Here is a 576,716-nt window from a genome sequence, read left to right on the forward strand (position 1 = left end):
GAGCGTCTAGTTGTGCCCCAAGGAAAACATTGTAAGGAAATTGCATCTGCCTTCCAAGGGAAGTTTAACTCTATGTACACTAGTTACACCAGGTTTGATATGTGAGGTGTAAGGCAGTATGTCAGGGCCTCCTGCCCAAGCATTTGGATTCGAGTAAGAGCCCCTCTTTGTCCAGTTTGAGGAGGCTGCCTCATCCTCTTTGGAATGATTTGGGCCAAGTCATCCCAGTCTACAGCCTCCATGAACTTACGGAGGCTCAGCACCCGTTGGAAGCTGAGTCCCCAGTTAGACCTGCAGACCCTGGAGAGTTGAGCACTGAAGCCAGCTCTGTTACCCTATATTCTAGGAAGACCTGGTCCACTTGCCCCATGCTAGAAGCCAGATTCATTCAGGGATTTCCATTGGTAAGAGGCTTAGCTCTATCTTTACCCGAGACAAGCTGTGTACATTGAATGGATTAGTCTCTTTTTGCCTCCAGTGGGACAAAGTCTTGCAAGAGTCTGTAATGTCTATAGCCTTGGCCTTACTGGCTCTGCAGTGGAGGCCGATGGGCCACAGATAGTTAACCCATCTACTATAGACCTAGGTGCTGTCATAAACTTTGCAGATCGGTCTAGAGTCTTTGTGGAAAAAAATGGTGGTTTGCTCATATGGACACCAGGGGGGAAAGTGGTGGGGGGCAGGGGGGGGCGGGGTGGTGGTGGTGCGATGAATTGGGAGATGGGGATTGACATGTATACACTAATATGTATAAAATGGATAACTAATAAGAACCTGTTGTATAAAAAATAAAATACAAAAAAAAATGGTTGTTTGCTCTTTCTGGAAGAACCTTGCATTCATGTACCTGAGGTGACCTGTGTAGTGCTTTAGGTCAGGGGTCCCCAACCCCTGGGCCACGGACTGGTACCAGTTAGGAAGTGGGCCGCACAGCAGGAGGTGAGCGACAGGCGATCAAGCGAAGCTTATCTATTTACAGCTGCTCCCCATAGCTTGCATTACCGCCTGAGCTCCGCCTCCTGTCAGCATTATGGTGAGTTGTATAATTATTTCATTATATATTATAATGTAATAATAAGAGAAATAAAGTACACAATAAATGTAATGCGCTTGAATCATCCTGAAACCATCCCCCTCCCCAGGTCCATGGAAAAATTATCTTCTACGAGACCGGTCCCTGGTGCCAAAAAGGATGGGGACTGCTGCTTTAGGTGGAACCAGATCATTCTGCCATCTACTGCCTCTACCAAATAACTGGTAATCTATGACTCCACCATATTGGGGCTGACAAATGGTAGAGTTCTGTTCCAGGTACTTCCAGACCGGTAGAATTTGCTGTGGCCCTTCCAAAGGATGAAGGTAAGATTTTGAAAATTTTCAAAATAATCAAGTCCTATTCTATCATTTTTCTCTCTATTGGGTCCCAACAGGAGACATAGTACAATTAAAAAGTTCTAATATTTCTTTAGGGCTGAACCAGTTCTTGATACCTCTCAGAAGAGTTCTAGAAGAGTTGGTTAGTACAGATAAATTTGGTCTTAAAGTCCAAGTGGGACATTCTGTGTGAACAAATCTAAATATTAGGATTTTTCCATCCACTGATTTGTTGCATGGTAAAAGCACTCAAAGAGGTGAGCAACATAATCAAATGAAAGGGCAGACAGAGAAAATTTTTGAAAGAATGAGTTGTTTGCTTTTAAATGCATTGTTTGAAAGAATGAGTTGTTTGCTTTTAAATGTAGTAACAGTAAGTTACTACAAGGAAGAGATATGCTCAAAACAAAAACCAAACAAAAGACAAGAACAGTTTGCAAGCAGCCCAGAAGTTGCTACTTAGAAAATAAAACTGTTATCTTCAGCCAGTCTAGGCAGGAAAAGATTCTTAAATTAAGATACAGCCTGGGGACAAAGATTAAGTCCAGGGAATGGTTGTTGAATTATATAGCAGGAAAGACAGAGACCAAATTCAGGTGACTTGCAAGAAAACATGGCTTCAGGGCAAAGACCCAATCAGGGGTGTGGCTGTAACACTGCAAAATATGACAAAATGACTTTTAGTAGCTCTTTCAGCTGGACAGAGGCATGGGTCCACAGCCACTGGATGTGCCCAAAGTGCTAGTAATTCAATCTGGAGAGAAATGTGTCTTGAAAAAAATTGTGATTTTGACACATGGAATGAACTGCAATCAAATCCGTAGAAAGCCCACTAAGTTGTAGAGAGAGTGATATTACCAAAGTCCTACCAGCCTGAACTAAAAGAGACTGAAACATTTTTTGAGAGACCAAAAGAAACTTCTGAGTGTCCAATTTTCTTCAGGTGGGAAGCAGGCTGGGAAAACGTAGCCACCAATAAAAGGTATAATTTTCAGTGTCCTCTTCAGAAGCAATGAGGAACATGAGAGCAAAGGTATCTCGGGACAGAGCCAGGAGCTGTAGAGAGCATGGACTGTGGGTCCCAACCCTTACCCCCTCCCCCAACCACTCCTCCCTTTCCCATGGGAACAGAACCAAGATCCAATCAAGAAACACTTCCTATAACGGCCTATGTGGGAAAAGAATCTAAAAAAAAGTGGATATATGTATATGTATAACTGGTTCACTTTGCTGTATACCTGAAACTAATACAGCATTGTAAATCAACTGTACTCCAATAAAATTTTTTAAAAAAAGAATTTAAAAATATGTATATTAAATTTTTAAAAAAAGAAAGAAACACTTCCTACTCCCATGGCAGGGGAACTCTTCTAATTTGCCTAGAGGCACTTCAGATTTGCTGAAGATCAAGTTTCCTTGTTTTGAATAGGGGTGCCTATTGTGATTATCCTGTCTCTGTTACAATGTTGCTTGTTGTGTGGGTGTGGGAGGGGGTGGGCCAGTAGCTTGTGCTTTTAGTTCCCAGGTCCATTTCACATCTGGACCATATGTAATCTTGGAGTCCTAAATGTTGCCTGATGCCACAATTGGGTGAGACTTCTGGGTGCCCTTTGATGGAGGTGGGAATGTGTTTCGTACTGGAGGGATATAATAATGTGGCCATGGAGGTGGGCAGAGTTAATTGGATTACTGGCCTGAGTTAGTTCTTTGAGTCTCCTGCATAATTACCACGGCCCTGTCATGGGCAGAGTGTCCTTGTCCGCCTTGTGACATTGGGCTTGGCCTTTTGCTTTGCTCCATGAAATAGGGCTGAAGTGATAGTGCCAATTTTTAGTCAAGGCCTTACAAGGCTTTGCATGTTTCTTCTTTTCGTCTTGTGCCTCTGCCATCACCTTGAGAGGAATGTGCCCCCAAGCCCTCTGGGAGGGGGAGAGACCGAGACCATGGCAAGGACTCAGACCCGTAGACCTGCAGAGTGAAGCAGAGCTGCCCCAGGTGACCTCTAGAGCCATAGGATAAAGGAGCATTGCTTTTAGCCACTCGATTTTGGGGTCATTTATTACACGGCATTATTGTGGCCCTAGTTAACCGACCCACTTGGCTTCTTGGTCCCAGCAACAATCTCACAGACCAGCTGTGGTGTCAGCTTCCCAGCTGTACCTGCAACATTTTCTCCTTAGGCTGGAACTACTGTCACAATAGTCCTGCCTCCTGGGTGGACCCAGAGTGCTAGCCTGAGGCCTTCTGCCTGGACCTTCCCAGCTTTGCCTGGATCTGGCCCAGACTGGCCCCTCAGACTGGCTCAGCCCACCCCTGCACTGCCCACAGTGATGAGTGTTATTGGAAACTTTATTGCTTTATCAAGGAGGCAGCATATGTATAGATATTACAAATAAATAGTATACCAACACCACCAACGTATCACTAAGGGCTTGTAAGAGTGAGTCACTTGTTCCTTGTAAGTAGTTTTAGACACTACAGTAATCACATAGAGTGGAGATATGCCTATGATGGTGGAACGTCTCATTTGACAAAGAAAAGTAGGCATGTTTTTCCCTCCCCCTTGTGTTGCCTGTGTCTTCCTTAGCACTTTGGTATTGTGTCATAGGATTGTGAGTTGCAAAATCTAAGTTTGGGTCCAGATTTTAACTATTAACTTGTCTAAGTCTTATGACCAGTAAATGGAAGGGCCAGAATTTGAGTACATTTCTGTCTGGTTCCAGTTCCCATGCCCTTAATTACTGTCTATATTGTTTAATAACCTGGTTACTAGCTGGGTGGTAGAATGCTCATCTGGTTTCCTCTTATGTAAAATGGGGGTGGAACTTTCTAAAGCAAAGCATTGTGAGGAAAAAATGAGAAATTTTATGTGAAAGTGCTTTGTAAATCAACTTTATCTTCTATTCTTTTTTTTTTTTTTTTAAGAAATTCATGTTCTTTTATTTATTTATTTATTTATTTATGACTGTGTTGAGTCTTCGTTTCCGTGCGAGGGCTTTCTCTAGTTGCGTCAAGTGGGGACCACTCTTCATCGCGGTGCGCGGGCCTCCCACCATCGCGGCCTCTCTTGTTGCGGAGCGCAGGCTCAGTAATTGTGGCTCACGGGCCCAGCTGCTCCGTGGCATGTGGGATCTTCCCAGACCAGGGCTCGAACCCGTGTGCCCTGCATTGGCAGGCAAATTCTCAACCACTGCGCCACCAGGGAAGCCCCATCTTCTATTCTTTTAGAAGGAAACCAAGTGTGTGTTTAAGGACATTGCAATTATAGTTATTGAGATTAAATGTAACTATGCATTTGATATGATCACTTGTCTTAGTTTTGTATTACTCCATCTGCTGGTCATCAATATCAGATTTCCTTTTTTCTCTTTTTTAAATTAATCTGTGGAAATCATCGCTAGCAGCATCACCATTTTCTCTCTAATGGGTATGTGAACAGCAACGTCTGTCTCCTGAGGGACATCTCACTGTTGAACTTTAGCTGTGGGTTTAAATCACCTTGCCTTCCTCACAGACTTTCAGTTAAAGACAGTGGAGGGGGAGGGCAGTGTCAGGATTCTTTGTCTCTTTGGATGCATTCCAGTAAATGTATGAATGCCTTTCACAGGGAGCCCATGTGTGTTTAAGCACACCCTCAACCAGCAAGGTGGAATTTGGACCCTGGCTCCAAAGACCTTTTGAAAGCCAGGAAGCTGACCAAAATATTTGATCAGAATTAGTCTGTTTTAGCAGTGACACTTGCTTATTATGACAGGCAATTACATTGCATACATTTAAATTTTTATAAAATAACCCTCTTGCAATTTGCAGAGGGAAAGGAGCTGGCAGGAGAGAAGTGTATGTGGCTGTACCCCTCTCTTCTGGAATTTTCTATCTAGTGATGGAGCAACGGAAAAATGTAGGGGGTCCTCCAAGCAGAAAGTACATTTGAAAACTGAATGTCTCCAAGCAGAAAGGAGTTCTCTTTCCAGATAGCTACAAAATCCCTTCATACAATTCCTTCCCTCTTAGGTGTCCCCTGCCAGAGGTGAGATGCCATACCTCACAGACTCTGAGGTCAACAGACAGCTTTAGACCTGGGCTGTCAATAGGTATTCAACAGCTATTCATTCAGCTATTCATTTGGAGGGGGTTAAGCAAAAACTAGGACTCCCCTCTTAAATCCCTTTTTTGATTCCTCTTGAATTGCAGAGAAGGCCAATGACAGCAACACCTGATGTTTAAACCCCACTGGGTCTTGGCCTGAGGGGACTCAATGCTTCCACCACACAATTGGCTCAGACTCTAGGTGCTCCCTAAGACCACCGTTTCCTCTCTCCACTTCCTGCTGAGCTGTCTGCCTGCAGCCCATTGCCCCTGTTCCTCCATAACCACCACAACCTCACCTACTGCTGTGGTTGAAGCTAAGATGTGGGAGGCATAGGAGGGGAGGTTGGCAGGGGACCTGCATCTTGGATGGTGGTTCTAAGTGAACCAGCAAGCTCTTGGAGCCCCTTCATCAGAGGGGGAAAGGCTGTGCTTCTTCCTGGTGAGGGCTGCCCACAGCCCTTCTGCCCATCTCCCCTGTGGTCTCCTGGGCCTGTCTCAGGAGCATCTGCCATCCGGCAGTGCCAGAGCTGGAGGTCACCTGATCTATTCCAGCCTGACTTCTTTCCAGCAAAGGAGGTCTAGGGTGTGAATGCACAGCAATGCATGACAGTGCGGATTATTTGGAAACTGGGCTCCAGTTTTATGAGGTAGAATGTGTTAAGGTGGAGATTTGAAAGCAAAGGAGAGTGCGATTAATTCTGCTTGCAGGAACAGCCTCAAGGAGAGGTTTCATTCGTTCCTTCGTTCAGTGCGATGGGCACTGGTAATATTATAGTGAACACGTGACCTCCAGACCCACTGGTACTGGTGCTCTGGGCAAGTTGCTTCAGCCTCTTCATGCCTCAATTTCCTTATCTGAAAACTAGGATACGTGGTGATGATAATAATAGTAATGATGCTAATCTCCTAGAGTTGTAGAACAGGATAGAATGAGCTAAGACAGGCAAAGCACCTAACAAAGTGCCTGGCTTGTTGCATATTATGTGATGATCGTTTTTATTATTTTTTTTAAAATTTATTCATATATTTTTTTGGCTGCGTTGGGTCTTCGTTGCTGCGCACAGGCTTTCTCTAGTTGCGGCGAGCAGGGGCTACTCTTCGTTGCGGTGCACGGGCTTCTCATTGTGGTGGCTTCTCATTGCAGAGCACGGGCTCTAGGCGTGTGGGCTTCAGTAGTTGTGGCACGCAAGCTCAGTTGTTGTGCACACGGGCTTCAGTAGTTGTGGCTCGTGGTCTCTAGAGTGCAGGCTCAGTAGTTGTGGTGCACGGGCTTAGCTGCTCCATGGCATGTGGGATCTTCCTGGACCAGGGCTCGAACCCACGTCCCCTGCATTGGCAGGTGGATTCTTAACCACTGTGCCACCAGGGAAGTCCCTTAATGATCATTTTTACAGTCTAGTTGGGGAGCGAGTCCTAGGAAGCAAAGCCCAAATTGGAAGATAGAAGAGGGGGCGGCTGGAGGCGATGAGAGTCACAGGCTGAACGAGCACAAAGGTGAGAAAAGCAGGAACAGTAGATACTTAACCTGGGTAAGCAGAGTGCAGGGGGTGGAGGGGAAGGATCTTGGGAGTTAAGGCTGGCCAGGCAGGCTGGGCTCTGCTCGAAGAAAGATTTGTCCGTCACACCAAAGGCATCACTTCGTTCCACAGGGCAGCCGGGCTTGGCAACACCCCCAGCATCTCCGGGATGAACACATAAGGGTGCTGGGAACTGGATGAGTTTGGGATGTCATACCATTCTGTGATCTTCAGGCACTGGGGGGAGGGAGGGACCAGTGGGCGGACATCCCTGTGCCAACCTGTGCCCCATGTCTGAGCATCTCCATGCCCTGGTGTTAGCTCAGATTGTCAGCTTCCAAAGTGAGTGCCTTGGGGCTGCCAGCAGGCAGCCTCAGACTGGAAGGTTTGGTGTCTCTGCGACGTCTTATTAAACTCTCGGCTGCCTGGGAATGATGCACCCCAGCCGCGGAATTTTCGATGGCAGTGGGTCTCTGGCTGTCAGAAAGGTTACAGGTAGATACGTTCATTTGTCCTCCTTGAAAACGTAATATTTTCTTCTGTTCGAGTCAACTTAGAGACCTCGTTACTTTAAGTTCATCCAGTTGTTGGAGCAGCCTTTTTGATTTCACGATGCTCTCAGCATCAGGTTGGGGAAGAGCTGATGCATTTTTAACTACCTTCAAGTTGAAAGCTCTTGAGTGTGGTGGCACGTGCATCCAGTCATTGGTGACTGTCTGAGAGCCGGGTCTGTGCCAGGATGGTCCCCAATTGCAATGTGTGTTCCAGGAGTGGGGCAGGGTGTGTCCTTGCACGTGGTGACCCACCCAGACCGTGGCACAGTGCCTTGCACATGTTAGAACATCAGTTCCATTTTTTTTTTTTAAACATCTTTATTGAAGTATAATTGCCTTACAATGGTGTGTTAGCTTCTGCCCCACAACAAAGTGAATCAGTTATACATATACAATATGTTCCCATTTCTCTTCCCTCTTGCATCTCCCTCCCTCCCACCCTCCCCATCCCACCCCTCTAGGTGGTCACAAAGCACCGAGCTGATCTCCCTGTGCTATGCGGCTGCTTCCCACTAGTTATCTATTTTACATTTGGTAGTGTATATATGTCCATGACACTCTCTTACCCTGTCACATCTCACCCCACACCCTCCCCATATCCTCAAGTCCATTCTCTAGTAGGTCTGTGTCTTTATTCCCGTCTTGCCACTAGGTTCTTCATGGCCTTTTTTTTTTTCCCTTAGATTCCGTATATATGTGTTAGCATACTGTATTTGTTTTTCTCTTTCTGACTTACTTCACTCTGTATGACAGACTCTAACTCCATCCACCTCATTACAAATACCTCCATTTCATTTCTTTTTATGGCTGAGTAATATTCCATTGTATATATGTGCCACATCTTCTTTATCCATTCATCTGTCGATGGACATTTAGGTTGCTTCCATGTCCTGGCTATTGTAAATAGAGCTGCAATGAACATTTTGGTACATGACTCTTTTTGACCTATGGTTTTCTCAGGGTATATGCCCAGTAGTGGGATTGCTGGGTCGTATGGTAGTTCTATTTGTAGTTTTTTAAGGAACCTCCATACTGTTCTCCATAGTGGCTGTATCAATTTACATTCCCACCAACAGTGCAAGAGTGTTCCCTTTCCTCCACACCCTCTCCAGCATTTATTGTTTCTAGATTTTTTGATGATGGCCATTCTGACCGGTGTGAGATGATATCTCATTGTAGTTTTGATTTGCATTTCTCTAATGATTAATGATGTTGAGCATTCTTTCATGTGTCTGTAGGCCATCTGTATATCTTCTTTGGAGAAATGTCTATTTAGGTCTTCTGCCCATTTTTGGATTGGGTTGTTTGTTTTTTTGCTATTGAGCTGCATGAGCTGCTTGTAAATCTTGGAGATTAATCCTTTGTCAGTTGCTTCATTTGCAAATATTTTCTCCCATTCTGATGGTTGTCTTTTGGTCTTGTTTATGGTTTCCTTTGCTATGCAAAAGCTTTTAAGTTTCATTAGGTCCCATTTGTTTATTTGTGTTCTTATTTCCATTTCTCTAGGAGCTGGGTCAAAAAGAATCTTGCTGTGATGTATGTCATAGAGTGTTCTGCCTATGTTTTCCTCTAAGAGTTTGATAGTGTCTGCCCTTACACTTAGGTCTTTAATCCATTTTGAGTTTATTTTTGTGCATGGTGTCAGGGAGTGTTCTAATTTCATACTTTTACATGTACCTGTCCAATTTTCCCAGCACCACTTATTGAAGAGGCTGTCTTTTCTCCACTGTATATGCTTGCCTCCTTTATCAAAGATAAGGTGACCAGATGTGTGTGGGTTTATCTCTGGGCTTTCTATCCTGTTCCATTGATCTATATTTCTGTTTTTGTGCCAGTACCAAACTGTCTTGATTACTGAAGCTTTGTAATATAGTCTGAAGTCAGGGAGCCTGATTCCCCCAGCTCCATTTTTCGTTCTCAAGATTGCTTTGGCTATTCGGGGTCTTTTGTGTTTCCATGCAAATTGTGAAATTTTTTGTTCTAGTTCTGTGAAAAATGCCAGTGGTAGTTTGATAGGGATTGCATTGAATCTGTAGATTGCTTTGGGTAGTAGAGTCATTTTCACCATGTTGATTCTTCCAATCCAAGAACATGGTATATCTCTCCATCTATTTGTATCATCTTTAATTTCTTTCATCAGTGTCTTATAATTTTCTGCATACAGGTCTTTTGTCTCCTTAGGTAGGTTTATTCCTAGATATTTTTATTCTTTTTGTTGCAATGGTAAATGGGAGTGTTTTCTTAATTTCACTTTCAGATATTTCGTCATTAGTGTATAGAAATGCAAGAGATTTCTGTGCATTTATTTTGTATCCTGCTACTTTACCAAATTCATTGATTAGCTCTAGGAGTTTTCTGGTAGCATCTTTAGGATTCTCTATGTATAGTATCATGTCATCTGCAAATAGTGACAGCTTTACTTCTTCTTTTCCGATTTGGATTCCTTTTATTTCTTTGTCTTCTCTGATTGCTGTGGCTAACACTTCCAAAACTATGTTGAATAATAGTGGTGAGAGTGGGCAACCTTGTCTTGTTCCTGATCTTAGTGGAAATGGTTTCCGTTTTTCACCATTGAGGACAATGTTGGCTGTGGGTTTGTCATATATGGCCTTTATTATGTTGAGGAAAGTTCCCTCTATGCCTCCTTTCTGCAGGGCTTTTATCATAAATGGGTGTTGAATTTTGTCGAAAGCTTTCTCTGCATCTATTGAGATGATCATATGGTTTTTCTCCTTCAATATGTTAATATGGTGTATCACATTGATTGATTTGCGTATATTGAAGAATGCTTGCATTCCTGGGATAAACCCCACTTGATCATGGTGTATGATCCTTTTAATGTGCTGTTGGATTGTGTTTGCTAGTATTTTGTTGAGGATTTTTGCATCTATGTTCATCAGTGATATTGGCCTGTAGTTTTCTTTCTTTGTGACATCTATGTCTGGTTTTGGTATCAGGGTGATGGTGGCCTCGTAGAATGAGTTTGGGAGTGTTCCTCCCTCTGCAATATTTTGGAAGAGTTTGAGAAGAATAGGTGTTAGCTCGTCTCTAAATGTTTGATAGAATTCACCTGTGAAGCCATCTGGTCCTGGGCTTTTGTTTGTTGGAAGGTGTTTAATCACAGTTTCAATTTCAGTCCTTGTGATTGGTCTGTTCATATTTTCTATTTCTTCCTGGTTCAGTCTCCGCAGTTTGTGCATTTCTAAGAATCTGTCCATTTCTTCCAGGTTGTCCATTTTATTGGCATAGAGTTGCTTGTAGTAATCTCTTAGGATCTTTTGTATTTCTGCAGTGTCAGTGGTTACTTCTCCTTTTTCATTTCTAATTCTATTGATCTGAGTCTTCTCCCTTTTTCTCTTGATGAGTCTGGCTAATGGTTTATCAATTTTGTTTATCTTCTCAAAGAACCAGCTTTTAGTTTCATTGATTTTTGCTATTGTTTCCTTCATTTCTTTTTCATTTATTTCTAACCTGATCTTTATAATTTCTTTCCTTCTGCTGGCTTTGGGGTTTTTTTGTTCTTCTTTCTCTAATTGCTTTAGGTGCAAGGTTAGGTTGTTTATTCGAGATGTTTCCTGTTTCTTGAGGTAGGCTTGTATTGCTATAAACTTCCCTCTTAGCACTGCTTTTGCTGCGTCCCATAGGTTTTGGGTCGTCGTATCTCCATTGTCATTTGTTTCTAGGTATTTTTTGATTTCCCCTTTGATTTCTTCAGTAATCACTTCGTTATTAAGTAATGTATTGTGTAGCCTCCATTTGTTTGTATTTTTTACAGATCTTTTCCTGTAATTGATATCTAGTCTCATAGCGTTGTGGTCGGAAAAGATACTTGATACGATTTCAATTTTCTTAAATTTACCAAGGCTTGATTTGTGACCCAAGATATGATCTATCCTGGAGAATGTTCCATGAGCACTTGAGAAAAATGTGTATTCTGTTGTTTTTGGGGGGAATGTCCTATAAATACCAGTTAAGTCCATCTTGTTTAATGTATCATTTAAAGCTTGTGTTTCCTTATTTATTTTCATTTTGGATGATCTGTCCATTGGTGAAAGTGGGGTGTTAAAGTCCCCTACTATGATTGTGTTGCTGTCGATTTCCCCTTTTATGGCTGTTAGTATTTGCCTTAAGTATTGAGGTGCTCCTATGTTGGGTGCATAAATATTTACAATTGTTATAGCTTCCTCTTGGATCGATCCCTTGATCATTATATAGTGTCCTTCTTTGTCTCTTGTAATAGTCTTTATTTTAAAGTCTATTTTGTCTGATATGAGAATTGCTACTCCAGCTTTCTTTTGATTTCCATTTGCATGGAATATCTTTTTCCATCCCCTCACTTTCAGTCTGTATGTGTCTCTAGGTCTGAAGTGGGTCTCTTGTAGACAGCATATATATGGGTCTTGTTTTTGTATCCATTCAGCCAGCCTGTGTCTTTTGGTGGGAGCATTTAATCCATTTACATTCAAGGTAATTATCGATATGTATGTTCCTATTCCCATTTTCTTAAATGTTTTGGGTTTGTTATTGTAGGTGTTTTCCTTCTCTTGTGTTTCTTGCCTAGAGCAGTTCCTTTAGCATTGTTGTAAAGCTGGTTTGGTGGTGCTGAACTCTCTCAGCTTTTGCTTGTCTGTAAAGGTTTTAATTTCTCCATCAAATCTGAATGAGATCCTTGCTGGGTAGAGTAATCTTGGTTGTAGGTTTTTCTCCTTCATCACTTTAAGTATATCCTGCCACTCCCTTCTGGCTTGCAGAGTTTCTGCTGAAAGATCAGATGTTAACCTTATGGGGATTCCCTTGTGTGTTATTTGTTTTTTTTCCCTTGCTGCCTTTAGTATGTTTTCCTTATATTTAATTTTTGACAGTTTGATTAATATGTGTCTTGGCGTGTTTCTCCTTGGGTTTATCCTGTATGGGACTCTCTGTGCTTCCAGGACTTGATTAACTATTTCCTTTCCCATATTAGGGACGTTTTCAACTATAATCTCTTCAAATATTTTCTCAGTGCCTTTCTTTTTCTCTTCTTCTTCTGGGACCCCTATAATTCGAATGTCAGTGCGTTTAATGTTGTCCCAGAGGTCTCTGAGACTGTCCTCAGTTCTTTTCATTCTTTTTTCTTTATCCTGCTCTGTAGTAGTTATTTCCACCATTTTATCTTCCAGGTCACTTATCCTTTCTTCTGCCTCAGTTATTCTGCTATTGATCCCATCTAGAGTATTTTTAATTTCATTTATTGTGTTTTTCATCATTGCTTGGTTCCTCTTTAGTTCTTCTACGTCCCTGTTAAATGTTTCTTGCATTTTGTCTATTCTATTTCCAAGATTTTGGATCATCCTTACTATCATTATTCTGAATTCTTTTTCAGGTAGACTACCTATTTCCTCTTCATTTGTTAAGTCTGGTGTGTTTTGACCCTGCTCCTTTATCTGCTGTGTGTTTTTCTGTCGTCTCATTTTGCTTATCTTACTGTGTTTGCAGTCTCCTTTTCACAGACTGCAGGTTTGTAGTTCCCGTTGTTTTTGGTATCTGTCCCCAGTGGCTAAGGTTGGTTCAGTGGGTTGTGTAGGCTTCCTGGTGTAGGGAACTAGTGCCTGAGCTCTGTTGGATGAGGCTGGATCTTGTCTTTCTGGTGGGCACGTCCACGTCTGGTGGTGTATTTTGGGGTGTCTGTGGCCTTACTATGATTTTAGGCAGCCTCTCTGCTAATGGATGGGGCTGTGTTCCTGTCTTGCCAGTTGTTTGGCATAGGATGTTCAGCACTGTAGCTTGCTGGTCATTGAGTGATGCTGGGTCTTGATGTTGAGATGGAGATCTCTGAGAGATTTTTGCCGTTTGGTATTACGTGGAGCTGGGAGGTCTCTTGTGGACCAGTGTCCTGAAGTTGGCTCTCCCACCTCAGAGGCACAGCCCTGATGCCTGGCTGGAGCACCAAGAGCCTTTCGTCCACACGGCTCAGAGTAAAAGGGAGAAAAAATAGAAAGAAAGAAAGAAAGAGGCTATAATATAGTGAAGTAAAATAAAGCTATTGTAAAGCAAAGCTATACAGACAAAATCGCACCCAGAAGCATATACATATACACTCACAAATAAAAGGAAAAGGGGAAAAATTAATATATCCTGCTCCCAAAGTCCACCTCCTGAATTTGGGATGATTCGTTGTCTATTCAGGTATTCAACAGATGCAGGCACATCAAGTTGTTTGTGGAGTTTTAATCCGCTGCTTCTGAGGCTCCTGGGAGAGATTTCCCCTTCTCTTCCCTGTTCGCACAGCTCCTGGGGTTCAGCTTTGGATTTGGACCCGCCTCTGCGTGTAGGTCGCCTGAGGGCGTCTATTCCCCACCCAGACAGAACGGGGTTAAAGGAGCAGCTGCTTTGGGGGCGCTGGCTCACTCAGGCCGCGGGGAGGGAGGGGTACGGAGGAGGCGGGGCGAGCCTGCGGTGGCAGAGGCTGGCGTGACGTTGCACCAGCCTGAGGCGCGCAGTGCGTTCTCCCAGGGAAGTTGTCCCCGGATCACGGGACCCTGGCAGTGGCGGGCTGCACAGGCTACCGGGAGGGGCGGTGTGGAGAGTGACCTGTGCTCACACACAGGCTTTTTGGAGGCGGCAGCAGCAGCCCCAGCGTCTCACGCCCGTCTCTGGGGTCCGCGCTGATCGCCGCGGCTCGCGCCCTTCTCTGGAGTTCATTTAGGCGGCACTCTGAATCCCCTCTCCTTGTGCGCAGCGAAACAAAGAGGCAAGAAAAAGTCTCTTGCCTCTTCGGCAGCTGCAGACTTTTTCCCGGGCTCCCTCCCGGCTAGCTGTGGTGCACTGACCCCTTCAGGCTGTGTTCACGCCGCCAACCCCAGTCCTCTCCCTGCGATCCAACCTCCTAAGCCCGAGCCTCAGCTCCCAGCCCCGCCCGCCCCGGCAGGGGAGCAGACAAGCCTCTCAGGCTGGAGAGTGCTGCTCGGCACCACTCCTCCGTGCGGGAACCTCTCCTCTTTGCCCTCTGCACCCCTGTGGCTGCGCTCTCCTCCATGGCTCCGAAGCTTCCCCCTCTGCCACCCGCAGTCTCTGCCCGCGAAGGGGCTTCCTAGTGTGTGGAAATCTTTCCTCCTTCACAGCTCCCTCCCACTGGTGCAGGTGCCATCCCTATTCTTTTGTCTCTGTTATTTCTTTTTTCTTTTGCCCTACCCAAGTACGGGGGGAGTTTCTTGCCTTTTTGGAGGTCGGACGTTTTCTGCCAGCGTTCAGTGGGTGTTCTGTAGGAGCAGTTCCACGTGTAGATGTATTTCTACTGTATCTGTGGGAAGGAAGGTGATCTCCACGTCTTACTCTTCCGCCATCTTCTCTCCTCCCTCCAGTTCCATTTTTATATTGATTTTAAACTTTCTGCCAGTCTAGCCTGTTCAGAAATGTCTTCTGGCAAGTTCTATACTACAACTTTGGTTTGAACCTGAGCTGGTTGTTGATTTTTCTTCCAACTCCCATCGTGCTCTCCTGGTTGCCTATGGCTACATTAATGCAGGGCAGCCAGCAAACACGAAATGCCAGCAGCAGACAACAAAGCATGTGATTGAGTTAGGGACCCTGCAAGGCTGGGGGGCGTGGCTACCTTCCTCTGGTCTCACGCCCTGGGCCAGTGGTTGGCAGGTCTGCCTGAGCAGGACTCTGCTGATCTTCTGGGCTCACTCAGGATCTGGGGACTGGCCGGCCCTTGGGGAGCTGGGGCAGTCTCAGGGGGAAAACAGGCAGCTCAGCTCTGCCTCACTCACCCACCACCTTTCATCTGCCAATGGGCATGTCCTTGTGGAGACAGCAGAGGGGCAAGAGCAAGGGTAAGTCCATCGTGCCAGTGCTTTCCAAGCCTCTGCCTGCACCATGCCTGCCAACATCCTGCTGGCCAAACAAGTCACGCAGCCTACCCCAGAGCCAACGTCGTTGAGGGTAGGGATGCGCGTTTGATGTGATGCATCCACTAAGTGTGCTTGTGGAAAAAGAAGAGAAAATCTCAATAAGAAAATGCAAATCGGGATTTCTCTGGCTGTCCAGTGGTTAGGGCTCCGCACTTCCACTGCCGAGGGCTCCTGGGTGGGAAACTAAGATCCTGCAAGCTGAGCAGCATGGCCAAAAAAAAAAGAAAAAAGAAAATGCAAATCACCTACAATCCTACCAACTACAGGTAAATCATTGCTGACATTGTAAAAATCCTTCCAACCTCATTTCCAAGTAAATATGTACTTTTAAAAGCACATATGGAATATCGATCACATGATTGTTTCCATTGCTTTTTTATGTACTTAGATATTTATATCCACACAATGAAATACTCTCTTGATGAGCATTTGTTTCTGTTTTCACAAATATAAATCACTCTGCCATGAACATGCTTATCATTCCATCTTTTGGTCCATTCACATTTTTGTCCTTCCTAGAAGAGGAATTAGTAAGTCAGTGTGTCTGTACAGTTGTCAGGCTCTTACGTCTGTCCTCGGTTCCACCACAGGTGTAGAGGGTCTATTTCTCTGCTATGCTGGGTTTTTTTTTTTTTTTTTCATGTTCTTAAATTTATTTTATTTTTTTGATCCTTCAATCCTATAACTGTTTGGGGTTTGGTTTCTGCTTGACTTTTATGTTACGTGTAACAGTGCATTGGGTTAATCTCTGTATTAAAGAACATTGACCAAATGACTGAGATGGTAGTCTTTCTCTAATTCCTTAGAGAGGGAGGAAAATTAACATTAACATAGGCCATAAACTTGGGCCTGAAAGTGAGATAAGAATAATAAATCAGGCAATGGATAGGGAGAAGAGAAAATGTTCAAAGAATCAGTGGTCCTTAATTTAGATGCTAAATGTCCTTTTGGTCAATCACTGTTGTGACAAATACTAGTGGAGACTCATTGGTCTTGAACATGTTTTGGTGGCCTGATAAATTAAAAACCCATAAAATTGGTTGCATTCCCATTTGGGCATGGGAGGGGAAGTAGAGGTGCTTTAGAGAATCAGATCAGTTTCTACTGATTCCTCTTGTTAAGGTGGTCATGTGGCTTCCCTTCACATTTTGTAATCATGATTGGTGAATTTTTTGATGTTAGATTACTTGGCTGATTATTTCCAAAATCCACCTTTCTTCTATTAAATTGAAATTGCTTATACTGAGAGCATGATGACAATTTTATTTTCCATTCACATAATGTGAATATGAAACGGAGCAGGACCATGTGATCCTTGCCCCCCATGTCCTCAGCCTGCCTTTTGTCTGTGGAAAGACTTTAGCTAAAGAATTAGTTTAATTAGAAAAGTGAGAAACTGCAGAAACAAAGGAAAACAGTGCAACAAGACTAAATAATAATAGTTTAGTCATGAAGCAAAGAGGAACCTTTAGTTCCTGTTCATGGGCTAGAGATAATATTCTGAGCCATATCCTGCGAGCTGTCTTGTAGATATTGAAACCCCCACCAGGTGGAAGAAGTTAACTACATGATGATCAGACTGTAGCCATGACATAAGCTGACACAGTTCCAAGAACTGGCCTCAGAGAAATGGGAACAAACCAACCCTGGAACTGAAGATTAACTGTACCTAAAACAATCAAGATGATGGTGGTCAGACCATTGGTGGATGACCAATTTCAAGAGGAGCATCAAAGCTGACTCTGCTGTTTCTGCATGTAGCCCCCTCCCTCCGCCTATAAAAGCTCTTGCCCACTGATTGTCAGTGGGGGGAGTCTGCCTTTGGACAGGCGTCCACCACCCCCCACCCCCATTTGCCGGCCTCCAAAATAAAGCAAGCTTTCCCTTCCACGAGGCTTGCCTCTTTATTGGCTTTTGAGTGGCGAGCAGCTGGACCCACTTTAGGTAAGTATTTGGTTCCCAGTGTGAGGCTGGGCTCTCGCGATATCCTCCCTGTTTCTCCCCTGCTCAGCACTGGCTGCCAAAGTACGCTTTTCCTTGGTGGAACAGAAAGATGCCTCAGGACGAGCTGACGAGCTCCAAGACCAAGTAAGTCCACCGGTGTGCACCCGGCAAACTTCTCTTTTGAGCACGAAGTGCTATTTGGGTGTTTTTGCCAATTGGTTCTGATGTGTGTCTGATGTTGAGGCCTGTTTGTGTTGGGAAGTGTTTGTTTGGGACTCCATATTGATCACGCTCTGGAAGATTTGCAACAGTTCTGTCTTCTGATGTGTGTGTGTATTCCATTTGTGTGATTGGTATTTTTGTTGCCTTTGGTAAAATGGGAAATTCAGCTTCGATTCATTAGAAAAATTTAAGCTGTGAAACGGTGACTAAGAAAAAAAGAAAGATGATTTTTTTTTTTTAAACACTGTGTGGCCACCAACCTTATTCTTCAAACTCTGGAGAAAACTGGTTAAGATGAAACTCCTTTGAAACTCCAAAACTGGTTCCTTTTGCATATGCAGTTAGAGAAAGATAGCTTAATAACATACTTTCTTCAAAATTCTGACCCTGAGAGAACAAAAATAAACTTAGGAGAAAGCTTGAAGTTAACTTTTATCATGTCCTTGAAATACAAACACAGCCCACTTTGCCTGAAACTTCATCCTTGGGTTAATTAGTAAAACTTCAAGCCAATGGGGGGTAAGGGTGGGGAGAAGGTTTGGGTTTATTAAACGCATATCTTGTACCACATTAAAGATAAATTGTTCTATGAGAAAAATGTATGTTTTTAGAGGTTATGCAATATGTTCTTAAGTTTGCCAGTCAGAAAATGCTGATATAACAAATAGTTCAGTTACTTGTTTCTTGGTTTTGTTAAGGTTTTCAAGGGTTAAAAATTGTAATATGTAAAAATGATAAGGAAAGCATTTCAATATGTAAAGCGAGTAAGATATGTGTTGCTGGTGAGAGAAGAAATAAAGACGAGATATTTTTGTTGGAAAAAAAAGGAGAATAATTTTGTCTTAGGGCTGGTTGCTTATGTATGGGAAGGTAAGGGACAAATTAATATGGATCCAAAAAGTGATAAAAGGTTTGTGAAAAAGGAACTTTGAGAAAAGAATTTTGTACATTGTCTGGATTAAAATTAGATTGAATTTAATTAGGTAAATGAATTTTGTTATTAACAGTAAACTGATGCAAGACTGAATTTGGTTTTCTCTCTCTGTTAAGAAAACAAAGTTTTTCTGGAGTATTGAATTGCTTGTGATAGCAGATTGTAAGTTTCTTTCTCTAGCTAAGTTTGAGTTTTCCAGAGGGCTCCTAAGGCATCTCAGAGAAAAACATTAGTAAAAAGTTTTTAAAAACTCTAATGAAAAACTATTGTTTTACTTCTAACCATACTTTTGACTCCAATGTTTAGGATTTTAAAAAAATATGTCTAGTGAAGTTGTCACAGAGTATAACTACTTGTGATGTGTATCACTGCTTTCTTTAAGTTTACAGCTTAAAGCACGTGTCAGAGCTGACTGTGCTGTTTCTGCATGTAGCCCTCTCCCTCTGTCTATAAAAGCTCTTGCCCACTGATTGTCAGTGGGGGGAGTGGCCTTTGGACATGAGTCTGCCCCCCCCCCCAACCTTTGTTGCCAGCAGCCGAAATAAAGCAAATTTTCCTTTCTGCCAACTTTGCCTCTTTATTGGCTTTTGAGCAGTGAGCAGCCAGACCCCACTTTCAGTAACAGATATTTTGTGTATTTGTAATTTCTGTTTTTAGTGTCCAGAGAAAAACTGGCTTTGGATGATGGTCCTTGCCCCACTGCACAAAGTATTTAAATTCACTCAAAACCATTATGGCTCCAAAGTTTGGACCTTATACACCCTGGACTGTGAGTTCCCCCTTCCCAGGTTCTGAGCTTCATTCATAACCCTGAACCTAGCACAGCAAGCAATGGCTTAATAAATATTATGTATAAATATTTATTTAATGAATAATTATTTACTAAATATTTACTGAATAAATAAATGAATGGGATTTATGTTATGAAAATATCTGGAACCTTTGTGCAGATGAGGCTTAAATTTGCCGTCTAACTAAGCCTTTCCAACTATGTAAGTCCAAGTTCAAAACAGATTGAACCTAAGGCTTCCCTGGTGGCACAGTGGTTGAGAGTCTGCCTGCTAATGCAGGGGACACGGGTTCGAGCCCTGGTCTGGGAAGATCCCACGTGCCACAGAGCAACTAGGCCCGTGAGCCACAACTGCTGAGCCTGCGCGTCTGGTGCCTGTGCTCCGCAACAAGAGAGGCCGCGATAGTGAGAGGCCCGCGCACCGCTATGAAGAGTGGCCCCCGCTTGCCACAGCTAGAGAAAGCCCTCGCACAGAAACAAAGACCCAACACAGCCAAAAATAATAAATAAATAAATAAATAAATAAATAAATAAATAAATAAATAAAGGTAACTTACTATTAAAAAAAAAAACAAAAACAGATTGAATCTAGAATGTTTTCACAGTATAGCACTTAATTATACATGGACACATATGCTTTGTTATTTATTCCATGTGTGTGATAGCCAGTCTCCAAGGTGATTCTCACCTCCTGGTATTCACACTCTTTTGCAGATAGGGCTCACCTGTATGACCATAAGGGAGTTACAGACATGGCAGCGGGCGACCCCCAAGGCAGGTCAGAAGAGACATTGAGGCTTTCACTTGGCTCTCTTCTGGGTCCCTCATCTGGAAGAATCCCGCTGCAGGTCATGAGGACACTCAAGCAGCCTTCTGGAGAGGTCCATGTGGTGAGCAACTGAAGCCTCCCACCAAAAACCAGCTCTAACTTGACAGCATGTGGCTGAGCTCGCTTGGAAGTGGCCCTTCAGCCCCAGGCAACCTTCAGATGACCAGCTCCGGCCGATGTCTTGGCTGTGACCCCATGAGACACCCTGAGCCAGGACCACCCAGCCAAGCCACTCCTAGATTCTGATCCACAGAAACTGTGTGTTATAATAAACATTTATTGTTTTAAGCTACTGATGTTTGGGGTAATTTGTTACACAGTAATAGATAGCTAAAGTAATATGTGACAGGTTTGTCTCACCAAATAGATTATAAGCATCTCGAAGAAAAGGACCATGTCTTTCATTTGTCATAGTGACTTGCATGGTATTGAGATGATATTAGTCAAGGTAAATGATGTTAATGCTTCACAATTACCTTCTAGTCAAGTCAACAAATATTTATTTAATGCCCTTCAGACACCCTTCTAGGAGCTAAGAAAAGCAGTAAACAAAAAGGAATAAATTCTAGTGGATAAAATATATAGTAATAAAACTAAAGTTATGGACCAGGCCAATGAAGATAGGAAGCAAAGAAGAAAATAAAACGAAGATGAAGGATGCTATTTTGTATATTTGACTTAGGGTGTCAGGAAAGCTTTCTCCGTAGACATTTGGGCCCAGAGCCATGCGTGCATCTGGGAAACACCAGCCCAGGCAGAGGGAACCACAAGTTCAAAGGCCATCGGAGTAGAAAGTGGGGCGCAGCCAGTGTGGCTGAGGCTGCAGTTACTGTTGCAGATTTCACTAGTCAGTTGCTTGAGTGTCTCACGAGTCCAGCTTCACCTTTAAATCTCTCTCTTGGGAGCTTGGACCCCTCTTTCCTTGTTTCCTGAACTTGTACAGGGCACTGGATATTGGTCTACTTTACACAGACCTGCTTATGTAAATAAATCACTATGTAAACCTATAAACATGGCTAATGAGTCAAAATAGGTTTATATTTTTAGCCAGAATGAAAAATTAGAAAATTCATAGATTGCAGTCTGCCTTACATTACTTCTGCTACTCGAAACTTTCTGACTTCATTAAAGCCATCAGTGCCCTCCAATAAATTATATAGGTAGTAACACAAATATGTCTGAATGTTTCTGACCCAGCAGGAAATAATCTGTTCAATCAATATATGTTTATCAAGACATAAGGTCGCACGTCGACATGTAATTAGCTCTCCCAACAGAAGAACAAATAAAATTCTGTTTCTGAAATGTTCTGTCATTCTCTGCCGTGGATTTCACCCCTTCTCCCTCTCGCTGGAAGAAACACATTTACTGAAAGGATCTCTGGACGGTGAGTCCTGTCTGGATCGCAGGGTGACGGTGATGTCTGCGGTTCAAAGCCAGCTGAATCTGTCACTCTTGAATCTCACCTCAGAGAGACAGGCTTGTCCTTATTGAATAAGCTAACACCCCTCAGAGAGGCATAACGCAGAACTGCAACTCACATTTAACATGTTAAATGATCAAGCTCCTGTATTGTTCTGTGGCAGCAGCTGGTGTTCACTCTTTATAAAACTGATTGATTTGCTTGCTTTTATCACTTGCTATCATCATTTATTATTTGCTCCCTTTTATCAACATAATCTTGGCAAATTAATTATTTGTGCTTTAATTCTGAAGAATAAGTTTCTTTGAGAGGTTTACATAGGGAAGTAGGGAAGAGTGAAAGAATCGAAGAGAGGAAGCCAGAGAGAGAGACACACAGAGACAAAAGAATCCCTGGGGGGGATGTGATGTATGTGGTATGTGTGTGTGGTATGTGTGTGTGTGGTGTGTTTGTGTGGTTTGGTGTGTGTGTGTGTGGTGTGGTATGTGGTGTGTCTGTGTGTGATGTATGTGGCATGTGTGTGGGGCGTGTGTGTATGTGTGTTGTATGTGGGGTGTGTGTGTGATGTATGTGGTATGTGTGTGGGGCGTGTGTGTGTGTGTGATGTATGTGTGGGGTGTATAGGGACAAGAGACAGGAGAGGTCACCATTGAGATGTAACCAGAAGGGAAAAAAGGACAACTAGACTAGGATTTGTCTGTGAAAAGGAAGAAGAGTACTTTTTAAAAATACATATATATATCTATAAATTGAAAAAGTAATTACTGTCTGTGCTTTTTCTTCTTAAAAATAATAGACCATTCAAACTATAAGAGGCAAAATATTAGAAATACCTAAGAGGAAATGCTCTTAGTGAGGTTACCCAGAAACCCACTATTGTACATTTTTGTCAAAGAAAGTTAATTTAAAATATTTGAGGACCAGGCATGTGTTGTATCATTTATAATTAATTTTTCTCAGGTCTAACTGCATCTACTCTATAGCACAGGTTATGAAAACAATGAGTTTTTTAAATCTCGTTTAACATTTTTACATGTTAGCCTAGTCATGCATAGGCAAAAGTATTTTTTTTTAAAATCTTTCTTTGGTGCATATTTAATTACGATGAAGTGTTTAAAACATGGAGACATTTGGCTATGATAATAATTTACCAAAAAATTTTTTTAGCTTTGATGGAAGTCAAGCAAATGAATTTGCAAATTGTAAAGGAATTTCAATCTTTCTTACAGATTGTTTTTCATGAGCTGTAATGCTGATAACTTTATAAATTTGGCATGAATGTAAACATATGCTGAAGTCTATTCATGTTAGATTGCCCAGTCCTTAAAGATATTTCATTTTAGGACATTAAAACAATTTTGGGGGGATTGACAGAACCTCTAGAATTTTGTTCTCTAAGTAACAAGAACTTTAAATATTTATTGCCCATAGAAATGATTGTCTCTTAACAGCAATTTTTTTTTTTTCCTTTCCACTACAAGTGGGGTCATTTATGTGTTTCAGACCTGAATAAAATACAGGTAACAATCTAAATTCAATCATGACAATAAAATACTTTCTGTTTTCCAAGTTTGATGGTAATAATATATTTACACTTTTAAAAATAATTTTTGCTCGTTTCTTTTTGTTTTTTAAAAAGATATAACATGCTCAAGAGTACACAGAATATGGAAAAAATCATCACTTTGTCTAAGAGATCAAATAGTAGTATAAAACAATGCTCTTTACATACTAAACACAATTCAAGAATGATATCATCAGGGAATCTAACATGGTGTTTACTTCAAAGATGACATTCAAGTAGTTATTTAGAACACTATGCCTAGTGTATCTATTAAGAAGTAAGCCTGCTATCTAAATGCTGTAGCTTTTAATATCTTCTATATCCACCACCACCCCCTCCTCATGGATCTCCATAACCTCTTCCACCATAGCCCCCTCTTCCTCCATAGCCCCCTCTTCCACCATAATCTCCCCTGCCTTAGAAACCTCCTCCTCTACCACCCCCTCCTCCACCTCCACTCCACCCCCTCCCCCTCCCCAACCACCTCTACCATTCCCACTACCTCCTCTACCACCACCTCCACCTCCACCACCCCAACCACCCCTTCCGCCGCCTTCTTGTCTCTTTTGCCAAGGGGGCATTTCAGGGGGTCGTGGTTCAATTTCATTCGGCCGTCCTCCCCTGTCAGGCACTCTTCCCATCAGCACCTTATTAATGGCACATGCTGTCTTCTCCTGGCTGGAGCCACTACTTGTACTGATGATCTTGGATAGATCTTCACGGGCAGCAAGTAGATGTGCCAAGGTTATTGTTGTCTTGGGTGACAAAGCATAACGCTTAGGCTGGTAAATTCTTGCTATGTCATCTGTTTTTATCTTTGCTCTATCAGACCATCCAAAGGACTGCACTGTTACATCTAATCGTTTCATCAACATCCGCCGACGGCACTCATATTCACAGGAAAGGGCATCATTCTTTCCAGTTGTTCCGCCTGTTCCAGACTTAAATCAATTTTTAGCAGTGGTTTTCCCACATGATTTTTCTGGACTTGTGAGAGAATATCTTTCACCTTTGATTCCACTTGGTTCAGCATAAGTGGAATGTCAGAAGTTGTTGACTTGGGAATACCAAGGGTATTGCAGATAGCTTGAACTTCCTGATAAATTTCACTATTTTTATCTAATTGAGAATTTTTACGTTTCTTGTTCTGTAGTATCTGTAAAGCTTGAAGCTCTGTACTTAAAAATAATAGAAGTTTCAAACAGTCATCCTTCTTTTTTAAACGGTCTTTAATGTCTCCTGATACGAGTACAGAATATGGACATGCCATTTCTTTTAAAAAGCCACATCTCAAGCTGGAAGCTTTCTAGATCATCTTTCCCAGCTGAAGTGATACTTTCTTCCAAGTTGCACAATGATTTTATTTGAGAGCCTAACCAAACACAGAGCTCTGAAAATTCAGGTGAAGACAGTCCACCCTCTGCTGCCTTCATAAGGGCTTGCTCTTCTAACAGTGGTCCCTTATACCCCAGCGCCTCTAGAGTGTCAAGCACGTCCCCCTCCATCGTAGCTTTGGGACCCGGTTCCGGCCCTCTCATGGTCCTTCTTAACAGCAATTTTAAGAGAATTCAGGGGTATTTTTATTGAAGAGAAAAATTTCAACAATCTTTCAAATGTTTAACAAAATGAAACAACAAGCAAACGAAACAAAGCAGTAAATCCTTATAAGTATTTTCTCCCAAGGATTCCTTTCTTTTGAAGACTCTCTATTTCAAGGGAAACTTAATCTGTGTGTTCCTGATTCATTTATACACCTTAGACTCATTTCAAACACCAGCACATCTTATGAACCCTTTAATGAGCCTTTTCAAAGATATTTTTATTTGAAATATAAAGTCATGTTTTGTTGGCACTAAATGGAGCTTGGGGTGCGGGAGAGAAAGCTTGGAGCCCAAGGGTGCAAGGCATCTCTAAACAAGGTCAAAGTCACTCTTCCAGTCTCAAATGAGATCAAAGTAAAGAACAGAATGTTCACTGTGTGATAGCATTTGTGAGCCAAATATTTTAAAAAGAAGTAGTTCTCCTGAAACCATTAAATATCTAAAGCCCCAAACAAATTCTACATAAAGTAGAATAAGTTGGAGTCTCTTGAATTCGACTGGTGTGTGTCTTAGTAGTTTTTTAATTTGGAGACAAATATGTTTAAAGCCCAATTTTTTTAGCTTGTGTATTTATGTTGCTGACTGTCTGAGTTGGGGTTTTCCCCAGAATCAGACAAGATTAGGGCTCAAGTGATTTATTTGGATGGTGATTCCAGACAACACATTCTGGTGGTCGTGGAAGGGTACACTGACAGTGTGTTGTTGGCAGGTCTCCACCATGGGCACCTGGAGCTCAGTTTTGCTGGGAGCTCTGGGAGCTGCTGCCCCCCATCAGGGGTGAGGAGGCTGGGGGATTTCTATACCAGTTGCCACTGGTCATTGGTTGAGGGCCACTCCTGGAGACGGTATCCCCAAGCCCCTGTCCCATCCTGCACACCAGAATGGACTGAGATGGTGGAGACCATGGAGATGTGGGCTGTGCAGATAACATCTGCTCCTCTGCCACACCTTCTGTTTATTTCAGAGTGAAAAGCATAGGAGGTTCATGGTGGGAAATTGAGAAAGCGTTATCTAAGCCATTTTTCAAGCAAAAGACAGTTTGTGATTGATGCAAGTAATTTGAGGGCCTTAATTACTCAGAGTTTAAAAACTAAGCTCAATGTGTATTTGCTTAGACACTCCACTTTCCTTTACATGAGTGATAATAGCTAACATTTATTAAACTCTTAGTATGTGCCTGGCACTGTGCTAGGTGTCTAAGCTCATAATAGAACATGTAATCCTCAAGACCACTCTGTGGGGTGCATTTTTAAAGGTTGTGATAAGGCTTTCTGATGAACCTGTGAAGGGGTGCAGAGCCCCTGGGATGGGGCTCAAGCCCAGAGGGCACAGAGCAACTGCCTTTCCGGGTAGAAGGACCAGGTCCCAGCTTGTCCGTGGAAGCCACCTTTTATAAGAGGATGTAAGTGTCCAGTGATCACAGTTTGCCATGATAAATGGGTGGTAAACATCTATGCAGAGGGGAAAAATTGGTTAATAGAAATTCCAGGAATGGGTCAGCGGACAGCAGAGATGACGACAGATTTTGGTCTCATCATCATTTACTTTTCTTGATGCCGACACTGTATTTGGAACCGAGTGAGATGTTTACTAATAGGCAGTACAAGGAGGTATAGGTTGAAGGAGGAATCACTCACAGTGTATGACCTGGGGTGGGGGGGGACCCTGTGCTGGCAGCCACCTTTGGGGAGGCTTTCTGGCTCCTGAACACAGATCTATGTCTCCCGAGACTCTGCTGCCTGCTGCACTGGCTGTTTGTCCCTGACTAGGGCTGATTTGATCTGCCCAGAGGAATGGGGACTTTCTCTAATTCACACACAGGTATCACATAAGTCAATAGTAGCCCTGACTTTTCTCCTCTGGCCATAATCCTAATGCTGCGTGCTTTTCTTCAAAGTTGGGACAAACTGGAGATGCTTTTGTGGTTCAAATTATTCAGAAACAACTTTACCGTCTAGTATAACTTGTAGTCACCGGTTGGTCTTAAACTGACCTATTTTTTTCTGACTCTCCTTGTGTTTTGGTGCAACCCTATTTTCCCTTAGAATGTTACCTCTACTTCGTTCTCAAGTACTTGAGAAATACACTTGAACTTGAGTATACTAATATATGTTATCTTCAGTTTTACTGTCAGTCTCGCACTGTGACTGACTCTGGTTGCTTATAGCAAAAGGACCTTAACTAATACATTAGCCTAAGAAGTTGTGCAAAGAAACACCAGGATTGCTTAATCAACGTGGCAGCTCTAGCTGCAAAAGTATTTAAAAAAATGCCAAAGTAGTCTTGGCAGTATTAGCAGCATCAGGCAATTACGGAATCTACTGCAATAAATGGCCAAGGTTATGGCACCCATAAAATTTAATTTGCATTCTGAATATTACGATGTGTTCACCGAGAATGCAAAGCAGGCTCCACAGGACATGAGCAGCTAAATTACAGAGCATTTCAGGATGTCTTGATTCATGCGAAGGCAGGAGGGTGGCTTGCTGGTGTGTGGTCGGCCTCACCTTTGCCTCCTTCACCAGGACGTAAGGAGCATCGGAGCAGATGGCCCTTCTGGGCTGCTCTTGGAGGAGACCCTGTCACCAGATGGTCTGCCGTAAATTGGGACTGGGCTGCACTGCAGCTAATCGGATTATCCGGGTCATTTTGGGGATTTATGTAGATGGCCAGGAGATTGATCAGGTTGCCATGACTGGAACCTGCTGGTAAGAGGATGTAAATGATTTAGCCACTTGTGCCAAGTGTGTGTTATTCCAAGTCACTCCCTGAGAGACTGAGTGGGCGTCTTGCAGAGGCTCTGAAATTGGATGAGGGTCTCATTGGCATAGAAGTAAAACATATAGCATATTGTATTCCCAAATCAACAAGATGTACAGGAATCACACTCCTACAGGGGAGGCTGGTCTAAGCCCATCGCGATTCCATACACCTCCCCACACGTACCTGGCACGTTTGCATCATTGGGGGCGGGGTGGGGGGGGCGGTGGGTGGAGGCCAGGGCCTGACTGATGCTGAGAAGCTTCTCTGCTTGACCACGTGGTGGGTCCCTGTTCTCTCCTCCCCGCTCCTGGGCACCCTCCACGTGTCAGGGTCCACAGACAGCGTCTCCCAGTTTGTACAACGAGGGGCATCCTTCCAGGATGTCTTGTCTGTTCCACGTCTCTCTGCTTTATCATAGCCACGAGCATAGTGGGCGTCAGACTGAGAAAATCAGCCAGAATTATTTTTTGGTGAAACAAGGTGGAATTTTGGGACATCAGGAGAGAGCAAGTGCGAGAGAGAGTGGCCAGAAGTATCGCACCATCCTTTCCTCCCTGGAGACGTGACCCTGAGAGCAGGTGAGGGTCCTTAGTTGGTAAGGATCCAGAGTGTGGTCCCCTCATCCCTGCGTATGAGGAGGAGGGCGGGGGAGGATGGAGGGCAGGGCTTCCGACCCGAGTCTGTGGCTCTGAGCAGCATGGCTGACCATTCACTCCGGAGGGGACTGTCCTGGCCCCTTTTATTGATCACATCACTGAAGGTGAGACCAGGGGACCAGCTGTGGTCTCCTAACAGTTCCTCTATCTCATTGAGATTAAAAATGTCCCCTTGACACAAGAGAGAGGGGATATGGGGGTATATGTATACATATAACTGATTCACTTTGTTATACAGCAGAAACTAACAACATTGTAAAGCAATTATACTCCAATAAAGATGTTAAAAAAATAAAAATGTCCCCTCATGTCTTTAAAAAGTGCGCTGGCATAATATTTTTTAAAAAGAGGATTTTTTTAACAAAAAAGAAGCAGACTCACAGATATAGAGAACAGACTAGTGGTTACCAGTGGGGCGAGGGAATGGAGAAGGGGCAAATGGGGGTGGGGACTGGGAGGTACAAACTCTTAGGTATAGAACGGGCTGCAGGGATGTGTCCTGCAGCATGGGGAACAGAACCGATACTTTGCAATGGCTGTGGATGGAGTGTCACCTTTGGGAACTGTGGATTCCCGTGTTGTGTACCTGTAACTTGTATGGTATTGTGCAGCACCTATACATCACTAATAAATAAACAAATAAATAAATAAAATTTAAAAAAGAGGATTTTTTGGCAGGAATTTAAATTGTAGATATCTTCTACAATAAGGCAGAACACACGCACACACATCAGCAAACAAACAAAAAAGCCTGTGTGAGTGAGTGTATGAATCACACTAGACAATTTAGAATTTACTATATAATCACTTGGAGAGAAATATAGAAAGAATAAAAACCACCCATAACCCCCCACTTGGGTTGTGGTATATTTCCTTCTAGCCATTTTTCTGCATGTGTATGAAAATAATTTTATAAAAGTTGCATCATTGGCATACACACACACACACACACACACGCACACACACCCCTCACACAAGCTTTTCCACTTAATTGTATGTGATAATCTTTCCCCCATATCATTAGTTTTAAAAACAACATAATTTGATGGCTACACTATAACTCATGTAACCTTTTCCTGTTTTAATTGTTCATAATAGGGAACATGTTTTTCTGCTCATGAATAATATTGAATGAACATTTACTTATACCAATGTATGAATATCTGTCTTTTGGTTGAATTTTTAGCTGTTTGATGAAAGGGTTCTGACTGAATTTTTACTGCATGGTAAAGGCCATCAGGGAGGCAGCAGTGGTGAGAGAGACTCAGTAGTGCCCGTGGGCCCTGGCTGGCCCCGTTTCCCCTTCTCCACATTCCCATTCTTGGACCTCAGGCCACTGACCATCAGGGGGCCCAGGCTCACCACCAAGTCAGTGGTCCCCGCTGTGACCCCAGCCCAGCAGCGGGAGGTGCCTGCCAGTTCACAGGGTTCTAATTAGGAATAGCTAATGATTTACAGGTGCTGTAATGCCAGGCTTCCCTCAGGGTTCAGCCTCCGTCTCTCCCACTCTCTTTTCACTTGGCACTGAATGTCACACCTGAGGACATCCCCGTCTCATCAGCAGAAAGTGGTGGAATGGAAGCTCACACTTTTGTCATTATCCATTGAGCTGACTCTGAGATTCCTAGGAGAGCTTAAAGCAAGATCAGCTGGATCCAGTCAGAGCAGACATTCCAGTGGAAACATGCTCCTCTGAGATGGCTAAGACGTCTACACCTGCCTGTGCTGCCCCGTCATTTTCTGTGTGTGTGTGTGTGTGTGTGTGCAGGCACGCACATGCAGTGGAGGGTCCAAGTTCAGGGTTTTCAACAATGAGACTCCCGAGTTGTGGCCAGCATTTCTGCAGCATGTATTTCCAACCCCTTGCTCTGGTTGCCATGCTCTTTATTTCACTTTCTTCACATGCTGTCCAACACTCAAGGCCCATTTCTTTCTCCTCTTCTTCCCTGAGCACTTCTGGGAATACTACTCTGATTTGTTCCTGCCCTGCAGTAAGAGGATGATAGAAACTTGCAGCTGGAAGGGATCTAAAGGCCCCTCTAGCCTCAAACACTTCACAGCACTCGAGTCTGTGCCAACTAGTTGTTCAGCCTGTGCTTGAACAAACTATTGCATCACACCCTTTATCTTAGAGTTGATAAAAACGGTTCTAATTATCTTATAACTTAGTTTTCACTCAGTGAAACAATCATGGGTTTTTCCTTGTTGATCTCTTTCAACTCTTAACACAATGCTAGGTATTTTTATTGGTTAGGACTGCTTTGGGCTGCATGTAACAGAAAATGGAATGAAGTTGACGTAGATAGGGCTCTCCCTTCCCCTCTTGTGGGAGGAGAGGCCTCTGAGATAGGCCATTGCTCTTTCTGGTAGGGGGTGGGCAGGGATGCTGGGGCAGCACATTCTTTTCCATGAAGCTCTTTGTTGCAGCAGATGTCAAATGGTACCACAGTTATCAATACTTTCGAGGCAGGAAGAGGGCAGTTGCATCTATAACGTTTTATCAGGAGAACAGGAGCTTCTCCAGAAGATTTCCACCCGCTTTACGCTTATATCTCACTGGCTAAGGTGGTCATACCCTTGCGGTTGCAAGATTGGTTGGAAAAGCTGAAAATGAAATTGTGATGTTTGGTGTATCCCAGTAACAATCCATCTCCTGGGGCTAGGCTTACTGCCCCACCCCCAAATATTAGGGTTCTGATTTTCAGGAAGACAGAAAGAATGGCTGTTAGAAGGGCTGTGTCATATGCTGTGTTCCTCCGGAAGCTGATCATGAGACAAAGTCACAAGCGAAAAGGGCTTATTTAGTAGGTTATCCCAGGAAGTGTTGGTAGGAGAGCGGGAAAGTGAGAAAATGAAGGCAAGGAAGCCCATGTATATTAATGAGCAGGTTAGTGCTGCAGGCAACTGGTCTCAGGCCAACTCAACACATCTGTGAGGCAGCATAGGACACACCTCAGAGCTGCCCCACCCGGGAGGCAAAGAAGCTGGGGCACTTCTGCCCCCGTTCCCATACATCATTGGTGGAGAGCTGCTGGCAGGGACAGTGACCGCCCAGCACTTCCAGCCTCCCCACGTGCAGACCAAGCGCCTCCCTTGAGCACAGTCTCAGATGCTTATAATCCAAGCAAAAGCCATCCCCATACTCAGGAATGGTGGGTGCCCAGGAGTACATACAGGGTCTGCTAAATGACCTCCAGTGCCTGTCACAGTGCTTAGGAGGTGCTCAGTAAATGCTTTAATTCAATGAACATTTCCTGAGTACCTACTACTTACCAAGTACTCTGCAAGGTTTTTTTTTTTTTTTTTATAAATTTATTTATTTATTTATTTAGTTTTGGCTGTGTTGGGTCTTCGTTTCTGTGTGAGGACTTTGTCTACTTGTGGCAAGCGGGGGCCACTCTTCATCGTGATGTGCGGGCCTCTCACTATCGCGGCCTCTCTTGTTGCGGAGCACAGGCTCCAGACATGCAGGCTCAGTAGTTGTGGCTCACGGGCCTAGTTGCTCCGTGGCATGTGGGATCTTCCCAGACCAGGGCTCGAACCCGTGTCCCCTGCATTGGCAGGTAGATTCTCAACCACTGCGCCACCAGGGAAGCCCCTCTGCAAGGTTTTTAGATACTAATTGATTTATTCTTAGATGGACTGCATTGATACAAACAAAAACAAAACAAGTGGTATTTGTACTCAGATCTTTTATTTTTATTTTATACTGAAGTATAGATGATTAACAATGTTGTGTTCGTTTCAGGTGTACAGCAAAGTGATTCAGTTATTGCTTATATGTGGAATCTAAAACAGATTATACAAATGAACTTATTTACAAAACAGAAACAGACTCATGGACTTTGAAAACAAACTTGTGGTTACGGGGGGTGGGGGGGAAGGGTTGGGGGGTAGGGATGGATTGGGAGTTTGGGATCGACATGTACACACTGCTATACATAAAATAGACAATCAACAAGGACCTACTATATACCACAGGGAACGCTGCTCACTACTCTACTCCGATCTTGATATACTGTAAAATGCACTTTCCTGGTGGTGGTGACCCTGACCCTTCCCTATACGACACCACCATGTACGCTTCCTGTTCCTATCGAAGGATCAGTCCTGGAACATGCTGTCAGTGCTCATAGTACAGTTCTTAGGAAACAAGCTGTTTTATTTAATGAAATGTTTAGCATTTCAGAGTTCTACTTTGTCTGAAGAGCAGACAAACTATTTTCTAAATAGTCCATTAGATGCTTGCAAGGATGAATGCCTCTTTTTCTTATTCTAGAGCAGTGATTTACTGCTGTGAGCTTTCTGGCATTATAGTCGTCATTGTTCTTTTCTGTTCCTTTTGTAATAATTAAAATCTGGAAGTGACTGTGGTGAATGTAGGTCTTAGCTGCAATCCTCCCTCAGGAGTTATTTTTAGGTACCTGTTACAGCTAGAAGGATGCAGTCAACCTACCATCCCCTGCTGGCTTTGCTCTAGGACGAGGGTCTCTGGCGTTTAGTGGGTTGAGTCTGATGCCAGTGCCGTGGCTGCTGTGTCTTCAGGTTCTTTTGCTTCCCTCCTCCCTGGCTTCACCCTCCTGCTCTCAGTGACCACTGACTCCTCTCCAGCATCCATCCCAGCCCTTTTCTGTTGTGGCAGGCGTGTGGTTGGGTGGGATGGACCCCCACCCCAGATCCAGGGCAGGATGTGATTGGCTTACATTGATCAGATTATCATACTTTGTTGGCTGTGGTGATTAGTTCCTGGGAGGGTGAGTCTAATAACTGTGGAGCCAGCATGAGGGCTAAGATGATGCAACAGATAAAGATGCGTCCAAGAGAATGGTCGTGAAATAAAGCAGAGCCCAGTTCAATCTGTGCCGAAAGTATATTATTTCCAGACATTCTAGTTCCAAGGACCAATAAATCCCCTTCATTGTTAAAACAGTTTGAGTTGGTTTTTTGTTACTTGCAGCCCAAAAACATCTCTACTGAAACTGATAGCTAATACCCCTTTCTGGTTTCAGCCCTGAATTGACTCCACCTTTCACCCCTGATCTCCTTTGTTGTTTCACTGGGTTCCAACTCTGGATCCTGGTCACCTGATACCTACGGCCCAACTTGCCAAATACCTTCTCAAAATGTGGCCAATGCTTGACCATGGAAAGGGCCAGTCATCCATTCACTAAGACCTTCTTAGACCTGGCAAATTAAAACATATGATAATTGTGTCCTGTAGTAGTGTCTTTCAATCATATAATCCAAAATGGTTGCCTTATCCTAATTATATATACAAACTGTGAGACCAGAGAACGCTGAAGATAAGCCTCTCGTTCTGGAATTGGTGTTCAGGGTCATTACTTCTCCCACTGCAAACCAAAATTCTTTTATTTGTGAAAAGTGAATGATTATCTTTGGAACCTGGGGAGTGTAATATTTTAGCAAATTATATTTAGTGTAGTTCACCTTGCTTTGACCTCTGAGGGAGAAGTCACTTCCATTCATACAATCTGGTTCAATGCAAGTCTACGCATTTGGTACAAGAGCTATTCTGCAGTGCACTCCACATAACACGAGAGAGGAGACTCACCTGGTCACGGGAGTGAGTTACCACAGCTGTGAGCACAGTTTGCATCATGTGAAGGGTTTTAAGAACTGGTGTCGGTTATTCAGGGAGGTTAGGGAACATTCTCATTTGGTAATACTTAAGAATAGAACCAATGGATTCTCATTGTTTGGACATGGTTAAGTGAAGAGTTGCTTAAAGGCAATGGAAAATACAGTCTTTGGATGTTTGAGGTTTGACACAGAAAAGCATATACTTAGTTTCATGGCAAAGGACTCAAAGGAAACTTTAGAATGAGTAACACTATAAACATAGAAGCAAAAATGTACCGCATGTTGAAGGTATGGATTTTTCTTTTTTTCTCCTCAACAATAAATTTGTTGGCCTCTGATATTCCAATGCATAGCTGATGGTACAGTAGGTCAGCTTTGGTTGAAATCTGATAACTGCATGGCCCATAGATTTTGCTCCTACTTTAACCAGCTTTGGAAACCTTGCTTGGTGTCCTTACATGTGGCCCAAGGATATTTATAGTTTGCTCAGTGACCTTGGAACTCTTAATTTATTTTTTAAATATTTATTTATTTATTTAGGCTGCTCCGGGTCTTAGTTGCAGCATGCGGGATCTTTTAGTGGCAGCATGTGTGCGGGATCTAGTTCCCCGATCAGGGATTGAACCTGGGGCCCCTGCATTGGGAGCTCAGAGTCTTACCCACTGGGCCACCAGGGAAGTCCTAGAACTCTTAACTTAAGAAGCAACAAGTACATCTAATGACTCACCCAGTCCTGTTGATCATACTTCCTAATTCTAATTTAGATTCCAGTGCTTTCTCTTCCTTTCTGTGGCCACTTGACTTATTAAAAATCTTATTTCTTGCTTCCGTTACTGCTATGGTATCTTAGTTGGTTTCCCTGCCTCCTAGTCTTATCTTCTCCACAGAGTTGTCATAGAATCTCCTACCTCTTCTTAGTTGCAACTTAAAACACCACCACATCCCCCCTACCCCCGGCATGTGTGGTGTAACGTCTGGGCCCCTTACATGACATGGAAGTGCCTTCGTGGACTGGATGCAGCCAACCTTTGCATCCCCCTCTCATTTCTCCTGTACATGCATGGGTGCCTGCAGTGCGCTCTGTCACTCTCAACCTCCACGCCCTGTCCCGTTGTTCCCTCTACCTTGAAAATTACACTCCCTCCCTTTTATTCTTCCTTGATAAGGCCTCTTCAGCCTTCCAGATTCAGCCCTGCCATCACCTCCTCCCTGACCCCTGGGTTCCCCCAGCACCTTGGGCTGGATGTCAGTCTCCCGAGCTCCTGGAGGGCTAGAGCTGTGTCTTGCATTTCTATATCTCTGGTATCTTTATTTAGTGCCTGGACAGGCCTCAGAAAGGCTTGTGGAATGAATGGATGAATGCATGAGGTAGATATTTTGTTCTCTCTCTCAAAGAAGAAATGAATGGGTAAGTCTCACTATACACTCCTGAGAGTTTTGGACTGTGGTTGAGCAATAGTTTTGCCCTTGTAAGAAGACCACGGTTGGCCCTGTTTGGGGTTTTAGTCAAAATCTAGACTTCTGACTACACAAAAAGTATAGCGCCATGGAGTCCCACCATTCAAGCATATCGAGGGCAGATCAGGCCCCTGCAGCTGGTCCAACCCACACAGACAGGTGACTTAACTTGATATTACATGCACCCTGGAGCTTGGGAAAGGCAGGTGAGGGCTGCAAATTGGGGCAGAAGTATCCTTTATCAGTGTGTCCTAATATACCCACACTAGAATCCTCTCTATGGGATGAAAAGTTTCAAGGGATCTTTCAAGGCTGGATCCATTAAGATTTTAAATTTGCAATTAAAATGGAGTCTAATAATCCCTAATGTATATTTATAAATGTGAAAAGTAAAAGCTTGAGGTAATTTTATCACTTAATCCCCACGACAACCCAAAGGTATAGGAACTATTATTATACCCATATTACAGATGGGGAAATTGAGGCCCAGAGAAATTTAATAATTTAGGCAACTTTCCAAAGTCACACATTTACTGATGGTGGAGTTAGGATTTGAAATTATATTGTCAGACATCAGAAGCTTCTACTCTTAATTAATCACCTCTCTGAAGCTTTGCCACCAGGGAAAGAAATGTGCACATTTTCAGTTCTTTTTATTGATACTGTGTCAACAAAAGCATATGAAGTATTAACTATATAAACAAGCTAGCAAGGTATGAAGCATCAAATATTTAAAACTAAGAATATGGAATAAAAGTAAATATGTAGGAAAAATATAATTCTTCTAGCTGTGCAAGGCAGGGTTTATGATTCACAGAGTAATGGTGACAAAACTGAGATCAGAAAGAGACCAGGCTGATTTGTCCAAGGTCACAGAGTGGCTGACGTGGGATAGGAAGAAGAGCCGTCTTATGCTGAAATCCTCCCAGGGCCTCAATTGCTGGACCCTGGCAAGTCTCTTACTTAAACTTGTAATGGAAACATAGAGGATCAGTAGGCTTAATGCCAGAAATCCTACTTATTACTCAGCATAGGATTAGAAGACAAGGTTGAGTCAATGATTTCCGCCACTGAAAGCGAACTGCTCTGGTATTAAAATGAGCTACATGCTACAACATGGGTGAGCCTTGAGGACATTATGTTAAGTGAAATGAACCAGTCACAAAAGGACAAGTAGTGTATGGTTCCCCTTACATGAGGTACCCAGAGTAGTCAGATTCATACAGAGAGCAGAGTGGTGGCTGCAGGAGCTGGGGGAGAGGAAATGAGGGGTCAGTGTTTAGTGGGGACAGAGTTTCAGTTTTACAAATGAGAAGAGTTCTGGAGATGGATGGGGTGAAGGTCGTACAACCACATGAATGTACTCAGTGTCACTGAACTACATACATAAATATGATTAAGATGGTCACTTTTGTGTTATGTGCATTGTGCCACAATTAAAAATAATTTTTTGAAATGAGCTAGCTCGTTCATCAGTCAGGGTCCAGTCAGGAAAGCTGACACCACCCCAGTCTTTCAGATTTAAGGGGTGTGATAGAAGGTGTCAGCTATGGGGTGGCGGCCAGGGGATGCTGAAACTAGGCAGAGCAGGAGGCGGGTGCACCCCAGGGCTGCAGGTCCACAGGGGAGGGTGTGTTACCTAATCCCAGAATCGGGCTACACGGTGGGGGGTGGGGGTGGGTGCTGCCCCAGCGAATGGCTGGGGGTGGGGGCAAGAGGAAAGGGAGAAAGCCCCCAGCCCCCCTCTTGCACCCTCTGCTTTCCACAGCCTACCACAGACTTACGTTAAGACCGTATGCAAGGGAGTCCAGACATGTCATCTCCTGTGACACATGCAAAGCAGGGCATGCAACAGACATGGTGAGGAATGGGTGTCAGAGGAAGCTGGCAAAGCTCAAGTGCACAGGCCATGAGAGACGTCTTTCCCCATCACTGAAAAAAGCTCTTCAAATTTCTGTAAAAGAATTTTTAAAATCTCCCTACACTGACTTTCCAACATGATGATGCTCAGTGATGCTGGTTCATCTCAATTAAATTAACTTACCTTCTACAGGTTGGACACATTCAAATAGAGTCAGAGGTTCAGCTTTGGGTATCACTCAGTGCTTCAGAGACTGTCTCTCGGCGATCAACTCAAAGTCATCCTGAGCTGAACGGCATATATTTTGTTTTGTTTTGATTTCTGTTCATAATGTGTGAGCTCAGATGGACCACAACTCCTACTATTCCTTCAAACTTGGCTCAGAACTCACTTCCTTCTCCCTTCCCTCACCCAAATCTAGGTTAGTGCGCCTTTTCTTTGCAACCTCAGCACCCGAGTTTACTTGGAATCTAATACCTATAACAACTGTGATTTGTCGACTTGTCTATTCGTTTTGCATAAGCCTCTAAATTACTTGACAGCAAAGACAGTGTGCATATTTGTATATATATATTTTTCCCACACATATTTGTGTGTGTGTGCGTGTGTACTATTGAATCTCCATCACTAATTAACAATAACCAAGGCAGGGCCAATTACATAGTAGGTACTCAATACATGTTCTTGAATGAATGAATAAACTATTATATTTGATGAGTAGGAGGAATAGGTCTGAGCAGGCACCTGTCGGGACCTGGGAACCAAGGAGTCAAAGCTGCACATGAGCTGGTCGGCACTGGTGCTGAGGAAGAATAGAGCTGCTCAGGTAAATCTTGAAGAATAAGTAAGGCTTGGTTTTAACAAAGAGCTTTGTGAATCTGGGTTTTGAAAAATTCTGATAGACAATCAGAACTGTGAAACTGGCTTCAACAGAGATGTCAGGGCTTGGAGATAAAAGTTTGAAAGTCATCTTCACAGGTGGGCTTTTGAGAGGACTCATGATGTGGCAGCTTGTTTCTTCCACCGATGGCTGCAACAGGGTTTCCTCCTGTTCTACAGGTTTTTCTATCTAGTACCTCGCTCCTTTCTTCCTCATTGACAGGTGGCGTGTATGCAGCCTCCTTTTGAACCTGGGTGGGCCTTTGTGTTTGCCTTGACCAACAGCACAGCAGGAATGACACTGTGATTAAGTCACAAAAATGCCCTGTGCCACTGCCTCCTTCCATTAGGCTCTTTGCTTTGGAATCTGGCCTCCATGCTGTGAGGAAACCCAAGTAACCTCTGGTGAGGCCCTGGAGTCCAGAGTCCACCCCCAGAGTGAGCCCAGCTGAGATGCTTGGATGACGGTGCCCAGAGCACGTCACAGCCACTCAGCTCTGTGTGCACCACAGGTGTGTGAGCAACACAAATGACTATTGTGCTGTAGAGCATTGAGTTCACTGATAATTGATATGCATAGGTGTATGATCGTGAAATGAGTCAGGCAGGCCTGGGTTCACGCTCTGATTCTGCCACTACCAGGGTGGTGGCTTTAGGCTTGTTACCCAGACTGTCAGAACCCTGGTTTCCTCGTGTATAACACGGGGCTTGTAATGGCTCTGCAGAGAGGTGTCATGATCATTAAAAAAGATGCTACCTGTTGACACCTAATGCTCTGCTGGATCTCTCTGGTGATTGACAGGGATGCTGTTTCCCCGAGATGAGGATGTTTGGTGAGCTCTCTGAAGAAAGGACACATGGAGAGCAGGTTGCTTGAAGATGGGGAGGAAAAGAAGAGTGAAAAAGACGGTTGGTGAGGGGGCAGTCAGAGGACGAGGAGGGAATCAAGACCGAGGAGCTTCCTGGGATGTTTGGAGTGGAATACAGGACAGCTCAGTTCAGGAGCCAGAAAGGCATTGATTTAGGCAGTAGAGTGATGACCAGTGACATGTAACACAACTGTGCCCACAGAGCACAGGGCTGACAGCCTGTACACTGAGGGAGAAGTGAGAAGAAGTAGTTTGTGTTCACTTAGGCCTTAATTTCCAAGCTTGTATGATATTCCTAAGAGACATGAGCACCATTGTAAACATATAAATCACCCAGTGAAATTTCCATTTCCTCACCACAAGTGGTCCTTCTCTTTTCTCTGGAGATACATCGAGATGAATCTTGCTGGTCATCACCCACATGATACTGGTTTTCCTCATGTGCTCATTTGTTATGTTTATTGCTGTCTCTGTGGATTGTTTCCTGTGTGTTTTGTATTTACATTTAAATTCCTGGTTCCCCCAAATGTCTTACCTAATTATGACTGTAGTTTTACATGTTACTTATACTCTGGTTCCAAAGTGAAAAGCAGAGTTACAGATTAAGGACATGATGACCCAGACACCAATGGCCATGTCTAGAAATAGGGGAAGAGACTTGCTATTTGTTTAAACTTTTAATTTATATTGGAGTATAGTTGGTTTACAATGTTGTGTTAGTTTCAGGTGTACAGCAAAGTGATGTAGTTATATGAGATTTGATATTTAATAGATGAAAATGAAAGCATATCATTCCAAACTAAAGAGGGTTTCCCCATCACTGGATTATTGGATGCTTTCATTGTTCAATTAACTGGTCAGAAAATATCTACTATTGTTATCTCAGAGTCTTTGAGCTAAAAGGAATTATAGGTTCCTCGATTCATAAAAAAAGGAGATGGAGACTGAGACAAGGTCCTTGTGCAAAGTTACAGTTATTTACCCTCTTGCAGTGGTTCAGTGACATTGATAGAAACGTGATCACGGGAAGTCCATGGTAAAAGCCTAGTTTCCAAATTGCCTATTCTTGTTTTACTTTTTTGAAGACTGAATTTTCCAAGATGAGATGCAAAGTCATTTCTAAGCCTTCACATACAAGGTTTTTAATATTCCTTCTCAAACATTTACTTAGTGGCTACTTTGTGCAGGGCACTGCGTTAGGTGGGTCTTCTAAAATATACTATGCAAGAGAATGAAAGATAATTTCTGATTTAAAAAGCCAAATTATGAAAATGTAATATTTATTAGGCACCTGTAAGATAAAAGGCACTTGCTGGAGCATCACCTCTGCCAGCTTTACACCTCCGTGAAATTTCTGGTTTGCTCAGTTGATGTCTGTCTGATGCTAATGGGAGCCAGGGGAGGAATGTGGTTCCTGAGAGCTTTGTGGGACGAATGTTAATTCTGACCAATCATGTCTAAGACCCGGTAAGTTAGTTCTACAATTGAAGGGAGTGGGGCTGGCAGAGCTGATGGTGGCCTGGGGACCACCAGGACCGGTGAGGGATATAAGAGTTGGGAAGAGGAGCTGTCCAGGGTGGGCTCCCAGAATTCTCCCACCACTGGGGGCACCAAGCAGCAAGGGCGACTGGGACACAGGATGTGGGTCTGGGGCTGATAGTGAAGCAGAGGTCATTTGGGGGATTAACACTTCTCCACTTTTGAGGGTTCCTTCCAGGCATAGGGAGTTCAGGATGCACTCCTGGCGTCTCTCTACTCTCTTCCTCTCTCTGCTCCAGGAGAGGTGTGTGACTGGATGGATTTGTCTGTCTGATCCAGGTGTTCAGAAATAAGAAGCCCATTTGCTGACGGATACCAGCTCCTTCCTCCCACCTAGAATTTATCAGTAATAAAGGGGATATTTTGACACTGGTCACGTCTAGAACCAACTCAGTGAAACTCTCATTCTGTACAAGAGTCAGGAAGACAAACAGACCCTCTTCCTAGGCAGACTTGCTCCCATATTGCTGGGGCCTCTGCTCTTAAAATTGCAATCTCCTGGAATATTTTTAGGTGACCCAGAAGTTAAAGTTCAGAATCCCTGGGATTCTTTATGTTCATAAACTACACCTAAAAATTTAGCCAAGAAACATGTGTGTGTTTGAACAAGTGAAGCGTAGAGGAATCCTCCAAACATTGCCTAGAACAACGACTGGGGCTTGTGACTTGATCTTAATTAGCTGTGTCATTAGGCAGGGCATGCGTAAAGCTATGTAAACAGATAACTTTAGACCATTAATGAGGGGAGTGAATATTTTCTTCTTTCATTGTCACTCTTCCTGCTCCCTTCTGAGCTGGATTGGTGTGAATCATGAAGAAACTTGCCCTCAGTTTCTGAAGGAAAGGAGAGCCTGGGTGATGGGGCTCTTAGGTGCCTGAGTGTCAGGACAGTTCTGAATGGCTTCTGAGCTCACGGCCAACCTCCCGAAAGCCTATTGTCTGAAGTCCCCTGGAGTTTCTTTATTTATTGGTTTCAGTTGCTAAGAAGTGACCATCCTCAGAAGTGAGGCTGTTGCCCTTGGCTACACATTTCTTTATGGGCATAATCTTGCATCACACGGTACCAAACTGGCAGCTGAGCAAAGCACAGACCTTGATGAAATGTTTTCCTGATGTTGGCCTCCTGGTATGAGGTAGGTTGTGCTAATTCACCTTTTCAATCAAAGGCAAGGGCTGACACTGTCCTTGAAAGGCTGACACTTCCCTCTCAAGTAGGAATTTGCTTATTTTTGCTCTGAGATGTGTCAGTTAAAATCATGTCCCCTGAATAATCTTTTTCCTGATCATATCCACCTCACGGGGTTCCTGGGAGCCTGCCTGGTGGAGGCAGTGTGTTGTGATCGTGGGCGGTGGTGCTGATTTTCTCACCTTGGAAAAGGGAAGGCTCCAGGGGGCTGGTGCCTGTTTCAAATCACGTGTATTTTTGTCCCCTCTCTGCCCTACCCCGCTCCCTGCCCATTGATTCCACAGATTAGATATTCACATTCAGGGTAACTGCTGAGTGCATTTCTAGTTTGAATTTCATTTGCTATCTTCTGGCACCTTGACCTCTCCTTTGTTTGCATCTCATCTTCCATTTTGGGAGGAATGTTCAAATTTTGATATTTATTTTCAACACAGATACCTTCTGAATTTATGGAACTTTCTCTGGTGCACCAATAAGATGCTGGAGATGAGGTATCTTTTTGTGTCTTCTACCCCAAATCCATTTGCAGTCTTTTGTCTCTTTTTCTTAAGGCAGTTCCAAATGCGCCCCATGTCTGCTGCTGTTTGAAAAGGCTGTAAAATTCAAGCTACGTGATTATGAATACTATGAAAAAGGTTTTGACAACTTTTGGTGGCATTTAATTCAAGTTAAATTCCTCTCATTCAAAATAATAAGCATAATGTTACTTATTATGTAGATGAGGTGGTGAGGCAGATGTTTGTCGTCTCAGCGCATTCACTGGGGATTAATAAGTACACAGGCTGAGCAGGGGGGCCTGGGTTCAACCTGGGAATTTGAAAAAGGGTTGAGGAACAAGAAGGATGATTACCCTGGAGCTGCTCTGTCCAGTACGGGGGCCAGCAACCACATGAGGCTGTTTACATTTAAAGTAATTACAATGAAATAGAATGAAAATGAAAAGTTTCTTGGTCACGTTGGCCATCATTCAGTCACTTACTGAAGAGCACAGACACAGCACGTTTCTGTCATTGTAGGCAGCCCTGTTGGGCAGCGCTGCTAACCATGGGATTGTTAAAACAGCCAGGGATGCTTATAGATTTCTCTCATCAATGGGAACTTTATCTGTAAGGGTTCTGAAAGCTTCTCAGAATGGGTATAGATCTGTAAAGAGCCAAGAGGTGAAGTAGTTACCATCAGGTTGCAGCTGTTTGAGTGCCACCCCTGTGTCCCATGGGCTACGCTAGAGCCGTGCTTCTCAAACTTGAAATGTGCAGACATAGCACTTGGAGAGCTTAGAGTGCAGATACTGACTCGGTAGGTCTGGGGTGGGGCCTGAGAGTCAGCGTTCATAAACCGCTCCCCTAGAGATCCTGCTGCCTCGGTCTTGGAGACGACACTTGGAGAAGCACAGGTTGACAGCACTGATTCCCAATCTTGGCTATACATCGTAATCAGCTGGAATCTAAACACCACTGACACCTAGATCTCAACCCCAGAGGTTCTAATGTAACTTGTCTGGGGAGTAATCTGGGCACTGAAGATTTTAAAAAGCTCCCCAATTGATTAATATTTGAGAACCATTGATGGAGGTAAAACAAGTCTATTAGGTCTGAGGACCAGAAATACTGGCCTCATCTGGAAGTTTGTTAGAAATGCAGATTCCCAGGCTTGAACCCCATGCTGCCAAGTCCCAATCTGCCTTCCAGGGACACTCACCAGGGGATTTCATGTACTTTACAGGTAAGAACTACTGTACCAGGTAGCCTTTATTTTTTTTTTTATTTTTTATTTTTATTTTTTTGGCTGTGTTGGGTTTTCATTGCAGCACATGGGCTTTCTCTAGTTGCAGCGAGCAGGGGCTACTCTTTGTTGCAGTGCACGGGCTTCTCATTGCGGTGGCTTCTCATTGTGGAGCACGGGCTCTAGGCGCGTGGGCTTCAGTAGTTGTGGCACATGGGCTCAGTGGTGGCACAAGGGCTCTAGAGCGCAGGCTTAGTAGTTGTGGCACACGGGCTTAGTTGCTCCGTGGCATGTGGGATCTTCCCGGACCAGGGCTCGAACCCATGTCCCCTGCATTAGCAGGTGCATTTTTAACCACTGCGCCACAAGGGAAGTCCCCAGGTAGCCTTTAAAAGTAATAATTTATTGATCTGTGTACCTGTGCTTTAAAGAAATTCTTTAAAGCAACAAGTTCTGTTAGTTCCTAAAAATATTGGAGCATATAATTTAGTCCATTCCTATGCCTAATATTGAAGCTTTAATAGACTGTCATGGCACAGACACTAACGTGATGGTTTCTGCTTGCATTGTAACAGAAAGTATCAATAATCCCAGCAGCGTGGGCACTGGACTTTCACATCTTAAGTAGAAGGTCAAGAATGACCACGTTTTTTAGGAATTAGTTCCACATGTTTGCATAAAATTTATTTTTCAAGATAAAGTGTAATTCCCCTTTTAGGTTAATTCCTTTTAATTTTAGAAAATTGTATACTTCTAATTCATTAACAGAGATATACAACATAGGTAGATTCTTAATTGATGTAATTTTTCATCATGCAACACTTAGATCTCAGATCCTCAGGGGTTGGGGGAGAGTGAGAAGGGATTATAATGTCTTGACCAAAACAAAAATGTGTCTAACGTTGTGTTTTCCTGATAGGTCTTTCTGAGTGGTATTTTAGAGGTACAGTGCCAAAGAATTATAATGGAGAAAGGCCAACTATGCTATGAGTTAGAGCAGCACTTCTCAGACTTAAACGTGGTAGGGAACACTTGAAGATCTTGTTAAAAGGTAGACTCTGATGCAGTCAGTCTGGGGCAGGGGCCTGAGACTCTGTATTTCACACAATACAGGTGTTGGGACGCTACCTGTCCATCGACTACATTTTGAGTAGCAAGGGGTTAGATGACTCTTCCAGGATACCTTCTTGTAAACTCTCATTTCAGTGACTCAGAAAATCAAGTGGCCTGGTATAAACAATAATAAGGGTGATTTTGTTGAAAGTGCTGGTTTGCTCATTTGAATCATCTAAAAGAGAGACATCAAGAGGTCAGAATTGTTCATAGACCCATCATTAATGGAAAGCTCATGGGGAAATGAAGTCATTTAAGGCAAAAGGAAAATAGTAACATAAATACCTCAGATGACTACCAGGGCAAAATTTTCAAAATGTTGCAAGCTGTCTGCATGCTTGAAGTAGCAATTTACATGCATAATTAGGTGCAATCAACAGTTTTGAAATGTAATATATTTTCTGAGCCCATATTTACTTATGACAGATGCAAAAAAAAACTGTGTCCCCCCCAAAAATAGAAGGGCAGAGAAAGGAAAAATACTTGCCTTTGACAATGGGAATCTTTACAAACTCTTGCCTAAATTTAGAACAAATTTAGTTGAAGTATTGGATCTTTGTTTTGATTTACTCTTCACTGAAGTTCACAAACACATTTTGGAAGTAACAAGCATGTAAGAATAATAACTTTCCAGTCAGCTCTTCCAGCTCCTGTTGGAACTGACATGTACTTTTTATTTCTACACTGTAAAAGGAAAATCTGTCAAATTCAAAACTTTATTGCACAGAACACCATTGACTTTCTTCCTGCCTTCAGAAGGGGCTTCATTTTTTGAAGATGCCAAATATCTTTTAGAATAATTTATAGAAAGAGATTAATTAAACTAGCAATTTCTTCTCAGATGAGCGCTCATGGTGAATTTCTGTCATCTTACTATTTTCAGTAAAACAGGCACTGAGTGCTCCCTATGCCCTAAGGCACTCTCCTAAGCTCTTTACACAGGTCATGGAATTTACCATTATAAAAATACTATAAGGATTGATTGATTACCATGTACTGGGGAGGAAAGGGAGAGCAAGTAATTTTTTTTTTTAAAACAAATATTATTTTTCTTTTTTTCTTATTTATTTATTTCTGGCTGCGTTGGGTCTTCTTTGCTGCGCGGGGGCTTTCTCTAGTTGCAGGGAGCGGGGGCTACTCTTTGTTGCGGTGCACGGGCTTCTCTTTGTGGTGGCTCCTCTTGTTGCGGAGCATGGGGACTAGGCGTGTGGGCTTCAGTAGTTGTGGCACGCGGGCTCAGTAGTTGTGGTACAGAGGTTAGTTGCTCTGCGGCATGTGGGATCTTCCTGGACCAGGGATCCAACGGTGTCCCCTGCATTGGTAGGCAGATTCTTAACCACTGCACCACCAGGAAACTCCGCAAGTAACTTCTTTAAAGGCACAAAGCTCTGTATTTTCTTGACTGGCACATTACTACATGAAAGGTCATAATGTCATTTTAAAAGTATAGTGAATGTCAGACTAAAGCAAGCTCATGTTATTTTGAACAAGTTCCCAATTTAGAAAATGAGCTTGAAATCTAATTTTTCATAATTCTGAAGAAAAAGAATGAGTAATTCCATCCCCAAACTTTTCTTTCCAAAAGCATGTTCACATTGCATTATCTAGATTGACTGTCTGCACTGATGAAATTAAAGTGGCAATTAATTTCTATCACACTTAGAGTCAGAGATTAAGCAATTGCATTGAAGGATGGGACTCATGCTGTGTTCTTGTGTAACTGCATCTACTGGGACAGTGTGTCTTGAAATTGTCGAAGTTGTCTTTCATGCAAAGCAGTCAGGAGATGAACAACTTAACTTTCTAGTTTCAGGAGGCAATTGTTGCTGGAGGAAGAAAGCTAAGTAAGCTCTGCTAAGAAATGCACGGAGAGTTCATTTATCTGCTGATCCATTTGGGGGCATTATGGAACTCAAAGCCCAGAACAATAGGCTCTATTTAACATTAAACAGCTTCTTAATAATCCGTTATTTCTCTCCATAGCTGCCGGAAGGTCCCTCGGGAGTGCAGAGTCGCTGTAGCAGTTCCCGTGAAGTTGTAAGCTACTCCCCAGGACCAAGTAGTGTTAAATATAGAAGTCACCCTAATCACCTGACTGTCGGAGAGCCCCGTGTAAGAATTCCCAAGTCTACCCTTGCCATCTCCATCTGTCTCTCTAGATTTACAGACGCAGCTCACCGCACCGCCTGGGATCCCCGCCGGCACCTCCCGGAGCCCTGCCCGGCGGAGTACGCCCTTCCAGCGCAGAGGGCTGGCCGGGAGCTGGCGCCAACCGGGGCACCTGGTGGCCGATGCCTGGCCGCGACCCCTCGCTCTCCCTCCGCCTCCCCCTCCGCCCCTCTGCTGCCGAGCCTTACGAGGAACTCCGCTGCGAGGCGAGACTCGAGTCCTCGCCCTGGGCGCGGGGCCCCACCCTTTGCGGGTGCCGCCCGCGACCGGGCCGGAGGCGAGGGTAGGTGAACTGCTTGCCCGGCCTTGGCCACCGCTTGCTCGGTCCTAGTCCTCAGGCGCTGGCTGGGCGGCGCGGGAGCGCGGGGATGCACACGCGCGCGGGAGGGGTGACCCCGGGGACACGTGCGGCCGCGGGAGGGAGCGCGGGAGGGGCCTGGGGCCGGCGTGGGGGTGGGGGTCGCCCGGGGTTGAAGTGGGTGCCCCGGACGCCAGCCCTCTGCCGGCTCCCCTCCTTCCAGGGCTCCGCCGCCGCCTGGCACAAATCGGAAAGCCTTGCCTTCCTCGGCTGGAGCGGGCAGGGTGAGGGGTCGGTGTCTGGTCAGCGGGCGGGGATGGTAGATTTCACGTACACCTGACCCGCCTCACTCCTGTCAGTTTCGCCGGCAGGTCCCAGCAATGCGATTGTTCTTCCAGTAACTTTGTTCAGAGGCGGAGGGGAGGGGAGACGCCGAGAGGCCCCCGGAGAGACTGGAAAGCGACAAGGATCAGAAGGCCCAGCTGGGGAGGGAGTCCCCGGGCGGCCCCGGGGCTGGGCGCGTGGATGGGAGGCGTCGCTGCCGCCGCCTCCGGGATGCGCTCGGCTTAGCGGGACTGCCGGGGGCTCCTGAAGGCCACTGCTCCGAGGACGCGCGGCCACCCGCTGCTCGCGCTCCCCGGGCCGGCGCCGCCGGTGCCGGAGCCGAGCGGCGAGCGGAGCTGCGGGGCGCGCGGGCGAAGGCTAGCGGGAGGGAGGGCGCGCGGGAGGCGGCTCCTCCTCGGCGAGCCATGCGTGCCACCGGCAGCTGAGCTGCCGCCGGCGCCGCTGTCAAATCTGCGCTCCGCTTTTGTCTTGTCCTCCAGTGAATGGGAAGATGGAGATGGATGTGGAGGGAGTTTCTCCATGCCCGGAGCCCATCCCCCGCTCCCAGGGGGCTGGAGGAGCCTGCCAGGCGCCGCCACAGCCGCCGTCGCCGCCGCAGCATCCGGCTCCAGATGATCCGCCCGGCAAGAGTGCCGGCGCCGAGGACAGCGACGATCCCGAAGCGAGAGCCAGCGGTGAGAAGGACGAGAGCAAGGTAGGTCCACCGCGTTGGCGCTGTGACACCTTTTGAACAAAACCACGGAGCTCTGGCAGCGGCTGTCACTTTAACCCCTGCGCTCCCCCACCCCCTTCCCTCGTCCGGGAGGTGGTGAGGGTTGCAGATGTAGGGAAGGCGTAAGATGGAAGGGAATCGCTGGGCGACAGTGACTTTCTGAACGGAAAGGCGCGTGCAGAAGTCCCTCCTGGTTTCCGTATTCAGTGTTCGTGTAGAGAAAAGTCTTCTGGTCCAGGCAACGTGATGCCGGGTGGAGCGCAGCACCCCGGGAGAGCGAGATTGAGAGACCTTTGCTCGCCCGCACCGTATAGCCACAGCTTATTTGGATGATCTAGGTCAAGGGGAAACATATGTCTTCAGGAGCTGCCAAGTGGCTTCTGAGACTCCTTGAAGGGAGGTGACATCAACCTAAAGATGACAACAGTGGGAGCAAAGTTTGGCTCTTTTGCAGAATGGAGAGCTCTGCCTAAACCAGCTCTAAGCTGGAGCTCCTGCTCCTCCCCTGGCATCCTCCTGCCCGGGAGGGCAGGGGCCAGGTGCCTGGCACCAGGTGAGGTCTGGAAACCTTTTGAAGCCCTGCTGTGTCATTGTAGCCCCGGGGATAGTGGCTACTGACTGTGGAGAGAGGAGCTCCTCAGGTAATTGGGTTCCAGTAAGAAATAGCTCAAATGCCATTCTCTGGTGCTGATGTTTTTTCCTGTTGAGAAAATTGTAAAGTAGAGGAAGTGGCGTAGAAAATAATGCCTTGGTGTGATATTCTTGGAGTGTATTTATTGCAGCTTGGTCTCTGAGCAGGGTTTTCTTTCTCCATATTCACTTGGAGTTGAGTTTTGTGGATGCTAGTGTCGGCCAGTTGTATCTCTGTGAAGTGTATACATGTGTTTGTTAATGCATTTTGGAAGTGGCTGTGAGTGTTGGGGAAAAGCTGGTTCAACAAATCAGAACTAACCAAAGAGGAGTCAGCTGAAGTACTTTCTCACTGTGGCTCACTGGAGGAAGCATGCAAGGAAGCAGCCACCGTGCCTGGTTAGGAAAGCGAGTCATGACATGCTCCTCCTGGGAGGTTGCCTGGGTTTCTGCTGGACCTTACTAGAGGTGCTAGTGGACTAAACAGTATCCCAAACATGTTGGGATCAGATTGAGTGCTGCCTCTCTGTACTTGGGGACAGGCTCACCTTAACAAGATGGTATTTGCAAATCCTTAAAATTGTTTTGCGTTTGGATACTGAGCCAAGGATTTAGATTGTGGTTTATCTACCAAGATCAATATTATAACTTATATGGCATTCTACCAAGGAACTGGCATTTGAACACACTCTAGACTGGGCCGGGGTGATGCACACAAGATTTACATTGCCAAACTTTGAGGAATTTTAATATTCTAACATCCTCAGCTTTTCAGTCACATTTGATTTCATGAATATTTAATTCTGTCATGACTGCATATTTACTACTTTAAATGACTGCACCCAGTTTAATGAAATAACCGTAACTAAGCATCGTATTACCTAATTGAACTTTAAATCTCTTTTGCAAAATAGGTGTGGGCAATCATTAAAATATACAGCAAGTGCTGCCATTTCCACCTTGTTGGTTCATATGCCCTGAGCATGAGAAATTTCTGCCATCAGCAAAAAATCTGTGCTTATTTGTTTCCCGTGGATGCACCACGCAGACTGTCTGATGTTCTGTGGGTTGTGAGGAGTGAGGAAGCCAGTGCATGACAAATACTAGAGCAGGTGAAGAAAGGATGGACGGAAAGTGGGTTGATTATATTTCGTTAATTAGCATGTACAGATAATTGAGTATTCCACTGATGTGATTGGCTTTCTGTATGTCTGCAGTTTCTTGAGGTGGAAACAAAATACTACTTTTTTTTTTGCCTCCAGGTGTTTGCCTTAAAAAATTATGTTCCTCCTTCTCTCCACCCAGAAATCAGCTGTGTTAACCCTTTGCTTGTCTCTGCTACTCTCCTACCGGTTCTTCTAAGAGTCTGAGGATGGTGGCTGTGTCTCAGACTTTAATAACTCTTTTTGTCTTTGATGGATACTAAGGCAAGTTATACATTGATTTTTCTTAGCAAATCCTGGTTTCATTAGTGGGAAGGCCTTTGGGTGTCTGATCAAATTATTCTACTAAGATATAAATGGAAGACAAACTGGGATAAAGTGGAATGTGGTTTCACCAAGCTGTTTGGGGTGAAGTTAGGGAGATGATCACGATAGGATATAAACACAGTAATGTACAAATGTAATATTTTGTACTGTTATGTTTGTTTCTTACTCACAAATGTAATAAAAAATGAATTTTCAGTACTATATTATTTATCTTAAATCTCCCCTTCCCGCAAAAGTGTCAGGGCATATTTTTCCAGATTCTGGTTTGGGGTCATGATTTTATTTTCTCTTGAGTTTACCCCAGTTATCTTCTTGGAAAAGAAATTGGAGCTTAGTGCCAGATCAGCTTGTCTCCTAAATTGCAGGTTCATGTTCATATGTCCTCAGAAAGTCTCTGAAATAGGAAGGAAGGTTAGAAACCTGGATCAGTCAAGGGATTTTTTACGCCTGAGTTTCATGACGTGACTGGTGCTTTCTGTTCCTAGAATTAAAATGCCTGATTCCTCTCTAGCAACTGCTCTTCAGAGAGATGCTATAGCAGCTACATGCTGTGTATGCTTTGATTCCACGAATTGGAGAAGACCCTAAATCAACCAGTCCCCTGGGCTTTAAGGCAGGCTTACCTTAAACCCTGTGAAAGGCAGTCTCCTCTCCTTGCAATGACAGGCAAAGACAATGTGATGACCCCCTGTGGGGACCTAGTGAGATGTTTCCTCACCCATGATCTCAAGAACTTCTTCCTCATATCTGAAAAGAGGTTCTCTCACCTGGACAAACTCCTTTCTTCCAGTCTTGCAGGTGAAGATTAAATGGTCACTCACCTTGAATAAGAGACCTCCAAATCCTTGAAAGTGTTCTCAACCATGGATTGGACCATCCTCAAAACTTTCTTGCAGAGTTTCCTTAGGCCATCACATTCCATCCTTTTAGTGACGTTTAAAACCATTCTGAAATGCTTTGCTTGTGCTCAGTAACTCTAAGATGGGTATTTCTGAAACTTTGTTTGGAAAAGTTTTTTTTAAAGTTCCTTGTGTTGAGGACTAACACCCCAGTTTCTTACTCCATCTGTTATCAAGTTGCTTTCACAAATGTGTGGGTTCTTCCCCGACCCCAGGTGAGTGATGTATAAATGATTCTTTCTTGTCTGCTTCAGCTTCATGCATTCTCCCTTTTCCTGCCTCCCTCCCCCCCATTTTCTCTCTCTTTCTCTCTTTCACACACACACACCACTTACTGTGATGTTTTTTATAGAAGTGTGTATTAATGGCACAACTATGAGGTATCATGACCAAACTCTCTTTTGTGTTCAGCTCTCATTAAAGCCTTGGTCTGCAAGATATGTTATTCTTGTGATTTGTACTAGAGAGATCCTGTGCTGTTGCTCCCAGTGATACTTCACTGATAGACATGACCCAAGATGCTCACCTGCCTGCATCCCATCAGTGACACTGTCCTAAACCATCAGTCTCACAGAGGATGCTGTCGGGAGTCTCTCATCCAGTTCATTTTTGAAAGCCTTTTATTTTGAAATAACTTCAGATTTATAGAAAAGTTGCAAAGATAAGACAAGGAGTTCCCATATACCCTTTACCCAGCTTCCCCTAATATTCACATCCTACTTAATCATGGTCTGTATATTACAATAAAGAAATTAACATGGGTACAATACCGTTAGCTAACCTCTGTCCAGTTTTTGTTGAGTGAATGTGTAACATATCATTGTTTTTCATTCTGTCCTCCTAGGACTTAAGACTTTGTTTTTTTGTATACCTGAAAGACTCTATGAGAGGGTATTTAAGAGCCAAATTTAACTTCAGGTTAACTGTGCGCCCTGTTCCTGGCGGGTGGGCAGCTCCCGAAGTCAGAGGCTGAGGTCCTGGGGCCCTGCACCGCGCTGCCCTGAGCCCTGTGGGAGTTACACCTTTAGCAAAGCTCTTGAGTGCTGTGAACTTGTGGGGAGTGATAGTCTTCTTTTTTATTTTGTCCTGAAAAACATTTCCTGCTCCACGTTAAGACAGGGTTTGTCAGTACACAGAGGACAGCAGAGTCTCAAGTGGCAAGTAGAGGAGAAAAGGCGATTGATAAAATCAAGACAGTTCACTCTGATGCCTAAACCCTTGGGTGTTTGTTCCTGGCATGAAAAATAGCGGAAGCCCTTTCCTTTCTGCATCGTGCTCACCCAGGGAACTCTGATTTCGAGCACAGAAGCAGAAACTTGCCCATATTAGGCAGGATGCCATTGTGATCAGTGTTGGCTTTTTGATGAAGAGTGAAATCACAAATCATTTGGTCTTGGCTCTGCCTTTCACTAGCTACTAACCTCAGAGAAGATCCTACCCTTTTTTATTTATTTATTTATTTATTTATTTATTTATTTATTTTTGGTTGTATTGGGTCTTCGTTTCTGTGCGAGGGCTTTCTCCAATTGCGGCAAGCGAGGGCCACTCTTCATCGCGGTGCGCGGGCCTCTCACTATCGTGGCCTCTCTTGTTGCGGAGCACAGGCTCCAGACGCGCAGGCTCAGTAGTTGTGGCTAACGAGCCTAGTTGCTCTGCGGCATGTGGGATCTTCCCAGACCAGGGCTCAAACCCGTGTCCCCTGCATCGGCAGGCAGATTCTCAACCACTGCGCCACCAGGGAAGCCCGATCCTACCCTTTTTAAATCTCAGTCTCTTCATCTGTAAAATAGGATAATTATAGGGCCCACCACCTATTATTTTATGGCTTGAATGAGGTAAAATATATAAAGTTCTTGATTCAATGCTTCATAGCTACTGACCACTCAGTAATTGTTAGTAATAACTGTGATGATTATTATTGCTCTTGTGGTCCAGGGTTCTGAAGAGGAGAATGAGTTGGGGCCAAGTTCACCTAGAATTTTCAGTTTCCCAGAGAATTGTGGGGCTGGAAATGATGCAGACACACTATTCTACAATCAAACCAGGTTGGTGCTCCTTGGTCTGACTTTACCCTATGCGCTTTGAGATGTTCCCAGTTCTTTTCCTGGTGGGCAGGACCTTAGGAAAGAATTATCCTTTATCCTGACTTGTCAATAGACTGTTCCTTTCTCATCAGGAAAACCAAGGAAGACCAGGATGGAAGGCTCCTGCTTCCTGGCCCAGGTCCCAGGGGTACACACAGGACATTAATAAAGCAAGTGGATTGCCCTGCTTTTACACATTACATTTATGACTTCTTAGAAGAAGTAGGTGGCAAATTTTAAGACTTAAAAAAATGATTGAGATAAAAAGTTGTATCCTTTAGGGATCTTTGGTTGCAAGCAACAGAAACTGACTTTAATTTGAGCAAAAACGTATTTTATTATAAGGCAATCATGGAATCAAAGGAAAAGTGATAAAAGTGGTTTTGGGGAAATACTGAAGCCAGGGAGTCTCAGAAGATCTGAGTAGTAGAAAATGATGAATGGTCCCTTGAGGCCACTGACATAAGAAGAATAAATTCCAACCTTTTGTTTTTCGCCTTTCTGTCACTCTGATGAGCAGAGTCCATGGAAGGTTATCTAACTGGCCTTGCTTGGGTCAGATGTCTGTTTCTTGGTCAGGGAAGAGTGGACATCCACATAGAACGTTCTGGTATATTGTGTCCTTTGGAAGAGGTATAGTTCATGGGGGAGGAAATCAAGGTACTGTTACCAGACCAAGGAGAATGGATATTAAGGGCAAAATAGCCAGTATAACTTCTCTTCAGGGGAGGTTGGGGGGAGGGAGAGAGAGTGGGGAGAGAAGAAAAAAGGAGAGAAATAGAGGGAAAGAGAAAAGGAGAGAACCAAACAGACAGAGACAGACAATGAGCTTATCCAAGAAACTGGAATATTTTTTGGCACTAATTTCCTACCATTTGAAAAGAAAGAATCCAGAGTAAATGATGACTTGCTCCTTATTCTGATTTGCCACGTGAGATTCCCCAGAATTAGGAAACCATAATTGAATACATGGCCTACCGAGTCTGGACCCTGCCCCCACATTTTTACATGGGAAAAATTGAGGCACCATGACAAGTGATTTGCCCAAACACAGAGCTGGCACTTGAAGGCCCTTTAGCCTAAGACATGGAGTCTGCTTCTGAAATTCATTCTTACTTTCCCCACTTATAAAGTGAAATTAATGATACATTTCACATCTGCTGAGCAGATAATCTGAGGATGAATGTGATAGGGCACTGATGTTTTAAAACATAGACCTTCTATGGGACTCTCATGTCATTAGAATGGATATATTAACATTTTTTTTTGTTTGCCCCTAAATTAAAGCAGGTTGATTTCCTGCTCAAATCCCTACAGCTTTTTCTTTGACTTTGAATCTACATGTCAAGGTATCTCTGTCCTCATATTTGGATCTTAGGTCCTACGGAAGGATGCACCCCAGGCCGTGTGTTTCTCACTGTTGGGTGACAGATGTTCAACTCCTGGGCACACGCACTGTTCCAGCACCAGGCCTGGCACACAGTGGGTACCCGGGGAATAGCAGGTCCATTGAACCCTGCCTGGACGTGTCCATTCAGCACATCAAGCCCTTCCTTAGATGCTGGGATTGCAAAACTGAAAGAGGGAAGCCCACAGCTTCATGGAGGACACACACCTATACACAGACCCTGATGCTCTAAGGAGCTGAGGGCCACAGAGAGGTGAGAACAGGAGCTACTTGCATGGAGGCTGCGTGGAGTGGAGTCTTGGAGGAAAAGGAATGCTGGGAATGTAGGGAGGGTGTCCGTGGTCAGAAAGGCTGAGAAATATTCAGAAACTCGTTGTGGGGTCTACGGAGGTTTGGCTGGAGGTGTATTTCTTGTGGAGGCCACATGACAGGGTGGCAGGAAGTTTGGACGCCCTCAGATAAAGAGTAGGTTCAGAGTAGGTTTAAGAGTATACATCTGTGTAGCCACCACCCCAAACAGGATATAGAAGGTTTTCATTACCCCCAAAGGGTTCCTCTGTGTCCCTCTGCAGATAATCCCCTCACCCCACCTTTTCCATAATTTCACATAAATGGAATCAAATAGCATGTAGCCTTTTGCATCTGACTTCTTTTGCTTAACAAAATGTATTTGATATTCACTCACCTTGGTGTGTATCAGTGGTTGCTTTTGCTTACTGGGTCTTATTTCGTTGTATGGATGTGTATTGTTTATCCATTCACCGGTTGATGGATATTTGGGTTCTTTACAGATTTTTGGCCTTTGTGAATAAAGCTCCTATAATTTTTTTCTTTTTTTTTTTTTTTGTGGACTGTATATTTTCATTTCTCTTGGGTGAATTCCCAGGAATGGGACTGCTGGGTCGTATGGTTAGGATGTTTAACTTTATAAGAAGCTGCCAGTCTCCTTTCAAGAGCAGCCATTGAAAATGTGCTGAGACCGTGCATTTCCACCATCCACGCGTGAGAATTCCAGTTGCTCCACATCACTGTCAACACTTGCTATTGTCAGTATCTTTAATTTTTGTCATTCTGGTAAGTGTGTAATGATGTCCCATTGTGGCTTTAGTTTCTTTAGTTTGCTTTTCCCTGTTTACTAATGATGTTGAATATCTTCTGTGACTATTTGTTATCTGTATGTTTCTTTGGGGAAAAGTCTGCTCCCATCTTTGGCCTATTTTTAAAAGATTGGGTTGTTTGTATTCTTATTATTTTGATACAATTTATTATTTTCACGTAGGTTTAGGCTTCAGAAACCCTGGTAGAAGTTTGAAGAGATTACAAAGCAAGGGACATTTTTGAGTTTCTTTTCTTGAGGGTTGTTGGTGAACTAACATTTACTGGGCGTTTATCCTGTGCCAGTCATGGACGAAGGTAGATTCAGATTGGGTCATCTCATTCCAGGCTCCATAGCAACCCTGCAAAATAACTATTATTAGCCCCGAGGTCACACAGTTAGGATATGGCAGAGGAAGGACTCAAATTTAAGTCTGTCTGACTCTTACTCCTTCTACTTCACCAGGTGTGACTCAAGGCCTGTTCTCCACAATTTCCCCTTAGTTTGCTAGCCCAGTCTGCTTGCACTGCTCTGGGTGTTGTAAAAGCAGCCCTCCGGTGAAATAACACTGCTGCCACTGATGTGCAAATCAGGACATTGAGCTTAGGGCAAAGAGTGCTCCCAGTTTTATTTCAGTCCTGAAAAAATCCTATCCACTTCATAAGGTAGAAAAGTGAGAATTCTCCAGAGACATGGAAGCTTTGAGGTATCATTTACCTGTCAGGACCCAAGGATGTCCCTCTGTCTCAGCTAAATCTCGGTGCTGTGGGTACCCAGAGGGCCAGGGTGGGGCTAAGCCCTGGGAATCAGGGCTCAGTTCAAATCCCTGTTTTGTTTCTACGGGCTGGAGGAATATGGGCAAACCCTGTGAAGGCTCTGGTTTGGATTCTCTTATCAGTAAAGATGATGGAGAAGACCCCCCCTTACCACACCTGAGCATTGTGAGGATTGAATTAACCAGTAGGGGGACCAACTTGCTCCATCCCAGGAAATCCTGGGTCCCAGGTAAACCAGGACAGTTGGTCACCCCGATTACAGGATACCTGTAAAGTGTCTGGACCCTTACAGACTCTCAGAGCTGTCACTGTTGAACGGGCTTTGGGGCTTTCTCTCCATGAGTATGAAAATGACTTAAGGTGTTTCAGAACTAATGAGGCCCTGTGAAGGATTCCAGGTTCTCCACATTGGCTTAAAAAATAGTTAAAGCACGGCTGTGGATTTGAATTGGATGAATAGAATGACCTTTCCAAGTAAGTGGCTGTAGGACTTTTCAAGGCCGCTCCCCAAGGCCTCCAACCAGGAAGTAAGTGTGCTTTAGAAAGTGAGCCCAAAAAGTCTCCCTGGCTGGAGGACCAAGGGCTCTTTCAAGGACGATCTGCATTGGCAGGACAAAAATCACCCCAGCAAATAACTTTTTAGAAATCACATAGTTGGTAGGGTTCGTGTCACAAAGAATCAGACTCAGTGTTTCCCAGGAGGTTCTCAGGAAGAAACTGCTCTCGTTTGGAAGACAATGGGACTTGGGTGGTGTGACTGTGAATCTTGGCTCTGCCCCTTCTAATGGACCTCTCAAAGAGTCACATTTTCTTTGAGCCTCAGGGTCCTCAACTGTGAAATGGGGATAATAGTTTTACTTTTCTAAGTACTGTCTGAACTAGAGACTCAAATTTGATAGTACTTGGGCAAAGCCTTTTGTAAACTCTTACACAAGTCTGAGTGTGAGTGTCTGTGTGTGTATATATGTGTGTGTAAGTCTCTCTGGTTTTGTGGGATAAGTGAGTTCCCCCATGATTTTCTGGGACCCTGTTTAAGAAATTGAGCAAAAAAGTATCTCATTGGAGTTAAAGGTGCTGGGAGTTGGGGTCCATAGGTGCATGTGGTCTTTCTGGGAAGGGTGCCCTTAGGTGGCACTGGGTGGGGTCAGGTGTTTGGAAGGCCCACGGGGCTGAGTTTGGGCTGCGATGTTCCTCTGGGGACATCGCTGGCTGACCCAGACAGCTTGTCCTCTTGCCACTCTGTCTTGCTTATTCTTTGGATGACAGTAATACCAGCCTGTGGCCAAGACATTTCCCTTGACCACCTACCCCCTATCCCTTCACTTAATTCCTACTAAGCCTTCAAAATTCAGTTCAAGGAAGTGCTCCCTTATTAGAACCTTCCCCTGTCTACCCCATAGGTCAGGTCCCTGCTGATAGGGTACCAAACATTCCTTTAAAATTAAAAAAAAAATTTTATTGAAGTATAGTTGACTTACAATATTGTTTTAATTACTTCTGTACAGCAAAGTGACTCAGTTACACACACACACACACACATATTCATTTTTATATTCTTTTCCATTATGGTTTATCACAGGGTATTGAATATAGTTCCCTGTGCTCTACAGTAGGACCTTGTTGCTTATCCATTCTGTATATAATAGTTTGCATCTGCTAATCTCAAACTCCCAATACTTCCCTCTCCCACCCCCCTCCCCCTTGACAACCACAAGTCTGTGCTCTATGTCTGTGAGTCTGCGTCTGTTTTGCAGATAAGTTCATTTGTGTCATATTTTAGATTCCACATATGAGTGATACCATATGGTATGTGTCTTTCTCTGTCTGATTTACTTCACTTAGTATGATAACCTCTAGGTCCATCCATATAGCTGCAAACAGCATTACTTTGTTCTTTTTTATGGCTGAGTAGTATTCCATTGTATATATATATACCACATCTTTATCCATTCATCTGTTGATGGACATTTAGGTGGTTTCCATGTTTTGGCTATTGTGAACAGAGTTGCTATGAACACAGAGGTGCATGTATCTTTTTTTTTTATTTTAATCAGTCATCAATTTTATACACATCAGTGTATACATGTCAATCCCAATCGCCCAATTCAGCACACCACCATCCCCACCCCACCATGGTTATCCCCCCTTGGTGTCCATATGTTTGTTCTCTACATCTGTGTCTCAACTTCTGCCCTGCAAATCGGTTCATCTGTACTATTTTTCTAGGTTCCACATACATGCATTAATATACGATATTTGTTTTTCTCTTTCTGACTTACTTCACTCTGTATGACAGGCTCTGTATCCATCCACGTCTCAACAAATGACTCAATTTTGTTCCTTTCTATGGCTGAGTAATATTCCATTGCATATGTGTGCCACAACTTCCTTATCCATTCGTCTGTTGAGGGGCATTCAGGTTGCTTCCATGACATGGCTATTGTAAATAGTGCTGCAATGAACATTGGGGTGCATGTGTCTTTTTGAATTACGGTTTTCTCTGAGTATATGCCCAGTAGTGGGACTGCTGGATCATATGGTAATTCTATTTTTAGTTTTTTAAGGAAACTCCGTATTGTTCTCCATAGTGGCTGTATCAATTTACATTCCCACCAACAGTGCAAGAGGGTTCCCTTTTCTCCACACCCTCTCTAGCATTTGTTGTTTGTAGATTTTCTGATGATGCCCATTCTAACTGGTGTGAGGTGATACCTCATTGTAGTTTTGATTTCCATTTCTCTAATAATTAGTGATGTTGAGCATCTTTTCATGTGCTTCTTGGCCATCTGTATGTCTTCTTTGGAGAAATGTCTATTTAGGTCTTCTGCCCATTTTTGGATTGGGGTGTTTGTTTCTTTAATATTGAGCTGAATGAGCTGTTTATATATTTTGGAGATTAATCCTTTGTCCATTGATTCGTTTGCAAATATTTTCTCCCATTCTGAGGGTTGTCTTTTCGTCTTGTTTATGGTTTCCTTTGCTGTGCAAAAGCTTTGAAGTTTCATTAGGTCCCATTTGTTTATTTTTGTTTTTATTTCCATTACTCTAGGAGGTGGATCAAAAAAGATCTTGCTGTGATTTATGTCAAAGAGTGTTCTTCCTATGTTTTCCTCTAAGAGTTTTATAGTGTCCGGTCTTACATTTAGGTCTCGAATCCATTTTGAGTTTATTTTTGTGTGTGGTGTTAGGGAGTGTTCTAATTTCATTCTTTTACATGTAGCTGTCCAGTTTTCCCAGCACCACTTATTGAAGAGACTGTCTTTTCTCCATTGTATATCCTTGCCTCCTTTGTCATAGATTAGTTGACCATAGGTGTGTGGGTTTATCTCTGGGCTTTCTATCTTGTTCCATTGATCTATGTTTCTTTTTTTGTGCCAGTACCATATTGTCTTGATTACTGTAGCTTTGTAGTATAGTCTGAAGTCTGGGAGCCTGATTACTCCAGCTCCATTTTTTTCCCTCAAGACTGCTTTGGCTATTCGGGGTCTTTTGTGTCTCCATACAAATTTTAAGATGATTTGTTCTAGTTCCTTAAAAAATGCCATTGGTAATTTGATAGGGATTGCATTGAATCTGTAGATTGCTTTGGGTAGTATAGTCATTTTCACAATATTGATTCTTCCAATCCAAGAACATGGTATATCTCTCCGTCTGTTGGTATCATCTTTAATTTCTTTCATCAGTGTCTTAGAGTTTTCTGCATACAGGTCTTTTGGCTCCCTAGGTAGCTTTATTCCTAAGTATTTTATTCTTTTTGTTGCAATGGTAAATGGGAGTGTTTCCATAATTTCTCTTTCAGATTTTTCATCTTTAGTGTATAGGAATGCAAGGGATTTCTGTGCATTAATTTTGTATCCTGCAACTTTACCAAATTCATTGATTAGCTCTAGTAGTTTTCTGGTGGCATTTTTAGGATTCTCTATGTATAGTATCATGTCATCTGCAAACAGTGACAGTTTTACTTCTTGTTTTCCAATTTGTATTCCTTTTATTTCTTTTTCTTCTCTGATTGCCGTGGCTAGGACTTCCAAAACTATGTTGAATAATAGTGGTGAGAGTGGACATCCTTGTCTCCTTCCTGATCTTAGAAGAAATGCTTTCAGTTTTTCACCGTTGAGAATGATGTTTGCTGTGGGTTTGTCATATATGGCCTTTATTATGTTGAGGTAGGTTCCCTCTATGCCCACTTTCTGGAGAGTTTTTATCATAAATGAGTGTTGAATTTTGTCAAAAGCTTTTTCTGCATCTATTGAGATGATCATATGGTTTTTATTTTTCAATTTGTTAATATGGTGTATCACATTGATTGATTTGCGTATATTGAAGAATCCTTGCATCCCTGGGATAAATCCCACTTGATCGTGGTGTATGATCCTTTTAATGTGCTGTTGGATTCTGTTTGCTAGTATTTTGTTGAGGATTTTTGCATCTATATTCATCATTGATATTGGTCTGTAATTTTCTTCTTTTGTAGTATCTTTGTCTGGTTTTGGTATCAGGGTGATGGTGGCCTCATAGAATGAGTTTGGGAGTGTTCCTTCCTCTGCAATTTTTTGGAAGAGTTTGAGAAGGATGGGTGTTAACTCTTCTCTAAATGTTTGATAGAATTCACCTGTGAAGCCATCTGGTCCTGGACTTTTGCTTGTTGGAAGATTTTTAATCCCAGTTTCAATTTCATTACTTGTGATTGGTCGTTCATACTTTCTGTTTCTCCCTGGTTCAGTCTTGGAAGGTTATACCTTTCTAAGAATTTGTCCATTTCTTCCAGGTTGTCCATTTTATTGGCTTATAATTGCTTGTAGTAGTCTCTTAGGATGCTTTGTATTTCTGCAGTGTCTGTTGTAACTTCTCCTTTTTCATTTCTAATTTTATTGATTTGAGTTCTCTCTCTCTTTTTCTTGATGAGTCTGGCTAATGGCTTATCAATTTTGTTTATCTACTCAACGAACCAGCTTTTAGTTTTATTGATCTTTGCTATTCTTTGCTTTGTTTCTATTTCATTTATTTCTGCTCTGATCTTTATGATTTCTTTCCTTCTGCTAACTTTGGGTTTTGTTTGTTCTTCTTTCTCTAGTTCCTTTAGGTGTAAGGTTAGATTGTTTACTTGAGATTTTTCTTCTTTCTTTAGGTAGGCATGTATAGCTATAAACTTCCCTCTTAGAACTGCTTTTGCTGCATCCCATAGGTTTTGGATCGCCGTGTTTTCATTGTCATTTGTCTCTAGGTATTTTTTGATTTCCTCTTTGATTTCTTCAGTGATCTCTTGGTTATTTAGTAACGTATTGTTTAGCCTCCATGTGTTTGTGCTTTTCACGTTTTTTTCCCTGTAATTCATTTCTAATCTCATAGCATGGTGGTCAGAAAAGATGCTTGATATGATTTCAATTTTCTTAAATTTATTGAGGCTTGATTTGTGACCCAAGGTGTGATCTATCCTGGAGAATGTTCCGTGCGCACTTGAGAAGAAAGTGTAATCTGCTGTTTTTGGATGGAATGTCCTATAAATATCAATAAATCTATCTGGTCTATTGTGTCATTTAAAGCTTCTGTTTCCTTATTTATTTTCATTTTGGATGATCTGTCCATTGGTGTAAGTGAGGTGTTAAAGTCCCCCACTATTATTTTGTTACTGTCGATTTCCTCTTTTATAGCTGTTAGCAGTTGCCTTATGTATTGAGGTGCTCCTATGTTGGGTGCATATATACTTATAATTGTTATATTTTCTTCTTGGATTGATCCCTTGATCATTATGTAGTGTCCTTCCTTGTCTCTTGTAACATTCTTTATTTTAAAGTGTATTTTATCTGATATGAGTATAGCTATTCCAGCTTTCTTTTGTTTTTCATTTGCATGGAATATCTTTTTCCATCCCCTCACTTTCAGTCTGTATGTGGCCCTAGGTCTGAAGTGGGTCTCTTGTAGACAGCATATATATGGGTCTTGTTCTTGTATCCATTCAGCAAGCCTGTGTCTTTTGGTTGGAGCATTTAATCCATTCACGTTTAAGGTAATTCTCGATATGTATGTTCCTATGACCATTTTCTTAATTGTTTTGGGTTTGTTTTTGTAGGTCCTTTTCTCCTCTTGTGTTTCCCACTTAGAGAAGTTCCTTTACCATTTGTTGTAGAGCTGGTTTTGTGGTGCTGAATTCTCTTAGCTTTTGCTTGTCTGTAAAGCTTTTGATTTCTCCATCAAATCTAAATGAGATCCTTGCCGGGTAGAGTAATCTTGGTTGTAGGTTCTTCCCTTTCATCACTTTAAGTATATCATGCCACTCCCTTCTGGCTTGCAGAGTTTCTGCTGAGAAATCAGCTGTTAATCTTATGGGAGTTCCCTTGTATGTTATTTGTCGTTTTCCCTTGCTGCTTTCAATAATTTTTCTTTGTCTTTAATTTTTGCCAGTTTGATTACTTTGTGTCTTGGTGTGTTTCTCCTTGGGTTTATCCTGTATGGGACTCTCTGCGCTTCCTGGGTTTGGGTGGCTATTTCCTTTCCCATGTTAGGAAAGTTTTCGACTATAATCTCTTCAAATATTTTCTCTGGTCCTTTCTCTCTCTCTTCTCCTTCTGGGACCCCTATAATGCAAATGTTGTTGTGTTTAGTGTTGTCCCAGAGGTCTCTTAGGCTGTCTTCATTTCTTTTCATTTTTTTTCTTTAGTCTGTTCTGCAGCAGTGAATTCCACCATTCTGTCTTCCAGGTCACTTATCCGTTCTTCTACCTCAGTTATTTTGCTATTGATTCCTTCTAGTGTAGTTTTCATTTCAGTTATTGTATTGGTCATCTCTGTTTGTTTGTTCTTTAATTCTTCTAGGTCTTTGTTAAACATTTCTTGCATCTTCTCAATCTTTGCCTCCATTCTTATTCCGAGGTCCTGGATCATCTTCACTATCATTATTCTGAATTCTTTTTCTGGAAGGTTGCCTATCTCCACTTCATTTAGTTGTTTTTCTGGGGTTTTATCTTGTTCCTTCATCTGGTATATAGCCCTCTGCCTTTTCATCTTGTCTCTCTTTCTGTGAATGTGGTTTTTGTTCCACAGGCTGCAGGATTGTAGTTTTTCTTGCCTCTGCTGTCTGCCCTCTGGTGGTTGAGGCTTTCTAAGATGCTTGATGGGAGGTTCTGTTGGTGGGTAGAGCTGACTGTTGCTCTGGTGGTCAGAGCTCAGTAAAACTTTAATCCACTTGACTGTTGATGGGTGGGGCTGGGTTCCCTCCCTGTTGGTTGTTTTGCCTGAGGCAACCCAACACTGGAGCCTACCTGGGCTCTTTGGTGGGGCTAATGACAGACTCTGGGAGGACTCACACCAAGGAGTACTTCCCAGAACGTTCTGCTGCCAGTGTCCCTGTCCCCATGGTGAAACAGAGCCACCCCCTGCCTCTGCAGGAGACCTTACAACACTAGCAGGTAGGTCTGGTTCAGTCTCCCCCAGGGTCACTGCTCCTTCCCCTGGGTCCCGATGCACACACTATTTTGTGTGCACCCTCCAAGAGTGGGGTCTCTCTTTCCCCCAGTCCTGCAATCGATTCCCACTAGGCTTCAAAGTCTGATTCTCTATGAATTCCTCCTCCCGTTGCCAGACTCCCAAGTGGGGAAGCCTGACGTGGGGCTCAGAACCTTCACTCCAGTGGGTGGACTTCTGGGGTATAGGTGTTCGCCCGTCTGTGAGTCACCCACCCAGCAGTTATGGGATTTGGTTTTACTGTGATTGCGCCCCTCCTATCGTCTCATTGTGGCTTCTCCTTTGTCTTTGGATGTGGGGTATCTTTTTTGGTGAGTTCCAGCGTCTTCCTGTGGATGATTGTCCAGCAGCTAGTTGTGATTCTGGTGTTCTCGCAAGAGGGAGTGAGAGCACGTCCTTCTACTCCGCCATCTTGGTTCCTCGAGGATATCGCATGTATCTTTTTGAATTATAGTTTTGTCTGTATATATGCCCAGGAGTGAGATTGCTGGATCATATGGCAACTCTATTTTTAGTTTTTTGAGGAACCGCCATACTATTTTCCATAGTGGCTGCACCAATTTACATTCCCACCAACAGTGTAAGAGGGTTTCCTTTTCTCCACACCCTTTCCAACATTTGTTAATTGTAGAGTTTTTGATGATGGCCATTCTGACTGGTGTGAGGTGGTACCTCATTATAGTTTTGATTTGCATTTCTCTCATAATTAGCAATGTTCAGTGTACATTCTTAATTGTATTGTTAGCTGTTTAATGTAAGCCATGAGCATAGGGACCAGGCCTGTGTTTTTCACAGCTATTTCTTCAACCCTAACATAGTACATTCCATGGAGTAGGCCTTCAACTATATTTTGACCAATAATTGGGTATGAATACTAATTTCATACAACCTTTTACCCAATACCTACTTTCTGGCCCAGAATGATCCATGTCCTCATGCAGTGCACACTCTAGTGGGAGTGACAGATACTAAATTAGTAAACAAGTGAATAAACATGATAGATAATGAATAAACAACCCAATAAATAATCTGACACCAGTGGCCCCCTGGCTGTCAGGCTTCAGGCATATTTTCAGAAGCCCTGATGAACCCTATTTATAGAAGAGCATCAGTTCAGGGCAGTGAAGAAATAACCATCACCTAGTTTGTTTTCTAGAGTTGCCATCTATCTTATGGCCTCAGAACCTGACCTTCTCCTCTGCTTCTCTCTACTTCCTCTGCAGAGTGTAAGTTCTCCTCGTCACATTGGCATCGGGAAATCACAGCATATATGCCCCCAGCCCTTTCTTGTGGTCAGGTCATGTCTCTCTGGTTAAACCAAGTCCAGTTTCCTAATGAGTTCAGCCTTAGTCTTGGGAGCAGACATTCAGTTGTGGGTGGCTGGCAAAGTGAAGCTGGTGCTGTCCTTGCCCTGGGCTTACAGCTTTCCTCCAAAAGCCTTCTCACCTGCCCCCACCAGTCACTCAATCCTCAACACCCTCGTCTTCAGTTTCTAGACCTGCATTATCCAATATGGCAGTCATTAGACACATGTGGCTATTTAAATGTAAATGTAATTAAAATTAAAAATTCAGTTCTTCATTTGTCTAGGCATACTTCAAATGGTCAAAAGCTCTAAGTCTAATGGCTACCATACTGGGCAGTGCAGGTAGAGGACATTTCTGTCATTGCAGAAAGTTCTACTGGACAGCAGTGTGGTAGAGGGTGACTTCACCTCTCCTGGCCCACCCTATTTGACTGAAATCCCTCTGAGGTGCTCTGAAACCAATCCTTTGACAAGGGTGAAGATTTTACAACTTCCTGGGGTTTGCTTTAGGTTCTTGGTGAATTACTTGCAAATTGCTTTTGAACTACCTATACTGTTGTGTATAGAGGCTGCTTAGAGCAAGATCTCATTCAAAACCTTTGAGTCATGGTGTTACTATTTTTATCTAGGTGTTCCAGTGAATCTTGGTATTTGTCCCCTGCCATTATAGAAAAAGTCTCTGGTAAAGTGGTTCCAAGAGATGGCTTTTCTATTATCCAAGTTCAGAGCCTTTATTAGTGGGGAGTTGAACCACACTGACACTTCCTCTTTGCCATTTACTGATGAGAGTCCTCACATTGTGGGGTTATTGTGATGGTACTTATCAGATACACAGGCAGAGAAATCCAGTGTCATTACAGAACCCCTATGTTTGCAACAACCATTCAGGGAATAATTTCCATATTATATAATGGATTAAGAGTACTAAGTTCCAAAGTTACACCCTTAAGGTGTCCTATTCTTCTATCTCACTCAGTAAAATTCCAAGTACATTACAATTAATAGTGGTTTCAGGGATGGATAAATAAGGAAAAGAGGATATGAATTTTAAAAGTCTGATCATAAAAGCTACCTTTTCAGTGCTTCTTGTATTACTTTTTTCATTCATGAGTGAGAAAAGTGATCTTTTTGAGGTTGGAGGAAGGACTGGGGAGTTAGTCCTCAAAGATTAGAATATGGGGCTTGCTGCGCCTTTGTCTAGCACATTGCAGGAGTGTCTGCAGGAGCAGAGCTGGGAAATGGCCCCAGGGAGGATTTGGTGCTTCTGCTCCCTGTGAACAAGGATGAGAATTTGAGTGACACCTGGAAGTGATTTAAAACTCTTTTATTTACACATGCAGTTAGCAGGGAGGCCCCTGGGCTCCACAGTCAGAACGCGGCAAAGCCTGGAAACGGGGTGAGGGTGTGAGTGCTCCCCTCAGTCCAGCTGAGGCAGGTCATCTGGGCCAGGGCGTGAGAGCACAGCTAATAGAACAGTAGTCCGGAAAGAAAAAGGGGCAGACCTAAGTCAGTAATAACGACACCTCTTTGGTACTTTTAGGTAGTATTTAAATAAGTACTGTAATCACAGAGGTATGGAAAGATTAACATATTTGCCAAAAGTTAGAGTTGTAGGCAAGGTAACGACAATCGCCTGTTAGCTGTTACCTTCTTCTTTCCTTCTTTCTGCACTGAGGACAGGAGTCCAGCTCACTCCAGAGTCCCGAACATCAGGCAGGCTCACATGTCACCCCCCGGGATGCTGAGGGCTACTTCTCACCCCCGGGATGCTGAGGCCTCATGTCTCACCCTTGGAATGCTGAGGATGCAAAGATGGGATCGTGGTGGCTGTGATATCAACAGTTTCAAGCCCCTTGGAACCTAACAAGGTGCACATACAAAGGAAAATCGAGTCACAGCTGGGTTTTTAGTCCCTGGGACCTCCTTGCTGTAACCATGGAGGCTTCTCATGCTCACCACTCACAGGTGTGTAGTGAGCGACCTGTGCGTCGCTGTAACAGAGGCACTCAGCTTGGAGTCGTAGCCTAAATGCTAGGCAGGCACCTGTCCATTTTTTCTCCTATTTCAGTTTTCAGACAATTTTGGGATTCCAAGAAACATCCTCATTCGCGGCACAGGCCCTGAATTCTACAGGGGTTTTGTCTCTGCGTCACTGTCGACATGTCAGATGTTGCCTTGTTGGTGAGGATCCCTCTGGTGAGGGGAGTAGAGGAGAGAGAAAAGGAGCTTCTGGAGCGAGAAGCAATCCCAAGGACCTAGCATTCACAGCTGCTGTGATGTTTGAAAACATACGAGAAGTTCTTATTCTGATGCATCAATTTAACTGTGGCCTGGAGCTGAGATTTGCATCTCTGAGGCCATCAAATGTAGAGACACAGCAGTCCAGTAACCACACACTTGGCTCCGTTATTTAGTTTCATTTTTCCCTTTTCATTTTCTCTTCAATTGTGTAAGAGACACTGCAAGTTCTCGAAAGGGTTAATTCCATGCTGGGTTAAGTACTAAGGTTTAACCTTCTTCAGGGCCAGACTGAGAGTGTCTGTTTAGTGCCAAGTAGGTAAAACAGAGTCTTACAGAAGAGATGTTTCAGCTGAGGGTCACGGTGCTCTCTAAAAGACAGCCTGGCTTTCTGCTGATGATTCATCAGAAAAATGAGCCTGGTAATTGAATTGGGGATTTAAAGGGATCATAAGGAAAACAGCCACATGCAACTGCTGGCGCTATCATGAGAAATTCTGTTAATGTCAGCGGGCGAGGCAACACTCCATCGCGGTGGACCCTTCAGTGGATGCAGTCTGCTTAGTTTCCGGTCCTGATCAGTTACAAGAGTCTGTCCTTCCCTGCTGCGGAGTCAGGGCAGGCTGCGAAGACACTGAGTTGGAAAGGGGGTCTCTCTGTGGATGCCTGTGATGCAGATTTCCTCTGGGAGGAAACCTGGGCACTGCAGCAGAAGATGACAACCAGAGAAACTAACTCTGAGGAATTTTCTGAACAAAGTATTCTCCTTTTTAGTGGGGCAGTGATGAAAACTGGGACAAGACATGTAGCCACGTCCTCTCAGAAGGGAACAGATTTTGCTTCCACCTGTATGGATAAGTTGGTTGTACAGGTTGAATGAAATAACCATCTTTTGGCAAGGTAAAGGTCTGATCTTCTCTGGAGCAATGGTTCTCAAGCGGGGACAATTCTGTTCTCCCTTTGCCCCCCTGGAATATTTAGCAATACCTGCAGATATTTGGTTCTCGACCAGGGGTGGGGTCCTCCTGGCATCTTGTGGGTAGAAGCCACGGACACTGCTACATTTCCTGCGATGCACAAGCCCCCCCACTGCAGTAAATCATCAGGCCCCAAATGTCAGCAGTGCCAAGGCTGGAAACCCTGATCTAGAGAATGTTCTAGATATTTGGATCGTGCCTTTGTGTATACTTCATGAGCATAGTATTATGAGGGGAAGCTTTACACAGAATGTCTAAGACTTTTCCTTGTTACAGAGTTGTCAGGACTCCCAAATCTGTGAATTCATCCTTTTGTCAGATCTAATTCTAAGAGGCAAGTCTGAGGAGAAAGTTCTTTACACCAAGAATTCCAAGCATTGTCTTTGCTTTTAATAAAACTGACACCCATTGAGACTCCTTCTGTTGCCTTGAAGGTGGAAGATTGGAATCCTCCTCCCTAAAAATAATTTTCTTAGACTGTAACAAAGATTCTCTCTCTCAGTGCCAAAAAATATATGCTTTGTGTTTCCAAACCAGTGAATTCAAATCCTGTAGCTGTTATACTTGTATTAACTTTTGCTACCAGCATTTTCTATCTTGTACAATGTGGATTAATCCATGCTTATGACTTTTCAAATCAAGAAAAACATTGTATCCCAAATAGTTTACATGTTTTCATTTTAAAAACACACTATAAGGCTAAGAACAGTTAGCTCTGTAAAGTATTGGTGTCCAACTAAATAAGTCGTGTTGGAAAAAAGACATCTGCTTAAACTTGCCCAATGGATCTAAAAACTGTTAAAAGTATATGAGTAGTCCAGATTCCATTTTTAATTTTGATAAGCACGAGTAAGGAAATTCTTGGTTAACAAGGAAAATTCTGCTGACTCCACCCTAAATCTTGAACGATTTAATGTATAAAATTTATGTTAACGTTATTAAACCAAGAAATTAACTCTCAATCTGTGTGAGGCACCAGGGAAGGGCCCCACACCAGGTAACACTTGCTGAGCCCGAGGTGAGAAGTGTGAGTGTGATGCTTTATTTCAGAGGTTGGCAAACTTTTTCTGCAAAGGGCCAGATAATAAATATTTTTGGCTTTGTGAGCCATACAATTCTCCACCTCAGCCACCCAACTGTGCTGTTGTAGTATGAGAGCCATTACAGACAACCTACAAATAAATGGATGTGGTTGCACTTCAATAAAATTTTGTTCACAAAAACAGGTGCTGGGCCCAGTTTGGCCACCAGACCCTAGTGTGCCCACCCCTGCTTAACTCACCCCAGGCAGCTTTATCATGGGCAAGTACAGAGTTCCTGTTATGTTTTTTGCAATGATGAGGATTATTTATGGAACACCAGGACCACCTTCAAAGACTCCAGGTGGGGAATCATTGCAGGATGTGCTTAAGTGCTGGTCTGTAGACCATCAACAAGGTAAAAGGCAAAGGGTACCTTACACACACTTTTTATTAAAAAGTGATGCAGTGTTCATGAAAATGATCTCATAGGGTCTGTTAGGTTACTATAAAAATACCATGTCATTTTTTAATATTTGCTAGATTTCAGATTTGATGAAGATTTAGATTGGGAAAAAGAGAAATCAGCCATTTCAAATGAGGATTCCCTGCCGACTGGAGCTCTGCAGTGGCCTGCTGGTCAGAATGGTGGGTCTCACACAACGGTCATCAGACATCCTGGCTTCTGACCCTGGTAGAGGTGTGGCACGGTCTTGTTCAGTAGGTTCTGGGCCTTCCTGGTGTAGTTTTCCAATGTGGGGCTCTGTTACTAGGCCCGGTCAGTGTCAGCTGACATGAGGTCAGAACGAGTGATGGTTCCTAAAAATGTAAAGAGAGAAATGATTAGTGATCATGCCAGCGTGACCAGACACTGCGACGCTTCCAACCAGCTGGCCAGTTGCCCTGTGCGGCAAGGAGAGATTTCCCCCACTTCATCTTAAGTGCCCTCAGTCAAGAAAGATAAAACTGCAGGAGTTTTGTGTGAGGGTTCTCAATCATGGGATGGGAGACGTCCCACATACTGTGAGGAGCACAAGCATAAAAATGCCCTGAGTCTTCACTTCATGTGACATGTGAGGCTCTTAAGACAGAGTCTCTGATTCCCTGAATGAAGTTTCTACTATGATTAATTAGCCCTGTTTTCTTCAGTTCTCACAACCAACACACATGTACACACACATTTCACACACACACAAAAAAACCTTTACATTTGCCTTTCGTATGAGCAAGTTTCATATGAACAAGTTCATGAGTAAAACCTCTGCTGCCATAGAACTGATTTCATCGTGTGACTCAGTTGAAGAAAACTCAATATGATACTTACATGATGACTGGCACAGCCTACTCCCATATTTCCAGGAAGCATTAAAAAGAATTAAAGATGAGCAAAGCTTTTCAGCTGTAGTAGAACTACCTCTCTGTCTATTTATTTATCTATAAAAGAGGCTAGTGAATTAGTTACCTATCACTGCATAAAAGATTACCCCAAAACTTAGCAGCTTAACAAACAATAAAAACTTTTCAATGCATACAATTTCTGTAGGTCAGGAATTCAGGCAACTCATCTGGGTGGTTCTGGATCAGGGTCCCTCATGAAGTTGCAGCACACAGATGTCAACCAGGACTGCAGGGATCTCAAGGCTTGACTGGGGCTGGGTCATTAGCTGCCAGTATGGCCCAGTTATGTGGCTGGAAAGGCGCAGTGCTGGTTGTTGGTGGGAGCCTAAGTTCCTTACCAGTTAAATCTTTCCATACGGCTACTTGAGTATCCTTACAACATGGTGGCTGATTTCTCCCAGAACAAGTGATCCAAGAGAGAGGAAGGTGGAAGCGACAGTTGTCTTTCTGACAGCCTTGGTCACACTTGGTCTTGTGTGCAGTACCCTACTGGTTACACAGGTCAGCCCTATTCAGTGCGGCAGGGGACAACACAGGAATGTGAGTACCAAGAGGTCGGGATCTTGGAGGTGGGCTCCTCTAGCCAGTTACTAGATTGAAAGATTCTTCAATTAACTGTCTGTTTTTAGTTTTCATTTGCATGAAGATAGAAACTTCAGCAAAGGTCCTTTTTGAACCTATGGAAGCCATACTAACCTAGGCTTTTCATACAGAGATGTAAAACTTAACATATATCTGATGGGTTTGGAATTTTTTTCTGTGCCATTGATAGCACCTGTCAGATACACTAGCTGGACATCCTAGTGGATGCTAACTGTTCAGTTAAAAAAAATTCTCCTAGAGTGTTGCAATTATGTAGCTAGATTTTTTTTGTCTCTTGTGTAAGTATCCCAACTGGTCTTATTGACTCAAATCTTTCATGTGACTTTCCTCTCTGGAATCTTTATTAGTTAGGAGAGGCAGAATTTCTGTTAAAAAAGAAAGACCTAAAGATGTATAATGTCTCAAACACTATAAAACTTTCTCACTAATGTCACAGTCCAAGATGTGTGTTTCCCGGTCAGTGGTGGCTTTTCTTCCTGCAGTGAGTCAGGACACCAGACTCCTTGCATCTTGTGGTCGGGCATTCTTGAAGGGCAAATTGTCACATGCATCCAGTCTGAGAAAGGGTGGAGAAGGCAAGGTCATTTACATTCTGCAGGAGAGCCCTTGCCAAGGCTCTGACTGGTCCACAAGGGCCAAGAAATGGAAAAGCTGAGTCCATTTTCTCTGGAGCGGCATTTTCTCTAGGATTGGGGATTGGGTGAGGATGGATTTTGATACAGAGACAAGCAGCTCTACCTGAGGTACCAGACTTCAGAACTTGGCTTGCCTGGGAACACTCCCATTTTATGAGAACTGAAATGCAGATGTGAAATTTTGTGATAAAAGTTAGTATTGCTTTACTTGATGAGTAAAATGTAAAATAGTGTGAACCCAATCCCATAGTAAAAATTTCAGCAAGACGTACATAATTTCAAACTTGGTGGCTAAGTGTATTATAAACTGTTTATACTGTTGATAAAGGAGGGGTACCACTTTGGATAAACATAAATGCCCACCATTCTTTTTCAGGATTATTCTAGAATACATGAGGTCTTTAAGACATCAACCGTTCCATAGGAAGCAATCAGCCATGTTTACTCCAAGTGTTCTTGGACTTATGTTCGTGGCACTGCTTCTAGTAATACTTTAACTTGCGTACCTAAACCACCTCTTTTGTCCCCAATGTGGACATGGTCATCCTTCAGTCGAGGTAGTTCTGAGCCATTGTTGTCATTGCTCTTGTCATTGTTATTGTTATCATCAACAACACCACTTCTCCAGCACTTACTGGGGCCAGACATTGACCTGAGTGTTTTACTTCTCTGTTATCTCATTTAATTATCCTCACAAAACCTTATAAGGTATCACCCTCATTTGACCATTAAGATAATTGAGTTTCAGAGGCTAAGACACAGTTCATGGTGGAGCTGAGATTGAAATATACTCTATCTGGTATAAAGCCCTCCCTTTTCTTCCACAATATGGGGTCCATCAGACAAAGAGCAATAGGGTGGGTATATTTGACTTTTTGGTCTCATATCTCTAGGTTAAATTAAATCACATGTTTCTTGATCCTTAAATCACACTTGTGGAGGTGTTTTCCTGCTCCTTTTAAAATCATTCCTGACCCCAAACGTGGCCTCCTCACTCAGGACAGAGACATTTCCTGTCCTGTGATGCCTTTGCATGCACGTAAATACTTTAGACGACCTTACTTTTCCCCAACCTTTCTTTGAACACAGGTCTCCTTTGAGAATGAATTTGCAAACATCTTGAAGAACGGAGCACTGGGCAGTAAGTAACCATCTTGGCTCTATAGAGGAGAATCCAATCTCCTGTGACAAAGGGTAGCAGGATTGGTAATTCTTGTGAAGGCAGTTTAGAAAGAATTCATCTGTTACCAACTTTAGCAGGGCTTCTGATTCTATCCCACACTACCGACTCCTTGGTAAACTGGTAAATGGATTCAGCTGATACGGATTTTCTCATTTGCTGGGCTTACAAACCCACGTTGTCTTCGATGGCCCTCTTCTTGGTCTAGCCTCATTGAATCAGTCTTCAAAAGTGGCAAAAAGAACAAGCTTTCAAATAAGACTGCACTGAATTGGAATCCTGGCTCAGAAACTCCATAGCTGTGTGTGATTGTTGAGAAATTACTTATGTTTTCAGTACAAGAGTCTTTAATTCTGCAAAAAGAAGTGGTGATGCCTAAAGATTAAATAAAGCAAACAAAAATACTCAGTATAGTGTCAGGAGACTGGTATATCCCCAGTAGTTATTGCTACATTAATTTGCTTATAAAAATATCAGTTAGGGATGCAGCAAGCAACAGACAATGTGAAAAATAGCTATAAAACCAGAGTTGACTTTTCTCACCTTGTAAGTCTGCAGATTGGTGGCTGTAAGTATTGTTCAGGGGCTCCAAGATGTCAGGCTGTAACCTCTGTGATGCTCTGGGCTTTGCCCTCACATGGGCAAGATATCTTCTGCAGTCCCAGATGTCATGTCCATGTGCCAGGTGAGAGCAAGAGGAAAGTGTCAGCTGTGCTTTTTCCTATTATCAGGGAAACAGAAAAATTATGCAGAGATTCCCCAGCAGTTTTGCACTGGTGTCTCCTCGGCCAGCTATGTCACACAACCATCCCTGGCTGCAAGAGAGACTGGAGAAGGACATTTAGCTTTCCCAGCTGCAACAGAAGACCTGGGCAAGGACCCTCTCATAGTCTCATTTGCGGACGGGGGCAGCGTGGGAATGAAGGTATAAGAAGCATAAAACAGGACGGTGCTGATATGAAAGCAGAATGGGAAAAAATGACTGCACAGGAGTGGGGCTGAGGCTTAGTGATCAGAGAGGAGACAGTGTTTGAGAAAGATGCTAAAGAACGGATGATAGGAGAGGAAAGAGGGGGTGTTTCAGGCGGTAGAAATGGGATGCAGTGATGTGGGCGTTGTACGCATTGCATGTTTGGGACTTGGTGGGTACTCTTTGTGTGTGTGTGTGTGTGTGTGTGTGTGTGTGTGTAAGGTGGGGCGTGATGGTGGTGGTGGTGGTCGAGGAGTGTTAATAATGGAAAGGCAAGTTGGAACTAGATTTTAAAGGGCCTTGTGCATAGCAGAAAGCAATTTGGACTTGATCTTGCAGGCGAGTGGGTACCAGATGGCTTTGCACAGGGAAGAGATAGCGAACTTCTGTTTTGAACTGGAAGGAGGAAGTATTGGATGCAGGTTAGGGATGATGGGGGATTGGGCTAAGGCTGGGAGGAAATTAAGAGGAGACAACAGACACCAGAGGCATTTAGTTAGTGGGCATGGCATCACATGTCCTGAATTGCTTGAAGAATAAGAGAGAAGTAAGTGTTCAAAGTAACCCTGAGATGTCAGCTTGGGTGCTGACGATGCCCCTGAGTAGAGAAGGAATCCTGGGAAAGGAGATGGTAGGGAGAGGGTGACGCACGTGGTTTTGCATACACAGAGCTGCATCCAGAGGACTTCTGGGGGTTGGAGTCTATTTCTACAGGCCAGGAGAGAGCGTGGTGGAAGGTCCAGGTACAGAGCAATAGCTGAGATAAGCCCAGGGCCACGGGAGGAGGAGTGGACGCCAGAATGAAGGGGCAGTAGAGGGTGAGGACAGCCAGGAGGGTGGGGCATCCCCAGGAGCTTTAGAGACCCTGCAGGATGTGGGGAAACCGATGATTCTCACCTCATTTAACTTTTCATTTGCTGGTTCTCTGACATGTCCCCCATTTTGGAAGGTACCCTTGTCTACACCCTAATTTATTGATCTGACCCTAATAAATTTATCAAATTTATTTATCTGAACTGTTCCACTTTTCTACTTAGTTTTGTACAAAGTAGCAAGTCATCTTCCCTAAGAGAGGTTTTCAAACATAAAAGAACTACTAGATTTTTTTTTTTGACTACGAAAGCTATATATGTTCATTGTGAGAAAAATCAGAACATATTCATAGGTAAGAACAAGAAGAGCAAAACTCTCATAATCCTACCACCCAGCAATCACCACTGCCAGCATCCTGGTGTGTATTTTTCTAGACCAGTATTTTTAGATACACACACAAACGCATACAGAATGAAACATAAACGGAACGCTCTGTGTATGTAGTATTGCAACCTACTTTCTTAAATAACATAATATAAAATATTTCTGTGTTAATATGCATCTAGCAGCATTGCTTTTCATGGATGAATAATATTCTACTCAATGTCCATATAAGTATAAGCAGTTATTTCCTTAATGATGGACTTTGGGTTTCTTCTAGTTTTCCCCTGTTGTAAACAGGGCTGCGGTGAACATCGCCTGTAGATAAATGTTAGTAGGTAAATGTTAGTGTTAGGAAGTATCTTCAGGATGAAGGTTAGGAATCACTGGTCTCCCCACATCCTTTGGAGAGTTGCCCTGAGCTCCCCCCACACCCCCAGCATCTCAGAGGCCCCACCGTGGCCGTCTTCTGGCTCCTTACACTTCATAGGAAGGACCTGTTTGCTCTTCTCTTCACGTGACTTATTTTCATGAACCAGAGGGTTTCCTCAGGAGCCCCCCATGTGTCTGGAGTGCTGTGAAGGGAGAACCAGAAGCAGGGGTCAAACGGCACAGGAGCTCATCCCAAAGGACAAGCTGATGACCCGTTTCCAGTAAGGGACCAGCTCACCACTGGAGCAGCATCAGCCTCTGAAATCAACAAGGGAAGAGACAGGTGAAGTCGCTGGGGTGGGAGATTTCAGTTAGTTCCCCACATGAGATCATTTCCTGTTAGTGGAGGCTTTTAAGCTTTGCATTGCGTTCCTGGCTGTGACTCGGCAGTGTTATCCGGAGACCTTCAGCATTTTTTAGAATCTCCTTTGGCAAAAGTGGTTAAGTGAGCTCACGTTAGAATGAGACGTTCCTCCCGGTGACCTCTGGGCTGTTGGTAAGTGTACGAATTCACTCTTCAACCCGGGAGAGGTGCCGCTACCCAGGTTTATTGTACTTTGTCAGGTGATTACCATTTAAGCCTGTTTTCTGTGTATGTTCGTGTGAATCAGTCCATAGAGTAGATTGAAATCTGAAGTTATTTTTCCACTTCAATTCCTTTGTCCATGAATAGCGCTTCTGTGAGGAAAGAGATCAGCATTGTTGATTGTTGCTACTTTTGTTTTCTTAGAGCTGGGAGCTCTTTCTATCAGTATGAATTCCACTTCTTTATGAAAGATCAGAGTGGGTCACATGTCATCTGTGCATTCAGGCTTACTCCAAATGACACCATGGTCCACCTCCTGCAGAAATTGCTTCCATTCTAATCTGGTTCTTCATTTCTTATATTTTGGGCTTTCTTTAGAAATGTTTTCCTGTTTCCTCTTTCTTTAGGGCTAAATGCCTTAAGGAGAAAGTATAGGCGGGCAGCTGAATAGTTCTTTCCTCTAAATAAAAGATCACAGAAGGTGCCTGAGGAGATTTAGACCCCGGGAAGACTAAAATGAGCATTTTAATTCAGTCTGCTGGGACTATTTTACTTTTTTGGGAGGCGTTTGAGGCTTTTCTTTCTTTCCTTTAAGTATTTGGTCAGTGAGAACTAATTTAATTTTCTAATGCTACCACGATGGCAGAATGTGATTAATAAATGAAGAAAGTGGGGGTTTTCAGGGAAATATGACTGTATCATGTTGGATTTTTCAGCATGAAGCTTTTTTTTGGTTGTGGGAAAATATTTAAAAGGTAACCAAGTTCTGCCTTTTTGGATTTCATATGAAAAATATAAAAGGATGGAACTGCCAACCACCCTCAAAAGTCCCTGTTTTTTTGTGCCCTTGACTCTATCTTTTTCCAACACTGGTATGTGAGTTTGTGGTCCTTTCCCCTTGACAGTTAGCAGTAGGTGTCAGAGAGCTGCGTATCCTTCCTTAAAAAAAATATTGGTTTCACCAGAAAGGGAGCATTGTGGGCAACACCTAGTCTTTTGGAATCAGTGAAGAGATGCACAGCAAGGAGACAGAGCTCTTGGAACTGGGACTTTCGAGACCTGTGGTCTATACCTGACTGCCTGGAAGTAGCGCTGAGGCCTTAGGCAACGTTTGCCACCCTGGGCTTTACCCTGCGAGTAGAGGAGCTTGTCTGAGAGGCAGGGATCCTAACTGTTCACTTACAGCCTGATGCTAATTTACTAGATTTATTTGTATAAGCAAGATTTTCTCATGTGTACAATAATAAGAATACATGCTTTCAGATTAGACACATTCAAGTAAACATTTAGTATCAAGGATTATAAAAATTTCTTAAGTGCCCCTAAATGCTCTGAGTGTAATGAAGTGTCACTTGTTTTTTAAATTGAAGTATAGTTGATTTACAGTGTTGTGTTAATCTCTGCTGTACAGCAAAGTGACTCAGTAATACATATATATACATTCTTTTTAAAATTTTCTTTTCCATTATGGTTTATCATAGTATACTGAATATAGTTCCCTGTGCTATACAGTAGGACATTGTTGTTTGTCCATCCTACATATAAAAGTTTGCATCTGCTAACCCCAACCTCCCACTGCATCCCTCCCCCAGCCCCCTCCACCTTGGCAACTGCAAGCCTGTTCTCTATGTGTGTGAGTCTGCGTCTGTTTTGTAGATAGGTTCATTTGTGTCATATTTTAGATGCCACATATAAGTGATATCATATGGTATTTGTATTTCTCTTTCTGACTTACTTTGCTTAGTATGGTAATCTCTAGGTCCATCCATGTTGCTGCAAATGGCATTATTTCCATCTTTTTTATGGCTGAGTAGTATTCCATTGTATATATGTACCACACCTTCTTTATCCATTCATCCGTTCATGGACATTTAGGTTGTTTCCATGTCTTGGCTATTGTGAATAGTGCTGATAGGAACATAAGAGTGGTTGTACTTTTATGAATTATAGTTTTGTCTGGATATATACCTAGGAGTGGGATTGCAGGATCATATGGCAACTCTATTTTTAGTTTTCTGAGGAACCTCCATACTGTTTTCCATAATGTCACTTTTGAAATGACAAAACAAGTCAGAACTTGTGAAATGAATTAAGTGATTTATTAAAAATTGACTCACTCAGTGGTGAACCAGCCCATGGGAGGCAAATGATTTACGTGGCTGAGAACTCAACCAGGTACACAAGGGATGTCTGGGAAAAATTAAGAGGAAAAAGACAGACCTAGGCATAGGGTCCCTTTCTGCTGTGAGTTTGCAGGTCCAGGGGAAGCTGAGGAGTTGGGTGAAATGTAGAGTCTTCTAGAGACAGCTTGCATGGGTTTATTGTTCTTTCCCATGTAAGGCTTCTCTCTTATTCTTTGTTCACTTTTTACCTTTACCCCATGACACCCCCTGCCCTTTTCAACTCTTCTCTTCCACATAGGCACCAACTTTAGTGTGTTGTCCTTAAAGATGCCCACAAAATCTGTTATCTTGTTTTGTGTTTTATACTATTGTTCACCTTTGGTTATTTTATTTTACCCCAAGACAATGTCTTAATATCTGCCTATGCTTTGTGTACAGCTGGTTTGCTTCTAACAGCTGCGTGATACTCCAAGTGTGCGTCACCATATTTTGCTGGTTCATCTCCCTAGTGGGAGGCATCCGGAGTGCCTTGCACTCCCAGCTACAGCAGGTAGTGCTCCGCTGTGTCAGCATGGCTGTGGGGTGTGTATTCAGGGTTGGATTGACACATGGGGTAGATACTGCCACATTGCTTTCTGGAATGGTCATACCTCTTTATCTCCTATAAGCAGTGTAAGTGGGTTTATGAGACACATACATGAGAATCATTTGTAACATCATGTGGAATTGTCCCCCTTTCTAAATCGGCCACCCTAGTGACATTTAGTTTCATTCCTCTTATTAATAGTAAATTTGAACACCTCCTGTGTTTCTTAGCCATTTGGTTTTCCCCTTCTGTGGTGTGTGTGTGTGTGTGTGTTTGTGTGTGTTTAATTTGGGATGATTTTGGAAGCTGCCCTAATTCTTAATAGCTTCCTTGTCTATCTGAAGGAGTGAACTGTTAATCTCATCAGTAACTTAGTAAAAGCAAATGATTAGTAGGATCTCTCTTCCACCCTACCCTCACCCTCACCAGCTAGAGTTAAAGTCTTTGTAACCACCAGTTTCTAACAGCCAGAAAGAGTTCCGGGCATCCCATTGGAGGTAAGTTTGACCCTATTCCTCTCATGTGACCTGCTGCTAATTTATTGAATAAGTTTGTTTAAGATTTCTTCCTTCATTTTGTCATTTAAAAAATAAATAATATGATTTGGAGTAGACACTGCCAAATCACAAGAGACATTTCAAGTAAGCATCCAGTATTAAGGGTTGTAAAATTTTCCCTTTTCTTGGTCTGGTGAATAAGGAGCTTGGACGTCCTCTCCCCTGTCTGCCCAACAAGAAAAAACAGTAAACGAATGGAAAATCAACTCTTCTTAGATCCGTCAGAGAACCAAGGTCGCAGGGCAAACTGCTGCCCCCAAATTGAAGAGACAAGTTGTGAATACAGAGAATCACAACTTACCAGAGGAGAAACCCTGGAGCAAAAATATCTGCAGGAACCAACCCCAGAGCATGAACACCTGAACCAGAACTGATGAATTGCTGGAGACTCAGTGTGGCCAAGTTTGAGAGTTAAGAACTCTAAGGGGGCCTGGTCTTTGGGGATCCCCACACTTGTGTTTTAGCTCCAGGAGCACCAGGTTCTCACAGTGAAGATGGAAGAAAAGTCCCTGTGTGCTTCCGACATGGAGAGGGGAAAGGTAACCATTTTGAAATATGCCAGAGCATTCTGTTCTTCTTAACAAGGCCTGCTCTCAAGATAAACTATTTCACTAGAGCCCAGTTGACTGGTGTTTTATCAAAACCCACCATGGGGAAGAGAAGCCCCCTCTTGCCTTTCTGTCTCACCTAAGAGGGGTGGGGTGGGGACTGAAAAGCACGTGTAAAGGTCACAGCCTGGGGCACAGGTTCACAGGAAGACTGAGACCTAATCACAGGACCATGGACCGCTTCCCCTCCCCCACATTCTCCACCACATTACTAAAGGCCTGTTTACTATAGTTCCTTTTACCCAGTACATCATGTCCACCTTTCAACAAAAAATTACAAGGCATACTGTAAGGCAAAAACTACAGTTTGAAGAGACAGAGCAAGCATCAGAATTAGACTCAGATGTGGCAGGGATGTTGGAATGATCAGAGTGATTAATACGCTAAGGACTGTAATGGATAAAGTGGATGACATGCAAGAACAGGTGGGCAATGTAAGCAGAGAGATGCAAATTCTAAGAAAGAATAAAAGCTATAAATCAAAACCACTGTGACAGAAATGGAGAATGACTTTGATGGGCTTATTAGTAAAACTTGCTTAAGTGCCTCTAGATGCAATGAGTGTATTCAAATGTCACTTTGAAATTGTAAAACAAGTCTAAGCTTTATTGTTTTGGTGAAAAACTTTGCTTTTCACCTAATAAATTCCAATCCTGGCTCTGCTGTTCTTTACTCTGAAATGTCCAAGAAAAGGGTAAAGAGAGCTTGTGGAGGAAGTGAAGGGAAAGAGAACAGTACACAGTGCCTTTGGGCACGTGATATACAACTAGGAACTGATTCTTGGTGAAATCAGCAAGTTGTCACACAGATATTTGGTGAAAGTATTTTGCCTTAATGAAGATGAATTCAGATTTTGGCATGAAGGGTACTGACATTAGCTATAGCATTCACATACCTAAAATTTGGGAGGTGTGAATATGAAAATTTTAGGAAATAAAATGTTCTAGAATACTAAAATATTTTACTTATGATTTACAACACTTTTTTTTGGGTCTGTATATCATCAGTACTTTCTTTTTTTCCAGAGAAATCTTGCATTTCATGCATTGTTGTTGTTTGATTTTAATTGACAGTAGCTACTAACTATGTCTGGTTTATACAGAGGTTGCAAATTAAAAAGAAAAGAAGTAGGAAAGGCAAAAGAAATATATTAGAAACATTTTATAATATGTCAGGATGTGCAAGGCACATCATTAATACACACTGTTTTATTTTATTATTTTAAAATAACATCATCAAAAACATACTCTTGTGCAACTTGCTTTTGTCAATCATATATCATGGGCATCTTTCAAAGCCATCACAAATAGATTTACCTCATTCTTTACCCATCTTATGGATATACAATCTTGTTCAATCATTGCCCTCTGTGTGCCTTCACCTTTTGGGTAGAGTGCTTTGGTAAACATAATTATATAATATATCGTTAATAGTCATGCTAGTGTTTCTGTACAGTAGATTATAAATGTGTGATTATAAAATCAGGGATTGTGGACATTTAATATATTGATGGTGACTGTCAAATTCCCTCCAAGAAGGATGTTCTTGACTCCTTTTCTCTACAGGCAAAGTACCCATTTCTCACACATTTGCCATCTCCCAGTGTTATTAATCACTTAAATTTTTGTCAATCCAGTAGGATTTAATTGGTACCCAGAGGCTTCTGGCTCAAAATGGTAGTCTGATGATATGCATCTAACTCTTTTCCCTTCCATTAAAATTACAGAAAAAAGTTTTTTAAAGAATTAAAGTATAAGAACAAGTGAAGGTACTTTCTGTGGCCAGAACTTTTGCAGAGTGTGTGGAAGGTAACAAATGGATGGAGTTGGCCTGGTGGGGAAAGCTCAGGTAGAAACCAGTCCAGAGCAGCTTCCAGGCCAAGGTCAACATCAACATAGGGGCTAGACTGGGCCATGGAGCAACCACTAGAGCTGTTCACTGTATAGACGGTGCTTCTGACGGCCCAGCCGTTATGCATATGAACAGCTTGTTGGAATGGGCTTTTCCCTTGAGCTAAGGCAAAAGGACTTTCCTAAAGAAAGTGATTTGTCTTAGGACACATCCCAGTGAGACTGTCGGAGTCTGTGAGTGAGGTGGTGGTGTGTGTGCAAGAAATCCTGATCGCCGGGACAGACATGGTAAGGAAAACAGAAGACAGGGCAGCGCCCAGGAAGGAAATGTAGCAGACTAGTCTACCCCAACGGTGGTCGTGGCTGCTCCCTGTCTGTTGCAGGCCCCGTGCCCGGGTGTATCCAGGGTGTGTGCCCGCTGATACCCTTCCATGCTCCACTGTCCCACCTGGAACCTGCACTCAGCCTCTCCTCAAGGCCCAGATGCTGGTGTAACAAGCTTTAAAGAAAATCCACGCTGCCTCTCCTAAACCATATGTGAATGAAAAATATTGCGTGTCATATCACTAAACAAAGGATATTGCAGCCATCAAGCCATCACATTACAGCCACTGGGACCGTGAGCATTGAGGGAACTCAGGCTGGAGACAAACAGGCTGCCCACTGCCAAGCCCTCAGCCACTGCAGCCGCCCCCCTCCCCCAACCAACCAAACGTTGCACCCTGAGGGGACTCAGGATGGAGAAAAGCAGGATACTGGCCCCAGAGAGCTGAGGTGCATATCAAAGGAATGATTTCAATGAGCCCAGCCTCTTGTATCCTCCCATACATAGAAAATCGTTAAATTCCTTAACTTGAGATGTCTGGTTTTCTTTAATTAATGGGAATCTTTTGAGGTTCCGACTACCTGGTTGCAAAAGCTCCTGTATATCCTGGCTCCTCCTTGTCTCTTTGGAGCTGTCCTCAGTTTTATCTGAGGTGCTGTGTCCTGGGCTTAAGTCCTCAGAATGTCTGCAAAATAAAACATAATTCTCAACTTTTAGGTTGCGCAGTTGTTTTTTTTTCAGTCGACACACATTCAAAAATAGGAATGGTCAAACAAGGTTTAGCAGATATCTGATGAAAACCACCAGGAAAAGCACAAGAGGACAAAAACGAACAGAATGACTCATCTAAATTAAATAGAAATAATTCAAATAATGGGAAAAAGTTCAAATTAGTGTTCTCAGAGTAGTTTTCATCCAGAAAACAGGCAAGAGTTTCTGAAAATCAAAGCATAGATTGCTGATATTAAAAAAGTCTTGGCTTGGTAATAAGTTGAATGGGGCTGAAGACCATGTTGGTGTTTTGAAGACAGAGCCCAGGAAACCTCCCACACTGACCAGTAAAGAGACAGAGTCAGGAAATTGGGAAAGAGCACTGAGACAGGGAGCAGAGGTCTAGGCATCCAACCTGATTCTAACAGGAGCTCCAGAAAGAGAATAAAAAGAAGAGAGGACCTAGCTAACAAATAATAGACGAAAATTTTCTTTAGCAGAAGAAATACAAGTATTTAGATTGAAAGGTTCCAGCAAGTGCCAAACAGAACGAAGGAAAAGAAAACCCGCTGCCAATTTAGTGGACTTCTGTTGTCTGTTCAGCTTTTTTTTCCTTTTGGTAACTAAGAGCTCCTCTACCGTGTTCTAGAACTGCCCAATTAGTGCTTCTTAGGGGAGCCATGCAGAAGCTGCGAGAGACTGGTTCCTACCCTTCCTGAGGTTTCCAGCACTTACAGATCCAGTGACTGTGAAACCAAAAGGGGTCATTGTTAAGGACTGTGTTAGCCTGAGAAAATCCAACACACAGGAGACCAGCTCTGAGAGATGGGAAGAAAAAGACCCAAGCTGATAGCACTGTTTAAAGCATCCCTGTGGCTGTAGCTGATTTTACACTATCCCTTGGGCTTCCCACTAAGAACAGAAGAATTTGACATGGGTTTCTGTCTCAAAAGTCATGGTAATATTGTTACCTTATCCTGAGGGAATTCTAGTACTCCGAGGATACAGAGAAGATCCCAAAATCTTCTAGAGAGGAGAGGAAACAAATTATTTACCCAGGTATCCGAATTAGAGTGATATACTGCCTTTGTCAGCAGAAGATAAGGAAGCAGTGTCTTCATGATGCAGGGAGGGTGGGGGTATCCCTGGTGGAATGGTGATATCTCAGTTCTTGTCCTCCCAAAGGAAAGAATTCAGTCAAGAGGCATAGAGCAGTTTCAAGCAGCAGGAGTTTTATTAAGCAAAGTGAAAGTATAGTCTCGAGAAAAGTAGGAGAACGGGCTGTCTGGGAACCAGAAGTAACCCCGCAATGGGGGTAGGTTGGTATTTCAGAGTGACGGAAGGTCCCTCCCTGTGTCCTGCATCACTTATGACAAGTTGATTGACAACTTTAGGTTATACAGCTTTTCTCCTTGCGCACAGGCGCTTACCCATAAGCACCCAAGCGAAATCCAATGGGGGGGGGGCAAAAAATGCAATGCTAACTTATTATAAATATGGCATAATGAACCCCGGATTACTCTGAGTCACCTCTTAGGTCTTGGTGCGCCTGTGCCAGTGCTGGAGGTTTGGAAAGCCTGTTGGGTTTTTGTTATCTTGTTTGGCCCTGATAAGGCTGGAAACTTAGCGGTCTTTAACCACAAAAGGGAGGATCTCTGGGTGTGTTCTGGTCACCAGTGTCCAGGTGGTGGAGGGAAAGATGATGAGTGTCCAGGATGGGGTGGGACCTGCTCATGTCTGACTAGCTACCTAACAGGGGAAGGTTTGTTTTGTTTTGTTTTAATAATTTTCTGCTTTTATTGAGACAATCAAATGGTATTTCTTTTTTGGGGGCTGCGCCACACAGCATACAGGATCTTAATTCCCTGACCAGGGATTGAACCCATGCCCCCTGAGGTGGAAGTGTAGAGTCTTAACTACTGGACCGCCAGGGAAGTCCCAAACAGGGGAGGTTTTGAAGCTAGAATTCTATTCTCAGTCACTTTACCAATCAAGTAGGAAGGCAAAATAAAGATATTTTTGGATGTGTCAAAATTTAGGCAGTTTATGAAAAGACTGTAATAGGAAATATCTCAGCAGCATGAACAAGGGGTGAGTCAAGAGAACAGAAGTTGGACAGAAGGCAGAGGTCTGTTGGCATGGATACCTGGAAACATCTCCAGCTGGAAGGGATTTATGTTACACATTCCTTATGTGTCACTCTTGTTGGTTCTAAAGTGAGTGATACCTACACGTTTATGAAAATGATAAATACTCTTTGTTGGTTTTCTGTTCTTGGAATCAAGCTAACTGGCCAAAGCCCAGAAGACTGACCTTATAGTCTAAAGGCAAAATGTATTTGTTTTATAATGCAGTCATTGGAACTGGGGACACAGCAATTGGCTTTAAATAATGATGAGATAGATATAACTCCTCTGAGTGAAACGTGGTGGAGCTGGCATCTGAATAGAACAACGACTATGTGTGCACATTACAAATAGGGTGAAGGTCTGTTGGTGGGAATGTAAATTGGTGCAGCCACTTTGGAGAACAGTATGGAGGTTCTTCAGAAAAGTAAAAATAGAGCTACCATATGATCTGGCAGTGCCACTCCTGGGCATGTACCTAGACAAAATTCTTATTTGAAAAGATACATGCAACCCTATGTTCATTGCAGCACTATTCACAATAGTCAACACATGGAAACAACCTAAATGTCCATCAACAGATGAATGGATAAAGATGATGTGGTACATATATACAATGGAATACTACTCAGCCATAAAAAAGAACAAAATAATGCCATTTGCAGCAACATGGATGCAACTAGAGATTATCATACTAAGTGAAGTCAGAAAGAGAAAGACAAATACCATATGATATAACCTATATGTGGAATCTAAAATATGGCACAAATGAACCTATCTATGAAACAGAAACAGAATCACAGACACAGAGAATAGACTTATGGTTGCCAAGGGGGAGGAGGGTTAGAGGAGGGATGGATGGGGAGTTTGGGGTTAGCAGATGCAAACTATTATATATAGAATGGATAAACAACAAGGTCCTACTGACTCTATTCAATATCCTGTGATAAACCGTAATGGAAAAGAATGTGAAAAAGAATGTGTGTGTATATATATATATATATATATATATATATATATATATATATATATATATATATATATATATATAAAACTGAGTCACCTTGCTGTACAGCAGAAATTAACACAACATTGTAAATCAACTCTACTTCAGTAAAATTAAAAAAAAAAAAAAAAAGAAATGAAGGAAGGGAAGATGGGGACAGGGCAGTTGGGAACTTGGTTGTGTAGGACCTGAGACAGCACCCTCGGGAGAGAGGCTGAGTGGGGGCAAGTCGCCTGGCCGCGACCAGTGTTTGCTCTCGAGGGAAACATTCAGACTGTTAGAGCATCCTCGCTCCTGAGGACCCCCTGTTACCCAGAATTGAATATGTAGTCTTGTTGTTGAGGTGGGTTTGGCTAGAAGGTGCATGATATAGTCACTTTTCTGGGAAGGATTATATTTGATAAAATGATGCCTTTTTAAAGGACTGGCGCTTGTGTCTTAAATATTTAGAAAGAGAAAGGGGGGGAGAAAGCTGAAATGTTCCACTTTCGTTTTCCCCATTTAAAATCGGTGTGAAAGGGCTTAGCCTCATTTCGGAGAAATGAGTCTAACTTGCAAAGTGCATAAACAACAGAAAAGAGAAACCAAAATATGCTAATTGGTGATTAAAGGAGAGACGTTCAGTATTTTTTGGCTGTATGGCAAAAGCTTACATTCTCAGTAATCAACATTTCTAATGAGGTCCAAATACTACAGGGCAAAAAGGAAATGGAATAGTAAAGACTTTTTAATAATCCAAAGTAGCTGGGGAGAAATAAAGATGGTTTTAAGGCTTGATGTATGCTATACTGACTCCACTGGTTGAAAAATGAAAAAATTCAGCCTAAATGTTAGGTTGTTCTTTCTGCACCAGAGCAAATAACTTTCTCTAAATGATGCCTTTCTCCTCAACATCCAACACACAGCTGTAATTTGGTTTCTCTAACTTCAGATATTATCAGGTAGAGGAAATCTGCAGTCTCCAGGACATGAAACAGATTTCTTTGGAGGCTAGGGTTGGTCAGAGGAGGAGTGGGTCATGTTCACGTGTGGAACCAGAGATCCCGGAGCTGTAATGCTCAGAGCAGGTGCTTACTGCCCCCGAGGGACCACCTGGTGCCACCTGCAGGTGTGACTGCAGCCTGGGGAGCTAAATTAGTACAGGAGGAGGCAGCACAGGGGATGTTCTATAAATCAGTACATTAAGAAAAGAGAATGATCCGAGAACCTACTTCTAGAGGAGTTCATTAAAAAGAAAAATGCTTGCTGAGAGGATATGGGAAGGAAAATGGGAAAACAGAAAAGCCTGTGTGGCTCATGTGTATATGTTAGCACTGCTGGGGCTGCAATGGTGAACAGTTGTAGGAGAGCAAAAACGTCCTGGAGGTGGATGAGTGATACCTCCTAGGAGTGTTGGAAACCTCTGCTAGTACATGAGCCCCCAGATGAACAGACATATCAACAGTCATATTTGATTTTACAGACTTGGAGTCTATGAGAGAAGGGGGCCATACCCAAAGTAACAGCTGATATTTAGAGAGTCCTTACTCTCTGCCAGGCACCTGCTAAGTGCTCTTGTTGTATCATCTCATGTAATTCTCACTACAGTCTTACGAAGTAGGGGACCTTGTATAGGTGAGGCTCCAAGAGATTAAGCAACTTGTCCACAATCTCACCAGTAAGAAGCAGACTTGGTGTTTTCATCAGCTCAGGCTGCACCTGAGCAAACACTACAGACTGGGTGGCTTAAACAACAGGGGTTTATGTCTCAGTTCTGGAGCTGGGACATCCAAGATCAAGGTGTTGGCAGATGGTTTCCTAGGGAGGGCTCCCTTCCTGATTTGTAGACAACCGCCTTCTTGCTGTGTCCTCACACTGCCTTCCTCAGTGTGTGCACGAAGGGAGAAATCCCTCTCTTCCTCTTCTTTATGAGGATACTAATCTCATTACGAGGGCCCCACCCTCACAACCTCATCCAAACCTAATCACCTCCCAAAGGCCCACCACACTGAGGGTTAGGACTTCAACACACAGATTTGGGGAACACAAGCACTCAGTCCATGACACTGGATTTGGAACCCAGACCTTCTGAGCTTGGAGCCATGCCCTGAACTACTCTATGACTATTATGGCATTATTGCTTCTGCTATTATAGTAGTATAAGTAGTATTTTCATTCCATAAACAGGCATTTACCCATGAAGGAATAAGGGTCTACATTTCTTTTTCACTTCAGCAAAATAAACTAATAATTAATAATTAAAATTAAAATAACACCTGTAAGTTCTGCATACTTAATGCATGCTGGATAATGTGCTTTACATGTATCATCTCATTTAATTGTATTACCCACCCTGGGTGGTATTAAGTAAAATGATTAAGGAGGCAAGTCAGCATCAGACAGCCTGGGTCCCAAGCCCAGCTCTGCTATTGACTAGCTGTGTGTTCTTGGCAAGTCTTTTAATTTCACTGAACCTCGAGTCCCCCATGTGTAAAATGGCAACAATAAACCACCTTCATTATATAGTGGCCAGGCTGAAATTGCTAATCAGAATAATGTCTGGAATTAGTAATTGCTTAAATGTTAGCTTTTAAAATTATTCCAGTCCATAGGTGAGAAAACTGAGACTCAGAGAAGTTTGATAACTTGCCGAGGGCAATAGTTCTTCCGTAGCAGAGCTGGGATTCTCATCTCTGTATGATCCCAACTTCAGTCTTTGGTCTTCATCCCTTTGCTGTAACGCCATTCCTTGGGGTTCAGCCTCACAGCTCTGTTTTCTAAAGATCATTCAGGGTGCTTTTCCCCCTAAGTTCAACTCCAGCTTGACCTGCGGTCAGGCAGGTCAAGGTTAAGGCAATGAATAAATTAGAAAATCGACACAGTTGCAGTTGATCCATTTATAAAGATTGAATTCCAAAGCACTTCGTCTTCAAAGGGAACTGGATTAAGTGGAACTGCCCTGTTTTGCTAAAACATGGACCATCTATTTGAAGAAGCATTTAGAATATTTTCTTTCTAATGGTAGCTTGTTCGTAATAGCGTCACTTTAAAGAAGGGAGCAAAGCTTTTAGTTTTAGTGACTTTGAAGTTAAAATAGAAGTACCATATGATCCAGCAATCCCGCTACTGGGCATATACCCAGAGAAAACAGTAATTCAAAAAGATGCATGCACCCCAATGTTCATTGCAGCACTATTTACAATAGCCAGGTCATGGAAGCAACCTAAATGCCCATCGACAGACGAATGGATAAAGAAGTTGTGGTACATATATACAACGGAATATTACTCAGCCATAAAAAGGAACAAAATTGGGTCATTTGTTGAGATGTGGATGGATCTAGAGACTGTCATAGAGAGTGAAGTATGTCAGAAAGAGAAAAACAAATATCGTATATTAACGCATGTATGTGGAACCTAGAAAAATGGTACAGATGAACCGGTTTGCAGGGCAGAAGTTGAGACACAGATGTAGAGAACAAATGTATAGACACCAAGGGGGGAAAGCTGCGGGAGGGTGGGGATGGTGGTGTGCTGAATTGGGCGATTGGGATTGACATGTATACACTGATGTGTATAAAATTGATGACTAATAAGAACCTGCTGTATAAAAAAATAAATAAAATTCAAAAATTCAAAAACAAAAAAAACAACTAATACTAAACTTTCTTTGGGTTATTTGTATGGAAATATGTTAATATAAATGTTTCAGACATTACATGAAATTCCTAAAAATCTTATATGTTCTGGTATAATGTTATAAGTCATAATTCTAGTTATTATTTTAAAATGTGTATCTCAGAAATAACTAAATTTCCTTGTCAATTGCATTATTATGAACTTTCATCAAATCTTTAACCGTGGTCATTTTAAAGTCTTTTGTTATTTACAGACAGTTCTGGGTGTACTCTGATGCTTTTGCAAAAATGTTCCTATAAAAGGGTTTCATCTTCAAGGAATTCATGGAAAAGACTCTGACAAGCACAGGTTTCTGGTAACTGACTATACTGCTGAACTGAATGAATAAGCTTTTTCAGAACTCTAATGGAAAACTGATGAATTCATAAAAGTGCTAACAAAAGATCAAGATGAAAAAAAAATTAATTACATGGGACTGAGTGAAGTGATGAGGATGATTATAATTTTTGTGACTTTCTGTTTGAATAAAAAAAAAAAAAGCATAGAAGATTCTATAATCCATATCCAAAGTGTAGAATAGCATGAAGAGGTACAAATAAGGCATGTCCTGACTTGGTAGATTCAGGGGAATCTTTTTGTAAGGTAGGATTAAAAGGTGATTTAATGAGCTCTTTGTAGGTTAACTGTATGACCTTAGGCTTTTACTTTCTGCACTTAAAAAATGTTTTGGAAAACCATGGGATATCAGAGACCCTGAGTTGTGTAATTGTGTGCATTAAACTAAAAGAAAAGGAGTCTAACTTGTCTAATGACAGTGTTCTGATTTCCTGCCCCAAACCTGCCGGGGATCTCATTGCAGGATGCCGTTAGTTTTGAGAATTTGTCACCTTCTGGGCCCAGTCCCAGCAGCTCAGCACACCCATTTGTCCGTGCACTGCTAGTGGTTTCTTCTCTGGGCTGTGGACTCATAAACTCACAAACTCGGACCCTAATATGTAAAACCAGAAAACCAATTGATGAACACACAGGGAGCCCCACTTGCCAAAAGGGTTGATGTGTGTCACCCTCTAACCCACTAAGTCCTTGAAGGCACGGACAACAAACTGTAGTCAGCTGGTTGCCCAGTGAAGCTGCAACCAGCCAAGATGACTGAGCTACATGATTTAAATATTCAGTGGCATGAGGCTGATCGTTGATTACATCAGTTCCACAAAAGAGTGGGACCAGATCCCTTAAGTGGTGCTTGTGTGGGCACTGCCTACTGGGATTGCTCCCTATGACCTCGGGCAAGTTACTTGCCTCACTGTGCTCCAAGTTTCCTATAAATGAAAAAGGATGAGTAAATGGTTTAGCAAAGTACTTGGCCTGTGAGAAACCATCATCATCGTATCATCCATGCTTCAGTTGCCCAAGGAGCTCCCTTCTTCACATAGAAGTGATTCTGTACCTTTAAAGTGACTTTACACATCTCTGCTTTTCAGTTTTACTTGCAGAGGAAACATTCTCCTCGATTTCTAAGTTCTCACAGGTTCCAAGTATAGACAGCAATGATAGTGGGGCTTTTTTGGTTTGTTTTTAAGGATGTCCATGTAACCAAGTTAAAAATCATTTCAGCTCTTTTGATGTTGATAAAGCACATACATAGCATTTTGCCAGATGTCTGTGGAAAGGGGCCCTATGCATGTAAACTATCCATTTAACTTCCAAAACACTACAGTAGCCTCTGATGTTGTGGGTTTTTTCTTTTCCTTAAATATTTGTATCGAGATAAAAGCCATCACCTTTTCCTGAGTTTTCCACAAATAGGTGTCACTTTCCTATGGAACAGAGGGCGGGCACCAGCTGGCTGCTCCCCCAGCGTAAAGAGCAGCGAACACAGGGTGGGGACAGCCGGCCTTGGTGATGCAGGGACATTGATGGATGAGAACCAACACTTGCCTGAGAAGGTCCCAGCACCGGCAGCATTTAATGTATTGTTAACTGCCTCTTGGCTTTAGCTTTTTATTAGAAAGCAACCTTTGCATCACTCTGTAAATCCTCTACCTCTTTTCCCTCTTGGCCTCCCCCTGGGTCCTTAGCATCCGTTATCCCCGGTTTGGGGTCAGATGTTTGCTGGGGAAGCGTATGATCCAGCCTCTTTCAGGAACAGGAAACCTATTACCTACCGCGATGTGGAGTCAGACTCATAATTTAGGATTTTATTTTTTGAACGTTTGGCAGCCATTTACTTGTTTTCATTCAAATCGAGGCGTTAGTGTTTCAGAGGAAATCATTTTCCTGTTATGAGTCTAGATTTCCCAGTGTTTCCCCTGGACGTTTCTGGAAACGTGTTATCCTGGATTAGTACAAAATCAAGCACCAATACCTCGGTATTAAATATCACACAGTTGTATTCACTTTTTATGAGCTGAAGCGGAGCTGCAATCATTATGTGTGGATTTGGAGAGGATTGTTTCTGATGGGTGGGTTCTGATGACTGGCTTTTTATCTATCCTACTAGAGTTGGGCTGATCGGATTAATGTATTTTAGGCCTATAAACCTGAATTATAAAGAAGAGAAATATGTTCTCATTGCCAGCAATTCTTTGTCGGTAATGGTGTAACTGTATGAGTTTTTTAAGCTATTGAAATATACTCCGGATGGTTGGAAGAGGCTTCTATTTCTTGAGTCCCTGGGATATGATATGCATACCTCTAAAAGGAAATGGAATATAATGGCCTTGCCAGGGCTGTTTGTAGTTGATGGGACAGCCAGTGCCATCAGATCACGGGCTGCACTAAATGTGATTAGGAGTTGTCACAATACATTTAGCCCTCATCAGTTAGAGAGAGAATCCAGGCCAAAGGTCACTCTCTACAGCAAAGTGGGCATTTAGTGCTTTGATTTGCACTAATGGTAAATGATAGTTAATGAAAATCATTTATAAACCTTGTCCAAACCAGTGTTTCTCTACTGAAAACGGCGGCTGGCTGCCTCTTGGAAGGGCTGTAATTGCAATATGGTTGGTGCCATGTGGTAGTAATTGGGCTTACAGCTTAATGAACTCTGTGTCGGTAACTTATTTCCCCATAGTGAGAAAACAGGCCGAGGTGACAGTTCCCCCCTGATGGGAACACCCTCCTGCTTCCTCTGGTGCCCCTCCTCACTTTGTACTTGGAGGTGAAATATTACCACCTTTGAGATGCTGTGCCCAGTCTGAGCCCTTAGACTTTTGGATCGTGGTTGACACAGACCCTATGATGAAGAATAACCTTTTCAAGCACACTAGTTGTTTTAAAGTTCATTTAATCTTTATATAGCAGCTTAATTGAAATTTTATCCTTCTTATACACCTGGCATTCATTTCAAGGGGAAAATTTATAGTCACCGCGAGTTGATGAGATATAATTTATCTGGCATTTCTTCTCTTTCCTCAGATTTCCATTTGACTCTTAAAAGGAAAATTTCCATCTATATACTTCTTTCTCAATTGTTATGGTACAGTTTCTTTTGGTGAAATCCAATGTTTGAAGTTTCTTGGGTTGATTCCATTTCATCAGTCAACTGTTGGGAAAGCACGCCTGGCCACTCACTCTTCCTTTCCTTTAAATCATGGTTGTCTGACTTAGAGAATTGTTACCTGCTCGAAGGACTGGTGTTAGAATGAAAATGTCTCTGTAGAAGACTCAAAATTCGGAATAATTTATATAGAACAGCCAATAGTAACTAACATTTATTGAGTACTTACTATGTACCCCAGGGGCTAGGCCTTGGACATTAATTAACTTATTTAATCTTTGCTAGAACCCTGTAAAGTCCAGGTTGCCCCATTTTTTTGGATGACGGAAATGGGAAAGAGGGAGAAGTAACTTAAAGTAGGGCAGCTAATAAGCAGGGCTACGCCTAGCCCATGTAGCACTGTGTGCAAATTAGGAAAAGGCTCCCACTCTGGTGATGGCTTGGCTGCCAGAGCAGAGGATGGATTTCGGCTTCTGCTTAGGTCCCCTGCCAGGTACCCTTGTGTTTCACACAGTCCACACAGCCTGTGTGGCAGCCCAGCTGGTGAATGACAGATCCCAGACCTTCTGCGGCAGTGGAGCAGTGCTTTCCAAAGGAAATAGAATGTAATTTTAACTTTCCTAGTAGCTATGTTGTAAAAAATAAAAAGAAACAGGCAAAAATATTTTTAAGAATGCATTTTATTTAACCTAATATATCCAGAGAATTATTTCAATGTTATTGAGCTATTTTACATTCTTTTGACTTTTTGTTACCTAATCCTCGAGATCCATCGAGCGTTTGACACTCCTGCTACTTCTCACTTAGACTTGGGTACAGTTCAGGTGCTCAGCGGCCACACGTGGCTCGTGGTTTAAACAATGCAGTTCTAGTGTCCCAAGTCGTAACCACCACCCCCTATATTGGTTCTGAAAGGATAAACTGAATTCACTCAAATCATTTTTGATTAAGAAAATCTCATTGGAAGCAATCAGGTGGATCAGAAATTCCAAACATGGTTCCCTCTGACTGCTCTCAGGGTAATTATGAAAGCTTTGTTTTTGCATACAAAGGGCATGTTAGCATTGTTACTAATATAGCAACATTTTGTTGATGCAGAGTCTGAATGGCTGTTAATAGATTGTCAGATTCTGTGGGTCATTTAGTCTTTTTACCATTCCTTCTGTCCTTTGCCTTTCAGCCAAGGGTGGACAAAGAACTTGAGAGGCCATAAGACACAAACCAAAGAATGTTTAAACTTCTCAGCATTTCTGGGCAAGAGTCCTGCAGTCCAGAAGCTTAAAGACATCCATGGGCGACTGGTTCAAGGACTTTGGATGATGTTTATGCTCCACAGAGTTAGACACAAAAACACAGGCTGAGCCCAGCTCTCGTCTTCTTGCAGTGCCTGCTAGCATGATTTAATGAATTCAATTTAATTTATAGAATTTTTTTCTTAAATAATCCACTTCATTCTTTTTGGTAATAAGGTATGAATCAGACTGAATGTCATCAGTCTATAAATGGTCGTATCTTTTTGGAGAATGTTCAAGATTCTTTTGAAACTCTCTGGGAAGTGATGACATCACTTGAAAGGGTTTGTAGAGCTTTAATTACTAGTTGATTATGACTATTGCAGTCTGGGCAGCCGACCTTGTGATGCTACTTGGGTGGTGTGGCTTGGTTTCCTTGGAGCAAAGGCAGCTGTGAGTGGTATAGTGTTTTGGGAAGAAGACAGGCCTTAGGTTAGCTTTGACCTGTCTTGATTTTCTTATCAGTAACGTGGGAGCACGGTCCCTGCTCCCTGTGATTGTCATGGGAGACTACTGAGAACGTATGTAACGCATCCCACTTGGTGCCTGGCGGATGTAGATAATCTGTAAATTGCAGCCATCAGCATTACTAATAGACCTGATAGGCATATCTTTTTGAGTTGGGTCTACTTTTTTTTCCCCCTATCAAAATATAGCTATTAGCATTTATGGTTTACTGTTAGCAAAATCTGTCTTCTAGTACTGATGGTAATGATCCCACTATATAACTTGTGCTATTAGAAACACAGTAGTATCTTTCCCAGAAAAATAATGAATTAAGTTACCAAGATAAATTAGGATAAAGGAGACACAAATTAGTAGAATTATATTGGGTAAAAAGTAGAACTTTTTGATATCATAGGAGTGGAAAGATTGCTAAAAAATCAAGAATGTGTATATATTTTCCCTGCGAAATAGTATTAAAAGATATTGTGATCCCTTTTCTTTCCTTCCTTCTTTCTTTACTTCCTCCCTCCCTTCCTTCCTTCCTTCCTTTCTTTCTTTCTCTCTCTCTTTCCCTTCCTGCCTTCCTCCTTTGCCTTTTTTACTCTTTTATCCTTTCCTTCTTTCTCTTCCCTTCCTTCATTTCTCTTTCCTTCTTAGAAGGACATGGGTTAGGTTGGTTGGAGGTTTGAGCTTGAGGTTTTGTGGCTATAAAAGTAACCCACAGATCATGGTAATATGTGTGGATTATGGCTGTGGGGATACTTTTTTTTTTAAACATCTTTATTGAAGTATAATTGCCTTACAATGGTGTGTTAGCTTCTGCTTTATAACAAAGTGAATCAGTTATACACATACAATATGTTCCCATATCTCTTCCCTCTTGCATCTCCCTCCCTCCCACCCTCCCCATGTGGGGATACTTTTAGTCAAGAAACAAATTACTCTGAGCCACCAAGGTCTAGGTAATGGGTACATATCCTGCAAATGCTCCTAATCTTAATTTGTATCTGTTATTGAGCTTTAACACAATGCCATGCATCTTAGAGTAAGAGTCAAAGAAATACAAACACTGAGGTGTGGTTGGATACTTCATCAGTTAAGAGCCTTTTCTGTAAGCAACAGATCCCAATTCTGTCCAAGGTAAAAAATAAAAAGAGCATTTAGAGAAGGGATACTAAGTAGATGGCAGAATGGATAGTAGACTGAAGGATGATGCTTGGTGATAGATGAGGAACAGGCAGCTCTGGGCATCCAGCGACAGGGGCTACCTAACTGTTTCATCATTTATGATCTTGTGCCACTTTGCTGAAGATTGTAAGTTACACTAAAGTGTGCAATGGCTGAAGCTTGGATTACATGACTGGCTCTTGGGATGGGTTGGGGTGTGCCTAGCTTTGTTATTCTACCAAGACCAAAGAGTACGTTTGGATGCTCAGTAGCCAAAGCGGTCAGTCAGTAAATGTCCACCACAGATACAGTTTTCACGTAGGAAAAACAGTTGCTAACAACTGCTTCCATTTGTCCTAATTTCCCTTTAACTCTCAATTATCCTGATGTCCTAATTCACCTTGCTTCCTTTCATGGGGTCAGAAGTTTCTCTGTGGCATAGCCAACTGCTGTGTCTCTGGTGCTTTGGTGTTTCAAAGCTTTGACTTTCTTGTGGCAGGCCACAATCTCAGCAGCTGCTGAAAATTTCTCAATGGAATGGTGCTATTTTTCCTCACTGTTTTTCTGTTCTCTGTCTCTTATATGCCCCCAAAGCAAGAAGAGAGACAAGAAAGAACAAATTACAGTCATTCCTTGGTATCTGCAGGAGGTTGGTACTAGGACCCTGGGCAGATACTAAAACCTGAGGATGCTCAAGTGTCATATAAAATGGCATATTATTTGCATATAACCTATGCACATCCTCCTATATACGTTAAATCATCTCTAGTTTACTTATTTTTTCATTATCAATAATTTTTTTAGTTTCTTCAGTTCTTTTTTTTAATATTCATTTGGCTGCATCGGGTCTTAGTTGCAGCATGCAGGATCTTTTGTTGGCACACAGGCTCTTTGTTGCAGTATGTGGGCTCTTTGTTGTGGCCTGCAGGCTCTTCGTGGTGGTGTGCGGGCTCTCTAGTTGTGGCATGTGGGCTCTCTAATTGTGGCATGCGGGCTCTAGAGCCTGGACTTAGTTGCCCCATGGCATGTGGGATCTTAGTTCCCCGACCAAGGATTGAACCCACGTCCCCTGCATTGGAAGGTGGATTCTTAACCACTGGACCACCACGGAAGTCCCTAGATTACTTATAATACCTAATACAATGTAAATGCCACGTAAATAGTTGCTGGTGCACAGCATATTCAAGTTTTGCTTTTTAGAACTTTTTGAATTGTTCTTTATAAATATTTTCAATCTGCAGTTGGTTGAATTCGCACTTGTGGAACCTAAGGATATGGAGAGCCGACTGGATGCTGCATTTTAAGTCTAAATCTGTAAAAACAGAATAAAACACTACTCATAATGGTCTTTATACACTGTTAGTATCTTAGTCTTATCCCTCTTTTCTTATTTTCTGCATTTGACAATTACCTTTAACACACACACACACATACACACAGTGACACGATTATAAAACTGTCATCAAGGTGATTTTTTTTTCTTTAGAAATGAAATCTGATCGGTGCCTTCATAAGTCGGTGCCCGTGGCCAGTGTCACACACAACTGTGTGGTTGGTGGACACAGTAGAAAGGCCAGCATGGTGTTTCCCACATGTCACTTTGAGGGGCTGCAAAAATAACTTTGACATTTTAATACAGTGTCAATACACATTCTGATTTAGAGAGCAGTTTGAATGATGCTGGGCACATAATAGGAGGTCAGTAAATTCATGTTACTGTCTTCTGGGGCTGGCAGGTAGGGCTGCGAGAAGCTGTCCACCAGCAACATGTACAGTGTGATGCTGGCCAACAGTGGCGGCTCGCCATTGTCCTTGACCAGCACCACCAGCCTGTGCTTGGCCACATTGTACTCGCTCAGCAGCCAGGCCATGCGCACCTCGCTGTTGAGCACACACAAGCACAACAGCCTGGGCTCTGTGGCCTTGAGCAGCTGCTACAACAGCCAGGCGTTCTGGCTCGAATCGCCGTCCAGTGCCACCACCTTGGTCACCAGAGTGCTATTGGTCACCAGGGTGTAGTAACTCTCTACAGATGGCTTCAGGATGAAGAGGAGATCATCTTGGATGGAGCACACCATCTTTTCATGGTTCCCTGAATCCCTGTCTCGAATCCTAAAAACAGCTATGACTGTCTTAGAGCCGTGTGGCTGACAGGGTCTTGGTGCTCCGGCCGGGTGTCAGGCCTGTGCCTCTGAGGTGGGATAGCCGAGTTCAGGACATCGGCCTACCAGATACCTCCCGGCTCCACATAATATCAAATGGTGGAAGCTCTACCAGAGATCTCCATCTCAGTGCTCCACTCAATGAACAGCAAGCTACAGTGCTGGACACCCTATGCCAAACAACTAGCAAGACAAGAACACAACCCCACCCATTAGCAGAGAGGATGCCTAAAATCATAATAAGGTCACAGACACCCCAAAACACACCACCAGACATGGTCCTGCCCACCAGAAAGACAAGATCTAGCCTCATCCACCAGAACACAGGCACCAGTCCCCTCCACCAGGAAGCCTACACAACTGACTGAACCAACCTTACCCACTGGGGGAAGACACCAAAAACAACGGGAACTACGAACCTGCAGCCTGTGAAATGGAGACCCCAAACACAGTAAGTTAAGGAAAATGAGAAGACAGAGAAACACACAGCAGATGAAGGAGCAAAGTAAAAACCCACCAGACCAAACAAATGAAGAGGAAATAGGTAGTCTATCTGAAAAAGAATTCACAGTAATGATAGTAAAGATGATCCAAAATCTTGGAAATAGAATGGAGAAAATACAAGAAACGTTTAACAAAGACCTAGAAGAACTAAAGAGCAAACAAACAATGATGAACAACACAATAAATGAAATTAAAAATTCTCTAGAAGGAATCAATAGCAGAATAACAGAGACGGAAGAAAGGAAAAGTAACCTGGAATATAACATAGTGGAAATAACTACCACAGAGCAGAATAAAGAAAAAAGAATGAAAAGACTTGAGGACGGTCTCAGAGACCACTGGGACAGCATTAAACACACCAACATTCAAATTATAGGGGTCCCAGAAGAAGAAGAGAAAAAGAAAGGGACTGAGAAAATATTTGAAGAGATTATAGTTGAAAACTTCCCTAATATGGGAAAGGAAACAGTCAATCAAGTCCAGGAAGCACAGAGGGTCCCATACAGGATAAATCCAAGGAGAAACATTCCAAGACACATATTAATCAAACTATCAAAAATTAAATAAAAGAGAAAATATTAAAAGCAGCAAGGGAAAAACAACAAATAACATAGAAGGGAATCCCCATAAGGTTAACAGCTGATCTTTCAGCAGAAACTCTGCAAGCCAGAAGGAAGTGGCAGGACATATTTAAAGTGATGAAAGGGAAAAACCTGCAAGCAAGATTACTCTACCCAGCAAGGATCTCATTCAGATTTGATGGAGAAATTAAAACCTTTACAGACAAGCAAAAGCTAAGAGAATTCAGCACAACCAAACCAGCTTTACAACAAATGCTAAAGGAACTTCTACAGGCAGGAAATACAAGAGAAGGAAAAGACCTACAATAACAAATGCAAAACAATTAAGAAAATGGTAATAGGAACATACATATTGATAATTACCTTAAATGTAAATGGATTAAATGCTCCAACCAAAAGACATAGACTGGCTGAATGGATACAAAAACAAGACCCATATATACACTGCCTACAAGAGACCCACTTCAGACCTAGGGACACAGACAGATTGAAAGGGGGTGGAAAAAGATATTCCATGCAAGTGGAAATCAAAAGAAAGCTGGAGTAGCAATTCTCATATCAGACAAAATAGACTTTAAAATAAAGACTGTTATAAGAGACAAGGAAGGACACTACATAATGATCAAGGGATCAATCCAAGTAGAAGATATAACAATTGTAAATATTTATGCACCCAACATAGGAGCACCCCAATACATAAGTCAAATGCTAACAGCCATAAAAGGGGAAATCAACAGTAACACAATCATAGTAGGGGACTTTAACACCCCACTTTCACCAATGGACAGATCATCCAAAATGAAAATAAATAAGGAAACAAGCGTTAAACGATACATTAAACAAGATGGACTTAATTGATATCTATAGGACATTCCATCCAATAACAACAGAAAACACTTTTCTTCTCAAGTGCTCATGGAACATTCTCCAGGATAGATCATATCGTGGGTCACAAATCAAACCTTGGTAAATTTAAGCAAATTGAAATCATATCAAGTATCTTTTCTGACCACAACGCTATGAGACTAGATATCAATTACAAAAGAAATCTGTAAAAAATACAAACCCATGGAGGCTAAACAATACACTACTAAATAACCAAGAAATCACTGAAGAAATCAAATAAGAAATCGATAAATAGCTAGAAACAAATGACAATAAAAACACGATGACCCAAAACCTATGGGATGCAGCAAAAGCAGTTCTAACTGGGAAGTTTATAGCAATACAATCCGACCTCAAGAAACAAGAAAAATCTCAAGTAAACAACCTAACCTTACAGCTAAAGCAATTAGACATAGAAGAACAAAAAACCCCAAAGTTAGCAGAAGGAAAGAAATCATAAAGATCAGATCAGAAATAAATGAAATGAAGAAAACAATACCAAAGGTCAATAAAACTAAAGCTTGGTTCTTTGAGAAGTTAAGCAAAATTGATAAACCACTAGTCAGACTCATCAAGAAAAAAAGGGAGAAGAGTCAAATCAGTAGAATTGGAAATGAAAAAGGAGAAGTAACAACTGACACTGCAGAAATACAAAGGATCATGAGAGATTACTACAAGCAACTATATGCCAATAAAATGGACAACCTGGAAGAAATAGACAAATTCTTAGAAGAGCACAGCCATACTAGACTGAACCAGGAAGAAACAGAAAATATAAACAGACCAATCACAAGCACTAAAATTGAGACTGTGATTAAAAATCTTCCAACAAACAAAAGCCCAGGACCAGATGGCTTCACAGGCGAATTCTATCAAACATTTAGAGAAGAGCTAACACCTATCCTTCTCAAACTCTTCCAAAATATTGCAGAGGGAGGAACACTCCCAAACTCATTCTACGAGGCCACCATCACCCTGATTCCAAAACCAGACAAAGATGTCACAAAGAAAGAAAACTACAGGCCAATATCACTGATGAACATAGATGCAAAAATCCTCAACAAAATACTAGCAAACAGAATCCAACAGCACATTAAAACGATCATACACCACAGGCAAGTGGGGTTTATTCCAGGAATGCAAGGATTCTTCAATATATGCAAATCAATCAATGTGATACACCATATTAACAAATTGAAGGAGAAAAACCATATGATCATCTCAATAGATGCAGAAAAACTTTCGACAAAATTCAACACCCATTTATGATAAAAGCCCTGCAGAAAGTAGGCATAGAGGGAACTTACCTCAACATAATAAATGCCATATACAACAAACCCACAGCCAACATCATTCTCAGTGGTGAGAAACTGAAACCATTTCCTCTAAGATCAGGAGCAAGACAAGGTTGTCCACTCTCACCACTATTATTCAACATAGTTTTGGAAGTTTTAGCCACAGCCACCAGAGAAAAAAAGAAATAAAAGGAATCCAAATTGGAAAAGAAGAAGTAAAGCTGTCACTGTTTGCATATGACATGATACTCTACATAGCGAATCCTAAAGTTGCTACCAGAAAACTACTAGAGCTAATCAATGAATTTGGTAAAGTAGCAGGATACAAAGTTAATGCACAGAAATCTCTTGCATTCCTATACACTAATGGTGAAAAATCTGAAAGAGAAATTAAGGAAACAGTCCCATTTACCACTGCAACAAAAAGAATAAAATACCTAGGAGTAAACCTACCTAAGGAGACAAAAGACCTGTATGCAGAAAACTATAAGACACTGATGAAAGAAATTAAAGATGATACAAACAGATGGAGAGATATACCATGTTCTTGGATTGGAAGAATCAACATGGTGAAAATGACTCTACTACCCAAAGCAATCTACAGATTCAGTGCAATCCCTATCAAACTACCAATGGCATTTGTCACAGAACCAGAACAAAAAATTTCACAATTTGTATGGAAACACAAAAGACTCCGAATAGCCAAAGCAATCTTGGGAAAGAAAAATGGAGCTGGAGGAATCAGGCTCCCAGACTTCAGACTATACTACAAAGCTGTAGTAATCAAGACAGTATGGTACTGGCACAAAAACAGAAATATAGATCAGTGGAACAGGATAGAAAGCCCTGAGATAGACCCACACACATTTGGTCACCTTATGTTTGATAAAGGAGGCAAGAATATACAATGGAGAAAAGACAGCCTCTTCAATAAGTGGTGCTGGGAAAACTGGACAGCTACATGTAAAAGAATGAAAATGGAACTCTCCCTAACACCATACACAAAAATAAACTCAAAATGGATTAAAGACCTAAATATAAGGCCAGACACTATCAAACTCTTAGAGGAAAACATAGGCAGAACACTCTGTGACATAAATCACAGCAAGATCCTTTTTGACCCACCTCCTAGAGAAGTGGAAATAAAAATAAAAATAAGCAAATGAGACCTATTGAAACTTAAAAGCTTATGCACAGCAGAGGAAACCATAAGACAAAAAGACAACCCTCAGACTCGGAGAAGATATTTACAAATGAAGTAACTGACATAGGAATAATCTCCAAAATTTACATGCAGGTCATGCATCTCAATATCAAAAAAACAAGCAACCCAATCCCCAAATGGGCAGAAGACCTAAATAGACATTTCTCCAGAGAAGATATACAGATTGCCAATAAACACATGAAAGGATGCTCAACATCACTAATCATTAGAGAAATGCAAATCAAAACTACAATGAGATATCACCTCACATCAGTCAGAATGGCCATCATCAAAAAATCTACAAACAATAAATGCTGGAGAGGGTGTGGAGAAAAGGGAACCCTCTTGCACTGTTGGTGGGAATGTAAATTGATACAGCCACTATGTAGAAGACTATGGAGGTTCCTTAAAAAACTAAAAATAGAACCAGCATATTACCCAGCAATCCCACTACTGGTCATATACACTGAGAAAACCATAATTCAAAAAGAGTCATGTACCACAATGTTCACTGCAGCTCTATTTACAATAGCCAGGACATGGAAGCAACCTAAATGTCCATTGACAGATGAATGGATAAAGAAGATGTGGCACATATATACAATGGAATATTATTCAGCCATAAAAAGAAACGAAATTGAGTTATGTGTAGTGATATGGATGGACCTAGAGTCTGTCATACAGAGTAAGTCAGAAAGCAAAAAACAAATACCTTATGCTAACACATATATATGGAATCTAAAAAAAAAAAGGTTCTGGTGAACCTAGGTGCAGGACAGGAATAAAGACACAGACATAGAGAATGGACTTGAGGACATGGGGAGTGGGAAGGGTAAGCTTGGATGAAGTGAGAGAGTGGCATGGACATATATACACTACCAAATGTAAAATAAATAGCTAGTGGGAAGCAGCCACGTAGCACAGGGAGATCAGCTCAGTGCTTTGTGTCCACCTAGAGGGGTGGGATAGGGAGGGTGGGAGGGAGACGAAAGGGGGAGGAGATATGGGGATATATGTATATGTATAGCTGATTCACTTTGTTATAAAGCAGAAACTAACACACCATTGTAAAGCAATTATACTCCAATAAAGATGTTAAAAAAATAAAATAAATTCATGTTACTGATTGATGGGTGTGGCACCTTAGTGCATAATTATTCATCCTTCAAGGCAGTGATTGGCATCTAGCTGGTAACAGAAGCTGTGAAATACCTTAGTGTGGTTAGAGCTGTTTCTTTGTTTCTTTTCCTCTGTAAGAGATTACCATTTTTGCACTCATTTAGCCAAGAGCTGCGGGTATAGGAGATTCTCAGAGTGAGAATATGAGGAAAACCATAGAAGACACAGGTTCTGTTACAGTGACAGTTCCAAACAGTCCCATAATCCAAGGAAAAGAGGCCAAATCCTTAACTGCCACAGAAATTCCTACGTATGTCCCCAGACTTTGCTCAGTAACTCTTATAGCATGGCTGCAGTTTTATGGTCCATCGTTTGTTTACCTTTCCTCATGGTTTTTCTTCAGGTAGCTCTTGTGCTAATTTTCAGACAATTCTGCATGAATCCACATCTCCAGAAATGGATCCCTCATAGGTTTAAGCTAAGAAAATGGAAACTACTGGTGAAAAAGAGGTGTTGATTATTGGAAACATAACTTCATGGAAGTTATTTTTCATTTTTTTAAATTTATTTTTTTATTGAAGTATAGTTGATTTACAATGTGTTAGTTTCAGGTGTATAGCGAAGTGATTAAGTTATATATGTAACTTAATCACATAAGTTAAAACTTAAGTTATATATATATATATATATACTTTTAAAGATTTTTTTCCTATAATAGGTTATTACAACTTACTGAGTATAGTCTCCTGTGCTATACAGTAGGTCCTGTTTTTTACCTATTTTAAATATAGTAGTGTGTATATGTCATCCCAAATTCCTAATTTATCCCTCCCCCCCACATTTCCCCTTTGGTAACCATAAGTTTGTTTTCTATGTCTGTGAGTCTGTTTCTGTGTTGTAAATAAGTTCATTTGTATCATTTTTTTAGATTCCACATATAAGTGATATCATATGGTATTTGTCTTTCTCTGTCTGACTTATTCCACTTAGTATGATAATCTCTAGATCCATCCTTGTTGCTGCAAATGGCATTATTTCATTCTCTTTTATGGCTGAGTAATATTCCATTGTACATATGTACTACATCTTCTTTATCCCTTCCTCTGTTAATGGAAATTTAGGTTGTTTCTATGTCTTGGCTATTGTAAGTAGTGCTGCTATGAACATAGGGGTGCATGTATCTTTTTGAATTATGGTTTTCTCTAGATATATGCCCAGGAGTGGGATTACTGGTTCATATGGTAACTCTATTTTTAGTTTTTTAAGGAACCTTCATAGTGTTCTCCATAGTGGCTGCACCAATTTACATTGCCACCAACAGTGTTGGAGGCTTCTCTTTTCTTTTTCATGGAGGTTATTTTTATCCCCTGCTCACAAACGAATCTGGGAGCATTTTCAGTTGCTAATGATGGAAAACTCAACATGATCAATTCAAGAGACATGAAGTATATTGGCTCACATAATTCAGCAGTTCTGGGGTAGGGCTGGCTTTAGGCTCCGTTGGCTTCAGAGCTTAAATTAGAATTGAGTTTCTCCTTATTTTTTGGCTCTGCTTTTAGTGCCTCTGCTCTGTGCTCACACAGCAGCTCCCTTTCTGGTCACAGATGGCTGCCAAACGTGGCCCCAAGCCAGTTAGGAGGAGTGAGGTTCTTTTTTTGGAAGTCCCAGCAGTCTAACTGGCTCCGAATGGGCCATGTATCCTTCCCCGCATGGTTCACTGTGGCCAGGGTGCATATCAAGTCTTAACTGTCTTGGATCTGGGTTATGTGCCTTATGCCTGGAGTCTGGGGGTGTATTCCCTATCAAACTACCTCAAAGCACAATCCCATTGGCCCAGTGTATATATATGGTATCCTTTTTTTTTTTAAAAGACAGTTGCTTTAATTTATTTTTCATTGAAGTATAGTTGATTTACAATATTGTGTTAGTTCAGGTGTACAGCATAGTGATTCAGTATTTTTGCAGCTTATATTCCATTAAAGGTTATTAGAAGATCATTGGTATAATTCCCTGTGCTATACAGTATATCCTTGTTGCTTATCTTTTTAATATATGGTAGTTTGTATCTCTTAATCCCATACCCCTAATTTGTCCCTCCCTTTTTAATATAAAATACTAAATAATTAGATAAATAAAAGGACATAAGGAAACATGAATGGTGGCTATCTCTTGGAGTGGCATTGTAGGTGATTTAAGCATTTTTTTGTTTTGTTTTTACTCTTTTTGTCTTCTAAATTTTCAAATGTGAGAGTGTAAAAGTTTTGTAAGTAGAAAAATTATCTTAATTGTAGTTACACCTGAGTAGTAAAAGAACTTTATTATTGCATTCTTTTTTTTTTAAACATCTTTATTGAAGTATAATTGCTTTACAATGGTGTGTTAGTTTCTGCTTTATAACAAAGTGAATCAGTTATACATATACATATGTTCCCATGTCTCTTCCCTCTTGCATCTCCCTCCCTCCCACCCTCCCTATCCCACCCCTCTAGGTGGTCACATATCACTGAGCTGATCTCCCTGTGCTATGCTGCTGCTTCCCACTAGCTATCTATTTTACATTTGGTAGTGTATATATGTCCATGCCACTCTCTCACCCTGTCACATCTCACCCCTCCCCCTCCACATATCCTCAAGTCCATTCTCTAGTAGGTCTGTGTCTTTATTCCCGTCTTGCCACTAGGTTCTTCATGACCTTTTTTTTTTTCCCTTAAATTCCATATATATATGTTAGCATACTGTATTTGTTTTTCTCTTTCTGACTTACTTCACTCTGTATGACAGACTCTAACTCCATCCACCTCATTACAAATACCTCCATTTCGTTTCTTTTTATGGCTGAGTAATATTCCATTGTATATATGTGCCACATCTTCTTTATCCATTCATCCGATGATGGACACTTAGGTTGCTTCCATGTCCTGGCTATTGTAAATAGAGCTGCAATGAACATTTTGGTACATGACTCTTTTTGAATTATGGTTTTCTCAGGGTATATGCCCAGTAGTGGGATTGCTGGGTCGTATGGTAGTTCTAATTTTACTTTTTTAAGGAACCTCCATACTGTTCTCCATAGTGGCTGTATCAATTTACATTCCCACCAACAGTGCAAGAGGGTTCCCTTTTCTCCACACCCTCTCCAGCATTTATTGTTTCTAGATTTTTTGATGATGGCCATTCTGACTGCTGTGAGATGATACCTCATTGTACTTTTGATTTGCATTTCTCTAATGATTAATGATGTTGAGCATTCTTTCATGTGTCTGTTGGCCATCTGTATATCTTCTTTGGAGAAATGTCTATTTAGGTCTTCTGCCCATTTTTGGATTGGGTTGTTTGTTTTTTTGTTATTGAGCTGCATGAGCTGCTTGTAAATCTTGGAGATTAATCCTTTGTCAGTTGCTTCATTTGCAAATATTTTCTCCCATTCTGAGGGTTGTCTTTTCGTCTTGTTTATGGTTTCCTTTGCTGTGCAAAAGCTTTTAAGTTTTTTCATTAGGTCCCATTTGTTTATTTGTGTTTTTATTTCCATTTCTCTAGGGGCTGCGTCAAAACGGATCTTGCTGTGATTTATGTCATAGAGTGTTCTGCCTATGTTTTCCTCTAAGAGTTTGATAGTGTCTGCCCTTACACTTAGGTCTTTAATCCATTTTGAGTTTATTTTTGTGTATGGTGACAGGGAGTGTTCTAATTTCATACTTTTACAGGTACCTGTCCAGTTTTCCCAGCACCACTTATTGAAGAGGCTGTCTTTTCTCCACTGTATATGCTTGCCTCCTTTATCAAAGATAAGGTGACCATATGTGTGTGGGTTTATCTCTGGGCTTTCTATCCTGTTCCATTGATCTATATTTCTGTTTTTGTGCCAGTACCAAACTGTCCAGATTACTGTAGCTTTGTAATATAGTCTGAAGTCAGGGTGCCTGATTCCTCCAGCTCCATTTTTTGTTCTCAAGATTGCTTTGGCTATTCGGGGTCTTTTGTGTCTCCATACAAATTATGAAATTTTTTGTTCTAGTTCTGTGAAAAATGCCAGTGGTAGTTTGATAGGGATTGCATTGAATCTGTAGATTGCTTTGGGTGGTAGAGTCATTTTCACAATGTTGATTCTTCCAATCCCAGAAGATGGTATATCTCTCCATCTATTTGTATCATCTTTAATTTCTTTCATCAGTGTCCTATAATTTTCTGCATACAGGTCTTTTGTCTCCTTAGATAGGTTTATTCCTAGATATTTTATTCTTTTTGTTGCAATGGTAAACGGGAGTGTTTTCTTAATTTCACTTTCAGATTTTTCATCATTAATATATAGGAATGCAAGAGATTTCTGTGCATTAATTTTGTATCCTGGTACTTTACCAAATTCATTGATTACCTCTAGTAGTTTTCTGGTAGCATCTTTAGGATTCTCTATGTATAGTATCATGTCATCTGCAAACAGTGACAGCTTTACTTCTTCTTTTCCGATTTGGATTCCTTTTATTTCTTCTTCTTCTCTGATTGCTGTGGCTAACACTTCCAAAACTATGTTGAATAATAGTGGTGAGAGTGGACAACCTTGTCTTGTTCCTGATCTTAGTGGAAATGGTTTCAGTTTTTCACCATTGAGGACAATGTTGGCTGTGGGTTTGTCATATATGGCCTTTATTATGTTGAGGAAAGTTCCCTCTATGCCTACTTTCTGCAGGGCTTTTATCATAAATGGGTGTTGAATTTTGTCGAAAGCTTTCTCTGCATCTATTGAGATGATCATATGGTTTTTCTCCTTCAATTTGTTAATATGATGTATCACGTTGATTGATTTGCGTATATTGAAGAATCCCTGCATTCCTGGAATAAACCCCACTTGATCATGGTGTATAATCCTTTTAATGTGCTGTTGGATTCTGTTTGCTAGTATTTTGTTGAGGATTTTTGCATCTATGTTCATCAGTGATATTGGCCTGTAGTTTTCTTTCTTTGTGACATCTTTGTCTGGTTTTGGAATCAGGGTGATGGTGGCCTCGTAGAATGAGTTTGGGAGTGTTCCTCCCTCTGCAATATTTTGGAAGAGTTTGAGAAGGATAGGTGTTAGCTCTTCTCTAAATGTTTGATAGAATTCGCCTGTGAAGCCATCTGGTCCTGGGCTTTTGTTTGTTGGACGATTTTGAATCACAGTTTCAATTTCAGTGCTTGTGATTGGTCTGTTCATATTTTCTATTTCTTCCTGGTTCAGTCTCGGCAGGTTGTGCATTTCTAAGAATCTGTCCATTTCTTCCAGGTTGTCCATTTTATTGGCATAGAGTTGCTTGTAGTAATCTCTCATGATCTTTTGTATTTCTGCAGTGTCAGTGGTTACTTCTCCTTTTTCATTTCTAATTCTATTGATCTGAGTCTTCTCCCTTTTTCTCTTGATGAGTCTGGCTAATGGTTTATCAATTTTGTTTATCTTCTCAAAGAACCAGCTTTTAGTTTCATTGATTTTTGCTATTGTTTCCTTCATTTCTTTTTCATTTATTTCTGATCTGATCTTTATGATTTCTTTCCTTCTGCTAGCTTTGGGGTTTTTTTGCTCTTCTTTCTCTAATTGCTTTAGGTGCAAGGTTAGGGTGTTTATTCGAGATGTTTCCTGTTTCTTGAGGTAGGCTTGTATTGCTATAAACTTCCCTCTTAGCACTGCTTTTGCTGCATCCCATAGGTTTTGGGTCGTCGTGTCTCCCTTGTCATTTGTTTCTAGGTATTTTTTGATTTCCCCTTTGATTTCTTCAGTGATCACTTCATTATTAAATAGTGTATTGTGTAGCCTCCATGTGTTTGTTTTTTTTACAGATCTTTTCCTGTAATTGATATCTAGTCTCATAGCGTTGTGGTCGGAAAAGATTCTTGATACGATTTCAATTTTCTTAAATTTACCAAGGCTTGATTTGTGACCCACGATATGATGTATCCTGGAGAATGTTCCATGAGCACTTGAGAAAAATGTGTATTCTGTTGTTTTTGGGTGGAATGTCCGATAAATATCAATTAAGTCAATTTTGTTTAATGTATCATTTAAAGCTTGTGTTTCTTTATTTATTTTCATTTTGGATGATCTGTCCATTGGTGAAAGTGGGGTGTTAAAGTCCCCTACTATGATTGTGTTACTGTCGATTTCCCCTTTTATGTCTGTTAGTATTTGCCTTATATATTGAGGTGCTCCTATGTTGGGTGCATAAATATTTACCATTGTTATACCTTCCTCTTGGATCGATCCCTTGATCATTATATAGTGTCCTTCTTTGTCTCTTGTAATAGTCTTTATTTTAAAGTCTATTTTGTCTGATATGAGAATTGCTACTCCAGCTTTCTTTTGATTTCCATTTGCATGGAATATCTTTTTCCATCCCCTCACTTTCAGTCTGTATGTGTCTCTAGGTCTGAAGTGGGTCTCTTGTAGAGACCATATGTATGGGTCTTGTTTTTGTATCCACTCAGCCAGTCTGTGTCTTTTGGTGGGAGCATTTAATCCATTTACATTTAAGGTAATTATTGATATGTATGTTCCTATTCCCATTTTCTTAAATATTTTGGGTTTGTTATTTTAGGTGTTTTCCTTCTCTTTTGTTTCTTGCCTAGAGCAGTTCCTTTAGCATTTGTTGTAAAGCTGGTTTGGTGGTGCTGAACTCTCTCAGCTTTTGCTTGTCTGTAAAGGTTTTAATTTCTCCATCAAATCTGAATGAGATCCTTGCTGGGTAAAGTAATCTTTTTTGTAGGTTTTTCTCCTTCATCACTTTAAGTATATCCTGCCACTCCCTTCTGGCTTGCAGAGTTTCTGCTGAAAGATCAGATGTTAACCTTATGGGGATTCCCTTGTGTGTTATTTGTTGTTTTTCCTTTGCTGCTTTTAATATGTTTTCTTTATATTTAATTTTTGATAGTTTGATTAATATGTGTCTTGGCGTGTTTCTCCTTGGATTTTTCCTGTATGGACTCTCTGTGCTTCCAGGACTTGATTAACTATTTCCTTTCCCATATTAGGGAAGTTTTCAACTATAATCTCTTCAAATATTTTCTCAGTCCCTTTCTTTTTCTCTTCTTCTTCTGGGACCCCTATAATTCGAATGTTGGTGCGTTTAATGTTGTCCCAGAGGTCTCTGAGACTGTCCTCAGTTCTTTTCATTCTTTTTTCTTTATTCTGCTCTGCAGTAGTTATTTCCACTATTTTATCTTCCAGGTCACTTATCCGTTCTTCTGCCTCAGTTATTCTGCTATTGATCCCGTCTAGAGTATTTTTAATTTCATTTATTGTGTTTTTCATCGTTGCTTGATTCCTCTTTAGTTCTTGTACGTCCTTGTTAAATGTTTCTTGCATTTTGTCTCTTCTATTTCCATGATTTTGGATCATCTTTACTATCATTATTCTGAATTCTTTTTCAGGTAGACTGCCTATTTCCTCTTCATTTGTTAGGTCTGGTGTGTTTTGACCCTGCTCCTTCATCTGCTGTGTGTTTTTTTGTCGTCTCATTTTGCTTATCTTACTGTGTTTGGGGTCTCCTTTTCACAGGCTGCAGGTTCGTAGTTCCCGTTGTTTTTGGTATCTGTCCCCAGTTTCTAAGGTTGGTTCAGTGGGTTGTGTAGGCTTCCTGGTGGAGGGGACTAGTGCCTGTGTTCTGGTGGATGAGGTTGGCTCTCGTCTTTCTGGTGGGCACGTCCACTTCTGGTGGTGTGTTTTGGGGTGTCTGTGGCCTTATTATGATTTTAGGCAGCCTCTCTGCTAATGGATGGGCTGTCTTGCTAGTCTTGCTAGTTGTTTGGCATAGGGTGTCCAGCACTGTAGGTTGCTGGTCGTTGAGTGAAGCTGGGTCTTGATGTTGAGATGGAGATCTCTGAGAGATTTTTGCCGTTTGGTATTATGTGGAGTTGGGAGGTCTCTTGTGGACCAGTGTCCTTAAGTTGGCTCTCCCATCTCAGAGGCACAGCCCTGATGCCTGGCTGGAGCACCAAGAGCCTTTCATCCACACGGCTCAGAATAAAAGGGAGAAAAAAATAGAAAGAAAGAAAGAAAGTGGATAAAATAAGATAAAATAAAGCTATTATAATAAAAAATAAGAAAAGGATTATTAAGAAAAAATTTATTAAGAAAATTTTTTTTAATTTTTAAAAAAGATTTATTAATTTTTTATAAGAAAAATAAGAAAAATTATTAAGAAAAAAATTTTAATTTTTTAAAATAAAAAATATGAAAAAACTTATTAAAAATTTTTTTTTAATTTCTAAAAGTAGAAAATAAGGAAAAAATTATTAAGAAAACATTTATTAGGAAAAGAAATTTTTTAAGTAAAAAAAACAAACAAACAAACAAACAAAAAAACAGATGGACCTAACCCTAGGACTAATGGTGAAAGCAAAGCTATACAGACAAAATCTCATCCAGAAGCATACACATATACACTCACAAAAAAAGGAAAAGGGGAAAAATTAATATATCCTGCTCCCAAAGTCCACCTCCTGAATTTGGGATGATTTGTTGTCTATTCAGGTATTCAACAGATGCAGGCACATCAAGTTGTTTGTGGAAGCTTTAATCTGCTGCTTCTGAGGCTGCTGGGAGAGATTTCCCTTTCTCTTCTTTGTTTGCACACCTCCCGGGGTTCAGCTTCGGATTTGGACCCGGCTCTGCGTGTAGGTCGCCTGAGGGCGTCTGTTCCCCACCCAGACAGAATGGGGTTAAAGGAGCAGCTGCTTTGGGGGCTTTGGCTCACTCAGGACGGGGGGAGGGAGGGGTACGGATGCGGGGTGAGCCTGCTGCGGCAGAGGCCAGCGTGACGTTGCAGCAGCCTGAGGCGCGCCGTGCTTTCTCCCGGGGAAGTTGTCCCTGGATCATGGGAGCCTGGCAGTGGCAGGCTGCACCGGCTCCCGGGAGGGGCAGTGTGGAGAGTGACCTGTGCTCGCACACAGGCTTCTTGGTGGCGGCAGCAGCAGCGTTAGCGTCTCTTGCCCGTCTCTGGGGTTCGCGCTGATAACCGAGGCTTGGGCCCGTCTCTGGGGTCCGCGCTGATAGCCGCGGCTCGCACCCGTCTCTGGAGCTCGTTTAGGCGGCGCTCTGAATCCCCTCTCCTCGTGCGCCGCGAAACAAAGAGGCAAGAAAAAGTCTCTTGCCTCTTCGGCAGCTGCAGACTTTTTCTCGGGCTCCCTCCCGGCTAGCCGTGGCACACTAACCCCTTCAGGCTGTGTTCACGCCGCCAACCCCAGTCCTCTCCCTGCGATCCGACCAAAGCCCGAGCCTCAGCTCCCAGCCCCCGCCCACCCCGGCGGGTGAGCAGACAAGCCTCTCAGGCTGGTGAGTGCTGCTCGGCGCCGAGCCTCTGTGTGGGAATCTCTCCATTTTTCCCTCTGCGCCCCTGTTGCTCTGGGATCCGCGCTAATAGTCGCGGCTCGCGCCCGTCTCTGAAACTCGTTTAGGCGGTGCTCTGAATCCCCTCTCCTTGCGCGCCGCGAAACAAAGAGGCAAGAAAAAGTCTTGCCTCTTCAGCAGCTGCAGACTTTTTCCCAGACTCCCTTCCAGCTAGCACTGAAGCCGGAGCCTCAGCTCCCAGCCCCCGCCCGCCCCGGCGGCTGAGCAGACAAGCCTTTCGGGCTGGTGAGTGTTGCTCGGCACCGATCCTCCGTGCGGGAATCTCTCCACTTTGCCCTCCGCACCCCTGTTGCTGCGCTCTCCTCCATGGCTCCGAAGCTTCCCCCCTCTGCCACTCGCAGTCTCTGCCCGCAAAGGGGCTTCCTAGTGTGTGGAAACCTTTCCTCCTTCACAGCTCCCTCCCCCTGGTGCAGGTCCCGTCCCTATTCTTTTGTCTCTGTTATTTCTTTTCTCTTTTGCCCTACACAAGTACGTGGGGATTTTCTTGCCTTTTGGGAGGTCTGACGTCTTCTGCCAGCGTTCAGTGGGTGTTCTGTAGGAGCAGTTCCACGTGTAGATGTATTTCTACTGTATCTGTGGGAAGGAAGGTGATCTCCGCGTCTTACTCTTCCGCCATCTTGCCCAGACCTCTATTATTGAATTCTTTAAGAAAATAATTTAAGATTTTTTCCTCCTACCTTTTCCTTTGCATATTTTCTTAGAAAATCTTTCTCCCAAATAAGTTAAATATTTGCCTATGCTCTATCACTTATACATTACTCCTTAAATTGATTTGGAATTTATTTGAATGTGTGGTATAAGGTGAGACTCTAATTTGATTTTCTTTTTCCAAATTAGCAAATTTTTAGGCAATATTGGTTGAAAATGTAATTTCTTCTCCATTGATTTGGCAGGTTTGCTTTCCTGTGCTTAAAAAAAAAGACATCTTTGCCAAATTTCTTCTAAGGAAATTCTCTGTTGTTGATCTTCTGTCAGCTAACCCCACATGGGTAAAGGAGAGAGAAAGCAAATGTGAAGATTAGGAAAACAGGAAAGAAAGAGTGAATGTTCTCTGATTGGAGAGCTGTATGGTTCTTGGAGTAGTACCACTTCTGAAAATGAAAGCTCTATAATCACATGACAGTCCCATTTTTTTTCCTTCCCCAAATCTCTCCTATTCTCACACCTGTGAATGTAGGAAAATTTGGCTGATCAAATATGGGAAGCTATTTGCAAGCACTCTGGAATAAGTGGTAAACAGCCCAGCCAAATTCACATCTTGTCCCATGTGGCAAACTTTACAGATAGAGAACTCCGAGGAAAATATTCATTACTGTACAAAGTGGTCCATGTTTGTGCATAAACAAGACATTTATTGGAAATGTGTTTTAATTGTCCATATATTTACAGAGTACCTCTTTTAATTTTACCAATAAAATTTTATATTTCAAAGCACAATCCTCACCACTTTGGAACAGTTTTTGATATAGTCTTAAAATGAAAGATTTTTGTATAATACAGATATGAAATCTTATGAATGATTAAAAACAAACTTTCTTAGTATCTCCCATAATAATGATCCCTGAAAGAAAATTGCTGGTGTTCAGGGAAAATTTTTAAAGGCTTGACTGTCTTTCAGTGAGTTTGTTAAAATTGTACCTGGAAGCATCCCTAAAGTTATTTCAATTTTCGAAGTTCCATGGAGGTCAATAGGAATCTTGCTTGGGAAAGATTGCATTTTTAAAGATAATATTGAACATTTTATACTCACATAAGTCAAGAATACTGTGATTTTTGCCAAAAAAAGATTGTAGAATTTTGTTTATTTCAAAATCCTATTGCTGCACCCAATCCCAGGCCATGTTCTAACTCAACTCTCTTAAATCACTTTTCATACAAATATCAATGTTATTCTTTTTAAAAGACCAATTGCATTCAATGGCATGTTCCCATCACTTTGTAGGAGATAAAATTTCCATGAATGGGCTAGAGTTTTCTCTCTTGAGATTTGTGGACTGAATGAGACCATCTGCATAGATATGTTTAGCATCGGTTTAGATGTTTTTAGATCCTGTTTAATTGATAATCAAGACTCAGGCCTGTTGATTAACAAACTGGTTTCTCTTTTAGGGAACTGTGTTTCCCATGCTAAAAAGCAAAATGCCGTATGCCAAATCTCAGAACTCTTAGGAAATTATATATTTAAAATCAGTTGTCATGTTAAGTTTGAGTCTCTGTGATAAAATCAGATGCTGACTCCCCATAGGAATTCGAAATGGAGAGGCCTTTTCACGTCTCGGACAGGATACTGGAGTGAATTCATGGTCATGGACCATGTGGGCTTCATGGTTATGAAACTGGAGATAAGCCCATGTATAGGGCTGTTGAAATTATTTTATAAATATTCCACTCTGCTTTGCTTTGGGTCTCAGTCATGCTGCCATGATTGTTGCCTCCGTGTTGAATTTTCTTCTTGCTCTCCTATTGTTTCAAGTGGGAACACTTAAAACACTTTGGATTCTGCTAACTCTTAAATTATTTTTTTTGTTGTTGTGAGGTGCTATATGCTTCTGAAAACAAGGTCACTGTGTTAATTGAAGATTATTTGTTATAAATACTTAGTAAAAATACTAATGCCACAAAATGCATTATTGTTTGGGTCAAAAATTATTTAATGTGTATATATTTCTGCTCCTCAATAAGAATATTCATTTGTTTGCTTTTTCCTTGTGAGCCAGAATTGTCATAATTTCTGTAACCCCAGTGCAGTACTCAGGACCTTTAAATCCTTGTTGCTAGATGCAGGAAGATGAATAGGAGAGCAGCTGAGAGTAGGGACAAAGCATGATGATGAAGGGGTCTATCTTTGGGTGGAGAAGAGAAGATGATGTGATCATTTGGGTGGGAAGATATCTCTCGCTCTTAGGATATTTCATTGTTGACTTTGTGTTTAAAGCTGTCTAGTACATTTTAAAAGTTACATGGGGAGTCAGTCATCTGATTGAGTGCTTGATGGGGAAGAGTTGCCACAGACTCAGGGCTCTCAGGGGCCACTGTCATCAGAGACCCATGAGAGCTGGGGCAAAGGGACTGCTATTTCAGGAAATTCATTGAGGCAGAGCACCCACGGAAGGAAGCTTATTCTAGAATTTAGGCCTGACCTCAGTGGCAGGAAGCTTTCCAAAATAATCACACAGTGAATTTTGCAGAAGTGGTGTAAATAACAAATTCCTATTAATATGGAACTTCAGCTGTTTTTTTTGGTAAGAGTCTGAGCCTTGTCATGTTAAAAAGAAATATGATATATTCCTAGTACAAAAATGACTATTTATGCCACATTTATTTATATATTAAACTAAATGCAAATCTGCTATTTTGTTAAAACAATTATGTATCTTGGAATCGGATCAAGATGGTGGAGTAGGAGGACACAGAACTCACCTCCCTACATGAACACACCAAAAATACATCTACATGTGAAACAGTTCTCACTGAAAACTAACTGGAAACTGGCAGGACTCTTGCACAACCAAGGCCGTAAGAAAGATACATATGTAATCAGGTAGGAAGAGAAGAAAAGCGATTGGGTCAGGACCTGTGCCCCTGGGAGGGGACTCAGAGGAAACAGGAGATAATAGAGGTGGAGACCCTCCCTTGGGAATGAGCGGTTCAAGCCACATATTGGGCATCCCAGTCCTGGGGTCTGACACAGGGAAGATGAGCCCCCTTGGCTGGTGGGACCAACAGGAGGGCTGTGGGAAACCTGGATTCTGCCATGAGGAGCACACAAATGCTTGCTTCCTCCTGAAGCAGGATGGAGAGGGTGAACTGAAACCAGGAGGGTAGCTGACTGGTTTCCCTCGACTGCCCTGGTGTACACCCCAGCCTGAGTCAGGTGAACGCTCCTAACCCTAAAGCCTTGTTTCATCTCGCAGCTCCACACGGGAGCGAGGGCTGCCATGACTGAGGAAAAAGCTCGGCCGTGAGATGCTGTGGTGGCTCAAACTCTAAGTGGTGTCTGAGCAGGGAGGGGGCAGCCGTTACCGGTGACTGTACAGACAGTGCATCAGAGGCAGATTGGATCTCTGACAGTGGCCACTTTGCCACACCCAGTGCCCTGGCCCTCACCAAATATCCATGCCAGCCCCTCTTACTTCAGCACGGCTCCCCTCTGGGGATGAGGGTGGGGGTGCTAGGATGGGGAGGAGCGCACCCTTAAAAAGAACGGCACCAACCTGGACCCCAACCCTCAGGGCTTCTGATCCAGCAACTTAAGAACTGCCCCCGCCCCTAGTAGAGTGATGTTGGCCACTGAGCACAGGAGAAGCCCCGGCTCACACCCAGCTCTGGCTCTAGCCCATCCATCTCCAGCCCCACCTCCTACCAAGGTGAGAGCTGCCAGCCCACACTGGGGGATGACGTGACTTGTGTTCACCAGCTTGCCCACCAAAGCAGCTGGCACACGCAGACTGTATAGGGACGCTCCCACACAAGGACACCCCTTCACAACCAGAATAGGCCTGTTTCACCTAATTTTATAGAGATAGGGAAAGATAAGCAAAATGAGAAGACAGAAGAATTTGTGTCAATTGAAAGAACAAGAGAAAACCTCTGAAAAAAACAACTAATGAAACAAAAATAAACAATTTACTAGATAAAGAATTCAAAGAATTAGTAATAAGAACGCTAACTAAATGAGGAAAAGACTAGATGAACACAGTGAGAATTTTAACAAGGACCTAGAAAATATTAAAAAATATATAAGAAAAGAACCAGTCAGAACTGAAGAATATAATAATTGAGATGAAAAACACCCTAGAAGGAGTGAACAGCAGATTAGGTAAAACAGAAGAATGCATAAGTGATCCGGAGGATAGAATAATGGAAATCACCCAATCAGAACAGCAAAAAGAAAAACACATTTAAAAAAAATTTAAGGAAACTCTAGGACAACATTATGCATACCAAAATTCACATTATAGGGGCTCCAGAAGGAGGAGAGAGAGAAAAGGGGGTGGAAAATGTATTTAATGAAATTATGGCTGAAAAATTCCCAAACCCAAAGAAGGAAATAGATATCCAGGTACAGGAAGTACAGAGAATCCCAAACAAGATGAACCCAAACAGACCCACACCAAGACATATCATAATTAAAATGGCGAAAGATAAAGAGAGGATTCTAAAGGCAGCAGGAGAAAAACAAAGAGTCATATACAAGGGAACCCTCATCAGGCTAACTGCTGACTTTTTTGCAGAAACATTGCAGGCCAGAAAGGAGTGGTATGATATACTTAAAGTACTGAAAGGGAAACACTTTCAACCTAGGATACCTGCCAGCAAGATTATCATTAGAATTGAAGGAGAGATAAAGAACTCAGGCTAGCAAAAACTAAAAAAGTTCATCAGTACTAAACTAACCCTAAAAGAAATGTTAAAGGGTCTTTTCCAAGTGGAAAAGAAAAACTTATAACAAGAAGTCAGTATCTATAGGAAAGGAAAAAAATCACACTTGTAAAGGAAAATATATAGTAAAGGCTGAGGATCAACCACTTAAATAAGCTAAACATTAAAAGACAAAAAATTTGTAAAATCAAGTATAACTACAATAATCAGTAAAAGGATAAACATGAAGGTGTATAACATCAAAAACACAAAGTGTGGGGGAAGGGAGTAAAAAAATGTGGATCTTTTAGAATGTGTTTGAACTTAAAGGACTACCTGTTTAAAACAAATACAGTTATGTCAACAAACAAACAAACAATAGAAAAGATCAATGAAACCAAGAGCAGTTTTTCGAAAAGAAAAAAATTGATAAGCCTTTAGCTAGGCTTATTAAGAAAAAAAGAGAGAGGACCCAAATAAACAAAATAAGAAATAAAAGAGGAGAAATTGCAACCACTATCACAGAAATACAAACAATCATAAGAGAATACTGTCAACCATTATATGCCAACAAATTGTATAACCTCAAAGAAATGGGAAAATGTCTGGAAAAAAACAACCTTCCAAGACTGAATTAGGAAGAAATAGACAATCTGGAAAGACCAATCACTAGTAATGAACTTGGATTAGTAATTAAAAAAAAAAAAACCCTAGCAAACAAAAGTCCAGGACCAGACAGCTTCACAGGGAAATTTTACCAAATATATAAAGAAGAGCTAATACCTATTCTTCTCAAACTATTCCCAAAAATTGAAGAGGATGGAACAAATTCATTCTAGGTGGTCACCATTACCTGATACCAGAGCCAGACAAAGACACTACAAAAAAAGTAAATTACAGACCAATATCTCTGATAAATATAGATGTAAAAATCCTCAACAAAATATTAGCAAATCAAGTTCAACAGTATATAGAAGGATCATGCACCATGATCAAGTGGGATTATTCCAGGGATGCAAGGATGGTTCAATATTCTCAAATCAACCAATGTGAGACACCACATTAACAAACGGAAGGATAAATGTCACATGATCATCTCAAAAGATGCAGAAAAAGCATTTGACAAAATTAAGTACTCATTAATGACAAACCCACAGCTAGCATCATACTCAGTGGTGAAAAGCTGAAAGCTTTTTCTCTAAAATCCGGAACAAGACAAGGACGCCACACAAACAGAATGGCATTGCATCATTAACTTATAGGGTCTACAGCCCAGATTTTTCCATCTGTACAGGATAGTGGTGTAACTCTGGCCAGTGCCATCAGAGGAAAAATCAGGACCTTGAGGGCAGTTTGGAGGAGGCTGTTAGAGGCTTCCTGGTTAGAAGGGGCTCTGGCATGGACCCCCTGAAATAGCCAGGCCCCCTGTGTGTCAAGTCTTCGTGGGTTCCCAGCAGCCAATTTGGATGGCTTTCATTTCTTTTTCTTGTCCAGGGCTTGACAAAGACTTCCAATACTATGTTAAATAGAAGTGGAGGGAATGGGCGTACTTTTTTGTCTGTATGGCCTGTGAGTAAGAATGCTTTGTGTAGTTTTGAATGCATGAAAAAAATCCAAAGAAGAATATTGCATGACACATGAAAATGACATGAGACTTGAGTTTCAGTGTCAGTATGTACAAGTCTCATCTGTTTACTGTTGGCCATGGCTGCTTTCTACCCTGAGACAGCAGAACTGAGAGAGACCCTTTGGCCCAAAAAACCTGAAATATCTACTATCTGGCCCGTTATTGAAAAAAATTGCTGATCCCTAGCTTTCACTCAAAGATTCCTTGCCCTCTTGTTTTTGTTGAGCTTGGCCAATGGGGAGCAGCTGCTGGAGGTCAGGGTGCAGGGAAGGGTGGGCTTCGGGACGTTTACTCCCTGCCTGTCTCTCCTTGAGTCTGCGGGTTGGCTGAACGAGCTTCTGAAGGTCACAGCTCCTACCAGGTGGCCCTCGAAATGCAAAACCCTTTCCACCTCCATATACCAGCATCTGCACCCACCCTTCCCCTCCAGGCCTCACATCCCTCCTGTCCCTTGGCCTGGGGACTGTGCTGTCCTGCAGTTTCCCACATTCTGCCTGCACCTCTGTAAGGAGCCCTTTCCGTAAGTGACGCCTGATTTATTTGTAGCATCTATTTCCTGCTTGGATCCGAATGGATAAAACAATACTAAAGAAATCAATGAATCAGATCAAGATAATTCTAGATGGTGAAAATAAAATATTGAAAAGAAAACGGGGGCTTCCTTGGTGGTGCAGTGGTTAGGAATCCGCCTGCCAATGCAGGGGACACGGGTTGGAGCCCTGGTCCTGGAAGATCCCACATGCCGCGGAGCAACTAAGCCCGTGTGCCACAACTACTGAGCCTGCGCTCTAGAGCCCGGGACACAACTACTGAGCCCACGTGCCACAACTACTGAAACCCGTGTGCCTAGAGCCTGTGCTCTGCAACAAGAGAAGCCACTGCAATGAGAAGCCTGCGCACCGCAACAAAGAGTAGTCCCTGCTCACCACAACTAGAGAAAGTCTACGCGCAGCAAGGAAGACCCAACGCAGCCAAAAATAAATAGATAAATAAATAAATTTATATAAAAAAAAAAAGAAAACGGTAAGGTGATAACAGATTGGAGGGGAATTTTGAATGCTAAGAAGAAAAGAACAAGGAAATGATCTAGGGAAATGCCATTTTGTGAAGCAGAAGAAGCAGCTGGTGCAAACTTCTTACGAGTGCTTGAATCACAGAAGGGCCGCTGCAGGCTGCCTGGCAGGGAGTAAGATAAGATGAGTGGGTTTACCCGTGGCCTTGTAGACACGTGGTGTTTCATTATAGATGCAACGGAAATATTTAAACAAGGATGGTGTAATCTAATGTGTGATTAAAAAAATCACTCTGGCCATTGTTTGGACAGGGAATATTTTGGTGGTGTTTATTGCAGTGATGGGCAGGTCCTCAACCTGAAGGCTGCAGCTGGGTGTTGTTCTGGTATCTTCCAGTGGAACTTTGGGGAAGTTACTGGACTCAGGTCTGGTTTGAAGCCATGTTAGAGTTGGTAGGGGAGATGGTGATGATTGGAATTAGGTTTCATGAAATCTTTGGTGCATTCCATTGGATTTTACACCAAGAGGACATTGCATTTCTTTACTTCTTTGGGAGATAGTGTCTCATTTTCTACATTTTAACTCTTCTAAAGTTTTAAAAGCTATAATCTACCCTCTCTTTAGACAGTCAAGAGTAAAAGCTAGTTTCTGGGTATATTTTTCTATCTGGTTTCTGTGAGAGCAGAAAATCTGGCATGAGCTTGTGATTATGCTTTGATTGCGCTGACTGGTGTTGATTGCGTTCTCTGTGCAGCTCTGGATTGTTTCTTTGGGTTTCTTGGTCTGGGCACTGTGGTTAACTTTTGTATTCTATTTGCAGTATTTCAGCCACATTCATTTACAGCCCACACCTTATAAAGGCTGGTATTCATTCTCCCTGCCCCCACCTCCCCACCCCTAAACACACACGTGCGCAAACACACGCACACACACACACACACACGCACACACTCACTCTTAACCTGGTGGTAAAGTAAGATCCTTGTTGGCCTCTTGCGATTATTCCCAGCATCCTGGAAGATGCTCTTGAGCTGGAACTGCATTGCAGGATGTCAGAAAATTTTGACAAAACTCTTCAATCACCTGCCTTTGTGTATTTAGGATTTTCTTTTCTCCCAGCTTCTGTGTTTCACTTAGTTTTGCCTGTTTCCTATGGTATATGTGGTAAGTTCTTTTGGTAGGGCTACACAGAGTTTAAGACAGAACCATAAGCATACGTATGTGTCATTCATTTATTTAGCAAATATTTACTGGCTGCCTTATATGTAGCAGGCCCTGTGCTAGTGAGTGGTGACTCTTTGTCTTCAAGGAACACATGATGTCCTGGGGAACTTAAGTATCTAAGCCAATCATTATAATTCAGTATGATAAGTGAAATAGAAAGATGATGACTGTCATAGAAGCAGTGAAGTGCAGTGGTTGACAGCCCAGATGCTGGAGCCAGACAGCCTTGGTTGACATCCCAGCCTCACTCCTAACTATCGCTGTGTTTCTGGGCAAATTACTTAAACAGTCTGTATCTTATTTTCCTTATCAGGGAAAAGGAAATGCTGTAAAAGTGTTAAGATAGTTAATATAGCAAAACAGCCATAAGAATGCCTGGCATATAGAAATTGGCTCAATAACCATTGTCTATTGTTATTAATATCCCTCAGAATACTCATGGGATTAAACTTTGAAAAGGAGGATATAACTTAATATGGGTTGGTTACTACTTATAATCTGGGGGATTTTTCAGAGCAGTTAATAAGAAGCCAGTTTCTGGTTCATGAGATTATTTTTAGTAACTAAAAATACCATATTGGACCCTTAAAGATACTTTTAATATATCTCTCCCCTTGCATTCATGCTTTAGACTCAAACCTTCTGTACCTGGCTTGCTATGTTGCAAAAATAAATGAATCTTTTCTGTTTATTAATAGAGCCAGTTGTACTATTATAGGGAACATTTTTCATCATGTAATTTTGCACTCTGATGCCTACCACTTTTAAAATTAGCTGTCTTCCTCTGGCTTTCTAAGGAAATTGGTGACTGTAAAAACTGGATATGTTGGTTTTAATTCGCATTTTTCAGCATTGCACCTTCTAAGCAGAATATGCAGGTAGAGCCTTCAGAAATGCCTGTGAGTATGAAGGCTAGAAAGCACTAGCCTAACCATCAGCAGCCTTCCCACCCACCAGTAATCCCAGCCTTCCAACGTTCTTCTGAAGTCATTACACCTGCTAAGCTCTTATTGACACATCCTTCTCCTTGGCATCTTGAGGGACCATGTCTAAGACACCTTTGAATCTTCCTTAACTGGCACATATTAGCTGCTCAGTCACTATTGAATAAACAGATGAGTAAATGAATTTAGTGTCTGGGTCTGTCATAAAATATGTTTAGCTCCTACTCACTTAAAGAACTTACTTCTCTCTCTGACATAAATGGTACCAATGTTTTCTTAGGTCAGTCTCCCAAGCCAATAGAAGTAAAATCAAAAATAAACAAATGGCACCTAATCAAACTTATAAGCCTTTTCACAGTAAAGGAAACCATAAACAAAATGAAAAGACAACCTATGGACTGGGAGAAAATATTTGCAAATGATGTGACCGACAAGGACTTAAATCTCCAAAATATACAAACAGCTCATACAACTCAGTAACAAAAAAACTAACAGTCCAATCAAAAAATGGGCTGAAGACCTAAATAGACATTTCTCCAAAGAAGACATACAGATGGCTAATAAGCACATGAAAAGGTGCTTATCATCACTAATTATTAGAGAAATGCAAATCAAAACTACAATGAGGTATCACCTCACACCGATCAGAATGGCCATCATCAAAAAATCTACAAACAATAAATGCTGGAGAGGGTGTGGAGAAAAGGGAACCTTCTTACACTGTTGGTGGGAATGTAAATTGGTGCAGCCACTATGGAGAACAGTACGGAGATTCCTCAGAAAACTAAAAATAGAGTTGCCATATGATCCAGCAATCCCCCTCCTGGGCACATACCCAGACAAAACTATGATTCAAAAAGATACATGCATCCTTATGTTCATGTAAATAGCAGCACTATTTACAATAGCCAAGACACGGAAACGACCTAAATGTCCATCAGTGGATGAATGGGTAAAGAAGATGTGGTATATATATATACACATATACACACACACACATACACACACACACAATGGAATATTACTCAGCCATAAAGAAGAATGAAGTAATCCCATTTGCAGCAACATGGATAGACCTAGAGATTATCATACTAAGCAGAGTAAGTCAGAAAGAGAGACAGACACCATATGATATCACATATATGTGGAATCTAAAATAGGACACAAATGAACATATCTACAAAACAGAAACAGACTCACAGACATAGAGAACAGATTTATGGTTGCCAAAGGGGAGGGGTGTGGGGGAAGGATGGATTGGGAGTTTGGGATTAGCAGACACAAACTATTGTATATAGGATGGATAAACAAGAAGGTCCTACTGTGTAGCACAGGGAACTATATTCAATATCTTGTGACAAACCATAATGGAAAAGAATATAAAAAAGAATATATGTATATATATAACTGAGTCACTTTGCTGTGCAGCAGAAATTAACACAACATTGTAAATCACCTCTACTTCAATAAAATTAATTTTAAAAAAAGAACTGACTTCTGTCTCTCCTTCCTTTTCCTGTATCTTACTTGTAGACAAGAAACTATAATATTTTATCCCCCAGATAGGCCTGCTGAGGACAGCAGTGCTGTTTTAGTTTTGCATAGATGTGTCCAGACAGGAAGACAGCTTGGCACTGAAATTCAGCCTATGCTCTGCTCACCAAGTCATGCGCCCTGGCAGGTAGCTCCATCTAATCGGAGGTGGAGCTGCCTTTTTTCCCCCTGGCACAAATGTCCTATGGCCACTTCAAGTGTCCGTGGGGCTTTTCTCCCCCATGTATGAAACCCCCCCTCCCCCGGTACCTTGTACTCACTGTTCTGCTCGGGATGGGGGGAGAGCTGTATCTAATTTGTGTACAGGCACCATATAGTCTGCTAGTGGCAATGGTAGTAAATTCAGGATTTCATCATCCTGTTCCATGATTACCAACAACTGAAGGAGAATATGAAGAGTAGATAAATTCCCTGTTTCATTAGGCCTGTTGCCCCAAATAAAGATCTGTCATAGTATGAATACCAGCTTCCTCTTGTCACCCACCCCATGATCTAGTCTACACTTCAGAGCAGTCGGCTGTTATTTTCAAGTGGTTTCATAATCATATAGATAGCCCGTGACAGTCCTTTCCTCTCTACCAGAATATTAACTTTAAAAGCATCTCCTACTAATGATGATTTTTTTTTAGCACCAACTGTACGTAGGTGAGCTGGAAGGAATTTAAAAGTAAAGGTCTCATGTAATCCTTAATTGCCCTCTCAACCAAAATTTTCCAATTCCTGCACCCACTGAATCTATTTTGAGAACTGCTGATTAGAAAACGTGAATAACTTGTATTTTTTTTCCCTGTGCATCTCCTGTTTGCTCTAATGACCAATAAATGGGCTGGAGTGCAGGAAGCTGCACATCAGCCAGGCCCTCAGGGAGTTCCTGCTGGGATGGGAGGGGGGGTACAAAGATGCAGGGGAACTGGGCCCAGCCTTCCCGGGTGCCCGTCCAGCCCACGGCCGAAGGCTTCATGCAACTAACCTTACTTCTCTCTTGGCTGGTGGCAGGATTTCAGTCACTTTTAAATCCCCCCCCAATGATGGATTGTAGGGTTCAAGTGGACAACCTTAATAAAAGAAGGAGGCTGGTGTGCTAAAGGATGTGGTGGAGATGGGCATGGACTGGTGAGCGCTTGCTCCTAAAGGAAGCAGTGGCCAGCCCCACCCCCGCGGTGTTTCTAGGCATTGCAGTATTTTCAGAGGAAACTGGAAATGCTAGTTTTTGACGTGAACTCTAATGAATTTTTAAATGTTGGCCTGAATTATTTTGAAGCAATATGGGACAAATGAAACACTTCTGGATGGGATTCAGCCCTCCTGCTGAGAGTTTGTGACTTCTGAATAGTGGGGGTATGTGCAGGGCAAAGTCCTGGATTGTCCTATTTTAGAATGATTCCCACCAGGCCCTCTAACCACCTGGGTGGGTGCAGTCATGGTGTTGGGAGGTTGGGAAGCGTGAGGCTAAGGATTGATGGGGGGGGCATTCTCCCATGAGGACGGGTGTGATGAGAAAGGGCCGGGGGGGATGCTTATTCATGGAACAGAGTCCCGGCATCTGGAAGAGGTGGCCTGGTGCTGTGCCGCGTATCACCCCGAACTGTACACCTAGCGAAGAGCTGACCATACCCACCCCCTGAGCAGGAGGGGGCCTAGTGTTTCAGCCAGGGTTCTGCACAGAGATAGGAACAAGAGGAGATATGTAGATATTCATGTGCGTGTGTAGGTGTGCGTATAATGTATATTTATGTAACATTTATAAGTACTTATATTTATAAATATAGAAAAGATGTATAAGTGTGTGTGTGTGTACACAGATAGATGATTTATTTTAAGGAATTGGGTCATGCAGTTGTGGGGCTGGCAAGTGTGGAATCTGTAGGGCAGGCCCTCAGCTTGCGAAGTCAGGCAGTATTTCTACATTACAGTTTTGAGGCAGAACTGATCTCTGGGGAGCCCCTGTTTTTGCTCTTAAGTCCTCAACTGATTGGATGAGGCCCACCCACATTATCTAGGGTAATTTCCTTTAAGTTCACCACATCTACCTAATACCTTTCCAGCAACACCAAGGTTAGAGTTTGATTCAATAATAGGGTACAGCAGCCCAGACAAGTTGATACATAAAACTGACCATCACATTCAGGGTTAGTGGTGTTGGGAGGTCGGGGAGCATGAGGGTGGGTGCTTCCAGAATTATGATCAGTAAAGCACTGAGCATAGGCCCCACACACTCCGTAACATGGCACTGAATGCAATAAATCACCTCTAATCCCAGCCAGAGGAGGAACTGTCTTGCAGTGAATAAAGTTAAAGCTTCAAGCCCACTCACGTGCAAGGGTCCTTCCAACGTGCTGTACCTCCTTTTGTGTTCATAACGTTGAATTCTTTTTCTTGGTCATCGCTTATTGTATAAGCTCCAGATCCCTCAAAACCTGACCTGCTTCAGCTGGCTCTCCTACTAGTTCTGTGTGCCCTACAGCCAGCCCTTCTGTGTTTCTGAGCCTCAGTTTCTTCATTTGTAAATTGAGGAAGAGAATTCTAACAATCCCTCTGGGGTACTTCCCAAGGATAAAAGACTGTGCAACTATGAACATATAAAAAATCTAAATGCTTTCTCCTAGTTTCTGATCCTCAGAAGTGTTCTAATATTAGTATTTTATTAGCTAAAACCATAGGACCAACTTCTTGTACTCAATAAGAAAGGTAATTTAAAGTGTGAGAATGTATAATCCCCCATCCCCAAGGGGTATAAAGAGCTCTTTTCATTTTGAATAGCTGGCTTTCCAAACGCTTCATATTGGAAATGCAGGAAACATCATATAGCCGGGTCTGTGGTACCCAGGGACCCTCATTTGGTGTCGCTGGAGCCTGGCCTGTGCTGAGGGTCTTGCACACCTGCTCCTCACAGCAGCAGTGTGGCAAGTGTCAACCATCCCATTTTCCAGATGAGGAAACTGAAGCACAGACAGGTTAAGTTTAACTCACCCCAGGTCACATAAGCAACAGAGCTGAATTCAAACCCTGTGGGGTGCTGTCTGTTAGCTGAGGTCTAGAGGTAGAGAGGCAAATGAGAGCGGCCACCTGGAGCCTTGAGGAGAGGGTTTGCTGATGGCAGCAGCCACTTTACAGGCAGACTCAGGTCCTGAGCACCTGCTGGGAAAACGAAGTCCTCTGCTGCCTCTCAGGGAGCCACCTCAGGGCCACTCTGGATGGTAGTGCAGGGCGCACACTGCCCAAGGCTCCTGATCCTCAGCTAGTGGAGGCTGACATCTGCAGTGGCCCAGAGAGGTGCCTTTTTTCTCCCTCACACAGGTCATTCTGTAGAGCTGGGGCCCTGGCCAGCCTGCGCAGAATTCTTTCCATTCTTTGTACAAGTCCCTCCCTCATGCCATTTAACACACTCTCCCTGGTCCTTTGTACACATTTGAATCTTGCCCATTTCATGGGCCGACCCCTTCGTGCAAATCCTCCTCCACCTTTGTGGTTCGTTCTGCAGCTCCACTTCATTTATTCACTCATCAACACACATGTATTAATCATTTACTAGGCGCCCAGTACTGTTCTAGGAGTTGGAGTTAGGGTAAGGGTAAACTCAGAGGTGAGTGAGAAAGAGGCTTAGACATCAGGAATTTCAAATCCATGGAAGGAAATGAGTATCAGGAAATAGTCATGACAATAATAAAGTTGTGTTGCGTGTTCACTATGGGCTGGGAATGTTCTAAGTGCTTTGCTTGCATTAATTCATTTGAACCTTCCAATGATCCCAGGAGTGTTGGTAAGATGAGTATTCCCATTTTATATTAGATTGAACCATGTGAGATTGCTGTTGTGATTGATGTAGGTCAGAACAGTCCTAGACCGGCGATTTAATACGGTTCAGCCTAAGAGATGTGGACCCTCGTGCAGTTACATGCCCAGTGCGCCTCACACTGTAGGTGATGGAGCTGAGGCCTGGACCAGGAGCCCGCATGCCCCGCCTGGTGCTGAGCTGCCTGGACTTTTATGCTCAGAGGAGCGGCCCTGCCTGGAGGTGGGGGATGGCTCGGCTAAGGGACACCTGTGCTCTTATTTCCTGCTCTTTGACTCTGTGGCTGAACCTGTGTTTCAGGGTTATCCAGGGTGGAACCTCCATATCTACTCATCTCCTGCATCATAGCACCTGGTCCAGGGCTGGGCTCTTAGGAAACACTGTGTAAAAAATTTTTGTTTGATTAGTACTTTTACTGTCAGTGTGTCTAAGTTTTCTGAGAGAGAAACATGTGGAGAAAGAAGAGTACAGGCTGAAGATAAGAATTCAGACTTTAGAAGGAGGGAGAGAAGAAAATTCGAGAAGGAACTAAAATAACTAAAAGTTTCTCTGAGTCAATAGTAATTAATAATAACAAGTAATTAATATTATAATAATCTAAACTAAAAGGTCCTGGAGAGGTGAGGATTGGATATTTAGAGTATGAAAAACAAGTCAATGTGATTTGTGAAGGAATACAATTTTTATGGCATCTTGAAAGACACCCTTGAATGATGCAAGTGTCGTTCTCACAGAAAGAAGTCTCAAAAAGTGCTTGGTGTCTAAAGTGTATGTTAGAATTGAAAAAATGATCTAAAGAAAAGAGATGGGTAGAGATTAGAGCAGAGTATCAAGATTTCAGTATGTTTCCATAGATTTACTTTGCGGCAGAAACCCCTTTATTCACACTTAGTGACTGTTTTCACCAAATAGAACATTCTTGTGTGCATATAATGGAGAATCCATTGATGATCTATACATATGCTCATTCTAACGTAACCTAAATCTGCTAATTATGCAGTAGTTTGTGTTGGTTACAGGATTTTATACTTCTGCCTTCTAGCCTAGTCCTACTTTTCTTGCCAGCCATGGAAACATAAAGGAATGACTGAAACTTTCTGTAAAATTTATGAGATGGTCTTATTTTTATGAGAAGAGATTCACCCTTCAACACACCCTCTGGTAAATTTTACATTTTCCTCAGATTAGGTTAAATCACAGCAGACAACTAAAAATCATGTTGTTATTCTCCTTAAATTCAATTCTAAGCAAGTGCATTGAGGTTTATAAAGTCCCCAATAACTGTCTTTAATATCCAGACTTTGAAATATCCCAGTGTGTGGTCAAAATGCCGCTAAGTATGTCATTCTCAAATGGGGGGAGGGGAATTTTGCCCCTCCTCTGGGACATTTCTGGTTGTCAGAACTGCAGGAGTGGAGGTTGCTGGTGGAATCTAGTGGGTAGAGGGGCCAGGGACTTGTTTTTAAAACTGAAAAATATATCTTATTTGAAAGCATGTTAGACTTTTGACCTCATTTTTTTCATCTAAAGAGTTTCACCTCTGTTCTTGGAACTCTATTCTTAGAACTCATGAACAAGGCATGAACCAGAGCTAGGAAATTTTAAAGTCTACATATATTTTTGCTGAGTCAATAAATGTGTCTTATGCTTTAAAATCTTCATAAAATTCTGAGGAGCCTTTCTGAACAACCCAATCTATTTTCTGGACAAGAGACATTTGGGGGCAGTTTCCACCTTTTGTGTAAACCTCTTTCTTCGGGTTTGTCTCAGACTGCACTGTCTTGCCTCCAAGCACCCGCTTTCCTACGCATCTCCTCCGTGGCTGGAGTGCCTTGTTTTCTGTGCACAGAGAGATGTGTCTACTGGAAGCATCTTCATCTTCTTCCAGTAGGTGATGCCTATAATCTTCAGGGTTCTGTCTCATGATGTGCAGATGGTGAACTTTATCATGGACTTCCTTGCTTTGCTTTTTCTGAATTGTGATCAGGGATCATTTAGACACGCTCCTCTTCAGAGCCCCTACCACTTGGTTTCTAGCTGTAGTTCTCCCAAGGCCGGTGGCCAGATGCACAGGTGCAAAAGACATCACCACTGCCCTGCATCTTGTACCCACCTCTGGTGATCTTTCCCTTCACCTTCTTGTGAAGTAGAATATGCTATAGCGTAGCCTGCCAGGCCATCCTTCATGCTGGTTTTTGGGAGTTGTTGAAACTGGGTTAACTATCACACCCTCTATTTTTAATTTAATTTTTTATTTTATATTGGAGTATAGTTGATTTACAGTGTTGTGTTACTTTCTGCTGTACAGCAAAGTGAATCAGTTATACATATAGATTTATCCATTCTTTTTCAGATTCTTTTCCCATATAGGTTATTATAGAATATTGAGTAGAGTTTCATGTACTATACAGTAGGTCCTTGTTGATTATCTATTTTGTATATAGTAGTGTGTATATGTTAATCCCAAACTCCTAATTTATCCCTCCCCCACCATGTTTCCCCTTTGGTAACCATAAGTTTGTTTTCTAAGTCTGAGTCTCTTTCTGTTTTGTAAATAAATTCATTTGTATCACTATTTTTTTTTAGATTCCACACATAAATGATATCATAGGGTGTTTGTCTTTCTTGGTCTGGCTTACTTCACTTTGTATGATAATCTTTAGGTCTGTCCATATTGCTGCAAATGGCATTATTTCATTCTTTGTTATGGCTGAATTAACATTCCATTGTGTATATATACCACATCTTCTTTATCCATTCATCTGTTGATGGACACTTAGCTTGCTTCACAACCTCTTTTAAAAGGCATCTGACAAGGTCTTTCTTGGCTGATAACATGATGATCTAACCATTATCCTGTGTTTGTGTGTTTTCTAATTATTCCCTCCTGGGTTACCGAGAATTTCCAAGCATTCGGTACTCAGCATGGTCTGGTCTTAGCCTCTATTTCAGTCGTGTCACTTGGAGGAAGCCTTTTCTTTGGGACTTTACCAAACTCCAGCCTGCTGCCCTGGCTTGGCACAGACCCTACTGTGATGCTTCAACACCACTTCATATTTATTGCTCTTCCATAATTTATGAGGAATATTTGTGTACTCTAGGTAAAGGTTGGAAAATACTTAAATAGTATAAAGATTGGAAATTACTTATAATTTTGTTCTGTTGACTGTTAAAAATTTAGGCACATTGTTCTATGTATGTCTGTGCATAGGTGGACGTGGGCATTGTTTTTTGTTTGTTTGTTTTTTTACAGAATGAAGAGCATACTGTTATTCACCTTATTTTACAATACTTACAATATAGCAATCATTTACCCATATCCTTATGTAGTTTGGATAACATTTTTAATGACTGCATAGTATTAACAGTTAGCTGGACCACACACACACACACACACACACACACACACACACACACACACGTGTTCCTTTACAATTGCTTTTGTTCGGTGTTTACATCTGTGTCACCTCCCATTGTGACAGGCCCTTAGGCATGTGTGCACACCTCTGGTAGCTTATCTCAGAGGGTAAAGTCTTAGACGTGGAAGTGGTCAGTAAAAGGCCTTTTGATGCATGTTGCCAACAACCTCCAAAAAATGTTTGCCACTTACTTCATTTTCTTATTCTGAATTGGTTAAAACTTCCAGCCTTCATCCTTGATTTTTTTAAAATCTTTCTTTCAGTGAGGATTTTTTTTAACTCTCACTGTTAAGGATATTATGTTATAGAAGTGTCTGCTATTCCAGTTTTTTAAAGTGTCTTAATTAGGAATGGATGCTGAATTTTATCAGCTGCCTTTTGGGCATCTGTCTATGTTATCATATCACTTCTGTCACTTGATTTATCAACTTGAGGGAGTATGTTCATGTGCCATCCTTGCCTTCCTTGCCCTTTGGGCTTTCGAGACTTCTCCTTGCTCAGGGGGCACGGGCATCCTGTGAGAAGGGAGGTGCAGTGGTGCTGTGGGCTCAGGGCCTGTTAGAGGGGAGGGGGCATGTACTCCATCCCTGCACAGCTGACTTTTCTCAAAGTTCTTTGTCCCCAGTTTCAGTGATGGCGCCTCGAGTGTGTTTCCTGGTTCAGGACCTGTGGCCTGAGTGCTGTGGATAGAAGGAGGGATGACTTGATTACAAGTAGGGTTTCCTATCTTTCTTGACACACTCTCTTACCCACTTGCTCACTGGAACCTCACACTTGAGAGGTGCTGGTGAGACATTTTAGCATTTCCTGGTTACACTGCACTGCTTTCTCGGGAAGGGGAGTTAATGCCAAATTTTGCTATATTCTTTTAGCTCAAAGGAGATAATTTATGGCACCTATACCTTCAAGTTTTTGCTGGAAATGTGGGACCATTGCCTCATGTCATTGTTGATGATAATGATGATATATTGCTGATTTGATTTTGTTCATTTTATTTTTTTGTTATTTATTTTATTTTAGTTTTTTTATTGAAGTGTAGTTGATTTACAATATTGTGTTAACTGCTTTTGTTCATTTTTATCACTGATTAGGAGAATGATTTTTAAGCCTACACATATAGGATACCCCAGGACAGTTGGATAAAGCTTTCTAATAAGGGAAAAAATGATAATGAATTTAATGTACAGCCTTAAACATGTGTTGGATAATGAAAAAAGCCTTATAAAAACATGCTAATGCTGCATACTGGCACTATCTGAAAAATTTTGATTTTAGCCACTCCAATTATTTCAATTACTATCTGAGCCTGGAAATAATTTCCTGAAAACTATATTAAATATTACATGATTTACCTTCTTAAAAGTATAAAAAGAATAACATTTGACGATACCATTTTAGACCTTTCTGTATACTAGACCTTGTACAGTAGTGAATTTTAAGGTAAGCTCATGGTAGAAATTTGGTGTCCACAGTTGACATATGCCCAGAGATTTCAGTAGTTCTAGGCATCTTTATAAATTTGTGAAAATGTACATGGGAAATCTTGTGAGTGCAGGCAGTGAACTTGTAGACACGTGTTCCTTTGCAGTGAAAAAATATAATTTGAAACCTATGGTGTGTCAAACACAAGAAGCCAAAGTCACTATGATGTAATGAAAAATAAATTTAAGTTGAGTGTTTTGAACAACTCCAGAATATCCAGGGCTGTGGAATTTATCAAACAATGTGTGATCTGAGGGCAATCTTTGTGGACGAGGGGAAAACGGCTGAATGTTGACAGTGAATGCAGGTTTCAACAGTCAGCTTTACTAAAGCCCTATGTTTGTCACAGTCCTCAGTGGGGTTGATCACACTTCTAATAATGCTTGTGAATCTGTGTTTCAGAGCTACTCTAAAGGTGAGAAAATCATTCACAGAGTACTCATTTTAACTCATAAGCTTTAAGCAATGTCGTAATGGATTGATCACCTCATTCAAAAAATTTTGAAAAGTGCATATTTTGATTGAAATATAACCAGCGACTGTTTCAAGTTTTTTAAGGTAGTAATCTCACATAATCACATCATCTTCAGTGTGATAGTGTGGAAATTGCAGATTGAATACAGCCCTTCTTTTCTACATTCAATGAATATATTGCTGTAAAGCTGTATGTAAGTCACATTTAAAAACCGATTGAATCATTTTTGATATATTAGAGGATCTCACTGTGTGAAAGAATACATTTGGGAAAGACTTTATGGACTGATGTATCATCTCCTAGTTTATAGTATTTCAGTGTGGATTTTCTCAGACTTGTTTAAAGTGTCCACTTGTGGTTAATCACTCTGACATCCTGACGTGACTTACCCACGTTGGATGTGAAAGCAAAACTGAACACGGAGTTAGCAACTAGGAGAGGGAACAGATTACTGCATATGTATTTTATTTTGTCTCATTTTTATTTTTTCAAGGTTACATATAATTTTAAAATCACACAATCCTGCAAAACTCACCATGAATGACAGTAGCCCTCTCAGCTCCATTCCTAGTCTCCAGAGCCAACTGCTTCCAACTTTTAGAGCTGTTTCTTCTGTTTAATCTCCATGTTTCCAAAAAACAAGTTTATACTCCTACTTCTTTTTTTTAAGTGTTATTGAAGTATAGTTGATTTACAATGTTGTGTTAATCTCTGCTGTACAGCAAAGTGATTCAGTTATACATATATATATGTATATATATTCTTCTATAAATATTCTTTTCCATTATGGTTTATCACAAGATGTTGAATAGTTTCCTGTGTTATACAGTAGGACCTTGTTTTTTATCCATTTTATATATAATAGCTTGCACCTGCTAATCCCAAAACCCCAATCCTTCCCTTCTCCACCCTCCTCCCCCTTGGCAACCACAAGACTGTTCTCTATGTCTGTGAGTTTGTTTCTGTTTTGTAGATATGTTTGTTTGTGTCGTATTTTAGATTCCACATATAAGTGATATTGTATGATATTTGTCTTTCTCTTTCTGACTTACTTCACTTAGTATGGTAATATCTAGGTCCATCCATGTTGCTGCAAATGACATTATTTCATTCGTTTTTATGGCTGATTAGTATTCCATTGCATATCTGTGTGTGTGTGTATATATATATATATATATATATATATATTCCATTGCATATATATATTCCACATCTTTATCCATTCATCTGTCGATGTATACTCCCATTTCTTGATGTATTTTTTTAGTTTTAGGTATTATCTATTAATGTTCTCCTTTGGCAAATAAGGATTTAGCTCTTCCCCTCACCCCAAGTCAGACACCTCCCCTATTATAGGTGTGTCGTGATGTTTTTAAAAAACAGTATTTAGGTTTATAATATTTGATTAGGTAAGTGTGATAGGATATTAAATTCTGTTTCATCAAAGGTGCTAGGTAACAAAAGACAGAAAATTCCAAGTCAGTTGCAAGACAAATGTGTGTCTGAGGACAGGCTGTGCAGGGCAGTGAAGAATAAGTTGCTGTACAGGGGATGCTGCAGAGAGAAAGGAAAGATCCAGTTAAATGGGAGGATATAGCCTGAGTTTGGTGGGGCAAAGACTGCTCAGGTGTGTCCTGTGAACATTCGGGGCCCCAGGAAGGGGGCTGCCTGGAGCCATTGTTACTCCTGCCAAGAAGATGCCCTTGGGTGTGTGATGTAGCTTGACAGCATAAGGGAGTTTGGTGGAGGGAGTCTAGGGGATCTGGTTGTTTTTTGACTTCCAACCATTCCCTTATTCTCTGCTTAACTTGCATCTTTCATCCATATCCATTGCCCCCCATCCTGAGTCCTTTGGGGGCTGGTGGTACAGACCCTCTTGGAAAGGGGGTTCTTCATTACTGAAACACTTTGTCTGGTCTGCTAATTTCAATTCCTCTCCAGCTTTCAAAATTTAATTGTTGTTTTTCTCCTCTTCTTTGTGGCTTTTTTTTTTTTTTGGCCTTAAAATTTTTTTCTACTGTTATGATTTGTGGGATTTTGAGCCAGAGTGGTAATAAACATACGTGCTCAACAGACAATATTAGCTAAAATGTCAAAATTTATTAAAACATAAAGATGTACGAAGGCAGTATCTGTCCATAGGGTGAGAAGGCAAGTATGTAATTACTTAACTCTTTTGAGGAAACAGAAATATTTGAATATTTCTACTTTTCTCTTTTTTTCTGTCCCTGATCTTGAGTCAGCTGTTTCATCCTTCCTGAAGGTGGAAGGGAAGTTAAATGATCATACCCGGAGTGGGTAGCCATGCTATTCAATGAAGACTGTGCTCTCTTGAGTAGTGGTCACCATGAAGTCACACTATATATTCTACTGGCACAAATTCAGCTACACCAATTCAACAAAAAAAGAACTTACAAAAAGATATCCCTTTGCCCCATGGGGCTCCATGTACTCCCTCCCTCAAAGATTTTTTCAAAAACAAAAAAAGAGAAAAACTAAAAAAATAAATTCTTGGCGTTTGTGCTTTTAAGGACCCAAGTGCTAGAAATTTATAGATGAATTAAGAGACTTTGCAAGGGCCATTTTATCTGTACTTAATTTTTGCTTTAAAATATGATTTTAGACCCTATTAGTCTACTATAATTGTTCTACTTTACTACCCAGAACCAAAATATTGAATGTATTCTTATCCTGTAGCTGTATGGTTTTATGAGAAAAGTTGAGTCTTATAATTCATACAACCTTGGGTTCAAATTCTAGTTATGCCCTAGTGGACATACTATTTAAATTTCCTGAATCTTTGGTTTACTTGCCTCTAGAATGATTACAGTTATAAGCTACTTAATAGGTTTATTTTAAGAATTAGTATCAGGCACTATTTTAAGCACTATGAAGTGCTACAAAAACAGTAGATTCTTAAAAGATTAATTTGTTGGACCCACGGCTGAAAGTTCATTTATTATCTTTCATGGATCATGTGTCTCATTATTTTCAGGATTTTGAGGTAAGCCTAAGAATATTCACATTTACTGAGCCCTTATTACCTCACATTGTCCTAAGTTCTTTATATGTATTGATTTATTTAATTCTTAGAAACATTCTGAGTTAGTTACAGTTGTCATCCTTATTTTATAGATAAGTAAACTGAGGCCCAGAGAGGTTAAATAACTTACCCAAGGTCACTAAAGTGCTAAAGATAGAGCTAGAATTTGAACCCAGAATAATAATAGTATTTCCCAGCCTGATTTAGGAGAAAAGATTAACTCTACCTTTTTCTTATACTTTGACCTTGTGGAAAATTCATACTTGCATCTCATATTAGTTTAAGGGAAAACACTTAAGAAAGTTCTTCTGGGAAGAATATGAAATATTATATATAGTTTGCATTTGGGGGGTTATAAATTGAGGAAAGCTAACTCAAAACTAATTTAGGCAAAAAGGCGGATTTATGGGAATTCAAAGAATGGTTGACCCAGCAAACTATAGAAAGGGCACCAGTGCAGCTGGGCTTGGGAGCAGCCAGCACCAGGGAACTGAGTCCCACCAGGACTTTCTTTCGTGTTTCCTTTATGTGCACATTGACACTTATGTTTCTCACTGTAGACAGGCATTCTATTCAGTGCAAAAACCATTGCTGTTGATGACCCAAGTTTAACATTTTATAAGACTCTAGCCATGTGAGAGGACTGAGTTTCCTTCCTAGATTCAGTTTAAAAAATCCCAGGAAGGAACTTGTGTCAGGGCCTCATGGTTGAACATTTAACTGTAGCTTGAGAGTAAAGGCATGAAGTATATAGCTTCTCCTGAGGCATCCTTGCAGACTTGGCATTATGGAGGATGAGGGCAGGTAAATTTGTTAGGAATGCTTTTGGCTGCAGATAACAAAGTAGTGTAAACTAATGGTGGCTTAATACTTATTTACTATTACAACAAAAAATCTGGAGTGAGGGTTGAACCATTATTTCAATTACAGCATGAGTGACCTTCTATCTTTTCACTCTGTCTTCCCTGGATAGACTTTTCATATTCTTGCTTGTTATCTCTTCATTGTAAGATGGCTGCCAGAGAGGTCCAAGGTTCATGTACATATTCAAGGCAAGAAGAGAAGTGTTTGCATGGTTAGCAGAATTGCTTCTTCCTCCTATCTTTTTCACCTACTTTTTTTGGAAGCTCACACTAGACTTTCCTTTATGACTTGTCAGCCAGAATGGAGCCATGTGAATGTCTTTACCTGTGAGGGAGTCTGGGAAAACAAGCAACTAGCTTACCAGCCTCTGTTGTAAGAGGCAGCACTCTAGTACAGGTTAGGAATGACTGTTACTTTAGCCAGTCAACAATGTCTGCTCAACAGCACATTAAAGGATCATACACCATGATCAAGCGGGATTTATCCCTGGGATGCAAGGTACACTTGGGTTCAACATATATGAATCAATAATTGTGATACAATATTCATTAACAAAATGAAGGATAAAAATCATATAATCATATCAATGGGTACAGAATGTGGCAAAATTCAACATCATTTTGTGATAAAAACTCTAAATGAATGATATAAAAAGGGAATGTACCTCAACATAATAAAGGCCATAAATGATAGGCCCACATCTAACATCATACTCAATGGTGAAAAGCTGGAAGCTTTTCCTTTAAGATCAGGACTTGATCTTAGGGTGCCTGCTCTTATCACTTCTATTCAATATGGTAGAGGAAGTCCTAGACAGAACAGTTGGGCAAGAAAAAGAAACAAAAGGCATCCATTTCAGAAAGGAAGAAGTAAAATTGTCTCTGTTTGCAGAATATATGATCTCATATGTAGAAAACCCTGAAGACTCCACCAAAAAATTGTTAAAACTAATAAATAAACTCAGTAAAGTTGCAGGATGCAAAATCAACATACAGAAATCAGTTTTGTTTCTATATACTAACAACAAGCTATCTGAAAAAGATATTAAAGGACACTATCTGAAAAAGAAATTAAGAAAACAATCCCATTTATAGTAACATCAAAAAGAATAAAATATTTAGGAATAAATTTAACCAATGAGGTGAACAATCTGTACACTGAAAAACGTAAAATGTTGATGGAAAAAAATGAAGCAGGCACAAATAAACAGAAAACTATCATATGCTCATAGTTTGGAAGAATTAATATTGTTAAAATGTCCATACTACCTAAAGTGATTTGCAGGTTCAGTTCAACCTCTATCAAAATTCCAATTGCATTTTTTACAGAAATAGGAAAACATTTCTTAAAACTCATATAGAACTACAGAAGACCCCAAATAGCTAAAGCAATCTTGATTAAGAAGAACAAAGCTGGAAGCATCACATTTCCTGATTTCAAACTATATTAGAAAGCTATATTAATCAAAACAGTATGGTGCTGTCACAAAAACAGACACATAGATCAATGAAACAGAATCAAGAGCCCAGATATAAACCCATGCAGATACAGTCAACTAATTTTCAACAAAGGTGTCAGGAATACAGAGTGGGAAAAGTAATAGTCTCTTCAATAAATAATGTTGGAAAACTGAATGTCCACATGCAAAAGAATAAAACTGGACCTTTATCTCACACCATACACAAAAATCAACTCAAAATGGATTAAGGACTTAAATGTAAGATCTGAAACTGTAAAACTCTTGGAAGAAAGCATAGGGTAAAAACTCCTTGACATTGGTCTTGGCAATGATTTTTTGGATTTGACACCCAAAACACAGGCAACAGAAGCAAAAGTAGACAAGTGGGACTACATGAAATGAAAAAGTTTCTACATAGCAAAGGAATCAATCAAGATGAAAAGGCAACCTACGGGACAGGAGAGAATATTTGAAGCCATGTATCTGGTAAGATGTTAATATCCAAAATATATAAGGAATGCTTACACCTAAATAGCAAAAACAAAAAACCAAAAACAAAACACAATTAAAAAATAGGCAAAGTATCTGATTAGACTTTTTCCAAAGAAGACATACAAATGGCCAAAAGAACCTGAAAAGATGCTCAACATCACTAATCATCAGGGAAATGCAAATCAAAACCAGAATGAAATATCACCTCACACCTGTTAGGATGGCATTTATCAAAAAGACTAGTAATAACAAGTGTTGGCAAAGATAGAAAAAAGAATCCCTTGTGCACTGTTGGTGGGAATGTGAATTAGTACAACCATTATGGGAAGCAGTATGGAGTTTCCTCAAAAAATTAAAAATAGAACTACCATATGACCCAGCAATCCCACTTCTGGGTCTATATCCAAGAGAAATACAATCACTACCTCAAAGAAATGTCTGCACTCCCATGTCCATTGCAGCATTATTCACAATAGGAAACAATCTAAGTGTCAGTTGATGGATGAATAGATAAAGAAAATGTGGTGTGATGTACACAAACTCAATGGAATATTATTCAGCATTATAAAACAGGGAAATTGTGCCATTAGTGACAGCATGAATGAACCTGGAGGACATTATGCTAACTGAAATAAACCAGACACAGAAAGACAAATACTGCATGATCTTACATGTAGAATCTTACCAAAAAAAAAAAAAAGAAAGCCAAACTCACAGTAACAGAGAGTAGGATAGTGATTACTGGAGGCTGGGGCGCAGGAGAAAATAGGAGATTTTTTTTTTTATATAAAGGAAGAAAGAAAGTAGAATGGTAGTTGCCAGTGGCTGGGGGGAGGGGGGTGGGGAGTTATTGCTCAATGGGTACAGAGTTTCAGTTCTGCAAGATAAAAAAGAATCTGGAGATGGATGGTAGTGATGTTTGCCCAACAATATAAATGTACCACTGAAGTGTACACTTAAAAATGGTTAAGATGGTCAATCATAAGGAGAAAAAAGAAAGAAAGAAACAACAGGTGAGAGAGGTAGGTAAACTTGTCCATTGCCATGAACATGAGAAGAAGGGCGTTAGGCAGATAGTCACATAGATGTGTAGCCCCTAATATATAAAATGTCCTGAACATAGACCTGAGCAGCTGTGAACTGGCCTCAAGGGAGTTGCCAAGCCAACTGCACTCTGTCTGCTTCCCAAAGTGGATTCAAGGCTTTCTGCCTTCAGGCTCTGTTCCTGTGACTCCTTCCCCAACTCTTTTGTTCTTTCTTCTCCTGCAGAAGTGCCAGAACTTTTAACCTTATGTCAAGGCCCATCTCAGTCTGCCAAGTTCATGGTGCCATCCTGTTCCTTTGAATTTATACCGCTTCTGATCACACAACCATAAGTTATGTCATGTACTACCTGGAGACAACTTACATTTTGCTGTTTTGCCCTATAAATTAGCTTCTGACACCAAGGTGTCTGATGACCCTAATTAGACTGTAGCTTTCTGAAACCAAACAACATTTCCTCTATTACTTTGTAAAGATGTAGTAGAAAGCAGAGCACATAGTTGGTACTCAATTAACTTATATTGGTTAATTCATCTTTATTTAATTAAAACCCAAATTTATCCATGAAGAATAATTTTAATCTCTGGCATGCCTCAACAGTGCTTTAGAAGAGGGAGCAGCACAAAAAAATTCCTTTAATGTGCAGTTGTCTTGCCTAGCTCAAACTTGTTTTAGGGCTTCTATTTAAATGACATCTTCCTCCTCCAAAACTCTCCTGGTTCATCATTGCGCAGGTAATAATCAATAAAGACTATTTCTTTTTCCATTCCACGCTTTTGATAGGTTTGTGTTATAGACCAAACCGTTGTTCTCCTTGTCCTCTGTGCTATTTTGGTCCTGCCTGTTTTTGAAGAATTTTCAGTAATGCCATGGGTTGTCAAATTTTCCTTTCTCTGAAGTCAAGTGACTATTATGCATGGGCAGAAAGGGAAAGAAAAGAATTTAATGTAAGCACTGCAGCTTTTCAAAAGAAATCAAGTTCTGCTGCTCAGTGTGAAAGGTGAGATGCAGCTAACAGTGGGGCCAGCTATGGACTCTGTGTTTGCTTAGTATTTGATGAATGAAAATGCTATTTGTACTTGAGGATGATAGAATTTGAAATGGTCCTATTCTAGCTTCATAATTTTCTTGAGAGTGTGGCTGCATTTTTTGGTGTCATTTTTTTCTTTTCATCTTTGACGTCCGGCTGGTATTTTGAGACAAGAGTGTGATTATGGAATTGGGTTTGAAGGGCAGCACTAAATCATTCTCACTTGGTACTTGACCTTCATCCTAAACAGAATAGATTTCATGGGAGAAATCAGGTTGGGAAGATATAATTTAATTCTTCCATGGGTCAAGCAGAAAGGTTAAGTCCTTTTAAGTTCTTCATTGTATGATACTGCTTGGTGAGCTTTTGGAGAAGGCAATTTTTAATACAAGAATCATTTTGTCCCTGCCCCATGTTTTTTATTCAATTACTTTAATATACAAACACATTGAAACTAAGTTTTTCTTGCTAGTATTTCTTGCTGTATCTTTTAGGAAATGCTCAATTTTTCTGTTTTGTGAATTAAATTGAAAAATGGTATTGATTCTGTGTTGGCATGCTAGCGGGCAACTACTTAGCACTTCAAAATGTAAGGCTGTGATGTCACTGTTCAAAAATGTTATTGGAGGGGATTCCCTGGTGGCGCAGTGCTTAAGAATCTGCCTGCCAATGCAGGGGACACGGGTTCGAGCCCTGGTCCGGGAATATCCCACATACCGAGGAGCAACTAAGCCCGTGCACCACAATTACTGAGCCTGCGCTCTAGAGCCCTCGAGCCACAACTACTGAGCCCATGTGCCACAACTACTGAAGCCTGCACATCTAGAGCCCATGCTCCGCAACAAGAGAAGCCACCTTAATGAGAGGCCTGCGCACCGTAACGAAGAGTAGCCCCCGCTTACCGCAACTAGAGAAAGCCCGCACGCAGCAACAAAGACCCAACACAGCCAAAAATAAATAAATTTATTTAAAAAAATGTTATTGGAAATTGGCTTTATTTGTTTCATTCTCCCTCTGCATCTCAGAACAAGGTGACAGGAGAGGGCTGTTGAGGGGTTACTTCTGTACCACTCTGCCTAGGGGTTTATATAACCTCGTGTTGACTGTCCCACCCAGGAGATCGCAGCTTCTCCTTTTTGCCAACGTCTTCCTTCAGGAGGAATCTCTGCTCTCAGCACTCAGATTTGCCATGTCCACAATATGCTGCTGGTGTTTTTTTTCCCCTAGGAGGAGAAATCTTGTCTCTGGTGGGTGGACTTAGTAGCTGTTAGATGAAGGTACTAACCTCCCCAAACTCTTGCTTTGGATGGTTTCTTTGCAGACATAGTCCTGACTATGTCTCATTTCTTTAATTAAGAAGTATTATTTTTAACCTCTTCTCTAGGCATCATAGCCAATTCTTGTCCCTTTGCCTTCTTTTACCTCCCATCTCTGGACATGTTCAAAATGGAGTGTGTAGCACTACACATGACCTTCTAAGGAGATTGCCATGTAAAGATCCCCTGACCTCTGAGCAGTACCTTTCATGTAAATGTCAGTGTGGTGCTGACCCATTACGGCTCCTGTGGCTGTTTCTGGGTGCTGGCGTTTGACTTGGCAGTCACTCTACAAGTTCATATTTAGCCTGTTACCAGTCATTTTCCACCCCCCCAACTCTTGTTCAAAATGGTTCTTGGTTTACATTCTCCCATCTTTTGTGTATTGGTTTGAAAGGTTCTAGTAACCACTCCCTTCACATGTGACCTGATTTACTTGGTGGGTAGTCTTATTTTGGGGGTGATAGTGGTCACGGGTGTTATGGCACCTTCCTATAAAACTGTAGATTCTCTTTTGGGCTCCTTGCCTTTGGGCGTAGTGAATATAATGATTCATTCACATTTGGGAGTGCTTAACAATGTAATTGTATTAATTTTCTGGAAGGCCTGGGGTCACAGAAAGTCAGCAAGCCCTGCGCTGATTCTAGTACACAGCTTTCTTAAAACAAAATAATGATGAAATAGGCGTCTCTAGCATTCCTGGACATGCGAATATAGATAAAGATTTAAAAGGGACCAATGAAGGCAGATATGAAAGGCACAGTTCTCTCGGCCAGGGTTTCACCATAGGTCCCCTGACCCAGATACAACTCAGAGGCTCATACAAGCCAGCAATCTCAGCATTCCACAGAATAACTCAGTTTTTGAGGGCAGGTACTTGATTCTCTGCTCTCTCCCCTATGGCACCTGGTACAATGCTTTGTACCTGGTAGGCATTCTCAAAAAATGCTTCAAATGAAGTGATGGGTTCAGAGATAGAGTGAGCAGTAAATGAACTACAGTATGTACCTTACTGAGCACACAAGGCAACGTGGTCCATGGCATTGAGGTGGGAGATAGGCCCCAGGCTGAGCATCTGTAGCTGACCTCCTGCTGATGCTTTGAGATGGGATACCAGCAGGAGCATTGGGCCCTGATTGGGTGCATTCTTGTGGATTTCCCAGCCAGACACAGGCCCTCAGTCTAGGGGAAGGACAAAAGAAAGGAGAAGATGCCAGCTGGAATCCATCTTGGCTGAGAGATGCACGCCCACACCAGGACCAAATGTGGAGATGATAGGCCAGGAAAAAAAAACCCTGGAAAACTGCCCCTATATAAACAATCTAAGCCACCCCTATGGCGTGTAACTCACTCTGAGTCTGCCCATGTATTTTTTCACACATGCTCTGCTTCTAATAAATGCTTTTATCTCTTTCACAATGTTGGTCCCTTTGCTGAATTCTCTCCTCAAAGAAGATGAGAGCTGAGGTCCTTCTTCCAGCTTATCACTGCTGGAATCAGCGTGGCTGGGACTGGAAGCCAGAACAAGTCCATTCTGACCCTCACTCCACTGTATCACGGCACCACTCTGGCCCCATCACCATCTGTGGGACTTGAGCCCTCCCTACTATTTCTCCAGGGCAGATAGTCTGATTTGCAAACCTTAAACATTAGGTACTAACTTAGAGCTGGCTGCTGTCCCATGGTCGTAGGCTGTGAAGTGTGTTAAATCCATCTTGAAGAAGCAAGCCATTCTGAATGGTATAGCTATTGCTCCCTCCCATCTTCTCCATTCTCTTGCCTTGTGTCACCATGACAACACACATCCCTTACGAAGCAGTTGGTTCCATTATCAGGAGAGGTGTAGTGGGGGCTTCATTGCTGCTCTTAGGGTTCATTTTCATCTTGTGGACTTCTCAGCTTCTTGTGTTCTGTCATTCCTCCATTAGCAGCTGGAAGACCCGGATGGGGCCAGTCACTCTTGACATCTCCCAGTCAAGGATGAAGTCTTTCATCTGACCCACAAGTAGTTGAGCATCTGCTCTGTGCCAGCTACCATTCTGGGTGCTGAAGATAGAGCAGTGAAAAAAATGGACAGAATTTCTACCCTTACAAAGATTGTTTCCTAAAGGAAAGAGAGGCAGACACATAAATAACAGTTACATTAAGTCAGATGAGAAGAACTATGGAGAAGAGTAGAGCAGGGAAGGGGAATTGCTGGCAGAGGAGGTCAGGGAATGTCTGCCTGAAAAGGGACATTTGAGCAAAGACCTGAAGCTGGCAAAGAAGAAGGAGACGTGGCAGCTGGAGTTCCCAGCTGGATGTTAGAATTCACTCTGCGCCTGCCCAGATAGAATATTCATAACACAGTGGGCCAAGGGTGAACTTTCAGGAATTCTATTATATAGCAAGTGCAGGGTATATTGCAGTGGAACAAAAGCCAAGACAAATGCCATCAGATAGTGGAGGATGTTTCTGGATCTCCCAATGCCCTGTGCTGAGACCACCCAAGGCCCCTGACTCAGGATCCATCACTTATCTCCTGGGCCTCTGTAGTATTTGGATTCCTGACTTTGATTTACAATATCCATTATTTTGAAGAAATACCAAAATGTTTAGAAAGCTGTAGGGGGTGGGATCCAAGTAATGTTTCCAGCTTTCTGCTCCTTTGTTGGAATTTAAACTACTTCCCCATCCCTTTTGCTTTCCCCTTACTCCTAAGCCTGATCTTGCACTAGGGCAGTTGGGCTGCCTGAGTTGAGTACATCTTGGTGTTCCAAGACATGAAATCAAATGACGCATTGAGCCAGATACAGTGGCTGGTATGTGTGTGTGTGTGTGTGTGTGTGTGTGTGTGTGTGTATAAAATATGGGAAGCTATGAACATTAAAAGTGCAAGCCAGAAATTGGAGCCATGTTTATGATTCAGATAGGATGATTATGGAAAGAAAACTTAAAAAATTAAAAAAAATAATCTTTTTTATAATTGGTTTATCTCTGTGGTTATAACCTTTTCTATTAGGAAGATACTTTCTAGACTTAGGTAAAAGAGTGTTTCCTGCCTCCTGTGTATCCTGTTGAATTAGATAATATGATTTCTTTTCTTTTTTTTCTTCCAGTTTTATTGAGATATCATTGACTTTCAGCACCGTATAAGTTTTAGATGTACAGCATAATAATTTGACTTACAGACATCATAAAATGATGACCACAAGTTTAGTGAACATCCATCATCTCATATAGATACAAAATAAGAGAAAAAGAAAAAAATTTTTTCCTTGTGATGAGAACTCTTAGGATTTACTCTCTTAACTTCTTTCATGTATAACATACATCAGTGTTAATTATGTTAATCATGTTGTACATTACATCCCTAGTACTTATTTATCTTACCTTTATACCTTTTGACCACCTGCATCCGATTCCCCCTCCCCTACGTCCTGCCTCTGGTAGCAACAAATCTGATCTCGTTTTCTATAAATTTGTTTGTTTGTTTTGGAAGTATAATTGACCAACAACACTCTGTTAGTTCTTGTTATACAGTATAGTGATTCAATATTTTGATGTATTACAAATGATCACCACAATAAGTCTAGTCACCATTTGTTACTATACAAATATATTACATTATTATTGACTATATTCCCCATGCTATACATTTCATCCTTATGACTCATTTATTTTGTAACCGAAAGTTTGTACCTCTTAATTTCCATCACCTATTTCACTCATCTCCCTATCCCTGTCCCCTGTGTTTATTTTCTGTATGTACAACTCTATTTCTGTTGTTATGTTTGTTCATTTGTTTTGTTTTTTAGATTCCACATAAGTGAAATCGTATGGTATTTGTTTTTCTCTGAGTTATTTCACTTAGCATGATTCCCTCTAGGTCCATCCATGTTGTTGCAAGTAGCAAGATTTCATTTTTCGTATATATATGTATATATATATAAATATATATATATATATATATATATATATATATACACACACACACACACACACACACATATATATCACACATTCTTTTTTCATTCATCTTTTGATGGGCACTTGGGTTGCTTCCATATCTTGGCTATTGTAGATAATTCTTCAGTGAGCATAGGGGTGCATATTTCTTTTCAAATTAATGATTTTGAGGGTTTTTTTTGGAACTATACACAGAATTGGAATTGCTGGATTGTATGGTAGTCCTATTTTTATTTTTATTTTTTTTTGAAGAATCTCCATACTGTTTTCCACAGTGGCTGCAACAATTTACACTCCCACCAATAGTGCATGAGAGTTCCCTTTACTCCACATCCTTGACAGTATTTGTTATTTGTTGTCTTTTTAATAATGGCGATTATGACAGGTGTGAGGTGATACCCCATGGTGGTTTTAATTTGGATTTCCTGATGATTAGTGATATTGAGCATGTGTCTGTTGGCCATCTGTATGTCTTCTTTGGAAACTGTCTATTCAGGTCCTTTGCCTATTTTTAAATCTTTTTTTTTTTTTTTTGATGTTGAGTTGTATGAGTTATTTGTGTATTTTGGATATTAACCCCTTATCAGATATATAGTTTGCAGATGTTTTCCCCCATTCAGTACGCAGTCTTTTTGTTGTGTTGATATACAAAAGCTTTTCAGTCTGATGTAGTCCCATTTGTTTATTTTTGCTTTTGTTTCCCTTGCCGGAGGAGACATAGCCAAAAAATGTATGGCTAAGACAGATGTCAAAGAGCTTATTGGCTATGTTTTCTTCTAGGAATTCTATGTTTTCAGGTCTTACATTTAAGTCCTTAATCCATTTAGAATTTATTTTTGTACATGGTGTGGAAAAGTAGTCCAGTGTGATTCTTCTGCATGTAGCTGTCCAGTTTTCTAACACCATTTATTGAAGAAGCTCTTTTCCCCATAGTATACTGTTGTCTCCTTTGTTGTAGATTAATTGACCATATAAGTGTGGGTTTGTTTCTCAGCTTTTACTGTTGAGTATGATGTTAGCTGAAGGCTTATCATATATGGCCTATATTATGTTGAGGTTTGATTCCTCTGTACCCACTTTGTTGAGAGTTTTTATCATAAATGGATGTTGACTTTTGTCAAAAGCTTTTTCTTCATCTACTGAGATGATCATATGATTCTTATTCTTCACTTTGTTGATGTGGTGTATCACACTGACTGATTAGTGGATATTGAACCATCCTTGCATCACTGGAATAAATCCCAGTGATGATCATGGATCATGGTGTATGATCCTTTTAATGTCTTGTTGGATTTGGTTTGCTAATAATTTGTTGAGGATTTTTGCATTAATGTTCATCAGTGCTATTGGGCTGTAATTTTTATTTTTCTGTGGTGTCTTTGTCTCGTTTCGGTTATCAGGGTGATTCTGGCCTCACAGAATGAGTTTGGACCTTTCTTCCTCTACAGTTTTTTGGAACAGTTTGAGAAGGATAGGCATTAACTCTTCTTTAAATGTTTGGTAGAATTCACCTGTGAGACTCTCTGGTCCTGGACTTTCTTTGTTGGGAGGTTTTTAAATTAGTGATTCAATTTCATTACTGGTAATTGGTCTGTTCACGTTTTGCATTTGTTCCTGATTCAGTCATGTGAGATTGTGTGTTTCTAAGAATTTATCCATTTCTTCTAGGTTGTCCATCTTTTCGATGTATAATTGTACATAGTAGTTTCTTGTGATCCTTTGTATTTCTGCGGTGTTGCTTGTAACTTCTCTTTCATTTCTGATTTTATTAATTTGGGCCCTCTCTCTTTTTTTCTTGATGAGTCTGGCTAAAGGTTTATCAGTTTTGTTTGTCTTTTCAAAGAATCATCTCTTAGTTACATTGATCTTTTCTGGTTTTTTTTCTCTATTTCATTTATTTCTGCTCTGCTCTTTATTATTTTTTTCCTTCTATTGACTTTGGGTTTAGTTTGTCCTTCTTTTTCTAGTTCCTTTAGGTGTAAAGATTTTTTTTTTTTCTTTTTAGATTTTTCTTGTGTCCTGATGTAGACTTGTATCGTTATAAACTTCCCTCTTAGAACTGCTTTTTCTGTGACCCTAGATTTGGGATTATTTTGTTTCCATTTTCATTTGTCTCTTTGCTTTCCTCTTTGATTTCTTCACTGACTCATTGGTTGTTTAGTAGCATATTGTTTAGCCTCCACTTGTTTGTGTTTTTTGCAGTTGTTTTCTTATACCATTGTCTCAACTAGTCTCATAGCATTGTGGTCAGAAAAGATGCTTGATATGATTTCCATCTTCTTAAATTTACTGAGACTTGTTTTGTGGCCTAGCATGTGATTGATTCTGAAAAATGTTCCATGTGCACTTGAAAAGAATGGGTATTCTGCTGCTTTTGAATGGAATGTCATGTGTGTATATATATATATATATATATCCATCTGATTTAATGTGTTGTTTAAGGCCAGTGTTTCCTTATTGATTTTCTGTCTGGAAGATCTGTCCATTGATGTAAGTGGGGTGTTATAGTCCTGTACTATGATTGCATTACTCTCAATTTCTTCCTTTATGTTTGTTAATATTTGCTTTATGTATTTAGGTGCTCCTATGTTGGGTGCATAAATATTTACAATTGTTATATCTTCTTGTTGGATTGATTCCTTTATCATATGTAATGTCCTCTTTGTCTCTGGTTACAGTCTTTGTTTTAAAATCTATTTTGTCTGGTATAAGTATTGCTACCCCAGCTTTTTTTTGTTTCCATTTTCATTGAATACATTTTTCTATCCCCTCATTTTCAGTCTGTGTATGTGTTCAGATCTGAAGTGACTCTCTTATAGGCAGCACGTATACGGGTCTTGCTTTTATATGCATTCAGGCAGTTTATGTCTTTTGATTAGAGCATTTAGTCCACTTATATTTAAAATAATTATTGATAGGTATATACTTATTTCCATTTTGTTAATTGTTTTGGGGCTGTTTTTGTAGTTCTTTTTTGTTTCTTTCTTCTTTTGCTCTCTTCCCTTATGATTTGATGACTATCTTAATGTTATGTTTGGGTTTTTTTCTTTATGTGTGTGTATCTGTTATAGATTTTTGGTTTGTAGTTTCCATGAGCTTTATATATAGCAAGCATATACATATCAAACTATATATATAAGATAATATATATACGATTACTTTAAGTTGATCATCTCTTGAGTTTGAATGCATTCTAACAACCCTGCATTTTTACCCTTCCTCAACATTTAATGTTTTGACATCATATTTTACATCTTTTTGTTTTGTGTATCCCTTAACTACTTATTGTGGATATAGATGATTTTACTACTTTTGTCTTTTAAACTTCCTAGCACCTTTTTAAGTGGTCGATCTACTATCTCTACTTTTGAGATTTACCTCAAAAATGAGATTTGCCTTTATCAATGATATTTTTCCTTTCATAATTTTCTTATTTTAGTTGTGGTCTTTTTTTTTTTCACTTAGAGAAGTCTCTTTAACATTTCTTATAGAGCTGGCTTAATGGTGCTGAACTCTTAGCTTTTGCTTGTCTATAAATCTCTTTATCTCTTCTTCAAATCTGAATGGTAGCCTTGCTGGGTAGAGTATTCTTCTTGTAGGTTTTTTTCCTTTCATCATTTTAAATATATCATGACACTCCCTTCTGGCCTGCAAAGCTTCTGCCGAAGTGACCTGTTGGTCTTATGGAAGTTCCCTTGTATGTAACTTGTTGCTTTTTCCTTGCTGTTTTTAATATTCTCTCTTATCTTTCATTTTGGTCATTTTAATTACAGTGTGTCTTGGTGTTCATCTCTTTCAGTTGATCTTGTTTGGGACTCTCTGTGCTTCCTGGACCTGGATGTCTATTTCATTTTCTGGGTTAGGGAAGTTTTCAACTATTATCACTTCGAATACATTCTCTGCCCTTTTCTTTTTCTTTTCTCCTGGAACCCCTATAATGCAAATGTTATTATGCTTGATGTTGTCTCAAAGGTCTCTTAAACTGTCCTAATTAAAAAATCAAAAAAAATTTTTTTCTGTTCAGCTTGGGTAATTTCCATTACTCTTTCTTCCAGTTTGCTGATCCGTTCCTCTTTATCATCTAATCTACTGTTTTATTCTAGTTTATTTTTTATTTCAATTTTATCTCTTCAGCTCTGTTTGGTTCTTCTTTATATTTTCTAACTCTTTGTTAAACTTTTCACTGTGTTCATTTATTTTTCTCCCAAGTTTTTAGAGCATCTTTACAGTCATTACCTTGAACTCTTTATTGGGTAGATTGCTTATCTCCACTTCACTTAGTTCTTCTTCTGGGGTTTTATCTTGTTTCTTTATTTGGGACATATTCCTTTGTCACCTCATTTTGCCTAATTCTCTGGGTCGTAGGTCAGTCATGTTTCCCAATCTTGGAGAAGTGGCCTTGTGTAGGAGATATTTTATGGGGTCTAGCAGCACACTCCCCTCTGGTCCTTGGAGTGACATGATATAGGGGTGCCATCTGTGTGAGCTGCATGGGTCCTTCTGTGATGGTGGGGTTGACTACTGTGGGCATGGTGGTAGGTGAGGCTGGTCCCTGGCCAGTTGGCTGTCAGGTCCTGCCTCCTGTGGAGGCTGTTGGCTGCTGGCAAGCAGTGCTGTGTCCTGAGGCTACTTGATCGGGGACCTGGGGGAGCCTGGGGCTGGTGCCATCCCCCTGGTGAGTGATGCTGGGACCCCATGCAGCTGGCTGCTTGGCCTGGGTGTCCTGGGACTGGTGCTGACTGGCTGGTAGGCGAGTAAGCCCAGGGCACTAAAAAGCTAGAGGGCAAAATGGCTCTTTCCAGCACCAGTCTCCTCGTGGTAGAACAAGCTGACAGAAAGGGCTGCCACTAGCATGTGTGTCCCTGGGGGAGTCCTGATGCCTCCTTCCTCTCAGGAGTCTCTCCAAGATCAGCAAGGGCATCTGACCCAGGCTCCTTTCAAATTCCTGCCTCTGTGCTGGGTCTCTGAGTGTGTGAGATTTTGTGTGTGCTCACAGAGGAGTCTCTGTCCTATAGCCCTTGCAGTGTTCTGTACACAAGCCCTGCTGGCCTTCAAAGCCCAATGTTCTGGGGGCTCATCTTCCTGGTGCAGGACCCCCAGGCTGGGGAGCCTGTGGGGCTTGCTCCTTGGGGAGAATCTGCAGTTGTAATTTTCCTCTTGTTTGCGGGTTGCCCTCTTGCGGTCTTGCGGTATAGCATCTCTGCCCTTCCTACCCATCTTGTTGTGGTTCCTGCTTTTGTTGTGGGAACTCTTTTCTGCTAGTCTCCAGGTCATTCTCATCAATAGTTGCTCTGTAGGTAACTGTGATTTTGGTACCCAAGGGAGGAGATGAGCTCAGGGTCTTCCTACTCCACCATCTTGGCCACTCCTCCTGCATCATTGATACTGTGTTTTCTATTTCAGTCATTCTTCATGTTGGGTGAGATGGGAGAGGGCTGGTACAGACCCCACACGTGAGGGTGCAGGGGAATGACCCCAAAGAGACTGAGGCCTACATGTGGCATTGCATTGACATGAACACATTTTTAAGAATTAACCCCATCATAACATATATAGACTACTATATATAAAATAGATAATCAAGAAGGACCTACTGTATAGCACAGGGAACTCTATTCAATAATTTTAATAACCTCTATGGGAAAAGAATCTGAAAAAGAAAAGGTATATGTATGTGTATAACTGAGTCACTTTGCTGTACACCTGAAACTAACACAATGTTGTAGATCAACTATATTCTAAGATAAAATAAAAATTAAATAAAAAATAAAGTAGTAATAAGGACCCCCCCCAAAAAAGAATTAACCCCACCAAATGCTGAAGAGGTACAAGAAAGCTGCACACCAAATGAATCCAGTGAATTTAGTAGAAATTCCAAGAGAGAGGGCCCAGGACCTCTGAAATAAGCCCAGCCAAACGTGAAGGATGAAACCAGAGGGAAAAATGGCCAGGAAAGCACAGGGGAGAAGGGTGAGGGAGTGCTTCATGCCTGCACAGCACTGCTGGTGTCCGGGAAGAGGCTGCTTTGGTTCCTCCGTGTGGTGGAATCAGAGCCATCTCCCTCACCGCTTTTGATGCATCTCACTTCTGTGCAAAATCCATTTCCAACAGGAGACTCTGTTGAAAATCAGCCTCCAGGAAATTCATCTGGGAATTCTGACGAGAAAGGCAAAGCTTCTAGGGAGATGTTTTGAAATCCTTTGAGCTGCATATAATCAGCGCGAACTTTCTGTGTAGATTGACTGTACATTAAGAGCGCTCTAAGCAGTAAGACCTCAAAGGCTCGAGTCCATTATAAGAACAAACATCAATTAAAAGCAATATTTTCCCAGAGAAAAGAATCAGGAGGCATAAAGATGCCAGAGTTGCAGCTTTTTTCCCACTGTTCATTTGTGAAAAAATGTGCTTTTGATTGATACCTACCAAAGAATGTGTTCAACATAGCATGTTTTTGATGCTCATGAATGTTCAGAATAGTAACTGAAAACATTTGGGGTGGTGCCTCGGGGCACTTTCCCCAGTACCCTTTTTATTCCTTCCAGTGTCTAGAATGTGAAGATGGAGAACGACCATTGTCCCCTTGCTCCCTTTCCCGTGAGCCTGAGTGCTCAGATTCTGCACACCAGCTACACCCTTTCTTCTTGTGGATTCTTCATTTTCAATTTTAGTAACAGGGCTGGAACTTTTTCTCTGAAAAGGAGGAAGAATATGCCATCCTGTAGAAGTCAGGACCTATGGTGTTGTCAACGTACCTCTTTTTGCATCTTTTTCTTTGGTATTCTTCTACTAGAGGGATGTGTTTATAGAAACATGGGATTGCTTTAGCAAAAAAACTCAGTTTGTAATTCAGGTCAATGTACCGAAAGGAAAAGATTTACCCCCACATTTGCACATGTTTGTCTTCTTCCTGTTTGTACTTGATTTTTGCAGTCACACATTTTGCATTGGAGGCATTTGGTAGCAAGGCACCGCACAAAGGAGATGACACTGAGCACTATCAGACCATGACAACTTAATAGCATCTTGGTAATGTGTCCAGCTTACATCCACTCAGATTTGTATGCAGCATAAATTCATATGTAACTTAGGAAGTAAAAATAAAGAACAATACCATTATACAAGAGACCACTAATTTCAGGCTTTGTTTACACACAAGTAATGCTCTACTGTTAAATAAACATTAAAGAGCTTTCTATTATACTCGACTGTGGTTAAAAAAATACTGGTCATGTTAAAACCCAGGCAGTTAATATATTAGTGTTAAATTAGATAAAGACATTTAATAAAAAGAAATGTGTGATAAAATGAAAGAGTCAGAATACATCATTGCTTAGCACTGAATTGTATTACCTCTTTAAGATGTCACAATAGTATTTCAGATCATGTACAATTTTTCATGGACATAGTTCCTAAACAGCATGACATTTAAAACATGTTTGAATCCTTGAAGGCTGCATAGCCTTCTCTTTTACTTTGGTTTCTGTTTTACTGTCAGGAAACATGAAGACTAGTGAGTATGAGTAATAATAAGCTGCCCTTTTTGGAGATGTACTGTTTGCCAGGGAGTATGCTGGGAATTTTGTGTATATTATCTCTGATTCTCTCTGTAATACCATTCCCGTTGTCCAGATTAGAAGACTGAGGCAGAGAATTTCAGTGACTTACCCAAGGGTATGTACTTCATAGTGATCGAGAAGGAGCTCAAATACAGGTCCATCTGACTCTATATTTAAGGCCCTTTCCACTCAACCAATTACATCAGAATCTCCAGGAGTGGGGCCCAGGTATTAATATTCTTTAAAAGATCCTCTTGGAGGTTCTAACATAGAACTATGGTTGGAAAATGCTACACTTGCACCATTTTGTCTTTCATGAGAGTAAGTAAAGAAACCAACTTTGTGATTTGGGTTATCTGTGGGGATGCAGAGATGCAGACTAGGAAGAGAAAAAGTCATCATTTCCCATTATCTTCAGCTTTTTGTTTAAAGTTGCTTCATCCCTTGTAAGGAGAAGAAGAGTTGTATATGCAAATATGCGTGTATATGTGTGTATGTGGGACAGTTGCCATGTGTATCTCTCTTATGTCCTTAAAGATAGAAAGCTATTTAAAATGGCAAATATGTTGATGGAATATTTATATGAAAAAATATGTGTCAAATGCTTAGCATAGTTGTGTGTCCACTGATAAAAAGGGCTAAGGAAAAAGAATTGAAGAATATGAATATAGGACATACTGTTGACTAGATTCACAAAGTATTTGTGTAATCCTCCAAATTCTTTCAGCTTTCTTCCATAGGTGGGTCTTTTCAATAATCTCAAGGGACCTTTTATAATTTTATTTTTGGTGTCATAGGTATGGGCTCTTGGAAATAATTTTAACCATAATCCAATTGTGACTTTGACCCATGATGTCCTTGTATGATTTGTGGGGGGTGGATATAAAGGAGAACTTCTCTAAACTATTTAGGAAGAAATAAAGATAAAGCAGGTAGGATTCTTATACAAAGAATTTACAGCAGGGTATTTGCAAACATTATTCCTTCTTTCTTAAAGCAAGCATGAAGATATATCGAAGAAAAGGCACCATGGCTTTTGGCCTCCCTTGCTTAGAATAATGGCTATAACATTACTCCCTTGTGTTCCCATAGGAAAGAAAAAGTAATACAAGAATAACGCTAATGGGATTTCAGGCCCCACGGGCACCAGAGGACAGGGCCGTTGGTAGATGAGCTTATTACCCTTGGAAGAGATGAAGGAAAAGGTAGTGTGATGGGGAGGGGGATGGATGGATCAGAACAGGTAGAAGCAGAAGCTGCAGCCAGAGTCTGAGAGACCCACTGGGCACCTTTTTATGCTTTGAGACTGTTTGCCCTCCTTTTCCAGTGTTTTACGTTCTCTCACGGGCATAGAATCCCAAGAAAGTTCATCAGAAACAGAACTTAAGAAGCCAGGTTTACCTTTGAGGTCCCTGTGTCTGCTTTCCACTGGCTTTCCTGTTTGCTTTCCACTTGGCCTACTTGACTCCCTTTATACTCTGGGCACGTAGAGACATGCGTACTTTTGTAGTGGGCCTGTTCTCTCTATATTTGAGTTTTCAGGAGGGCATGCCATTTGGAAAAGTTTTCCTTAGTAATAGTGAAGGAAAAAAGACGACTTTGTGTTTGAAGTAGTAGCCTGATTTCAATGACATTTAAAAGATGGATTTTTCAGCGTCGTGCATCTTTCCAGGCTAAGAATCTGGCATATCTTGAGAAGATGAATGGATCGGAGAGGCTGGTCATACATTATCTTTGTTTTGCTGCTGGTCAGCAAGGGAGGAATGTTATGATGGCCAATAGGCTGCCCTGTGCTTGTTTTTATGTTCATATAAAGTACCCAATCTGCTGAACACTTTTATGTTCATATAAAGTACCCAATATGCTGAAAAATTTCCCGTGGTCCTTCAGTTCCTGGAGGAAACTAAAAATAGAAGGCAGGGAACACACAAAACATAGCACAGCCTGACATTTTCTTGCCCCTTCCCCTCATTCCAAATCAGAAATCTCTTTTCTGGTGCCCTAAGACGTAAAGATTCCTAATATCTTATTTCTTGCCCTTGGATGGGGTTCTCTAGGGGTGGAAACCATGCTTTCACTCAGAGGTTCTCTGAGGTAGGAGCTTAGAGACTGGAAGACAGAACTGATAAGCAAGAGGCAGTTCTCTCATGAGGACAGGACTTTGAATTATGATCATTCTTTTCTGATCAGATGAAAGGGGAGGGGACTTCAAGCTAGTCTGTCTTTTGCTTTCAGAAGCTGTGGAAGAAATGAGTTGCTGACCAGTTGCAACCACAGTGACAAGAGGTGATCATTTGCCTATTGTGCTTGAAAAGCAGTGTAAAGTTTAGGAAAGTACTTTAAAAGTAGATAAAAGTGTTAGGATTGATTTAAACATTCATCTCCTTGCCTAAAGAATGCTACAGATACAAATCAGGGAGAGAATATGTAACAGTTAGGGTGGAATCTTTGAAAGTAATAGTGAAACCAGCTCTGGCTCAGACAACAGAGGGGATGTATCAGTGATGTAACTGTCCAAAGCCGAAAGTAGAGCATTCTTCAAGTGACACTTGATCCAGAAGCCATAGTGTAATGGGGACCCTGACTTCACTGCTCGTGACTCTCCTGACTCCTGGCCTGCCTGCCCACCCTGGTGCTTCCATGCCCTTCGGCCTGGCTTCCCTCAAACAGCTGCAGTGGTTCCAGGCCCCCTGTCTACACCTGGCCCTGTCCAGACAAGGTGCCTGTGCCCATGTTTCTTCATTTCTGAATCAGCCCGAGACTTCTGATCATCTTGCTTGACTGGCTTAGACCAGATCACAGTTCCCCTGGAGGTGGGGATGAAATCAGCTTGTCCGCATGTAAATGGGAGTGTCAGAAGGGGCTGAATGGATACTTTGGATGTGACTAGGTGTCTGTGGTGGTGCACTGCAGTGAAGGGCCTTGTCGGTTTCATAGGCTGAGGAAAGAGGGCTCCAAGTTCACTTCCTTGTATCAGTTCCTGTTTGGACCTATTTCTGATGATTTAACAATCACATCATTATCTATTTAATTCTTGAAGATATACAGAGAAACCAAATCCTCTACTTTAGAGGACAGCATGGTATTTCATAGGAAATCATTCATTTTTTTTCTTTCTTTCTTAACTTAAATAACTCTTGGTGCAGTTTCATTCTATTTTTTCTTATTTATTACTGGAAAGGAAGAACATCTGGCCTTGCCATACTGTGTGATATCCCTAAGTCTGTTTCCATTGTTTTACTAACACTAAAGTTAGTAGCTTTGCCTCCTGTTGTCACCAAAGGTAAATGCCCTTGATTCCCCTCCCCACCCCCCGTGGTCTGTAGCTTACTGATTTGAGGAAAGCTTGACTGACTTATCTGAAGTTATACTCTAAATAGAAGAGAGGTGGTATTAATGGCCACAGCTCCAAAGTTGTAGGAGTTAGCAAACTGCAGTTCATGGGCGAAATCCAGCTCACAGCCTGTTTTTGTGAATAAAGTTTTATTGGAACACAACCACATTCATTCACTTATGTATTGTCCAAGACTGCTTTCTCTACCGTGATTACAGAGCTGAGTCATGGTGGCAGACACCATTTCGCTGGAAAGAGCTAAAATATTTACTCTCTGGCCCTTCACAGAGAAAGTTTACTAACCTCTGGGTTGAATGAGCCACAATTCTTCACTTTGAAAGCTATGAAAGATTTTGCAGCTAGGTGGTACACGTAGCCTTCCCAAGTCTTTCGGGAGCTTTAAAAGTGATCAAAGAATGTTGGAGGTAGAAACAATCTGAAACGATTCATCTAGTTCCAGCTGTTCATTCCACAGAGAGACTGAGTCTCAGAGACGACACGTGACTCACGCAGGCTCCACAGCACTTTAGAGGTAGACCAGAATACCCTTTATTTCTCACACCCAGGTTTGTGGGCTGGGAGAAAACGTAAACACACTGCTTGCCACCAAAAAGGGGACAAGGTCTGAAATATTCTGAGGAGAATGTTGGGAGGAGCAGTGAAGTTCTGCCACTTAGCAGTATGGGCAAGTTATTTAACCTAGCTGAGTCCAGTGAAAGTAACAATAGTACATGCCTCCTGGGGTGACGCTATGAGTGAGACATCCAATACAGAGCACAAAGGAATAGCTCAGTAAATGGAGCTGCAGCTATCATCACCATCGTCACCACCATCATCACCATCATCTTCATTACCATCACCATTACCACCATTATCAAAATCATCATCACCATCACCATCATCACCATCACTATCATCATCATTAAAATCATCATCACCATCATCATTACCATCACCACCATTGTCACCACCACCATCATCATCACCATCACCACCACCATCATCACCATTACCACCATTATTAAAATCATCATCACCATCATCACCACATCATCAGCAGCATCATTACCACCATCACTACCATCATCATCAAAATCATCATCATCATCACCACCATCACCATCATCATTGTTACCACCATCATCACCACCACCATCATCATCATCATCACCATTATCAAAATCAGCAGCAGCAGGCCATATTAGTACTCATCCTTGCTTCTTTCTTGCCTGTCTTAGAGGAAGATGGGTCACCCTCCTCTCCAAGGCTAACTGCTTCAGTTGGGAACTGGATCATTTCCTCTCATGCCCCCTCACAGACCTTACTCTGTTAGTTACACCATCTTTCCTGTATCTTCTATTGTTTTCTTTCCAAAGTGCTCATCTTAAATATTGTAATAAAGACACTGCCATTACCTACTGCATCTTGACACAGTGTCACATTTCTTCCCGTACCTTCATCGCCCTAGTGGTTCATGTTTCACTGCCTTTACTCCTTCAAGTTCCATTCCCAGTTCAACTCTTCTAAAATGGTTCTAGCTGGGGTCACAGACAAATCTCTATATAGTTTTCATCTGTCCCAGTCTTATTAAAACTCTTGACACCATCCTTCCTGGGAGACTCTGTTTCCTTTGTTTCTGAACCATGATCCTATTTTGCTTCTCTTCCCACCTCCTGATAAGTCTCTTTTCCAAATTATTCCTTCTCTGTCTACCTTGTGTATAATATGTCTCCCAGGTTCTGTACTTAGAAGCTGTCCTTAGCAACTGTGTACTTTGCCATGACTTCAATAACTGTCTGTTGGCCTGATAACTGTCTCTCTCTGAATGTAGCAGAATTTATAACCCCCAACCTCCTCCCCCAACTGCTCTTATACTTAATTCTTCCTCCTCTTCTTCATCCACATGATGTTCTAATACCTAATATACAGAGAACACTTGTTACAAACCAGGTTCTGTGATGAGAGCTTTAAAAGCAGGGTATCATTTTTAAAAAATTTATATAATTTCGGGCTTCCCTGGTGGCGCAGTGGTTGAGAAACTGCCTGCCAATGCAGGGGACACGGGTTCGCGCCCTGGTCTGGGAGGATCCCATATGCCGCGGAGCAACTAGGCCCGTGAGCCACAACTACTGAGCCTGCGCATCTGGAGCCTGTGCTCCGCAACAAGAGAGGCCACGATAGTGAGAGGCCCACACACCGCGATAGAGTGGCCCCTGCTCGCCGCAACTAGAGAAAGCCCTCGCACAGAAACGAGGACCCAACACAGCCAAAAATAAATAAATAAATAAAAATTTTAAAAAAATTAATATAATTTCCTTAGCTTTTACCTTTTTTCTGTTCCAAGATTTCATCTAAGATACCACATCACATTTATTAGTCATGTCTACTTTGGCTCCTCTGGGCTGTGGGGTTTCTCAGCCCTTCCTTGGTTTGGATACCCTTGTGGAGTGCTGGTCAGATTGTGTAGAGTGCTCCTCAGCTGGGGTTTGTGTGACGCTTTCCTCATGATTAGACTGGCATTATGGGTTTTGGAGAGGAGGACGACAGAGGTAAATACCACTTTCCTCACATCCTATCAAAGGTGCGTATTATCAGCATGACATATCATTGTTGATGTTAACTTTGATCGCCTGAATGAGGGGGTGTTTGTCAGGATTCTCCACTGTAAAGTTACTTTTTTCCCCCTTTCCATACTGTGCTGTTTGGAAGGAAGTCGCTACATGCAGCCCACACTTCAGGAGTGGGGCGTTATGCTTCAACCCCTGGAGGGCAGCGTTATCTACTTATGTTATTTGGAATTCTTTTACAATGGAGATTTAGCTCTTGTCTCCCATTTATTAGTCAATCATTTAGTTATATCATTATGGACTCATGGTTACTTATTTTCTGCTTTGGTTATAATCCAATGCTACTTTATTTTGTGCTCAAATTGTTCCAGCTTCGGTCATTAGGAGCTTCCAGTTGGCTCCTGTTTCCCTTTGACATACTCCCATTACCGTGTATGTTTTTGAATATTCTTTTTGGAGCACCTTCTTACTTTCTAGCACTATGAAATGCTCCAAACTCATCTTATATATTTCCTACCTCAGTCCTAAAATCAGCCGTTTCTCCAAGGAGTCCTGCTTCCATTTATTGGAGAATGGTGTTAGAAACCAATGTCTGGGTGCTGGGTGTGCTCTTTGCTACTGGGGTCTCATTTATTTTAAACACACTAAGCTGACAGAGCAGGTACGTATATCTGTGTATACCAACCTGACTATACATAAATATCTGTAACTATTTCTTCGTGTAACCATTTGTATCTATATTAAGCTGAACACGAGTTCACACTGATGTCTCCAACTCTAATCCCTTGCCACAGGGATCATTTTTGCCTTCTCCTCTTGCTTGTTGCTAACTAACCTCCCACTCCAACAGTGAGAAACCTGGTCCCACACTCTGCCATTCATTTTCTTTTTTCTTTCTTTCTTTCTTTCTTTCTTTCTTTCTTTCTTTCTTTCTTTCTTTCTTTCTTTCTTTCTTTCTTTCTTTCTTTCTTTCTTTCTTTCTTTCTTTCTTTCTTTCTTTTTGGCTGTATTGGGTCTTTGTTTCTGTACGAGGGCTTTCTCTAGTTGTGGCAAGCGGGGGCCACTCTTCATCGCGGTGCGCGGGCCTCTCACTATTGCGGCCTCTCTTGTTGCGGAGCACAGGCTCCAGACGCGCAGGCTCAGTAATTGTGGCTCATGGGCCCAGCTGCTCCACGGCATATGGAATCCTCCCAGACCAGGGCTCGAACCCGTGTCCCCTGCATTGGCAGGAGGACTCTCAACCACTGCGCCACCAGGGAAGCCCTCATTTTCTTAATTGTTCAATACCAGTAAACATTTATAGTGCTATCAAAATTGTTAATCTGTAACCTATGGGAAAAATCTTTACCAACTAGAGTACAGTACTTATGCACAGTTTAATCTTTAGTCTTTAGTCTTACAGATCCTAGTTCTTTCCAAAGTTACTTAGGTTAGCACTGTTTTTTCCCACCTGTGGTGAGACTGTATCATATGTTTCTAATACATTTGGATTGCTTTATCACTTTTAGCATGCCATCCTGGGATCTCCCAACCTCCTAAATGATTTGTTAAAAATTTCTGTACATGAAGGTAACATTTTGTGCTGTAAAGTTGTATGGGCTTAATAAATGCATAGTGACATGTATCTACTATTACATTTTTTTAATAGATCTTTATTAGAGTATAATTGCTTCACAATAGTGTGTTAGTTTCTTGTACAAAGTAGATTTACCAAGATAAAAATTCTTCTGTGCTTTACCTACTCAGTAGGCCCTTTCCAACACCCTGGCAACCATTGATCTTTTTACTGTTGCCATACTTTTGACTTTTCAAGAATGTCATATAATTTGAAACATACTATGTAGCCTTTTAGGATGGCTTTTCTTTTTTCATTAGCAATATGCATTTAAGATTTATCTGTGTCTTTCCATGCCTTGATAGCTTATTTTTTATTGCTTTATATTATGCCACTGTGTGGATACACCACAGTTTATTTATTCACCTATTGAAGGACATCTTGGTTGCTTCTAGTTTTTACCAATTCTGAATAAAGATGCTATAAACATTTTTGTGCAGATTTTTGCACTTACGGACATAATTTGTCAAATCAGTTGGGTAAATACCTAGGAGAACAATTGGTGAATCATAAATAAGGTTATGTTTAACTTTGTAAGGAAATGACAAACTGTCTTCCAGTGTGACTGTACATTTTGCATCCCCACCAGCAATGAATAAGAGTTCCTGTTACTCAGCATCCTCACCAGCTATTAGTATCAACAGTTTTCTGGGTTTTAGTTATTCAAATAGGTATGCAGTGGTATCTCAATGTTGTTCTAGTTTGTAATTCCCTAATGACATATGATGTGGAGCATCTTTTCATATGCTCATTTGCCAACTGTATATCTTCTTTGGTGAGGTGTCTGTTCAGATCTTTTGCCCACTTTTTAAATTGGGTTGTTTATTTTTAAATTGTTGAATTTTAAGAGTTCTTCACATATTTTAGATACAAAACCTTTCTCTGATATGTGTTTTACAAATATAATATCCCAGTCTGTAGCTTGTCTTTTCAAACTCTTAGCAGTGTCTTTTGCAGAGAAATTTTGGGTTTTAATAGAGTCCAACTTAGCAATTTTTTCTTTCATGGATCATGCTTTTAAGTTTTCTTCTAGAAGTTTTATAATTTTGCATTTTACATTCAGGTCTATGATCTATTTTGACTTTATTTTTGGAAAGGTGTAGGTATGTGTCTGTGTGCCTAGGCTTTTATTTTTTTGGATTTTATTTTATTTATTCTTTTATACAGCATGTTCTTATTAATTATCCATTTTATACATGTTAGTGTATATATGTCAATCCCAACCTCCCAATTCATCACACCACCACCCCTACCCCCTGCCGCTTTCCCCCCTTGGTGTCCATACGTTTGTTCTCTACATTGGTCTCTCTATTTCTGCCCTGCAAACTGGTTCATCCGTACCATTTTTCTAGGTTCCACATATATGCATTAATATACAATATTTGTTCTTCTCTTTCTGACTTACTTCACTCTGTATGACAGTCTCTAGATCCATCCACGTCTCTACAAATGACCCAGTTTCGTTCCTTTTTATGGCTGAGTAATATTCCCTTGTATATATGTACCACTTCTTCTTTATCCATTCGTCTGTCAATGGGCATTTAGGTTGCTTCCATGACCTGGCTATTGTAAATAGTGCTGCAATGAACATTGGGGCGCATGTGTCTTTTTGAATTATGGTTTTCTCTGGGTATATGCCCAGTAGTGGGATTGCTGGGTCATATGGTAATTCTATTTTTAGTTTTCTAAGGAACCTCCATACTGTTCTCTGTAGTGGCTGTATCAATTTACATTCCCACCAACAGTGAAAGAGGGTTCCCTTTTCTCCACACCCTCTCCAGCATTTGTTGTTTGTAGATTTTCTGATGATGCCCATTTTACCTGGTGTGAGGTGATACCTCATCGTAGTTTTGATTTGCATTTCTCTAATAATTATTGATGTTGAGCAGCTTTTCATGTGCTTCTCGGCCATCTGTATTTCTTCTTTGGAGATATGTCTGTTTAGGTCTTCTGCCCATTATTTGATTGGGTTGTTTGTTTTTTTATATTGAGTTGCATGAGCTGTTTATATATTTTGGAGATTAATCCTTTGTCCGTTGATTCGTTTGCAAATATTTTCTCCCATTCTGAGGATTGTCTTTTCGTCTTGTTTGTAGTTTCCTTTGCTTGGCAAAAGCTTTAAGTTTCATTAGGTCTCATTTGTTTATTTTTGTTTTTATTTCCATTACTCTAGGAGGTGGATCAAAAAAGATCTTGCTGTGATTTATGTCAAAGAGTGTTCTTCCTATGTTTTCCTGTAGGAGTTTTATAGTGTCCAGTCTTACATTTAGGTCTCTAATCTATTTTGAGTTTATTTTCGTGTATGGTATTAGGGAGTGTTCTAATTTCATTCTTTTACATGTAGCTGTCCAGTTTTCCCAGCACCACTTATTGAAGAGACTGTCTTTTCTCCATTGTATGTGCTTTCCTCCTTTGTCATAGATTAGTTGACCCTAGGTGCGTGGGTTTATCTCTGGGCTTTCTATCCTGTTCCATTGATCTATTTTTCTGTTTTTGTGCCAGTACCATACTGTCTTGATTACTGTAGCTTTGTAGTATAGTCTGAAGTCAGGGAGTCTGATTCCTCCAGCTCCGTTTTTTTCCCTCAAGACTGCTTTGGGTATTCGGGGTCTTTTGTGTCTCCATACAAATTTTAAGATTTTTTTGTTCTAGTTCTGTAAAAAATTTGTATTCCTTTCATTCCTTTTTCTTCTCTGATTGCCATGGCTAGGACTTCCAAAACTTTGTTGAATAATAGTGGCGAGACTAGACATTCTTGTCTTGTTCCTGCTTAGAGAAAATGCTTTCAGTTTTTCACCATTGAGAATGATGTTTGCTGTGGGTTTGTTGTATATGGCCTTTATTATGTTGAGGTAGGTTCCCTCTATGGCCCACTTTCTGGAGAGTTTTTATCATAAATGGGTGTTAAATTTTGTCAAAAGCTTTTTCTGCATCTATTGAGATGATCATATGCTTTTTATTCTTCAATTTGTTAATATGGTGTATCACATTGTTTGATTTGCATATATTGAAAAATCCTTGCATCTCTGGGATAAATCCCACTTGATCATGGTGTTTAATCCTTTTAATGTGTTGTTGGATTCTGTTTGCTAGTATTTTGTTAAGGATTTTTGCCTCTATATTTATCAGTGATATTCGTCTGTAATTTTCTCTTTTTGTAGTATCTTTGTCTGGTTTTGGTATCAGGGTGATGGTGGCCTCATAGAATGAGTTTGGGAGTGTTCCTTCTGCTGCAGTTTTTTGGAAGAGTTTGAGAAGGATGGGTGTTAGCTCTTCTTTAAATGTTTGATAGAATTCACCTGTGAAGCCATCTGGTCCTGGACTTTTGTTTGTTGGAAGATTTTTAATCACAGTTTCAATTTCATTACTTGTGATTGGTCTGTTCATATTTTCTGTTTCTTCCTGGTTCAGTCTTGGAAGGATGTACCTTTGTAAGTATTTGTCCGTTTCTTCCAGGTCGTCCATTTAATTGGCATACAGTTGCTTGTAGTAGTCTCTTAAGATGCTTTGTATTTCTGTGGTGTCTGTTATAACTTCTCCTTTTTCATTTCTAATTTTATTGAGTTGAGTCCTCTCCAGCTTCTTCTTCATGAGTCTGGCTAATGGTTTATCAATTTTGTTTATCTTCTCAAAGCTTTTAGTTTTATTGATCTTGGCTATTGTTTTCTTTGTTTCTATTTCATTTATTTCTGCTCTGTTCTTTATGATTTCTTTCCTTCTGCTAACTTTGGGTTTTGTTTGCTCTTCTCTCTCTAGTTCCTTTAAGTGTAAGGTTAGATTGTCTATTTGAGATTTTTCTTGTTTCTTGAAGTAGGCTTGTATTGCTATAAACTTCCCTCTTAGAACTGCTTTTGATGTATCCCATAGGTTTTGGATCGTCGTGTTTTCGTTGAAATTTGTCCCTAGGTATTTTCTGATTTCCTCTTTGATTTCTTTAGTGATCTCTTGGTTATTTAGTAATGTATTGTTTAGCCTCCATGTGTTTGTATTTTTTACATTTTTTCCCCCTCTAATTGATTTCTAATCTCATAGCGTTTTGGTTAGAAAAGATGCTTGATATGATTTTAATTTTCTTAAATTTACTGAGACTTAATTTGTGACCCAAGATGTGATCTATCCTGGAGAATGTTCCGTGTGCACTTGAGAAGAAAGTGTAATCTGCTGTTTTTGGATGGAATGTCCTATAAATATCAATTAAATGTCTGGTCCATTGTGTTATTTAAAGCTTGAGTTTCCTTATTAATTTTCTGTCTCGATGATCTGTCCATTGGTGTAAGTGAGGTGTTAAAGTCCCCCACTATTATTGTGTTACTGTCGATTTCCTGTTTTATGGCTGTTAGCGGTTGCCTTATGTATTGAGGTGCTCCTTTGTTGGGTGCATATATATTTATAATTGTTATATCTTCTTCTTGGATTGATCCCTTGATCATTATGTAGTGTCCTTCCTTGTCTCTTGTAACATTCTTTATTTTAAAGCCTATTTTATCTGATATGAGTATTGCTACTCTAGCTTTTTTTTGATTTCCATTTTCATGGAATATCTTTTTCCATCCCCTCACTTTCAGTCTGTATGTGTCCCTAGGTGTGAAGTAAGGCTCTTGTAGGCAACATATATATGGGTCTTGTTTTTGTAACCATTCAGTGAGTCTGTGTCTTTTGGTTGGAGCATTTAATCCATTCACATTTAAGGTAATTATCGATATGTATGTTCCTATTACCATTTTCTTAATTGTTACTGGTTTGTTTTTGTAGGTCCTTCTCTTCTCTTGTGTTTCCCACTTAGATAAGTTCCTTTAGCGTTTGTTGTAGAGCTGGTTTGGTGTGGCTGAATTCTCTTAGCTTTAGCTTGTCTGTAAATCTTTTGATTTCTCCATTGAATCTGAATGAGATCCTGGCCAGGTAGAGTAATCTTGGTTGTAGGTTTTTCCCTTTCATCACTTTAAATATATCATGCCACTCCCTTTTGGCTTATAGAGTTCTGCTGAGAAATCAGCTGTTAACCTTATGGGAGTTGCCTTATATGTTATTTGTCATTTTTCCCTTCTTGCTTTGAATAATTTTTCTTTGTCTTTAATTTTTGTCAATTTGATTACTACGTGTCTTGGCGTGTTTCTCCTTGGATTTATCTTGCCTGGGACTCTCTGCACTTCATGGACTTGGGTGCCTATTTCCTTTCCCATGTTAAGGAAGTTTTCAACTATAATCTCTTCAAGTATTTTCTCGGGTCCTTTCTCTCTCTCTTCTCCTTCTGGGACCCCTAGAATGCTAATGTTGTTATGTTTAATGTTGTCCCAGAGGTCTCTTAGCCTGTCTTCACTTCTTTTCATTTTCTTCATTCTGTTCTGTGGCAGTGAATTCCACCATTCTGTCTTCCAGGTCACTTATCCATTCTTCTGCCTCAGTTATTCTGCTATTGATTCCTTCTAGTGTATTTTTCATTTCAGTTATTTTATTGTTCATATCTGTTTGTTTGTTCCTTAATTCTTCTAGGTGTTTGTTCTTTAATTCTTCTAGGTCTTTGTTAAACATTTCTTGCATCTTCTCGATCTTTGCCTCCATTCTTTTTCCGAGGTCCTGTATCATCTTCACTATCATTATTCTGAATTCTTTTTCTGGAAGGTTGCCTATCTCCACTTCATTTAGTTGTTTTTCTGGGGTTTTATCTTGTTCCTTCATTTGGTACATAGCCCACTGCCTTTTCGTCTTGTCTATCTTTCTGTGCATGTGGTTTTTGTTCCACAGGTTGCAGGACTGTATTTCTTCTTACTTCTGCTGTCTGCCCTCTCTCTTTTTTTTTTCATATGGACATACAGTTATTCCAGAGCCACTTGTTGAAAAGACCACCCTTTTTCCATGAAATTGCCTTTCTCCTTTGCCAAAGATCAGATGACTGTATGTGTGTGGGTCTATTTCTCTATTCTGTTCCACGGACCTATATGTCTTTACTTTTGCTACCACACTGTCTTGATTATTGTAGCTTTGTAGTAAGCCATGAAATTGTGTAGTGTGAGAGTTTTACAGGCAGAATATCACTTTAAAAAATGAATTTTAAGTAAATTTTTAGTGACATATAGCATAAATACTGAGAAATGCTCAAGTGATAATGTATAGCCATATAAATTTTTATAAAGTAAATACTTTCAGGTTAGCAGCATCCAAATAAGGTCAGAGTATCACCAGCATCTTCATAGCTTTCTTAGTGTTCCTTCCAGTTAGTAACCCAAGGTTAATCATTATTCTCTTAATAACATTTATTAGTTTAGAATATTTCTGTAGGTAATTTAAGTGGAGTCATATCATAGGTACTGTTTGGCATCTTTCCTCAATATTATGTTTGTGAGATTCATTCGTCTCTTTGTTTGTTGTTATTACTTGTGCTATACTGTATAGTTTTTCATCATATGAACACCACAATTTATCCATTTTTCTGTGGCTGGAAATTTGTATTATTTTCAATTTTTTATTATTACACATAGGAACACTATGTAATTCTCCTGTGTATCATTCAGAGCCCATGTGTACACTCTTCTGTTGGGTGAATTCCTAAGAGTGAAGCTGCTGCAGCATAGGACGTATGTACAACACTAACAGATATTGACAGTCAATTTTCAAAAATGGTGCTGTCAGCTTAAAGTCCTTGAGCAGTGTGTTGGAGTCCTTGTTCATACTGCGCATGTTATAATCCACAAAACAGCTCTATGATGTATTTACTATTTTATTTTTTCTTTTAGATTTGAATAAATCTGAGTCTTAGACAAGACAAATGACCTGACCAAGGTCATGTACTATTGATTTACCCCCAAGGCAGTCTGGTCTTAGAGCTTATATACTTTAAAATGTCTATTTCTTTTATTTTTATTATTTCTTTTATTGTGGTAAACATTGGTTTATAACATTATGTAAGTTTCATATGTACAACATTATATTTCTACTTCTGTGTACACTGCAGAGTGCTTACCACCAAAAATTTAGTTTCCATCCATCACCACAGAGTTGACCCCCTTTACCCATTTCACCCACCCCCCAGCCCCTTCCCCTCGTAACCACTACTCTGTTCTTGATATCTACATGTTTGTTTTTGTTTGGCTTTGTTTGTACATTTATTTGCTTTTGTTTTGTTGTTTTTTATTATAGATTCCATGTATGACTGAAGTCATACAGTGTTTGTCTTTTTCTATCTGACACCTCATTTAGCATAATGCCCTCCAGTTCTGTCCATGTTTTTGCAAATGGCAAAGTTTCATCTTTTGTTATGGCTGAGTAATATTCCATTGTATATATATATACATATATATATACCACGTCTTTATCCATTCCATTGATGGGCACTTAGGTTGCTTCTACATCTTGGCTATTATGAATAATTCTGCTATGAACATAGGGGTACATATATCTTTTTGAATTAGTGTTTTAGTGTTCTTCAGATTAATACCCAGAAGTGGAATAGCTGGATCATATGGTGTTTCTAGTTATAATTTTTTGAGGAATCTCCACACTGTTTTCCACAATGGCTGCACTAATTTACATTTCCACCAACAGTGCACAAGGATTCCCTTTTCTCCACATCCTCTCTAACAATTGTTATTTCTTGCCTTTTTGTTAATAGCCATTCCAACAGGTGAGGTGATATCTAATTTTGGTTTTGATTTTCATTTCCACAATTAGTGATGTTGAACATCTTTTCATGTGACTGTTGGCCATCATATGTATTCTTTGGAAAAATGTCTATTTAGTTCCTCTGCCCATTTTTTAAGTTAATTTTATTAATTTATTTTTTATACAGCAGGTTCTTATTAGTTATCTATTTTATACACATTCGTGTATATATCCTCTGCCCATTTATTAATTGGGTTTTTTTGTTGTTGAGTGTTGTTGTATGAGTTCTTTATATATTTTGGATGTTAATCTTTTATCAGATATATGATTTGCAAATATCTTCTCCCACTTGGTAGGTTTTTGTTTTGTTGATTATTTCCTTTGCTGTGCAGAAGGCTTTTAGTTTGATATAGTCCCATTTGTTTATTTCTGCTCCTGTTTCTCTTGCCTGAGGAGACTGATTCAGAAAGATATTGTGAAGACCAATGTCAAAGAATGTGCTGCCTATGTTTTCTTTTAGGAATTTTATGGTTTCAGGTCTTACATTCAATACTTTAATCCATTTTGAGTTGATTTTTGTGTATGGTGTGAGATAGTGGCCTGGTTTCATTCTTTTGCATGTAAGTGTCCAGTTTTCTGAACACCATTTATTGAAGAGACTGTCCTTTCTCCATCATATGTTCTTTGCTCTTTTGTTGTAAATTAATTGTCCATATATGTGTGGGTTTATTTCTGGGCTCTTAATTCTGTTCCATTGATCTGTGTATCTGTCTTTCTACCAATTCATACTGTTTTGATTACTGTAGCTTTGTAATGTATTTTGAAATCAATGAGGGTGAAACCTCCAGCTTTGCTCTTCTTTCTCAGGATTGTTTTGGCTATTCAGGGTCCTTTATGGTTCCATATAAATTTTGGAATTTTTTGTTCTAGTTCTGTGAAAAATATCCTTGGTATTTTGATAGGGATTGCATTGAATCTGTAGATTCCTTTAGGTAACATGGCCTTTTTAACTATGTTAACTATTCCTATCTGTGAGCACAGAGTATCTTTCCATTTATTTGTGTCTTCTTCACTTGTTTTTAACAATGTCTTAATACTTTTCTGTGTACAGGTCTTTCACCTCCTTGATTAAATTTATTCCTAGGTATTTTATTCTTTTTGTTGTGATTATAAATGGGATTGTTTTCTTAATTTCTCTTTCTGATAGTTCATTGTTAGCCTATAGAAATGCAACAGATTTTTGTATGTTGATTTTGTACCCTGTAACTTTATTGTATTCCTTTATTATTTTTAATAGTTTTTTTGGTGGAGTCTTTAAGGTTTTCTATTTATAAAATTATGTCATCTGCAACAGTGACAGGTTTACTTCTTCCTTTCCAATTTGGATGCCTTTTATTTCTTTTTATTGCCCATTTGCTGAGTTCATATACTTTTATTTAATTATTTTTTATTGAAATATAGTTGATTTACAATGTTGTATTAATTTCAGCTGTACAGCAAAGTGATTCAGTTTTACATATGTATACATTCTTTTTAATATTCTTTTCCATTATCTTTTATTGACTATAGTTCCCTGTGCTATACAGTAGGACCTTGTCATTTACCCATCCTTTATGTAATAGTGTGCATCTGCTGAGCCCAAACTCCCAATCCTTCCCTCCCCCACCCCCTCCCTCTTGGCAACCACAAGTCTGTTCTCTATGTCTGTGCAGAGTTCATATACTTTTAACCACTATCCTTTCCTCCTCTTCTAGGTTAAGGATGTCATCCTTTTCAGAATGGTCTTCCACTTTGAAACTTCCAAAGTTTATTTAGATAAAGTTTAATGCCAGCCCAATATATGCCAACTTCTACTGTGGCCAACAGGTTGTGCTAATAGTAGCTTAAAACTCTGGACTTTTGAGCAAATGGACTCGGGTAGAGCTTTTTAGAACTAGTCTCTTTATGTTGATCTGAGCTGGTCTGGGAGCTAGAAATCTTAAAGCCATTTCTTTTTCCCTTCCACCTCATGTGGTTGGACCCCCAGTCCCATCCATCTTACTCAAAAATGATTCCTGAATATGCATCGCCCTCTGTTCTCTCCTTCTTCTGTGTTCCCATTACCTCTCTCCCTGTCTCTCTTATAGCACTCATCACAGGTGGAGTTTTATGCTCTGGCCTTTCCCTGCTATGTTTTGAACTCCTCAGGGAAGAGACTGGACCATCCTTATTCTGTGTTCTGGGGTTTGACTCAGTGACTGGCACAGAGAAGGTGCTCGTGTTTGAGAAGTGAATGAAGCTTTCTTGGCAGTTGAAAATGACCATGCTTTCCTGTGGTCACATCAGCTCAAAGGACCTTTGACTTGCTCCATCCTCCTTGAATGGCAGGGTATCGTGCTCTGACCTGTAGGAGAACAGGGCTCATTATTACAGATTGCTGGCCGAAAGGTGTGGATCATTGGTGCTTTCCAGCGTTCTTTTTCTGAAAGATAGGAGATGATCCAAGCTACAGGATCACTTCCTTGTTCTAGGGTAGTTGCCATAGAAGTTCTGGTAGCAGATTGAAGGCATGACCAAGCTGTCCATTTACCCTGGTTCGAGTTGAATTGTTGGTCATTAAAGATTGGGAATGAGGTAGGTCAGTGTGAGATCAGGCAGAGAACCACCACGGACAAGTCTGTTCCTTTATAAAGGAGAAATAGATTGTTGTGGGCTAAGGGTTTGATATTAATCACATAGTTTTATACACTTGAAAGAGGTAAAAACATTAAGCACGGTAACATTTTAAAAATACCTTCTTCCCCTGACCTTGTCTTCCCACCCCGCTTCCCACAGTTATGACTTTTCAAGGTTAGTGTTGATATTCTCTGTCCCCTGGTGTGTCACCAGTTGGCTTAGGAGACAGACCACTGAACTGCACCTCTCAGGATTTCCACTTCCTGTATCTGGGATTTTGGGTTAGACACTTAACTTCTTGGAGCCTCAGATTTCTCATCTGTAAACTGGATGTAATAATAGTACCTTCCTCTGATGGTTGTAATGGGGTTCTTAAATGAGTTCATACATATAAAACCCTTAGAACAGTGTGAACCATATTAAGTGTGCTTGGTAAATATTGACTTTTTTTTTTAATCACACCAGACACAGCTGTTTTGTAATGCTACTTAGAACATGGAAAGCATTTCTACGGTAACCATGAAGAAATTCATTTCTTACTATGTTTCATGTTGTGGTAGCTTTTATCACTAGGGTGAAAAATGGCCAGATGTAAGTGAACTTATATCTAAAATACTTTTTCACCTATTTTGCTAGAAATTTTCTATGTTCTTTCTGTAATAGACTCCTATACTCTCTACATGTCATGATAATTACTTATGTTTGTTTTGCATCTTAAAATTTACAAATTACTTTCACTTACAAAATCTCCTTTGAATCAGAAATCCTTGCAAGATGGACAGGGACTGTTTAATATTCATTCCTACATTATATAAGACACGAGAAAGCTATGTCTTAAGAGGATTTTGCAAGATCTCAAGGCTAGTAAATGACAGAGCTGGGACCACCATCTTTCTTGTTAAGTTCCTTGAGTTTGTGGACATTGATAAGCTGCAATCGAACACATATGTGTCCATTAATAAAACGTGTGTAGATGCAATAGCTTCTTCCTAACCACAGAGATTAGGCATTAAAACCCCTCATAGTAGGAGAATTCACATTCTAGGGCATCATATTTGAAATAAGGGTAGGCAGTGGAAGGTCCAAATGAATCTATGAAAGCTTATAAAATTTTATGTCCACTAAAATAATGTAAAACAGCACTATATGTAAGGACAATATTAGTGAGAGTTTATACATTTTTAGTGAGTAGTCAGGTAATTCCTCTGTTCCCAACAGTTGTGGCAAGTAGCTTGTGTTTGTTTATTTGTTTATTTTTGCAGATATTGTTTATAACCCAAGTTGTTTTTTTTTCCCCCCCTGAGTCTGCTTCACCATCCAAATGTTCAATGCTTTTCTGGTTTTATGACTCAGAATTATTGATTTCTGCCTTCCTGGGGCCCACATCTCTTAGCCCCTCTTAGACGCCTTTCCAGTTTCTTCCTTGGCTCAGACACAGCCAGAATGCAGTAGAAGATTCCACTTTACCTACTCCCCACTTCCTATAAGACCCCCTTTCCTTTTCTGTTATTTCCTTTACCTCCTGTTTTCATCCCCAAACCCCAGGACATATTTATTAATTTACCTTTAAAAGACTGACTTAGCATATTTTAGAATGAAAACCTTCCCTGTTTCAGAATAAAAGTCTGAGTGCCACAACTTTGTGTAAGATTTCATTCAATTTGGTTAAACAAATATGCATCAAGTTTCTATCTGTGCTCTTATAGGTCCTCAGGAAAATTCCCTTTGAGGGTCTGGACCTTCATGATTCATCTTGATTGATTCTGATTCTGTTCCCTTCTCTTGGGAAGCCTGTGGAAGGAATAATGCATAGCTACTGTTTCTTGTTCTTAATTGAGGTCCCCTAAAGTTTTCTGTGTTTCCTCAACCCCTCCTTACCCAAAGCTACACATCTCTACTACCAAAAGTCTCTTGAGAGAGCTGTGTTTTCATATAAAAAGTGCTTTCTAGCTCTTTAGATTTATCCCTGGAAGAATGTTGGGGAGAAATCTGTCCCATCATCATATTGTTAATAGGTTGAAGCCAAATTGTAGTTGACGAGCATCCTGGACCCATGAGTTCTGGCCAATGGAAAGTGATGAACAATCAGAACCTTTCTCTCCATCTTCCGAAATCCAGTGTGGCTGCTGTGCTGTGCAGCCCAGGCCCCGTTCCCCAGCTGCAGTGAGTGAGGCCACAGACAGCTCCCAGACCTCATTCTCCCTCCTAACTGCTCGCTGCCCAAGGTCGTGATCCATCCCAGCATCCAGTGACTTTTCCTCTAGAGCACAAATGCCTGGCCCCCTTGCCTCAATTCAGGACAATCTCTAAGAGGCCATTCAAGCCCCCAGATTCCCCCGGGGACCCAGAGGTCCTTGTTGAGAGGGCCTCACAGGTCAGCTCCTCCCTCTGCCTCATCCTGCTCCCTTCCTTTCCCTCCAGGAGTGATCCCAAGCGGACCCCCAGTAGACCTCCTGCACACAAAGCTCAGACTCTGTTTCCCAGGGAACTCAACCTCAGACAAATAGTCTGCTTATCTGTGCAGTGGGCTGGCTGAAAATTGAGGCAACATCCCTCAGCACCCACCCCCATTACCAGCAAACCACACTGGTCCAGGGCTGTGCTGACTCTTAAAATCCCACATCTGGCAGTGAGCTAAAGCTGGGCTCATGACATCTGGGTGTTGCTTGACCTAGACCTTCATAAGGAATACTGGGAGGATGCAATTCTTTTGCTGATATCGCTTAGTGAAAATTCCTTTTTGTTATCCTCAAAGTAAAGGAAGATTGGTTTAGCCCACAGAGACCCTAAATTTGCACTCTTTAAACACTGTCCTCAGTGTTGGGAGATTGGGATGTAGCAGTGAACATGCAAAGTACAACCCAGTCCTGAAGGTGGAGAAAGAGTCCAGACATGCTGTGACTGGGACAGCCACACTGTCCCGTGGGGACACATAGGAATCAGAGTTGAGGGGATTTAGAGAAGGCTGTTCTGTAAATGCTGAGAACCAGGGGTTGGACTGGCTAGTGAACCACGGGAAAAGGCAGTGTGGGGTCTTGTGGGGAGGGTGGAGGTCTTATGGAGAGGCCTGGAGAAGAGGTGGGGCCTTGGTGGGTCTGGGTAACTGTCCATGGTTCTGACCGGAACACAGGATGCAAGGGGGGTGGTGAGGTGAAAGCAGGTTGGAGAGATTGGCCTGTGTCCTCAGAGCAGGGGAGAGCATCAGCGGATTTTAGGGAGAGAGTCATCTGACTGCATTTGCTTCCTTTGTGAGTTTAATATTTGTGAATTGAATTATGATTATTTATCATGTAGATTAGTGTAGTCATGTTGACTGAAAAAAAATGGAAGCCAGTGCCTCCAAAGTCATCAGAACCAGGGGTTATTCTCCACAGTATGCTCTGGTTGTGAGAGGCCTGGCTTTAAGGACATGAGCAGATTTTGAGAATTCCAAGGACAGGAAATGGAGACCATGGCAGCTGAAGCAGCCTCTCCTGGGTGTGTGTTCAATGCATCTGTGTGTGTGTGTGTCTCTCTCTCTCGTTCCAACTCTGTGTGTCTGTTTCTTTAATTTCTCTCTCTCTGGGTTTCTCTGCCTCTCTGGGCAAATCAGGCACTGAAAACCTGTGTATTAAAGAGGTTCCCTTGAAGTCACATTCTGCTAGCCCCCTCGGAACCATAGCATAGCCCATCTGGGTCACCAGAAACACCTGGAATGACATAGCTGAGTGGCTGTGAGCTCCCCATCTTCATGGGAAGGAGTTTCCTGTCGTAGATTGTTTTAGGACTGGAGAGAAAGCATCATTCTTTTTTGTTATTTTATTCATGTCTGAGCTTCCTTAATTTAAACATAATTATATTTTCCCCTGAGTAAATATTTGATATTTAAACTCAGCTGAGGTGCTGACATCAATACTGAACAGGAAGGTTTCCCCAAATTGATATCTGTGTGGATGCCCCAACCCAAACCCCCAAATGAGTCACACCTTTTCTGCAGAAACTCATTCTCTTCCAGATTGCTAAATTGTGGGGGAGTAAGTGAAGGCAGCTATTGATCTGTTAAGAACAAATGAAGAAAATGACCAGAACAAATTATAGAAATCATTTGTCCCCATCAAAACTCCCACTCCATTCAGCTGTTCTTTATTTTGAGAAAATAATTTTAAAAAAGAACATTGACTGATGTTAGGGTTTGGGGTTTGTTTTTGGATGAAGATATTATTGGAGCTGCTGCTTCTTTCTTGATGTTTGCCATGGATTTTTTTCCCCATCTCCATTCTATTTGGAGAGAGACGTTGCTTCACTGGGCAATTTGGAGCACCTAATCGATGTTGCCAAGGAAGAGACCTCTCTTGGTTGCTCTTTCCCTCTCCTGCACTTGGAAGCGTCTCTAATCTCTCTAATGAGTGTCTTTGCAGCCTGCAAGCACATCTGCACCGAGAGGAGGATGGTGGCTAAGGACACGGAGTGGAGTCTTAGCTGGAACGTTCAGGAGCTATTTGAACAGCCTGCCTCTCACTTAGCTGGGATACTCCACCGTGTGCTATTTCATAGTCATTAAATGAAGTTTACATAAACTTTTTAATATAAATGAACACCAACCAGCGTCATGATTCTTTGGTAGGGGTGTTGGGAGAGAAAAGATGTGGGAGAGGTGGACGGCCCTAGTGTCAGCTCTGCTGTGGTTGATGTGACCTCAGACACACCTTGGACCCCTGGACATCCTCGGTAAAGGTCACATTAGGTGGCCACTAGTGCCCTCTCCACATTCTAATATTCTGCATGCACACATCTGAGGACCTCATCTCACAAAGTTGTTCTCTCTTAAGCAGTTCAGTTCCCCTTCTAAAACTAGCAATTAAAGAAGAAACTATATCTGTGAAATCGGTGCTTCTTATTGAATGGGGGGCTAATTGGTGTGTTTTGCTGATTTCAGCTGCACAGGTGTTCTGCTTACTCATCTCTGCCATATTGGTAAAGAACACCTCTTAATACCTAAGATACCATGGATTAATGGTTTTCATCTCTACCATCACCAGCCTGTTATGTCACCATAGTTTCTTGCCAGGACTACGTGGTAACCTCCTACACTAGTGGTTACAGGCTTTGATGGAGGGCTTGTTAAGACACTGGGCCCCATCACAGGGATCCTGATTCAGTTCGCCTGAACCTGCTTTTCTCTAAGTTCCCAGGGGATGCTGACGACACTAGTCCTCAGACCTCACTCTGGGAATCTGTGCCCCTAATAGTCTCTTAACCTCCTGCCTCAGCCCTCAGGCTCATTGTCCCGGCAGAAGCTGGAGCAGTCTCTTAAAAACTAAGTCAGATGGCATCACTCCTCTCTTAACACTTCCCGAAGTCCTTGCCTGGCCGGGGGGCCCTGCGTATTCTGGCTCACGAGGCCACAAGGTCTGAGTGGCCTGGCTTTCTGACCTTGCCCCACCCACTCCGCACCTCACTCCATTGTTCTACTGTCTCACCTGCCTCCCTCGGGACCTGACCACACCCCCTGCTCTCTCCTGCCTCCAGTTCTTCACATAGTCTCTGCTCGCCTGCCCTGGGAAGCCTTCCTCTCTCCTTTTTCCCACCGATTAATATCTGCACATCCTTTCCTTCTCAGCAACGTTGTCACTCCTTTAGAGAAGCCATACCTAACCACACAAAGGCTGTGTTCTTGCTTACTCTCTTGCAGAGACATTTTTTCCTTTAGAGTCTTTAGCACAATATTTTATGATATTCATTTGTGTTTTTCTTTTTGAATAACTGTTATTTCCTCTTGGAGTGTAAAGTCCATGAAGGAAAGGGCTATATCTGTTTTGGTCTATGCTGAGTCCCTGATACACAGCAGTGCCTGCCACAGGGCAGGCTCTCAGTAAACATTTGTTCAATGAGCGGATGGATGGATGGACAGATGGATGGATGAAGGAGGTTTTGAAGTGCATGGGGGTTGTTGGAAAAGCTCAGGAGAGCAGGAAAAAGAGTACCTGCCATGTAGCATTTTTCTAAAACTATGAGAACTAGTTTATCTGTCAGTGAACATATTCAAGATCTGTTTTTGAAATTTTTGCTAAGGACTCCAACTGCCTGGTGCAATCAGTACCCCCACCCACTTTGCTTGGTCAGATAAGTTCAAAACATGTGTCTCTCTTAAAACCCCTTTCTCAGGCATTCTGATTCTGGAGTTAATGAAACCATGTCTGTGACATAGAGAGCTGAGAACTTTGGATTGTAGGTCTTTATCCACAATAAAGCCAAGGTTTTGAGAAACATGTATTTGGCGCAAAATACCAGGATCCTTTCCGAGATAATTCTGTGGGGTTTCAGATGCCTTCCTTTGTCCCTCAGCATGGCGTGTGGGGAAGGTGGGAAGCGTGGAACCTGAGAACGCTTTGGACCTCCTGAGGCTGAACCCAGGTTAGGAAGTTAGGATTTGGCATTAGATGTTATGCCTCTAAATCTGTCACTCAAAGCTATTCTTTGGCACTGCAAAGAAATGATGACCAAGTCAAGGCTGGATGATCAGTAGAGTGTTGCTGTTATTCTTCAGTGGGACAGTTCACTAGGGTGACATAGTGAACCCTGGGAAGTGGAAAGATGGGCAGGCACTTTCAAGACCGGCTTTGTTTTTAAAGGGGAGAATCACTTTCTCTTTTCATTTCTTTTTGTTCTCTGTGTGTACAAATACACATGTCTATTCATGTGTATGCATGCGTTCTCATGTAGGTGTGTGCAAGTGTGTGCACGCACATGTGTGAGAGCATGTGAATGTGTGTATATGTGTGCCATGTGCACACAGGTGTATGCATGAATGCCTGTATATATACATGTATCTAGGCGGTTATCTTTCTGTTTTGGGGTGCAGTATCAATCATCGTTTCAGTATTTCATCACCAATTTCCTTAATCAGCCGTGTTTTTATTGGGTTTTTGTTTGTTTGTTTTTTTTACCTTTCCAGCAATAGTTTCAAGTGGTGGCTGGAGAAGAGGCATAAAGAGGGAGTGGAGAAAGCTTATCTGACACAGTTGTAGGAGGGGGTGCCATGAGATGGAGAGAGAGAATCAGAGGCAAGAAACAAAAAGTGAGCAAAGAACTAATTGAAATACTAAGCCTTTATGAAATGGGCCCACTTGAGGGTGGCTCCAATTTGTTCTCCAGATTTTTTCTGACTTCTCGTCATACATACAGTGCTCACACCTTGCCAGGCCTGCTGCCCTCTGGTTCCTGTCTCCATGCTTACGTGCTCACTCGGCCTGGATGGCAGGCCCCCCCTCCTGGCCCTCCATGGCCAGATCCCAAGGGCCTGGATCCCAATCATCACCAAATCCACATAACCCCACCATCCTCCCTGCAGGTGCCGTGTCTTACTTCTCTTTTGACCCCCAGGAAGAAAGCATGTTGACAGATGCTTCTCACTTTTGACACACACGTGCACACTCCTCAAGTTAATTTCAAGACTAGTTTCTTGAGCTGCCCTGGGACATGTCCCCAGGGGGAATGGAGACGCAGGAGGACTGCGCAGAAGTGGAGGCCCTTTTTTTTTTTTTGAGAAATTTTCACTTGAGAGTAAAATTTTAATTGGACGTCTACACTTCCAGATAAGCTTTTGTTCACCGTTTGTCATGAATTTACAGGGGGAAGGAAAAAAATCAATATTGTACAGTTCTTCTTTCATCCCAAGGAGGCTGAAAGATTTTAGCTGCAAAGTGAAGAGATCAGAAGAGAAACAGCTTTAGAAAAAAAACACCCGCATCTTAACAATGTCGTTTGGAAGAACAGACCCCTTCTGCAGCTATTTCTGATCTCCCTTCCAAAGACGATCACTTTTAATGGGCAACCACGAAGATGAGAAGCAAGAAGAAGGTACAAAGAAAAAAGTGCAGACTGCAATTGTCTGTTCTCTGCAGTTTGGGGGAAAGAGATCCCAGCTGCAAATGAACAATTTGCAAATGGTACACCAGACTTTCTGCCGACTTTAAATGCCTTTTCTGATCAAGACCAGCAGCATCTGATCTCTGTTGTAATCCGAGCAGCTAAGAGGTAGCAAACAGGGCTGGCCTTCCCTGGACTGGCTGTAAGGGAACCCTTCTAGGAACACTCCAGACTTCTCTGTAGTGCAGTGGTGTCATTTTATCACCTTTTCACCAATTGTGACTTGAGGAATATGTTTAAGAATTTCCTGGTTTCCTGTTGTCTCATCCTGAAATGCTTTTATTTTGTTTAATAACTGCGACCAATTTGCTCTCTCAAAACCCACTTTCTTATTTCTAGTAAAACAATCCCACTTAAAGTTTTTACAGGTCTCAGTGTTATCCACTTAAAATGTCAATCTCCTATTTAATTTGTATTTCTTCACCTTATCCCTCCTTCCTCCCTCTCAACATTCAGCACTCAGCAGGGCAGTTAAACACCCACTGTCCTGACTCCTAATACTACTCGGGCCCCAGGGACACGCTTTCCCACGTCTCCAACAAAAGACGCCTGATCTGAATGCCATGAGGGTTTGTGGGCTGTGCTGTGTCAGCCAGACACTGCTGAATTGTAACTATTTCTTAGCTTTATATATAACTTTAAAACATTAAACCTAGGGTACTTAGGCTTTCGTTTGTATTCTTGCCCCTGTAAACATTAGGGTTAGGCCTAATGTAACTGTCGGGTCGTACTAGTTGCCTCTTAAAAGTTAGCTTTCTTCCTCTTTCCTGACCTGTTTGTCTTTCATGGTGAAAAGACAGCTGTATCTCTGAAACTTTGTCAACATTTTATGGATGTGGGACTAGAAAATGATGGATAAGATGTTTCCAACTTTCTAAGCATCTGGTCTTTTTTCATGGAGTTTAAAACAAATTTTGCATTAAAAAAAAATAAGAATGTGATCCCTTAAATGTTCTGTTTTCACTAAGACTGTATGCCGGTGAGAATCAATAATAAAAAGACCAGATTTGGAGCTTATTCCTATGTATTTAAATAGTCTTCTTTTCCTGGCATGGATGCAAGCTTACTTGGTTAGGCAAAATAAGCATTTTGTGTAATCATTTAAGGATCATTTCTGTGTTTAACAACAGCAGTGACACCAACATTATTAACTGATTTTAGAGTAGCACTTTATAATGTTCAACATGCCTATATATAAAAATGTATATATATACACACACACATATATACATATATACACATGTGTGTATATATATATATACACATGTATATATGTATTTTTTACCACCTGTTAGTAAGTTAGGGAAGAAAACTGTGCTTCTGACATTTTGATAGATCTAGCTGCAAAGTTAAACAGCAATGTGAAGGGTTTGCACTTCTACTTACTTTTATATTCTGTTAACAAACCAAGCCCAGACATTATTTTACATCTGGGTTATGCATTTCAGAACATTTAAAATTTTGTTTTCTTTTCATGGAAATGAAAATATAGCTGTTAGTCTTCAGAGTATATTTATGCCATGATGGTTTATTTTTTGTTCTGGCAAATCAGTAGCTGACTCCCTGGGGAAGGCATACTTTGGTGATTAGAGTGTTTGACCTTTCATTTTTCAGAAGTCTTTGGGGCATTTCACTGGTTGCTCATGATGGTGGGTTTGGGGTCTATATCCATCCACACAAAGAGAGACAGTGGGAATGAGAGCATCAGGCATGGAGTTGGGACACTAGATTCCAGCCCCACTGGAACCTTCCTGAGCCTCCTGTCATCTGCCTGCAGCAATCATGGGTGTGCTCCACCCAGGGACCAGGGCTGTTGTGAAGAACAGACTGCATGATGGATGTAAAAGGACTTTGAAAGCCACTCAGTAGGGCAAATGAAAGGCAGCAAAAGTAAATGATATTATTATAGATCAGGGTAGGCGATTTACAGCCTGAAGGTGAATCAGGCCCTCCACTTGTTTTTGTAAACAAAGTTTTATCAGATGACAACCACATCCATTTACTTATGGGTTGTCCACGGCTACTATCACGCAATGGCAGAGTTGAATATTTGCAACAAAGACCTGTAAAGCCTTTACAGCCATGTGGCCTGTAAAGCCTAAAATATTTGCTGTCAGGCTCTTTGTAGAAAAGTCTACCAGTCCCTGTTATAGACCATGCACTGTTCGGTTGGAATTCTCAAATACAAGGAAGATATACACATCCAGTATGAATTTTTAGGAAGAACTGTAGTTTATCTGCAGTTGATGAAGGATGAATTCTTTCATGAAGAATGGCAGCTAATAAATAAAGAAGTAATGACAGGGCTTCCCTGGTGACGCAGTGGTTAAGAATCCGCCTGCCAACGCAGGGGACATGGGTTCGAGCCCTGGTCCGGGAAGACCCCACATGCCTCGGAGCAACTAAGCCCGTGCACCACAACTACTGAGCCTGTGCTCTAGAGCCCGTGAGCCACAACTACTGAAGCCCGCGTGCCTAGAGCCCGTGCTCTGCAACAAGAGAAGACACTGCAATGAGAAGTCCACGCACCACAACGAAGAGTAGCCCCCGCTCGCCGCAACTAGAGAAAGCCTGTGCACAGCAATGAAGACCCAATGCAGCAAAAAATAAATAAAAATAAAATAAAATAAAAATAGAAGTAATGACAGAATTAGAAAATCTCCATTTTGACAGTCGCTGTGAAATAACTGACCCAGACAAGTATTGTCAATGGATATTAAAACCTTTATGAAAAGTGTTGCTGGGAAAAAAAGTATACTCACACGGTGTGAAAACATGATACAACAGATTACTTGCTAACTGAAAAAGGAAACATATAGTATTCATAAGGGAGAGATCTTGTGATCACTACTTATCTGTGTAATCAGATTTATCACTAAAAGTGAGACAAATGGATGCAATGTGCCTCCTAAAATGATGCAAGGCTTTGGAAAACCATCCTCTGTGGGGCCTTCTTGTCAGAAATGCACAAGGTGAAATTAATCAAGACGTAGAGGTACCTTCCAGTTTATAGGAGATACTGAGAATACAGGAATCAGTTACATGACACCAAGAGTAAACAACCAGATGAATCTAAAACCAAAAACATGGCGAGATTCTTCTAGATTATTAGAGATATGATGACCAAATGTAACATGGGAACCTTGGCCAGGTTCAGTGTGAAAAAGGAAAGTTATAAAAGATGTTATGAGCTGGCTGGGGAAATCTGAATCTGGACTGAACATTGGATATTATTAGAGAATTGTTGCTAGTTGTCAATGTGATAATGGCATGTGGCCATGCGATGTATGCTGAAGGGTTTTGAGTTACTTTCAAATGCTTGGGGTAAACACACACAAACACATACACAAAACATGGCAAAGGGTTAATAATTAAAATCTAGGTGATAAGCCTATGGGGGTTCGTTGTAGTATTCTTTTAACTTTTCTATGTTTGAGCATTTTCAAAACAAAAACTTGGGAAGCAAATCCAACAAGCCATTCTTGTTTGCTTCCTGGATGGAGTAAAGAGACCAGGGAATTGACATCTGGAGGAGGGAAGGCCTGGCTCGTAGACATTTGGTCAATGATGCTGTGCTGTGTTCTCTCTGGTGTCCCTACCCAGCCCTTCAGGAGAAAGAATTAGAGATAAAACATTCTCTTTTCATGATTTTTTTACTGCAGATGTTCATTCCTCCTGGTGATTCATCTAGCCAGGGAACCCACCCAAGCAATCTTTTTTCCTTATTAAATTTAATCTGACTAGTTGTCACCCATCGTTTCAGCCTGTCAAAATCTTTAGAGCTCTGATTCACTCATTCAGTCTGCTAGTTATCTTTCCCAGTCTTGTAACATCTGAATGGTCATGAACTCGCTTTCTGTGTCTTCATTCAAGTAGGTAATAAAGATGCGCATGAGATCCCCCTCCAAGCCTCCTGGTGCTTACGCTTCTTCAGGCTGCAGTGGACCTGCTCCTCAGCCCTCTTTGGGCCCCGTGATTCAGCCAGTGACAAGTATGCCCCGCCAGCCCTTCCTCAGAACGCCTTGTGTGCATCAGGCCCTCTGGGCTTCAGCATTTCCTTCAGCTGCTGCTGCTGTGAATTGCCCAGTGTGGACTCTCCTCGGCTGCATCCAGGTGCCCCTTGACTGTGCCTGCCCTCTGGCCTGTCCTGAGACCTTCCTGTTGACACAGAGGCATGAGATGTCCTGAGGACCACAGTCTTGCCTGTGCACATTCAGCCTGGGAATGTGAGCGTTTCCTGCCATGCAGGACAAATCTTTGAGCAGAGGGAGACCAAAGCCTGAAGATGCGTTCTTTGCTCTCTGTCCCCTGGGCACGGTCTGAGTGGCATAGATTGGTGGCACTTGGTGGCTGCTGTGTTGGCCCTCCACCCTTTCTACCACACTCCCCAGGTCACTCACTCCCGTTTCCCTTTAACCCAGGCTCTGCTTTCCAGAAACTCAGGCAAAAGCAGGCGTCTCTGTCATGAGTCTGCTTGTCTCCAGTGTGTCTCCAAGAATGTGGTAAAGGGAACGCCTGTCTCAAGTGCCCCTGGGTGGCGCTCTCCTGAGTCATCCACGCAGCAATCCTCCCTTGCGCACTTGTGCACATCAAGGACACATCAAATATTTTAACGTTTAAATTAATTTTGCCATTAATTATACAAGGTAAAAATGTTTTTTTAAAACAATATTTTGGTGGTGATATCTTTTCCATTTTGAAGAGCAACAGAAAGTATTTCTTCTAAGTCATGATTCTTCTAGTTCATGATTGTATGTGTACAAAAGTGCTAGTTCAAGTTTCTTTTTGCTCCTGCCATTGATTTCGTCACTTTTAAAAATACATCTTTTATTCTTTTTTTTTCTGTCTTTTTAAACATTTCCAGAAGTCAAGGGATGTAACTGAGGGACTTACATATTGTCGGTTTTAAATTATTTTAAAGCATCATTATTTTAAATATATACATGACTAATCCATTCATATTTAAAGTGTAGAATTACAACTCAGTAATGGCTCACTGGGAGGCAGCATGGGATAGTGGTTATGAGCACACATTTTAAATAAAGATTTTTGGGGTTTACATCCTTTCTCTGCTAATTAACTGTTTCACTCTGACAATTTACTGTTTAACCTCTCTGTGCCTCAGTTTACTCATCTGTATAATTAGCAAGGTAATAGCAGTACTCACTTCATAAGATCACTGTGAAGATTGAGTGAATTAAAATATATAAAGCAATTAGGAAGTTCTCTGGCAACTAGTAAGGGCTCAGTAAGTATGACTTGATATGATTATGATTATGATTATTAAATTTATTATTACTACTACTACCGCTAGGCTTCTTTTCTAGAAGTTGTTTTCCCTTTAGCATGCCCTGTAGAGCATACCTATAAATACGATGTAAGCAGGCATAGTGTCCTGAGCAGCTAGAACAGGTATAAAATTATAGGACCAAATACAAGCTCCTTACTTAGGTCTTCATTCAAAGCATATATATGCTTACACTGCATCCAATGCTAATAGGTTTTTGATCTATTCTTCTGGATCATAGGTAATTGGAAGTATCTTATTAGAAAGCTGGGGAGTGGAGTTGCTATTACTGTCCCTTGGCTTGAACAGCTGTGATGATGGTGGTACCCTTTCTGTGCTGAGGAAGACTGAGCAAGGGATGGACAGAGGGGGATGGAGAGGCTGTGCTTGGCTTGGAGGTGGTTGGGCAGCCGCAGAGGACAGTCAGGAAGGCCCCGGCCTGTGCGGTTCTGTGGAAGGAAAATGAAAGACAGACGTGTCATATATCTCAGGCCCCTCTGGGGGTGGATGCCCGGGAGAATGTAGGGACTGAATGAGGCTAATGCTTTTTGAGATGAATATTGGTGAAAGTTGGTACTGGGGTGTAAATTTTGAAAACATCAACTATCTAATTAGGCAAAAGTTGATTTTAATATTTATAAAGGCCTAATAAAGGTCTCCTTACTTGAGATGGGCTTCTTTCATTAAGAAGATGGGGGAAAATCTAATTTTTTTTTCTATGAACACTCTGGTTCACTCTAGGCTCCCTTATATTTATTAAAATATTTTTTAAAACTTTCCAAGAAGGAATTCCCTGGCGGTCCAGTGGTTAGGACTCCACACTTCCACTGCAGGGGCCCCAGGTACAATCCCTGGTCGGGGAACTAAGATCCCGCAAGCTGTGTGGTTCGACCAAAAAAAAAAAAACTTTCCAAGAGCCCCCTAAGCAAGTCCTTTCCCACGTGTGCCTTCCTGTTTTCCTATCTGCAGAACAGAGGCAAATGAACTTGATCATCTCTGATGATAATTTTTTTTTTTTTTTAGAAAGCTGGGTCTAAGGGCACCATTTAGTTAAAGCAACCACTCTTAAGAGGGGCTCAGAAGCTCTGAGTTTTATTATGTACACGTACCCTCTTGCGTAAGGCTGGCATGCCAAGGTCATTTGGCCCTGGCCCCCGGGGGACTGAGTCCTGTGTGGGTTGGGAGGTGTGGGGATGCATCTCCCATCACAGCCAAGGCAGCCGAGGCCTCCTCAGCCAGCTTAACTAGCAAAGCTGCTCCAGAACCTTCTCTCAGTCTGTGAAATCTTTGATCCTGAAGAGAGTTTTGTCTTGTTCTTTTTTCTTTTTTTAATTTAAGTTTTACACGATACTAGCTTCTCCACAAGCAAACTTCCCCTGAAACCCCCCTGGGAGGAATGCCCGCTGACTTATTTTGCTGGTGAGAGCAGTGATTTTATTTCCTTTCACTCTGTGTGGGATGGTTTCATGGCAGTGATGCTGAAGCCACTTGGTGGGAGAGCCTGCCAAGTGTGTAAAGGTGTCATTATTTACTCTTTTAATATTCTCCAACAGTGGCAGTTGTGTTGCTTGCTTGAAATAAAGGCATTGAATTCAAGACCCAGTGAGCTTTCTGGAGGGCACCTGCAGCAGGCAGCGTTTGCTAATTTCAGTCTCAATTTTGTCTTGACCATTTGAGTCACATGTTAACCTTTTGCCAAATATTGACTGTTCCTATCAGATGGGACATGTTGCCTTCTGCACTGATCATGGAAAACTCCTTGAACTGATCAAGTCAGAAATAAAGGGAGGAAAGCAAATTGCATGATTAAAATAAATTGAGAGATCTGTGTTCAAGCCCCTGAAGGCTGGAGAACAGGAGATGAAGTCCGTTAGCCCAGCCAGGAGGTGACAAATATCCTTCTTTCACCAGACTGTTGAGCTGGGAATGTGAGACCCGTTAAAAAAAAATAGCAAAGACTGAGAGCCAACTTGATTGGGGGGAAACCCATAGGTTACCATTTCCCTGGAGATGGTCTCCAGGGAAGATGGAGTTGATAGGCCTCTTGCAGGTCACCTGGCTCACATTGTCTGGATCCTGAATCCTATTCACTCATATTTTCTCCCCTGCCCATCACCCAAGGCTGCTCCCAATTTTTTTTTTAATGAAATAAATGCTGAATCTTCTACTTTTAGTGTCTGCACACTTGCGTGCATTTTAGATGGAGGGAGGCGGTGTGCCTGGGTTTTTATACTGTCTTCACCACTTACAAGTGTGGACCTTTCTGTATTTCTGGTTCCTCACCTGCCAAATGGAGATGATGATTTCCACCCAACGTCAGAATTAAAAGTGAATAAGAGGTATCGCGCACTGAGAAGTGCAGGGGCTTTGAAAGTAAAGCAGACATGGTTTGCATCCTGGTTTTGTTTCTTTGCTGCGTGATTCAGGGCAAATTATTTTACCTCTCTGGGCCTTAGCATCCCATCTATATAACCGAGGTAATGGCTATGTTTTGGAGTGATTGTAAATGACATATGGAAAATAATGAGCACAGGGCATGGTACCTAAAACATGCTCAGTGGACAGTAGGTGCTATCGTTGCAGCCTATTATATACATATCCTGATCCCCAGACTTATGACATTTCAACATCCAGTATAAATCGGGCTGGCCTTGAGCTTGTCTAGACGAGGGTGAATTGTCAACACCACATCATACCTGGTTTCTTAATGAAATTTCATAGCATTAGCACTGAAGGCAGCATTTCCGTGGCCCAGGCAGCAGAGCCTTTAAGATTACCTCTCAGGCAGACCCCAGCGAGCTGGGGTGTCTTGCTGGACTTTGGTGTTTTGTGGCTGTCAGTTCGTAGGGCAAGACCTTGATTCAATGGCGTCCTAGTATCAGGATCTCCAAGGCCAAAGTCCACTGAGTGTCAGCCTCGGGTATTATTTGAGTCCTTTCACAGGTGAGGAGGTGGTTATGGATGGTCCACAGACTTTGAGGTCCTGGGTTGTCACATCATGGAGGCAAGAGATATGGTTGCACCAGGGGCCCCTGGACTGGGCATAGTTTTCCAGTAGAGTAGCATCTATCCAAGTGGGCTCTGAGAGCAGGATGTTGATTGTTATTGCACAAAATAAGGATTCAGTAGACAAAAAATTCAGGAAATGAGAGGAATGTATCTCGAGTACAGAGATAGACACGAGTATTCACTCCACATGTCCTACCTACTGCCCTTCCTAGTGTGATCATAACATTAGAACATTTAATCAAGCTCCTAGAAGATGCCCAGCACTATGCTTGGCACTTTATATATATTATTTTTAATCCTCCTGAAACCCTGCAAGAGTCCTTTGTCGTCTTTAGCATTGCAGGTGGAAAAACTGATGCTCAGGAACGTGGCTGCACGACGGCCACTAAACTAGGGGAAGATCTGGGCTTTGTTTAAACCCAGGCTACTCTGATGCCAAGTCCATGCTTCCTGCACTCTTGAGGTGCTGTGTATTGCTCAAGAAGAAAAACAAGGCACTGCCTAGAACGATACTTTGAAAGCCATAGCTCCACTGGGCTGATCTGGGGATGGTGAGGTGGTGGTTTCGCCCGGGAAGAAGTAACTCTGTATGATCCTGTTACTCGTGAACCACAAGAAGAGGAAAGAGGTTGGAGTGATGCTAATATTCACCAAGTGGTAAGGCAAGGGGACCACTCAATCTAAAGATCCTGGCTGTAAGCCTGAAGCAGGGTCCTGGTGGCAGCTGAAGTGGCCGCTGTTATCATTTAGATGCTGAATCGTGGGGGAGGTTCTAGAAAGTTCCCAAAGAGAGACCAAAGGCAGTCAGGGTGGGGGACATGCACAGGGATTCAGGACTGCAACCGTTTTCCCACTAGCTTAGAAGTTTTGTTTTGCTTTAAGTATTCTGGGGTCTCGTGCGCTGGGGCAGTTGCTGACAAGCTGAGCACCAGCCTCGTCCGAAGGGGTAAGGTGGGTCGGAGGCCCTCCTGACTTGCCAGGTGGTGGGCTGCACACCTGCCCCTATGACTGTACAGCCTTGCTTGGTTTTTAGTGGAAGGGGCAGGAAGACAAGTGGTTCTGTGGGGAGAATCTTTTGTCTGCCTCAGCCGTTTTCTTGTTTTAAAGCCAATATTGATAGAAAGAGTCCTTTGTTTTTTCAGCATTGTTTACTTTCCAGGATTTATATGGGGTTATCTATCCTGCCCTACCTTGGAGCACTGTTTTATAAAGGATAAGCAAGTTTAGTTTCTTCAGCTTCTCCTAAATTTTAAATATGAGAAGAATTCCATGTTTGTTTGGTTTTTTTCTGTGGTGGTTGAAATTAGAGCCAAAAGACATCTTAACTCCCCTCATTATCTTCCCCATGAGTGATTGTTCTTCCAGATTCATCCTTTTCTGGAAAATGTTCTGCAAAACACATTGATTTTTATTTCAATTCAACAAGGCCCCAGTGTCCTAGCTGATATTAACTTAAATGCTAGGTTGATTTAAGATGCAGGAGGTTCAGGACTTGTTTGATTTGCTTCCCAGATGCTGCTTTTGTCCTGATTCCTTTGGGGACCTGGTCGTCCATTCTGCTGTTTGCTCTCCTCCACACTCTGGCTGGGGACCTGGGGGCTTTTCTGGACGTGGGGACTTACTGGGGAGAGAGGGGACTTACTGGGGGTCTGGGGGCTTTTCTGGACGTTTGGTGAGGAGTGTGTGTGAGTGGTGGCGGCCCTGAGAGTATGGAAGGAGAGGCGGTTAGGTTTAGGGTCAGGGTCTATTTTCTCTATCAATTCAATAACATTTACAACCAGAATGGTAAAGTACTCATTTTTTTCGGCATCCAGGACATTTTCTTTTGGCAGAAGGTACACTTCACGGCTCCTTTGCCCAAACTTTCAGAGTAAATCAGTGGCCAAACCAGGTCTTGGTCACTCACCTCAAAGACGATGAATTTTGTCGTATTATAATAACTTTCTCATTGAAGATTCCCCTGACCCTCAGCTTTCAGATTTTGTAGCTTCCCATCCCTTTTCCAATCCAATAGGAAGCTCATTGTTTGGCAATTTCCTCTGCAACATCGTGGTTCTGAAAGGTGACCCCGGGTTGATCCCCACTAATCCCATCAGCAGGGACCTTGGGACCAGCCTGTCTCCCATCACGATCCAGTCTTCATCTGAACAGATCTGAGGAAGCTGGATTGGGTAAGTGAACCACCCAGCGAGCAGGCAGCTGTACCCATTCAATTTCAGGAAATGCCTGGATTTCCTGTGGCATGTAGGCCAGAGACAACCAGAGCCAGAGGTGCCTCTAACCACTTGGTGACTTCATTTTCAAAACCAGACCTGAGAAACTGGCTAGTCCATCGTGGGTGACTCAGAAGCAATGGGACACAGTGTCTTGTGCTTAGAAGGCACTGATGCTTGTTTGCCAACATTACTTGATAATGGTTTCATGCCATGAATGTGCAAGTAGAGAGATCTTACCAAATGCCACTGCTAAACTAGGTAAAGCTATTTGCTCTTAGAGATGCTATTGGCTTGAATAAAGATGAGAGTATATTTGCTGTCATCCTGCTCTGAAGGAGGAAGGAGGCCTTGGTCTAGAAGATGATGGAATAAGAGCCAAGCCACTTGGGCCTTTGCGATGCTGGTGACAGCTCAGTGAGTCACTGCACTCCTTTGCGCCAAGGTTTCATGGCAAACATGACAGGGGTTGTTCTCGGGTTTGCAGAGTCATAGGAGGATTTGAGTGAAGCTGAGATGCCTGTTGTTTGTATGGGCAAAATGGATGGGTTAAGTTGGGGCCCATAAGTCTAGGGGAAGGACTAACACTAAAGGGCCATAAAGTGAGGGTAAATCCCAGTGCAGAGGAGGAGCTGGAGCCCCCAGTTCTTAGGGGCGACACCACCCAGGAGGAGGGCAAAAAGAGGAGGAGACAGCATTTTGCAGTCCAGGAGAAATGAATATCTGAGAAGGAAGGAGAATGAACTTATACTGCTGAGCTGAGGGAGCATAAATGGCAAGGGCCTTCTAATAAGGATGCTGCCTCCTTTCTTTCTGCTGAAGTGTCAGAGGCCGACAAAGGGCCATCCACGCAGAGTCTCTGTGGTGAAGAAAACGGTTCCCAGAGCAGCTCCAAGGGCTGCTTAGGGCAAGTTCAACTACAGCTCCGAATCAGGCCCAGGAGAAGTTGCTACCGCCCAGGCAGGGCACAGTGTTGTGTTAGCCTGGGTGAAGGTCCTGGGGGCTGAAACATTCTTCTGCGGTGACCAAGGTGCCAGAGGTGACATCAGGCTCAGGAGGGGAGCAATTCCAGACTTGTTTTGGAAGGAGGCATTTGAAGGAAAAAGTGAGAACTGCTTCTTGATATATATGGAAATGTCGTTAGGATGTTCCAGGCTGTCCTGTCCCTCAGGTAGGCAAGGCATCTTCTGTCAGCATCCTCCCTCCCCAGCCAGAGCGGGGCTTCTCCTTTCCTCCGTCTGGTCTGCTGTCCTGACGTGCCCCCCCCCCACCGCCAGCTCCTGCTCCTCTGGGTTTGGCTATTGATCACTCTTAGATGACACCCCCATCTCCTGGCCACCCCTAAATGGTCAGCTTAACCCAGCCCCGTATAAATCATATAAATGATCATATAAGATAGAAATTCTATAATATAGTAGAAACCCTTTGAAAATATTAAATACCATCTTAATATGAAATGTAACAGAATATTTTTATCATCTACTCAAAATTACCTGGGTAAAGGTAATAATTTCACCTTCACTCCACGATTCTTACCTGATTCCAGTTTCTTCATCCCGGTGGACGGCAGCATCTTGTATCGCTGAGATTTCAGGTTACAAATCTGAGAACAATTTTGATTCATTATTTGTTTGAAGGAACTGTCTGAATCCCCAGCTCCTTTACCCCAGCTTCTGGTCAGTGACACAAGGAGTCAGATGCCTGGGTTTAAATTCTGCTCCACCTCTTACTAGCTGTGCAACTTTGGACAAGTTTTTTTCTGTCTCTCCATGTCTCTTTTTTGTCTTTTGTAAAATGACAATAATAATAATAATAATAATAATAATAATAATAATAATAGTACCTACCTCCTAGGGATGTTGTAAAGATTTAAGAGGCAGAAAGTATCTGGTTTTTGATAAGTGTTCAATATACGTTAGCTATTGTTATTATAAATATTAGATTCATAGAATTCCACTGGGACTAACTTGTGGGGTAGGAGAAGCATGATGGGCTGGACACTGATACAGACCTGGGTTTTAATAATGATTTTTTTTTTTAAAATCCCTCCCCTACCCATTTCCCCTTGGTAACCATAACTTTGTTTTCTATGTCTGTGACTCTTTTTCTGTTTTGTAAATAGGTTCATTTGTATCATATTTTTAGATTCCACATATAAGGGTTATCATATGATATTTGTCTTTCCCTGACTTTCTTCATCTCTAGGTCCATCCATGTTGCTTCAAATGGCATTATTTCATTCTTTTTCATGGCTGAGTAGTATTCCATTAGTACTGACTTTCACAGTTAGAGGTCACTCGGCTTTTCTGAGTTTCACTTGTACTCATCTGCAAAATGATACCATGATACTTGCATGCAGTGATGTAATATATGTCTGTGCCTGGCATATGTGTATAGGTGGTGTATGTGACACAGGTAGTGTATGCCTGTGGGTGGTATATGTGTATGCAGGTGATATATGTGTATGCAGGTAGTATATGTGTATGGGTGGTCTATGTGACACAGGTAGTATACTTGTATATGAGTATTTTATATAAAACCAGTAGCACAGTGCCTGGCTGGAGGTTGCCTTCCCATAAATGGTAGCTACTATTATTATTATTGTTATTTGCTTTTTGTGTACAAATGTAGGCTTGGGATTACCCATGGGTAAGAAACATAATTGATATTCAAGGGACAACCTTTCCTGTCTCAGAATTAGTCTTGCTTTGAGTTTCTACTCATTGGCACTGTTGGTTCAAACTTCTTGTCCTTTCTTGACTTGGACCTAGTGCCTCCTCTGACCTTTTCAACCTTCGTCTTTCCAGTGTCACCTGGTCCTCTGAATGTTTGGGCTTCTTGTTGTCACCCTGCCAATCAGTCCATGATCTCAACAGTGTAGCACCTGCCTGGGTTCACCTCCTGGCTATAGCACGTACCTTAAGCCTGTGTCTTAACTTGCCTGAGCCTCAGCCATCTTTCAAATGGTAATTGAAATAATAATTTCATTGAATGGTTGTGAGACCTAAAAAAAGTACCTAACGGTATCCACTGTTCAGATGGTCCTCTGTCTTAAATTGGTTTCCCTGGAAACAGACTCTGAGGTGGCGATTTACATGCAAAAGATTTTGGAGGGCAGTGGTCTTTAGAACACCATGTTTAAGGAAGTGAGGGTGGCGGGATTGGGCAGAAGGAGGAATTGAATTGCAACTGAAGCCTCAACAAAACCCAAGGGGAGACTGGAGTCAGGATGATCCTTGGGAATCAGGGAAAAATCCCCAGGCTTTGTTCCTGTATCAACGAGTGATTGAGTGGGGCTTCCCAGGGGAGGCGGTGTAGCCTTGAGTTACCAAGGGCTTCTGCTGGGGAGGGATGCAGTTGGGTGCTACCAGCAGGGTCACTTCCGGTAGCCGAGGATTGGGTGCCAGGGTGTGAAGGAGCCAGGTGCAGCCATGATGCCCACTGCCTGCCCAGTGATGGGGAGCAGGCTCTGCCCTGCCCTCTGGCATCCACTTCCTTTCTCCTCTCACAATGCTAGGTTTCACTCTGATTAGCAGTTGCTTTTTCCTCTGGGGACCTGTACTTCCTATGTTGTGCCTTTTGAGCTGATATCTAAGGACTGTATAGGTTATTATTTATCATTGGTCAACCTGTTTTTGGGTCGGTGGGCAGAGATCAGGGCAACGAGTTACTCATCTCTCAATGTCCAATGAATAAAGACTTAAAGTAGAGGTGCTATCTTTCCTTTTTAAATGTAAAGGCTACTTCTGATCATTTGTCAGTATGAAGCCTGCTTAGAGTGCTGAGATGAAAAGAATTTTAAGGCCGTGTCTACGCCTGGCCAGCAAGAAGGCTGTGGTCAATTGGAGGTGCCTGCCATGTGAGGTTAGAGACGGGGTTGGGGGGGCACTCATGCACCATGTTTGCTATCCCATGTGTAGAGCCTGGTCTTTCTTTCCAGTGTTGGATGTTAGAATGCTTTCAACTTTCCTTAGTGTTCCTGGGTGAATTTCTGTGCCCATGCTTACATCTAATTATCCCCTTTCAGTGTAATTAAGACATATGCCTAGGGACTTCCCTGGTGACGCAGTGGTTGAGAATCTACCTGCCAATGCAGGGGACACGGGTTCGAGCCCTGGTCCGGGAAGATCCCACATGCCACGGAGCAACTAAGCCCGTGTGCCACAACTACAGAGCCTGCGCTCTAGAGCCTGCGAGCCACAACTACTGAACCCCTGCACCACAACTACTGAAGCCTGCGCACCTAGAGCCCATGCTCTGCAACAAGAGAAGCCACTGCAATGAGTTGCCCGCACACTGCAACGAAGAGTAGCCCCCTCTCACCGCAGCTAGAGAAAGCCTGCGTGCAGCAACGAAGACCCAACACAGCCATAAATAAATAAATAAATAAATTAATTAAAAAAAAAAAACATACGCCTAGAATTGTTTCTCAGATCACCTTAATCACTCCATCTACACCTTCATCTCAAGGAAAACCGCCATTAAATAATTAGTTTGTTAGAAGGCTTGGGTCACTTTCATGAACATTTGTTTATTTGCTTCCCTTTAAATATGGGCTCACCTTTTGTGAATATATCACACTAAGGCTTATTTGTTTGTTTTATGGATTTGTTCAGCATACACTTGAGGAGCACTGTTTCTCTGCCATCCTTGTCTGTCTTAGATTGTGTAAGCTCCCAGAAGGCAAATACCATGTCTTTTTAGGTTGCATTATACAGTGTTATGCACAATTGAGCAATTAATTCTCAAAACACTGACAGTGGGAGAAAACACAAGGGAACTGGTAATATCTTAAATGATTAAAGTGATGTCTTTAATATATTGGTTATTCCCAACTTTTTTTCTAATAAAAACTGTCAGAAAAAAATGAGATAATGTTCAAAGAATACTGAGTTTCACTGAACTAAATCATGGGTTAAATCAAAATTATTATAAAAATAATTAGTCTTAGGTATTCTGTCTACATCCATGAACTCTTATTGTTGGACACTTCTACCAGGCTCTTTAAATTGTCCTCATGAAGTTAACAGGCTGAAGAATAACTATGGTGGCTGGCAATGGGGAGAGTGAAGGACCCATACTTGTTCTGAGTAGAAGTTGGTAAACTTTTTCTGTAAAGGGCCATACAATAAAAGCATCTTCAGCACTGTGGGCCATGTGGTCTCTGTCACAACTACTCAACTCAACTTAGCTGTTGTAGCAAGGAAGTAGCCATAGATAATATATAAGCAAATAATCATGGTGGTATTTCAATAAAACTTTATTTACAAAAACAGGAGTGGGCCGGATTTGGCCTGTGGGCTGTGGGTTGCTAACACCCGATCTAAGAGATAAGATGAAATTCCATTGATGGACTACTCATGAACTGAGTCAGGAATACATTACTAAATTGAACCAATGGCAAGAGAGACACAATTTCAAAGTCAAGAATGTGAAAATGGTTTTCGTGACTTATGCTCATACCACTTGTTTCCTAGTTTGGTTATTCCTGGGCGTGGTGTGCAGGAATGCTCACTCAGGGGTGGGTTTCTAATTCCAAGGGTCCAAGGCACTTTGATTTTTAAGATCCTGGCCATCAAGTGGTCTCAAGATGGGCTCCTGACTTACTGACTCCCAGGTTGGAGAATCCACTGAATGGCTCTGCCCCTGTCTTCATATCTCTTTCCTTGATGGACTGAATTGTGATCTCTTCATTACCAATTTACCTGGGTTGTTGTGATGGCCAAGCAAAACACCGCTCAGGAACATACACATTCCTGTTAAAAATTAAGGAATATTAAATTTGCTTGTCCCCCTATTTCTCTTAAGCTGAGCATGGAAGTTGATTTTTTTTTTTTTCTGGGCAGGTGTGTGTGTGTGTGTGTGTGTGTGTGTGTGTGTGTGTGTGAGAGAGAGAGAGAGAGAGAGAGAGATAGGATATCCAAATATTGTTGGATAATTGAGTGATTCTTAAGCTTTGCTTCACATCTGACTCACCTGCAGCACTCTTAAAAATCCTAATGCCTTGGCGACATCCCAGATTAACTGAATCTGAATCTCTGGGGATGGGACTCAGCCATTAATATTTTTTCAACTACCCAGGTGGATTGTTTTCTATTGCTGTATAACAAATTATTACAAATTTTGTGGCTTAAAATAACACATTTATTATCTTACAGTGTTGTAGGTTAAAAGTCTGACATAGGTCTCACTGGGCTAAAATCATGAGGTCAGTGAGGCTGTATTCCTTTCTGGGGTCTCTGGTAGAGAAGGTGCCCCCTACCTTGTCCAGGCTCTGGAGGCCACCCACACTCCCTGGTTTGTGGCCTCCTCCTTTCTTTTCTAAAGCCAGCATCAGTGAGTCCCGTCCTCCTTACACTGCATCACTGTGACCTCCTTCTGTGGCTCATCTCTCTCTGACCCAACTCTTCTGCCTCCTCTTCCCCTCTTAAGGACCCCTGTGATTACATTGGACCCATCCAGATAATTCAGGATTATCTTCCTATTTTAAGGTCAGCTGATTAGCAATGTTAATTCCATCCATAATTAATGGATTCTTCTGTGTGGTGTAACCTAATGTATCATAGGTTCCGGGGATTATGAGGTGGACAGCTTTGGGGAGCCATTATTCGGCCTGTCCTGCCAGCTAATTCCAGTTCTGAAAGGGAGCAGGGTATAACCCTAACTAACTAGAACAAATCATGCCCACATGATTCTATTGATGGCTAAGGAATAAGCATCCATTCCTTCATTAATTCACTCATTCATCCATTCTTTAAACATGGAGTGAGTTCCTATTGTGTTCTAGGCATTAATGCTTGAGATGCAGTGGTAAACAGGATATTCAAGGTCTAATGAGAGGAAAAAGATACATAAATTGAGAAAATTCAGGTGTCTTGAGTCCTCATAGGAAGGATCGCTTCCTAAATGTTGAGACCAGGTAAAGATTCATGGACGAAGCGACATGGGAATTAAGTAGGTATAGAATGCTGCCTTGTAATAGCCTGAGTATCTTTTATAGATGACATGATACTATACAAAGAAAATCCTAAGAGACGCTCCCAGAAGTCTACTAGAGCTCATCAATGAATTTGGTAAAGTTACAGGATGCAAAGTTAATACATAGAAATCTATTGCATTTCTATACACTAACAATGAAAGATCAGAAAGGGAAATTAAGGAAACAATCCCATTTACCATCACATCAAAAAGAAAAATACCTAGGAGTAAACCTACCTAAGAAGACAAAAGACCCGTACTCTGAAAACTATAAGATGCTGATGAAAGAAATCGAAGATGACACAAACAGATAGAAAGATATACCGTGTTCTTGGATTGGAAGAATCAATATTATCAAAATGACTATACTATCCAAGGCAATCTACAGATTCGACACTTAATGCATTACTTTTGATACTCACCACAAACTTGCATGGTGGGTACTATTACTGTCATTTGGCAGATGTGGAAATGGAGTCTCATAAAGATGAAGTAACAGTAAAAGCCCTCTGTTATTCCATGAAATAATGAGATTGGTTCTATACTGAGGCATTAGAATGGCCATCCTTTCTTTAAGCACTGGGCTAATTTACTGCTCTCTTCCAAGTCCAATGATCTTTCTGAAGGAAAACAAAAAAGCAGAAGCCTGATCAAACCATTTGGGTGTAGCCATAGGGTTATAAGCTGCACATAAGCCATTGTGTACTTAGCCTAATCGTGTGTTTTCTGTCTGAACTGGGGGTTGGGGAGAGGGTGGCGGGGCGGTCCTTGTGAAGGTGCGGGCAGTGCTAACTTTACTGGCTTAACAGGGCTCCCAGCATGCATTGCCAACACAGTCATTCATTGGTGATCTCAGGGCTTGCTGCCCTTCAGAGGGGTGAGCAAGAGGACCCAGGACAGTACTTAGACTCACTCAGCTCCTCCTGTCCACATGAGGCTGGAAGATTCACTCGGCGTACTTCCACTGTGAATCTGCTTTTAGTGGGTTACTTGGCTCTCATAGGAAACCAGATTTACTTTCTGTGATGAGAATATAGACAATGGTTCCTGGATAACCAACAACTACAAGCCCTGAAGGAACCACCTACAGTGTGTGGTATACAGTAAGTCCCCTACATACGAAACTTCAAGTTGAGTACTTTCAAAGATGCCAACGTGCGTTCACATGTCCAATCACATAAATTAGTTCACGTGCCTGGCGTATATTGTCACGTGCATGCATCCTCTACAAATGGTTGTCCTTTTGTGTACTTTACTGTACTGTATAGAGTACAGTAGTACAGTATCTTTATTTCAAGCCCAAGATGTCTGGAAGCAAGCGGAAAAGCAGTGGTGATGTAGCTGGTACTGTACTGTACTTTTCAGGTACTGTATTGTAAAATTAAAAATGTTTTCTTTATTTTTGTGTTTGTTTTTTATGTATTATTTGTGTGAAAAGTATTATAAACCTATTGCAGTACAGTACTATCTAGCTGATTGTGTTAGTTGGGTACCTAGGCTAACTTTGTTGGACTTATGAACAAATTGGACTTACAAATGGGATCTTGGAATAGAACTTGTTCGTATGTAGGGGCCTTACTGTATTGGGATCTGTTGGAAGTTGGTAGAAGGGCCTTTTAATAGTTTCTTTGGGTTGCAGTGTTCTAGGCACTGATGCTTGGAATATAATGGTAAATTGGGAGCCCGAGGTCTAGTGAGGAAATACAGACAATTAAGTAAAGGACTTCTTAGGGAGGGGCTTTAGGCTGAATTTTAAGACCAGGTAAGGATTCCTGCAGGAAGTGATGCTCAAAGGTGATGGAGGATTTAGGTTGGGAGAGAATCTTGGGTCATAATAGTCTGAGTGCCTCCTCCAGGTAGTTAATACATTATTTTTAATTCTCACCAAGACTTTACATGGTTTGATACTATTACCACCATTTGGCAGATGAGGCTCCTACAGATTAAGTAACTTTTAAGGTCCCACCAGGAGAATGGCAAAACTGGGTTTGGACTGGAAAAGAACTCCGAGGCTGCAGTGGCTAGCTAGTACGGTGGCCATTGACCACATATGGCTATTTGAGTTTAAATTAATTAAATTAAAAAATGCTAAGCTCCTCAGTCACACCAACCACATTTCAAATGCTCAGCATCTTAGAGGGTGATGTCTGCAAGACGGCAGAGTGGGAGTTCCCAGCACTGGTCTCCTCACAGAGAATAATTCAATTTGAACAATAACCATCCAGCTGGCTAGAGCAGAGAAATAAGGAAACATTCATTGAAGAGGGTGGGAAGGTCAGCAGGGCAGATAGAGACAACATCCTTGTGGGGAAGCGAGAGTGATGTGAAAGCAGCAGGGCCGTCCCCCCTGAGGCCCAGGGCTAGGGCTGCCATGCTGCCGAGTTCAGGTTAAAGAATGTTTTCTTCGTCACAGGAAGTTTATTGAACAGCCCTGCTTTAGGGCATCTGGAAAATATTGGAAGGAGTTCTCGAAGGTCCGTCAGGTTGAGGCAGGAGATAGGTGGGCTCCAGGATATTTACAATCAGCCTCCTGTTTACACTTCGAAATAGAAATAACAGAAACACGGTAAGTAGCCAGGCTTTGTCTCCTGAGGACACTCTAAGATAACAGTCACAGCAGGAACAGAGAGGGGCTAAACCGTGTTTGAGTAAAGATCAAGAGGTCACATGTTTCCCATCCTTGGGGCAAGGGAGACACTGCACATGCGCAGAAAGCCTCCTCGGGGGTCAAAAAGAAGGGGATGCCAGACTATAATAAGTCATGCCAAACCCCCTCCCAGAGGCCCTTGCGCTGAAATCCATCTTGGCTGAGGGGTGTGTGAGCACCTAGGGGAGGGTCCTAAGGCAAATTAGCCATGGGGGCAAAGCAAGACTATTGGCCAGGGGGAAGACAAAGACCTGGAAAACTGCCCCCTTATAAACGATTTAAACTTCCCAAAAGCCGTGACTCTCTCCACTCTCTTGCTGAGTTCGCCCATGCGTCTTTCCCCATGTACTCTGCTTTTCCAATAAATGCTTTACTTTTCTCTTGACCTTCCACCTCCTCGTCAGAATTTTCTATTCAAGGCAGGCAAGAACGGGGGATTTAGGCTCTAGCCGCTGGCCTTTGTGGTCTAGCAGTTAGGACTCCTGGTTTTCATCCAGGCAACCAGGGTTCGATTCCTGGTCAGGGAACTAAGGTCTCACTTATAGCTACTGCTCACTGCTGCCTGCGTCCTAAATCAAGGTCAGCAGCAGGCTCAGTAGCACATGGGTACCTGGAATATCAGAACAGGAGGCAGACTCTGTATCTATGCCTGGTTCTGTCCTTATTGGTCACAAGGTAGATGATGAAAGAGTCAGAGAGGCTTTCACTCACTATGTTCTGCTACAGGCTCATGGAGAACGGGGGTAGAATTCTCGGAGTCATCCAGTTAGTGTTTTTGCAGGGGACTCCATGCCCCTCTATTCCGGATCTATCTACAGGGGATGCAGGAGGCCCTTGGCTAAGGCATGGCGGTGACCAGGGGCTATTTTAGCACAGTGAAGCCCTGCTACTTCCCATGTGATCTGGGTCTAGGGATTAATACTTATAATCATATATAGAGAGAACACATAATAAATCAGTCAAATGTGTAAAATTAGAAATGATTGCTCTGCTTGAAGATAATTTTCAAGTGATAGCTAAGCCTTCGTTTATAGATAAACTAGTAATATGCTAGTAAATTATTCTTATCTGTTCATTAATACATATCTTTAGAGGACTCCAAGTTTATTTCTCTTGTCTTAGTGGAAGTTTACCTTTGTCTTCATGATCCCAACTTTGCAAAGCTACTTTATAAGTATTATATCCTAGCATCTTCCAAACCATCCTCTGAAGATGGGCAGGTATCATGATCTGCAATGAACAGACAAGGGAAATAGGGTACTTAGGGTTTTATCTTTCCAACCAAAGCAGGTGAGCTGGGGTTGATTCCATGCCTATTGGCTCCTAATCTTAGGGTATTTCTAACAGACCATAAAAGGAAGGCAACCTCACTTAATTAAGCAAAATGCATCTATAATGACTACTTTCCCCCATTATTTAGAAGGTGTGCCCTCTACACTGTTCATATTAATGAGATTTTACTGCTCTCAGAAAAGATGTCGATTCATGAAGGAGTCATGAAGGAGACTGTGGACTGTTTTATTGCATACACATCAATTGTTGTCTCAATACTGAGGTAATAGGAGATGATGATGTTAGCTGCTGTTTAATCACCTATTAGGGACTAAGTACTAAACAAGTGTAAGCACCTCAAATGGATCTTAATTTGTTGATTACCAGAAAATGTGCATTGTTTCTCTGTTTCAGTTTGTTAGAGTGAAACGGTATTGTTATTGATGGTCTACGTAGCAATTCCAGTGTGATAGATGCCAAGAAACACACGTGGCGTAAACGATCTTGCTCTGGTCTTCAAATAGAGATCAATGACTATTTTATTTGTTCAGCCCTCCCTCCAGCCCGTGGCTGGGCCTCCATCCTGAGGGAGCTGGGATGATTAATGATCTCTTGGAGGTATTAATGCCTCATGTTTTGGTACTCTAATTATAGAAGCAGATTGGAGCCAAGCTCTAGAGTAGGTTTCAGATTGAAGGATATTTACAAAGTAGGTGATTGGTCCAACACTTCTACTTCTTTCCATTTCACCATAAATCAGTCATGAATGATTTTTCTACTGTAATTTTTCATAGGTTTTGAACTTGGGTAATGAGCATCCCTGTCTCGGGTGAAGCTGTGATTTTCCTGGATATTGTTGGAAAGAAGATGAAGATTTATGAAGAGGCATAGAAGGAAATAGATTGCATTTCTTCTTCCCCTCTGCTTGTTTTTTCCCTCCTCTCCTATACCCCAGCCCTGATAAGTCTTAGCTTTCACACCTGGCATATACTATTGGGGAAACGGGAAAGCTCCAGTATGTCTTGACCTACTTTGCAGTGACTGTACGATCACAAATAAGCAGCTGATACTGTATAAAGTAGTGCTGGATTCCACACTGAGGAGAACGTCTGAAGAAGCAAAGAGTGTATTTGCCTGGGTAGCATGATTCTTATTTGCTGAATATGTTGACTTCAGATTTTTAAAAAAACATGGGGCAGCCCCAGGTGTTGCTACCACCAAAGAAGCTACCCTGAGGGCTATGAGCAAATGTCTTAGGAACCTGGGTGAAGGGAGGGGCTTCCTTTGGAATCTTTTGACAAATTTCCTCTCCCCACCCAGGACAGCAGCTACCCTACTGTGGGCAACGCCCTGCACCTTTGCCTGGTGGAAACCTGGCTTGCAAGTCGTGGAAAAGCACAGGGTTTTTTTTTTATTTGCGTAATTTTTGTTTTTTAAAGAATTTTCTTATCTGAGAAACAGAGTGGGTCAAATAGATACTGTACAGAAACCCAAATGGAACAGATGCTCAACCTTACCTTTATACCATAGCACATGGAAAGATCCACCGTGGCTTTTGAGATGCTCAGTTTTTCTATCGCTGCAAGGCTGTTTGAAGCCCTGGGTGTCAGAGCCATATATTACATTTATAATCCATTTAAAGTAGGAGGGTCATTTATTAACAGATTTGTATTCATGTTCTATAAATGTTCGAAAAGAATGCTTCTCTTCCTTTGATCCTTCCTTCCTTCCTTTCTGCCTGCCTACTTGTCTGCCCTTCTTCCTAAAATACCAAAGCACTAAGCTGGTCCTGGGTGGGAGAGAGAGGTGATTTTGAAAATAGATTGGACTCAGTTCTTGTCCTCTAAGACATTATGCTCTGCGGGGCGGGTGGGGAGGGATTATAAGTTTATGTTGTTGTTCAGACAACAGAGTCTACTCTAACCAAAAAAAAAAAAACCCATTTATTTGAGGGTGTTAGGTAGCTGACAAAACCTTTGGAAAGCCCTGGGGACTGCATTCGGATGCCATGCCGCCAAGTGTGAGAGCTGCCAGGGGCGGTACCCAACCACAGCCTTGCTCATGACATTAGGCAAGACCCTCTGCCATCGCTGCCACAGGCGGGATCCCCCTACATCAGGCTTGGAAGAGCCCATCTCCCCAGGAACATCAGTGGTCTTGCATTGCCTTCTTCTTTATTCCAAACCTCTGCAGGTTACATCTCCTTGGCAAAGCCTAGGTCACAGCAGAGATCTCGACTGCAGAGTCATCTGGGAAATGTAGTTTTAAGCTTTCCAGTCTCTGCCATGTAAGAAGTAGACTAGAAAGGCTGGCATGTGTATGGAGGAAATGAATCCATGGTATCCACCACAGGGAGATGGACAGGCTAGGATATAACCACAGTAAATTGTGTAAGTGTTGTGCTGGAACAGATAATAGTACTGTAGGAGCATCGAGTGAAAGCATCTGTCTCAGAGGGAGGAGGGGCTTAGGGTTTTACTTACTGAGGCTTGAAGCGTTTCACAATTGTGTTAGTCAGCGTAGGAGAGGGATATGATGTAAAAACCAACAGCTTCAAAATCTCAGTGCTCTCACTCACTTACGCACAAACACACACACACACCCCTCATGCAAAGTCTGCTCCATGGGTGGGACTGGGTATCAATTTGTGAGGCCTGGTGCAAAATGAAAATATTGAACCCTCTTTCCAACAATTATTCAGAATTTCAGAACATTAACAGCAGGACACTCTGTGCTTGGTTTAGCACAGAGTGTAGGGTCCTGTGTGATTCCATAGTCGTGCCCCTGAGGCTGGCCCTGTTGGGGGGGTGCATGCGGGGGCCAGGAGACTCTCCAGGGAAGCTTCCTTCTACCAGATAACTCAGTAATTCAAGCAGCTCTAGTCTGTGGCTGTGCCATCTCAACAGACCTGCTCCACATTTGCCAAGACTGGGCAACAAGACTGGAGGGCCGTGCTGGGGCTGTCACCACCTCAGACCAGAGGTGACATGTCTTCTGCTCTTGTTTTTTTGGCCAGAACTGGTCACAGAGCCTTGACCGGCTGCAGGGGGACTGGGAGGCAGAGTCTTCTGTGTGCCCATGGAGTAGGGGAGATGCATCATGGTGAACCAACAATACCTGCCTAGTGGCTCAAAGAGAAGGGAAAGACAAAAACAATAACTTTGCTCTTTGAAAACACTATCTGTATTTGAATTTTGATAAATCTAGTGTGGATTAAAAATTCAAGAAGTGTGTTTGCCTTTTGCCAATCAATTCACTCTGAACAGAACAATCTCAAAACAAATATTTTGCTAAATCCAAATGCAACTAGAATAATTAGTAGTGACTAATAAAAATTTGAGGGAGTTTGAGTCGAATGCTTTACAGCAAGAAAAAATATTTGTTTTAGTACATATGTCTTGTCTGAAGACACAAATTATTTTATTGAAAACAAACGTATAGGACAACTGAATAAAAATATTCTCTTGAATTCGTTATCTTTAATGAAATATATGTGCTCAGACAACAAAATAGCGTCACTAAAATTATTCTGAATATTCCTACCTGCTTCTGTGAACTGTTCTGAATTATCTTTACCTGTTGTGGGCTCAGGTATACTCATGCATGAAGTCTACTGCTGAACTTGGGAAATAGGTGCTCAAAAGAAGCTGACCTTTTGTGTCACTAATGTTCTATGTCTATTACTCTGACACTTCTAATTATGAACTAAAACTCAAAATAACCAAGTTAATGATGAGGTACAGCCAATAAAAGGAGCTCTGATAAGAGATAAATGAATGTGGTTCACAGTAGACAGGTGAGAATTCCTATTGGCAGTCATGTTTCTTTCTTTCCAGTGAACACTATTATTGATGTGCACAGTTAATTTGCACTCCTTTAATTTTACTCCTTTAAATTTAGTTTTGCCCCACCCTCTTTCTTTTGCCATTTCTTCTACTCCGGTACTGAACTACTATTAGAATGTTTTATTTTTTTATTTTATTATTTTTCTAGTTGATTTTAGAATGTTTTATTTTTATGTTATATAAAAAATAAACTGGGGCTTCCCTGGTGGCGCAGTGGTTAGGAATCCGCCTGCCAATGCAGGGGACACGGGTTCGTGCCCCGGTCCGGGAAGATCCTACATGCCACGGAGCGGCTATGCCCGTGAGCCACAACTACTGAGCCTGCGCATCTGGAGCCTGTGCTCCGCAACGAGAGAGGCCGCGACAGTGAGAGGCCCGCGCACCACGATGAAGAGTGGCCCCCGCTCGCCGCAACTGGAGAAAGCCCTTGCACAGAAACGAAGACCCAACACAGCCAAAAATAAATAAATAAATAAATAAATAAATAAATAAATAAATAAATAAATAAAAAGAGTCAGAATCTATCACACTTATTTAAAAAAAAATAAATAAATAAACTGTACTCAACTGGAAAGAAAATTAGACTTGAGAACAGATCATCAGGGTCCCATCCCAAACACTATAAACAACTTTGTAAGTATATCTTTCGGCCTTTCCTCATCTATGAAATGGGAATGATGATTATGAGGATCATAATGATGAATATGGTGAGTAGGATGATGAGTGATTAACTGACTGTTTTTCTGACCCAGTTTTACACCCCAGAATCTGAACCAGGGGTGGACAAACTGTGGCCAACAGATCCAGTCTGGCCTTTCACCAGGTTCTGTAAATAGTGTTTTTCTGGCGCACAGACGTGCCCATTCACTTGTGTCTTGCCCAGGGCTGCTTTCATGTTGCAGTAGCTGAACTGAGTAGTCGCAGCAGAGACTCTGTAGCCTGCAAAGCCTAGAGTGTCTACTATCTACATGGTCACCAAATATCTGTTTTGATTTGAGAAAATTTAGGAATATGGCCTGAGGGAGATATGAGGCTGCCTTTAGAAAATTCTGTACTGTCTACTGTACCCAGAAAGTCCCCAAGGAGAGCCTAACCCAGCTCTCAGCTGCTGAGAGAGATGTGTAACACTGATCTTTCAGTATTCTTTTTTTTTTAAATTAATTAATTAATTTATTTTTGGCTGTGTTGGGTCTTCGTTTCTGTGCAAGGGCTTTCTCCAGTTGCGGCGAGCGGGGGCCGCTCTTCATCGCGGTCTGCGGGCCTCTCACTGTCGCAGCCTCTCCCGTTGCGGAGCACAGGCTCCAGACGCGCAGGCTCAGTAGTTGTGGCTCACGGGCCTAGCTGCTCCGCGGCATGTGGGATCTTCCCGGACCGGGGCAAGAACCCGTGTGCCCTGCATTGGCAGGCGGATTCCTAACCACTGCACCACCAGGGAAGCCCCAGTATTCTTTTAAATACTACCTACAGGGCTACTGTTGGCGGAGGTCATTATGCAAACACAGATTCATCTCTCCATGGAAGTACATGCAAGACATTTGCACACATGTACATTGCATTAGGGCCTGAGTATAATGTATATACTTTAGTCACTTTATGAAATTGCTCAGTCATCTGGATGTCTTCCACTGTGTTTACCAGGAAATGTGAAATAGAGAATTGAGCAATTTTCTCATCAATTTGATCAATGTAGACTGGCAACCTGGATGCCTTTCATTTAAAAAAAAATGCTCCCCTCATTGCTGGAATTTATTTATTTCTTTTACTAAATTACCCAGTGAATTACTCCAATTTTCCAATCTATCTTACCATTGAAGGCTCAGTCTTTGAATTTCGCATGTGGTTGGTACACAACTGGGGTCTGTTCCCAAAGTGTAAGCATTTTCAGTGTAGCATTCATGTTTGTTTATCCATCTACTTGCTTGGTTCTTTTGATCTACAGCCTAAATTGTTCAAATGTCACCTTTAAATCAATCAAGAACTACTGTAGAAACACACAAAGGAGAAGAGACATTGGAATGTAAGACCAAGAACTGAAGAATTTGGAGAAATAGTGCTCTATTGACCAAGGTGTTAGGAGAAAAGACCTTGGAGGAGGCAAGCAGGTAACAGAAGGCTGTAGATGGAAGCTTTGGGAGTAGTTTTGTAGGATGTGAGAGAAGCAGAAACAGCCAGTGCTTCAGAAGGGACCCTTAGTGGGAGAGCTGTGATCTTTTGGTTCATAAAGATAGATGAAGGAGAGAGAATGTTTTAAGGAAGGTTAATGGCCAATACGTTTATATTCAAGAATAACCAATCTGGGAAAATAAAACTGGGTGTGAATTACAACATGGGCCTTGTTGAAAGAGAGGATCTTGAACTGGTTCCATCTGGTCCTACCTTGGTCAGATGTGGGAATTTTCTTATCATGCTCTCGCCGCCTCCTCCTGGTGTTTAAGATCTCTCGAACCTCCAGGGGTTAACGAACATCCTTATCATTAAGGATGTCTGTGTGGAGTGGTCTGAGGGGGTCAGGAGCAAAGTCACAGGACCAGACAGATGTCATCGTTGAGGGACATCAGCAGGCATCGTGTGCCCTGCAGTGTCCTCAGTGGCATCATTGAAGAGACATCTGGATGCTGGCCCCTCACAGCCCCAGCTTCTGGCCACGGATGCTGCACTTTAGGGAGGATGTTGGTTTCTGAGTCTCATGCCTTCCCGCTTACACAGCTCCTCTCCTTCCTCTTTTCCTGCTCATTTGTGCCAATGGTTTGTACATTTTGAAGCATAGTTTTTGAACTCACAGTGAAGTAGTTTTGTAGTCCGTTTCCTGGTTTCCCCCAGAGTCACTCATTCACATTCTAGAAAGAGCCCTGGGACTTCTGAGGAAGGAGTTTCTCAGGAGGAATAATGCCTTAAAATACTGTAACCTGCCAAAAGCGGTTATTAGATTTGATGATTTAGAGTTTATTGATGACTTCTGACACTGAACTGGAGGAAGCCATGTCTTAGGACCAAGATTCAGAGAGCATTCAGAAGGGTTTTCTTATTGGTTGGTTGGTTAGCTGTTTCTAGATATGAAGTTTTAAGTGAATACAAAAAGGCACTGGAACCTTCCAGAGTGATGGAGAAAGACCACAAGCTGGTCCAGTTCTCAGTCACTCAGAGCTCAGAAGACATCTGTCACAATTAAAGCCAAGAACCCAGGACTAACAGAGGAAGCAGTGGGTCAGGTCCAAAGGAATGAGATGGAGAGAGGTTATTGGCCAGCGGGTTGGAAAAGTTCCTGTAGAGAAGTTTTGCAGTGACTGACATCTTTGGAAAGCCCTTGCTTCCTGCAAGTGACCTTTCTCAGTTGCAAGGGACTTTCCACAGTTTGATGAGTGAATGCCCGAGGAAGTGGTAGTTAACTTGTGTCTGAAAGGAAATATAGGTTAGCTTGGTAACTTAGAGGGAATAAAGGTCATTCTAATTAAGAGGATTTACTGAATGAGGACAGAAGTGGTCTAAGTCTGGCGTATCCTGAAGACTCTTAGCAAACTGGCATATTCAAATCAGTGTTTTCCAGGAATTGGTGTGTGTTCTGAGAGTCTCAGTGCAACTTTGATTTTGTGTCTTGTGCTTTTCTTCGAATGTAAGTGTGTAAGCTATTTAAGTTAGGTTATAAACGTGAAGGCTCAGACTACATCTTTTATCTCAAAGTGCAGACAGCGCTGGTGGAATTATAGCCCTTTTGGTATAGTTTTAACAAAATGCTGTGATTCTTTGTTTTCCTTCCCTTACCTCACCAAAGAGCTTCTTGACCTAGATCTGTGCAGATTATGATGTACACACAAATCACTTGAGGATTGTCAAAAATGTAGATTCTACCACTTATATGTGGAATCTAAAATATAGTACAAATGAACTTATTTACAAAACAGAAACAGACTCACAGACATAAAAATCAAACATATGGTTACCAAAGGGGAAGGGGGGAGGGATAAACTAGGAGTTTGGGATTAACAGATGCACACTACCATATATAAAATAGATAACCAACAAGGTCCTACCATATAGCAGAAGGAATTGTATTCAATCTCTTGTAATAACCTATAGTGGAAAGGAATTTTAAAAAGAATATAAAAAAAGAATATAGATACATACATATATATGTATAACTGAATCACTTTGCTATACACCTAAAACTAACACAATATTGTAAATCAACAATAGTTCAATGAAAAACAAATTGCAGATTCTGTTTCCGTAGGTCTGGCGGGGGAGAGGCCTAAGAGTCATGCTGATGATGCAAGTCTGAGGACCATATTTTGAGTAGAAGTCACTCAATGAAGGGGAATATGTTTGGTAGCAAAAAGGGGTTGAGCTTTATAACCAGGAAGGCCTGGGTGGTTTGAATTCTGGCTCTGAGACTTACGATGACTTGAAACTTGTGTGACTTAGACAGGTTGTTTAAGCCCTTTGAGCCTTGTTTCTTTTTCTGGAAAGTGGGGATAATGACTCTGCCTTTACATGGACCATTCTAACCTATACATTTCCTCCTACATGTCTTGTTCATCCTTTCATCTCCAGTGCTAAGCACAGTACCTGACATATAACAAATAATCCATAAACGTGCAGTGAATGAATGATTGAGTGAATTAACGAATTACCAAAAAAATAGGTTTGATTGTAAATTTTAGGATGTAAATGGAATATGCAGCAGTGTCTGGCCCTAAGAGACATTTTCATAAATGTTGGTTTCTTCCCTTCCCTTTCCCTCTGAAACCAAAGCGGAATTTGGGTGCATCTCTCAAATTGTTGAAGCAGAAACATATAAAATGGGTGCTCTCTTTAGGATCCTTCAGTGAAATAACAGTCACACTTCCGATGAGAGACGCTTGATGGATGTTTGAGGGAGCAGTTCCATAATGTTGTTCCACAGAAATGGACCAGGGTAAATTTGACAATCCCTTCTCACAAATTGACCATCGGAATCTATGTACATGTCTTACCTGCTGCTGGAGCCCTGGTAGGGAAGCAATTGTGAGAAAACACAAAGCTTTTTAGAATTCTGTGCATTTAGAAAAGACTGGAACTGGATATACAGCTGAATTTGGAAATACGAATTTCACAAGAGTTAACATGAATTCATGTATTAGTATGACTTAGTTTAATCAGATTGCTTTCCTCACTTTCAGTCAGTCAACAGTATTTACTAAGTACCTGCTGTGTACCAGGGACTGAAGGAGATGCTGATCAATCTCATCACATCTTAGGCAGGAAACCTTGGGCAGTTCCTGAATTAATGATGATGAGTGAGCCCATGAGCTGGCTGGATAGTCAGGTAGATGAGACAACCATTGATTCTAAAAGCAGCCACCCACACTAGTGGTGACCAGTGGGGAGAAGGAAGGAGGGAGGGGCAAATTAGGGCCGTGGGATTAAGAGATACAAACTACTATGTATAAAGTAGATAAGCTACAAGGATATATTATTCAGCACAGGGAATTATAGCCATAATCTTGTAATAACTTTTAATGGAGGATAATCTCTAAAAATACTGAATCACAATGAATTGAAGCTAATATAATGTTGTAAATCAACTATACTTCAACAAAAATAAGTAAAAACTGAAAACAGTCAACCATATTGAGATAAGGAGTACTTAGAAATGTAAATGGAATCAGTTGAAGTACTGTCACTGTGTTTTTTATAGCTGTGAGAGAAATACTGAAAAGTGGTAGAGGGGAAGAGGGGTATAAGCAAAAAACACTGTCAGAACAAGTTTTCTTATTGTTCTGGAGATATTGTCTCAAGAAATCAGTCTTTTCTTATTAGAAAAAGTGAAGGTGAGAAATAACTGCTCTTATTGTTTAATAGGTAAAGTGAGTCAGAGCAGAAAGACCTCTCAGAGTTATATCTTTTTCTGGGAGGATAAGGGTGGAGACTGAAGGGGCCAAGTATACTGAAACTCATTTCCAAATGGGAGAATGTGGTCTTGAGAGTAGGTGCAAAAAACAGACCAATAAGGGAACCATGTGGCAAGAAGGCAGTACACCAGGAGGAAATGAAACATGGCCCTAGGCTTGAAGCAGAGGAAGAGGAGGGGGTAAAAGAAAAGGGGCAGGGGGGGAGAGACAGAGAGAAAGACAGAGAGAAAACCAGGAGAGAAATCTACACCTTAAACTAGCCATGTGTCCATCCTTCCTGTTAAGCAAAGTGGATGGACTATACTAAGTGGTTTTCTGATTGTCCTTTGTACATTTTAGGGGTATGGGAGGGGTCTTCTCAGGGTGTAGGTGTTCAAAAGTGGCTAGAAGCTAATGATCCAGGGATGATCTCTAGATCTAACAAATTAGGATTTTCTGACTTTTATCATCTCTCTAATAGGGAAGGATTGATGATGAAAAGCAAAATAACACTTCTATTTTATGCTTCCAATTAACTGAGAAACTTACTGTACTTGCTAAGTAATCTGTATGTAATGTGATTTGATGATTTGCAATTAACACTAGTATTTCCAAAATCTTGTTAATTTCATGCATGCATCGTTTGGAAGAGGAGTCCTGAATTCATTTTGACTCATTGAACCCACCAAGTTCCAATAGTGGTGTCAGGATGGAATAGGAAATGGACTAAGGTCCTGGAAAGAATTGCTGTACAAGTGATGCCCCCAATAAGCCACACATTGTATACAACTGATCTTAATTCGGGCAGGTTATGAGCTTAGTGTTGGCATTAGGTTTTATTTGATTGGGTAATGTGGAGACTCGCCCTCTCTTAGCTCCAGCGAAGTAAAAATGGTTTAATAGACCGGCACCCATAAAGAGGTACCAATGTTTTATAGGCTTTTTTGGTAAAATGAAATGGCAAATTATGGGGTAGGGAGGACTCTAAGAGAAGGAGGGAAGAAAGGGCAGGGTGATGGTGAAGAGCCAGTTAATTCCTTATGCGCCAATCGTAGGGTGAATTACTGACTGTGCCGGGTTAGGAAAGGATGCACAGAGAGAGGATCTATAGGGCAGACAAAAATAAGGTGTTGACCAGAAACTCTTTTCTGTACTTCAGAATGCTGACCCCACAGTTCGGATCACAGGTTTTTTGGAAGGTGGATGGGTCTTCTAGGTAAAATGAAGGAAACAGCATAAGCTTCTCCCAACTCATTAATGATCAAGAGTGCTTTTTTAGGAAAACTTTCAGTGTGGTTAAGATTGACTAAAAGAATCTAATTCCTATAATTTTATCTTTGCCAATATTATTTTAATAGAAAACTGATTTTTAAAAATTCTTAGTTGTAGGAAACAGTTTATGTTTCATTGTTGGCAAGCAGTAGCTGGCCATGTTGGTAAACTGTCACACAGATGCTGTGGGACACTTTCTCCTTGAAAGAACTGACAGTATTAGAGAAGGAACACAAAAGCCGCTGGAGTGTGTATTGACTTTGTAAATCGTGTTCCGATAAGTGGCTGCCACCACCAGAAAGACCCACGGTCAAGGCTTGGTTTGCTCCCCTAGCCCTTCAGCCCCCTGAATTTGCAGAAGCTACATCTCATCTGCCTGTTAGTTTCAGGGTGGGTTTGTGCTGATAGTATTCTGACAAAGGTTAATAACTATCTCAAATAATGTTGTGTTACATCCAACACATTAAAAATAAAAAGCCAAAAGCAGTTACTGAATTGTTTTCATCTGGCAGTTAATGGAGATTGGTTTTTGACCTGTCGTTATGTCCATAAATAGTTAATCCCATTATTGTAAAGAAAATGAAGCTATTAGCCTTATTTATAGAAGGATGTTTTAAAAGAGTGAACAACTGGGGCCGGAGAATACTTTCTCAGGCTTTTAAACGCAATTAGGAGATTTTCAACTAAGAAACCTAGAATGGAAATTACTCTTCTAAATGTAATTTGAACACAGTATTTTGTGTATCATTATCTGTATAGAAACAACTATAAGAACCATATATTTTGAAGCCAAATGATTTTCCCGACTCATATGCCTTTTCTAATCCATACAGCTAAACATTCTGATACCCCCAGGTCTTATTCTGGAGCCATTTGTCAGAATTATATCAAAAGCTTAGTGCATATGCTGTCATATTATCACCAGGGGCGATACCTTCAGGCCCTAAGTGAAATAAACATGTATAGTTGTAATTTACCTGCTCACCTCTTTTTTGTTTTTTTTTCCACCGTTCTTTACTGTTGTCTGTAAACAAAGTCACACCTCTGTGACTTCCAGGACTTCGAACAGTTTACGAGAATGTTAGAATCATTTTTGACATTTCAGGGCTTGACACACATGACTAATGATGTCCTTGATAATGCAGGATGTGTTTTGCTGCTTGAAAGCTCTAATGTACTTAAAATTGATGGAAAGAACTAATTTCCTTGAGGTGACAAGTCAGTGTATAGTGAGTTAATTGCATGCACAAACTCTCTTTTCAAGACAAGCCAAGATTTTATTTTCCAGCACGGAATGGTGAATGCATGATCAGATCCCCTAGGTAACTGAAGCCTTTCCTCCTGGCGTGCAAAGTATTTACTGTCTGGGTGCATTTCACAGAGTAACCGTCTTCCGTTTAGCATCCTCACTCAGCGAGGATGAGGTCACCCATCATAACCGTGAACGGCCTGGCCGTGTGAATTAGAGATTTGTTGAAAGGCTGTGGCAACACTGATCCTTGGCTCATTCCCCGCCCCCTGATACTGAGTTTACTGTAAGGCTCCATACATGTTTTTTGGCCTTATCACTCAAGTCCTTTGTCACATTAACTGAGCCATAGCATCTGTCTCCTTGCTTTTCCTATCCCACTTCAATATCTAGAAAATTTGCAAATTTCTTTGCTGTGATTTTCCCACTAACTCTGACCTCCTGGAATGCCTTCTGTCCTCCTGAATCCAATACACTTTTAAGTCCCACCCTTTCTATGAAGGCTTCGCTGACCAGCTTAGGGACCACCTTGGCTGTGTTCTCAGTCCCCTGGACCGTCCTGTCCTGTAATTTCTCTGTGTGCATATCTCCCCACAATCCAGATTCTGGATTCTGAGCTTCTCAAAGGCAGGTTCACTACCATAATTGTGTATATCCCTTCCTTATACAGTACATATGTGTATATGTAGTTGAAACAGTTGGGCAAATTGAAAATTAATATCCTGAGTCCATCTCTTTGCCTTTATATTAGCCTGGTCCCCTAAACTAGAAGATTATAAGCTTATTGAGGACAGGGACCATGGTTGACATAACTTTCAATCCCCAGCACCCAGAGGCTACCATGTTATAGGTGCTCTGCATTTTGTTGAACTGAACTGAATTACCTCTTGAACTGAATTAACAGGATATACATGCCTGTTTTAAAGATGTTCAGAAAAAAAAAAATTTCATAGCATTCCTTGATAACTGGGCTTCTGAACATTATTTGTGTTTAACTCGAGTTGTCCTAGCTGAGATGGCTTCTGCTTTGGCTTTGGCAAAACCTTTGGCTACTGATGACAGCTTGACTTAATCACCACTTCTAATGAGAGTTGCATTATTCATGTACACAGCTTCACAATTTAGTTTAAATACTTTAAAATAAAATGACAAATATCCCAAGATACTTTAAATTATATGAATGGGGCATATCCAGCTGCGAACTGTAAGTGTGGCTCTTATTATTAAAGCTTTACATGGAGATGTATAGCTGCATTTCCAAATTTCTGAGTCTGAATCTCAGCTTTATCTAGAGAATGCTAGAATCATTGGCTAAAAGTCAAGTCATTTGACTGATCAGCTGACAGTATTTCTCTATATTGACTGGTGGATGTACAGCCTCTAACAGCACCCCCTGGTGACAGTCCCCACATTTACCACCCAAAGCCTGTTTGGAACATGATACGGTTGGTGGCTGATGAACAATGTTGAGACATGGTATTAAAACTCACAAAATGTGATTTTCATTTGCCCTGCCATTGTCAGGGGCATTCCAACCATCTTTGAGAATAAATCCACCAAGAACAGACCCACCCTCAAATTGCCAGGTGACAAGATGTTCATTTCCATTGTCCTTTAAATGTAAATATAGATATAAATACTGAGAAAGATGTACTGTTATTAAAATTCTATCAAAAGGAGAGCAGGGCTGGGGAACACATAGCCTCTTCCTCCCCCCAGGCGTATCCTCACTGTTCTCCATCACCTAAAGAGACCCTTCCCTGAACCTCAGACCCGAGAAATTTGTTGGACATAGTATGTAGTCTGGATTTTACACTCAAGTAAACACTCTCTGTGTGCTCCCCAAAAGGCCAATATTTATATATCAAGCTCACCAGGTTAAATTTACTTTCCCACATTAAGCCTGTATGATGAATGGCTTTATCTTGCCTATTATAGCCTGTTAAATCATAAATCCCCAGGCAGGAGAAGGAGAAAAAATTACTTCTATGAAGAAAACCACTGTGGGACAAACTATTACCATTTAAGATGGTTACACTGAACCACATTTGCTAACAATAATATGTAAAAGACCTTGGAAAACCCATTTACTCTTATTTTCCTTCCATTTCAATTTCTTTTGCTAACAACAACCAAAAAGGAATGTTGATACAGGAATAGATATTCTAATGACTAACCCAGTATTTCTATTTCCCTATTTTATTACCTCCATAATAAAGTATTCCTGGAACCAATTTTACTTATATTCTTATTTGTTAGATGAGTAGAGAAATGGCTGAATAAACGTGAGTGTGAAAGTGCTGCCATGTTCTAGTAGGGAGGCCCTCCTGCTGACCGAGGTCCCACCTGCTCCTCTGTGTTTAGGACACTCGCTGCTTCTCAGAGCCTGCCTCCTGTGGTTGGTGGGGCTCTTGTCCTCCTGCACCACGCTTCTATAGAGGTTTGTATTTTGTTTAGGTAACTATTTTAATCTGCTTTGTATTAAAGACATTTAAGTAGTGTTAGTGGTCACCTAGAGAGCATGTTGTTTAATTTTAAAACTACCCAGATATGGAAACAACCTAAATGGCCATTGACAGATGAATGGATAAAGAAGATGTGGTACATATATACAATGGAATATTACTCAGCCATAAAAGGAATGAAATAATGCCATTTGCAGCAACATGGATGGACCTAGAGATTATCATACTAAGCGAAGTAAGTCAGACAAAGACAAATATCATATGATATCACTTATATGTGGAATCTAAAATATGACACAAATGAACTTATCTATGAAACAGACTCACAGACATAGAGAACAGACTTGTGGTTGCCAAAGTGGAGGGGGGTGGGGGAGGGATGGATTGGGAGTTTGGGATTAGCAGATGCAAACTGTTATCTATAGAATGGATAAACAACAAGGTCCTACTATATAGCACATGGAACTAGATTCAATATCCTGTGACAAACCATAATGAAAAGAATATATATATGTATATGTATAACTGAGTCACTTTGCTGTACAGCAGAAATTAACACAACATTGTAAATCAACTATACTTCAATAAAATTTAAAAAAACTACCCAGATAGTGTTTTTTATTCTTCTTTCTTTGTATTCCACAAAGTGGAGCATAGGGTATTTAGAAGATAGGTTAGCATCAGGTAATCGTATAATTTATAGTCCAAACTGGACACTCTTGAGAGTGAAGGAGGTGGTATTAGAAATATGCTGGGACAGCAGGACCCTCCAGGGCAAACCAGATAGGAAGCACGAATGATAATTCTGATTTAAATAAGATTGAACATTAATGAGATTGTACAGAGGGCACTATGTTTGGGTCTGTTTTCTGACACCTAAGAATAGACTTCAGGGGGTTATTGTGAATAAATTTATTCTTTGTATTCCTACTGGGGTTACACATTGGAAGACAAGAGAATAAACATGGATGGCAAATTGTTGGATGCCTCAGCCTCCAATCCTGCAGGTGAGAACATAAATAAGATATGTGGTTTCTATTGTACAGGTTCTGTATACTGGGTACTTTCAGGAAATAATTGTTTGTAGCTTAACATGATGGCTGTGTACATGTCTGTCTTTGTTACTACACTATAACCAACTTCATGGCAGAAAATGTTTGTTATTTATGTTTGTGTCTCTCACAGCCTCTTGTATGTGCAAGTCGAACACCGTGTGCTGTGAAATTGTGTGGAATCTTGGAAGAGCTTTGCTAGTTCAACCTATGCTTAGTGAAGGCTCTTCTATAAAGTTCTTTAAAAAGAATTTTTTCTCCCTCTTATTATATTTTATTTTATTTTTTTGGTTTGGGTATAATTGCTTTACAATGTGTTAGTTTCTGCTGTACAATGAAGTGAATCAGCTATATGTATACATATATCCCCTCTCTCTTGGACCTCCCTCTCACCCCCCACCCCCATCGCACCCATCCAGGTCGTCACAGAGCACCGACCTGAGCTTCCTGTGCTTTATAGCATGTTCCCGATAACTCTATTTTATACATGGTAGTGTATATATGTCAATCCTAATCTCCCAATTCGTCCCACCCTCCCCTTCCCCCTCTATGTCCATAAGTCCAGTCTCTATGTCTACATCTCTATTTCTGCCCTGCAAATATGTTCACCTGTACAATTTTTCTAGATTCCACATATATGTGTTAATATATGATATTTGTTTTTCTCTTTCTCGCTTACTTCACTCTGTATGACAGACTCTAGGTCCATCCACATCTCTACAAATGTCCCAGTTTCATTCCTTTTTATGGCTGAGTAATATTGCATTGTATATATGTACCACACCTTCTTTATCCATTCATCTGTCATTGAACATTTAGGTTGTTTCCATGTCCTGGCTATTATTAATAGTGCTGCAATGAACATTGGGGTACATGTATCTTTTTGAATTATGGTTTTCTCAGGGTATGTGCCCAGTAGTGGAACTGCTGGGTCATATGGTAGTTCTATTTTTAGTGTTTTAAGGAACCTCCATACTGTTCTCCACAGTGGCTGTATCAATTTACATTCCCACCAACAGTGCAAGAGAGTTCCCTTTTCTCCACACCCTCTCCAGCATTTACTGTTTGTATTGTTTTTTTGATGATGGCCATTCTGACCAGTATGAGGTGATACCTCATTGTAGTTTTGATTTGCATTTCTCTAATAATTAGTGATGTTGAGCATCCTTTCATGTGCCCATTGGCCATCTGTGTGTCCTCCTTGGAGAGATGTCTATTTAGGTCTTCTGCCCATTTATTGATTTGTTTTTGTTTTTGATTGTGTTTTTGTTTTTGATATTAAGCGACATGAGCTCTTTGTATATTTTGGAGATTAATCCTTTGTCTGTTGCTACTTTGGCAAATATTTTCACCCATTCTGAGGGTTGTCTTTTCGTCTTGTTTATGGTTTCCTTTGGTGTGCAAAAGCTTTTAAGTTTCATTAGGCCCCATTTGTTTATTTTTGTTTTTATTTTCATTACTCTAGGAGGTGGGTCAAAAAAGATCCTGCTGTGATTTATGTCAAAGAGTGTTTTTCCTCTAAGAGTTTTATAGAGTCCGGTCTTACATTTAGGTCTTTAATTCATTTTCAGTTTATTTTTATGCATGGTGTTAGGGAGTGTTCTAATTTCATTCTTTTACATGTAGCTGTCCAGTTTTCCCAGCACGACTTATTGAAGAGGCTGTCTTTTCTCCATTGTATGTACTTGCCTCCTTTGTCATAAATTAGGTGACCATATGTGCATGGGTTTATCTCTGGGCTTTCTATCCTATACCACTGATCTATATTTCTTTTTTTGTGCCTGTACCATACTGTCTTGATTACTGTAGCTTTGTAGTATAGTTTGAAGTTGGGACGCTTGATTGCTCCAGCTCCGTTTTCCTTTCTCAAGATTGCTTTGGCTATTTGGGGTCCTTTGTGTTTCCATAAAAATTGTAAAATTTTTTTGTTCTAATTCTGTGAAGAATGCCATTGGTTATTTGAAAAGGATTGCATTGAGTCTGTAGATTGCTTTGGGTAGTATAGTCATTTTCACAATATTGATTCTTCCAATCCAAGAACATGGTATATTTCTCCATCTGTTTGTGTCATCTTTGATTTCTTTCATCACTGTTTTATAGTTTTCTGAGTACAGGTCTTTTGTCTCCTTAGGTAGCTTTATTCCTAGGTATTTTACTCTTTTTGATGCAATGGTAAATGGGATTGTTTCCTTGATTTCTTTTTCTGAACTTTCTTTGTTAGTGTGTAGGAATGCAAGAGATTTCTGTGCATTCATTTTGTATCCTGCAAAGTTAACAAATTCATTGATTAGTTCTAGTAGTTTTCTGGTGGCATCTTTAGGATTTTTCTGTCTATGGTATCATGTCATCTGCAAACAGCAACAGTTTTACTTCTTCTTTTCCAATTTGTATTCCTTTTATTTCTTTTTCTTCTCTGATTGCCATGGCTAGGACTTCCAAAACTATGTTGAATAAGAGTGGTGAGAGTGGACATCCTTGTCTTGTTCCTGATTTTAGTGGGAATGCTTTCAGTTTTTCAACATTGAGTATGATACTTGCTGTGGGTTTGTCATATATGGTCTTTATTATGTTGAGGTAGGTTCCCTCTATGCCAACTTTCAGGAGAGTTTTTATCATAAATGAGTGTTGAATTTTGTCAAAAGCTTTTCCTGCATCTGTTGAGTTTATCATATGGTTTTTATTCCTTGATTTGTTAATATGGTGTATCACATTGATTGATTTGTGTATGTTGAAGAATCCTTGCATTCCTGGGACAAATCCCACTTGATCATGGTGTATGATCCTTTTAGTGTGCTGCTGGATTCTGTTTGCTAGGATTTGGTTGAGGATTTTTGTGTCTATATTCATCAGTGATATTGGCCTGCAATTTTCTTTTTTGTGGTATCTTTGTCTGCTTTTGGTATCAGGGTGATGGTGGCCTTGTAGAATGAGTTTGGGAGTGTTTCTTCCTCTGCAGTTTTTTGGAAGAGTTTGAGAAGGATGGATGTTAGCTCTTCTCTAAATGTTTGATAGAATTCGCCTGTGAAGCCATCTGGTCCTGGACTTTTGTTTGTTGGAAGATTTTTACTTACAGTTTCAATTTCATTATTTGTGATAGGTCTGTTTATATTTTCTAATTCCTCCTGGCTCAGTCTTGGAAAATTGTACCTTTCCAAGAATTTGTCCATTTCTTCGAGATTGTCCATTTTATTAGCATATAGTTGCTTGTAGTAGTCTCTTATAATTCTTTGTATTTCCACGGTGTCAGTTGTAATTTCTCCTTTTTCATTTCTAATTTTATTGATTTGCATTCTCTCCCTTTTTTCCTTGTTGAATCTGGCTAAAGGTTTATCAATTTTGTTTATCTTCTCAAAGAACCAACTTTTAGTTTTATTGATCTTTGCTATTGTTTTCTTCATTTCTATTTCATTTATTTCTGCTCTGATCTTTATGATTTCTTTCCTTCTACTGACTTTGGGTTTTCTTTGTTCTTCTTTCACTAGTTGCTTTTGGTATAAGTTTAGATGTTTATTTGACATTTTTCTTGTTTCTTGAGGTGAGATTGAATTGCTATAAACTTCCCTCTTAGAACTGCTTTTGCTGTGTCCCATAGGTTTTGGGTCATTGTGTTTTCGTTGTCTTTTGTTTCTAGGTATTTTTTATTTCCTCTTTGATTTCTTCAGTGATCTCTTGGTTATTTAGTAGCACACTGTTTAGCCTCCATGTATTTGTGTTTTTTATAGTTTTCATCCTGTAATTGATTTCTAACCTCATAGTGCTGTGGTCAGAAAAGGTGCTTGATACGATTTCCATTTTCTTAAATTTTCCAAGGCTTGAATTGTGACCCAAGATGTGATCTATCCTGGAGAATGTTCCGTGTGCACTTGAGAAGAAAGTGTAATCTGCTGTTTTTGTATGGAATGTCCTATAAATATCAATTAAATCTGTCTGGCCTACTGTGTCATTTAAAGCTTGTGTTTCCTCATTCATTTTCTGTCTGGATGATCTGTCCATTGGTGTAAGTGGGGTGTTAAAATCCCCTGCTATTTTTGTGTTACCCTCGATTTCCCCTTTTATGCTTGTTAGCGTTTGCCTTATGCATTGAGGTGCTCCTATGTTGGGTGCATATATATTTATAATTGTTTTATCTTCTTCTTAGATTGATCCCTTGATCATTATGCAGTGTCCTTCCTTTTCTCTTGTAACAGTCTTTATTTTAAAGTCTATTTTATCTGATATGAGTATTGCTACTCCAGCTTTCTTTTGATTTCCATTTGCATGGAATATCTTTTTCCATCCCCTCACTTTCAGTCTGTTGTGTTTCTAGGTCTGACGTGGGTCTCTTGTAGACAGCATATATATTGGTCTTGTTTTTGTATCCATTCAGTGAGTCTGTGTCTTTTGGTTGGAGCATTTAATCCATTTACATTTAAGGTAATTATCCATATGTATGTTCCTATTACAGTTTTCTTAATTGTTTTGGGTTTGTTTTGGGGGGACTTTTTCTTCTCTTGTGTTTTCTGCCTAGAGAAGTTCCTTTAGCATTTGTTGTAAAGCTGGTTTGGTGGTGCTGAATTCTCTTATCTTTTGCTTGTCTGTAAAGCTTTTGATTTTCTGTCAACTCTGAATGAGATCCTTGCTGAGTAGAGTAATCTTCATTGTAGGTTTTTCTCTTTCATCACTTTAAGTATATCCTGCCACTCCCTTCTGGCCTGCAGAGTTTCTGCTGAAAAATCAGCTGATAACCTTTTGGGGATCCCCTGGTATGTTATGTTTCACTTTTCCCTTGCTGCCTTTAATATTTTTTCCTTGAATTTAATTTTTGTTACTTTGATTCATATGTGTCTTTGTGTGTTTCTCCTAGGGTTTATCCTTTGTGGGACTCTCTGTGCTTCCTTGCCTTAGGTGTGCTTCCTTTCCCATGTTAGGGACGTTTTTGACTATAACCTCTTCAAGTACTTTCTCAGACCCTTTCTTTTTCTCTTCTTCTTTTGGGACTCCTATAATTCAAATGTTGGTGCATTTAGTGTTGTCCTAGAGATGTCTGAGATTGTCCTCAATTATTTTCATTCATTTTTTTTTTTTTTATTCTGCTCCTCGGCAGTTATTTCCACCTTTCTATCTTCCAGTTCACTTATTCGTGCTTCTGCCTCAGTTATTCTGCTACTGATTCCTTCTAGTGTATTTTTCATTTCAGTTATTGTGTGTTTCATCACTTTTTGTTTGTTCTTTAGTTCTTCTAGATCTTTGTTAAACATATCTTGTATTTTCTTGATCTGTGCCTCCATTCTATTTCTGAGATTTTGGATCATCTTTACTATCATTACTCTGAATTCTTTTTCAGGTAGGTGGCCTATTTCCTCTTCATTTATTTGGTCTTGTAGGTTTTTACCTTGCTCCTTCATCTGTAACATATTTTCTTGTTGTCTCAATTTTTTTTTTTTTTTTGATGGGTAGGACTGTGTTCCTGTCTTACTGGTTGTTTGGCCTGAGGCTTCCAGCCCTGGAGTTTGTAGGCTGTGGTGTAGAGCCAAGTCTTGGTGCTGAGATGAGGAACTCCGGTAGAGCTCACTCCGATTAATATTCCCTGGGATCTGAGGTTCTCTGTTATTCCAATGGTTTGGACTCAGAGCTCCCACTACAGGAGCTCAGGCCCAACCTCTGCCCCATGAACCAAGATTTCACAAGCCGTGTAGGGAGGCAAAAAAAAAAAAAAAAGTCCAGAAAAATGGAGCAGAACAATAATAAAGAATAAAAAATAAAATAAGATTAGAACACTAACAGATATGATAGAAAAAATAAAAATACAGATGAAGCAACAACCAGAAGGTAAAACAGAACCACAATAGCAAAAAAGAAGGAAAAAAAAGCCGGAAAAGGCCTTGGCTGTGGGGGGCATAGCTTATGCAGGGGTCGAGGCTTAGGTAGGGGAGAGGTTTTGGTGGGGGGCAGGGCCTATGCTTAGGACCCATGCAGCTGGAAAAGGCCCTGGGGGGTGGGAGCGGAGCTTAGGCTCAGCATGGCTGGAGGTGCCCTGAAGTGCCTCTGGCATTCGAGTGTGGATCATCAGGCCCAGGACCTCAGCAGCCTCCCTGGGCCCTGAGTGGTTGGCAGAAACACTCACTGCGCCTCCCCCCGATCCTCCGATCCTGGAGGGTCCCTCCCCATTTGCCTCTATTCTTCTTATCCCCCTCCCTCCCATGCCCCTAGGACCCAAGGTGCCAGAGGGGGCCTCAGAGGGTGGAGGGACAGGCCCGGGAGCCCAGCAGGCTTCCTGGGGCCCAAGTGGGCAGGGGAAATGGTAGCTGCATTCCCCCTGATCCTCTGAACCCCCTCCCCTCCCCCAGCCACCCCTCAGGGGAACTGGCACCATTTGGCCTCCACTTCTCCTCCCCCCCTCTCTCCCCCCCACATCCTACCCTGTCACTCAGGAGTTCCTCCTGTCCCCTTGGGTGTCAAGGCCCCCCACCAGCGTCTAGCAGGTGCCCTAGTTGTGGGGAGATGCATATATATATATATATATATATATATATATATATATATATATATATTTAGATTTAGATTTATGTATCTGAATCACTGTGCTGTACACCTGAAACTAACACAACACTGTAGATCAACCGTACTTCAATTAAAAAAAGGGATACCCAGTTCAGAGCGAGATCTGCCGGGTGAGGTCTGAGCAGTGCAGTTGATAGCAGTTTATCACCAAGGCTGCTGTCCATTTGTGCAGGCTGCACACTGTGCAGTGGTGCCTGGCAAAGGTGGTGTAGGGAGGCCAAATTCCAGCCTGCACTCCCCCCACTAAACCCCCTGCCCAGGTTGTGTCTTCACAGAGGAGAGGCCTCCATTTTCTCATCATCACAAAGGCATGATACAGACCTGCCAGTACCAAGTAAATTACTCTGACCTCTTCTCACCTTGCCCACCTTCTAGACTCTGTGCATCATTAAAATACAGCCTAAGATTTCCTACCCTGTTTCAGCAAGTGTATCATTCATGCATCATTTTGACCTTGTGGCTACTGAAAGTCCCTGGGCCTTATTTATATGAGCTTCTGTTCAGCCAGGTTTCTGCTATTGTATCTGACATTGATATATGTCATTGAAAAGTATAAAAAATTTCTGCAACTTATACAGATTTTCTTCCACATTGATTTGAAGTTATTAATCAACACTCTTTAGGAATATTTTTTTCAGCCAGCTGATAATCCATCTCACTCCTAGTCATTTCTCCATGTTCTTTAAAAGGGTACTTGAGACGGTAAAATCTTTTGCTGAGCTTGTTATTTTATGTCCCTGAATCAGCCAGATTTGGCAACCTTATCTAGGTAAGCAAATATTAATTCTTGGTAATCACATCTTCTTTTGAAGCAGCCACAATTTATTTAATATATGCTTTAGAATTTTTAATTATTTTAATGAAGTATCAATGATTTACAGTGTTGTATTAATTTCTACTGTACAGCAAAGTGACTCAGTTATACATATATATACATTCTTTTTCATATTCTTTTCCATTATGGTTTATCACAGGGTATTGAATCTAGTTTCCAGTGCTATACAGTAGGACCTTGTTGTTTATCCATCCTATATATAATAGTTTGGGGTTAGTAGATACACATTAGAATTTAATTAAGGCATGATGTCAAGCTCACCAATTTCTGGAGTCTGTTTTCTTTCCTCATTGATCATCCCCACTTCCTTTGTAAATCAGGACGTTTATTTCTCTCTGGATACCTGGCAGCTCTTCTATTCTTCTTAAATCTCCAGGGGGTATCTGTGAAGACAGCTGCACAGTCACTCATTTTGTCCACCTATTCCTCTTACCTCCTTTTCTGGAGCATTACAGCAACCAGAGTAAGAAGGCTGGAGAACCCTTGAGAGTGGGCCTGTGACCCCACATTCCCCAGAGATTCCCAAGAGAACAGGCATCAAGCTTGCTTCTCAGAGTCATTGGACAAGAGTCAAGGGACAAGCAACAGAAGGTGGTTTACTTCACCATAAATATTGGGCTTGGTCAAGATGATGACTTCTGAGATTTGTGAGGAGCCCACCTCTCCCCACCGACTGCTTCTGCTCTTTGGAGGGTCCCCAAGTGCTGACTCCATTTAAACACAGTGTTTTACTCCATGGGGAAGCTGAATGTCTCCTAGTCTCGGTATGTAAAAGGAGAATATCATTTGTACTGTGAGAACTTGAGATTAGAAAGTATTCATTCTCATATCTGAGAAGAACCAGCTCATTCATAGCTAGCCTATTAGTGTAAGAAATACCCCTTTCTGCTCACTGTCACCACATGAGAAAGTCCAACATCTTTATCTGCACAAGTTACTTAATAGTGACTAGAAAAGCACAATTTTACCAGAGAGGAAGACTAAGTAGGTTGTACAGTAGGACATGCGAGACTTTGCTGCAATAACAAAAGACCCCCAAATTAAGTGGCTTAAAATAAGCTTAATTTTCCCCCACCTGCTATGTTCACTGAAGGCTGATCGGAGGGCTTTTCTCCACAGCATCATTGTTCATACTCTGAGGCTCAAGGTGGTAGAAAATCTTCTCTCTGAACAGTGGTGATTGCTGGGACAGAGAGAAAGGAGTGTTATGAAGCATGACTATCCCTTAAAGCTCTGCTCTGAAGTTACACACAACACGTTCCTCAATTTAATGGTAGAAGCAAGTCACACAGAACTTCACGTGGCCAGGAAGTACAACCCACTATGTACTGAAAACGGAGAGGACTGAAATATGTGTGAACAGCCAAATTAAACAGTTGAAAAGGTTTTCCTATTGAGATAGAAGTAATAGAATTGACAGATGCAAACTTTATCAAAAAGGTAAGAAGATTTTTTTAAGTGATGCAATTAGAATCTCCAAATTCTAGAGGTAAGAAAAAAATGCTTTGCAAATTAGAAAAAAAATCAGCACACAATTTGAAAGAATAGTCTCTTCTGAAGACCGACTATAATTCCTAGGAGATCAAGTGTAATGATTATCTCACAACACAGAGCAAAAATACAAAGAAATAAATATACTGAGTGAAAATATGTGATGTAGAAGGCAGTTCCAAGACATTTAATTTGCAAATTAAAATTTTCTGGGGATGGGTGAAGGAACAGATAAAGGAGCAATAGTAATTTTTAAAAAAGAAGAAGAAAAGTTCCTTAAGATAAAGAAAGACTTGAAATTTGTTTGAAAAATATAATCCAGGTCCAGGCTGGTTTCATGAAAAAACAAAAGTATGGGTATATATGTGTATATACATACATATGTGCAGACATGTATATATCCACAAATATTTATACACACATATAAATATATACACACATGTAAACACAACCATGAATACATGTGGGTGTGTACGTTTTGTATGTATAGTACTATGTATAAATAAAATCCACACATACACACAGGGCTGTGTGTATGTAGCAGAATGTATGGTATATATGTATAATCTCTATCTCCTGGTGAAATTCTGGAAGCACATGGAGACAGAAATTTTTCTAAGCTTCCAGAGAGAAAGAATATATTTCTTAGTTGGGAAGGAGAATCAGACCAGCACTAGCCTGCAACCACTGAAGCTAGAAAGCAGTGGGGTGTTGAGAGAGCATTGAGATTTCGCTCATCAACCAGAGAAAAGACATGCAAAGCCTCAGGCTGCCATCTATTCTTATGCTCTGTCTGTGAAAGTATTGGATGAACTAACATAACCAAATGAAAATTGAACCAGAATAGACATTTCAAGACGGAGAAGGACAGTGACGAACAGTGAATTTCACAATATATAGTTAAATACTTTCTTATCAAAATCACTCTATGAATGTGTTACTCGTTTTTTGACCAATTTATAAATGGGAAAACAGAGGTTTAGAGCAGATTAGCATTCACAATAGCTGAGTTGGAATCGAGATGAAGCAGTTTGAGGATAGAGCCATGGTCTTAGTTACCTGACAATGTGACTTTCCTTGAAGCCTGGGTGTCTTAGTCTGTACTGGCTACTATAACAAAATACCACAGACTGCATGGCTCACAAAGAGCAGAATGTATTTCTTCTTGTTCTGGAGGCTGGAAGTCTGAGATTGGGGGTCAGCAGGGTCCAGTGAGGACCCTCCTCCAGCTGTGACTTCTCCTTGGTCCTCACATGGCAAAAGCCTCTTTTATAGACCTAGTCACATCCCAAAGACTCCAGCTCCTCATGCCATCACACTGAGCATTAAGATTTCAACGTATGAACTTGGGGAGGATGCAAAACTTTCAGAACATAGCACCTGGGTGGGGGAGGGTACTGCTTAGGTGAAACAAGAAAACTAGGAGTTATAGAAGAAAGAGAGACACATTGGTAAACAAAAAGTGTTTGACAAAAGATACCAAAGACAGAATCTAAAGATCAAAAGTAGACTTGGAAAAAAGTATTTCTAACACAGGGCAGGACAAAAGTTAATGTAACTAATATGATTGCACCAAATGATATAAAACTAAAAAGTGGGCAAAGTATATGAACAGGCCGTTCACAGAAGAAAGAATGCAAACTGCTAATAACTTACAAAAATGTCACTCACCTCATTTGTAATCTGGGTGGCACAAATTAAAATAACATTGGAATAAAATTTTCCACCCTTTCGATTGGCTATGATTAAAATCAGGTGTACCATTCACCATATAACTGACGAGGACTCTGCTGTGTGTATCCTTTCATATGTTTATGGTCACAACATAAATTTATCTATTAAGGAAAATAAAATCTGGTAGCATGTATAAAAATTAAAAAATACACACCCAGTAAGCCCACTGGGAAACACAGTTCTATAGAAGTCACAGCTTATTACATCAAGACGTCAGTGTACTGGTGAATGTTTAACCAATGGCTCTCAAGAAAAAAAGAGAGGAAGAAAGGAAAAGAAGAATGAAAATCTCTCATTTGTAGCACTTGCCAGTTTCCATGCTGTAAATACTCCCACCATGGCCAAGTTCAAACTAGGAACATGCAGACTTGGGGAAAGATGCACACGATCCTACAGGCACGCTCTAGCACACTGCTGCTTCTAGACGTGTGCACAAGGACCTTGACTGCAATGTTGCTATGATCCCATAACTTTGTCTTCTGGATTCTCTTTGTATTGTTAGACTTGTTTTAGAAAAAACATTTAATACTTTTCTAGGTTTTGACATTCTTATAAAAATTGTTAAAGAATGAGATTTACTACTGTCACTGCTCGCATATGACATGATACTATACATAGAGAATCCTAAAGATGTTACCAGAAAACTACTAAAGCTAATCAATGAATTTGGTAAAGTAGCAGGATATAAAATTAATACACAGAAATCTCTTGCATTCCTATACACTAAAGATGAAAAATCTGAAAGAGAAAATTGTGCCTATACAATGAAGCCTCCATAAAAACCTAAGAGGACAGGGTTTGGAGAGTTTCCAGGTTGGTGAACATGTGGAGGTTTGGGGAGAGTAACTCACCCAGAGAGGGATGGGAAGCTCTGAGCCCTTTCTCCATACCTCTCCCAGTCATCTCTTCTGTCAGGCTGTTTCTCAACTGTATCTTTTTATAAAAACCCAGTAATCTAGAGATGATGGATATTCACTAAACTTACTGTGGTCATCATTACATGATGTATAGGAGGCAGAAAGAGGAAAAAAGAACTCAAGATGCACAGGAGCTTCTATTGAAAGAGACTAGTAGATAAGGTCACCAAAGACCAGAAATAATGAGTTTTCCATTTAGAGTCGGGGAAGAGAGAAATGGGAAACTTAATTCTTACATCGCTTATGTGTGTATGTGTATGCTTCTTTGTGTGATTTTGTCTGTATAGGTTTGCTTTTACCATATGTTCAAGGGTTCTGTCTGTCCATTTTTTTTAGCATAGTTTTTAGTGCTTATTATCATTGGTGGATATGTTTATTGATTGGGTTGCTCTCTTCTTTTTTTTCTTTTTATTTAAAAATTTTTTATTTTAATAGTATATTTTTTATTTTAATTATTTTATATTCTATTTTTCTTTCTTTTTTTTCTCTCCCTTTTCTTCTGAGCCGTGTGACTGACAGGGTCTTGGTGCTCTGGCCAGGTGTCAGGCCTGAGCCTCTGAGGTAGGAGAGCTAAATTCAGGACATTGGTCCACCAGAGACCTCCCAGCCCCTCGTAATATCAATCAGCAACAGCTCTCCCAGAGATCTCCATCTCAACATTAAGACTCCGATCCACTCAATGACCAGCAAGCTCCAGTGCTGGACATCCCATGCCAAAAAACTAGCAAGACAGAAACACAACCCCACCCATTAGCAGAGAGGCTGCCTAAATTCATAAGTTCACAGACACCCCAAAACACACCACCAGACACGGTCCAGCCTGCCAGAAAGACAAGATCCAGCCTCATCCACCGGAACACAGGCACCAGTCCCCTACACCAGGAAGCCTACACAACCCACTGAACCAACCTTACCCACTGAGGGCAGACACCAAAAACAACAGGAACTATGAACCTTCAGCCTGTGAAATGGAGACCCCCAAACACAGTAAGTTAAGCAAAATGAGAAGACAGAGAAATACACAGCAGATGAACAAGCAAGGTAAAAACCCACCAGACAAAACAAATGAAGAGGAAATAGGCAGTCTATCTGAAAAAGAATTCAGAGTAATGATAGTAAAGATGATCCAAAATCTTGGAAATAGAATGGAGAAAATACAAGAAATGTTTAACAAGGACCTAGAAGAACGAAAGAGCAAACAAACAATGATGAACAACACAATAAATGAAATTAAAATTTCTCTAGAAGGAATCGATAACAGAATAACAGAAGCAGAAGAAAGAATAAGTGACATGGAAGATAAAATAGTGGAAATAACTACCATAGGGCATCATAAAGAAAAAAGAATGAAAAGTCTTGAGGATGGTCTCAGAGACCTCTGGGACAACATTAAACACACCAACATTCGAATTGTAGGGGTCCCAGAAGAAGAAGAGAAAAAGAAAGTGACTAGGAAAATATTTGAAGACGTTATAGTTGAAAACTTCCCTAATATGGGAAAGGAAAGAGTCAATCAAGTCCAGGAAGCGCAGAGAGTCCCATACAGGATAAATCGAATGAGAAACACGCCAAGACACATATTAATCAAGCTATCAAAAATTAAATACAAAGAAAAAATATTAAAAGCAGCAAGGGAAAAGCAACAGATAACATACAAGGGTTTCCCCATAAGGCTAACAGCTGATCTTTCAGCAGAAACTCGGTGAGCCAGAAGGGAGTGGCAGGACATATTTAAAGTGATGAAGGAGAAAAACCTACAACCAAGATTACTCTACCCGGCAAGGATCTCATTCAGATTCGACAGAGAAATTAAAAGCTTTCCAGACAAGCAAAAGCTAAGAGAATTCAGCAACCCCAAACCAGCTTTAGCTTTACAACAAATGCTAAAGGAACTTCTCTAGGCAGGAAACAAAACAGAAGAAAAGACTTACAATAACAAACCCAAAACAATTAAGAAAATGGTAATAGGAACATACATATCGATAATTACCTTAAATGTAAATGGATTAAATGCTCCAACCAAAAGACATAGACTGGCTGAATGGATACAAAAATAAGACCCATATATATGCTGCCTACAAGAGACCCACTTCAGACCTAGGGACACATACTGACTGAAAGTGAGGGGATGGAAAAAGATATTCCATGCAAATGGAAAGCAAAAGAAAGCTGGAGTAGCAATACTCATATCAGATAAAATAGACTTTAAAATAAAGACTATTACAAGAGACAAAGAAGGACACTACGTAATGATCAAGGGATCAATCCAAGAAGAAGATATAACAATTGTAAATACTTATGCACCCAACATAGGAGTACCTCAATACATAAGGCAAATGCTAACAGCTATAAAAGAGGAAATTCACGGTAACACAATAATAGTAGGGGACTTTAACACTTTCACCAATGGACAGATCATCCAAAATGAAAATATATGAGGAAACACAAGCTTTAAATGACATATTAAGCAAGATGACTTAATTGATATTTATAGGACATTCCACCCAAAAACAACAGAATACAGTTTTTTTCTCAAGTGCTCAGGGAACATTCTCCAGGAGAGATCATATCTTGGGTCACAAATTAAGCTTTGGTAAATTTAAGAAAATTGAAATGTATCAAGTATCTTTTCCGACCACAATGCTATAAGACTACATATCAATTACAGGGGAAAAAAAATGTAAAAAATACAAACATATGGAGGCTAAACAATATGTTACTAAATAACCAAGAGACCACTGAAGAAATCAAATAGGAAATCAAAAAATACCTAGAAACAAATGACAATGAAAACACAATGACCCAAACCTATGGATGCAGCAAAACAGTTCTAAGAGGGAAGTTTATAGCAATAAAATCCTACCTCAAGAAACTAGAAAAATCTCCAGTAAACAACCTAATCTTACACCTAATGCAATTAGAGAAAGAAGAACAAAAAAACCCCAAAGTTAGCAGAAGGAAAGAAATCATGAAGATCTAATCAGAAATAAATGAAAAACAAATGAAAGAAACGATAGCAAAGATCAATAAAACGAAAAGCTTGTTCTTTGAGAAGATAAACAAAATTGATAAACCATTAGACAGACTCATCAAGAAAAAAAGGGAAAAAATTCAACTCAATAGAATTAGAAATGAAAAATGAGAAGTTACAACTGACACTGCAGAAAAGCAAAGGAAATGCAAAGGATCATGAGAGATTACTACAATAATCTTTATTTTATATGCCAATAAAATGGGCAACCTCAAAGAAATGGACAAATTCTTGGAAAGGTAACAATTTTCCAAGACCGAGCCAGGAAAAATTAGAAAAAATAAACAGACCTATCACAAGTAATGAAATTGAAACTGTAATTAAAAGATCTTCCAACAAACAAAAGTCCAGGACCAGATGGCTTCATGGGCAAATTCTATCAAACATTTAGAGAAGAGCCAACATCCATCCTTCTCAGACTCTTCCAAAAAATTGCAGAGGAAGGAACACTCCCAAACTCACTCTACAAGGCCACCATCACCCTGATACCAAAAGCAGACAAAGATATCACAAAAAAAGAAAATTACAGGCCAATATCACTGATGAATATAGACCTAAAAATCCTCAACCAAATCCTAGCAAACAGAATCCAGCAACACATTAAAAGGATCATACACCATGATCAAGTGGGATTTGTCCAAGGAATGCAAGGATTCTTCAATATACACAAATCAATCAATGTGATACACCATATTAATGAAGGATAAAAACCATATGATCATCTCAATTGATGCAGAAAAAGCTTTTGACAAAATTCAACACCAATTTATGATAAAAACCCTCCAGAAAGTAGGCATAGAGGGAACTTACCTCAACATAATAAAGGCCATATATGACAAACCCACAGCCAACATCGTTCTCAATGGTGAAAAACTGAAAGCATTTCCACTAAGATCAGGAATAAGACAAGGTTACACACTCTCACCACTATTACTCAACATAGTTTTGGAAGTTTTAGCCATGGCAATCAGAGAAGAAAAAGAAAGAAAATGGTACAAATCGGAAAATAAGAAGTAAAACTGTCACTGTTAGCAGATGACATGATACTATACATAGAGAGTCCTAAAGATGCTATCAGAAACCTACTATAGCTAATCAATGAATTTGGTAAGGTCACAGGACACAAAATTAAACGCACAGAAATCTCTTGCATTCTTATACACTAATGATGAAAAATCTGAAAGAGAAATTAAGGAAACATTCCCATTTACCATTGCAACAAACAGAATAAAATACCTAGGAATAAACCTGCCTAAGGAGACAAAAGACCTGTATGCAGAAAACTATAAGACACTGATGAAAGAAATTAAAGATGATACAAACAGATGGAGATATATATCATATTCTTGGATTGGAAAAATCAACATTGTGAAAATGACTAAACTACCCAAAGCAATCGACAGTTTCAATGCAATCCCTATCAAACTACCAATGGCATTTTTCACAGAACTAGAACAGAAAATTTCACAATTTGTATGAAAACACAAAAGACCCCGAATAGCCAAAGCAATCTTGAGAAAGAAAAACGGAGCTGGAGGAATCAGGCTCCCTTCCTTCAGACTATACTACAAAGCTACAATCATCAAGACAGTATGGTACTGACACAAAAACAGAAATATAGATCCACAGAACAGGGTAGAAAACCCAGAGATAACCCCACACACATATGGTCACCTTATCTTTGAGAAAGGAGGCAAGAATATACAGTGGAGAAAGGACAGACTCTTCAATAAGTGGTGCTGGGAAAACTGGACAGCTACATGTAAAAGAATGAAGTTAGAACAGTCCCTAACACCATACACAAAAATAAACTCAAAATGGATTAAAGACCTAAATGTAAGTCCAGACACTATAAAACTCTTAGAAGAAAACATAGGCAAAACACTCTGTGTCATAAATCACAGCAACATCCTATTTGACCCACCTCCTAGAAAAAGGGAAATAAAAACAAAAATAAACAAATGGGACCTAATGAACTTAAAAGCTTTTGCACAGCAAAGGAAACCATAAGATGAAAAGACAACCCTCAGAATGGGAGAAAATATTTGCAAATGAAGAAACTGACAAAGGATTAATTTTCAAAATTTACAAGCAGCTCATGCAGCTCAATATCAAAAAAACAAACAACCCAATCCAAAAATGGGCTGAAGACCTAAATAGACATTTCTCCAAAGAAGATATACAGATTGCCAACAAACAGATGAAAGAATGCTCAACATCACTAATCATTAGAGAAATACAAATCAAAACTACAATGAGGTATCACCTCATACCGTTCAGAATGGCCATCATCAAAAATGTACAAACAGTAATGCTAGAGAGGGTGTGGAGAAAAGGGAACCCTCTTGCACTGTTGGTGGGTATGTAAATTGATACAGCCTCTATGGAGAACAGTATGGAGGTTCCTTAAAAAACTAAAAATAGAACTACCATACGACCCAGCAATCCCACTACTGGGCATATACCCTGAGAAAACCATAATTCAAAAAGAGTCATGTACCACAATGTTCATTGCAGCACTATTTACAATAGCCAGGACATGGAAACAACCTTAGTGTCCATTGACAGCTGAATGGATAAATAAGATCTGGTACATATATACAATGGAATATTACTCAGCCATAAAAAGAAAGGAAATTGAGTTATTTGTAGTGAGGTGGATGGACCTAGAGTCTGTCATACAGAGTGAATTAAGTCAGAAAGATAAAAACAAATACCGTATGCTAACACATATATATGGAATCTAAAAAAAAAAAAAAAGTTTCTGAAGAACCTAGGGACAGGACAGGAGTAAAAACACGGACTTAGAGAATGGACTTGAGGACATGGGGAGGGGGAAGGGTAAGCTGGGACGAAGTGAGAGAGTGGCATGGACTTATATATACTACCAAATGTAAAATAGATAGCTAGTGGGAAGCAGCCGCGTAGCACAGGGAGATCAGCTAGGTGCTTTGTGACTACCTCGAGGGGTGGGTTATGGAGGGTGTGAGGGAGATGCAAGAGGGAGGAGATATGGGGATATATGTATATGTATAGCTGATTCACTTTGTTACATAGGAGAAACTAACACACCACTGTAAAGCAATTATACTCCAATAAAGATGTTAAAAATAAAAAACAACTAAAAATAGAACTACCATATGACCCAGCAGTCCCACTACTGGGCATATACCCTGAGAAAACCATAATTCAAAGAGTCATGTACCACAATGTTCATTGCAGCACTCTTTACTATAGCCAGGAAATGGAAGGAACCTAAGTGTCCATCGACAGCTGAATGGATAAAGAAGATGTGGCACATATATACAATGGAATATTACTCAGCCATAAAATGAAATGAAATTGAGTTATTTGTAGTGAGGTGGATGGACCTAGAGTCTGTCATACAGAGTGAAGTAAGTCAGAAAGATAAAAACAAATACCGTATGCTAACACATATATATGGAATCTAAAAAAAAAAAAAAAAGTTTCTGAAGAACCTAGGGACAGGACAGGAGTAAAGACACGGACTTAGAGAATGGACTTGAGGACATGGGGAGGGGGAAGGGTAAGATGGGACGAAGTGATAGAGTGGCATGGACATATATACACTACCAAATGTAAAATAGATAGCTAGTGGGAAGCAACTGCGTTGCACAGGGAAACCAGCTTGGTGCTTTGTGACCACCTAGAGGGTTGGGATAGGGAGGGTGGGAGGGAGTCACAAGAGGGAGGGGATATGGGGATACATGTATACGTATAGCTGATTCACTTTGTTATACAGTAGAAAGTAACACAACAATGTAAAGCAATTATACTCCAATAAAGATGTTAAAAAAAAAACCAGAATGAGTTTTACTGAGTATTCTACAATTACCCCATAAAGCCTTCAGCATTTTAGGATCTGATTTATTGGGCTCTGGTGTGTCAGACTCAGTCAAGTGCTTCATGACTATTTCCTCATCCTCTCTTAGACATTGTAAAGAAATCTGACAGCTCCATTAACAAAGTGAATCTTCAATATTCCAAGGTTGGCAAAGGAGTGATGGATAACTTCCTTTCTAACCTTGGAGGTTCTGTGTGTGATTGCATCAAAGGATCTTCCGGTTTTACTTCAGTGTTAATGCCACCAGAATGCAAGTTCCATGCAGTCAGTGACCATGTTGTCTTCCTCTCCAAAGTTTGCAGAAATTCAAAGGACTGTGCAATTCCTGGCACTTGGGAGTGACTTAATAAATGACCAATCTGCTTGTACATAACTAAATAAGTAGATTTTGTCTTTGCCACGCTTGACCCTTTTGTTTGAAAACCATCTTGATAGAGAAATGACTGCAAAAAAGCTTTTCTGCTCCTTGTCTGCTGTGAACATTTGCTCTGCTACAGGTAGCTGTACTGCCCTACCTTTGTTTTCCTTTTCTCCTTGAGTTTAAAAGTAGGGCTCATAGAAGAAAAAGGTGCTTGTGTTTCTTTATATTTTTCTAAAAATTGTTTGGTTCTTTCTCATCCTTTCTGACATTGTGTGTCCTTCACGTTGCCCATGCTTTCTGTCTTTGTTCTTACCCTTTGGAAAGATTAGCTCATCAGAGCTTTCTGGGCAGCCACTTATCATCTACACATCTACTCCTGTTTTCTTCATTTGGATATTATGATAATATTAGCAGAATTTTTCCCTTTAATAATCTCTAGCTTCTTTTGAGCCATCTCCCTTTTTCATTTCTCAAGCCATGTTGTCCTGGTTCTTTGTTTTGTTCGATAAGCTCAGTATTTATGATTTTCAGCCTCCTTAGCCTACTGGAAATGAGTGTCACTAGATATTGGAGTGTGTTCCTCAGTTTTACACCTATCTTTGCTTCTCAGCTCAGAAGCCCTGGGGCTGTGGTATAAGGCAGTGGTCCCCAAACTTTTTGGCACCAAGGGACCGGTTTTGTGGAAGACAGTTTTTCCATGGATGGAGGGGGTGTGGTTCAGGTCGTAATGCGAGCGATGGGAAGCGGCAGATGAAGCTTCTCTCGGTCGCCCGCCACTCACCTCCTGCTGTGCGGCCCAGTTCCTAACAGACCACGGACCGGTAGCAGTCTGTGTCCTGGGGGTTGGGGACCCCTGGTGTATGGGACAGGCATTTCATTGTCCTTCACAGTCTGGTGATGAGGTAGTGTTTGCTGAGTGCCCACTATCTGTCTGTCTGAGTCAGTGTTGCCTATTTTAATATAAGCTCTTAGGAAAAAACAAATGTCAGAGGATCTAATATAGTTTGTTCCTATGGGCACTTAAATACTGTGTGTGCTTGTGTGTGGTGTATGTGTATAAAGAAAATATTTTATTTACATGTTTTTAATGGAAAAGTTCTGAAATAAGTTGGTACTTAAGTATTTAAGTAATTCCAAGTACTTTTAAAATAGTGTAGTATCTGTGAGCAGCAGCTATGGAGGGTTGTGGAGTAAACCTTAAAGTAACAGACAGAGTGACTCAATTTCATTGTAGAACTCTTTCTCACATTAGAAATAAACTATAAAAGGGTTCACAAAATTGGTCATATCTCTAGAGTGCCTGTTTTATCCTTTTTGCCAAAGCCATGCAAAGAAGAGAAACCAGGAAATCTGGAAAGGGAAAAAGGGAATATTCTGTGCTAAGTAGTCTGGCAGACAGGAGAGATGTATTCTTCTGTTAATTTCAATGTTAGAGAAAGTGAAAACTTAAATATGAAGAAAGGCCACGTGGAGTTAGACACTCATAATGCTGGGTAGATGATTTTTGAGCAAAGAGCCCCACCCAAAACACAGACACACATAGACACACACAGAGGTAAGAAACTTAGGCGGCAGGAGGTCCAATCAGGTTTATCTGTGATCACGCTTAGAGAGAGCAGTGACTGATAACAGTGTAAGGTTTGTAAACGGGGCACCTAATCTACTAGGTGTTTGAATTTCTTTGCTGTTGCTCTGTGTATTGTTTGACTAAATATAAAGAAAGATAATTGTTTTAATAAGCAGGTCTATTTTATGGAAAAAAACCTTACCTAAGTGGAATTATTGTGCTATTTATATGTGTTTTAGCCTAGGAAACCATTGTTAAGCCACTACTGAATATCTAAATCATATCTGTATTTAGGAAGAAATAAATAACCTCATTCTGTAAAGCCATGCCTAGAAAATGACAGTAAATGTCATTGTCATTAGCTCTTACACTCTGATTAGGGACAGATAAACCTGCCAAAGGATCTTTGTCTTGAAATCTGTGGCCTAAACATTCCATTGTCTGAGCTCAGGAGACAGAGCTTAAATCTCTAAGGGATCTGGGATTATTCACTGAGTTACTCTTTGCTTCACCCACAAAAATGGACATACTCTTTGTCCGTTGCCAGATTCCCAAGGGGGTATAAAGAATGGAGTCTTTCCAGCTCTACAGAACATATATAAATAATCATTTTAATTGAACCCTCTCCTTGGGCAGATAGGCCCTGTGATATGACAGGTTCCTTCTCATCTCTATTCCCTTTAATGGAAATGCCTACTCCCATCTGTCGGGCTCATATGTTAGTATCTTCATGGGGTCCTCATGGATCTGCCAACCTGGAAAGATGTGATTTCTCACCAGCTTCGCATTCCGGTTGTGTAACAAACTCAGAAGGCCAGGCAGATCCATTTGGCTTTTCATGTTGCCCAGCACAGTGATGAACTCACCCCACTTTCTCCAGTGAGAGCACCGAGAAGAATCTTCAAAGGTCGATGTGTTTTAAAATGATGACCAGACATGAATTTGGGCCTAATTCAATTCAACAAGTTACTACAAGGACACCTACTAAGTATAGGACATTCTAGTAAGTGTTTACTAGGTGGAATATTTCCGAATGCCGATAGTACTTGGTCTCTTTTCTCAAGGAGCTTAAAATGCAACTTAGCAGGTAACAGAATACATATTTAATACTAGTGAAAAGAAATTGTGGTGACTGAGACCAAATTGCCAAGGAGAGATTAACTTTGTCTGTTAGAATCAGGGCTAAGTAGACAGAGAAGGTGATTGGAAGTAAGCCTTGAGGACTTAAATTTATGATTGTTGTTATTTCTGCAGCTTTAAAGCTAAGGGCCTACTTAGATATAGGTGACAATGGCCACCGAAGAGTGCCATTTGTTGGATGAATGGGCCTGAATGGGTAGGGTCAGTGTCTAACCCCGTGAGTGTTCACTACGTCTTTAAACAAATGAGAAGCTTTAGACAAATGAGGAAGCAGAGGAGGGAACTTCCTGAGAGAAGAGTCTTCCCAGAGCCTGGTTAAATGGCGAGGCTGTGCGTGCTTCACACAGACTTTCTGAAGAGACTGATCTCCACGTGGTGGCCATGGAACCGGGGTGGGAACCTGAGAAAGAAGTGGGATTCTAGAGCATCAGGTCCTAACAGGAGACAAGATGTTAAGAACAGACAAGAACAAAGGAAAGGAAGTGCGGATGAATGAGAGAAAGTAGCCAATAAACACATTTTAACAAATAGGGCCCCATTTTTAGCCTTAGATTTGAAGGGAACTTTATGTTTGGGCAACTGTCGATTTTGCTGATACTTTGCAATGCTGACTCTTACCTAGCATTCCAAATATTTTTATGCGGTTTTGCTTTCATAGAAGATAATGTTGGATTCCTGAGTGTTTTACCTTGACAGTGTGGATATCCTTAAGCCCTGTTTAGACAAACAGTGGTTTGGGATAATTTTGTTTGTCTACCTAAGTATCATTCTTTCCCTGCAGACATCAGACAGTACTGTTGGTTGTCCTGAGGACCGTTGGTTTCAGAACTGTCAGATGAAAAGAGAACTGAATTCTAATTTTATATAATAAACCAGAATGCAGGGCACTTCATACAGTAGTTTTTTAAAAAAGAAAATTAGTGGATCCTTTGGATTTTGTTGAAAAATATAAATTATCTTTTGGATTTTATATAAAAGAGGAAGTCTGTTAGTGTTTTTTCCTCCTGCCTCTTCCCAGTTTGTATAAATTAAGACAGGGTCACATCAATTTCATTAGTCGTTAACAACAACAAAATAGCACCAGCCTACTGGTTAATATTGAATATATTGATGAAACCAATACAGAGAAAGCACTTTGTGATCCAAGAGTTTAGTAGGAACTAGAGCTTCATGGAAGAGTTTACTGGCCAGGAGTCAGGAAACCTAGCTCTCTATTTTGACTTTGCCACCCACCAGCAGGGACCAGACTACACTGCTTTTTTCTCTGGGTCTCTGTGTCCGTGTTGGTAAAATTTAGTGTTTAAACACTTGTTTCTTGGTTATGAATATGTTTACATTGAAACCATTGCAATTTGACTCTTTCTACCTCTATAATTTTATCTATAGAGGAAAGCTAGGAATTTGGTAACTTACAAGCCAAATCTGCCTGCTCGATGTTTCTTGTTTGCCAGCACGGGAATTACAAAAATTTATAGTTGCCAATATTTTAATACCAGGAAGCTTGCCATAAATAATCTAGATTTCTGACTTCTTTTGAAAAATGGAAAGATCTGGCATCCCCAGGCCTTAATCCCTCCGTGACAAGTGACCACTGGAATGGAAATCATGTGATATCAGGTTTCACATGCACCCACCCAGCCCTCTTCATTGTCTCTGTTACCTCCAGGGCCTTTGAGTTCATGTGAGTTTGTGACTTCTGGATTAAATTAAAGATTTCTTCTCCAAAATCAAGGCATTTACAGGTTTGCTGCATAGCACAGCGTGTGGGCTATTCCCCTGGCCTCCTCCTCAGGGCATCCATGGGAATGTGAGGCATAGTGGTGTGGTACCTCTTTTATGGGGCTTTTATAGACAGAAGATTTCTCCAGGGTCAGTGACATTTCAACTTCAGGAAGGTGAGAGGAGTTGTAATTGGCCCTGTCACTGTTTGGGTTTGATGCTGGCACCTCACGTCTCTTTCCCCTTTGTGATGATCTGGCAGATTCTTTGCAGTATTGACATCAGTGAGCTGCACATGTGGCTTTCTGGCGTTGACAATCTCCTTCCCAGCCTCTGTCTTTAATCAGCGGGTTACAGGTAGAAGTGGGAGAGGAGTAAATGAGAACCAGTGGAAGCTCTTCGGTAGGAGGCTGATTGGCACCATCCTTATCAGGGACACTTCTCTGGGACCTACCCTTGGAAGCCTGGGGGACGTCTAACCCCAGTTTGGAAGCACTGCAAGATAGATCCTAGTACAGAAGACATGCAGATGGCCCAAAGCACATGAAAAGATGCTCAACATTGCTAATTATTAGAGAAATGCAAATAAAAACTACAATGAGATATCACCTCATACCAGTCAGAATGGCCATCATCAAAAAGTCTACAAAATGCTGGAAAGGGTGTGGAGAAAAGGGAACCCTACTACATTGTTGTTGAGAGTGTAAATTGGTATAACCACTATGGAGAACAGTATGGAGGTTCCTTAGAAGACCAAAAATGGAGTTACCATATGACCCAGCAATCCCACTCCTGGGCATATACCCAGTGAAAAACATAATCTGAAAAGATGCATGCACCTCAATGTTCATTGCAGCACTATTAACAATAGCCAAGACATGGAAACAACCTAAATGTCCATCAACAGAGGAATGGATAAAGAAGATGTGGTACATATATGCAATGGAATATCACTCAGTCATAAAAAAGAATGAAATAATGCCATTTGCAGCAACATGGATGGACCTAGAGATGACCATTCTAAGTGAAGTAAGTCAGAAAGAGAAAGACAAATACCAAATAATATTGCTTATATGTAGAATCTAAAAAGATGATACAAATGAATTTATTTACAAAACAGAAACAGACTCACAGACATAGAAAACAAACTTACAGTTACCAAAGGGGAAAGGTTGGGGGAGGAATAAATTATGAGGTTGGGATTAATATGTACACACTACTATATATAAAATAGATAATCAACAAGGACCTACTGTATAGCACAGAGGGGAAAAAAAGCTATGTCCTATTACAGTGAGCATCAGATTTTTTATTAGGAAATATAGTCACCTTAACTCAACATCCAGCACTCGACTAGGCATCATGAGACTTACAAAAGGAACATGCATAAGAAGGCTCAACCTTCAGGGAGTTTATACTCCAGTTGCTAAAGACAAGAATGTGTCTAGGGGCTTCCCTGGTGGCGCAGTGGTTGAGAATCTGCCTGCCAATGAAGGGGACACGGGTTCGAGCCCGAGTCTGGGAAGATCCCACATGCCGCGGAGCAATGAAGCCCGTGCGCCACAACTACTGAGCCTGCGCGTCTGGAGCCTGTGCTCCGCAACAAGAGAGGCCGTGATAGTGAGAGGCCCGTGCACCGCGATGAAGAGTGGCCCCCGCTTGCCTCAACTAGAGAAAGCCCTCGCACAGAAACGAAGACCCAACACAGCCAAAAATAAATAAATAAATAACTATGCCTTACGACAAAAAAGAAAAAAAAAAGGAAAAGAAAACACATTAAAAAAAAAAGAATGTGTCTAAAACGTTCAAATAGGAGTTTGTAGTCTTCTTTGGGCCACTGACCATCAGCATCATAAAAACACTCCACACAATTAATAATCCCTTGCCCATTCCTGATTCATAATACCCAGAGACTGTCAAGGACACATACAATATGAGGGTGAAGGAAAAGAATTGCTTTAGAGCTAAGGTGGGGAGATGTTAAACTGCTTTAGGATTGGAGACCAGGCAGAATTAGAATTGACTTCATTCAAATAAGCCTCGCTTTAGTATGCAGCTACTTTCAACATTAACAGGGTTACCAAGGGGCCATGTTTAAATGACAACTTTCTAGTTTAAATAGCCAATGATAAGTTCAGTGCAAACTTGAGCACAGTTTGGGATAGTAGGGAATATTTTTCACATGACTCTTAAGGAAGTGCCCAGTTCTTCCTTCCTTGTGGGTAAAGTCATTGGCAACACGTGACGTTATCCTCAGGCAGTGATGGCCCCGTAACATGCATGCAAAGAACCCGGAGAGTAAATAAGCTTGATGGAATGTGTTCCTTTTTTCCCTTTTGCCATGGTTCTCTTTAAGTTGACCTGCAGCTCTGAAGGTGACTGTAATGAAACATCCCACAGGCATTGTGTTTCTCACGTGTGAAAAGTTTAGTAGAGAATTTCTCCCATAAAGAGTGTGCAAAATCCTTGTGAATTGGCAAGATCATTTAGAGCTTCACTCTGAGACCACATGCCCTGGCTGTTGTGTGTGTTTTTGATGTATCTCGTGTATGATGGTTTGTTGGCTAAGTCAATTTATCTGGCTGTCAGAGGAAGCCTTTCTCTGCAGACAGGCTGCAGTTAGAGGAAGTTTGCTATGCGTCCTCACGTTCGGTGCGAAGAGGTCTCTGGTTGTCACATGCGTCCCTCCACACCCTTCTTAATTCTGGCTTCTTTCCAGCCATTGTGACAGCTGTTTATTGTTCGTTCCCAGATGAATTACCCATTGCTCTGTCTGCTTGTCACTGTTGTAGCTTCTTCAAGTTCCCATGTGATGGGGGAAAGAAAGCAAACCAGTCTGGGATCTGTAAAGGGCTGGACTCTCTATTCAAATTAGAATTATTTTTAGAAAGCTGCTATAGAATTTAAATTTTCTCATTTAGCAGGATTTATGTAAAACCATATGTTGGTGTGATTTCTCCAGATAAAGTCTTAGAAATGTTCTTTTAGGTTCCCAGAGCTGGGGCACGGTGCAACCTGCAGGCAGGATGCCCCGTGTGCCTGCAGGGATGCAAGACTCCCTGCAAGGGGCTGAGTGCAGGGATTTGAGTGGCCATTCGCTTGTGGGGCACCAGATTCAACCAGGAAGGGCCGAAAGGCTGTGACAGTGAACTCTGCTAGCAGCCTAGCTGCAGATGTGAGTGATCTATTTAATCAATACCTTATCTGGATTGTCAATTGCAAAAGGCTTAGAAAATAATGCAACAAAATACTCAGTTCTGAAACAGAGTGTCATTTCACCTTTCTTTGATTTGGAAGGTCCTTTAGAATCAGCTCTGTGCTTTGTGACCACCTAGAGGGGTGGGATAGGGAGGGTGGGAGGGAGGGAGATGCAAGAGGGAAGAGATATGGGAACATATGTATATGTATAACTGATTCACTTTGTTATAAAGCAAAAACTAACACACCACTGTAAAGCAATTATACTCCAATAAAGATGTTAAAAAAAAAAAAATCTTTGCATCCTGGGGGAGCTGGTTAATAACGATTCCAGGTCTAGAATGGCTGATGAAACTTTATTTTATTTAGGAAGGGAAATAGTGGAGCCAGGAGAGGGTTGAGAGCCCCAGGCAAAGGGGGGGTGTTTGTAGTCAGGGGTGTTAGTGCTCAGTCCTACCTGCCTCTGATAATTGTCCCCCAATCTTCCTTTCTAGGGTATAAGATGGGTCAAGGTAGGGCCTCCTCTTTACCTGTTTTGGTCCCTCACCTATTAGCACTCAGTTTTGTGATGTACTTTGAGGTGCTTAATAAATCAGATGGCTGATGATTTTCAGCAAAACTGCCAGGATTTTCAGGGAAGGTCTCCTGGGGAAGGACCTGACTTTGTCTAGGCCCTCAGGCTCAGTTGACCTGGACAGGACTCTCACTCAGAAAGGGGCTGAGAGAGCACATCTGAGACTGCAGCATCTCCCGTCCTGCTGGCCTGGAGGGCGTGGAGGGCACCACCTGACCCTGCTGTCCTGACTTGTGCCCTGTCTCAGTGCCAGCATCCATTCTGGGCTTCCAGGCTCATCCTTCAAAGAGTTGAAAATAGCATCCCAGTTTCCTTCTCTTAGGAGCTTTCTCACCCTTGACAAGCCCATGGACCAAATAGACCTGACCTCTGTGGCCTCCTCTCTGTCGGCCCTGATTGAATATTCACTCTGCAGAGCGTCATGCCAGGCATGGTGTAAAATTATAGAAAAAGGACGTGATGCACTCTTGGCCTTTGAGCATCTTATCAACTTACAGGAGAGACAGAATCAGCACAATGCAAAATACATGAAAGCTCAAATATCAGCCAGATATATATCATTCATTATTTATAAATCCAATTAACATAGCCTGGGAACACATATTTATATATACACAGATGTATATGTACACATATTTATATATACACAGATCTATATGTTCATATATTTATATGTACACAGATCTATATGTTCATATATTTATATATACACAGATCTATAGGTACATATATTTATATATACACAGATCTATATGTACACATATTTATATATACACAGATCCATACGTTCATATATTTATATATACACAGATCTATAGGTACATATATTTATATATACACAGATCTATAGGTACACATATTTATATATACACAGATCTATAGGTACATATATTTATATATACACAGATCTATATGTACACATATTTATATATACACAGATCTATATGTTCATATATTTATATATACACAGATCTATAGGTACATATATTTATATATACACAGATCTATAGGTACATATATTTATATATACACAGATCTATAGGTACCTATATAGATCTGCCAACTCTCTGGGGAGGGAGCATACAGACAACATGGTACCAGACGAGCCTGTTCCACAGAAGATCCACTTCAGAGGCACTGACCACAGCTGCCCTGGCCCACTCTGCCAGCGCTGTCAGTCTCATCCTTTATAAATACAGAAGGACACCAGGCCGAATCCCCACTGCTCGCTGGTCACCCCACCTCCCCGACCCAGCTGAGATGCTGAAGGACACGCTGACCCATCGCATCCCCAGCCAGTCTTGCTCTCGTCCTTCTGCGATGGTTCCTGTGGATGAATCAGGACTTCATGCCACAGATCAAGTGATGGTCTCACATCCACATGGGGCCAATCTGTCTGCCAGCGCCGATGTGGCCTGCAGCCCAGGCAGTGAGTGAGTCCACGGGCATCCTAACTGAGCAGCCACCACTGCCTGAACCCTCACTCCAAACTGCCTCCTGCCTCCTGTCTGCTGCAGCTGGGAGCCTGGACCCCCCTCCCTCGGCCGCCGGGCCACAAGCCCTTGAGGAACCTGCAGGACAAAGCCTGTGGTCCTGGCTTCAGTGTCACCCCGTCACTTCAGGTCTTCATAGATGGCAGTTCCCTCAGTCTCCCCTCCCACCTCCCTCCTTCCAGGCCATGGCTCTCATGAGCACCGTAAATGTGGCAGAGGCTGCCAGGGTCCCGCCCTCATCCCTCAGGCCTTTCAGAGGCCAGCTTCCAACTGCCATTAGTTGCATCTCTTTGCATGAGTGTTTCCTCCAAAAACCACCTGAGCACGGCAGTCCAGGAATCTCTGGGTGTCACCTCTTCCTGAGGGGCATCCTCAGCCAGCAGCTGATGGAGCCCGGGGTAGTTTTGAGGTACATGAGTCTCAGCTGTTCTCCAGAGTCCCCGTGGGCTCGAGCCCCAGTGTCCACGTCACCCACAGCTGGCCCAGCGACACCCCTCTACTGGTTGCTGCCCTTTCCCTGTCCTCCCACTGGTGTTTCCAATACGCCCCCATCAACTATTAGCTCTCAAATCCTTCTCCTAGGGTTACTCCTGGGGAACTAAAACTTAGTAGAAAGCTACCATTTTCCAGCTCCAGTCACTTCAGCCATTTCAGCAAATGCTTTAATTTTACGTACGTATAGATCTATGTGTGTGTATATATATACACACGTGTACATGTAGATCTCTGCATATGTAAACATGTGTACGTATAGATCTGTGTGTATATAAACGTGTACCTATAGATCTGTATAGGTACATATACAGATGTACCTATACATCTGTGTGTATGTATAAATATATATATTTATATATAAATATATGTGTATATATAAATATGTCCATATATGGACATATATAAATATGTGTCCACGGACACAGGTCGCTGGGCCCTGGGCTTTGGCTCACACCCCTGCAAGGAGTCCCCAGTGCTGATCTGCATTCATGGAGATGGGCTTTGATTACTCTCTCTAATCTGTCAAATTATATGATTTCATGTGCTTGACTTCTTTTTCTGTCCTGCATTTAGAGAATCTAGCATAGAGATGTCAGAATATGTTGATAATTTATTGATGTCTTTTATCTGGGAAAAAGTAGACATGCTTGTACGTCCTTATGTGCAGAGTGACAGTTTATCCCTGGAAGAGGGAGAGGAAAGGCTATCTCAGGCTGGGTTGGATTAGGAGACAGAAGCTACACAACTTACTTTAGCAGGAGGAATTAGTAGGAAGACTTGTGCAGGGAGAAAAACATTTTCCTCAGCCCTCTTAGGGTCCCTGGCTGGGTCTGAAAATTAAAGGGACAAGAACAGATTAACAAGAGAAAGGCATACACATTTATTAATATACGTTTTACCTGACATGGAGCCTTCATAAGGAAATGAAGACCAGAAGAAACAGACCTGCGTATTTCTGTGCTGTGTGTGGTGAGGGGAGGGCCGTGGTGGAGGAATATGACAGGTTAGGAGTGTGAGGTCAGTGCAGTGACCTGGGGGAACTTAGCAAGGCCTGTGTGCTGGGATTCTTCTCTGCATCCCTTTGTCTTTGGAGATGAGGATGCTCCTTTTCTCTGGGTGTAGGGAGGGCACCTCTCACAGGAAGGTTTTATGATCTGTTTCAGGGAAGAAGTGAGAGGGGAGGAGGGCAGAGTGAGCTTGCTGCTGCTGCTGTTTTCTCAGACTCCTTCAGCTGCACATATTCAATATGCAAGGTGCCATATGCTGGCAGAACGTGTCCTGAACCCCATCCCTTGTTAACCAGTAGTGGACAATCCAAGAGGTGAGGTGGGAAACTGAGACTCCAGAGGGGTGACTGCAGGGAGCAGCTGTGCCTCTAGGGCTGGGGGACAGAGGGAGGACGTTAGCATGATGCAAACTTAAACACTTAGCCGGTGGGCCCTGCAGAGGGAAACCCAGACCCCCGAGGAGCGGGAGCTGGACAGCGGCTGTGCCGGGGTCTCTGAAGGAGGCGTGGAGAAACTGAGGCTGGGAGAACAGAGAAACTGCAGAGTCCTCAGTTGCTCTTCCTGGAGCCGGCTGCTGCTGCCATGCAGTTATACAAATCGCCATCATAGTAGCCTGGACACGAGAACTTGGTTCAGGGGGGCTGACATTAAGGACCCTTATTTAGCTTGGGGAGGGGTGGTGATTAAGTTCTAAAGTCAGGGCATGAGGGGAAAACATATATAAACACTAGAATCTCTTCCTAAAGGTAGAATCTTACTTTTTTATCTTTGTCCTCCCTTCCCCCCACTCTTCAGATGCTCTCAAATGCTATATTACTTGATCACACTAACCCTAGAAATGGTATTACTGTGCCCCCTTAACCAAAAAGAGATCAGATGCACAGGATGGTGAACTAATGTGCTGTGGGCACAGCCAGTAAGTGGTAGAACCTGCATTTCAAAGTCAAGTGTGTCTGCCCCACAGCCTAGGCTCTGTAAATAGCACAGCCCCGCTGCCCCTGATGAAGGTTCTGCCCTGACTTCATGTCTAGGGCAAATCATGTTGACGCCAACATCAAACAAGGGCCCCTGTGAGGTCTGTAGATATGATAGACCCACACTCGCCAATCTGGCAGCCACTGGGCATGTGTGACTAAAGTTAAATTAATTAAAATTAAGTATAAGTTAAAATTCAGTTCCTTGAATGAGCCACTTTTCAAGAGCTTGGCAGCCGTGGTGGCCAGTGATTCCTGAACCAGACGGCACAGAACGCTTCCGTCCTCTCAGGCTGTGCATCCACAGGCTGGTAACTTAACCTCTCTGTGCCTCAGTTGCTGCTTCTGTCAAATAGGGATAGTCAGGCAGCTCCTCATAGGGTTCAGAGGAGGGTTAGATAAGACACTCTTGGTAACATTCTTAGCGTGGTACCTGGCATGTTGTGTGTTCTTAGTATGCATTAGTTACCTAAAGGGGGAAACGGTATGTTAGCACTAACATTATGTGATTTTCTAAACACTCTACCATCTCCGTTTACCTCTGATACTTTTATTTGGGGAAGGTGGGAGGGAGTTTGAAGCAGAGGAAGAAGGTCTTGATAATCTGTATTTGGAGTGCTTCATGGAGTCAAGGAGTTGTATGTGAACTCACAAGACTGTTTTATTTCACATACATTTCTGTCGTTCATATCATGTACCAGGTTCTGATCTAAGAGCCTAACAAGTATTCCCTCATTTAATCTCCAAACAGGCCTATGTGGTAGGTATTGTATACCCTCATTTTTAATACCCTCCACATTTCTATACCTTCCACATGTTATGACATCTTGGGAAGTCCTGCAGGAGTGGCGAAGGGAGGACAAAAGAATAAGATTCTATCTTTAAGAAGAGTAGAGAAACAAAAAACTTTAGAGGGTCTATTATCTCAGGCTCGGCATATTGTGTGCATTTTCTAATTGAATGCCTAGCTCTGTGAGAGAGGGGAGAGTCTCCCCAGTTTATAGACATGGAAACAAGCTACAGAGGTTTAATGACCAGCCCACCATCACACAGCTAGTTCAGTGTGAGAGCTGCAGTTCTAACCCAGGCCTGATTCCAAATCCCATACACTTTCCACCGCATCTTCATGGCGACTAGTAGGCAAGATAACACCTTTGCATGTTTAACTCTAGTGTAAGGTAGAAATGAAAGATGTAGGTAAGCTGCCCTCAGAGTTAAGATGGGGAAGGGATGACCCCCAGCCAGGGGGGTCGTGAGAGTCTTCCTTGAAGGCATAGCATTTAAATGGATCTTGGAAGTGGGTTGGATATGGCTGGTGGGATTGGGGGAAGCAGATTTCTGGTGGAGGAAGGGGCACAAGCAAAGACTCTGGTGAGATGAGGCCAAGGAGTGGGGGGGTCTGTCTGGGTGGGAAGGAGTATTTTGCCACCCATACTGCTTAGAGTTGCCAGTGAGTGCATGGTCGTAGTGAAAAGCACACTGGCTCTTAGTTTTATTATTACTTTTAAATTCTCTACAGACAATGTGCCCTCTTTATTACGTGTGCCCAGGACAAACTACCCCCTCCAGCCCCTACCCACTGGCAGCTAGGTTTGTTTGGATAAGTGTCTCCGGGATGCCTTCCTCTCTCCGCCTTCCTGGTAGCTCCCCAAGTTCCGGGGGTTCTCAGCCCCATTCTTTCCGGTGTGCTCCTTACCTCGTGTTCTGGGGACACAGGTCCTGTGAAGGACAGAGGGGTGGCCCTGGGCTCTGGGGGAGGAGGGGCAGATGTGGAGCCAGGCGCCTGTCTCACTCCAGGTCTGGAGCTCTGCTGCCCTAGGCAGGGAGCCTGACTGTGACAGAAGCTTCCTTCAGGAGCCACACCAAAGGGTGTGGACCACTGGCTTGGGGGACACTCTTAGAGATTTGTCACCTGGTGGCAAGTGGAGAGTTGGAAGCTGATTGAACTCACTAAAGAGAAGCCCAGGTGGTGGTTGATGCCCCTCCTGCCCTGCCTGTCTCCCTGCCCGCTGCCACCCCCGGCTAATATCCACTGCGTTTTGCTCTCTGTTATATAGTATCTCAGTGGCAGGACCCACTCGGGAGAGTTGGGGCGAGGCTGGCTGAGGTTCTCGAGGAGCTGAGTTTTGGGCTCAGGTGCCCGCCCGGCAGTGGAATGATGCTTCCCGACCTTTCAGGCCTTTGAGACCTCTGCGCACTCTTAGAAAGCACTTCAAGCCTCCCGTCGGCACCCGGCTGCCCAGGGGAACCCCAGGGACAGGCGTCAGGTAGAGTATCCTTTCTGAGTTTATTGTCTCCTGTCCTCCCTCCCCTCCTTTCCGTGTGTCTGTGTTGCTCTGTTGTGTCTCCCTCTCCTCAAGGTTCCATAGGCCAGTGATGCAGGGGAATTGATTTATGTTCTTGTCAACAGAGAGATCGTGGCCTGAGAGGTGATGGATACCCGGATGCACTCACGACAGCATCTCAAAGATTCCACACCACTAGCTGCTCCCAAGCATGAAGCCACCTTCCTGGAGAGGCGGCAGGAAGCCAGCCTGGAGGAGGTGAGGAATGTCACTCTTCCCTCTGCCCTTGACTACATCGGCGTTTAGCTGTCAGTTGGTTTGGGCCCCAGCATGACAGGCCTTTTCCTGTGTGTCCTTCCACAGGTTCTACTTTTTGTCTGGAGGATAGACCGTCTTCTCAGGTGTCCTGGATCTGCTGAAGGACCCTGATGAGGAGGATGCTGGTCCCCAAGACAGAGCACAGCAGGTGGAACGGAGAAGCACCCAGAGCGGGACGCAAGCCCAGCATCCTTCAGACTGGAGCACCCTGAGCTGCGGTTCCTGATTGGACTGTCTTTGCTTTGTCATCACCCAATTGACACCAGTTCTGGATGCTTTTGAATGGTTGGCTTTTTTTCCCCCCTGTCTTTTCTTTTTTCTTCCTTGACCTTGGGGATTGTAAGAGAAGAACTGCTTTGGAAAATATAATTCTGTGGCTGAAATTAGCCTTGTTTATGAACCAATTCTGTCCCTAGGGATTTTTGAATTGTCATCCCAGATTACCTAGTAAATGGGGCTGCATGGTTTGATGTGTGTAGTACCTATCTTTAGATTAAAAATACATTTTCTTTCTTCCTTTTTTTCACATCTGGATCCAGGTAATGGCCCCAGTCCCATTTGCTTCGCTACTGAAGCAACGTCAGTGCGGCATCGCTTGGGGTTGAAATAAATCAAACATATATTATACCCGGGGCTCTTGCATGCTATTTGAGGTGTATGATACTCCACAAAGAAACACAAACCTTGTAGGTGGAAATTTAATTCCTATCTGATCCTGCAGCTAGAATGGTGGAGAAATTATGGATATCAAAAGTGGCTTCAAATACTTTGAATGTAAACTAACCAGGAGTAAGTGGATGCTTCTCTAAGGTAGAGCAGGGACCAGAGATCACCTGCCCCGTCAACCGTGCCCCTTCTGGAGGAATCTGAGAACGAGACCCACTTCTGTGTTTGCGTTTGCGTAGACTGTGGCGTTTCTGACTTGTGTTCTGTAACTGTGCGTGCCTCGCAATAAAACACCTTCCACTGACTCAGCAGCAAGGTCTCTGTCCATTTCCTGCAGTCCTGTGTCCTCATTGGCTTTGCAGGAAAGTCCAGGGTAGGCATGCGAGTGGCTGCCCTGCCAGAGATCTCAGCTGGATGCAACGCTATTGGTTCTTCAGGAATGTCTGCACATGGGGTCAGCATGTGTGTCCACCTCTTCTGCTCTCCCTATTATAGTCACCTTCAGAACTTTCTAGTCAGGCGTTGCCCTGTGAGACCAGTGTGCTGCAGTCTGCCAGCATGCTCTAATTCTGGAGCCCCATTTATTTCTGTGAGACTTGAGGGCACACACCCTCTGAACCTCCATTTCCTCATACACAAAGTATGTGGAAATATGAGGATAATGGTGCTTCCCATAGTGATGGTGCTAAGTGCCCATAAAAGGACGTCACAGGGATGGTTCTCACACATTGTACACACACTGGACTGGGGCCGCACTCAATAAATGGTGGGGATTTTATTTCTTAATAAAGAGTTGAAAGAACATTTGAATTCCTTAGAGTTGGCCTTTGGTTGAGAGCACCGAGTAACCTCTGATTTTCATCTTAGGTCTCCTTGCTGAAAGCGTTTAGAAGGAAAGGTGGAGGTTCGTGGGCAGAAGTCAGGGGAGGAGACTGCCAGCCCCTGCCTGGACCTTGTACCCAGACACCTTGGTCCCTCCTGCAGGACAGGGTCGGGCCGCACCCCCTCCTCAGGGGCGACGCTGCTGCCTTTACAGAAAGTGAAACTGACATGCACTCAGGTGTGTGAGATGCCACCTTTCTCACCTGTTTTCGCCACCAGGCCCAGGACATCCAAGGGCAGTCGTGTCTCTCTAAATACTGGCACAGAGGTCTCATTCACCTCGGGGAAGAATTCCACCCAGGCCTTATCAGACTGGACCTGCCACTTCAGCAGAAAGCAGTTTCCAGAAAACCCCAAGCACTCCCCGCCTGCACACATGAGATTTCAAATGTGACGCACAGACCAGAGTTAAGGTAACTCATTCCGTGTTGGGTGGCGAGCAGAATTTGCTCTGATTGCCGTGGTACGTAGTATAGTCCCACGGATATTATGCTGGACTTCAAGCCACGCACAGTAGAAAGAACATTTCCTACTTTCTACCTTGAAGTCATTAAAATGGTACTAATAACACAAGAGCAAGTAACAGTTATTAAGTCCTTACCACCTACTGGGCACTGGGCACAACACTTTACAAGCACTGGCTCATTTAATTGTCACAAAACCCACATGAGGTAGGTCCTGTCACCTCCCATTACTTGGACGAGAAACTGAGGTACGGATGGCTGGGTCACTGGGCCAGACCCCCAGCTGGTGGGAGTCCCTGCTGGGATGCCCCAGGCCTGCCTGACCCCAAAGCTTGGGCTCTTTACCGCTGTGCTCAGCTGTTCCCTCACCTGGGTCCCAGCCCCTGTCTGCTTTACAGCCTTCTGACTTTGAACCTCACCTTGGGAACTTCATTGTCCTTCCTTGTAACCTGGGGCCATTGATTACCATCCTCTCCTGCCTGCTTCCTACAATTATTGTCTAAGCCTGGCAAACATATGCCAACTAACAGCAAATCGATATGAAAATTAAAGGTTTTATTTTAAAAATTAGTATTTTTTAACTTAAAAAATATGCCTATTTCTGAGTGGGATCCAGGTTCAGCCCACCGTGTGCTGAATTTGACCTCTCTTTAGCATTCTGATGTTCCAGAGTGATGCACCCAGGGGAGGGCCTAGCAGACAGGAATGTTGAGCCCAGGAGCTACCTCAAGGGTAAATGAACGGACACCTACTAAAGGCGACACGATGTTAGATTCTTCAGCAAAACGATACTGACTCTAACCTTAGTTCCCAAAGTCTGTATTAAGGGCATCATCAAGTGGGACGGAAATAACCTCTTCCTAATTCCCTCCAACATCTTATCAAGGAGGTGGTGTTATTGTGTGTCTTTCTGAAGGACCACTGGCGTTGAAAGCAGTTTACATATTTGCAGGCAGATTGTAGCGGACGCAGTTGGCTCCTTGTCCCTATTTCTGAGGGCTTTCTTGGACTGGGGTACCTGTGTGCACCCCAGGCCGGAAGTTCTGGGGCGTTCTCCCCTCCCCACTGAGTCTAGCCCTCAACCAGGACTGAGGAGCGTTGGTGTATAAATGCCCCACCTCCCTCACCCTTTGGAGAGACGGACTGAGGTGCATTCTAAGCTGGCTCTGAGGTCCCCAATGAGGTGACACTTCGGTGGCCCATGGTGGGAACTAGTTTGTGAACCCACTTTTGCTGGCTGCCTTTCCTTCCTTGTTTCACACCTCACTTCTCAACCAGTGTTTCCTGAGATCACCTCTCCAATAAGTAGCTAACTTGCACACAAATACAAATACCTCTGCAATGTTAGGAACTGAAAAGGAGACCTTATCGATTAGAGACCCACTTGCCAGGGGATAATTTCCATCCTGTGAAACAGGCACCGTCACAGGCTATGAGACATTTTTTCCTTTAAGTGAAAGACTCAGCTAACATATGAGACCAAGCGAGAGTCACCTAATGGCAAATCAAATTACAATTCACTGGCTAGAACAAGTAATTAAATATAAAGGGGTAATGGGAAAAGGAAAGAGTCACAATCCCCAAGCCCCCCTGTCACCTCTCAAGGACTCCTATTTGTCTTTGAATCACTTCTGCTTCAATTAACATTGATGGAGCCTGCCCAAAGTGCCTGGATTTTGTCAAATCCCATTACAAGAGGCTCTAAGACACTGTCCACAGCCTTTGTTGTGCCGGTACCTTTTTGTGGAAATATTGAATATTGTGTGGAGTAGCTAACACATTGGGCAGGACTGTTACACAAGAGGTTTGCTTTTTCTGGCACCGCAGTTTTGTAAGTGGGATTTCATCTCTGCCTTTATTGTGATCAACTCAAACCAATTCTCTAAGTTCAAGTTATGCACTTCTGGGAGAAGGAAGGAGAAATCAGAGCCCCATCCTTGGGTGTATGATCTGATATTGAAAGGCAAAATTCCTACTAGGAAAAATCAGAGAATAACATCTTCTAGGATCTCTAGTGACCAAGGATGTTTAATGATCAAGGATCCTTAGTGACCAGGTGTAGAGAAAACACTTGCTACTATTGGTAACTTTTTAATTGCTCACATTTGTAATCTTATTCATTACTAAATTTTTTCCTCAACATTCAAACACTACTTTTGCCACTAATAAATCAAAACATACTTTAGGAATCAAATCATCTTAAATCTTTAATTGCTGATTACAAATTTAAGTAGACAGCTGCTCCTAAATATTTCGATAAAATCTCTATCAATTTCATTTAAAAGCTTCAGAAAATTCAAAAGCAGACACCATGCACATACGTGCATATAAACACACAAGTAATCACAATGGGATTCAAAATGTATTACACCTGTACTTAAGTGATCAAGAAATATTTATACTATGGGTTTGATTTATGTCTTCATTATTTATAAACTTGTTTTATACCTTCCCTGTATTTTATACTTCTCAGTGTTTCTACTTTCCTAGAGCTACAGTAATACAGAATGCGGTGTCAGACCAGCTGAGTTTACAGATTCTGGGTTATCAGTCATTTATTTTTGGTTGGCATATGGGATCTTAGTGGATCTCTTCAAAATTGATTCCATCCTGAGCTGATGTTTTCTGGCCTGAGTTTTGTCTTAGAGTCAAGGTTCAGTTGCTATGGCAATGAGTCATCAGAAACCCTTATACTAGCAACATGGAGCCCCCCCGAGAGCGCCCCGTCCATCCAATCTTAGTCCCAGGCAGTGAGCCTTTACTTCACGATGCCTTGGTTTCTCAGTATTTTTGGAATAAAAACACCCAGTGGTTTCCTCATTGAAGGAGTGAAAGGGGGAGTCTAGGCAGCAGACCCTCTTCTTCGGATGCTGCCTCATACCTCAGCCTCTAATACACGGCTAGACTTCCTATTGACTGTTAAGTGTGGCCATAGGAAGTGATCACTCCTCTGGTTAATCAAGAAAAATCTCTAACTTTCCTTGAGTTATTTGACTTAAAATTAACTCTATCTGTTCTTTTCTATTTACTTAGAAGAAAAATCAAATAAAAGAAACAGAACATCTATATCATATCTATATTTCTATATCTGTCTCTATATAAATTCTCTAACCTACTTATTAAAAATATTAAAAAAAAAAAATATGCCCTTGTTTTTGTTTTCCAATGAACTTTTTGTGTACCTCACACTTTTTCATCGTTGAGTACTATTATGCATCAAGGCATTTCATAGTCATGTTGTCCCAGTGAACTATATAATTATTCATGTTGCTCAAATGATTGCAATGTGTACACTCCATTAGGCTGCCTCTTTTGTCTTCCTGAGGCATTTTTGAAAGTCTGTTTCTTAAAGGCAATGAGATGTTTCATACCCATATTAATTTTTTTCTACTATTAGCTAAGCTTTTTGTCCCTGAGAAGCCCTGATTCCTATTAATAGAGAATAGCACTAGAGTTGCATCCATTTTATCCCCATGAGTGTGGTGGTAGATAAAGTAATGCTACTTTTGGCCACTGTTATGGAAATGCTGAAACATATATATTTTAAGATCATAAGTTTTATTATCATTTTCTAGTAGGAGAGTGCTAATATTATTACCCATTGCACATTTTTAACTAATATTAATTTTAAAAATTTATTTTCTATACCAGGCCCTCTTGGATTATCAACTCAAACTGTAATCATGCTCCTTTCCCAGTTATTCGCCTTATATGTTTTATTGATCACCATTTTGGAGTTCTTTTCTTAACAAACATAAGACAGGATGCAAGTGGACATAGCTATGAAATACAGTAGAAAGATCAATCTTCTCATTTGTAAAAGGAATGTGCTGTTGAGGTTTAGAATGGAGATTTTGTCCTCTGGGCACTGGACTAATCCTTGGAATTTTTATCATTGGTCTAAGGTAGAGACCACACTCTGAGGACCACTGGTTTAAGGAACATAAAGTAAGGTTTGTTGGCCAGGTAGGGCTAGACTTTGGGACCTTGAACTTTGAGGTTATTAATCAAGCTGAAGATTAAGTTAAAAAAATAGTAACTTCTAGAAAGACAAATCCTTGGGTTATAAAAATTGAAATTATCATTGTGAATCTTGCATATTCAACCAGGTCTGTCTTCTACTCCTTGGTACCAATTTCTTCAGGCAACTCTGACTGCTTATCAGTTGTAGATCTCATATAGAGACTGAAGTGCAGAGAGGTAGAAAAACCTCAATGAAAAATTAACAGAATTTTCATAATTCACGTAGAAAATTATTTTCACCATAAACAAACACCAATGAAATTTCTCTCCCCAAATTCTTTGGATGGGGAAAGAATTCACACAAACAAAGGAATTTTGTATCTTTAAAACCCAGATCCTAAATCCTGATTTTATTTTAAGGTGGAAGTGTACACCTTGCCTCCTTTTCCCTGACATCTGTTACAGCAGGAAGTCTCTTCCTAAGCGTTTAAACAAGTGCCAGGTATGCTGTCACTTCGAGATGAATAATAAACAGCCATGATAAATGGATGTTGTGGGTGACATTAATAAGACATTTGCAATACTGCAGGAAGAATAATGCTGGAAGATAAATAGATGCATTTATTGATACTATTGTTAGGAACTTGAACTTCTGACACACAGAGCACGTGTTCAGTCTATTTTGGAACTTCCTGATGAAACTTCTTTGCTTCCCTCTTCCTCTAGCTGCCCCCAAATGTAGATGTTCCTCAAGGTTCTGCCTTTTCTCTTTGTTCCTTCACCTCTGTATTTTTCTATCAGTGAACTCTTCTGCACACTTTAAGTTGTTATCTCTAGAGGAGATGATTTCACAGTCCAACCAACCCCTCCCCCCACTGAATCTTCATTTCCAGTTGACTGTAGGGCATCTTTATCTAGATGTCATTCAGGGGACTCAAACCACTTGCCCATAGCAGGACTCAGTGCTTCCTCTTCCCAACCCAGTTTATCCTTATTTTTTCTTCTCTTTGAATATGAGCCACATTATTTGCTTCACTAAAACCTCTTTCTTTATCATCTCAGACATCCACAAGATTCAGCCTCCAGGATGTCTCTCTGACATTGGTATCTTTATTTCATCTTCTACTGACAAAACTGGATCTTAGGCACCCAATGCTGCCATTCAACTGATTGTTAAAGCTTCTTAACAGATTTCCAGTCTCTCTCCACTACAATCCATCTTAAATATCATTGCAACACAAATTTGGAATTTTTCTGGATGCCCAGTATATAATGAGATGGGGTCAAACTCTTTATCCTGCCATTCTGGATTCCTGGGACAGCCCTGACTGGCTTTCTCACTTTTCTCTCTCACTCTTTGCTTATGAACCCTCTCACTCCATTGGTGTAATATTTATCGCTAAACATGTCTTTCAATGTGATCTTTTGTTTGTATTATTCCTCTTCATATCATCTTCTCTTTTTTTTTTTTTTTACCTATTGGAATCCAATGCACGTTTTAAAGATAGATAAAAAATGCTACTTTTCTATAGAGTGTTGCTTAATTCACCTCAACCAATACCATCTTCCTTTTCCTTAAACTCCTACATTACTCTCTGGGGTTTTCACTTATGCCTGTACTGGGTGGTTGTGATGAGGTAGACCATTCTTTGTTAGCTCCTGAACTCTCAAATCCTGCCATGCATCTATATGGGAAGTGTTGGGGTGGACATTCCTGGCAATGCATGCTGTTACAATCACTCCCACATTTGAGAACCTTTTCTTGGCCAGACACTGTGCCAGGCATTGGAGCCACACTCAGTTCAGGCTTTCATAGAGCTTATGTTCTAGAATAGAGACAAAGACAAGAAATAAATTAACGTAGGTTGTGATTTGTACTAAGAAAAGAAAACAAAGTGATGTTCAAGAGAGTTGTGGGTATGAGATGTATGTAGTTAGGGCGAGTTCCTCTGAGTCAGTGAAATTTAATATGAGATCAGAAGAATGAGAAAAAGCCAGCCTGGCAGAGGACTGGGGGAAAGTGTTCTAAATTGAGGACCAGCATATGAAAGGCCATAAGCCAGGAATGAGCTTGGTATGTTTAAAGAAGAGATGAAAGGCCAGTGGGATGGAGTATCGTAAATAAAAGTCGTATGAAATGAGATTGAAGTACAAGGTGGGAATCAGATCATACTGGGCCTTGTAGACTTTGGGAGAGCATTTGGATTTTATTCTAAGCATGATGAGAAAACATTAAAGGAATTTAAAGCAGGCTAATGCTCTGTGGGAATGGAGTTAGAGTGGCACAGAAGAAGAAGCAAGCAGATGGTTTATTGTCCTAATATGTTAACTTCAAACTGTTATTTGGAAACTCTAGGTTGGGTGAGCTGGCCTATGGTTGGGTCTCAAAAATTCCCTTTGCTTTGTGGTCTAGATCAAAAGCAAGTCAATTTACCATCTTGGCCTCTTTCCCCATTGGCCACAAGCTTACCTTGGCCCTTGATATCTTGTGAATCCTAGGGCAGGAAAAGGAGGGAAAGAACAAACTCAAAGATAAATGTCCCAAAGATGCTCAAGGACCCAGGGGCATGGGAAAACTTTCAGAAAAGGGAAATTCTAAAAATACAGGAAATCCAAAGAGTCTAGGCTATGCGGATCATACAGTTTTTAACTTTTTGGCTTATAACACTGTAGCTTCTATGATTACAACAAAGTTTCATGCTCTATCCACGAAGCCAAATAGTGATCTTGGCCTGTGTCCCATGTCAGTATCCCCTCTTAGGGATGGACAAAAAAGGGTCTTGAGCTCTTCATAAAGACTTTCAATTTTTTATTCCTTTTAAGGAATGGCATGTATATAATAGGCACAAAACATATAACTGCTAAACTAAGTTATATATTTTATAAGCCACTGTCTTTAATCAGACACTCAGAGGTAGTCACACTCTAGAGTTTTTGCATTATTAGTTAAATTCTCTCCCTATTGTTTTTTGCTGAATCCAACATAATCTGTACCTTTTTTTTTCCTACAAGTGACTAATTGTGGTGTTAGTTACTCACTGGAGTAATCCCTTTTAAAAATTTTAAAGGATATAAACATTATTTAGGAACTTCTCTGATCTTTTTATAATTTTACTTTTTCATGACTTTTTAAACTTTACTTGTTTTGAGTCTCATGACTGCTGGATCATTCTTAGGTAAGATTATTAATTTATTGATGAACAATAATAACTTGATACAGCATTTTCCCCAGATTAAAAAATAAATTATTTCAGCCATCATAGCCTTAAAGTAAGGAATAGTTAATGAATCAAAGTATTATCTGATGTAACATATGTTTATTGGCTTCATGTTCTAGTTCGTGTGCTAGAATCAGAGGTGAGGAACAGTCTATGGCTCTAAAAGATCACAGTCTAAACTCCAGTAAAATCTCAGGGAAGGGATTTTAAGGATTATCATCCAAAGCTTAAATTCTCTCTGTAGAGTTGCTGCCAAATTGTGATCCAGCTTCCCTTGTAAATCCTCAGTGTCAGTGACCTTGTTATCATCCATGGCAATCAGTGCATCTCTGGGAAGCTCATGCTTATTATCAGGTGAAAATCTCTCTCTCTGTGAGCTTACCCAGGGATTCTCGTTCTAACTCAAGAAATCCAAATCCAAATTCCTACAGAGACATGGCAGATGGTACACATGAGTTAAACAATCCAGGTATTAAAATTAAGAAGTTCAAGTGTTATAATAAGTGGCAGCTGGTATGTGGCCACAATGTAGTGAGGACAATAGGGAGTAGTAGGGACTATGGTAAACTGAAGAGTATGCCAGTTTTCAGCTCTCATTTATTGTTTCTTTGGGCCAAATGTGGGCCATATTCCTATGGGTTTTTTTTCAAATAAACCAGAATGTGGCCTTAACAATGTGTCTCTGTGGTATGGTCTGACTATTAAATTGGCAACCAATACAAAACCTTGAAAATATTCTGTGGGTCAACACTCTGAGAGGGAAACCACACATCTACAGCTGGATTTGGCCTGTGGGCCATTCACTTCCAACCTTTGTTCTGAGCCCCACAGCTGTAAGGAAGGAATGCAAATTTTCTTTTACCTGACAGCCCAACAGCCAATCACCATCATTCATTACCACAGTCTTCTCCATAATTTCTTCCTTCATTTAAGCAGCACTTCAGCCAAACTCACAGGAGATTCTTGATCTAATCCACACACTGCCAGTAAATAATTGTGATTAGGTGACATCCATACAAGGATTACGAAAAAACTCAAGGATTATAACTAGAAAACGTTTGCCAAACTGTTTCTTACTTATATAAAATGTTATTCTTCCAGAAGACTCAGGGCACAAAAATAAAGCCAAATCTTATTGAATGCTGGACATTTCACGTTGATAGTGAAAATATTTGGGGAAAGGTTTTCTCAAATCATCCACCAATTCTACATATGACTTTAATTAGATAAAATGCCTAGTCTGCATAGTAGGCACTCCTGTGCTAGTTATTCTCCATTTGCCTCCCACCTAGACCCACTCTGACACAGAAGGGTGGTTCCTCTGGACCACACAGCCAGGCTCCTTCACCAGGTGGCTTCCATTAGGGTGTAGCCAATGGAGCCATCAGAGATCAGAGCAGAGTGAGGTCAGGCTGTTTCTTCCACATTCCCTCCCTGCTTTGCAGGCCCACCTCTGACAAGAGCTGTGTCTCTGTGTGGCCCCACGTGTATCCAGAAAGCCCTGTGCCGGGGCTCCCGTGATGCTGATTGTCTCTGCTGCTGCCTTGGCTTCTTAACGTTAATGCCAGATGCCTCAACATCCCTTGTTTGTCCCTTACTCTTGCCCCCAGTAGCTCTGTCTCTTGATTTTAAATATTTGGGGCGATTTTGTTTTTCTACCCTGACAGATACATACTCTTTCCCTTCCTCCTTAGCTCTTACAATGCCATCTCTCCATCTCTGAATGAAGGAACTTGTCTCTAAAGAAAGGTTTCTAATTTGTAGTTAGGAGTGTTCCTCGTATTCTCTTGTTTCTCTCTTGGTGGGTGTCAGGATCTTCTTGGACAAGTCAGTCTCCAGAGTCCTGTTTCTAATTACTAAGCACTATCCCATGGACCCATGGGGTGCAAGAATATCTTTTTAAAATTTTTTATTTTTTAAAAATTTTATTGGAGTATAGTTGATTTACAATGTTGTGTTAGTTTCAGGTGTATAGCAAAGTGATTCAGTTATACATATACATATGTTCATTCTTTTTTAGATTCTTTTCTAATATAGGTTATCACAGAATATTGAGTAGTGGGACCTTCTGTGCTATACAGAAGGTCCTTGTTGGTTATCTGTCTTAGTGAGTACATAAGGCTGCCATCTCCAGTAAGCTCTGCACATCCAGAAACCTTAGTTCTTCCTAGTTTCTGAACTGGACCTGACCTCTTAGGATGTATCAGAAACTTTATTCTCAACAGCAGGATAGGAGTTTGTCTTCCTTTTCTGACCCCTATTTCTGGTGAGCTTGAAAAGATGCCCACCAAACCTATCTTGTACTATAATTTCTGCACTTTGTGTCTGCTCCTATGGTATTCTCATTTCACACCTAGAGACCTTCTCTAAATTGTACAAACTTCCCAGAATCATAGCCCTGCCACCCCACCTAATCTCAAGTATAGAGGGCTGCATGGATTCTGGATTCAAGCCTCTTAGCCCCTGGAATTTCGTCCTCTGGCTTAGGCTGTACCCAATCTCTTCTTTCTTTCCTTTTCCTTATGCCCTTCAGTTAAGGTCCAGCAATGGCTTGGGGAAGAATCTGAACCAGTTATGACAGTGTAATATAATAGGTCACCTTCTGTCAACAAAAATTTTATGACTGTTAAATGTCAGGGACCAATAAACATAGCACTACAGCCAGCCCTACATCTGTAAAATCCACTAACAAGTAATTAGGGAGAAATGAGTAGAGGTTTGGTTTAGAAACTCAGAATATCTCTTAGCAAAATCCATTTTTAAAACAATATAGGTTTTAAAAGCTACACTAATGATTTTAATATGGTCTTATCTTTAAAGCACTTTCTAAGTGCTAATTCTCCCAGCATGTTCCTGAAGTATGTATCATTACCAAAGGTGTGTGCCAGACTGGGTTATTTTTAAAACAAATTAGTATAGTGAATAAGCATTCTGCTTTTGCCTTAATAGTTAAATTGGATTTTGGGGGTATCAATTAAAACTACACAATCAAGGCAATTAGTTTTACTCAATCGGTTCATAGACTAGGTTATATGTAGACATTTTATAATGTTATAGTCAATGCCCATTTCTTTTCTGTTGTGTATTTCTACAGAGTGACCCCCTAGAGCAGAGATTCTCAGCCAGCAGAAATTTTGTCCCCCTTGGGATATTGGTGATGTCTGGGGACATTTTTATTTTATTTAATTAATTAATTTACTTATTTATTTATAAGTATAGTTGCTCTATAATGTTATATAAGTTATAGGTGTACAATACAGTGATTAACAATTTTTAAAGGTTATACTCCATTTATGGTTATTATACAATATTGGTCATATTTCTCGTGTTGTACAATATATTCTGGTAGCTTATTTTGAACCTCATAGTTTGTAACTCTTAATCACCCATCCCAGTTTTGCCTCCCCCTGCCTCCTCTGGTAACCACTAGTTTGTTCTTTATATCTGTGAGTCTGCTTCTTTTTTGTTATATTCACTATATTCACTAGTTCGTTGTATTTTTTAGATTCCATGTACAAGTGCTATCATACAATATTTGTCTTTCTCTGTCTGACTTATTTCACTTAGCATAATACTCATCTGGAGAAGTTTTTCCCCGACGGGGAAGAGAGGGGTCAGTATGCTACTGGTATCTAGTGGGGAGAGACCAAATATCCTAAATACCCTACAATGCACAAGAGAGACCCCTACAACAAAGAAGGATCTAGTCCAAGATGTCAATAATGCCAAGGTTGAGAAGCCCTGCCCTAAAGAGAAACCTTGTGATTTGCCATTTCTGCAGGCTGTCTACCCTGACCTCTCTCCAACCCCAGACTAGGGCGAACACCTTACTAACTTCAGGTCATTTCAACTAAGGGGGAGTTTTGCTTAGGATTTCTTCCATCTTGCTACGTAGTGGCTGTGCATGTGATGATGCCGTCTCCATAGCTGAGTGGAGAACAGGGGTGCTCATCATGATCTCTCAATCAAAACACGTGTGGCCAGGAGACGACATTGTTATTTGAAACCCAACTGACTGTAGCTGCCTTTCCTGCTAAGAGAAGGGGCGGGGGGCGGGGGGCGGGGGGGGGGCGGGTGCGGGAAAATAGATGATGGTAGCATAATTCTTATCATGAAAAATAAATTCGTATACGGCTTCTTCTCTTCACAACGACATATTGAGGACAGAAGCAGGCGAGCCTGCAGTTGTAAATTCTGGGTTTCTGAAGGTGAGGATCTGAACAAATGGCCCTTTAGTTTAAGTGAGGATGTTGATGAGTTTGGGGATTTGCACAGGGAGGCCTGTGAGGGTAACTTGTTCAGTATAATAGGATGAGGGGGTTGGCTTTCTGGGTAAAGGAATCCAAGTCTGAGAGATCAGGAAAATAAGAAAGCCAGAAAAGGTGTAGAGTCTAGAGGAAGAGGAAGATTACCAAGCAAACAGTAGGAGACGAGAGATGGTTGAGATAAGTGACCTGTGGGAGATTCCACTCCTGGTGGGGACTCTACATGGCTTTACAGAGAAGGTATGTCTAACACTCAGTCAACTCAGGTTATCTGTCTCTCTGTGCTGTAAACACACACACACACACACACACACACACACACGCACACGCACACACACACACACAGAGACACCCCTTATGAGTAGTTTCTGGCAATGTCAAAGTAAAGGGGATAAATTCCACGGCTGAATCAGTGTAGTGTGCAGAGAAATGCATCTACATGGGACCATCAGACTTCACTCGACACAAAGTAAGGTCCCAGAGCTAAATGCAGGTAGGAAACTGTAAATCCTGGCAAACTTGCAGACATCTTGGGAAAGGCAAATGAATTACTATAGAATAAAGGGAAGGGGATACAAATACATTTTATTTAAATCTCAACGGATGAGGTTACTTCAGCTGGATCTGAGTAACATCATATATTAGAAGATGCCTGATTTCCAGTAACAGAAATCTACATCAAACTGGCTTAAGTAACAAGGGAATTTATTGGCCTCGATCGTTGGGAAACCCCAGAGGCAGCTGCTTCAGGTACAATTGCATTGAGAGGTACCAACTGCCATAGGGGCTTTGACCATCTCCATCTTGGGACTTTAATGTCTGCTATGAAGACTTCACTTTACGGGTTGTTCTTCTCATGAGGCAGCACAGACGGCTCCTGTGTACTCCAGGCTTCTGGACACTTTGGTGTCTCCTATCTCAGAACGAAAAAGGCTGTCTTATTTGGGTCATGTGCTCAACCCCGGGTCAATGCCTCCACCTAGAGGGCAGCATAGTCTGGCCCCCCTGGGTCATGTGCTCATGCTCTTGCCTGGGGAGTCAGGATCCTGTGATGGGTAGGCCCACCAGGTGTAGGGGGGCATTTCTCCAAAGGAAAAATCACTAAGGAGACAAAAATATAATGAATATGCACTGAACACAAATTAATCTCTGGCGGGGGGTGGGGTGCAGTGGGGAAGCACAGGGAGGTGGAGACATCACCCCCATCCCTCCCAGCCCAAGCTATGTCTTACTTATCCTCTTATTCTCCACTTGAGCTGGAGTGGAGGCCCCTTCTCTGATCCTTCGTTCCTCGCCCACTTCTACATTGTGGTAGATAAAGGGGAAGAAAGCCCCTGGGGAGGAAAAGGCCCCTCTGTGCTGTGCCTGGGACCTGGCCTGACCCCAGGGGCCTCCACCCCCATGTCTCTTCCTCCCTCTCTCCTGTGCCCATGTGCTTTCTCTCTTTCTCTCTTGAACTGTCTTTGTCTGCCTTCGGTATCAGGGAAATACTGGCCTCAGAAAATGAGTTGGGAAGTGTTTCCTCCTCTCTTTTCTGAAACAGATTATGTAAAATTGTTGTTAATTCTTCTTTAAATGTTTGGTAGAATTCTTAAGGGAAACCCTCTGGCCCTGAAGATTTCTTATTTGGGAACTTTTAAATTACAAATTCCTTTTCTTACATGGTTATAGACTGATTCAGATTGTCTACTGTTTATTGGTTGAATTTTTGTCATTTGTGGTTTTTGAGCAATTGACTCATTTCTTCTAATTGTCAAATTTATGAGCATAAAGTCATTCATAATATTCCTTTATTATTTTTTTAATGCTGCAGGAGCTGCAGTTATATTCCCTAATTCATTCCTGATATTGGTGATTTGTGCCTTCTCTCTCTCTATTTAAAACAAACAAACAAACAAACAAACACTTTGTTATTCTTAGTAAAGGTTTATCAGTTTTATTATCTTTTCTGAAGAACCAGCTTTTTTTGTTGTTGATTTTCTTTATTGTTTTTCTGTTTTGTTTCACTGAATTCTGTTCTTACCTTCATAATTCCCTTCCTTCTTCTTGTTTTGGACTTATTTCATATTTCTTTTTCTAACTTTTTGAGGTAGAAACTTAATTTATTGATTTAAGATTTTTCTTGTTTTCTGTTGTAATCATTTAGTGCTATAAATGTCCCTCTAGCACTGCATTATTTGAACCCCATGAAATGTATGCTTTGTCTTGTTTTTATTCAGTTTCATGTATTTTCTTCATTTTTTGAGACTTTTTCTTTGACCCATGGATTATTCAGAAGTATGTTGTTTATTTTTCATGTTTTTAGAGATTTGTGTGTTGTCTTTCCATATTGATTTCTAGTTTGATTATATTATGTTCAGAGAACACACTCTACATATTTCAACTCTTTAAAATTTTTTGAGGTTGTGTATGACCCCAATACGGTTTATCTTAGTGAATGTTCTATGTGCAATTGAAAAAAAAATGTATATTCTGCTATTGTTGGATGGAGTGTTCTATTGATCCTATTGGTTGATTGTGTTGTTTAAATATTCTATATCCTTGCCAAATTTATGCCTAGAAATTCTATCTCTTACTAACAGGAGATACTGGACAATTTTTCCAGTAAAAAAAAAAAAACAAACAAAACATATATGAACATGCATACAATTATTTGCACACAATTTCAAGGATTTTCTAAGTTTTTCTATTGCTCTTGTAGGGACGATAGTCTCTATTTAAAATCTCTGGTCTTGATAGAGATTTTTACTCTTTTCCATACCATAAGTAACAGAGATTATCTGATAAAGTCTTGAAATAGGGCAATAACTATGAAGGGAAGAGGACTTCATCACAGATGAGATGATGTTGTCAATTTGCATACTTCACAGTTTTGCCCAGGCTTGGGCATGGCTGCTTTAATATAAATAATAGTAGAGGGGTTCCATGTAATTAGGGATTGTGATCATCATAAAAATCCCTCTAAATGTAGGGATGCCATTTAGGCACCACAGGTGATGTTCCAAACGTCAATAACCTATCATAATGTAGCAGGTACAAAGTATATGTCCAGAGTCTTGGTGTGTGTCAACTCCACTGAGGTTAATATATGTCAGGTAGACCAATGATCACATGGTGAGGAGATGAAGGTGAGGCCTATATCAGTTAGCTATGCCTGCATAACAAACACTCCACAACTTAGGGGCATAAAACCATAAATATTTATTATTGCATACAGGTCTTTGGTTCAGCTGGATGGTTCTTCTGGTCTCAGCTGAACTAACTCATATGAATGAGGTGAGTTCCATGTTGGGTCAGCAACTCTGCGGACATTGGCTGGGCCCTGTCCCATATTCGAGGAGTTGGTTGGCGAATGACTGGTCATTGATACTGCCCTTGGCCAGGACAATGTGGATCTTCCCATGTGGTCTCACTGTGTGACAGCGGTGGAAGTCTGAGCTGGAGAGTCAAATACACAAAGGGCCTGAGGCCTAAGCCTAGGATGGACATACCTCTCTCCTGCCACATTCTACTGGACAGAGCAAATCCTCGGCCAGTCCAGACAAAAATAGTGAGGAAATACACTCCCCTCTTGATGGGAGGAGCTGCCGAGTCACATTGCAGTGGGAGAAGACACAGCATGGCCATGAATTAGGTCATGACTGCAGTTAGTCTCCCTGATTCCTTAAACAAGAATACTGGGAAGTCATTTGGTTTTCAATTACTGAAGCTTGCTTTAAAAAGCTTTCTGCTCCTTAAAATGATAAAGAACTTTGTGAGATTTTGCTCTGTCTTAAGGTAATTGGGTACTATTTTCTTGACTGTAGGTAAATTGTTGTCATCATATATTCCTAGAAATAAGACTACAAAACAAAGAAGGAGGGAGAAAGAAAAGAAATGGAGAGAGGGAAGAAATGACGGACGGAGGGAGACAGAGAGAGAGAGAGAGAAAACAGCCTTGTGTTATGAAATCCAGACTTTATGGATTTCCAGGGCACTGATAACAGCTTTTAATTCTGTTAGGCCGAATAGACCCCTACTTGCTATTTCAAGATAATCCTGTCAAAGGCAGTGGCTCTGTTGGAAGGCATTACAGTTATTATTCAGCATTGCTAGAATCCTTTATGTTTGCAAAGTGCTTTACAGTCTCCTTTATTTTTATTTTTCTATGAGTGGTTTGGTATTTTTAGTTTTGTTTTATAGCCGAGTAAGTGTGGTCACACTCTTTTCCTACTGTTATCCCCTGAATATTATTATACAGCCAGAGGGCCTTTGAGAGGTCATGAGATAAAGAAAGGATGGGGACTTTTCATTTGGTCTCGCCAGAAGAGAAGGTTCTGGAGACTCTGGAATGTTCTTTGGCATCCCCATTTCAATATTTTGTCACTGTGACAGGTAAGTCCTCTTCATGTGCAACCCTAACACCTGCCACTTCTTCTTGTTCAGTCTTACAAGGGCATAGAATGCAATGGCCAGCATCTTCCAAAGACCAGCATTAACAAAATGGATAGAGTCATGGGGGGCTCTCCTTGGGGAAGGAAAAAATTTTCTGAAGTTGTTGGAGATTTCTAGTGATAGTTCCTTAATGCAAAATCAGTCTAAGAGGCAGAGCAAAACAGTGTATCTAGGCCAGATAAATCAGGTTGAAAAACTAGTGTTCATTCATGTAGTTATTCAATCAATCAAATACCTTCCGGCTGTCATGTGCTGTTCTAGGCCTTGAGGTGATAAATGGGACGCATTCCCTGCCCTCAAGAGCTCGCATTGGAGTCCAGGAAAAACAGACTTGTAAACAGATAAATTACTATTTTCTGTCACAGGTAAACAAGTGATTACGATACATTCTGTCACCCATGGTTTTTTTTTTTAATTTAATTTAATTTATTTTTTTTATACAGCAGGTTCTTATTAGTTATCTATTTTATACATATTAGTGTATACATGTCAATCCCAATCTCCCAATTCATCACACCCCACCATCCCCCTGCTGCTTTCCCCCCTTGGTGTCCATACGTTTGTTCTCTACATCTGTTTCTCTATTTCTGCCTTGCAAACCAGTTCATCTGTACCATTTTTCTAGATTCCACATATATGTGTTAATATACGATATTTGTTTTTCTCTTTTTGACTTACTTCACTCCATCCGTGTTGTTTTTAGAGAGACAGCCTGAGAACAGAGAGGGATTTCAGATACCATGACCTATTCCTTCTTGCCATCTGCTGTTAGATGCCTTGTGTCTTCCTTGCAAGGAGCTGTCTGCTCTTTCAGCCAAAAAATATCTGTTGCATTCTAATTCCTCCAGTTTAGGACTTAATACTAGACTTTGGAAGGTTTTCCACAGCAAAGTGTAAAACTATTCACGGTGTTTTTGTTTTTAACATTTTTAAAACTTTTATTTATTTAATTTATGTATTTTTGGCTGCATTGGGTCTTTGTTTCTGTGTGCAGGCTTTCTCTAGTTGCGGTGAGCGGGGGCTACTCTTCGTTGCGGTCCGCGGGCTCTAGGCACCCAGGCTTCCAGAGTTGTGGCTCGTGGGCTCTGGAGTGCAGGCCCCGTAGCTGTGGCACGTGGGCCTAGTTGCTCCGCGGCATGTGGGATTCTTAACCCACAGGCGGATTCTTAACCACTGCACAACAAGGGAAGCCCCTCACAGTGTTTTTTGAAAAAAAAAGAATCTCATACCGTTTTAAGAGCAATGGAAGAGCTTACTTTTGAGGAATGACTTGTCAAAAGTTTGAGAATTCATAAATCAGGTTTCTGCTGATAAAAGAAAATGGGCAACTTGGTAATAACTTGGTTTAGTTGGGCAGTTGGCAACGGAGTGGGGTGCTTTATTTGGATAATTGAGATTCAGATGGAGAAGTTTGGATGAATGACTCAGCTCTCCTGTGATGGTTTTGTGATGGGCCCCAGGACCACAGAAAGCCTGCCATCAAGACAGTACTTGAAACATAAAGTGATACATGAGCAAAGATGAGGTCAAATCATTCATCAAATTCCCTAATTACGCCTGAGAAAACCCTGCATATAAAGTATCCCAAGAATATAAAATAGAAATGGTCTCTGACTATTATCAGGTAGGGATACTTGGTATTAGCGTCTTTGTCAAACAAAGGGAAAATTTGCAGAGGAAAGTCTGTATTTTGGGATGAATTCAAGTGGAGAGCAGGAAACCACTCAAACGTAGATTCTCTATCACTTAGCAGAGAAATGTACTTTTTTTTTTTTTTAAACATCTTTATTGAAGTATAATTGCCTTACAATGGTGTGTTAGCTTCTGCTTTATAACAAAGTGAATCAGTTATACGCATACAATATGTTCCCATATCTCTTCCCTCTTGCATCTCCCTCCCTCCCACCCTCCCCATCCCACCCCTCTAGGTTGTCACAAAGCACCGAGCTGATCTCCCTGTGCTATGTGGCTGCTTCCCACTAGCTATCTATTTTACATTTGGTAGTGTATATATGTCCATGACACTCTCTTACCCTGTCACATCTCACCCCACCCCCTCCCCATATCCTCAAGTCCATTCTCTAGTAGGTCTGTGTCTTTATTCCCGTCTTGCCACTAGGTTCTTCATGGCCTTTTTTTTTTTTTTTCCTTAGATTCCGTATATATGTGTTAGCATACTGTATTTGTTTTTCTCTTTCTGACTTACTTCACTCTGTATGACAGACTCTAACTCCATCCACCTCATTACAAATACCTCCATTTCATTTCTTTTTATGGCTGAGTAATATTCCATTGTATATATGTGCCACATCTTCTTTATCCATTCATCTGCCGATGGACATTTAGGTTGCTTCCATGTCCTGGCTATTGTAAATAGAGCTGCAATGAACATTTTGGTACATGACTCTTTTTGAATTATGGTTTTCTCAGGGTATATGCCCAGTAGTGGGATTGCTGGGTCGTATGGTAGTTCTATTTTTACTTTTTTAAGGAACCTCCATACTGTTCTCCATAGTGGCTGTATCAATTTACATTCCCACCAACAGTGCAAGAGTGTTCCCTTTCCTCCACACCCTCTCCAACATTTACTGTTTCTAGATTTTTTGATGATGGCCATTCTGATCGGTGTGAGATGATATCTCATTGTAGTTTTGATTTGCATTTCTCTAATGATTAATGATGTTGAGCATTCTTTCATGTGTCTGTTGGCAATCTGTATATCTTCTTTGGAGAAATGTCTATTTAGGTCTTCTGCCCATTTTTGGATTGGTTGTTTGTTTTGATATTGAGCTGCAGGAGCTGCTTGTAAATCTTGGAGATTAATCCTTTGTCAGTTGCTTCATTTGCAAATATTTTCTCCCATTCTGAGGGTTGTCTTTTGGTCTTGTTTATGGTTTCCTTTGCTGTGCAAAAGCTTTTAAGTTTCATTAGGTCCCATTTGTTTATTTGTGTTCTTATTTCCATTTCTCTGGGAGCTGGGTCAAAAAGAATCTTGCTGTGATGTATGTCATAGAGTGTTCTGCCTATGTTTTCCTCTAAGAGTTTGATAGTGTCTGCCCTTACACTTAGGTCTTTAATCCATTTTGAGTTTATTTTTGTGCATGGTGTCAGGGAGTGTTCTAATTTCATACTTTTACATGTATCTGTCCAATTTTCCCAGCACCACTTATTGAAGAGGCTGTCTATTCTCCACTGTATATGCTTGCCTCCTTTATCAAAGATAAGGTGACCAGATGTGTGTGGGTTTATCTCTGGGCTTTCTATCCTGTTCCATTGATCTATATTTCTGTTTTTGTGCCAGTACCAAACTGTCTCGATTAATGAAGCTTTGTAATATAGTCGGAAGTCAGGGAGCCTGATTCCCCCAGCTCCGTTTTTCGTTCTCAAGATTGCTTTGGCTATTCGGGGTCTTTTGTGTTTCCATACAAATTGTGAAATTTTTTGTTCTAGTTCTGTGAAAAATGCCAGTGGTAGTTTGATAGGGCTTGCATTGAATCTGTAGATTGCTTTGGGTAGTAGAGTCATTTTCACAATGTTGATTCTTCCAATCCAGGAACATGGTATATCTCTCCATCTATTTGTATCATCTTTAATTTCTTTCATCAGTGTCTTATAATTTTCTGCATACAGGTCTTTTGTCTCCTTAGGTAGGTTTATTCCTAGATATTTTATTCTTTTTGTTGCAATGGTAAACGGGAGTGTTTTCTTAATTTCACTTTCAGATTTTTCGTCATTAGTATATAGAAGTGCAAGAGATTTCTGTGCATTAATTTTGTATCCTGATACTTTACCAAATTCATTGATTAGCTCTAGGAGTTTTCTGGTAGCATCTTTAGGATTCTTTATGTATAGTATCATGTCATCTGCAAATAGTGACAGCTTTACTTCTTTTCCGATTTGGATTCCTTTTATTTCTTTGTCTTCTCTGATTGCTGTGGCTAACACTTCCAAAACTATGTTGAATAATAGTGGTGAGAGTGGGCAACCTTTTCTTGTTCCTGATCTTAGTGGAAATGGTTTCAGTTTTTCACCATTGAGTACAATGTTGGCTGTGGGTTTGTCATATATGGCCTTTATTATGTTGAGGAAAGTTCCCTCTATGCCTACTTTCTACAGGGCTTTTATCATAAATGGGTGTTGAATTTTGTCGAAAGCTTTCTCTGCATCTATTGAGATGATCATATGGTTTTTCTCCTTCAATTTGTTAATATGGTGTATCACATTGATTGATTTGCGTATATTGAAGAATCCTTGCATTCCTGAGATAAACCCCACTTGATCATGGTGTATGATCCTTTTAATGTGCTGTTGGATTCTGTTTGCTAGTATTTTGTTGAGAATTTTTGCATCTATGTTCATCAGTGATATTGGCCTGTAGTTTTCTTTCTTTGTGACATCTTTGTCTGGTTTTGGTATCAGGGTGATGGTGGCCTCGTAGAATGAGTTTGAGAGTGTTCCTCCCTCTGCAATATTTTGGAAGAGTTTGAGAAGGATAGGTGTTAGCTCTTCTCTAAATGTTTGATAGAATTCACCTGTGAAGCCATCTGGTCCTGGGCTTTTGTTTGTTGGAAGATTTTTAATCACAGTTTCAATTTCAGTGCTTGTGATTGGTCTGTTCATATTTTCTATTTCTTCCTGGTTCAGTCTCGGCAGGTTGTGCATTTCTAAGAATCTGTCCATTTCTTCCAGGTTGTCCATTTTATTGGCATAGAGTTGCTTGTAGTAATCTCTCATGATCTTTTGTATTTCTGCAGTGTCAGTGGTTACTTCTCCCTTTTCATTTCTAATTCTATTGATCTGAGTCTTCTCCCTTTTTCTCTTGATGAGTCTGGCTAATGGTTTATCAATTTTGTTTATCTTCTCAAAGAACCAGCTTTTAGTTTCATTGATTTTTGCTATTGTTTTCTTCATTTCTTTTTCATTTATTTCTGACCTGATCTTTATAATTTCTTTCCTTCTGCTGGCTTTGGGGTTTTTTTGTTCTTCTTTCTCTAATTGCTTTAGGTGCAAGGTTAGGTTGTTTATTCGAGATGTTTCCTGTTTCTTGAGGTAGGCTTGTATTGCTGTAAACTTCCCTCTTAGCACTGCTTTTGCTGTGTCCCATAGGTTTTGGGTCATCGTATCTCCATTGTCATTTGTTTCTAGGTATTTTTTGATTTCCCCTTTGATTTCTTCAGTGATCACTTCGTTATTAAGTAGTGTATTGTGTACCCTCCATGTGTTTGTATTTTTTACAGATCTTTTCCTGTAATTGATATCTAGTCTCATAGCGTTGTGGTCGGAAAAGATACTTGATACGATTTCAATTTTCTTAAATTTACCAAGGCTTGATTTGTGACCCAAGATATGATCTATCCTGGAGAATGTTCCATGAGCACTTGAGAAAAATGTGTATTCTGTTGTTTTTGGGGGGAATGTCCTATAAATACCAATTAAGTCCATCTTGTTTAATGTATCATTTAAAGCTTGTGTTTCCTTATTTATTTTCATTTTGGATGATCTGTCCATTGGTGAAAGTGGGGTGTTAAAGTCCACTACTATGATTGTGTTGCTGTCGATTTCCCCTTTTATGGCTGTTAGTATTTGCCTTATGTATTGAGGTGCTCCTATGTTGGGTGCATAAATATTTACCATTGTTATACCTTCCTCTTGGATCGATCCCTTGATCATTATATAGTGTCCTTCTTTGTCTCTTGTAATAGTCTTTATTTTAAAGTCTATTTTGTCTGATATGAGAATTGCTACTCCAGCTTTCTTTTGATTTCCATTTGCATGGAATATCTTTTTCCATCCCCTCACTTTCAGTCTGTATGTGTCTCTAGGTCTGAAGTGGGTCTCTTGTAGACAGCATATATATGGGTCTTGTTTTTGTATCCATTCGGCCAGCCTGTGACTTTTGGTGGGAGCATTTAATCCATTTACATTCAAGGTAATTATCGATATGTATGTTCCTATTCCCATTTTCTTAAATGTTTTGGGTTTGTTATTGTAGGTGTTTTCCTTCTCTTGTGTTTCTTGCCTAGAGAAGTTCCTTTAGCATTTGTTGTAAAGCTGGTTTGGTGGTGCTGAACTCTCTCAGCTTTTGCTTGTCTGTAAAGGTTTTAATTTCTCCATCACATCTGAATGAGATCCTTGCTGGGTAGAGTAATCTTGGTTGTAGGTTTTTCTCCTTCATCACTTTAAGTATATCCTGCCACTCCCTTCTGGCTTGCAGAGTTTCTGCTGAAAGATCAGATGTTAACCTTATGGGGATTCCCTTGTGTGTTATTTGTTGTTTTTCCCTTGCTGCTTTTAATATGTTTTCCTTATATTTAATTTTTGACAGTTTGATTAATATGTGTCTTGGCGTGTTTCTCCTTGGGTTTATCCTGTATGGGACTCTCTGTGCTTCCAGGACTTGATTAACTATTTCATTTCCCATATTAGGGAAGTTTTCAACTATAATCTCTTCAAATATTTTCTCAGTCCCTTTCTTTTTCTCTTCTTCTTCTGGGACCCCTATAATTCGAATGTTGGTGCGGTTAATGTTGTGCCAGAGGTCTCTGAGACTGTCCTCAGTTCTTTTCATTCTTTTTTCTTTATCCTGCTCTGCAGTAGTTATTTCCACCATTTTATCTTCCAGGTCACTTATCCTTTCTTCTGCCTCAGTTATTCTGCTATTGATCCCATCTAGAGTATTTTTAATTTCATTTATTGTGTTTTTCATCATTGCTTGGTTCTTCTTTAGTTCTTCTACGTCTTTGTTAAATGTTTCTTGCATTTTGTCTATTCTATTTCCAAGATTTTGGATCATCCTTACTATCATTATTCTGAATTCTTTTTCAGGTAGACTACCTATTTCCTCTTCATTTGTTAAGTCTGTTGTGTTTTGACCCTGCTCCTTCATCTGCTGTGTGTTTTTCTGTCATCTCATTTTGCTTATCTTACTGTGTTTGGGGTCTCCTTTTCACAGGCTACAGGTTCGTAGTTCCCGTTGTTTTTGGTATCTCTCCCCAGTGGCTAAGGTTGGTTCAGTGGGTTGTGTAGGCTTCCTGGTGTAGGGAACTAGTGCCTGAGCTCTGGTGGATGAGGCTGGATCTTGTCTTTCTGGTGGGCACGTCCACGTCTGGTGGTGTATTTTGGGGTGTCTGTGGCCTTATTATGATTTTAGGCAGCCTCTCTGCTAATGGATGGGGCTGTGTTCCTGTCTTGCTAGTTGTTTGGCATAGGGTGTCCAGCACTGTAGCTTGCTGGTCGTTGAGTGAAGCTGGATCTTGATGTTGAGATGGAGATCTCTGAGAGATTTTCACCGTTTGGTATTACGTGGAGCTGGGAGGTCTCTTGTAGACCAGTGTCCTGAAGTTGGCTCTCCCACCTCAGAGGCACGGCCCTGATGCCTGGCTGGAGCACCAAGAACCTTTCATCCACACGGCTCAGAGTAAAAGGGAGAAAAAATAGAAAGAAAGAAAGAGGCTATAATATAGTGAAGTAAAATAAAGCTATTATAAAGCAAAGCTATACAGACAAAATCTCACCCAGAAGCATATACATATACACTCACAAAAAAAAGGAAAAGGGGAAAAATTAATATATCCTTCTCCCAAAGTCCACCTCCTGAATTTGGGATGATTCGTTGTCTATTCAGGTATTCAACAGATGCAGGCACATCAAGTTGTTTGTGGAGTTTTAATCCGCTGCTTCTGAGGCTGCTGGGAGAGATTTCCCCTTCTCTTCTCTGTTCGCACAGCTCCCGGGGTTCAGCTTTGGATTTGGACCCGCCTCTGCGTGTAGGTCGCCTGAGGGCGTCTGTTCCCCGCCCAGACAGGACGGGGTTAAAGGAGCAGCTGCTTCGGGGGCTCTGGCTCACCCAGGCCGCGGGGAGGGAGGGGTACAGAGGAGGCGGGGCGAGCCTGTGGCGGCAGAGGCCGGCGTGACGTTGCACCAGCCTGAGGCGCGCAGTGCGTTCTCCCGGGGAAGTTGTCCCCGGATCACGGGACCCTAGCAGTGGCGGGCTGCACAGGCTACCAGGAGGGGCGGTGTGGAGAGTGACCTGGGCTCACACACAGGCTTTTTGGAGGCGGCAGCAGCAGCCCCAGCGTCTCATGCCCGTCTCTGGGGTCCGCGCAGATCGCCGCGGCTCACCCCCGTCTCTGGAGTTCGTTTAGGCGGCGCTCTGAATCCCCTCTCCTTGCACGCCGTGAAACAAAGAGGCAAGAAAAAGTCTCTTGCCTCTTCGGCAGCTGCAGACTTTTTCCCGGTCTCCCTCCCAGCCAGCTGTGGTGCGCTAACCCCTTCAGGCTGTGTTCACGCCGCCAGCCCCAGTCCTCTCCCTGCGATCCGACCGAAGCTGAGCCTCAGCTCCCAGCCCCGCCCGCCCCGTTGGGTGAGCAGACAAGCCCCTCGGGCTGGTGAGTGCTGCTCGGCGCCGAGCCTCTGTGCGGGAGTCTCTCCGTTTTTTCCTCTGCGCCCCTGTTGCTGTGGGATCTGCGCTGATAGCCGCGGCTCACGCCCGTCTCTGGAGCTCGTTTAGGCGGCGCTCTGAATCCCCTCTCCTCACGCACCAGGAAACAAAGAGGGAAGAAAAAGTCTCTTGCCTCTTCGGCAGCTGCGACTTTTTCCCGGACTCCCTCCCGGCTAGCTGTGGTGCACTAACCCCTTCAGGCTGTGTTCACGCCGCCAACCCCAGTCTTCTCCCTGCGATCCGACCAAAGCCCGAGCCTCAGCTCCCAGCCCCCACCCACCCCGGCGGGGGAGCAGACAAGCCTCTTGGGCTGGTGAGTGCTGCTCGGCGCCGAGCCTCTGTGCAGGAGTCTCTCCGCTTTGCCCTCCGCACCCCTGTGGCTGCGCTCTCCTCCGTGGCTCCAAAGCTTCCCCCCTCTGCCACCCGCAATCTCTGCCCGCGAAGGGGCTTCCTAGTGTGTGGAAATCTTTCCTCCTTCACAGCTCCCTCCCCCTGGTGCAGGTCCAGTCCCTATTCTTTTGTCTCTGTTATTTCTTTTTTCTTTTGCCCTACCCAAGTACGGGGGGAGTTTCTTGCCTTTTTGGAGGTCGGACGTTTTCTGCCAGCGTTCAGTGGGTGTTCTGTAGGAGCAGTTCCACGTGTAGATGTATTTCTACTGTATCTGTGGGAAGGAAGGTGATCTCCGCATCTTACTCTTCCACCATCTTCTCTCCGCCCCTCGAGAAATGTACTTTTTGAGATGCTTAGTAACTGGGACTAAAGTTTGTGACAATGGAGACACTGATTTGGGAGGGTCTCAGACCCTGATTAATATACAGCAAAGAGGCATGGGGAGTATAGAAAGTGCAGCATCTGGGATTTACATATTTGTGATTAAGAGTTAGATTACCTGAGGTCTTAGATATTCTCATCCTCCCAAGGCAACATGAGCCTCACCCTTGTAGGCCTGTTCCAGAGAGACAGGTCCGATTTCTGAGTGTGTTAGTCAGGATAGGCTAGGTTATGCTACCGTAACAATCATCTTCCAACCTCAAGGGTTTAGCACAAGAAAATATTTCTTTCCTCTTTGATCAGGCAGGAAAGCAGGTAGTGGCTTTAAGGCTTTTCTGTGGGAATCTTTCTAATCCTCTAAAGATAGTTAACATGCAAAAATAAAATTTAGCAGAGCTGCAAAAATATGTTTTTCTTCTAGCTTCTACTTTGGCAGTCTCAGTACTGGATATAGGAGGGTGCTTCTGGTTCCCCTCTGAAAGAGAAGGCACATTCGTTTGGCAAGTTTTTCCATTCTTGTATTTTAGCTGAATGAGGCTGGGAAATAGAAAACTGTTTCATTTATCACGTTTAGTGATAATTAAAGAGAACCTTGCAGCTTTTCTTGAAAAAAGTTAAAAATAAAATTATGAGAGATTGAAATTCATACAAGCAAAGCATGTTACTATAGGAAAATGTGCTGCTTCAAGTAGCGCTCATTGGCTCAGATATTGCCAAGCATGAATCTTTTTTCATCACTTGGGAATATTGGAAACCTGAAATATTTTAGCTATGTTGTAGTGCCTCATTTGGCCTAGTACCATTGACATAAGCCACACATTACCTTGATTTGTGTCCATTGAAACAACTGAAACATATTTTTATATCAGATTGAAGATCTTGTTCTCACCCTCATCATCTTTGTGAACTTCGTTGGGATGTGGTGGAGTGGTGCAGAGTTCCCTGACCTCAGCGCTATTGACATTGACCCATCTTCTTTGCTGGGGAGCTGTCCTGAGCATGGCAGTATATTCAGCACATCGTGGACATGACTCACTAGATGCTAGTGGCATGTCTTCTCTGGCCCAGTTTTGACAATCAAAATGTTTCCATATCTTGCCAAATTTCCCCTGGTGCTATTTCCACCCCCAGGTTGAGAACTACGGGTGGGTACCAACTGAGTTGAAGGTAGCCAATATTTTTTTTTTTTTTAGTTTTTAAAAATTTTTATTTTATATTGGAGTACAGTTGATTTACAATGTTGTGTTAGTTTCAGGAGAACAGCAAAGCGATTCAGTTATACATATACATATATTTATTCTTTTTCAAATTCTTTTCCCATTTAGGTTATTTCAGATTATTGAGTAGAGTTCCCTGTGCTATACAGTAGGTCCCTGTTGTTTATCTATTTTATATATAGTAGTGTGTATCTGCTAATCCCAATCTCCCAATTTATCCCTCTTCCCCTTTCCCCTTTGGTAACCATAAGTTTGTTTTCTATGTCTGTGAGTCTGTTTCTGCCATGTAAATAAGTTCATTTGTATCATTTTTTTTTAGATTCCACATATAAGTGATATCATATGGTATTTATCTTTCTCTGTCTGACTTATTCCACTTAGTATGATAGTCTCTAGATCCATCCTTGTTGCTGCAAATGGCATTATTTCATTCTTTTTTATGGCTGAGTTGTATTCCATTGTATATATATACCACATCTGCTTTATCCATTCATCTGTCGATGGACATTTAGGTTGCTTCCATGTCCTGGCTATTGTAAATAGTGCTGCAATGAACATTGGAGTACATGTATCTTTTCAAATTAGACTTTTCTCTGGATATATGCCCAGGAGTGGGATTACCAGATCATATGGTGGCTCTATTTTTAATTTTTTAAGGAACATCCATACTGTTCTCCATACTGAAGCTAGCCAATATTTAACCAATTGAATTTTTTTTTTAAATGAGATTCTCAGTGGCAGAGAACAATTAGAATGTTTAATTATAGCTACACAGGCCAGTTCCCTTTTTTTCTTTTTTAATTTTTATTTATTTATTATTTATGGCTGTGTTGGGTCTTCGCCCCTGTGCGAGGGCCCTCCCCAGTTGCGGCAAGTGGTGGCCACCCCTCACCGTGGTGCGCGGACCCCTCACCACCGCGCCTCTCCTGCTGTGGAGCACAGGCCCCAGATGCGCACGCTCAGCAATTGTGGCTCACGGGCCCAGCCGCTCCGCAGCATGCGGGATCCTCCCAGACCAAGGCTTGAACCCGCGTCCTCCGCACCGGCAGGCGGACTCTCAACCACTGCGCCAACAGGGAAGCCCAGGCCATTTCCTTTTTAAAGACTACATTCAATTTCCCAATTCTGTGTAGTGGTTGTCACAGAGGAGGTCATAGATTTCATAAGATGTCACAGCTGGAAAGGACCTGAGAAGTCATCTGTCATAACCCCTCTGTGACAGATGAGGAGACTGAGGCTCAGGTTGGAGGCGGCCCACTGATGCCAGCAGCACAAGGTAAATAGTGCTGTCTTTCTAATGCTCTTTGGAAGAGTGTTTAGACCTAATGATTTTCTCCGCTGTGTAATTTTATGCTGATACAGTTTCTACAGAAACAGGGCCACGGTGCATTGGGCTAATTTGACACCACACTTAAAGAGGCTCCAGAAGAAAAGAAATAGGGAAAATCAAGGTGGTTTTCATCAAAGTTCTCTTCTTATAGCCACTTAATCTGGATCCCAGAGTTGTGGTCACAGGGCTGCATCCCTCCTACTGGGATTTTGAATTTGTTTGCCCCATGCAGGTTTTTCTAAGGAAGCAGGGATGTGGTTTGTGTTATTAATGCCACTTTTTATGAATTGTTTAGCAGACACTGTATTATTATGCATTTGCTGTGCATTGGGAGCTAGTGTATTGTGATGTTGACCTGAGGAAAAATGGAGCCCAAGACCAAACAGCAGGAAAAAACCAGAAAGATGACCCTTCAGCAGAAATAGAGCTAACATCTCAGAGGTAAATATATGCTTGATACATTCACATTAAGGATAATAACACAGAATCATAGAACTAAGAAATGGAAGGACCCATGATAGCATTTGGATAGGGGAGGGCAAAGATGCAGCATTCAGATGGTCACTTCCCCTTCCCATGCGGTGACAGTTATTAACCAGTTATGACACCTGTGATGGACACAGGCTTATCATCCTTCTCAAGACAGCACTCCAGGGAGTCACTTCCAATACACTGGCATCGACAAGGAAATAGATCTATGATTTAAACATGCTTTTCACCTTAAAGGTATTCTGGGCGTCATTTTTTTTAAAAGGGCGTCATTTTTTTAAAAAGGTAATGACCCCAAATCATGAAACTAGTCATTTAAAATATTAGGAACCAGAGTGTGTATTTTTTGAGTCACTGGCTATTTTTTCATTCCCTCTACCAGGCTGGGAGATTGTGCAAGAAATTCTTCCAGGAGAAGACATATGATAAGGGGATAAACATGTGCCAAGTTTGGTCAGGCAGAAACCTGGGACAGGTGATGACTGCTGATCAGACCGACCTTGTTGGCACCAGAGGATGGGGAATGGCCTTGTGTTAAGGAACCTGGTTGTCCAGGGTCGCTCTGCAGCCACGGTGCTTTGCAAAACAACGCTAGTGAAGAGAGTGCTTCCAAATCTAGGGACTGGCCGTGGTTGGACACACAGGGTGGATTATTGAAGAATGCTCCCATCTCCTCTCTTGATCAATGGAATTCTTTCTTTGAAAGGGACAGAGACTTACTCAAGGTTCCATGTCTAATAGGGATGAGAGGATTGAGAGGGTATCCAGAAGCAGAGAACCCAGACTCAGAAAGAAGAGGAGGCAGAGAGTTTTCCCCTAGCGATGCTGGAGGCCCTGTCAGGGGGTTTTGGGGGAAAAAGAAAGAGCAGAGATGACATGGTATAAAACACGGTTACCAGGGCTGTCTCTTCCTTGGTGACCATGGATAGAGCAAGTGCAAAGATTGACATTTCTGGTACATCTTCTTTCTACTACAGCACAGAATTGGGGACCAAATTTCAAAGTCTTAATTTTAATCATATCTCTGTCACTTGGAAGTTTACTGACCACAGTCTCACTTTATCCATGGGTACAAGATAGCAATACTCACACTTGGGAATCTGTAGGGATCAAATTGGATGATAACTAATATTTAAGTAGACTGTACAGTTTATAGCACACTTATTCATATGTTTCTCAATTGGTCGCTCAAGTAAACACGATGGAAAAGTATTTGTAAACTTCGATCTGCTATAAAACTGTAGTTCTTGTGGTTATTATATTCCCCAGGAAAGCTTGAGGAAGAGAGATGTTTTGTGTGGTCCAGCCTGGCCTGCACACACAGTGACCACGTGCTTGTGTCATGACTCTCATACCACAGGATCTGCTCTTGTAAAGACGACATCCTCAGGCCCTGGTTTCTAATGCTTGCGTAGGACCGAATCAGGTAGTATATGCTCCCCACTCTTGGAACTTGCTTTTACAAAAAGTACATTAACCACATGCATTTTTCAGAGAACATCATAGACCTAAAAGTCTTTGGGAACTTAGCAAATGCTTATTTATGGTACAATTTTAATGTCCATAAATGAGTATCTCCACACTCTCAGTTCCCATGGCATCTATAGTTAACTATTTCTCATAAGTCAGCTGTTGTCAAAGTGTGGTCCTTGGACCAGCAGCATTAGCGTTGTCTGGGAACTTGTTAGGAATGCAGAGCCTCAGGATCTACTCCAGCCCTCCTGAATCAAAGCTTCTGGGTGGGGCCCAGCAGTCTGTGTGTTTTTTTTTTTTTTACTTTAATTTTTTATTTTGTTGAAGTATAGTTGATTTACAATGCTGTGTTAATTTCTGCTAGACAGCAAAGTGACTCAGTTTTATATACATATATAACTGAATATATATATATGTACACATTCTTTTTTCATATGTTCTAATGAGCCTTCCAGGTGGTTCTAACGCTCTAAAGTTTCTTAGCTCTTCTTAGTCCTGCTGAGTATTTTGGGGGAGCAGGGGTTGCGCCTTAGTTCTTCCTGTTATGGTCTTCATGGTGTCTTGCATGTAGGAAGTGCCTGATAACCATGGGCAAGTGAGGCGGTGTGGGTGGAGGGGATGTGAGGACTGCCAGATCGGGAGCCAGACGACCTCAATCCACGTCTTGGATTTGTTACTTAACAATTAACACAAGAGCTAGTGTCCACAGGCAGATGTGACATCACTGTGGCAGAGGGAGGGGAGTCAAGATTTTTATTTCCAATGAGGCTCCTGATTTAGACGATTCTTAGTTATTGAATGAAAAGTCACCTTTCAATCCACTTGTACCCTGAAACCCAATCTTTTATCTTCTTTCCATCTCTCGAGCCTGTGTCCCATTGTGAACAAATATCCCTACATTTTCACACTTGCCTGAGCGACCTCTCCACCTCCTTGAGCCTGATGGACCCGCTTTTCCAGGAGGCAACTTCTTGCTCTGCTGTGTTTTCCAGGGAAGCACCCATCTTTTCTGGCTCCTGGCTGCCACCTTCACAACACCCCACACTTGGGTAAACACTGAGGAGGCTGCCAACTCCCATCAGCATCCTCTCCCCAGCTCGCTCATCTGCTGAAAGCATCCCCCTTACGTGAGCACTGGTAACAATCCACGGCCTTACCTTGAATTTTGACACCTCCGAGGAACTTTCCCGCCCCCCACTTCCTTTTCTTAATTTTTTTTCTGTTTTGTGAATCTCAAACCCGGCATAGTCTTGATTACAGAGAAAGTGCTAATTTCTTGTTGATTTTGAAGGAAAGCATGTTACTAAGATAGCATAGGGTAATACACAAAAAGAGTTTAAGAGTTCTCAAATATGTCAGTGGTATCATCTAAGTTTTAAAACAGTGCCTTGGCCTGTTGATTTGGGGCTGAGTGAGTTGGGTCTTTTTCAGTACTCAGAGGGATTTTCTAGACATATTCTGAAACATAAATATATATATAATATATATTTATATACATATATAAGCATATATAAATATAAAAAATATATATAAATATGTATAAACATACATATAAACACACACATATATATATTGTGTGTGTGTGTATATATATATATATATATATATATAGTGTAAAACTCAGACATGGACATGATTTAAAAGTTCAAAAATATAAAATGTCCTGCATAATTAGAATGTCTCCATAATTTCAATTATGATGTTGGCTGTTGTTTTTTGATCTTACTGTTTATCCATTATGACAGTTGACAATTTATAAAGAGTTTTTTCCTTTTTAATCAGTTTTTGCTTTTTACCAGATGTCCTTTGGCAGCCAAAAAGATGATTATGTAATTCATCTCCCTTGGTCTAATGAGGTAATACATTTTGTTAATAGGTTCTCTAATATTAAACCTCTATTACACCCCTGGGACAAACTCTTGTTGGTCATAAAGGATAAAAAAAAAATTTATTTAAGTGTTGACTCCATTTTACTATAGTTTTCTGCTCAGGGGTTTGTGTCTTAATTTTAAAGAGACTCATTTTGCAGCTATACTTCCTCACAGAGAAATATGTTTTCAACTTTTTAAATATTATTTTTTTAAAAAAAAACTATGTTCATGATTTTAAAATGCAAATAGTAGGGAAGGATATAAAATGAAAATTAAAAGTTCTCCCATCTGAAATATGCACTAACTTTACCCCGCACTGTGAAAACAACTCTTTAAATGAATCTTTCTAGACATTTTTATGCACACAAAAGTGTATTAAATTATATGTGTAAATTCGTTGAATACAAATGAGCTTATTCATGTTATATGTTATTATTTTTAAGAAATATATTTGAAGATCTTTCTACATTGCCAAAAATATACCAAAAGGTGCATAATATTTCATCATTTATTTTAATGCCTTGTTGATGACCACTTAGGTTGTCCATATTTTCAGTATTATAAATGGAGCTGTAACACATAACTTCACATGCACGTCCCTATGTATCTGTGTATCTTACAGGTAACATTATTAAATTGGAATTGCTAATTCTTTTTTTACATTCTTTTTAGAAAATGTATTCTTTTCCATTATGGTTTATCATAGGATATTGAATATAGTTCTCTGTGCTATACAATAGGACCTTGTTGTTTATCCATTCTGTATATAAAAGCTTGCATCTGCTAACCCCAACATCCCAATCCATCCCTCCCTCAACCCCCTCCCCCTTGGCAACCACAAGTCTGCTCTTTTTTTTTTTTAATTTTATTTGTTTATTTTTCTAGCTGCATTGGGTCTTCGCTGCTGTGCGCGGGCTTTCTCTAGTTACAGCAAGTGGGGGCTACTCTTCGTTGCAGTGTGCAGGCTTCTCATTGCAGTGGCTTCTCTTGTTGCAGAGCATGAGCTCTAGGTGCACAGGCTTCAGTAGTTGCAGCATGCAGGCTCAGTAGTTGTGGCTCATGGGCTTATTTGCTCTGTGGCATGTGGAATCTTCCCAGACCAGGGAATAAATCCGTGTCCCCTGCACTGGCAGGCAGATTCTTAACTACTGTGCCACCAGGGAAGTCCCACAAGTCTGTCCTTTATGTCCGTGATTCTGTTTCTGTTTCACAGATATGTTCACTTGTGTCATATTTTAGATTCCCCTTATAAGTGATATCATATAGTATTTGTCTTTCTCTTTCTGACTTACTTCACTTAGTGTGATAATCTGTAGTTGCATCCATGTTGCTACAAATGGCATTACTTAGTTCTTTTTTATGGCTGAGTAGTTGGAATTGCTAATTCTTAATGTTATGATGGATATTCCCAAGTTACTCTTCAAAGAAGTGGCACCAGTGTGTGGTAAGAAGTAATTGGTTCTTGACCTGGGAGGCAAGTCCATGCATCACGTTCTTGGGTAGGGGCCTGATTTAAGGCTGGGACCTTCGGGTCCAGCCTCCACCGAGCTGGCACCTGGAAGGGCTGTCCTTAGAGTCTTCTTGGCTCCTTCCCCTGTGAGCTCTCTCTACTTTTTCTCTCCAGGGTCATCAAGGGAACATTAAAGAGACTTTATTTCTACCCATCTTCTGGGTAGAAATCTACTCTACCTGTGAGAGCTTTTAATTTTAAAATTCTCTTCCACAGCCTCCAACCAACTTGAAGCTCTTTAGCTTTTAGAAGGAAAAGCATTTCCAGAAACCATTAAAGGAGAATTGGTAACAAAAATTCCCATTTGGGCTCCATGCAGTTGTGCTTTTGATAAGCTCTAAGAAAGGGCCCCCAAGTTGCCCTCCATCGCAGCCTCTTTTCTCGCTCCCAGGAGGACAGTGCCACCTCATAACCTTCACTCTGCTCACTTCTGCCTTTCTCTGTGAACAATTTGGCTGTTTCTGTTCTCTCTCTTTTCACCTCACTGTGCCCCCACTGCCCTGTTGACATGCTTTCTGTCCCGTCCTTTAGCCCAGCACTTCCCGGTCTCCTGTTGGTTCGGCTTTGAATCTCAACTCTTTCTAATCTCATGAACTCCGCACACGCCCTAATTCCATAGGGGCCTCAGTGTCTGTATCACCACCATGGAAATAATTAGAACGTGTCTACTTCATAGTCTCCTTGGACACATCACCTGAAAAATGTATGTAAGCTAAGGAATGGTGCCTGGTCCATAGTTAGAGCTCAGGAAGTTCTGAGAGGGCCTGCTGCTACTATTGTTATTGTTGTAAGGTACAAGCAGCTTTTTGTCATCTTTTTAGAGCCTCACAAAGTGCATGGGGTTCAGAAAACTGAGATTATTGGAGGGTCCATGACTCCCTTTCCTACATACAGCAAACCTTTCACAACCAGCAGAATCAAAGGCTCACAAAGGTCACTCACAGAGACAGGATTTCATGACTTCCAATGGAATCCCAACTCTCCAGGTGTTCTGAGCAAATTCATAATGGTCAGTTATACATGTGTACATTCTTTTTTATATTCTTTTCCATTATGGTTTATCACAGGATATGAATTTGCCCAGAACACCTGGAGAGGTTGGGGCTCCACTGTTAGCTTTTGATTCTGCTGGTTGTGAAAGGCTTGCTGTATGTAGGAAAAGGAGTCATGGCTTCTCCTCTGCCAGTTGCTTCACTGACTCTTTACAGGGAAGAGACTAACCACTGGACCCATCTCTCCTTTGTAGCATGACCCACAGAGATGCAGGGATGGGAAGAGCGTGGCCATGAGAGCCTCATAAAGTTGGATTCCCATTATGTCATTTTCTACCATGTGACCCCAAAATATTTGCTCATGTGTTTTGAGCTTATTTCCCTCTTCAGCCAAATGAGGATAACATCTAGCCTAATTCCTATGAGGATGAGAGCTAACACACTGCATGGCCATCATGTTGGCGAATGTCAACTGGAGGTTAATATGGAAGATGAGATGCAATGGAAAATTGGGACAAACACAGAGGGGTGACTTCTTTAAAGGATACAGGCAGAGGTCCAGACACTCTGAAAGCAGGAAAGAGAGGTCAACACTTCCCAAGTCCAGACAGAGCTGCTTCTCACTTACTCCTAAACAGCCTCAGAAGTGGGGATGCAGTTGAGGAGAGCATTGAGTGAGAAGAAGCATGTCTCAATGCTCCTCTCTGTGCCCTCCTAGGCCTCTATACCCAGGATCATCAGGACTGGGGCCTAGCACCACATCCTCTGACCCACGTTGTGACTCAGAGTCCTACAGAGAAGAGGGACTAGCACGTTGCTCTTGGCAGGGTCACAGCTCTCATTGATGGGCCTCTGATTTCCAGGACTGTGCCAAACGCTTTCCTGACCAGAGCTGCCAAAGGAGAATAAGGTGGTAACCCATCTTCCTGGGATGTCATCGTACAGGCCCTGGGCTCCCTTTAGGGCCCATCACGAGGGATGTGAGGGCCTGTCCCTGAGGAGCACACATTCAGAGCCCATGTCATCACCATCTTCTTGTTGTCACTGGTGTCTCTCCTCTCATTGCATGACTTAGTGCCCTCACTCGTCAGACATTTGTTGAGCATTTACTGTAAGGTCAGCATCATGCCAGGCACTGGGATCCAGAGCTGAACAAGACAGGTACAGCACCTGCCCTAGTGAATGTAAAAACACCATGTGGCTCCATGTGACAATTGTCATAATGAGGGGATTGCAGAATGCTTTGGGAGCACGTAAAAGGCCACCTAACCCAGACTTAGAGGATTTGGAGAAAGTTCCCACAGAAAGAAAACCCAAATTTGGAAACTGAAGATTTCTCTTCTTCATTTATTCCATTTTTCACCTTCACTCATTCAACAAATATTTATTGGGCAGTCCTTTCCAAAAGAAATATCATGGGACTTCAGACTATATTACAAAGCTACAGTAATCAAGACAGTATGGTACTGGAACAAAAACAGAAATATAGATCAATGGAACAGGATAGAAAGCCCAGAGATAAACCCACACACATATGGTCACCTTATCTTTGACAAAGGAGGCAAGAATATACAATGGGGAAAAGAGAGCCTCTTCAGTAAGTGGAGCTGGGAAAACTGAACAGCTACATGTAAAAGAATGAAATTAGAACACTTTCTAACACCATACACAAAAATTAAAAAATGGATTAAAGACTTAAATGTAAGGCCAGACACTATAAAATCTTAGAGGAAAACATAGGCAGAACACCCTTTGACATAAATCACAGCAAGATCTTCTCTGAACTACCTCCTAAAGTAATGGAAATAAAACAAAAATAAACAAATGGGACCTAATGAAACTTAAAAGCTTTTGCACAGCAAAGGAAACCATAAGCAAGATGAAAAGACAACCCTCAGAATGGGAGAAAATATTTGCAAATGAAGAAAATGACAAAGGATTAATCTCCAGGATATACAATCAGCTCATGCAGCTCAATATCAAAAAAACAAACAACCCAATCCAAACATGGGCAGAAGACCTAAATAGACATTTCTCCAAAGAAGACATACAGATGGCCAACAAACACATGAAAAACTCAACATCACTAATCATTAGAGAAATGCAAATCAAAACCACAATGCGGTATCACCTCACACTGGTCAGAATGGCCATCATCAAAAAATCTAGAAACAATAAATGCTGGAGAGGGTGTGGAGAAATGGGAACCCTCCTGCACTGTTGGTGGGAATGTAAATTGATACAGCCACTATGGAGAACAGTATGGAGGTTCCTTAAAAAACTAAAAATAGAACTACCATATGACCCAGCAATCCCACTACTGGGCATATACCCTGAGAAAACCATAATTCAAAAAGATACATGTACCACTATGTTCACTGCAGCACTATTTACAATTGCCAGGACATGGAAGCAACCTAAATGTCCATCGACACATGAATGGGTAAAGAAGATGTGGCACATATATACAATGAAATATTAGCCATAAAAAGGAACGAAATTGAGTTATTTATAATGAGGTGGATGGATCTAGAGTCTGTCATACAGAGTGAAGTAAGTCAGAAAGAGTAAAACAAATACCATATGCTAACGCACATATATGGAATCTAAAAAAACGGTACTGATGAACCTAGTGGCAGGGCAGGAATAAAGATGCAGACATAGAGAATGGACTTGAGGACACAGTAGGGGAAGGGGAAGCTGGGACGAAGTGAGAGAGCAGCATTGGCATATATACACTACCAAATGTAAAATGGATGGCTAATGGGAAGCTGCTGCATAGCACAGGGAGATCAGCTTGATGCTTTGTGATGACAACGAGGAGTGGTATAGGGAGGATAGGAGGGAGGGGTTATGGGGATATGTGTATACTTATAGCTGATTCACTTTGTTGTACAATAGAAACTAGCACAACATTGTATAACAATTATACTGCAATAAAGATATTAAAAAAATCATAGGAGCTGTATATGTCATTTAAAATTTTCTAATAAATTCTAATGTGAAATTGACTGCCATTAAACAAAATTAAAAACATAAGTGAAATTAATTTTTTTTTGTCTGAAGCAGGTAGTGTTTTATTTCACAGATGTCTAACACTACTGTTTTACAGACTACTTTGTTTTATTTTTTAACTTTTACTGGAGTATAGTTGACTTACAATGTGTTCGTTTCAGGTGTACAGCAAAGTGAATCAGTTATACATATACATATATTCATTCTTTTTCAGATTCTTTTCCATATAGGTTATTGCAGAATATTGAGTAGAGTTCCCTATGCTATACAGTAGGTCCTTATTAGTTATCTATTTTATATATAGTAGTGTATATATGTTAATCCCAATCTCCTAATTTATCACTTCCCCCACGTTGCCCCTTTGGTAACCATATAAGTTTGATTTCAAGATATGTGAGTCAGTTTCCATTATGTAAGTAAGTTCATTTGTATTACTTTTTACTAGATTCCACATATTAGTGATATCATATGATATTTGTCTTTCTTTGACTTACTTCACTTAGTATGACAATCTCTAGGTCCATCCATGTTGCTGCAAATGGCATTATTTCATTCTTTTATATGGCTGAGTAAAATTCCATTGTATATATGTACCACATCTTCTTAATCCATAATTCTAAAGATACATGCACCCCAATGTTCATTGCAGCACTATTTACAACAGCTAAGACTTGGAAGCAACCTAAATGTCCATTGACAGAAGAATGGATAGTGAAATTAATTTTAATAACATGTTTTAATTAATCTAATATACATAGCTAAGATATTTCAATTTGTAATAAATGTAAAAATATTAAGGCAGTTTATGCTTTATTGTGCTAAGTCTTTGAAAAGCAAGTATGTATTCTCTACTCACAGCACATCTCAATTCAGACTCAGCACATTTCAGTGCTCAGTAGTCACGAACAGCAAGTGGCTTGCATATGGGATGTCAGAGGTGTGGTAGGTCCCAGGCCCTGGACTAGGTGCTCAGTGTACAGCAGTGTGTCCCTGCCCTAACTGAGCACATAGTCTGGTCGTGAGCAGTTGTTAGCTGGGCATGGAAAGAAGGAATGTCCTGGTCAGAGAATCAACATACGTGAAAGTCCAGTGGGGAGAGACATAGTGAGCTTTGGAATGGAATAATACAGTTTTAGGGAGAAAAGGGAAGCCAAAGCAAACAGTGAAATAAGAGGCTGCAGAGGTAACTGGAAGCCAGTAATGAAGGTCCTTGAGTCTGTGCCTAACCCTAACCCTAACTGAAAATTGGACTTGATCTCAAAACCAGTGGAAAGCACTGAAGGGCTTTAATCAGGTGAGACTTCATCAGATTTGCACTTAGGAACAGTGATGTGGAATGGATCAGAGTGGGTTGATCAGGGTCATGGGGATCGTTTGGGAGGCTACCACAGAAACGTGGTCAGGGATGACGTTGGCCTGGCCTGGGATGGAAGGGATGGAAGGGTGTAAGAGAGCCTTAGACTGTCTGGGAGCTGGTGATTGACAGACTGCAGTGGGTGAGATGGGGAGGAGTCACCCAGGATGTCCAGGGTCCTGGAAAGTCCTAGAGGATGGATGGTAGGTCATTCACTGTGGCAGAGGCTGCAGGAGAGTCAGGTGGGGTGCCAGTCATGGGGAGATGAGGGATGATGAATGCCTAGTTCAGATATAGTGAATCAGAATACAGATGCACGCTTGGAAGGCATCATTGAAGAGCTTTTACTAGAGTCTCTTTACAAAGTTTTGATCAGGGTAAAGGGAAATCAACAGTGGCCAGGGAAGCGCTCTGACATCAATGATAATGGAAAGCCACTGCCACCATCTGTAGGTCTGAAGGTCAAAGAGAAGGCATGGTTTTCAGAATTTGCTTTACCAATAGGAAAGAGTCACCCAACAAGCCTTATGGCCTTAGGTGCAGTATTCTGGTCTTGTCAAAGTATAGCCTGGCAGGGAGGAAACTGGGGAAATAAAAATTGCAACCTCTCTCCTCCTCTGACCACCTGCCAGTGACCGATTAAACGCCCCTAGAGTTCAGAAGTTTGGGGAAGTAGTTGATGAGGTTCACAGAGACACTCTTCTGGCACCCAGAGCAGAGTGAAGAAAGGTGGAGAGTGTGTTTGGAGTGACAAGTGAAAACTGACCAGTGCAACATGCCTCCAAGACATCCATGGGGAAACATAGAGTGAGCTATTGCCTATGCTGGTCTGAAACACAGAGGGATCGTTTGGGTTATAGCTAAGGATGTAGGAGTCAATGGTTGAAAGTGAAAATGCAATCCATCAAAGCGGTGACAGCTCCTAGGAAGAGTGTGTAACGTAAGATAGAGACTTGAGGACCACCTGTATCCACCGTAGAAACTCTCCTTATTGGGCCTCCACTGTCCCCTTGGAGAGTAGCTAGGGAGCTGCTAGCATGTTGATCTGCTAATTTTTAAAAAGGACCTTTTATGTTATGAATCAAACTGCTTGCAAGTCATTGACTTCATAAAAGTGGCCAGTCAGTGATTATTTTTAATGCTTTTGCTGTACAGTTTGCAGGCTTTCCATCCTTATGACTTCCTTAAATGCCTAATCACCACTCCTGGGACTGACTTGCTTCCTGCTAATGATGTGTACTTGCTGAGTCTGTCTTTTGTTTTTTTCCTAAGATCCCATCATCTAGTTTTCCACTTCAGACTGGCAGGTAAGCAGGCAGGGCATGGTTCTTTAGTTGCTGGAACTCCCTAAGAGAAAATGCAGATGGAAAGCACAAATTTGGGGAACTAAAACATTACAGGAAATGAATATTTTATAGAAGAGATGGTGAAGACAGAGAAAGAATGAGAAGGAAGGAGAGATAAGAGCAATTTAAAAGTTTGTTGTCAACTGAGCAGGATGCTGGAGTCTCAGTGGGAATAAGCAGAGGCAGGAAATCAGTATATGGAAAATGGCCTTTGGAGGTGAGGATGAAGGGGCTTGTTGTGCAAAAAACTGAGGCTTTGGGTGCATGTAGGGGTAGGGTCCTAGTGTTGCTGCAGTGTTTGAATTGTAGGTCAGGAAACTACATGGAAAGAGTCTAGTCATCTGCGAAGAGAAATGACAATACCTAGGTGAAGAGTGAAGAGCTAGGATTTTCAATGGGGGCTCTAGTGATGGAAAGGAAATTGGCAATTAGAGCCTGAGAGAAGGTTAGTTAGTTAAGATCATTGGAATTAAATGGTGGGGATTAGAGAATGAGGCTGCTGCCTTCTCACCCCCTCACCTGGGTACCAGTCTACACTGGGCACACTGGTGTAAGTTTCCATTCCATCTCTGCACAGTTGAAGGCACAGTCTGGCAGTATCCTAGAAGCCTTGTCGGGGAGGAAGGTATTACCCTCTGCCCTTCTAGGTTCTTCTGGCTGGCCTAAGAATTAAATCGACATGGAACAGTTTAACAGGAGAAAATAAAACAAAGTCTAATAACATGAATGCATGGGAAAGACCCAGGAAAACTCAGTAACTCCTCCCAATGGCTAAAGCTCTCACCTTAAATGCTATCTTCCGCTAAAGACAAAAGAGGATGTTGAGGGTAGGGGTTTGGGATTTCAAAGGGGAGGAAGGCAATTCACATGGAGATGGAAAAGCAAATGTTTGGAAAATAAATGTGTGCTGGACCTGCAGAGACAACAGGGATACAGAGTGAACTCTGATTTCTAGGGCCTGCCGAGTTCCCTCCACCACACCCAGCCCATATTCTTTGCAGACATCTCTGCTGATAGCTCTATTCCAAGGACAGGGCTTCTGTCTAAATTCTTTTAGGCAGTTAGGGGGAGGGAACAAGAAAAACTTGAGTCTTCTGTTTCTTAAAAATAATCAGCCTACATTAATCTTCATGCCAAAGAGACACAATTTGGGGTGACGACTTTGGTTCCCTTACAGCTTCTTCACATTAGCAAGTGTAAGCACTCTGTTGCCTTCAGACACCTTCATACCAATTCCAAAACAGAGTCATTAGTGCTGAAATAAATGTAAGTGAATTGCTCTGGGATCATCAGATAGCTACCACCTAAGCCAGGTGGAACCTTGAAAGATGAGGAGGATTTTGTTTGGTTAGGGTGGAAAGGTGACAGGTGGAAAGGGCAGTGTATGGAGAAGTAGAGTGGTGTGTGTGAGTGTGTGTGTGTGTGTTAATGAGGAAAATCAGTCTTCATAATAAACAGAATTTTGTATCACTTATTCTAGAAGTTAAACTCTCAAAAACTAATAAATCTTTAATGTAGTAATTAAATTTAATGTAATCTTCAATCATTTAGTAATCAAATACAGTTGACCCTCTGTACCCATGGGAGGTTGATTCCAGGACACCCTCAAATACCAAAATCTGCAGATGCTCAGGTCCATTATATAAAATGGTGTAGTATTTGCATATAACCTCCTATATACTTGAAATCATCTCTAGACAACTTATAATACTTAATACAATGTAAATGCTATGTATAGTTACTGGTATGTGGCAAATTCAGGTTTTGCTTTTTGGAACTTTCTGGATTTTTTTTTTTTTTAATATTCTCTATCCACAGTTGGTTGAGTCTGTGGACGTGGAACCCAGGGATGTGGAGGGCCGACTGTACCACAGACTTCTTCAAATATATGTTGTCAGCAACTCTCTCAGCTTTCTTGGATTTGCTAAGTCATGTCCATGCCATGAGGGCTACAATAATGGGAATTCTAGGGGGCTCAGAAAAGTTCACAGGAGGGCCATGTAATCCAGGCTTGAGGAGTCAACGGAGGTTTCCTGTGAAAGGGATACCTAAGGTGCCTCTAATAGGTGAGTCAGAGAGGAGACCGAGAAGAGTTTCCCAATCAGAGTGAGGAAGATATTAAACATGGCCTCAGTTCTTTCCCTCTCTGGGTGGATGAATCAGGCCTGTTGCCAATTTTGCAGTGTCCCCACTATTGTTGCAGCCATTGACGTTTTGTGCTTGTTTGTTATGCAGCATTGTTTTAGCAACAGATAACTGATAGGAGGCTTCTGGGGCAATGAATGAATAGGGAATTTAAATCACTAAAAGGAGTTCAAACAGTAACCATCCCCATTTGTTTTCTCGACATATTGTCTCTGGGCTGCTGTGAACAGTTTAGAGAGAGTTTCCATTGTGTGATCAATACCAACAGAAGGGCGAATGAAGAGTCATGAGGTAAATTATTTTGTTTTTTTTTGGCTGCACCATGCGGCATGCAGGATCTTAGTTCCCCGAACAGGGATCGAACCTGTGCCCACTGCAGTGGAAACGCAGATTGTTAACCACTGGACTGCCAGGGAAGTCCCAGGCAAATTCTGATATGGGTCTGACTGACCTTAGTCAAGGAATTTGAAGCCAGCTTAGCAGAGGCTATAGTTAAAGAGCTGGAGATGGTGATGGAGTAAGACTTCAATGGGATGAATTCTGTAGTATCTCTGAGTAAAGATTTATAAACAATCAATAGTACTCTCTTTTGTTGTTTCTCCAAAATATCTGGGACTATCAGATATGCCATTTAAACATGGACTCTATCAATCTAGTGACTAAAGCCCAGGAAAAGTAAGGCAATTAATAACCTGCTCCTGTGTTAGCACTTTTCTTTGTGACCTAAACATTAGAACTAATACCCTAGTCCAGTGGTTCTGACTCTGATATGCACCAGAAACACTTGAAAGGCTGGTTAGAATCACGTTGCTGGGCCCCACCACAAAAGCTTCTGATTTGAGAAGTTTGGGGAAGGCCCAAGAACTCATGATTCCGGCAGCTTCCCAGGTGATGTTGAGTGTGCTGGCTGAGACCAAACCTTGAGAACCACTGCTTCATGACTGAGGGTTATTTTGATGTGTCAGCTTGGCTAGACCATGGTGCTCAACTGTTTGTTCGAGATGTTGCTGTGATTATCACCTAAATCAGTAAATTTTGAGTAAAGCAGATTACCCTCTGTACTGTGGGTGGGTGTCATCCAATCAGTTGAAGGCCTTGAGAGAAAAGACTAGGTTTCCAGAAGATGGAATTATGCCTCTGGACTGGAACATAGAAATCCTGACTGAGTTTCCAAACTGTTGGCCTGAAAAATGGATACAACATCAACTCTTAGGTGAATTTCTAGCCTGCCAGGCTAACCTACAAATTTCAGACTTGCCAGCCCTCACAGTCATATGAGTCAATTCCTTAAAATAAAGGAATTCTTTATACCTTTATTTCTCTCTTCTCTGTTTTTCTTTCTTTCTTTCTTTCCTTCCTTTGTTCCTTCATTCCTCCATCCTTCCTTCCTTCCCTCCTTTCTTTCTTCCTTTCTTCCTTCCTTTCCTTCCTTCTTTCTTTCCTCCTTCCTTCCTCTCTCTCTTTCTTTCTCTCTCTCTTTCTCACTCTCTCTTTCTTTCCTTCCTTTCTTCCTTCCTTCTGCCCTCCCTTCCTTCTTTCCTCTTTCCTTCTTTCCTTCCCTCCTTTCTTTCTTCCTTTCTTTCTTCCTTCCTTTCCTTCCTTCCTTCCTTCTTTCCTCCTTCCTTCCTTCCTCTCTCTCTCTTTCTTTCTCTCTCTCTTTCTCTTTCTCACTCTCTCTTTCTTTTCTTTCTTTCTTTCCTTTCTTCCTTTCTTCCATCCCTCCCTTCCTTCCTTCCTTCCTTCCTTCCTTTCTTCCCTTCTTTCTTCCTTCCTTTCCTTCCTTCCTTCCTTTCCTTCCTTCCTTCCTTCCTCTCGTTCTCTCTTTCTTTCTCTCTCTCTCTTTCTCTCTTTCTTCCTTCCTTCCTTTCTTCCTTCCTTTCTTTCTTTCTTCCTTTCTTTCTTCCTTCCTTCCTTCCTTTCTTTTTCTTTCCTTCTTTCTTTCCTTCCTTCTTTCTTCCTTCCTTTCTTTCTCTTTCTTTCTTTCTTTCTTTCTTTCTTTCTTTCTTTCTTTCTTTCTTTCTTTCTTTCTTTCTTTCTTTCTTTCCCTCCTATTGATTTTTTTCCTGCAGAACTATGACTAATACAGTGACACTACAACCAAGTTTCCTTAAAAAAAATTTAAAAAAACTAATTTTTTAAAAAAGATATCATATCTTGGTTCACAAATCAAGCCTTGGTAAATTTAAGAAAATTTAAATAATATCAAGTATCTTTTCCTAACCACAATGCTATGAGATGACATATAAATTACAGGAAAAAAATCTGTAAAAAATACAAACACATGGAGGCTAAACAATACACTACTTAATAACAAAGAGATCACTGAAGAAATCAAAGAGGAAATCAAAAAATACCTAGAAACAAATGACAATGAAAGCACGACGACCCAAAGCCTATGAGATGCAGCAAAAGCAGTTCTAAGAGGGAAGTTTATAGCAATACAATCCTACCTCAAGAAACAAGAAACATACCAAATAAACAACCTAACCTTACACCTAAAGCAATTAGAGAAAGAAGAACCAAAAAAAACCCCAAAGTTAGCAGAAGGAAAGAAATCATAAAGATCAGATCAGAAATAAATGAAAAAGAAATAAGGGAAATGATAGCAAAGAACAATAAAACTAAAAGCTGGTTCTTTGAGAAGATAAACAAAATTGATAAACCATTAGCCAGACTCATCAAGAAAAAAAGGGAGAAGACTCACATCAATAGAATTAGAAATGAAAAAGAAGTAACAACTGACACTGCAGAAATACAAACGATCATGAGAGATTACTACAAGCAACTATATGCCAATAAAATGGAAAACCTGGAAGAAATGGACAAATTCTTAGAAAAGCACATCCTTCCAATACTGAACCAGGAAGAAATAGAAAATATGAACAGACCAATCACAAGCACTGAAATTGAGACTGTGATTAAAAATCTTCCAGCAAACAAAAGCCCAGGACCAGATGGCTTCACAGGCAAATTCTATCAAACATTTAGAGAAGAGTTAACATCCATCCTTCTCAAACTCTTCCAAAATATAGCAGAGGGAGGAACACTCCTAAACTCATTCTATGAGGCCACCATCACCCTGATACCAAAACCAGACAAAGATGTCACAAAAAAAGAAAACCACAGGCCAATATCACTGATGAACATAGATGCAAAAATCCTCAACAAAATACTAGCAAACAGAATCCAACAGCACATTATAAGGATCATACACCATGATCAAGTGGGGTTTATTGCAGGGATGCAAGGATTCTTCAATATATGCAAATCAATCAATGTGATAAGCCATATTAACAAATTGAAGGATAAAAGCCATATGATCATCTCAATAGATGCAGAAAAAGCTTTTGACAAAATTCAACATCCATTTATGATAAAAACCCTCCAGGAAGGAGGTATAGAGGGAACTTACCTCAACCTAATAAAGGCCAGATATGACAAACCCACAGCCAACATCATTCTCAATGGTGAAGAACTGGAATCATTACCTCTAAGATCAGGAATAAGACAAGATTGTCCACTCTCAGCACTATTATTCAACATAGTTTTAGAAGTTTTAGCCACAGAAATCAGAGAAGAAAAAGAAGTAAAGGAACCCAAATCAAAAAAGAAGAAATAAAGCTGTCACTGTTTGCATATGACATGATACAATACACAGAGAATCCTAAAGATGCTACCAGAAAACTGCTAGAGCTAATCAACGAATTTGGTAAAGTAGCAAGATATGAAATTAATGCCCAGAAATCTCTTGCATTCCTATACAATAATGATGAAAAATCTGAAAGAGAAATTAAGGAAACACTCCCATTTACCACTGCAACAAAAAGAATAAAATACCTAGGAATAAACCCACCTAAGGAGACAAAAGACCTGTATGCAGAAAACTATAAGACACTGATGAGAGAAATTAAAGATGATACAAACAGATGGAGAGATATACCATGTTCTTGGATTGGAAGAATCAACATTGTGAAAATGACTATACTACCCAAAGCAATCTACAGATTCAATGCAATCCCTGTCAAACTACCAATGGCATTTTTCACAGAACTAGAACAAAAAACTTCACAATTTGTATGGAAACACAAAAGACCCTGAATAACCAAAGCAATCTTAAGAAAGAAAAACGGAGCTGGAGGAATCAGGCTCCCAGACTTCAGACTATACTACAAAGCCACAGTAATCAAGACTGTATGGTACTGGCACAAAAACAGAAACATAGATCAATGGAAAAAGATAGAAAGCCCAGAGATAAACCCACGCACTTATGGTCAACTAATCTATGACAAAGGAGGCAAAGATATACAATGGGGAAAAGACAGCCTCTTCAATAAGTGATGCTGGGGAAACTGGACAGCTACATGTAAAAGAATGAAATTAGAACACTCCCTAACACCATACACAAAAATAAACTCAAAATGGATTAAAGACCTAAATGTAAGGCCAGACACTATCAAATTCTTAGAGGAAAACATAGACAGAACACTCTATGACATAAATCACAGCAAGATCCTTTTTGACCCACCTCCTTGAGAAATGGAAATAAAAACAAAAATAAACAAATGGGACCTAATGAAACTTAAAAGCTTTTGCACAGCAAAGGAAACCATAGACAAGATGAAAAGACAACCCTCAGAATGGGAGAAAATATTTGCAAATGAAGCAACTGACAAAGGATTAATCTCCAAAATTTACAAGCAGCTCATACAGCTCAATATCAAAAAAACAAAAAACCCAATCCAAAAATGGGCAGAAGACCTAAATAGACATTTCTCCAAAGAAGATATACAGATTGCCAACAAACCCATGAAGGAATGCTCAACATCACTAATCATTAGAGAAATGCAAATCAAAACTACAATGAGATATCACCTCACACTGGTCAGAATGGCCATCAAAATTCTACAGACAGTAAATGCTGGAAAGGGTGTGGTGAAAAGGGAACCCTCTTGCACTGTTGGTGGGAATGTAAATTGATACAGCCACTATGGAGAACAGTATGGAGGTTCCTTAAAAAACTAAAAATAGAACTACCATGTGACCCAGCAATCCCACTACTGGGCATATACCCTGAGAAAACCATAATTCAAAAACAGTCATGTGCCACAATATTCATTGCAGCTCTGTTTACAATAGCTAGGACATGGAAGCAACCTAAGTGTTCATTGACAGATGAATGGATAACGAAGATGTGGTACATATATACAATGGAATATTACTCAGCCATAAAAAGAAATGAAATTATTTGTAGTGAGGTGGATGCACCTAGAGTCTGTCATACATAGTGAGGTAAGTCAGAAAGAGAAAAGCAAATAGTATGCTAACACATATATATTGAATATAAAAAAGTAAATAAAATGGTTCTTAAGAACTTAGGGGCAGGACAGGAATAAAGACACAGATATAGAGAATGGACTTGAGGACATGGGGAGGGTGAAGGGTAAGCTGGGACGAAGTGAGAGAGTGGCATGGACTAATATATGCTACCAAATGTAAAATAGATAGCTAGTGGGAAGCAGCCACATAGCACAGGGAGATCAGCTCGGTGCTTTGTGACCACCTAGAGGGGTGGGATAGAGAGGGTGGGAGGGAGATGGAAGAGGGAGGAGATATAGGGATATATGTATATGTATAGCTGATTCACTTTGTTATAAAGCAGAAACTAACACACCATTGTAAGGCTATTATACTCCAATAAAGATGTTAAAAAAAATTTTTTTTTAAAGGCTACAACTCTGCACATGTTGAGCTTTCACATGGAATGCCTTTCCATACTTTTTCACCTTCTGGAAGCCTCCTGAGCCAGAAGAAGACCCATTTCAAATATTCCATGTTGGATGAAACTTTCCAGATTTCCTCTGGTGTCAGTTTCCTTGTTCTGTGGGCTGCTCTATCATTGCATTATAAACTGTTCATCACAGATGATGTTCTAGAAGGTTAGGCATTATTCTAACCTTATCTGCATTATAAAATTGTTCATGAGTCCTGGCCCATAGTCAGCATTTAGTAAATATTTGAATGAATAAATGGGTGAAATAATGGCTTCTGTTCTTATTGAAATTTATTAATGTAGCAAAGGACTATAAAAATAAAGAACTACCAATTAGCCCTAAGAAATACAAACATATATTTTCACCTTACCAAGCTCACCAAAAACCTAGGAGGACAATAGATGTCACATAAATAAAAAAGCTGCTATAGTGACAACAGAACTGGTCTCCTGATTTGTGCATGAGTGTTGGTCGTATAACTGTAGGCTTATTCATCTATTCACCAAGCGTTTATTGAGTGCCGACTGTGTACCTGGCACTGTGTCAGGTGGTGTATATATTACTGATCATGCATGATGGCACTTTTCATCAATGTTCTTAGGAAATTTTCACAAGTAATATCAAGCCAGTGTATTTTCACACATCTAGAAAATTAGGCATGTTTTTCTTACATTTTAGAAATTAAAAGAAAATTAAGTAAATGACACTAGAATTAGAAAGAATGAACAATTCATTAGGCAATAAGAATATTAAGTAGAAATTGGGAATCTCTTTCCTATTTTGATATGCACTTGAGTTTAATTGGCTAAGTTTTGAATATGGAGTGATGAGTTGAGTTGTTAATAAAAATCACACACCTTTTATATAATTAATAAAATCCAAGAGTCTGGGATGCATTTGTGTTGCAGACAATTTATCTGCAGGAGTCAGTGAGTTGAGTAATAGAAAGGGATAATAGGAAATCAGTGGCTGAGAAACTCATAAAGTAAATTAATGCGTGCCTTACTTTATTAATTTATAACAATAATGTAATGGATAAATCAATGAGGAGTGCTTTGAGAGAAATGAATAGAGGGAAGAGTTCCTCCTTTTTGCAGTTTGTTGAAATTATTTCCTCTGCAGAGGAAATGTCGGACAGAGGTAAAGAAATGTCTTGCTCTTGGCACAGAGGGGAAGCATGCAGTGTAGCAAAATCTGTGAGTGCTTTGCTCTATCCTTGGGCCTTATGACTTCAGAGAGCTCCCTTTGACATGCAAATGCTAGTGTCTGCATCTCTTTGCCTGAAGACTTTTTTCTAAAGCCTCCACTTTAGGAAGCTGGCAGCAAGTGGAAAATAACTTATTCCCTGCTCCTCAGCAGCCCTCAACCAATGAGGAATAGCAGTTGGTGTATCAATACCCCGCTCCTGCATTCCTTGGGTGGTGTAACTCGTAGGTATTATTTTACACAGTATCTCAGTGTTTCCACAAAGGATCAAGCTCCATTTTCCTACAGGAAAAGCTGGCTTGATGGGCTGCCTTCTCTTCCCTGTGTCACTTCCCCACTTTCTTAGTAACGCTTCCTGCATCTCCCAAATAAATGCTTGCACTTGAATCTGTGCTTAGAGTTGGCTTCTGGGAAAACCCAAACTAAGATAGGCACAAAGATTGTGGTCTCTGTGTACCTGTTATTCTTTGTTGAACCTGGCAGGGCCTGATATTTCAGCTACTACTCAGAAGTACTAGTTATAGAATCCCATTAAGTGGCACATCGGGTTTTAAAGTTTTGAGGAGGTGGTTTGGGTAGGACTTAACAGAGGAACATTCTGGACAGATGGGGGTCTTCCTTGTCATCCTCTCTTCCCATCAGTTGTGTCTGGCAGCCTTCTCAACAACACACGCTTGGGGAAGACAGATCAGTGCTAATCAGACTGAGCTCTGTTCATTTTCCATTGCCCATCTTCCCTGGAGACAGTAAACATCTGTCTCAGTGACATTAAAAGCTAGCATTTTTCTCCTTTCACTCCTTGCATTGCTGGCTTAATTAACAGTTTGCTCAAGCTACATCATGCCTTTTGGAGCTGTTCTATCTTTGTTTCCTTAGGGGAGAGAATGTCCCCTTTCAAAAGTGTGTGTGTGTGTGTGTGTGTGTGTGTGTGTGTCTATGGAGTTGTGCAGTAAGAATTTTTCCCTCAGCTGTCAGCTTCCACCTGAGCTACTGTGAATAGTCCCTTCACTCATCCCCTGCTTCTCTTAAACTGCAAGAATCTGTTTTCCAACTAGCAGCCAGAGTGGTCAGTTAAGATAGAAATTCATTCATGATCTTTCTCAGTAATGCCCTCCAAGGATTTTCTCATGCATTTCCTGTACAATCCAAACTCTCCCCCATATTACAAGGTCTCACCCCTCATGCCCATAGGTCTTTGCTCAAATGTCACCTTCTCAGAGAGAGCTCAGCTGACCATCCTGTTTGAATTTGCAAGTCCATCCTCAGCACTCCCCATCTCCCTTCTCTGCTTTGTTACTTTTATAACACATCACTATGTGATTTACTGCATGCTTTGCTTATTTGTTTGTTGATTATCTCACTTCACTAGAACAGCGCTTCTTTCACTTAGCAAAATGCGTTTGAGGTTCATCTGTGTTGTGTATCAGTGGCTCATTCCCTTTTATTGGTGAGTAGTGTTCCCCTGTGTGGAAATGCCTAAGTTTGCTTATCCATTCACCAGTTGAAAGACTTCTGGATTGTTTCCAGTTTGGGGTGATAATGCATAAAGCTGCTATAAATATTTTTGTACAGGTTTTTAGGATAATATAAGTTTTCATTTCTCTTGGGCAAATACCTAGGGGTGGGATTCTTAGGTCATATGCTAAGTCTATGTTTCACTTTATAGGAAGCTGTCAAACTGTTTATAGGAAACTGTCAAAGTGGTGTACCATCTTACATTCTCACCAGCGATGCGTGAGGGTTCCATTTGTCCTAATCTTTGCCAGCGCCTGTGTTGTAGGTTTAAAAGCATGGCGGGGGGTGGGGAATTCCCTGGCGGTCCAGTGGTTAAGACTCAGCACTTCCACTGTAAGGGGTGCATGTTCGACCACTGGTTGGGGAACTAAGGTCCCACATGACTCGCAGTGTGGCAAAAAAAAAAAAAAAAAATAGCATGGGGGGTACTTTAGAAGAGTATCTGAGACCCATCACTTATTTAATCAGATTTCCAGATGGTGCCCAAGTGCAGGTCTTATTTTTGTTTTTTAATAAGATCTATAATTTTAAAAGAGCATTAATATCCATAGTTTATTTTTTAGAACAGTTTTAGGTTAACAGAAAAATTGTGCTGAAGGTACAGGAAGTTCCCATACATCCTTTCTTCCTCATTAGTTATAGTTGGTGAACCAATATTGATACATTATGATTATCTAAGTTCCATAGTTTACATTAGGTTTCCCACTTTGTGTTGTACACACTATGGGTGTTGACAAATGCATACTATTATGTATCTACCATCACAGCATTGTACAGAATAGTTTCACTTTCCTAAAAATCCCCTGCACCCCACCCATTCATCCTCCCTACCCCACTCTGAACCCCTGGCAACCACTGATCTTGTTACCGTCTTTGTAGTTTTGCCTTTCCCAAGATGTCCTATAGTATGAATTTTACAGTCTGTAGCCTTTCTAGATTTTCCCCTTTCACTTATTATTTTCCCCTTTCACCACGTTCACAGAAACCTGAATATTCCTCTCATGAACTCTAAGGTTGCTTTTACACCAATGACCAGTGACCCACTGAACTGATATTTTGGCTTGGCTGGAGTTTCCCACCCCCTGCTTGGCTGCACCTATGCTGGTTACCACCTCCCCCAATCTAGGCACAGCACACCACCCCTCCCTCCATAACTCGTTCATCACCCTCATTTGGAAACCTTCTCTTTCACTCTGCCTCTCAAATCCTTCCAGAATCTCTACAGCTAACTCAGGTTTGATCTCTTGCAAAAGACTTCCCCTGGTATCCCAAACCCTCCTCTAAACTCTTAAAATAATTATTGCTTCTAGATTCATTGGACCTTGTGAAGCACTATCTGTTCTTTCTATTCTCTTGCTCCCCTGAGCTCCTATTTCAACTTGATCACATTATTTTCCTATATTTCAACCAGATTCCCCCAACAGCACTCTAAGTACCCTAGGGTGAGAGATTGTGTTATTATTCACTTTTGTCCCCCCAGCACCTAGCATTGTACCAAGCTTGATGAATGTTTGCTTTTTTCTAGTTCAGAAAACGATGAACAATGATGTAATGACAATAGTGTGGGTCTAGGGCACCCAGAGATGGGGTTCTAGTCAGTTAACCTCTCCAGGCTTAGGTTTCCTCATCTGCATAATTCATGTTTGTACGAAAGTCTCTAATTTCTCTATTTGTACCATTCTGTGTTTTGATTATCATAGCAACAATAAGGTAATTGGGCAAATGACATAATTGTCCTAAATGGACATAGCTTCTGTTGGGATTAAGTATCAGTCTTTGAAAACAACAAACAGGGATAAAGCTGTTAGCCTGAGATCGGTTCTGATTTCCATGAAAATTTTTCAGGGGTTATTTTCCTGTCCCCAGTACCCTGCCCCTCCCCTGGAATACTTCCTTTCTCTCCATGCTTTCCTAGCATTCAAAGGTACACTCACGTTCCATCTCATAGAATTCTTCATGGTTTGTAACTTTTTAATTTGTTTTTCACTTGTTTTTGTATCTTTCCCCTGCTGTCCACCAGCTTCATGAGGGAGGAACTGTGCAAGTCGTGTTTGTCATTGTATCAGTGCCATAAATGTCTGTTCAGTGAATTAATGGTGTTAATAAATATGCTCTGGAAAAAAAGTTTTTTCTCTGCAAATAAGTGCTGGAAACACTGTGTAGTTTACTTTTCCTACTTGGAGAGACAATGTCTTGCATACAAGACCTGTTGAATTTTGTCACTCCAGGACTTACCAAATTTATTTGATCATAGACCTCCCTAACCTTTTAAAATTTTCCTTGGATCATCTACTTACTCAATAATCACACCCACATTAATGAAACAGTAGCTAACCAGTGTTAGACAACTCCCATGCAACCAGGCTATTCCAAACACTTTATAACCTTCCTTTAGAACAATCCCAGTTTTACTATCTTTGAGAATTATGGATGAGAAAACAGAGGCTCAGAGAGTTACAGTAACTTCCTAAGTCACAGGGTCCCTTGAGAAATCAGTCATCAGATTGCTCAGCATGAGAAATGCTGGTTTAATGGAATTCACAGGCTCTGGGCTAAGACAGACCTGCTTTGAATCTAGAATGCAGTGGATCCTGGAACAGATCACTTTCTAAATGGGGGTCTGGGCCTCATTTACCTTTACCTATAGAACAATGATGGTCATACTCACTTGAAAGGGTGGTTGTAGAAATTAAATGAAATAACATATGTGAAGAAGTTAACATTGTACATGGCTGGTGATGAAGGCTTGAGACATTGTAGTTATTATCAGCAGAGAGGTTTGCCCAAAACAGTACTTGTTGAACATGTTACATTGTCTGCCACTCTGCCTTTTCATTGTTGAGGCTTTGGTGATTTGGTTTACCTGGAAACTTCTAAGAGCAATGAATTAGTTAGGTGAGGCTAAACGCTGTCACAGCCTTGAAATATTGTGAAAGCTTATGTCTCATTCACAAGAAATCCACAGTGGATTTCCTTGATCTGGCAGCTGTGACTCAAGTCCTCCACAACATCCTCTGCCTTCAGCACAGAGACAAGGAAAGAGCAAGCAGACCATCTGAGGAGGATTTACAAAATATTATAAATGCAACACTTTTTTAAATTGCCCAGTTCTTAAAACATTGACCCTGGATGAAGGCTCAGGAGCCCCATGAACTTTCTGGTTATATTTAGGTAATGAAAAGTCCAGTAGTAAAAATGTCCAGTCTATGTAATTAGCAAAAGAGTGAACATGATTTGAAGTTAACTAGTTTTATCATCTACAAATTGAGCTGGTGGCCGGTGGTCAGTTTAGTGGGAGAGGCTGGATATAGTCATTAACGCTTCACTGTTTATCAATCTTCACTCATCATTCTGTAGACCTTTTTCAAAAATAAAATTTTATCATGTCATGTATATAGATTGATGAATTTTCAGAAAATAAAACACTCAGGTAATACCTAAAAACTCATGTAATACATAAAAAGATAAAACATAAAAACTTGTGTACTTGCAAATGCGTCAGTTTCCATTCATTGTGAAATGTCTTATTTCACCTTCACTGCTTTTCTCTCAAGATTTAAAAAATTTCACTCCACTGTCTTCTTGTTTGAGGCAAAGTTGGATGCAGTTCTCATCTTTGTTCCTCTGTAGGTAATATGTTTTCCCTCTGGCTTCTTTCAGGATTTTTCCTGTATCATTATTTTCTGTAGTTGAGGATGGTATTCCTAGGTGTAGATTTTTGACATTTGTTCTCCTTGGTGTTCTCTGAGCTTCGTGGAGCTGTAGTTTGGTGTCTGGCATTAATTTGGGGGAAATTTTCAGTCTTTATTGTTGCAAATATTTCCTCTGTTCCTTTCTCCCTTTCTTCTCCTTCTGGTATTCCCATTACACATCTGTTACACCTTTTGTAGTTGTCCACAGTCCCTGGAATTATGTTCTGTTTTTTCAGTCTGTGTCCCCTTTGCTTTTCAGTTTTTGAGATTTCTATTGAAATATCCTCTATCTCGATGAGTCTTTCCTCAGCTGTGTCCAGTCTACTGACGAGCCTGTCAAAGGCATTCTTTATTTCTCTTACAGAGGGTTGTTGTTGTTTTTGTTTAATCTATAGAGTTTCTTTTTGGTTCTTTCTTAGGATTTCCATCTCTCTGCTAGCATTGCCCATCTGTTCTTGCCTGCTATCTACTTTATCCATTAGAGACCTTAGCATAGTAATCATAGCTGTTTAAAATTCCCTGTCTGATGATTCCAACATCCCTGTTATGTCTGGTTCTCTGATGCTTGCTCTGTCTCTTCAAATTGCATTTTTTGCATTTTTGTATGTCTTATGATTTTTTCTTTATAGCTGGCCATGATGTACTGGGTGAGAGGAACTGCTGTGAGTAGATCTTTAGTGATGTGGGGGTGAGGTGTGGGGGAGGGGTAGCATTCTAGGTCTCAGGCCCCCAGTGAGCCTATGCCTCTGGACTGTGAACGCACAAGGGTTTCTCAGTTTTCTCCCCACTTAGGTGGGAGAGGATGGCTCGAGTGGCTGGAGTTAGGGATTTCCCTTTCCCCAGGTCGGTTAGGCTCTGATTATGCCCCCAGCAGGTTAGGCTCTGCTAAAATACAGCTGACCCTCGAACCACGTGGGCTTGATCTGCAGGGTCCACTTATACATGGGTTTTCCCACTACAGTTCTACGTGATCTGTGGTTGGTTGAATATGCAGATGCAGAACCATAGATACTGGAGGGCCAACTGTAAAGTTATACGTGGGTTCTTCACTGCAAGTGGGATAGGTGCCCCTAAACCCCATATTGTTCAAGTGTCGATTGTAGCTTTCCCTGAGGGCAGCCCTTGCTGAGAAGAACAGAGAGCTCTTTTATATTTCAAAATGGTTCATGATTCCCTCTCCCTGGAAGAAGCCTGAGGGACTTTTTCTCAGGTATTTACATAAGAATCTGGTGGAGTTCCTGGAGATAAATCTCACAGTATTGCGGGGTCCCCCTGTGACTGGGTCCCCTGGAGGATTTAACTCTGGGAGTTCTCCACACTGAGCCTCAAGCAATTCATCAATGACAGGTCAGGTCTTCCTACCCTGGTACTCGTCCTGCAGCAATTTCCTCTTGTGAGTCTCTGCTCTGAAAAGCCATGATGATCTGTATGCCCTGTTTCTCCAAACTTGGGGGCAGCAGTTTGCCCTTTGTCCTCCCCTCTCTTATGGATCCAAGAAGAGTTGTTGATTTTTTAGTGTGTTTAGTTTTTACTTGTTCTTGGGAAAGAGTGACAACTTCCAAACTCTTTACACCCTCCTCACCTTCATTTTTGAGGTATTCACTTTGTATGGAATTCTAAGTTGTATTCTTAACTTTAGTAATTGTATTTTTTTTAATTCCAGAATTTCCTTAATTTGTCATAGATTCAAGTTCTCTGGTGAAATGATCATCTTGACTCTATTTTCTTGAACATATTAATCAGTTATTTTAAGTCTGTGTCTGGTAGCTCATATATCTGCATCACCCTAATATCTGTTTCTTTTCATTGCCTTTTCTCTTCTGTCTCTTTACATGCCTGGTAATTCTGAACTGAATGCTGGAAATTGTGTTTCATAAATGTTAGAGTCTATGTATGGATGCTGTTTTCTTTCTCCAGAAAGGATTTTGTTTAGTTTCTGGCTAAAGGATTAGAGCTGATTTGAGGTTGTATTTCAGTTCTTGTAAGATCTGCTTTATTCTAACCATGAAGTGTAATTCTGCAGAGATTTGTACCAGATGGGCCCTAAACTTCTGATTTTGTCCCCCCAGCATGACACAAGGTCAATAGGTCTGCTTAGCTGGCAGCTGCTTTCTGCTCTTTTTTCTCCAAATTTAGCCAATTTGTTATGTACATTGATAGATGATTAGATTGATAAAGGTGGTGTAGAAAGCTATTCTCACCTCAGTGATTTCTTGTTTCTGGTCAGTAGTAGCATCATGGACATTCAGTTCCATCTGCCCTGATAACTCTGCAATGCCTTCAAACATCTCTGAGTGCTTTTTTTTTTTTTTTAACATCTCTATTGGAGTATACTTGCTTTACAATAGTGTGTTAGTTTCTGCTTTATAACAAAGTGAATCAGCTATACATATACATATGACCCCATATCTCTTCTCTCTTGTGTCTCCCTCCCTCTGACCCTCCCTATCCCACCCCTCTAGGTGGTCACAAAGCACGGAGCTGATCTCCCAGTGCTATGCAGCTGCTTCCCACTAGCTATGTATTTTAAGTTTGGTAGTGTATATATGTCCATGCCACTCTCTCACTTTGTCACAGCTAACCCTTCCCCCTCCCCATATCCTCAAGTCCATTCTCTAGTAGGTCTGCGTCTTTATTCCCGTCTTGCCCCTAGGTTCTTCATGACCATTTTTTTTTCTTAGATTCCATATATATGTGTTAGCATATGGTATTTGTTTTTCTCTTTCTGACTTACTTCACTCTGTATGACGGACTCTAGGTCCATCCACCTCATTACAAATAACTCAATTTCGTTTCTTTTTATGGCTGAGTAATATTCCATTGCAAATATGTGCCACATCTTCTTTATCCATTCATCTGTTGATGGACGCTTAGGTTGCTTCCATGTCCTGGCTATTGTAAATAGAGCTGCAATGAACATTTTGGTACATGACTCTTTTTGAATTATGGTTTTCTCAGGGTATATGCCCACTAGTGGGATTGCTGGGTCATATGGTAGTTCTATTTTTAGTTTTTTAAGGAAACTCCATACTGTTCTCCATAGTGGCTGTATCAATTTACATTCCCACCAACAGTGCAAGAGGGTTCCCTTTTCTCCACACCCTTTCCAGCATTTATTGTTTCTAGATATTTTGGTGATGGCCGTTCTGACTGGTGTGAGATGATATCTCATTGTAGTTTTGATTTGCATTTGTCTAATGATTAATAATGTTGAGCATTCTTTCATGTGTCTGTTGGCAATCTGTATATCTTCTTTGGAGAAATGTCTGTTTAGGTCTTCTGCCCTTTTTTGGATTGGGTTTTTTGTTTTTTTGATATTGAGCTGTATGAGCTGCTTGTAAATTTTGGAGATTAATTCTTTGTCAGTTGCTTCATTTGCAAATATTTTCTCCCATTCTGAGGGTTGTCTTTTTGTCTTGTTTATGGTTTCTTTGCTGTGCAAAAGCTTTTAAGTTTCATTAGGTCTCATTTGTTTATTTGTGTTTTTATTTCCATTTCTCTAGGAGGTGGGTCAAAAAGGATCTTGCTGTGATTTATGTCATAGAGTGTTCTGCCTATGTTTTCCTCTAAGAGTTTGATAGTGTCTGGACTTACATTTAGGTCTTTAATCCATTTTGAGTTTATTTTTGTGTATGGTGTTAGGGAGTGTTCTAACTTCATTCTTTTACATGTAGCTGTCCAGTTTTCCCAGAACCACTTATTGAAGAGGCTGTCTTTTCTCCATTGTATATCCTTGCCTCCTTTCTCAAAGACAAGGTGACCATATGTGCATGGGTTTATCTCTGGGCTTTCTATCCTGTTCCATTGATCTATATTTCTGTTTTTGTGCCAGTACCATACAGTCTTGATTACTGTGGCTTTGTAGTATAGTCTGAAGTCTGGGAGCCTGATTCCTCCAGCTCCGTTTTTCTTTCTCAAGATTGCTTTGGCTATTTGGGGTCTTTTATGTTTCCATACAAATTGTGAAATTTTTTGTTCTAGTTCTGTGAAAAATGCCATTGGTAGTTTGATAGGGATTGCATTGAATCTGTAGATTGCTTTGTGTAGTATAGTCATTTTCACAATGTTGATTCTTCCAATCCAAGAACATGGTATAACTTTCCATCTATTTGTATCATCTTTAATTTCTCTAATCAGTGTCTTATAGTTTTCTGCATACAGGTCTTTTGTCTCCTTAGGTAGGTTTATTCCTAGATATTTTATTCTTTTTCTTGCAGTGGTAAACGGGAGTGTTTTCTTAATTTCACTTTCAGATTTTTCATCATTAGTGTATAGGAATGCAAGAGATTTCTGTGCATTAATTTTGTATCTTGCTACTTTACCAAATTCATTGATTAGCTCTACTAGTTTTCTGGTAGCATCTTTAGGATTCTCTATGTATTGTATCATGTCATCTGCAAACAGTGACAGCTTTACTTCTTCTTTTCCGATTTGGATTCCTTTTATTTCTTTTTCTTCTCTGATTGCTGTGGCTAACACTTCCAAAACTATGTTGAATAATAGTGGTGAGAGTGGGCAACCTTGTTTTCCTCCTGATCTTAGTGAAAATGGTTTCAGTTTTTCACCATTGAGGGTGATGTTGGCTGTGGGTTTGTCATATATGGCCTTTATTATGTTGAGGCAAGTTCCCTCTATGCCTACTTTCTGGAGGGTTTTTATCATAAATGGGTGTTGACTTTTGTCAAAAGCTTTCTCTGCATCTATTGAGATGATCATATGGTTTTTATTCTTCAATTTGTTAATATGGTGTATCACATTGATTGATTTGCGTATATTGAAGAATCCTTGCATTCCTGAGATAAACCCCACTTGATCATGGTGTATGATCCTTTTAATGTGCTGTTGGATTCTGTTTGCTAGTATTTTGTTGAGGATTTTTGCATCTATGTTCATCAGTGATATTGGCCTGTAGTTTTCTTTCTTTGTGACATCTTTGTCTGGTTTTGGTATCAGGGTGATGGTGGCCTCATAGGATGAGTTTGGGAGTCTTCCTCCCTCTGCTATATTTTGGTAGAGTTTGAGAAGGATAGGTGTTAGCTCTTCTCTAAATGTTTGATAGAATTCGCCTGTGAAGCCATGTGGTCCTGGGCTTTTGTTTGTTGGAAGATTTTTAATCACAGTTTCAATTTCAGTGCTTGTGATTGGTCTGTTCATCTTTTCTATTTCTTCCTGGTTCAGTCTTGGAAGGTTGTACATTTCTAAGAATTTGTCCATTTCTTCCAGGTTGTCCATTTTATTGGCATAGAGTTGCTTGTAGTAATGTCTCATGATCCTTTGTATTTCTGCAGTGTCAGTTGTAAATTCTCCTTTTTCATTTCTAATTCTATATATTTGAGTCTTCTTCCTTTTCTTCTTGATGAGTCTGGCTAATGGTTTATCAATTTTGTTTATCTTCTCAAAACTAGCTTTTAGTTTTATTGATCTTTGTTATCATTTCCTTCATTTCTTTTTCATTTATTTCTCATCAGATCTTCATGATTTCTTTCCTTCTGCTAACTTTGGGGTTTTTTTGTTCTTCTTTCTCTAATTGCTTTAGGTGTAAGGTTAGGTTGTTTATTTGAGATGTTTCTTGTTTCTTAAGGTAGGATTGTATTGCTATAAACTTCACTCTTAAAACTGCTTTTGCTGCATCTCATAGGTTTTGGGTCATCGTGTTTTCATTGTCATTTGTTTCTAGGTATTTTTTGTTTTCCTTTTTGATTTCTTCAGTGATCTCTTGGTTATTAAGTTGTGTATTGTTTAGCCTCCATGTGTTTGTAATTTTTACAGATTTTTTCCTGTAATTGATATCTACGCTCATAGTGTTGTGGTCGCAAAAGATACTTGATGTGATTTCCGTTTTCTTAAATTTACCAAGGCTTGATTTGTGGCCCATGATATGATATCTCCTGGAGAATGTTCCATGAGCACTTGAGAAGAATGTGTATCCTGTTGTTTTTGGATGGAATGTCCTATAAATATCAATTAAGTCCATCTTGTTTAATGTATCATTTAAAGTTTGTGTTTCCTTATTTATTTTCATTTTTGATGATCTGTCCATTGGTGATAGTGGGGTGTTAAAGTCCCCTACTGTGATTGTGTTACTGTCGATTTCCCCTTTTATGACTGTTAGTATTTGCCTTATGTATTGAGGTGCTCCTATGTTGGGTGCATAAATATTTACAATTGTTATATCTTCTTCTTGGGTTGATCGTTGATCATTATGTAGTGTCCTTCTCTGTCTCTTGTAATAGTCTTTGTTTTAAAGTCTATTTTGTCTGATATGAGAATTGCTACTCCAGCTTTCTTTTGATTACCATTTGCATGGAATATCTTTTTCCATCCCCTCACTTTCAGTCTGTATGTGTCCCTAGGTCTGAAGTGGGTCTCTTGTAGACAGCATACATATGGGTCTTGTTTTTGTATCCATTCTGCCAGTCTGTGTCTTTTGGTGGGAGCATTTAATCCATTTAAATTTAAGGTAGTTATCGATATGTATGTTCCTATTACCATTTTCTTCATTGTTGTGGGTTTGTTCTTGTGAGTCTTTTCCTTCTATTGTATTTCCTGCCTAGAGAAGTTCCTTTAGCATTTGTTGTAAAGCTGGTTTGGTGATGCTGAATTCTCTTAGCTTTTGCTTGTCTGTAAAGGTTTTAATTTCTCTGTCAAATCTGCATGAGATCCTTGCTGTGTAGAATAATCATGGCTGTAGGTTTTTCTCCTTCATCACTTAAAATATGTCCTGCCACTCCCTTCTGGCTTGCAGAGTTTCTGCTGTAAGATCAGCTGTTAACCTTATGGGGATTCCCTTGTGTATTACTTGTTGTTTTTCCCTTGCTGCTTTTAATATTTTTTCTTTGTATTTAATTTTTGACAGTTTGATTAATATGTGTCTTGGCGTGTTTCTCATTGGATTTGTCCTGTATGGGACTCTCTTTGCTTCCTGGACTTGATTAACTATTCCTTTCCCATATTAGGCAAGTTTTCAGCTATAATCTCTTCAAATATTTTCTCAGTCCCTTTCTTTTTCTCTTCTTCTGGGACCCCTGTAATTCGAATGTTGGTGCATTTAATGTTGTCCCAGAGGTCTCTGAGACTGTCCTCAATTATTTTCATTCTTTTTTCTTTATTCTGCTCTCAAGTAGTTATTTCCACTTTTTTATCTTCCAGGTTACTTATCCGTTCTTCTGCCTCAGCTATTCTGCTATTAATCCCTTCTAGAGAATTTTTAATTTCATTTATTGTGTTGTTCATCACTGTTTGTTTGCTCTTTAGTTCTTCTAGGTCCTTGTTAAACGTTTCTTTTATTTTCTCCATTCTATTTCCAGGATTTTGGATCATCTTTACTATCATTATTCTGAATTCTTTTTCAGGTAGACTGCCTATTTCCTCTTCATTTGTTAGGTCTGGTGGTTTTTTGCCTTGCTCCTTCATCTGCTGTGTGTTTCTCTGTCTTCTCATTTTGCTTAACTTACTGTGTTTGGGGTCTACTTTTCACAGTCTGCAGGTTCGTAGTTCCCATTGTTTTTGGTGTCTGTCCCCAGTGGCTAAGGTTGGTTCAGTGGGTTTTGTAGGCTTCCTGGTGGAGGGGACTAGTGCCTGTGTTCTGGTGGATAAGGCTGGATATTGTCTTTCTGGTGGGCAGTTCCACTTCTGGTGGTGTGTTTTGGGGTGTCTGTGGCCTTATTATGATTTTAGGCAGCTTCTCTGCTAATGGATGGGTTTGTGTTCCTGTCTTGCTAGTTGTTTGGTATAGGGTGTCTGGCACTGCAGCTTGCTGGTCATTGAGTGGAGCTGGGTCTTGGCGTTGAGATGGAGATCTCTGGGAGATTTTCACCATTTGATATTATGTGGAGCTGGGAGACCTCTTGTGGACCAGTGTCCTGAACTTGGCTCTCCCACCTCAGAGGCACAGCCCTGATGCCTGGCTGGAGAACGAAGAGCCTGTCATCCACACGGCTTGGAATTAAAGGGAGAAAATAAAGAAAGAAAGAACAAAAAAGTTAAAATAAAGTAAAGTAAAATACAATAAAGTTATTAAAATAAAAAATAAAAAATAATTATTAAGAAAAATTAAACAACAACAACAACAACAACAACAAAAAACGCACAGACAGAAGCCTAGGACAAATGGTAAAAGCAAAGCTATACAGACAAAATCACACACATAAGCATACACATACACACTCACAAAAAGAGAAAAAGGAAAAAAAATATACATATCGTTGCTCCCAACATCCACCTCCTCAATTTGGGATGATTCGTTGTCTATTCAGGTATTTCACAGATGCAGCGTACATCAAGTTGATTGTGGAAATTTAATCTGCTGCTCCTGAGGCTGCTGGGAGAAATTTCCCTTTCTCTTCTTTGTTCGCACAGCTCCCGGGGTTCAGCTCTGGATTTGGCCCTGCCTCTGCATGTAGGTCGCCTGAGGGCGTCTGTTCCTGCTCAGACAAGATGGGGTTAAAGGAGCAGCTGATTCAGGGGCTCTGGCTCACCCAGGCCGGGGGGAGGTAGGGGTATGGAGTGCAGGGTGAGCCTGTGGTGGCAGAGGCTGGTGTGACGTTGCACCAGCCTGAGGCACACCATGTGTTTTCCAGGTGAAGTTGTCCCTGGATCACGGGACCCTGGCAGTGGAGGGCTACACAGGCTTCCGGGAGAGGAGGTGTGGACAGTGACCTGTGCTTGCACACAGGCTTCTTGGTGGCACCAGCAGCAGCCTTAGCGTCTCATGCCTGTCTCTCGGGTCTGTGCTGATAGGTGTGGCTCACGCCGTCTCTGGATCTCCTTTAAGCAGTGCTCTTAATCTCCTCTCCTCGTGCTTCAGGCAACAAAGAGGCAAGAAAAAGTCTCTTGCCTCTTCTGCAGGTCCAGACTTTTTCCCAGACTCCCTCCCGGCTAGCCGTGGTACTCTAACCCCTTCAGTCTGTGTTCACGCCGCCAACCCCAGTCCTCTCCCTGCGATCCGACTGAAGCCTGAGCCTCAGCTCCCAGCCCCCACCCGTCCCAGCAGGTGAGCAGACAAGTCTCTCGGCCTGGTGAGTGCTGGTGGGCACCGATCCTCTGTGTGGGAATCTCTCCGCTTTGCCTTCTGCACCCCTGTGGCTGCGCTCTCCTCTGTGGCTCCGAAGCTTCCCCTCCACCACCCGCAGTCTCCGCCCACGGAGGGTCTTCCTAGTGTGTGGAAACCTTTCCTCCTTCATGGCTCCCTCCTACTGGTGCAGGTCCTGTCCCTATTCTTTTGTCTCTTTTCTTTTTTCTTTTGCCCTACCCAGGTACGTGGGGAGTTTCTTGCCTTTTGGGAAGTCTGAGGTCTTCTGCCAGCATTCAGTAGGTGTTCTATAGGAGTTTTTCCACATGTAGATGTATTTCTGATGTATTTGTGGGGAGGAAGGTGATCTCTGCGTCTTACTCTTCCGCCATCTTGAAGCTCCTCCTCTCTGATTGCTTTGAAGAGAAGTTTTTAGTTTTGTTTTTCTTTGTTTCCCATTCCATCTACTTTTTCCAGTTGCCCTCAGTAGGAGGATTTGTCTGACAGGGCTGATACATTAGATGCAGAAGTGCAGGTTTTAGAGGCCAGATCTAGAAGTGGTATATATCACATTCTTTCAGATTCCATTAACTAGGAAAGAGCTCATGGCTCCTCTCAGATACCAGTTGGGCCGTGAAATGTAGTTTTCCTGTGTGCCCAGGAGGAAAATATGACAATTTCATGAAAATATAGCTTTTTTTTTGCTATAGGAAATGACTTGTGGATTTATTATATACTTTGGAGGTTTCACTATTATCTTTACACATTTTCAACACAATTTTAAGCTAATGCTTTAAAGGTAAAGAAGAGTCCATAGAATAGTCTGTGTATAATTTTTTTAAACTCAGTGTTTATTAAATTCCTTTTTTTTTTTGTTCTGGTACATTCACACCCATCCTAGTCTTTTTTTTTTTAATTTTTATTTTACATTGGAGTATAGTTGATTTACAAGCCATTCTAGTCTTGAATCCTCACATGAGTCCTGCAAAGTAAGTATTCTTATTTTCCACATTTTTTTCAAACAGTGAGTATGAGACTGAGGTTGTTATTGAATTTGTGCTGTGTGATGTGGACTAAAGACTAATTAATTAATTCCATAAAATGATTGTTAACAGTTGTTCTAAGTTACTCTTATAGCATCTTGTTGCAAGATAATATAGTAACTGAAACCCAGAGCTCTGGACCAGGCTGCTGGATTTCAATCCTGTCTCTACCACTTCCCGTTTATCAACCAGTGGGCAATTTACTTCATTTCTCTGTGCCTGTTTCCTCCTCTGTAAAATAGAGGTGATAGTAGATTGTTGTATTGAATAAATTAACTTGAAAAAAAGCCTATAAATGGGAAAGAATTTGAAAAAGAATCGATATATGTATATGTGTAACTGAATCACTTGGCTGTACACCTGAAACTAACACATTTAACAGTGTAAATCAACTATACTCCAATATAAAATAAAAAAAGAAAAGAGCCTAGAAAAGTGCCTATTACATAATAAGCACTCAATACTAATTAACTGTTAATATTATGCAGAAGCTGATGATTGCATTGCTCTTTCTATTACAGATTTACATAATGCTTTGTTTTGTAGTCTTGTAAGAGCAGCACTAGAATGTAAGTTCCCTGAGTTCAGGGACTGTTTCCCTCAGTGGGAAGGACAGCATTTGGCACCAACTAACGGTGTAAGCTATCAAACTTCAAATCATAAAAGGAGAAAAATTTGGCTCCCCTTTTTCACTATATCCCCTTCAGTTCCAGCCAGTAGTGTCTATTGTATATTTTTTCCCTCTTTTGTTTGCCCATTTAAAATTTTTTTTTGGAAAAGAAACTCTTTTCTCCACTGTTAAAATCCTAAGTAGTTCTGAATATATTGGTTACTAATATACCTCTCTTGAATTGGAGATCACTGTGGAGCATGATTAAAATGTGTAACTTGGACAAGGTGGTAGATATTTATTTTCTAACATGGTGAAAAATGTATACTTTTACACTGTCACAAAAGAGCTTGTGCTGTGACTTAATGTTTCCCAATTGAGGTCCTCGATATCATGTACCTTTGACAGTTCTTTCCTATTGCTGATAGATTTTTTTTTCCCCCTTTAGAGGTAAGGGAGGCACACATTTCTGTATTTGTTTGCACTTTTGTTCTGCTTGTGGTAGTATCTCTCTTATCACACAAAATATAGTTACCTGTCAATCAATGCTTATGAAGCACTTACTGCATCTTTAATGCACGTCACTAAAGTCTGATGATCGGAAAATGTGTGCAAGGAAAAGGAAAAGATCTCATATTAAATCGTTGGAACTGAGTTAACATGTGCAAAAGCACTAAAGGTAAGTGAGGTCTTGCTTTCTTGTTATTGTTATTATCTGGTGTATTAGTTGCCTATGGCTGCTGTAACAAATTACCACAAACTGGAAGCCTTCAAACAACAGAAGTATATCCCCTCTTAGCTCCAGAGGCCAGAAGTCCAAAATCAAAGTGTCAATGGGGCTGGTTCTCCCGGAAGCTCTGGGGGAGAATCTGTCCCCTGCTTCTCTCTCCTGGCCCCTGGGGACAGCTGACGATCCTTGGCTTGTTCATTACTCCATCCTCTGCCTCTGTCTTCATATCGCCTTCTCCTGTATTTCTCCTCTTCTCTTAGAATCTTCTCCACTGATAAGGACACTTGCCATTGAATTTAGGGCCCACTCAGATCAGCCAGGATGATCTCATCTAAAGATACCTAACTTGATTACATCTGCAAAGACCCTTTCTTTTTCCAGATAAGAGCACGTTCTGAGTGGACATATCGTTTGTGGAGTCGTCATTCAACTTACTACATCTGGTACATGTTATTTTTCTTTGAAAAAAATTTTTTTTTCAAGTTTCCTAAAAAACTCCCTCAAGGACAAGAAACATATTTTATATGTCTTTTTGTTCCCTAGAGCCCAGTTGAAGGCTCTACCCAATAAAGCCCTTTTAATGAATAAAGATGTATATGTATCTTAAGAGGTATGAAAGAAATGGATGGCGGAGGAACAGAAGCATGTGATGATATCTTTGGAGTCTAGTGATGAGATTGACAAACAGGAAAACAGCGTGGTGCGAGAGTAGTGAGTGCTATGACACGGTTAAGTATATACAGAAAGTCATCTGACTCTAGTCTGCGGGAGTTGGAAAGGCTTTTTGGAGAAGGAGGCGTAGCAAGTGAAATCCAAAGGCCTGTGTGGACAAAGAGGAAGGGTATTCCAGGCACACAGAACAACACACGGGAAGATTTCCAGGGCAAGGTCTCTGGGGCCAGCAGGAAGTATTTGGTGAATATGGAAGATATGGTGCACTGGGTGGATGTATGACTAAGGGTTGGTGAGCAGACGACAAACAGCAGGGAGTGACATTGGGGTTTCATGAGGGCTGGACCATGAAGGGCCTTGCATGCTCTACCCGGGAGTTTGTATATACTCATAAAAAACCGAAATAATTTGACGTGGTGGCTAAGAGAGCATCAGATGGACATTTCATAAAACTCCCACTGGCCGTAGTGGTGAAATGCATTGGCTGTTAGTGAGACTGGAGGCAAGATGGTCAGTTCTTGCCACCGTTACTCTCCTCCAACAACATATTTTTTAAATAGAAGGAACTAATCTTTTGGCAAGAAATGTGTATTACAATCCAGGTTCTCCTTTCCCTCTCTCTGCTTTTCTATCCTGCATCCTGATTTCATCACACCGTGGACCGAAGAAAAAAATCCAAAGTCATTCTCTAACGCCTGTTGTTCCTCAGTGCCTTGCAACTTCACCACGTGATTGATTGTCCCACCTCCACCCTGGCACACGTGTACTGTCCCCCCTCCATGTGAACACACAGGGAATGAACTCAGTAACCCCCGGTTAAGATCTTGGGCAGCATGTTAGTCTTCTCATCTGTAAAATGGGTGTAATTTTATCTATCTCACAGACTGAGGACCAAATGAAATTAAATACACATGACAAATGTGTGAATTGCTACTTACTATACCTGGCAAAAAGTAAGAACTCAATAAATGGGACTTTATTATTATTATTATCACATAAGACAAACTCTGCAAACAGATCTATCTTGCCCTTGGAAATCTTTATTTCTTGCTTGGCCACATTACAAATTACTGGCGACCCCCATGGACTTTGATCTCTACATTCACACTTAACCTGTGTTGACAGGTGACCTGGTTTCCCCTGCCCCACCCCACCCACATCCTTCTGAATTTCTATAACATTTAGGGTCTGTCTCACAACATTTCATACTGGATGATTGAACTATCTGCTCTATGTTCATGTTGCCTTTATAAATAGACCCTAAATTCCATAAGTGGATGTATCTAGCAGGACGCCCAGAAAAATACAACAAGTGGGATGAGTTGATAATAAAAGGGTCCTTTCTCAGCATCTCTCTCCTCTTTGGGAGTCTTGTTGAAGTTCTGACTTCCCTGTCCTCTCTCTGTCTATCAAAATTAATCTGCAAGTTCTAAAGGAAGAAAGAAAGTGAAAAAATGAGGAATATGTAACTTTTTAAAACCTTGGTCTCAAAACGGGGAGAATGTTGGTTTTAGAACATTTTGCTCTTCTTGGATGTATTTTCTTTCATTCGCTGACAATTCCAAAATTGCAATAGTAATTGCATTGTTCCCCCAAATGCCCTAGTTAGAACCAAAGCCAAGATTATTTTATCTGGCTATTAGGAGAGAGCTGTAGGAGGAGCCCATAAAACTTGCTTTCTTGATAAGAATGCAGATCATCTCACAGAGGAAGGAAAATCAGCCTCAGGCAGCAGAAGCCTTTGCTAGACAGCACTAGAAGCTTCTGCAAAGTGCCTGGAGCAACACAGAGCAGTTGCACTAAGAGGCTGCTTCAGATAGAAGTGTGTTTATGTGGCGACTCTTTAATTTCATTTTCTAATTCTATTCATGGAATCTAAAGGTTGTATAACTTGGGCAAAAGACTCAGGCATCCTTTTGAGTACACGCTCTGGTACTTTTAATGAAGGCAAATGTACTTCACCTCTTCAAGCTCAGTTTTCTTCTTTGTGAAATGCGAATGAAAATATTTCCACCCAAAGAGAACATGTAATATCTTTCCCTGTAGGTATTTGGAGAGCAATAATAAGGCAACAATCTGTCTCTTGACTCTTTGAGCCATTGGAAGCTACATATAAATGTGTTGGCAACTCTTCTAACTTTCTACGCAAGTATAATTAAAATAAAATTAAAACATGATGATCATATCAAAGATTTATTTAATTCATTAATGAGGGAACCAGCAGGATGTTAAAGCTGATTCAAAGAGAATTTGAAAATCTCATTTTATATAGGCCCTGAAAGAATTACTCCTGGAATAAGACTGTTAAATTTAGATACAAAATTTGTCTACTTCCTTCAGGGCAATAAAACTGGTAAAATGGTAAAAATATAAGTAATAAAAATGGTTATTTTGGCATTACCATTTCTAGTGTTCAGGTGTCATTTGCGTTTGTGTCAGAGAAAATCTAAAGTTAACATTTAACTTCAAAGATTACAATTCCTAATCAAGGGAAATAGCTAATCAAACAAAGGTACCTTCTCCCAGAAAATTAAATAATCCTGAGGACGTCTGGCTAGACAATATTCCTCTGACATTGAAAGGATGTGCGGTCATGATTTTATCTTATTCCCAAGCTTTGAATATATATTTTCATGTTACCTATTTGTTTTCCATATTTCCTATCATTCCCATTCCGGGTTGGTACCTTCAATTATTTTTCTTTTTTTACTTCTCTTTGTCCCTATAAGTCCCCCTGTCTCTAACTCTCTTTTCCCGTCAGTCATTTATTGACCAATTACGTATGTCGATCTTTGCCAATTCTGCTTTCTCTTTGAGTCATTATTTGAGTCTGCCTTAGTCCTTATGCTAAAAGCTGACTTAAACCTAATTGGCTATGCACAACTAGCTTCCTTTTAGTATTAGAGGTGGTAAGATTCGCTATTTCCCGCCCTGTATCTCTATGAGCTATAAGGAAAACAAGTCTCAAACAGCATTCTTCCATACATCTAAAATCTAAAGCAAGCAAGGCCAAAGTTCTATAAACTTAATGAAATCCTGGTTCTCTGTCCTTTTGTCCACTCCCAAATCACCTGGTATGAAAATTTCACTTGAGGCAAATGTGAAATAATCTGTGGCATACATTTTTTCACCATTTTTCTTTTTAGAATCAAATGATCAAGAATCTTCCAAACCAGGCTTCCCTGGTGACACAGTGGTTGAGAATCTTCCTGCCAATGCAGGGGACACGGGTTCGAGCCCTGGTCTGGGAAGATCCCACATGCCGTGGAGCAACTAGGCCCATGAGCCACAATTACTGAGCCTGTGTGTCTGGAGCCTGTGCTCCGCAACAAGAGAGGCTGCGATAATGAGAGGCCTGCGCACCGTGATGAAGAGTAGCCCCCACTTGCCACAACTAGAGAAAGCCCTCGCACAGAAACGAAGACCCAACACAGCCATAAATAAATAAATAAATAAACCCAAAGTTAAAAAAACAAAAAAAACAAAAAAACTGTCAAATACTAAAAACAAATATTGTAAAGAAAGAATCTTCCAAACCAGCATCCCAGGACCAAGTAGGAATTAAACGTAGGGAGCTATTACTAAGGGTGGGAGGTGTGCTAGAGTTTTAAAAATTCTCTGTTCATGTAAGAGTAGGGATATATCTGCCATATTCTAACCCATCCTTGTATCTTGAAGACTGTAATTTTCACCAAGGAAAGCCCATATCTGATACTCATTATGCTTATTAACAAACTATTGATTTCACCAATGACAATCCATTTATAATATTCATGACGCTAATTAGCACACTTCTGGGTTGATCAGAGATCAAACTAGCTGAAGCCTTGTGGATGCCATCTCTGGTGTGTGGTCTTCTGAATAAATGTCAACTAACTACCGCTGGAGTGTCCTCACATCAAGGAATTATCTTCCCCAAGGGTGTCACATTCATTTAGATTACACAAGCTTTGCTGGAAGTAGTTTGAAATGTAAATATATGTCATCACAATCTGGGTGACCTGTTTCTAAATGGAGATATCACAGCCTGCCACTCTCTGTGGAAGGCAGGGGTGACATGGTACTCACCACCATGAAAGTTTCCTGTCTCTGGACTCCAGAAGTTGGGGTAGTGGCAACACTTCTTTGGGGATCCAGGTCCCATTTACCCTGGCCATGGGGAATTGAGCAAAGGAGGCACACAAGTCTGAATGTCTTCCTGGAGAGTTGGGGTACCCCCAGGATGAGCCGCCATTGCCCAAGAATTGCCAAGGCTACTGGCTACTGGGAAAAGATGAGGAAGCGAAGCGATGCGTCCTGACCTATTGTAAAGAAAGAATGTCTTTTTATATTGCTCATTTCTTATGGGCACTAGCGTCTGTCAGAGCTTCCGGGAAAAATAAAGACCAAAACGCCTCTGGTTTAAATTCAATTGTAATTGTGTCAGGTTTTATATTATGATAAAATCTTGGCCTCCTTACAAGGAGGTTAAATCCCTAGTTGATTCAAAGTGAATTTCGTTTCTCCAAAGATGAGCAGAATGAGACAAAAACATGACCCATATTTTTTCTCCTCAGAGTCCAAATTCTTGCTCTATTTTATTTTCCCCTCCCATCTATCTTAGGAGGTTTTCTCACAGCCAACAGGGTGGAGGTGTGCTCTTGCTGCTTTAGGAGCAGAAAAATTCATGGCTTCCTTCAGCAGAAAAGATCCTGGATTATTTTAGGAAAAGAGAGCAGCCTGGAGTGATTGACTGGGCTTGCTGCACCCCATCCAGAGCTTTTACCTGTTTACGACGATATAATTTCATTTGCTTTTAGAGATGCATTTTATGCCTCTTCTGTCAGACTAACTCAGAAATATGTCCACTAGGCAAGCTACTTCACCCTTCTTGCCATCTACATTGCAGGAGGTGGAGTCAGAGGCTGATTTCTGCTCCTCCCTGGGTAAGCAGAGGGGTTGCAATAGTTGCTGAAACCCCCAAAACCGGGGGTTCTGAAAGTTTTGACTCTATGCAGTGTCGTGGTCTGCATGCCAGGACTTAACTTCCTACAATTGAGAACACAGTTTAGGAGATTATTTCAATAAATGTCCTAGAGTTAGAATCATTTTTTTGCCATGTGGATGGTAGTATACAGTGTGGGTTTTGTTTGTTAACCTCAGCCCAGGTTTTGTCTTACTTTATTCTACTTTTTTTCTCTTTATATTTATTTCCTAAGTTTTAACATTTTTAGTGTAATTTTTAGAGACTTTACACGTATACAAATGACTTTAGTGCAAACATAACAAGCCCCCATGGATGCCCCTTCCACTCATAGATCGTCATTGTTTTCCTCAGATTGGCTGATTCCATTCCTTTGCCTTCCTTTCCAGAAAGAACCATTCTCATGAATGTGATGTGTTTTATTCTCATGCATGTTTTCATATTTTTAATACACATATCTATAAATGGTACATAGTTTTGGCAGGCATGTTTTAAAATTTTATAAATACTCTATAGTTTTCTTTTGTCTGATTTTGCCATAATTTATTTATCCATTTTCTTAGGATGTTTCCAGTTTTTCACTATCACAAACAATGCTGCAAAGAACATCCTTATCCATTTTTCCACATATAAGTGTTCTTCAGAGGCTCAGACTACAATGGAATTGCTATGTTTTGGGATATGAATATCTTCAACTTTACCAGATATTGTGGAATTGTTCTCCAAGGAGAAATGTTGGTGTTCTTTATATACTCTGGGTACTAAAACATTGTTGGTGATACGCACAGTAAATGCATTTTCCAGTCTGTGGCTTGTCTTTTCCTTTTGTTCATGTGGGTTTTAAAAGTAATTTTAATTTCAATATATTCAAAGGTATCAAGTTTTCTTTTATGTTTTTTGCATTTTGTACCTTGTTCTAAAAATTCTTTCCTTTCACATGGTTGTAAGGATGTCACCGTCTCCCTCATTCTCTGGTTCCTTTGTCTATGAGAGCAGGCTTCGTAGGTGGCCCCAAGCACTGGCTTAATCCATGTGAATCTAGATGCAAGATTTAGCACTTCTTGATATTCTCAAAATGCATTAGTGAGCTAGGTAGATTTTACAGTAGGGACCAAGAAGGAGTTCACGTCTACTCCACAATAGATAAAGCAACCCCTCCTGTTAGCTATTTCTGTTCTCTCCCTTTGTTAAATTGACCTTACTAGCACTTTCTCTGCCAGAATTAGTCCTGATTTTTTCTCCCTTTGGGGAGCAAAAATAACTCTTTGCTTCATGAAAAACTCCACCTGTTTCACTATAAAGCTTGGGTGACGGTTGACTTATAAATTGACAAGAAACAGCATATAAAAGTATCATCTCAATTACAGTGGCTCTCTCACATAAAGAAATTCTCTTAATCATTTATTCATTTATTTAAATCATATTTATTAAACACTGACTAAGTGTCAAGCATTATACAATACACTGAGTGAACAAAACAATGTCCCAGGTGGAAAAGATCAAGGAGGGCAGTCTGGGAAGGCTTCTCTGAGGAGGTAACATTTAAAGTGAGATGGGAAGAATAGGGAACTAGCTATTTCAAGGGGGGAAAAACATCTAACAGGAGGTAAATGGCACGTGCAAGAGCCAAATGCAAGGAAAAGGGCTTGGCATATAGGGGCAACTAAAAGGATGACAATCATCACTAAAAGGAAATGTTGAAGGAGGAAAATGATATGGAATGTGGATGGATGTGGATAGAGAGCAACACGGGTGAAATTATTTAGTGCCTTTTGGGCTTTCATAAGGAGAGGCTAATTTGATTTGATGTGTGTTTTTAAAATATAGCATTGGCTGTATTTTGTAGATAGACTAGCAGTAAATGCTAAAGAAGAAGGAAACTGATTAGGAAGCTACTGCTGGGGTTTAGGTGAGATGAGGTGATGACCAAGATTATTCTGTGAAAGAAGAGATGTAGAGAAATATACCTCAGAGGAAGTGATGACAAGATTTTCTGAAGAGATAAATAAAGAGAGTAAGGAATAAAAAATGGTTCCCTGTATTGCAATGTGATTAAGTGTGGGACATTAAGATGGTGAGGCCACCCCCCCCCAGGTGGGTTTAAGATAGGACAGGGATGGTGGCAGTCAAGAGTTTTGTCTTATGCACATCACTTCTGGTGCCAATGGGGCATCCCCTGGAGACATGGAGTATTCAGTTGGATCTAGACCTCTGAGACGAGGTGAATTTGGGAATATCAGCTGGTAGGAAATGACATTTTCTACTTCATGAAGGAGTGATAGATATATAGATAGGAAAAGGGAATGAAGGAAGATCTTGCTTTATATTCAGCCTAAATTTTAGATTCCAGTGACTACCAGCCATGGCCTTGAACTTCTGTGCATGGATGGGGATTTTGGACAGACTAACTCAGGAAGCCCAGGAAAAGGCAAAAGATGGCAATCACCCATTTGGTCCCATTTACACATCTCATTATTCCTCTAGGGGTCTGTTGGTTTTTAGAATTTTCAGTTAAGTGCTAGAAAGTACCAATGTACTTCAAAAGTAATGAGGCTGCACCCTTTAAAGGAAAATTTGGATTATATCATTGAAGGTTTATTGAGTGACTTGTATCTACAATGTGTGTGTCAATAAGCAGCAAAGCTGGCATGCCTGTGTTTGAGCAACATTAACAGTTCCAAAACTTTTACTGGGTTTCTGTTGATATTCCCAAAGTAGATTTGTTGAGTATTTCTACGTAATTGACAAGGAATCTGGCACTTCAGTAGATTGTGCTTACTTTTTCTTATTGCAGTTAAAATGATGAATTGTTGAGCTTCTTTGGCAGAATCATTTGTATGGCCATTGAAAGATTTATTTGCAGCTTATACTTGTGTTTTCTCTCAGTGCTGAGTCCACTTATATTTACCTTCAGCTGCAACTTGCAGACAAAATTCTGGACTCAGTCATCCTGTCTTACAGATGACAAGTATACCTATTAGTCAAAAAATATTGAGTGCCTACTATGAACCAGCTGCTGTGGTACCCACGAGAGTCACCATAAAACTAGGTCATCATTCTTGAATCCATGAAACTTACAGTCTGGAAAAGAAACAGGCTTGTAATTACCTACATATACTGCAAGATAGAATGGGAAAATGGTTATAATAGATTTTTAAAAATATGCCGAATCACTTTCAGGTAACAATGTCTGCTTGACATGGGTTTACAAAATATCTTTAATGAAATGAATAAAAGCTAGTAAAAACTAGCACTAAACAAAAAATAGATCACCAGTAGAATAAAATAAGGAAAGGGAAAATAATTGAATGCCCCAGATTTCCCCAAGTGGCAGCAAGAAAAGAATTAAAATACTATAGTGAGACGTGGCATATCTCTGAACCACAGCTCCAAGATTTAAGAAGCAATACTGGTGAGTATACTATTCAGGGTAGGGTAATTGTTGAAACACGCAATGATACAACCTCAGTGTTTAATGTGTTACATGCTGTTTTCTTGCTCATTACACACCAACATGGTTACTCCACTGAGGTAGCTTCCAGGCTCTTTCCATCTATGGATCCTTCTTCCTCTAAGGTCTCAGGGTCCTCTCCATTAAGGAGAAGAAAGTTAGAAAACCACAAACGATAAGTTGTTATGGAATAATCTTGAAAGTGGCTGACCTCACCTGGTCAGAAGACCTCTGAGACATGGCCCCCCTTAACTGCAAGAGAGGCTAGGAAATGTAGTTTGTGCATGCCCAGGATGAAAGGAAAAGTTTTGGCAGATATAACATCTTAATCACAGAGAGTCTACAAAAGCCCTAAAATTCCCATTCATCATCCTCAAACTGGAGAGAAGTGAAACAAAGGACTTCTTCCATTTTCTCTCTTTTCACTGGGGAAGTAGAAGAGTTAAATGAGAAGTGAACAACCGAGGATGACCCTCCCTGACTGAGGACAGGCTCCAGGGCTCCCCCAGGAATGGGGAGCACTCAGACTATCTGCCAGGGTGATAGGACACGCCACCGCTACACAGGTGTCACAAACGCTGGTTTAAAACAGTCATCTATCAAAATCCAGAGACATTAAAGTTCCGCATTTAAGAAGGGCTGCTCGCAGCCTCAAGTAAGTCCCCTCTTTCCTTCTCTTTCAGCCACTCCACTTGAGCTCTCCAGGTCCACCAAAACAAAAGCAAAAACAAAATTAAAAACAAACAACCTGCTAGGACCTGGAATGCCCGTTTGTCGTTTAGAGGGATACGAATAGGTCTCAGTGGAAAGGAACTTAAGGGGAACTTACTCTCTCACACTGTAGCAGATCAAATAGAAATTCTGGACAAGTGTCTCATGATAACCATGATACGACAAAGAAAACCTCATGGTAACTATAACTACACTGCAAAGTAGGAGAAAACATAAGAAGAAAAGACAAAGAACCTAGTCTAGAAGAACACTGTACCTCAGGGAATAAAAGAAAATCCCATGCATATCCTTTATGCTATAGAAGACTGTGATAGAATTGAGAATTTAATTAAAAAAAAAAAAACTCAAAGATGAAATCACAAGGTAACAGGGTGTGGTCACAAGGGCAAGTGACCCTGGATGACCACAATCTCATTGTTGGTCCTCAAGTCACAGAGCAAGGCAGAAGAAGGAAAAAACTGGACCAGATAAACAGTAATCACCATGCTAATCTATTCAGTAGAAGGAATTTAGTGTTTCCTAAAACCCAAGGATGGAAATAAAGCCAAGCTTCCAGTAGAGAGCAGAACCGAGGCTTGGGAAGCCCCCAGGACTCACCATTTCTTGCCTCTGCTGTTGTGCTGTAAAACTTCTTAATCTCTAAAGAGTCTTCACAGATTCTGAGTCCACATGGAAGAATATGTTTTATGTTATGCTTCCAGCAACAGAGAAACTCTCTACCTGACTCTCAATCACAATTCCAAACTCCCAGGAGAATAGTCTGATAGATCCAGCTTCTGTTATGTGCATCACCTTGGTCCAGTTGGCTTCAGAGAGGCATAAAATCATAAGGCAACACTAATTCACAGTTCCTGTGTGGGAACCGGATGCCAGCACTGGGCCAAGTGCTCACCATGGGGCATCTCACACCACCTTTGCACAGGAGGGAGAGCACTAATGTCATTATTTTAAATGGGTGATAACACCACGGCTCAGAGAATTTAAATTGCTTGCCCAGTGTGACAGAGGTATCATGTTTCAGAGCCAGTTTCAAATGCAGGTGGCCAGCTCCAAAATTTGCTCTCAACCTTTATGCCAAATCCCCAGTACACACAGGAGCCAGTTACCAAAGAACAGGGGATGGTGGTCTATGGATTGGACAGATTCCCTAAAAAATGAACATTATTTTCCTAACATTTCTTTGGGATAAAGTCTTAAAAGTAGACTTACTGGGTCATTGGATATATTACTCAGTGACTCTCCTGAAAAGTTGCTCCCATTTACATCCCATGAGAAGTGTATGGAAATGCTTCTCTCATCACATTATTGCCAACAGTGAGTACTAATATTTTATTTCATCTTTGCCAATTGAGTAGGGAGATGGAGTAGGGAGATGGAGTAGGAAGACTTTATTCCAACTGAGGGATTGGGGGAATCTTCAGAGGAGAGGTCAATGTGGGCACATGAGAGCAAAGCAGACAGGCCAAGAAGTCCATGGTGATGTGGAAAAGGCAGGGAGGGTGCCCTCTGGATGGCTTGAAAAGAGAGTATAGAAGGCTGTACTGAGCAATGATTCCAGGGAACCATGAAAGCCAAGGTGAAGTATTGTGACCTTATCATAAGCGTTTTAGAGAGGAGAGGTGTTATTATTCAATAGAAATAGTCTCTAAATAATCTTTGTGTGAGATATTTGCCTAAGACAGTTACCTTATACACACACATTTACATTCACTATATACATTCTTTCCTTCACCACCACCCCTCCCCACCATACAGTCATTTTCAGACAAGTAACTGTTTTGTTTTAAGAATGCTGACAGGATTCATATAGGATTGCCTGTATTAGGGTAAAAGCATTTTACTAATTGGATGACAGGTGTGAGGGCTTTTCAGCTTTGAAATGCATCCGACTAGCAACATTTGCATTCTATGAGAAATCTATGCTAATATTCACACTCCAGGGAGAAGTTTAAATTGCAAATTTTGAAAAACTTGAAGTCAGTAAATAATATTTTGGGGAGAGGGGTGGCCGTGCCACAGTGATATCAGTGAGGAAGGCTAAATGAAAGGAATGCATTTGCCAGGTGTGAACTCTCCTGAAGCTGAAATCACCTGTGATGCCTGGGACTGGAAATGAATTCTGCTTCTTGCTCACAAGCTTAGGAGTGCATTAGAATCACCTGGAGGGCTTGTAAAAACAAAGTGCTGAGCCCACCCCCACAGCTTCTGACTCAAGAGGATTGGGGGTTGGCTGAGAATATGCATTTCAAAAAAATTCCCTGGTGATACCTGTCCCAGTAATTATACTTTGAGAGCCCTTTCTCTAGAAAAATCCTAATAGTGTACTTGCTTGTCAAAATGGGTGGAAGTGGGGACTGTGGACATGATGGTGGAGTAGGAAGACCCCGAGCTCACTTCCTCCTATGGGTACACCAAAATTACAACTATTTACAGAACAACTATTGATGAGAATGACCTGAAGACAAGCAGAAAAATCTTACACAACTAAAGATGTAAAGAAGGAACCACAACGAGATAGGTAGGAGGGGTGGAGTTGTGGTATAGGTGTACCCCTCGGTGGCCAACCCACAAATAGGAGGATAACCACAATTGCAGAGTTTTCCCCAAGGAATGAGGGGTCTAAGTCCCACAATGGGCACCCCAGTCCAGGGGTCCTACAATGAGAACACAAGCCCCCAGAACATTTGGCTTTGAAGGCCAGCAGAGCTTGCTTTCAGGAGAGCCAGAAGGTTGTTAGAAACAGAGACTCCACTCCTAAAGGGTACACACAAAAACTCACACATTCTGAGACCCAGGTCAGAAGCAGTAATTTGAAAGTAGCCTGTGTCAGACCCACTTGCTGATTTTGGAGAGCCTCAGGGAGAGGCAGGAGGCAACTGGGATTCATATGGTAGACATAGATGCTGGCAGTCATTTTTGGAAGCTCATTCTACCATGAGGATGATGGTGCTGGCAAGCAAAATTTTGGAATCCTCCCTCTGGCTTATTAGTGCAGGGGTCCAGCCCCACCCACCAGTGGGTCAGCACCAGAAATGGGACTCCGCAATTCTTGCAAGCAGCCATGCCATGATCTGGCCCCATCCACCATCAGTCAGCTGCCTCTGCACTAGGTAGGAACTGGCAACCAACTGGGTTGGGGGCCAGTCATGCCTACCAGCATGCCCACAGTGGTCAGCCCTGCCCCAACACAAGGACCCACACAGCCCACAGAAAGGGTACCCCTAGAGCCTATAGCTCTGGTGAACAGAGGGACATGTGCTGCTTGACCCCATAAGATACCTTCTACATAAGACCATTTCTCCAAGATTGGAATATATAACTGACCTGCTAATACACAGAAATAAAAACAGAGAATCAGGCAAAATGAGGCAACAGACAAATATTTTTGAAATGAAGGACCAAGATAAAAACCCAAAAGAAGAGCTAAGTGAAGTGGAGATAAGCATTCTTCCCAATAAAGAATTCAAGGTAATAGAGATGCTCAACAAACTCGGGAGAAAAATGGATGATCACGGTGAGTAGCTTAAGAAAGAGTTAGAAAATATAAAGAAGAACCAAACAGAGCTGAAGAATACAATAACTGAAATAAAAAATACACTAGAAAGAATCAACAATAGATTAGAAACTACAGAGGAATGGGTTAGTGAACTGGAAGACAGAGTAGTGGAAAACACTCAAGCAGAATAGAAAGAAAATAATTTTTAAAAGTAAGGACAGTTTAGGAGACTTCTGGAACAGCAGCAAGTGTACTAACATTTGCATTATAGGAGTCCCACGAGGAGAAGAGAGAGAGAAAGGGAAAGAGAACATATTTGAAGACATGATAGCTAACAACTTCCCTAACCTGGGAAAGGAAACTGACAACTAGGTCCAGGAAGCACAGAGAGTCCCAAACAAGATCAACCAAAAGAGGTCCACACCAAGACACACTGTAATTAAAATGGCAAAATTAAAGATGAAGAGAGAATATTAAAAACAGCAAGTAAGAAGCCACAAGAACTACAATAAAGCTAGCAACTGACTTTTCAGCAGAAACTCTAGAGGCCAGAAGGTAGTAGCATGATGTACGTAAAGTGATGAAAGGGAAAAACCAACAACCAACGATACCCTACTCAGCAATGCTCTCATTCAGATTTGAAGGAGACATAAAGGGTTTCACAGATAAACAAAAGCTAAAAGAGTTCAGCACCACAAAGCTGGCTCTACAAGAAATGTTAAAGGGACTTCTCTAAGCAGAAAAGACACACCTAGAAATGTGAACATTATGAAAGGAAAAATCTCATTGGTAAAGGCAAATACACAGCAAAGGTAGTAGATCAACCACTTATAAAGCTGGTAAGGTTAAATGACAAGTAAGAAGGTTAAATGACAAAAATGGTAAAATCATCTATGCCCACACTAAGAAGTTAAGAGCTACACAAAACAAAGAGATGTAAATAAATATGATACAAAAAATTAAACATGTAGGAGGGAGTAAAAATGCAGGGTTGTTAGAATGCCTTTGAACTTAAGAGATCATCAGTTTAAAATAATCATATATATGTGTATATATAATCATATATATATTGCTATATATAAACCTCATAGTAACCACAAACCAAAAATCTATAATAGATACACACACACACACACACACACACACACACACATGAGATAGGTATCCAAACATAACACTAAAGATAGTCATCATATCAAAAGGGAAGAGAGCAAAAGAATAAAAAAGGAACAGAGGAACAAAAAAAGAATTATAAAAACAACCACAAAACAATTTCACAGAAGGGCAGTAATTACATACCTATTAATAATTACAGTAAATATAGATAGATTAAATGTTCAAATCAAAAGACACAGAGTGGCTGAATAGAGTCAAATGCAAGACCCACATGTACGCTGTCTACAGGAGACTTACTTCAAATCTAAAGACATACACAGACTGAAAGTGAGGGGATGGAAAAAGTTATTCCATGCAAATGGAAATGAAAAGAAAGCCTAGGTAGGAATACTTAGAAAAAATAGAGTTTAAACAAAGACTCTAACCAGAGACAAAGAAGGATGTTACATAATGATCAAAGGATCAATCCAAGAAGATATGACAGTTGTAAATACATTTGCACCAAACATGAGAGCCCCTAAATACACAGAACAAATATTAACAAACATAAAGAGAGAAACTGACAGCAACACAATCATAGTTGTGGACTCTACCCACTTACATCAATGGACAGATCATCCAGACAGAATATCAATAAGAAAACACTGGCCTTAGTGACTCACTAGGTCAGATGGATATATATACATAACATTCCATCCCAAAGCAGCAGAATACACAATCCTTTCAAGTGCACATGGAACATTCTCCAGGATAGATCACATACTTTTTCACAAAACAAGTCTTAGTAAGTTTAAGAAGACTGAAATCATATCAAGCATCTTTTCTGACTGCAATGCTATGAGACTGGAAATCAATTACCAGAAAAAAAAACTGCAAAAACACAAACACATGGAGACTAAATAATGTGCTAATAAACAACCAGTGGGTCACTGAAAAAATCAAAGAAGAAATAAAAAAATACCTGGAGGCAAACGAATACAAAACAAAATAAATATGAAAACATAATGATCCAAAATCTATGGGACTCAGCAAAAGCAGTTCTAAGAGGGAAGTTTATAGTGATATAAGCTTACCTCAGGAAACAAACAAACAAACAAAAAACCCCAAAATCTAACCTTACACTTAAAGAAACTGGAAAAAGAACAAACAAAATGCAAAGTTAGTAGAATGAAAGAAATCATAAAGATCAGGGAGAAATAAATGAAATAGAGACTTAAATAACAATAGAAAAGATCAATGAAGCTAAGAGCTCATTCTTTGAAAAGATAACCAAAATTGATAAACCATTAGCCAGACTCAGGAAGAAAAAAAGATAGAGGACCTAAATAAATGAAATCAGAAATTTAAAAGGAAAATCAACACCAATCAATACCACAGAAATACAAAGGATCATAAGAGATTGCTATGAACATACATAGGCCAATAAAGTGGAAAACCTAAAAGAAATGGACAAGTTCTTAGAAATGTACAATCTTCCAATACTGAACCAGGAAGAAATAGAAAATTTCAATAGACCAATTACCAGTAATGGAATTGAATCAGAAGTAAAAGAAAACAAAAACAAAACAAAACCTTCCAGCTAACAAAAGTCCAGGACAAGACAGCTTCACAGGTGAATTATATGAAACATTTAGAGAATAGTTAACACCTATCCTTTTAAAACTATTCCAAAAATTGCAGAGGAATGAATGCCTCCTAATTCATTCCATGATATCCAGACCAGACAAATATATTACAAAAAAAAGAAAATTACAGGCCAATATCACTGATGAACATAGATGCAAAAACTCTCAGCAAAATATTAGCAAACCAAATTCAACAATGCATTAAAAAGATCATATACCATGATCAAGTGGGATTTATTCCAGGGTTGCAAGGACTGTTCAATATTTACAAATCAATAAATGTGATACACCATATTGACAAATAGAAGAATAAAAGTCATAAAATGATCTCAATAGATGCAGAAAAGGCTTTTGGCAAAGTTCAACATCCATTTATGACAAAAACTCTCTGCAAAGTGGGTATAAAGGGAACATACCTCTCCTACATAATAAAGGCCATATATGGCAAGCTCCCAGTTAACATCATACTCAATGATGAAAAGCTGAAATCATTTCCTCTAAGATCAGGAACAAGATAAAAATGCCCATTATCTCTACTTTTATTCAACACAGTATTGGAAATCCTAGCCATAGCACTCAGACAAGAAAACGAAATAAAAGAACTTCAAACTGGAAAGGAATAATTAAAATTGTCACTGCAGATGACATGATACTATATATAGAAGATCCTAAAGATACCACCAAAAAATTATTAGAAGTCATCAATGAATTTTACAAGGTTGCAGGATACAAAATTAATATACAGAAATTTTTTGCATTTCTATACACTAACAATGAACTATCAGAAAGAGATATTAAGAAAACAATCCCATTGACAATCACATCAAAAGGAATAAAATACCTAGGAATAAGTCTAACTAAGGAGGTAAAAGACCTACATTTGGAAATGTAGGTCTATGTTCAATTAATCTATGACAAAGGAGGCAAGAATATATTGGGTTGGCCCCAAATTTTGTAACATTGTAAAGAAAAACCCGAACAAAGTTTTTGGCCAATCCAATAAAATGAGGAAAAGAGAGTCTCTTCAATAAATGGTGTTGGGAAAACTGGACATCTTCATACAAAAGAATCAAACTGTACTACTTTCTCATGCCATATACAAAAATAAATTCAAAATGGATGAAAGACTTAAGTGTAAGACCTGAAACCATAAAAATTCCAGAAGAAAACCTAAGCAGTACACTGTTTCACATAGGTGTTAGCAATATTTTTTTTTGGATATGCCTCCTCAGGCAAGGGAAACAAAAGTAAAATAAACAAATGGGACTACATCAAACTTAAAAGCTTTTGCACAGTGAAAGAAACTATCAACCAAACAAAAAGGCCACCTGAATGGGAGCTGATATTTGCAAATGATATATCCAATAAGCGGTTAATATCCAAAATATGCAACAAACTCATACAACTCAACAACAAAAAACAAAAACAAATTAAAAAACGGGCATAGGTCCTGAATAGACATTTTTCCAATGCAAACATACAGATGGCCACTAGGCACATGAAAAGATGCTCAGCATCACTAATCATCAGTGAAATGCAAATCAAAATCACAATTAGATATCACCTCACACCTATCAAAAAGATGATTATCAAATTAGATATGGTGACCGATGATGATTAGGTGGTGATCCTTTTGAAGTGTATAGAAATATCAAATCACTATGTTGCGTACCAGGAACTAACATAGTGTTGTAGGTCAATTATACTTCAATAACAAACAAACAAACTCATAGAACAAGAGATTAGATTTGTGGTTATCAGAGTTGGGGGTGGGAACAATTGGATGAAAGTAGCCAAAATGTGCAAACCTCCAGTTATAAGAAAAATGAGTACTAGGGATGTAATATACAACATGATAACTAACACTGCTGTATGTTATATATGAAAGGTGTTAAAAGACTTAACTATCACAAGGAAAAATATTTTTTCTTTAATTTTGTATCTATATGAGGTGATGGATATTTACTGAGCTTATTGTGATAATCGTTTCATGAAATACATAAGTCAAATCATTATGCTGTACACCTTAAACTTGTACTGTATGTCAATTATGTGCTATATATCAATTATATCTCAATAAAACTGGAAGAAAAAACCAAAAAAATGAGTGGAAGAGAATAATTAAATAATAACTAAAGATTCTGCCTGATTAAGTCTGGCTAATACCTCCCTATAGCTTTGAAAGATTCTTTTATTTCTTGGAAGGACCTTTTGGAAAGTAGAAGCAAGGGCAAGAGGTAAACACAGACACTCCCAGGGAACAGCCCTGGCCCCTAATTTCCTTCCTTTTTTCTCTGAGCTGCCAGTTTGAAGGAGAGAAATCCACTGTCTCCCAGGCAGCCGCAGCCACTGCTGAGAGCAGCATCTTATGCCAGTTTTCCCTGGCGGCTTCCAAGCCAGCCAGCCAGCCGCTTACCCTGGGTGATGATGTCAGTGCTCTTCGCTCCATCACACCTGGCTCAAGGAATCAGATAAGCTTCCAGGGAAGAAGCCGAGGAAGGGCACAGTCTTGACAGGTGAACCAAAGACCCTTTTGTTTTCTGGGCTGGAGCTGGCTGCCAGGTTTGTGGATTTCTGTCAATCAGCGGGCTGCTACCCTTCTCTGCTTCTCTGTTTTCCCAAAAAGAAACCATCATTGATTTGCAAAGCTGCTCCAGAGCACATAAGGATTTAATGTGAGACCGAAATTGAGCTAGGATTGGGTAGCCATCTCCGTACCTTGGCAGGAGGCCACCTACAGGAGTGGGGCTGATTAATTACGCAGCCCAGGGAGCTGTTCAGGGAGGCAGGTGCTCACTCAGTGGTGACTGAGTCCTGCCTGGTGTCTTTGGCTGGAATTCCTGAGCAGCACTCTTCCAGGTGCAGTGGGGTCCAGGCAGCATCTCTACATCCTGGTCTCTCTGGGCAGGTAGCTCACCTGGATCATTGTCCTGTCTGATGCCTTCTTACTTGGGACGCCAGTGATTTTAATCCCACCATGGATCCTGCTCTGTGCTTCTGAGGAAACACACGGTGATATCTTTGAGAGTTAGAACCTTTAAGGAAAATGTTCTTTGTGCCCAGAAAATTTTGAGGCAATCCTACTCATTTTGGATCAGCCAAGGTGGCAGTGGGCTAATCTCCTCTGTCTGGGTTTCCCTCGTACCTTGCAGTTTGTTATGCGTGTGGAGATGGGGAGCAGTTCGAGGGACACTGGGGGCTTCCTCTTTGGATAGGACTTATTCGTTTATAGAGGGCTTTGTATTTTTATGTTAATGCAATTGTTTGCAGGTCTAGAGAATGTTCTTAAGAATATTCCTTTAAGAAGGAAGGGATAGAGGGCAAGCTGATGCCTCCTTTCTGTGGTGCAAGAGTGAAAAATAACCCCAGGGCTTTGCTCTGTGTTGCCTGGACGAGCAGCTAGACCAGAATCTATCCTATCCCAGCCTGGGCCACCCCAGCTCAGCTTCCAGTAGGAATCTGGCCCCCTCTCTTCTCCATGGGCCCCAGGTCTCCAGTGCCGGCCAGATGGTCTCCCCGGATACCTCCTGTAAGTAGCTGAGCCGCACATCTAGCCTGATACCCAAATGGTCTGATTGCTCCCCGGGGACAGAGTTGCTCTCATGCTTCCTTTATGACAAGATGTCTCAACTTCAGCGTTGACATTTTGGCCCAGATAATTCTTTGTTGTAGGAAGCTGTCCTGCACATTGTAGGAGGTTTTGCAGCCTCCCTGACCTCCACCCACTAGATGCCAGTAGTTATGCCCATCCCCCGTCGTGACAAACAACACTGTCTCCGGATATTACCAAATGCCTAGGGGCCTGAAAATTGGCCCTAGTGGGGCACCACTGGTCTATAACAAGGGAGACTCAGTGTGGGTGGGAATCAGACTCCATGACCCCATGACAGGTGGCTGCCCAGGACACTGCAGACGTGCCCCAGAGAGAATGGACACCTGAGCACACGTGCCTGCTCTTCCCTCACGGATCCCAGGCCTCCATTCTGGTTTATCCAAAAGCAGAGCCCAAGATGTGGGTTCAGGCAACAAGGAAACACAAGAGAAAAAGTGAGAAAAGTGAGACTGGAAACAGAGAAAAGTTAATAAAATGTGTAGTGAGTAGATTTCTGCTGTAGATGAATGAGGCTCATGACAGGTAGGACACACAAAGGGACCCGACTTGTAGGACAGTCTCTGACCACCATCATTCTACAAGCAGAAGGAGGGGAGAGTGCTTTCTGCAAATGCCAAGGGGGCTGAAGACTTGTTCTCTGGGGGCTCTGAAAGTGTGACAATGAAATGTGTATCCTTTCCATGTTCTCTGTTCTCACAAGCAGTGTGTGATTTATTAGGGACGTGTGTGTGAAAGGAGTAGGTGGAGTGTCCCTGGGACTTAGTATGCAGACAGCATGCTTACTAGATGCTCTGTATTCCAGCAGGTCTGATGAAAGATGGGAGTGAGAGTTAATGCTGTCTTCTGTGAATAAGGAAATTGAGACACAGTGTGGAGGGTCTGTAGGGATTTCAGAGACCTTGGCTGGTGTTATGAGAGGCCACAAAAGCCCAGGATTATCGCTCTTGCTTATGGTCAGACAGGTTTGAATGCCGAGCTGAGGGCTTTGATTAGATAGGAAAAGCCACGGGAAGCTTCAGAGGCTTGCCTAGTGAGGAAGTGACAGATGAAAACGGTGATGGGGGACTTCATTCTTACAGCTGTTGGACGACAGTTATTCTAGTGGCCGCCCAGCTACAGAAAGCATTGAAGTAAGGAGAGACTGAAGTGGCAGAGACTAGCCAAGAAGCTGTTACAATAATTCAAGGATAAGGTAATGGAGACTGCAAAGTCAAATCTGAATCCAGATAAGAATTTCAATCTTCTAGCAGCCCTTTCCAGATCCAAAATTATTGAGGTGATATCAGCCTATGCTGGTGTTAGTATAGCAAGTGTCCTCTGAGAAGTCCCCCTATAAGCCATGGAATCAGCTAGAGCTGCAGCTGGAAAGATCCAGGGTCATCTCCTCCTGTAGTGGCTGGTGTGGATGCCTGCAGAGCCCAGATGGGTCAAGTAGTGTGTGAAGCAGGTCTGATTTTAACTCAGGCAACCACTTCGCGTGGGCTGGAGTGTCAGGCACTGTCTAGGGTATTCTGGAAACGTGGTCGCACGTGCTTGTACCAGCTCATGAAAACCGATTGTTTAATTACAGGAAATGTGTAAGTTGGCGGATGTGCCAGTGGTCGCTTGAAATCAACATGGCAGGGTATTTATACCACTGAAATTGGCAAATAACATAAATCAGGGCCCCTTTTCCTCCAGCAGCCCCCCACTGGCCCTGAGACAGACCAGAGCACACATGCCAAGGTAAAGTGCAACTGCTGCTCGACGCCAACCTTGGTGGCCTCAGGGGCCTGGGGGCTCATTATTTCCAGATGTTCTAATTTTTCAAGAGAACCTTCATTTTATAGGTGATGTAATGCAGGCCTCAGTGGCTGTGGCGTGTTTGAGGAAAAGTAAGGAGGCCAGAGTAGAAGGGCTGAGGGGACAGACACCTCAGTCAAACAGCATATTATTAGAGCCTATTAATGCTCTAAGAGACGTGACCAAATGGCCCCCATAAGCAGGGAGAGCCCCAACCATGGCCTTCTTCTTCAGCCTGGGCAAGTGACATTTCTTTCATGTTGTTGGGTTAGATGTGCACAGCCAAAGAACTGATGAGAAGTGGTCAGCGGCTCAAGTGACTCCGGGGGTTATTTCCTACTTCAGATGTTCACTCACTTTCACTGCAGAGCAACTATAAGTGCAAATATAAGCAAAATTACACATTCTGAGATTTGACTTTTGGGTAGATCATCAAAATTCTTGAATTCCTCCTGTATCTGTGGAAACAAATGGGCAATTTCTGTGATCCCTCTTAATTAACTAAGTTTTGAAATTTTATTGAAATATAGTTGATTTACAGTGTGTTACTTTCTGCTGTACAGCAAAGTGGCTCAGTTATACATACATACATATGTATATATATATTCTTTTTCATGTTTTTTCCATTATGGTTTGTCCCAGAATATTGCATATAGTTTCCTGTGCTATACAGTAGGACCTTGTTGTTTATCCATCCTATATAGTTTGCCTCTGCTAATCCCAAACTCCCATTCCTTCTCTCCCCTACTCCACCTCCCCCTTGGCAACCACAAGTCTGTTCTCCATATCTGTGAGTCTGTTTTTATTTCATAGATATGTTGATTTGTATATTTTAGATTCCACATATAAGTGATATCATATTGCATTTGCCTTTCTCATTCTGACTTACTTCTCTTAGCATGATAATCTCTAGGTCCATCCATGTTGCTGCAAATAGCATTATTTCATTATTTTTGATGGCTGAGTAATATTCCATTGTATATATACACCACATCTTCCTTATCCATTCATCCACCGATGGACATTTAGGTTGTTTCCCTGTCTTGGCTATTGTAAATAGTGCTGCTGCTATGAACATAGGGGTGCATGTATCTTTTCAAATTATAGTTTGGTCTGGGTATATGCTCAGGAGAGGGATTGCTGGATCATATGGCAACTCTATTTTTAGTTTTCTGAGGAACCTCCATAGTGGCTGCACCAATTTACATTCCATCAACAGTGTAGGAGGGTTCCCTTTTCTCCACACCCCCTTCAGCATTTGTTGTTTGTAGACTTTTTAATCATGGCCATTCTGACGAGTGTGAGGTGGTACCTCATTGTATTTTTGATTTGCATTCCTCTAATAATTAGTGATGTTGAACATCTTTTCATGTGCCTACTGGCCATCTGTATGTCTTCTTTGGAGAAATGTCTATTTAGGTCTTCTGCCCATTTTTCAATTGAGGTGATTCCTCTTAATTTAAACCTTGGGAACACTTTTGCATGGCTGACCCTTACACGGCCTCAATTCTGTGTCCATAGATCATGATCTCTTACATCCCTCTTTTCCGCGTAATATTTAGAATTTCTTGTCTTTCTAGGCAACTCACAGGCAAGTGGGGAAGGATCCTAAATTTAGCTAATTTCAAGAGGAAGGCTCTAAAGTACACTGCAGCAGCTACACACATGACGAATAGCAAAAGAAGCCTGCCTAATCAACTGTTGTGTGAGAGAGGTCCTGGGGAAAAAATAACAATTAAGTTAAAAGCTACCTTTGCATCATAAATCTAAGTACCTTTAAAAAGATGACTTATTTTAAGTTAGTTGCAAAGACTTTTTGTGATACAGAAGTTTGAAAGACTTTCTTTACACAGAGAGTAATATAAGCAAGTAGTTAAATTCTTTCTCTTTACGTGGAAACTTTAATTAAGGCTTTGTGTCCCATAACCCTGTCAGATCACTGTCCTGCCTTGGTCTTAAGATAAGTTTTATGGCTTCTTGACGTTTATTCACCTTAGAAATAGAAGCAAGCCAACTTTCTCTTCCTCAAAGTGAAAGTAGAAGAGCTCTGAACATTTAAAAATACTGCAGAACTTCCTTGGCTGGTGACTTGGGATTGAGTTAGTGTTCTCTTGGAAGGGCTTGCTAACTCATTAACCACTGCTCATGGCCCCTTTAATTGCTCTTTATCTTTACACCACTGAAAGTTCTGTTCTTTCCAAACCCAGTTTAACACAGGAGGCCATCAGAAAAGGGAGTTACTTTATTGACTGTGAACAGCAAGCAGAGCCATACTGGTCATCATCAGATGAAGTCAGACCTTAAAGGAAGGCCACATGTTCCTCCACTGGTCTCTCCTCTGACCTCATGGGAGATAGCACTTCTCAGACCCTGTGAGCAGTTGTAACAACGAGTCCCGATCGGGAGTGGCGTGTGCTGCTTCCAGGCTGACCCATTTATTTGCTGATGCTAGAGCCTCTGGAACACTCTTTGCCTCTGGTGTGGCAGTTAGTGATTAGCAACATTCAGACTGATGGCCTATCCACCAGGGGGCCTCTGAATGTCTTTGAGAGCACAGTGCCTCCATCCCCCTGCCTTTGCTGAGCCACAGTGGATGTGTAGCATAAGCAAGAAATAACTAGTCTTTATTTTAAGCCACTGAGATTTGGGGGCTATTTGTTACTGCAGGATAACCTGTCCTGTACTGAGTGATATATATATACTCAGGAGGCCTGTGATTCTGGGAAAAGTGATGCAAAGTGGAAGGAAGTGCCTCCTCCCCGACATGCTCTGTTGTTTTCCTTGTCAAGTGATGATGGGGGTGTAAGAGCTCAGAGCGGCCATGGATCGTGCAGAGGATGTATAGCCAGTTTTGATGACCAGCACTGCCCTTTTCTCTGTCAGTTTTTTTTTTGAAGATTTATTTATTATTTATTTATTTTATTTGTTTTTGGCTGTGTCGGGTCTTAGTAGTGGCATGTGGGATCTTCACTGAGGCATGCGGGATCTTTTGTTGCAAAGCTCGGGCTTCTTTCTAGTTGTGGCATGTGGGTTTCCTCTTCTCTAGTTGTGGCGCGCAGGCTCCAGGGCACGTGGGCTCTGTAGTTGTGGCGCACAGGTTCCAGAGTGCATGGGCTCTGTAGTTTGTGGCACGTGAGCTCAGTAGTTGTGGCATGCAGGCTTAGCTGCCCCTCGGCATGTGGGATCTTAGTTCCCCGACCAGGGATTGAACCCGCATCCCCTGCATTGCAAGGCGGATTCTTTACTACTGACCACCAGGGAAGTCCCTCAGTTTTTTCATATTGACATTTGAACTAAGATCCGAGGGGTGGGAAGAAGCCAATATGTTTGTGTTTGGGTTGGGGTAAGATTCTCAAGTTAGAAGAGCAAGTGCAAAGCCCCAGAGATGAGAAAGAGCTTGGTGTGTCAGCCTCTGGGAGAGGGTGAGAAGTTTCCTATAATGGGCACAGAGGGTGCTCTCCCAGGTCCCATTGCCAGCACAGGGCACGGAGTGAGCCAGCTGCTGATGCCTCCCAAGAGTCCCTGCTCTGGACCATTGCTCTCTACCACTGGGAGGCACCAAGGAAAAAAGGTCCTAACCCCTGCTCTCCCCCCACCAAGGAGCAGCGGCAGCCCACAGCCAGTGACCCGCTGACTTGAGGAGCCCTGGGCAAGATCACTCTGTTCTGTAGTTTATGTTCCAGAGCTTGCTCTTAGCCCCAGTCGGGCCAAAGATGGACTCTATTTATATTCCAGAGGTTGTTCTTGGCCCCAGTCGGGCCAAAGATGGACTCTGTATTTATGTTCCAGAGGTTGTTCTTGGCCCCAGTCGGGCCAAAGATGGACTCTACCTGAAACCCCATCCTTGAGTCCCTTTCTCCTTTCTAGCCTGCTTCTCTCATTCCACTACACATTTGTTTCTTCAACAAATCATCCCCACCCATCCCTGTCTCAGGCTCTGCTTCTAGGGAGCTCAACAGAACACATGTAGTTTGATGAGAAAGGGTCCAATGGGCAAAATGTGTGGTAAAACACTACATGCTGTTAAGTCCTCTTGGAAGTTCCTTATAACTACCAGAGTCTTACATCTTCTTAAGTCCTACAGCAGGGACAATTGTTTAACCTCAAATAATCTATGCAATGTTGCGAAGTTAAGAAACCTGGATATCCAAGAGTCAGGCATTCAGCTACAGACACCTGTTTGCAGTTACTGTTTGTGCAGTCTCGGGAAATACCTATGCTGGGCCTCCCTTTCCTCCCACTAAAATGGGATTTTATTCATTGCTGGTGCAAAGGTAAATATGTAGAATGGGACAACCGCTTTGGAAAATAGATTGGCAGTTTCTTACAACATTAAACAGAGACTTATCTTACGAATCACCAGTTCACCTAGGTTTTTACCTAGGAGATAATTGACGACATACATCCACACAAAGACATATACACAAGTGGTCATAGCAGCTTTATTCATTATAGTACAAAATTGGTGACAAGCCAGATGTCTATCAATTGTGTATAACCATACAATGGAATATTATTAAGCAATAAAAAGGAAAAAAAACTTCTGATATATGCTACAACATGGACCTCAAAAACACTATGCTATGTGAAAGAAGACAGGCATGGAAGACCACATAGTGTATGATCCTCTTTCTATGAAATTCCCAGATTAGAGGTGGCTTGGGCCTTGAGGTAGCAGTGGGGATTGACTGCAGACCAGGTGGGCACAAGGGAAATTTTGGGGGCGATGAAAATGTTCTAATATTGGATTGTGGAGATGATGATATAACCATAAATTTACAACATGCCATTTCAATTGTGTACTGATGATGGCTGAATTTTATGGTATGTGTGTTATACCTCATTAGAGCTGCAAAGAAACCCTTTGAGAATGTGTGTGTGTTATCTTACTCTGATGACCCCTCAAAATATTTTTTTTGTAGATACGAGAATCTATTCCTAATAAATGAGAAACAAGTTCCATATGACAGTAAAAGGGGGAGGGTCTGTAATAGTTACCTCCAGGGGTTGCTGTGAGGATGACAGGAGATAAAGATATAGTGTTCAAAGACTTGTGGTTGCCAAGGGGGAGGGGAGGTGGGGGAGAAAAGGACTGGGAGTTTGGGATTAGCAGAGGCAAACTATACAGGATGGATAAACAACAAGGTCCTACTGTATAGCACAGGGAACTATATGCAATATCCTGTGATAAACCATAATAGAAAAGAATATTAAAAAAAGAATGTCTGTATGTGTATAAGTGAGTCACTTTGCTGTACAGCAGAGATTGGCACAACATTGTAAATCAACTATACTTCAATAAAATAAATAAAATTTAAAAAATAAAAATAAAAAAAGGCATGGTATTCAATACATGTTAGCTATTATTACTGTTTTTGGTGTAATTGAGTCAGCATTTTCTCACTTTTTTAAAGAGCAAATCTTCTTTTTCTCAGACTACCTGATAATGAGATATTTTGAAATCTGTTATGTGAGACATCTTGTCCATTGGCTGTTTTTCTTTTTAACACTCTTTAGTTAATTTTTTTTCTTTTTTTTTTTCTTTTTCTTGTAACTGGAGGAGGGCATATTTAATTTGAGAAAAGATTTTTTATACCGTGTGTACAGTTAGGTGGCTAAAACTTGTGCCTTACTATTTCAGATGCAATGGAATGTTAAGTTGTGTTAAGTGTTCTAGCAAGGGCACAGAGTTCGACAACAGGCATTACATTCTGATAAACTTCATATTGTTTTTGAGAAATACACTATGTTGGGCCAAATGTCTCTGAAAAACCAATACATATATTCCCTTTGTATCTTTCTGACATTAGACACACAGAAAATCCCACCTAGATGACCTTGTGTTTTTGAAAGGCAAATACATCTGCTCGAGTGCTGTTTTGCCTTTGCTGAAACGATTGTTAATTTTGCCCCCCAAAAGGTTAGATTACCAAAATACATTAGCGTTTTGGGCATGTGCAGTATAGGCTAATTTGGCCCAATTTAAGACGTCAGAGCAAGATTGCACCCAAACAGGAGTGCTTGTAGAAATGAATTGACGACTCCAGTAGTTTTAAATCAATGCATGCTGGGCAATCAGACTCCCTTATCGCACTCCAAAATGACCTGCTTAAAGAAAATTGAAGCACTGTTATGGTTGAGATAGCTGTGCAATCCACATGCTCAAAGTGGTGATCACCTTCAAATTTAAGCACTTAATTTAAGAGCTCCAATAATTTTAAATTGCTATGTGCCACAAAGAGTGACAGATGGTTACCAGAGTGCACCAGTATTTTTAAAACACTTTGGTGTTCCGTGTAATATATTTCTGTGCAAAGGTTCACAGCAAGTTGGAGCCAATTTCCAAATTAACACTGAAAAATGAAGAGCGACATTGCAACAAACTTCAGGTTGGTTTTCTTTTTTTCTTTTCCTCCCCCTGCCCCAATCCCTGAAACCAAAAGAAGCCTAGTCACTCATCTTTCCTTTGTACTGAGAAACCTAGGAGATTTTTCAAGAGCTAAAAATAAGTCCGTCTTTTTGAGTATGGAACTCCCTGGTGCAGAGACACTTGGCAGTAGAATATCTCTGTGGAGGGAACCAGGGAGAATGGCCCCCACGGAGCCAAAGGAAGAGGGACAGCTTGCATATTCAGCTCTCTGAAACCCCTGCTAGAGTTTTGCAGCACTAAGGGAAGCAGCTGGAACCTGGCCTGGGGTGGTGAAATTTACAGCATGTGACCTGCATGGCTTGGAGAACCAGAGGCTGCGTCTGAAAATGCCTCTGTGTGCAGATACTGTACTTCTCACCCGTCCTGAACCTCCTTGCCTTGCCCCCGGCTCGCCCCATTCCCCCAGGTTCTGGTCCTGGGGCCAGTGCCTCACCCTCTTTCCTCCTCTTGCCTCCTTCTCCTTTCTCCTTCCCTAGATGTGCCATTCCTCTGCACTCTCCCCGTGTATCTAAGTTGCTAATTATGGCTCAGCACTGATGCCAGCTACCCACCCCCTGCCGTTTATCTGTAACCTTCTCATCCCCACAATGGTCTTCTACTGTCTAATAGGGTCTATTGTTTTTCCCTGCAATTGGATTCAGAGTCAACCGCCTCCTTTAAACTCTCAAACTCTCAATTAAAAACTGAAACCTTAAAAAAAAAAATCAATTCTGTTTTGCTATACGTGCAATAAACTATACCTATTTTAGGTGTCCAGTTTGGTTTTTTGATAAATGTGTGCAGCCATGTAACCCCCACTGCTATCAAGATAGAATATTTGTTGCCCTAAGATGTTCCTTTATGTCCCTTTGTGGTCAGTTCCTCCGATCCTGGCCCTAGGAAACCACCGATCTGTTTTCTGTCACTGCAGATTAATTGTGCCTGATTCTTCACCAATGAAATGGCAATAATAATATCCACTCTACCTGTTGTCCTGCGGTTAAGTGGGGACTTGGTGTTTCCCAACCACTCTAAGGGAAAAGCAGAGAGACTGCCTGCTCCCAACCCAAGACCCTGAAATACCAGCCTCCTATATGCCTGAATTTCTCTTGAAGTTATATATTTTAAGTTAAAAATCTTATGCTTTTTCCCTACCTTTTACTTTATTTATATCCCTGTTTGTTGTAATTTTAAAATTTAAATTTTAAATTACTAACCATCCAGGAAGAGGTACTAAATTTACTCTGTGATTTCCAGCACGTTCTAATATACCAAGACTCTCCCTTGAGTGAGGAGCTCTCTTGGCTTGGTGAGCTATCTAAGACGTTTCTCCTAGCCCGTCCCTCACAGAGCTCTGACGCAGGGTCCTCAAGCTCAAGTTCAGTTGTGAACGAAGCCTGGTCTAGCAGTGGGGGGCTCCCCCAAACTGTCCTGGGGGAGGAACATAGTCTGAGAAAACTTTCCTTTGGCAATTTGTTGGAATGCAGGATGGACCTCATCTGTAAGCCTTACACAGTTAAGGGCGACCTCTACATGCGGCATTCCCGACTGTGCATTTATAGGGTTTATTCAAATATTATTGTTATTTCTATGATTATGATTAGGCCACATTTATTGAGCTTCTTGTATGCACCAGGCACTATTTGAGGTGCACAATTGCTTTCTGCATTTAATTTACAAGACAATTTTGCAAAGTAGAAACTAATATCTTCATTTTGGCAATGAAGAAATCTAGCCCCTCAGAGTTATTCAATCAAGTTATTTACGTGTGTACAAGGTCCCACAGAAAGTAAGTGGTTAAGCTTTGGAATCATAACCACGTCCATCAGCAGCATTTCTGGATTAAAAAACTTCTGGCATTCAAAGAGTGAAAGTCCAATGATCTCATCTCAGATTTAGTGTGTCTTTACATTGTTGAAGGAGTTATTTTTTCCTGGAGTCCCCAGTGATGCCCTGTGTGTGTGTGCGTGCGTGCGTGCATGTGTGTGTGCATGTGGGTGTAACCCCCCCTTCCCCTCCAGCATCCCCCTCCCCACTTCATCTCCCTCTCCTTCCCTTGTTCAGACCTGGAAAGGATGGTTTTCTCTGGAAAATCAGATCTCTGTGGAGGACACATGGCTTTGATCGTCCTCAAGAAGAGGATCCCAGAAGGGAAATCGGGTGAATGATAAACTGAGGGGATGGGCTGCCTGGACTGATGTGGGCTGAACAGGGTTATGGCTTCTGGTTAGAGCAGGGAGTGGGAGGCAGTGCTCCTAGTTTGGAGAAGCTCTTGTTCTGTTGCAGGCAAGTAGCACAGAAATAGACAAGGCCTGGCTTTTGTGGGATGAGGGCATCAGGGCACACGTGTCCTTGGTGGTGGGCAATGATCTGGTTCCAGATGGAAACTGAACATCTCTGTGCCTCCTGTCTCCCTGCAACTCCCTCCCATCCCCACAGAGGGAGGGATAATTTTCCTTGGAACGATGCTAATGGAGTCATGCGGGTCAGTGTCTCTGAGATAAAATCTGCCACTCCCTTCTGCAGGCTCATTATTTCTACCTTCAGGCTGCAGGGTGACAGCAGAACACTAAAGGATGGGGCTGTTTCAGGGCTGACTCTCAAATATATAGATGTGTGTGTGTGTGTGTGTGTGTGTGTGTGTGCGCACGCATGCATGTGCACGTGCGTGCGCGACTGTGGTTTTAAAGTTCTGATGAATTACCGGCAAACCTTTTGTCTTCAGCAAAGAGGGTGTCAGTGTTTAAATTCCTTGCAGAAATTTGATTGCCCTGAAACTCTGCCCCAGTCTACTTCTGGTTGTGTTTTCCTGTTGCCGTTTAATAACAACAAACATGGCTGCATACAGGGCTAGACTCACACCCCACGAAGTCCTAATTGTCCAATAATTTAAACAGAAGAGTGGCATTGTGTTGACTCGGCAATTTGAAATCATGCTAAAGCAGGGTTTTGCCAGCTGGGCCCTCGGCCTCCTTCAGAAACATCCTTGGCCTTGTGCAGCAGGGACCACTAATCCATGAGGGGAGAGAAAATGGGATTTTTTTTTTTTTTAACAAAGGCAGAGTTTTCCAGAAGTCAGCAACAATCACCAACCAAAGGCCACCTTCCTGTGACAGCAAAGTCAGGGGCATGTATTCTGGGGTTTCTTTTCCAGTGCTTGAACAAATGCATCCTTTTCCTAGTGACTTGGCTCACTTGGCTCACTGCTCCCTTGTCTCGTATCCCATGAAAATCTTGACAGTGAACGGCCCTGGTTCAGGGATCTCCAGTTTTTTGCAGCCACCCAAACCCATATGGTGCAGGGTGTCCTGGCCGCAGGCTGATGGGGGGCGGTGGGCACTGAAGACCCGGGTCCAGTGTCTGTCACGTGAGTCCACAGGCTGGGCATGTGGCTGCACGGATGACCCCTGAACCCTACGTTTCCCCCCCCCCCCCCACAACCAGAGCTGATTCTTATAAGATGTGAACCTGGACTCTGTGTCGTCAGAATTTCACAATGTTCATTCTGGATTATAGTGCACATTTTCCCACTATTTAAACACATACAGCTGAGTAAGCAGCCAACAAACCTGACACTGTGCAGGCCAGAGGAGATGCCTCCATGGGCCAGGTGGGCTAGTGGACCACTAGTTTTGACGCCTGGTCTCGAGGGTCTTGGGTCCCCATCCTTTGTTGTGGGGCGTACTCCCGTTTCCTCTTTTAGAGGAAGGGTGTGTCTTGCCTCCTCTGGGGGGTGGGGGCTGTTGTAAGTGGTGGGAGCACATTACTTGGCATTAGCTCAGGCTCTGGCACCCTTCAGCTGAGTGATTGGAAGCAAGTGGTTTCTCTGCTCAGACCTCACGTGCCTGCCCCGTCAGTGACATGTGACCAGATGCTGGCCTGGCCCATTTCTTGGTGTTTTTGTCAGGATTTCATGCAGAATGGACTTTGTGAACTCTGGAGCCCGCCCCACCCCAGAGCGACCTGGGGGTTGCGTCCTGTTGACCATATAATTAACCAGCTGTGGGAGTCCTTCTGGGTTTCTGGATTCTCACCTGTAAAGACAAGGTTTTCCTCCGGGAGGCAAGGGTGAACAAGAGCAGGCAAGCCTAAAGTCAAGTCAGGCTGGGGCAGTGACTCACCATGTGATCTGGGGCAGCCACGTGATCCGTGTTGCTGGGAGTGGTCCAGCAGCAGCAGCTGTAGGAGATGCAGAGTCTCGGGCATCACCTCAGCCCTGCGGAGTCAGGTGGTTTGCTCCATGAGTGGTTTGTAGGCACATTAGAGTTTGAGAAGATTGACTCAGTCTAGTGCTTCTCCAAGCCTGGCCCTGGACCAGCCACATGATCCTCCAGATGCTTGTTAGGAAAGTGACTCCCAGGGGCCCCTCAGATCCACTGAATCAGGAGTCAGGGCCTGGGGACCAGGAATCGCCGTTTAACAAGGCCTCAGCTTATCCCAATGCACCGCTGATTTAACCTACTGCCTCATCCTCAGTGTAATTGCAATAATAATATGTATCTCATGAGGCCATTTTAAGGATGAGAAAAATATAACAGTGTAATATAGTAGAATATAATATACCATTATATATTATAATACATAGAGAGAAAATGATATATTTATGATGAGCAGAACTTGATAGCTAACATGCAGTGAAGAACAGAAAAGAAATTGAAAGCAGGGTCATCGGTAAGGGTCTGTATCAGTTATGGGCTTTTGGTTTCAAGCCAATAGGAACTAATCCTGCTAATTTAAGCAAAATAGAATTTATTGGAAGAATAGGGTATAGGTCATAGAATTAAATTTTGTTTTTTTAAAGGAATTCCTTTATTTTTATTATTTATTTATTTATTTATTTATTTATTTATTTATTTTTGGCTGTGTTGGGTCTTCATTTCTGTGCGAGGGCTTTCTCTAGTTGTGGCAAGTGGGGGCCACTCTTCGTCGCGGTGCGCGGGCCTCTCACTATCACGGCCTCTCCTGTTGCGGAGCACAGGCTCCAGATGCGCAGGCTCAGTAGTTGTGGCTCACGGGCCTAGTTGCTCCGCGGCATGTGGGATCTTCCCAGACTAGGGCTCGAACCCGTGTCCCCTGCATTAGCAGGCAGATTCTCAACCACTGCGCCACCAGGGAAGCCCTGGAATTAAATTTAAAAGAAAAAACTGAGCCTCCAGTGCTTGGAAAAGGTAACAAGGAGGGAAGCTCCAGTGATCTAGGACAGTTATAGAAACTAATAAAGGGTCTCTCCAGGGCACCCCTAGTTGCCCTTGGGCCATTTCACTCAAGATACAAATTTTGGGTAAAGAAAGTTCCTGCCAGACTTGGGTCACCTGGAGGACCAGGCGCCTGAGCTGCCTCCTGTAGTGGGGGTGGAGGAACTTCTCAAAGGAATAGACTGTTGTTATATATAAAAAATATTGTGAGAATGGGACCTAGGCCAGCACATCAACAGACGCCCATTGCAGAGATTTCCAGCCCCGACGTTCTGACTCCAACCGGGACCTTGGACCTGGCCAGTGATACAGAGTCTGGAGCTGGAGGCTGGGAACAGGTGCCAGCCCCCTCCACAGCCACCGCAGCTGCAGGGCTCTTCTTTAGGTCCGGACCTGAGAAGTTTGCTGGGCGATCCCGGGAGCGGCACGTGTCTGGAACTGCTTGTCCCTTCCGGACCCCCTGACCTGAAGCTGAGAAGTTTCCATCAAGAGAGGGCAGTTTGTCCCCGGCACTAACGAGCCCGTGCAGGGGCCGCAGAGCGCGGGACAACGACACCCTGGGCTCCTCTTCCTTCCTCCCCCAGTTTTATGAGTGATTATTTATAAAAACATTCTCAGGTCTGGAATGTACTAGGTTGGCTCCACGCTCTGTTTGCTTATATGCATATTGTGTTGACAGGCACAAATGACCGAACGTGTCTTGAGCTCGGGCTCTATTTGTCTCCTTTAGATTCTACCAGTTAATCACAGGAACGACCCCTCTGTGCGGGGCTCTTCCCTGGCTTACGTCCACGCCACGGTAACGGGAGCTGGTGATGCTGCGTCTGAGGGGAGATTGACATGAATGCTGGTGTGTTTCATGTGCACGTCGGGGAGGACGGGTTTCCAGAGACTTTTAAAATGATTGTGCTGATAGGTCGAGCATCACATTTGCTAAGCAAAGCACAGAGACCTAAAAGGCTGGGCGGTCCAGTGGTTACAGTACCTGCCCATTGAGCGGTCTTGTCCCAACATTGGCCATTAACTCACCTCTTCACAAATCCTGGGCAACTTTGTGTTTCTTTCATTACATTGGAGATGCCAACATCGTTCTTAAAAGCTGTACTTAAAGTAGTTGTACTTAAAATAGCCAGTAGACAAAAGCCAGGCTAGCCAACACCAATTCAAAAAACGAATTGGTTTTAGATCTGAAATTGTATGAAGTTCCTGAGCTTTATATTACTCTAAATATTAAATATTAAAGATGTGTTTGCATCTGCAGGAGGAAGAAGGCTCTTGAAGTGCTCTGTTGAAAACAGGTATAGTGGTGTCTCCTCTGTGAAAGGGTTTCCTTCTGAAGTCCTTGTGGAAGCTAGAACTTGCATACGATTAAGATTACCTTTGAAAATCTGTTAAATTTCAAAATAAGTTCAGTATCTATAGTTTTGTATACACATCTATGCAGCAATATAATATATAGTGTATAAAATATGTAATATCCCTATATAACATTTATATAATATGTGCATATAATGTGCAATATATACTCTATATTTAATATTAGTATATTATATATAATTTACATCTGATATGTAATATTATGTATAATATGTATTGTATAGTGTAATACATTGTAAATAATATGTAGCATATTGTATATATTTATGTATTGAACATATGAGATATTCATATATTTATAATAGATAAATAAAACAATAAATATAAATAATGCACATAAACACATTTATAATATACAATATATACATATTATCCAGAATACATAATGTATATATTGTGTACACATATGAACTGTGCAAGTTTATAAATTTATATACTTGTATATGTAGCATCTATAGTTGTATACACATTCAAAATGTAATTTTACAGAATTTTAATTACATAAGTAAATATATCTATATTTGAAATCCCAGACATTATGGAACATGTGATCAGCTTTTCTTCACTTCAAGGCTTTGCTCTAGAGTAGAAAGCTCCTTCTGATGGTTCCATTTGGAATTTCTTCATTTTATCCCGGTATACAGGTATAATCTGAGTTCAGAATTTGGAATTATGCTGGCTTTTCTGCCCAAACGCTATAAATTTAAGATACGCATAAATATGAGGCCCGGGTGGTATTTGCAGTCTGTTTGTCTACCAATCTCAGTTTTGGACCCAAGTAATTTGGGAGCCAAGAAGCCAGAGAAATTGCTGGTCTGCTAGAAATGCCGTCAGGAATGGCAATTGTTGAGTGCTCATTCAAAGAAAAACTGAGTATTCCTGACTAATGGATGATATTTTAAATCCTCATAATTTATTTACTCTTATTTTACCCTTCATAAAAATGGTAATCTATCAATTATACATGAAACAATACTCAAACTAGAGGAGAAACATGCTGGCACGCATTTCCTTTTAGCCAGTCGCCTCCAATCATAAACAAGTTAGTTCCGTGTTTATGTCCCTCTGCAAAAACTCACGTGTATATTACAGATGTCAGATATCATGTAAATCACTAGTTATCACCGCCTTACACACCATTTTCCTACAGAATCTAATTTGATTTTCATAAACTACTGTTTCTCGAACATGTTTAGAATTTCCCTCTGCAATGACCTCTGTTTAATTGAGTATATAATGTGCCTTCTCTTTTCATCGCAGTTAGGAAGCAAAAGAGGCCACTTTGCAAACTAGATTTCTTCCTGTCCTTCTTGTGGAAGGTGATACAATGGGGGTATTTTCTCATTTGTTGGTCATTTGTTTTGCTCTAATTTGTTCTGGACTGACTATAAGGAATTGAAATTGGTTTTTGAGTGTGGTTCTTGGACTCCTCATTACATGAGACTCATATTTTGCATCTGATCATTGAAAAAGTAAATATTGGGGGTGGGGAAAGGCCCAGATCAGGAAATGTAGAAAAGAAAGTTGAGTTTCAAATGCAATTTCCCACTTGGTTCTCCCTAAGACCTGCCTATAGAGTTTCTAAGGAAACTCTGCCGACAGCCAGATGAGGGCCTGCCCAAGGACCCAAATATGCACAATACCTTTTATGACAGGATTCTCTAATTGTCATTTCAGCTTGCTCCAAATGACAGGAATAAAACAGAAAACAAGAGTTTGGTGTGGAATGAGTAGAGTTCATCATGGCTATTAAAAATTCTAATGACATGAAAGCCAATTATTGTGACTTCAGGTGTTTATTCTGAATACACTGAGATATGTGACAGCCGAGGTAAACATTTCAGCCCTGACAGTTGCATTAATTAATTACCGCTCAGGATTCTAGAGCTTGCTTATTAGATGCTTCAAGAGCCAAGCAGAATACTTATAAGATACATATTCTAGGCAAGTCCAGACAGGCAGACTAGGCACTTAAGAACATTTTTTCCATGTACTTCTTTGACATTTATTTCTTAGAGTAAACCTCTGATTTATAACTATTTTACCCCATACTCCATTTTCCCCTAGAGAGACTTATATAGAAAAAAGTCTACAGCAACTTAAAAAGAAAAAGCAGTGTGTCTGAAGAGGGCAGTCTTTCCACAATTTCTTAGAATTGATTGCACTTAAATACACATTGCAGGGGGTAGTTAATTTCTTTTAATGCTTGTGAATGCTTTTACATGTGCTGCCCCTAAATCCCACTCTCTTAAAATTAGGCTCAATTTTCTACCTCACCTCCCTCCTCCTGTATATATATTTTTAAGTTTCGAATAAGGTAGATGGCAACAAAATTCTTCTAAATAGATGGCTGTATTTGGAAGAATTAACTTAATCCCCAATTTATGAGTATTTTCATAGGATACAGTTGCTTATTTCTATGTAAGTTTTAAACTTTATAGTTTATTCCTTATTTTAAGAATTGTGAAATCTTTAGTTTCCTGGAGAGAGAAAAACTAAAATGTATATTTCTACTTTTAGGCCCACAAGAAGGATCAGCCACATGATAATTTTCAGGAAGAGTCATAAAAGCGTTCTCTCTGACATAGTCCATTCAGTCACAGAGCAAAGGCTTCAAACGTTTTCCACTTGTAAACACACTTGTCCTGGAAAGAGCGTGGGCCAAGGGTGCTTGGTACATGGAGATTAGCACCAAGGATAAACCTGATCCGCTGTGACAGCTGTGGCCACTCTCTCCCCACAACCCACAGTCACACGGTCAGATCAGAGCCTTGTCACAAGTGTCCGTGTCTGGGAGGCCCATTGCAGCTGTGGCATCTGGGGCTATTTTTACAGAGAACGTGGTCCTCCTACTCTGTTTCATAATGAAAATAAAGGGACGGGAGGCAATCCCTGGATAAAGATGGACATGTTCTTATGGGGGAAAACTTCTGAGAGTTACATGTCTCTGTGTGATGAAGGAAAAACAGAAAGGGGTTCTCTAATTTGATGGAGTGGGGGGCGGTGATTAAACCACTCCTAAAATTCAGGAACTGCCAACTCTCTTCTCAGGCTTTGAAAAGTTCAAGCTTTGAAAGGCCTTGTGGATTATAGGGCCTTGGTGGTATCTAAGCTCAGGATAGTCTGACTTTACTGAAGATTCTCATGGCTTTGAGGAAGAAACGATTAAGTTGGAATCTCAGTTAGAGGCAGCCTCATTCTGGGAAACTGGCTTCTAGCCAGCCTGTGGCCAGACCCTTCTCACTCAACATTGTCCACCATGTGGTATCATTAATATGAAAGTACACTGAAAATATATTAAGTAATGTATAAATATTGATAGGTTTATATTGTTACCGAAAGTTTGATTTTAGTTCAACCCCCCCAGTTTATAGATTAGCAGAAATGACTTGGCTAATGCCACAGAATTAGTATCAGATTCAGGAGATAAAATACCTGCTTCCCATTTTTTTTTCCACAGACCTTATGTGACAGGCAGCTTCCAAGAGACCTCCTCCAGTGATTCACTCTCCTGGAATTCACACACTGTCCCCTCCCACATTGTACCAGGATTGGCCTGTTTGGTCAACACTCACCAATAATCATAGGCCAATACTGAGGAATTTAAAGGTTTCTTCTGTTTAAAAGAACTCTGACCATGCCTGACACTACTATGTGTGTCTTATAAGTTTCTAACACACTTTGCCAGAAAATCTTCAGTTTGTGAATTTGGCCAATGAAATCAACTTTGAGTTTTAAGTTCTAAATCTGTTAGTTCCTTGACATTGTCTAGGGGTAATGATCAAATCCAAAACTTCCTAATATGATGGTTTTCATACTACAAGTTCCAAAAGTAGCAATCACTCCTCGGGTGGCGGTGGGGGAAGGTGGAGGACAGAAGAATGTGGCAAGGCATCAATCGAACAATTTTCACAAAACAAACACAAAAACCAAACACTTTTAAAAAAAATTGAGGTATAGTTGATTTACAATATTATATTAGTTTCAATTAGTTTCAGGTGTACAACATAGTGATTCAACATTTTTATAGCTTATACTCCATTTATAGTTATTATAAAATATTGGCTATATTCCCTGTGCTGTACATAATATCATGGTATATTAATTATTTTATACGTAGTAGTTTGTACCACTTAATTCTCTATCCCTATCATGCCCCTTTCCCCTTCCCTTTCCCAACTGGTAATGACTAGTTTTGATATCTGTGAGTCTATTTCTGTTTTGTTATATTCGTTCATTTGTTTTATTTTTTAGATTCCACAGATAACATACAGTATTTGTCTTTTTCTGTCTGACTTATTTCACTAAGCATAATACCCTTTAGGTCTATCAGTGTTGTTGCAAATGGAAAAAGTTCATTCTTTTTTTATGGCTGAGTAGTATTCCATTCTATCTATCTATCTATCTATCATCTATCTATCTATCATCTATCTATCATCTATCTATCTATCTATCTATCTATCATCTATCTATCTATCTAACATCTTCTTTATCCATTCATCTGTTGATAGACACTTAAGTTACTTCCATATCTTGGCTATTGTAAATGATGCAGCTGTGGACATGGGGTGCATGTATCTTTTAGAATTAGTGTTTTCATTTTCTTTGGATATATACCCGGGAGTGGAGTTCCTGGATCATATGGTAGCTCTATTTTAGTCCTTAAAGGAAACTCCATCCTGTTCTCCACAGTGGCTGCACCAATTTACATTTGCACCAGCAGAGTACAAAGAGCCCCTTTTCTCCACATCCTCACCAACATTTGTTATTTGTGTTCTTTTTGATGATAGCCATTCTGACAGGTGTGAGGTGATATCTCATTGTGGTTTTAATTTGTATTTCTCTGATGATTATCTATGTTGAGCATCTTTTCATATGTCTGTTGGCCATCTGTATGTCTTCTTTGGAGAAATGTCTATTTGGGTCTTCTATTGGGATATTTGTTTTTTCTATGTTGAGTTGTATGAGCTGTTTATATATTTTGCATATTAACCCTTTACCGGTCGTCTCGTTTGCAAATATTTTCTCCCATTCAGTAGATTGTCTTTTCATTTTGTCAATGATTTCCTTTGCTGTGCAAAAGCTTTTAAGCTTAATCATGTCTCATTTGTTTATTTTTGCTTTTATTTCCTTTGCTTTAGGAGATGGATCCAAGAAAATATTGCTGCAATTTATGTCAAAGAGTGTTCTGCCTATGTTTTCCTCTAGGAGTTTTATAGTATCTGGTCTTATATTTAGGTCTTTAATCCATTTTGAGTTTATTTTTGTGTATGGTGTTAGGAAGTGTTCTAATTTCATTCTTTTACATGTAGCTGTCCAGTTTTCCTAGCACCACTTATTGAAGAGACTGTCCTTTCTCCATTGTATATTCTTTCCTCCTTTGTCGTACATTAATTGACGTTAAGTGTGTGGGTTTATTTCTGGGCTCTCTATTCTGCTCCACCGATCTATGTGTCTGTTTTTGTGCCGGTACTGTATTGTTCTGATTACTGTAGATTTGTAGTATAGTCTGAAGTCAGGGAGGGTGTCTGGTAGGTTGGCTACATTTCTCAACCTTGGAGATATGGCCTTTTGTAGGTGATGTCCTATACTTCCCAGAAGTGCACTCACCTCTGGACACTAGAGCTATATGCCCAGCCCTGCTATGTGGGCTGCATGGGTCCTTTTGTTGTGGTGGGCTGACTACTCTGGGACATCTGATAGGGATTGCTGGCCCCAAGGCCAGTTGGTGGCCAGGCCCTGCCTTGTCCAGAGCGTGTTGGTCACTGGTTGGCTGGGCCGGGTCATGAGGCAGCTGGCTGCAGATCTCCAGGTGGCCCTGGGGCTAGTGCTGGCTCACTGGTGAGCATAGTCAGAGTCTAGGGGATCCTGGGGCTGGTGCCTGCAGCCAGATTCTGCAGCTAGTGCTGGCCCAGTGGCAGGCAGAGTGGGGTCCTGTGGTCTGGCTGCGGGACCAGGGGTCCCAGAGCTGATGTGGACTCACTGGTGGGCATGGCTGGTTCCTGACATAGCTGGCTGTAGGGTTCATGGAATCCTGAAGCTTGTGTTGGCCTGCTGGTGGGTGGGCTGGGTCCTGCCATGACAGGCTGCAGGGCTGCAATTGTCCTTGTGTCATCCTGTTGGTGGTTGAGGCTTTGTCTCAAGCAGACTTGCTGGTGGGTGGAGCTAGCCCTGGGGTCTCTGGCAGCAGGTCTCTGGGGGTCCCAGGTCTAGTGCTTGTTCACTGTTGTGTGGGGCTGGGTCCTGAGTCTTCTGGTGGGCTGGGCCATGTTCAGGGGTGGGTGTAGGCTCCGGAGGTCTTATGGTAATCTGTCTGCTGGTGGGCGTGGCTGTGCTTGACCTGAGGTGTCCCAGACTTTGTGCTTATGGGCTGGTGGGTGGGGGTGGAGCTGGGTGGGAAGATTCCACAATGGTGCTTGCCAGCACAATTAGAATGAGACTCCAAACATGGCTGACACCAGTGTCTGTGTCCCCAGGGGAGCTCCAATTGCCTCCTGCCTCTCTGGAAAACTCTCCAAGATCAGCAGGAGGGTCTGACCCTGGCTCTTTTCAAATTACTGCTTCTGCCCTCGGTCCCAGCGTGTGTGAGATTTTGTGTGCATCCTTTAAGAGTAGAGTCTTTATTTCACCAAGGCCTGTGAGACTCCTCAAAGTGAGTCTCACTGGCCTTCATAGCCAAACTTTCTGGGGGCTCATCTTCCCAGTGAGCACACCCAGGCTGGAGAGCCCTATGTGAGACTCAGACCCCTTGTTCCTTGGAGAGAACCTCTGCAACTGTAATTATCCTCCCATTTGTGGGTCTTGGCTATAGTTTATGTCTTTAGTTGTCCAAGATTTTTTCTGATAGGTTCCAATCTTTTTCATTGACAGTTGTTCTATAAATAGTTGTAATTTTGATGTGCCCATGAGAGGAAGTGAGCTCAGGATCTTTCTATGCTACCATCTTGGGAACCAAAACCAAACACTTCTAAAATTTTCTATCTTTGAGGCTATCCTATGTATAAAAGTCAAGGCATCGCTTGAAGCATTCATTGACGCTCCATGTTCCAAGTCAGTTCTCTGCGGAGGTAGAATTAAATTGTTCACTCAGGCTGATACACACTGCAAATTAGGTAACTCATTATTTCCTCAGGTATATTCTATGGAAGACTAGATCTCTGAATTATTAATAGTTATTCAATAAGAAGACAAGTTGAGAGATGTAAGCTGTTATATATAGAATGAATAAACAATAAGGTTCTACTGTATAGCATAAGAACTACATTCAATATCCTATGAAAAACCATAATAATGGGAAAGAATATTTAAAAAAGAATATATATGTATAGTTGAATCACTTTGCTATATGGCAGAAATTAACACAACATTGTAAATCAACTATACTTCAATTAAAAAAATAAGACAAGTTGACAGAGAGAGAAGAGAGGCGAAGAGGGGAAGGCAGGGGAGTGCAGGAGAGAAATCATGAAGTAAGTAAATACGTTCTTTGGACAAATAATTTTTGGGAAATTGAGTTGAACAAATGGATCCATGGATAAGTCTTTGGAGCAGAAATTCTTAATGCCTTTTATATGTCAGAATGTGCAGTGATTCTTTAAGAGAGAGGCTGGAGCAATGGCCTCTGTGTTTACTTTCCTGCTTTCCCAGTACTTCAGCATTCCAGTGAGGGGCAGGAAAAATATACAAACCCCAGCCTATGGACCAAGTCTGACCCAAGCCATTTTTTGCAAATAAAGTTTTATTGGAGCCCAGTTACACCCGTTTGTATTGTTCATGGCTGCTGTCATGGTCCACAGCAGAGGTGAGTGGTTTTGAAAGAGACTATATAGCCCACAAAGCCTATAATATTTACTGTATGACCCATTATAGAAAAATTGTGCTGACCCCTGGGTTGGATCAATTGGAAAATATAGTAGTTCCCCAAACTGACCAAAAAACCATTTTTTAATAGGTCGCTTTGCAGGTCCAGTTTCTGCATAGCACACATTCCAGGGAACACAGTCTGTGCATGCCTTTCCTCCCCTTGGTACCTTGAAAGCAGAACTCCATACACTGCCCTGTTAGGCAGCTGCTAGGGGAGGGTTTCTGTGTCTCTGAGATGTGGGGTGGCAGATAAGCCCAGCAGCTCAAGTGAATCCATTCTTTTTGGTAAGATACAGCAAGATCAAGTTGAGTTACAGAGAAAGCTGCTTGATAACAGGAAGCTTATCATTTATTTACTGAGCATCCTGTTTGCTGTTTTTAGTCTTGCTCAGGAAGGGAGCTGGAGATTACCTTGTGTTTGTGTCTTCAGGGACTTAACAGTTCTCTCTCCTTGAAGAAAGTGACTGAAAGACATGTTAAATCACGATGTGAAAATTCAGGGACTTAGCTTTTTAAAAAGACCTAAAGGGGGAAAAAAATCCTGAAACTTCTTTTTTCCACCAGTCACAAGAATAGTGTTTTCATCCCCCTTAGGTATGATTCATAGGGTATTAAATCCTTTCTACAGACTTTTACTTGTAAGAGGTGAATAGTTTTTCTGCTAATAAGGTGAATTAGTTATCTATTGCTGTGTAACAATTTACCCCCAAATTTAGCAGTTGAATAACAAACATGGATTACCTTGCGCTGTTTCTGAGGGTAGGGGGTATGTGATCTGACTGGCTGGGTGGCTCTGGGTCATAGTCTCTCTTAAAGTTACAGTCAAGCCTTTAGCCAGGACTGCAGCCTCTGAAGACTTGACTGGGGCTGCAGGGTCAACCTTCAAGTTCACCCACATGGCTGTTTGCAGGCTGTTTCAACTTCTCACCGGGTGGGATTCTGCATAGGGTGGTTCGTGATACAGCCCCTCCCATAGGAAGTGATCCCAGAGTGAGGGAGCAGCCCAAGTTAGAACCTAACCTAGTGAGTGAGTATCCTCATCTCTACCACTTTCTGTGGGTTAAGCATACCAGCCCTGGTACAGTGTGGAGGGGGCTATAAAATGGTGTGAATACCAGGACCCAGGGAGTCATTTGAGGCCATCTTGGAGCGTGGAGACGACAGTCTGGTCATTTAAAGCAGCATCTGTTGGTGAGAAAACCTCTTCTGTCCTCACTTCTTCTCTGGAACACTCAAAACCCAAAGCCAGGGAATTGCCCTTGCGAGACCATTGTAGCCCGCAGAGTGCCTTTTTGTAACTGAGAATTAGGTACCCTGCCTAAGATATTTTACTTCCACTTGTTGGGATACTGTTGTAAATTTGTTACAGTAAGACACTTTATCATTTCTGCTGGAAAAGTGTCGTAATAGACCAGCGTATGTTTTTTTATGTTGCGAATGGCTCCTCCATGCAGGGCACAGACGCACGAGGGAAGGAGCAACAGTCCTTCCTGTAGTCGAGTTTTGGATTTGTTAATCATCTCCTTCACTCTTTGAGGGTAAGAACTGAGTCTCTCCATTCATTCATACTTTCAGCTCATATTGACTGAGACACTGCTGTATGCATGATAGTAAAAGTAATGATTAACAAAGGAAAGTGGGGAAAAGACAAGAGCCCTGCTTTCTTGGTACTAACATTCTAGTGAGGGACACGAACAATGTAGAACCAAACAAGCATATGAACAGGTAATTTCAGATAGTGATCAGAGCTATAAAGAAATTGCAATAGGGTAATGGGATGAAGAGTGACAGCGGATGGGCTTGCACCTGGTTCTTTGGGGCAGGACTGGCGGAGGAAGAAGAAAAACATCATTGGGGAGAATCTCATCCATCTTTGTAAGCCCTGTTGCTAATAGAGTGCTTTGCACATCCTAGGTATGCAAAAATATGCTTGTCAAGTTAAAGTGCATTGGTGGGGGGTGGGGGTGGGGAGGACTAATAAACAAAAACCCTGGGAGCATCATTTTGATTTCACTAAATCCACATGGTATTTTAACTCTTAGAGGAAGATGGAGTCTGTGTTATTTTACATCTAAGTTCTCCTTAACCCAGACTCAGCTATTTCTCTTCCATTACTGAAAAATAAATAAAACCAAGAGGCAAAGCCTATTGAATATAGTTACTAAATCCATCTTTAGTACTTGACTGTATCGAGATTGTCTCTCTCTCATTGTTTGCACTGAGGCTAGCTTAGATTTATTTTATTTTGCATTTTGTCATGGAATGAGGACCCAAAGAGTAACTCATCCAATTTCAGATTTCACAGCTTCAGAGGGAGGAGTTTGGAGGTTTTGGGGGTGGCCAAGGAGGGCAGTGACATGACTGAAAGCCTGGAAACTAGGGCACACAGGGAAATGTTAAAGAAAATGGATTGATTTAATGGAGAAAAGAATTCCAAAGATGGTTAGCACTGAGAAGAAATGGAGAATATGGGAGCTGCTTGTCATTACCTTAATGATCTGAGCTTTTATTGAAACTGGAAAGATTTAAGTCAGCTTTTAGGTAGCATCCCTTACCCAACTCTTAGGATTCTCTGTAGCATTAGGAATGTGCTAGTGTTCCTTGACTGAGCTAGTTAGGTCCAGAGTTCTGGCATTCCATAATTGGCTCAATAATTCCTTATTAAAATGAGGGTAATAAGTTTGTGATTGCATTTATAAAGGACAGAGAGTTTAGAGACTGTTTCTTATCTATCTCACAGACACTAACTGTATAGGAGTTTAGTAAATGCCGAATCAGTGTAGCAACACATATTAGAGTGTATGTTCTAGAACACCACCACTGCAACGAGGAAACCGTGTGGCCCTTTCAATAGCAAAATTGTTAAAGAGACTCCAGAACTTCATCCCATGCTCTTTTCTTTCTTTAATCAATTTTCTTTTCTTAGTTTGTCTGGTCTGCATCCTTACTTGTGATTTTTTTGGTAGCTACTTATTAAGGTGTGTGTGGGTAGAGCCTTTGCCACTTGTACTTTACAAAGTTTCTTGCTCCGGAAGAAAGGTTTTTGAGTCAGCTCTCTACACCTTGCTTATTAAAAATATTACTGCTGTCTAGGTTATTTGCTTTTTTGGTCTTGTTCCTTGCATGAATCACCTCATTAGAGTTGGAAACATGATCTTTCCATCTGAAATGAAAATTCCAGAAGTCATGTCTATCATCCAGAGTTCAGTCTGTCTGAGTAACCCATGTGGTTTCCTGGATCCTATCTGTCAATGACTTTTTGTGCTAAGATGTTAAATTCATATGTCCAATTGACATCTTCCAACACTGTTTATTGGTTTTTCATTTTTTGTGCTTTAATTAGGCTCAAGGCTTAATGCAGGAAAAACTCCAGCTATTGAAAAATGTCCATGTTCCCTAAGCTCCTTGTCTTATGGTGATGGGCAATTAGATATGGAGGACAGTTGTAGGATGGAGAACAGCAGCTGCCTGGCTGGCTGGCCGTCTTGCTGCAGCATCTGGCAGCTTTCCTCAACTGTGAGCTGCCCTTGAATTTAGTCTGTCTTCCAGGTTTCTGCATAGCACTCCTTTTCCTTGGTTTGACAAAACAGTCTGTTAAAAAGGAAGCCTCTTAGTGGCATTGTCTGCATGCTTTTGTCACTAAAATATTCTACATTCTTCTCCTCCTGAACTCCTTTCTCCATGATATGAGTAAACTACATTCCCACAAGCCTCACCAGCCTGGAGAAGGGAGAGACAGAAGATGCAAAGTAGGGTAAATGTTTGAGTCTCAATATCTCTTCGACTTCTAGCTTCTGCCTGCTTTGATGGGTCATCTAGTTTTTTCAAAGTGTGCCCCACAGTACTCATTCCGGAGACTTTTTATGTGGATTAACATGCACCCAAGACTCTCAAGTTCAAAGTGGTGTCTGCCATTTTCCTTATTTCTTGCCCTCATTACTTGAGCAGTATTTTCTTTGAAGCCATATCTAAGAAAACTCCCCATCCTAATATCTTGAAATCTGGGCCAATGGTGCTACACTTTTAAGAAATTCAAGTAGCACTGAGGCTCTCAAATCCTGCCAATTTTTATGGATACTTTCCCTCAGAAATGTCACTTCCATCACCAGTGTCTCCATACTTGCCAAAGTTGGATCGGGTTAAGTTTAATGAACCTTTTAATTAATTGACGTGATGTTTACTGAGCACTTACTATATTCCAGGCACAGACATGCCTGATTACACGAGTAAACAACATCCAATCCCAACTTGCTACCCCCCATCCCTATAACCTTGTGGGATGTACAGTCTACAAGAGAAAGCTGCATTTAGAAGGCAATTACAAGATAGAGTGAGGAGAGTTTTGATAAGGGGTAGGTGCGGATGTGTTGGAAACACATCAGAAGGGCAGGGCCTATTCTTGGTATTTAGGGAAGGTTTTCCAAGGGTGGTGGGTGTGGGGTGGGAGTGGATATCCAAACTGAAACCCTTACCCACCCATTTAATTAAAAGTTTGGTGGTTCAAAGTTTAATACATATCTGTAGATTAAAAATGAGATTCTTTCTCCCCAAGCGTCTTCCCACAGTTTCCAGAAATATTTCTCTAGAGTCTGAGAGTTCGTTTTATCTGTTTAGAGAAAACTGCTCAATAATATCCTCGGGTCTTCTTGCCTCTGCTCTTCATAGCTCTTGTCTTTCAATGGACACCTGCAGCAGGAGAAGGTTGTGCTAGGATTATTCTGGCCTTTTTCTTTGCTTCTAAGATCTAATGTGAATCAATTGAACAGCCCCTTAAAAATGCAAATTGCTGGATCCCACTCTCAGAGATTTGTGAATTCCTGGGGTCAGAGAATTCATGCAAGCCACTTTATTCTGATGTGGGTACTTCCCTTTGATTAACTACTGGTTGCCCAGGGCTCTAGCAGGAGGAGAATGAGGGTATGAACAATTAGTTATCTGGTTTGTCGGGTAAGTTTATTTTTGTTTAAGCTGAAATCCAAACCACACATTATGGCTAGTTTATTAAAAACACATGAAGGAAACCCAACCAGATTTCATGTTTTGTGCTATGAGACTAGTTTTCAAATACAGCCACATCCATCAGAAGCTATGGTATGATTATGAATGTTGTTATGCCTTTAAAATTTGTACTTAACGTTGCCCAGTTGCTTTGTTGTCTCTCTTGCCTTTTACATTTATCCTGAGCACTGGGAAGGACATGATGTATGTGAATCACAAGACTGTAATTGCCATTATAAAGTGAATCATACTTGTGTCAGTGCTGATGTGCAGTGTGACCTTTTGGAAAAAGTGAAGCGTGGGCATGGAAGTATTGTGATACTTATCCAGAGGAGATAGAGGTCCATTTCATAGGGAGTTATTATTGCATTCAAATCCACAAGTGCCCATCTTCTGCCTTTCCCACTTCAAGGTTCCTTAAGAATTTAAGTCACATGCTGCATGTCACACATCTCACTTTTCTTTAAAATGTGTTTTGAATGTCAGTGCTCATATCTTGACTTTGATTACCAGAATTGAAATTTTATTTATAGAAACCAAAGCTTTCAAGAAGATAAGAGACAGGTGTTGGCAAGGGTGTGGAGAAAAGTGAACCCTCCTACACTTTTGGTGGGAAGGTAAATTGGTACAGTCAGTATGGAGAACAATATGTAGGTTCCTTAAAGGATTAAAAGTAGACCTACCATATGATCCAGCAATCCCACCGCTGGGTGTATATCCAAAGAAAGTGAAACAGGATTTTGAATAGATATCTGCACTCTCATGCTTATGGCATGTTTATTCACAAGAGCTAAGATATGGAAACAACCTAAGTGTTTATCAACACTTAGGATATAGAAGATGTGGTACATACATATACACAATGGAATATTATTCAGCCACAAGAAGGAAGGAAATCCTGCCATTTGTGACAACATGGTTGGACTTGGAGGACATTGTGCTAAATGAGATAAGTCAGACAGAGAAAGACAAACACTGTCTGATACCACTTATACATGGAATCTAAAAAAGCCAAGATTGTAAAAACAGAGAGTAGAATGGTGGTTACCAAGAGCTGGTGGGGGAAGTTGTTGTTTAAGGGTACAAACTTGTAACTAGCAGATAGATAAGTCCTAGAGATCTAATGCACAGCATAGAGATTATAGTCAACAACACAAAGTTGCTGATAGACTAGGTCTTGATTGTTCTCACCACAAAAAAGAAATGATAATTATGTGACCTGAAAGAAGTGTTACACTACAGTGGGCATAATATTATAGTATATAAATGTATCAAATCAACATGTTGTACACCTTAAACTTACACAATGTTATGTGTCAATTATATCTCAATTAAAAAAAAGCCCAAAGCTTAATTTTTCTGATAATAAATATAAAATTTATTGTTACAATTTCAGAAACCCATACTGTGACCTTAAATAATGATGAATTATGTTCTCAAGACATAATGCCTCCAAAATTAGTCTGATGGTGAATTCTAAAATCTTATGATTTAAAGAGACTTAAAGAGACTGCTGAAGCCCAAATTGTTGGGCTGGAAAACCAGCCAACAGCCTCTTCCTAAAAGTGTAGGGAAGATGAACTCTGTTAAAACATCTGGGCAAAGAGCTATTCTAGATTATGAACCTTATCTAGTTAGCTGAGATTTAAGAAGAAGGTTCTTTTTCGTATTTTAAACACATAACATTGAAATGAATCTAATCCTTCCATGGAAAGTCAGTCTTGCCACTATAATTAGTAATCATGTATATACTCTAAAAGTGAATATATTAGAATCATTGAATTGAGTGGATTTGGGACTAGATGTGAAGGGAGCATGGGGACATTACTTCACAACAAGGAGAGTGAGCATTGGAGAATGCACATGGTCCTTCAGTGATAAGATCATCCCTGTTGTTTCTCCCTGAGGAAAAATGATGAAGCTTTTGGTTTAACTTCTAGCTCCTCCTTGAGGTTCTCCCTCCGTCCAAGTTGAAAACGAGATGCTTCTCTCACACTTGCTCTTGGATTCATCCCCATTAACCTCAGTGGGGCAGGAGAGAGTGGGAGGGCCTTAGAGCTGGTCCCAGCCCTGCCCCGTGGGAGGGGCAGACACAGAGGGAAGCTGATCAGAGCAGGCAGGACACAGCAGCAGCCAGCACACAAGGCTCTCTGTCGCAGAGATGCAGGGAAGCTGTTGGAATCAACAAAGGCCAGCTGGGAATCACACAAGAGTCCTGAAGAGCAAATAGAGTGCAGTGATGGGGGATGCAGGAGTTGGCCATACTGTATTGACCTATTGATCATTTTCGAAGCATACCAATCGCTTTCACATCTTCATGCTTCTGTCTGTATGTTTTCTCTGCCTGAAGCATCCACAAGCTTCTGAAGAACTGAAATCTTGTAATTTGACTCAATTTGAATGAACAGCAGAGCACGGCATTACACCCTGCTAGTAGTAGAAAAACGCGATTAATGTCAATGACACAAGGAGGGTTTAGGCAAAAGTAGCAGCCAGAAGTCATGGTTCAGCTGCTTAACAACATCACAGATAGCATCTCAGCCTTTTCCTCATGGTCACAAAATGGTTGCTTCAGCTCCCGTGTAGCATATGTGCATGTAGAGAGAAAGAAGAGTAACGGGGAAAGTATAAGCCTTTCCCAGAACTCCTGACCAGCACCCACCCACAGCAGAATTATGGTCACATCTCATGGGCCAGCGCTGGTGGGAAGAAATACTCAGAAAGTGAGCATGTAGCTTTTCTAGCCTCCATGGTGGAAGTAGAAAAAGGAAATGGTGATGAGAATGGTTTGGGATGAGCTCATGTATGGTGAGCTTGTGGCATTTTACAAGCCCAGGTTGCTGGTAGCAATGGTGTGGTCCTCTTGTAAGGTGAAGGATCTTTTTATAACAAGAATAACTGGCACTCACATGACCTCATTTATTAACTTAGGTGTTTGTAAACCAGTTTTGTTTCAAACAGAAACGTAAAATAACATGTCTTATTTTCTGCTTGTTGAATGGACGTCTTATATGTGCATAGTTCTTTACTGTAAAAAGTGCTTCACAGCTATTGTCATATGTGACCCTCACAGGAATCCCGTGACATAAAAATGATTAGTCCAGGTTCCATAGAAGAGAAAGTTGAGACAGAGAGCGTGTGGGTGACTCGTACCAGGTTAAACAACTAGTACAAACTGAGACGTGGATCCAGATGTCTTGACTTTAATGTCCATATGATTATACTTGTTGAGGAGACTATGTTTTAAAAGAAATGAATCAGAAAGACTCAGTTCAGGTAGAGTCTAAGATGTGTTAAGTTTTGGAACTGTAGACACTGAATAAATCATTCATTTAAAGAAATGAAAAGTGTGTTCAGTCTGTGTGACAGCGTGACATCTTTTTTCTCTTTCCATTTTTAGAGAACCTCAGCTAGCAAGCCGTCCGGTGTTCCCACCTATAGCAGATGGTCCAGTTCACAGCCGCATCAGGTAAGATGCTCTTTTTAAGAACTTGACATATTGGTTTCCCATGAGGTATGCTCGAACTTACAATTGTGTTGTCTCTGAGAAAATGTGGACAGTGTCGGGCTGTGTCTGGTCTCACCTTGACAGTGGCCCCCTCGACAAAGGGCTGTGTGGTTCCTCATTGGTAACTTTTCTGGACTTCAAGTTTTGGGTCAGGACTCTCTGAGGGGAACAGTGACAGGAAAATGCTGAAAAGCCCTCCTCAGTAGATAACTGATGAAATCAATCTAGCAACTATTGGAAGTGAAATGTGCCTTTTTTCTTCAACCCAAGATTATCCTTTCTGTCCCTTTTATTGCAGGAAATGGGGGTATGCTCCCCATGTGTGTACATGTGCCTGGACACAGGGCTCTGAGTGTGTACCCCGATATATAAGAAAATGCACTAATACTACAAAGAATCACTTTGCTGTTGTATTTTTTGCCTAGTTCCTCAGGGTTATTACCAACCGCTCCTCAGGTCAAGCAATACTGAGCATTATTTAACCTCTTTTGGGGCAGTGAAGCCAGCAGATGCTGTCATGTCCCTGTGTGTAAACAAAGCAGCACCTTTTCTGTTGGTGACAGCCTGTGACCACATGGACTTCTTTTGGAAGCAGCTCATTGTAAGAGCACTAGCCTTGGACTCGAAAAGCTGAGCAGGACTTGCGTTCAAATTACCTGCTAGTTATGAGAGCAAGGAGAAATAACCTCCCATTTGTCTTTTGCTTTATTGACCAGAATTCTGTCTTAGACTTTTCAGGTCACTTGGGCTGGCTGCAGTGATTATGCAAGGGGCCTGTTGTCAGTGGCTTATAGTCCCAATGCCCCCATTTTATCGACTTTCTGTAGAAATTTAGCATTGGTGACCATTTACTCCAACATCAGAAAAATGGGAGGGCTCTTTTTGTGTTTTTCTTTTTACCTTTTGTTTTCCTTGCAATTACAGATTGACGTTTGTCAATAAAACAATGTTAAAATTAATAAGAGAAAACTAAATTCTCCCATTATTGCCATATTTTATCACCATGCCTATTTTTATATTGAATTGGTTGGTAGAAAAAAAGTTGAGGTGATGGCTCCACCCTCATGGGCATCACGTGCGGCTGCAATAGTTTTTGGTCAATTTGGAGGATATGTTGATTCATGAATGTGAGCTGAGAAAAAAGATGGCACAGAAAGAGGGGCTGAGGCGCCAACCAAGGGAGCTGCTTTGAGTGCCCAGGTGTCCTTGACTTCCCACGTGCTGGGCACGACCTGAGCATGTGCACTTTAGGAATCAGTACTTGTGATTTTTGTTCTCACACTTCCTCGAGACTGAGCTGAGCAAGTCAGCACTCACATTTCTCCTCGCCCTGAAGATGCAGAGATGTTCTAAATCTAATCTTCACAGTCTAAGGAAAGGGGAACCCAGAGATTACATTGTCCAAACTTACACAAATTTAGTTGGTCCAGGATTCTATGCTTTCTTCTCCAGAGCTCATTCAGTTTCACAAGTCAATACAATCCTTTTGGGAACCTCCCATTGAGATAACCTTACATTGTCCTTCTGTGATTCTGTGCTGGTTTTGCAAACTTTTCACCAGCTGCAACGAAATGAGAAAAGTAAAGACAGGGCAGTTGGGACAGTACTTAAATCTGGAAATATATCCTTTTAGTGTTCTGCTATTACAATGACCTTATTTCATAAAATCAGGGAATTGTTAGATGGTATTTGTGTAAGTTTTAATATCTTAGGGAAATTAAAGTGATGACCATCCTACATGCATTTCCCCATGTTTTTTCTTTGAATTCGTCCAGGTCTATGAAATCCGAGAGCAGATGAACAACTAATAATGGGTTCCCTTTTACCCTCTTACATGTGGAAAGAAATCTGGTTGTGTGGGGAGACTTTCAATATTAGCAGCACTTTTTTGATGGGGAAACATAACCCAGTGGCATTTCTAAATGGTACTCCAATTAAAACTAATATTGATGTCATCTCTTTTGTGTTGAGGGTTCCTTTTAACTCTAAGTGGAAGGAGTGGTACCTTTTTCTCTATTTCATAGGTTTCCTTGGTGATTGATTGTCTATTGTGCTGGTTATCTGCTCATTTGCTTTCAGATCTGCTCCATGCCCTTCCCTTGACACCTACTTTCCCAGGCTCCCTTGCTAACTGGCTCCTGTGTAGGTTCTCCCAGTGAGAAGCATTGTTGGCAGACTGGAAAGAGACAGGATCTAGTTCTCCCTCTGTGTTTGCTTTGGGCAATATATCTCCATGTCTGAGACCTTGTGTGGATCCAACTTCCATAAAACAGCCTTACTTCTGGCTTTTAGGTACATACTCTCATCTCCCCCCAGCCCTAGGGGAGGCAGCAGCTTCCTCATCTCTCCCTGTTTGTTTTTTTAGTTCTACCAACACCCTTATAACTAGTGCCCTGTATTAAATTCCTTCTACTGGACAGCTTGGTATTGACCCCATTTTTCCAACAGTTTTTCTGACTGTTTTCCAACTGACACACCTACCGTGGCATGACCCACTTCATTCTTTTGTTTCTGTAACAGCGACATTTAATTTTAGAAATATTATGTGAATATTTACAGGATCACCTGCCTTGCAGCTGCTGAAAGCTCTGAGATTTATTTTCTTGAGCTGGCCTGGTGGGTGGTAATCATTTTACACCCCTATCCCACTCAGAATAATTATTTCTCTTCTTTGTTACTCATGCTCTAATCCTTCCCTTTTCAGTTTGTGTTTATTACAAAAACCATTGTCTTTTGCATTTGCAATATAATAGGCTTATTGGCTTCTGTCTTTGAAAGTCCCTACACAAATTCTCAGCCTGAGGTAGAGACTACAATTGCAACTCATTCCTGGATTCCAGCCTTGTGTCTTTCTCTGATTTTTGGCATCAGCAGAACATTTAGGAAAAAAATTGAGTCGTGGATTTATATTTACTAAGAGTCCAAGTGGATCATTTCCTATTTGTTTTCAAAACACTATTTGCAAACCTGAGATAGACACAAACATAGATACAGTAATGAGTAAATCAGTATACAAGGCAGATACTTACTCATTTGAAAATTAATATCATCACCTTTCCTTCATAATTGTTATCAGCATATCTAACATTTCTTGAGCACTTACTATGTGGTGTCTGCTAATTCCTTTACATGCACCATCCTCTCAATGCATTAATCCTCTCAATATCTCTATGATAATGATGTGATATTTTATAAGTGGGGGGACTGACAACCCGAACGTTTAATTAACTTACCCAATAACACAAGGTTAATTTCATCAGATTCCAGCATCCTAGTCTTTTAACCAGTGGACAGTATTATTTCTAACGTTTTTAGACTAATTTAAGGCAACTGAAAAGCATTTTAACAAATAGTTCTGTTTTGCCCTAACCAGAACACAACTTTTTGGGCTCTAGGTACTATTTCTACTCTGAAATGTTTTTGCACAGTTACGTTTTTGTTGAAATAGGGTCTTATATCCACTATTTGCAAATAGGCAACTTCTAAAGCATGGACTTTAATATATTTATTAAATTTTAGTTAAAAATGCACCATTTCGTGTTTCATTTGGAGTAATTTGAAAACATATTTGTAAGAAAGAAGTAGCTTCTCCCATTGCTTTGCAGTTTGTAAAGAAGGCACATAAAGTTTTATATGCTTTGCAAATATCTACCAAAGAAAAGTCATTATGAATTGTGCTTTGAATAAAGGAAACAGACAAATGAAGACGGCGACTGTCTTCAAATCTGAACTACCAAGAGATAAACTGAAATTGTGATCACTTTTGTTAATGTATGTTTTGTACTTCTCTTTAGAAAAATTTCAACCCTCCCATCAAATTTTCCTCTCATGTTCAGAAAATTTCTTGTAAATATGAAATAGCTATTCTCCTGTGATTTAGAAATGGAAAGATTTTCCTTTGGATAATTGTCACAAATCCCAGCACCCTCAGTGTAAAGTTTTGGTCAATAATTATCAATTGATTGATTGCTGACCCTTTAGTAAACTTGGTCTTTAGAGTCATTCTTGGTAGGTGAGAGCCCTACAATTAATCTCCTTAATTGGGAAAACTGGTGAATTTTTTAAAAAAGAGATATAATATGTTAAGGAGTAACAATTGAGAATTCAACCAGATATTCTAGTGTCATCATTTTCTAGTGGCAGATAGAACTGACAGCACCTAAGGGTGAGAGCAGAAGTCTGGGTGATCTGGAAGGATCAGTGATACACAAGGGAAGAAAGAGGCATTTCATTGTCTTACGGTGTTTGTGTCCTAAGAGAGAAAAGGGGAGTGCGATAAATAGCTAGTGATAAATGGCTACAGTTACTGTTTCTCCTGGATTACATATTTTTTTCATATCTGCCTGTGAAACTCCATATACTCAGCATGTAGTAGGACTCAGTACTCAGCTCCTGAAGTATTTGCTGCATGAAAGAATGAATACACTGCATGAAATACCGGCGGGAATGTCCCAATCATTAGTTTCCACCTTCTCCTTCCCCCAGGCTCACATTAGAGCTGATAATTATGGATTGATTGGGGTAAAATGCATTTCACCTCATCACTGGTGTTAGTTCTTATCACTGTGGTGGGAGGAGAGGCGGCCAGATGCCAGGAGAACCCACACTACCATCCTCGGTCACTCTGATGTCATGCGCTGATGTTATCCTCATGATGGAGGAAAGGGACACACAGCGTGGAGAAGGAGGGGCCCCAAATAAGAGAGAGTTGCTGTTCAGAGGGGCTCACATTGAGCTTTGGCCTTGGGTTGGGTGGTGTTGGTGAGAGGTGAGGAGGTGGGTTTGTTCTGGATTGAGTACTGCCCGGAGGTGGGGGTAACTCTATGACGGGGTATGCTAATAATAACTTTATCCAGTAGGTGGGGAAATGGAGCCAGGCTAAAGATGTAAATGATAAAGAAGCAGCAGTCACTCCTGTTACCTGGGTGACTGGAATGTTTCATCCCTTTTGTGATGTGGACAGTGGTCTCATTTTTCTGTCTGCTTAGATATAATTATTCAGTGATCTTGTTTTTGTCTTGTTCAGTAATCTGAGTTGGGTGAATTGTTTTGCTAAATAGGGAACTCCTTGACTTCAGGGCTAATGCCAGGCCGTAGACTTTAGACGACTAAAGTCGTCTGTGTTATGTGTACCTACAGACACACCCACACCCACAAACACACATACACCACACACTCACACACACACATTCACACACACCCACACCCACACACACACTCACACACACACATACACCCCCCCACACACACCCACACATCCACACACACCTCCAACCATCCCCCCACCACACACACACAATTTATATGATTGTGTATGTGAAGTGGAAGGCTTGCACTACCCTCCCTGATCCTTCCATTCATCCTGATACTTGCACCCAGATATTTGACAATCTGACCAGAATAGCAAAGCGGTGATGTCCTTAACTAGAGTCAACATCTAGTTGCCATCCTAGCATTTTATTTTTTTTTTATTTTATTTTTTTTAAGATTTTTAGAAATTTCATGTAATGTCTGAAACATTTATATTAATATATTTCCATACAAATAACCCAATGAAAGTTTAGTATTAGTTGTTTTGTTTGTTTGTTTTATACTGCAGGTTCTTATTAGTCATCAATTTTGTACACATCAGTGTATACATGTCAATCCCAATCGCCCAATTCAGCACACCACCATCCCCATCCCACCGCAGTTTTGCCCCCTTGGTGTCCATACGTTTTTTCTCTACATCTGTGTCTCAACTTCTGCCCGGCAACCCGGTTCATCTGTACCATTTTTCTAGATTCCACATACATGCATTAATATACGATATTTGTTTTTCTCTTTCTGACTTATTTCACTCTGTATGACAGTCTCTAGATCCATCCACGTCTCAACAAATGACTCAATTTCGTTCCTTTTAATGGCTGAGTAATATTCCATTGTATATATGTACCACTTCTTCTTTATCCATTCGTCTGTCGACGGGCATTCAGGCTGCTTCCATGACCTGGTTATTGTAAATAGTGTTGCAATGAACATTCGGATGCATGTGTCTTTTTGAATTACTGTTTTCTCTGGGTATATGCCCAGTAGTGGGATTGCTGGGTCATATGGTAATTCTATTTCTAGTTTTTTAAGGAACCTCCATATTGTTCTCCATAGTGGCTGTATCAATTTACATTCCCACCAACAGTGCAATAGGGTTCCCTTTTCGCCACACCCTTTCCAGCATTTGTTTTTTGTAGATTTTCTGATGATGCCCATTCTAACTGGTGTGAGGTGATACCTCATTGTAGTTTTGATTTGCATTTCTCTAATAATTAGTGATGTTGAGCATCTTTTCATGTGCTTCGTGGCCGTCTGTATGTCTTCTTTGGAGAAATGTCTATTTAGGTCTTCTGCCCATTTTTGGATTGGGTTGTTTGTTTTTTTGTTATTGAGCTGCATGAGCTGCTTGTAAATCTTGGAGATTAATCCTTTGTCAGTTGCTTCATTTACAAATATTTTCTCCCATTCTGACGGTTGTCTTTTGGTCTTGTTTATGGTTTCCTTTGCTGTGCAAAAGCTTTGAAGTTTCATTAGGTCCCATTTGTTTATTTTTGTTTTTATTTCCGTTACTCTAGGAGATGGATCAAAAAAGATCTTGCTGTGATTTATGTCAAAGAATGTTCTTCCTATGTTTTCCTCTAAGAGTTTTATAGTGTCCAGTCTTACATTTAGGTCTCTAATCCATTTTGAGTTTATTTTTGTGTATGGTGTTAGGGAGTATTCTAATTTCATTCTTTTACATGTAGCTGTCCAGTTTTCCCAGCACCGCTTATTGAAGAGACTGTCTTTTCTCCATTGTATATCTTTGCCTCCTTTGTCATACATTAGTTGACCATAAGTGTGTGGGTATATCTCTGGGCTTTCTATCTTTTTCCATTGATCTATGTTTCTGTTTTTGTGCCAGTATCATATTGTCTTGATTACTGTAGCTTTGTAGTATAGTCTGAAGTCAGGGAGTCTGATTCCTCCAGCTCCATTTTTTTCCTCAAGACTGCTTTGGCTATTCGGGGTCATTTGTGTCTCCATACAAATTTTAAGATTTTTTTGTTCTAGTTCCATAAAAAATGCCATTGGTAATTTGATAGGGATTGCATTGAATCTGTAGATTGCTTTGGGTAGTAGAGTCATTTTCACAATGTTGATTCTTCCAATCCAAGAACATGGTATATCTCTCCATCTGTTAGTATCATCTTTAATTTCTTTCATCAGTGTCTTATAGTTTTCTGCATACAGGTCTTTTGTCTCCCTAGGTAGGTTTATTCCTAGGTGTTTTATTCTTTTTGTTGCAATGGTAAATGGGAGTGTTTCCATAATTTCTCTTTCAGATTTTTCATCATTAGTGTATAGGAATGCAAGAGATTTCTGTGCATTAATTTTGTATCCTGCAACTTTACCAAATTCATTAATTAGCTCTAGCAGTTTTCTGGTGGCAGTTTTAGGATTCTCTATGTATAGTATCATGTCATCTGCAAACAGTGACAGTTTTACTTCTTCGCTTCCAATTTATATTCCTTTTATTTCTTTTTCTTCTCTGATTGCCGTGGCTAGGACTTCCAGAACTATGTTGAATAATAGTGGTGAGAGTGGACATCCTTGTCTCGTTCCTGATCTTAGAGGAAATGCTTTCAGTTTTTCACCGTTGAGAATGATGCTTGCTGTGGGTTTGTCATATATGGCCTTTATTATGTTGAGGTAGGTTCCCTCTATGCCCACTTTCTGGAGAGTTTTTATCATAAATGGGTGTTGAATTGTGTCAAAAGCTTTTTCTGCATCTATTGAGATGATCATATGTTTTTTTTTCTTCAATTTGTTAATATGGTGTATCACATTGATTGATTTGCGTATATTGAGGAATCCTTGCATCCCTGGGATAAATCCCACTTGATCGTGGTGTATGATCCTTTTAATGTGTTGTTGGATTCTGTTTGCTAGTATTTTGTTGAGGATTTTTGCATCTATATTCATCAGTGATATTGGTCTGTAATTTTCTTTTTTTGTAGTGTCTTTGTCTGGTTTTTGTATCAAGGTGGTGGTGGCCTCATAGAATGAGTTTGGGAGTGTTCCTTCCTCTGCAATTTTTTGGAACAGTTTGAGAAGGATAGGTGTTAGCTCTTCTCTAAATGTTTGATAGAATTCACCTGCGAAGCCATGTGGTCCTGGACTTTTGTTTGTTGGAAGATTTTAAATCACAGTTTCAATTTCATTACTTGTGATTGGTCTGTTCATGTTTTCTGTTTCTTCCTGGTTCAGTCTTGGAAGGTTATACCTTTCTAAGAAGTTGTCCATTTCTTCCAGGTTGTCCATTTTGTTGGCATAGTGTTGCTTGTAGTAGTCTCTTAGGATGCTTTGTATTTCTGTGGTGTCTGTTGTAACTTCTCCTTTTTCATTTCTGATTTTATTGATTTGAGTCTTCTCCCTCTTTTTCTTGATGAGTCTGACTAATGGCTTATCAATTTTGTTTATCTTCTCAAAGAACCAGCTTTTAGTTTTATTAATCTTTGCTATTGTTTTCTTTGTTTCTATTTCATTTATTTCCGCTCTGATCTTTATGATTTCTTTCCTTCTGCTAACTTTGGGTTTTGTTTGTTCTTCTTTCTCTAGTTTCTTTAGGTGTAAGGTTAGATTGTTTACTTGAGATTTTTCTTGTTTCTTTAGGTAGGCTTGTATAGCTATAAACTTCCCTCTTAGAACTGCTTTTGCTGCATCCCATAGGTTTTGGGTCGTCGTGTTTTCATTGTCATTTGTCTCTAGGTATTTTTTGATTTCCTCTTTGATTTCTTCAGTGATCTCTTGGTTATTTAGTAACGTATTGTTTAGCCTCCATGTGTTTGTGTTTTTTACGTTTTTTCCCTGCAATTCATTTCTAATCTCATAGCATTGTGGTCCGAAAAGATGCTTGATATGATTTCAATTTTCTTAAATTTACTGAGGCTTGACTTGTGACCCAAGATGTGATCTATCCTGGAGAATGTTCTGTGCACACTTGAGAAGAACGTGTAATCTGCTGTTTTTGGATGGAATGTCCTATAAATATCAGTTAAATCTATATGGTCTATTGTGTCATTTAAAGCTTCTGTTTCCTTCTTTATTTTCATTTTGGATGATCTGTCCATTGGTGTAAGTTAGGTGTTAAAGTCCCCCACTATTATTGTGTTACTGTCGATTTCCTCTTTTATAGCTGTTAGCAGTTGCCTTATGTATTGAGGTGCTCCTATGTTGGGTACATATATATTTATAGTTGTTATATCTTCTTCTTGGATTGATCCCTTGATCATTATGTAGTGTCCTTCCTTATCTCTTGTAACATTCTTTATTTTAAAGTCTATTTTATCTGATATGAGTATTGCTACTCCAGCTTTCTTTTGATTTCCATTTGCATGGAATATCTTTTTCCATCCCCTCACTTTCAGTCTGTATTTGTCCCTAGGTCTAAAGTGGGTCTCTTTTAGACAGCATATGTATGGGTCTTGTTTTTGTATCCATTCAGCAAGCCTGTGTCTTTTGGTTGGAGCATTTAATCCATTCACGTTTAAGGTAATTATTGATATGTATGTTCCTATGACCATTTTCTTAATTGTTTTGGGTTTGTTTTTGTAGGTCCTTTTCTTCTCTTGTGTTTCCCACTTAGAGAAGTTCTTTTAGCATTTGTTGTAAAGCTGGTTTGGTGGTGCTGAATTCTCTTAGCTTTTGCTTGTCTGTAAAGCTTTTGATTTCTCCATCAAATCTAAATAAGATCCTTGCTGGGTAGAGTAATCTTGGTTGTAGGTTCTTCCCTTTCATCACTTTAAGTATATCATGCCACTCCCTTCTGGCTTGTACAGTTTCTGCTGAGAAATCAGCTGTTAACCTTATGGGAGTTCCCTTGTATATTATTTGTCATTTTTCCCTAGCTGCTTTCAATAATTTTTCTTTGTCTTTAATTTTTGCCACTTTCATTACTATGTGTCTTGGCGTGTTTCTCCTTGGGTTTATCCTGTATGGGACTCTCTGTGCTTCCTGGACTTGGGTGGCTAGTTCCTTTCCCATGTTAGGGAAATTTTCAACTATAATCTCTTCAAATACTTTCTCTGGTCCTTTCTCTCTCTCTTCTCCTTCTGGGACCCCTATAATGTGAATGTTGTTGTGTTTAATGTTGTCCCAGAGGTCTCTTAGGCTGTCTTCATTTCTTTTCATTCTTTTTTCTTTAGCCTGTTCCACAGCAGTGAATTCCACCATTCCGTCTTCCAGGTCACTTATCTGTTCTTCTGCCTCAGTTATTCTGCTATTGATTCCTTTTAGTGTCGTTTTCATTTCAGTTATTGTATTGGTCATCTCTGTTTGTTTGTTCTTTAATTCTTCTAGGTCTTTGTTAATCATTTCTTGTATCTTCTCAATCTTTGCCTCCATTCTTATTCCGAGGTCCTGGATCATCTTCACTATCATTATTCTGAATTCTTTTTCTGGAAGGTTGCCTATCTCCACTTCATTTGGTTATTTTTCTGGGGTTTTTTCTTGTTCCTTCATCTGGTACATAGTTCTCTGCCTTTTCATCTTATCTATCTTTCTGTAAATGTGGTTTTTGTTCCACAGGCTGCAGGATTGTAGTTTTTCTTGCTTCTGCTGTCTGCCCTCTGGTGGTTGAGGCTATCTAAGAGGCTCAATGGGAGGCTCTGGTGGTGGGTAGAGCTGAGTGTTGCTGTGGTGGTCAGAGCTCAGTAAAACTTTAATCCACTTGACTGTTGGTGGGTGGGGCTGGGTTCCCTCCCTGTTGGTTGTTTTGCCTGAGGCAACCCAACACTGGAGCCTACCTGGGCTCTTTGGTGGGGCTAATGGCAGACTCTGGGAGGGCTCACGCCAAGGAGTACTTCCCAGAACCTCTGCTGCCAGTGTCCTTGTCCCCACGGTGAAACAGAGCCAGCCCCTGCCTCTGCAGGAGACCCTCCAATACTAGCTGGTAGGTCTGGTTCAGTCTCCCCCAGGGTCACTGCTCCTTCCCCTGGGTCCTGATGTGCACACTATTCCGTGTGCACCCTCCAAGAGTGGTGTCTCTGTTTCCCCCCGTCCTGTTGAAGTCCTGCAATCAATTCCCACTAGGCTTCAAAGTCTGATTCTCTATGAATTCCTTCTCCCATTGCCAGACCCCCAGGTTGGGAAGCCTGACGTGGGGGTCAGAACCTTCACTCTAGTGGGTGGACTTCTGTGGTATAAGTGTTCGCCAGTCTGTGAGTCACCCACCCAGCAGTTATGGGATTTGATTTTACTCTGATTGCGCCCCTCCTACCGTCTCACTGTGGCTTCTCCTCTGTCCTTGGACGTGGGGTATCCTCCTTGGTGAAGTCCAGTGTCTTCCTGTCAATGATTGTCCAGCAGCCAGTTGTGATTCTGGTGTTCTCACAATAGGGAGTGAGAGCACGTCCTTCTACTCCGCCATCTTGTTTAATCTCCTAGCGCATCCTAGCATTTTAAATCCAGAGATCAGGGAATCTGATACCAATTCTTATGCGTTTGCAAACTGTCATGTCCATTTACAGTTTTTTTTAAAGGATAAGGACAAAACTGTGGAACAGCAAACTTAGCATAATATAAACTCTTACAAATTTGCACTTGCATTTGAAAATGAACTATTTAGAGTGTAGGAAATTAGGTTCTGATTAAATAAAAGGTCTGGTTAATGACAGCTTTCTCCCAAGATGGCGCCCATGCCGCTCAGTCCTCATACCTTTGCCTTCCTTCCTCTCTTGAGCTCAGTTGGCCCTCTGACTCACCTTTGTCCAGTGGGGTGCACTGAGGAGACTCTGTGGGACTTCCAAGCCGAGGTGCTAAGAAACCTTGCAGTTTGAGCCTTGTGCTTTTGGAATGCTTACTCTAGAAGAAGCTGTCTGTCATGCAGAAGGCCAGTTATCCTGAGATGCCAGGCTGTGTGGAGCCCAGACTAGTCTTGTGAAGAGGTTTCATGGAAAGAGAGAGATGGCCAGGCAGTGCCCAGCTGGTTCCCAGCATCCCAGCAGACATATTAGACCTATGAGAAAAGATGCCTTCAGATGATTCTACCCCTAGTCACCATCTGACTGCAGGGAAAGACCCCAAGTGAAACCACCCAACCGAGCCCACCTGGTAGTTTGCTGTGCAGGAAAAGGTAACTAAAACCATCACTGATCTTAAAATAAACATTACTGTTATCCATGGCAATGGCCAGGAAAGTGTTGGCAGTTAACAGATCAGCTCTGCTGGTTTGAATGAATTGTCAATATTCATTTGCATTAATCATGCCTCTTATATGAAAATAAATACTATTTACTGCTTGAAAAAGTTAGAAATTTCACCCTGCAATCTTCTTTTCATTATTCATTTGCTGAACAAATATTTTCCGACTGATCAATGCCATTTTAATTCCCATTCAGCACTCAGCTCAGACTCTAGGACTTAAGACCCCAGAAATCATGAACTGTACTTTTTTGCAGTATTGTCCATAGGACATGGTTGGGACATAGTGGAGACAGTAATACTAAACAAATATTCTGTTTGCTTCCCTGGATTGCTCTTACCCTCTGCCATCAGATGGTACCACATGACAGATTTCAGCCAATGAAATGTTGGTGGAAATGGCTTGTTACTTATGTTCTGAGGCTGTATGACTCTCCAGTCTTCATCACCAGACATGGGGACAGAAGGAAGCACGTGTTTCAGATGGAGCAGTTACAAGATGGGAGGGCCTCTGAGGGCCTGGATCCCTCAGTGAGTGAGGAGGGGCAGAGCACCTTGTTAATCCTCAACAGACAGTAGCACAAGCCAGAAACAAGCCTGGATTTTTCTTAAGCCACTGAGATTTGGGGTTAATTTGTATCTGTAGTACAGTCTAATCTCTTATGACTAATACAGGAGGCTTTAATGTCCCATAAGCTTCATCACAGCAATCCCAAGCCATTCAAAATCAACTTGAAATCTAAATAAAAATAATGTGATTTCTATGTAAACAGAGCTTCAGGACAGACTTTCTGATTCTTTCTCCAATTAGATTTATATCCCTAAGTCCCTCAAAATAGAAATTCTGACAACAGTACTGTTTATTCACTTGGGTAATTGGAGAACACTTGATACTCAAATCATTCTCAAATCAAGTTGTTTTCCTTTTTATTTTTCAGAGTAATTTTATGGCAAGCTGTTAATAAAATAATCTATTAGAAGATTTAAAATATTTATTCAATCAATGTAATATCAACAAAAACATCTAAGTTATTTTTTTTTGCTTTTAAAAATGGTTATTATGAAACTTCCAAACACATGAAAGCAGAGAGAACAGTGTAATGCACTCCATGTACCTGCAACAATTATCAACATATGGGCAGTTTTTCAAATAGAAGTTTTGGCTACACAAAATTTTATTCTGATTGATTATCCTTTCAAATATCAGATAATAACTACCCTTTTCCCTCCACCTCTAAAAATAGATCTGAATTTTCTATGAACACATGTGCTTTGTAGTCACGATGCTCTCTTCCTCATTAATTTCCAACTTTGTCCTTTAGGAATAACTTCAAAATACTTTGCTAGAATGGCTTATTTATAGGATGACCTTTTCTCCCACTTTGACCAAGAGAGTCACAGTTTGCACCTCTTGTCTTGGGGTAATTATTAATAGCACCCACTTACATTCTCATTCACAATTGCTGGATATCAATTTATATATCAATTTATATAGTCACCCTCATTATCAAACAGGTGTGCCCATTCCTCTGTCTAGTCTGTCCTGTTTTTGCTGTTTTCCATCTCCCAGAGCTGATTCTGCCTTGCAAAGCCCAGACAAGTCTAAACCAATCGTAATCAGTGGAGCCTTATCCCAACATCTATGGGTACTTGCAATATCTTCAGTGTTTGAAATCCATAATGGTATCCATAATGGCCTACCCAGGACCAGGACCAGCTATATAATTGCTGGGTTCCAGTGCAAAATGTTAAAAAATTATTGAGAATTTCAAGATGGTGACAGTAAAGTGTTAAACCAAGTGTGAAACTCTTCCAAGTATAGCAGCAAAGGTGGCGCACCTGTGAAGCCAGCCCTGGGCCTACCACCCCCTCCCCACTCCCCACCTTACCTAGGTCCCCATGTTGACCAATTCCAGGATTGAATTCCTGCACTAAACCCTCTGCTATATGTATGGTCAACTTATCCTCAATCCTTCTTGACAATTCTGAATGCAGGCTATTGCTACCATTGAACTGCTACCATCGAATGAGCACTTGCTATTACTAATGAGCGGCAGAGCCAGAATCCAACACAAATGTGCTTGATTTCAGAGCGAGTGATTATAACTTCTGCTGTTCTAACTCTTAGCCCTCATGGCTTAGCTGACTTCTAGTGGGGTTCCCACTCTGGTCCAGGATTCCAAGGAATGGAAGTTGGTCATTTATGAACAGATGTCCGGGGACCACGGTGCACTTTTGCTGTTCTCTGTGTTCCCATCAGTCACCCAGAACTTCTCTCTGACATGCCACTGGCTGAAATGTACTTTCTCCCTGCCCACACCCCCTCCCCCTACCTACCAAGACAAACCTCAGCTTGAATTCTGAGGATCTTCTGGGCTAATGTCTGGATCTAGCTTAGTTTCATCCACTCTAAAACATGCTTCCCTGTCTCACTGGTAGCGTGTGGCTTGAGCCTGAGCTGGTTTCCCCCATGAACATTTGGAATTAATTGAAACATACAGACTTTTAGGGGGAAAGTGCATAGTCATACCTGTCATGTTTTCTCCAGCATCAATTATTTTTATTCTATAGAATTAACTTCCATCTTTGTGATGACCGTTAGTGTTACTGAAATTTTTATGGAACCAACTTTAATCTACTCTAAGAGATGGAACTAAGAATAGGGAATCCTTGTGCACCGTTGGTGGGAGTATACATTGGTGTAGCCATTATGGAAAAGAGTATGAATTTTCTTCAAAAAATTAAAAGTAGAACTGCTATATGATCCAGCAACTCCACTTCTGAGTGTTTATCCAAAGGGAACAAAATCACTAATTTGAAAAGATATCTGCACCCCTGTGTTCATTGCAGCATTATTTACAATAGCCAAGACATGGAAACAACCGAAGTGTCCACTGATGGATGAATGGGGTAAATAAAATGTGGTATATCTATAGCATAATATTATTAAGCTATAAAAAGAAGGAAATCCTGCCATTTGCATCAACATGGATGAGGCTTGAGGGCATTATGCTGTTAAAAAAAAAACAGAGGTAGAGCTGAGTTTGTTGTATGATGACCATTTTCTTAAAGAAATCTCAAAATTTGTTTCAACTCTGAGATGAGCAATCCTTGTAAATGCTATCAGAAAAAAAAAAAAAAAAGCTGGGGAAATAAAGAGGATGGGGGAAGAAAATAATTTAAGTACCATCAGTGGTTCCACTTGACTTTCTCTTCAATAAATGCAAACCCTGGAGAGATTAGTCGATATATCTCCTGTGACTCCAAATATCTCAGTTACCATAGGCCCCTCAGGAAGTGACCATCTTGCTGTCCTGTGTATGATTTTACTGTTCAGATATGCACAATTTTTGTGTAATGTGACTCATAAATGTAAACGATGGCTCACTGAATGCCCAAAGTAACAGAGATCTGCTTCATCTTTGGAGAAAAAGAGGTGTTGAATGTATTGAGAAATATGTATTGATATTCAATGTGATCCCTTCCTAAGGGATTTTCAAGTGCAGTTTTGATGACATTCAGTTTTGCCTTCTACCGTCTGTGGAACTTAACCTCTGTTAAGATAGATCAGATTTCTTCTTGATCATTTTGTGTTAAATGGTTAGATTTCTGTACAAGTTTTAAGATGCATCGTTCACACGGAAATGAAAAATGAGGCTTGAAAATATTGAGGCTCTCATACCCTTTCTATATTATTTTCATTCATTTCATCACAAATACAGATTCTAAAGCCTCTGTCACTAGATCAGCAGTTAATGGGGCTATTATCGGAGGCTTACCCCTAATATGGGTATTAGGGGCCACATTAAATACTTTATGAATAAATGTTCTGCTGTGGGAAGAAGCCATGGGTGGAACAAGAGATTGTTGTGTCCATCTGATGTTGACACATCCATATTGGCTGTGATGGACTCTCACCTGGAGCAGTGACTTCTTCACTTCTGCCTTAAGGGAAGCATGGCTACATCAGTGGTCAGCAGTGCACTTGAGACTTGGGGGGATTCTCAGTGTAATAAATGGAGGGACATCTTGATGTTTTGGGGACTGTGGAATATGGAATAAGTTGGGGATCTTACTTCACTATGGGTCCACTCATCAGTATAAATGACCATTAGCAAATTAGATATCAATGCCTGGAGTACAGAAGCCTCCCCTGCTAACATCAGGCAGGGGAAAAGCTGGAAAATAAGACAATAAACTCAGGTAGTTGTTCTTAGCAACTTGTGGTTCAGTGGAGATGGACATGGTGTCTTTATTTTCTGGTTACTGATTGCTGTGTGGAAAACCAACAGTGGCTTCACTGGCTTTGCTGTACTGTACTGCAGTCTCTCCTCTGTCACTGCTGTTGCTTTCCTAGTGGAGCTCAGTGCCACTATTGATCTCTTGAAGGGCTGCAGAATCTCTGAGTGTGTCTCTTTGGAAATTGGGAAATAAGATACAGCACTTGACCTCAAATTAGTAAAAAAAAAAAAAAAGCCTTTAGTTCCATAGTGGAATACAGTTTTATATGATGAAAATATCTTTATGTTTTATAAGGTATGTGTGTGTGTTTGTGTGTATACAACATCTTTCACACTGGGGGGAAAAGAGAAAATGATGAGATTGACGGGCTTGTTATTTTGGGTGGGAGCTAGGAATTCTCACCATAATAATGGTTAAGAACTCAGACTCTGAGACATGCAAAGCTGGATTCCTATCCCAGCTCTGTCACTAGCTCGATCTTGGGATGCCTCTGAATCTCTCAACATCTGTTTTTTTTATCCGTAAAATGGGGAAAATGATTGTGGCTAACTCATAGAGTATTGTGAGTATTAAATGATAAAACAGTCAGCAAAACCCCTAGAATTTTAGTTTTCTACATGAAGTATGCCATGATGATAGCTAAATCATTTCCGCAACTTGGCAATGGAATCATATTTCTGTGCTTAAGTGTTGTGGTAATGAACCATTACTTATGCCCACAGAACTAGTGCTTCTGTGTAGACAGTCTGAGACTTAGAACCGCATTCATTTGCCACCATTCAGTGTTCGGTTGCAATCAATTAATTAATCCAAGTGAAGATGAATTCTTTCGAGCCACAAGTCAGCTTAACTGGACACTTAGTATGAAGGTCACTTTCCAGAGTGTGTCTTCAGACTAGTGAATGTTTGGTCATGTTCATCTCTGTAACTGAGACTGGAACCAGAAAAATCTAGGGTGTTAAGGAAATTTAATTGATGCTGAGGATACCTAGAGAAGAATTCTCCACATCAATATTTATTATCCTTCTTAGAGATTATATTGACAGAGCTGATATTTCTCTCTGTGGCCAACCTGAACATTTTGACTATTACAAGGTCTCATTTATATAAAACATGTTAAATTGTATTTCCATCTCATACTAACCATACTATTTTTCTATAAACATTTGGGAGAATTTTCATTACTTTGCTTTGAAATAATTTCACTACAAGAACAATTTATGAGGGGCTATCATTTCTCAACAAGTATTGTGCATACATAAGCATTCTTACAAAGTGAGAAAAACTGAATCTAAATTGTTTTCAGATGCAATGATATTTTATGAATACTAAATTTAAACACTGATGAAGTAGCTGGTTTTAAGTTTTATAGATATTTGTGGTCTACATTTTGTAGATTTGGTGTTATTGAAGGTTAAGCAGTTTGGACCATGATAAAAAGAAATCTAGGCATTTAGTTATATTGTATATATTATGACCTTTTTTTAATGTAAGCCCATCGTCCCACTGACCAGATATACTTTATTTTTTAAATTTTTTAATTTATATTTTTTATACAATTTTGAAAGATTACTTTCCATTTACAGTTATTACAAAGTATTGGGTGTATTCCCTGTGTTGCAAATACATCCTTGAGCCTATCTTTCACACAGTAGTTTGTACCTTCCACTCCCCAACCCCGATACTGCCCCCTCCCCACCACTGGCAACCACTAGTTTGTTCTCTATATCTGTGAGTCTGCTTCATTTTTGTTATATTCACTAGTTTGTTGTATTCCACATATAAGTGATATCATATAGTGTTTGTCTTTTTCTGTCTGACTTAATTCACACCAGTCCATCCATCTTGCTGCAAATGGCAAAGTTTCGGTTTTTTATGGCTGAGTAGCATTCCATTGTGAGTATGTATGTGTATGTATATATATATACCACTTTTTCTTTACCCATTCATCTATTGATGGACACTTAGGTTATTTCCATATCTTGGCAATTGTAAATAATGCTGCTATGAACATTGGGATGCATATATCCTTTTGGTAGTGTGTTTGTTTTTTTCAGATATATGCTCAGGAATGGAATTGCTAGGTCATATCATAGTTCTATTTTTAGGTTTTTGAGAAACCTCCATACTATTCTCCACAGTGGCTGTACCAATTTACATTCCCACCAACAGTGTACAAGGATTCCCTTTTCTCTACATCCTCCCAACATTTGTTATTTGTGTTCTTTTATTTTTTAACATCTTTATTGAAGTATAATTGCTTTACAATGGTGTGTTAGTTTCTGCTTTATAACAAAGTGAATCAGCTATACATATACATATGTTCCCATATCTCTTCCCTCTTGCATCTCCCTCCCTCCCACCCTCCCTATCCCACCCCTCTAGGTGGTCACAAAGCTCGAGCTGATCTCCCTGTGCTATGCATCTGCTTCCCACTAGCTATCTATTTTACATTTGGTAGTGTATATATGTCCATGCCACTCTCTCACTTTGTCCCAGCTTACCCTTCCCACTCCCCACGTCCTCAAGTCCATTCTCCAGTAGGTCTGCATCTTTATTCCTGTCCTGCCCCTAGGTTCTTCATTACCTTTTTTTTTTTTTTTTTAGATTCCATATATATGTGTTAGCATACGGTATTTGTTTTTCTCTTTCTGACTTACTTCACTCTGTATGACAGACTCTAGGTCCATCCACCTCACTACAAATAACTCAATTTTGTTTCTTTTATGGCCGAGTAATATTCCATTGTATATATGTCCCACATCTTCTTTATCCATTCATCTGTCGATGGACACTTAGGTTGCTTCCATGTCCTGGCTATTGTGTTCTTTTTGATGAGAGCCATTCTGACAGGTGTGAGGTTATATCTCATTATGGTTTTGAGTTGATTTGCATTTCCTTGATGATTATCAACGTTGAGCATCTTTTCATGTGTCTGTTGGCCATCTGCATTTCCTCTTTGGAAAAATGTCTGTTCGGTTCTTCTGCCCAATTTTTAATCGAGTGTTTTGTTTTTCTGTTGTTGATTTGTATGAGCTGTTTATATATGTTGGTTATTAATCCCTTATGACCAGATATATTGACACTTTAAAATTCAAACTTTCTTTGACTTTTAGAAAGTTAAAATAGCATATATTTCATATACTTTAAAACAGTCCTAAAAGGTTTTGAGCAATGTCCTTAATCAATCCCATTAGCATGAGGCTAAATAAATAAAAATCTCCAGATTATCTCAGGTCAGGTTTCACCACTAAATCTGTTCATGTCAAATGAAGTTTTGCTGCCAAATGGCCTATGAAAAAATGACGTTTTCCCAGCATTTTGAATTTTGGAATACTGTTGAGGAATTGTAGACCTATAACCTATAGCCTATTATTAGCATTAGATAATTTTATTTGATTTACAGATTAAAAAATATCATCCTCATTTTATGGCTGGCAAAACTGAGATACAGAGTAAATTAATAACTTTTTCTAGGTGAAGAGCAAGAATGTTATCAAAATAGAGATGATGTCAGAGTGCCCTGACATACCCCAAACCCCCAGGGATCTTCTTAACTTTTTAATAGAATCCTTAGTTATTCAAATGACTGTTTCATTATGGCTTGCTTGGGCCATGATGACAGCCATTTCTCTAGGCAGGCCAGGACCTCAGCACTTCTCAACACCATGGTGCTGCACCCAGTTTCACTGGCTTTTGATGCACTGGGGCACTGGTTGTGTAATTGCTCTAAAAAGCTCTAGGGCTTATATACCAAAATATGCATGAATGACATTGTTGGGATGGGCTAAATTAAGTGTATCTGCTCCTTGCAAGGTCCATTTTGCTAGCGTTTTCCTTTCCTCCCTTTGTTGAAGTCAAGAGGACTGAAGCTAGCTTCCTGCTCTATCTCCTCCCAGCTCTTAAAATTTTCTGCTCTGTTTCGCTGGCACCACCCATGCCAGAACCCAGGGCGTGTTTCACTGCTGCAGCTGTTTCACTATTTTTGTCAACACAGAAGTTAGTCTCAGAAGTAATGGCTTAAAATAATTCACCTGATGTCCTCTTGGACATCTGAAACCTGAATGACTTCACAACACCTGAGGATGCTGAGAAACCTGTGTTGTCACTCGTGGTGTCTTTAGCAGAAAGCTGACATTAGCATTCAGGTGTTTTCTTTGCATGTAGGCATTCATTCATTCCTTTATTTGTCTGTTTATCCAGGGAGCATTTATGAAAAACCTAGGAGCGAGCTAGTTGCTAGGAAGGTCACACGAAGATCACTGGACAGCTGTCTCTCTGGAAATACAGTGGGGAAATAATGTTTTTCCTCCCTGGCACAGATATGTCATAAATTAGCCGAAGCATTCACAACTTTCCAATGATGTGAGCCAAGGCATCATTCATTTTTTACAGCCACACATCAGAAGCCAGGCAGGGTAGTTTAATGTCATGGGTTAGCAGCACTGGGCTTTGGTGACATATGGCTTGGGTTCAAAATCTGGCCAACCATTTACTAGGCTGGCTGATTTGGAGAAGTTACCTATACATGGAGCACATTTGTGGGTCCATTTGAGAATCCCCTGACTTTTGGTTCTGCTGTCTGTGAAATGTGGGTGATGCTGTTTTGCTGAGGAGCTTAATGAAGCCATTTGTGTGTGTGAATTCAGCCTGATGGTGACACGAAAAATAGATCGTTTTCTTTCCCTCCATTGCTGTACTCTGACCTATTCTTTGATATCTCCCTCTCAGTCTTTTCATGAGGCATTCTCTCACTTTTTATTGCCTTTAACAATAAGGACAGTATTATTTTCAGCCATTAAAATGTTTAGTCTAGTTTACATTAAAAATCTACATAAACAATCAAAAGAGTGAGATGAGCTATTTTAATATATATAATTACATATTAATTTATATATAACTATATAATATAATTTATATAACATATTAATATATATTTATAATATATTAATATGTATTATGTATTTCAAATACATATATTATATATATTATACATCTTGTAACAATATATAACAAATGATTCACCCAGAATATATAATATATTCATGTATATTATATTTATATAATATATATATTTTAAACATTTATTTATTTCATTATTTATTTTATTTTTGGCTGCATTGGGTCTTCATTGTTGTGCACGGGCTTTTCTCTAGTTGTGGAGAGGGGGGATACTCTTCGTTGTGGTGCGTGGGCTTCTCATTGTGATGGCTTCTCTTGTTGTGGAGCATGGTCTTTAGGTCACATGGGATTCAGTAGTTGTAGCACTTGGGTTCAGTAGTTGTGGCTCACAGACTCTAGAGCTCAAGCTCAGTAGTTGTGGCGCATTGGCTTAGTTTCTCCGTGGCTTGTGGGATCTTCCCGGACCAGGGGTCGAATCCATGTCCCCTGGATTGGCAGGCAGATTCTTAACCACTGCACCACCAGGGGAGCCCCATATACTGATATATATTCATATAATATAGTTTTATAATGTATTAGTATATTATATATTTCAAATATGTATATTATATATTTCCTACATGTATATTATAGGACTACGTATATTATACATATTATGTATCATATGTATTATGTATAATTATATATTATACATATTATAATAATATTATAATATTGTACATATTATGTATAACTATACATAATAATACATATTATGCATAATTATACATATTATGTATATTAACGATATATTAATATATTATACATTGATTTTAATATATAATATATAATATGTTATTTTGACATATTATAACACATATATATTTAATATATATTAAATATACATTATATATAATATAAATATATTATATATTTTAATATATTATTATACATTATCAATATATTATTATAACACATATATATTTAATATATTATTATGACACATTATTATTATTTTATTATTTTAATATATTATTATAACATACAATATATTATTTATTATAATAATATCTCAAAATATTATATATTATATATTAAACATATTACATATTAAACAAATATATATTATATATTATATATAATATATGAATATATTATATATTCTTATAATATAGTTATATATTGTATTAATATATTTTATATTTCAAACATATATATTATATAATATATAATATATTATAGAAATAGTTTTATATTTAATATATTTATATGTAATAAATTTATATTAATATATTTATATTATTAAATTTATATTTATAAAACATATAAAATATATTAATACAATTTGTATTATATAATATTTCCATATATATTTTATAGATTGTATATATTTGAAATATATAATATATTAATATATTATCTATATTAACATATTATATTTTGAAATATATATTATATAATATATATGACAAATTACTCACCCAGCATATATAAAGCACTTCTACAAATCAGTGAGAAAAAAAGCAACCCAATAGAAAAATGAGCAAATGACTTGAACAGACACTTCATAAAAGAGTATATCCCACTGGCCGATAAATTTATGAAAAGCTTCTTAAATTCATTAATCACCAGAAAAATGCAAATTAAAACTACAGTGAGATACTACTATATAGGTACCAGAATAGTACCTATTTATTTTATAAAAAGGCAAAAGTGATCATGTATTGAGAATATAGAACAACAGGAAATTTCAATCAGCTGCTGATGGGAACATAAATTGATTTTCCCAACATGGGAATACTCTTTGGCAATATCTATTAAAATTAGACTTAAGCATATGCCATGACCCAGCAAACCCCCTCCTAGGCGTAGACCCCACAGAAATGCATACACATATGTTCACAAAAGGCATTCTCTGCAAAGTTTATAGCCCCACAGTGGCCCCAAACTGGAATCTATCCAAATTCTCACACAATCAAATATTATATGACAATGCAAATCAATGATTTACAACTCAGCAAGAACATGGATAGATCTCATAAGTGTAATATTGAGTGAAAGAAGTCAGTCCCCCAAAGACTACATATTCTATGATTCAATTTGCAATTTGTTTGAAGTACAGAAACAGAAAAAACTAATCTATAACATTGGAGGTCATTTTTTGGGAGAGTAATAACTGAATTGAAGGAGGGCAAGAAGGAGACTCTTCTGTTTCTTGACTGGGATGCTAGTTATACAGTGTGTTCCGTTTGTGAAAATTTATCAAACTATGCACTCATGTATGTGTATTTTTCTGTATGTCCCTCTTCAGTAAAATTCTCTTCTTTTCCCCACGGCTCTGGAATATTTTTCACTTATCCTTACCTTGCTTTTCTGTACCTTCCCGTATCACCTACCCATTCTTTTTACACTCCTATTATTCTTGAGCTCTGGGATGCTACAGTCCAGAGCCCAAGGAGACCTGGGCTGGGGTAGACTCTTCCCCATTCTCCCCACCTCCCAGACACACTCTGTACATCCAGGTAGACCTCTCTCTGCAGCTCTAGTCCTTGGTCCTACGAACCATCTTGGGGATTCCTGAACACATTACACACCAGGATCTTCTTGTGCTCTGCAGCCCTCCCACCTACCTGATGTGGGGAAAATCATGACATGGCCTGCACAAAACTTTTGAGAAACATTCAAAATTTAATGCAGAATCTGATCAGCCATAACCAGAATGTGAGTGATTCTTTACATCCAAAGGCCTGAGTTCTTCAACAGATCAATTGTAAAGAAAAACATGGTTTGGGTTCTATGGAGTAAAATAGACCTTCAAGGAATATCGAATTAAAACAAATAGGCAAGAATAAACTACCATGTCTAGGGATGCACTAAAATTATTTTTTAAAAATACACACAAAAATGATTACTATACCATCAGGGTAATGGTTACCTGCTGGGTGTGGGATGGGGGGAAAGAGTCGTGATTGGGATGGGCACGTGGATGGAGCTTCTGGGGTGCATTGGTGTGCTGGTTAGTTTTATGTGTCAACTTGGCTAGACTACAATGCCAAGTTATTTGGTTAAACATTATCTAGATGTTTCTTTGAAGGCGTTTTTCTGACGAGCCTAACATTTAAATCAGTAGGCTTCGAGTAAAGCCAATTACCCTCTATAACGCGAGTCCACCTCATCCAATCAGTTGAAGGCCTTAATAGAAAGAGACTGCCCTCTCCCAAACCAAAAACTCTTTATGGTTACCAAAGGGGAAAGCGGGGAGGAGGGATAAATTCAGAGTTTGGGATTAGCAGATACATACTGCTATACATAAAACAGGTAAACAACATGGTCCTACTGTATAGCACAGGGAATTATAATCAATATCTTGTAATAACCTATGATGGAAAAGAATCTGAAAGAAAACCCATATATATATATATATAGTCTTTGCTATATATATATATATATATATATAGTCTTTGCTATACACCAGAAACTAACACAACATTGTAAGCCAACTATACTTCAATTTTTAAAAAAATTAAGGTTAAAAAAAAATTGAAGAAAGAATTCTGCTAGAAGATGCCTTCAGACTCAAACTGAAGCATCAACTCCTTCCTACGTCTGCAGGCACTGCCCTACTTTGCAGACTTTGGACTTGCCAGATTCCACAATCACATGAGCTAAATTGATTGCCGCTATAGGCTACAAGCTAGGCAATGGACTAAGTGCTGAATATACAAAAATAAAAAAGCCATAAACTTGAGTTTAAGTACCTTTCCTTTGAGGATGGATGGGGACACAAAGCTGATTCTCTGCTCACTTCCTTTCTTTATCACCATTACCTGAAGGCAAAAGATCTTCTTTTGGGAACACATGCTAAAAATAAATTGACTCCTGTTAGTCCCTTTTGGGCAATTGGTTGCCTAAGGTCAATGTCTTTGTGTGAAAAGTGCATAAAATTGCTGTCAGGAGGGATAAACATAGGATATTAAAAGTTAACGTAAACAGGACTTCCCTGATGGCACAGTGGTTGGGAGTCCACCTGCCAATGCAGGGGACGTGGGTTCGCGCCCTGGTCCGGGAGGATCCCACATGCCTCGGAGCAGCTAAGCCCATGGGCCACGAGTGCTGAGCCTGTGCTCTGGAGCCCACGAGCCACAACTACTGAGCCCGCTTGCCTAGAGCCCGTGCTCTGCAATGGGAGAAGCCACCGCAATGAGAGGCCCACACACTGCAGCGAAGAGTGGCCCCCACTCGCCGCAACTGGAGAAAGGCTGCACGCAGCGACGAGGACCCAATGCAGCCAAAACATAAATAAATAAATGTATTAAAAAAAAAAGTTAATGTAAACAAAGATCACAGGTTTAACTCAATGTTAACTGGAGTCTCCTGGTTCCTTAAAATCTAGACAGGATTGCTTCCAACACCTAGGTCGTGGTTTTTAGAAGTCCAAAGCTCTTCTTTTATTTCATATTTTAATTTTGAAGGATACTTTTGCTGGATATAGGATTCTTTGTTGATAATCTTTCTCTTTCAGGAATTTAAATATGTCATCCCACTAAAGCTCTTCTTAAATGTTCTCTTTTACTCTATTATGTGGGAATGGGAATTTTTCATCTCCCATGTGGCACATCTCCTGATCCTGCCTCCAAAGGAACTACAAATCAAGAGTTTTATTGCATGTTTTAGGGATTACTGGGAAGGGTTCCATTAGATACTATAGAGCAAATAACTGGAGTATACTAAAAAATTTTATTAAAACATTTTTTTCACCACTTTCATCATCATGTAGCACTTGTAGCAGAATTCTCAGCATCTTGCCAGTTCCTCAGTGGGCTGAGTTAAAATCCTCTCCTTGTCTCCTGGTGAGAATTTTATCACTCACCTTTTGTGGTCTCCATTTCTGCCATCCCACATGCACACAGCCATCTTCTACACCAGTGGGGCTATTTTCCCAAGACCTGCACCCACTCTGGGTGAGAGATTGTTCACAGCCCTCACCTAGGAGAATAGCCAAATCCAGCCTTGGAGACAGTTTTCTTCACCCCAGTTCACCTCCACTCTCCAAAACATCCTCACAAGAAAACAGACAAGTTGAGTTTGATTAAATAAGGCCTGACCACAGTTTCCCAATGATTATTAGAACCAGAAGAGTCAGGGATAAAATGTCAAAAAATTGTTGAGACGAGAGAGATAGAGCGACCTTCTTCTTCTGTGCTCTGAGGAGGGACCTTACATCTTTGCATTTCCAGTTGCTTCTTCTTGAAATGTATTCCCAGACTCCCTTCTGCCTAGGAACATGTTTCTTCTTCTTCTCCTTCTCTTTCTTCTTCTTCTTCTTTCAGTGTTTCTTCTATTATAAACAACTTGAGAAATCTTTCAAAGTTAGCTCCAGAAATTTCATCACTGTCTACCATGATTTCTTCTAGCCTTTCTTTCTCTCTCTAATAAAGTAGTTATTTTAAGACAATATGATTTGAGTGTGACTACCTTTCCTACTAAACTGTGAATTATTTGCGATTTAGGACCATGCCTGGTCACAGGATTTTTTCCGAAGCAGTGTGTGTTTCTTAAGGTTGTAAATAATGGAAAGATGGCATTTAAGAGGAAGTTGTGTTGATTCACATATGAGTTGTCCCAGAAGGTTCATGGTTTTTTTGTTTTTTAAAAATTTTATTTATTTTTGGCTGCACTGGGTCTTTGTTACCGCACGTGGGTTTTCTCTAGTTGCGGCAAGCAAGGGCTACTCTTTGTTGTGGTGAGTGGGCTTCTCATTGCAGCAGCTTCTCTTGTTGCAAAGCACAGGCTCTAGGCATGTGGGCTTCAGTAGTTGTGGTATGCGGGCTCAGTAGTTGTGGCTCGAGGGCTCTAGAGTGCAGACTCAGCAGTTGTGGTGCACCGGCTTAGTTGCTCCGCAACATGTGGGATCTTCCCAGACCAGGGCTCGAACCTGTGTCCCCTGCATTGGCAGGCAGATTCTTAACCACTGCGCCACCAGGGAAGTCCCCAGCAAGTTCATGTTTTGAAATGATCCAATGTAAGCTTTCTTACAATTAAAGAAGAAAATTTAGCCTTATAAAGGAAAGCACCTAAAACTCTGGCCAGTGTACCTTTCTTTACACAAGAAACAGATGATTTAGTGGCTTCAGGAACTGCTATCTTTCTACTATTTTAAGTTATTAGGAGAGACTGCAAGTGTGGATAAAGATGTTGCAAAGATATTTTCCCATGTTTTAAAAAAATCGTGGGTGTGGAATCCCAGGTACTATTGTATTTGTAGGGAAGATAAGACTTTTCCTCTGTCTTCTTAGGTTGTGTAATAAGGCCTGTAAATTAAACTGACAAAAGGCAGATTAACAGGAGGAAAAACATAACAAATTTTACTTGATGTTAATATTTTATGTGGCATGAAAGCCTTCATAGAAAAGAAAGAGATATTGTAAGAATGGGATAGACCTGGAAACTGACATGCCATGTTAACAAAGAACAGTTTGCTGTGGAGACCAGACATTACAAAGGGAAAAGGGGCTGGGCTGGTGCTGCCAAATTGTGGGAAAGTTAGGAAATATGTGGGGGAAACTAATGGAAGATAAAGGTTATTTTAGTAGGTTTGTTTGCACAGATTCATCGTGGCGTCAACTTTTCGTGTCTGGAGATAAGAATGTTCTCTTCTTCCTGGTGCAGGGAGAGTACTTTTCTCATATGAAATTGTATGTCCTGCTTTTAGGTGGAAAGAGGGAGGTCAGAGACCCCTTCCTGCACCTGCTTTTCCTCAAGTGTATGCAGCTCAAAATAATCCATATAGCAGGATGGCATATTTGGGAGTGACATGTTCTGATCCCCTTCAGAGTGTAGGGGTTTTTTTTCCCGCAAATCACCACCAATACATTTATTTGAGGGAGAAAAGGTCAAATCTTATTAGGAACTTTTAAACTGGTAGGACTAGAGACCCTGATCTGCCTAACTTCTGGGTGTTCACAGCTGCATGGGTGACCAGGTCCTGCACATGAGGCGTCACCATGAAACTGATGAAGAGGGGGACACGTTCTGAGCAGTCACACGATGTCCCATTCAGAAGGTGCTGCCTTCTTCTTCTCAGAAAAGTAGTGCTGAGAAAAATGAAAACAGAACCTAGCCAGGACTTCCTAGCACACGCCCGGACGTGATGGTGGCCTCCTGAAAGGGGATCACACCCTTTTTACAAAGTAGGAAAGCGATGCTCCCAGATGAGCTGAAAGATGAGAGCTGGGGCCAACTCGAGGGGTGTGAATGGGGGGTGGGACCTGACCCCCTGAGTCTTTGCCCTTCTGACCTGGGCCTCCACAAGCCATTCTCTGGCCCCAGCACAAGGCAGACTTGGCAAATCTGCAATGGAAGGGGATTCTGCCCCAATTCTTCAGCGCCACCCCACTTCCTCAGGTCTAACAGTGACCAAGCCACTGGGTGCAGGCTCACCTCCACCCATCCCCTGCTTCTGTGCAGACACATGGCAAATATGGAACCCAGAGCCCAGCTGGGCTGGAGCACATCTAGGTGTTGCTGGGTTGGTCATGTAACAGGTGTCTGGAGATGATCAGGCCTCATCCACAGTGGCCAGGCTGAGATAGTGTGGGCTTGTGTTTCTTTTTTTTTAAATTGAAGTACAGTTAATTTACAATGTTGTGTTAGTTTCATGGAAGTTAGTTTCAATGTTGTGTACAGCAGAATGATTCGGTTATATATATATATGTATTCTTTTTCAGATTCTTTTCTATTAAAGGTTAATACAAGATATTGAGTATAGTTCCCTGTGCTGTATTTTGTTCTTTGGTCTTTGTTGTTTAAGAGACAGTGTTTTTTGAGGTGGTTCGGGGTACTCCAGGGCAAAGCATGATGGCACCTGGTGGTGGAAAGGCAGGCTGGAGCCGCGGAAAGGCTCGCCCTGCCCACTCAGGTCCTTCCAGCAGTGGATCCGGATTTGAACTCTGGGGCCCAGCCTGCAGCCATGAGATCGCCCACCAGCAGGAAGGGGTAGGTCGGTATGCCACTGCCACCCCCATGGGGTAGCTTAGGATGGATGACCAGGGCCTGGCTGAAGCTGTCATCCACCAGGTAGGCACTGAGGAGGTGGCCAGCAGGTTACAGCCCTGCAAGAAAACCGCATCTTCCAGGATGTGAGGGATTAAGCTGACAAAGAGTCCCAGCAGCCCCTCGTCTTTGAAAATCTTCCCAATGGAGCTGAACTCTCCACTGTACTTGGTCTCCAGTCCCACAAAATGGACCGTGCAGCTATTGAGATGACACGTAAGGGGTGAGCCAATATGCGGGACATGCCCTGCATCATCATCAGGTAGGAGGTCTCCTTCACCACAGTCTTCAGAGAAGTCTTCGTGTCATCCTTGCTGGAAACCTGCTCGATATCATCCGGAGAGAAAATCTTCTTCATGCTGCCCAGGGTCATGATGGAGAGGGCAGTGGACGTCAGCCAGCAGCTCAGGCCTCGGAACAGCCTACCTTCCCATCCACTTGCACAATGTCCTTGGCGTAGGTGAAGAAGGTCGGAGGGTAGAGGACCTTCCTCCCCAGCACATTGGTCTCAACGGTGTGGGCACTGGCTCACGACCCATCTGATGGGCAGCTCCATGTAGAGCAGTTGGTGACCGAGCTCTGTCACCCCTGCGCCCAGCACCATGAAAAGAGCTTGGTGGTGGGGTCTTGGTCCCCAGAGCCCAGGCCCCCCAACGCGCTGTCCATCCTGCCGGCTGAAGGTGGCGGATGTGCGAGGATATGCAAGGAAGCACGAGGTTGCACTGGGATGCTCGGGGAGGCGCGGGGAGGCACGGGGGATGCGTGGGTGGTGGATACAGATCCTGGTTTCGACCCTGCCTCTGCTCCGGCTCCGGCTCCGGTTCCCACCATCCCCAGCACTGCCGCGAGCCCACCTTATGGTTTTAATTTTGATGAAACTGGCTTCTATTAAAATCAAATGTGTTCAGGCCCTACATCGCTGAGGAGGACATGTGGGAGGAGAGCAAACTCCAAGGTATAGGGCTTGCGAAAGAGGGTAGGTTCAAATGATGCTAGAGATTTACTTGTGTTAATAATTTTTATTAAGATTATTAGTGTGTGTGTGTTAAAGTTCTATTCCAAAGTTTCTTAAGTTTTTATTGAACTGCCTCCAATCCTATTTTTTCCCATAATACAGGATGCAAAAATTTTCAGTAAAATGTATTTAATGTTAGAGCAGAAACGCATGTATCTGCAATTCCTAGCAAAAAGAAAGTTCTCAAAAATATTTGCTAATTGGGCAGGCATTATAACTCTGAGAGTTTATTCCCAGAACATTTTACCTAAGTGTCTCTTATTTATAGCTGAGCTCACCTTATCTCAGATTCCTAAAGAATTATCTACCTTGACAGTCGCAATTCCTTTGTGAAATAAACCATTCCTGTTTCTCATTATGCCTTATTTATTCTCCTCCCAGCATGACCTCTTAATTACGTGTGTATCTGTGTTTCCCATTAGACTTTGAGTTCTGCCAGACCGGGTATCTGGTAGGCACTCCACAAACACAAATCGTTGAATGAATGTATCAGTGTTAGGTGAATGTTTGTATCACTTGCCAACCTAGAATCTTAATTTCTCTTGGGAGAGATAGAAAAATGACAAGGTGTATCCATCAACAGCAGGGAAGCTATTTCTAATGTCTTGCATTTATTAAGTAATACATATGGACAAATGTTTTAATATAATCCTCATAACTATATCATATCAAAGAGTACTTTTATTGCCCCCATTTCATAGATGAGGAAACTAAAACTGAGAGGGATTACACCATCCTTCCCAACATCAAACAGCCAATAAGTGTCAGAGCTGGGGCTGATACCCAGGTGGTCTGATTTCATGCCAGCTCTTAACTGGCATGCTATATTATCTCCAAATTTCAACAACATTATTTCAATGTCAGTGTTGTACAAATGTGTGTGTATGTGTGAATGCTGTGTTTCATCATAACCAAAGATGTTAAAGAACCTATAACTCTGAGTGACTCCAGAATATTTCCCTCATTGGATGTAACTGTCTTCAGAGTCTCCTCTTTTTTCTAGAAGGAACAGAGGACTTATTTTAACCAACCACATTCAGACTTATGAACTCATTCTGTCTAACCTGGAGTTGTAGTTTGCCATCCTCAGTAAGTCTAACCACCTGAACCACACCACCTTTTCGTGCTTAAGAAACCCAGATTCCTCGGGCTCCCTCCTCCTCAGCCATTCTGTGGATGTCTTCTCTGCTGTTTTCTCTTGCCAAGGAAATAAACTCAACAAAAACTTTCCCTTCCTCTTTCCACCCCCTCCTCCTTCTTCTTCTTCTTTTTTTTTTAAAAGCTCTGATAGTCTTTGATTTATTCTTTGATAGTGTGCAGTGCTGTGCGAGAATATTCCAGAAGGATATTCACCACCATTAGATCCCAAATGCCAGGTTTAGAAAGTTTACTCTTTTTCAATCTCAGTCAAATAATTAGACTAATCTACTTTGCTTCTGAAATACCATAAACTCATATAGATTGAGACATAGCGAAAATTATGTCAGTGAGTGACAAAATGACGTAAGAAAATGCAGCGTCCAAGTTCTGTAGAGGAGTGTACAGTCATCAGAAGCAGGTCAGCAAGATGTTGCCTCATGGAAGCCCTTTGGGAAACTGTTCTAAAGGAAGGACTCAGAATTAACCAGTTAACCAATGGTTTATAAATGGTTTCTACTTGAGGCTGTAGTGGTACTAAAAAAAATTGGAAAATTTGAAAAAATTTAAAAACAGGGTATTCTCTTAAGTAAGCTAAAATAGGCCCCCACCCCAAATAATCCCCTGAATAACCCCAAAATAATCTGGGTTATTCTGGTATTTTCAGAGCCAAGTTTTTATCCATAAACTTCCATTTAATTCTTTCCCAAGTAATTGAAAATTCAACATTTGGGAGCCTGTGTTCTTAAGGTTTATTCTATCTGTTATGTAGAAAGTAGAGTTTGTGTGTATGTGTTTGTGAGAGAGGGCAGGCATGTAGGAACACGTGTGTATGTACACTTACGTGTATGTCATGTAGATCACTGCATTCCGTACAAAAGTATTCTTATAAAAAAGAAGAAAACTGGAGAAACACACTTATGTAACTCCCCTATGCATATTTTAAAGGGATTTTTTTGGTTTGTTTGTTTGCATATTTGTTTTCTCTGTATATCTGAATTGTGATAGCTATTCAAAGTTTTTTTGAACAGTTTGGCTGAATAAATGAGGAAAGAAGAGTGAGAATAAAGACGAGTGGGTATAATCTGTGATTTTGTGGGAAACCAGAAGGCAACTTTAAAGATTTTTCTCAATTTGGGTTGTATAAGGAAATGGTGCCCTTTACAATATGCTATGCTTTGAAGCTGGTATTTCAGAGAATTTTTCCTCCTTTAAATTGGATAATTTATAAATGAATGCTCCCAGAGGAACTCTTGAAATCAAAGAAAAACATAGGCTGCCGGAAAATTGATTTGTCACCAGTACTTTTTAGCCTAAATATTTTTCAAATTTGATAATGACTTGATTTTAAAATTTCATACGCTGAACATCAGGAATATACAAATAATGTAGATGGGAGGGATGGACGTGGTGAAGGTGTCTCCTGGGGAAATGTTTCAGCCACATCTCTCATATCATCTCATGGAAATAGGTCATTACTTGCAGTTGTACTTACATACCTCTGTTTTAATATTCGGTTCAAGTTGGGAAAGGAGGAAAACAAAATTCATGCTGGACTTGTGATCATCACGTGCTGTGTCGTGTTTTCTGGATGTCTGGGTAGATCTGATTTAATTCTCAAGGCAATCCTGAGAGCAAAGTGGTGCCGTGATTCTACAGATGGGGAAGAGGAGGCAGAGAGAGGCTGGAGAGATTATTCACAATGAAGTTTTTTTAATAACCATTTTTTAAATTGAAGTATGGTTAATTTACAATGCTGTGTTAGTTTCAGGTATACAACAAAGTGATTCAGTCATATATATTCAGTTATATATATATATTCAGTTATTATATATATAGTCTTTTTCAGATTCTTTTCCATTATAGGTTATTACAAGATATTGAATATAGTTCCCTGTGCTATGCAGTAGGTCCTTGTTGTTTATCTATTTTATATATAGTAGTGTGTATCTGCTAATCCCAAACTCCTAATTCATCTAACCCCCTCCCCCGCTATCCCCTTTGGTAACCATAAGTTTGTTTGTTTTCTATGTCTATGAGTCTATTTCTGTTTTGTAAATAAGTTCATTTATATCATTTTTTAAAGATTCCACATATAGGTGATACCATATGATATTTGTCTTTGTCTGTTTGACTTATTTCACTTAAGTGGATAATCTCTATGTCCATCCATGTTGCTGCAAATGGCATGATTTCATTCTTTTTCATGGCTGAGTGATGAAGAAATGAAGTTTTAAAAGGTTTTTATGGCTCTTTCCAACTCTTTCCACTGTAGAAGCAGTTCTCAAACTTGAAGGAGCATGACAGTTCCCCGGAGCGCTTATTAAATACAGGTCACTGGGCTCCACCCTCAGACCTGCTGATTCAGTGGTTCTGTGGTGCAGCTGAGAATCTGCATTTCTAACAAGTGCCCAGGTGGTGTTGTAGCTGATCCTGGGGCCACACTTTGAGAACCAGTGTCCTATAACAGAGGATGGGATCTCTAAACCCATATTAGTCATGCCCTGTTAATAAAAAGTGAGTATCCAGTGCCTGATTGGAATCTTGAAAATCTGCAGCCTGATGTGCTTTTTTGCTCCTCAGATACAGTGTGTGTGCCCTTGGGGAGTGCGGTGGTTTGCCTGGGGGTCCTCAAAGCTGCAGGGTAAACACAATGCATCTTTAAGGAGTAACGGTTTTCTTTGACGCTAAACAGTTTAACATGCTATTTTTATATTAAAACAAACACACAGCTGGGCTATAGAGGAGAATACAAATTCATATGCATCCCTGAGATAAAGCTCTAGATTTCAAAGAAAGTCTGCCCTTGTGGTAGACAGCTTTAGGCTATGTTTCCACTCTCAGAGGGTACAAGTTGGCTGTCCTCTGGCAATGAGAGAGTTTAGCTGAAGAAAAAAAGAGGTTACTTTATGTTGCTATTAAATACTTTCTTGACCTGAGAGTTTCTGTTTCTGGATTCAGATTCTAGTCTCTCCCTGATCTGATATTCCCCAGGGTCTAGCCTTCAGGAACAGGTACACAGGCCTTTTTCTGAGGACATACAGAAAGTTGAAATTACTATTTTAGCACTGGATGCTATAAACTTCAAACTAAAAACAATATAGTAGCACAGGGAACTATATTCAATATTCTGTGACAAACCATAATGGAAAAGAATATGAAAAAGAATATATATATATGTGTGTGCGTGTGTGTGTGCACGTGTGTATAACTGAGTCACTTTGCTGTACAGCAGAAATTAACACAACATTGTAAATCAACTATACTTCAATAAAATCTAAAAAAAAATAAGGAAATTAAGTATATTTTAAGCCTCTTTTCTTCATGGAGGAAAATAATTCAAAGTCAGCTTGGGGTGATGTCTTCCTTCACTGTGGATCCTAGAAAAATCTGGGATTCATTGCATAGGTATGTGCATGACACCTCCCCCCCCCGCCCAGCAAACACATAAGTTCCTAAGTCAGGGGCCCTTTCCCAGGCTGCACTGTCCATCTGGAGCGAGTGCCCTGCTTTACACCAAGCACAAGCGCAGGGCCCTTTCTTTGGTCCCCAGTTTACAGCTTTGCTAAGGGCAGTGGCACTTACTTACCCCCTCTTAGAAGTTCTCTCACTACTGGTTTTGTTTGACCCACAAGCTGACAATGGTTTTGCAGTTTTAAATGGTTGAAAAAGATCAAAGCAGGAATAATGTTTCATGACACATGAAAATTATAAGAAATTAAAATTTCTATGATAAGAAAGGCAGTTTCCATAAATAAAGTTTTATTGGAACACAGCCACACTCATTCCATTTTATTGTCTACAGCAGCTTTTGGCTGCCTTCCCACTACAAGAACAGACATGAGTAGTTGTGGCTGAGACTTTGTAGCCCACAGAGCCAAAAAATAGATACTGTTTGCCAGAAAAAGTTTACAGATTCCTGCTCTAGACTGTGCAGGAGGCAGGCACATTCTGTACATCTTAGATACAGAATCAGACCAGGTCCCCGCTTATCCTCCCTAGAATAGGTTCTCTCATCTCTCTGTCCTTCCTTCGAGGAAAGCTTTGGTAGCTGGTGGTTGTCTGAATGCCTGACAGCTCTGCAACAAAAACAGTGATGTGTCCTGAAAATAGGGTGTCCAGGCTCAGAACTCAAGGCTTTTAGAGATGAGGGAGGGAAAATTATCTCGTTTATTTTTATGCCAGTATTTTTTAAAACCCTAAATTAATGTCAGTACATTTTCTTAACCTAATTCTTTTTTTAAATTTTTAATCTTATTGAAGTATAGTTGATTTGCAATGTTGTGTTAATTTCTGGTGTACAGCAAAGTGATTCATTTATACATATATATATTCTTTTTCATATTATTTTCCATTATAGTTTATCCCAAGATATTGAATATAGTTCCCTGTGCTATGCAGCAGGACCTTATTGTTTATCCATCCTGTATATACTAGTTTGCATCTGCTAATCCCAAACTCCCAGTCCTTCCCTCCCCCAAGCCCCCTCCTCTTTGGCAACCACAAGTCTGTTCTCTATGTCTGTGAGTCTGTTTTGTTTTCGTAGGTAAGTTAAATTGTGTCATTTAAAAAAAAAAATTTATTTATTTATGGCTGCGTTGGGTGTTCGTTGTGGCGCGCAGGCTTTCTGTTGTGGTGAAACAGAAAGTTGCGGCGAGCGGGGGCTACTCTGCGTTGCCGTAAGGGGGGTGTCTCATTGCGGTGTTTTCTCTTGTTGCGGAGCACTGGCTCCAGGGGCGCGGGCTTCAGTAATTGTGGCTCGCTGGCTTTAGAGTGCAGGCTTAGTAGCTGTGGCACACGGGCTTAGTTGCTCCACGGCATGTGGGATCTTCCTGGACCAGGGCTCGAACCCGTGTCCCCTGCATTGGCAGGTGGATTCTTAACCACTGCACCACTAGGGAAGTCCCCAACTGTGTCATATTTTAGATTACACATATAAGTGATATCATATTTACCCTGATTCATAAAGTCTTTGTGAGGAAAGGCTCTGAGAAAATAGGAATGGATTTGGGGTTTGCCCTTTATCCCATCAATGCAATAAAGCACAACGGGTAAAGAACTTTGTACAGCTCCCTAGGTGACGATGTTGGTAGTGGTACCACCTTTTCACTTTTTCTCCAAGGAGAAAAGTACTCTCTCACCAGCACCTATCTCCATCCTGTCTTCTCCCCAGAAAGCAGAGCCTGAATCAGGGCTTGTGTGCAGCTCGTTCATTACGAAGGGTGATCCTGGGAATAGGCTTGAGAGACGAAAACAGGATTAGAGGACAAGCCAAGGCAAGGGTGCATTCTTTAGTTTCTTCATCCTTAAAAAAAAGCTTTCTTGAGATATAATTAACATAACAAAAATTTCCCTCATTTAAAAGGTACAATTCAATAGTTTTAAGTATATTCAAAGTTGTGCAGCTGTCACCACAGTCAAATGTTAGAACATTTTCATTATCTCAGAAAGAAGCCTTATTCCGATTAGAAGTCACTTCCCATTTCCCCCCAACCCTCTCCCAGATCTTGGTAACCACCAATTTACTTTCTGTCTCTGTGGATTTGCTTATTCTGAAAATTTCATGTAAATGGAATCACATGAGACTGGCTTCTTTCACTTAGCATGTTTTCAACGTTCAGCCATATTGCAGAGTGTGTCAGCACTATGTTTCTTTTTACTGTAAGAAACAGTTTCTTGTATGAACAAACCACATTTTATTTATCCATTCACCAGTTGGTGGACATTAGGGTTTTCTCTATTTTTTGGCTATTATAATGATGCTAGGAACATTGGTATATTTTCCAAGTTTTTGGTGGACATATTTTCAATTTTCTTGGGTGTATTCCTATGAGTGGTATTGCTGGGTCATATGGTAACTCTATGTTTAACCTTTTGAGGGACTGCTGACCTGTTTTCCAAAGTGATTGTACCATTTTACATTCCAGCTAGCAATGTATGAGTGTTTCAATTTCCCTACATGCTTGGCAACACTTGATTTTGACCATCGTAGGAGGTGTGAATTGATATCACATTGAGGCTTTGATTTGCTTTTCCTGATGGCTAACGATGGTGAACACTTTTGCATGCTTACTGACCATTAGTATGTATTTGGAGAAAATGTCTATTCAGATCCTTTGCCCATTTTTCAACTGAGTTATTTGTCTTTTTATTATTGAATTTTAAGAGTACTTTATATATTCTAGATACGAGTATTTTTATCAGATACATGACTTGCAAGTATCTTCTCCCATTCTGTACATTGTTTTTTCACTTTCTTGATGGTATCCTTTTTTATTTACTTTTATTTTTAACATCTTTATTGGAGTATAATTGCTTTACAATGGTGTGTTAGTTTCTGCTTTATATCAAAGTGAATCAGCTATACATATACATATATCCCCATATCCTCTCCCTCCTGCGTCTCCCTCCCACCCTCCCTATCCCACCCCTCTAGGTGGTCACAAAGCACCGAGCTGATCTCCCTGTGCTATGTGGTTGCTTCCCACTAGCTATCTATTTTACATTTGATAGTGTATATATGTCCATGCCACTCTCTCACTTCGTCCCAGCTTACCCTTCCCCCTCCCCGTGTCTTCAAGTCCATTCTCTATGTCTGCATCTTTATTCCTGTCCTGCCCCTAGGTTCTTCAGAACCATTTTCTTTTCTTCTCTTTTTTTTTTAGATTCCATATATATATATATATATATATATATATATATATATGTGTGTGTGTGTGTGTGTGTGTGTGTGTGTGTGTGTGTGTGTGTGTTAGCATATGGTATTTGTTTTTCTCTTTCTGACTTACTTCACTCTGTATGACAGACTCTAGGTCCATCCACCCACTACAAATAACTCAATTTTGTTTCTTTATATGGCTGAGTAATATTCCACTGTATATATGTGCCACATCTTCTTTATCCACTCATCTGTTGATGGACACTTAGGTTGCTTCCATGTCCTGGCTATTGTAAATAGAGCTGCAATGAATATTGTGGTACATGACTCTTTTTGAATTATGGTTTTCTCAGTGTATATGCCCAGTAGTGGGGTTGCTGAGTCATATGGTAGTTCTATTTGTAGTTTTTTGAGGAACCTCCATACTGTTCTCCATAGTGGCTGTATCAATCTACATTCCCACCAACAGTGCAAGAGGGTTCCCTTTTCTACACACCCTCTCCAGCATTTATTGTTTGTAGATTTTTTGTTGTTGGCCTTGATGGTATCCTTTGAGTACAAAAGTTTTAAATTTTGATGTAGGCCAATTTATCTATCTTTTCTTCTGTCACTTGTGCTTTTGTTGTTAACTATAGGAAGGCTTTGCCTTTCCCAAAGTCATGAAGATGTACTTCTATATTTTCTTCTAAGAGTTTTAGTTTTAGCTCTTACACTTAGGTAGGTGTGTGATCCATTTTGAGTTAATTTTTGTGTATGGTGTGTGAAGAAGGGGTTACAACTTGATTCTTTTGCATTTTCATGTCTTGTTTTCCCAAAACCATTTGTTGACATACTTTTCTTTCCCTCATTGAATTGTTCCAGTACCCTTGTCAAGAATCAGTTGACCATATATGTGAGGGAATATTTCTGGATTCTCAATTCTATTCAATTGGGGTACATATCTATCCTTATGCCAGTTGCCACACTGTTTTGATTACTGTACCTTGGTAGTAAGTTTTGAAATTGGGAATATGTGCTATAGACTGAATACTTTTGTCCTCCTAAATTTATGTTAAATCCTAATGTATTTGGAGGTGAGGCCTTTGGGAGTTGCTTGGATCATGATTTATGGAATTCTCATAAATCTGATTAATGTCCTTATAAAAAAGATTCCAGAGAGCTCACTCACCCCCTTTTCACCATGTGAGGACATGGAGAAAAAAAGCCTATTTATGAACCAGGAATTGGGCTCTCACCAGACACCAAATGTGCAGGCATCTTGGACTTCACAGCTCCCAGGAGTTGAAAATTTTGGGTTTTTAAAATAATTAATTAACTAATTTATTTATTTTTGGCTGCATTGGGTCTTCGTTGCTGCGTGTGAGCTTTCTCTAGTTGCGGCAAGTGGGGGTTACTCTTTGTTGTGGTGTGCAGTCTTCTCATTGCGGTGGCTTCTCTTGTGGCAGAGCACGGGCTCTAGGCTCACAGGCTTCAGTAGTTGTGGCACACAGGCTCAGTAGTTGTGGCTTGTGGGCTTAGTTGCTCTGCAGCACGTGGGATCTTCCTGGACCAGGGCTTGAATCTGTGTCCCCTGCATTTGCAGGCAGATTCTTAACCACTCCACCACTAGGGAAGTCCCAATTTCTGTTTTTTTATAAGCAACCAGTTTATGGTATTATGTCAAAGCAGCCTAAATGGACTAAGGCAGTGAGTCTTCCAATGTTATTCATCTTCTTCAAGATTGTTTTGGCTATTCTGAGACCTTTGAATTTCCATATGAGTTTGAGGATCAGCCTGTCAATTTCTTCTGCAAATAAGCCAACTGGGATTTTGATAGGGATTGTGTTGACTCTGCAGATTGCTTTAGTGAATATTGCCATCTTAATAATATTAAGTCTTTTGATCCATGAACATGGATGTCTTTCTATTTGTTTAGCTTTTCTTTAATTTCTTTGAACAATGTTTTCTAATTTTCGAAGTGTAAATTTTATACACCTTCTGTTCAAACACTTTATGACTAAGTATTTTATTCTTTTTGATGCTATTGTAAGTGAAATTGTTTTCTTGATTTCATTTTCAGATTGTTCATTGCTAGTATATAGAAATACAGTTGTACTTTGTATATTTCTCTTGTAGTTGTGCAACCTTGCTGAACTTGTCTATTAATTCAAATAGTTTTTAGTGAGTTTCTTAGGATATTCTATATACAAGGTCATGTCATCTGAACATGCTAGAGATAACTTTACTTTTTCCTTTCCAATCCAGATGTTATTTATTTCATTTTCTTGTCTGATTGCCCGCCTAGCACCTCCAGTACAATTTGGAATAGAAGTGAGGAAAGTGAACATCCTTGTCTTGTTCCTGATCTTAAGGAAAAAGCTCTCATTTTTTTACCATTAAGTTTGATGTTAGCTGTTGGTTTTTCATAAATGCTCTTTATCAGATTGAGAAACTTGCCTTCTATTCCTAATTTGTTAAATCTTTTAATCATGAGAGAATATTGCATTTTGTCAAATGTTTTTTCTTCATCTTTTGGGATGATTATGTGGCTTTTGCCCATTTTTTTCTATTTTTATGGAATATTACATTGATTGATTTTCAGATGTTAAACCAACCTTAGATTCCTGAGATAAATCCTATTTGGTCATGGTTTGCAATCATTTTTATATGTTGCTGGGTTTAGTTTGATAGTGTTTTGTTGAAGATTTTTGCATCTACATTCATAATAGACATTAGTCTAAAGTTTTCTTTTCTTGTGATGTCTTTATCTGGCTTTGGCCTTATAGAATGAATTGGGAAATGTTCTTTCGCCTTCTATTTTTCATAAGAGTTGGTAAAGAATTTGTACTATTTCTTCTTTAAATGTTTGGTAGAATTTACCAGTGAAACCATCTGACTGGATACTATAAAACTCCTAGAGGAAAACATAGGCAGAATACTCTTTGACATAAATCGCAGCAGTATTTTTTTTGAATCCATCTCCTAAAACAAAGGAAATAAAAGCAAAAGTAAACAAATGGGACCTAATTAAATGTAAAAGCTTTTGCACAGCAAGGGAAACCATCAACAAAACAAAAAGACAACCTACTGAATGGAGGAAAATATTTGTAAATGATATGACCAATAAGGGATTAATAGCCAACATAGAGAAACAGCTCATACAGCTCGACATCAAAAAAGCAAAAAACCTGATTAAAAATTGGAATTGTGCGTCCTTGAGCCTATCAGCAATGGAGGCCCCTGCAGCTGGATTCTGCCATATCCCTCTGAAAGATCTGATGTTTCAGAATTGTCCACCAAAGGAACAGAAGAGAGGAGCATTTTTCTACCCACAGCTCCCATTCCCTATCACTAAACGTTTCCTTGTAAAGTGTTATCTCCCTTGCACTTTCAGGGTTTCCATGTGTGAGTGCCAAGTGAGTTCTTGTAGATGTTCCACATAGCAAATTCAGAGAAGCAGCAAGTCAGCTGAAGTGTCGTGCTGTTATGTGTAACTGCAGGTAAAGCGTCCAGGTAGAAGCTTGTTGTGCCAGTGGCTGGAGTAAATGGTTTGATGGAAGACGTGAATTAGGGTACAAAGCTACTCAATATAGTGCATCCATAGAAGTCTTCAACCTCCTTTTGCTTTCCACTATCTTTAATCATTCACAAAGACTTCAAAGCTGTGCTCACCCCTCCAAGTCTACAAAAGGCTTAAACATGAGGGTTCGTGGAACAAGCTTCAGGTACTACTTCTGCAACTCATTCTAAGGCCACAATATTCATTTCCTTTCTCTATTTCTCACTGTATATTTCCCTCACCTTTATTCAGCACTTCAGTGCAGACAAGTTGCTTGCCTGGTAGGGTAACTCAGAACTTCATCTCTGGGGGATATGAGTCCTCAATTGTTTTACCTTTGTTGAACTGTGGTTTCTGCAGTTTCCCATTTACAGTTATTACTGAACATGGAAGCACTAAATGATGCCCCAGGGAAGCCCTGTGGTACCATATTGTGCTCCTTCCTGTCCATCACTGTATAACAGCATCCCTCCCTCTGCATGGTAATGGGATCAATTAGAACTGCCAATATAACAACACCTTTCCTTGCTGGATGTTCTACTGTCACAAGGAGCCCCAAAATGGCAAGGTGGTAGTTATAGGTTAAGGTTACATGGAATCCAACCCAGCAGAATTTAACATTTTAGGGACAAGAAGAACGAATTCCGAAAACTATAATCTGGTTATGATAAGTGTTGTCTATCTCACTTGTATCCCTTGGTTTTCTGACCAATTGATTCTGGCTTTTAGGGACACAGTACCATGTTTATCAGCCATTGCTTCAGTACCAAATCCCAGAGCACAGTGTCCCAGACTCACAGGATGTTGTCCCTGAAGTGGATCTCATAGGAGACTTCAATGAGCCATTCCATCATGCCATTAGGCTGCCTGTTTCTGAGTGATGTGATATATGGTAAGGTTAGTGGATCAAGTGATCAAATGCCCACCGCCATAAAAAGGGTCTTTTAGTTGGCGATGATCGGTAGCATATGCAGCTGTAAAGGTGTTCTTAAGTCTGTGCATGGTTCCAACAGAGGGACTATAGGCCAGGAAGGCAATCCCATATCTGGAATAGGTATCAATTCCAATAAGTAAAATTCGAGATAAGAGTTGTCTGATAAATCAATCTGCCAGTAAGTGGCTGGCAGGCCTCTCCGGGAGATAGTGCATCAGACTCTGCTCTTGGCAGGCTGAGCGTTCAGCAGTGACCTTGGTAAGAGGAGTCCCTTGCTGTGTGACCCATACATCACCTTCATTCCTGTCACCATCACCATAGCAACTCTGGTCCAAGGGCCATTTGTGCAAGCTCTGGGGCAATGGTTACATTAAAGTGAGCTCTAACATGAAACATGAACATGAGCATGTTGTGTGTCCTTTCCAACAAGTTCACCCCTGTGCCTGTTCCCCATATTCCTTTGCCTCTGTTCTTCTGATCTCATTCCTTCCCTGCAGCTGACAAATAAGAAGAGCCATTCAGCAATGCCCAGAATTGGATATTATTATACATTTCAGGTCGGGTCATTTCTTCCTCTGTTACAAAGCAAGGACCACATGTCCTGTTCTTATCTTTGCCCATTGGGAGTATTCCCCTCAAGGCCACCTCTGACCGGGCTTCTACATGGCAGCAGCATCAGCCAGCACCAATACCCAGAACTGATCAGTCAGAGAATTGGACCCACGTACCTTCTCCTAGGATCTGTGTCCCCTTGAGGATGTAAGACATGAGTTGAGAGATGGGCTACCTCTTCCTGTAAGTTCTGTGTGCCTTCAAGACCTGTCTGTGCCTGATCCTGGAGGTACCATTTCCATCATAGGAAGGATGCTGCTGCAGCCACCCTACATTATGGTTTGATGGATCTGATAGTATCAGTTCATAATGGGCAACCCAGACACATAGTTCCTTGGTGTCCTGTGGTCAGGCTCTTAAGATTCTGCTAGGGCTTCTTAGAACTCCAAGAACTGTTTTTCAAATGGCAAGTAGTTTTCTTCTGCTAAAGACCTGGCCTTATTGTAGAATCCAAGGTATGCACCCTGGACTCTTCTATTGAGGCCTGTCAGGGAAAATACACTGCATTCTTATTCAACATGAGTGTTCCTAACACCATGATATCTGTTGGTAGTATGGCCTTAGTGGCAGGACAGCTTACGCTACATCCTGGAATGGTTGCCAACACCCTTGCTCTGAACACCCCTGAAATCGGGCACTTTTCTGCGTCACTTGATAAATGGCTCAAAGCAATATTCCCAAGTGTGGTATGATCTGCCTCTAAAATTCAGAGAGATCCACGGAATGCTATACATTATTTTTAGAGCTATGGGGCATAAGGGCGACAACTTCTTTTCCGCTTAGGAGAGGGTGTCCTGACGTGCCAGACCCTGCTCCTGGGATACTGTGGTCTGTATGCTGTAGTCACAGATCTTTGTGGATCAAGACTCCCTGGTTGCCAATTTGGCTTTGCTTTTCCTCAGGGTAATTTCATTCATCTTGCCTCTGTCTGTCAAGTAATGCCACACAGCCTCTGCTGTCCTTATTGAAGCTATAAATCCCAGCCCTTGTCGGCATCTCCTACTGTGAATGCTGTCTTGAAGGACACAGCACCAGGGAGCTTCAAAAAGATGCTGCTCTTCCCCTCATCAGTGTAATGTCCGGGCCACCAGCTGACTCTCTCCTGGGCTTATTTTTATGTCCAATCTTGGGGTGTTACTGCTTTTTGAATCTTCTACTTAAATCTTCTAACAAAATCCCTGTAAACCCCTGGGAACCACCTCCCCAATATGCCATAGTGTGGCTTCCTTGTGTTGTGACAATACATGGGACCTTGGGAAACTCTTATTTTCAGAAACCTAAGAGTAGATTCATAGTCACCATCTATTCTCAAAATTACCCACAATTTCAAGACTCATTTCATACACTTCCTGTCCCTTGGGTCTCAATCCAACAGGGATGGAAGTGACACTAATTCCTTACTGGTTCCTGCTCTCTCTTATTTGCCTGAAATCCTCTCTGTTTTCTCCCCAGCTCAGAGCTGGTTTGGCCCTCATTTGGGAGGCGTGTGGGGAAGTGTGGGAGCCACTGCCAGTGCTCACTGATACCTACTCTTCTTCTCCTTCTGGGCGTGTGAGAAATAGAACTTCTTGCCTCCATGCTGTCAACAGAGCCGTCTCACTAGTTCCCACCAGTTGTCTGGGGTCAGATATGTTGTATGTCACCCTGGAGCTGAGGCAGTCATGTTATTAGTCAGCTCAGGCCGCCATAACAAAATACCACGGACTGGGTAGCTTAAACAGTAGGCTTCTGTTTCCTCACCTTTGTGGTAATAGGTGCTGGCAACTTTGGTTTCTGGTGAGAGCTGTCTGCCTGGTTGTAGACTGCTCCCTGCTTGCTGTGACCTCACACTGCTGTCCCCACAGGTGAGCAGGGAAGGAGATCCAGCACGAGTTCCTGTGCCTCTTCCACTTCTTATCAGGGCGCCGCCCCCATCAGATTGGGACCCATCTGTAGGACCTCATTTCATATCAATCAAAATAAAGGTCCTGTCTCCAAATACAGTCACATTGAGGGCTAGGGCTTCAACATATGAATTTTGGGGTGACACAATTTGGTCCATAACAGGAGGGAATGTCTCCTGTGTCATCCTCCAACTTGCCTGGGAAACCCTGAAAGTGTGTTCAGATGGCACAGATGTTCCAGATGGAAGGGAGCCGAGTGCTGAGCTATGGTTGGAAGGTGCTACCTTGGAGAGCCAATGGGACCACAGAGAACTTGGATTAAGGAAAAATATGTATGTAGTCATGGAGCTATGGGGGCTGCTTTGTTACTGCAGCACAACCCATCCTATCCTGACTAATACAGGGGACTGTAGCCCCTGGTATGTATATGTTCCCCAGTTTTTGCCTCATGACTATCCCAAGGTCCTTCAAATCTAGGAAACTTTATGTAATTTTTCTGTATAAAAGTGGTCATAATTTCAAGAATAGGTAATATTTTGTGTATTGCTCCCCCCCCATGTCATGATATAGTTCCATAAAGATCATTTTACTGACTCCACAATACTTCGGTCCAAAGGCTGAGATACTCTAATTCTGAAGACATTCTTTTTTTTTTTTTTTTAAACATCTGTATTGGAGTATAATTGTTTTACAATGGTGTGTGAGTTTCTGCTTTATAACAAAGTGAATCAGCTATACATATACATATGACCCATATCTCTTCCCTCTTGCGTCTCCCTCCCTCCCACCCTCTCTATCCCACCCCTCTAGGTGGTCACAAAGCACCGAGCTGATCTCCCTGTGCTATGCGGCTGCTTCCCACTAGCTATCTATTTTACATTTGGTAGTGTATATATGTCCATGCCACTCTCTCACCCTGTCACATCTTACCCCTCCCCCTCCCCATATCCTCAAGTCCATTTTCTAGTAGGTCTGTGTCTTTATTCCCGTCTTGCCACTAGGTTCTTCATGACCTTTTTTTTTTTTCCCTTAGATTCCATATATATGTGTTAGCATACTGTATTTGTTTTTCTCTTTCTGACTTACTTCACTCTGTATGACAGACTCTAACTCCATCCACCTCACTGCAAATAACTCCATTTCGTTTCTTTTTATGGCTGAGTAATATTCCATTGTATATGTGTGCCACATCTTCTTTATCCATTCATCCGACGATGGACACTTAGGTTGCTTCCATGTCCTGGCTATTGTAAATAGAGCTGCAATGAACATTTTGGTACATGACTCTTTTTGAATTATGGTTTTCTCAGGGTATATGCCCAGTAGTGGGATTGCTGGGTTGTATGGTAGCTCTATTTTTAGTTTTTTAAGGAACCTCCATTCTGTTCTCCATAGTGGCTGTATCAATTTACATTCCCACCAACAGTGCAAGAGTGTTCCCTTTCCTCCACACCCTCTCCAGCATTTATTGTTTCTAGATTTTTTGATGATGGCCATTCTGACCGGTGTGAGATGCTATCTCATTGTAGTTTTGATTTGCATTTCTCTAATGATTAATGATGTTGAGCATTCTTTCATGTGTCTGTTGGCAATCTGTATATCTTCTTTGGAGAAATGTCTATTTAGGTCTTCTGCCCATTTTTGGATTGGTTGTTTGTTTTGATATTGAGCTGCAGGAGCTGCTTGTAAATCTTGGAGATTAATCCTTTGTCAGTTGCTTCATTTGCAAATATTTTCTCCCATTCTGAGGGTTGTCTTTTCGTCTTGTCTATGGTTTCCTTTGCTGTGCAAAAGCTTTTAAGTTTCATTAGGTCCCATTTGTTTATTTGTGTTTTTATTTCCATTTCTCTAGGAGTTGGGTCAAAAAGGATCTTGCTGTGATTTATGTCATAGAGTGTTCTGCCTATGTTTTCCTCTAAGACTTTGATAGTGTCTGGCCTTACATTTAGGTCTTTAATCCATTTTGAGTTTATTTTTGTGTATGGTGTTAGGGAGTGTTCTAATTTCATACTTTTACATGTAGCTGTCCAGTTTTCCCAGCACCACTTATTGAAGAGGCTGTCTTTTCTCCACTGTATATGCTTGCCTCCTTTACCGAAGATAAGGTGACCATATGTGCGTGGGTTTCTCTCTGGGCTTTCTATACTGTTCCATTGATCTATGTTTCTGTTTTTGTGCCAGTACCAAACTGTCTTGATTACTGTAGCTTTGTAATATAGTCTGAAGTCAGGGAGCCTGATTCCTCCAGCTCCATCTTTCGTTCTCAAGATTGCTTTGGCTATGCGGGGTCTTCTGTGTTTCCATACAAATAGTGAAATTTTTTGTTCTAGTTCTGTGAAAAATGCCAGTGGTAGTTTGATAGGGATTGCATTGAATCTGTAGATTGCTTTGTGTAGTATAGTCATTTTCACAATGTTGATTCTTCCAATCCAAGAACATGGCATATCTCCCCATGTATTTGTATCATCTTTAATTTCTTTCATCAGTGTCTTATAATTTTCTGCATATAGGTCTTTTGTCTCCTTAGGTAGGTTTATTCCTAGGTGTTTTATTCTTTTTGTTGCAATGGTAAATGGGAGTGTTTTCTTAATTTCACTTTCAGATTTTTCACCATTAGTGTATAGGAATGCAAGAGATTTCTGTGCATTAATTTTGTATCCTGCTACTTTACCAAATTCATTGATTAGCTCTAGGAGTTTTCTGGTAGCATCTTTAGGATTCTCTATGTATAGTATCATGTCATCTGCAAACAGTGACAGCTTTACTTCTTCTTTTCCGATTTGGATTCCTTTTATTTCTTTGTCTTCTCTGATTGCCGTGGCTAACACTTCCAAAACTATGTTGAATAATAGTGGTGAGAGTGGGCAACCTTGTCTTGTTCCTGATCTTAGTGGAAATGGTTTCAGTTTTTCAACATTGAGGACAATGTTGGCTATGGGTTTGTCATATATGGCCTTTATTATGTTGAGGAAAGGTCCCTCTATGCCTACTTTCTGCAGGGCTTTTATCATAAATGGGTGTTGAATTTGTTCAAAAGCTTTCTCTGCGTCTATTGAGACGATCATATGGTTTTTCTCCTTCAATTTGTTAATATGCTGTATCACGTTGATTGATTTGCATATATTGAAGAATCCTTGCATTCCTGGAATAAACCGCACTTGATCATGGTGTATGACCCTTTTAATGTGCTGTTGGATTCTGTTTGCTAGTAGTTTGTTGAGAACTTTTGCATCTATGTTCATCAGTGATATTGGCCTGTAGTTTTCTTTCTTTGTGACATCTTTGTCTGGTTTTGGAATCAGGGTGATGGTGGCCTTGTAGAATGAGTTGAGGAGTGTTCCTCCCTCTGCAATATTTTGGAAGAGTTTGAGAAGGATAGGTGTTAGCTCTTCTCTAAATGTTTGATAGAATTCGCCTGTGAAGCCATCTGGTTCTGGGCTTTTGTTTGTTGGAAGATTTTTAATCACAGTTTCAACTTCAGTGCTTGTGATTGGTCTGTTCATATTTTCTATTTCTTCCTGGTTCAGTCTCGGCAGGTTGTGCATTTCTAAGAATTTGTCCATTTCTTCCAGGTTATCCATTTTATTGGCATAGAGCTGCTTGTAGTAATCGCTCATGATCGTTTGTATTTCTGCAGTGTCAGTGGTTACTTCTCCTTTTTCATTTCTAATTCTATTGATTTGAGTCTTCTCCCTTTTTCTCTTGATGAGTCTGTCTAATGGCTTATCAATTTTGTTTATCTTCTCAAAGAACCAGCTTTTGGTTTTATTGATCTTTGCCATTGTCTCCTTCATTTCTTATCCATTTATTTCTGATCTGATCATTATGATTTCTTTCCTTCTGCTAACTTTGGGTTTTTTTGGTTCTTCTTTCTCTAATTGCTTTAGGTGCAAGTTTAGGTTGTTTATTAGAGATGTTTTCTGTTTCTTGATGTAGGCTTGTATTGCTATAAACTTCCCTCTTAGAACTGCTTTTGCTGCATCCCATAGGTTTTGGGTCGTCGTGTCTCCATTGTCATTTGTTTCTAGGTATTTTTTGATTTCCCCTTTGATTTCTTCAGTGGTCACTTCGTTATTAAGTAGTGTATTGTGTAGCCTCCATGTGTTTGTATTTTTTACAGATCTTTTCCTGTAATTGATATCTAGTCTCCTAGCGTTGTGGTCGCAAAAGATACTTGACACGATTTCAATTTTCTTAAATTTACCAAGGCTTGATTTGTGACCCAAGATATGATCTATCCTGGATAATGTTCCATGAGCACTTGAGAAGAATGTGTATTCTGTTGTTTTTGGGTGGAATGTACTATAAATATCAATTATGTCCATCTTGTTTAATGTATCATTTAAAGCTTGTGTTTCCTTATTTATTTTCATTTTGGATAATCTGTCCATTGGTGAAAGTGGGCTGTTAAAGTCCCCTACTATGATTGTGTTACTGTTGATTTCCCCTTTTATGGCTGTTAGTATTTACCTTATGTATTGAGGTGCTCCTATGTTGGGTGCATAAATATTTTCAATTGTTATACCTTCTTCTTGGATTGATCACTTGAGCATTATATAGTGTCCTTTGTCTCTTGTAATAGTCTTTATTTTAAAGTCTATTTTGTCTGATGTGAGAATTGCTACTCCAGCTTTCTTTTGATTTCCATTTGCATGGAATATCTTTTTCCATCCCTTCACTTTCAGTCTGTATGTGTCCCTAGGTCTGAAGTGGGTCTCTTGTAGACAGCATATATATGGGTCTTGTTTTTGTATCCATTCAGCCAGTCTGTGTCTTTTGGTGGGAGCATTTAATCCATTTACATTTAAGGTAATTATTGGTATGTATGTTCCTATTCTCATTTTCTTAAATGTTTTGGGTTTGTTGTTGTAGGTGTTTTCCTTCTCTTGTGTTTCTTGCCTAGAGAAGTTCCTTTAGCATTTGTTGCAAAGCTGGTTTGGTGATGCTGAACTCTCAGCTTTTGCTTGTCTGTAAAGGTTTTAATTTCTCCATCAAATCTGAATTAGATCCTTGCTGGGTAGAATAATCTTGGTTGTAGGTTCTTCTCCTTCATCATTTTAAGTATATCCTGCCCCTCCCTTCTGGCTTGCAGAGTTTCTGCTGAAAGGTCAGCCGTTAACCTTATGGGGATTCCCTTGTGTGTTATTTGTTGTTTTTCCCTTGCTGCTTTTAATATGTTTTCTTTATATTTAAGTTTTGATAGTTTGATTAATATGTGTCTTGGTCTGTTTCTCCTTGTATTTATCCTGTATGGGACTCTCTTTGTTTCCAGGACCTGATTCAGTATTTCCTTTCCCATATTAGGGAAGTTTTCAACTATAATCTCTTCAAATATTTTCTCAGTCCCTTTCTTTTTCTCTTCTTCTTCTGGGACCCCTATAATTCGAATGTTGGTGCATTTAATGTTGTCCCAGAGGTCTCTAAGATTGTCCTCAGTTCTTTTCATTCTTTTTTCTTTATTCTGCTCTGCAGTAGTTATTTGCACTATTTTATCTTCCAGGTCACTTATCCGTTCTTCTGCCTCAGTTATTCTGCTGTTGATCCCTTCTAGAGTATTTTTAATTTCATTTATTGTGTTTTTCATCAGTGCTTGGTTCCTCTTTAGTTCTTCTACATCCTTGTTAACTGTTTCTTGCATTTTGTCTATTCTATTTCCAAGATTTTGGATCATGTTTACTATCATTATTCTGAATTCTTTTTCAGATAGACTACCTATTTCCTCTTCATTTGTTAGGTCTGGTGTGTTTTGTCCCTGCTCCTTCATCTGCGGTGTGTTTTTCTGTCTTCTCATTTTGCTTATCTTACTGTGTTTGGGGTCTCCTTTTCACAGGCTGCAGGTTTGTAGTTCCCGTCGTTTTTGGTATTTGTCCCCAGTGGCTAAGGTTGGTTCAGTGGGTTGTGTAGGCTTCCTGGTGGAGGGGACTAGTGCCTGTGTTCTGGTGGATGAGGCTGGATCTTGTCTTTCTGGTGGGCACGTCCACGTCTGCTGGTGTATTTTGTGGTGTCTGTGGCCTTATTATGATTTTAGGCAGCCTCTCTGATAATGGAGGGTGCTGTGTTCCTGTCTTGCTACTTGTTTGGCATAGGGTGTCCAGCACTGTATCTTGCTGGTCGTTGAGTGAAGCTGGGTCTTGATGTTGAGATGGAGATCTCTGAGAGATTTTCACCGTTTGGTATTACATGTAGCTGGGAGGTCTCTTGTGGACCAGTGTCCTGAAGTTGGCTCTCCCACCTCAGAGGCACAGCCCTGATGCCTGGCTGGAGCACCAAGAGCCTTTCATCCACACAGCTCAGAATAAAAGGGAGAAAAAATAGAAAGAAAGAGGATAAAATAAAATAAAATAAAATAAAGCTATTATAATAAAAAATAAGAAAAAAATTATTAAGAAAAAGTTTATTAAGAAAAATTTTTAAAAAAATGTTTAAAAATAAATTTATTAATTTTTTAAAATAAAAAATAAGAAAAAAATTATTGAGAAAAAAATTTTTTTTAATTTTTTAAAATAAAAAAATAAGGAAAAAATTATTAAGAAAAAAAATTTTTAAGTGAAAAAAACAAACAAACAAACAAAAAAAACCCGACGGACCGAACCCTAGGACAAATGGTGAAAGCAAAGCTATACAGACAAAATCTCACCTAGAAGCATACACATATACACTCACAAAAAAAGGAAAAGGGGAAAAATTAATATATCCTGCTCCCAAAGTCCACCTCCTGAATTTGGGATGATTCGTTGTCTATTCAGTTATTCACTAGATGCAGGGTACATCAAGTTGTTTGTGGAGCTTTAATCCTCTGCTTCTGAGGCTGCTGGAAGAAATTTCCCTTTCTATTCTTTGTTCCCACAGCTCCCGGGTTTCAGCTTTGGATTTGGACCCGCCTCTGCGTGTAGGTCGCCTGAGGCCGTCTCTTCTTCGTTCACACAGGACGGGGTTAAAGGAGCAGCTGCTTCAGGGGCTCTGGCTCACTCAGGCGTGGGGGGGGCGGGGCGGGGGAGGGAAGGGTACGGATGCGGGGCGAGCCTGCGGCGGCAGAGGCCGGCGTGACGTTGCAGCAGCCTGAGGCGTGCCGTGCATTCTCCCGGGGAAGTTGTCCCTGGATCACCTGGCAATGGCGGGCTGCACAGGCTCCCGGGAGGGGCGGTGTGGATAGTGACCTGTGCTCACACACAGGCTTCTTGGTGGTGGCAGCAGCAGCCTTAGCGTCTCATGCCCATCTCTGGGGTCCGCGCTGATAGCCGCGGCTTGTGCCCATCTCTGGAGCTCATTTAGGCGGCGCTCTGAATCCCCTCTCCTTGCGCACCACGAAACAAAGAGGCAAGAAAAAGTCTCTTGCCTCTTCTGCAGCTGCAGACTTTTTCCCAGACTCCCTCCGAGCTAGCTGTGGTGCACTAGCCCCCTTCAGGCTGTGTTCACACAGCCAACCCCAGTCCTCTCCCTGCAATCCGACCGAAGCCCGAGCCTCAGCTCCCAGCCCCGCTCGCCCCGGCGGCTGAGCAGACAAGCCTCTTGGGCTGGTGAGTGCTGCTCGGCACCGATCCTCCGTGCGGGAATCTCTCTGCTTTGCCCTCCGCACCCCTATGGCTGCGCTCTCCTCTGTGACTCTGAAGTTTCCCCCCTCTGCCACCAGCAGTCTCCGCCCACGAAGGGGCTTCCTAGTGTGTGGAAACCTTTCCTCCTTCACAGCTCCCTCCCACTGGTGCAGGTCCCATCCCTATTCTTTTGCCTCTGTTATTTCTTTTTTCTTTTGCCCTACCCAAGTAGGTGGGGAGTTTCTTGCCTTTTGGGAAGTCTGACGTCTTCTGCCAGCATTCAGTGGGTGTTCTGTAGGAGCAGTTCCACGTGTAGATGTATTTCTAACGTATCTGTGGGAAGGAAGGTGATCTCCGCGTCTTACTCTTCCACCATCTTGACCAGACCACCCTGAAGACATTCTTTTCATATAAGTTATTATTTTATATATAATTTTGTTTGCTAATGAAAAGCCTTTCTTCCATTTACATTGAAGAAAACAGTGCCTCTCCTGGAGTGAATCATTACAATTTAAAAATATACCTTTATTTTTAATTTAAAATGAATGTGATGGGGGACTTCTCTGGTGGTCCAGTGGTAAAGAATCCACCCTGCAATGCAGGGGACGCAGGTTTGATCCCTGGTCAGGGAACTAAGATCCCACATGCTGTGGGGCAACTAAGCCCGCGTGCCACAACTACTGAGCTCGTGCACCTCAACTAGAGCCCACATGCTGCAAACTACAGAACCCATGCACTCTGGAACCTGCACACCACAACTACAGAGCCCACACGCCCTAGAGCCTGTGTACCACAACTAGAGAAGAGAAAACCCACACACCACAACTAGAGAGAAGCCCATGCACCACAACAAAGAGCCCACGTGCCACAACAAAAGATCCCACGTGCCTCAACAAAGATCCCACGTGCCACCACTAAAACCCAACACAGCCAAAAAAATAAAATAATATAAAATAAATAATAAATAAATCTTTAAAAAAATAAAATGAACGTGATGTTCAGATTCATGAAGCCATGGTACCTTTCATTTCTCAAAACATGACATTTTGTATACTCTCTCTTGCTCTGGCTCTAAAGTAGCTTTATTTATGTGCTACTCTCCAGGTACACAGAGCTTTCTCATGGAATGAATTGTGTTGAACAAATAACAGAAAGTTCCTCCCCTAAGGAGATTGGAGTCTGCAGGCAAGTCACCTAATCCAGAATGCAGAATAAAGAACAAGCATTGTGTGTGGGGTAGGGTTGTTTCTGGAAAGATCAGCAGCAAGGTGTTTTTTTAGCCTCACACACAATTGAAGCTACGGTTCAATGATTTATCAGGTAAAATGAGACATTTAACAATGAAACAGGCCATTAGGAAGCCACCAGTGGGTCATTTCAGTAGGCATTTCCATTTTAAGGATGGCCTCAGCCTTGTAGCAGAGAATGACAGAGAAATACTTACCCTTGCGGAGATCTCGGCATGGCTAAGTTATTTTTTACTGCCTTTACGTGGTCCCTGAAGGGAACACAAGAGGACAGAGGAGCAAATACAGTCAGCCTTCCATCGCACCAATGACAATACCATCTCCAATTATAGCCCTCCAAGAGATCTCTGAAATTGTGTTTCTGAAGTGGTCATTTATTAAAGGCTTAGGGCTCTTCTGATAAATAAACTGGGAGGTTCTGTCATTCTCTCACGGCTGAAGGAGACAGCTCTGGGGCTCGGTGTGTGATCAGGGACTGTGTGGGCTGAGGCAGGGGGGTGAGGTGCAGCTCAGGGCTGTGATTCAGCCCCTGAGTAATGAAGTGACAGGCTGGAGGCGACTTCATTATGTGTGATGCGGTGGCCCCATCCATCCATGAGAAGTGAGAGCACAGTGAGAGGGAAGGAGGCGTGTGATGGGAAAAGAAGCAGGATGTGCTGGCAGAGCAGGTGGTCTTGGGAGTGAGAGAGGTGTATGAGTGAATCCTGGATGAACAGGGAGATTTAGGACAGGTTACCCAGCTTCTCTGAGCCTCTATTTCCCCATCAGTAAAATGGGGATAAGAATAGTGCCCTACATAAGATCTGTGGTATGTATTTGATAAAATGATGTGTAACTGAATCACTTGGCCACACAGCAGAAATGAACACATTGTAAATCAACTATATTTCAATGAAATATAAAAAATTAACAAATAAAAAATACTTTGGATTAAAGTACTGAGCCTAGTACCTGACAACAACCACAATAGTAATAACAACATTCACTTCTGTGACCAGCTGCTAGGTGCTTATATATATAAAATCATATAAAATCTTCCACTTAAAGTCTAACTATTACCTCAAGAGGGATATGGAAGTAAAAAAATATCTTCCTTATATTCCCTATCGAACAACTTTAGTGTCTTGTCTGCTTGACAGTCTAGGAAGATGGTTTGGGGGGAAATTATAGTGGATGTTTCAATGTGTGAATTGGGATGGTAGAAATATTTACCATCTTCCTCAAATATGTGAAGATCAGTTGAGACAGTACCTATTCACGTTATAAAATACTAGACATTATTAATGATAATTATGTGGTATAGATGCTATGCATTTGATCGTTTAAACTGGTTTTTCTAAAATCAGATATTCAAAGATTCCTTAGTCCCCTGGGGCCTGTTTGCGTACATCAGGGAGCTGGAATAAGTGGTTTTTTTGTTTCTTTGTTTGTTTTTTTAATTAATTTATTTTATTTTATTTTTGGCAGTGTTGGGTCTTCGTTGCTGCTTGCGGGCTGTCTCTAGTTGTGGTGAGCGGGGGCTACTCTTCATTGCGGTGCGTGGGCTTCTCATTGCGGTGGCTTCTCTTGTTGCAGAGCATGGGCTCTAGGCACACGGGCTTCAGTAGTTGTGGCACACAGGCTTAGTTCCTCCGTGGCATGTGAGATCTTCCCAGACCAGGACTCAAATCCATGTCCCCTACATTGGCAGGCAGGTTCTTAACCACTGTGCCACCAGGGAAGCCCTGGAATAAGCGTTTTGTATGAGGATTGTTTTTCATGTGCCAATAGGCCAAGGGGGTGTTATAAACATAACTTAGAAAAGAATGGACTCTCTTGCTAGGTGTGATGCTGCTTCAGAGCATGGAACATGGCCGGGGCAAGAGCTAGTAGACATAATTTCTAGCCATGGCTCTACTCTTCCTTAGCTGTGTTCACATTCACCAATAATTTATTCATTGGATACTGGATCCAAATTTAACTAAGACTCAGTCCTTGCACCAAAGCTAATCGTCTGGTAAAGAAGACAAACTTATAAGCACATAACAAAATCTCTCCCAGAATAGACATGAAAGTGTATACGGTCATTTCAATTTAGAAGGGTGAGGTGAATTACCTATCTGGGAAACAATAAAAGGTTTTTAATGGTACCATTCACTTCCACACACATTTTGAAGTGCATACTATATATCAGGAACTGTGATATTGATGGAAGTTATGGGTAGGCAAAAACCAAAATTAAGCCTGCTCTCAAGGACTTCACAGGAGAGAATGAGGTATGTAAAAAGGTGAATCACCATAGTGAGGGGTGGACACAATAATAGCCCAGACATTAGTATCAGGGAGGAGAGTCATTGGTAAGAAAGACCATTTTGTTTGTGGGGTTATTGGTGGCAAGAAACAGAAATTATTTGTGGGTATCTTAAACAGAAGAGGAACTTTTCAAGACTACATTAGGTAGGTCACTGAATTGCTTGGAAGAATAGAAAACTAGGTTGGCAAAATAAGCAGAAGAAAAGGGAAGCCAGAAACTACAAACCAAATCCTGCCAGTGGGTCAGTCTGCTGAGGATGGCGTGGCTGTCCCCACTGAGTATCAGTGTACTGTCCTCAACTGGCACCACCACTGGCCCAGGGTGCTGCCCGTGATCCACTCTGACCTCATTGCCTTTGGCTTGTGCACCTGTTTGATAGAATGTAGGTCTCATCCTTTCTCTCTTGCTGCAGAGGACCTGGGGAGTGAGTCTTTGGCAGCTTCTATAGTTGGAGCAAGTTCTTTTTCCCTTATAAATATTATTTATAAAGTGAGGTAAATTCTCCAACAGTAGGAAGGGAGTTCAGACACTGGCCAGCCAGAAACACATGTTGCAGATACTGGAGGTCACGTTTTCATCTTTGCTGGTTTTCTTGTGCCTATCAATAAACAGTAAGTTGATTGATTATCATTTCATATTTATGGATGAATATATGTAAAGCTACCATTACATGCTATAGTAATTGATCAAAAGAAGATCCCTTATACCTCCATAAGCTGTGTGTTTGTTCCTTGTTTCTTTCCAAACCAGGCATGAGATGTGCACTTACACAAGCTCCCCAACTCAAATCATGGCTCCATACCAAAGAACTAATAAGCAATCCCAAGGTTCTTTTGTTTTTCGTGCTTTTTTGAATAATTACTTTACCTATTTCTTTCTTACCAATTCAGGCAACATACTTTTTCTCAAGGAAATTACATTGGCTTATGAAGGTGTGTGAATAAGCAGAATGACAAGAGTTTGCTTCAGCTAGAATTAGATGGATATTGCAATTATTGGAGGAAAGGACCTTTTCCTAAATTCAGCTATGAATCCTCTACAGATCAAAACAAGGACCACTTGTAAGATGGTTCTCTTGCTTTAATACATATTATATTTTGTGAGCATATAACAACCTCTTATTATGTGGTAAAATACTCTTTTTGGCATTGAGGGAAACAAATATATTCTGAATTTCATCATGATACGGAGAACAGATAAGCTGAGTTTTTTGGGTCAAAAAAGGGGGGATTATGAGCTTTTCAAGTGTGTGTGATAAATACTGAAAAGGAACTGTCATGGATGTTTTTGCAGCTCGAAAGTGTATTAGACCTGGAGTCTCCACTTAGGATTATAACTAGAGTTTCCTGGCCATGTTCTGCCAGGCCCTGTTATTGAAATGGAGCAGGACCCTATGGTCCTTCCCCCCATGTCCTCAGCCTGCCTTTTGTCTGTGGAAAAACTTTAGCCAAAGAATAAGTCTAATTAGAGAAGTGAGAAAATGCAGAAACAAAGGAAAACAGTCCAACAAGACTAAATAATAAAAGTTCAGTCATTAAGCAAAGTCAAGGACCTTTAGTTCCTTTTCAAGGGCTAGAGATAATATGCTGAGCCATATCCTGTGAGCTGTCTTATAGATACTGAAACCCCCACCAGGTGGAAGAAGTTAATACATGATGACCAGACTGTAGCCATGACATAAGCTGCCACAATTCTGAGAACTGGCCTCAAAGAAATGGGAACAAACTGACCCTGGAACTGAAGACTAGCTGTACTTAAAACAATCAAGAGGATGGTGGTCAGACCACCGATGACCAGTTTCAACATGACGGTCAGAGCTGACTGTGCTGTTTCTGCATGTAGCCCCCTCCCTCTGTCTATAAAAGCTCTTGCCCACTGATTGTCAGGAGTCCAACCACCAGTTGCCGGCCTCCAAAATAAAGCAAACTTTCCTTTCCACCAGACTTGCTTTTTTATTGGCTTTTGAGTGGTGAGCAGAGCAGCTGGACCCACTTTAGGTTAAGTATTTGGCTCCCAACGTGAGGTTGGGTTCTCGTGATATCTGGCTCTCGGGTTTTCCTGAGCAGGGCTGCTGCCATGAAGACGCGCTGGGACGGCTGCGAGGAGCCTCCTGGTCGTGGATCACTGGCCCTGCCCTGAGAGGGGTTTGGCAGGGACATTCCTAGCAGCTGCTCAAACCATTTATTTGGGGGCCCCTCCCTGTTTCTCTCCTGGTTGGCACTGGCTGCCAATGTATGCTTTTCCTTGGTGGAATGGAAAGATGCCTCTGAACGAGCTGACGAGCTCCAAGACCAAGTAAGTCCACCGGTGTGCACCCGGCAAACTTCTCTTTTGAGCATGAAGTGTCATTTGGATGTTTTGCCAGTTGGTTCTGACGTGTGTCTGACGTCAAGGCCCGTTTGTGAGCACAAAGTGCTATTTGGACGTTTTTGCCAATTGGTTCTGACGTGTGTCTGATGTTGAAGACCGTTTGTGTTGTTAAGTGTTTGTTTGGGACTCCATATGGGTCATCCTCTCCATGGATTTGTGACTGTTCTGTCTTTTGGTGTGTGAGGGTATATTCCATTTGTGTGATTGGTATTCTTGTTGCCTTTTGTAGAATGGGAACAATATATGGCAACAGTATTCTTTAGACTCTGGAGAAAATTGGTTAAGATGAAACTCTTCTGAAACTCCAAAACTGATTCTTTTTGCATATGCAGTTAGAGAAAACTAGCTTGATAAAATACTTTTTTCAGAATCTTGACCCTGAGAGAACAGAGTTACCACTTTCGGCAACATCAGGTGCCCCTTTTTACATTTCTGTTAACATCCCATGATCCACTCTTCTCCAGCATCTATCTCAATTTTTAGTTTACTTGTTTGTTTCCCTAATAGTTGATAGCCTTTTTGAGGGCAGAAACTGTGTTCTTTCTCTCTAGAATTGCTAGCTCTTACCGTGGCTCTACCAGTATCTAATGACTTGAACATAGAGAGCTGAATAGTGTCATGGAATTAAAGTATTTATGTTTTATGCAGAGTAATATTCCAGTCAAACAGTAGGTTTTGAGTATGTACTATGAGCCCGGTGGTGTGTTAGGTAATGCTGCTAGATGTGACATGTAAAAGACATGATTTGTCTTTCTTGGATCTTGGAATCCAGAAGAATGTGCTTCAAGGAACAAGTAATGTAAAATTATATATGGCTCAAGGGATAGAGAAGAAGTTCCAAAATGCATTTCTGGCCAGATGATTGTGAATTATGTAAATGAGCAAAGATATTAATGTGTTATGTAGAGATGATGCTGATAAACATAGATTTTAAAATCATTCTACAGTTTTTACTTAAAATCTTGTCTAGTTAGCAAACAGTGATGACACCATCTCACTGCTTCCCTCAACAATATATATCTATACATGAAAAATGGACATATATTAAATTAAGGCTATAGAGGGAAATCACATCCTGCAATATACTAGAACAAAGAGGGATGGATAAAACACAAAGGTGAAAATGTCATAAATGGATAACATAAATATTATGAGTTTTCCTGAGGTATTTGTTCCTGAGGAATAATCAAGGACTTTTTGATGATGGCCATTCTGGCCAGTGTGAGGAGGTACCTCATTGTACTTTTGATTTGCATTTCTCTAATGATTAGCAATGATGAACATCTTTTCTTGCACCTATTGGTCATCTGTATGTCTTCTTTGGAGAAATGTCTATTTAGGTCTTTTGACCATTTTTTGATTGGGTTGTTTGTTTTTTTGTTATTGAGTTGTATGAGCTGTTTGTATACATTGGATATTAAGCCCTTGTCAGTTGCATTGTTTGCAAATATTTTCTCCCATTCTGTAGGTTGTTTTTTTGTTTTGTTTATGGTTTCCTTTGCTGTGCAAAAGCTTATAAGTTTGATTAAGTCCCATTTGTTTATTTTTGATTTTATTTCTATTGCCTTGGGAGACTGACATAAGAAAACATTGGTACGATTTATGTCAGAGAATGTTTTGTGTTTGTTCTCTTCTAGAAGTTTTATGCTGTCATGTTTTATATTTAGGTCTTTTGGCCAGGCATAAGAATTACTCTTGATTTCTTTTTTGATAGATTACTAGGCTTCTAGATCAGGTGATTGAAAAAAAATCAAGGTCTTCATTAATTTCAGCAAGTCATTTGACAGTTTTTACTGATTTCCTGGTGATAAATTGGAACGCCGTCAATAAAGAATGTGGTTGTGAGGTTTTACTCTGAGAGTGGCCTAGGATGCCCTGTCCTACCCTTGTCCCTCCCCTTTCACAAAGCTGAATGTAGGCTGAAAAGGTGTGCAAATGCCTGAAAACTGAGGATCACATATTAATATGGAATTCAAGGTGATTTAAGCTGGCTGGAACAAACAGCCCAAACCAAGGCAACTCCATTTATCATGATTAAATTCAGATACAACTGTTTAGGTTAGGAAACAAAGAAGAATAGAGATGCGGAGACCTATCTGGGCTGCTGTCAACATATACATGAACAGATTTTTATACAAATCAAGTCTTCTGCAAGGGAACAGAATGACGTAGCTGTTAAGCATTCTGATTTTTCTATGGATGGCATTAATAGCAGGTTAATGTGAAATCTGAGGGACCTGATGGTTCTTTCCTAGGCTGGGCTTCTCAGTTCACACCAGAAAATGGTATCTAGTAGCTGCTTCAGTGATAAGCCAAGAGGAGAGTGATCAGAGAATTTCCCTGAAATTAAAACAAAACCCAAAACTTCTCTGATGGTACTGTGGATATTTGGCTTAAGGGAGAAAGATTTTAGGGCCACGCTGATAACAATTTTTATTTATAAAGGGCTTTTATGTAGAAGAAAGAATAGATTAATTTTGCATTATTCTAGCAGATGGTGGAAATTGTAATAAGGATGTGGAATGTAATTCATCACAAAGAACTTTTTAGCTATTAGAACTGCATGAAATTGGGATAGAAAGTCTTAGGAGGCACTAGGCTCCCATGATTGTTAGTGTTCAGACGTGTAACTGACAGCTCTCCAGGTGGGGATTTTTACATGGAGGGAAAGTTGAATTGAATGGTAGTCTAAAGACTTCTAACTCTGGGGTGGTCTGAGTTTGTAGATTCTGTTTGTGTTTACTTTTTAACTCCAGAGGCTAACTTTTAATATCTTAAAATCACCCTTATGTTACAAGATGTCTTGCTAAAGATAGTAAACAGAATCTATTGGGAGGAGACAAAATGCATTTGGCTTGCTGTTCTTTGATAGGTCTTAGTTGAGATTGACATTAACTGTGGCATATGTATGTGTCAGGTTCTATCTTTATTCATGATTGTTGCTTTTTGCTGTATATGATGCTGTCATTCTTCACATAGTCCAATCTTTCTTTTAACTCCCCTCAGAGTTCGTTTTAACAATGAATAAAAACTTTAAATCATTACATTTTACTATGCTTTTAAATAACTGGAACAAGAGTTTTGTATTTGAATTGAACTGTAATTCTAGGTGGCACACAGATTGTTAATGTAAACTTTCATAGCCTAGGCATGTAGACAACATTTGGCACACTTATACTCTGCGTTAATACTATAATTATGGCCATGTTTATTGTATATTTTGTCACTTGTGGGACATACTTATGATCACTTTATGTGCTTTATCTTGTTTAATCCTTACAAAAATTCTAATAACACTCCCGTTTTATGGATGGGGAGACTACCGTTTAGAGAGTGTAAGCTATTTTTTATGGTGATTCAGAGCAAAGGCTTTTCTTTTACCTTGCTATCACCATAGGGTAGAAAGATTTATTTTGCATACACAAGAATCTGCAATTCCATTCCACCATCCCCCTCCAACCTCTCAGGAGCAGACACTTCTGGAATTTTCTTTAAACTACCTTCCCCCACCTTTTTAAATTTTTTTTGGTACACATGAAAAAAATAATCAGGCTTTTTATTTTTGTCTAATTATTTCTTCTACCAGTCTATTTTACAAGTTTTAGTTCTAAACATTTAGGCCTCTTTCCAAAGTTAAGTTTTTAAGATTTTTACACTTAGGTAATTCTAACTATGCCACGTTCCCAGCTATCATCCTCCCTAAAATGTCTCCAAGACTGACCTACGACAGTCAATCAACTGGGACCATTCCATGGAGTCCACAATGGGTAGAGTTCTGACCTAGTTGCCGTGGAGAGTAACCCAAGAAAGAGAAGATTGTCAACCTACTGAAACACAAAGTCATGTAGGAACGCTTTCAGAGGGATGTACATAGAGCAGGGATAAATTAATCAAATGGTAGGGGTCAACTAGCTAATCTGTTGTATTTCTATAGAACGTTGACAACCATGGCTGAGCTTATTATTAAAGGTTTTTCAATGCAAATATTATGAGGCATTCTGCAGTCAGAGCAGATTCCCTACCTTTTTATTTGTTCCAGCCATGCAAGATTAGTCATTGATTTCAGCAACAAGGAGCACATACAATATTGTCACCTGCCATTGATTGCCTTTCTCTTGTTCACCGAGCAGGTGACAGGAGACAGCAAGGTTACTTAGTGGGATATATTAATTCAGCCAAGTATCTAAATACACAGCCAAGCCTATTGAGATAAGGCTGTGACATATCTATAGCAGTTCCCCCCCCCCCCACTTCTTGTTTATATGACTGAATTTGCTTTCCTCGTGGATAAATCCTTTGAGAGCCACTCTCATTGGGTACCCTATTGCAGAGGGGCCAGAGATGTATCTAAATCATTAGTTCTTTATTAGTTTGGGGACCATAGGAAAAATGCTTTAGTGAAAACCTCTTTCTCGCTCACTGGCTCGCTGTCTTTCCCTGTCTCCCTCCCTCCCTCCCTCCCTTCCTGCCTCCCATAAGTATATGTTCACTCTTATGCCCATTTCTCAGTTAAAATAGAGTTTGGTGTAATTCATTGGCTCCTAAAATCACAGAATGGGGGATGTCCTCTCTATGCTATAATTCTTTAGGGAGATGGATTGTAAAAAAAAAAAAAAAAAAAAAAAAGATTTTGATGCATGGGTGCTCCAAATTTCCATTGGAAAATCTCTAGCCAAAAGTCTCATGCTTATTCAGAGACATGATTATCTGATTGGATGCAGGGCTTGGCAGAAATCACTTTTTAACTCAGACGTGGGATGGCGACAGAGTCTCATTACGTTAATTTTATTTACAGGGCAGCCCGGTTTCCTGTGCTGCGAGCTGGGTGCTTATTCAGCTGCCTTGGCTTAGGTGGGTTTTCTGCACAGCATATTTTTGTTTCCAAACCATTTTGGCCCTGGAAAGATGTCTGGCCTCGTTTCACTTTCGTAAACTCTGATGAAAGCCACAGAAGTTTCCAGGGACCCAGGGCAAGCCACTTGTGGGGCCCTTCCTTGCACTGTGTGAATGGCTACTGGAGGGTGGGTAATCAGAAGACACTTCTAATCAGAAGACACTCCTGTTTCCTGAGGCTTTTGTCTTCACATAAGAAGGGAATGTTGTCACTGAATGTGGCATGAACCTCTCTGTGCCACCTCCCAGGAAGGGCTGAAAGCCACTAGATCTGTGACTTTTCTTCATGGGTAGATGTGGGGTCTTATCACACACCCTTGGCCTCCCCCAGGATGCTCTGTGTTCATACTTATTACAAAGGATGTGGAAAAACTGAAAAAAGAATCTGGATCTGGCTTTGAGGCTGCTACTACTGTTTTTGTTCCATCTGCTTCTCTAAGTACTAATGTTCTTACACATTATAGGGTACCTACACATATACCTTCTCATGGAAGCATCGCAACACATGGATGAAGGACGTGGAAACAGTGATGTTATTTCATAGAATAGCCTCAAAGGGGCCATTTATACAGGTCGCCCTGCTCAAAAGTGCTGGAGGTGGAATTTAAAGTCTGACAAGTAGTCAATGATTTCTTTTTTCTCACTCAAGAATGGTCCCAATCAAAATTAATATGTTAATTAATATGTTAATCTGAATAAATTATTAAATTTATCAGGATAGACATTGTGTCACATTTGAACAACAATGATAGATTAGACTACTCAGATCACAAGAAGATACTGATGACTGCTGAGAAATCAAATCAGAGCTAAATTTACATTTATGTTCAGCAATAAAAATTCAATTCAATTATTTCAAAATATACAAAATTGTATTTTGTGTTGGGTGTGGCTGGATTGAATAGGCTATAAATGAAAGGGACTGAGGTTTCCTGATGTAGGAGTGCTGACAAAGGGCTTCAGACAGCCCTGTTTTTAATGATACGGGCTTGGTTGGTCCCGAAACTGAGGTATTTGCACTTCAGGACTGTGAAAATGCACCTATTTATGAATATATAGGCATGAACTGTTAGTAGAGTTCATCCCAAACCAACTGGGACCAAAAGCTCCTTTTTACCAAGCCCATGCTCTCTCTGGGTCCTATGCTGAGTACTTTGCTGATGTTATTTTGTGATTTACTAGTCACTATCAGGTAGCAGGTTAGGGACCATTAGCCTGATGAAGGCATGGGGTCCCAGAGAGTAAAGCACTTTGCCCGTACCTGCATCTCCTGCAGCCACTGCCCCAGGCACCCAGCAAGGTCTCCTGCTCTTGTCTCGATGGGTCTTCTTAACCCAAAGCTGCTTCAGTGACCAGGACGCAAGGGAGATGAGCCCCTCCTCTCCTTACCTGCTCCCCTCCCCACAAGAATGCAAAACTCAGGTTGAATAGGAATTAAAATGTCAGGCATTTATATTTGTTTTAGGGCAGGCTCGGAGAAATAGGAACTTTCAACAATTTATCTTTCATACTGGAAAAAAGAAAAAAGAAAGTAAGAAAAAAAAAAAAAGAAAGAAAACAAGCATTTGCTTCAGTGACTAGATGCATAAAGGCTAAGATGTTTCTCTTATACTGAAAGATCTGGGTAATTGCCTCAATTTTCCACTTCTCTTTTTGTGTGCAGACATGGCCTCATTTTTTAAGAGCTTTTTCGACCAATAAGTTTCCAATATATTTGAAGTTTTCAATTGTCTCAAGTAGAATGTAATAAGATCCTTTTCTTTGGGGCATCTTGTAAACATATTTTTAAAGAATTATTAAAATATGCATACTTAGCACTGTTAGCAAATATTCACAACCCTTCAATAGCAGCTGCTTTGAGGGATGATAGAAACTGTGCAGCAAGTTAGGACGACAATAAACCATTAACACTACACATCAAGTATAAATGTCATTTTTCTGCCTGCTTCCCACCTCTTACAAAAAGTAAGCTCAATTTGGTACTAAACACGTCTCAATTGTTATTTTAAAAACATAATTATCTTGATTCTTCTTAGAGACTCAAAATTGTTTCCATTTTTCCAGATTTTTAAGGTTCACAAATTAAAACAGGATATTTTAGAACTGATTTCTTCAGCTGCTGAGATTGTTTTCTGTAACATTTTGTTCAGAAACAATTTCCATAGTAGAATCATCAACCAGAAAATCAGGACTGATACAGGGAAAGCTATAGCCAGATGGGGACCACAGTTGGGTGGCAAAGTGTTTGGAATATAAAGAAGAAATGTCTGTAAATTTCATAATGGGGGAAATTGGATGAGCAGTTCAAATTTATGATCTCAACCCTGTGATTGAGCCAAAGGCAACTCTTGGCACTTGAGTCCTAGTACATCTTCCTTGTTCTACTAGATTTCCTGACTTCAGGGAACCCAGCTGGTGGATGGGAAAAGTGATGGTAATAATCATGCTTCAAATCTGCAACTAATGTCACCTAACTTCTGATTTTACTCTCATTTTATTATCTCAAATGACTATCTTAATTTACCTCAGCAGGTTGAATTTTTAGAAATTTGCTTTTATATGATGATTACCTTAACATTCAGAAAATAATGCAAGACTATATTACTACATATTCTTATATGCATAACATATTGAAAGATTTCATCTACACTCAATGCCCACAGATTTTAGCTGATATAGCTGCAACATACAGCCAAGAAAATAAGCCTTATTTCAGGGTCCAGGAGTAGTCGATGAACCTTCAAACAATTAGCAAGAAGAACTCCTGCATCTTTTTCTCCATATTGTTCAAAATGTTCTAAGCAAGATTGGGACATGGAATGCAGAGGAGCAGGAGTTTGGGTCCTGCCTTCAAAGGTAGTAACTGGTTTTCAGTGAGGAATGAGGCTCAGTGAGAGGTGGCTATGAAATAACCACTCCTCATTCCCAAATGAAACATTGAATCCTGGACCCAGGAGAGCAGGTGAAAAAATGGTGGATCTGTCTTGCCCTTTCATTTCTTTGGCATTGGTTGTTCATTCATTCATTCATGCATGCATTCAGTCATTTGACAGTTGAATGCCCATTTTCCACCACCCATTGTGCTAATTGCTGGGGACAAAACAGTGAACAAAATTGAAATAGTTCCATTCTCCATGGAGTTCAATGGAGGATATAGATAAATCAATGGGCAGTTACCATAAAGTTTGCCAAGCCCATGGTAAAATTGTGTAGGGTGATGAGGGTGCATGTAGCAAAAACATCTAACCCAGACTGTGGGGCAGTGGTAGGGGGTCAGGAGGCTTCGCTGAGCAAGTGATATTTGTCCTGAAATCTGAAGAGTTCGTTAGGCCAAGGAATATGGGCTTAGCAAGGTGGGGTGTTGTCTCCCCTTAAACGTTTATCTAACATATGGGATTCAGGGAACAGAAGAATGCTCCAGAAGAATCCTCTTCTGTGAAGGTCACCTTACATCTACCAGGAGATAAACTGCCACCTCAGGACATTTATTTTTATGTAGATATGGACGTTGAGACAGTTAAATCCACAAAGTCTTACTGCTAAAGAGTGATTTTTAACTGGAGCTGTTTATACTTGGGAATGTCCAACTAATCCATCTTTGTTTGGATTGACTCATTAAGAAAAGAACTGACAGTTCTCTGGATAAGGGCTGAGGTCACCCTGACCTTTGGTCTTCAGTTCAGGACAGTACAAATTTATTCATTCTAGTCTCCATGGTCATCCCAAAATCACTGAAAAAAATCGGGGCATCTAAAAGTTTAATGGAATCCCTAGAGAAAAATTTCAAAGTTTCCTTGGACTTGACATTGGTTAACACTTACAAAATATAATATACAGTGTTTGGGCTCAGGTGGGTAGGGAAATTTAGAAGGAAACATAAATTATGAAAATGTCTACTATTTTCTGTCCTTTGTCTACATGAAAAAAAACCTTGATAGCAGTAAAGAAATCAGCCTGAGAAGCAGATTATCCCATGTTTTTGAACTCATAATTCTGTATCACCCACGAAATTGTGTGAATTCCTATTTTACATTTGTATTTACTTGTTCAGGTTTCTATGACACTAGGTAAGTTCCAATCTTCTGCCCAAACAAGCTGAATGACTAACAGCACTTTTTCTGTTGAATATCACATCACCTATAAACCACACAAAAGGATAAATACGTACTTACTGGAATTATTGAATGTGAAAGAAATCACTTAATAGTCCCTTAACAAAATCCTGAAATATTGTTGATTATGTTGTCAATAGTGGCAATTTTTAAAACTTGGGCTAAACTTTAACCTGCTCTTTAAAAGAATTCATTAAAATGCTACTAAATGGTTTCATGGAAAACGTGTTTGCTTTGGTCTGATTTAATAAACATGTGTTAAGCTCCCTGTATGCACAGTTCAGTGTAACCTTCCTACCCCTCTGGGTCAGGGAGAGCTTTAAACACTCAGGTAGAGCACTCTTCATTCAGCTGTGGCAATGGCATTCCTCTATCAGAATTTTGTGTTTTCTTGTAACATTTCCCCCAGTTTTATTACATTCTATCAAAAGAGTACAAAGTGATCACAGAAAATTAAAAAAATAAATTATCTGTATTCCCATTATCTAGTTAGAATCATTTTACTCTTTTGTTCTCTTTTAATTCATATTTTTTTCTGTATCTAAATTAGACTTCTGATATATTTATTACATCTAGTATTTACTAATGTGCTTTTTCCAGGTTAGTAAATAATCTCCATGTCATGAGCATTTCCTTATTTTTATGTTTTTTCAGGACTATGATTTTCAGTAGCTGAATTCACTGTATGAATGACGTCATGTAAACAATCCTGTATTGTTGGGCATTGACTTAACTAGGGTAGAAGCTCCGAAGGTGTCACAAAGAGACCTGAGCTTTGGTCATTCAGATATGACAGAAGCTGACAACACAGAGAGAGGCAGGTGGCCTTGCTGTGATAGGGGGCTTTGCTCTGTGAGGTCCCCTAGAAATCCAGATTTCTTCTGTGTTGTTTCTCTACCATCTCCAAGGGTGTTGCCTTCTTCTGTGTGCTTGGAATTATTTCATGAGCTCCATGCCCTTGCCCTTTATAGGAAAGGCAAGTTACTTTCTTATAAAAATGTCATCTGATAAAACCTGGGGAGGAGAGTGGTGGTGTTTTTACAAAGTGAAGGAGAAAATGGAGAGTGGGGAGGAATTAATAATATCTGCTGTAGGCATATAGATTTTTTCTTGGTTTTTTCTATTGTAAATATCATATAGAACTTTCTTGTATATTAGTATTAATGTGCATATTTGATAACTGATTTGAGATAAATATGGAATATTAGGTAAACATATGTTTTTACATCTTTTCATCTATACTCTTTGAATGCCTTTCAGAAAGGTTCCATCTTGGTTATTAACTTTTATTTTAATCATTGAGATTCTTTAGTTTAAAATGGCATTTCATCACAGTATTCATTTGCATTCATTTCATTACTAGTAAGCTTGAGTATTTTTCAGGATTATTTATCATTTATTTGTATTTTGTGATTTAACTATGGCTATTCCTGGCCAGTTTTTCTTAGAATTACTTTTTCTTCTGATATGTCAAATTCTAATTACCTCTTGTGATACATATGGCATATATTTTCCCATGTTATCATTTTTCTTTTAGTTGTATTTATTCTTTCATTAGAGTTTTTTATTTTTATGTTTGTGAATCTATCCATATTTTCCATGATACCTTGTTGCTTCTTTTTGTTTGTTTTTTTTGTGTTGCTTAGTAAGGCTTACACAAAACTGAATTGAGATAAATAATTGCCATTTAAAAGAATTATTTTGCTTTTTTTCCTTATAGTAACATCTTAAATCTCTGTGGTTGAAAACCAACAAACATTTTTTTGATCATTTTTTTTCACTGAATTACTCAACAAATTTTTTATTAGTTGTTGAGTATATGCCAGGCAGTCTGCTAAGTAGATGCCATATACCTCAGAGCTTGTGCATTGAGCATGATATTGATATTAATGAATTCCATCTTTCTCCAAGAGTTTGAAATGCCATTTTTTCCATATATAAATTCTTATATATTTTGGATCTGCTTTTGGCTTTCTTTTCCATTAGAGTTTGTTACTTTTTACTCTGGTATCAGCCTTAGATGGGGTTGGGGGGAAATATGTCCTAATTAATACAAAAATCAAATAAAACTCAAGACTCAATGAAACAAATCTCATCTAAATTCCTGGTATAAGGATGATAATGTTAATATTATTTTGTTACATAGTTTTGAGGGAGCTATTAAAAAACAAAATAAAATAAGAAAATATATTTTTTGTGTTATATACATTTTAATACTCAATTATTAGGATAACCAGTTTTTAATTGAAAGGATCAGGTGTGGCAATGCAATCCTTCAACTGTCATTAAAATATGATAGGATCCCAGATAACTGGGTATAATAAAAAGTATAATAATAGTTTATAAGCAGAAATTTCAGTAATTGGCATAACTGCCATCACCCACATGTATTTTTTCTGCTTTCATCTTTATTTTATATTGTGTAAAATTGCTACATGAGTAAATTCTGATGCATTATGCATATTGTGATTAAATATTTGCCCTCATTAATTATTTTATTCTAGTGCCTTATGTAGCTATCTTTTTCAATGTTTTTAGACTTGAATATATAATAGAGATAAATATATATATAACATAGACTATTTACAAATATGTACTTGCCCTTTAAAAATTAGTTTAATACATAATTTTATCATCATAATTATACCTGTTGCCAAGGTAGTTGAGTGTTTCTCTGTTATTTGTCCAAGTATTTCAATTGTTGTCAGATTTCATCTACTATCATCAGTGACTATATTCTGTTATTATGCTACATTGCAATCATCTTCTTTTCAATCAAAGACTATTTTCAAAATCTAGTCTCATAAAAATGATCTACCGTCAATTACATTTTGAGCTACATAATCTCAGCTGGATAGATACTGTGTGAGACTCTTTCCAGCCATCTTAGTTACCTGTATCTTAGTTAGTGATAGATTTTCTGATGGTTAATTCTGTAACTTTCAAAATATTGGTCATTTAAAGGCAAGCATTTTTTCGTGACCTAACCTGTATTGGTTATGAGCTGAACTCCAAACTTAGCCATGTAACTCATTTCTCCATTTGGTGGTACGTGAGTAATGCAACTGACTCATACTTATCTCTCACTTTGTGCCACAATTCTATCGTTTATTTGGTATTTTGGATGATAAGTTAGGAAATGTTTTCTATTCCCTCATTAAATTTAAAAGTTTGTTTGTTTTTTTAAATTATGATTTGCCATTAGCAATTACAGATGACTGTGCCAAAAGCAGATTTGAGATCACTAAATTAATGCAGTTCTCTTTACACGATCTTACACAAAGTGCCCAAATTCTATCATTTCATTACAGGAATCCTGTGAAGTGAGATGCGTAACAATGTTTTGTAGTCTGTGGACACTGGGAGGTTCCGAAATGTGATGTGACAGCCAAAATCACACAGTTGGAAAATGTCAGACACATTCTTGAATTCCAGCCTCTGACTTTAAGTCCAGGACTCTTCATTATATACTAAACAAACAACCCCCCCCCCAAAAAAAATACCTGTGTAGTATGATGTTGACTGATGTTACCTTTTGGGGTGTTCTTGTTTATCAAAGCTACTCACTTGAGTTGAGAATTGAATAATTATATACTAAAGGCTTTACTTAGTAAATGAAATTGGTTACAATAAATAGAGAAAATGTGTTCATTTTGTATTGAACATTGACTTGCCTTTAGGTTCTGTTCTCTCTGCTTTTGAATTTATAATTCTAATCTATTACAAGTAAAACAAATTTGTCTCTTCATTTGTTGTTGGTAATATTTAGCTTTTAAATTTAAAATATTACTTTGTGTTTATTAATTTTAGATGGGCTGAATATTGGAAATTTTGAACAGATTTTAAAAAATGAATTATAGGTAATTTCAGCATCTCGAGATTACAAATAGTGGAGATATTTTTGTCAATCTGTATGTATATGTATATACATATACACATACATATATACACATACATAAACACACATATACACAAACATACTTAAAAATACATACAAACATTTTCTTCCTTTTCAAACAAAATTGGGAGTCTGCTGTTTATTTAGAGTATTGTAAATTTCCCATACTCTTTGATAACATGATTTTAACATTTGTATTATATCAATTTAAACAAACCATGTCCATTCCTCCTTTTAGCTGTATTTTCATTGAATTGCTCAAACTATATTTTTATTACTACTAATAAATTTTACTATAATATAGTAATAAAATTTAGTAATTTTATTACTGAATTACTACTATGACAGGAAATAAAAAGTGACAACTTTTAACAAAAGAACATTTTAGTTAATAATATTATACACTTTGTCTCACTAAGCAAGATAAAGCAGTGATGCCAATAATAATAGACCTTTTAAGCCCATACAGATCAGTAAAAAATAAGATGGAGATCTTTACAAGACATGGACTGCTGATAAACACAACTTCAGGATCCTCTGTAAAGTTGAGCCTGGGCATGCAATGGAACATCTGTAATGTTCTGAGGATGTTTTGAGAACTTAACCATATGGCTTTTTTTTAGGAATAAGCATCTTTAGATAGCCAAAAGATCTGAAAGGGTCACTAATGCTACATTCATCACCCACTCATCCTCTTGGTGAATGTACGTCTGTAAGAATTTTTGGCCCTGGGACTGGAGGTAGCAGATTAAGGGGTGCCACTTCTTTCTTTTGTTTTGGCCACACACAGTAAATAAGACTGTGTTCTTTTCCAAGGACACAGCCTTGAACGTTCAATTCAATTGCCTTTCATGTGTAGGTTAAGAAAGATTGTGAGAACATTTTTCTTTTGGCTCTTAATTCCTCTAACTACTTCCAAGTCTGGCCATCCAGAAAACCCTAATGATTATCTTTAAGTTAAAAAAAAAAAGAGAATTTAAATCAAGACTGAACAAAGATATTGATGCCTCTCTTGTAAGTTGGTAAATTGAGAAAGCTTTTCCATCTTCTCTTCCTGGAGGGGAATATGGGAGAGGACAAACTCCAGGTTTTATTTGGAATTATCTGTGACTTTCACTCTAGATCATTACTATTTATTTACGTAATTTCATCAAGTATTTTGATATTTGCATACTGTGTCTTTGCCATATTGCAAACATTTTTTTCACCTGGGCTGGGAGTCCGTTTCATTAATTTCTCAGTTGTGAATTTATTGTCCTCTTTCTTTGCTTGATCTAGTCTCATTTATACTAGATCTTGCTATAATTACTTAAAATGTCTGGCTTTTGGATAACATCTTTGCTTGTTTTCCAAGGCTAGCATAATGTTTCCTGATTTTTAATTGCAGCTCTTCATTTCAATAGGAATTGGGGGTAGAGGAGACTTAAAAATACGGATTCAACTTACTGTATTGAGTTAGGCCTTGGAAACATGACTTTGCAGCATTTTCTCATGTGGGAAAAGATCTTAATTTCTTTAAATATTTTTATTTTTGATGTTTAGTTTGTTTTTAAATTTTGCTTTAATCAATAATGCTGTGACAAACTTCTTTGTATCTCTAACTTTATCCATGTATCTCAAAAATTTTCTGTCTTAACTCTAGGAAACTCAATAATACACTCTTTTGAGACAGTTTTTAAAATGACACAGACCACAGAAGATAAAGAGAATAATGTTGGTCAGTTATAGATCAGAAAATCTATCTGTTAAAGTGAGCTTGTCCCCTTCTTTCTCCTGACTCTGAGCTCCATGGAGCAGAAGGTGTACATTTAAAGGGAACGTTTGTGTTCCTGCATGTCTGTAGTCTCTATCCTTTCAGACATTTATGACAATCACATTTTTAGCTTAAAGAGGAGATTTAGAGTGAGTTAAGTTCAACTATTATTTATCAAATATTTTTTATGTGCTAAACAATGAACTGGATGGTAGGAAGGCAGGAAATAAAATGTCTATGAGACAAGATTCTTGCCTTCAGGTACTTACTGGTTTCACTGGGGAGCAAAGATGTGCAGTTCTCAAACTTGAGAATGAGTCAAAGTGTGTTCTATGCATGATAAAGTCTGTGGACTCGGAGGGTAAGGAGAAGTATTGGTGGCTGATTTGAATGGACACTGGTCAGTTGTTCAGATGAGGAGTTGTAATCACTACTGTGCCAAGGGAATGGATTCTAGGGTGGTTTTGTAAAGTCTCTTTTATCTTAATATAGTTACCTTTCATTACGTAAGTAACAACTGCATATATTTTCACAAATTCAAACAATACAGGAGTATTTAGAATAAAACAAGTTCCTCGTCGCTCACGTCTCTCCTTAGAAACAACCAGTTTGTATATATTTCAAAATCATATATACATATATATATATATATAGTTCTATTTTGTGTTTTTGAGTTTTGTAATTCTGGAAATTGAACCATATGTATATTGTTCAGAAACTAGCTTTTCTTAAATTAATGTTTTACTTAATAAACCTAAAAAGTCTTTTGTGTTAGTAACTATTGATCCAAGTCAATATTTTGACTGCAAATTACGATTTCATTAGCTAAAAAAGAGTGCTGTAGGGGAAACTGGTTGCTCAACAATATAGAAACAGGCCATCCAATGAGAATTGGCATTTTGCATGGCTTTAGCCTCAATTTTTCATCTTCAGATTTGAAGTCTTACACACACACACACACACACACGTGCACACACACATACATATCACATGTGTTTTCTGCTTATTTAATAGCATCTTTTAAATAACCAGATCATCTACTATTAAGTAGACAAGCAGAGGTTAGGGTTGTGAGAAGGAATAAATTGTTCCTCTTCTACGTGACTCATTTTCCCTGACAGACAGAAAAAATAGTGTCTGATAAAAGTGAGATTGGGGGGGACTTCCCTGGTGGTGTAGTGGTTAAGAATCCACCTGCCAATGCAGGGGACACGGGTTCGATCCCTGGTCCAGGAAGATCGCACATGCCACGGAGCAACTAAGCCCGTGAGCCACAACTACTGAGCCTGCGCTCTAGAGCCCGTGAGCCACAACTACTGAAGCCCACGTGCCTACAGCCCATGCTCTGGACAAGAGAAGCCACTGCAATGAGAAGCCTGTGCACCACAATGAAGAGTAGCCCCCACTTGCCGCAACTAGAGAAAGTCCGCGTGCAGCAACGAAGACCCAACTCAGCCAAAAATAAATAAATAAATAAATAAATTAATTAATTAATTAATTTTAAAAAAAGTGAGATTGGGGACCCTGAGCCATGATCTGGGTCTTATCCCAGGGCATAATATCATCCCTACCACAAGTCGTGTATTTGTAAGATCCTGCCCATTCCTGAGAGGTGGGGAAGGGGGCAGTACAGTGCACACAGCTGGGGTGGTCACAGAATGTTATGAGACCTGTTGGTAGCAATCCTGACCTCCTTTCCTTTGTCTACTGTATAAAAGTAAATCTTTTTTCAACTTCATCCTTCCTCTCACAAGCTTTCTCGCTTAAACCCCGAAAGAATTCACTGTGGTCCCTATCCTGGTCTCTCCAGATGGAACAGATGAGCCTGGCTGATAAGTGAGTTTTCCATGTGTCTGCAGCATCACCTCATAACCTTTGGGGTATGTTTGCAACCAAATTTCAGTCATATTTATGAGTTGAGACCTGCTTCTCTAAAAAGAGGCTCATCAAGGACCAGACATGCTCTGTTATTAGATAATAGTGGAAAGCAGTGCACTGATTCAGAAAAAGGAAAGGAGATTTAGTACCAAGCTTCTAGTACCCAGAGGTCCCTTTTAGAGTTAAAGCTATGCCCCATGGAGAAGCAATAAAGTCATCCTTCAAGGACACATTTCCACCCCACCCCTCCCTTAGGGTATAATAATCAAAAGGGGAGACGCTACCTTCCTGGGAACAGAATAATGCACACCCTCCTTTCACAGAAATCACTGAACACTTACCTGATGAGTTTATAAGCAAGCAGTCCTGTAGCTGGATACATTTTTAAGTTAATGAATATTCAGCTGATTTATTCAAGGTTTCCAAGAACAGTGAAATAAGAAAAAAACTGAGGACTTATTCATATCACAAAGGAGACTTCCAGGTACTGGTGGGGGGCTGGGGAAAGAGAGGCAGTGACAGCCAGATTTCATGGAAGGAATTTGGGGGCTCTATGTTCCTTTAACCACAGTGAGGATAGGGGCTCCGTCTGCTGCAATGGCAACCTCTCCCCTTCCCATTCAATCTCTCCCATTCCTTCGCTCATGGCTGCCCTCACCTCCATCATAATTCCAGGTCATATGTTTCTCGGGGGAGTTTTATTTTGTTCTTTGTAGGATGGGGCATGAGCCCTGGGAGCAAAACTACTCTTGGCATCTGAAGCCAACCCTGGAATGGGTGGCACTGACTTTGGAGGGCTGTCCTCTGCTCCTGATCACCTCCCACTGAGACCTACCTGACTGCTGCCGCTTTGCCCAGTTGTCCAACCATCTGTACCACCTCCACAGTTGATCCTGGGGGCACACAGTAGATTCACTACACAGACCCTCTGTGAACCAAGAATAGGGGTGGCTGCCCGGCAGGGGTGGGGAAGTCTGTGGGCATCCAGTGGGTGGTAGTTACTTTCAACTAATCACGATGGGAACCAATGATTGTACCAAGCATTAGAAATTCACTAACAGGAAGTTAAAGTACTCAGAAATTTACTAGCAGGAAGTTGATCTTTCCTTACATCTACATAGTGGATGACTAAGAAATAGAAAATGTGGTGGAAGGAGAAAATGGCCAGAAAAGAAAATTTCAGAGAAGAGTAACCTTTTCTATTACTTTGGGAAAATTCATAAATACAGCAAGTTCCCCTTTGGAATAGAAATAGTTTTTGTTTACTGTTCTAGAAGCTCTGTATTTGTGATTTTAAGTATGTCTGAGATTCTGTGATGATATCTTATTATTTTTGAAGGAAACAGAAGACAGATTCCTTAATACATTAATTCTGAAGAAAACCAAACAGTTCTTAAAACAAATTTGGATTCTTGTAATTGAAGAATTAAGTGAAGTGAAATCTCTTTATTAACGCCAGCCTCTCTCCCCATCTCTTCATGGATTTACTTCCAGTTGTAGGTTTATTTCTCTTCTCTAGTTTCTGAACCAGTCCTCTTTGAGGGATGCAGCTCTGCTCTCTGCCCCTCCACCCTGGTGGGAGAGGAGCATTAAGCCCCTCTTCTGAGTACACTGCCCTGAGAATGGGGGTCCCAGGGCTCACGAGGCATCCTTGCATCCTGTGTGTTTCTCACTGCCCTGCAATGGCACAGCTCTGGTATGGGATTCCATAGCACATGGGTGCCCTGAGTAGAACTGGCCTTCTTTCCTATCCCTATGCTGAGTTCCTCTGTAAAGACTGTGGTCTATGGAGTCTCTTTATAACTTCACTCTGACTCCACTCTTTACAGAGTCCATCTTTGATGAATGCTTCCCACATCTAGAGACCTCCCAGAACTCAGCCCCCTGGCTGGACCTCTGGGGTTAGTCATTTCCTCTGTCCCCAGGTGTTGAGCTTGTTCTACATTCTGAGACTCTTTGCAACATTATCTTAGGTCAGAGTTTGCAAACTCATATGACTTCTGAATGAGAGAGCTGGGTAAAGATTGAGATGGAATGAAAGTACATGCCCCATTTAAAGGGGGTGGCCACAAGTCATATTCTGCTGATTATTGCAATTTCAGGAGGAGAAAAAAAATCTGAATTTATGTGTGAAATTTCCTGACTTGAAAATGTTAGCAACTAATTCATTTTTACAAAAAAATGACATGTGAGCCAAGTACATTCCATCTGCTTCCTGACCTGTGACACACCTATGCATGTGTGACTTCTATCTTAGACCATGTTCTTGAACTATGCAAACCCTGGTGTCTGTACCTTTGTAGGTGGGTAAGCCTGTGTTGTCACACCTAAGGCTGAGACATCTCACTACTGTCTTAGCCAAGCAAACAGTTGACCTCCAGGACCACCTTGCTTCCTGTGCATTTCCCATCTTGCTACATGCTGGGTGTCAACATATTACCAAGGGGCAACTGCTTGGAAATGTGATTTTCTAACCCAGGAAATTGTTATTAAGCAACTCTAGTATGCTAAGCACGTTTGTTAAGAATATAAACAGCAAATATTAGTAGGACATAGACTGTTCTCCAACACATGGAAGACATACCTAAAGTGAACCTCCAATGAGTAATGTCTTTGTATAATCCCCTCCCCTTGGGGACAGGCAGAACCTGTGACTTGTTGCTAACCAATAGTATATAGCAAAGGTGATGGAATGTCAGGTCCCTAATTAGTTATGTTATATGGCAGAGGACATGGGGTACTGTGCCCATGATTACATTTTGTTTTATAACACTTCCTTGTAGCAGTCTGAGCAAGAAAATCAGACTGCTCAGACCATGCTCTGAACTGCCTATAGGAAGTGTCATGTGGCAGGGAACCATGGGGAGCCTCTAGGGATGGAGGGGAGCCTCCAGATAACTGCTGGTAACAAGCTGGGGCCCCTAGCCACACGGCTGCGAGGAAATGAATTTTTCCAACAACCTGAGTAAAGTTGGAAGTGGATTCTTCCCTAGTGAGCCTTCAGATGAGACTGCAGCCCTGGACAACATTTGGATTACATCCTGTGAGATCCCGAGCAGAGGACCTAGCTAAGTTCTCCTTGGACTCTTGTCCTAGGAAAACTGTAAGAAAATACAAATATGTTGTTTTATGCCACTAAGTGCATGGTAATTTGTTATACAGGAGTAGAAAACTAATACAGCAGTTTATAGCTTATTGTGGAAAATGCCATAGCCAATGCACCACATAAATCAAGGTAGAGAGACATTTACTTGCTTGGATCCCTTTTAGGAAGAGGACTGTACATGTTTGGAAGAAAGACTTGATTGGCTGAGTCCCAGGGATACTGTACAAGAAGATGTTGTTTGCTTCATCGAGAGAAAGGTGTGGGCCTATGGATGTTCTAGAGCTCATCAAGATTGTGAATTCCTGTCTCCTGGGCACATGCTCCCTTGAAGTAAGCACCTCTTCCCTGCTCTGCTATGCTATGCTACAGGGAGGCTGGCTCCTGGAATCTGCTTCCTGCTAAATCCTACCAGTGGGAAGTGGTGGCAGGAATTTGGAGAGAGAGAGTGATAGTGGGGATGAGCTATGTCAGGGACTGCCTCCTGGTCCTTTTCTAGCACTGGTAGCATCTTAGGTGGTATCTGCATATCCTTCAAGGCTCCAGCTCCCAAGGGAATGGCCTACTTTGGTTTCAGCTTCTAGAGCATCACTGTGCAACATGATAGCTGCTATCATATATAACTCTATGCAGCTATATAGATTTAAATTCATTAAATTTAAATAAACTTTTAAAATTCAGTTTTTTCAGTTGCAGTAGCCACATTTGGAGGGTTAAGTAGCCACATGTCTCTGGTGGGTACCATATTGGATGGTGCAATGATAGATCATTTTCCTTATCTCAGAAGGTCCTATCGGGCAGCACTGTACTGTAGAGTGATCTGGCCCATGGCTCTGGCAACACCACCTCCTCTCTTTGCCATTCTGGTCAAGGGGTGGTAGTGACTGCTTGATGCTGTTAACCTCTGGGTTGTCTCACTGTTTTCTTTAATTTCTCAGCATTTCTATCACCTGTATAACCAACTCCCTGCATTAAGTCCCTTTGTTCCAAATAACCAAGTGACTTCTTTCTTGATCAGACTTTGATTGAGATACCAGAAGAGGAAAGGATAGGATAGTCAACATTTCTATATTAGTTGCCCATTATTATATAACAAGTTGCCCTGAAACTTAGCAGCTTCAAACAACAAATGTTTATTACTTGACAGTTTCTGTGAGTCAGGAATCTGGGTAGCTAGGTGGTTCTGGCTTAATCTTTCATAGGATTACAGTCAAAATGTTGGCATGGGCTGAGGTCTTATCTGAAGGCTCAGCTAAGGGAGGATCTGCTCTCAGGCTCACCTGTGTGGTTGTTGGCAGGCTCCTGGCTGGGACTCCTCACCATGGGCTTCTCCACAGGCTGCCTATGCATTGATGGCACTAAGTTCTCCCAGAGCAGGTGTTTAGAGGAGTGAGAGAGAGAGAGAGAGAGAAGAGAGACTGACTGACCGAGAGGAAGAGAGTATCCAAGATGGGGGATGTCATAATTTACAGATGAAGTCTGGAAGTGACACCATCATTTCGACTGTATCCCACTGACCATGCAGACCAACCTGGCACCGTGCAGGAGTGGGTACACAACATGGGAAGGCCAGGAGGCAGGCATCACTGATGCCACCTTGGAATCTACCTACACAGGGGCTCCAGGGAGGTGGAGTGGGTTTTTGTTTTTGTTTTTTTAACATCTTTATTGGAGTATAATTGCTTTATAATGGTGTGTTAGTTTCTGCTGCATAACAAAGTGAATCAGCTATACATATACATATATCCCCTATCTCCTCCCTCTTGCGTCTCCCTCCCACCCTCCCTATCCCACCCCTCTAGGTGGTCACACAGCTCCGAGCTGATCTCCCTGTGCTGTGCAGCTGCTTCCCACTAGCTATCTATATTACATTTGGTACTGTATATATGTACATGCCACTCTCTCACTTCATCCCAGCTTACCCTTCCCCCTCCCTGTGTCCTCAAGTCCATTCTCTTTGTCTGCATCTTTATTCCTGTCCTGACCCTAGGTTCTTCAGAACATTTTTTTTTTTTTTTTTTTAGATTCCATATATATGTGTTAGCATATGGTATTTGTTTTTCTCTTTCTGACTTACTTCACTCTGTATGACAGTCTCTAGGTCCAACCACCTGACTACAAATAACTCAATTTCGTTTCTTTTTATGGCAAATATTCCATTGTATATATGTGCCACATCTTCTTTATCCATTCATCTATTGATGGACACTTCCATGTCCTGACTATTGTAGATAGAGCTGCAATGAACATTGTGATACATGAGTGGAGTGGGTTTTTTACGTGGGAGATTGCTCCTCCTCCCTGTGACTTACATCAGAAAGGGCAGAAGTCACACAGCAAAGGTAAAAGAATGTGGTGTCGAGACCTCTGATGGGAAAAGGCAAACACCTCTGTGATGCCATGTCCACTTTGAATCATGTGTGGCATTCAGATGTCAGAGGGAAATGCTCACTGTTTTAATTCAAATCCAAGAAAGGAAGGAAAATTATAAAGTTGTTATAGTACTTGCTCTGGAAAACAATTTGAAAGCAGACTATTAAAATCAAGATTTTGGGCAAATGTCTTAATATTCAGATGTAATATTTTGTGCAGGAGGACAAAAAATGCCTGGCTGGAGTGAAATTTCAGACCTGCTGGTTCTCGTCTAACATTCTTGAGTGAACGTTTAGCAGCAGAAGCTCAGTGGGCTTGGCCATGGAGGGGTTTCTAGAAGGGAAGGTTTAGGAAGCACAGCTGACAGAGGATTGAGTCAGGGGCTACATGCTGGGCTGGGGTGGAGGAGATGGGACAGCTAGTACATGTCAGCCTGTTCTTCCCCAAACGCAGTGAGCCTGAGGGGTCAGAGGCACTGAGACCCCCGCGGTCAGTGATGACATGTGCAGCCACTGCCACTTCCTTGTGGAAGAGATCTCGTCTTATCTCCAGTCAGTTACATTTACTTTTAGTAGAACACAATCTGTCAGGAAAATGGCAGAGTTCAAGAAAATTGCCATTTCAGAGAGAAATCAGAATAGAGAAGGGGGTTTCTAAGGAGCATTTTTGTTTTCCTGAAGAGAGAAAGAGACAAAGAATGAGAACGAGAAAGAAAGAGACTTAAGGTGGGCGTATGCCCAGGAGGTAAAGCACATTATTTTCCTAGTGAAATAGTGAATAGTTTTTTTTTTTTTATTTAAATTGAAAGGCATTTCCATGTTTGAAAGTTCTAAGCTATAAAAATAAACCCTGGAAGTAGATTGCCTGGGGTAAGATTTAATTAAACATTGTACAGTAAATTAGCATAATTTGATGAGGATTGGTTTTAGTTCCAAGAAACTGCAACAGGCAGAATTTTTAATTTTGTAATATCTCTTAAAATTCCACTGTCTCATCTCTAAAGTATAGTTTTAGAAAATAAAAACTCAACAAGGTATTACCAAGCAGAAGGCGATTTCTTAGAGATGTTGTATCGGCAGTGGGGAATGAGGAGGGTCTTAATGCAGATACTAAACATTTGTAAGAGAAATTGTCCTTTGTAAAAGGACTTGAATTCCTCAGCTTGAAGCAGAGAGGTTATCTAATGCTATCATATGAATACTTGTTGGGCTGTGACTTAACTAGCATTTCAAGCAGAGGCTGGCCCTCCCTCCCTCCCTCCCTTTCTTCCTTCCTTCCTTCCCTCCTCATTTCTTTTTCTCTTGATCTCTTTCAAATAGAATGGCTACTGAAGATCATAAATAAGAGAGAAAGAGAGAGGGATGGGGAGATGGAGGGAGAGGGAGGAAGGGAGGAAGGAAGGAAGGAAACAAGGAAAGAGAGAGAGAGGGAGAGAGAGAGGCAACCAAACATATAAGAAAACCCTTCCTGGATGCAGCTATGTCTGTTGATGTTTTGCTCCTGCCTTTAATTCACCAGGCACATTCCTCAGACTTACTCATGTCCACTGTTTGTTTGATGGCTAAGGAACCATCTGCACCCAAGAGGTACAACAGGCTAGAGTTTGCTCACTGCTGGAAAAAAAGGGGAAGATTTCCAGACAACTAGGCTCCAAAAACCCTCTTCTACAGGAGTTTGTAATGGTGAAATGAAAGAACTTTTTAAAAGTATGAATCATTCTAAAGAGGGAGCAATATGACAGGATTGGTTGCTGGTCTGTGAATTCTGGGGAGTTGTAGGCAGGTCCTTGTCGTGGGTTCCTGCTTAGCCCCGTGTGAGCAGCTCAATGTGAGTAAAGGTTAATGGGTACTCAGGGGTTATTACTCACCCACAAGAACAAGTTTTAGAAATAGAGACTTGTCTTTCCAACTCCAAAGCTTAGAGTCCTAAAAACACCATAGTGTGAAAAGTAATGGTTGAGAAACTTTAATTAAAAGACAAAGAGAATTTTCTTAAAATTATTTTTTATTTATTGTGAATGAGTCATAATGGCCACTACATTCTTCATTTCCATCCTGCAGCTCCTATATATTAATACAATTTCATGATCTCCCACCATGTGGTTTCAATGTCATATTTACAGATTAGTGTGCCGTCCGTGGGGGACACTGACCAGAGTGGACACTGGTCTGAGCCTGTCCAGGTGTTAATCCTTTAGTTGCTGGGTCCAGGGAATCCTGTGGTTCCTGGGGAGGGTTTGAGGAGCAGAGGGTTTGAGAACATCAGCTATCTCACATAGCTGAAATATACATATTTCAATGGGTTAATAATGAGTATGATGCAACTACCCTGTTCCAGGTGAATATTGGTTATGTTTATAGAGTTGCTTTACTTTGTTGCCAATAATAAGCACACTTCAAGATGTTTTCTCTCCTCTGTGTCTAGGATTTCTCATAAATATTCAATGCCATGGGGATTTTATTAGAATTTTTAGCACAAAAATATTGCCTCCATCTTCCTATGTCACACCTCTAGACCCTCCTTGGCCTCCAAAATGCAGAATAATGTAAGAATTCAGATTTGTTTTTATCCATTTATGTGAAATATAGACATCAACAACTACTACACAAGTAACAGTTGCCCTCTTCCCAATAGGCACAAGGATTTAGTTTTTAAGACCTAGGCTTCACTTTACCTCACGCTGCTTTGTCAACAAGTATATTAAGGGGCTGGCCAACCAAAGGTTCCAAAGATAGGAGTCCAGCTGCTATGGACTTCTCCAGAATTTTGCAATTAAAAAAAAAAAAACTAGGAGAAACTAGTTTAATTTTGACGTAAGTTATACTGATTGTATAGGGTATAAAGTTTTTGTTTTTAATTACATATAGGGTGAGGAGCAATTTTTTCACTAAATATCAGTCCCTAAAAGTCTTACTCTGGCCCTGATTTAAACTTGTTTTCCCTCTCTTCTCTCTTTCTGGGTTTTATTGCCAAAATTTCTACCCTGATTCTGCCTTCCGAGTTACCTCCTTCTTTCTCTGTAAACCCTGGTTTCTATTTTTTATAATTATGCCCAACTGGAGTAATTGGCAAATCACTTACACTGGAACCCAAATTCTTGTGGGTTTGCTGAAAAAGGTTATACAGAAGTAAAACCACAGATACTTACATTTTTCAAATGGGGAACTCAAGGCCAGGGAAAGGTTGTGGTTTTGTAGGAAGATCACTCTCACCCTCAAAAAGCCAAGAGCATCTTTTCTTTAAAGGCGTCCCCACTTTGTTTATGTGGGAAGCCATCCAGGGCACAGTGAGTGTCTGGCAGGATGTTGCTGGCCTTTTGCTTTCTCACTGGCTCCAGTAAGCAAAAACAACCCTCCTGAAGCTCCATGTTGAGGTGATGTACAGCTGCCATTTGTAGGTAAGAGAAGAGAAAAGACTGTCCTAACTCCTTTCCTGCTCAACTTTTTACGATGTCCAGTTTGGGTTCTTACAGCCAGGAGTCATGAACCCAAACAAAGTGCAGGATATCCAGCAGCTCTGGAATATCCAGATTTTCCTTAAGTCAGTCTATAAAACAGAAGGAATCTGGATTTTGACTTCCTGCGGTCTGAGCTCTACTGAAGGGGAAGTGATGGGACCCCTTCCTCTCAATGGTGTCCCCAACACCCTACAAAGCAACAACTGGCCTAGATGTATTTTCAGGCCACAGTTCTCCACACTTTCTTTAGATTTCAGAGCCAAAGATAGACTAGCTGCTTAAAGATACATTTTTGGGTCCTGAAGGTAAGAAACTTTACAACAAATGGATTGATTTTAAGAATCTCGTGGTTGTAAAATATATTAGGGCGTGAATTAGAGTAGAATAAAAGTGAAGAGCCCAGGTTCTGTATCCTGACTGCCAGGGATTCTTGTTTCAACTCGTACTGGCTGTGTGACCTTGGGCAAGTATTTTTAGCCCCTCCAAGACTCTTCTTCTACCAAATGGGGAAACTAATAGCACCTACCTCACAGGTTTTTGTGAGGTTGAAGAGATGATTGTTGAAAAACCTTTAGAAAAAGGCCTGGCAATAATAAACACACAGTAAATATAAGTTTCTGTTGTGTTGGCAGTTGTTGACAATGTCACCATCATCATCATCATCATCATCAGAATTTTTTATTGGGGTCAACCTAGATCAGGCTCTCTAGTAGGAGAAAATAAGCAAGGGATTCTGGTGCAAGTATTTCTAGAGGGACTACTCTCAGGTGAAACCTGTAAGAGAGTGAGAGAATTCAAATAGGACAAGGAATAATCGAAGCAACAATGTGAGGTCTAACCTCAGCCTGATCCCATGCGGAGATCTGGAGGATGAACCACCAAAAGCTGTCCCACTCCAAGACAAGAGAACGAACTTTTGTACCCATGAAACAGTCATTGGCTTTGGGCTTCCCCCAGTGGAGAAAACATAATTCCCAGAAATTTCAAGAGGAGGTGGCCCTGGGAAAAGAATCTGGTGAATTAGCCAGAAATTGTAATTAATGGAACCAGCAGCAAGAGTCTATGGGTACATCTCATTTAGAGAAACATTACTATTGAAATTGTCGTATGCACCCAAGACTAAAGCATCAAAAATGCCCAGGAAAAGTATCCAGGAAGAAACTTTCACAGATTTGCTTAGGGCTTCTTGGATGGAGATTGAGAGCATTCAGTTTGTTTTTTCATGAGTATTTAGAATTTGCAGCTTCTCAAGGCTCCTGAACAGCCTCACTGAGTCGGGATTGGTAATAACTTCTAGAAGGTGATACTGGAGTGATCCATTTGCCTGTATCCCTTCACTACTTGTTTCTGATGCTCTGAAATCATGCACAGTGGGTTGCCGCAAGGTGTTGGATGCATCATGATTCTCAACGTTTGAAACCTGCTATTTTGAGGCCTGAGGCTGTTTTCTTTTGCTTTGTTTGCTGTCTTTAGGAATGAGAAAAATTGGATAGTGAGGAGATCAGAACCTGCCACAATTCTTACAGTGATTGGAATATAAAGTATAATTTTCAAGTCCCCTCCCTACCTACTGCTGTGGCATCTCCCACCCCCTCCAACTTCCTGTGCCATTCATTGAAAGAGACTCACTTTGCACCATGCTGGGTTCAGCTCTTCCATTATATTCATTCACTGTGCTGCTTAGAATTGAAGTAGAAAATAAAAGTTTCCCATGCCTTCTGATTTTTTGACCAAGTTGAGGGAAGCCCTCTAATTAGTGCTTGAATTTGCAGATAATGTACTCTATTTAAAAGACCAGTGTAACCTTGGACTCTTGAGTCTAGAATTAATGAAAGCTTTGAGCATATGAATAACCCCTCCTTAGTCATATGTGGTTGTCCACTTTTTTTTTTTGACTTCCTACGTATTTCTTTTTTCTTTTTTTTTCATATTTTTTATTAATTTAATTTAATTTAATTTAATTTAATTTAATTTTATTTTACTTTATTTTGATTACCAAAGAAAAGACATTGATAAAGCAAATACAATATGCAATAATAAATACATCTGCAATAGATGCTAAATATCATTAAATTATTATATAATTTAGACAGTAAATATGGTCTATTTTTGCTTCCTTCCAATAGAATACATTTGATCACATTGTTTTTTTTATACAGCAGGTTCTTATTAGTCATCAATTTTATACACATCAGTGTATACATGTAAATCCCAATCGCCCAATTCATCATACCACCACCTCCACCCGCCCCCCCCGCCCACGGCTTTCCACCCTTGGTGTCCATACGTTTGTTCTCTACATCTGTGTCTCAATTTCTGCCCTGCAAACCGGTTCATCTGTACCATTTTTCTAGGTTCCACATATATGCATTAATATACAATATTTGTTTTTCTCTTTCTGACTTACTTCACTCTGTATGACAGTCTCTAGATGCATCCACGTCTCTACAAATGACCCAATTTTGTTCCTTTTTATGGCTGAGGAATATTGCATTGTATATATGTACCACTTCTTCTTTATGCATTCGTCTGTCAATGGGCATTTAGGTTGCTTCCATGACCTGGTTATTGTAAATAGTGCTTCAATGAACATTGGGGTGCATGTGTCTTTCTGAATTGTGGTTTTCTCTGGGTATATGCCCAGTAGTGGGATTGCTGGGTCATATGGTAATTCTATTTTTAGTTTTTTAAGGAACCTCCATACTGTTCTCCATAGTGGCTGTATCAGTTTACATTCCCACCAACAGTGCAAGAAGGTTCCCTTTTCTCCACACCCTCTCCAGCATTTGTTGTTTGTAGATTTTCTGAGGATGCCCATTCTAACTGATGTGAGGTGATACCTCACTGTAGTTTTGATTTGCATTTCTCTAAAATTATTGATGTTGAGCAGCTTTTCATGTGCTTCTTGACCATCTGTATGTCTTATTTGGAGAAATGTCTATTTAGGTCTTCTGCCATTTTTGGATTGGGTTTTTTGTTTTTTTAATATTGAGCTGCATGAGCTGTTTATATATTTTGGAGATTAATCCTTTGTCCGTTGATTCGTTTGCAAATATTTTCTCCCATTCTGAGGGTTGTCTCTGTGTCTTGTTTATGGTTTCCTTTGCTGTGCAAAAGCTTTGAAGTTTCATTAGGTCCCATTTGTTCATTTTTGGTTTTCTTTCCGTTACTCTAGGAGGTGGATCAAAAAAGATCTTACTGTGATTTATGTCATAGAGTGTTCTGCCTATGTTTTCCTCTAAGAGTTTTATAGTGCCCAGTCTTACATTTAGTCTCTAATCCATCCTGAGTTTATTTTTGTGTATGGGGTTAGGGAGAGTTCTAATTTCATTCTTTTGCATGTAACTGTCCACTTTTCCCAGCACCACTTATTGAAGAGACTGTCTTTTCTCCATTGTATATCCTTGCCTCCTTTGTCATAGATTAGTTGACCACAGGTGCATGGGTTTACCTCTGGGTTTCTACCTTGTTCCATTGATCTATGTTTCTGTTTTTGTGCCAGTACCATATTGTCTTCTTTATTGTAGCTTTGTAGTATAGTCTGAAGTCAGGGAGTCTGATTCCTCTAGCTCCGTTTTTTTCCCTCAAGACTGCTTTGGCTATTCGGGGTCTTTTGTGGTTCCATACAAATTTTAAGATTTCTTGTTCTAGTTCCGTAAAAAATGCCATTAGTAATTTGATGGGGATTGCATTGAATCTGTAGATTGCTTTGGGTAGTATAGTCATTTTCATAATATTGATTCTTCCAATCTAAGAACATGGTATATCTCTCCATCTGTTAGTATCATCTTTAATTTCCTTCATCACTGCCTTATAGTTTTCTGCATACAGGTCTTTTTTTTCCTTAGGTAGGTTTATTCCTAGGTATTTTATTCTTTTTGTTGCAATGGTAAATGGGAGTGTTTCCTTAATTTTTCTTTCATATTTTTCATCATTAGTGTATACGAATGCAAGAGACTTCTGTGCATTAATTTTGTGTGCTGCAACTTTACCAAATTCATTGATTAGATCTAGTAGTTTTCTGGTAGCATCTTTAGTTTTCTCTATGTAGAGTATCATGTCATCTGCAAACAGTGACAGTTTTACTTCTTCGTTTCAAATTTGTATTCCTTTTCTTTCTTTTTCTTCTCTCATTGCCGAGGCTAGGACTTCCAAGACTGTGTTGAATAATAGTGGTGAGAGTGGACATCCTTTTCTTGTTCCTGATCTTAGAGGAAATGCTTTCAGTTTTTCACCATTGAAAATGACGTTTGCTGCAGGTTTGTTGTATATGGCCTTTATTATGTTGAGGTAGGTTCCCTCTATGCCCACTTTCTGGAGAGTTTTTATCATAAATGGATGTTGAATTTTGTCAAAAGTTTTTCTGCATCTACTGAGTCTATCATATGGTTTCTATTCTTCAGTTTGTTAATATGGTGTATCACATTCATTGATTTGCATATATTGAAGAATCCTTGCATCTCTGGAATAAATCCAATTTGATCGTGGTGTATGATCCTTTCAATGTGTTGCTGGATTCTGTTTGCTAGTATTTTGTTGAGGATTTTTGCATCTATATTCATAAGTGATATTGGTCTGTAGTTTTCTTTATTTGTAGTATTTTTGTGTGCTTTTGGTATCAGGATGATAGTGGCCTCATGGAATGTGTTTGGGAGTTTTCCTTCCTCTGCAATTTTTTGGAAGAGTTTGAGAAGGATGGGTGTTAGCTCTTCTCTAAATGTTTGATAGAATTTACCTGTGAAGCCATCTGGTCCTGGACTTTTGCTTGTTGGAAGATTTTTAATCACAGTTTCAATTTCATTACTTGTGATTGGTCTGTTCATATTTTCTATTTCTTCCTGGTTCAGTCTTGGAAGGTTATACCTTTCTAAGAATTTATTCATTTCTTCCAGGTTTTCCAATTTATTGGCATAGATTTGCGTGTAGTAGTCTCTTAGGATGCTTTGTATTTCTGTGGTGTCTGTTGTGACTTCTCCTTTTTCATTTCTATTTTTATTGATTTGAGTCCTCTCCCTCTTTTTCTTGATGTGTCTGGGTAATGGTTTATCAATTTTGTTTATCTTCTCAAAGAACCAGCTTTTAGTTTTATTGATCTTTGCTATTGTTTTCTTTGTTTCTATTTCATTTATTTCTGCTCTGATCTTTATGATTTCTTTCCTTCTGCTAACTTTGGGTTTTGTATATTCTTCTTTCTCTACTTCCTTTAGGTCTAAGGTTAGATTATTTTTTTGAGATTTTTCTTGTTTCTTGAGGTAGGCTTGTATAGCTATAAACTTCCCACTTAGAACTGCTTTTGCTGCATCCCATAGGTTTTGGATCGCAGTGTTTTCATTTTCATTTGTCTCTAGGTATTTTTTGATTTCCTCTTTGATTTCTTCAGTGATCTCTTGGTTATTTAGTAACGTAGTGTTTACCCTCCATGTGTTTGTGGTTTTTACGTTTTTTTTCCCCTGTAATTCATTTCTAATCTCATAACATTGTGGTCAGAAAAGATGCTTGATATGATTTCAGTTTTCTTAAATTTATTGAGGCTTGATTTGTGACCCAGTATGTGATCTATCCTGGAGAATATTCTGTGCACACTTGAGAAGAAAGTGTAATCTGCTGTTTTTGGATGGAATGTCCTATAAATATCTATTAAATATCTGGTCTATTGTTTCATTTAAAGCTTCTGTTTCCTTATTTATTTTCATTTTGGATGATCTGTCCATTGGTGTAAGTGAGGTATTAAAGCCCCCCACTATTATTTTGTTACTGTCGATTTCCTCATTTAGAGCTCTTAGCAGTTGCCTTATGTATTGAGGTGCTCCTATGTTGGGTGCATATATATTTATAGTTGTTATATCTTCTTCTTGGATTGATCCCTTGATCATTATGTAGTGTCCTTCCTTGTCTCTTGTAACATTCTTTATTTTAAAGTCTATTTTATCTGATATGAGTATTGCTACTCCAGCTTTCTTTTGATTTCCATTTGCATGGAATATCTTTTTCCATCCTCTCACTTTCAGTGTGTATGTGTCCCTAGGTCTGAAGTGGGTCTCTTGTAGACAGCATATATATGGGTCTTGTTTTTGTATCCATTCAGCAAGCCTGTGTCTTTTGGTTGGAGCATTTATTCCATTCACGTTTAAGGTAATTATTAATATGTATGTTCCTATTACCATTTTATTAATTTTTAGGGGTTTGTTTTTGTAGGTCCTTTTCTTTTCTTGTGTTTCCCAGTTAGAGAAGTTCCTTTAGCATTTGTTGTAGAGCTGGTTTGATGGTGCTGAATTCTCTTAGCTTTTGCTTGTCTGTAAAGCTTCTGATTTCTCCATCGAATCTGAATGAGATCCTTGCTGGGTAGAGTAATCTTGGCTGTAGGTTCTTCCCTTTCATCACTTTAAGTATATCATGCCACTCCTTCTGGCTTGTAGAGTTTCTGCTGAGAAATTAGCTGTTAACTTTATGGGAGTTCCCTTGTATGTTATTTGTGGGTTTTCCCTTGCTGCTTTCAATAATTTTTCTTTGTCTTTAATTTTTGCCAATTTGATTACTATGTGTCTTGGCGTGTTTCTCCTTGGGTTTATCCTGTATGGGACTCGCTGTGCTTCCTGGACTTGGGTGGCTATTTCCTTTCCCATGTTAGGAAGTTTTCGAGTATAATCTCTTCAAATATTTTCTCTGGTCCTTTCTCTCTCTCTTCTCCTTCTGGGACCCTATAAGTCAAATATTGTTGTGTTTAATGTTGTCCCAGAGGTCTCTTAGGCTGTCTTCATTTCTTTGCATTCTTTTTTCTTTTTTCTGTTCCGCAGCCGTGAATTCCACCATTCTGTCTTCCAGGTCCTTTATCCGTTCTTCTGCCTCAGTTATTCTGCTATTGATTCCTTCTAGTGTATTTTTCATTTCAGTTATTTTATTGTTCATCTCTGTTTGTTTCTTCTTTAATTCTTCTAGATCTTTGCTAAACATTTCTTGCATCTTCTCGATCTTTTCCTCCATTGTTTTTCCGAGGTTCTGAATCATCTTCACTATCATTATTCTGAATTCTTTTTTTGGAAGGTTGCCTATCTCCACTTCATTTGGTTGTTTTTCTGGCGTTTTATCTTGTTCCTTCATGTGGTACATAGCTCTCTGCCTTTTCATCTTGTCTATCTTTCTGTGAATGTGGTTTTTGTTCCACAGGCTGCAGGATTGTAGTTCTTCTTGCTTCTGCTATCTGCCCTCTGGTGGATGAGGCTATCTAAGAGGCTAGTGCACGTTTCCTGATGGGAGGGACTGGTGGGGTAGAGCTGGGTGTTGCTCTGGTGGACAGAGCTCAGTAAAACTTTAATCTCCTTGACTGATGATGGGTGGGGCTGGGTTCCCTCCTTGTTGGCTGTTTGGCCTGAGGTGACACAACACTGGAGCCTACCTGGGCTCTTTGGTGGGGCTAATGGCAGACTCTGGGAGGGCTCACATCAAGGAGTACTTCCCAGAACTTCTGCTGCCAGTGTCCTGTCCCTGCGGTGAGCCACAGCCACCCCCTGCCTCTTCAGGAGACCCTCCAACACTAGCAGGTAGGTCTGTTTCAGTCTCCCCTAGAGTCACTGCTCCTTTCCCTGGGTCCCGATGCGCACACTACTTTGTGTGTGCCCTCCAAGAGTGGAGTCTCTGCTTCCCCCAGTCCTGTCAAATTCCTGCAATCAAATCCCACTAGCCTTCAAGGTATGATTCTCTATGAATTCCTCCTCCTGTTGCTGGACCCCCAGTTTGGGAAGCCTGACTTTTGGCTCAGAACCTTCACTGCAGTGGGTGGACTTCTGTGGTATAAGTGTTCTCCAGTCTGTGAGTCACCCACCCAGCAGTTATGGGATTTGATTTTTTTGTGATTGCACCCCTCCTACCATCTCATTGTGGCTTCTCCTTTGTCTTTGGATGTGGGGTATCTTTTTTGGTGAGTTCCAGTGTCTTGCTGTTGATGATTGTCCAGCAGCTAGTTGTGATTCTGGTGTTCTCACAAGAGGGAATGAGAGCACGTCTTTCTACTCCAACATCTTGGTTCAGGCCCAGACCTGGTTGTCCACTTTGCAAGCCTATCCTCTGTAAATATTTGAATCTCAGACTCCCCTGCCTATTGTGTCAAACCACTGCTTCCCACTGCCACCTGGTGACTCTACAGTGTGCTTAGTTACTTTAGCATGAGCCCAAGCAAAATCTAATAAAAAAGGGAAATCAGGTAAGAGAGGAAAGACATTGCCTCAGTTTCTTTGTAAGCAAATATAAAGGTATTTTAAATATTTTATGTCTTGGAATATACATGACATTGCTTCTTCCTTTCACTTGGTACATTTTTAATGATATCCAGGTATAGGAAGCACAGAGGGTCCCAAACAAGATAAACTCAAACAGACACAAACCAAGACATATCATAATTAAAATGGCAAAAGTTAAAGAGAGTATTCTAAAGGCAGCAAGAGAAAAGCAAAGTGTCATATGAAAGGGAACCCCCATAAGGATATCAACTGATTTATCAGCAGAAGCTTTACAGGCCAGAATAGAGTGGTGTTATATATTCAAATTGCTGAAAGGGAGAAACATGCAACCTAGGATACTCTACCTAGCAAGATTATTATTTAGAATAGAAGGAGAGCTAAAGAACTTCTTAGATAAGCAGAAACTAGGATTCATCAATACTAAACGTACCCTAAAACAAATGTTGAAGGGTCTTCTCTAAATGGAAGAGAAGAAAGAATTCATAGTAAAAGGAAATCCCAGTAGGAAAGGCAGATATTTAGTAAAGATCAAAGATTACTTAAATAAGCCCGTATGTAGATTACAAGACAAGATAATTTAAAAAGAAACAATAAGTATACTAAGCAGCTAAAGAATAAGCATGAAATTGTGAAATATGTCATCACAAACACAAAATATGGGAGAGGGGAGTAAATAACATAGATCTTTTAGAATGTGTTTGAACTTAAATGACTATCAGTTTAAAACAAGTAAATATAATTATGGATCAACATATATGAACCCTGTGGTAACCACAAATCAAAAACCCACAACAGATGCACAAAAAACAAAAAAAAGCAACCCAAGCAAACTGCTAAAGAAAATTGTCAAACCACGATGGGAGAAACAAAAAGAAGAAATGAATAGAGAACTACAAAAACAACTGGAAAACAAGTAATAAAATGGCAAAAGTACCTACCTGTCAATAATTATTTTAAATGTTAAAGGACTAAATGCTCCAATAAAAAGATCAGGGGCTAATTGGATAAGAGAACAAGACCCTTCAATATGCTGCCTCCAAGAGACTCTCTTCAGGGCTAAAGACACACACAGATTGAAAGTGAGGGGATGGAAAAAGATATTTCAAGCAAATGGAAATGGCAAGAAAGCAGGGGTGGCAATACTCACGTCAGACAAAATAGACTTTAAAACAAAGGCTATAACAAAAGACTAAGAAGCACATTATATAATGATAAAGGCATCAATACAAGAAGAGGATATTACACTTATTAACATATATGCACTCAATACAGGATTTTATATATATATATATATATATAATACTTATAGATACAAAAGGATAAATTGACAATAATACAATAATAGTTAGTGAACATTAATACCCCACTGACATCAGTGGACAAATCAATAAGGCAACAGAGGTCCTAAATGACACAATAGACCAGTTGGATTTAATTGAGATCTACAGGACACTATATCTGAAAAAAACAGAATACACATTCTTTTCAAGTGTGCATAGGATGTTCTTCAGGATAGATCACATACTAGGCCATAGAAGAAACCTTGAAAAATTTAACAGGATAGAAATTATATCAAGCATTTTTTTCAACCACAATGGTATGAAACTAGATATCAACTACAAAAAGAAAAATGAGAAAAGAACAACCACATGAAGACTAAACAACATGCTACTAAAAAACGAATGGGTGTGTGATGAAACCAAAGAGGATATCAGAAAATACCTCAAGACAAATGAAAATGGAAACACGACTTTCCAAAATCTATTAGATGCATCAAAAGCAGTTCTAAGAGGGCGGTTTATCACGATACAGGCCTTCCTTAAGAAACAAGAAAAATAGCAAATAAATAACCTAACATATCACCTAAAAGAATTGGAAAAGGAAGAAGAAACAAAGCCCAAAATCAGCAGAAGACGGAAATAATAAAGGAAATAATAGATAATAATAATAATAAAGGAAATAATAAAGATCAGAGAAAAAAAATAAAATAGAGAACAAAAAAATAGAAAAGATCAATGAAACCAAGAGCTGTCTTTTTTTTAAATTGATTAAACTGATAAACCTTTAGCTAGGCTCACCAAGAAGAAAAGAGAGAGGACCCAAATGAACAAAATAAGAAATGAAAAAGGAGAAATAACAACTGATCCCACAGAGATACATAAAATCATAAAAGAATATTATGAACAGTTACATGCTGACAAACTGGACAACCTAGAGGAAATGAAAACATTTCTAGAAATATACAGCCTGCCAAGACTGAGTCAAGAAGAAAGAGACAATTTGAACAGACTGATCACTAGAAGTGAGATTGAGTTTGTAATAAAAAATAACTCCCAGAAAAGAAAAGTCCAAGACTGGATGACTTCACAGGGGAATTCTACCAAACAAATAAAGAAGAACGAATACATATCCTACCTATTCCCCAAATCATTCTATGAGGCTATTACCCTGAAGCAAAAACATACAAAGACACTATAAAACAAAATTACAGGCCAGTATCTTTGATGAATACAGATGCAAAAATCTTCAACAAAATATTAACAAACCAAATCCAACAGTATGTAAAAAAAAGACTATATGCCATAATCAAGTTGGATTTATTCCAGGATTATGAGGGTGGTTTAACATTTTCAAATCAACCAATGTGATATGCCACCATAACAAAAGGAAGGATAAAAATCACATGATCATCTCAATAGATGCAGAAAAACATTTGACAAAATTCAACATCCATTCATGATAAGAACTTTCCTCAAAGTGGGTACAGAGGGGACATATATCAACATAATAAAGGACATTTGTGACAAAGTCACAATCAACATCATACTCAATGGTAAAAACCTGAGAGCTTTCCTGCTAAATTCGAGAAGACAAAGATGTCCACTCTCCCCAGTTTAATTTATCGTAGTATTGGAAGGTCGAGCAACAGTAATCAGACAAGAAAAAGAAGTCAATGTATTCAAATTGGAAGGGAAGAGGTAAAACTGTCACTATTTGTAAATGACTTGAATGACTTTACATAGAAAACCCTAAAGTTTCCATCCCAAAACTATTAAAACTAATAAATGAATTCATCGAGGTTACAAGATACAAGATTAGTGTACAGAAATCTGTTGCATTTATGTACACTAATAATAAAATATCAGAAAGAGAAGGTTAAAAAAATCCCATTTAAAACTGAATCAAAAAAGAATAAAATATCTGGAATAAAGTTGTCCAAGGAGATGAAAGACCTATATTCTGAAAACTATAAAACATTGATGAAGGAAATTGAAGATTATACAAAGAAATGGAAAGATATTTCATGCTCTTGGATTGGAAGACTTAATATTGTTAAGATGGCCATACTACCCAAAGCAATCTACAGATTTAATGCAATCTCTTTCAAAACACCCATGACATTTTTCACAGAACTAGAACAAATCCTAAAATTCATATGGAACCACAAAAGACCTCAAATTGACAAAACAATCTTCAGAAAAAAGAACAAAGCTGGATGTATTGCCCTCCCAGACTTCTGACTATACTACAAATCTACAGTAATCGGTACAGTATGGTACTGGCACAAAAACAGACACATAGATCAATAGAACAGACTAGAGAACCCAGAAGTAAACCTATGCACCTATGGTCAATTAATCTATGACGAAGGAGACAAGAATACACAGTGGATAAAAGACAGTCTCTTCCATAAGTGGTACTGGGAAAACTGGACAGCTACATGTAAAACAATAAGATTAGAACATTCCCTCACACCATATACAAAAATAAAGTCAAAATGGCTTAAAGGCCTAAATGTAAGAATGGAAACTGTAAACTCTCAGAAGAGTACATAGGCATATGTACATAGGAACTCTTTGACATAAATTGTAGGAATATTTTTTTGGATCAGTCTCCTAAAGAAAAAGAAATAAAAGCAAAAATAAAGAAATGAAAATTAATTGAACTTAAAAGGTTTTACACAGCAAGAGAAACAATTGACAAAATGAAAAGACAACCTACAGAATGGCAGAAAATATTTGCAAAGATATAACCAACAAGGGGTTAATATCCAAAATATGTAAACAGTTTACACAACTCAATATCAAAGAAACAAACAAACAACCCAATCAGTAAATGGGCGGAAAACCTGAATAGACATTTTTCCAAAGAAGGCATACAGGTGGTTAACAGGCACATGAAAAGATGCTTAATGTCGATAATTATTAGAGAAATGCAAATCAAAACAACAATGAGATGTTACCTCAGAATGGACATTATCAAAAAGTCTACAAATAACAAATGTTGGAGAAGATGTGGAGAAAAGGGGCCCTTGTATGCTGGTAGTGGGAATGTAAATTGGGGTAGCCACTATGGAAAGCATTATGGGTTTCTTAAAAAATACTAAAAATAGAACCACCATATGATCCAGTAATTTCACTCCTGGGTATATATCCAGAAAAAATGAAAATACTAATTCGAAAAGATACCTTGGATATATACGCCAGTGTTCATAACAGTACTACTTACAATTACCAAGACATGGAAGCAACCCAAGTGTTCATCAACAGGTGATTGGATTAATAAGAGGTGGCATATATATACAATGGAATATTACTCAGCCATAAAAAAGAATGAAATTATGCCACTTGCAGCAACATGTATGGGCCTAGAGAATATTATGCTTAGTGAAATAAATCATAGAGAAAGACAATACTATATGATATTTATATGTGGAATCTAAAAAATAGTACAAATGAATGTATATGCAAGAAACAGACTCATGGACATAGAGAACAGACTCTATGGGGAGTATGTTCTCTATGTCCATAAGGGAGAGGGAAGGGCAGAGGGACAAATTTGGGGTATGGGGATAACAGATACAAACTACTGTATATAAAATAGATAAGCAACAAGGATATACTGTATTGCACAGGGAATTATACCCAATATCTGCAAAAATACTGAATCACTATACTGTACACCTGAAACTACTATAATATTGTAAATCAACTACAATGTTAAAAAAAATACATATTATAAACATGACTCTTTACTGATGATGTTAAGCTTGATCACCTGGTTGAAATAGGTTTCTCACTGTAAAGTTACTCCTCCCCTCCCTTTCCATACTGTACTCTTTGGAAGGAAGTTACTATGTGTAGCCCACACTTGGGATGGCGTGGGGGTGTTATGCTCTACCTCCTTGAATGAGAGGAACTATATAAATTATTTGGAATTCTTCTGCATAGGAGATTTGCCTGTTCTTCCTTATTTATTTAGTTAATCATTTATTTATATCAGTGTGGACTCATGTATATTTACTTTGTATATTAGGCTATAACCTAATAGTATGTTATTTATTTTGTGGCTCAAATTATTGAGCCAACTTTAAAGCTTGAGCAACTGAAAGTGCTCAAGCTTTGGTCACTGAACACTTTCAGTTGGCTCTAGTGTCCCTTCGGCATATACCTATCATTTTGGTTTTTGAGCATTTCCTTACTTTCTGGCACTATGGGGTACTCCATGCTCACCTTGTATATTCTCTGCCTTAGCCCCAGAATCAGCCATTTCTCCAAGGAGTCCTAGTTCCTTGTATTGGGGAATGATGTTAGAAACCAAGATCTGGGCACTAGATGTGTTCATTGCTACTGGGATGTCATTGCTTAAAGCAAACAGAATTTGGAAATATATATACACACAGACATATATATGTTTACTAACCTGTGTATATATACACATCAATAACCATTTCTATGTTTATCCATACCTGTATTAGGCTAAACATTAGTTCATACTGATGTCTCCAACTGTAACCATGTATCACATAATTCATTCTAACCTCCTCTCTTGCTTATCTTTAATAATGAGAAACCTAGCTCCTACTGCCCACCATCCATTTACCTATATGTTTAGTCTCACTATACATATACAGTGGTTTCAAAATTGGTTGCTTCTATTCCCATGAGAAACACCTTTATCAACTACAGTATTGTGCCTATGTGCAGTTCCTTTTATCTTTAACCTCAGAGTCTCCACTCATTGCCAAAGTTACTTAGGTCTATACTTATTTCCCCCAACCCATTTCAGCACAGTTGTCATTCATTTGTTATATAGTGAGATTCTTTTTTCCTCGTCTGAATTCTGTCTCGGAAACTCTGATTTTTGCTTTTACCTTCCTGTGAATGATCTCAAATAACTGTGAGAGTTACCTGATATTATCACCATAAAATTGAATACAGAAATGGTGCAAGGGAATGAGAGAGACATAAACTGAGAATCAATCATTAGAGAGAGAACAGTTGATTAATAGTGAAAAAACAGTTTCCAGTTCAACCTTGCCTGCCCCTAAGTAGCTGTGTCACTTGGAAACTCACCAAAGTCCTATTGGCCTTGGGTTTCTTGTCTATATAATTGGGTCCAGTTTCTCTGGATTGTCATGAGAATTGAATAGGAAAAAGAACATGGGAGTGTAAATGTGATAATAAACTTTCAAGTACAATTATTACATGAACAAATGTCAATTAAAAACTCTAGCAAAGAGGGCTCAGGTCAAGGATGTGAAGTTTTTACTTTCATAGAACTGTCTTATTTATGTTAGTTCTGCAAACTATAAATGAAAGGATGGTTTCATGCAATTGATTCTAGTAACCAGAGTATTTTCTTTTCATCACTGGCTATGCATGTATATGCACACAGATGTGATTCTGCTGCGTGTGTATAAAAATATTAATATTTCTTTTTCTGAGAGAACTTAAGGGTTGTCTTGAGGGTCTTGGTCTTGTTAGATTGCTTGTCAGTTTCTCTAATAAATATATGGGAAGGAATCATGAGTTAGGGTTTTAAGAATTTAAATGTTCTACAAAGACATTTGGACTTTTTTTGCTTACTTGGTTTCTGCTCTTACACACCTCTAACTAAATTACTTTTCCCCACTTGATGCAAACCTAGATGTTCTTGGAGTATTAATTCTCTTGGCCACATGTAACTAAAAACCATAATGGGACTTAAAGTCAGAGAGGCTATGTATACACTCTGGGTGTGCCACTTTTGGTTGGAAGGATATATGAACTTGAAGAATTGATTTGCTGTTTAGGTGTAGTCAGGTCCAGCAACCTGGCAGCAGAGCCAGTGAAGAGGAGGGTGTGGGCAGGGTCTCTCTTTAGGGCCACACATGTGCACTGCATATTTCCAGGAGTGCCATTTCTGTATATTTCAGTGTGAATGGAACCCCCAGAACAAGACAACATGTTTTCTCTAGAGATGGAGCCTGTTTTGTTGTTAGTAGAGGGGAGAAAACAGATTTAAAACACACAGACACACTCACCAAAAACCCTCTGATTACTCTGCTTCCTAAGGTTTGATTATTGATGATTCTGTAGTGTATCTCACTCCACTTCATCTAACATTTTTTTCTCTCTCCTTTTAAAAAAAATATTATCTTAACAATGGGGATGTGAACATTTTTGAAAAGGTGCTACTTCTGGAGAACCTGCTACTGCCCACCCCCAAGGTGGGTGGGGACTTTTATCTAAGCCCGAGTCTGTTCTCTGCAAAATGAACTAGATAGGGTTAAACAAGATAAGCATTTTGTGAAGAGTGACTCCTTCTGCATTGCTAGCTTATGCTGAGCTGACCCTGCTTTCCATTCAGTGATATCTTCAAGCTTCACAAGTAAAATAGTAAGGCCACAAATTCATCTTAACTGCATCTCTCTTGGGTCCTTTCCTGTGTTCATCTTCTCTCTGTGCAGTGTTTCATTGTAAATACCTGTTGTATTTGATAACTACATTAAAATGAAAGTGATGTTTGTAGCAATTTATTTATACAGCTGTTTACTTTCTTTCATCTCAGCTGAATCCATAAATAAAAATCTTTTCCTTCAAGCAGTTGACATTAAAAACATTCATATTTAAGAAAACCTGCAAAAGAATATGCTATCTTTATGATTTATTAAAAGCAGATAAATGAGAAGTAAAAAAAAATACCTTTCAGCCTACTATCATGAACTAAAGAGGGAAAATATGGCAACTGGTATATATGTCAAGAAATGCTAGAGAATTACAGTTTTTATGACTTGAGATCTATTTCAGACAAATGGGTGGAGACAAATATTCCTTGTACTTTAACTGTGATTTATTTTACTAGTAAAGCCCTATCTATGTAACACAGCCTAAAGTTTGGATTTGAATTGGATTGTCAGCTGCAGCCAAGCCACATAATTCAAACTGTGAAGTAAAACTTTGAGTTGAGATCCGCAGCTTGTGTTAAGATAGAAAGCTTCTTTATTTAGAACTTCCTATTAAAAGTAAAGGTAAGGGAAACTAACTGCTGAACAATCATCGACAGGAAGGCACTGGAACTCACCCAAAAAAATACCCCACCTGCAAAGACAAAGGAGAAGCCACAATGAGATGGTAGGAGGGGCGCTATCACAATAAAATCAAATCCCATAACTGCTGAATGGGTGACTCACAAACTGAAGAACATTTATACCACAGAAGCCCACCCACTGCAGTGAAGGTTCTGAGCCACACATCAGGCTTCCGAACCTGGGGCTCTGGCAACAGGAGGAGGAATTCCTAGAGAATCAGACTTTGAAGGCTAGTGGGATTTGATTGCAGGACTTCGGCAGGACTGGGTGAAACAGAGACTCCATTCTTGGAGGGCACACACAAACTAATGTGCTCATTGGGACCCAGGGGAAGGAGCAGTGACCCCATAGGAGAACCAGACCTACCTGCTAGTGCTGGAGGGTCTCCTGCAGAGGCAAGGGGCAGCTGTGGCTGACCAAGGGACAAGGAAACTGGGAGCAGAAGTTCTGGGAAGTACTCCTTGGCATGAGCCCTCCCAGAGTCCACCATTAGCCCCACCTAAGAGCCCGGGTAAGCTCCACTGTTGGGTCGCCTAAGGCCAAACAAGCAACAGGGAGGGAATCCAACCCCACCCATCAGCAGACAAGTGGATTAAAGTTTTACTGAGCTTTGGCCACCAGAGCAACAGCCAGCTGTACCAACCACGAGCCCCTCCCATTAGGAAACTTGCACAAGCCTCTTAGATAGCCTTATCCACCAGAGGGCAGACAGCAGAAGCAAGAAGAAGTACAATCCTGCAGCCTGTTGAACAAAAACCACATTCACAGAAAGATAGACAAAATGAAAAGGCAGAGGACTATGTACCAGATGAAGGAACAAGATAAAACCCCAGAAAAACAACTAAATGAAATAAGGATAGGCAATCTTCCAGAAAAAGAATTCAGAATAATGATAGTGAAGATGACCCAGGACCTTGGAAAAACAATGGAGGCAAAGATCGAGAATATGCAAGAAATGTTTAACAAAGATCTAGAAGAATTAAAGAAGAAAGAAACAGAGATGAATAATAAAATAACTGAAATGAAAAATACACTAGAAGATATCAATAGCAATATAACTGAGGCAGAAGAACGGATAAGTGACCTGGAAGACAGAATGGTGGAATTCACGCCTGTAGAACAGAATAAAGAAAAAAGAATGAAAAGAAATAAAGACAGCCTAAGAGACCTCTGGACAACATTAAACGCAACAACATTAGCCTTATAGGGGTCCCAGAAGGAGAAGAGAGAGAGAAAGGACCAGAGAAAATATTTGAAGAGATTATACTCAAAAACTTCCTAACATGGGAAAGGAAATAGCCACCCAAGTCCAGGAAGCGCAGTGAGTCCCATAGAGGATAAACCCAAAGAGAAGCATGCCCAGACACATAGTAATCCAATTGGCAAAAATTAAAGACAAAGAAAAATTATTGAAAACAGCAAGGGAAAAACCACAAATAACATACAAGGGAACTCCCATAAGGTTAACAGCTGATTTCTCAGCAGAAACAGTGCAAGCCAGAAGGGAGAGGCATGATAAACTTAAAGTGATGAAAGGGAAGAACATGCAAGCAAGATTACTCTACCCTGCAAGGATCTCATTCAGATTCAATGGAGAAATCAAAAGCTTTACAGACAAGCAAAAGCTAAGAGAATTCAGCACCATCAAACCAGCTCTACAACAAATGCTAAAGGAAGTTCTCTAAGTGGGAAACACAAGAGAAGAAAAGGACCTACAAAAACAAACCCAAAACAATTAAGAAAATGGTAATAGGAACATACATATCGATAATTACCTTGAACGTGAAAGGATTAAATGCTGCAACCAAAAGACACAGGCTTGCTGAATGGATAGAAGAACAAGACCCATATATATGCTGTCTACAAGAGACCCACTTCAGACCTAGGGACACATACACACTGAAAGTGAGAGGATGGAAAAAGATATTCCATGCAAATGGAAATCAAAAGAAAGCTGGAGTAGCTATACTCATATCAGATAAAATAGACTTTAAAATAGAGAATGTTACAAGAGACAAGGAAGGACACTACATAATGATCAAGGGATCAATCTAAGAAGATTTAACAATTATAAATGTATATGCACCCAACATAGGAGCACCTCAATACATAAGGCAACTGCTAACAGCTCTAAAATCGACAGTAACACAGTAATAGTGGGGGAATTTAACACCTCACATACACCCAATGGACAGATCATCCAAAATGAAAATAAATAAGGAAACAGAAGCTTTAAATGACACAGTGGAACAGATAGATTTAATTGGTATTTATAGCACATTCCATCCAAAAACAACAGATTACACTTTCTTCTCAGGTGCGCACAGAACATTCTCTAGGATAGATCACATCTTGGGTCACAAATCAAGCCTCAGTAAATTTAAGAAAATTGAAATCATATCAAGCATCTTTTCTGACCACAACGTTATGAGATTAGAAATGAATTACAGGGAAAAAAACGTAAAAAACCCAAACACATGGAAGGTAAACACTACGTTACTAAATAACCAAGAGATCACTGAAGAAATCAAAGAGGAAATCAAATAATACCTAGAGACAAATGACAATGAAAACACAATGATCCAAAACCTATGGGATGCAGCAAAAGTAGTTCTAAGAGGGAAGTTTATAGCTATACAAGCCTACCTCAAGAAACAAGAAAAATCTCCAATAACCAATCTAACCCTGCACCTAAAGGAAGTAGAGAAAGAAGAAAAAACAAAACCCAAAGTTAGCAGAAGGAAAGAAATCATAAAGATCAGAGCAGAAATAAATGAAATAGAAACAAAGAAAACAATAGCAAAGATCAATAAAACTAAAAGCTGGTTCTTTGAGAAGATAAACAAAATTGATAAGCCATTAGCCAGACTCATCAAGAAAAAGAGGGAGAGGATTTAAATCAATAAAATTTAAAATGAGGAAGGAGAAGTTACAACAGACACGGCAGAAATACAAAGCATCCTAAGAGACTACTACATGCAAATCTATGCCAATAAAATGGACAACCTGGAAGAAATGGACAAATTCTTAGAAAGGTATAATCTTCCAAGACTGAACCGGGAAGAAACAGAAAATATGAACAGACCAATCACAAGTAATGAAATTGAAACTTGATTAAAAATCTGCCAACAAACAAAAGTCCAGGACCAGATGGCTTCACAGGTGAATTCTATCAAACATTTAGAGAAGAGCTAACACCCATTCTTCTCAAACTCTTCCAAAAAATTGCAGAGGAAATAACACTCCCAAACTCATTCTATGAGGCCACCATCACCCTGATACCAAAAGCAGACAAAGATACTACAAAAGAAGAAAATTACAGACCAATATCACTGATGAATATAGATGCAAAAATCCTCAACAAAATACTAGCAAACAGAATCCAGCAACACATTAAAAGGATCATACACCACGATCAAGTGGGATTTATCCCAGAGATGCAAGGATTCTTCAATATATGCAAATCGATGAATGTGATACACCATATTAACAAATTGAAGGATAAAAACCATATGATCATCTCAATAGATGCAGAAAAAGCTTTTGACAAAATTCAACATCCATTTATGATAAAAACTCTCCAGAAAGTGGGCATAGAGGGAACCTACTTCAACATGATAAAGGTCATGTATGACAAACCTGCAGCAAACGTCATTCTCAATGGTGAAAAACTGAAAACATTTCCTCTAAGATCAGGAACAAGACAAGGATGTCCACTCTCACCACTATTATTCAACATAGTTTTGGAAGTCCTAGCCATAGCAATCAGAGAAGAGATAGAAGTAAAAGGAATACAAATTGGAAAAGAAGAAGTAAAACTGTCACTGTTTGCAGATGACATAATACTATACATAGAGAATCCTAAAGAAGACACCAGAAAACTACTAGAGCTAATCAATGAATTCGGTAAATTTGCAGGATACAATATTAATGCACAGAAATCTCTTGCATTCCAATACACTAATGATGAAAAATCTGAAAGAGAAATTAAGAAAACACTCCTATTTACCATTGCAAAAATTAGAATAAAATACCTAGGAATAAACCTACCTACAGAGACAGAAGACCTGTATGCACAAAAGTATAAGACACTGAAGAAAGAAATTAAAGATGATACCAACAGATGGAGAGACATACCATGTTCTTGGATTGGAAGAATCACTATTGTGAAAATGACTGTACTACCCAAAGCAATCTACAGATTCAATGCAATCCCTATCAAATTACAAATGGCATTTTTTACAGAACTAGAAGAAAAAATCTTAAAATATGTATGGAGACAGAAAGGACCCCAAATAACCAAAGCAGTCTTGAGGGAAAAAAACGGAGATGGAGGAATCAGACTCCCTGACTTCAGACTATACTACAAAGTGACTATAATTAAGACAATATGGTACGGGCACAAAAACAGAAATATAGGTCAATGGAACAAGATAGAAAGCCCAGAGATAAACCCATGCACCTATGGTCAAGTAATCTATGACAAAGGAGGCAAGGATATACAGTGGAGAAAAGACAGTCTCTTCAATAAGTGGTGCTGGGAAACATGGACAGCTACATGTAAAACAATGAAATTAGATCACTCCGTAACACCATACGCAAAAATAAACTCAAAATGGATTAGAGCCCTAAATGTAAGACTGGGCACTATAAAACTCTTAGAGGAAAACACAGGAAGATCACTCTTTGACATCAATCACAGCAGGATCTTTTTTGATCCACCTCCTAGAGTAATGGAAATAAAAACTAAAATAAACAAATGGGACCTAAGGAAACTTCAAAGCTTTTGCACAGCAAAGGAAACCATAAACAAGACACAAAGACAACCCTCAGAATGGGAGAAAGTATTTGCAAACGAATCATCAGACAAAGGAGTAATCTCCAAAATATATAAATAGCTCATGAGCTCAATATTATAAAAAAAACTACCCAATCCAAAAATGGGAAGAAGACCTAAATAGACATTTCTCCAAAGAAGACCGACAGATGGACAAGAAGCACATGAATATCTGCTCAACATCACTAATTATTAGAGAAATGCAAATCAAAGCTACAATGAGGTATCACCTCACACCAGTTAGAATGGGCATCCTCAAAAAATCTACAAAGAACAAGTGCTGGAGAGGGTGTGGAGAAAAGGGAACCCTCTTGCACTGTTGGTGGCAATGTAAATTGATACAGCCACTGTGGAGAACAGTATGGAGATTCCTTAAAGAACTGAAAATAGAATTACCATATGACCTAGCAATCTCACTACTGGGCATATACCCAGAGAAAACCATAATTCAAAAAGACACATGCACCCCAATGTTCATTGCAGCACTATTTACAATAGCCAGGTCATGGAAGCAGCGTAAATTCCCATTGACAGATGAATGGAAGAAGAAGATGTGGTACATATATACAATGGAATATTACTCAGCCATAAAAAGGGACAAAATTGGGTCATTTGTAGAGACGTGAATGCATCTAGAGACTGTCATACAGAGTGAAGTAAGTCAGAAAGAGAAAAACAAAGATCATATATTAATGCATATATGTGGAACCTAGAAAATGGTATAGATGAACTGGTTTGCAGAGCAGAAATTGAGACACAGAAGTAGGGAAAAAAAACATATGGACACCTAGGGGGGAAAGTGGTGGGTGGTGTGGGTGGTGGTGTGATGAATTGAGAGAGTGGGATTGACATGTATACACTGATGTGTATAAAATGGATGACTAATAAAAATAAATAAATAAATAAGGGTAAGGGGTGGAGTCAAGATGGCCACGTGGGAAGGTGTGGGCGGCACACCTGAGCCCCTTCTGTTCAGTTGAGCCTAAGCCTCAACCACCACAGCCCCCAGGACCTTTTCCAGGCCATGGGTCCTAAGCATAGGCCCTGCCCACTGCATAAACCTCACCCTTGCTTAAGCCCCGCCCTCTACAGCCAAGGCCTTCCCCTCCCCCCCTTTTTTTTTTTTTTCCTTTTCCCTCCTCTCTTTTACTATTGTGGTGCTGTTATACCTTCTGGTTTTCGTTTCATCTATATATATATATTTTTAAACGTGATGATCCATTTATTTATTTATTTATTTATGACTGTGTTGGGTCTTCATTTCTGTATGAGGGCTTTCTCTAGTTACGGCAAGTGGGGGCCACTCTTCATTGCAGTGCACGGGCCTCTCACTATCACAGCCTCTCTTGTTGCGGAGCACAAGCTCCAGACGCACAGGCTCAGTAATTGTGGCTCACGGGCCTAGTTGCTCCATGGCATGTGAGATCTTCCCAGACCAGGGCTCGAACCCATGTCCCCTGCCTTGGCAGGCAGACTCTCAACCACTGTGCCACCAGAGAAGCCGTCATCTATATTTTTATTTTTATATTCTTTCTAACATATCTGTTAGTTTCCTAGTCTAATTTTATTTTTTACTTTGTTATTGTTCTCTCTTTTTTTTTGACACCCCATGCAGCTTGTGGGATCTTGGTTCACGATCCAGGGGTAGGGCCAGAACTCCTGCAGTGGGAGCTCCAAGTCTGAACCACTGGAGTAACAGAGAACCTCAGGCCCCGGGGAATATTCAGTGGAGTGAGGTCTCATGGAGTTCATCATCTCAGAACCAAGACCCAGCTCTACCCAATAGCCTACAAACTCCAGTGTTGGAAGCCTCAGGCCACACAACCAGTAAGACAGGAACATAATCCCACCCATTAAAAAAAAAAATGAGAGGTCAAAAAAATATTTCACAGATGAAGGAGCAAGGTAAAAACCTACAAGACCAAATAAATGAAGAGGAAATAGGCAATCTACCTGAAAAAGAATTCAGAGTCATGACAGTAAAGATGATCCAGAATCTTGGAAATAGAATGGAGGCATGGACTGAGAAAATACAAGAATTGTTTAACAAAATTCTAGAAGAAGTAAGGAACAAACAAACAGAGATGAACAACACAATAACTGAAATGAAAAATACACTAGAAGGAATCAGTAACAGAATAACTGAGGCAGAAGAATGAATAAATGTGCTGGAAAGCAAAATGGTGGAAATAACTGCCAAGGAACAGAATAAAGAAAAAGAATGAAAAGAATTGAAGACAATCTCAGAGACCTCTGGGACAACACTAAACACACCAACGTTCGAATTATAGGCGTCCCAGAAGAAAAAGAGAAAAAGAAAGGGTCTGAGAAAATATTTGAAGAGATTATAGGCAAAAACTTCCCTAACATGGGAAAGGAAATAGTCACCCAAGTCCAGGAAGCGCAGAAGAGTCCTATACAGGATAAACCCTAGGAAAAACACACCAAGACACATATTAATCAAACTAATAAAAATTAAATTCAAAGAAAAAATGTTAAAAGCATCAAGGGAAAAACAAAAAGTAACATAAAAAGGAACCCCCATAAGGTTATCACCTATTATTTCAACAAATACTCTGCAGGCCAGAATGGAGTGGCAGAATATACTTCAAGTGATGAAGGAGAAAAACCTACAACCAATGTTACTCTGCCCAGCAAGGATCTCATTCAGATTCAATGGAGAAATCAAAACCTTTTCAGACAAGCAAAAGCTAAGAGAATTCAGCACCACCAAAATAGCTTTACAACAAATGCTAAAGAAACTTCTCTAGGTGGGAAACACAAGAGAAGAAAAAGACCCACAAAAACAAACCCAAAACAATTATGCAAATGGTAATAGGGACATACATATCAATAATAACCTTGAATGTAAATGGATTAAATGCCCCAACCAAAAGCCACAAAGTGGCTGAATGGATACAAGAACAAGACCCATATATATGCTATCTACAAGAGACCCACTTCAGACCTAGGGAAACATACAGATTGAAAGTGAAGGGATGGAAAAAGATATTCCATGCAAATGGAAAGCAAAAGAAAGCTGGAGTAGCAATACTCATATCAGATAAAATAGACTTTAAAATAAAGACTGTTAAAAGAGATAAGGAGGGACACTACATAATGATCAAGGGATCAATCCAAGAAGAAGATATAACAATTATAAATATATATGCACCCAACAGAGGAGCACCTCAATACATAAGGCAAACACTAACAACCATGAAAGGAGAAATCAACAGTTACACAATAATAGTAGGTGACTTTAACACCCCACTTACACCAATGGACAGATCATCCAAACAGAAAATAAATAAGGAAGCTCAAGCTTTAAAGGACACAATAGACCAGATAGATTTAATTGATATTTATAGAACATTTGATCTGAAAGTGGCAGAATACACTTTCTTCTCAAGTTTACATGGAACTTTCTCCAGGATAGATCACATCTTGGGTCACAAAGAAGCCTTGGAAAATACAAGAAAATTGAAATCGCATCAAGCATCTTTTCTGACCACAAAGCTATGAGACTGGAAATCAATTACAGGAAAAAAACTGTAAAAACCACAAATACATGGAGGCCAAACAGTGTGCTACTAAATAACCAAGAGATCAGTGAATAAATCAAAGAAGAAATTAAAAAATACATAGAAACAAATGACAACAAAAACACAACAAGCCAAAACCTATGGGATGCAGCAAAAATACTTCTAAGATGGAAATTTATAGCAATTCCATCTCACCTGAAGAAACAAGAAAGATCTCAAATAAACAGTCTAACCCTACACTTAAAACAGCCAGAGAAAGAAGAACAAAGAAAACCCAAAGTCAGTAGAAGGAAAGAAACCATAAAAATGAGAGCAGAAATAAATGAAATAGAAACAAAGAAAACAGTAGCAAAGATTAATAAAACTAAAAGCTGGTTCTTTGAGAAGATAAACGAAACTGATAAACCCTTATCCAGACTCATCAAGAAAAAAATGGAGAGGACGCAAATCAATAAAATTAGAAATGAAAAAGGAGAAATCAAAATTGACACCTCAGAAATACAAAGGATTATAAGAGACTACTACAAACAACTGTATGTCAATAAAATGGACAACCGTGAAGAAATGGACACATTCTTGGAAAGGTACAATTTTCCAAGACTGAACCAGGAAGAAGTAGAAAATATAAACAGACCTATCACAAGTAATGAAATTGAAACCATAATTAAAAATCTTCCAACAAACAAAAGTCCAGGGCCAGATGGCTTCCCAGGCAAATTCTATCAAACATTTAGAGAAGAGCTCACACCTATTTTTCTCAAACTCTTCCAAAAAAATTGCAGCGGGAGAAACACTCCCAAATTCATTCTACGAAGCCACCATCACCCTGATACCAAAACCAGAAAAAGGCATCACAAAAAGGGAAATTATAGACCAATATCACTGATGAACATAGATGCAAAAATCCTCAACAAAATACTAGCAAACAGAATCCAACAGCACATTAAAAGGATCATACACTATGATCAAGTGGGATTTATCCCAGGAATGCAAGGATTCTTCAATATATGCAAATCAGTGAATGTGATACACCACATTAACAAATTAAGGAATAAAAACCATATGATCATCTTGGGACTTCCCTGGCGGTCCAGTGGTTAAGACTCCGTGCTTCCAATGCAGGGGGCTAGGGTTCGATCCCTGGTCGGGGCACTAAGATGCCACATGCCGAGGACAAAAAAGTAAAAAAAAAAAAAATAAAGAAAGAAAGAAAGAAAGTCCACACTTAAAAAATAAAAAAAAAAAAATAAAAAAAAAAAAAATAAAAAAACCATATGATCATCTCAATAGATGCAGGAGAAGCTTTTGACAGTATTCAACACCCATTTATGATAAAAACTCTCCAGAAAATGGGCATAGAGGAAACCAACCTCAACATAATAAAGGATGTATATGACAAATTCACAGCAAACATCATACTCAATGGTGAAAAACTGGAAGCATTTCTACTAAGATCAGGAACAAGACAAGGATGTCCACTCTCGCCACTCTTATTCAACATAGTTTTGGAAGTCCTAGCCACGGAAATCAGAGAAGAAAAAGAAATAAAAAGAATACAAATTGGAAAAGAAGAAGTAAAACTGTCACATTTTGCCAATGACATGATATTGTACATAGAAAATCCTAAAGATGCCACCAGAAAACTACTAGAGCTAATCAATGAATTTGGTCAAATTGCAGGATACAAAATTAATGCACAGAAGTCTCTGGCATTCCTATACACCAACCATGAAATATCAGAAAGAGAAATTGAGGAAACACTCCCATTTACCATTGTAACAAAAAGAATAGAATACCTAGGAATAAACCTGCCTAAGGAGGCAAAAGACTTATACTCAAAAACTATAAAACACTGATGAAAGAAATCAGAGATGACATAAACAGATGGAGAAATATACCATGTTCCTGGATTGGAAGAATCAATATTGTGAAAATGACTATACTACCCAAAGCAATCTACAGATTCATTGCAATCCCTATCAAACCACCAATGGCATTCTTCACAGAATTAGAACCAAAAATTTTACAATTTGTATGGAAACACAAAAGACCCCAAATAGCTAAAGCAATCTTGAGAAAGAAAAACAGAGCTGGAAGAATCAGGCTCCCTGACTTCAAACTATACCACAAAGCTACAGTAATCAAGACAGTATAGTACTGGCAGAAAAACAGAAATATAGATCAATGGTACAGGATAGAATGCCCAGAGATAAACCCATGCACATATGGTCACCTAATTTATGACAAAGGAGGCAAGAATATATAATGGAGAAAAGACAGCCTCTTCAATAAGTGGTGCTGGGAAAACTGGACAGCTACATGTAAAAGAATGAAATTAGAACACTCCCTAACACCACACACAAAAATAAACTCAAAATGGATTAAAGACCTAAATGTAAGACCAGACAGTATAAAACTCTTAGAGGAAAACATAGGAAAAACTCTTTGGCATAAACCACAGGAAGATCTTTTTTGACCCACCTCCTAGAGTAATGGAAATAAAAACAAAAATAAACATGTGGGACTTAATTAAACTTAAAAGCTTTTGCACAGCAAAGGGAACCATAAACAAGATGAAAAGACAGCCCTCAGAATGGGAGAAAATATTTGCAAATGAAACAACAGAAAAAGGATTAATCTCCAAAATATACAAACAGCTCATGCAGGTCAATATCAAAAAAAAAAAAAAAAAACAAACAATACAATTAAAAAATGGGTGGAAGACCTAAATAGACATTTCACCAAGGAAGACATACAGAGGGCCAAGAGGCTCATGAAAAGATGCTCAACATCACTAATTATTAGAAAAATGCAAATGAAAAGTACAATGAGGTATCACCTCTTGCTGGTCAGAATGGCCATTATCAAAAAATCTGGAAATAATAAATGCTGGAAAGGGTGTGGTGAAAAGGGAACCCTCCTGCACTGTTGGTGGGAATGTAAATTGATATAACCACTATGGAAAACAGTATGGAGATTCCTTAAAAAACTAAAGATAGTTTTAGTTTAGTTTTTATTTCCCAGCAATCCCACTACTGGGCATATATCCTGAGAAAAACATAATTCAAAAAAAGGCATGTACCACAGTGTTCATTTCAGCACTATTTACAATAGCCAGAACATGGAAGTAACCTAAGTGTTCATCAAGAGCTGAATGGATAAAGATGATGTGACACATATATACAATGGAATATTACTCAGCCATAAAAGAAACAAAATTGTGTTATTTGTAGTGAGGTGGATGGACCTAGTGTTTGTCATACAGAGTGAAGTAAGTCAGAAAGAGAAAAACAAATACCATATGCTAATGCATATATATGGAATCTAAAAAACAAATGGTACTAATGAACCTAGTTGCAGGGAAGAAATAAAGACATAGACATAGAGAATGGACTTGAGGACACGACGTGGAAGGGGGAAGCTGGGTCGAAGTGAGAGTAGCATCAACATATACACACTACCGAATTTAAAATAGTTAGCTAGTAGGAATCAGCAGCATAGCACAGGGAGATCAGCTCAGTGATTTGTGATGACCTAGAGGGGTGGGATAGGGAGGATGGAAGGGAGGCTGAAGAAGGGTCAGATATGGGGACATATGTATGCATATGGCTGATTCACTTTGGTGTACAACAGAAACTAACACAGTATTGTGAAGCAATTATATTCCAGTAAAGGTCTATTAAGAAAAAATAAAGGTAACACTTTGCTTCAGGTGTTTTGCATCCCAGGTTTCCAGGAATAGACCTCAATCAATCAATAGATCTCAATTTCAGATATTCTCTCCCATTCTCTGTGTATGTATATCCTTCTTGATTAGAACATATACCCCCGTTTTTTCAGTGAATGTAACTACCATATATGATGTATAATCTAAATCTTTCTACATCTTAGTTCTCTCTTAGAGCCCACACTTTTAGCAAGATTTGTCATTTCATTAGTTTTGATGAGAAATAGCATGGAATAGTGCAGGGTTTCCTAAAGTGAGCTTACCAAGACACTGTTTCCCAAAATATTAATGAGAGTGTTATACAGAATGCATGATGTGACCATTTAAGAAACATTGGGCTGAATAAAATTAAATCCATTTTTCCTTGCATAAATTCCTAGAACTGTTGATATGACATTGTGAATCTCCAAGAGGAAGAGATTATTTCAGTGTTTCTCAAATGTTTATGTGGAACTTCCTTTTTTTAATCCCACAAAAATTCTGTTCCTCCAGTTATCTATTGCTTTATGACGCACAAACCCCTAATGTAGATCAATTTATGACTGTCTCTCACAGTGTGGGCCTGACTGGATTGGGTTCTTGCTTGGGGTCTCTTGTGCAGTTGCAATCAGAAGAGTCTGGGCTTCTGATTACCTCAGGATTACCTGAAGATTCGACTGGCCTGGGCATTTATATGATTGGCAGTTGGTAGTGGCTGCTGGCTGGGAGCTCAGCCGTGATTGTCAACAAGAGTGCTTACCCACATCCTGGCTGCATGCCTTTGGGTTCTCATTGGGATTTAATGAGGGAGTGTTCTCACAGAGGGCATCTGATGAGTGAACATCCCAAGAGACCAGGGAGGAAGCTCCAAAACTTCTAATATTCTAGGCTTAGAAGTCTCAGAACATAACTTCTGCCACAGTTTCTTGGTTCAGCAAGGTTCAAGACCAAGCCAGATCCAAAGGAGAAGGGGGTTAGGCTCTACCTCTTTTCTTAAATTTTTTTAAAAATTGAAGTATAGTTGATCTACAATGTTGTGTTAGTTTCAGGTATACAGCAAAGTGATTCAGTGGTATATATATATATATATATATATATATATATATATATATATATATATATATAGATTCTTTTTCAGATTCTTTTCACTTATAGGTTATTACAAAATATTGAGTTTAGTTCCCTGTGCTATACAGTAGGTCCTTGTTGTTTACCTATTTTATATACAGTAGTGTGTATCTGTTAACCCCAAATTTCTAATTTATCCCTCCCCCCTTTCGCCTTTGGTAACTGTAAGTTTGTTTTCTCTGTATGTGGGTCTATTTCTGTTTTGTACATAAGTTCATTTGTATCATTTTTCTTAGATTCCACATGTAAGTGATATCATATGATATTTGTCTTTGTCTGGCTTACTTCACTTAGTATGATAATCTCTAGATCCATCTATGTTGCTGCAAAAAGCATTAGTTCATTCTTTTTTATGGCTGAGTAATATTCCATTGTGTAAATATACCACCTCTTTTTTAAAAAATAAATTTATTTATTTTATTTATTTTTATTTTTGGCTGTGTTGGGTCTTCGTTGCTGTGCATGGGCTTTCTCTAGTTGTGGCGAGTGGGGGCTACTCTTTGTTGTGGTGAGCAGGCTTCTCATTGCGGTGGCTTCTCTTGTTGCAGAGCATGGGGTCTAGGCATGCAGACTTCAGTAGTTGTGGCTCGCAGACTCAGTAGTTGTGGCGCATGGGCTTAGTTGCTCCGTGGCATGTGGGATCTTCCCGGACCAGGGCTCAAACCCGTGTCCCCTGCATTGGCAGGCGGATTCTTAACCACTGTGCCACCAGGGAAACCCACCACATCTTCTTTATCCATTCATCTGTTGATGGACATTTAGGTTGCTTCCATGTCTTGGCTATTGTAAACGGACATTGGGCTGCGTGTATCTTTTTGAATTATAGTTTACTCTGGATATATGCCCAGGAGTGGGATTGCTGTATCATATAGTAATTCTATTCATAGTTTTTTTGAGGAAACCCATAGTGTTTTCCATAGTGGCTGTCCCAATTTACATTCCCATCAACAGTGTAGGAGGGTTCCCTTTTCTCCACACCCTCTCCAGCATTTGTTATTTGTAGACTTTTTGATGATGGCCATTCTGAGGTGACATCTCACTGTTGTTTTGACTCGCATTTCTCTAATAATTAGCGATGCTGAGCATCTTTGCATGTGCCTTTTGGACATCGGTATATCTTTGGAGAAATCAGACTCTACCTCTTGATGGAGACACCTGAGCATGGATGGAAGCAGGGAAGGGATGAATGGTGAGCATCTTCCAGATGTTTCAGCATCTCATGGACACGGACATTCTAGAAAACAGTTTGGGTGGTGATGAATCTAAGTGTGTGGAGGGAGGGTGGTAGAGGGAAGCCCACCCACCAGAGAGAAGTATTCTGTCACTGACAGTGTTTTGAATTGCTGGTGTATGGTGATAATAAAAAGCATACCAAGTTTTAGGGAGTTTTACTATTGTTTTAAAATTCTCTACAAATAGGGTTGCCAGGTGAAATACAGGATGCCCAGTTAAATTTGAATTTCAGATAAACATCAAACAATTTTTTAGTATAGGTAGGTCCCAAATATTGCATGTGGACATACCTATACAAAAAAATGGTTATTTATCTCAAATTCAAATTTAATTGGGTGTCCTATAATATTTTTGCTAAAGCTGGCAGCACTTATCTGCAGATAATGTCCTCCTTTAGTGCCAGTATTATCACTGGACTCCTCCTGCCCTCCCACCTGCTCCCTGCTTCCCATATTGCTACACCATTGAGCAATTGAGTTTGGAAAAAAATTGATGTAATGAAGTTTTAGGTTTTAGAACCAGAGAGATCTGATTTCAGATCCTGACTCTGCCATGTACCAGCCTTGTAACTGTAAGTCATTTATTCTCAGTGAGCCTCAGTCTCATCACATGTTGGGACTGGTCATAATTAACTGGCAGGATTGCTAGGCACTTAGGTGAGATGATGTGTGTATGTAACTCGGTGATTGGGGCATAACATGTATGGAACCAAATGTAGTCCTGCCTCCTGTCCTCCCAGATAAAGCAGAGCAAGAGGAAAATGCCCTGTGCTTTGCAGATGCTGTTTATTTGCTGACGAATGTCAACAGGCAGGAATCTAGGTGAGGTTTCTGTTTCTTTGTTTTAATTCTTGCAAAAGAATGAGGTAGTAAATGAGGTATCATCTTGGGAGTTGCAAGATTGGTTTAGTCCATGCTGGGGAAGAGAAATTTTAAATGATGATGAGCGTGCTGTCAACACTGTAACTGGCCCGTATAATAGACCTCTATTATATAATCCTTCTGAATTGCCACTAATGATCTTTTAATTTTGAGTTTATTTGCTTGCATATTCACACTTTTATGAGGATTGTAACCTAAAAGCTGTCAATTAGAGCATAATTGACTGTAGGAGTCAATTTCATAATTGTTATTCTGATTAACCCCACCAAGACAAATTTGAGGACATGTTAAATCTGAATTAATGCCATGAAAACAGTTTTCTTGGATGAACCTTGATCATGCAGGGAAATATTTTGTGAACATACACTCTGCCAAATACTGTGGAATTCTCTCTGAAGGAGACGTGGTAAGCTCCATTTTTACATGTAGGGAAATTGAGGCTCAAATTGGCCTCAAGACTTGTTGACAGTCACTAAGCTAAGACAGGTAGATGTGGCCCTGCCTGCTCACCCATTGTCACTAGGCTCACCTTGTGGTGGAGTGTGATGGTCCTTTCTCAGTGCTGGTACCAGCTGACCTGCTAGCAGTGGTCTACAGTGTCAACCACAGGCCACTTGCCTGAGAGACCCTGTTCTGTCTTCAACAATGTTAACGTCCTGGATCTCTCCTTCCTCCCCGGCCTTTCCTTTATTTGTCTTAGAGGCTTGTCCTCCTTGATTAGATAATTCTGGTTTGCAATTCCTAAAGACCACGCCTGGAAACTTCTCTCCTATCCCCCCATCACCACCCCTTTATTTTCATCACATGCACAACTCAGCTCCTATCATAGTTCTCCTGGTGTCACACATCTTTACTCTGCCCACCTCACAATTGTACCTTTATTTTTATTAGTGTACTTAATTTTTCATAGCTTCGTGTTTGTTTTTACTCACCAGGAGATCCTTAGTGCTTTGTACCTGGTAAGCATATAATGTAGATTTGAGGACTGAAAGAATAAGTAACTGAATGAACCCAGATAGTGTGGCCTAAAACCTATTTTTTCCACTTCCTATTCTCCCAAAAGACTTCATTTTGCACGTGAGGGGACTGAAATTCAGAGAGGTTAGAGTTTCTCCAAAGTCACACAGCACTCAGAAGCTGGGTCTAGGACTTTGCTCTCTCAAAGGCTGGGACTCCCCCTCTCTCTGTAGATTTGATCCCAGCTCACCTGTATGGCAGAACATGGTCACAGGAATGCTGGTTTTTCTTTGCTGGTAATGGAAAGAAAGTATTGAAGAATTGGATCAGCCTATGTTGGTTCTACAATCATCTCTGCCCTTTGGATTTAGTCAGAATCCAAGGTGTGTATTTGTATTGATTCCTCTGTACTTTTCTGTTTTTCCTTCTGTTTCTACAATGACTCAGCATTTTTCATCACTTTTTCCTCTTCAGTTTATCTAAAAAGTAGCCCTTTAACAATAAAATATTATACTTCATTCAAATATAATAGACTTCTTAGAGATTCCACATGCCTAAGATTTGAAGCCCTATGTTGAAATGCCAAAAATATTAATGAAATCCTATATAGCTAATAGCTTTTCTAAAATTCCACAAAAGGAGTCCTCTCTTTCCATGCTACAGCCTGCACGTCTGCTGTGGTGTTGGTATGGTGAGTGGTACCTTTTATATTGACTGACAGAATAAATAGAGTCTAAAGCCAAAATAACCCACAGCAGATGACTGAATGCATGTTAAACTTAGCTAAGGGTAAAGGCACCTGTCATTTTAAAACTTTCATTTCACTTCCTCTGTTTTCAGTGGCGGGGGGTGTGGTAGGGTAGTGTGGGTTGCCAAAGCAAGCAAGAGGGAGAGGAAAAACATAGGATACATGAGAGATGGTAGGGAAAAGTCAAACAGTATTTCCATTCTACTACGAATTTATAGAATTCTTGACTGATGGAGCTAAGAGAACTCTTAAAAACTCGCTCATCTTCCTCCCTTATTTTATAGATTAAACATTGCAAAGTCCAGAGAGGTTATATGACTTATCTAAGCTCACACAGTTATTTAATAGAAGAGTCTTTGATGTCCATTCATCTTTAAGGGTCAGCTCACTCCTTACCTTCAATGTGAAGACTTCTGTGAGCCTCCCAGGTAAGGCGTGTCCCCACCCCCAGCACTGCGGTGGCGGTGGCACTCCTTTCTATACCTGCGGTATTGTGGGTACCTTCCTTTCCACTTGTCTCCCTCAGCCTTTGAGCTCCATGAGTTCCAGTATTACGCTCTCCATGGATCAAGGAGCAGAGAGGGAAGAGGGTGATTTGCCTGTTTGCTACTATGGAGGAGGCTGACTTCCCTTTTTCTTAATCCGGGCCTGTTTGCCCATCACCATGTAGGAATTTCCCAGATGGCTCCTTTGTTGTTCCTCAGGAGTTTCCTTTTTGCTGATTTCTAAGATCCAGTCTGCTTCAATGGCTATCAGACCTGGCATCGTTTCCTGGTCTGTTACTCAAGAGCTGATTTATCCAAGGCAGGTTATTTAGTCTTTTTGAGGATTGATTTTCTCTCTTCTGTGAAATGGGTATATAAACAGCTATATTTCAAGATCTTCATTCAGACTGTAAAGTAGGAGAAAGACAGCCCCTAATAGTTCTGGCCTTGACTTTTGTCATTTTTCTGTTGTCTCTGGATGGGATGAGGCTGAACTGGTATGGCAGTGAGTGGAACAGTCACTTCTGGAAGGACTTGGTGAGTGATTTCAGTTGTTGTGTTGTTATGATTGTTGCTATTTTGCTTCTGATCCTTAGAATTTTTTTATCTTTTGTTCATTTTATGTTATCTAGAATTTTCTGTTGATAAGATAGATTACATTGATTGATTTTTGAATGTTGAACTAACCTTGCATACCTGGAGTAAATCCCACTTGGTTGTGGTATAGAATTCTTTTTATGTATTTTTTAAACCATTTGCTAATATTTGTAAGGAAATTTACGTCTATGTTCATTAATCATTTAGCTATTAGTCATTTTTTTCTTATAATATCTTTATCTGGTTTCAGTTTTAGGGTAATGTTGGCCTCATAGAATTAATTAGGATGTATTTCTTCTGTTCCTGTTTTTTGGAAGAGAATGCAGAGAATTAGTGTAATTTCTTTTTTAAGTGTTTGGTAGAATTTACCAGTGAAACCATTTAAGCCTGATGCTTTCTTTTTTATGGAAGGCTATTGAATATTGATTCAATTTTTAAAAAATTACATACAGGGCTATTCAGCTTTTTTGTTTCTCCTTATGTGAGTTTAGTCGTTTGTGTCTTTTAAGAGTTCATCTGTTTTATCTAAATTGTCAAATTTGTGGGCATAAAGTTGCTTGTAGTAAGGATTCCTCTGTTACCATTTTAATATCTATGAGATCAGTAGTGATATTTCTTTCACTTTGACATTGGCAATTCGTGTTCTCTCTTTCATTCTTGGTTAGCCTGGCTAGAGGTGACTTTGGGTGGTGTTTCTATGCAGACTTTTGGTGCCATCTTGACCAGAAGACTTTGTTACACACTTTTTTTCATTCAGTCTTTACAACAGTTTTAATGGTCAGATATTCTTATTAGTATTTTACAGATGAAGAAAACAGGGAGCCAAACCTTTTTCAGTAAGAAGGGAGAACAATATTATAGGTATTATAGGGACCCTTCTGTGCCTTAAAGTAGTCCTTGATTGTCTTCCTACCTAATCTCTTCTCATAGGAATGGAGACCTATGCTGCATTGGCTCCATAATCCTAGAGAAGGAGATTGTTTGATGGAAATGAAACAGAATGGCTTAATGTTGGCAGAACATTGCCTTTCAATTCCATTGAAATTAAAATGGCAGGGTGACCCTAGTTTTATTACTCTTAAGTAATTTTTAATTAAGGGTTGATTCCATGCACAGCTGGTTGCATCATACAGACATGCTCTATGTTCTCTTTTGGTGCTGCTTCCTAGGGAGAGCAAGGGGAGATTTCCTTGTTCTGCAGTGTGACCGCAGTGAGGTAAAAGACATTTTGGTTCTTGGTTTTGATTCCTCGGGTAAATTACATGTATAGCACCCTACTGGGAGGACACTTTGCTGTCGCTTGCTGAAGAGAAAAGCCCAGATAAGTATGTGAACCTTGTTTGACATTTATAAGCAAGCTGGACAATTTCAAGAAATGAACTAGATAGTAAAGACAGTTCCATAAAAGGTGGCTGACTGATAGTTTAGCCAAAATACGATGCCTGGTGGTTTATGGCAATTTTCTCTAACAGGAGTAGATATTGAATTTATTTCAAAAGTGCCTCGAGAGTTCTCCTTATGCTTCTAAGGCATTAACACATTTTGGAAAGCACATACTAGAAGAAAAAATACTTCAGGCCATAAAATGAGGATATTGTATGTGTGTGTGTGCATGCTAAAGGGAGGGGGCTTAGTTCAGTGTGCTATTGACTTCATACAGACAGGTTGATAGACTGCATTTTATGACTGTGTAGACTGCAAACTCATTGCCAATGCAGACTTTGTTAATGGAAAGAAAAAGACAGTGATTTAAGGAAATTTATTTGATTTCAATAAGCAGCTCATAGGCAGTTCCCTCTATGATATTTTAAGCAAATATGCCGTTAAAGACTTGCATCCCATTCTCAGCACAACTTCTTTCATTCCTCTTTTTAAATTAAGTTATAGAATAGCAAAACCTCATCATCAACTTTAAAATTCTCTCAGGCATTTTAACCACAAATTCAGAACAATTTCGCCTGCTGCTTCAATGGGCTGCTAGCACAATGAGAGGGAAGAGGATGTGCTCATTCCAATAAACATAGGAAAGAATCAGGATATGTTTTCATACTGTTTCTGCCACAAATTAACTGTGCAGCCTCTGCAAATAATGTGTCTTCTTGAAGTCTAAGTCTTTATTTTTTAAGTAGAGATTAAAATACCTGTTAAATTTATATCACAGAGTTGAAATGGACATAAAGTGAGATAGTATATATGGAAAATAGTCCCTTCTGATTCTGCAAGTCTCTCTGGCCCAGTTTGCATGGATGTAGCATATTTTGCGAGTATAAATTTTGTTTCTAAAACTTTCTGGAATTCCTATGTGGGTAGATGTAAGCAAATTGTTGACACGGCATTACGTTCTATGAATACAATAGCTTTGTCTTTATCTGTTGAGTTTCCTACATTTTAGCATGTAGAACTGAGACATAAAAATATGATAGTGTATGTGTGTGTGTGTGTGTGTGTGTGTGTACACAGAGGTGAGGTATGATTCAGTGTCTTCTTCAAAACACTCAAAGCCCCAAATAATAGCCCTCTAGTAAAGATCGCTTAACTTTAGAAGACAGTGAAGAACAGATAATACCTTAGAATATTATTGTATCTCACTGTGTTTCTGTTTGCATGTAGCCAGATCACTGTTCTTTTCTTTTTTAAAAAAAAATCCATTCCACCAAGCTGTGCCTTTTAATTGGAGTGTTTATTCCACTTACATTTAATGAAATTACTATAAGAGGTAAGACTTATATTTTCCATTTTGCTATTTATTTTCTATATGCCTCATGTCTTTTTTGTTGGTCTGCATTTCCTGTTTTACTACCTTCTTTTGTGTTAGATTTTTCTAGTGTATGACTTTAATTCCCTTGTTATTTATTTTATTATATATATTCATTATTTTCCTACTGATCAACATAGAAATTATGATTAACATATTAATTTACACAATCTAGTCAGATTAATACAAATTTAACCTCAAAACCTTTTAAAATTTTTGAAAATTAAAAAAATTAAAAAAAACCTTTTGTCAGACCCAGCTCTTTGGTGAGGCTAATGGAGGACTCTGGGAGGGCTCACATCAAGGAGTACGTCCCAGAACTTCTGCTGCCAGTGTCCTTGTCCCCATGGTGAGCCGCAGCCACCCCCCGCCTCTGCAGGAGACCCTGCAACACCAGCAGTGGTGTGGCTGACAGGGTCTTGGTGCTCCAGCTGGGTGTCAGGCCTTTGCCTCTGAGGGGGGAGAGCCAAGTTCAGGATATCGGTCAACCAGAGACCTCCCGGCTCCATGTAAGAACAAATGGTGAAAGATCTCCCAGAGATCTCCATCCCAATGCTTAGACCCAGCTCCACTCAATGACCAGCAAGATACAGTGCTGGACACCCTATGCCAAACAACTAGCAAGACAGGAACACAACCCCACTAATTAGCAGAGAGGCTGCCTAAAATCAAAATAAGGTCACAGACACCCCAAAACACACCACCAGACACGGTCCTGCTCACCAGAAAGACAAGAGCCAGCCTCATACACCAGAACACAGGCACCAGTCCCCTCCGCCAGGAAGCCTACACAACCCACTGAACCAACCTTAGCCACTGGGGGAAGACACCAAAAACAACGGGGAACTATGAACCTGCAGCCTGTGAAAAGGAGACCCCAAACAGAGTAAGATAAGCAAAATGAGAAGACAGAGAAACACACATGAAGGAGCAAGGTAAAAACCCATCAGACCAAACAAATGAAGAGGAAATAGGCAGTCCACCTGAAACAGAATTCAGAGTAATGATAGTAAAGATGATGCAAAATCTTAGAAATAGAATGGAGAAAATACAAGAAAGGTTTAACAAGGACCTAGAAGAACTAAAGAGCAAACAAACAATGATGAACAACACAATAAATGAAATTAAAATTTCTCTAGAAGGAATCAATAGCAGAATAACTGAGGCAGAAGAACGGGTAAGTGACATGGAAGATAAAATAGTGGAAATAACTACCGCAGAGCAGAATAAAGAAAAAAGAATGAAAAGAATTGAGGACAGGCTCAGAGACTGCTGGGACAACATTAAACGCACCAACATTCAAATTATAGGGGTCCCAGAAGAAGAAGAGAAAAAGAAAGGGACTGAGAAAATATTTGAAGAGATTATAGTTGAAAACTTCCTTAATATGGGAAAGGAAATAGTCAATCAAGTCCAGGAAGAGCAGAGAGTCCCATACAGGATAAATCCAAGGAGAAACACGCCAAGACACATATTACTCAAACTATCAAAAATTAAATACAAAGAAAAAATATTAAAAGCAGCAAGAGAAAAACAACAAATAACATACAAGGGAATCTCCATAAGATTAACAGCTGACCTTTCAGCAGAAACTCTGCAAGCCAGAAGGGAGTGACAGGACATACTTAAAGTGATGAAAGGGAAAAACCTTCAACCAAGATTACTCTACCCATCAAGGATCTCATTCAGATTTGACAGAGAAATTAAAACCTTTACAGACAAACAAAAGCAAAGAGAATTCAGCACCACCCAACCAGCTTTACAACAATTGTTAAAGGAACTTCTCTAGGCAGGAAACACAAGAGAAGGAAAAGACTACAAGAACAAACCCAAAACAATTAAGAAAATGATAATAGGAACATACATATCAATAACTACCTTAAATGTAAATGGATTAAATGCTCCAATCAAAAGACATAGACTGGCTGAATGGATACAAAACCAAGACCCGTATATATGCTGTCTACAAGAGACCTACTTCAGGGACACGTACAGACTGAAAGTGAGGGGATGGAAAAAGATATTCCATGCAAGTGGAAATCAAAAGAAAGCTGGAGTAGCAATTCTCATAATAGACAAAATAGACTTAAAATAAAGACTATTACAAGAGACAAAGAAGGACACTACATAATGATCAAGGGATCAATCCAAGAAGAAGATATAACAATTGTAAGTATTTATGCACCCAACATAGGAGCACATCGATACATAGGGCAGATGCTAACAGCCATAAAAGGGGAAATCGACAGTAACACAATCATAGTAGCAGACTTTAACACACCACTTTCACCAATGGACAGATAATCCAAAATGAAAATAAATAAGGAAATATAAGCTTTAAGTGACACATTAAACAAGATGGATTTAATTGATATTTATAGGACATTCCATCCAAAAACAACAGAATACACTTTCTTCTCAAGTGCTCTTGGAACATTCTCCAGGATAGATCATATCTTGGGTCACAAATCAAGCCTTGGTAAATTTAAGAAAATTGAAATTGTATCAAGTATCTTTTCTGACCACAACGCTATGAGACTAGATATCAATTACAAGAAAATATCTGTAAAAAATACGAACACACGGAGGTTAAACAATACATTACTTAACCAAGAGTTCACTGAAGAAATCAAAGGAAAATCAAAAAATACCTAGAAACAAATGACAATCAAAACACAATGACCCAAAACCTATGGGATGCAGCAAAAACTGTTCTAAGAGGGAAGTTTATAACAGTACAATCCTACCTCAGGAAACAAGAAACATCTCAAATAAACAACCTAACCTTACAGCTAAAGCAATTAGAGAAAGGAGAACAAAAAAACACCAAAGTTAGCAGAAGGAAAGAAATCATAAAGATCAGATCAGAAATAAATGAAAAAGAAATGAAGAAAACAGTAGCAAAGATCAATAAAACTAAAAGCTGGTTCTTTGAGAAGATAAACAAAATTGATAAACCATTAACCAGACTCATCAGGAAAAAAAGGGAGAAGACTTAAATCAATAGAATTTGAAATGAAAAAGGAGAAATAACAACTACAAGCAAATGTATGCCAATAAAATGGACAACCTGGAAGAAATGGACAAATTCTTAGAAAAGCACAACCTTTCAAGACTGAACCAGGATGAAATACAAAATATAAACAGACAAATCACCAGCACTGAAATTGAGACTGTGATTAAAACTCTTCCAACAAACAAAAGCCCAGGACCAGATGGCGTCACAGGCGAATTCTATCAAATATTTAGAGAAGAGCTAACACCTATCCTTCTCAAACTCTTCCAAAATATAGAAGAGGGAGGAACACTCCCAAACTCATTCTATGAGGCCACCATCACCTTGATACCAAAACCAGACAAATATGTCACAAAGAAAGAAAACTACAGGCCAATATCACTGATGAACATAGATGCAAAAATCCTCAACAGAATACTAGCAAACAGAATCCAACAGCACATTAAAAGGATCATACACCATGATCAAATGGGGTTTATCCCAGGAATGCAAGGATTCTTCAATATATGCAAATCAATCAATGTGATACATCATATTAACAAACTGAAGAATAAAAACCATATGATCATCTTAATAGATGCAGAAAAATCTTTTGACAAAATTCAACACCCATTTATGATAAAGACTCTCCAGAAAGTGGACATAGAGGGAACCTACCTCAACATAATAAAGGCCATATATGACAAACCCACAGCCAACATCGTTCTCAATGGTGAAAAATTGAAACCATTTCCTCTAAGATCAGGAACAAGGCAAGGTTGTCCACTCTCACCACTATTATTCAACACAGTTTTGGAAGTTTTAGCCACAGCAATCAGAGAAGAAAAAGAAATAAAAGGAATCCAAATCGGAAAAGAAGAAGTAAAGCTGTCACTGTTTGCAGATGACATGATACTATACATAGAGAATCCTAAAGATGCTACTAGAAAACTACTAGAGCTTATCAATCAATCTGGTAAAGTAGCAGGATACAAAATTAATGCACAGAAATCTCTTGCATTCCTACACACTAATGATGAAAGATCTGAAAGAGAAATTAAGGAAACACTCCCATTTACCACTGCAACAACAACAACAAAAATACCTAGGAATAAACCTACCTAAGGGGACAAAAGACCTGTACTCAGAAAACTATGACACTTATGAAAGAAATTAAAGATGATACAAACACATGGAAAAATGCACCAAGTTCTTGGATTGGAAGAATCAACATTGTGAAAGTGTCTCTATTACCCACAGCAATCTACCAATTCAGTGCAATCTCTATCAAACTACCAATGGCATTTTTCACAGAACTAGAACAAAAAATTTCACAATTTGTATGGAAACACAAAAGACCCCAATAGCCAAAGTAATCTTGAGAAAGAAAAACGGAGCTGGAGGAATCATGGTCCTGGACTTCAGACTATACTACAAAGCTACGGTAATCAAGACAGTATGGTACTATCACAAAAACAGAAATATAGATCAATGGAATAGGATAGAAAGCCCAGAGATAAACCCAAGCACATATGCTTACCTTATTTTTGATAAAGGGGGCAAGAATATACAATGGAGAAAAGACAACCTCTTCAATAAGTGGTGCTGGGAAAACTGGACAGCTACATGTAAAAGAATGAAATTAGAACACTCCCTAACACCATACACAAAAATAAACTCAAAATGGATTAAAGACCTAAATGTAAGGCCAGGCACTATAAAACTCTTAGAGGAAAACATAGGCAGAACACTCTATGACATAAATCACAGCAAGATCCTTTTTGACCCACTTCCTAGAGAAATGGAAATAAAAACAAAAATAAATAAATGGGACTTAATGAAACTTAAAGCCTTTTGCACAACAAAGGAAACCATAAACAAGACAAAAAGACAACCCTCTGAATGGGAGAAAATATTTGCAAATGAAGCAACTGACAAAGGATTAATCTCTAAAATATACAAACAGCTCCTGCAGCTTAATATCAAAAAAAAAAAAACAACCCAATCCAAAAATGGGCAGAAGACCTAAACAGACATTTCTCCAAGGAAGACATATAGATTGCCAACAAACACATGAAAGGATGCTCAACGTCACTAATCATTAGAGAAATGCAAATCAAAACTACAATGAGGTTATCACCTCACCCCAGTCAGAATGGACATCATCAAAAAATCTACAAACAATAAATGCTGGAGAGGGTGTGGAGAAAAGGGAACCCTCTTGCGCTGTTGGTGGGACTGTAAATTGATACAGCCACTATGGAGAACACTATGGAGGTTCCTTAAAAAACTAAAAATAGAACTACCATACAACCCAAGAATCCCACTACTGGGCATATACCCTGAGAAAACCATAATTCAAAAAGAGTCATGTACCACATTGTTCATTGCAGCTCTATTTACCATAGCTAGGACATGAAAGCAACCTAATTGTCCATCGACAGATGAATGGATAAAGAAGATGTGACACATATATAGAATGGAATATTACTCAGCCATAAAAAGAAATGAAATTGAGTTATTTGTATTGAGGTGGATGGACCTAGAGTCTGTCATGCAGAGTGAAGTAAGTCAGATAGAGAAAAACAAATACCATATGTTAATAAGTATATATGGAATCTAAAAAAAAAAAAGTGGTTCTGAAGTACCTAGGGGTAGGACAGGAATAAAGACGCAGACGTAGAGAATGAACTTGAGGATGCGAGGAGGGGGAAGGGTAAGCTGGGACGAAGTGAGAGAGTGGCAGGGACATATATACACTACCAGATGTAAAATAGATAGCTAGCGGGAAGCAGCTGCCTAGCACAGAGAGATCAGCTCGGTGCTTTGTGACCACCTAGAGGGGTGGGATAAGGAGGATGGGAGGGAGAGGCAAGAGGGAGGAGATATGGGGATATGTATTTATGTATAACTGATTCACTTTGTTATAAATCAGAAACTAACACACCATTGTAAAGCAATTATGCTCCAATAAAGATGTAAAAAATAACAAAAACAAAAAAAGTTTGTTCCTATGTAGCCCTAGTTTCTCCATCACCCTGGTGCTATTATTGTCATGCAAATTACATCTCCTTCCTTTTTATACTCATCTACACAGATTTATAATTATTGCTTTATGTGGTTATCTTTTCATCAGTTAGGAGGAAAAAGTACTACAAACAATACATACATTATAGCATTTTTTATATTTATCTATATAGTTATCTTTACTGGTGAAATTTATTTATTTATGTGGATTTAAATTACTATCTAGTGTTTTTTCATTTCTTCCTGAAGGACTCCCTTTAGTATTTATTGTAGAGCAAATATTTTAATGACCACTTCTTTCCATTTTTGTTTATCTAGGAATGCCTTAATTTCTCCTTAATTTTCAAAGGATTATTTTACCGGATGAAAATTCTTGGTTCTCTAGAATTGCTGGTTCAATTATTGGTTGACAGTGTTTTTACTTCAGCACTTTGAATATATCATCTCACTGCCTATGGCTTTCATGATTTCTGATGAGAAATCAGTATTAATCTTATTGAGGATCCCTTGCATGTGATAAGTACTTCTTTCTTGCTGCTTTCAAGAATCTCTTGTTGTCTTCAGATTTGATAGTTTGATTATGATGTATTGAGAAATCGTTTGCATGGGACGAGCTTTGCATTAGGTCAAAGGAAAGCAAACTCTGTGAGAGTACCTTTCCAGGGAGTGGACAGGCAGGTCAAATAATGTCAGTTCTCTGGGATTTGGGCACTGGAATAGCTCCAACCCCGTTCTGTCACTTTCAGTGGTTGCTAGAATGCTGGTTTTCACTGTGATTGTGAAGCTGTTGGTTTTCAAGTCTACTGCAGAGTTGGAAAAGGGGATAGAAAGAGGCCAAGTTAAAATGCTACAAACTCTCTCTTCTTACTGAGATTCAGCCATTTTTCTTAAATATGTGTTCTCCAGCGTGTTGCAAGCCTTTGGTTAATTTCCAGAGCTCTGTAAAAGGTGATTTTTGACAGTTTTTCCCAGTGTTCTTAGTGCTTTTATGGAGGAGAGCGATTTCTGAAGTCCTTACTTCTCCATCCCATTGACAGCACTTCCTGATGCTTTAAAGAAGATGTGCATATCCTCTTGGAGGTTTTTCTGTTGGAAGACCATCTGAGCAAAGGAAGCTGTATTATTCAGGATTATCTAATGGTTCAGCTTTCCAAGAAGCAGAGCCTGAGATGAGAATCCCTGTACAAGTAAGTTATTAAGGAAGGGCTCCCAGGAGAAACCACTGAAAGATTGAGCGAAGCAGGCCAAACAAGGGCAAGAAGCCCAGCAAAGAGTGTGATTTCAGACCATGTCCCAGCCTCAGCCTTATCTTGCAGAGGCTCTCTGGAGTATATCAGCCCTCATTGTTTATAACTCTTTGAGACAAGGGAGGTCACTGTTATAGGCTGAATTTTGTCCCCCTAAAAATCCATATGTTGAAGCCCTAAATTCTCAGTACCTCAGAATGTGACTATATTTGGAGTTAACGTCTTTAAAGAGGTAATTAAGTTAAAATGAGGTCACATGGATGGGCCCCAATCCAATATGACTGGTCCTCCTAAGAAGAGATGAGGACACAGACACACACAAAAGGAAGACCATGTGAAGACACAGGGAGGAGACAAACCTAGGAGATCAGCCTCAGAAGAACCATCCTAATGACATCGTGATTTTGGGCTTCTAGCCTCCAGAATTGTGAGAAAATAAATTTCTGTTGTTGACGGCATCCAGGCTGTGGTACTTTGTGATGGCAGCCCTAGCCAGCTAATACAGTAGTTTTCATATTCCTACACCTGTCAGTCATTTGCCAAATGCTGCTTAAGGGGGTGTCAGTTTCTAAGCACTTGCAGCTCTTTTGGGCATGTGTACAAAACAGCTTTATAGTCAGAGGGCAGTACTTCCAAAGAAAGTTGCAAGAGTTGCCTTTACACGCAAGAGTGAACAGAATCTGGGAGAGAGAATCCCAGCACTGAGGAGTAGAGTCAGAGGATCTGAGCAGAGCATGGACAGTGTCCACTGCAGGGTTATGGTTGCAGACAAGAGAAATCAATCCTTAGTGGTTTAAGCGGAAAATAAGTATATTAAATTATATTGACTCGGTCACAATTTCTAGAAGTTAGAGAAATAGGTGCCAGGATCACAGAGTGATGACCTGTGCCCTGTATCACCAATCAGAACTGGTCAAGTGGAGATACCATGGCAGACACTTGTAATACTAGACACTAAGCATCAGCATAGAACCTTGTTCACTGTTAACCCTAGAAACTGGGGGCATTTTAAGCCAGAAGGAATTTGGGGCAAGACCTCCTTCTTTGGGCTACCAGCTTCTAATTCAGTATTTGGCTTTGTTTTGTTCGGTAGGCAAGTTCTTGGTTTATATAAATCTTTGAGGGAGGCTCTGAATGTGAGACATTCATACAGAAAAGTGACCTCTATTTTACACCAGAATTGACAAAGTAAGGACTTTTCCAAACCAGCAGGGGTATTCAAAGCTTCTGGGCATCCAAGAGGTATGGTCAATATCCACTAGAGAAGATTTTTGACAAAAAATTGTTCTTATTTCATCAGAATTCAAAGGAAAGATTCAAGAGACGGTATAGGTGATTGTTGACTTATGACGATGGCTTATAATTTTGGCCAAGAACCAGTAAGTTGTGAGTGAAGGGGGTCATGTGCTGTGCTCTTTGCTATTGCTCTTCTGAGCCACTGCAGGTTCCTCAAGTGACTGTGCTCCTTGTCACTCATGAGTTGGGCATTGTTTGGACATACATTTTCCTGACAATTCTTTCAGCTTTGCCTTCTCCTCCCATCTTTCTCTGGATAAAGGCTTCTAGCCCTTCAGGCAATTCTTTGCATATCTTCAAAGATAATCTCTTTTCTATATCTGTTATAGGAGAGCAGATGTCCTTTCCACATGCTTCTCTTTGGTGTTGGGTTGTTTCTTGGTGCCTTGTTGCTACAAATATTCCCACCCACCCCTTTTTCTCACATAGTGACTATGTCTCTTTAGAAAAGGAAAGTATGGAGACTATATTTGTCTGTCTCCAGATGTTTGGAGGTTTTATTGACTTGGTGATTCCTGCTGGTTTCAGAGGAGCAGGCTATTCTCAAATCCATCTATTCTCAATTCATCATTTCAGAATCTCCTCCAAGATCAGCCCCTTTCCTTCCCCATCACTGTTTAACAACTATGTCTCACATCATGTCAGAATACAAGGAGAAATTCTTCCAACACTCAACTGCAGTTTAAGGGAATCCTCTTCTTAAAAGTCTCATGAGATCTTGACACTTCCTATAACAGGGGAAAGATTTAGATGGATCTGTTGTTCTTGACATTTTGTTGTTAATGAAATCTCCCATGTCTATCAACATAGATAAAATGAATATCAATCACATTTATATAAAACTACCTATCAAGTGAAAAGGTGAAAGTAAAAAAAAATAATTATCTGGTGGTCCTATTTAATCAACAAATGTGAAGGGTGTTCGTTAGCTATCATTGTGCCTAAATCTGGAGAAGAAATAGAAAGATATACCAACTAAAGGATATTTGATTCCGCATACTCATCATGTATGCAGGGATTCCAGCCACAGTCTATGTTTATAACACACCCTGATAAGTTAGAGATACTAACCTGAGTAGATGTCAACATGAATTGAGTCAGTTATGTAAAAATGAGCCCAGTGAATAAAAGGAATCAGGTATCAAACATGTGGAGCCTGAAATTGGTAGAGCGTTGAAATGGAGAAGGCTGACCCAGTACTGTAGAGCTGGCAAACCTACTGCTCACATCTCCGAGATACAGACTGATCACCAGGGTAGGTGGGCAAAAAGAAACAGAAATGAGAGACCCGGAGAAAGAGAAAATAGAGCCAGTTATTTAACTTTCCTTTAGATTTTTGATTTGCTGTTAACACCGTCATGACATGGAATGCCATGTGTGAGTGTGTTCAGCATGCTCCGAGTTCTGAATAAGCACAGTCTTAGGAGTGGTCACATACAGAGTGTTCTCTGTGTTACTCAGGAGAGGTTAGGTGATGCTGTGGTAACAAGCACATCCCAAGATCTCTGTGGTGTAAGAGAGTGAAGGTTATTTGTCACCCACATGGGAGTACAGTGGAGGTCAGGCAGCTCTCCTTGGTGTCTTTCTTTCAAGTGATGACCCAGAGACCTAGGATGTTTCCATACTGAGGCCATGTCATGTAGAACAAGACTCCCAGTGCCACCATGGAAGGAGAAGAGAGGCTGGCGGGATGTGAAGCATGTTTTAAAATAATTTCCCACTCCTAGCTACATATCATGGACCAGAACTCAGTGAGGTCACCCCCTAACTATCATAGTGGCTGGTACTCTGCCCACGTGCTCTGGAAGAAGGATGGCGTCATTACCTCTGTTTCAGTTTTCAAGATTATGAGGAAAAAATGCTGTATTGGCATGTGGCCCATGTGTGACAGGGTTCATTGCCAAAATGAAGATGAACCTTACTGGTGTTGGGAGACAGAATACACTGACAGTTCAGCTTTAGAAAATATATTAGCACTGGATATTCTTTACAGAGTTACAAACTGCTTGAACTAATAAACGTCTCAGACCTCACATCGAGAAGAATACACAGAAAAGAAAGAATCATTTGGGCATACGCTATTAGAATTCCCATGTTAACAGTGAATGCATTTTAGCTCTAGGATTTCTATCTACAGTTGTTACCAACTTTAAACTCTGGGCTGATGTTTCAGGCTCTGTATGAGGGTTAAGCATGGTCTCTAAGGCCATTTCCACTTCTGTCATTCAACAATGTCATGGTTTTCCTTTTTTTTTTTTTTTTGGACACTTGGTGGTAGATTTGATTTAAACTCTGTAGCTGACAGAATTTTTATTTGGGAAGAGAATTGTTGAAGGTAGAAACAAAAGGCTATTTTCCAATCTCATGTGTCTGATTCACCAGTACTGGATTTTTAAGGATTCCACTTGTCATCTGTTACTTCCTTTACTCCAATGATCATATATATATATGCATTTTTTCCTCTTACTGAAATACTAATTTGTTTTCTGGAGTGACTTATTCAGCAGATGAAATTCACATTCTGAGGGATCTGTAAACCCTGCTCTCTGTAGTTTTTATTGTTATTTTCTTTTCTTGGAGTACTGTTACTCTCTTGGACTCAGACTTTGTTTGTAAAAATGAAGGGGGGATTTTGCATAAGTATGAATCAAAGGCTATTATTCCATGAAATTTGGAGGTGAATTTTTACCCAAAGTTTAACCTAGTTAATGGATATGCTGCTTAGAAAAGGAGTGTCCTCTGTTTCTGTTGTCAGTTCTGAGAACCGACATACATGGTTTTGGAATCTGACTTCGCTCTTTATTACTTCTGTGACCTCTTAAGTAAGTTACTTGCCTCTCTGTGCATTGGTTTACTCATCTTTAAAGTGGGTTCACAGTAGTACCTACCCAATAAGGTGCTTGTAAAGATCAAAGAAGGAAGTGCTTGACAAGTTCTGAGCATAGTGATACTGGTAAGTAAAGTTTAGGTCTTGCTATTGTGAGAATTGCTAATACTATCATTTTATTCAATTATCAATTAATTGAACAATGAAGCTTAGTTAATATTATTTATTAAGCCCAACAAAACCATCTCCATTTTGATGGAGAATATGCCAAGGTCTTCCATGACAGTATCAAACTTAGCCCAAGCTTTCAAAGGTGGGGGTGGGAACTCCTCCTTTTCCTGGCTCTACCCAGAGTATTTAGGAAACTGTTGTCATTCTTTTGCCAGGTCTACTTATAATGACATCTCAGTTTAATTGTGTATTTCATGAATGATCCTCTGTCTCATACTGTACCAGGCACATAATAAGTACTTCATAAATATATGCTGAATAAACTAGGACATTTATGCAATGAAATTACAAGCCCCCACTTAGAAAGAAGGAACCTGCTTCTGAAATTATTTTTCCAGGGTACACAATCATATTACTTGAACACTCATTATGTAAATTTAGAAATTCAGCATTTTTGTAACTGTAGCTCATCCATCTAGGAAGCAGACCCCATCAGCTTCCATGTCATATCCTCCAAGAGAAGCCTCATTAAAGAAAACAATAGTTGAAATGATTGATTTCAGGTAAGCAGAAGAAACCTAGCTTCTGGAGACCTCAGGTATTCCCCAGCTTGGGGATGGCTGTCTTTTTGCTCTCTCCTCACATCATCTTCCTCTGTGCCTATCTGTGTCTAACTTTCCTCTTTTTAATAAGGATACTGTCATATTGGATTGGGGTCTACTCTAATGACCTCATTTTAACCTGATTGCTGCTGTAAAGACCCTTTTTCCAAGTAAGTCACATTCTGAGGTACTGGAGGTTAGGATTTCAACATATCTTTTTGGTGGAACATTCACAGTTCAATCAATGTGTAAATTTTACGGATGTTTATTGAGTTAGAAGTGGTTCAATCTATATGGAAAGTGTTTGAAAGTGTAAAAGCTTTTAACACATGCATCATGTTATCATTATTGTTATTAGAGGGGGTAGTCATTTATTTATAAGTGAACTCAGACATTGAATAGATTATATGCTACTTTAAACAAAATGCACTCAGTAAATGAATTTTTAGTCTTTAGGCTACTTTGCCTCGGTTTTTCTGCTGAGGAAAACTTTTGTAATTCTGTTTTCAGTAAAGGATAATCAGTCCTGAAAACAGGATCCACTTAGAGTTAATGAAACCTAAGTGGCATGAGGGCATTTGGCCACTGTCAAGTTACGGGTGTGTCTACGTGTTGTACCCAAGCCCCACTCTGAGTCATTATATTACTTTGCCTATCCTCATAAAGAGATGACCACTTTTACATAAACCTCAAAATTCAGAAGCCCCACAAAAATGAATATCTTACTCTTATTTTGTTATGATAGTTTCAAATAGATAGAACCTTGGAGGGCCTCACAGCATAGAGCTCCTGATTCTCATGTTGTGACATGGTGAACACAGGTATTAGATCTGCAAGCATGTGTTTTCTCTAATCAAATCAGAGTGGGGGAGGGGAGAAGTCTGCATATGGGGATGAAATCCCCAGGGTGGTTATAGCTGTTTTGCAGCAGTGGGTAACATACAACTTTAGAAGAACACTCTTCAAGCAAAAAATAGGAGACACTGGAGCCTATGTTTGGCGATCCTAGTGCTGGCTATATCCCAACAGCATAGTGGTCACTTGGGATGAGAGATTAATAGGTGGTAATAAGCATTCAGATCTCAGAAAATCCAAGTCGAAAGCCTCTTAGATGCCTGGCTTGAGCTAACCCACAGGACCAAGGCCTTAGCTCAGACAGCTCCTGAATGGCAACCTTGCAGTTCACAGTCCTCCCACATCATATCAGCAGAGCAATATTGTAGCTCTACGGAACAGAGGCAGTGGTATTTAAGTAGGTCCATGTTGGCCTTCATTTCCCGTCTTGTGATGCTACAGCTATTGACCCAGTGGCCGATGTGTAGACTCAGAGAACAGTGATGCTGGGGTAGCTTACATAACAATACCATTGACAGTATATTGAAGCCATCTTTTCACCCAGCAACTCTGTAATTCAGTGTCACTCCTACTCCCTTCCCCAGGAGTGAGTGTAACTTGGCTCATAGATAGGAAAAAAGCAACAATGCATTTCTCCTCCCAGCACTCTAGTCAGAACCAGAAGTATGAGGTTACAGTACTAATGTGGTGGTATTGGTTTTTAAAGTCAACTCTTTTGAACTGTATTGTGGAAAGAATGGGGAAAGTAATATGTGGGTGGTCCTTGAGCCTCTGTGCATGACTTTTCTGTGCATCCTTTCTACAAGATTTCAGAGATTTTAATAGATAATAGGGAATCAACTAGAAACATCATCTAACAGGCAGGATGTGTGCTGTCGCTGTTAATTCAAACATAATGAACAATGACTGAATAATGCTGGTTGCTTACAGAGGTCTGCCATACGCTCATTCTGGATGGTTGTTGCAGGAAGCTTCCTTGAGTGCGGATGCCACAAACTGGCCAACAGAACTCCAAATAACCAGACTTTCTACTGCTCTCAGACCTTAAAAGGGATTTTAGCTTTTTTAGTTAGTTGAATCATAAAAATGAAACTAGATCCTTAAGGGCTTTATGGATATGTGTGCAGTGGCAGAGGAGAAAGGAGGGGGGAGATGAAGAGAGAAGAAGGAAAGACAAAAGTGGGAAGAAAACGAAACCTTAATTCTGTTTTTCTCTGGACCATGACTAGCGTCTTCTGAATTAGCAAGTCTGTTTACCACCCATCCTTCCCCAATCTGAAAATAAACTAACTTCTGCTTTATATAAAGCTGGCGTGCTAATGGCACACAGTGTATTTAAGTGGACATTTCTCTCTGTGTAACATTCTAACGTCTAATTAAAGTCAAAATTACAGCGCATTCTGCTATGTGAATAAAGCCAAATTGATCCTTCTATTGTAGTCTGTAAAATTAGTTGATGTATTTCACTCTTTCATTGGCTAGATAATATATAATCTGAATGAACTGATGGACTGCAGGATTTGTTCTGATTTGCTCCAAAGGACTGGTGTTTCACCTGGCAGAGGTGCAGGGGAAAGCCCTCTTTTGAAGTAGAAAGAAAATTAGATTTGTGTCAGATTGTACGGGTTGGAGTGTCAGCTTTATTATTGGTACTTATGGTCTTGACAAGACCCTGAAGTTCTCAGCAACTTACTTTATCTTAGGCGCTGATCAGGTGGGGGGGGTAGGGTGAGAATTATAGGAGATTATGTAAGTTAAAGCACTTTGTGAAGAATAAGATACGAGGCCCTGCTACCAAAAGACTGATGTGGGAACTCACAGCACCGACCTCACCTTGTGAGAAATGCAGAGTCTCAGGCCCAGCCCCAGAGCTATTGAGTTTGAGTCTGCATTTCAACAAGACCCCAGGTGATTCACATGCACATGAGAATTTGAGAATTACTTTGCTAGGTATATATTGAGTGCATGTACTGTAAAAAATATTATTTAAAAATAATAAAACTTTGAAATGCCTAAATTATTTGTTGAACATAATCTTGTAATCTTTTGAGAGAAAAGATTAATGACAAATAATCCCCCTGCAAAAGAAAAAAAGTCTGAACCAAAACAAATAATTTAAAAAAAAATCCAGAAATAGTACCCATATATCTCTCCAAGGTATGTTCTAGGATACATGAACAGTAAGTTCAAACAATCCACCTTTCATTTTAACCTTTCTATAGTTTGCACATCATCAATTACTATGAGGCCCATGAAAGTTCACAATGATCTAAAGATTTATTATGCTACTATTATAATGGAAAGAAGGAAATGCATTTATAGATTTATAAAAGATTTTCATTCACAAGTGTTTAAATATACTGTTTCATTATACTCAATAACTAGAAGATTTAAACCTTAATCCTGGCAAATTCTGGTAATTCATATCTTTTATTGCACTTTCTTTTTGTTGCAACAGCAGCAGCAGCAGTGGCCCTGGCTTATACTGGTAGGGTGTGATTGAAGTGTCATGGAAAATTTCAATTCCATACAGAAATAGATGCTGAAATTTCCATTTTTTTTTCCAAACAAGACTTTGTTGATTGAGAGGAAAGGAGAGAAAATGGGAGGAAATACTCTTTGATTAAATTTTTTAATCATGAGAAGTCTGGGGAAAATATAACCTGTTTACTTCTTACATCACTTTGATATCTGTTCCCCTATGGACTGAAATTCTATATTTTAGAAGGTTTGGGGAGGTACAGTGAATGTGTAGCAACAACACACAATCTGAAAGAAATAAGGTTTAAAAGTAACCTGGTTAACAAAAAAGTAGCAAAACTTGTCATTTTTAAAAATTTATTTTATTCAACTATAGTTGATTTACCGTGTTGTGTTCATTTCTGCTGTACAAAGCTTGTCATTTTTAATCACTGACTTAAACAGTTTTGTGATATAAAACTAAAATTCAAGTGTGATTTATATTCTATATCTATAAAGAAAAAGCGAATTACAGACTTACCAACAATCAGGTTTATTTCTTTATGGGAGAAAACACACACACACAAAACCCTTTGAGATGGAAATAACTGAATTAATCAAATCTACAATATGACTAAAAATTTGAGTCCTTCCGAGTTTTGAGTCCCCTATGTATGAACTTTCTACATGTAAAATAGACAGTTCCCTCCTGTCTCTTTTCTCCTCACTCTGCTGACCCCAACGACCATTAGAAATGCTCTCAGATGCAAGTAATAGAACAGTGACTGAGACACAGGGACATGTAATTATCTCACAAAACACAAGAAGTTCAAAGGTGGGCAGTGTGGTTGGTGCAGCAGCTCAGTGATGTCATTAAGGGCTCTTTTTAATTCCACTTAGCTGTTCTTAGTATCTATGTTGGTGATGCCTGCTCTCACTAGCCGTGAAACAGCTAACCCAGTCCTGAGCATTGTAACTTTACAATAGGAATCTTAGCACAAAGGGAGTTAGCAGGTGGCAAAAAGATCTCACCTCACCATCTCTACTTTTCTCAAACAGGAAAATCTTTACCAGAAGCTGCCCAGTAAACATTCATCACATCTCATTCTCTGCCTGGGTGGTCATTGCTACTCTTAGCTGCAAGGGAGGCAGGAGAGTGGCTGGCTGTTTTAGTTTTATTATTGGAAGCAGGCAAGAGAGAAGGGCTTTGGGGATGGTTGATGGGGAGGTCACTGACAGTGTCCGATGCCATCTAGGAAGAAATCAAATTGGCCTCCTTCAGAGGTTTCCTCTGTGCTGCCCTCTTGTCAAACTTTAATGTGCATATAATCACTGAGGTATCTTGCTGAAACACAGATTGTGAAACAGTAGCTCCAAATTCTCAGGTGATGCCAAAGCTGCTGGCACATAGACCACACTTTGAGTAGCAAAGTTCTATGTCTGTTCTATCACATCTTTTTTTCAGTCTCAATGTAATTATATCTATCCATAATCTCTTGTTTAATTTCTTTCTTCTGTCATTTTCTTTCTTTCTTTTTTTTTTTAATTGAAGTATGGTTGATTTACAATGTGGTGTTAGTTTCTGGTACACTCTGCTGTCATTTTCTCTGTACAGTTCAGTTTGTTCTTTATCTCTTTATTTTCTCACCTGTCCCCACAGGCACTTTAATAAGATAATGTATATAAAGTGTTTAGCACAAATACTAGCTTCAAACCTCTTCAACTTTCCTTTATTTTCTTCTCTTGCTTATTTAATTGATGAAAGATTGTTTCCTTCCCCCATCCCTTTTTCTTTCTCTTTTAAAATTCCATTTATGAAGGCAAAATATAAATACCTAAACTGATCACTGAAGTTTAGTGGCAGTGATACCCTCATGACAAGGAAAGTAAAAAGCTCTATGTTGTGATTTTTCAATCAAATTGTAACATAGAATGATTTGTTAGCCACCTCTATTGTTAATGGAAAAGCCAAGAATATGTTTACTGAATTGTCACAGAATTCCCTGCTCAGATGGACACCTCCGTCTCTAATTAAGCTTGTTATTCCTTAACTACAGCATTCCCAGGAAATAAAGCACTATTTCTCAGCGATGCAATTGTTTTCCTGTTTTAATTACAAGTGTACAATAGAATTATTTATAACTATGTTGCATTGTCAATGTGCAGGATTCCAGTTACATTGAAGGCTAAATAGACTTTATTTTTAGTGTTTACATTGGTCAGTCCTTCAGTGAGTACTTTTTTAGGGTTTTTATTGTGGTGAAATATATATAACACAAAATATGCCATTTTAACCATTTTTAAGTGTACAATTTAGTGGCACGAACTATTCACAATATTGTGCAACCACTACTACTGTTTTCAAAACTTTGTACCCATGAGGCAGTAACTACCTTTATGTCTCCCTCCAGCCCTGATAAACACTGATCTACTTTCTGTACCTGTGAATTTGCCTATTCTAGATATTTTATATATATATATCCAGAGTGGTACCACCAGCCATATATGGCTACTGAGCACTTGAATCATGGTTAGATTAGCTGAAGAACTGATTTTTAAATTTTACTTAATGTTAATTAATTTGCATTTAGATTTAACTAGCCATTTGTGACTAGGGGCTACTATATTGGACAGACACCTCTAGAAGCACTGAAATATTGCTGGTTTCATTGATTTGTTCTCATGATTGTTAATGATTGGTTCTGGAGGTTACCACCTCCTTCTTCTATACAAGTGTTGTCTAAGAGTCCACTCAATTTTTTAGAAATGGAATTGTGCAATATAAACAGGGCTAAGTTGGCTAATATTGCATGTATAGTGAATATTTGGGGTAAAGGAGGACACAGATATTGATTAAAATTTTCTGACAGGAAAGAGCAAAGGAATAGGAGACTGTAATAATTATTTGAATAGTAAATCTCCTTTTTGGATTAAAGACCTCATTGGACTTTATAGTTTTATGTCCATCTGAGTGAAAATTATTTCCATTTTACTAATATGGTCATCATCTAATTATTCATGTCTGTCTCGTGGACTATCAACATGACTTTTTATTACTGTCATTAACTCAGTCATTTATTATGCATGCTATGCCAAATTTCAAAAGGAATTGGAGATGATTCATTCAAGTCATCACTTTGCTTAATCAAGTATTTGTCCGGATATTTATAAAGCTTGAATATGGTTTCTTACACAGTCAAAATGCTCAGCTTGTAAAGAACTTCAGGGTATTTATATGTTAATATCACACCTGTCCTCCTCTTATTTTTCTTACCCTTAGTTTCCATTTGATCACATTTTTTTACTTACATTTTTTATCTTGTATATAGCTTAAAAAGCTACCTGAAACTCTTTTGTAATAAGGCGGGATTTAACCCACAATTAAAACCAAATAAATATACTAAGATATATACATATTAGAGTTTACTTGAGGGCTAGAAATGTGTATATTTATAATCTTCTGGAATGAGTTTCAGAAATATATATTCAAAATAATTTAAAATGTATATATTTTTGATCTATCAATTCTACTTCTAGATATTTTCCCAAGGGAAATAACCAAATGATGTAGAAAGGTCTAGTTGAAAGCATTGCATTATGTATTTAAAAAATTTTTAATTTTGTATTGGAGTATAATTAACAATGTTGTGTTAGTTTCAGATATACACCAAAGTGATTCAGTTATACATATACATGTATCTATTCTTTTTCAAGTTCTTCTCCCATTTAGGTTATTGCAGAATATTGAGCAGAGTTCCCTGTGCTATATAGTAGGTCCTTATTGGTTACCTATTTTAAATATAGTAGTGTGTATATGTCAATCCCAAACTCCTAATTTATCCCTCCCCCCCACCTTTCCCCTTTGGTAACCATAAGTTTGTTTTCTAAGTCTGTGAGTCTGTTTCTGTTTTGTAAATAAGTTCGTTCGTATCATCTTTTTAAAGATCTCATATATAAGAGATATCATATGATATTTGTCTTTCTCTGTCTGACTTACTTTACTTAGTAATAATCTCCAGGTCCATCCATGTTGCTGCAAATGGCATTATTTCATTCTCTTTTTTTTTCTTTTCTTTTCTTTTCTTTTTTTTTTTTATGTGGGATCTTCCCGGACCAGGGCTCGAACCTGTGTCCCGTGCATTAGCAGGTGGATTCTTAACCACTGCGCCACCAGGGAAGCCCCCATTCTCTTTTTAAAAAATTTTTATTAGAGTATAGTTAATTTAAAATGTTGTGTTAGTTTCTGCTGTACAGCAAAGTGGATCTGTTATACAATACATATACCCACTCTTTTTAAGATTCTTTTCCCATATAGGTCATTACAGAGTATTGAGAAGAGTTCCCTATGCTATACAGTAGGTTCTTATTAGTTATCTATTTTATGTATAGTAGTGTGTATAGTCAATCCCAGTCTCCCAATTTATCCCTCCTGCTCCTTTCCCCCTGATAACCATGTTTGTTTTTTCACATCTGTGACTCTATTTCTGTTTTGTAAATAAGTTCATTTGTACCATTTTTTTAGATTCCACATATAAGCAATATCATATGATATTTGTCTTTCTCTGTCTGACTTACTTTACTCAGTATGACAATCTCTAGGTCCATCCATGTTGCTACAAATGACATTATTTTGTTCTCTTTTATGGCCAAGTAATATTCCATTGTCTATATGTACCACATCTTCTTTATTAATTCATCTGTTGATGGACATTTAAGTTGTTTCCATGTCTTGGCTATTGTAAATAGTGCTGCAGTGAACATTGGGTGCATGTATCTTTTCAAATAATGGTTTTCTCCAGATATATGCTCAGAAATGGGATTACAGGATCATATGGTAGCTCTATTTTTAGTTTTTTAAGGAACCTCCATACTGTTCTCCATAGTGGCTGTACCAATTTACATTCCCACCAACAGTGTAAGAGGGTTACTTTTTTTACACACCCACCCCAGCACTTATTTGTAGACTTTTTGATGATGGCCATTCTGACTGGTGTGATGTGATACCTCATTGTAGTTTTGACTCGCATTTCTCTAATAATTAGCAATGTTGAGCATCTTTTTATGTGCCTTTGGCCGTCTATATGTCTTCTTTGGAGAAATGTCTATTTAGGTCTTCTGACCATTTTTTGATTGGGTTGTTTGTTTCTTTGATATTGTGCTGCATGAGCTGTTCGTAGATTTTGGAAATCCCTTGTTGGTAGCATCATTTGCAAATATTTTCTCCCATTTTGTGGGTCTTCTTTTTGTTTTGTTTATGGTTCCCTTTGCTGTGCAAAAGCTTTTGAGTTTACTTAGGTCCCACCTGTTTATTTTTGTTTTTATTTCCATTACTCTATATTTTTATTCATAATAATAATATATGTAAAATTTTTAAACTAACATAACTGTTCACCAGTCACATGTTGATAGATAATTATGCTTGTAAAAATTGAATATTCTCTATCATTGAAATAACAACATAGATCTATACTTATTGACACTGAGAGATATTCTATTAATGAAAAAACAGGTTACAAAATAGTAGTATGTGAAGAATAATCTTGTTTGGTTCAAAATAGTGTGTATATTATATTTTTATATTAAATATGTGACAGCATTTTAATGGTGGCTATCCCTGTGTGGTGGGGTTAAGCATGGTTTCAAATTTCTTTTTGTTTTTTCCTTAAGCATTAACAATGTTTATATACAAGGCTGATCTTCAGCTGGTATGTTTTCCTAAAGTCATATTAGTGGTTGAAATATGGAAATACTTCCATATTATTTGAAAAGTATCCTGAGCCCCCTCAGTAAGTGTGACCCTGTCTCTGTTGCTCTGGCCACCTGGCCCCTCCTCCCCACCCTCCTCTATCCCCCATCATTTAGCAACTAAAGGAATGCCACGTAATGGGGGCCTTCCAGAGCCTGCTTTGGTTTTAAACAATGTCTACTGTCTGCTTGGTCCCCATGACACTGTGGTTGATAAATCTTTGAAAATCATCCTTATCTTTGTATACCTTTCATAGTACAAAAATAAACCTATTTTTACTGTGAAACAGAAACAAAGAACACAGTTTATCAGTTGCCGTGGGAGGAGGTATTGCACTCTAAAGCAATAATTTTCCTACCGCTGTCAACCTACCTAGCTCACTTTGTTCCTGGACAATTGGGAAAAGAGAACATTAAAATGAAATCCTAGTTTTACTTTAGTCTCTTTCCACCAAAAGATGAGACAGTGGAGATACATCAAAGATTGGAGAGCAGTCAGAATAAGAAAGGCCAGAGTTTCCCTACCATCTCCAGAGTTGGCCTTTGCAGAGTAGAGATCTTATGTTATTTTTAGAATGAGTTTAAAACTCCAAAATGTCTTTAACACCTTTATTTAAATCTAGATACAATTGCACCTCATTTCTCTAGACCACACCCTTTCAATTTAACCTCTGGGAAAAAAGTAAAAACTGGGAAGAAGCACAAAATCTTGTGGACAGTCTGAAGTGGGGTTTCAAAATCAGGATGCTATATCAAGGAGACCAGTCAACTGCTCCCTGAGAGCCTCTCTCTTGAGAGAGTTCTAATAATCCTGGTGACCTGGTTTTGTCATTAGCAGCAGATTTGATGTAGTCAGGGTTTACAGGCAGCCAGGAAGTAATCTTGGGTGGCTGTGGGGTGACCGTGGCACTGCCCTGGCTCTTGTCTGCTTTGAAGAAAGAATTTGGCAAAGAGATGAAAAGTAGTGAGGCAAGTAAAGTGTTTATTAGGAGAGAAGATATGTATGGAGAAAGCATGGGCGAGCAGAGAGAGAGAGAGAGAGAGAGAGAGAGAGAAAGAGACACACTTTTGGGGTGGATTTTTTTTTTTTTCTTTTATTTGGTTGTGCTGGGTCTTAGTTGGGGCAGGTGTGCTCCTTAATTTCAGCTATTGGGCTCCTTAGTTGTGGCTTGCCTGCTCCTTAGTTGTGGCATGCAAACTCTTGGTTACGACACGCATGTGGGATCTAGTTCCCTGACCATGGATCAAACCTGGTCCCTCTGCGTTGGGAGCATGAGTCTTAACCACTGTGCTACCAGGGATGTTCCTGAGGTGGATTTAATCACTTTTATGGGGCAGTTCTTCTGGGTCTTTGTTTTCCTCTGGCCAACTACCTTGATTCATTTCCCGCATCTGACTGAACTCAGGGCCCTTCCAGATATGTGCGCACATCTTTTAGCCAAGATGGATTCCAGCACAAGGGTCCTTGGGAGATTGACAGCACCTATTATGGGATAGTGCCCCCTCCCTTTTTGACCCCTGAGGAGCCTTTCTGCTCATGTGCAGTCAACAGGTCTCCCTGTCCCCAAAGATGAGAAATATGTGACCTCCTTATCCTTACCCAACCAGGGTGTAGCCCCTCTCTGCCCTGCCATTAATGTTATCTTAGAGTGTCCACAGGAAACAAAGTCCAGCTATTCATCCTGTTCCTGTTGTTATTTCTGTCTTGAAGTAGAAACAAGAGGCTGGTTGTAAATGTCTAACCTGGAGCCCATCTATCTTCTGTTCTTCTAACCTGAAGAACATGCATGGCCATGCCAGTTATTTAGAGCTGGCACCCATACTGATAGGCCAGGGCCTGTGTCCTACCAGCTCTTTACTTTCAATATGACAGTCTCACACTTGGAAGTTTCCAAACAGAAGTTGGGGAAAGAAAGTACACAATCCCTTGACTTTCATATAATAATTCTTTTGCTTTAAATTATGTGTGTCTGTGCATGTGTGTGTCTGTGTACATCTTATTAGAACATGAAGAAATGACTTCTAATTAAAAAAAACTAATTATAAAAAACTATTAAAAAAATAAAAAGGAAAAAAAAAACTAGGGGAAAAACCCAGACACAGCTGCCTGTGACCACAGTGTGCTTCAGGAGAGCCACTCATTTATGTGATCTTGGTCAAGTCGTTTTGTCCTGCTCTCTTTTCTTCATTTAGAAAAGAAGGACTTGACTAGGTCAGTGGTTCTAAACTGTGTTCTGCATTAGAGTTACCTCATTTGTTCAAACCCAGATTGGTGGGCTCTCAAGCCAGAATTTCTGATTCAGTAGGTCTGGGCTTGGCTGAAAGAATATGCATTTCTAACAAGTTTCCAGGTGATGCTGATATTTCTGGTCTGGGGACCACACTCTGAAAACCACTGAATTGGTGCCTTCTGTCTACAGTGTCTCCTAGCTTTAAAATTTAGTGCTTATTTACTCATAAGCTATATATATATATATTTGTAAGATTACATATGTGTGTGATATGATATGATATGATAGTTACAGTTATCATTCCTATTTCACACATGAGGAAACTGAGGCACAAAAAGTTAAGAAACCTGCCCAAGATTGCACAGCTGGTAATTGGCACAAGGGGAATTCAACCTCAGGGGATAATGCTTGAGCCTTGCCTCTTAACCACTGTACCATTGTAATCAGAATTTTTTTTTCTCAGTGACACTGTTTTATGGCATTAAATTATTGTAAAGCACCTTATCACCATTGTTTTCTCTTTCTTGTATGTCATACTAGGCCTTGGGGCAAATGTCATACTGCCCTCTGGAGTAGGCCACCTTGTACAGAACCCAGGTCTTTTATGGCCCCATGTTAACAATGAATTAGAATTTTCATTAATTGATAACCTTTCAAGGACAGTATCTCTTTGAGCTAAACAGGAAATTAATTTCAAATTGTTGCAGCCCTGTGTCATGGAGGCTGTAGAGTCCTAACAAAGGTTAGAAAATGCAAAAGGCAACTCTCAGCATGACTTTTCTTGCACAGCAAACATGTAAAAATTTAAAGACCCAGTCAAGCATATGCTGTTTATTTCTGCTTGAATATATATTCTCCTATGAACAAGCCAGGCTCCTGGGAACATCTGCCTTATTTTACTGTTGTACATTTTTTACTTGACACTCCGATATTGCCTTTGGTATTCTTGTTTAATACACTTCATTATCTTAAAATGTATTATTTCCTGAATTTGACAGCGTATTTGGCACTGTACAGTATGTAAGAGCAGAAAGCGCCATTCTGCGTGCCTGGGTCGTCATCCGTCAGCTCCGTTTGGGTGTGCGAGAGTAAGCTCCGCTAAGCAGGAGGGTGCATGCCTGCCTATGCCATATCTCACTCAGTAGCATCTTTACCAGTGTTTGCTTTGAACATCACAGCAGTCTTGGGAAAAAGATATCCTTCTCCCTTTCTCCTTATCTTGATTAGTTCTACAGTATAGAGGGCATCATCAAAAGAGTGGGTTCCGTATGCAGATGGCTTACGTGCAAACCACAACTTCTGCAAACATTTATTTCTGTTCCTTTCCTATGAAGGTGTGTGTGCTGGAGCTGGCTGGCACCAGCATCTAAGAGCTGATTTTGCGTATCTCTTCCAAGTTTATATTCCGTGACGTCCTGTTGCTAGTTTGAAATTGGCCGTTGTTGGAATATGTAGTTCATAGTGGAAATGGGCAGATTCTACAGACCAGGAATCCTTCCCTTCCTTCCCTGGAATGCCAGCTTACCAGCACAGTAGAGGATATTAGTACACATTGCACTAAATGGCACAGGGCACAATGAAATGTACAACTTGATGATTTTTACTTATGTATACACCACTACCTGGGTAAAGATATTGAGTATTACTCCAAAAATGTCCCTCATGCCCCTTCCTGTCAAAGCCATTCCCACAGGAGGTAATCACTATTTTGACTTCTATGATCATCAGTTAGTTTTGCCTTTTCTTGAAATTTGTGTAAGGAATCATCAGCATGATCTCTTTTTAATCTGATTTCTTTTGTTCAGCAATGTATGTCTACAAGAGTCATGCATGTTTCTATATGTACCTGTGCCTTTCTGTCTTTCTTTTATCTATCTATCTATCTATCTATCTATCTATCTATCTATCTATCTATCTATCTATCTATCTACTATCCATCGAGAGAGAGAGAGTTATACTGTCCAATATGTTATATGGTAGTCTAAAGCCATGTGTGGTTATTTAGTGCTTGAAATATGGCTAGTACAACTGAGAAACTGAATTTTTAATTGAATTGAGATGTGCTGTAAATGTAAAATACACATCAGACTCTGAAGCCTTGTACAGAAGGATGTCTCCTAGCTGGTGGTGGTTGTTGGGAATCCTTGGCGTTCCTTGACTGGTAGATGCCTTACTATTTTATTTTCCATGTTTAGAATTTCTGTTTCTTTCTTTTTCACAGATTCCCATTCTCTAGTGAAATTTTTGACCCAAATGTTGATTTTCTTGACATTTTCCTAAGTTAGTTTGGCATCATATCTGTTTCCTGGCATTCATACCTGAGTCTGATGTCTTTTTGTTTTTCTCCTGCTCCTATTGTTTTAATCTTTAGCAATGGTTTCTTGACATTTAGCACATGTTTGCAGCAGAGTGGGGACTCGGGTTGATATTATCCTTTCCTGAGGTGATGCTTGAATGTGGGCAGAGGGACATCACCTCAGCCAGGGGCTGAGCTGACTCAAAGCTGGGTTGCAGATTTTTTCAGTTCAACCTACCTTTGCTTCAGACCCTCCCATCTTTTAGCTCTTCGAGTATTCCACCTGAGCACCTAGGATATTTAGGAGGGCTTTTCCCTGCTGCAATTTTAAAAGTCAGTTTTTATCTTCCTTGTACCACGTGAATATTAATAACGCCTTGTGCTTTTCAATTCTTTTCTTCCTTTCTAAGCAGCTTCTTGGTATTTTGTCCAGTGTAACTTAAGAATCTGCCTCAAGGGCAGAACTTGTGCTGACAGTTGGGATCACTTCCCTTTATATACTTGGACCCTCAGCGCCTTCTCATTTGGCATCTCCTCATACCATTTTTATCTCAGCAGCATCATGAGTGGCAAAGCCCTGCTGGCTCCTCTGCCAGGTCATGGCTGGCATCTGCCAAGCTTCTTAGCTTCTCCTTCTGTACCAGGAACACGAATGACCCGGGGAAGCAGTGCACAGAGAGCTGGGCTCGGCTCAAGGATCTTTCTTTCTATTATCTTGGCCTCTGCAGTCCTGCCTTTCCTTGGCAGGTCCTGCTAACTTCATCCAGATGTTTTGTTTCGTTATCTGCCTTTGCTAGTTCTCCCTGGGAGTTTTGTGCTTCGCTGGACTTCATCAGAAGCAGGATTTTCAAGTTAACATTTTAAGCAGAACTGAGAGACACGGAGTTTTATTACAATTTAATTTCAGTCACAAGCATCACATCCTGTTCTTTTCCTCACTGAAACCCCTAAATTATACACTTTGAAATATAAATAGGAAACTCCCCTCTCTCTCTGGGCCATCAGCCCAATAATAACTATGAAAAGAGCACAGTGTAATATATAATGGAAACACTTTTCTAATGCCAGCTTTACTGGAAACTAAAGCTGGCATCCAGGGTAAGTCACGTCACTTTGCTTGACCCCCAGATGCCTTCTTTTATATACAGAATGTACTTTGTACCTGAGTTCACCAGCTCAAGCCTGACTCCCTCTAATTCCTCTGAACTCCTTGTCCCTAATCTCGACTTTATTCTTGATGTCATCCTCCCCTCACCCCTCATCGTCTCCACTTTTACCAGGCTAACTGGCCAGGTTAGGATATATAGCTTTAACTTATCACTGGATTCCCCCCATATTACTCTACTAATGGTCCTCGTCTACATTCAAGTTCTGACTTTAACCGGAACTATCTTATTCTGCCACAGCCCAGTTTGTACCAGTAGCAAAGCTTTTGAGAGCTGCATTTCATACTCTGGAGTAGGTGGCACACAAGTTTCAAGCTGTATGTCAACTCAGATCCATTGGAAGTGGCTGCCATGGTTGTTGGAAAAAATGCTATAGCTAGTGGGTCATAGGTGTCTCAGACATGGAAGGGACTATAATATTACACTGATGTGAAATTTTGGATAAGAAATTTTCCATTTAGATCCCCTTTAAGCAAAAAAGAAGAAAAGCATTATGTTGAATATTTATTATATGCTACGTTTTTATATATATTTTACCCTTGTTTTCAGGTAATGAACTATCCAAGGGTGTTTGATATCTTAGCAGCAGAAGAATCTAATTAGCAAATATTCTTGGCTTGGACCAAAAAACAGTTTAATTAGCAAACAAGTATTTATATTAGTACAGTCAATTTACATAAATGTCTACTGATTTTCATCGTCATGTATAAAGGCTTTTCATAACCAAGTGTTAAGTTTATGGAGGTATATAGTGTATGCACAGATATTGAGTATGCAGACTGATCATGTTACCCATTCTCTCTCTAGTAGAGAATATTTACATCCCCAGGATATTTCTTGGGGCCCCTTCAGTCAAGTGCCCCCCACCCAGAAACTAACACTAGTCTTACTGCTATCATAACACATTCGTTTGGTCTATCCTACAGCTTTATATAAACATCACTATATAGTATATACTATTTGTTTCTGGAGTCTTTCTCTCAGGATAATGTTGTTGAGATTCTTTCTTGTTGCTGTATATATCAGTAGTTTATTCCATGATAGTACTAAGTAGTATTCCAGGAAATGAATATACTATTAATCATCTATTTTCCCTGTTAATACCTTAACTTTTCCAGATTTGGTTTATTATGAATAAGTCTTTGAAACATATTTGTATATGAGCCTTTTTTATGAACATAGGTTCTCATTTATCTTGAATATATACCTAGGAATGGGATCCCTAAGCCCCATTCCATACAACTATGGATGTGTACATCTTTACCTTTTCAAGAAATATCTGTATGGATATTATTCTACTTATTGAAGTCTATTTTGTCTACTATTCATATAAGCTATTATTTGTTTGGTCATTGTATAGTATGTCTTTTTCCTTCCTTTCATTTTGAAAATCGTCTGTATCTTTATGCAGTTCTTCCATTTCTGTTTTAGTGGTAGATGGCCGTGGCAGTAGGTGTGAGCCCAACTTACCTGGGGTGTTTCCCCCACTTCTTCTGGGCTGCCCTGGGGTATCCCTGGCACTCCCAGTTGGTCCTCCTGCCCAGGCTTTGTCACGAATACTCAGGAGAGCCTGTAAGCAAAGAGACGCCCCTGTAATGTGGGGTTCCCAGGCCAGTCATGCCAGCCCACACACAGCCTTAACATTTGCTGAAAGTTTAGCAGTTTTTGTCTACCTGTATCTAAGGTGACTTTTTCTTCTACCTCTCAGCTGGGGAAGAAAAGCAGCCATGATTCTTTTCTCTTCTAGGAGAGGCTTATCACACTTTGGGCTTTAGTTCAAGGGTGTTATTATTATTCTTATTATTTCTTCAGTTTTCTCATAGACTTTGAAAAAAAATTTGTTTTTGTATATTTTTTGGCTTCTCATTTTGTTAAAACTGGGAGCAAATTTATCTTGTGACTTCCTTTCCTCAACAGAAGTAGAAGTAACACCTTTTTTTTTTTCAGTTGCATATTTTCTTCATTACTTCTCTGACCAATTTGAGCTTTTATCTTCTTTTATTCTTTTTTAAAAATTTATTTTTTTGAAGTATAGTTGATTTATGACCTTGTGTTAATTTCTGCTGTACAACAAAGTGATTCAGTTATATATATATATTCTTTTTCATATTCGTTTCCATTATGGTTTATCACAGTAACTGCTTTTGAATGTCTATTTCCCAGAAGGTGAGAGTATCACACCCAAGAAGTGAACTCAGGTCAGATTATCATCTTTGTTGACCATGAAGTGAAATCAGTTTCAAAGGGTAGGACTAGACCAGAACCCGGGTTCTTTACAACCTTCTCTCCTCCACCACGTGTGTGCCATGCAGCTCGACTGTAGAACACAGCTCATCTGAACCCAGTCACTCTGCAGCCCTGGGGTGGGAGTGTGGGCCCTGCTGTACAGATTAAATCTGAACTGTGTGAGGTGGAGGAGAAGTAGGAGCAGAGCTTTCTGAGAGAAAAACCTGCTTCACTCTTGAGGAGATGAGATCAAGGATACATTCACAGGACTGGTTCTGGGGATAATTTCGGCTTCTGCTTGTGCAGGCCCCTTCCAAACACTGTCTTCCTCACCCCTGTGGCATTTAGCTGGAACGAGTTTAAAAAGTGCAATGGATGAGTTAGAGCCTCATTGGGAATTGAGCATGTAGTTCTCAGATTGCCAAAGCTGGCTGTTGAGATCATTAAAATTCATTTTTTAATAAAGACATCAATTCGGTGGTCATGAAAGGAACTTTGTGTTTTCATTGATAATTAATTCCAGTAAATTGTTTACACAAAATAATACAGCTCCTTGACATCAGAATACAAATGCTGATATAAATACAATATAATTGCATTTTTGCACCTAAATTTAAAATCACACTAAAATAGCAAATGCCTTGAAATACTCTTAGACTGAACTTCCTGTTGTTTGTTGGACTAGTGACATATTTATTTAATCAATTATACATACATTATTTTATAAAATTACCTTTGCCTTTAGGCTTGACTTAAAAAGGCCTGTGTTGCATTGATTGAGGAATTTAGCTAGGTACACCAATAGCTCTTGGTTAGTTGAAACCACAAATGATTAGAAATCAGATGGCTGATAATATAGCTTTTGATATACTCAACAGAGTTTTATAGGCCAACCAAAGGTTTTCCAGGGAAGTCCCATCACTATGTTCAGGCCACTGGAGGAAGATCTGAGGGTCCTCTTTGTAAGATATGGCCTGAGTTACTTTTCAGAACATCAAATTAGGAATAATCCTTAAGGGACTAAAAATGGGTTATGTGCAAGAGAGGTTCTTGAGGGTGACATGGACAGTAGAGGTCATAGTTTTCTTCCTTCACTCACACACCCAGGACATGGTTAGAAATGCAAATCAACATAAATAAGCCATGCATATACAATGTATAAAATCTGATACATTTGGGTATACACATGCCCCCCGTAAATCATCATCGCAATCAAAATAATGAGCATGCCAGTTACCCCCAAAGTTTTCCCTCCACCCCACTACTCCTCCTCCTCCTCCTCCTCATCGCCAGCAACCACTGATCTACTTCTGTCATATAGATTACATTTCATGTTCTAGCATTTTATATGAATGGAATCATACAATGTGTACTTTAAAAAAACTTAATAGATTTTTTGAGCAGTTTTAGGTTAATAGATAAAATTGAGCAAAAAGTACAGAGAGTTCCCAGACACCCACTCACCCCCCATCTGGCCTCACCCAGTTTCCCCTATTTTTGTCAACTAGCACTATTGTGGTACATTTGTTACAGTGAGTGAGCCAATAGTGAGACATGATTATTAATTAAATTCCATAGTTTACATTAGGGCTTGCTCTTTGTGTAGTACATTATATGGATTTTGGCAAATATATAGTGACGTGTGCCCACCATTACAGTATCATCATCACAGTTTTGCTGTCCTTAAAAAACCCCTGTGCTCCACCGCCTTCCCTTCCTGCCTTCTCCCTGACAAGCACTGATCTCTTTACTGTCTCCATGGTTTTGCCTTTTCCAGAATGTCCTATAGTTGGAATTATATAGTCTGCAGACTTTTCAGGTTGGCTTCTCTCACTTAGCAATATGTATTTAAGGTTCCTCCATGTCTTTTCATGGCTTTAGAGCTCATTTCTTTTTATTACTGTGTATAGATGTACCACAGTTTGATTATTCATTCACCTACTGAAGATCATCTTGATTGCTTCCAAGTTTCATCAGTTATGAATAAAGCTGCTATAAACACCATGTGTAGATGTTTATGTAGACATAAGCTTTCATCTCCTTTGGGTAAATACCAAGGAGCATGATTGTTGGGTCATATGGTACGAGTATGTGTAGTTTTGTAAGAAACTGCTAAACTGTCTTCCAAACTGACTATAGCATTTAGCATTCCCACCAGCAATTAATGAGAGTTTGTGTTGCTCCACATCTTCTCCAGTATATGGTGTTGTCAGTGTTTTGGATTTTGGCCATTCTGATAAATATATAGTGGTTATCTCATTGTTTTAATTTTGATTCCTAAATAATATATGAAGTTGAGCATGTTTTCATATGCTTAATTTCCATACGTATATTTTTTGTAAGGTATCTGTTCATATCGTTTGCCTATTTTTTAATGGAGTTGTATTTTTTACTTATTGAATTTTAAGAATTTTTTGGTATATTTTGGATACAAATCCTTTATCTAAAAATGTGTTTTGCAAAGATTTTCTTGAGTTCTGTGAGTTGTTTTTTCATTCCCTTAATATTGTACTGTTTTGGACTGGCTTCTTTCACTAAGCAAATTTATTTTGAGACTCAATTGACTTGTTGCATTTGTCAATAGTTCATTAATTTTTATTGAGTAGCATGCTGTTGTATGGATGTACCATAATTTGCTTATCAACTTGCCTATTGATGGGTATTTTGTTCTTTCCAGTTTTTGACTATTACAGCTGAAGGTGCCATAGTGGCGATGTACAAGTTTCTGTGTGGACGTTTGCTTTCATTTTTCTTGTGTAAAGACGTAAGAGCAGAATACTGATATCACATGGTAGGCGTGTGTTTAATTTTTTAAGGAAACTGCCAACTGTTTTCCTGTTGATTGTGGTACATTATTACCAGCAATATGAGTATTCCAGTTCCTCCACATCTTCACCAACAGTTGTTATGATCGTCCTCTTCATTTTAGTCTTCTAATAGGTCTAAACACTACATGGTCTGAAGCACCAGTGTACTATAATTCATGAAGTCAAATATTGTAAGTTCAACTTTGTTCTTCTTATTTTTAACATTTAGAGGAAAAGTAGAAATTTATAAGAAAAAGATAAAAACAAGTCTAATTTTTTGCTTGCTTGCTATTTATTTAGAGCAGTAGTTTTTAATTTACTATCCAGGTGCCCCTGGAAGTCCCCTGGTCCACAAGGTCAACACTCTTTTCATGATAACCCCCAGACAATTTTGGTTTCTTCATTATCTCACAAGTGTGCAGTGGAGCTTTTTGAGGCTATATAACGTGTTATGTCATTGCTCTAGTGACTAGAAGAATGTGTGCTTATGCATACTTGTGCTTTAAAAAAATTCTCAGTTTTAATTTTGAATATGGTAAATGCTGATACGCATAACCCACGTCAACATTAGCTCTTTGAAATCCTCAGTGATTTTGAAAAATGTAAAGTGTTTCTGAGACCTGAGCCCTAGATATAAATAAAGAAAAGTATTATAATAAAATGTGCAAAAAGTATAGAAATTGAGACAAAGGAAGGGAATATTTTAAAGTGTAAGAAACAGCATACCTTCAAAATTTACTATATATTTTCCTTCAAACTGGGAAGGGAAGGGAATATAAACACATCTCTACATGGTGTTATTGGCCCTAGAGACCTGGCCTTTCTTCTGATGTTGGTGGAACTCTGGTTTCTATAATGCTAGGCTTGCTGTCGCATTGCTTTATCCCAGCGTCATACTTAACCTGCAGCTTCTTTTCACTGTGCCTGGACAAAGGGAACATTTTTCAGAATTTATGAGAAGCTGCCACTGTTTAACTTGCTTCCAGTATGAAAATAGCGCTGCAGGGATGGAGAGAAGCTGGGGTTTGGTACTGAAGGTTTCTCTGCATCTCTGAGGGCTTCAGGGGCTGCTGGGACCCTGCCACCCCAGGAGAACGTAGGTGCTGATGGAAGACAGAGCAGGGATGATTGTCAGATATGATGCAAGGGCTTTTGTTTCTCCGTGTCTACTGGTGATATTCATTCTTTATTTATATGTAGATGGTTTAACATAAACGAAGAGGGTTTCTAGAATAAATAATACAATTTCTCCTCTAGTTTAGTATCATGAATAGTCATGTGGTTAGTGGATGGTGACCCTCATCCTCCATCAGTGCTGTTTGGCTCAAGCTCACCCCCTGTAAGTTTGTCATGCAAGACTGAGGTTTACAAAGCTGTGGGGGAGCACATGGTTTTAAAATGCTGCTACCACAAATCATGATAATGAATTCTTTGTTAAAGAATGCTACTTTAATGTTTTTTATGAGTACCACCCCACTTTCTTCTGCTTTTCATAAAATTACTGTTTTAATGTTAAAAATCGCCCCAGAGCACAAATCTAAAGTAGAAAACATTTAGGCAAATGAAATGACGTCACATTGTTTGAGACCACAATGAATGGTTTCTTTTTTATTTTATTTAATTAATTAATCTATTTATTTATTTATTTATTTTGGCTGTGTAGGGTCTTAGTTGTGGCACACAGGATCTTTGTTGAGGCATGCGGAATCATTCATTGTGGTGCGAGTTCTTCGTTGTGGCGCGCGGGCTTGTCTCTAGTTGTGGTGTGAGGGTTTTCTCTCTCTAGTTGTGGTGCGCGGGCTCCAGGGTGCATGGGCTCTGCAGTTTGAGGCGCTCAAGCTCAGTACTTGTGGCATGAGGGCTTAGTTGCCCTGCGGCATGTGGGATCTTAGTTCCCCGAACAGGGATTGATCCCGCATCCCCTGCTCTGAAAGGCAGATTCTTTACCACTGGACCACCAGGGAAGTCCCAAGACCACAATGAATGGTTTCTTATACTTTCTGTAGACCTCTAACTTGCTGTTACTCTAAGAGTTACAATGTTCATTCTTCTTCATATTTATATATATTCTTTTCTCCTGAGGTTAACTTTAGGGATTCAAATTAAAATAAGTGAATGAGTTTTGTTTTGTTTTTTAATTCTTCAAAATAAATTAGACATATGTAAAAACATAATTTACAGCTGGGTGTATTTTTGTGGATGTCTCTTTTGGTTTTTGTCCAATAATTATGATATTAAACCTCTTATTTTAAAAGGAAAATGTATCTTTTAGTTCTAAGGATAATTTCAAGCACCGAAATTTAAGTGCCTATCTGGACCTTAGCCCAAGTGTTCTTCAGAATATATTAACCAAATATTTACAAATCTACACATTATTTAAATTGTGTCATAATTAAAGATTCAGCAGTAAATAAGCCAAGGATGAGAAAATGACAGCATTAGAGAATATTTAAGATTCTGAGAGGTAAGATTCAAGGTGGAAGTGTTGTACATACTTTTTATCCCCAATTCCCACTAAGGTAGATTTAAATTACTAATATGGAAGAGCGTACAAATAGAATAGCATACTGGACCACGCCATTAACCTGTGCTGATTGTTTATTAGTCACTACTTGCAGACGGTGATTTTCTTATTATAAATGCACTGGTCACTTTGTTTATTCAGCACACATTTTGAGCTTTATGTTATTAAAATAATTTTTTCATATTCTGTGTGTAGATCACAAGTACAATTGTATAATTGTCGTTTTACAGGACTTTTGAATCTGTGGGAACATCTTGAAGTTTATACCCTCAAACAAATTACTTTTGAATATTAATAGGTGTTTAGAGAGTGTCTTTTTCCTATATTAGAGTATATAATTGGTATATGGGAGTTGAAAGTATGTTTTTCTCAGATAACACAAATTTGCTAGTTGCGTGTTTTTATTTTTACAAAATAAACAAAATTGCTGAACTTTAAAGATTCTAACATCAACATTTTCTTTTTCTGTTTCATAAACTAACAGAAACTCTAAGCAGAAGACAATATCAGTACGCAGTAAAGCATGAGTGCGGTTGTGGTTGCTGTCACTATAGTTGCCATTGCTGTGTAGAACAGACATTCTCAGAAAGGAAACTGAGGAGGATAAAGCAAAGTGAAAACTGACTTTAGGCTACACTGCTCAAATACATGGAACCTTTGATTTGAGGGTGGTGCCAACAGCCCTGCATAGGTTTCCCTGTCTTATATCCAACTGCATCTTCTCCTGTAGCCAGCGGCTGTTCACGTCTATGTCTTGAGCACCTGAATTCCAGAGGTTGCTTGATGTGAGAATGTGTTACTTTTAGAAAGCATTTGTGGGAGGCAAGTGTAGTAATAAAGTTCAGGCACCCTGAGTGAGCCCCATTGTCAGGGTCTGCCCTTCCAGACCACATCTGCCTGCCACTAGCCACCTTAAAAAGTCATCACAAAGCCCAGGGCTGGTTTCTCTTTGATTAGCTCCATCATTGTAAAGGAGGGATTCCTAAAGAAACTAAGATTGAACATCTGCTTCAGGAACTTTATCCCCTGGATGGTTCCCAGGCTTGAGGGAGGGGGCTGGGGTGGGGAACTTCTTTCCCTCATGTAGAATGGAGAGCGGGACACTCAGGATGCAGAGCTGAGAGCCCTGGCTTCCTCCCTGTGCATCCCTGCATGAGTGAAACTCACCAGCCAAACACACCTGAGCCTTCAGCATCCCACCTGTTTTTCAGCCTCTTTTTTCCTCCTTTTTAAGAAATCATTACCGTGCTAGCAATAGAAGGTTACTGAATATTTGTAGAATGGATTTGGAATAGAACTTTGAATTGCTTTAATATATAAAGAAAAGGAAGTCATTTGCAAACTTGTATGCTTTATCATTAGTTTAAAAATTATGAGCCGTAACACTTTAGATTCTGATCATAGTCAGTAGTTCAGAGCCACTGGTATAGAATTGAGGACATCGGAAGGATGCCAGTGTCACGATGGGGATCAAGACAGAGAATCCCAGGACAAGCTAGGCAGGGCAGGAAGAACAGGTGTTGGAACCAAGGAAAGGAATTAAAAGTATTAAACAAAAGCTATTTTATGCTTTGATTTTCCTCCTGTTGTATTGAAGCGGTTTTTCAACTGGGTTCCAAAGCCTTGAGGTTCTAGGGAGAGCTAAGGGGCCAATTCTGTGTGTCTGTGTAGCAGAAAGCCAGAGCTGCCTCCTACTGGCTAGTGAGAGCCAATTGTGCACATTTCTTCCCAAATCTGTGTTCCATGACCTCATATTAGTGGCTTTAAATTGGCCATAACTGGACTGTTCACACCACAAATCACTGAATGCTTTAAATCAGAGCCATCCCCTCTCCTGGACAGCCAGTTGTTAACCATATACCAGGATACCATTGGACAGAGTTTCAGGCACCCTCTCAATAAAAGCTTATGTTTAACAACAAAAAGTAGCCGAAGAACCTTTGCGCATGAGTTACCTATTTTCTACTTTATTATTACAATTTTGCAAGAATTTAATGTCAAATATGTCTGTAGTCAAGTGTGTTCACATTTAGTTAGCAACCCTAAGAGGCAGTAGAGCAAGAGAGCTTCTAGGAGCTTATAAACTCAGGATGAGTGTTTGTCAAAGAACTAAAAGACTCATGTTACGTACGCCAAAGTAAAATATGTATGTATTTTTTTCTTCACTGATTTCATGTGGGTTTTGTTTAGTTAGAGCTTTTCACACGTTAATGTGAATACAGATCATCTAGGGATCTTGTTAAGTTCAGATTCTGATTCTGTAGCTATGGGGAGGGCCTAAGATTCTGCATTTCTACAAGCTCCCAGGTGAGGCTGATGGCCTATGGACTATATTTTGACTAGCAAAGATTTAGCAGTTGTGGCAGTGGGATAAAAATAAAAACAGAAAGGCAAACAAATATATTTTTTTAAAACCTAGTTTCTGAGGAAGTAAACTCTGCATGGGAGGAAAATTATGTTTTCTTATTTTTGCATTGGGGATCTTTGATTTTGAGCTGTTGAGCTTTTTTTTTTTTTTTTTTGGCAGATGTTTGTTGAGTTCACACAATACAGTAAAAGACTAAATGAGCTGGAAACATGAGAGATCCCAATTATACAACTCACTGGCTACCCATAAGCCTGAAGAATGAAAAGCATTTTGCGTGCTTTACTCATTTAACTTCCTTTAAACCCTTCTTGGCATCTGAGTTGCATTAATGTGATAACTCTTGTGTTGCAATTAACAAACCATGGCGACTGTGAGCATTTCTGGAGTTTTGTCATATTGAATGGGAGCAGGGTCCAGGCATCTAATTCTCAGTTCATTCTCTAGGGTTGATCTGGCTTTATAGATGATTCATAATTTTATTTTCATTTTTCTTTGCCACAGGAATAAAAAGTTGAACAAGTGAGTTCCGGATGTATCTTTCCACCAAACATTTAGTTTGGGAAGTCAGTTCTCATGGGTGACTTTCAAGGAGGTTCTTCTTTTTTGCTCTCTTTGTTAGGAAGCTCATTGAATTCTCAAGAGGCTAAACACATTGTACCCACACTAATGCACATCCAACACTTACACAAAGGTCACAAAAGCTGAGTATTCTCCACTGCCCTGAACCTAATAAGATCGAGCATATTGAAAGGCAAATGCTGAGTTGTGTTCTGTGTAATACAGTATTCTGTGCTAATAATACTGGATATTGTGTCTGTTCCAGAGCCTCAGAGTTAATTGTTTGGCTGGAAGAAGGCTCCAGGAAGAGAAAAAAGCTTCTTTTCCGAAGTTAGAGGGCAGGGAGTATATTACCCAGAGGAGCAACAGATGGTTTTCCGGCACTGAAATGCAGCATTGTTTTCCTAACAACCCAACTGGTGTTTGGAAGTCTGACTTAAAGCAACTAGCTTACCACCTTCAGGCATTGGAAAATGCCCATAGATTTTTTATTTCCTATCTTTAGGAAAGCAGAGATGGAAAGCAGGGCTTTTTTCCTTCATTCAAGTATACATGATAGTGCTCTGCACAGATTAAGGCTATCCTGTGACAGAGAACCAAGGGTAAGAACATTCTAATTTGCTGATTGAATGTGTAAAAGGGCCTAGAATATGGATGCAAGAATGATTAATCCTTATAAAGTAAATGTTAACATTGCAAATGGGTTGGTTCTGGTGAATTCTCAAATCATGTGTCTTTTTATTATAGCACAATAAAAATCTCTATCCTGAGCCCTGTGATCTGTTTAATCATTCATGGCTGAGATTTTCCTGTTTACCTTCTTATATCATTTTCATCATAATATATTAAAACCTTTTAGTGTATTGTTATTTTTTAACATTACTTTTGGAAGGATAAATTAGTAGCCTATATGTAGTATAATTAGAGGAATTCTGAGCAAAATGCATTTTCTAAAGCATACCTAGGGAAGCCACAAAAACATTCCTTAAGGAAACATAGAAAGAAAGAGAGAGAGAGAGGAAGGGAAGGCAGGAAGAAGAGGAGGAGGGAAGGAAGGAAAGAAGGAAGGTAGGAAGGGAAGGACAAAAAGAAGGAAGAAAGGGAACATGGAAAGAAAGAAAATATATATTGCGTTACATACAACATGAAATAAGTTTTCAAAGCTTTGAAGAAATGTCTGGACCCTCAGATCCTATTGTTATATTTAACATTGTCACTTCATTGATACATCCCAGAGATGAAGTTCAGTTTTACGATTTAGTAAGTGACCAGCCCCATGTATCAGGCACCCCGGTAAGCTGTATATTAAGTATGTCCAAGTATTACATCCTTACACTTCAGGTTCAGCCTGGTTAAGAAAAAAAAAAAAAAAAAAAAAAAACGATGGTTTGTAAAGTTTGTAGAAACACATGGGAAATCACTCGATTCCCCAGAAAGCTCTAAGGATTGTCCAGCTGTGAACCAACTTGTTCACAGAGCAGGACATCACTGTCCACTGGATCACTCCAATAGTTCTCATGGTAAATTTCAGCTCAGCAACTTCTGTTGTCATCCTTTGTGCATCAAGAGCCACTGTTGCTACATTAGTGAGAAAAAATAAAATTACTGCTCTTAATGTAAACACAGGTGAAAATAAACATATAGTACTTTGTCTTGGCATTCAAGAGTGTTCCAAAGGGAACTTACTGGTTGGTTGATAAATCAGAGCAATAGATAGGGGTTGATGGCTAAGCACACTCTGAACATTGGCCCTTGGGACCTGTCTAGGCTGTGGCTTATGTCTTAAGGGGTTCTTCCTGCATCGTGGGCTCCTGAATATTCTAGCAAGAAGAATGTATTCACTAGTGTAGATGGCTGGTTGTGGCACAGTTTATGAACTTGAACTTATGGATAGGCCTGATTGGTACCTTGACTGACTGTAAATATTGGGTCCTTGTAGCCAGTTTTCAGTGCTTGTCTTGGCCTAACCCTTGTCAACTAGCTACCAGGAGAAGTTATTTTTTTTCTTTATCAGTAATTTTCATTTTATTTTTTTTCCTGTGAGTGAGGTCATTATAATGGAATTCCTTTATCATTAAGCTTAACAAAAAGAAAAGACCTTTCTTGCCAGGTCTTTTCATTAAACCAGACATTTTAGTTTCCTCTATTTCCTGGTGATTTTTTTGGGTGTGTGCTGGTGTCATCTCTATTACAAGTATGTATTCAAGTTACATTTAACCATTTAATATTCAGAATTTCTCATATAAGTTCTTTCTGCCTTAGTGGTAAAAATAAATTCAATTTTTATCTTTCATCATCCATACCTTCAAAAGAACACAAACTAGGGTAACTGGCCTTTGTTTCCTTAACAAAAAAAAGTGTCAACCTTGAGTTCTCAATTCTAATTGAGAAAAAGCTTTACATTAGCTTGAGTCCTTCTGTTGGCTCTGACCAAAGGGACAGGCAGCTGCTAAATCCCAAAATCATGCAGGTTCATTGTTTTAGCCAAAGGCAAATTTTTAAAAAATAAAATTTTAATTTTAGAATAGTTTTATTTTATTATTATTATTTTTAAACAATCATTTATTGCTACAAAACTACTTTTTTATTTTTTATTTTTGCTGTGCTGCGTGGCTTGTGGGATCTAAGTTCCCCCACCAGGGACTGAACCCCATCCCTTGGCAGTGAAACGGGAGTCCTAACCACTGGACTGCCAGGGAATTCCCTATTTTTTTTTTTTTTTAATAATTCACTTGTGTACTTTATTTGAAATTCTCTAAATATAATTGATTTAAGCATCTTGTCACATGTTTAAAGTTATATGTATTTATCTTTGAATTGACTATTAATTTTTTTAACCTATTTTCTTTGATTTCTAGTCATTTCCGTACTGAGTTTTATGAGCAATTATATACTAAGAAAATAATCTTTATAAAATTATTATTTAAAAAAATTATTATTTACTTAATTTTCTGGTCTGTGATTTGATTTTGACTTTCTTATGCTATACAGAACTTTTTTTTGCCATGTAAATTTTTTTGTTATTTACCTAGTCAGGTTTATAAATATTTTATTTGGTTTTTGTATTATCCTTAAAATATTTTGCCCATTTCCCCTTAACCATAATATTTTCCATGTTTTTTTAGAAGTTAATATTTTTAGCACTTTTGTGGTTTTATATTTTATATGAAATTTTGATCCATCAGGTATTTATTTTGATATATAAGGAGTTAAATAGGGATCGTGTTAGATAGTTTTAGATACACAGCTTTTCTAATGCTTTTCTATGGTTCTAAGATTGAATATCTAATCTTTTTACAAAGTAGACATGACACTGGCAATATATTATATAAATTTAGTAGAGGTTTTCCTTTTAATTACTTTTTATGATAAACGGGTATACACACAGTGGAAAGCACTAGAGTACTGGGTTGCTATGGGTCTAGTTGGCTCCTAACAGTTGCCACGCGAAAGGCCCTGTTAACAGAACAATGCTGTTGGACCAGAGCCTAAAGGTGGCATTTCTATGAGTATGTCAGCAAGGACACTAACCTTCCCATATTGAAAAGTTTTCATAGATTTCACCTAGAAAATTATGGCAATACCTATTTTGAAACAATGTGATAGTAGGAAATGTTTTATAAATTTTAGCCTTTGTCATATCTTTATGAAATAGTTGCCACTTAAAAAATAAAATTCTCAAAACACTTCCCTTGATAAAAAACAATTTGTAGATTAACTTTTACAGTGTAAAAAGCAAACCTGAATGGCTCCTGATCCTCTTCATGAAGTTAACTGTGAACTCTGGAAGTAATGCAAGAGGCAACCAAAGGAGAAGTCTGAAAAGTGGAAAGAAGGCAAACTGATCAGGGACTCTGTGGTTAGGGGAATAACAGAGCACATAGGACATGTTATCACCCTCTGCCCAACAGCACAAAGCCCAGGCCTTGCATCTCCCCATCCCCAGTCGAGCAACAGAAGGTGGTCCAGTTGCCTAACTCCCCCTACCCCTGTCCCGGATTGCAAGGGAGCCCCAGTGACAGCACAGGCAAGCTCAGGGTCTGTTGGGAGCCCCTCTGACAGTAAGCAGCCAGAGGGAGTCCTTTCTTTCCTCCTTTCCCCACCTAGAGACACAGGGCAGCCTGGTGCCATACATGTGGGGAACCTGCCAGCCAGCGCCTGGCCTGGGCATCATTCTCAGTCCTTTCTGGGCGGGAGAATCCCTCCCCATGCCTGGAGACATGGGATAGCTAGCTGACGGGGATCCCACCACAATACCCAGCCCAGGATGTGCTCTGTACTCCTATTTACCACCTACAGGCACCAGGATTGCTGGCCTGAGGAAGCACCTTCTGGCCTCTCAGGATGTAACAGAAGGAATCATCGAGAGCCCCAGAAGTACCCAGTCAGACCAAGAGAGCATCACAAAGGCTCAGAAAATGAAATTGTCATTGGATTCACAGCCCACAAAAATAGGCCAAAGCCTAAACAAAGTAACTGCCTGCTAAAATAAAAGCTTTAAATAGGACTCCGAGTCTCTCTAATAGCCAAAATATTCAAGGTATAATAGAAAATAGCCTGACGTATAGTGATTTCAACATGAATGAGAAAAGACACTCAACTGATGGCAGTACCAAGATGAATTATATGTTGGAATTATCCAACAAGGATTTTAAAGCAGCGTCACAAAAATCCTTCAACCAAGAATTCAAATGTTCTTAAAACAAATGATAGAAAAATACTAAAAACAAAACATAGAAAAATCACAGCAAGAAACAGAAGTAATAAAGAAAAACCAAATGGAAATTAAAGAATTGAAAAAGCTAAAAACAGAGATTAAGATCTTAAAATATGGGCTCACTAGGAGAGTGGAGATGACAAAGGAGTAACTGAACTTGAGGACAAATCAACAAAATTTACTCAATCTGAACAACAGAGAGAAACAGACTAAAAAGCAATAAACAGAGCCTCAAGGACCTGTGGGATAATAAAAGTGGACCCAACATTCAGAATGATGCCCCAGAAGGAGAGGAGAGAGAAAATGGGGCTGAAAGAGTAGATGAAATAACAGCTGAAAACTTTCCAGACTTGACAAAAGACATCAGCCTATGGATTCAAGAAGTTGAGAGCAAATCCAATAAGATAAACCCAGAGAAATTCATGCCAAGACCCATGATCACTAAACTTCTAAAAATTAAGGGAAAAAAGCCTTGAAAGCAGTGAGAGAAAAGCAGCATGTACCCTATGGGAAACACCAGTTCAAATGACAGCGAGTTTCTCTTGAGGCCATGGAGAACAGAGGACACAACACAACATTTCCAAGTGCTGGAAGTGAGGAGCTGTCCACTGCAAATTCTGTATCTGGTGAAACTGTCCTTCAGTAAGGAAGGGGAGACAGAGACACCAAAATGAAGGAAAAGTAAGAGGAGTGTCCACTAGCAGACCTAACCTTAGAGGATAACTCAAGGAAGTTTTTCAAAAAGAAAGGAAAAGGTAAAAGAAGAAATCTTGGAGCATTAGGAAGGAAGAAGGAATAATGAAAAGAGCAGAAATATGGGTAAAAACAATCATTTTTTCCTCATGAATTTTCTAAATCATATTTGATTATTGAAACAAAAATGATGGTACCACCTGCTACTGAAGACAGTATGATATTTAAAAGTGGGGCAGGTAAGGGAATCTACATGGAGGGTTTCCAGTAGTACAATGTTGATACCAGTAGATTGTGATTATGTATATATATCCCAGAGAAACCATTAAGAAACTACACCAAATAACACATTCAACAACACAATAAACAAATAAATAAAGGCTTAGAAAATGTCCAAGAAACCCATAGGAAGGCCAGCTGAGTGAAAAAAAAAATCCAATCCCAGAGGTTACATACTGTATGATTCCATTTATATGACATTCTTGAAATAATGAAACTATAGCAACAGAGAACAGCTGAGTAGTTCCAGGGCTTAGAGACTAGAGTGTCAGTGTGGAGAGAGGAGGGTGTGGTTATAAAAGGGCGATGCAAGGGATCCTTATGGTGATAGAACAAGATCTATCTGTATTATTTATTATAAGTGAATTTATGGTTATCTCAAAGTTAAAAGTTGAATTTTAAAAAAAATGTGTAACACACCCAACCCATGAGAAAATACACAGAATCTAATTCTTAAAATAATGCTTAATAGTTTTCAAGAATTTTTTAATTATTAGTAAAAGCAAGTTTTAATGCACATTAAGATGCCACTTAGGTCTAAATAAATTAATGTCATATAATGTGGATAGAGATGTAAGTAGTGAACATATAGAGATGTATATATTTATATGATAACACACCAGTTTGGGTATAATGCCTACTTTTAAGGAAAGAATAGAAATAGAAGGGTATAATGAAGCCTTAGTTGTATTTATATTTTTTTCTTGTACAAAAAGTAATGTTGAGACAAAAAATAGCAAAATATTGTTAGTTCTCATGCGTGTCCTATGTCATATTTTTTTCCTCAGAAACATTTAAAAATTAAAAATGCTTTCAAGGGACACAAATGAATAAATTTGATAAATTATAGTGTTATTGTTACTTTGGTTAGACAGTGTACATAATTGAACCATTCTGTTTTTTAAAAAGTGACTTTAGTTTAAAAACAAATTTCACTGCATTGAAAAATCATGGCAATGAGAGCTATGTGAAGCCTCTTAGGGGTATGACATTTTTTTTCTATATTATAATGGGATTAGAATAGTTAGAAGAAAACTGATTCTAAAGAAATGTGAAGCTAAGGAACTTGAATCAAACTTGAATCAATCCCTCATTTAGCGTGTGCATTCAGCTTTCTAGCAGGATTTGAGGCAAATTATAAATGGAACAAAATAGAACAATTCAGGATAAAAAGCAAACAAATATGTAAGGGAAACAGAGATTAAGTACAAGAAGCACCACAAATCTGAAAAAAGTAGTTACTTTTATTGAATACTGTATTTGGATCTAAGTCTCTGGATGGAGATTGCATAGTTTTTATTTGTTGCCAAATAAGATTAGATTACTGCATTGTTGGTACAAGTTATGCTTGAAACTTAACTCATTTAGGGTTCAAACTGTACAAAATTATAGTTCTAGCCCAGAACATTCCCTCTCTTTTTTCTTCCCTAAATCATACTTACTCTGCTCCACGGTGCCCCCTGCCAATCTGATAGGAAAGTCAGCCTCAGCCATTTGGGGGCTTCCCTCCCAAGCTCTTCAAGATTTTGTCTTCTGCTTGTGGTCGCCAAGGGGGAGTGGGGAGAGGGAGGGATGGATTGGGAGTTGGGATTAACAGATGCAAACTATTACATTTAGAATGGATAAACAACAAGGTCCTACTGTATAGCACAGGGAACTGTATCCAATCTCCTGGGATAAACCATAATGGAGAAGAATAAAAAAGAATGTATCTATGTATAAATTTGCTGTTATAGAAATTGGCATAACATTGCAAATCAGCTATACTTCAATTTAAAAAAAAGCTTCTGGTCTCCTGGGTGCTGGAAAAGTTGGGGAGGGACTAGGCCTTTAGTCAGATTTGTCCCAGAAGTCTTGTGCTTTGGAGTTTGACAGTTCCTGTCACCTGTCTCCTTAGTCCTGCAGCTCCAGGGACCCCAGAGACCCCTCTCATTCTCCAAGTCTGCAGCTTGGGGTTCAGTGCCACACCCTCCATCTCTGTCCTGAGTGCGAGGAGACACGTGGCCCACTCCCCCCACCACCCAAAGCCCTGATGCCCTATGGAGCTGCTCCTACCTCCCCCTCCCCCCTCCTCTGCCAGCACAATCTCACCCAGTGGGCCTTGGTGGGTCTCTCTCTTTTGGAGTCAAAGTGAAGAGAGGAAATTCCAGAAACTTTTTTTTTCTTAATACAATTACAAAAATAATTTTCCAAACCAAAGTTTAGGAGAGTGAAGGAAGTATACTGCCACGGTAGTTGTCTTGAAACCATCCACAGCACTAGTAGAACTCGTTACAGTTATTTTTTTTTTTTCCTTTTCAATTAAAAAAAAATGTTTTTAATTGAGGTTATGTAGTCTTCCACACAGTTGTGTTGTATGAAAGATTCTTTTATTGTTTGTGCAAAAATGTTTATTTTTTATTTTATTTTTTAATTGAAGTATAGTTGATTTAGAATGTTGTGTTAGTTTCAAGTGTACAGCAAAGTGATTCAGTATTATATATGTACATATATATATATTCCATACATATATATGTACATATATATATATTCTTTTTCAGATTCTTTTTCATTACAGGTTGTTATAAGATATTGAGTATAGTTCCCTGTGCTATGCAGCAGGTCCTTGTTGATTATCTATTTTATATATAGTAGTGTGTATCTGTTAATCCAAAACTGCTAATTTATCTCTCCCCCCAACTGGTTACAGTTCTATTAAAAAGAAAACAACCAGTTTTGCAGTGATCCGTGGACGAACAAATCACAAACTTATACATGAAGCCTGAAATGAAAGATTATTTGAGGGCAGTTGACTGGATTGATTGTTAACCTTATGGTTTTAAAAAAGGTGAAAACAAATCTTTTTCTCTGAATGTGTAGGAGGAAAGACAGGCTAGAAGAAAGCCATCCTCATTAATAAAGGAATGAGGGATTAAGTTAATTTTAATTCTGAAGTGGATAGATGAGAGCACTTTATAAGAAAAATGAGGATGTTTGGTATTGACACGTGGAAGGTGATAAAGAGAAAGCTGAAAGAAAAGAGAGAAGAGGAAGATGTAGGCATGAGATCACCACTCTGATTTTCAACTTGACCTGGGGTGAAATAAATCCATCGTCATAAGACTTTCTTGAATATTGATACTCCTGTTTGCAATGAGAGTACAGACATGACTGTCAAAGGCAAGCATGTTTATAAGAAGGATTCTTTTGAGTGGAATTGCAAGCCTTTAATAAAGTTGTACTTTTGCCTTGGTAGAAACTTACTCCATTTTCCAGAAGGCAGCTAAGACAAGCTGTAGCCAACAGAGGCGTCACTTCACAGTGATCAGTTTCATCAAAACTAATCTTTTGCAGGTGTATATATGGTCAAGCAAAAACAAATATTTAAACAAAATCATTTGGTGATTGGGCTTGTCTACAAAGACAAAAAAAAAGAAAAAAGAAAATCAGTTCAGTGCATCTGCCATTGTCTATAGCAGAGGTTGGCAAATTTTTTCTGCAAATGGCCAGATAGTATATATTGTGGGCTTTGCAGACCACAAGGTCTATGTCACAACTACTAACTCTGCTGTTGTAGCATAAAGGCAGCCATAGAAAATCCATAAAGAGATAGGTGTGGCTGCTTTCCAGTCTAAGTTTATTGACAAAAAAGAACAGCTGCCGGATTTGGCCCACAGATCATAGTTTGCTGACATCTGGCCTAGAATATCTTGGAGCCTGGGATGTTGGCCCAAGATGATTGTTCTAGAAACAATTTAACAGGGATGCTACGAAAAAGACAGATTTAGAAGCTGGGGAAGTATAAGCTGTTAGTTGAATTAATGTTTATAAAAAACAATATTAACTGATCTGTTTACCAGCATGCTTCTACACAAATACAGTTCTGCAAGTGCTTTATCCAGCCCTGTACTTTTGAAAACTAATGTATTTAATGGTATACAAATTTCCCACTATGCACAGATATGTAATTTTGAGAAATAGTGCATTAAAAATAACACCTCCCTTACTTATGTCTTGTTCTATTCTGCTCTCAAATTCTAAAATGTGTTTTACTAATTTTTCCTCTTCATAAAAAAAAAACATAGTGAAAATTGAATTGGGAAAGAAAGGAAATAAATTGTCTCAAAAGTAGAACTAATTAAGTGATTCAATGCAGAAGAGTTAGAATGTGGGAACGTCAAAATTTTAAATGATGGAAAACTTACTCATGCACATATACATTCATTTAAATGATTTATTAAAGCCCTACTGTGTGCTAAGCTTCGAGATAGGCACTGTAAAGGGCATACAAAGAATAAAAATACGTCAGGATTCTCTTCTTTGACAGGGAACACAGACAAAATTGCATCCCTTATAGATGAAACTGATAGATATAACACAATATTTGGAAGAGTTAGTTTCTATTTATATAAATATTGGTCATTTGGCTGTTGGCCTAGGGGAGTTTAGCCTGAAATAATTTGACCAAGCTTCATTTTTCAGAAGTAGCTCAGAGGTGAGCTACTTTTTTAATCCTAGTGAAACCTGTTGGTGAATATTGTACCAAGACCCTCAGTCTTCTTAATTCTTTATTTTTCCATTTTTCCCCAATGGAACAACAGCAGTGGAAATCAAGACCAAAAGAAATTTGTTGATCTTCTATAGCGTTTTATATGTCTTTGATGGGGGAAGGTGGAGTAGTCTATTGATTCTATTCAACTTACATAGAAAATTGGCAACCTTAACTATATGAAGACTCCAAATCTACCTATTTTCACTTTAAAATAATTGTCAGGAGACAGAAAATTGTATCATGTGCAAACTGGTATATATAGGATGGATAAACAACAAGGTCCTGCTGTATAGCTCAGAGAACTATATTTAATATCCTGTGATGAACCAGAATGGGAAAGAATACGAAAAATAATATGTATATGTACAGCAACTGAGTCACTTTGCAGTACAGCAGAAATTAACACAACATTGTACATCAACTATAGTTTAATAAAATTAAAAATAAAATAAAATAGATAACCAACAAAGACCTACTGTATAGCACAGAGAGCTATACTCAAAATTTTGTAATAACCTATAAGGGAAAAAAATCTGAAAAAGAATAGGTGTATACCTTGCTGTACACCTGAAACTAACAGAACATTGTAAATCGGCTATACTTCAATTTTAAAAAATAAAAAAAAGAAAATGGTATCATGGAAGGATTACAGTCCTTTGTCTTGATTCCATCACACAGGACTTTAAAAAAAATTTAAAAACTTTAAATATAAAATTTCAGCTTTTTCTGTTATCACAGAACATGCTGAATTGATGCCTTCACCCCACTTCTGGTGTGGAGACCAGCAATGAGGTGGTAGTGGGGTGGGGGTGACAATGAGGCCTGGTACATGTTATGGGTTGAGTTTTGTACCCTAAAAATGACACGTTGAAGTCCTAACTCCCCAGGACCTCAGAATGCAGCCTTATCTGGGAAAGGGCCTTTACTGAGGTAATCAAGTTAAAATGAGGGCATCAGGGTGGGCTCTAATCCAATATAAAAAGGGGAAATATGGACCCAGAGACAGAAAGACAGACATGCACACAGGGTGAAAACCATATGAAGATGAAGGCAGAGGTCAGATCAGGATGATGAATCTACAGGCCAGGGAATGCCAAACATTGCCAGCAAAGCAACAGAAGCTAGGTGACCCCCTCACAGCCCTCAGAAAGAACACCAACATCTGACCCCATCTGGATGGCGAGCTCCTATCCTACAGACCTGGGTGACAATACATGTCTGTTGTTTAAGCCACTCCGTTTGTGGTTCTTTGTCACGGCAGCCATAGGAAAATAATACAGCCCAGGAGTGTGGGACGAGAGAGGTCAAAGATAATGTATAGGAGCCAAGGATGTATGTTGACATGCACAGTTCTCTACAATTTTAAAGGATCATCATTTTACATTTTGACAAGACCACTGAGTTTCCGATTTTCAAGGGATGTCTTAGTATGTTGGAGACATGGAGGAAGGAGTGAATCTATTATTTTAGGTTAACATCTGTCCATTTTGGCCATGGCTGAAGTGAACATGATTTCCTCTGGTTCTTGGTCATCAATCCCTACAGACCACTGCATTATTGTTTCTTATTCTATCAAGGTCTCTGCAAGTCCAGATCTCTGCCAGCAACTTTCTTCACTCTCTGGGTTGCCGGGACTAAATCATATTTTTTTCAGTTCACTTCAGGTTACAGGCAACTGATTAGGGCTGTCCAAAGTGTTTTACCACTCCTTTAGAATATGAGGATATATGGACCTCATCTAACTGCCAAGGTCACAAAACTTGGTCACTTGGGAACTCCGGGAGGCTGTTTCAGGCTATTGCTTACACTCATTACCAGCACATTTCTACGCTACCTCTTTGTCAGTGCATCTTGCCTTTGTGTTTAAGGTGGGACTTACTGCTTTCTTGGGCTATACTTGGTTGTAAACCAATATGAGGTTTCTGGATTCTTTATACCACCTTCTTGTTCTTGGAATTTGGGTATTTGATTAAAGCCAGTGGTGAGATTTCCCATGTTCCAAGTGCAGAGTAATCATTCTTTTTAAGCACACATGGGACTTTTATGAAAATTGACCATAAATTGATCCAAACACAAGTCTTATCAGATATCAAATGACTACAGTCATTCAGAGTATTTTCTCTGATGACAATGACATTTTGCCATAAGTCAAGAAGTATAAAAATTACAAGGAAATCCATGTGTTTGAAAATTTTTATAAGTCACCTCGTATTTGTGTTATAACTTTCGTATCTTTTTCTTTTCTTTTTTCCAGAATTTCTAATTGCCTTTGGTTTTTGTTGGTATTGACGAAAAAGAATGATGTGTCTTTTGCATACTCTCAAGTTAACCTGGAACTTTAATAATATTTTTATTGTTTTCCTTTTTTTAACCCAGAGACATTGCTTCTAAAATATTTTAGCCCCTGCTTCATTCAGGATGGAGCATTCTCTAAGCCTCTTCCTTGACTTTCCCCCTGGGTTAGACCTTTATTTCCTGAAACGTTATTTTTTTCTCTTTTTTATATTCTTACCTGTTTTGCTAGCAATATCTTCACATAATTCCCCCAAAAGCATGACATAAATTTTCTGAGTTTCTATACGTTTAGATGAAACTTTGTTCCACTGTCAAATTTGATTGATGTTTTGGTAAATTATAGAATTCTAGGATTAAAATAAAATTTTTTGTAACTTTGACAGCATTGATCCATTTTCCTCTAGCATGAAGAAAGATAGGTAAAAAAATTCTGCTGTGTCTGATTCTTTTATAGGTAACCTGTTTATTTACCTGGAATGTTTCTTTCTTTATAGGCATTTTAAGGATTTCCTTGTTATCCTTGAAGTTTCAAGTTAATGAGAATTTTTCCAAGTCTAGGACATTTTTTATCATCCTTTTAGCAGTTCTTAGGCCCTTTAAACCCCAAAACACATTTTCTTCTACACTTCAAGGACATTTTCTTTATTTCTGTGATAATTTCCTCTCCTTCAAAATTTTGTTTTTCTGTTCTTATTGCATAAGTTCCTGGTGGTTTAATATTGGGCTCCTGATTATTTCTCCACATCTCATATATTTTCTCTACTGTGTTTCACCTTTGAGTATAGCAGTTAAGAGCAAGGTTTGGGGAGCCAGACTCACTCAGTTTGACTCTGAGTTAAGCCTTGTCCTATCAATTTTGGTTTAAAGCAGGTCCCTGGTTTACTGCTTCACCTATTTTACAACTTTCTGAAATTTGTTAACATCTCTTATTTGATGATTCCCATTCTCTTTATATTATGTGTGCTTTTTCTTACATATTTATACTTTTATCTCAGTGTATGTCATGAGGGGTATGAAGTATATGTAGGTTTTCAGTCAGCCATCTTGAACTAGAAGGCTATTTCCTTTCATTTTAAGTTCAGTGAGTTCACATTGAGTATATCATTTTTAATCATTTCTGCCTTCTAATTCTATAAACTTGACTTAAATCATATTTTGTTTATGCTCCAGAGTTTTTGTTCTTATTTTTTCTCTCTCTCTATGCTTTTACTAATACCTCACTTTTGATTTTTTTGTTTTTGTTTTTGTTTTTCCTCATTCTCTCCTGTAGAGCCATGACTTTACTTAAAGATTAGTTTCTAGATTGTACATCCATTGTTTTCACATACTGGCCATTTGAAATATTCTAGCAACTTTTACTGTAAATTAAGAGAAAAGGAAAAGGTATAAAGCTTATACTTTTATATCTGCCTTTACCTTCTGGAGGACATGGAGGTTTCATCAAGTAACTTACTCTTTTTAAGATAAATCATGTAATCCTACTAAGCAATCATAGCTAGCTGTTTAGGAAATAACTTACTATTGGAATAATGTCAAATTAGTAAAGTTTCTTTTTCTAACCAACTAGTTTTGTATGTATGAGATTCATACATCAGCCAACTTTGTTCTCTGTTATCTGTTATGAATAAAAATCTCTCATGGGGCAGTTATTGAATGCATTGGCCTAATAACGTTTCGGGATCATTGGTAGATTTCAGCGTTCCCTCTTTGTCTCTCAATACTACCGCTGGGTAATTAGGAGCCTTTGTACTCACTACCTTCACATCATAGGGATGGGGTAAAGATGAACGAGACAGGAGTTCAGGATGTCAAAAGGATGTCCTTCGTTAATGCAGATGTGTCTTAAGAGGCATTCTAACTTTGTTTCCTGCTTCATTCAACTTGCTTATATAAATGGGAGTAGGGATCCTTTTCTCACGGCCATTCTTCAGGTCTGCTTGGAACTTACAACAAGCCCACATTTTGTGGCAACTCAAAACTCCTGAATTCACTGACACTTTTACTTGTGAGAGTAGAGCTGTTGCAACTCAGGTGACAAGCTGTGACAAATCCCTGGTTGACTTGGGATGCAAAAAAAAAAGAAAAAATGTTGACATTGTGACAGTAATAACCAAACTTAATCTAAAATTTATATAAATTGATCAGTTCTTATAAAAAAAACCCTATACATACATCAGGGGCCATTCCTTAGGGAATGAAATGAGAATGAATGAGAAGTGGGAACCCTGGCTTACCAGCTCCATCCTTATTATAATTTAGGGTTGAAGCTCTTGCAGTAATTGAAGTCCTACCCCATCCCACTGCACCTCTTGTAAGATGTACTCAGTGATGATTCTTTCAATCTTAATTTGCAGAACTATAACTCTCTTTTCACTTGGAAAGATTTCTGTGTGAGTCTGTTCACATACTGTATATGTGGGCAGATATAATTAACTTGAATGCTGAGAAAACTAGAGGCACAAAAAAGTTTTAATCATTTGGTCACCATGTAGATATTCCATAATTTAATCACACAAACTAATTAAATGTCAGGCCATTTGTAATACAGAAATCAAGCTATGACCATAGGTCATCAGTTGTAGTAATTAGATATGCATGTATAATCGCGTTAGAAGCATATTAAGAAAAAAGCAACATCAAGACAGGCCATTTCTTTGTCCCTAATTACTATTTTATAGTTTTGAGTTGATTTATTGGCACCATTAGGAGCTGCACAAATGTGTAAGTGTATGTGTATGAATCTGTGTGTGTATGTGTGTTTTAATTGGGTTTATTATATGTCAAGTCACAGTTTTCAAATGGATCTTTTTGATGTTTGTGGGAGAGTTAGTTAAGAAATTAATGAGAAGGATAAACAAATAGCATAGTTTAACCCTGTGCTGAGCATACTGCTTTTTTTATATTGAAGTATAGTTGATTTACAATGTTGTATATTTTCTGATGTAAATATATATATATATATATATGTGTGTGTATATATATATGTGTGTGTGTGTGTATGTGTGTGTGTATATATATATATATATATATATATATATATATATATATATATATATATATACATACTGCTTTTTGATTCTGCTATAGCTCAAGAGAGCTAGGAAATTATTTTTTTGTATATTGCCCAGATTTGAACAAAAAATAAGAAGAAAGCTTCTCAGCAAATAATACAAAACTTTTCCTTTGTTTCATTAATTTTACTTTTTAAAGTAACCTTAAGTAAAAATACATTTGCATCAAATCCTGTTTTGGGTCAAGAATAGAGATAAAAATAATTAATATTAATAGCTAAGCTAAAATGTTTGTTTTGTAAGATCAGGCAAAAACATCACAATACCTTATTAATATTAATCATTTTTTTCCTGAGCAAATGTAAGATATAACTAGTGGCAATTTAGTTCTTATATCTCATAAAAAAATAAATATATGCAGTCCTAAAATTTATTTGTAAAACATAACACTTCTTTTAGATTTATGTAAAGGTTTGCTTTTGTTGAATTCAGAGAATTTTGTGTTTGCTTGTTGTTTAATAATGTGTGTGAAGGAAAACAGCCAAAGGTAATGAAACTCTCAAGGAGACAGCTTACTTTACTCCAAAGCTGGTGGTGGTCTGTGACAGTAGGAGAACGTTATTAAACTGCCTTTGAGGGGCAAGGATGACACCTTCATTTTAAGCTTTCTGCATTCCAGAAGGGAGAGCCTCTCTTCATCATGGGAGATGGAGTCAATGAGCAGGTACTTTATAGCCAAACCTACATTATAGCAACATGTATCATAAAGCTTTTCTAAGCAATTTAGACAGATGATGTTTTTTTTTAAGCCTGAAAGGAAAGTCGGAGATGGGTAATAGGTTTTGAAAGCAAGTATATTTTTTAAATTAATGATTAAAAAACAGAGAAATATGTATCTGTAAATTTAGTTCTATGAAAATTAAGCATGCATCATGTATCAGAACTTCAAATAAAATAGAAACATAAAAGAATAGTCAAGAAGATTTATGAAAGAATTATGAAAAGTAGCATAGTGAGTGAAGAACCCTACCAAATATTCAGACATATTTTAAAACTACAATATTTAAAATAATTTATAACCAGGCACGGATAGATGATCCAATGTAGATGGATGGAATAAAACAGATTTTCTAGGAATAGATCCAAATATTTATGAAAATTTAGTATATATTAAGGTTGCATTTTAGCTCAATGGGAAACAAATTTTTAAATAAACTATTTTGGGAAAATCTACCTGACATCTAGAGAAGGAATAAAGCTGAACATGGACTTAAAACTCTGTGCTAAAATCATTTTGAGATCACCATGTTATGTATAAATTAAATTAAAATTTTAGAATCAAAAAATTAGGTTACTGGACTTCCCTGGTGGTGCAGTGGTTAAAAATCCATCTGCCAATGCAGGGCACATGGGTTCGAGCCCTCGTCCGGGAAGATACCATATGCCGCGGAGCAACTAAGCCCATGCACCACAACTACTGAGCCTGCGCTCTAGAGCCCATGAGCCACAACTACTGAGTCTGCGTGCCACAACTACTGAAGCCCGCATGCCTAGAGCCCATCCTCCACGACAAGAGAAGCCACCACAATGAGAAGCCCGCGCACTGCAGGGAAGAGTAGCCCCAGTTTGCCGCAACTAGAGAAAGCCCAAGTGCAGTAATGAAGACCCAACGCAGCCAATAATAAAATATGAATAAATTAATTTTTTTAAAAAATAAGAAATTAAAAAAAAAAATTAGGTTACCATAGTGTAGGTGAAATCTTTCTAAGAAAGATACAAAGTCAAGAAGCCATAAAGCAAAAGAATAAATTCACTGAATTATTTAAATATACACATATATTTATTTATATTTACATGTGAAATTTACATTAACAACTTATAAATGATCTGTTAGGTTCTTTGTCCCTATATCCCTGTCACCTTTGAAATAGGGACCATGAAATGCCATCTGTCTGCTTCAGTCCTGCCATCAGCTCTGGGACTACTCCTGACTCATTTGAGGGCATTTAATAGAATTGTAGAGGTACAACTCTACACCTTATGTCCAAGCAAGATTTGCTGTTGGTTCATGACCAACAAGACTTGCTGGTTCCAGGAGGAGTTGGGCTCTGGATTTTGTTATCAACATCTGTTCTTTCGTAAGTACTTTTTACTTTTTCTGAAACAGCTGTGCCTTGGGGTCACCCTTAATGTTCAGAGATGAAGGACAGCCCTATGTTTCTTCTGCAAAAAAATTAGAGGGGTGTGTGTGTGTGTGTATCAAAGTAGTTCTTTAAATATTGTAAAGACTAGAAACTGGGTAGAGAATGAAGAGAACCACTAGCCATAGCCAAAGTAGGAAATGCACAGTTGGAAAGAAATATCCACAAAAGTTGGAAAGATCCCAACTTTGTCTGGGAATAGATCTTGAGAAAATTCTTGCTCTGCATTTCTGAATCCCTATTCATAGGCAGGTTAAGATTTTGTGGGGACTGGAGCTTACACCATTTGAGGGGCCCTTTTACAGAAAAAAATATTTTAAAATTACATATACAAAATTAGTTAAAGGAGTGAATATTTATTTAGAGGGTCCTGTACAAGTGAGGGGCCCTGAAGTCTAAGCTTTTTTTTAAATGGTAAGTTAACCTGCTTCTGTGGTAATTATTATCTGATTCACTGTATGCAATTCATCTGACACTTAATCATACACTGCCTAATTTTATTTTACTCTCCATGCTTAGAATTTTAATTCCTGGAGAGTATTTTTTTTTAATTAATTAATTTATTTATATTTATTTTTGGCTGTGTTGGGTCTTCATTTCTGTGCGAGGGCTTTCTCCAGTTGCGGCGAGCGGGGGCCACTCTTCATCGCGGTGCGCGGGCCTCTCACCGTCGCGGCCTCTCCCGTTGCGGAGCACAGGCTCCAGACGCGCAGGCTCAGTAGTTGTGGCTCACGGGCTTAGTCGCTCCACGGCATGTGGGATCTTCCCAGACCAGGGCTCGAACCTGTGTCCCCTGCATTGGCAGGCAGATTCTTAACCACTGTGCCACCAGGGAAGCCCTGGAGAGTATTTTTTAAAATTCACTCTCTTCTACTATATCTTCCCCTTTTCTTTCTTCCACCCATCGGGGCTTATCCTGAACCAAATATCTGGTGAGCAGAGTGGGTACTTAATAGGTATTTATGGAATAACTTTTTGAATAAGCAGTGTATGAATAACTACTTCTCAAATGGATATTTCTCCTTTCAAATAGGTAAATAAGAAATGACTAGGCTAAATGTTTCTTTAGAAGATGTTTTAAACCCAATCAATAAATTGGGAATGATTAAATTATTAGAACTGGTTGACATCAATACGAAAGTTTATTAATGTAAGGAATCATTGTTTTCAAAGTGGGTTACTTCTTAATACAATCACCTTATGCTAAAGATCTCTTAGAGGATAATTGAATTAATTCTACAGGGTAACCCTCCACAAAAAACACTGTCTTACTCCCCAGTCCAAGTAAATGCCAAGTTTATATCATCACCTTTGTCTGCCTTTGGCTTGATATCCATAGTGGTTGTGTCATTACTGACACATTTTCACACCATGCTTACATCTTAGATGTAAATGAAGATGTGGGTACACACTGTGGCTTTCTTTATCCATCCTGCCTCTTGCTTATTAAAAAATTACCCATGTGGAAAATTAAAAAGAAAGCAGAACTAACTATAGAATCACAACTTGCAAACACTCCAATGAATCGTAATTTTCATAACTATTAACAATGTGCTCCCTGTGGACTGTAGCATAGATGGGATAGAATGTCGGTTATGTAGGAGGTCCAACTTAATCCTTCCTTACCACTCCGGAAGGCATAATAACAGCATGTAAGGGAAAATGACATTGGGACAACCATGAATTAATCCTAATTTGTTATTTTTTTCAAGAAAATGGTTAATAAATGCTGGTCTTATTTTTTCTTCTGGTAGTGAAACAAATTACTCCCAACACCAGGACATATTCTTTATCAGATCAGGAAAATACAAACCAGGAATTGTTACTTCTTTGCTATAAACATGTTGGCAATTAGTGTCTTTTTATTATCATTGCCTAACTAAATTCCGTTAACATTTAAGACACCACAAATGAAGGGAACCATAATGAGTATGAAGATACTGCAAAGAGAGGCAGTGGCCTTATGTTGATATGCATTCAATTGTACAGTTGGAACACAAGAAACATTATTAGAAACTTTCAAGGGATACAATTCAGGGCCCAACTACTGCTGCCAACTTAGAGATAGTGGTCAAGTTGATATTCTAGAACTTTTTCATCTAAATAAATCCAATCCCAGTCCTGAGACCTCACTTGCCATATTTCTAATTAGAGATAGAGTGACTAAATGTTAATTAATGACCAAGTGAGGAATAAAAATTAGCTGATATATTCCATATCACTTTATGTTTTGTGATTATAATGGTTATATATGGCTTGAGATCAAAAAAGTAAAATCTAAGCAAAGGAAAATTAGTTATTAGAGGCAGATCTAAAATGGAGCCAGAAGGAGGTTCAGGCACGGATGAGATCATGGACTATGGAGCCTGATGGCCTGAGTGTGAATCCTGGCTCCACCAACCACTTGTTTGGTTTCCTTTCTCTTTAAATTTTATCTATTGCAGGTTTTTTGATTTGTGGTTACAGTGTCAACCTAAACTCTATCTACTTCTTTTAAAGTGATAGTAGGTTAAATTCAGACACATTCTGAAAGATCTACATTTTTTACTCCCCCTACCAGATTTTGCATTTCTGATGTCATATTTTACATCTTCATGTTCATGCCTATCTCTTAACTATTTATTGTAGTTATAGTTGATTTTACAATTTTTGTCTTTTAATCTTTGTACTACCTTATTTAAGTGGTTGATCCATTGCCTTTACTATATATTTTCCTTAACTAGTGAGATTTTCCCATCCTATATTTTCTTGTTTCTTGTTATAGCCTTTTCTTTTTCACATTAAGAAGACCTTTTGGGAATTCCCTGGCAGCCCAGTGGTTAGGACTCCGTACTTCCACTGCAGGGGGCATGGGTTTGATCCCTGATCGGGGAACTAAGATCCCACAAGCTGTGCAGTGTGGCCAAAAAACAAACAAACAAACTCTTTAACCCTTCTTGTAAGGTGGATTTAGTGGTGATGAACTCTTTTTGTTTTTGCTTGTCTGGGAAATGCTTTATCTTTCCTTCAATTCTGAATGATAGTCTTGCTGGATAGACTATCCTAGGTGGTAGGGATTTTTTTTTCCTTTCAGCACTTTAAATATTTCATGCCACTCTCTTCCGGCCTGCAAAATTTCTGCTGAAAAATCATCTGATAGCCTTATGGGGGTTCCTTTGTATGTGACTCTTTGTTTTTCTCTTGTTACCTTTAAAATTCTCTCTTTATCTAACTTTTGCCATTTTAGCCATGATATGTCCTGGTGTGGGTCTGTTTGGGTTCATGTTGTTTGGGATTCTCTGTGCTTCCTGTACCTGGATATCTTTCTTTCTTCAGCCTTGGGAAGTTTTCAGCCATATTTCATTAAGTTCAATTTTAACCCCCCTTTTCTTTCTCTCTTCTCCTTCTGGGACCCATATAATGTGAATGTTAGTATGCATGATGTCCTAGAGGTCCCTTAAACTAGTCTCATTTTTTTTTTTCTTTTTGCTGTCTGATTGGTTGATTTCCACTATTCTGTGTTCTAGTTTGCTTATGTGTTCTTCTGTATCACCTAATCTGCTGTTAATTCCTTCTAGTGTATTATTCATTGCAGTTATTATATTCCTCACTCTTACTGGTTCATTTTTAATATTTCCTAATTGTTTGTGAAGTTCTTGCTGAGTTCATCTATTCTTTCCCCTGAGTTCAGTTAACATTTTTGTTACTATTGCTTTGAATTCTTTATCAGGTGAATTATTTATCTTTGTTTCATTATGGTTTTCTTTTCTGGGGTTTTATCCTGTTCTTTTGTTTGAAACATATTCCTCTGTCTTTTCATTTTGTTCAACTTTCTTCATTTATGAAATTAGGTAAAACAGTTGCCTAATCCAGTCTTGAAGGGGTATCTTGGGTGGGAGCCTCCCTTTACGGTCTGCGTGTGGTGGGAGAGCTGTATCTGAAGTGAGCATGGACCATGGCTTCCCCGAGTGTGGGGTGGCAGCCACTGCCTTGGTGAGAGGTAGGCCTGAAGTTAGAGGGGCTAGAGCCAGAGCAGGTGCAAGCCAGGGCTTCTCTTAAGTTCACTGGTGGTCAGCACCCCATTGGGACCGCACCAGGGCCCAAAGGTCTGGAGCAGGAACCCTGAGAGAGCTGGGCTTCTAGGAGTGATGAGAGTCTCTGTCTTGGTTGGGGGTGAGGCCAGAGCTTGAGGGCTTGGGGCTGCACTTCTGAACTGGCTCTGCTACTTCCCTGGCAGTGGTCTCCACCCTGGGTAGAGGCTGGGCTGGGGCCCCAGGTGCTTCTATGCTGGGGCACATGTGTGCACCTTGTCAAAGGCAGTCTCTGCCTTAGGGAGCAGTGCTGGAGCAGGAGGGCTGGAGCAGGAGATCATTGTGGCCAGAGCCCCTGGCAGTTTTCAATGTGTTGCCTCCACACTTTGACTGGGAGCAAGCAAGTCTGTGTGCTCTTCAAGAGCAGAGGCCCAGTTTCTTACAGCCCTTTTGTAAGCCCCACTGGGTTTCAAACCAGCTAAGGGGCTTGTCTTCCTGTTGTCGGATCCCAGGGCTGGGTTGTCCAATGTGGGGCCGGAGTCCCTCACTCCCCAGGGAGGATCCCTGCTCCTGTGATGTCCCCTCCTCTCCTGTGTCCCTGCTAGGGGTTTGGGACCCAACTAGATTGTTTCTCTTCCCCTCCTACCTGATTCCTTGTGGTTCTTTCTTTACAGCCTTGGTTGTAGAAGAGCTGTTTTGCTTGTCTTTCGGTCATTCTCAGTGAGAGTTGCTCTATATGTTGTGACAGTTTGTTTTTTCTTTTCATTTCCAACACATAAAATAGGATTATTTCGCAAAACAAGAGCCTTATAAGCCATTGTGAGGCTACTGAGAATGGGTAGTCTGCATCCCTTTGTCTCCCCTTTTAGGAGATCAAAGTCTAGACTTGACTAACTGGACCACAGAGTAAAGTTTCCTGTAGGAAGAGGGAGGGAGACACCCACCTCTCACATTGTGGGAAGGAGAAGAAAGAGAAAGTGCAAATTGCGAGATGTGTTCTAACTTTGCCTCTGTAGTGGCAGTTTTGATGTGTTCATTGGGGAGGTGAGCTCAGGGTCTTCCTACTCTGACCGATCCTGCCTCTGCCATTTTTGTTTTCTGCTTGTTCGCACTGTTTTTTCTTTCTCAGTTTTATTTTTCCTCTTTTCCTGTGTGTCTGAGTTTCTGACTTCTTCAGTCCTAATTCTGGGATATATAAGCAGAAAGTAAACTTAGAGAACTCACTGCTGTGTCATTCCTTAGGTCCCAAGGTCCCTGGTTGGTTTGCAATCTTATGATGTTTGTTTTTTATATGATGTTAAGGTTTTTGGTCATACCTAGTGGGAAGAATAGGGAAACATGCTGACTGTATCCTCCCAGAAAGAGAAAAATGTCTCTATTTTTATCAACATTTAAAAGTTCTCTCATGAGGGAACTGAACAGATTGGTTTTCTACTAGGTTCACTGTCATTCCTTTTTTCCTCTTTCCACTGACACTAAAGATGTTCTGATTTGTGTCAAATTTTTTATCATGTTGGATGCTGATTGTTGTAATAAAACATTAAAAGAGGCTGTTCAATATGTTTCCAAGTGGATTGTCTCCTGTAATTTAAATTAGGAAACACTTTACAGCATTGACAAGTTTCAGTTAGTATGCTGAGCTATAAGTTGTTACTCAATACAGAAAAGATATAGACAAGAAATACTGGGACAATTTAGAAAATAAATATACAAACACAGCTTGAGTCCTAAATATTGGTGTAGGTTCATCTGGTTCTATCACCATGTTTAATGAACAAGCTTATGCTTTTGGTCTAAATCTATAATATTCATATCAATGTTTTGGAATGTTGCCTTGAAATTAAGTTCACGTTAAACATTTTGAAAATGAGAGATCATTTTTTCATATTATAATTTTACCTCCTTTTAGCCAGCAATTGAAATATTATAACATAGGGTGATGTTATTGAAAGTGTGATCCATAGGCCACAGCATCAGCATCACCAGGGAACGTGTTAGACATGCAAATTCTTGGGCCCCTGCCCTCAACTTAATGAATCAAAATTTCTGGAGGCGGGGCTCAGGAGTCTGTGTTTTAAACAATTCTTGGGATACACAGATGGTTATTATGTGCCTTTGGCAAAGTGGGTGAGAATTCTTTGGTCTCTAGAGCATCATTGCCCATTCTAGCTCTACCACTTCCTGGCTGTGTCACTGTTATTCACTGGTTGCCTCAATTTCCTTACCTATAAAATAGGATAATAGGATAAATGTCTGAAGATCATTTTGAAAATTAAATAAGTGAATAGATAAAAGTACCGTTTATCTATTCATAAAAGGTGACTAATACCTACTTAACACTTGATAAATGTTAGCTATTTTTATTTAAAATGTATAGTATGATCATAATACCTAAAATAAGAGAACTTTTACTGATTTTTTTTTCCTCTTTGATATTTTCACTTTCATGAGAATTCATGTGGTATGGAAATATGACTTGTGTACGTGAAGTCAGTTGCCAGGATAATATCTCTTTCCAGCCATGCAGATATAGGCTACTGTGTATTAACTCTATATTCTTTGGTGGAAGGGATTTTAGTGCACAGCACAAGCATACGTGAGGACATGAGTGTGTGTACACACACATATACTCACACACACACATCAGTTGGCTTAGATCATATTTGCAGGGGACAAGGCATGGAACCCAAGCAAGTTGGAGCACTCGGGTTGTTTCATAATTGTTCCCCTGCCCTGGGACCTGTCTATCCTCTATACAGCCCTGCCCAGTTAAAGTTTCTAGCACACCACACTGAATCCTTTCTTCTTCCTCCTTTCTGCCCTCCTGAGCCTCTGAACTTAAAATCTGCTCCCTTATAACTTCCTGAAACCCACTTTCTACTGTTGCACTGTAATAATGTTTCCTTTCATCCATCCAGTCTACAAGCCTCAGAACTTGCCATGTGTATTCCCACCTCACCCTCATCTTACCTTCTGCAACATGGATTTGTTAGAGGGACAGGTTTGACCTGTGGTCTGTACTTGGGTCTTGATATTTACTTTACTATATCCTGTCTCATCATCAGTTTAAGCATTATTTTTAGGGCAGGGACAAGACTATATCTTTTATCTCTTTATATGTCCAGCCTTTGGTTGTTTCACATCTCCCATAAAATCTAAAAAAAACCTAAAACTGTGATAATGCTTTTATTTTATGAGCTCTCTACTACTAATAATACTATTGATTGAGCTCTTCCTTGACATGAGGTGCTGTGCTTTGTATAATCTGACTCATTTAATGTTTGTAACTCCATGAGGTTGGACTGTCATCATCCCTATTTTCCAGAGGATGAAATTAACACCAGTAACTTCTCAAGGTCACATTGATAGTACATGGTGGTAAAGGGCTTGTAACTCAGGCATTCTGAGTTCAAGAGCTCTCTTTCTCAGCCACCTTGTTCCATGACCTCTTATCTAATATTATCAAAGAAGGTACAACAATTCACAGAGGCTAAGTAAACTTGGCCTGGGGTAAATACGTAGGTTCTCTGGCTTCAAATTCTGTGTCTTTTCTATCATACCACAGGACCACTGTGCAAGTAAGTGCTAATGAAAATAAGACTTGGGAGGACATCTGTGGATTATATTTTTTCTATCAATACCTCTAATTTCTAGAGTGATGCAAGTTGCTTGTTCAGTATATCAGAGGAAGAGACAGAAAGAAAGAGAGAAAGGAAGGGAGGGAGAAAGAGATAGATGTGTGGAGGCAGGAAGAAGTCACGTTTCATTAAGAAATTGGCTGTTCGTGATTTCCTGTGTCATTGATGTTTTGTTTCTATTTTACTAATTGACATATAAATGTCCTTATGTTTGTCAACATTCAATCATAAATGAACATCTACCTGAAAAAGCTTTATAACAGTTTTTTCCCCCTCCTTGTTTACACAGAGAAATAAGAAGAAAACAAACACCAATAAAAACAAAAAGCCACACCTGTGGTCTTGTCAATTACCAACCACTAAATCTAGTTTCAAATTCTGTTAAAGTAATGGGACCAAAATAGGGAGGAAAAAGCTGTACATATCCAATGGAGTAACAGAACATTAGCAATAATCAACTTGGTTTTATAAAGTACAAATTGGGCTAGACAAGCTTGGTCACACTTTTCCAATTGAATCAGTGAGTTAGTAAGTGAAGAGAAAGAAGTAGATATAACATATATGGCCCATGAGCTGGAAACACACAGCTATGTCTTTCTGTACTTAGAGTTCAACCCAAGGAGAACAAGTAGTGGAAAATCAGTGAAATCAACTATGGAAATTATTGATTCATTACTTGAACAATGAGTGAAACCAGAAAGCAAGGAATCAGAACTGTGTGTCACTGGAATGTTGCAAGGCAAGGAATTGTTACTCTGTAGGTGAATCTTATAATCTACTACCACCTTTGACACACCATGCAGTCTTATGGTCTAGCTGTCCTCACCAAAGCCAGGTGCCTGTGAAGCTGCACCTGGACTGCTGGATCCTGGTGGCTATCATCATGGTCACTTTCATTTGTGTCCCTCTGGATTCCAGGGCCACTTTCTCACATGCAGGGACCTTGTTTGCCCGGCACTAGATTTTGAACCCTGGATTACCTCACCTTTCTTCTAATTTCAGAGGAGCTAAGAATTGTTATTCCATAGAAGTACTGTCTCTCAGAGTGTTGAACTGTGGGGCTGTATGGAGCGTACTGGCAGTTTCGTGGTTTTGTTTTATTCCTTTTCAGTCTTTCTGGGTAGAGGAGACTTGGCAACCCACTGGTTCCCCTGATATGCAGGGTGTCCTCTCACTCTCCTTCCAAGGAGCTGACTTTCCATTCGTTCCATTTCTAGTTAGCCACCTTCCTGCAAGTCAGACCACTATATATCAACATTTTCTTTCTATCAAAAACTTTTGCTGTTATGTTAAAGAATTGTGAACAGAACAATGGTGATCTCCTACCATGTTTTAGAGCAGCCTATTTCAAAATAAGATCCATCTTGGAAGCTATAAATTATTTTGTTTGATCAATGATATGCTTTTCCAAAATGACTTTAGCATTATAAACTTTTCTTTTTAATTTTTTTCTTTTCAAAATGAACCATTGATCTGTTATCCATGTCGGCAAACAGATCTTCTCCCTGGTTATAGTTAAGAAGATTGTGATAGGGAAAAAACTAATTATTGCCTGTTCTTCATTGCTGTAACCTGTCATTCTGAATCCAATCCTACCTTCCCAACACTAAGATACGTTTTTTTCTAGTTTTATTGAGATATAATTGATACATAATATTGTATAATTTTAACGTATACAACATGTTGATTTGATACATTTATAAATTGCAAAGCGATTTCTACCATAGTGTTACCTACCACTTCCATCTGTTACCAACCAGGGTTTTTGGCCTCCTTAATCAATAGAAATTGATAAGAGAAATTCAGACAAGACAAGAAATTCAGGCAAGACTTTATTGCGGCCCCTGCTACAGTGGGGGATGGGGGGGAGTGAAAATAAGCAACAACAGGTTCCCTTGCTCACTCCTTGAGGCGGGGGGTGGGGGGGCGAGCTAGTTCCTTATATGGGGTGAGGGTAGGGGCGGGTCCAGGGGTCACAGAGGGGTGGCTTAGCTGTTTTGCCTCCCCCCTCTTTGGTGGTATTGAGTGCAGGGGACATGCGCAGTACCTGCTTTTGCTCCCAGCTCTTCAGAAATGCAGTTGGGCTTTTAGTCTTTTTGTATCTTATTGTCTATAATTTGCCCCAACTGCTCATGCACACAGTTATTTTTATTCCCTTATAGTTTCTTTGTATTTTGTTCCTCCAGGAGATGTTTGTCCAGGTGCAAGCACTGCAGCAAAGGGTCCCAGGTCCCAGCCTGTCTAACATCCTGTCCCATAGCTACCATTTTTATTGTGTGGTGAGAACACTTAAGATCTACTCTCTTAGCAACATTCAAGTATATGACTATATTATTAGCTATAATCACTATGCTGTACATTAGATCCCCAAATTTGTTAATTCTATAACTGGAAGTTGATACTTTTTGACCAATACCTGTGATACAATTCCTTATTTTCACATCTGTCTTTGGATATTGTGTTTGGAAGTTTGGCCATTTCTCTTTATAGTCAAGTTAATTTAAGAAATGAGGCCAACTACATTGTACAACTGTAACTTATATAATATTGCACATCAACTATACTTGAATAGAAAAAAGAAAGAAAGAAAAAAAAGAAATGAGGCCAAGCCCACACCATGTTTCTTCCTCTCTTGTAGTAACTGAGGTCTCCTTGTTCATAGACATGGATGTGAAAAATAATTTTGTTTGATGTTAATAAACAAAGAAAATTAGATTTTTATTCTTTCTGTTCTCAGATGGTTTCTCATGTAAGCTAACTGAATAAGGGAGGAAAGTCACAGAGGGATCTGTATTTGTCATTTATCAACTATATACCAAGAATTGCTCTAGGTACTTTACCAGACATTTTTCCTCTTTCATTTTCTCTTTCTAAATAAAGCTACAAGATATTTCCAAGTTACAGATGAGATAATCAGGTATTAGAGAGTCGAAGAACACAGATAGTGAGAAATAGGGAAAAGTTGAGCACACAAGGCTACCCATTTTCTGGTGGGAAGTGTGCCCTTGGCCAGATTTCCAGAACTGGTGCAGACAGCACTTCTGCTTGCTTATTCAGGTCCCTTCTTTTATAGGAATCTCCCTGCTACTGTCTCTCATTTTTACTGTCCACTCTCCTCCATCTGCTTATGACATTTATTGATAGCTTTTTTGCAAAAATTTTTTATTTAGTGAAGGATAACTTAAATACAGAAAAGTGCACAAATGACAATTGTATAGCTGATACATTTTCACAAAATAGACATACCCATATCAGGTCACACCCAAGATCAAGAACTAGGACATCATTAGCACCTGAAGTCTTCCTCAGGCCCATTTCCAGTAAGTAACCCCAAAGGAAATCCCTGTCTTGACTTCTAACAACATAGTTTTGCTAATGTTTGCTCTTTAGATAAGTAGAATCATAAGGGATGTACTCCTTTGTGCCTGGCTTTTGTTCTACATTTTGTTCATGAAAGTCACACAGGTTTTTCCCTTAAGCATCAATCCATTCATTTTCGTTACTGTATAATATTTAATTGTATACTATATATATATTTTACTTTTGATGGACATTTGTTCTTTTTCCAGTTTTTGGCTATTTCAAATAATGCTGCTCTTTGCATTTTTGAACAAGTTTCTTGATACAATTACGAATGCAATTCAGTTGGTTATAAATCTAGGAGTGGATTGTTGGGTTTATTGGGATGCATACATTCAGCTATGATGAGTGTTGCCAAGCACTGTTTACAATTGGTTTTCAGTAGCAGTGTATGAGAGTTCCATTTCTTCAAGATCCTTGACAGCGCTTGGTATTGTCAGTCTTTTTAATTTTAGCAACTTAGTTGATGTGTTTAGGTATATTATTGTGATTTGAATTTGCCTTTTCCCGATGACTCAGGAGATTAATCCCTTTTTCAAATGTTCATGAAATTGACTGTCTTTTGATTTCACGTCTCACATCTCTAGGAGCTCTGGATGATCCTGCAGAATACTAGCTTTGCTATTAGCCTTGTGGCTCAAAGCAGCTCAGATGTGTGAAGGAAGTGCCTGCATTCAGGGCTTCCTCTTGGCTGTTGGTCCTGTGCGGCCCCCACCCCAGCAGAGGCAATGTCCTGGGCACTGTGGCAATTACTTACTGACCACCTGCCTGTTCCCCGTTCCCATATCCCATAATGTCATTCCTTCTGCTCTGGTTACCCTCTATTTTGTAAATAAAGCTGTTGAATGTACAGTTTTCCTTGAGTTGAAATAAGTCAAGCTTACCCTGCTCTGGCCCCAAGCAAAGGCCCCAGTGCCTTTCTCCTGCTCTCATACTTGCTTTGATTTCTGGCTCTTGTGCCTATGATTCTCTTGTTTGCCCGGGATTGTTCTGCCTTTGGGCTACCTCTGAATACACAATGCATTCCAGACCTATCCACATTGAAGTGAAGGAGAATTAGCATCAGGTTCTGCTTCTAGAATCAATGTGTTTTGAGAGTGGTCTACAGTAGTTTTTAAAATGATCCCTATTCAATAGAAACTTCACTATAATCTCCACTTCTTTGCAGCTATGAACTTTTAACCCCTCCCATCTTGGCCAAAGAAAAAAGCAAAAAGGCAGCTTTCCTGCCCAAATATATTAATTCAGGGGAAAAAAAAAGTCTTGGTTTATGCTCAGTAATTTAACGTCAAACAAAATCATTACTTTCATAATCTAAATTATAGCCTTGCTACCTTGGAAAACTGATTTAAAAAATTCCACCCTTCTGCATAAAAATACTCTTATAGTATATGATAACAGATCTGATGTGGAGGTCATTGTGTTTTACTCTGATGAATAAAAAAATATAGTGTGGTATTAAGGATGTCAAACAAAATCAAGGTTTGCCTTCAGCATTTACTAGAGTGGTCTTTAATCTGTCTAATTCTTTGAATCTTTGCTACTATCCAGTGAGAAACACTTTCCCCCCCATACTGTTCACTGAGCTGTCTTGCCTTAAAATGTTTTTAGATTTCACTACAAAAACTAAACCAACCAGTTAACTAAGCGAACATACATAGAAGACCCTCAGAAATGTATGTACAGTAACTAGGAGCCTGTGGCTTTGCTCTGTCTGGCATAGCACACGGCAATTCTCTTCACTCTGTGCCTGATGCAGTGAGACTCTGCCAGTGTCTGGAAACTGACAGACAAGAAGCTTACACTAGGTTATGTTAACAGAGAAATTTTAAACATTAAAATTCTTAATTGATTATTTTTTAAATGATTGGTTACTTACCTTTAAAAATAAACACAACTTCAAAAATTTCTTTAAACTGAAACCCATTCATTTAGTTGACATATCTTTATTGTTACCAAAAATGCCAAGAAAAATTAAGTTAATAATAAATGCTATTTTAGTCCCAAATAATGATATTTATTTGACTAACCAATTCATTACTAACTGCTCTGTGTTATCAACAAATATAGGCCTAAATCCAGGAGCTCAGGGAAGGGCCAATTCTAGAAAACACACATGCCAAAGTGATGACTTCGGGGATGTAACACTCTTGATCTTTGTACCTTTAATTTCCTATTCATGTAAACATAGGTTTCCCGATAACTTTCTTATATGAGGTCCCATCCTTTGATGACAGGTCGTCACTGGTGGCAAACACTGAGTGTTGACCACATAGTCACAGTTCCAAGAAGCTACATTGCAAAGAGGGAACATATGCCCTTGTCTCAGAATTCATAACACCTGATGCTCCGTTGACTGTTTTCAATGACATATTTCAGTTTGGGACCAGAAAACTAGTGGGATATGTATTTTCTGGAATGCCCTTTTTTGTTTTTGTTTTTTATGTGATTCCCTGATTTCACTCACCATTTCCATTGTAAGAAATATCCTGTGTAGCAGAATGATTAAAAGAACTTTAAAATCCCTGGTCCACCATTTACCTTCTTTGTAAATTTGAGCTCCTCTTACACATAGAGAAGCAGAGAAAATAAACAAATAATAAACCCTGGAGGCATTCATGTCCCGATTTCGATGGTTCTCAAAGTCTTTTATATGGGGTTTGGTTATTGTGCCCCCCTTGGAGTCCATGAGCCGATAATTCTCCTGTCCTTTCTGTAGTACAGGTTGGGTTTCTGCTGCTTACAATGACTCATATGAGATATGCTTATGGATGAAAGTATACATTCATATTTGACCATGTCCCCAATTTCCCTTTTGCCTTTTAATTATTATTTTTCTTTGTATTTCAGGACTGTGTATGGTTTGTCATATAAGAGGAAAGATTGACAAGCTGAATATCTAAGTTCCTTTAGCATTTTTACATAACACGGTTTACAAAAATCTTTAAACATGAGATCATTCTCATGCAGCCTCATTACTCTCCATCCAAAAATAGTACTAAAATATTATAATAATCCTAGAGTTTACAAGGGTAAGTTCAGGAAACTGATCATAAGGGTGCAAGAGCTACACCACTCACTATCTGGGGAGATATTTTAAAAGGATACATTTTCTCATTATACATGAAATAAAGCTTATGAAAATACCTCATACTACAAATGTGACTCATCATATCATCATTGTCATCACGAATAAGGGTCCTATCTTAGATCTATAATCATCCCTCAGTTTCTATGAGGATTAAATTTTTTAGTTTGATTATTCTCAGATTGTTATTAGAAAGCAGCTCATAGATCTTTGCTTCATGTTTTTTTTTTTTTTAGCATCTTTATTGGAGTATAATTGCTTTACAATGGTGTGTTAGTTTCTGCTTTATAACAAAGTGAATCAGTTATACATATACATATGTTCCCATATCTCTTCCCTCTTGTGTCTCCCTCCCTCCCACCCTCCCTATCCTACCCCTCTAGGTGGTCACAAAGCACAGAGCTGATCTCCCTGTGCTATGCGGTTGCTTCCCACTAGTTATCTATTTTATGTTTGGTAGTGTATATATGTCCATGCCACTCTCTCACTTTTTCACAGCTTACCCTTCCCCCTCCCCATATCCTCAAGTCCATTCTCTAGTAGGTCTGTGTCTTTATTCCCGTCTTACCCCTAGGTTCTTTATGACCTTTTTTTTTTTCCCTTAGATTCCATATATATGTGTTAGCATACTGTATTTGTTTTTCTCTTTCTGACTTACTTCACTCTGTATGACAGACTCTAACTCCATCACATAAAAATTATCCAAAAAGAATTAGAAATGGGTAGCAGAAAATAGAGGAATTAATAAATGGGAATTGCTAATCCACCCAGAGCATAAGTCACTGGACAGCAACATTTCCACATTAGGACTTTCATGACCCTTTCCTCTATAAAAGCATATTTTAAATTATATTTTAGGACTCTGTTGGCAAAAAGACAAATATACTAATATTATATAATAAAACATTTTTGTGACTTCAAAGTTCATACATTTTTCTTCTAATTAAAAAAAAAAAAAAGCATTTTCACAGATCTCTAAAAGTACTGTGGGCCCTGGGCACTGTATCTACTGTGCCTGGTGAGGATATGGGCCCCTAGCAGCAAGTCACCCATCACTAAATGCATCAGTTAGGATGCATTTAGATCAGGTTGTCACACAAGGAGACACCCATCTAATGGAGGAATGGAACGCAGGACAGGCAAGTTTTCATAGACAAAGAAAGATGGTAGGATACTGCCTGGTGAGAGAAGACTTCCATCTGGTTTCAGAAGATGGGCTGGAAATGGCAGGATGAGGGAGGTCCCAAGAATCTGGAGAAATGTTTAAAAATGGGGCAGATGGGAGGGTGAATAGAATGAATAAACACAAAACTAGAATACTGATCTCAGTCACCTCCATGGTTAGCAACGGAATCATACATGTTGGAAATGACTCCAGGCTTAATAGCGCTTAGGGAAGAAATTGCTTTTATTTATATAAACAAAATAATTTGTGATAAAGTGTCTACCTGTTTGCTTTTTGCCTTCTCTCAATGGAGGAAAGTTATCCTCTATGCAATTGCAACTCTGAAAGAAAATCACTATTTTTACCTTTTTGTATTTTCCCCAGCATACCTTTTAACTAACTTTGTAAGCTTTTTCTTTTTTTTAATTTTTATTGGAGTATAGTTACTTTACCATGTAGTGTTAGTTTCTACTGTACAGCAAAGTGAATCAGCAATATGTATACGTATATCTCCTCTTTTTTGGATTTCCTTCCCATTTAGGTCACTACAGAGCACTGAGTAGAGTTCCCTGTGCTGTATTTGCAAATACTTGCAAATCTTTTCATTGAAGGAATGTGGAAGCCTGATGTGTCAGTGGAGACTCGAAAGCACACTACTCCTTTCATTTGTGAAAAGTTAAAAGTCATAGCTCTTGAAACTTCCCTGGTGGTCCAGTGGCTAAGATTCCGCGGTTCCAGTGCAGGGGGCCTGGGTTTGATCCCTGGTCAGGGAACTAGATCCCACATGCCACAACTAAAGATCCCACATGGCAATGAAGATCCCGCGTGCCGCAACTAAGACCCGGCGCAGCTAAATAAATAAATAAGTAAATAAATAAATATTTTTAAAAAGTCATAGCTCTCAACGAACATTCTTACCTTCATTTCTGCTGAAAATAATACCAAAACGTTGCAGGAGTGTGTACAGGGGGTGGGGGAGGGTGGGGGAGGTTTTGATTCAACTTTTTTTTTTTTAAACATCTTTATTGGAGTATAATTGCTTTACAATGGTGTGTTAGTTTCTGCCTTATAACAAAGTGAATCAGTTATACACATACATATGTTCCCATATCTCTTCCCTCTTGCATCTCCCTCCCTCCCACCTTCCCTATCCCACCCCTCTAGGTGGTCACAAAGCACCGAGCTGATCTCCCTGTGCTATGCGGCTGCTTCCCACTAGCTATCTATTTTACATTTGGTAGTGTATATATGTCTATGCCACTCTCTCACCCTGTCACATCTTACCCCTCCCCCTCCCCATATCCTCAAGTCCATTTTCTAGTAGGTCTGTGTCTTTATTCCCGTCTTACCACTAGGTGATTCATGACCTTTTTTTCCCCCTTAGATTCCATATATGTGTGTTAGCATACTGTATTTGTTTTTCTCTTTCTGACTTACTTCACTCTGTATGACAGACTCTAACTCCATCCACCTCACTACAAATACCTCCATTTCATTTCTTTTTATGACTGAGTAATATATTCCATTGTATATATGTGCCACATCTTCTTTATCCATTCATCTGATGATGGACACTTAGGTTGCTTCCATGTCCTGGCTATTGTAAATAGAGCTGCAATGAACATTTTGGTACATGACTCTTTTTGAATTATGGTTTTCTCAGGGTATATGCCCAGTAGTGGGATTGCTGGGTCATATGGTAGTTCTATTTTTAGTTTTTTAAGGAACCTCCATACTGTTCTCCATAGTGGCTGTATCAATTTACATTCCCACCAACAGTGCAAGAGTGTTCACTTTTCTCCACACCCTCTCCAGCATTTATTGTTTCTAGATTTTTTGATGATGGCCATTCTGACCCGTGTGAGGTGATACCTCCTTGTAGTTTTGATTTGCATTTCTCTAATGATTAATGATGTTGAGCATTCTTTCATGTGTCTGTTGGCAATATCTTCTTTGGAGCAATGTCTATTTAGGTCTTCTGCCCATTTTTGGATTGGGTTGTTTGTCTTTTTGTTATTGAGCTGCATGAGCTGCTTGTAAATCTTGGAGATTAATCCTTTGTCAGTTGCTTCATTTGCAAATATTTTCTCCCATTCTGAGGGTTGTCTTTTGGTCTTGTTTATGGTTTCCTTTGCTGTGCAAAAGCTTTTCAGTTTCATTAGGTCCCATTTGTTTATTTGTGTTTTTATTTCCATTTCTCTAGGAGCTGCGTCAAAAAGAATGTTGCTGTGATTTATGTCATAGAGTGTTCTGCCTATGTTTTCCTCTAAGAGTTTGATAGTGTCTGGCCTTACACTGAGGTCTTTAATCCATTTTGAGTTTATTTTTGTGTATGGTGTCAGGGAGTGTTCTAATTTAATACTTTTACATGTACCTGTACAATTTTCCCAGCACCACTTATTGAAGAGGCTGTCTTTTCTCCACTGTATATGCTTGCCTCCTTTATCAAAGATAAGGTGACCATATGTGCATGGGCTTATCTCTGGGCTTTCTATCCTGTTCCATTGATCTATATTTCTGTTTTTGTGCCAGTACCAAACTGTCTTGATTACTGTAGCTTTGTAATACAGTCTGAAGTCAGGGAGCCTGATTCCTCCAGCTCCATTTTTCGTTCTCAAGATTGCTTTGGCTATTCGGGGTCTTTTGTGTTTCCATACAAATTGTGAAATTTTTTGTTCTAGTTCTGTGAAAAATGCCAGTGGTAGTTTGATAGGGATTGCAATGAATCTGTAGATTGCTTTGGGTAGTAGAGTCATTTTCACAATGTTGATTCTTCCAATCCAAGAAAACTACTAGAGCTAATCAATGAATTTGGTAAAGTAGCAGGATACAAAATTAATGCACAGAAATCTCTTGCATTCCTATACACTAATGATGAAAAATCTGAAAGTGAAATTAAGAAAACACTCCCGTTTACTGTTGCAACAAAAAGAATAAAATATCTAGGAATAAACCTACCTAAGGAGACAAAAGACCTGTATGTAGAAAATTATAAGACACTGATGAAAGAAATTAAAGATGATACAAATAGATGGAGAGATATACCATGTTCTTGGATTGATTCAACTTTTAAACAAGTTTACCAAGATGTGCTTGAAAATTTCTTTGTAAAAATTACACTAAGATTGATGTACCGTAAATATGTTATAATTGAATACAATCAGAATTGCATCACAGAATGAAGACTCACGTTTTTATTCTCTAATAAAAACCCAACTGTCCCTTATTGCAAAGCGTGCCCTTTGCCTTAAAATAAAAATGATTTTAATTGATTTTTTTTCAGTCGTTTGGGTCGCCATTAATGTGATGGTGAAATTTCATGTTAATTACTGTCAGTTTCCATGGTCAGGGGAATTGCAGGTATCTCTTTCTGTGGGTTACAGAAGGAGACAGTTTGGATAAATTACTTCTGTCTAGACAGACTTCTGCCTTTTGCTGTGTTGCTTACTGGGCAAGGAGAGCAGGGAATCGAGTGGGTGAGGGATTCTGATGTTGCTGACCTGTGGACCACAAGCTGATTTAAATAGTATCAGCCTGGTGGCAGCGTGGTGCCCATCCAACTCTAATAATTGTATAGTTCCTTTGCAATTTCAGCAGGTCTTGTTTATCTAGTGACAAAAGGACCATGTAAAATCCAGACATACTTGATCATCGGGAGGACTACAAAACACTAAGTTTTGATACGTGTGCAGTGATTCTGGAGTGAGACTGTGCAGTGTTCCCCAAACTTGGAAAACAAAGCTTCAACTTAAACCTTAGGTGAAGTGCTTTGGGTCAGCTTATTGGGGCCACACAGAAGCCCACATAGGAATATGTCCAAGAGAATATGTCCTTAGGGAATAGAGGAAAAGACTTCACAGTTGTTGTTATCTGATTGAGTTAGTTGGTCATGCATAGAAGTCACCAGTCTTTGGAGGGTCCAAATCACTTTCATAAGAAGCAGAAAGGAAAGTTTCATCTTGCGGAATTTTTCTCTCATTTTTCTTTATATGATTTTTAAAATTTATCTATTTTTATTTATTATTTTTATTTTTGGTTGCATTGGGTCTTTGTTGCTGTGTGCGGGCTTTCTCTAGTTGTGGTAAGCAGTGTCTACTCTTCGTTGTGGTGTGCGGGCTTCTTATTGTGATGGTTTCTCTTGTGGAGCACGGGCTCTAGGTGTGTGGGCTTCAGTAGTTGTGGCACGTAGGCTCAGTAGTTGTGGCTCATGGGCTTAGTTACTCTGCGGCATGTGGGATCTTCCCGGACCAGGGCTCGAACCCATGTCCCCTGCATTGGCAGGCGGGTTCTTAACCACTGCGTCACCTGGGAAGCAGTCTCATTTTTTTTCTTCCTGTTTGACGGCTTGTTCACGCCGTCCTCACCCCAATAATCTGAATTACAGAGATGCTTTCCTGCATATTGTTTATATGCATATCCCAATGCTGGGAATAAAAGCATATAGAAACTCTGATTTTATTATGTGCATGCTGCATAAAGAGATTTACTTTCCAAATAAACACTAAGTGATTTATGCAACCACAGCATACAAGTTTCTAATGCTGTTTTAGAGTATTCTGAGGGATTTATGACTTTCCTGCATGCACTACTCACTAACTCAGATGTCCTTCAGGATTTTCTCATCACTTTTGACAAAATACTTTGAAAATGAAGGTTGTAGTGCAAAGTGCTCCAGACACCAAATACTGGATAAAATCTGAGGCCGTGCAGAATGCTAATGATAATCCCCATTCATCTGTGCTTCCAAAATTAAAAACTAAATCTGCAAAGCCTTATGTTCCTTTTACTTTTTGTGTGTGCAACTAAACTAAAATGTTGGACTGTTTTTCATAATATTTAATTTGACCAAATCACATTTGTTTTCACCAAACGAAGAATACAGTTTTCATTTACTGTATCATTTCACTTTCCTTTCTTATGACTGTTTTTCCCAAGCAAACAGATTTTGCCATCAGATGCCCACTAGCTGGGTGTTCACGAGCTGTGATGGATTACTTTTAATAGGTGCTGTTTTCCTACTTCATTAACTGCTCTTTAGCTGGTGTTGTTTCTTTGGGCAAGTTAGAAAAGAAACAATGGTTTAACCATTTACCCAAATACACGATGACTCTAAGTGTATTCTTTTTAAGTTGATTATGTACACACAAGGTTGTATTTTGAGAGCATGAGTGTGTGTGAGTGTGTGTGCTTCTTTCAACCTAAAACTCTCTCTCTCTGCTCCTGGCTGACCGCCATCTCCGTGCCAGTCTCCATGGCAACTTTCTTAAGAATAAAGTAACAGAATTGTGAGGGGGTCGCCTGCCCACAAACAAAGCTGCCAGGGTCCTGCCGAAGGCCTGACTAGACAGAATCCTCCACATCCCATGAGGGCAATGCAGGTTACTCCAGCTGGCTCCTCCAGCCCTGGGAGGAAAGTGCACGAATGTCTTCTGAATGGTCTTCCCACATACTGGAATGAGATGCAGAACCCACATCTCGACATTACTTTTTCATTCCCATCCACCTGAAATAATTGAAGTATTTTATGTCTAACATTTACTCTGAGATGATATTTGGACCTTTCGCTTCACAGAGACCAGTGCCTGATACAGTGTGTTGAAAACACAATCAGGACACGATTTAAGTACCTTTAAATCACTTGCATAAAAAGTTGACCAAGTGATGCTTTTAATATTTTGTCCCATACTGCTTTTTTGAAAAGCAATACATTTGTTTGCTTTTTAATGAGTTACGAGGGATTCATGCGAGTTTTCCCAAGAAATTAAGAAAAATATTTGTTTTTTTGTTTTTTTCTTAGATTCCATATATATGTGTTAGCATACAGTATTTGTTTTTCTCTTTCTGACTTACTTCACTCTGTATGACAGACTCTAGGTCTATCCACCTCACTACAAATAACTTAATTTCGTTTCTTTTTATGGCTGAGTAATATTCCATTGTATATATGTGCCACATCTTCTTTATCCATTCATCTGTTGATGGACACTTAGGTTGCTTCCATGTCCTGGCTATTGTAAATAGAGCTGCAATGAACATTTTGGTACATGACTCCTTTTGAATTATGGTTTTCTCAGGGTATATGCCCAGTAGTGGGATTGCTGGGTCGTATGGTAGTTCTATTTTTAGTTTTTAAAGGAACCTCCATACTGTTCTCCATAGTGGCTGTATCAAGAACCTAGGGGTAAGACGGGAATAAAGATACAGACCTACTAGAGAATGGACTTGAGGATATAGGGAGGGGGAAGGGTAAGCTGTGACAAAGTGAGAGAGTGGCATGGACATATATACACTACCAAACGTAAAATAGATAGCTAGTGGGAAGCAGCCGCATAGCACAGGGAGGTCAGCTCGGTGGTTTGTGACCACCTAGAGGGGTGGATAGGGAGGGTGGGAGGGAGGGAGACACAAGAGGGAAGAGATATGGGAACATATGTATATGTATAACTGATTCACTTTGTTATAAAGCAGAAACTAACACACCATTGTAAAGCAATTATACTCCAATAAAGATGTTAGAAAAAAAAAAGAAAAATATTTGTTGAAAGATATTGCTATGAACTGAATGTTTGTGCCCACCCCCCATCCCCAATTTGTGTATTGAGATCTTAACCCCCAAAGGTGATGGTGTTAGGAAGTGGGCCTTTGGGAGGTGAATAGTTCATGAGGGCGGAGTCCTGAGTGAGATTAGTGCCCTTATAAAGGATGCTGCAGACCAATTCCCTTTGCCCCTCCCCGACGTGAGGACACAGTGAGAAGGTCCTAGCCATGAACCAGGGCCCTCAAGGAAAATGTGACCTTGCTGGCACCTTGATCTTGGATTTCTGGCCTCCAGAACTATGACAAATAAATTTCTGTTGTTTGTAAGCTATTCCATCTGTGATATTTTGTTATGGCAGCCTGAATGGCCTAGGATAGATATATATTGTACACAGTACATATCACTAGTTCTCAACCAGGGACAATTTTCCCCCAAGAGGCACTTGGCAATATCTGAAGATATTTTTGATTGTCATGACTGGGGCCGTGTTACTAGCATCCAGTGGGTAGAGTCCAGGAATGCTTCTAGACATCCTATAGGGCACAGAACTGCTCCCACAACAAGGATTACTGGCCCAAAGCATTAGGTAATGAAATACCAAGGTTGAGAAACCATGTTGTATATACAGAGGTGTCATATGTGTGTGCTGTGTGTTGTATATGTGTATACATACACACCAATTTTTAACAAAAATCCTAATGCGTAGCATTCTCAGAGAGGAATAAACTATGCGAAGGCACCTTTTCATCTAAGCTGGTTTTGCTCCATCTACTCAGACTGGGAACTAGAATTCTCATAATAGTTGTCAATCTTGGGTCAGATTTATCTATACTAGTTGTTTAAGCCCTCCTATAAACAAAACACTGCGATTTTTTTTTTTTTTAAAACTACAAAAGATTACCTGAGAACACCAGACCTACCCTAGGGAGTGGAAACTATGTATAGTTTACTCTGTCTCTAAGAATGATTTCCGTGCGATGAACTATAAATAATATACAAAATGTTTTGATATTAACAATTCTTTTCTGTTAGGAATTGGTAAAATGCTTAGTAAGTATGGCTACAGGAATATTTCTAATCTGCAGAATCCAGATTGCTCATTTCATCAACAGAGTTCCGCTAATGCTCTCCACACTGTCCATCTTGCTTCTATCCAGTACTCTTCAGCCCAATTTCCTTATGTTGAGTTTTTTAACCAATTATGGAAAATTATGAGTTTCTGGTTGTGCAAATGCTAAGCTCACTTTAAAGACAAATCAAGGAAACTTTGTTATGTTAAGCAGTGCTACTCATAGTGTGGTTACCTGAACTGCCGAAGGACCACAGACATTTGATTACTGGTCTGCAATGACTTAGAGAAATTGAAAGTAAGCTTTTAGAAACTTTTAGAGCAATTTAATAATGCATATCTCAACAAACAATTTACGAATTCACTTGGCGAGTCAAAGGGGGTCACTAGCTATAAAATAGTTAGTGGATCACATGAACTCACCTGGTGAGATCACATGTTGGTCTGTGACAAATTAGAGATGTAAAAAAATAATAACTGAAACTTCACCATTGATAATATGAGAAACAACATCATGTTTACTTTTTTATTATTACCTGGAAATGCCTTCTTATTTCATTCATATGTAGGTCAGTTCTGCTCATATCTGCCATATCTGGTTGAGCTGCCCTGTGTTTTGTTGTGATGTTGAGGTTAGTTGGTTACTCTTCCCAGGTGGATTAGTGTATGGATTTGGTGCAACCCACAAAACATCTTCTCTTGGGGAGGGAAGAACCTCATGTGTATCAGTGAGGATGTGCTAGATTATACTGCTGTAACCAACAACTCGCACATGTCAGAGGCTTAGATCAGCAAAGGCTGACTCCTGGCTCCCAGGGCCCACCTGTCACGGGCAACGGGGCTCTCTCACTGCTCTTCTGGCATCACTTGGGACCCCAGGCTGATGGGGCGCCCAGACGTTCAACATTACTGACCATGGTCCAGAGACAAAGGAAGTCTTGGTTGTTCTTTGACCAGGTGTGCCTCAGACGTGATTCACCTTTAACTTCTCTTGCATCCACAGCCAGATCTGGGCACTTGATCCTATCCAATCATAAGAAAAAAAAGGGGGTGCAAATCTCCTATGTGCCCAGGAGGCAGGGATACAGTGAGATCTGGTGAACCCTATTAATGACTGTGACCTGGAACACATCTAGGTACTACTATTAAGCACCCACCTTTGCTTTTAACATCCCAGGTTTACTCTTCAGCCTGTCACTTTCACTTTTACATAGGAAGGCATAGGAGGCAGAAAGGGAAGCAAAGAGATTACTTCCTTTGATTTCAGATAGAATCCGAACCCTGTAACTTGGTTGTGGTATAACCATACATAAATTATTTAATCACTTTAGAATGGGACAATAGTGCCCACCTCATGGGTTTTTTTTTTTAATCAGTCATCAATTTTGTACACATCACTGTATACATGTCAATCCCAATCGCCCAATTCAGCACACCACCATCCCCACCCTACCACAGTTTCCCCCCCTTGGTGTCCATACGTTTGTTCTCTACATCTGTGTCTCAACTTCTGCCCTGCAACCCGGTTCATCGGTACCATTTTTCTAGGTTCCACATACATGCGTTAATATACGATATTTGATTTTCTCTTTCTGACTTACTTCACTCTGTATGACAGTCTCTAGATCCATCCATGTCTCAACAAATGACTCAATTTCGTTCCTTTTTATGTCTGAGTAATATTCCATTGTATATATGTACCACTTCTTCTTTATCCATTCCTCTGTCGATGGACATTTAGGTTGCTTCCATGACCTGGCTATTGTAAATAGTGCTGCAATGAACATTCGGGTGCATGTGTCTTTTTGAATTACAGTTTTCTCTGGGTATATGCCCAGTAGTGGGATTGCTGGGTCATATGGTAATTCTATTTTTAGTTTTTTAAGGAACCTCCATATTGTTCTCCATAGTGGCTGTATCAATTTACATTCCCACCAACAGTGCAAGAGGGTTTCCTTTTCTCCACACCCTCTCCAGCATTTGTTGTTTGTAGATTTTCTGATGATGCCCATTCTAACTGGTGTGAGGTGATACCTCATTGTAGTTTTGATTTGCATTTCTCTAATAATTAGTGATGTTGAGCATCTTTTCATGTGCTTCATAGCCATCTGTATATCTTCTTTGGAGAAATGTCTATTTAGGTCTTCTGCCCATTTTTGGATTGGGGTGTTTGTTTCTTTAATATTGAGCTGAATGAGCTATTTATATATTTTGGAGCTTAATCCTTTGTCCGTTGATTCATTTGCAAATGTTTTCTCCCATTCTGAGAGTTGTCTTTTCATCTTGTTTATGGTTTCCTTTGCTGTGCAAAAGCTTTGAAGCTTCATTAGGTCCCATTTGTTTATTTTTGTTTTTATTTCCATTACTCTAGGAAGTGGATCAAAAAAGATCTTGCTGTGATTTATGTCAAAGAATGTTCTTCCTATGTTTTCCTCTAAGAGTTTTATAGTGTCCAGTCTTACGTTTAGGTCTCTAATCCATTTTGAGTTTATTTTTGTGTATGGTGTTAGGGAGTATTCTAATTTCATTCTTTTACATGTAGCTGTCCAGTTTTCCCAGCACCACTTATTGAAGAGACTGTCTTTTCTCCATTGTATATCTTTGCTTCCTTTGTCATAGATTAGTTGACCATAGGTGCGTGGGTTTATCTCTGGGTTTCTATCTTGTTCCATTGATCTATGTTTCTGTTTTTGTGCCAGTACCGTATTGTCTTGATTACTGTAGCTTTGTAGTACAGTCTGAAGTCAGGGAGTCTGATTCCTCCAGCTCCGTTTTTTTCCCTCAAGATTGCTTTGGCTATTCGGGGTCTTTTGTGTCTCCATACAAATTTTAAGATGATTTGTTCTAGTTCTGTAAAAAATGCCATTGGTAATTTGATAGGGATTGCATTGAATCTGTAGATTGCTTTGGGTAGTATAGTCATTTTCACAATGTTGATTCTTCCAATCCAAGAACATGGTATATCTCTCCATCTGTTGGTATCATCTTTAATTTCTTTCATCAGTGTCTTAGAGTTTTCTGCATACAGGTCTTTTGTTTCCCTAGGTGGGTTTATTCCTAGGTATTTTATTCTTTTTGTTGCAGTGGTAAATGGGAGTGTTTCCATAATTTCTCTTTCAGATTTTTCATCATTAGTGTATAGGAATGCAAGAGATTTCTGTGCATTAATTTTGTATCCTGCAACTTTACCAAATTCATTAATTAGCTCTAGCAGTTTTCTGGTGGCAGTTTTAGGATTCTCTATGTATAGTATCATGTCATCTGCAAACAGTGACAGTTTTACTTCTTCTTTTCCAATTTGTATTCCTTTTGTTTCTTTTTCTTCTCTGATTGCTGTGGCTAGGACTTTCATAACTATGTTGAATAATAGTGGTGAGAGTGGACCTCCTTGTCTCGTTCCTGATCTTAGAGGAAATGCTTTCAGTTTTTCACCGTTGAGAATGATGTTTGCTGTGGGTTTGTCATATATGGCCTTTATTATGTTGAGGTAGGTTCCCTCTATGCCCACTTTCTGGAGAGTTTTTATCATAAATGGGTATTGAATTTTGTGAAAAGCTTTTTCTGCATCTATTGAGATGATCATATGGTTTTTATTCTCCAATTTGTTAATATGGTGTATCACATTGATTGATTTGCGTATATTGAAGAATCCTTGCATCCCTGGGATAAATCCCACTTGATCGTGGTGTATGATCCTTTTAATGTGTTGTTGGATTTTGTTTGCTAATATTTTGTTGAGGATTTTTGCATCTATATTCATCATTGATATTGGTCTGTAATTTTCTTTTTTTGTAGTGTCTTTGTCTGGTTTTGGTATCAGGGTGATGGTGGCCTCATAGAATGAGTTTGGGAGTGTTCCTTCCTCTGCAATTTTTTGGAAGAGTTTGAGAAGGATGGGTGTTAGCTCTTCTCTAAATGTTTGATAGAATTCACCTGTGAAGCCATCTGGTCCTGGGCTTTTGTTTGTTGGAAGATTTTTAATCACAGTTTCAATTTCAGTGCTTGTGATGGGTCTGTTCATATTTTCTATTTCTTCCTGGTTCAGTCTCGGCAGGTTGTGCATTTCTAAGAATTTGTCCATTTCTTCCAGGTTGTCCATTTTATTGGCATAGAGTTGCTTGTAGTAATCTCTCATGATCGTTTGTATTTCTGCAGTGTCAGTGGTTACTTCTCCTTTTTCATTTCTAATTCTATTGATTTGAGTCTTCTCCGTTTTTCTCTTGATGAGTCTGGCTAATGGCTTATCAATTTTGTTTATCTTCTCAAAGAACCAGCTTTTAGTTTTATTGATCTTTGCTATTGTATTCTTTGTTTCTATTTCATTTATTTCCGCTCTGATCTTTATGATTGCTTTCCTTCTGCTAACTTTGGGTTTTGTTTGTTCTTCTTTCTCTAGTTTCTTTAAGTGTAAGGTTAGATTGTTTACTTGAGGTTTTTCTTGTTTCTTGAGGTAGGCTTGTATAGCTATAAACTTCCCTCTTAGAACTGCTTTTGCTGCATCCCATAGGTTTTGGGTCGTCGTGTTTTCATTGTCATTTGTCTCTAGGTATTTTTTGATTTCCTCTTTGATTTCTTCAGTGATCTCTTGGTTATTTAGTAATGTATTGTTTAGCCTCCATGTGTTTGTGATTTTTACATTTTTTTCCCTGCAATTCATTTCTAATCTCATAGCGTTGTGGTCAGAAAAGATGCTTGAAATGATTTCAATTTTCTTAAATTTACTGAGGCTTGATTTGTGACCCAAGATGTGATCTATCCTGGAGAATGTTCCATGCGTACTTGAGAAGAAAGTGTAATCTGCTGTTTTTGGATGGAATGTCTTATAAATATCAGTTAAATCTATCTGGTCTATTGTGTCATTTAAAGCTTCTGTTTCCTTATTTATTTTCATTATGGATGATCTGTCCATTGGTGTAAGTGAGGTGTTAAAGTCCCCCACTATGATTGTGTTACTGTCAATTTCCTCTTTCATAGCTGTTAGCAGTTGCCTTATGTATTGAGGTGCTCCTATGTTGGGTGCATATATATTTATAATTGTTATATCTTCTTCTTGGATTGATCCCTTGATCATTATGTAGTGTCCTTCCTTGTCTCTTGTAACATTCTTTATTTTAAAGTCGATTTTATCTGTTATGAGTATTGCTACTCCAGTTTTCTTTTGATTTCCATTTGCATGGAATATCTTTTTCCATCCCCTCACTTTCAGTCTGTATGTGTCCCTAGGTCTGAAGTGGGTCTCTTGTAGACAGCATATATATGGGTCTTGTTTTTGTATCCGTTCAGCAAGCCTGTGTCTTTTGGTTGGAGCATTTAATACATTCACGTTTAAGGTAATTATCGATATGTATGTTCGTAGTACCATTTTCTTAATTGTTTTGGGTTTGTTTTTGTAGGTCCTTTTCTTCTCTTGTTTTTCCCACTTAGAGAAGTTCCTTTAGCATTTGTTGTAGAGCTGGTTTGGTGGTGCTGAATTCTCTTAGCTTTTGCTTGTCTGTAAAGCTTTTGATTTCTCCATCAAATCTAAATGAGATCCTTGCCGGGTAGAGTGATCTTGGTTGTAGGTTCTTCCCTTTTATCACTTTAAGTATATCATGCCACTCCCTTCTGGCTTGTAGAGTTTCTGCTGAGAAATCAGCTGTTAACCTTATGGGAGTTCCCTTGTATGTTATTTGTCGTTTTTCCCTTGCTGCTTTCAATAATTTTTCTTTGTCTTTAATTTTTGCCAATTTGATTACTATGTGTCTTGGCGTGTTTCTCCTTGGGTTTATCCTGTATGGGACTCTCTGTGCTTCCTGGACTTGGGTGGCTATTTCCTTCCCCATGTTAGGGAAGTTTTCGAGTATAATCTCTTCAAATATTTTCTCTGGCCTTTTCTCTCTCTCTTCTCCTTCTGGGACCCCTATAATGCGAATGTTGTTGAGTTTCATGTTGTCCCAGTGGTCTCTTAGGCTGTCTTCATTTCTTTTCATTCTTTTTTCTTTGGCCTGTTCTGCAGCAGTGAATTCCACCATTCTGTCTTCCAGGTCACTTATCCGTTCTTCTGCCTCAGTTATTCTGCTATTGATTCCCTCTAGTGTAGTTTTCATTTCAGTTATTGTACTGGTCATCTCTGTTTGTTTGTTCTTTAATTCTTCTAGGTCTTTGTTAATCATTTCTTGCATCTTCTCAATCTTTGCCTCCATTCTTATTCCGAGGTCCTGGATCATCTTCACTATCATTATTCTGAATTCTTTTTCTGGAAGGTTGCCTGTCTCCACTTCATTTAGTTGTTTTTCTCGGTTTTTTTCTTGTTCTTTCATCGGGTATATAGCCCTCTGCCTTTTCATCTTGTCTATCTTTCTGTAACTGTGGTTTTTGTTCCACAGGCTGCAGGATTGTAGTTTTTCTTGCTTCTGCTGTCTGCCCTCTGGTGGTTGAGGCTATCTAAGAGGCTTGATGGGAGGCTCTGGTGGTGGGTAGAGCTGACTGTTGCTGTGGCAGTCAGAGCTCCATAAAGCTTTAATCCACTTGACTTTTGATGGGTGGGACTGAGTTCCCTCCCTGTTGGTTGTTTTGCCTGAGGCAACCCAACACTGGAGCCTACCTGGGCTCTTTGGTGAGGCTAATGGTAGACTCTGGGAGGGCTCACGCCAAGGAGTACTTCCCAGAACTTCTGCTGCCAGTGTCCTTGTCCCCACGGTGAAACAGAGCCAGCCCCCGCCTCTGCAGGAGACCTTCCAACACTAGCAGGTAGGTCTGGTTCAGTCTCCCCCTGGGTCACTGCTCCTTCCCCTGGGCCCCAATGCACACACTATTTTGTGTGCGTCCTCCAAGAGTGGGGTCTCTGTTTCCCCCAGTCCTTTCGAAGTCCTGCAATCAATTCCCACTAGGCTTCAAAGTCTGATTCTCTATGAATTCCTCCTCCCATTGCCGGACCCCCAGGTTGGGAAGCCTGACGTGGGGGTCAGAACCTTCATTCCAGTGGGTGGACTTCTGTGGTATAAATGTTCGCCAGTCTGTGAGTCACCCACCCAGCAGTTATGGGATTTGATTTTACTATGATTGCATCCCTCTTACCATCTCATTGTGGCTTCTCCTTTGTCTTTGGACATGGGGTATCGTTTTTGGTGAGTTCCAGTGTCTTCCTGTCGATGATTGTCCAGCAGCTAGTTGTGATTCTGGTGTTCTCACAAGAGGGAGTGAGAGCACGTCCTTCTACTCCGCCATCTTGGTTAATCTCACCACCTCATGGATTTTAATGAAGATTAAATTAGATAACGTCTATGAAAATGCTTTGCATATACAACATGCTTGTCCAATGCAGTCAAATGAATGTGTTTATTATTTGGCTAAAATAGCTTAGATTTAGCTTGCAAAAAAAAATCTTTTTTTCAACTAGACAGTTCTAAAAAATATTGGAATCAATTTAAGTAGAACTCAGCTATCAAACTATGATAGACCTAAGCATCTTTACAATATTGTCTATTTCTGTTGATCTAGCCAACACATCTTGAATTATTCTTTATAAATCATGGTGGGAGTGGGTGGATATGAATTATCAAATTTTTCCTTTGGGTAAAAATATTTCTAGTCTTTCATACATTTCCCTGTTAAGCATTTTGTGGTACCACTTGGGTATTTATTGTTCTAGATTACTGGGCAATATTGTTTCTAGGGAATTAAAAGTGTGATGTGATGGGCCTTATTT

The 576,716-nt window shown here is 40.2% G+C and overlaps 1 protein-coding gene, 2 long non-coding RNA genes and 2 pseudogenes across 5 annotated transcripts; 2 read left to right on the top strand and 3 right to left on the bottom strand.

Annotated features, from left to right (window-relative positions):
* Positions 1–17,418: 17,418 nt before the first annotated feature.
* LOC309638777 (protein FAM98B-like) lies at positions 17,419–27,650 on the bottom strand (annotated as a pseudogene). Its single transcript has one exon. The product of its transcript is annotated as a protein FAM98B-like (transcript).
* Positions 27,323–340,323, top strand: LOC309638717 (uncharacterized protein; the record flags this gene model as incomplete). Its single annotated transcript, XM_082415015.1, has 5 exons — positions 27,323–27,441; positions 29,485–29,560; positions 46,364–46,832; positions 47,672–47,886; positions 324,899–340,323. 5 exons carry the CDS (start codon positions 27,323–27,325, stop codon positions 325,112–325,114), a joined length of 1,095 nt encoding a protein of 364 aa, XP_082271141.1. The 3' UTR covers positions 325,115–340,323.
* LOC309638787 lies at positions 47,900–252,255 on the top strand. Its single transcript, XR_014251296.1, has 4 exons — positions 47,900–48,545; positions 250,733–250,942; positions 251,086–251,218; positions 251,324–252,255. It is a non-coding gene; the product is annotated as an uncharacterized lncRNA (long non-coding RNA).
* LOC309638791 lies at positions 163,550–270,932 on the bottom strand. Its single transcript, XR_014251300.1, has 2 exons — positions 269,567–270,932; positions 163,550–164,104 (listed from the first exon to the last, which is right to left on the bottom strand). It is a non-coding gene; the product is annotated as an uncharacterized lncRNA (long non-coding RNA).
* A 58,229-nt stretch (positions 340,324–398,552) lies between the features above and the next one.
* Positions 398,553–405,611, bottom strand: LOC309638780 (mitochondrial carrier homolog 1 pseudogene; annotated as a pseudogene). The gene has a single exon. The product of its transcript is annotated as a mitochondrial carrier homolog 1 pseudogene (transcript).
* Positions 405,612–576,716: the final 171,105 nt, after the last annotated feature.

Source organism: Balaenoptera physalus (assembly GCF_965194825.1).
Source record: "Balaenoptera physalus genome assembly, chromosome: 11".
NCBI lineage: Eukaryota > Metazoa > Chordata > Mammalia > Artiodactyla > Balaenopteridae > Balaenoptera > Balaenoptera physalus.